At 45.1% G+C, this 566,256-nt stretch overlaps 13 protein-coding genes, 1 long non-coding RNA gene, 1 other non-coding gene and 1 pseudogene across 26 annotated transcripts; 8 read left to right on the plus strand and 8 right to left on the minus strand.

Annotated features, from left to right (window-relative positions):
- The first annotated feature begins 41,568 nt into the window (after positions 1-41,568).
- Positions 41,569-297,484, plus strand: Skap1 (src kinase associated phosphoprotein 1). The gene is made up of 13 exons (XM_090350691.1): positions 41,569-41,678; positions 52,464-52,569; positions 69,132-69,157; positions 84,189-84,299; positions 239,646-239,723; positions 241,417-241,500; positions 244,086-244,210; positions 247,410-247,473; positions 250,310-250,495; positions 260,633-260,683; positions 270,657-270,757; positions 293,758-293,865; positions 297,145-297,484. The coding sequence occupies exons 1-12, from the start codon at positions 41,633-41,635 to the stop codon at positions 293,857-293,859; spliced, it is 1,080 nt and encodes a 359-aa protein (XP_090206817.1). The 5' UTR covers positions 41,569-41,632; the 3' UTR covers positions 293,860-293,865; positions 297,145-297,484.
- On the minus strand, positions 44,733-45,059 carry LOC150051637 (small nuclear ribonucleoprotein Sm D1 pseudogene; annotated as a pseudogene).
- A 13,294-nt stretch (positions 297,485-310,778) lies between the features above and the next one.
- Snx11 (sorting nexin 11) lies at positions 310,779-320,178 on the minus strand. Of its 3 annotated transcripts, XM_090350692.1 has the most exons (9): positions 320,048-320,101; positions 319,601-319,834; positions 317,251-317,310; positions 316,242-316,296; positions 315,257-315,343; positions 314,870-314,970; positions 313,475-313,570; positions 313,074-313,286; positions 310,779-312,411 (listed from the first exon to the last, which is right to left on the minus strand). In XM_090350692.1, exons 4-9 carry the CDS (start codon positions 316,281-316,283, stop codon positions 312,147-312,149), a joined length of 804 nt encoding a protein of 267 aa, XP_090206818.1. In that variant the 5' UTR covers positions 316,284-316,296; positions 317,251-317,310; positions 319,601-319,834; positions 320,048-320,101; the 3' UTR covers positions 310,779-312,146. The 3 variants fall into 3 exon arrangements, with proteins under 3 accessions (XP_090206818.1, XP_090206820.1, XP_090206819.1); XM_090350694.1 differs by lacking the exon at positions 319,601-319,834 and having other exon boundaries at positions 320,048-320,178; XM_090350693.1 differs by lacking the exons at positions 317,251-317,310; positions 319,601-319,834 and having other exon boundaries at positions 320,048-320,129.
- Positions 320,179-324,157: 3,979 nt separating this feature from the next.
- On the plus strand, positions 324,158-334,266 carry Cbx1 (chromobox 1). Its single transcript, XM_090350695.1, has 5 exons — positions 324,158-324,344; positions 329,043-329,219; positions 329,613-329,790; positions 330,556-330,650; positions 333,543-334,266. The coding sequence occupies exons 2-5, from the start codon at positions 329,080-329,082 to the stop codon at positions 333,685-333,687; spliced, it is 558 nt and encodes a 185-aa protein (XP_090206821.1). The 5' UTR covers positions 324,158-324,344; positions 329,043-329,079; the 3' UTR covers positions 333,688-334,266.
- An 8,480-nt stretch (positions 334,267-342,746) lies between these two features.
- Nfe2l1 (NFE2 like bZIP transcription factor 1) lies at positions 342,747-354,394 on the minus strand. Of its 3 annotated transcripts, none has more exons than XM_090350699.1 (5): positions 354,250-354,394; positions 351,407-352,423; positions 346,621-346,803; positions 345,751-345,909; positions 342,747-344,984 (listed from the first exon to the last, which is right to left on the minus strand). In XM_090350699.1, exons 2-5 carry the CDS (start codon positions 351,914-351,916, stop codon positions 343,635-343,637), a joined length of 2,202 nt encoding a protein of 733 aa, XP_090206825.1. In that variant the 5' UTR covers positions 351,917-352,423; positions 354,250-354,394; the 3' UTR covers positions 342,747-343,634. The 3 variants fall into 3 exon arrangements, with proteins under 3 accessions (XP_090206825.1, XP_090206822.1, XP_090206823.1); XM_090350696.1 differs by having other exon boundaries at positions 346,621-346,836; XM_090350697.1 differs by lacking the exon at positions 354,250-354,394 and adding an exon at positions 353,831-353,926 and having other exon boundaries at positions 346,621-346,836.
- Positions 354,395-368,154: 13,760 nt separating this feature from the next.
- On the plus strand, positions 368,155-376,976 carry Copz2 (coat protein complex I subunit zeta 2). The gene is made up of 9 exons (XM_090350700.1): positions 368,155-368,292; positions 368,804-368,878; positions 370,286-370,367; positions 370,815-370,906; positions 371,760-371,815; positions 372,548-372,625; positions 373,069-373,120; positions 373,868-373,906; positions 376,634-376,976. The coding sequence occupies exons 1-9, from the start codon at positions 368,179-368,181 to the stop codon at positions 376,679-376,681; spliced, it is 636 nt and encodes a 211-aa protein (XP_090206826.1). The 5' UTR covers positions 368,155-368,178; the 3' UTR covers positions 376,682-376,976.
- A 12,708-nt stretch (positions 376,977-389,684) lies between these two features.
- Positions 389,685-389,812, plus strand: LOC150051642 (small nucleolar RNA SNORA51). Its single transcript, XR_016538497.1, has one exon. It is a non-coding gene; the product is annotated as a small nucleolar RNA SNORA51 (small nucleolar RNA).
- Positions 389,813-416,467: 26,655 nt separating this feature from the next.
- Cdk5rap3 (CDK5 regulatory subunit associated protein 3) lies at positions 416,468-428,046 on the minus strand. 3 transcript variants are annotated; one of them, XM_090350702.1, is made up of 14 exons: positions 427,964-428,046; positions 427,715-427,760; positions 425,106-425,237; positions 424,731-424,831; positions 424,029-424,077; positions 422,379-422,557; positions 422,025-422,161; positions 421,247-421,391; positions 420,495-420,596; positions 420,029-420,107; positions 419,435-419,523; positions 417,492-417,601; positions 416,927-417,098; positions 416,468-416,816 (listed from the first exon to the last, which is right to left on the minus strand). In XM_090350702.1, the coding sequence occupies exons 1-14, from the start codon at positions 427,967-427,969 to the stop codon at positions 416,751-416,753; spliced, it is 1,413 nt and encodes a 470-aa protein (XP_090206828.1). In that variant the 5' UTR covers positions 427,970-428,046; the 3' UTR covers positions 416,468-416,750. The 3 variants fall into 3 exon arrangements, with proteins under 3 accessions (XP_090206828.1, XP_090206827.1, XP_090206829.1); XM_090350701.1 differs by having other exon boundaries at positions 417,492-417,697; positions 427,964-428,042; XM_090350703.1 differs by lacking the exons at positions 424,731-424,831; positions 427,964-428,046 and having other exon boundaries at positions 417,492-417,697.
- Positions 428,047-437,528: 9,482 nt separating this feature from the next.
- Prr15l (proline rich 15 like) lies at positions 437,529-445,484 on the plus strand. Of its 2 annotated transcripts, none has more exons than XM_090350704.1 (2): positions 437,529-437,621; positions 444,304-445,484. In XM_090350704.1, exons 1-2 carry the CDS (start codon positions 437,551-437,553, stop codon positions 444,632-444,634), a joined length of 402 nt encoding a protein of 133 aa, XP_090206830.1. In that variant the 5' UTR covers positions 437,529-437,550; the 3' UTR covers positions 444,635-445,484. The 2 variants fall into 2 exon arrangements, with proteins under 2 accessions (XP_090206830.1, XP_090206831.1); XM_090350705.1 differs by lacking the exon at positions 437,529-437,621 and adding an exon at positions 437,894-438,112.
- Positions 445,485-450,763: 5,279 nt separating this feature from the next.
- Pnpo (pyridoxamine 5'-phosphate oxidase) lies at positions 450,764-457,342 on the minus strand. Its single transcript, XM_090350706.1, has 7 exons — positions 457,089-457,342; positions 455,228-455,352; positions 453,868-453,967; positions 452,619-452,672; positions 452,399-452,527; positions 451,372-451,442; positions 450,764-451,211 (listed from the first exon to the last, which is right to left on the minus strand). Exons 1-7 carry the CDS (start codon positions 457,224-457,226, stop codon positions 451,043-451,045), a joined length of 786 nt encoding a protein of 261 aa, XP_090206832.1. The 5' UTR covers positions 457,227-457,342; the 3' UTR covers positions 450,764-451,042.
- A 7,876-nt stretch (positions 457,343-465,218) lies between these two features.
- On the minus strand, positions 465,219-491,044 carry Sp2 (Sp2 transcription factor). Of its 4 annotated transcripts, none has more exons than XM_090350708.1 (8): positions 490,348-490,412; positions 488,377-488,547; positions 475,118-475,191; positions 473,505-474,479; positions 468,153-468,465; positions 467,237-467,411; positions 466,809-467,002; positions 465,219-465,936 (listed from the first exon to the last, which is right to left on the minus strand). In XM_090350708.1, the coding sequence occupies exons 1-8, from the start codon at positions 490,352-490,354 to the stop codon at positions 465,836-465,838; spliced, it is 2,010 nt and encodes a 669-aa protein (XP_090206834.1). In that variant the 5' UTR covers positions 490,355-490,412; the 3' UTR covers positions 465,219-465,835. The 4 variants fall into 4 exon arrangements, with proteins under 4 accessions (XP_090206834.1, XP_090206835.1, XP_090206837.1 ...); XM_090350709.1 differs by lacking the exon at positions 490,348-490,412 and adding an exon at positions 489,022-489,151; XM_090350711.1 differs by lacking the exons at positions 488,377-488,547; positions 490,348-490,412 and adding an exon at positions 490,961-491,044.
- A 14,203-nt stretch (positions 491,045-505,247) lies between these two features.
- LOC150051647 (uncharacterized) lies at positions 505,248-513,250 on the minus strand. 2 transcript variants are annotated; one of them, XR_016538441.1, is made up of 4 exons: positions 513,143-513,250; positions 511,192-511,318; positions 507,271-507,557; positions 505,248-505,630 (listed from the first exon to the last, which is right to left on the minus strand). It is a non-coding gene; the product is annotated as an uncharacterized LOC150051647 (long non-coding RNA). The 2 variants fall into 2 exon arrangements; XR_016538440.1 differs by having other exon boundaries at positions 513,078-513,250.
- Positions 513,251-539,117: 25,867 nt separating this feature from the next.
- On the plus strand, positions 539,118-540,254 carry Sp6 (Sp6 transcription factor). Its single transcript, XM_090351676.1, has one exon. The coding sequence runs from the start codon at positions 539,118-539,120 to the stop codon at positions 540,252-540,254; it is 1,137 nt and encodes a 378-aa protein (XP_090207802.1).
- A 7,072-nt stretch (positions 540,255-547,326) lies between these two features.
- Positions 547,327-551,201, plus strand: Scrn2 (secernin 2). Its single transcript, XM_090351677.1, has 8 exons — positions 547,327-547,463; positions 547,754-547,927; positions 548,617-548,798; positions 549,501-549,700; positions 549,889-550,104; positions 550,201-550,366; positions 550,480-550,660; positions 550,890-551,201. Exons 2-8 carry the CDS (start codon positions 547,754-547,756, stop codon positions 551,046-551,048), a joined length of 1,278 nt encoding a protein of 425 aa, XP_090207803.1. The 5' UTR covers positions 547,327-547,463; the 3' UTR covers positions 551,049-551,201.
- Positions 551,202-552,383: 1,182 nt separating this feature from the next.
- On the minus strand, positions 552,384-557,179 carry Lrrc46 (leucine rich repeat containing 46). Its single transcript, XM_090350712.1, has 8 exons — positions 556,890-557,179; positions 556,701-556,806; positions 555,533-555,641; positions 553,990-554,036; positions 553,672-553,781; positions 553,444-553,513; positions 553,034-553,179; positions 552,384-552,837 (listed from the first exon to the last, which is right to left on the minus strand). Exons 1-8 carry the CDS (start codon positions 556,897-556,899, stop codon positions 552,458-552,460), a joined length of 978 nt encoding a protein of 325 aa, XP_090206838.1. The 5' UTR covers positions 556,900-557,179; the 3' UTR covers positions 552,384-552,457.
- Positions 557,180-557,281: 102 nt separating this feature from the next.
- Mrpl10 (mitochondrial ribosomal protein L10) lies at positions 557,282-563,752 on the plus strand. Its single transcript, XM_090350713.1, has 5 exons — positions 557,282-557,348; positions 559,903-560,072; positions 562,005-562,169; positions 562,335-562,479; positions 563,445-563,752. The coding sequence occupies exons 1-5, from the start codon at positions 557,297-557,299 to the stop codon at positions 563,699-563,701; spliced, it is 789 nt and encodes a 262-aa protein (XP_090206839.1). The 5' UTR covers positions 557,282-557,296; the 3' UTR covers positions 563,702-563,752.
- Positions 563,753-566,256: the final 2,504 nt, after the last annotated feature.

Consider the following 566,256-nt stretch of genomic DNA (forward strand, 5'->3'; position numbering starts at 1 on the left):
ACATTGAATGGTTTTCCTGAAGTCACATAGTAAATCATTCTTGAAGACTTAATTCTTTGGTTATCTGATCACAAAGAAGCTTAAAGAATCTTCAGTTTATAATAAGTCTTTGGTAGCCAAGACAGAAAAAAATACATTTTCAGATACCATACCTGTTGTGGTACACACCCATAAACCTGGCATTTACAAGGCTGAAGCAGGAAGATTGCAATTTCTAGGTCAACCTGGGTTTTCCAGTGAGTCCCTGCCTCAAAATATAAATAAATTAATTTAAAAAATCACATACCTAAATTGGGGTGTGGCTCGGGGTATATGACTTATTTTACATTCAGGAGGATTGAATCCTTAATACTGAATAAGGAAAATAAAAATACCCTCCAACTGAGGAAGTCAATTTTAATAAAAAGGGAGAAAACTCTACTGCCTTTTCTATTTTTCTCTCCCTCATTTCCTCCCTCCCTGCTTTGATTCTCCTTTTCCTTTTTCTCTCCTACATTTTACTAGTCCAGTCAGCAGTTTTATTTACAGAATGCTTTGTGCTCGCTCTCTCTCTCTCTCTCTCTCTCTCTCTCTCTCTCTCTCTCTCTCTCTCTCTCTCTCTCTCTCTCTCTCTCTGTCTCCTTTCTTTCTTTTCTTAAGTTTTAAATTGCCAGTCTTTTCCTGCTGGCCAGCCACAGGTCCTCCTGCCCGGACTTCCTCAGTTGATGTTGGGCAGAAGTTGATAGCTTATCTCCACACAGCAATGAGAAAGTGAGATAATAGATTTGGAAGCCAGCAACCCCAAGGCATCTTGGGAAACAGCCTGCACTGACGGCAGTTCTATCTCCTCCCCCTTCTACTCCTCAGCTAGATACTTCTGGCCTCTTTCTTTTGCTCTGGTTTGATTCTATAATCAGAGAGGTCATTGGATTAAGGAAAAGGAAAAGGCCCCTCCAGCTGAGGGTACAACCTCCCCCAGACTTTTCAACTTTAAGAGAGTTTGAATGCTGGTTTTGTCTTTCCTTTGCCATGCAATATCAGAAAAGACTGTGTCTTTGGGTTCCCAGGCAGGTAGAATCTAACCAGAGCAAACCTTTGTGTGTTTGACCACCAGCTCAGCAAGCTGTCTGAGGAGTAGAGAATTACTGCTGTTTCCAGTAATTCCTGCTGGGGCATGCTCTCATACACCACCACTTCCTTTTTTGTCATTCTACTTGGCATCTCTGAATCATGACATGGAAATTTTGCCCCAGACATTAATATTTTCATATGAAGGGCTCCCACTTTCCATTCTGAGGTGCTTTTCTTCTCTCTCTCTCTGTCTCTCTGTCTCTGTCTCTCTCTTTTTCTGTTCATACTGGGGCTTGAACTCAGGGCCTTGCATTCTCGTTTGGCTTTTTTTTTTTTCTCAAGCCTGGCATTCTACCACTTAAACCATAGTTTCCCTTCCAGCTTTTTCTGCCTGGACTGGCTTCAAACCAAGATGCTCAGATCCATTGGTACAAGGACGTGATCCATTGGCACAAGGGCCACAATAATCTTAATAGATGAGGAAATTAAAGGTCACAAAAATTGAAGCCAGTTTCTCTGAAATTAAAAAAAAAAACAGAATTAACATGTGATTCAGAAACCCCACTGCTGAAACTATATCCAAAAAGACTCAAAAGTCACAGCATTATTCACAATAGGCAAAAGGGCAAGAACCCCTGTCCATCTACACAGAGGATTGAACCTAGGATCTTGAACTTGTTAGACAAATGATCTGTTACTTGAGTCTTCCCCAGTGCTTTTGAGATAGAATCTTGATCATTTTGTCCAGGCTGGCTTTGATCTGCCTGGTTTTACTTCTCTAGTAGTGTTTACAACCACACCAGACCAAAAAAGGGAGGAAATGCGGATGCATGCAGATACATAGATAACTCTATGAGGATATTATGCTAATTGAAATAAGCCAGCCACAAAACTGTATGATCCCATTCAAAAGTAGTGAAATTCCTAGAACTATAAAGTAGAATTGTAGATTCCAGGGGTTGAGGGGATTGAAAGCTAGCAGTTGCTCAATTGGTCAGAATTTTAGTTTTAGCTTGCAAGAGTTTCTTATCTCCAATCAACCACAGAAATCTGTGAAGTAGAGTTGTGGCTCAAGTGGTAGAACACTAACTTTGTGCAAAAGAAGCCCAGAGATAGCTTTGATGCCTTGAATTCAAGCCCCAATACACACACACACACACACACACACACACACACACACACCCCTTCTTGTGGCTGCTCAGTTCCATTGTCTATTCATAGTCTTCCATCTCTCTCAGGTCTTTGCTTTTAACAAAAGTGCTTCTGGTTGGATGCATTTATCTCCCAAAGGCACAAGTTCTCTGAGGTGTTTGTACTTCTACTTGGACCAATAGATAAAGGATGAGGCTCTGCCTTGAGAAAGTCTTTTGATTCAGTGACCATGGGGTTTGGCAGCCTTCTCTGATTCCAGTGACTCTGCAGTGATGCCCCCTTCCCCCCACAACTCCAGCTCAGATGCTGATGAGTTCCTCCAGAGCCTGGGTCAGAGCTGGAGTCTGGAGTCTGGCAGGAGGGCTCAAGGGCAGCTGTTTGTGGTTTTTTTTTTTACCTTCTGAAGGCAAGTCAGAGCAGATGAATCCCTCAGTGCTGCCCTTCCATGTCTGGGAGAGGCAGGATGTGGCTTGGGATCAGTGGGATGGGAAGGGAGTTGGCAAGGAGAATCTGGGGTGACACAGAAGTGACATATTTCATGAGGTGAAAGATTCCATTCTCCCAGATGACTTTCTCTACCCTGCGTTTCTCTAGGGAAAACCTCATTTCTTCCCCATTGGTTATTCCTGAGAGTGTTTGGTTTGGGAGACTTTGAGAAGCTGCTGCTTCTGATCTGAGGGAATTCACTCAATGGGGGAAGGCAGTTTTCCATGTACCCTGTGAATCCGGGCTCATTATGAACCATCGCTCAGGCTGGGGGCGGGGCTAATGAACGGCTGAGCAGGGCTTCTGACATCCGCTGAGGTCATTCCCCTGGCCAGGCAGCTCTGCGGCCTGGGACAGGATGAGGAGTGGTCAAGGCAGGACAGAGGCAGCCTCTGGAACACAGTGGAGATCAAGGGACAGTACGAAATTGGTTCCTGGGAGTCTTATTAGCCAACAAAGCACTGTTCTGGAGACTCTAGGCTGTCTTCATGGTTTAGAGGTTCATGTGTCCAATAGAAGAAAGCAGCGACTTCTCCCCACCAGTAAGCAAGTTCAGTGCAGTAAAAAACAAACAAACAAACAAACAAACAAACAAACAAACAAGAGAGCCTGGGCCAGGTGTCAGTGGCTCACCTCACTTGCTCACATCTTCATAGCCCTTAGCCATGTGGACAATGGAGGACAGGGCTCAAGTTTAATATAACCTTGTGTGTGTGTGTGTGTGTGTGTGTGTGTGTGTGTGTGTGTGTGTGTGTGTGTGTGTGCATGGATGCCCCAGTGTAGGGCTTGAACTCAAGACCAGGGTGCTGTTTCGGTGCTTCTTTTGCTCAAGGCTAGCAATCTTTCACTTGAAGCCACAGCTCTACTTCTGGCTTTTTGGTAGTTAATTGGATATAAAAGTCTTTTTCCTTCCCAGCTGGCTTTGAACCACAATCCTCAGATCTCAGCTTCTTGAATAGTTGGGGTTATGGAAATAAGCCACTGGTACCTGGCTGGTCTAATTAAAGATTTGGAGTAGGGTTTCAGCAAAGATGTAAAGAGAGAGGATAAAAATTTGAATTTAGGGTTCAGATTAAGACTAGACATTAAGTTGGGGCTAATTAAGTTTAGATATATATTTTTAAAATTAGGTTAAGATTAAGACTGAACTTTTCAATGTTGGTAATATTGACATTTTAGGCTGGAGAAATCTTTCTTTGGGGGCAGAGAGGCTTGAACTCAAGACCTGTGCACTCTCTTTGCTTTTTCACTAAGGCTAGCACTCTACCACTTGAGCCATAGCTCTATTTCCAGATTATTGGTATGTAATTGGAGCCAAAAGTCCCATAGACTTTCCTGCCCAGGTTGAGCTTCAGACCATGACTCTCTGATCTCAGCCTATGGAGTAGCTAGATTTATAAATGTGAGCCTTTTGTATCCCACTTGAAGAATTCTTTTTTTTTTCTTTCTAAAATTTCACATTTAGATTCTCTGGAATCAATTTTTATTTATTAGCATCAATTAATTGTACAAAAGTGTTTTATTTGGCATGTCCACTCTCCCTCCTTCCCCCTTACCCATAGGCTGGGTTCTTTGGGGTTTGGGTTTCTCTGTGTATTTTAAGATGTTTAGCAACATACCAGATATAACCCACTAAATTCAAGTAACATTTTCCCTTTGTCTCTCTAAACATAGGAATCGAGGATATTTTCACTCAGTATCTAATTTCTCTTGGGGGGGGGTTGAGAACCACTGAATTAAAGTAAAGCATGGGTTTAACATTAGGGCTACAATCAAATGAAGGTAGGGTCTGGGATTAAGTTATGTTTAGATTTTGAATTGTGTTCAAGTTTAGACTGGGATTGGAGGTAGGGTTGGGAAGTAATTTAGATTTACCATTAGGCGTAAGATTCAGGGGTTAACATGTATTCTTTGCTTAGGTTCAAGTGAGTACCTTACAGACCAATGTACTAAGGAACTAGTGTATGATGAATTTCAGGTCCAAAGAGGAACAGTGATGGCACCATCGTGCCCTTATTTCTCTCAGTAAGTACCATGAGGAATTGCTAGCTGCACCTCCAGAACCCTGAGAGGGATCCCTATAAGGAGCAATCCAGGGAACCAGCTCAGTCTGTGGAGAGCGACTTCACAGTGCCCTCCAGTGTAAGGAGAGTGGTTGCTTGTCTTTGTTCCCTATTTCTTCCCTGATGTGACATAGGGGAGCTGGATGGAACCTAGCCTGCATTAGGAAGTCAGTGCCGCTGTGAAGTCTCTCTGGCAGGTACAAGGAAGCACGTGTGGAGGGAGAGCTTTCTAGAGAGTATGGTACAATGATTCAAGAACCCTGGCCATGGGAAGGTCTTAGGGATGCAAGTTAGGATGCCAGTGAACTCAGGCTTTTCTTGTTCTACTGCGAGGAGAATTGCAAGATAGATTCCTTTCTTTGCTTTAGTTTTCCCATCTGTAAGATAAGCAGAGAGAATCTTGACCTGCAGCCCTCTATCCATCTCTGGTTCATTTGGGAATGAGGTTCATTTCAACAGCATCTAAGCATCTAAGAAGGAAGATGCTGGTTCAGCCTAAAAATATTTTTTTGTGTGTGGGTCATGGGGCTTGAACTCGGCCTGGGCGCTGTCTCTGAGCTCTTCAGCTCAAGGCTACCACTCTACCCTTGAGCCAAGCCCCACTTCCCATTTTTTTTGAGGTTAATTGAAGATAAGAGTCTCAGGTCCTTTAGTACCCAGGCTGTCTTTGAACCTTGACCCTCAGATCTCAGCCTTTTGAGTAGCTAGGCTTACAGGCATGAGCCACAGTACCTGGAAAAAAATTTTTTTTTAAAGATAATTCTTCTTTGCTTTTTGGAACAAGAGATGCACAGAGCTACATTTAACCCAGCACCCACCTGCCCAGGTCAGGGGGGACAGGAGGAATGGTTATGCCCAAGGTAGATGGGATGGAGGGGGAGCTATACTTTACCAATTTGTCAGTGTGTCATTATGGGTGTTCCTGCAGGAACCAAGAGCAGAGGTGGGAAGCAGGAGCTGTGGGAGGGAAACAGGAGGGAGGAAGAGAGAGAAATGGAAGAGATGAAGGAGCTTGTGCCAGTACCACATTCATCCCTGCCAGGAGGAGAGCTCTATCAAACCAAGGCCAGGCCTATAAATCAGGCCATAATTAGTTGCAAAGAGAAAGCCTTAACATCCTCATCAAATTGATTAATACATCTTGCAGCTCAGGACAGGCTGGCTCTGCCTTGGAAAAACTGCAAGCTTACCTAGCTAGGACGGAATGGAGTGAGGAAAGGAGATGAGTTCTGTCTCTGTTTGGTCACTTGAAGAAGGCTTGGAGAGGTGGCAAGGTGATGCTGGCTCTTAATCCAGGGTCTAGAGCCTGAAGAATCCAAGTCATGCTTTCCAGGAGTTAGCCTTCATGTCATTGGCAAGTGATTTTCCCCCCTAAGCATCAGTTGTACCATCTGGAAAAGGGACACATTCATTGGAACAAAAATTTCCTTCCAGCTCTGCCATCATCATTTCTATGAGTTCAATGGATAAAAATGTTGTTGAGTCCTAGCTAGGAAGGATTTGATGCAGGTTCAATGTCCACAACATCCAACAAGAGGTTAGGAGTTATAAGCTTTAATGATTTGGTTTTGCAGGGTGTCTGTGGCTTATGCTTATAATCCTACTTATTCAGAAGGCTGAGAGCTGAGGATAGAGGTTCAAAGCCAGCCCCAGCAGACAAATCCAAGAGACTCTTATCTTCAATTACCCATCAAAAAAACCTGAACATGGAGGTATGGTAGACCACCAGCCTTGAGCAAAAAAGCTCAAGGACAAAGCCCAGGCACCTAGTTTAAGCCCCAGCACGTATACACACACACACACACACACACACACACACACACACACACACACACACACACCCCATGTGGCTGGGTCATCATGAAGAGTAGATACATGTGAAGCACATAGTGCAATGCTTGGCCCACAATAGCTGGTCAGCAAGTAACAGCAAGTGTCATTGTTGTGCGCATGGCTCTTGATGTCTTGGTAAGGGCATCTCAATCACCTGGAAAGTGAAAAGACTAAAGTCCAGTCAAATGGAAAGTGAATTCTGGATTCCCGATGGGATCAATCAGTCATTTCCCCCAGATGTCAAATGAATAGGCACCTGTTGGTTTTGTACATAGCACTGGGCTTGAACTTGGAAGCCTTGGGTTCATATCCCCTATTACCATTTACAAATTATAAGACTTTGTGCAGGACCCATCACCTCTCTGAACTTTACTTTCCCTTATGAGAAATATTTTCAGTATTTTATCATTCAATAAATAGAAATGATCCTTATAAAATCCAAGGCATTATTTACATGTGAAGTCTGTTAAAAGCAATGTCCTAGGAATATTCATATCTGTTTCTGATTGCCCCAGAGATCTTCTCTCTGAAAGAAGCTGGTTTTAAGTCCCTGGGAAGACTGTCTTATATGTCCCGTGTGGGTTCTGCTTTTTCTATTTGCTTTTTTAAAGAAAAGCTCAGAACTAACTGACCACAGTAATGAGGACCCTCTACTTGCTGGTGTTTGGGGGTATATGTAGCCTGACATTATCCAAAACTCCATTCTTGCCTTCTGTAACCACCTGGCTGCTTGTTTATGAAGATACATGTCTTCCGGTCTCTTTTGTCATGGAACTCAATTCTTAGCCACAAGATGTAAGCAGATATAATGCAGCCAGAGGCGTGTATGAGCTGGGACCTTAAGAAATGAATGTCTTGCCTCTCTTCCTTGTTCTGAGACCCAGCACATTAATGCTCCCACAATCTACTCTTTTTTTGTTGTTGATGGTACTGTGGTTTGAACTAAGGGCCTCAAGCTGGCAAGGAAAGCACTCTACCACTTGAACCTTCCCCCCTGTCCTTTTTGCTTCCATTTGTGTTTAGATAGGGTCTATGCTTTTGCAGTGGCTGGCTCCTGATCATGGCCATTCTTAGCTGGGATCACAGGCCTGTGCCACCACAAACTACTTGCTTGTTGTGATTATGTCTTCGTACCTTTTTTTCCCTTTGTCTTAACCTAGCCTCTAACGTTCATCTTCCAGTCCCTGTCTCCTGAGTTTACAGGTGTGAATCACCATACCAGACCTGGAAACTCTCCATTTTCAAAAGATACATTAGAATTTCTGGCCTGTTAGAAGTACCTAAGAATGGGTTTGCATCTAGTGTAAAATTATCTTTCAGTAATCATTTTATTAAGACATTTCTCTAGCCATCTAGACTCAAGCTATGCTCCTAAACCAACCCTTTCATTTTCTTCTGTCTGGACCATCGTGATTTAGCAAACTTTATCCTGTTCCTGGAAGGAAGGTCAAGGGGAGAGAAGAGAAAGCCAAAGAGAGAAGATAGAAATGAGCATGCTCAGAAGGTCCCACAGGAATCCTGTGCTGGCGAAGGGGCAGAGAGATCAGGGACCATAGGTCTGCAGAAATAGTGCAGAGTCACCTAGACGACTTGTCATGAGCCCAAGTATGGACCTTGTTTTCTCATACTTCAGATCCCCAGAAATAGTGAACCTTTCTAGATGACCCATTCCCGTCCTCTCCAGTTTGTCATCATCTATCAAGCATTTCACAGAGCCTAGGGGCTTTAGAAAGCTGCCCTCCTGACACTCACCTCTCCTTTGGTGGAATGCTTTTTAAAATGTTTAGCTGAGCAGATGGTTTGGAATGTGGGACAGAATGCTTCTTGTCAAAGGCCAAAAGCTATGGGAGTCCTGCAGCCACAGGATCTGGGTGGAATAGGGAACGGGTGAGCAAGGCACTCTTGATACCATCCAGCCACAGGTGGGAAGCCAGGGTAGGGAGGAGGCGAGGAAGATGTCTCACTTTGTCTCAGCACTGGCCTGAATCCCTGGGGCAGGGCTGGAAAGGAAGAGCCAGTTGCAAATGTTCCCATCTCATCTCACAGCTCACCAAATATTACAACCTCGTCCATAAAAACCACAGTGCTAAGCTGCCAGGAGTGTTAAATTCAAGGAGCTGTGACCAGAAGCAGAGGAGCTCTGGAACACGAGCCACCCTCCTGGCTCTCAGGCAGGGGCTGAAACCCAGCAACAAACGTAGCCTTTGCCTTGTTGCCTCTCTCTCCAGTAGGAGTGTGTAAGGGAGTCCTGAAACTCCGTAACAGGAGCTGGGCCGCCTCGGAGCGGAAAATAAATGCCTTCAAGCCACATAAATCAATGAAAATTAGTAGGAGTCAAAGTAAAGATCCATCCTTCAGCACTTGGGTGTTTGAGCCAAGGTTCTTCTCGGTGATTTAGAGCCGTATAATTGAGTGATCTGATCTCAGTTGGCTTTTATTTCCATCCTCCCTTTCCTTTCCACACAAAGTCCTCTCCTAGGAGGCAGGTCCACACTGGTCTCTTGCTCTTCTGGCGAGAAGCAGGTGTCACACCTGTCATTGCAGCGCCCTGATGGATCTCTGTGCTATTTTGTTTCACCTCCTCCCTTGTCTGCCCCCTAATGAACAGTCCGCCCTAGGCGAGGTATGAGTTGTGGGTGGGGGGACACCATTCTTTACAGTGGCTCTCTGGGCTCCTCACAGAAGTGGAGATGTGTGGCTGCCAAGACCTTCTCCCCTCCCCCCCCTCACTGAAATGTGACATCATCTCACAGATGGAGACAAACAGGGGGCTGGAGTTGACAGAATTTCTTTAGATTCAGAGAAATTAGGACCATGGCTTCATTTTTTTATTTTTGAAAGAAGGAGCTTTAGCAAGGTGCCAGTGGCTCATGCCTATAATTCTAGCCACCCAGGAGGCAGAAATAGGAGGACTGCAGTTCAACGCCAGCTCAAACAGGAATACCCATGAGAGTCTTTTCTTCACTGAACTGAAAAGCTGCAATTAGAGCAGTAGCTCAGATGGTAGAGTTAGTCTTGAGCAAGAAAGCTCAGGGACAGCGCCCAGGCCCTGAGTTCAAGCCAGAATCAGCACACACACACACACACACACACACACACACACACACACACACACACACCACACAGAGGTTTACTGTGGGTTCCAGTGGCTCATACCTACAATTCTAGCTACTAATGAGGCTGAGATCTAAGGACTGCAGTTCAAAGCCAGCCTAGACAGAAACATTCCCAACTCTTATCTCCAAGTAACTACTCAAAAACTCAAAGTGGCACTGTGGCTCAAAGTGGAAGAGCACTAGCCTTGAGCAAAAAGGCTCAGGGACTGCATCAAGGCCCTGGGTTCAAGCCCCATAACTGACCAAAAACTCAAACAAAAAATAAGTGTCATGGGCTTTCTTTCCCAGGCTGGCTTTAACTGTAATTTTCAGATCTCAGCCTTCTGAGCAATTAGGATTACAGGCATGAGCGACCAGTGCCCAGCCTCCTTTTGTAACAAGTCTGTATATAATGATTACTAATTTCAGGAAAGGAAATATTATTATTATTATTATTATTATTATTTTGTTCCAGTACCAGACTTGAACTCCATCTGGGTTCTGTCCTTGCTTAGCTTTTATGACCAATGCACAACCCCACTTCCAGTTTTTTTGCTGGTTAATTGGAGGTAAGGCTCTGTTGGGTCTGTCTGCCTCTACTACCCTAAACCATGATCCTCACATCTCCGCTTCTTCAGTAGCTCAGGAAGGGAATTCTGCTTGGAAAAATGCCTTGATGTATGTTTATCATGCGGAAGGCATTACAAACATTTAGAGAAAGAATATCATTCCGTGTGAGGGAGAGAAAGTAGAAGAGGGGGAGGGATGATGGATTGATGGATGGGGAAGAAAAGAGAGAAAGGAAGAAGAGGAGGAGGGAGGCATCAACAGAACTAAGAGAGGCTAGGAGCGCTGTGGAAACCAGCGAAACTCTATCTCCTTGCACTGAGAAAAGAGCTGTTCATTGTGCTCAGTACAGCTCTGTGCTGTGTAATATAGATTCTTCTCCTGGCCACATAAAAGATCTTTGGGTGTCTGTCTGGCTCACGTTTTCAGGGTTCCAGTCACATGATCTGATGACTGACACATTTTTCTTTCTTGCTTGCTTGCCTTTTTTTGGGGGGGGGCAGTCCTGGTGCTTGAACTTGGGGCCTGGATTCTGTCCCTGAGCTTCTTTTGCTCAAGGATAGTGCTCTACCACTTGAAGCACAGGTGTTACTTCTGTTTTTGTTCTGTTTATGTGGTACTGAGGAATCAAACCCAGGGCTTCATGCATGCTAGGCAAGCACTCTGCCACTAAGCCACATTCCAAGCCCCCTGACACATATTCTTTCATTTATTCCCCTCATAATTTTACATAGATAAAGAAACAGAAGCTCATAAAACTTGAACAATGTATTCAAAGGTCAGACAAGTGGTGACTCGTGGAGTTGGGGTTTCAGTCAGGGTCTAGTTCTGGAGACAGTGCTTTGTTGCCTCTCCTGGCCCCAGTTCTTTGTGTTTTTATTTATTTATTTATCTATCTATCTATTTATTTATTTATTTTTGGTGCTGGTACTAGGGATTGAATTCATGGCCGTGCACTTTCTTTGAGCTTTTTTCTTTTTTTTTTTTTTGCTCAGGGCTGGTGTTCGACTATTGAGTCACTGCTCCTCTTCTGTTGTTGTTGTTATTGTTGTTGTTATCTTGTTATCATTATTTTGCTGGTTGGAGGTAAGAGTGTCTCAGATTTGTTTGTCTAGGCTGACTTTGTACCACGATTCTCAGATCTCAGCCTCCGGAATAGCTAGAATGACAGGCAGGAGACACTAGACCCTGGCTAGGCCTCAACTTTAGAGATTAAGCAGATCACCACACCTCTGGGACCAGGATTTTTTTTTTCTCTTTAAGAAGCATCTTGCGGGCCGGAAGCATGGCCTAGTGGTAGAGTGCCTGCCTAGCATGCAGGAAGACCTGGGTTTGCTTGCTTGGTACCACACGCACAGAAAAAGCTAGAAGTGGTGCTGTGGCTCAAGTGGTAGAGCTCTAGCCTCGAAGAAAGCCCAAGTTCAGGCCCTGAGTTCAAGTCACAGGACGGGCAAAAAAAAAAGATAAGGAAAAAGAACAGAAAAAAAAAAAAGAAGTATCTTGCTCCTTTCCTTGGTTTCTCAGATACATGGTAGATGAAAGAGGTAATAAATACATTTAAAGCATTTTGAAAGTTTTTTTTTTTTTTGCCAGTCCTGGCTTGAGCTCAGGGCCTGAGCACTGTCCTTGGACTTTCTCAAGGCTAGAGCTCTACCACTTGAGTCTCAGCACCACTTCCGGCTTTTTTCTATGTATGTGGTACCGAGGAATCGAACCCGGATCTTCGTGCATGCTAGGCAAGCACTTTAACCACTAGGCCAAACTCCCAGCCCCACTTTGAAAGTTTTTAAACCAACAACCCCATTGTGAAAGCAAGTTATTTGTATCACATCCCACACCCTAAAAGGCTTGCTTAATCCATACTGCTCTAAAGAGCTAGAGAGGACACCACCCCCCTGCTTTGCCTTCTCCCAATAGAAATTAGGTATCTGGGTTTTGCCTAAAACTATCCAAGTCCAAATACCATGCTCATCTCAAAGGATTCTCTTCCTCTCATTTCTCCTTCCAGCCTCTCACAAAATAGGAATGATCCCTCCACAAAATGCATAACATCTTCCTAGAAAAAAAAGATAAGTCCTGCTCTATTTGTAGTGTTTGCCAATTTCCTTGATATAAATACTCATACCACGTCTGCTTTCCATCACTGAAGGCAGAATCAACACGAGGTGTGCTGCAGCACAATGTTATATAGCATCTCTACCATTTAGGTGCAACAGACACAAATAATCCCAAAAGGTTAAGCTTGGAGCCAACCAGAGGCTTGAATGACAAGGAAGCCTGTTGAAGCAAATTGTAAGGGAAGTTGAGTTAATCAGTTTCTAACCCCCAAGAGTGGAACGGGTGACTGGTGGAGAGAAAGGATGGAGCATAAATTTGGAAGAGCAGAGAGATGATCTGCTCAGCTCCTTAGCAGCTCACTGTGAGAAATCATTAACCATGCAATGCAGATGCTCTTAGCCTGGGAACTCACTGCTCTTGAGCAGTCCAAAGCCAGCCCCGATAGAAAAGTTGGATGAGAGTTTGTATTTCCAATAAACTATTCAGAAAAAGCTGCCAGTGGCACTATGGCATGGCATTCAATGCCCTCGGCCTTCCACATAGAATATCCATACTCACCAGCCCACCCACCTGCGTCTGGCATGGAATTAGCAAGGACATGCCTAGGGGCAAACCTGTGTATATGCAGCCATGATATCCAATAGCCAGGGGATGAGGCTGCAGCCACTTCCTCTGGCTTTAAGAAAAGTCGACCCTATGTCTCCTTCTCCTAAGTCCCACAAGGGCTGTGGGCATTGGATGCTAAGCTGGAAGCTGGGTCAAGGCAGTGTCTCCTCAGGAATGTGTGTACTGAGAGCAATTAGACCCAGCGCTCCTGAGATGCCTTATTCCCCCATTTTTTCTCTCCCTACAATCCCCACTGGGGATAACTTCCACGAACAGTGATGTTGCACTTTCCTGGGGATGGCTTGTTAGGAAGGGCAGTGATGGATCCCTTTGGTAAGAGGCCCTCCCAGGGACCTACATCCACGAGCCACAGGACATAGGTCCACTATTTTTCCATCGCCGAGGAGAAAGTAGAAAGGAATGACTCTCCAGCCAGCCCATAATGCTCACAGTACCGCTGCTTTAGCACTTACCATAAAAACACCGGAGCCAAGGAGCAATTTCCAGTTTACAAGGGACTCTTCAAATACATTACCACGTTTAATTTTTACAACAAAACTGAAGGATGAGATGAGACAGGTTTATTACCTTTCTACAAACAAGAAGCAGAGGTTCAGAGAAGTTAAATCATTGACCTAAGGTCACGCTAACTTTGCTAACTTTGTCCCCTGACAGATATTTAAGTGCCCGCACACCACTTCTTGTCTACTAATATTTCCCCAACACTTACAATGCCAAATACACAGAATGTGCTTAGTGAAATAATGTTGCACTGATGAATACATGATATAGATCGCAAATACCAGAAGGCAAGCATGGTTCTAACTTAGACTATACCAGCTACATGACAGGGGTTATAATCTAATTGATTAGGAAAAAAAGACCTAAAATCCAGGAGGTGTGACTGTGTTCAGAAAGTCACTATCCTAGAAGCAAATCTATTTCAAGGAAGAAGATCCTTGCTGAAGCTTCTAGAATTGTGTGTGTGTGCGGGGGGTGGGGGGGGCTGTCTGTGTGCTGGTTCTGAGGTTTGAATTACGTGACTGGTTGCTTGTCTCTTAGCGTTTTTTTTTTTTTTTTTTTTGCTCAGGCTGATGCTCTACCACTTGAACCACAGCTTTACTTTTTTTTTTCTTGGCTGTGGGGCTAGAACTCTGGGCCTGAACACTGTCCCTGAGCTCTTCAGCTCAAGGCTAATGCTGTACTTCTTTGAGCCACAATGCCACTTCCAGTTTTCTGATGGTTATTTGGAGATCAGAGTCTCAGATTTCAGTGCACAGGCTGGCTTTGAACCACCATCCTCCCACCTCCGCCTCCTGAGTAGCTGGGATTACAGGCGTGAGCCATTGGTGCTGGTGCCTGGCTGGAGTTTTTATTTTTGGATGGTGTAATAGAGATAGAAGTCTCATGGACTTTGCTGTCCTGGTTGTTTTGAATTATGATTCTCAGATTTCAGCTTTCTGAGTGGCCAGGAGTTAGTTGTGATTCACCAGTGCCCAGCATTGAACTTCTAGGATTCTGACTCTGCTCTGAGCCTGTTCATTATCTCCTCCCTGCTCCTGTCCTCCTCAGGGTTAAGACATTTGCCTAGAGGTCCAGCCTGTGTCTTTTTGATTTAGGAAACAGGATTGTCTCTTCTTGTATTCCTGCTGCCACCAGAAGCCATAAAAGGGTTTGCTCTCTTGGCAGTCTCCACCCAGCAGTTCCTCATGTGTGTGTTGCTTACTTTAATTTTCCCCTCTACAAAATCTGGTCATGTTTAATAACAATAAATCAGAGAAGAGATTGTAGCCCGGAAGAGAAGTCTGGGGCAGCCAGGATTTCCACATCTGGGGCCCATTCGGTTAGAAGTGATGACAATTCCTAATAAATGTTAATGGAGAGGCTTCTCCGATTCATCCACTCCCGCTATAATTTAGCCTGTCTCCATGCCAGATGACCTTCGGAACATCCAAAATACACCCGTTACAGCACCAGCTACAGCTCTGGATTGCTTCCTGAATAGGGAAAGTGGAAAAAAAAAAAAACACCCAGGGCTTATTGTTATAGTTCTCTTATTTTCCCTTCCTTGAAATTTTCTTCGAAGGCTTCCCAAAGCCCTGGGGCTCCAAAGCCTTCAGGTGGCTGGAGGCCAGGGTGTGGGACGCTGGTGTTACCCTGCTCCTGTGGAAGCCTTCCTAAAGAGAGTATGCCTCTGCTTCCTTTAGAGACCGGGATGGGGACTTCGCTTCCTCTTCTTGGCTTCTGAGACCCTTGACCAGACCTTTTTGTCTTGTTCTTTTACCAGCCATCCTTCCCCCTCCCCCCCGGCTGACCTTTCCAGGTAGTGTGTGAGGTCAGCTTCAAACCTGGTTTTTCTCTTCCTATAGCTGTTATCTCCACGAGTGTGATGGCCTCCTGCAGTTCCCTACCTCTGACTTCTTTTTGAAGAGAAAGTCCTAAATTTCTCACTAGGAGCTGGGCATGGGTGACAAATGTCACCTGGCCTGTATGGAAATAAGTTTTCTAATAGGGAAAAATCACACCTGTATGGGGGAGGAGAAGGGAGGAGGGTGCGTGCGCATGCCCGCGAACACACACACACACACACACACACACACACACACACACACACACACACATACGCATACACACATTCACATAAGACCAAGACAACCAGGCAACTCAAATAGATCATTGCTAGGCAAGAAAGTTAAGAGAGAATAAGCCCCTTTGTATAATTAGTGGTTGCTAATAATAGGAAAGTAAGACAAAGGAGAGAGAAGATGGTGGAGGGGAGGGAGAGAGAATGTGAGAATTCTACAGTGTTGGAGGTGGGATTATAAACTCTTTATTTCCATTGTTACTTTTCTAATTCCTGATGATGATAACTGAGTCTGGGCATGATGGCTCAGGTTTGTAATCCTAGCTACTTGGTAGCAGGAAACAGAAGGTTCAAGAGCTTGAGGCCAGTCAAAACTGGGAAAGCCCTATTTCAAAAACCACATGCAGACAGAAGGGCTAGGGTAGGCCTTAAGTGGTGGAGTGCTTACTTAGCACCAGGCCTTGGGTTCAAACTGTACTACAGAGAGAGAGAGAGAGAGAGAGAGAGAGAGAGAGAGAGAGAGAGAGAGAGAGAGAGAGAGAGAGAGAGAGAGAGAGAGGGAGGTTCACCTTTAAAATGACAAACCTAAATGACCCTTTGTAAATACAACTAATTTTCGGAGTGTATCTCTCCTTTATTGGTCTGAATAGGTATTATACACATTTAACTATGTTTCTTGAACATCTTGAATCAAGGTTGTATGTAATCTAGTGATCTTTCATTTAAAGCACAAATTGAATCATGCATGAGGGATTTAGGTTAAGCTCAGTAAGGAATTTCCTGGCAAAAGTTCAGTGGGACAAGTGCCAGAGGAAGTTAGTGTATTAGTCAACTTTACTAAAATAATGCTGCATAACACAGGATCTAAAGGCTCATAGTTTATAAGATCACCTTGCTTACAGGTGGTAGACGAATTGTGGAGGTGACTGTGTTGTGTTCAGATCTGTTTTCAGTAGCTTTTCATTCTGGGGTCCAGGCTGAAGAGACAGGGAGGAGTAAGCTCTATTGCACAATTGAGACATGCAAGAGGTCACCTTAAGCCAAGCCAGTGGAGTTACAACCTCTGCTCACACGCCATTGGCCAAAGCAAGTCACATGACCAGACTCATCATCAATGGAGTGATGATGGAGGGCCAGACAGGTTGGTGAATGTTTGCTGAACAATTATAGGCCAGCCGGGAGGTTATGAAGTTGCTTTCACAAGTGGTCTTTACAAACGGAAGAGACTTATCTTTCGAGGTTCCTCTGGGTACCATATCACCTGAAGTACAGCAAAGGAGGAGCAGAAGACATGACTTCTTAAAGATGCCTCTTTTGGTACAAGGGCAGTGTAATTCGTGTTTGATATCTAGTTGCCACTGAAGTCCTTTTTTCCTTTTCCACCAGAGCTGTGCCAGGGGGGTGATTTCCAAGCCAGGGCTTAATAGCAAAGTCTCGGTATGATTGTATACAAGTGACAGTCACATACCAAACATAAATACAGAAGAGGCTCTGATACCACCGGGGAACAGTATTCCTGCTATTCGGCCGCATTTTGTCTGCAGCGGCAGCCTGGTTAACTCTGGAATGAAATTGGAAAGCTAGACTGATGGCCAGAGGGGATTGGGAAGGTTTTCATTTGTAACTGAGAAAGGCAGAAAGCAAAGAGAAAAGGGAGGCAAAAAAGTTTTTATTTTATTTTTCCAAAAGTCTAGGTAAATCCAATTAACAAACATTCATATACTATATCGAATCACTTAAGATTTGAATGTATTCAAACAGAAAGACACAGGCACAGGAATGAAGTCAACCCTCAGTTGTTGACTCCAGGTGTTAAGGTTTTTACCCTTTCCACCTCCTCGATAACTTCCCTGTCCTTTCCCTAGGGAACTCCTTCTTTCTCTCTCCTTTTTTCCTCTCTTACAAAGTATCATATCAAGAATTCTTCAGGTAGGCTGGGTATGGTAGCTTATGCCTGTACTCTTAGCTACTTGGAAGGCTGAGATGGAGGGGATTGAGAATTGAGGCTAGCTCGCATAGAAAAAGTCCACAAGAGTCCTTCTTAATGGAAGAAGTGTGTACCTACTATCCCAGCAGCAGTAAGAGGCCTGAAATAGGGGGTTTTCAGTCCAGGCATACACCCAGGTGGAAAAGTGAGACCCGATCACAAAACAATTCGCTTATAAAAGGGCTAGAGGGCTGGGAATGAATTTGGCTTAGTGGCATGAAGCCCTGGGTTCAATTCCTCAGTACTACATAAACAGAAAAGTCAGAAGTGGCACTGTGGCTCAAGTGGTAGAGTGCTAGCCTTGAGCAAAAGAAGCTCAGGAACAGTGCCCAGGCCTTAAGTTCAAGCCCCAGGACTGGCACAAAGGGGTTGGAGGGGGGCTGGAAGCATACATAGGTCCATGACAGAGGTCCAGACAAGTGCAAGATTCTGAAGTCTAATTGCAGTACGGTAACCTTAAGATCACTATAACAAAGCTGGGTACTGGTGGCTCACGCCTGTAATCCTAGCTACTCAGGGGCTGAGATCTGAGGATCATGGTTTGAAGCTAGCCTGGGCAGAAAAGTCCATGAGACTTTTTAATCTCTAATAAACTACTCAGAAAAAGTCAGAAGTGGCACGGTGGCTCAAGTGGCAGAGCACTAGCCTTGAGCACAAAGGGATAGAACCTAGGGCTTGAGTTCAAGCATCAGGACTGGCAAAAAGGATAAAAAAAGATTAACAATTTTCTCTTCAGGTGAAGTTTTATAAACATGGCTGCTCTAAGCTGCAGAAATGCAGGCCCATGGAGTCACTACCTGGCCCTCAGGTATACTGAGACCCACAGAAGCCTTCAAGATCCACCACACACTCCTTTGTGGAATACCTGAGCCTTTCTGCTCTTGGTTTGACCTCAGGGTTGAAATCTTTGTCTTCTGCAATTTAATGAGTTAGTTACTTTCTGAAAGCTATCGTCACCTCTCCCTCTCTCGCTTTCTAAAAAGGTTTGAATTCAGAGCCTTGCCTCGGTGAGGCAAGTGCTCTACCATAAGCCACACCCCCAACTTTTTTTGGCTTTAGCTATTTTTTTTCCACATTGAGTCTCAGGCTGTCAGGCCTCAGACCTGGATCCTCCTGCATTTTCCTCAGCATAGCTTGGCCTGCACTACAATGACATGTTTATTGGTTGAGATAAAGTGAAGCTTCCTTTTTACTTTTTTGCCTTGAACTGTGCTGGGATTCTCCCGGCTTTTAGCTCCTGAGTAGGGAAAATTACAGATATGAGCCACCGAACCAGGCCTGAGCTTTCAGTTTTCTATCCCATAAAAGCAGGATAGCAAGTTGCTGTAGGGTTTAAATAAAAACAGTGATCAACTTGCTTCAGGGTTTAAGTGGTCTAATGCATTTCAAGCATTTAAGAAAGTGTCTGATAGGAGAATATGATGGATAAATGTCAGCGATTTTACGAGAAAGCATGGGCAGAAGGCTGTTCATCCTTCTCTGCAGCAGAGACAGGGACTGAATTCTGGAGCCCAGGTTACAGTGCTCCCTCTGTCCTGTAGGTGGCGCCTCCCCTCATTGAGCTTTTCCTTGCATCTTGCAGAAGAAAGTTTCTTTCACTTTTCTGCTCTATTTGGGATTGCTCAAACCGATCTCCCGCGAGCCTCGAAAAGCTTGTGCCAAGAAAACCAGGTTCTGGGATCCCGACTTCCTGAGGTTGAATACACTCTCCACTGAACCCCACTCTGTCACATGGGGACCTCAGATGCACGTGTCACCAAAGAGGCCTTTGCCCTAGGGAGAGAGTTTCCCAGCCTGCACCTGAGGTGGAGGGACTTCAGTGGAGTTTCTTTCCTGCTCGGTTAAGATGACAAATTGGTACATGAGCGCTTAATGAAAGATGCTGGAAACGTCGGTGGAGATCAGAAAGCTCGCTTCCCTGAGCTGACAGGCAGGCCATCTGCATTCCCACATTCCTATTAATTCCTTAACAATAAACGACAGGAGCGCCTAGAGGGTTAACAGCTTAATTTAATCTCTGCGATTCCTTCCTGGAGCATGGAAAATTAGAAATGCATTTACAAAACGCTCCCAGCACCCCAGATATTTCCCCACCTGATGGGTCTCCCTCACCAGCTACCCCCATTCCCACAGGTCTGCACTCAAAGGTCCCGCCCCTACTGATGGCTGACAGTCCCCACTAGACTCTGCTGCACTTCTGGGAACCACAGAGCTGATCCAAGCTTCCCAAAGAATGGCTTCTTTGCACTTACCCCAAATGTTGTGGCTTGGAAGGGAAGGTTCGGAACAGAGTGAGCCACCTCTGCTGGAGATGAATGCCCTTCCACCATGAGAAGCAAAGCAAACAGGAAGAAATTGTGACTGGAGGAAACTGGGGGAGCTATGAGATCAGCTGGGAGTCCCTGGCAAGATCATTGGAGATACTCCATTTCAATGCCCCCCTCCTTAGATTCAAAACAACCCCAAATATCAATAGCTGGTTTTAAAAACAAAAAGACCGTCTAGACAGCTGAGGTCAACACCCCCAAAGTAGAACTCAGCTTGCCTCATTCCTGGAAAACAGGCTTCCTCTGACATGCTAACCTGTCTCACTGGTCAACAGGCACTGCCAAAAATTTCCTATACTTCTCTGGCTGAGGCCTGGCTTACCAGGAAAGGCCTTTGGAATTTGGAAATGTTTTCCAGAAAAAGGAAAGAAGCAAAGGTATCAGGTCTTTATTGTCCTAACATTTTTTCCCCCCAGACTGCTTCCTTTGGGTTAAAGCATTTAAAGGCTCTATTAAAATGGAAATGTTATCTGTGAGGAGTAAATGCATTAAGCCATTATCTGTCATTAACACCTTGGCTAGAATACATTGAAGAATAGTTTGCTGGTTGTCCAGCAGATTCCTAAGGGAACTGGAGTTTTGACTTGGATAGGGGCCTAGGAAAGGACACAGGGCTCTACCCAAGAAAACTGCAATACTTCGGGGACTCACAGTAGATAGGAAACAGAATAAAAGCCAGTGAAATGTCCAGTAGAGGAACTCTAGAGGCTGAGTTAAGGAAAACAAATGATCCAGAAGCATTCTTGCAGGATTCCCTCTTGGTTTAACTGGGCATTGCATGGCATCTACCAGTCATATGCTAGATTCTTCCTCTGTAAAATAAAAAGTTAGCTTACAGCAGAGACTCTCGTGTCAGTCTACACAATTAGAGTCTGTGCAAGTGCTAGCGCTTGAACTCAGGGTATTATTAGGACCTTGCTTTTTCTTTTTTTTCTTCTATGGCTGATACTTTACCACTTAGTCACACATCTACTTACAGGTTTTTCTTTTTTTTCTTTCTTTCTTTCTTTTTTTTTTTTTCCAGTTCTGGAGCTTGAACTCAGAGACTGGGTACTGTCCTTGAGCTTTCTCGAGGCTAGCACTCTACCACTTGAGCCACACACCACGTCTGGCTTTTTCTATGTATGTGGTACTGAGGAATTAAACCCAGGGCTTCATGCATGCTAGGCAAGCACTCTACCACTAGGCCACACTCCTGGCCCCTATTTACAGCTTTTTGCTGGTTAATTTGGAGATGAAAAGTCTCATGGATTTGCCTTTCCTAAACATGTTTCAAACCACAATCCTTAAATCTCAACTTCCTGAGTAGCTAGGATAAAAGGCATGAATCATTGATGCCACAAAAGTGAGTCTTTTTTCCCCCTTCTTCTTCGAAATTACCAATACTCCAGGCCAATTAAATCAGAATGTTTACGAATGAGGCTCTTTTGGCTACCCCCCTACTTCTCTATAAGACATTCTGGAACCAATCATACAGTCTGAGACTTATCCACATACTGAAATATTTAAAAAATGCAAGCCTAGGTTCTGCACAATTTTGTAATTTGAACATGTCAAAGTGCAGAGATAGGTAATAATTAGATATTCGGTAGTTTTATTATCCTACAAGATAAGAAGAATACACATCCCATTTTGGTCCAATAGCTGAAAAATGGCTATGTTCCTCCTGTTCTTTCTTCCTGTGTCTCCAGGATTGCCTTTTGGTTTTTAGACTTGCTATAGCAATAGAATAAAATAACCATCCAACTGTGTTCATAGATGTGAAAGGAAGGATAGGAGCCTCATAAATTTTCATCATTGTAACTAGAAGAAAAATACCCTGGGCTTCACCCAGTTGTTTGCCCCGTATCTCTCATTGGTCATTGTATAGCCATCTTTATTGTAGGGGAACCTGAGAAAAGCAAGGATGTAGCATTTTCAGCCTCTGTGGTGAGAGACAGCTCTGCTGGAGGTATATTTGATAAGTAGCAAGAATATTTGATAAAACACATGGCATAACTAAAGATCCAAACTAAAATCTAGACAGTTACATGCAGCTGCTTTTTTTTTTCCTTTAAATATACTTCTTCTTTAGCAGCTAAAGTCATCTTCTTTATATTTGTGGTTCTAGCTGCGGAGACCGCATTCTGCAACCTAGGCAGGAAGTAGTTATTTTCTTTTAAAGATCAAAGTCTTTCAGATGAGTTCTGTTAACTTGTCCTGTGATTATAAATGTCTTTCTGAACAGCAGACAATTTTATCTGGGGTCTGATGCCTCCACTTCATTTGCTAATCAGCTTCAGGGGGCTTCAATCTGGGTCCTTCCCTTGAACAAGAGAGACTCTCAAGCATCTGCCTTCATCTCCAGACCCCTAGACGGCTCATGTTTGGCCTTGATATGGGCAGAGCTCTCTCTCTACCCTGTTTCCTGAGTTCTGCTGCTGAGAATCTGGGTAGGGAGCCTGGGTACAGTTCTAAAGACTATTAGCTATGGAGCAAACCAAATGTGTAAGTATTGGGAGTTCATCCTTCCAAGCAATCAAATAGATATGAGATACAACAATATAGCAGGTCTGTCAATTTGCCAAGGCTTCACAATGTTCTAAAAATGCCTTCTTGGTGATGGGAAACCGAAGTGAAGCAAACCTAGTTCATATTTATTCTTTGGTTTATTTTTCATGCCAGTCCCAGGGCTTGAGTTCAGGGCCTCGGTGCCATTCCTGAGTTTTTGTGCTCAAGGTTAGTGCTCTAGTACTTGAGTCATGGCTCCATTTCCAGCTTTTTTTTTTTTAATGATTCATTAGAGATAAAAGTCTCATGGACCTTTTGTTTGGCTTTGAACCTCAATCCTCAGATCTTAGCCTTCTGAGTAGCTGTAAATACAGATGTGAGTCACTGGCGCCTGGTGCAAAATGAATTGATAGATGAATCTTTTGCCTTTTTTTTTTGGTGGGTTGTGGGGTTTGAACTTCGCCTGGGCACTATCCCTGAGCTCTTCAGCTCAAGGCTACCACCCTACCCCTTGGGCCTGGGCACTGTCCCTGAGCTCTTTTAGTTCAAGGCCACCGCCCTACCCTTAAGCCAAGCCCCACTTCCCATTTTCTAGAGGTTAATTGGAGATAAGAGTCTCCGATCTTTTTGTGCCTGGGCTGACTTTGAATCTTGATCCTCAGATCTCAGCCTCCTGAGTAGATAGGATTACAGGCGTGAGCCACCACGCCCAGCTAAATCTTTTGCCTTTTGGAGGTGAGCTGCCTGCTCAGCCACACAGTGGTAGTGGCAGTAAGGGTCGATGGAGGTTGTGGTGTCTGAGAGCCTGGGCTTTGCCATCGCTTTCTCTGAGTTGAACCCTGGCTCTTTCACCTTGGCCAAAGTACTTATCATCCTTTCCTTGGTTCTAATTTTGTTTTATGCAAAATAGGGAGAAAATGGTACCTGGGCCATCGAGTTGAGAGGATGAAATAAGATAAGTGCCTCCCCCAACCCTTAACTATTTGCAGTTACTGTGTGTTTCTCGAGATGAGTTTTTGCAAAATAGAGATGACCCAGTTCAAAGGCAGAGCCCAGTAATTCCAGCTCTAGTTCAGTCATCTCTCACCTCACCGATTAAACCCGCAGCAAAGCATGGCATGCTAGAGATCTTGCAAATCTTTTTTTTTTTTTAATAACCGTCTGCCTGCCTCATGTTCACATCCAATTCTTTTGTAATTACGATCAAGCTCTACATTCAGAAAATTGAGAACAGGAAAATCTGAGTGTGTTAAACAGATGCATGTAACATTCCTCATCCATATCACAAAGTAATTATTTGTTTTAAAGGAGAGTGAACCTTTATGAAGTTAATTTCCTATGTACATGAAAACCTGAGCAGAGATTATAAAAATATATTTTACATACATTTCCAACTCATACAATTAAAGACAGAGGGGGTGGGGAGAGGTAAATGGGGACAAAAACATGAGAAGGGGTATCAATGTGTGAGAAGTAATGCATCTACTATCTGACGAATGTAACTGTAACCCCTCTATACATTATTCTGACAGCAAAAAAAAAAAATACATATAAAAAAAAGAACTAAGGACAGAACTAGCCTTAGAAATTATCTAGGCCACTTGGAAACAACATTTTATTTTATTTTATTTTTTGCCAGTCCTAGGCTTGAGCTCAGGGCTTGAGCACTGTCCTTGGACTTTCTCAAGGCTAGCACTCTACCACTTGAGGCTCAGCACCACTTCTGGCTTTTTGCTATGTATGTGGGGTACCAAGGAATCGAACCTGGGTCTTCGTGTATGCTAGGCAAGCACTCTACCACTAGGCCAAACTCCCGGCCCCTGGAAACAACATTTTATTGTAATGGTCCTATTTCTTTCAAAGTCTTAGTTTTTTTTTAATTTGAATTTTTGTCGGTCCTGGGGCTTGAACTCAGGGCCTAGGTGCTATCCCTGAGCTTTTGTGCTCAAGGCTAGTGCTCTACCACTTTGAGACACAGCTCCACTTTTAGTTTTTTGGTGATTCATTGGAAGTAAGTGTCTCAGGGATTTTCCTGGGTAGGTTCTTCTGATCTCAGACTAGGATCATAGTAACTAGGATTACAGGCGAAAAACCACCAATGCCATCTACTTACATGAAATTATTTGAATATTTTAAACAATGGAATCTGTTTATAGATGGGGAAATGAGACTTAGCTGAGTGAGCCGAATTTGAAAACTAACTTTTCTTACTCCAGTGTGGAGTTAAAAGTCCCCAGTGAAAACCCAGACGTAAGCCACGAGGACAGGAATAGCAGTGTGAATACATTTTCTTCTGGGCATCATAGATGGCTATGTGGGACGCTGGCAGACACTGAGTGGAGCAGAGCCACATTATGTCCCTACTCTGATGCTTCTCTGGAGAAAGCACTGTGTTTGTGTTTGTTCTTTCTGTTCTGTGTCCCAGGGAAACCAGATGTCCCCTGGCCCTCTGGGAGTAGATGCTTTGCCACAGAAGTAGAGAAGGTTGGATGTCCATGCTTTAAAATAATCCTGAGAACATTTCAGTTGAATCTCCAGAAGCAAACACCTCCACAGCCAGCCCTGGGAGGAGAGATGGCAAAAGGTGCTGACAGCAGTTGGTATCAAAGATACAGAGGAGAGGAAAAGTCCTACTGTGTGCCCATAAGATGTGCCTTCTATCCAGGCCCATCAGGGCCAACAGGGCAGAAGGACAAGACACCTGGTGATGGAAGAGGCGGTCTGGTGGATTTCCAGCTCTGCTTCAAATAGTTCTTTCAGCATGGCCTGGGTCCTGGTGACAGCAAAGATTTGCCATGCCTGCGCAGTGGCAAATCCTAGCTACTCAAGAGGCTGAGATCTGAGGATTGTGGTTCAAAGCCAACCAGGGAAGGAAAGTCTGTGAGACTTTCACAATGCTGGAAATGGCTCAAAGTGGTAGAGCACTAACCTTGAGCAAAACAAGCACAAGGACAGCACCCAGACCCTGGGTTCAAGCTCCAAGACCCTGGTACCCCCCCCCCCCACTTCCCAGGATAGACTCCCTTTTCCTTTTCTCTCCATCAAGGCACTGTCCATACTAACTTGTCTCAACTTTTCAAACCAATCAAGTCTCACCTGGCTTAGTGGACATCTCCCTGGAACCTACTGTAAATCCAAAAGGCCTGAGGACAGGAAGTTGATTGATCCTGGGTTCTCTGCAGAAAGAAGGGGTAGGGGGAGCATTGCTTCAGAAGCACTTCCATCCTCCGCCCCCCAACCCTTCCCAACCACAGTGTGAGCAGTTGATGTGTGAAAACAGAGAAAGTTAAAGGCCGGTCATTCTGCCCCAGGCTGGTGGCTGAAAAGAAAGCTTTGGGGCTATGTGAGGCTCACCCCCTTCTTCTAAGATCTGCCCTTTAAGCTACAGAGAGATTTATTTTCACGACCTTTACAGATGCAGACTGCAAGCAGCAGGGAAGGGAGCCCATCAGTTCCGAAGCGGTTAATTTTACTGGCTCCTAAATTGATAAGCAGGGGGAGACGTCAGTCTGAAATGAACTCGCCTTGTTGGCCGGGGTTCTAAGACAGCGGAACTCAATCAGCAGCAGGCCGCACGGTTCAAGGCTGCAATTCATCCCGCCGGCGCCTCTGAAAAATGGGAGGTGACAGTTCATTTTGCCAGTGACAGTCTGTCGGTCTCGCTGGCTGCTTCTCCTGTCGATTGCCTAGCGGAGGTGAAGCGCAGCTCCTACACACCCGTGTTTGGTATTCCACTCAGCTGGGCAGGATAGTCCACGGACCCGAGGTGTGCCAATCTTACCACCTTACAGCTTGTCTGTTTAGCTTCTCCAAAAGCCTGAACTGTCCATGCATAGTGCTGGGCTCCAAAGTGCCATCTTCTCATCCTGAACTTTCCCTCCAACTTGCCTTTCCGGTGGCTTCCTTCTTTTTCTTGGGAAATCAGGCTACCCTGCCCAGGATGGACTGGCTTCCCGACAGAGGTCTGGGAGCCACAAGAGACAAATAGAAACTGTGCACATGACCAGGCCTGACTACAATCCAAGACCCTACCATGCATGGATCCTTAGCACCAATTCCTGCAAACTTCAGGAAACTGCAAAACAAGGTCAGAGAGAGGGGAAGGAGAAAAGGAGTTGACCTTGTGAATGTGAACACATGAACCCTGCCTGGCTCCTCCCCTACTGTCACTTTGTTCTCTGGAAAGGAATGGCACGTGTTTGGATTCACACTCATGGTTTTTCCTTGTGTCTTCCTTTCTTTCTTTTTTTTTTTTTTTCAATAGTCAGTGGTCGGGCTTAAACTCTGGGCCTGGGTGCTGTCCTGAGCTCTTCAGCTCAAGGCTACCACCTTAACCCTTGAGCCACAGCACCTCTTCCGGTTTTCTAGTGGTTAATTGGAGATAAGAGTCTCTCAGTCTTTAGTGCCCCGGTTAGCCCTGAACCTCGATCCTAAGATCTCAGCCTCCTGAGTAGCTAGGATTACAAGCATGAGCCACCATGCCCGGCTAATTGGGTATCATTTTTAATGGAATGGGATTATTTCTTAGAAAATAACACTGGAATTGTTAGGAAGGAGAATAAAAAAGAACTCGGTATCTACAGTTCACTTTCTAATGGTTCAAAATAAAAAGTGTTTTAAAACTATCGAGCAGACTTTTCTTTTTTTTTTTTTTTGCCAGTCCTGGGCTTGAGCTCAGGGCCTGAGCACTGTCCTTGGACTTTCTCAAGGCTAGACAGACTTTTCTTTTCAGCACTTTCTCAATGAGCATTTATTGAAGACCTTGTAGACTCAAGGCGTCCTGCTGGGGATTTAATAAGACAGGAAGAGGTGGAATCTTAGGAGCTTCTAGTTGTCTGGAGAAAACAGATGATAGGTAGACAATGGGCTGTGAGTTTTGACTGGCAGCTGCTAAAGGAGACAGGAAAGTAGGAGACGGAAACACAATCCAGCCTGGATAGCCAAGGCTTATTCTCAGAGGAAATAAACAAACATTTATTTATTTGATGTTTGCTTGTTTGCCAGTCCTAGGACTTGAACTCTGAGCCTACGCACTGACTCTGAGCTTCTTTTTGCTCAAGGCTAGCGCTCTACCACTTGAGCCGCTTGGCTTTTTCTGAGTAGATTGGTGATTAAGAGTGGGGGGGGGGGAGGGAAATGGGGACCAAGACATGAGAAAGGGTATCAATAAAGTAAAAAAAAAGAGTCTCACAGACTTTCCTTCCCGGGCTGGCTTTGAACCACAATCCTCAGATGGCAGCCTTCTGAGAAGCTGGGATTATAGGCATGCCACTGGTGCTAGGTTATCCTGTACATTTTACACCAACAATATAATTCTAGATATAGTAGAGTCCCAGGTAGGTGAGAGCGAAGGCTCTGGTGAGTGCAATGGAGATCTAAATCTTGAATCTAACTGTAACTGATCCACTTTTAGTAGAAATTATAATCTATGAGGTTTAGGAATTTCCTTTCTCCCTGGTTGTACCTGCTTGGTTTAGAAAGGGGTGGGTTTTTGTTTGTTAGGTGGTAGTGGGGATTGAACTCAGGTCCTCTTTCTTGCTAGTTGTCTGTTATTTCAGCCATACCTTCCTGTTTTGTTCTATGTCACCAGTCTTATGATTGCAAGCTGACTCCAGTTGGGCTCATGAGAGCCAGTTTATGGCCTAGGAAACTTGGATTCAATAGTTGGCTTTAAGGCCCCATAACAATCCTGCCCTCCTATGTTTAGTGATTCAACTCTTCCCTGGAACATTGCTGACAATTTCCAGTTTTGCTTATGGCAATTTGATTTGGTTGCTGTATCTTCCAATCAAGAGTCTTGGTGACTATCAGGAACTCTTAAAGAAGCCAGGTTGCTGGAATGTCAGTGAGAGTATCAAGACAAAAGAGAATCACCCAAGTAAAGATGAAGCCTGCAGATGGGCCAGACTCAAGGACAAAATGTGTGTGGATTCAAGGATAGATGCAGCTATACTTGAATCTTTCTGGCCAGCTTCTGGGGCACCAGATTGCCTCCATCACAGAGTGGTAAACAAAGCCATGCCTCGTGGGCAGCTCGGCAACAGCAGATCATTTGAGAGAGTCCGGAGAGCACATGACCCGATAGGTGGGTGGGCAGGGTCGGAAGAACAGATCAAATCTGTGAACTAGCCCTGGAACTCTCAGAAACACATGAAGAGGACTGACATCATTGTATTTGGCAGATGGGGTTAGTCAGTCCAGTGGGCGTTAGGGGAAATGGTTAAGGTGAGACAAAGAGGACCACAATACAGCTTTTATTTATGTTTGTTCTGCTTCTGGGACTTGAGCTTCGGGCCTCTAAGCTTTCTGTGAGAGAGAGCTAGGCTGCGTCCCTATTGTTTTGGCATCATCTTGCTTCCTCTAAGCTTTTTTATTCAAGGGTGGTGCTCTTCCATTTGACCCACGGCTTCATTTCTGGCTTTTAGGTGGCTAATTGGAGATATGAGTCTCATGGACTTTCTTGCTTCGGCTGATTTCAAATCAGGGTCCTAAGACCTCAGCCTGCTGAGTACCTAGGATTACAGGCATGAGTCACAGCACCTGGCTCACATGACAACTTTTGCCAGCCCAAAGAGAAGCCACTGAGGAAGCCCAGGTCTGAGGTCAGAAGTGATTAAGGTTGGCCAAAGACAAAGATTCCAGAAGAAAAAAGTGAGAGGTCCCAGGGATTTCCTTTAAAATCCCTCTTGTTTTTCTTCCTTTCTTGGTACCCAGTTTGTTTCTCTTTCTTTCTTTCTTTCATTGATTTTAATATTTGCCCAGGCTTGAACTCTCCTGGGCAATGCCCAGAGTCCCAGACATTTCCTGTCTTTGTGTTCTGTATGGGCTCCTCAGGACAGCTGCTAATCTGCTAAACTGATGAGGACTAGTGGGATAAGGAATGTGAATGTAGCAACACATTAGACCTGCAGGTAATTCGTGTCTTAATTTATTTATGAATTCTTACCACCTGACACCATGCCTGGCACCTTGCAGACATTCCGTTACTGTCTGCTGAAGTGAAGTAGATGAATGAGGCTCATTCTCACTCAGGCTTTTGGAAACAATGCCTTAAAATTAAGAACTCCCAGGATAAGAATGTCAAGCATTATGGCACACTAGAAGAGGGGGGGAATGAGGGGAGATGCTTTTTGACCTTCATCAAAAGGACAACGGGCCATCTTGGCTCCATAGAGATAAACTGTGGTCTGTAAACTCACGATCCATCTGAATCACCAATTGAGCATTTACTTCGTTTTTGCTGGGGACAGTACTGAGAACTGAACCCATGGGCCTTGTGCTTTCTAGGCAAGCAGTCTTTCACATCTGAGAGTCTCCATTTGTCACTAAACATGGAGCCCTCTCATTCTAAAGTATTAAATAGGTACATATTTTTGTTTCTAAAGAATATTGATTTTGCTATCTGACATGAAGATATTAGCAATACAGTATTTATAGGTCATGTGCTTTGGTCAAATCACAGAAATGTACATTTTCAAGAAGTTACCTGAGTGTGAACATTTTGAGATATCATATTGCCTCTGAGTGTTTGTGCCTTAGTGCATTTAACATACTATTGGCTCAATAAATGTTGGAAGAATAAAGGAAGCTTTGGAATTCCTGATCCCCTTTGTGACTAACCTTTTGGATTAACAAAAATCATAAGGAACAGATATTTTTTATTTTGTTTCCTTTTGTTGGTAGATCTTGGTGCTTGAACTCAGGGTGTGGGTTCTACTGGGCTGCAACTGCACTTTGGGCTTTTTGGTGTTTGATTGTAGATAAGAGACTCCTAGATTTTACTGCTAAGAACTTTGATCCTCAAATCTCAGCCTCCTGAGTAGCTAGGATTACAGATGTGATGCGAGCCACCAACACTTGGCTTGTTTTCCATTTTTCTTTCCCACTTTTATTTTTCTTGCAAGAATTAGTGGGTTATGGGCCGGGAGTTTGGCCTAGTGGTTAAAGTGCTTGCCTAGCATGCACGAAGACCCGGGTTCGATTCCTCGGTACCACATACATAGAAAAAAGCCGGAAGTGGTGCTGAGGCTCAAGTGGTAGAGCTCTAACCTTGAGAAAGTCCAAGAACAGTGCTCAGGCCCTGAGCTCAAGCCCAGGACTGGCAAAAAAAAAAAAAATTAGTGGGTCACCAGAGGACTAATCTTATAATTTTGATTACAGATAACAGAACTAACTTGCTTCAAGTTATTTGATTAGCTGGTGTATTAACATCTGAGACAGACACAAATGAAACACAATGAGTTGCCTCTTCTTCCTTCTTCCTTTTTTTTGCGGGGAGGGTGGCGATGATTGTGGGGCTTGAACTCAAGTCCTGGGCACAGTCTCGAGCTTTTTCTGCTCAAGACTAGCATTCTATCGCTTTGAGCTACACCACCACTTTTGGCTTTTCTGGTGGCTAACTGGACATAAGAATCTCACACACTTTTCTGCCTGGGCTACTTTTGGACCACAGCCCTCATATCTCAGCCTCCTGAGTAGCTAGGATTACAGGTGTGAGTCACCAATGTCCAGCTCTCTTCTTCCTGTACAGTTTCTAGCCAGCAGTTTTGGGGGGTTGGGCCCTTAGTGCTTGCTATACCGATGACGCTGAGCTGGTGATGTAGCATTATCAGTGCCACTTATGAGATGTGCATTATCCCAGTGCTTATAAGGGATCCTGGAAGAGCTTGGGCTGTTTCTGCTTTTAAAGTTTGTGGAATCCTGCCATAGTGAAGCTAGAAGGAGCCTTATTTCCTCATAGTTAAGAGACTCAGTCCTTTACTAAAAAGGAAAGACAATCAAATCACCTGTCCTAGATGCTTGGTTAGTCAGCAACCAGAAGAGGTAATGTCAGATTGGATGTTCTCTTGAGGTTCCTATAAACTCTATTATTCTTTCATTTCATGATTCTATGTTGGATATCCACCAATAAAACCTCGGAACAATCAGGCTCACCCTCTCCTCAATGGCATAGAAGAAAGGGTTGCATAGGAAGAATTGTATGGGAGCCCACAGTCCTGTTACTTAACTCTTTTCTTTTCTTTCACCTTCCTACCTTTGGCATTAGCTGCCGTAGAAAGTGGTAAAGCTATTATATTTAGATTCAGCCAAATAATCACTTCCTGATCCTAATGTTCAACAACCACTTTTGCATACTCGCAAATTCTATATTTCAGTTTGGGGTTCAAAAGCACCAAAGAGGGAGTTTAGTATTCAGCTGGGCAGGCAGGGGCCCGATGCCCGTATCCTTTGTTATTTGCTCTCACCCAGGCCCGTCGTTTCTGCAGGGTGGGCTTCGGCTTTCGCCCTCTTGGATAGAAGGTCTATTCTAAAGTCGCATTCAGTTCGGAATCTCTGCGATGGTTTGCTGAGACTCCGAAAGGGGAATCTTCTAGACCAGCTTCCTTTGGGTAAGAACAATGCATTATCCAGCCCTGTGAACGGCTTCATGCACAAATCTTGTTCTTCACAATGCTGTACAGAAGCAGCGACAGACACAGAGAAGCAGGCAAAGGGCGTCTGCCAGCATTTCATGCAAATCAAAGATGGCATCCGAGGATGACAGCCTGGAAGTTGCGGAGGAGCCATCTGCAGGGATGGATGGGAGCTACAGCCAGCGGCTGCCCTGGTCTTTATAGTTCCCATTTGTGTAGGGCAACACGGCCATTGTGTCAGCTTAGAGTCAATAGAGACTTGGATTTGTTGAGTCCTGGGTTCATTTCCCAATCAGAATGGTCGAGAATGATCTCATGGCTGGCCCACACTCTCCACTGGCCTAGCACCCCCCTCCCCACCAACTCTTCAACTAAGCATTTTGAGGAGCATTCTTTCTTCTGGGACTTTGGAAACCGTTAGCTCTGTCCGGTATTTTTCTCCCTGGGGTGAAGGTGTCGCAATTGGATGGTTAGATGACCTGTGCAAAGCCACACAATGGGTGGCAGAGCAGAGATGAAAATCTCTGGCCAATCCTGAGGACTCCAGCAGGAGCGGCAGGTATGGATAAGGACTATGGGTTCCAATCCCCAGTGACCTTTTTACCTCCTGGAGCTGCTTAGACAGCAGCTTGGGTCACGGATGCTGCTGTGTGCAGTGCCACCCTGTACAGATAACAGGTTGTCTGTCAAGGTACGAAACCTATGTATGGCCTGGACCACAGAGCTTCCACTGCAGAAGAAATTAAACCTGTCTCACACACCAATCCCAGAGCTCTGATTACATTTACAGAGGTCATGGCCTGCCTTCTATCACCATGGAAACCTCTCAGGCTGCCAGGGTGTTGTCTGTGTGTGTGGTTGATATTTAAAGGCAACATCTGGCAATTGCTCTCCTCTGGGTCTTGGTGCTTCATCCAAGAGATAAGAGGAAAGGGGAAGAAATGAAGAAAAAAGGGGCCACCTGTCTATATCAAGAAGGAGTGTGTGTGTGTGTGTGTGTGTGTATGTGTGTGTGCGATTCCTGGGGCTTGAACTCAGGGCTGAGGCACTGATACTACCAGCTTTGTTTGATACTTAATTGGAGATGAGTCTTACAGATTTTCCTGTCTAGCCTGGCCTCAGACTTTGATCCTCAACTCTCAGCCTACTGAGTAGCTAGGATTAGAGCCATGGGCCTTTAGCACTTGGCAGGTCTTTTTAATAAAAATTGTGTGTTTGTGTGTGTGTGCACGCATGCGCGCGTGCGTGCGTGTGTGCTGAGGCTTGAACTCACGACCCCTCACTTTCACTTGGCTGTTTCTATTCACTGTTGGTGTTCTACCACTTGAACTACCCCTTCACTTTTGGCTTTTTGGTGGTTCATTGGAGGTAAGAGTGTCATAGACTTTCCTGCCTGGGTTGGCTTCAACCCAGGATCTGAGCTTCTTGAGCAGCTAGGATTATAGGTGTGATCCACCAGTGTCAAGCATCAGGCAGGTCTTTTTCGTAGAGTGAGAATTGCAAGAAGGAGGAGCAGTCTGGGTGGAAATGCTGGCACATGAAGGGCACCGTGAAGGATCCTAACTTTGCCAGAATGTCTTCTCACAGGCACATGAGTCCTCATGCTGAGTGGAGTGGTATTTTCTCTGATTCCTTCTCCATGGCGTGAACAAATCAGAGAGGCCAGAGGGAGCTGGGGAAGCTCCCTTTGCTTGAATGCCCTTGGTAGCTTCTCGTTTGCACATCTGGTAGCTGTGAATTGTGCTGAGAACAATGCTATGGATGAAGGGTCCTTCTTTCTTCCAAAGCCCCCCACAGCACTGTCCTGGAAAAAGCTACCAAGGGAGTGACTAATCAGGACGGGAGATGTTGGAAGAGGTAAATAATACCTGATTCAAAAGAACACACATACTGACTCAACTCATGACCACAAATTCTTTTTTTTTCCTTCCTTTAGTCTCAAGACAATGATTTCCACGCCATTGAATGGAGTGTAGATAACACTGGCACCTTAATAGGCTGGGAGCAGAGGCTGTTTGGAGGAGATTTTAAGCACTATGCACAGAAAATGAACACAAATATTCTGCAATAAGCCTCTTCCAACTTGTCACGAAGTGGCCAGCCTCAACGATGGGAAGCGACAGGCTTTGATGGGAATATTGAGCTCTGAGAAAGGAAATTTGGCATCTAAAGTCTCATGATTTGGAATATCATGTATTGTGTTGTTGCTGTAAATGCTAAGAAGTATAGCAACCTTCCCCAAGGTACTTTTCCATAGGGATGTATACTCAGTACTGAAGCTTCTCAATGTTTTTCAAGGTGGTATCTTATTTCTAGTTATCTGTCTGTCTGTTTTTCTGTCAGTCTGTGTGTGTAAGCTGGTACTGGGGCTTGAACTTAGGGTATGGGAATTGGCCCTTAGCTTTTCTGCTCAAGGCTACTATTCTACCACTTGAGCCATGCCTCCATTTCTGAGTTTTTGTCAGTTAAATGGAGATAAGAATCTCACAGACTTTCTTGTCCAGGCTGGCTTTGAACCACAATCCTCAGATCTCAGCCTCCCGAATAGCTAGGATTACAGGTTTGAGCCACTGGTACCCAACTTTCCTCTCTTCTTTCTCCAGGACTTATTCTTTCTCTATCACACTCTCCTCCCACCTTCCAGTCCCTACTGTTTTGTAGAGTTTAGCTCTGCTGGCATCTCTCAAGACTAAAGAAGCTACTGACTTCTGGGAATGCAATCCTGTTTCTGATTGGTTCTTTCCAGAGTCTATATTTAGTGGAAACTTAATTCCTACTATTGTAAATAAAGAAGTGTTAATTTTGGACTCCTTCCAGATCTGTGATTTGTGGTCTGGAGAAGACTGAACATATTTTAGAATAGATAGGGCTAGGAAGAAATCCTTGGAGGTTTGAGCAGGGAAAATCTGGTGAGGCCAGTTTGTTAAAGCCCAATGCCAAGGAGATAGGCCACTCTTTCTTTCTCTCTAAAGTCCAATTAGATTCCCTGTAACAACTCTCTCTGTCTCTCTGTCTCTGTCTCTGTCTCTCTTGTTTCTTTCTCTGTGTCTCTTATTTTTTATTGTAATCAAGCCTGGCCACAGTAAACTTGGACAATTTCTGCCAAAGCAATGGTAAGTGTTCAGAGGATATATTCAGGCTTTCTTTGCTCTTCTCACTTATCCTTCTGTCTGCCTGTCTGTCTGCCTGTCTGTCTCTCTAAGCAAACACCCTCTGTGGGTCTGACTGTACCTACTGCAGAAAATCAAGTCTATAATGACAAAACCTAATAGTAGTCATGATGAGAATTTTGAAACAGTGACTGGTTAAAGAATCTAGTTAATTTTTTAATTGACTGTAATACTTTAGGATACGAATTAAGATTGAAACCATTATCAGCTCTGTATCCAAGGTGGCTTACCTCTTTGAGAAACAAACATTAGACAGTAAAAAATAGCATTGGAGTTAAAAGGTGTTCATTTAAAGGACTTTGACACTTAGGAGCCTGAGATTTGAGGGTCATAGTTCAAAGCTAGCCCAGGCAGAAAAGCCTGAGAGTGTTAGCTTTAACTAACCAGCAAAAGCCAGTGGTAGAGGTGTGACTGAAGAGGTAGAGTGCTAGCTTTAAAAGCTAGAAAAAAGCTAAAGAACAGCCACCAGGTCCTCAGTTCAAGCCACAGTACACACACACACACACACACACACACACACACACACACACACACATACACACACACACACACACACACACACACACACACACACACATATTAGGAAGGAAACAAACCAAATAGGCACTGATTTTGAGAGCAAGTAAAGACTATATTTCAAGGACCTAAAGGTTATTCTCAAGAACAATCATTAGGGCAAAGTGACCTTCACCCATTGTATTACAAGGAAATAAGCAGTCCTGGCTGTTTTTAATTGAACTCCAGACAGTGCTTCTGTTTGTATTCGTGAATGTGGTGGTTCTGGTCAGATTATCCCACTTCCTCCTAGTGTGGGAATGCAGCCTTCCAGTTGGAACTCATGACAGCACCTGTGCAGTGCAGGCCAGAGCTCCTTCTGGATTCTACATGAATGTCCTTCCTTCCACCTTGACTCCCCTTGCTTCAGTCCTGAATTCTCAGAGCTATGTGATAAAGTGATGGAGAAGAAAGGGAAGAGAGAGAGGAAGGGGATTTAAGAAGCTTAAACTGTTTGTGGTTGTGGAGATTAAACCTGGGTCTTACACATACACAAGGTAACTAGCTGAACTACCATTCAGCTATACCCTAGTCCAGCTTAAATTCAGAGGCCTGAGCCCTGTGTAGGAGCTTTCTTTTTCTTTTCTTTTTTTTTTCTCCCTCTTTAAGGCTAGTGCTTTATGGCTTAACCCACAGCTCTATTTCCAAGTTTTTGGTGGTTAATTGGAGAGAAGAGTCTCATGAATTGTCCAGCCTGGGCTGGCATTGACCTGGAATCTTTAGATCTCAGTCTCTCGAATAGCTAGGATTACAGATGTGAGCCATCATGTTGGCAAACTTTGTTTTATTTTATTTTATTTTTTTAAAAAAACCCTCTTTCTAAATAACAGAATTTTTTTTTTCAAAACCCAATTCAGCTTCAGAAAATTGCTCTTCTTCTATTGTTTTCTTTTCATCGCCTTAAACCCACCCACCCCAAGGAAATGGTTACATCTTCATCTAGTTTTCCAAAGTTATCATGTTTGCCAATATGCAGCCTGCAAAATTGGCCTCAGCCCCATCTGCTTCTCATGCAAATGAAGCAGTAGACTGCCTGCACATCTCACTCAGAAAGCCCTGTCTCATCTGGCTGCGGCTGACGGCTCTGAATCCCCTTTCTTCCCCCTACAGATTCCCAGGAGGGCCAATCAAAGACAGAAAATGTCAGAGTCAGCAACCTATTTGGTCTTTGGGGTCTCTGCTAGGCTCATCAGGGCCCAAGCAGAGGAAGATGCCTAATGTAGTCTCAGGGATAGGTAAAGAAGATAGCAAAGGGGGTGAGGGAATTAGGGGGAGCTGGATAAATAATAGTGCAGGAGAAAGATAAGATAAAGAACAAAGACTGAGAGGTTATTACTTAGATAGAGGACAAGCAAGGGTCAGCTCCACACAGCTGCACCAGCAGAGCTGTCCTGCTTATGAATTGTTCAGCTCTATAAGGGGACTGGACGGGCTCCAGGACCTAATGTGGGCATTAGGTCCTGTTTAGGGGGCCTTGAGGCAAAGATCTTTATCTTGATCCCCTTGAAGATTCTTAATTAATTAGTCTCTTCTTTTGGTGCCCTGGTATTTGGGTTTAGTATCCTTGCGCTTTTTCACTTAAGGCTGGCACTCTACCACTAGAGCCACACTTCGGATTTGGAGATTTTGCTGGTTAATTGGCTTTCCATCCCTTGAATGGCTTTGAAAGGAGATTCATAGGTCTCAGCCTTCTGAGATGCTAGCATTACAGATGTGAGCTACTGGAGCCCAGCAAATAATGTTTTATTTTAATTGTCTTTCATTTTTGTTCTGAGCCTGTATCTCACTGAGAACCCATGGCTGGGCATATTCTCCTATTCACCATGAGAACCTTCTTATGCTATGGTGTGCTGAGAATCTAGAAGTGTGAGCTGAAGATGCACATGTGTGGGTATGTGTCAGTCAGAGCCAGTGTCTAGCAGGTTCACAGAAACTCTAATTTAGAGCCATGGAGATGATATGCCCATGTTAGCATCTGTGTCTGTCTTCTCTGCCTGCAAGGCCACATGAAGCTTGATTTCCGGAGCCTCACAAAGCACATGGTGAGACCCATTCTTGGCACGCACTGGATGCCTCATCTCTCCTTTCCTTTAATGAACTGTGCAGCTCTCGTCCTCATTAGGCTCCAACATCATCAATAAATGAGTCAATAAAGCCAGCTGATGGGGTTGGGACCGAGAGGCTGCGAGACAGGGACAGCACATCCGTGGGGTAGACATCAGCTGGGCTTAGGTGTCATGGCGAAGATGCAGGGATCAATAATGGAGCTTGTCCTGCACAGCCTTCTCTCCAAATGCACTAAGCCTGTGGTGGAGCAGTGCCAGGCAGCTCCTGCTTTGCTTGCAATTGTTCCCACCCCATGCCATTCTGGGTGCCAGCTGCTTTTGTTTCTTCCTGATTGAACCCTGTGGACACTCCATGGATGCCTATTTAGCGAGTACCCCCTACCACTGGCATGAGACATCCAGACAGCATCTCTGAGCAGCCCAGAGGCTGACATGGACCCATTTTTTCTGCCTCTCCCATCTGCTGACAGTGTGCCAGAGGTCCCAGCAGACAAGATGGTGTCTTCTCTGTGTGTTTTGCTGCTGGACTCCATTCTTGGCAGTTCTGCCTCTCTCTAGATGCTCTTATCTTCTCTAATTACAAGGAATTTCTGATTAATTTTGTGGCCTCTGCTCCCAAGGATCTCTTCTTGGTAGGGACCTTATATTTTAACCTTGTCATTCTTTTGTTGTTTGCTTTGTAAAGTGTGGCAGTTCCGAAGGAAATGCTATCTTGCTGGAATTGGGGCTAAGGTGAGGAGAGGGGGGAGGAGGGGGGGAAGATGGGAAGAGGAGGGAGGCAGACGGACCTGGAATTTGCGTATCCTGCTCCACCCCCCTGCACATGGGCAGAGACAGCTGGCTGCTTTCTTCCATGACAGCCACATGGTATCCAGACACACAGAGCAAAGCCCTGGGCAGGGGCTCATCTGCTGCCAACGTCTCCAGATCTCTTTGATATTTCTGACAGAGCAGTAAAGGACTCTTGACTATCACTTTTTTTTTTTTTTGCCTTGTTTCTCTCTACCTCCTCTAAGACTCCTCAGTTTGGTTTCCATGGCTACCCCCAATCAGATTTGGCTTCCTTCGAAATTGGATTTCAAAGAAGGACAAGGCTTCAAAGGAATTTGTCCATTTAACAGAATGTCATTAGGAGTGAGGCTGCCTGCTGAAGCAGGGTCGGCAGATGATTAAGGAGGGGCTGCGCTCGTGTGTGGAGCCTTGATGCAACATGACAATACCGTATTGGAATCTGCCACTCACCGGCACACGCTACAGGACTTACACCTCCCTCTACCCTCTCATCTCAGAGAGTCATAAGGGGAAGAATGGGTGGAGAAAAGCTACCCTGTGGTTTCTGATGTCTCCTGAGTAAGAGCAAGCCATGTCAGACAGTGAAGCCTGGAGAATTTGCCCTTATGAGCTCTTAGGCTAAATGAGCATGAGATACAATATGAGTTTGTTTCCTGCCCTCCCACCTCCCCCCACGCTCCTGGGGTTTTCAACTCAAGGCCTGGATGCTGTCTCTCTGAGCTTCTTTGGTTCAAGGCCTTTTCTGTTTATGTGGTACTGAGAAATTGGACCCAGGGCTTCATGCATGCTGGGGAAACACTGGACTACTATGCCACCTTCCGAGCCTATGATACAATATCTTTTTTTTTATTAAATAATTTTTTTTTGCCAGTCCTGGGCTTGAGCTTAGGGCCTGAGCACTGTCCTTGGACTTTCTCAAGGCTAGAGCTCTACCACTTGAGCCTCAGCACCACTTCCGGCTTTTTTCTATGTATGTGGTACCGAAGAATCGAACCCAGGTCTTTGTGCATGCTAGGCAAGCACTTTAACCACTTGGCCAAACTCCCGGCCCCTATTAAATAATTTTTTATTGTGATTAATAGAAGGGTTACATTATATTCACCAGATAGAAGGTGCATAACTTCACAAACATTGATACCCTTTCTCATGACATGGTCCCCATTTCCCTCCCACCCTCCCCCCACTTATCTGATTTCCCCCCTTCCCTATCCAATTTCAAATAACCAATTAAGCACATATAAAATAGATATGATACAATATCTTAAAGAAGAGTGTGGACTTAGCTGGGCGTGGTGGCTCACTTCTGTAATCCTAGCTACTCAGGAGGCTGAGATCTGAGTATCCAGGTTTAAAGCCAGCTCGGGCATTAAAGTCCATGAGATTCATATCTCTAATTAACCATTACAAAACTGGAAGTGGCACTGTGGCTCAAGGGATAGGGTGGTAGCCTTGAGTTGAAAAGCTCAGGGACAGTGCCCAGATCCAGAGTTTAAGCCCCACAACTGAAAGAATGTAGGTTATTACTTTTTTTCATTGCCAAAAGGAAAAGCAAAGTGGGTGACATACAGGGAAGACTTTCTATTGTTGATTTTTCTTTCATTCTTTAACAATAATTTGAGATCTACAATACCCTCATTTGGTTTTAAATACATGTGATAACTGCTGTGCACTGATAGCTCAGGCCTATCATCCTAACTACTCACGAGGCTGAGATTTGGAAGATGGAAGTTTGAAACCAGCCCATGAAGCTTCATGAGACTCAATCTCCAAAATAAAAGCAGAGAGCTGGGCTGGAGGCATGCTTACGTGGTAGAGATCCAGTTGAGCTCCTGAGTTCAAACCCTTGCACTAGCAAAGAAAAACAAAAAGGTTCAAGGATAAACCAGCCAGAATATTTAAGAGACTCCATCTTCAAATGAACTAGCAAAAACCAAGGAGGGAGGTGTCACTTACATAGTAGAGTGACAGCTGAGTAACACAAGGTCTTGAATTCAAATCTCTAGGATCATCAAAGGCAGGACTATCTTCCTAAAACATTCTGTAAATCAGACTATAAAGCCACCTTTGTTTGTTTTGGTTTTGTTGAAAGGAAAAAAAATGATAGAAGTGATGAGAAAAATGAAAAGGTGACATATTATACAGGTACCTAAGTAAGGCCATTCCCCACCTTAAAAATTGTGATGTTGGTAGGTGTGGTAGTTGCAATTGCAGTTACCTGGGAGGGAAAGGCAGGAGGATTCTGAATCTGAGGCTAGCCCAGGCCACAACAACGAGACCCTACCTCAAACATAAAACACAAGCAAAAAGTGTGTGTGTGTGTGTGTGTGTGTGTGTGTGTGTGTGTGTGAGACTATCCCCAACAAACAAGAAATGCCAAAGGCTCACCAGTCCCCACTGAACTGACTTCCAAGTCCCCGTTCTGATGTCAAGTCTCTTCATAACAGATGGGAAATTGATCTCAACAATCGTCTTTTTTCCGATATGAAGAGTGTGACCAGCTGCTTCTGAAGCTGGAAAGCACTCCACATCTTTGCTCACTCTGGACCTTCTACCTTGGCAAGTCCTGGCAGCCATTCAAAATCTGGTGTGGTATTTGGTGCCCTAGTCAAGTACCACACACACTTTTTTTTGGTTCATCGATACTCCTGGGTATTCATGTTCTTTTTGTATTCATCTTCCTGCTTTATCACCCACTACTTTCTTTCCCATTGCCCTTTTGTACTCTTTTTTCTTTTCTTCTTCTTCTTTTTCCAATCCTGGGCTCGAACACAGGGCCTAGGCACTGTCCCTGAGCTTCTTTCGCTGAAGGCTAGCATTCTACCACTTGAGCCACAGCCCCACTTCTGGCTTTTTCTGCGGATGTGGTACTGAGGAGTCCAACTCAAGGCTTCATGCATGCTAGGCACTCGACCACATTCCCAGCCCCTGGACTTCTTTCTTTTGTGGCATAAATCGATTTTGAGGTAGCAGTAAGAAGGAACAGAGGGGTTCTGTGAAGCTTCCCCCAAGTTCTGGCCGTGGAGGGAACCTCTTCAATGAATGGAACATGGAAGCCAAGCTTTGAATGGAGAGGCTCAGAGGGACGCGCCATTGGCCTTGCATGCTGGCTTGCTTCCTGTGCCCCAGTTTTTTTTCCATCTTGGGGTCCCCCAGCTGGAGTGCAGCCAGCACCTGCGCCCGCACCCCCCCCCCCCCCCCGCCTCCCGCCCACTCGCTGCGCGCGCGGCTTCCTGAGCGCAGCCCGCGGCCCCGCCCCGCTGCTGCGCCCCAACCAGGGACCCAGAGACACCGGTGCCCCCTCGGTCCCCGCAGGCCCAGGCCCCTCTCCCGCCGGCCCCATGCAGGCCGTCGCCCTCCCAGACGAGATCCGTTGGCTCCTGGAAGGTAAATGCCCCGGGCCCAGCTCCAGGTTCCCCCACCTTGACCCGGGCCAGGAAAAGCCATCAAGGCATAGCGGGGCAGCCCCACGGCTCGGCGCACCCCCTTCCAGAACCTGGACGCCTCTAGAGTCTGGAGCGCGCAACCCCCTTCCTGGGTCCAGGTCACAACCTTGAGTTCCACACTTCCTTTTTTCCTCTAGGTGTCTCCACCCCCTCCAGGCCACCGCCCAGGCTTCTAAGGGCCTGCAGCCCCTTCTTGGCCCTCCCCAGCACCATATCACTTCATCCTGTCCCTGTGTCTCCAGGACTTCCTTGACCCTCTCCCTCCTTGCCAGGACTCCTCCGATCTCCCCCCTCCTCCTCAGGATTCCCCTGACCTCCCCCCCCCCCCGCCCCCCTCCCCGCCAACCTTATCAGATTTTCTCCTTCCTGCCAGAGGTCCCTGGCAGAAGCTCTGAAGGAGACTGGGAAGGGATTTAGGGGTCCTGTGGGCCAAGCTGAAATCCCAGGCTGCCTTTTGTTGTTGTTGTAGGACTTGAACTCAGGGCCTAGATGCTGTCCCTGAGCTTTCTTACTCAAGGCTGGTGCTCTACTGATTTGAGCCACAGTTCCACCTCTGCATTTTTTTTTTAAAGTTGGTTAATTGGAGGGAAGAGCCTCACCACCTTTCCCTGCCCAGGCTGGTGATTTCAGAAAGAAGTACAGGCGAGAACCACCAGTGCCCAGCTCTCAGGCTTCCTTTTACCAGCCTGCAGACTTCTAGAGCTGCCATTATCCAGGCTAAAGAGCTTTCCTTCCCTTCCCTTCCCTCCCCTCACTCCCCTCCACTCCTCTCTCTCCCTTCTGCTCCCCTCTTCTTTTTTTCTCCCTCCTCCCCTCCCAGTCCCATCTCTCAGCTTTCTCACTCACAAGTTGGCACCCTTCCACTTGAGCCAATCCTCTAGCTTGGCTTTTTTTGAACATGAAGCCTCTTAAACTTTTCTGCTTTAATTGCCTTGGAACCTCTACCTTCTAGACTCAGTCTCCTCCTTCGAACTACAACACTTCATTGGTCCTTTAAGAGTTCAGGCTTCCCTCTAATACTCCACTGTGCACCTCCCCTCCAGCCTCACAGTTGGCTTGGCTCACACAGGGAGAGCATTTTTACTTGCTTTCCGTAACTCACCTTGTGGAGAGGACAGAAGCCTCGACTCGGCTGGTTGCCTAAGGATCCCAGGAGGAAACTGTTCAGAACTAAGGCTTTTGGCCTCCCAGTGACAGGTTTGACACATATTTAACAGATGGCCTGCTTTGGGTAGGTCATATCTTTGGCAAGCTGTATTGTTTTCTTCAGTTTCCCTCCATTTAATTGGTTTTATATCTCCATTACCTTGTTATCTTCGTATAAATGGCTCCTAATCAAATTTTTGGCAAATCCTCTTGGATTCTGTGTGCAGCACCATTTCCATTCTGGCTTGCTTCTGTCAACGAGGCATTTCTTTGGAGGTGAAGTTTCCAAAGTTCATTTTGCTTATGACCCCAGTAAGACTGAACTTCAGGGCTGAGGCACGCCATAGGGCACGAGTATCATGTAGGCCTCTATGGGGAAACCAGACAACCCTGTTGCTGCTTGTGCAAGAGACTTGCAAAGGAAAAAGTGTTGTTGTTGTGTTCTTTGGTTTCTAAGTGCTTGGAAGATATAAAGTAGTACTTTTTTGGGGGGGTCTATCATTGGATGAGAGGAACCCTCATTTACAATCCTGTTACGCCATATTGTGGCTTTGTGTTCAGCCTTGGCAGAAAATTCCCTTTTTATTCTCAAATGCTTGCAATGAAATCCACTCCACCATTTTTTTGATGTGCATTTCTTTATTGTTCAAAACTGACACTTCGGTAAACAACTCATTTCTGTACCTGCCACCTTTCTTTAGCTTAGATTATTTTCTTGTTAGCTGACTTTTTTAAATTGAAATCTTCAGATCTCCTTCTAAAGCAGAATCTGTGTCTGCTGACAGATAGAACAGGGTATGAATGGAGATTAATTGCATGTCACACACTTTGAGATCGAACTTGCTGTGTCTTAACAATCTCCGTTGGCACCCAGGTCTTTTGAATAGAGGGAGGAGTCTGTGGTGAAATTTTAAGGTGCTTCATGTGTTACATGTATTTCTTTATGTTTGTTGTCTTTTGAAGTTTGCAATTATAGGTCTGATTCTGAAGTCAACCAACGATTCTATTGATAAATAGTTGAAGAGTATGTTGTTGAGAGGTCTGTATAATAATGCAGCATACTGATCATAGATTTTATTCACTTTAATTTTTTATCTTTTTGTTTTCTTGTCCCAGTACTTGGGCTTGAACTCAGGGCCTGGGTGCTTAGCTCTTTTGCTCAAGGTTGGTTCTCTACTCCTTGAGCCACAGCTTCACTTCTGGCTTTGGGCTGGTTAACTGGAAATAAAAGACTCATAGATTTTCCTTCCCAGTCTGGTGTCAAACCTTGATCTTCAGATCTCAGCCTCTTGAGTAGCTAGGATTACAGCCATGAGCCTCCAGCTTAATTTTTACTTTTTGATGGGACACAGTCTTTGGGAGTAGTCAAGCTGAATTAGTCATTGTGATGCAAATGATTTGTGGATTTTAGAAACCCAAATGGCCATCAATTTGTCATCTGTTGCTGTTTACTTGTCTCCCCACCACACACTTTTTAAGGTTAACTGTTGACAGTTAAGAGGTTCTGATCTCCACACATCATCCCATGGGAGAGAGCCCTAGGACAGAAGAGCTGTGACACTCCTGTGGTCACATGACCAGCCATGGGGATGAAATTCCCACGATGAATTACTACTTTCATAAGCCAAGGCCTAAACATTTACCCAGTGATTTAATGTCAGCCATCTCTGCCATAATTTAAGCTCATATTTATTTATGACCATATAAGCATAGATGACAGGAGCAAGTTTTTTTTTGACATAATGTGTCAGTCCCACATTTATGTTTATTTTAAAAACTGACAAACAAAAGCCTGTACAGAAAATATACCAAATCAATGATCACTTTCCAACAGCAATCTTCAGAGACATTATCGCTTAGGACGTCCTCTTCCTCTGCCATGGCCTTGTCCTCTCCCTCGGCCTTGGCCTCTTCCTGCAACAGCTTCTCTTTTCTTAGATTTCACCTTTGGTTCAACATCCACAAGTAGTGTATCCAGAGGTAAACTGTCTGGTAGAATAAAATATCGAATGTTATTTCCTCGAATACTCAATGTTTCCAAGTGTACAGGTTCTCTGTGCGTCAGGGTCATTTTCACAGCTTTAAGGTGTGTGTTCAAGCTGACCTACACCTGTAATTGTTCCATGGACCTGTGTCCCATTCTTCAATTCAATTGAGTTTCATGACTCAACTTCATCAAAATCTTACGAGCTTCATCCTAGCCGCACCATCACCGCTTTGGTCCAGTTGTATAGAAAAATCTAACAATCTCATGTGTATGCTTTTTAAGAATAAAGTATGTGAAACATCAGGAAAGGTCTCTACCACAATCTGGCATAATGAAAAAAAGGACTAGCCATTTTGAGAATCTGAAATTAATTTTCTTTCAATATAAACAATTTTTTGCCAGTCCTGAACCTTGAAATCAGGTCATGGGCACTATCCTTGGACACTAATGCTAATGCTCTGCCACTTGAGCTACTGCATCACTTCTGGCTTTTTCTGAATATGTAGTACCAAGGAATCGAACCTAGGGCTTCGTGCATGCTAGGCAAACACTCTACCACTAGGCTATGCTCCCAGCCCTCAATATACACATTTTGAACATCTGAAAGTGTCTTCTTTGACACAGAAATCCCACTTCTAAAAGTCTGTTACATACATTAAAGGACCGGAAATATTTTCACAAATTTCCAGGAGTTGGAAAAGGCAGTGATGATTGAATAAATGATGACACACCGATTCTATTGGTGTCTATTAAAAAGAACAACCTGGCACTGTCTCATCTACCTACTATCTGGTTATCATCGGTCGTATCTACTTACCTATTATCCATCAATGCACCAGTCATCTATCGTACCTACCTACCTACCTACCTGTCTTATATCTATCTGCCCATCTAGATTAGCTTGGGAAGTGTTCATGGCAGTGTGTGTGTGTGTGTGTGTGTGTGTGTGTGTGTGTGTGTGTGTGTGTGTCTACACCCTAGTCCCAGGGCTTGACCTCAAGAACTGTGTGCTATCTGTGAGCTTTTTTTGCTCAAGATTAGCACTTTAGCACTTGAGCTACAGAGCCACTTCTGGCTTTTTGCTAGTGAGTTGGAGTAAAAGTCTTACTTTCTAGCCTAGACTGGCTTCAAACCATAATCATCAGCTCTCGGTCTCCTGAGTAGCTAGGATTACAGGGTTGAGCCACCCCGGTGCCTAACTTCTTGGCCTGTTTTTAAGATCAAAAAGGCAAAATTCATACTAGTGTCTACTATGCTTATTTTGTTCCAAAATCAAAGCACAGCCCCACAGTCCCATATGCTAAGTACAGTTGCACGAGTCCAGGAAGAAGTCAGAGCACATGGATAGCTGTTAATATTGCTTTTTTTGGGAAGAAAGCAAGATTTTTTTTCCTAAGGAAAGAATGATAATTAATTTTTATTGCACACATCATTGTGTTATTTGAATTGTGACACCATGAAATTACTTCTCAAATCAAAAAAAAACAACCTATAAAGTTATTTAAAAGAAAATTGAAAGGACAAACAAAAGACAAATACAAAGCTCAGAGACATAAACGTAGTATTGAGCTATTAACTATGATTGTGATTTTGGTAGAACTCTAGAGATGTAGGAAATAGGGAAAGTAAGAAAGGAAATGAAAGAGGAGGGAAGGAATAAAGGAAAGAAAGAAGGAAAGATCGAAAGAGAATGCAAGCAGGCAAGCAAGCAAGACAGGAGAGGAAGAAAGAACAGGAAGGGGGCCAGCAACATGCCATAGTGGCAGGGTGCTTGCCTAGCATGCATGAAGCCCTGGGTTCGATCCTTGGTACCACATACACAGAGAAAACTGAAAGTGTCTCTGTGGCTCAAGTGGCAGAGCACTAAACTTGAGCAACAAGTGTCCAAGGACAATGCCCAGGCCCTGAGTTCTAGTCTCAGAACTGGGGGGAAAAAAAAGGACGGGAGGGAGGGAGGGATGGTAGGAAAGAGGGATGGAAAGAAAAGGAAAATCATCTGTTGAATTTTTGGTGAATGAAACAGCAGTGAGAAGCTTCTGGAGTAACACAGAAACCGCATCTTCAGATAGACTAACAGACTGCCAAACTCTCCTATAGTCTAGTATCAGCAAGCAAGTGCCTTATAGATAAGTGAAACAAAGGAGTGTTCTGCGTTATTGAAAGAGGAGGAAATATCTGAGCGTGTTTTTAAGTAATCAGGCTCCTGTGAGGGAGTTATCTTTTTGTTTTTGTTTTGTGATAGCCACACTGAAAACAAAAGCAGAGCTGATGCTGGCACGTGGCTAATCTTTGCTCCACAGATACAAACATAATCAGTTCCTTCTTCCTGCTCTTTCTTTCCTCGTCTTTGAAGTTAGAAGCAAAGGAGGCATATATGAAGAAGATGGAAAAGAGAGTTCTTTAGTTCACAATGTGTCCTGGAATGCAGTGTGCTGTCTTGACCCTGATAATTGATAGATCCCATCTGCCTACCAAAGTCCTACTTTGAATATGGATTGAAGCCAAAACAGCATCAGTAACCTGCCTGCGTGTGATTGCGAGTATGGCGCAAACACTGGTCCCCAAATGCTTGTGCTTACTTATTTTTAAACTTCTTTGGAAAGAAGCACTCATTAATCACGTCCTGCTATGTTGTTCTCCAGATTCGTAATGGTGGACATAACCAACCATAAAATCCATTGCAATATAGTAAAATTCCAACTGGGAGGGCCTTGAAGGAGTGAATTTCTTTGGCTAGATAGCTTAGAGTTTCTTTAAATCCTAGAATGCTTCATTGTGAATATTTGTGATTAATTCTTTTTGGAAAGAAGCTCTTTCCTGAAGCATTTTAGCTTTGGGATCTCTCTGTCTCTGTCCCTGTCTCTCTCCCTCCCCCCCCTCTCTGTGTGTGGCACATGCATGCCAGTCCTGGAGCTTGGACTCAGGAACTGGGTGCTGTCTCTGAAGCTCAAGGCTCTACCACTTTGAGCCACAGATTCACTTCTGTTTGGTAGTTAACTGGAGATAAGAGTCTCAGGAACTTTCCTGCCTGGGTTGGCTTCAAGCGGAGATGGTGAGATCTCAGCTCTGAGTAGCTAGGATTACAGATGTGACCCGCTGGCACTGAGCATTGTTTCATTTTTGATACCGAGTCGTCTTTCAGATAGGTGAGACTGTTTGGTTGAAATTTGTTAACATATGACTGTAGTTCTGTTCCTTTTCTTATGTCCTAAACTGCTGAGCTGCATCACTGCTTAGATGCTTTAGTCTTTCGTGTTATACTGATCAGCTTCAATACGCACATACACCTGTGAGGCCACCGTGTCACATTCTGACCCCTGTCACAGTAGATTGGTGTCGCTCTTCTCAGCTTCCCAGTCAGCAGGCACTTTTGTGGATGGGCTTCCTCCTATTTTTTTTTTCTTTTACTACGTAGCATTTGGCTATGTGCATATTCCAGTTTGTTTCCCCATTTTTCTACTGAGAAATATTGAGTTGTTTGTAATCCAGGGCTCTTAGGAATGTGACGGCTATGTCCATTCTTTCATAACTCGCTTTGTGTGTGCGTCCACACTCGTTTCCCTTGGATAACTATCTACGAGTAGAATGACTGGGTCTTAGGGTTAACTTCAAAGTCATTTTCCAAAATGATGGTATCCATTTTATGCTCTTACTAGCCAATTGATCCATGTCCTTAATAACACTTGGCATTGCAATGTTTTGACCAAAATAGGGCACAGATATATTTTGTATTGAAGTAGAATATTGTATATTAGATGTTTTTACATGTATATCAGTTAAGCAATCTATTTACCCGTATATGCGTGCCTTTCACGATCAATTGAACTCTTCTCTGGATGAATGTTTATGTGCTGTATGTACATTTTTATTCTAGTTTCACAGTGCCATGGGAAGCATCTTCCTTTATGTCTCTTCCTGTAGCTATGCAAAGATTCCTCTAGATCCTCAAACTCTCAAATGAATGTGGCAAAGTGTTTATGCTTGATTTCAAAGTTAAGATAAACTTGCTGTGTTTTACTTTGGGAGTTTGTTTTTCAACTGTGTTATGAGTAGATACTTTCATTATTTCCTCTACAGGAGGCAGAAGGAGAATTAAAAATATAAACACCACATGGCTGTTGGGCCACAGGGCAGAAACAAAGAGCAGGTGGAAGGAAACCACCAGCTGATGGGCAGGCAGCTCCTCTGTTGCCTCTTGACATCTTCCTGCCAGTTCAAACAGGCTGAGTGTCAGCCTTATGAACAAGTTTTTACTGTTTAACACAAGGCTCAGGTGAATGCCTGAGAAAGGACAAGTCATTGCCAGGTCAAAAATTTAATATTGGGGCTGGGAATGTGGCTTAGGGGGAGAGGTTTGCCTAGCATGAAGCCCAGGGTTCGATCCCTCCGTACCACGTACACAGAAAAAGCTGGAAGGATGCTAGTCTTGAGCAAAAGAATCTCAGAGACAGTGCCCAGTCCCTGAGTTCAAGCCCCAGGACTGGGCTTAAATAAATATCTAAACAAAGAGGCTAGTACTCTGTTGCTTGAGCCACAGCTCCACTTCTGGCTTTTTGGTGATTAATTGGAGATATGAGTCTCATAGACTTTCCTGCCCAGAACTTCTATCCTCAGATTTCAGCCTCCTGAGTAGCTAGGATTATGGGTGTGGGCCCCCAGTGCCTGCTTAGCTTCACCCTTTGGCATATACTGTCGTGCCAGCACCATTTGTTGAGAAAATGATTCCTCTTCCATTGAATTATTTTAGTTCTTCTCCCCAGTTTTCTTTTTCCTTCCTTATTACTAGGGGTTGGCTCCAAAGGCCAGTTTGTTTGTTTCTTTGTTATGAAAGGCCATTGAATTTTGTTAAATGCTTTTCCTGTGGCTGTTGAGCTGATCATGCGGCTTTTGACCTTTCTTCTGTTAATATCACAGATTGCATTCATGGAGCTGCAAATGGTATTCATTTTTGCATTTTAATTTAACTTCCTATTCTGTGAGCTTTGGCAACGTACCCTTGAAGAGCACATTAAATGATGTTTGTAGTGGATATAATACAGGCCTTAGATGTTTGTGAAATGTTTGATTTCCAGAGCTTTACATCTCATTGAAAGTGCTATCGCGCTTCACTGCACCAGCACATAATAACTTCTACAGGACTCGAGGCATTCACACACAGTAAGACCAAAGGAGGAGAGTCTTAGAAAAGGAACAGAAAAGCACAACGCCTATCTGCACCTGATCGTACAAGAGTATGTGTATCTAAAGGAACTCCAGGTTTATTTCATTTCTGCTATTTTTCTTTTCTTTTCTTTTTGTTCTGTTGGTTCGTTTATATGTCTTTGGGAGTGTAAGGGGAGACTGGAAATGGAGGGACAAAGGGTGAAAAAATACAGAATTGGTACTCACTGGACACTATGTTAAAAATGAACTATTAACACTTGTGGGTGGGGGATGGGAGGGGAAAGCTGGGAGAGAGCCAGAGGTTACAGTGTCCATAAAGAAATGTACTTTTGGGGCCTGGAGTTTGGCCTAGTGGTAAAGTGCTTGCATAGCATACATGAAGACCTGGGTTTGATTCCTCAATGCCATATACATAGAAAAAAAGCTGGAAGTGGTGCTGTGGCTCAAAGTGGTAGAGCTCTAGCCTTGAGAAAGTCCAAGGACAGTGCTCAGGCCCTGAGCTCAAGCCCAGGACTGGCAAAAAAAAAAAAAAGAAAAGAAAAGAAAAAAGAAAAAAATAAATGTACTTTTACCTGATGTAGGTAGCTGTAACCCCTCTGTATATCACCACTGTAATAAAAGAAAGTGCTAATGTGGTTATCATCTAGGATTTTTTTTTTTGGCTCACTATTATTGAATGGTGTGAAAGTAAAACAAACTTTAAAATGTGCTGTGTGACCCAATTGAACAAATATAGGATATTATTTTGGTAACATATGAAACCGTTTTATAAATAGGCACCACTTATAGAGGCAGAGTTTTTAAAAACCATATTATCTATCTATCTATTAATCTATCATCTATCTGTCTGTCTGTCTGTCTATCTGTCTATCTATCTGTCTGTCTATCTATCTATATTTTTTTTGCCTGTCCTGGAGCTTGAACTCAGGGCTTGATCACTGTCCTTGGTTTTTTTCTCAAGGCTAATGCTCTGCCACTTGAACCATGGCTTCACTTCTGGCTTTTTTTCTGTGTATGTGGCTCCAAATAATTGAACTTGGGGCTTCATGCATGCTAGGCAAGCAGTCTATCACTAGGCCACACTCCCAGCCCAATTTATGTGCTTTTTATGGATGATAAACATTTTGTGCAGAACAAAGTGTTTAGCAAGTATTTTTGGAATTTTAAGCATTATCAATGTGTTTTGTGACTGGAAATTTGTATAGTTCCCCAATTTCTTCCTTTAACATAACATGATTTGTTTCATACTATACATTTCCATTGTGTCCTTATTTTTATAATGTATGTTCACATTAATTCGAGTTTCCTTCTCTGGGACACATTTTTCTTTTCTGTTTGGCTTCCTTCACTCTGTTCTGCTGTCATTTTCATTGATGATATCTCTGTTAATTAATGTCTCGCCTTCCAAAGCTTGCCCTTTTTGTCCATGATTTTGCAGTTCAGCCACATATATATATATATATATATATATATATATATATAAACTTCAGCTCAAATTATTGGTATTTCTTTTTGAGTTCCAGTTTATCTGTGACCTTCTGTGGCTGATTTGTAATCTTTATAATTTTATGAAATTGACAGTCCATTTTCGTCTCATTGGTAACGATTAAATACATGTTTCTTTAAAATGGTTTAGAAAAGTTAGTATATGCACTTTCCAAATTCCTAGCAAGGTCCTGGATAATAATCCAGGAACATGTCTTTCACACACAAACATATATGTGAAATTTTGGTTATTCTTTATTATGGCAAGACAAATATAGCATGCACAATCTTAATTGTACAGTTGCATGGCATTAAGATCTGAAACTATCAATTTGTGTGTGTGTGTGTGTGTGTGTGTGTGTGTGTGTGTGTGTGTGTGTATTGGGGCTTGAACTCAGGGCCTGGGCATTGCTCCTTAGCTTTTTTGCTTAACACTGGCACTTAACTATTTGAGCCATCCCTTCACTTCTGGCTTTACACTGGGTAATTGGAGATAAGAGTCTTGAGGATTTGTTTTCCTGGGCTGACTCCAAATTGCAGTCCTCAGATGTCAGCATCCTGAATAGTTAGCATTACAGATATGAGCCACCACTGCCCAGCATGCAACTAGAAAATTTTAAGAGAGAAAACTATATTAATTTCCTAATCCTTCGTGTTTCCTCTTTATCTCTTGCTAATCTCTTCTTTGCTGTTGAGCTGTTCTTACCACCTCATCTGCCCTCTGCCCGGGTCCTGGGGCTTTAACTCTTGGCCTGGAAGCTGTCCTTGGGCTTCTTTTGCTTACAGCTAACACTCTACCACTTGGGCCACAAAACTACTTCTGTGAGTAATTTGAGATTAGAAACTCATCGACTTTCCTGGCTTTGAACTGTGATCTGCAGATCTCAGCTGGGATTACAGGCGTGAGACACTGGCTAACCTACCTCTTTCCTTTTTTTGTTTTAGATTCTGAAGATTTCCTGGCAGAAGGCTTGCGAAATGAGAACCTCAGCGCTGCTGCCAGGGACCACAGGGACCACATTCTACGTGGCTTTCAGCAAATCAAAGCTAGGTATGTGTGAACTGGTTCCTCTGTGCTTCTTCATAAACTTTAAAACCACTTCTCCTCGGTAAAATCGACATTAGTAATACAAGTCAACAGCGTAAAACACTCCTGCCATATCCTTCATACTTCAAGGTAGTAGATAAGTTTAGTTTGATTTACCATTTGTTTTTCTTTTCTGTTTTGGTAGTACTGGGGATTTGAACTCAGATCCTTGACCTTGGTAGGTAGGTGCTCTACCACTTGAGCTACACCTCTGGCTCTTTTTTTGCTTTATTGTTTTGAATAGGGTCATGCATTTATGCTTTGGCTAACCTGGACCACTATTTATACTTCCCTTGTAGCTGCTATGTCAGGCATATATCGAGATGGGGTGTCTGTGAGCTTCTTGCGCTGGCTGGCCTTGAACTGCGGTCCTCCTGATGTAGTCAGGATTGTATGCATGAACCATGTGCCCATCTAAAGTTCTTTCCTGCTGACTTGTCTTAAGATTTGGCATTTTACATTGGCCTTTGTGGGCGACAATAGCAACAACCACAACACAGTGAAAACTAACTTTTTGAGGGGCCCACATTTCTACTGAGTAGTTATCAAGCAGTATCAGGTCATCGTCATTGTGTATTGAGTATGCGTTTGCTTTCATAGCGCCTTCTCTAAAGAACACTTAAACCAGATGCATTCAGTTGATTCTTGGACCAAGTTGGGATGTTTTAATCCTAGTCTGTGTCTGAGTATCATTAGGAAAGATTCATAGCCAGGTGCTAGTGGCTTATGCCTGGAATCCTAGCCACTTAGAAGGCTGAGTCCAGGGATTGAGGTTTAAAGCCGGCCTGGAAAGAAAAGTCCATAAGGCTGTTATCTCCAGTTAACCACCAAAACACTGAGAGTGGAGCTGTGACTCCAGTGGTAGAGTATCAGCCTTGAGTGGAAAAAAAAAAGGAGAGCATGAGGCTCTGAGTTCAAGCCTAAGAACTGGCAACACACACACACACACACACACACACACACACACACACTACATTTTAGAACATCTGGAAGAAGTATATACTTGCTTGGAGGTAAGAGCACAATTCAAATCTCCCTCCATACTAGGATTTTTGGACTACTTCTTGTTTGAAATGTGGGAGGTAAAGGAGAGCTGGGGCTAAGTGAATGCTACTTTTGCCTTTCCCAAACCCATCATCCTGTGATTCTGGCTTTTGGGATTGAGCAGCATCAAGGCTGTGATTTTATTTGCATAGCTGATGATTCTTAGTGTCTTAGAAGCAGGGCATTTTACCCTTCAGAAGGGCACAGCCAGAATCTCTTGCCCCCAGGAATGTGAGAACCTCACAAGATGCCTGGCTGGTTCTTAATGGATCTTTCCTGCTGGCTAATTAAGCATCCTTTTTACTCACCAACTGAGGACTGTATAATGAGCAGCCTGGCTTGCCTTGAATAATTGAAACAAATGAAATGCACAAGGTAGGAGATCGTTTGGTAAAAAATGGAAATAGTTATGATTTTTGGTAGACATAGAAGACTATTGAAAAGAGTTTTGCAATACAATGCTACTCTGTATATTGTTGCTTCTCTAGTAGATGTGTTTACTCTGTAGAACTTTTAATTTTCACAAGTTTTCCTTTGTATTTTTAGAGTACTATAAAGGAGTAGGAGAAAAAAGGTAGAATTCTTTCCAATTGTTTTTCCAGGAGAGGGAAGTCTGAATATCATGCTGACTATGTTGCTTCTGTTGATGAAAAGCTGTGATGAAAAATGCAAATATAATACTACCATAATCGTATGCATATGTATATGAATTTATGTTCTTTTCCATATTTGTTTTTACCACAGCACTGGTACAAGCCTAGATTTCAACATTATATGGGTAATATCAGCAAATTTGTGGCCACTCATTATCAACAGCTGCTCGCGACTTCTTGGTGCTCTTTTTTGGGGGGAAGGGAGTGCTGAGGGGAAATCCTGGCCTTAGCGCTGCCCTGAAGTTTCTTTGCTCAAGGGTAGTATGCTACTACTTGAGCCTCAGGTCTGCTTCTGACTTTTTGGCTGTTAATTGGTGGAGATCATGGACTTTCTGGCCTGGACTGGTATTGAACCCGGAGCCTCAGATTTCTTCCTCCTAAGTAGTTAGGATTATAGGAATGAGCTAATGGCACATGACTTTCATGCGCTTTTGAAACGTGTCTATGCTTGCATGCGTGTGTGCGCATGTTCACACAGGCACACAGTGGGCTGTGCTTCTCAAGGAGCAGAGAAGTTTCCTTTTCCTATGTAGTTTGTGGCGTGGACACTCAGGAAATGACCAGCAGAGGTCTTAGGGTACATCTGCATTGTTGACAGGAGCTTTCTGCTCATTGATTTATTGCAAGAAGGATGACACTTTATTTACTTGAGCATAATCATCCGATCACAGAAAGTGAGGAGCCAGGACACGGATACTGTGCAAGCTTGCAGCCACTCTCTAATCATTATCCTGTTACTGTTACCGCATGTGACAGACTCCTCTCCCTTACCCTCGGTCATCTCTGGTGTCTCACTTATGTCTGTTCAACATGGTGCGCTTACAAGTACTGACACAAAGTGGTATCAAAGTACTGACGGCTTACGTTTACTTCCGTGGCCTGGGATTGATGGAGAGGCTTCTCTCCAATTCACTAGCAAAAATTCAGAAGTCGAGGTGGTAGAGTTCCAGCTGTGGGTGGGAGATGTTAAGCAAGAGTCCAAGGCCCTGAGTTCAAATCCCAATACTGGTACATGCACAAGAAAATCCACAAAAATGTGTGAAATGGTCCTATGTGAATAATGGCTGAGGAATGGGAAAAGAATGAAAGTCATTTCAAAAGTTTTGTCTTGACTCATATTGCAGCAATAATTCCTTAGTGATTTGGTAGTGTGTGTGTGTGTGTGTGTGTGTGTGTGTGTGTGTGTGTGTGTAAGGGCCTGTCTACAAAGGGAAGATATGGAAGAAATCTCTAGCATGCTTACCGGGGAAAGTCTGCTAGATAAATATAAATACCAAAGATATTTATAACTTCCTGCCCTATTGTTTTCTTGCCTGGGCTCCTTTCCTTCTTTCTTCAATATTGCCTTGCTGGAGAATGAAAGTGAGAAGAGTAAATTAGCAAGGGCCTCTGGTTTAGGGGTAAACATTAGTAGTTTCTGGATAGCTCAGGACTCTGGTATTTGCTACAGTTGTGGACATGCTGTCAGCTGAAGTGTGGGACTCCATTCCTGTGGTTTGAAAGTGCCAACTTTTTTTTGTTGTTGTTCAGTGTCTGACCCCAGGAAGCTGTAGTTGTGTCAGGAGTCATGGATGACCCTCCAAGCCCATGTCTGTTTTCCAGCTCCAATAGCAAAGCAATTATCTGTCTTAAAAACAATAATATCATATCTATATCTCTCCATATATACATAAACATCTTTCTCTTTCTCTATATATTTTTAACTTAATTTTATTTATTTATTTTGTGGGTTGTGGGTCTTGAACTCAGCTTGGGTGCTGTCCCTGAACTCTTTAGCTCAAGGCTACTGCACTACCATTGAGCCAAGCCCTGCTTTCCATTTTCTAGAGGTTGGATATAAGAGTCTCAGGTCCTTTTGTACCTGGGCTGGCTTTGAACCTTTATCCTCAGATCTCAGCCTCCTGAGTAGCTAGGATTACAGTGTGAGCCCAAGCCTGGCTTGAACTGTAGTTTTCATTGCTACTCTTTGAACTGCTTGATAGAGACATTCTCTCTGGAAAGTGGCAGCTTTTTCATTTGAGAGTCTAGATTTTCTTTCTTTCTTTCTTTCTTTCTTTCTTTCTTTCTTTCTTTCTTTTTTCTTTCTTTCTTTCCTTCTTTCCTTCCTTCCTTTCTTCTTTTCTTTCTTTTCTTTCTTTCTTTCTTTTTCTTCTGGCTGCCAGTCCCAGGGCTTGAACTCTGGGCCTGGGAGCTGTCCCTGAGCTTCTTTTGCTCTAAGGCTAGTATCCTATCACCTGTGACACAGCTTCACTTCTCTGTGTGTGTGTGTGTGTGTGTGTGTGTGTGTGTGTGTGTGTGTGTGTGTGTGTGTGTGTAGTTTATTGGAAATGAGTCTCATAGACTTTCCTGCCTCCACTGGCTTCTAACCATGATTCTCAGATCTCAGTCCCCGAGAAGCTAGGATTACAGGCATGAACTACCAGCCCTTTGCTCTCCCTTTTTTTTCTTTCCTTCCTTTCTTCCTTCTTTCTTTCCTTCCTTTCTCTTTTGTTGTTATTGCAAGGGAAGGATCTCACTACAAAGCAGAGGCTGGCCTGGAACTTGCTATCTTCCTGCTTTAGCTTCTACAGTGCCGGGATTACTATTCTACCTGGCTAATTCCAGGGTCTTATTGAGTCCTTTTAGGGAAGGCTTTAGGATGAAAGTTTTGCTGTGTGATGCTGGTCACTGCAGGATTATCTCCAGATGTGCCACACCTGGAATGAAGCAGATGTGATCTATGCTCAGAAACTTGATGACATCCTTACATTTTCTGAGAAAGAGCAGAGCATTTCTTAAATGTTTGCTCCAGTGAAGGTCATCTGGCAACAATAACACATTGAGAGTGGAAGGAAGGATGAAAAAAATACATTACTTTTTTGAGGTAGGGCTAAGTTCTCTCCTAATGCCCCTCCTTTTTTTTTTTGAGACAACTGGACATTTAGGCTCACTGTTGGAAGAAAAGGCCAAAACCATGGAGAGATTTCCCTTCCATGTGACTTAATAATACTGAAGGAGTTCTAACAAGAGGGAAGAAGATTTATAGGGTTTTGAGATAGGAGAAATAAAGAACTTCGTGTAGCAAAATCCAGGACACTTAAAATACAGGCTGAAAGACCCTCAAGAATATGTCTCATTGTAGGTGGCCAGCGTTTTGTTCTGCGTGAAATCTGATACAGTGCTGGCATAAAACTGATAAAAATAATTCTTACGTTTGGGAAGTGTTCGGTTTTATTTTCTGCTTAACATGGCTTAATCTGAACCTAGAACAAGTCAGTTCAGAGTAAGAATCTATATAATTCAGGTATCTTGCTATTATAGGAAGAAAGACAAAGAATGATATTTGGTACCAATGCCGAAATCCTACTTGTACAGTCAGTCTAAGTTTAGTTAACTCTGAAAAGCTCAAGGGTTATAGCAAACATTTGACTACATTGTGGAGGTTAATAATTCATTTCTTTTGCCAGCACTGGGACTTGAATTGGTCATGGCTGTTGCTCAACCACTTGAACCAAACCTTTAACTGTGCTTTGTGCTGGAGATAGAACTTGTGGGCTTTTCTGCCTAAGCTGGCTTCAAACTGAGATCCTCTAGGTCTTATCCTTTGGAGTAGCTAGGACTACTAGCATGAACCATTAGCACCCTGACCAATAATTCATTTCTTTCTTTTTCAGTCTTGTTCTTCCTTTCTATCCGAAAGAAAGAAAAAAAGAAAGAAGAAAGAGAGAAAGAGAGAAAGAAAGAGAGAAAAAGAGAAAGAAAGAGAGAAAGAGAGAAAGAAAGGCAGGCTTCAATGTTCAGAGATAGAGTGCTTGCCTAGCATGCATGAGACCCTGACATCTAATCCATTGTGTGTGTACCACACACACAAAGAAAAACATACACTTCAGGGCTCTCTCTCATTGGCAGATGCCAAATGGATGTATACAGAGATTTCATAAGTGTATTAAAGCTTTTGGGGACTCTACTTCTCTAGGGGTGAGGGATTGTGCTTATTGCTCTTAGCTTTGAGGTTGAAATTAATCCAGCATTACCTGCCTTTGATTTCTTGTCATAATTTGATTTGGAAGAAGGCTGATCGATTCTTTTAAGGAAAGTCTTTGGTACATGTGATTCTCTTTTTAATTTAATACAAATGATTGTATTATTTATTCTTTCGTTTGTAGTGGTATCTTGGTATATTGCTTTTTATTATTTATTCTTTCACATGTGGTGGTATCTTAGCATCTTCCAAGGTGAAATTTGATCTTTTTTTTCTTTTCTTTTACACTGGGCTATTGTGGTATTAATTGGATATGGAGATGTGGAAGACTGAATTTCAGGGACAGACTAAGCTAAAACATAGCCAAAAGCACAATGATGGGAAAGGCCCCCAGTTCAAATCCCAGTACTGTAAAAAAAAAAAAGATAGATGGGCAGATACATGTCAAAACAATGATCACAAACTATGGATCACCAAGTCTAAGTTGTGGGAAGATAGAGATAGGTATTCTTTCAACTCCTATGTATATTTGAAAATTTTCATCATAAAATGTTGCAAAAAGCTTTGTCTTTGCAATTTGGAAACCATTGTGGTTTCAGAAAACCAGAGACTTCCTCAATTGGAAATGTAGTAATATATATTTGTGGGTTTATTTTTATAATGGTAATTTTCTAGGAATAACCTCTTATTATTTTGGGATGAGACTGACCGAAGGATATCACCCAATTTGTTATTTCTGTCATAACTAGCAGGAAGTAGCTAACTTTTATACTTACCTCTGGGCCAGCAATTATTGAGGGCTGAAATTCAATTCAAACATTCTGCCCAGGAGATCCTGAAATTTTTATTTATTTATTTTTTTAAGGCAAGGCAATTTCTGACTTTTCTCATAAATTTGATCAAAGTAAGCTAGTATGAGACTGGTAGTCCAGTAGGAAATGGAACTCAATTTTACATTTTTAAAAATCATTTTATGGTATTAAAAAAGACAGAGGTTAGAGCCAAAGCTCTTATTCTTTTTATTGAACTAGAATTGAATGTGGCAGAAAATCATTTTGGTCCTACTGCAGTAAATGTTGTCAGTGAAACATGTTCAAGAGGCATTAGGACAGTCTTTCCAGCACTCAAGACAGAAGTTCACAAAAGCAGAACTGATTTTTCTGTTCTTATCTGGAAATTATTAGATGTCCAGGAGATGAAAGTAGTTTAGCTCTATGGAGTATGTGTTAGATAATGTTAATGTCTCCATTCTGGAGAAGGGAACTGCAGGAGGGGAACACGAGGGCTGTGTAGGATGTTCATAGGAATGGTGTGTGTGTGTGTGTGTGTGTGTGTGTGTGTGTGTGTGTGTGTGTGATTCTTGTACCTCAACCAGCCCCACAGCTGAGAAATCTAGGACCAGAGAAGGTTCCATTCATGCACTATTCGTGAAAACGGCCAGTAAGCAACCAAGTACTTAACCTGAGAGAACTATTAGAGGACTTTTTTTTGCCCTCAAGGCTGGCGCTCTACCATTTGAGCCATAGCTCCACTTCAGGCTTTTTGTTTGTTAAATGGAAATAAAAATCTCCTAGACATTTCTGCCCAGGCTGGCTTTGAACCACAATCCTCAGATCTCAGCCTCCTGAGTAGCTAGGATTACAGTCTGAACCACCAGTGCCCGGCCTGTTTGATGATTTTTATCACAGGAGGACATTATAATGGAGGTGTCAGTAGCTACTTGATTTTGAGAAACTGATAGCAGAGAAATTTGAAGACCACTCGGGATTTAAAAAAGAAAAAAAGAAGAACCAATCATTTTTTTTGAGTGTGCAGTGTGATTATGTTTCAGAATTTTGTGTAAATGAAGCAGGTTGGTAGGCATATGTTTGCTGATCCTAAAATGATTAAAATTCAGAATAAGTATGGCTCTGGTGAAATGGAGTGCTCAGGCCGCAGCCAGTGTTGTGCAGTGCCATATGGCAGAAGTAGATGAATTCTGTTCCCAGTCTCTTCTTTTACTGCGTGTCTGGGTGCCCTGTGGAAGACGTGGAGGGGTCTTAAGAAGCATTCTGTCACCTGAGATAGATGGACAACATGTTCATGGAGGCAGTATGGATAGAAGAAAAAGTCCCTTGCGAGGCTTTCTTTAGCTTCTTTCTCCTACCTCCTGCTTTTTTTTCTTTCATTTTAAATTGAAAACCATGCAAATGTGTAAGAGAATAAATGTGTATCTGGATTTTCTAAGGCAGACTAATTTGAAAAGGTAGAGCAAGGAGTTTTATTGGTTGGTTGGTTGGTTTGCTAGTTCTTAGAATGTGAATGTTCAAGGGACCTCAGACTTTCCTTTCTCCCTTGACCACAGACCTTGTTAGCCAGGGATGAATTGCCAGCTGAAGCCATTCTGCTTTTTTGTCCAATGGTTGGTCTAGAATTTATAAAACACAGAATGTCGTGTGTGTGTGTGTGTGTGTGTGTGTGTGTGTGTGTGTGTGTGTGTGTGTACGCACGCCAGTACCAGTGTTTAACCTCAGGGCTGGGGTTCTGTCCTTTAGCTTTTTCCACTTAGGGCTGGTGCTCTACCATTTGAACCACGCATCCATTCCCTGCTACCTGTTTATTCACTGGAGTTAAGAGTCTCCGAGATATGCTTCCTGGGCTGACTTCCAACTGTAATCCTCAGATGTCAGCCTTTTGAGGGGTGAGGATTGTAGGTATGTACCACCAGCACCTGGCAAGATGACTTTAGGGACCTTGGAGTCCATGGGTCAGAAGACTTCAGATAGGACAGTTTTATATGAGAACTGATACATGGAATGGCAGAAGTCACCTTGAGGCTTACTTCATTCTGCTCTAGAGTCTAGACTAGAAAGATGGGGCTGGATTTCTCATGTCCACTTCTGGGGCCAGCACCAACTCTGGACTCCTCTGTCTTCAGACATTTTTCCTGTGTGTGTACTGGTACTAGAACTTGAACTCTGGGTCTGGCTGTGTCTCTTGAGTTTTTCGCTCAAGACTGGAGCTCTACCATCTGAGCCACAGCTCTACTTCTGGTCCTTTTTGCTAGTTAAATGGAGATAGGACTCTCAATGACTTTCCTGTCCTGGCTGGCTTTGAATCGTGATCCTGGGGTCTCAGCCTCCTGAGTAGCTAGGATGACAGGTATGAGCCACCAGTGCCCAGCAGACTGGTTTTGTGGGGATGAATAAATGTCTGCTTGTCTCAACTCCTGTCGGTCAGGCTTTCAGCTACTTGAAGCAGTCTAACAGCCCCAGCGGCCGGAACTGACTTCCTTATTTTCCGTTCTCTCCACTGCCCAAGTCTTCTTTCTTTTCCCTAGCTTAGATATCAGAGGCAGAATCCTGAGGGATGGCTCTTCTCCCACTTCCCCAGCATCTAACAAAGGCCTGCTGGTTCTTTACCCCCCCAAATGGCCTTCTTTTTCATCCCTCTGTCACTGGCTCCTGTCAGCCTTCCTAAAGTGATTTGAGACTCAGAATTCAACTTTTCTGCTTCTCTGCCTATCTGCTTGTTACAGTTTGTTTTCCTCTTCATTTTATCTGAAGAGTAAATTTGTACATGATAGTAATTCAACATTCATGGTATAGGAGATTGTAATCTGATGATAAGATATACTTAAGAGCTGAGTGCTGGTAGATTATGAATGTGATCCTAGCTCCTCAGGAAGCTGAGATCTGAGGATTGCTGTTCAAAGCCAGCCCAGGCAGGAAAATCTGTGAGACTCTTATCTCCAATTCACCAGCAAAAACCAGATGTAGAGCTATGGCTCAAGTAATAGAATGTCAATCTTGAGTGAAAAAGGGACTCTTGAGAATCCTGGCACTGAGTTCAAGCCCTTATACTAGTTAGTCCACACACACACAAAGAGATTAAGAATGTTACTAACATTTCAGCAGTTCATTATAATTCTTTGAGTGATTACCAAAAGAAGTCCTCTCTTTAGATTCTGCTTTTTTCTGTTTGTTCTGATTTTGTTGCAATGTGAGTGAGGGAAATGATATTCCATCTTTAATTAGGATTCTCTTGTTATTTTTCAATTAATCAGTGTCAGTCGCCTTTGCATTTGTATTAAATCATTTTCTTCATGAAAGCTTTTAATGAGGAAGCAAATTGATTGTATTTATGTATTGGATTCTTGCCACTGCAATGTGTATTCAGACGTGTCTTTTGAAGTATATGTTTGCTGGTCATCTTGTGGGTAGTCTTTGAAGCTAGGCTTTAGGAAGGAAATAAAAAAAGGAAGAGGTTTTTGTTTAGATGAAGATCTTTTTTTTTTTAATAACCTCCTCATTACTGGGGCTTGAGCCACACCTCTAGTTCGAGCTTTTTGTAGGTTAATTAGAGATAAGAATCTCTTAGATTTGTCTGCCTGGGCTGGCTCGGAACTTCAATTTCCAGATCTCAGCCTCTTGTGTTGCTTGGATTTCAGGTGTGAGTTCCTGCACTTGGCTTCATATTTCGGGAGGGTTTGTTTTTGGTGCTGGTCCTGGGTCTTGAACTCAGGGCCTGGGCAATGTCTCTGAGCTTTGTGCTTCAGTCTAGTGCTTTATCACTTGAGGCATAGCTCCACTTTTGGTTTTTTGGTTGCTAATTGGAGATAAGAGTCACATATATTTTCCTGGTCTGGGCTAGCCTTGAACTATCCTTAGATCTCGGTCTTGTGATTGCTAGGATTACAGGTGTAAGCCATTGGTGTGGATTCATATTTCTGTTTTAAAGATGAAGAAAACGGAATGTGGCTGTAGGCTCACAGCCTAGAGCTGTCTGCAGAGCCTTTGCTCTTCAGGTCAGCACTGATAAGATGGGGGCCAGGGAGCAAGAAGATGGTGGGGGAGGGCACTTAGACCTGGTTCCACTCATCTCTGTGGGCAATTTGGAGACTTGAGTGGATTCCGTGTCTACGAAAATGGAAAGGAGACACATCAAGTGGATAGGAAGGCTGGATCTTGGTGGCTGATGGGAGAAAGAAATAAAGGGGTGGTTCCTAAATTTCAACTGGATAGATGGTATGTGTGAATGTATGGGTGTGCAAGTACTGGGGCTTGAACTCAGGCCCTCATAGTCTAGCTTAGCTTTTTTTTTCTTCTCAAGATTACCACTTGAGCCATAGCTCCACTTCTGAATTTTTGAGGGCTAATTGGTGGTAAGAGTCTCTTGGACTTTCCTGCCCAGGTTGGCTCTTCCAACTGCAGTGCTCAGATCTCAGCTTCCTGAGTAGCTAGGATTACAGGCATCGGACTGGGTAGAGAACTTTTCAAAGTTGCAGACACATAGGAAAGACTCTTACAATTAGCTTCTTTTCTCTTTAATATAAGCGCCATGACCTGTCCCTTCCATTTTTCTCTTACTCTCTTTCCTAGCCTAGGATCAGTTGAACTGCTCAACTTCTCTCTTCTTACATCTGGGCAGCTAACCAGTGCTGAAGAAAAATGGTACAACTGAATCGCTACCACAGTAAATCTTAGTCTTCAACTTTAGCTGAACCCATGACGACGGCTGGCCATTTGTGTATGTGTTTCTTGTCAACAACCTTTTCTATTCCCCTTTTCACTTCACTCTTTCTAGCCCTTATCAGTCTGCCCTGTCATAGCACCTCTCACTCTTGGCACAGCCTCAAAGAGAAAACAGAGGCTTCACACTGGAACCCACTCTGTATCCTTCTCAGCCCTGTCTCAGATATATCTGCTTTGGGGTACAGGGCGGCGCCTCTTCCGTCTGTCCTACAGATGATCTCGGCCCCTTGCCTGGCCTCTCCTTGCAGCCCCGGTCCTGGCTTCTTTGTGGTCCTGCACTGCACTGCCAGCCTTCTTCTGTGTGACCCCAAGTCCTCCCTCAGCCAGAAGTATGGCAGGTTCTGGAATGATCCAGATCTGCGTTCTTTCTGCCTTCAGGGTTTTGTTTGTTTGTTTGCGGGTTTTGTTGTTGTTGTTTTCCATGCTGAATTCTGAGCCAACCTCATTGTTTCTGTACAACCTGGCCATTTCTGTCAAACAAGGCACAGGTTAGGTTTTGTGGACTTTTCATCCCTCAAAGAGTGAAGGGTTTCAAGAGGTGAAATTTAGAGACTGTATCCAAATGTTCATCTTGAGAAAAACCACCTAGAGGAGCGGGATTAATAAATCCAGTTTGAAAGTGTTTATGTAAATATCTACTCTGGGCCCAGTGATCTGACCATACTCAGAACAAGGGGGCCCTGTAAGGGAAGCCTGGTCCAGGTTGCTGTAAGGGTTTCCACAGAAACAGCATCACTTTCAAATGATGCTCAGGCTTTCACATGCCCTCCCATTCTGCTCAAGATCCACTGTGGTGGCTGCACTGTGGGGGACAGCCAGGTAGCCCCCACTGCCTCAGTTTCCCTGTCAGTGTAAGGGCTGCAGGCCCCTCAGCTGGGATGTCTTGAGTATATGGGACACAGGAGTCTCTACTTGGTTTTGACAGAAGGACAGGGCCAGGAGGCAAAGACAGAAGCTGAAACAGAGCAGTCAGTTGGAACCCCAGTGTGTGAGGGAAGTCTGGTTTGTTTGTTTGTTTTTCCCCCAGGACACAAGTTTGGAAACAAAAGGCTATCTCTGGCTTTGTGCTTTGGCACCTTGTTCCCTGCCTGTCTCACAATCAGGTCTCTATCTTGTACCTTCTTCTTGGCTGTCCAATAGCTTTGGTGGGAGTTGTCCACCACAGTGGATATATCAAAGACTTAAAGGCAATCAGTCAATGAAACAAATGATTCCCATTTCAAATGTGACCTGATATTTTGGTCTTTAATGTTGCCACAGAATACCCAATGAGCTTTTTTTGTATGAGGCCATTGAGTTATATTGTGTTGCCTATTAAAAGCAGAAAAAGAGCTGGTCATGGGTGGCTCACACCTGTAACCCTAGCCATGCAGGAGGTTGACATTGGAGGATTGTTGTTCAAAGCCAGGCCAGGCAGGAATGTCCATGAGACTTTTTTTTTTTATCTCCAATTAACCACAAAAAGCCAGAGGTGGAGCTGTGGCTTAAAGTCAAAAACACTAACCTTGAGAGGAAAATAAAAAACAACCTCAGGGACAGTATACAGGCCCTGAGTTCAATCCCCATGATGGGAGCATGCACACACACACACACACACACACACACACACACACACACACACACAGCAAGGATGGGAACCTTGTAGATACCAGTGAAGATTTACTCATGGGAACTCAGTCTTCATACTAAAAAGTAAAAGAGAGACTTTTTCTTTTGGGCAATGCTAGGGTTTGAACTCAAGGCCTCGTGATTACTACGCTGGTACTCTACTGTTTCAGCTAGGTCTCTAGCTCTAATTTCTTACTAAATTTTTTCAAAATTAAAATTTTCTGGAAGTGGACTTTAAAAACTTGAGGAAGAGTCATGGTTTATATTGAGAAGGCTGCTTCTATGTTATTGCGTGAATGATTGTTGCGATGGTATTTTGTATGTAGGAGAACCTTGTGTAGCCAGGAAGGGTTTCTAGACATTAGATGTATTGACTCAAAACCACAGAAATAGCACATCTCCTAAAAGAACCCTGCATCCTCTTCTGACAGGTCCTGTTACTCGTTGCATGTAGATGGTCTCTTGTTACCACGCTCTCTTGTCATCTCTCCGTATTCAAATATCTTGTCATTTGGACTAGAGGGTAAGCTCCTTGAAGGCAGGCACTGGGTTTTGCACTTTTATTCTGATTGGAGGAACTGGGCCAGAGGGAGGGCACCACCTCCCTACCAAGGACCATCTTTTTGCTGTGTGACTGTGTGACTGGCATCTGGACCCCCGGGGTCCTAAGCCTTTAATGCCTCCCCTAGATGCTTCCACCAGGTGGCGCTCGTTCCCCATTTCTGTTGTGGGTGTCAGCTGCCACATTACCCCTTGCTGCTTGCCAGTGGTAGTGGTGGCACACTGGTGGTAGAAAGAGGATTCTGATCAGGATGAAAAGCCCCTAGGATCTAGGGAATATCTACAGAGTAGAGACTTGGTGATGCTTGGCAAAGGCTCTTTCTTGAGCATGCATCCATCTTCTGGCCAAGGTCAAGAGCAAGGTGTTTTTTGGGTCTTAACAATGGCTTTCTTTCTTTCTTTCTTTTTTTTTTAACACTAAAGTGACGTTCAGATTTGTACACCCCTAAACCATCTAGATTTCCTTGGTTCAGCAGTTAGTTTACCAAAGTGGGATACGTGTGATAATGTTTAAGTAGCTTGTAAGATGCAAGTAAAACAGTGCTTTTGATGCTTCCGTTGGAAAAAATTGTGTCTAGATGTTCTAAATTTGCCACACCACTGATGTTGGTTTTTCTGTTTTGGGGGTCATTCATTCACTTTTGGGGGGTACTCTACCACTTAGGCCATGCCTTCCATCCAGCATTTGTGCTAGTTATTTTAGAGATGCCCACGCTGTTTTGAACCACAGTCTTCTGTATCTCAGGCCTCTGGAGCAGATAGGAATTATAGATGTGAGGCGCGGCCTCCCAGCTTAGACTGCTAATTTCATAATGCCACGATTGCTGTATTTATCTGATCCAGTGGGTCATACTTGGTTTTATTTTGGTGGGGACAGACAGACAGACAGACAGGCACTGAGGAAGTCTATGGGCTCGTCTACAAGGGAACTGAAAGCATATTATGTTATACTCTTCTGGGGAATTTATGAATTCCCTAAAGCCCCGCTGTGGACCCCAAATTAGACACCTCTGATCAGACCCTGCCCCAAAAGACACAGGCTGTCCAACAAAGCAGTCCCCCCCTTCCTTCAAGTCCTAGGTTGGTGGCTGTGCTGCTGCCAACAAGAAAGCAGCTCGTGTGGAATGTGAGAATGGGGTCTCTGGGACGGCGACATTTCCATTCTGCCACTTCACTGTCCTGTGGTCTCTGTGGAGTCGTGTGACCGTCTGGAATCTCTGTTTCTATGGCTCTAAAATGGGGAACCCCAGTTCCTGGCTGCTTAGGAGCCGAGGTCTGAGGATTATGGCTCAGATTGCTGGGCAGGAAAGTCTACACCACTCATCCATCCCCAGTAAGTCATCAAGAAGTCAAGAGGAAGTTGTAGCTCCAGTGCTATAGCCCCAGCCTTGAGCACCAAGGGAACAGTGCCCAGGCCCCGAGTGTAAGTCCTAGTACCAACACACACACACACACACACACACACACACTCACACACACACTCACACACTCTCACACATTGGGGAGAGAAAGACAACTGATTTTGATATAATATTGGATTATATATTTAAGAACTTCCTTCCTTCCTTCCTTCCTTCCTTCCTTCCTTCCTTCCTTCCTTTCTCTTTCCCTCCCTCCCTGTCTTTCTTGTCCCCCTTTCTTTCTTCCTTTCTTCCTCTCTCTTTTTTCTCTCCCTCCCTCAATTCCTCCCTTCCCCCTCCCTCCCTTCCTTCCTTCCTTCCTTCCTTCCTTCCTTCCTTCCTTCCTTCCTTCCTTCCTTCCTTCCTTCCTTCCTTGCTCCTTTCTTGTTGGCCATGGGGCTTGAACCCAGGGGCGGGGAATTTTCCCTGAGCTCTTCTGCTCAAGGCCAGCCCTCTACCACTTTGTGCCACTTCTGATTTTCTAGTGGTTAATTGGAGATAAGAGTCTTATCGACTTTCCTGCCTGAGCCGGCTTTGGTCCTCAGATCTCAGCCTTCTGAGTAGCTAGGATTACAAGCAGGAGCCAACAGCACCCCCCCTTCGTTTCTTATTAAAGTAACTGAATTTCATCTCATGACACCTCATTTCCCTTATTTAGAAAATAGGCTTAACAGAGAGGTGGAGTGTTGAGGAAGTAGATTAATATAGGTGAGATACTTAGAAAGGCATCCAACACTACTTAAAAAGTGAAATTTGGGAAGATGTCAGTTCAAGGCCAAGCCTGGGGAATTAGTGAGACCCTATCCCAGCCAACGAACGGGGCCTGGTAATCCACGGCTGTAATCTTAGCTGTGTGGGTAGGAAGATCATGGTCTAAGGTCAGCCCTGAACAAAAATGGGAGATCCCATGTGACAAATAAAGGCCTAAGGGGCAGTGCTGGAGGCTTGTGTAGCACACAGTCTGTGGCACTCTTGCCTGGGAAGTGGACTCGGGTTTTCCCTTTGGGAGGTGAGATCCTTGGGGCCTGGCTGTCAGCAGGGTGGCGCTGCCTGGCTCAGTCTCTCCAGGCTCATTCTGTATCTGTCATTTCTCAGCCCCAAGCATCCTCTCACTCAGCTGCTGAGGCTTAGTGCTCATGGTCATGCAGGAGTGACTCCTGGTCCCCAATGAAGCTTCGGCTCCAAAGAGAAGATTGGAGAGGGGTGGGTGTGTTATCTGTGTGCAGGCCTGGTAGGAATGTCTCAGAGGCTTTGGGGATAAAACCAAGTAATCCTTGGTGGAGTCACCAGTGCCCAGTGGATTACCAGGTCTCTCTCGGTACGGATCTTAATCTGTCAGGCAGTCTTGAGTCAGCTTTACGTCTCTTCTGTATCTCTGAGGGATAGGAGGTGGTGGAGGATGTGGGGAAAGGTTGGTTATCTTAACAGCTGGGAGTACTGTTTGCTTGGTATTTGTCTCCCAGGACCAGTGATTCAATGGTCCTGTAACATAGCAGATGGGTGCCTCAGCAAAAAGCTGTCCCATTCAAAGGTCCTGTGGTCAGCAGGCCCTTGCCTCATAACGTCACAATTGCCTAGTCATGCTGAGCTGCACTGTAGCGGGTGAGGCTTAAAGAATTGCTCCCATCTCAGGAGCAGCTCTGGTTCTGCTCAAACAAAACCAGGTTTTAGCTAGATATTGACTAAAATAGCAATGTTTTTGGATTAGGCACTAGAGCCAATGTATGTCAGCCAAAAGCGAGAATCACCTTGGACTTACCTCCATTTTGTTTCTTTTGTATTTCAGATACTGTTGGGATTTTCAACCTCAAGGTGAGTACTGTGGGGTAAGGTATAGTTGTAGATTAAAAATGAGTAAATGCTATGCCTGTCTGAGTTGCTCCACAGAGTAGCAGCAGCCCATTTAGGCCTGCCTGCCTGCCTTCCTCTATTCTCTCTTCTCTCTCCCTTTTTCTCCCTCCCTCCCCCTCTCCCTCCCCCCCTCTCTCGTTGGTCATGGGGCTTGAACTCTGGGCCTGGGCGCTATCCCTGAGCTCTTCAGCTCAAGGCTACCACCCTACCCCTTGAGCCACAGCACCACTTCTGGTTTTTTGGTGGTTAATTGGAGAAAAGAGTCTCACAGACTTTAGTGCCCTGGCTGGCTTTGAACTGAGATCCTCAGATCTCAGCCTCTGAGCAGCTAGGATTGCAGGCCTGAGCCACTGCACCTGGCTTCTTCTTTTTTTTTTTGGTAGTACTGGGACTTACACTGAAAACTTCATTTGTCAGGTAGTTGCTCTACCACTTGAACAATATCACCATGTCCTTTCTTGCTTTAGTTATTTCTCCACTAGAACCTTGTGTTCTCACTCTGCACTGGCCTCAGACCCTGATTCTCCTGGATATGGTCTTGTAGCTGCAACTACAGATGTGAACTACTGTGCCTGGCTTATGGATTGAGATGGAGTCTTGCTAACTTTTTTCCCTTGGCCATCCTTTAATTGTAATTACCCCACATTCCATTCCCTCCCTCCCTCCCTCCCTTCCTCCTTCTTTCCCTCCCTCCCTCCCTCCCTCCCTACCTCTCCAAGTAGCTGGGATTAGAGGCATGTGCCACCATGCCTGGCACAACAGTAGCCATTTTTGAGGCAAGTTAGTGGAGTGTTTAATTAATCTCCACCCTGCTGGCACCCTTTGTGCTGCCTGTTGCCATAAGAAGCTCTGTGCCTCTGCCTCCTGGGTAGATGGCTTGCTGGATCATTTCGTTTTCTTGAGGAGCTTTGTTAGATACCAACAGGAATCTGTAGCCTTCAAATAGGATGGTGACTGAGTCCATATTCAACATCCTGGGCGAGGTCCAACTCAGTTAATTCTTCATTTGCTTCGGAAGTAAATTCCAATACGTTGTCTCCTCCATCACTGTGAGCTTGCACAGCCGGCCTGGCAGCAGGGAAATGTCAGGAGCGAAGCCCCGGCTGGGAACTCCCACGAGAACCGTGTTATCTCATTCGAATAGGAGCCCGGCACAGCCGCGGGGTTGCTAATTGCTTCCCAACCATTGTTTTCCTGCTTTTTTTGCTTGATGAACCCAGCATCTGGCACGATGCTAAAAAAGTGCAACAGACAGCTGTGTGCGTAAAATTTAAAAAGAAAAAGGCCAGGATTTAAAACACATTTTTTTAGAACACATTTTTTAAAAGGTTCAACATTGGGATTAGAAATCATTAAACCATTTGAGGGGTGTAGGGGCGCTGTGCGCCTCCGTTCTTCTTCGTTCTCTGAGAATGTCAGAAACAAGTTCCTGAATAGTAATTACGCACAGTGGTTGCAGATGGCTGCGCACCAATCTCAGAGAACCCCAGACTCGCCGGCCAGACCTGCAAGGAGCTTTATGAACTGCTTGACTCCATAATTTAAAAAGCGCTATAAACTTTTCCAAAGCTAATTTCCTTCCTTCCTTGCTTGCTTATTTCCTCCCCCCTCCCTCCCTTCTTCCTTCCCTCCTCTCCCTCTTCCTCCCTCTCTTTCTTTTTATGCTGGTATTGGAGCTTGAACTCAGGATCTTGTGCTCTTGCTTGGCTGTTTCACTGAAGGCTCCTGCTCCAGGCACAGCCCCACTTCTGGATTTTTGCTAGTTAGTTGGAGGTAAGGGTTTCAGCATTTTCTACCCAGGCTGGCTTCAAACTGTAATCCTCAGATGTCCGCCTCCTGAGTAGCTAGGATTCCAGGCGTGAGCCAGTGCGCCTAGTGTGTAGTTTCTCAAATGCCTTATGAGAGCTGGCATGCCAGCTTCCACCTGGAATCCTAGCTACTCAGGAGGCTGAGATCTGGCGATTATAGTTCAAAGCTAACACACTTAGAAAAGTCCAGGAGATAGCTCCAATAAACTACTCAGAAAAAGTTGAAAGTGGCTCTATGGCTCAAGTGGTAGAGTGCTAGCCTCGAGCACAAAGAGGCTTCGGAACAGTGCCCAGGCCCTACATTTAAGCCCCAGGACTTGGGGGGCAGGGAAAGCTTTATGAACGTTGGCAAGTGAAACACTTTCCTCATATGTAAAATGATGCTAGTGTGTACCTCACAGTCAAGGCAAGTTGGGGTGAGTTCCGGTGGCACGATGGAGTGCTGGTTATAGAATGAAGTAGTAATAAAGTGATGCTAAGAGCTAGCTCCCCAAGCGGCCCTGGCCAAGTGATGCATCTCTAGAACTTACACCATGTTTGGTTCGCCTTTCTTTTCATAACACTCCTCCATGCCAGCTGAACTGGGGTGTGGGGCTGTGCATTCCACACGCGTATCTGAGAGGCTTGCCTGCACGCACAAAAAGGCAGGATGCACGCACAAAAGTGATCTTAGTACACACTTGAGGGGTAAGATTTCTGCGCCCAGTGCTCTGAAGCCCGTGGAATGGGATCACGAGCATCACTTAGCTTCCTGTCTCTTGCAACCAGACGTCAAGTATTGAGTTTAGGACAACTACAATATGTAAACTAAAAAAAAAAAAAGCAGCCAAGAAAGGCCATCTCCCTCCTCCCGAGAGAGAGGGAGGGAGGGGCGGTTCCCTTTGAAGTTGAAGAGAAGTGTTTTTGAATTAATGGACTGTATGGTGATTTTTTTTTACTAAGTTTTATTTATGAAACTACTCTTTGCATTCATGCCAAAAGGTTTTTAACACAGTCATAAGTAGGACTTATACAAAGAAACAGAGTCCAAATTTATGATGTGTTTGCAAATGGAAGAAAAAGTCTGAATTTACACGACTTGTAATTTATTGTGAAGTATCTTGCTTGCACTATTCCTGGAATGCTAATATTTTATAAACATAAGCATTGGTTATGGACCTAGAATAGCCTAACCTATACTTACTCTTTTAAAGAAGGGTTTTGGGGGGGGCGAGATTAATGGGAGAATGGACATAGGTTGACTGCTTTTGCCTTTGGCTTTCGCCCAGTCTTTACAGCATCAACCATCCTGACAGCTGCTTTTGTGACTTGACTTCTTTCAAGTATTTCTCCCCTTTACTCATTGGCTATATTTTGTACAAATTAATCTGTAGAAAGTAGATGTACACACAAACTGTTTTTGTAGTAAATAACTGACTTTGCTCCCCTTACAAGAATTTTCCTTCCTTTATTGCTCAGGTTCAGAGTGATGTTAATAATGTGATTGTTCTTGTGGCTTATGCCTGGAATCCAAGCTAACCCAGGAGGCGGAGACCTGAAGATTGCAGTACAAAGCCAGCCTTGGAGGGGGAAAGTCTGTGAGACTCTTCTCTCCAATTCATTAATGCACACACACATACACACACACACACAAATCTGGAAGTGGAGCTGTAATTCAAGTAGTAGAACTTTTGTCTTGAGTGAAAAAACTGAGACAGTGCCCAGCTCTGAGTTCAAGGTCCAGGGCAAGGATGCACACACACACACACACACACACACACACACACACACACACACACACTGGAAATACTGCACTTTAAAATTAATGTATTATCTCAAAATTACAGTCAGAGAAACGAAGATTTTTTTCCAGAAGAATTCTCCTTTTTGCCTTTTTTGAAGTTGAAATTTCTAAGGTTTTTGGCGCGCTTTTTTTGCCAGTCTTTGGCTTGAGCTCAGGGCCTGAGCACTGTCCTTGGGCTTTCTCAAGGCTAGAGCTCTACTACTTGAGCCTCAGCACCACTTCCAGCTTTTTTCTAGGTATATGGTACCGAGGAATTGAACCCCGGTCTTCGTGCATGCTAGGCAAGCACTTTAACCACTAGGCAAAACTCCCAGCCTTGATTTTTTGTCTTTTCTAAATGTCCTTTTCTGGAGAAGATATTAAGATACAAGAAAAATCTTTAATACAGGTAAATCATGGACTCAGTTGCTGTATTCCCTGCAAAATATATCATGTATGAGAATATTCATGCCAGGCGGTTGGCATTGGCTCACACCTATAATGTTAACTACTCAGAAGGTTTGAGAGCTGACAATGAAGGTTTGAAGCTAGTCTATGCAGACAGATCTGAGACTTTATCTCCCTCCAACTCACCAGCACAAAGTTGCAAGTGGAGGTATGGCTCAAGCAGTAGATCAGCCTTGAATGAGAAACTAAATGAGAACACAGGTCCCGAGTTCAAACCCCCATCACGATATGGGAGTGTGCACACACACATACACACAGGTATTCACTGTGGCTTGCGTAAAATTCAGACTCGAAACAGCTTCAGTGTTCAACAGTAGGGGATTACTTTACTATATGATGCTATGTGGAGTTCAAAGGAATTGGTACAAATATGTATATATGTGAATACACGCACACACACACACACACACACACAATGTGGGCCTTTAGACAATTATTAGGTAAAAAAGACAAGTTAACCAAACAATAGCTTGTTTTAGTGTCTGCCATCCATGTATGTATGTGCAGGCATGCATGTGTGCATGCACATATGTGGGTGTCTGCGCACATGTAGAATGTGAAAGACTCTATTAGCAATGGTGGTAGAGAAATTACAGGTGTCAGTGGAAGAGAGAATCTTTGTTTATATTCTTCACTACTGTTTGAATTTTTACCATGTGCTTGTGTTATTTTTTAATAACAAAATAAAGAATGTATAAATCAGTAGGTACTATTACAGAGCACTTACTAAGAAAAATGATGGGGAAGAAAACACAGGGTACAGATAGAACAAATGTTCCCATTTGTTTAAAAAGACATAAAGAGCCAGCCATGGTGGCACATGCTGGTAATCAATGAGGAGAATGAGGCAGGAGAACTGTAGGTTCGAGACCAGCCTGGGCAAAAACAAAGACACACACACACACACACACACACGCACACACACACACACACACGCACGCACACATATAGTACACACAGAGGTGCTTATATTTTGATTGAAAATTATAGTGCTAGTATTTATTTGTTTCAGCAGTAGTGGGTTTGGACTCCGGGTCTCTTACTTGCTAGGCAATCACTCTACCACTTGAGCCCCACCCCCGCCTCTCTAGCTATATTTAATTAGAGAATGTGGGTAGATATCGTGAGAAAGGTATAAATGGAAAGCTTTGAAACTATGTTTCTCAAATGGTAATGTTCCTGGGTCAACACGGAAAATCAGGTGAGTAGTTTCTGAACATAGAAATTTTAGCATGAATAGAGCAAAATCTTGATACATAAGGCCATATAGTATAAAGCTAATTGAAAGGACCTCCAGGATATTGAAACAAAAGCCATATAACGAATGATTGTTGTCCTTAATGTACTATGTTGTCTCTCATCTCTTTTGCTGTCCCTTGGTTATCTCATATTGTTATAGTATCTCACTTCGTTATCTGATATATTAAATTTATTTGTATTTGGTTATTTGAAATTTGATAGGGAAGGGGGAAAACCAAGAGGGGTGGGGGTGTGGGGGGGAGGGTAATGGGTACCAAGACATGTGAAAGGGTATCAATGTATGTGAATTAATGCACCTTCTATCTGGCAAATATCATGTAACCCTTTTACTAATTACAATAAAAAAAAGGAAAAAAAAGAAATTTTAGCATGTTGTCGGGTGCTGGGGGCTCATGCCTGTAATCCTAGCTACTCAGGAAACTGAGATCTGAGGATTACAGTTCAAAGCCAGCCCAGGCACTAAAGTTTATGAGACCCTTATCTCCAGTTAACCACCTGAAAGCTGGAAATGACTCTAGGGCTTAATGCGGTAGAGCGCTAGTCTTGAGCTAACAAGCTCAGGGGCAGTGCTCAAGCTCAGATTTCAAAGCCACACAACTGACAAAAAAAGAAAGAAAAGAAATTTTGTCATGCCAATTAATGCCCATCAGAAAATCTGCCTCTGCGCGCTCGTGCATGCGCACAAGTGAGTGTGTGTGTGTGTGTGTGTGTGTGTGTGCAAATGTGCATGTGCCTGGGCACTGGTATTAGGGCTGTAAATTAGGACCTGTGCACTGTCTTCCAGCTATTTCCTTCAAGGCTGACACTCTACCTCTTGAACCATAGCTCTTCTGGCTTTTTGTTGGTTAATGCAGATAAGTCTCACAGGCATTCCTGCCCAGGCTGGCTTTGAACCATGATTCTCAAATCTCTGGCTCCTCAGTAGTTAGGATTACAGGTGTGAGTCACAAACAGTCTAAGCAATTTTTATGTTCTGAACACAAAATATGGAGAAGGAGAGAAAGGCATAATTTGAAGACAAACTTTTTTTTTTTTTTGCCAGTCCTGGTGCTTGAACTCGGAGCCACTGAGCACTGTCCTTGGACTTTCTCAAGGTTGGAGCTCTACCACTTGAGCCACAGCACCACTTCTGTTTTTTTCTATATACATGGTACTGAGGAATTGAACCCAGGTCTTTGTGTGTGCTAGGCAAGCACTCTACCACTAGGCCAAACTCCTGGCCCCCAAAGACAAACTTTTTTGTTCTATTTACAACTTCCTTTGTGGATACGAAGGTGCTACCTCTGGACTTGAGACCCAGTGACGTGCACATGACATTGAAATGTTTGAGCCTGCATCTATTAGCATTATTTTTTCATTTGGTTTTGCACCCACACATTCTTTTCTTAGGAACTTGCCTACCAGAATGGCGGAAGTACTGCGAATACAGGAAAGTGACTTCTTAGTTATGGGTGAGGGCATTTATATGATGTGGGAGATAAAGCTTCTCGTTACTGCTGACTCCAGTGTGGTAAATAATGGAAGAACCAGTTTTATGAACCTATCTGTCCTTGTCAGTGGATGGGAATTTAACATACACATACCCACACAACGGCCTGAAAAACTTGTCCCTTACAGCTTATCTCGAAGAGGTATTTCCCCAAGTTAAAGTGATACCCTTTACCTTTAAATGGGTACTTGAGCTAATGATACCTCAATTAAAAAAAAAAGGAAAAATTAGCCAGGTGCTAGTAGCTTATGCTTGTAATCTCAGATACTCAGGAGGCCAAGAACCAGCCCAGCTGGGAAATTCCATGAGATTTAAAAAAAAAAAAATCTCCAATTAACCAGCAAAATACCAGAAGTGGAAATGTGGTTCAAGTGGTAGTGTCAGCCTTGAGAAAGAAAACAAAATAAGGGCTGAGAGTTTGGCCTGGTGGTAGAGTGCTTGCTGGGCATGCACGAAGACCCACGATTGATTCTTTGGTTCCACATTCATAGAAAAAGCCAGAAGTGGTGCTGTGGCTCAAGTGGTAGAGCTCTAACCTTGAGAAAGCCCAAGGACATTGCTCAGCCCCTGAGTTCAAGCCCCAGGACTGGCAGAGAAAGAAAGAAAGGAAAGAAAAAAGAAACAAAGAAAGAGAAAGGAAAGAAAGAAAACAAGCAAGCTAATTGTGAGTGTGAGGTCCTGAGTTCAACAAACAAAACAAAATCACTACAATAGTACTACAAGACCTTTGGGCTGTGGGTTGGCCTCCTTCCTTCTTGGCACATGTGGCTCTTTGTCTGACAGATCCAGTCTTCCTATCCAGGTAATTGTTAGTATTCCTGCTAATATGAATTTAGAGTTTTGATTCCTGACTTACTTTACCAACGTCAAAAGACGCTAATTAATACCATAAATTCAAGTCATTGACTGTCATTCAGTGTGCTTTGCCTTTGAATAATGACGATGATTTATAAAGTATGCAGATTTGGAGCCTGAACAGCTCAGAGGATTAAGACAAGAGCTTACTCACAGGCTGGCATGGGGTCAGAGCCTGGCTCTGCCATTTATGAATCACTGCTGTGACTTTGGGCAATTTATTTCATCTCTGTGTCATGTCTCCAAATGGTTCATCTGCATCTTTGGGATAATAATAGATCCTAGGATTATTCTGAGGATTCAATAAGATGATACAAGAAGCTTGACCCTGAGCCAGTATCCAGTAAAAACTCAGCAAGCTATTTTATTTTCATTATTCTAGCTGACTTTCTCTCACCATTCATTTGAATAGCTCCAGAATAAGAATTAAAGACTGAGAAAGAAACAAAATCACAAGCCAAGAATTCTAGATTATGGTTGCCTAGTGCGTGTATTTGCTTTAAAATGTATTTATTCAGGTATTAGCAGATACTTAGGTTTATGTGTTTTTGAATTAGCTCAGAAATCTTGTTACTATAAAAAAATATTCCAACTCAGCAGGTTTTGCTTAAATACCAAAGAGCAATAACAATGGTGGAATGTGAAAGCCAGGATGGCTGCTGACAGGCTGTAATTTGCTTTATGAAGTGTGGTTGTCACATTCACAACGATCTGGTTTGCATTTGTGGCTTGCCTGTCCTCCACTTCGTAAATATCCAAAAGATGTGCTTTTATTTGCAATCAGAGAGGGGTTGGGGAAAAAAAAAACCCTCCTTACTTTGTGGAAGGAGAAGGGAAGGTCCAGAAGAGTTTACATGACTACCCCCTCCCCTTTTTAAGTTCTTTCTCCCTTTCTGTCTTCCTTTCTTCTCTTCCCCTTCTTCCCCCCCACCACTTCTAAGATTTAGTATGATGCTGCGCGCTGCAGCTCACCCTAGTGGTCAAAATGAAAACTTGCACCCTAAAGGATCATTTTCTTGAAGGAGAGGGAAAGAGAGAGGGAAAGAAAAAGATCCTTCCAATTGGCTCCCAGGGGGATTTTCCTGTCCAATCCACCACTGACAGATATAGTTCATGTGAGAATATTACTAAGCTGGGCTGCCCTTTGGATTGTTGGATTCACAGGTGTTTTGTAGTGATTGGACTAGGAGTTGCTAATCAATTTGGTTCTTTTTTGGAACATTTTGACAGCTACCCTTTGCAAATGTTATCTCTGAGGCTTCCTAACAATTCTGTTATTCTTAGCATGATTATGTAATTAGTAAATAGTGTCTTGTTAGTCTTAAGCCCCATATCTTATACATTCAAACCTCATTTTGGATCAACTTTTTTTTTTTAATGATGAAAACTGGGCTCTGGTGGCTCGTGTTTGTAATGCTAGCTACTCAGGATGCTGTAATCTGAGGATTGTGGTTCAAAGCCAACCCTGGGTAAGAAAATCGATGAGACTCTTTATCTCCAAGTAGCTATGAAAAAAATAGAAATGGAGCTCTAATTCAAATGGTACATCACTAGATTTGAGCAGAAAAAAACAACTCACGGATATCACCCCTAAGCCCTGAGTTCAAGCCCCCGTCACCAGCATTAAAAAAATAAAAATAAAAACAAGAACGATGCATAAAACTTTCTTTACCTGGCTTATCATTTGTTCAGTAGAATTAATAGCATTCAGTACTATCTCATTCACTGCCAGGACCTTGGAGATAAAAAAGAATATTCATACATTGAATTATAGATATATGTAGGAAGGAGAAAAAAGATGAGCAGGAAGTCAGATTGGATAGAGCAGAGAAGAATCGGAGACCTTCACCGCGAGTGGATTAATCACAAGAACTAACCACGCAAGTCCAAATGGATATTTAGAAATCAGTGAAGCTTCTCAGCTATTGTGTGGGAAACACTGTACATTTTCTAATGCATGAGAATGTGCCAAACGATGTCATTTATAACCAACTATTGACAGAACTTCAGCTTTGGTGGTGAAAATAGGGTCTATAATATTTTTACATGTGAATAACATTTCCCATTATATGGGCACATCTGTACCCCAACACATTGCTTTTGTCGAGGCAAGATTCAATAATGTAGGTGAACAGTTATAATAAGGAATCATAAGCTGCCATTTTGCTAATCTTACAATAGTTCAGCTTTGGGAACTGCTTTACAATGAAATTGGTCCGTGAAAATCTGGCAATATTAATGCTATCAAGCATGAAAACTAAGTGGATTTGGATCAGGGAATTTTATTTATAGCATTTTAGGGAGGATTTATTAGTTTAAAGAGAGGGAGTTGTGTGTCTCATGGGTTTTTAAATATTAAATAGAGTAGGAAGTCACGTGCTCACTCCTAACTGCAATTATAATAATAACAAAACCCCCAAAAGTTTACAGTCTGACATTCATTTTGATTTTCTTGTATCATCCAAGATAGGGGATGAAGTAATAGCAAACCCTGGAAAGTCCTAGCCACACCAGAGAAATGGTTAGATACAAATGGAGTATAGCTCATAATTCATTAGAAATCTCAGATGACAACTTATACTAGCCTGAAAATTGGATAAACAAACATGAACGTGTGTTTCAGCTGCTATTTTGCTGCGGTGTGTGTGTGTGTGTGTGTGTGTGTGTGTGTGTGTGTATGTGTGTGTGTGTGTGTACATGTGTGTACCTGAACTGGTATTGGGGCTTGAAGTCAGAACCTTATGCTCTTTACTTGGCATTTTTCACTCAAGGCTTGGTGCTCTACCACTTGAGCCACATCTCCATTTTGGCTTTTTGTTAGGAGATAAAAATCTCATGGACTTTTCCTGCCTCTTTTCAAGCAGCTTCCTGAGTATCTAGGGGTATAAAGCGTGGTTATAGACAACAGCACCCAGCTTGCTGCATTATTTTTTAAATGTTCAGCTTGTTTCTTTCTTTATCATTTTTCTCTTCTTTGGTTAAAAAAGGCATCACTATACCCTATTTTTGTACCTGTGAGTTCAGGACTAGACAGCTTTGCCGTGAGTGAAAATAGTTACCAGAGTAACATCAGAGTTCATTCCTCCCCCCCCCCCATTTCATTTGGAATTGAAATAGTCATTGAAAGTTTTTTTTCCCTTTATCAATTTAATTCACTTCTCCATAAAGTTTATAGAGCAGCAACAGCTGGTTGTATCCATGGCAGAAAAGAAAAGCCAACTTCTAGTGGCCAACCTATCGTTTCAGAATTAAGGAGGAAAACTCATTAACCGTTAATGAAAACGCAGGGAATAAAAACAGAAATAGCAGGGAAACCCCTAGCAAATAATTACCTTACACCTGACACAAAACTGCTTTATCTTTCTGTTCCAACCTTTGGCAATTCCCAACTTACCACTCTATGGAGCATGAATGAAATTGAGTTTGACTCTCTGCAAAAGAACAATGGAGAAATCTCCCTTATGGGCCTCTGAGCACAGATACTGTGCTGAGAACCCGCAGTGGAACATGCGATCAGAGGACATAGCTCACAATTCTTCCGATGCTTAGGAGAGGAGAGCAAATTACCAGCTAATAGCAGGTGAACCCTTCATATACTTCCCCAGATCTTGTTTAGAAATACAATTGAGAAAGGCGGGAGGGAGCCAGGGAATGTGATGAATGGAGATATAGCGTGTTCAAATCTATATCCGAGTAGAAATAGATGGATTGTGGGAGCGCCTCGGTGGGGTGGTGTGTCTCCGGTGGCTCAGGGTCTTGCCTGTGTGAAGGCCGCTCTAAGCAGATGGAGTTCAAAGCCCTAATTGTGGAGTTGCAGAGTGGAAATGTCTGTCACTATGGTTTGCCATCATTTATGTCGGATCCCTGCGGACCCCGGTTGGGGCCACTCATCGTTGCCATGGGCAGAGCTGTAGAGCCCACTTGGAGAACACGCACTTGTGAGGTTTTCAAGGAAAACGCAACGTGAAACTTAAACCCAACCTGGCCCTGCTCATCATTAATTCCCTAGACAACTTTTCAGCCATGCATCTCCAATCGCCACCATCGGGGTTTTTTTTTGTTTTTTGTTTTGTCTGTTAAACTCTTTTTTTTTTCTTTTCTTTTTTCATATATTTTTATTGTAATTAATAGAGGAGCTACAGTTATATTCACCAGATAGAAGGTGCATTACTTCACACACATTGATACCCCTTCTCATGTTTTTGTCCCCATTCCCTCCCCCCATCCTTTTCCCTCATCTTGTTTTCCCCCTTCCATTTTCTATTTCAAATAAACAAAGAATTGTATATACCATATACCAGACAACAAGATAAAATACTGTAACAATAAGAGAATAACCACGGGACAACAAAAGAGCTGAGAAATAACAGTACATTAAGGACAACAATCCCACATTATATGGCTCTTTTTCCATGTCCTGGAGGTCCTTTCATTTAGCCTCATCCTATATGGCCTTATGCATCTAGGTTTTGACTATTGTAACCCTCTCCTAGGAGAGGGAAACCATGGAGCCTATGTTCCTTTGGGTCTGACTTACTTCACTTAATATGATTTTTTCCAAGTCTTTCCATTTCCTTACAAATGCCACCGTTTTGAAAGACACGGGAGTGCGTCTTTGGGCCGCCTCACAGGCTAGATTTGATGTGAGCCTCCCCCGGGGGGAGTCAGGACCACTGGATAGGACATTAAAACCCCGGGAACCACATCTTCATCTTCGCCAACCAGCGGTGTTCAAGGGTGAGCCCTGTGTTTAAAGTGGCCCCTCCCTGCACCAAGCCAGGCACCTGGGCTCTGTTTGCTACCTTGGGTTTGTTTTCTTTCTTCCTTGTTGCCTGCGTTGCAGGGGTGCAGGCTGGCATTTGGCACGGGGGTGGGTTGTTCAAGAGCCCAATTTTGGCATCCATCGCAATCCAGGCGCAATGGCTTTCTCCAGCCCAGTTAGTTCATCAGGTGTGCCATCCACTCAAGGGCTGGGGCGGCGTGTAAGGAAAGAAGATGCGAATGGAATGGGATGGAAGGCATTTCAGGACTGGGCCTCGAAGCAGAAAAAGGACATTGATGAACCATTTCGTGAAATGCAGTCACAACTCTGGACTCTACTTACTCTCAATATGCCAGTGTTCATTTCTTGGTTTGAGCAGATGTATTTTAGTTATGGACGGTGATGGTGAAGAATAAATGGGGACTCTAGTATCTGCACACTTGTGGAGGTCTAACATTTTCACAGAATACAAAGTTCATTAACAACAGCAATACAAGCCAGGTGCCAGCGGCTCAGACAGGTAATCCTAGCTACTCATGAGGACTGAGATTCGAAACCACTCTAGGCAAGAAAGTCCACGATCTCCAAAAAGCTGGAAATGTGTGATTCAGGTGGTAGAGCATCAGCCTGAGCAGGAAAAAAAACTAAGGGTTAGCACCTAGGCCTTGAGCTGAAGCCTTGGTACTGGCAAGCGCACACGCACAGGTACACACACACACACACACACACACACACACACACACACACACAAAATCCCACACAATCCCACAAAATGGCAAAACAAAAACCATTCCTGATCTGCACTTTAAAAATGCTTAACGTGCTAGAATGTACGCGATGGTTTTTTCTCCCCTTTGGTAGGAGATCTGCTAGATTTTTTAAGCCATCACCAAGTTTTGAGACCAAAATGAAGTTGAAAAGTATCTTTCCTTGCCACTTTCATTCTTGTTATAATTATTATTAAGATTTTAGATTTGGCTCAAAATGAAAATTCCTTTCAGCACTGAAGCTCACTTTAAGTTTCTAGCCAGGCAGTTCACGGATGATATTGTTGACCATGTGGATTTGTTATGTTGTAAAATGTAAGCGTTTTAGCCCTCTTCCCTACATTGGAGGGTTTTTTGGTCTGGTTATTATGGAAATTGCACAGTAATGCTTTACACTTAAAGCTTGGTATCTTACACAGTGACTTAATAAAGGAAAACAGTTCTTTTGGTTTGAGCCAGTGACTGTTGTATATGTTCAAATTTTATTTTCTACCATGAACTCTCCAGTTTATTTTAAAGTCTTCTAACTGCAGGTGTTCAGCTAAATTATAGGCATCTACTTTCCACTGAGCATTTGAAGAAGAGTCTAGATATAATCATCTAATTTATGGAGAGAGAGGCCACAACCATTCTCGCTTTTTATTTTTAAATCATTTTATATCGTCCCCATCCTTCGAGTTTAATTGTAGGAAATAAACCTTTAAAGGGAAGCAATAGAGTTTCTATGTAAGCTGTTTGCTTTCAGTGCTCCCTGGTTGAAATCCACAGCCAAAACCCTACAATGTTTACTGAGATTAGCATTGGTGATTTTCTTTGGAAATTATTATTTGAGATCCTATGAAATTCTGTTGCAAATCCCTTTTTCGGATTTGTGAAATGAACTAAGCAGATGACCGGGCTCTTTTATTAGTAGACTTACCCTCTGTTTCGGGGATTTTATTATTTTTTTTAAAGAAAGCCATTTGTACTGCTTTCATTTTCTTCCGGTTTCCGAAAGCACTCACATCTTCTGCCTGAACCTTTTAAAGTATCATAATAGCACTGGCCGCTTCTACAAAATACAATCCATGTAGGTTGAAAACACCCAAAAGGGATTAGCTTTTGTTTTTAATTGCATAATTTGGTATCAGATATACATTCCCTTTTATCAAAGTCATTTTGCTCAACAAATATTACCTTCTTAGGGCTTTTAGAATTCCTAAGAGGCTGGTCGCCTAAGCTATAAACTAGAATTACAGAGAGAGAACTTTATTAAGGTTGCAAAGCAAGTAGTGATTTAAATAGGAATAAAAATCCAGCCAAGTGTAGTTTCTTTCTGTGTTTATGTCTCTTATTTTTCAGAGAAAGATGGGATATTGACTTTGCTGCGTATATATGCATACACACACACACACACACACACACACACATATACAGGGTTAACCCTTGGGATCATTTCATTTGGGAGTAGAAAGAAAAAATGAGGCATTCTGGGTAAAGGTTGTAATTGATGGGAGGGGGAGCATTAGCTAGGGTTTCTTTTTTTTTTTTTTTTTTTTTTTTTTTAGCTAGGGTTTCTTTTTAACTGTGATGAAGATATTTTTCTCTTCCCATTCTAAGCAAACAGTTCCTTAGTTCTAGTGACTTACCTGCGGGGACAAATTCCCATCCGGCCAAGTTGATGCTTGAGATTATTTATTTTTCTTCCTATGTTAATGGGTAGCTAGCATTTTTTTAATTAAATGAGGGAAACGTTTTTGTTTTGTGAATACCAGAAGAGATCTACACATGCCTTTAGAAAGATGTCCAAAGGCTGACCTGTTTTCTTTTTTCCTCTCTCAGGAGGAGATCTTGGGCAAGATAGCTCTGATGACAATCACAGCGTGTCACAAGGCCCCCCATTCGCGGCAGCAGTGGCAGATGTGCCCTTTGGGCCAGATTATCAAGACGAGGGTGAGTGACATCTTTCTGCATTCCAAGGCTCCCAACTTTGTTACCTTTCCCCCCTCCATCTTTGACGTGTGATGTGTTAAGTCCAGCAGTAGGTTGTCTGTGTTGATAATCACCCACTTACAACCAACAATGATTTATTTCATTGTGGCGCTGAGCCTCCTGGGTAATTCTGTACTCCTGAAGTGAATGGGTTTAGGCAAATATTAATTCCATACTGGAGCAGGAAGACGTCAGGATCCATCTTGTTATAGAAACAAGTAGCTCAAAAGCCGGGAGAGTCTCTTAAGATTGCCAGTCCTTAGGGTCTTTTGGCTTCATGGAGGGGCATGCAAATCAGAATTTCCATTTATTCTAAATGACAATTGGATTATTAATTTCTTTTGGATCATTTGAGGACCCTTGAGCCTGTTACATACTCAAGACCAGGGTGCCATCCCTTAGATTTCTCACTCATGACCAGTACTCTACCAATTGAGCCACATTTCCATTCCTGCCTTTAAGCTGGCTAAATGGAAATACAAGTCTCATGGACTTTCCTGGGTGGGCTGGCTTTGAACTGTGAAACTCAGATCTCAGCCTTCTGAGTAGCTAGTATTACAAGTGAGTCAATGGTGCCTACTCTGTGCTTTCTGCCTCCCTCTGACCAAACTAGTATATTCATTGAGAAGGGGAACACACACACACACACACACACACACACACACACACACACACACACACACACAGAATTGCCATGCAGAATTACCTGGGACACCAGTTTTACTCAACTCTCTATGGATGGGAAGAGTTCCAGAATTAAACAGTTATAAATATTATTTTGTTTTTTTTAAATTAAATGGCATGTCACCGTGGAATGCAACACATACCTGAAGTTTTAAGGTGTACAATATAAAGATTCCGGCTTGTTGGCTTCCACCTTCTGTTTTGGACTCAGATTTCCCAAGAGTGGGAAAGCCAGGCATGCTCCTGGCACCTGGCCAGGTGAGCAGACGGTTAATTCAGTCATCACAGAGAGTCTGGCTCTTTTTTTTTTTTTTTTTTGGCCAGTCCTGGGCTTGAGCTCAGGGCCTGAGCACTGTCCTTGGACTTTCTCAGGGCTAGATCTCTACAACTTGAGCTTCAGCACCGCTTTGGCTTTTTTTCTATGTATGTGGTACCGAGAAATTGAACCTGGGTCTTTGTGCATGCTAGGCAAGCACTCTACCACTAAGCCAAACTCCCGGCCCTAGTCTGAGCTTTTATCAGTCTCTCTTCAGCCTTGTGGGGGCAAGGTGAAGGTAGAGAGAAGCTGCTAAACTGAATATTAATTTGAGAACATGGTCTTTTCCTCCAGGTTGGGAAATAAAGTTGTTAACTAGTCTCTGTTGCTCCTTATTAACTGTAACCTTTCCATTTTTCTCTTCTAAATTTTAAGTGTATGATCACATCCACTTTTCCCCCCCTCTCTTGTTTTACTTGTTCATTGATTTGTATTTCATCTAGGCCTCCTTTTGGTAAGTCATATTTTTTCTCCCTTTCATGGAAGTGCTAACTTTCACTGCAGAACTATGGAGGGAATCACCTAGAACCTTTTATTGTGCTTGAGCTTTTTGTACAGCAATAAAATTGCTCATACCTATAGGTTAAAAATTGGGCTTTACAAAGTAAGATCTTTCCTGGTTTAGGTTTTACACGAATGGAAAGCTTAATAATTACCTAAGTAGATAATTAATAATTGTAGAAAATTAACAGTGCAAAACAGGAAAAAAACCAACCTTTCATTGGGCTTGGATGAATCTAACGCTTGATAGAATTAGAACAATAGTGCCTCATTAATCCATAGGTCACTTATTGGTATTTCCAACTTTCCCAAACGCAGCTGAGCACACAATGAAGAAGCCAGAAAGACCTTCAAGTGCAATAGATGCCAATAGATGCTTCTGTACCCGGACATAACTTGAGGACTTTTATTCCTGGCAAAGCCCCAGAGGCCCTCACGGAGCCTTAGAAGTTTCTAATCATTACAGTATTTTGATTTCTCAGCCTCGCCTGGAGTGAATATTCTTATTAAGAGGAGACTAAGCCACGTGTGGTGGCACATGCCTGTATTCCCAGCACTTAGGAGGCTGAGGCAGGGAGATCAAGAGTTCAAGTCCAACCTGGAATAAACAGTAATAACAGTCAGAAAAACAACATTTTTACAAAAATAAAAAAATATTCTAAAGATAACAGCAAATATCCTTGAGGTAAAAATTGTGAGAATTGCTAAAATTTTACATAAAAAAAAATCTATAAATAAAATTTGTATAGTAATTAAAATAGGAATCTGTCTGAGTGAGGTAGCTCACATCTGTAATCAGAGCTACTCAGGAGGCTGAGATCTGAGAATCTGGCTCAAAGCCAGCCCAGGCACTAAAGACCATGAGACTTTTATCTCTAATTAATGACTAGAAAATGGGAAGCGGGGCTGTGGCTCCCAGAATAGGGTAGTAGCCTTGAGCTAAAGAGCTCAGGGACAGCACCCAGGCCCAGAGTTCAAGCCCCATGACCCACAAAAAAGTCTGTTTTTTAAAAAATTATATAGAAACATGGCCAAAATTCTCTCCTAAGAGAACTCTGTACCTGGATAAGTGGAACCATGACAGCTTGCATTTACTAAGCACTTACTATGTGCTCTACATTGTGTTCAAAGCACCTGGCATATGTCATTTAACCCTCAGATCAGTCCTGAGAGATGGATAGTAGAATTACTCTTATTTTCCAGCTAAGGAAACAGATTCTAGAGTTCACTTTTTAACTAGCAAAAGGTTAGAGTAGAGCCATGGCTCAAGTGGTAGAGCATCAACCCTGAGTAAAAAAAGCTAAGCAAGAACATGAGGCCCTGAATTTAAGCCCCAATATTGATGTATGTGTAGGCACACAGGCATACACACACACACACACACACACACACGCACGCACACACACACACATATACACATACACACACAGCCTTTGCATTTCCCATTATGCAGAATACTAACACTTAATAGGCTGTGGATTCAGGATCTTAACAATACATATTTAGAGATTCCAGAATAATCCATGGCACCATGCAAGCAGTAACTGCAACCCCCATCTCCCTGGAGCTGCCCATTTCACTGGAGAAATGCCCAAAGTAGACCAATGAGCAAATAGCGAGTTGTCTCCATTTGCTGGTAAGATAACTGGGGCAATTCTTTAAGAAGAAAATATATCTTTTCCTTTAATGTGTGTTATAGCAACAGTTGTTTCAGGTCTTTGGAATTTTATCCTTATTTTTTTTTTTAAAGTAATTCATTCCATTTTGTGATCTCCTACTACCCCAGTCAGAATAGCATCCTAAAGGTAGAATTGTAGGGAGTTTGGCCTAGTGGTAGAGTGCTTGCCTAGCATGCACGAAAACCCCAGAATGCAAGCCTTGAGGACAAAGCCCAAAGACAGAGCTCAGGCCCTGAGTTCAAGCCCCAGGACTGAAAAAAAAAAGTAGACTTATAGAAGCACACATGGTCTGATCATTTCCCCACAGGGTTTGTGTTGAGAAGCAATGATCTGAGTGCATGCTGGGTTTGGGTCATATTGTTACAGATAAGACAAAGAGAGAGGGATACAGATTCCTGGCCAGGTGCACAGCAATAAATAAATAAGTAAAAGCAGAGTTACAGATTAAACCATGTATGAAAGTAAGACTGCTACCACCTACTCCAGTTCTTCTCCTTTGCTCACAGTGTAAGAACAGGGCATGCCCTAGAGATTCCTGCTTGTCCACTGCAACATAGCCCCACCAGGGAGCACACACCTCAGAACAAGGAGTCACCATGTAGATTTTCCAAGCTAAAAGAGTACTTTGTGCCCTAGTGAGGAAGAAATGTTAGTAGCAAACAGCAAGACCAATAAAAATACAAAAAAACCCCAGACAATTAAGAAGCTCAAGAGCTGGCTGATTTCAATGTCCAAATTCTACAATGGATTTTAATGTGGCTGTAAAAATATTGCATTGATGATAATTAACTCCTGTCTCACCCTCTTGTTAAGAGACAGGTTGGGGGAAAAAGATTGTTTTAGAAATAGGATAGAGTGACTCCTTCTGGAAGAAAGAGAAAAGTTCAGTTATGCTCCAAGAAATCTAAACCACAATAATGTAACGTTTACTATACATTATTGCATTCCAGTTAGGGAAAACATTGGACAGAGATACCTGGAGAAAAATGAGAATATATTTAGTGTTTGGTTTTATGTCAGGTTGTTAAAGGCTAGAGAAGACAAAATGGGAAATAAACTGGAAAAGTAAAGGCCTCTAACTGTCTTTGTAGAAGAGTAATGATGAAAATAATGAGGAATAACTGATAAATTTTGGCTGAATTAAAAGGAATTATAAATCTCAGAAATACCAGTAGTGGCCATTTTCTAATTCTGTGCTTTTCCTTCATTCAGGTAGAGAACATTCTAGAAATGGAGAGGATTTTTTTTTAGTGTTATTTTTAATACTTTCAAGTTTTTCATTTATCTGCTTTCATTTTAGTTCTGAAATAGAAATCGGTTTTGGATCTGGGATTCTGAGTAACAGAGCTGGAGATGTAGCTTAGTGGTAGATCCCTGGTCCTGAGTTCAATCCCTAGCTTTGGGGATTTGTTGATCATTGTGGGTGTTAATGGTTTAGTTTTCTTTTTAATGGTTTTATTTTCTTTTCATTCTAAAAATGTAATCTCATTTTCATATTTTATCATAAACATATTTTACAATTACAACATATTTTATGTAATTACATTTTATAATTACCTTACTGTTATTATAATTTTATTGTAATTACACTCTTTATGGTTTTCTTGTCGTACAAAGGGATTACCATTTCATAAGTCAGTACGTTCCTTTCTTGGACAATGTTACCCTCCCCTCGCTTTCCCCAGTTCTCTCCGGTGGCTTTACTTTTTACTTTTTTTTTTTTTTGCCAGTCCTGGGCTTGAGCTCAGGGCCTGAACACTGTCCTTGGACTTTCTCAAGGCTAGAGCTCTACCACTTGAGCCTCAGCACCACTTCCGGCTTTTTTCTATGCATGTGGTACTGAGGAATTGAACCCGGGTCTTCGTACATGCTAGGCAAGCACTCAACCACTAGGCCAAACTCCCAGCAACTTTTTAAAATTTTTTTAAACTTCCTTTTTTATTGTTATTATTAAGATGGGGTATGATTCCATAAGTCAGGTAAGAGTAAAATCCCTCTTGGAAAATGTCACACCTTCCCTTCAGGCTCTCTTCCAGTTTCCCCCTCCTGTACCTGCCTACAAGTCACCTGGTTCATTTTCTCTATATTTGTTTGTTGAATAACACGATTGCGTTTGTTCACTCTCCGCCTCCATTCTTGTGACCCTCTTTGCCTTCCCCCTAAAGACAACAACAACAAGTAACTACACCTACAATAGCAATAGCAACAGGCTTTTATTCTTAATAGTGGGAAGAAGACACTGGAATTTAATGCACTTTAGAGACTATTTTAGTATTATAAAATGAAAATGCAGCCGGGAGCCAGTGGCTCATGCCTGTAATCCTAGCTACTCAGAAGGTTGAGAACTGAGGATCATGGTTCAAAGCCAGCCTGGGCACCAAAGTCCATGAGACTCTTACCTCCAATTAACCAACAGGAAACTGGAAGTGGCTCTGTGGCTCAAGGGGTAGAGTAATAGCCTTGAGTTGAAGAGCTCAAGAACAATGCCCAGGCCCAGAGTTCAAGCCCCACGACCCACAAAATAATAATAATTAAAAAAGTAAAATGAAATGCAGATTTAGTGCATTGTGGCTGGAATTTAAGCTAGAATCATGGAATGTAGGAGTTAGAAGAGACCATGAAATGCTTTGGGTGAATTATCTCATTTAATTCTCAAAGGAGCTCAGAGAGGCAGGGACTATGAACTTCATGAGGCTTGGAGAAATGAATTAACTCAGTTCCAGATGACACAGCTAATCCTTGTGAGCCAGCCCGTGCTTCGCCTTCGTTTTTCCAATTAATATAATGCTCATTTTAAAATAAATCTAACCACAGCAGAAAATTCTTCTCTAACTTCTGTGTTACTAGCATCCCACAAAATTTCCTATGCATAGCTTTTGTTATAATTCATAATCTCATTCTAAGTGCTCTGTCATTTCCTTTATAAAAGTAGCCCTGATAATTGTAAAAATTACTGCACTAAACCTACATGTTACTTAGAAGCATTTGTACTATTTTTGTTCTGGTTAAATGTTGATTTGTTTGTTTGTAGAGTAAGCTCTAGGCATTTCTTAAGTTTGCCTTTCTGTTATGGACTTCTGATTTCCTCACACTACAATTTAAGATACAGTTTAGATTACTTTGATTCTTTGGATTTCATTGAGCCTTTCTTTTTTTCTGTTGTGGTAATGCTAGGTCTGTGCTTAAGTGCTATGTGTTTTTGCGAAGTTTTTATTGAATGTAGTCTTCTATTTTTACATTGTCCATGATATTCTTCAGCTCTCAGATAGCCTAGGTTTTCTTTTGTCTTCTGGGAGGCATGTGCCCAGATTTCTAGTTACAGTTGTATATGTATCCAGCTGTTTTCCGTGCATTTTTAAGGTCATAGTATTAGGCACTTATAAAGAGCTCTAATCATTTAAAAAAGGGTTCTTTTAAATGAAATGAAATCCTATCTCTAGAACTATAACAGCCTTCCCTTATTAGGCTGGAGTTTTCAGCTAAGTCTAGAATAACCCCTGCCAGTCTTTATTGAGTGAATATAAAACATGTTTGCTCAAAATCCACTTTGAAATCCTCACTGTTGCAAGCAACCAAAGGCTGGTTTTAGGGTGTAAATTATATTGTTTCATAGAGAAAATAAACAGCACTTTACAATGTTTACTGAGGTATGTGAATTAATGATGCAGAGATTAGAGGTAAATGACCTCATTGATCAGGATAAATCTTCAGTAAAATCCTGCTGACAACTTTGGAGGAAAATGTGCATATTTTAGAGTGCCTTCATGTGTGATGTTAGAAGCCTTATTGCAGGTTCAATCATTGATTACCCAGAGCCTGTAATACCTAGCCTCCTACTTCCAGTGATAATGGAACTAGAAACAGCAAGAATTAATAACCTAAAAACACAGAGAGGGCCGGGAGTTTGGCCTAGTGGTTAAAGTGCTCGCCTAGCATGCACGAAGACCCGGGTTCGATTCCTTGGTACCACATATATAGAAAAAAGCCAGAAGTGGTGCTGAGGCTCAAGTGGTAGAGCTCTAGCCTTGAGAAAGTCCAAGGACAGTGCTCAGGCCCTGAGCTCAAGCCCAGGACTGGCAAAAACAAAACAAAAAAAAACAAAAACAAAAACAAAAAATAAAAACACAGAGATACTTGCTTCCTTCTTCCTAATAGGGTGGAGACTGTTACTTTCTCGTGTGTGTGTGTGTGTGTATGTGTGTGTGTGTGTGTGTGTGTGTGTGTGTGTGTGTGTGTGCTGGTAGTGGGACTTGAACTCCAAGCCTGGGCACCATCCTTGAGCTTTAAATTTTGCTTAAGGCTAGTGCTGTACCACTTGAGTCACAGCAACACTTGCAGCTTTTTCTGTGTATGTTGTACTGAGGAATCGAACCTAGGACTTCATGTAGGGTAGGCAAGCACTCCACCACAAAACCACACTCCAATCCCACTGAGGCGGAGGCTGGCTTCAAACTGGAATCCCCAGATTTCAGCTCCCTGAGTAGCTAGGGTGACAGGCATGAGGCATCAGCATCTAGCTTCGTTTATATTTCTTAATTACATCAACTGTGTGAACATAGTTAGTGTTTTACATCCTTTTATTTATCCTTTAATACGAAGATAATGAAAATGACTCGCTAGTCTCCCTGTAAAAGTCTGTAAGTAAATCTACTTCATGCACACATACATTCAAAGAAGTGGGCATCTTCATTTGATTCTTGAGACAATTGCTTTCGTCTTTGTTGTTAGCTCTAAGATCTATTTTTGCTTTAATAAAGGCACATGACTCATGTCAATGCTAATGGAAGTTACGTGCGTTTAGAGGCTCTCACTGTAAAGGAACATAAAACTTGCTTTCATGTCTGTGTTTTGGGAGCCCAATAATACATTCCACCGTGAAACATCCCCTTGGTTGTTCAGAGTGGATTTCTGAACAAGTGGTTTTTTGGGGTTTGTTTTTTTTTGCTGGCTTCAGGTGAGTCCATCAGATTTCGGGTCCCTGGGAGAAATTCAGGCCTGGGTGTTGAGTTAACTGATAAGGGTAAGTAAGCTGTCACTCAGGCTCACAGGGCCTCCTTCATGAAGATAAATGTCTTATTAGATCTAAGACATCATATCGTTTATGTAGTCTGGTATAAATCACAGATGAAGATGACAAACTGGGTTTCCCAGTTGACAGTCATTTATATAACTTAAACAAATGATGACCAAGGATTAGACATGTTTTGTGAAGAATTTTTTTAAAAAACAATAACAATTATCTGTCTATGAACAAGCCATTTTTCATCCTTCAGCCTGGCCCATTCTGCTGTGGGTCATTGTTTAAACTCTAACCTTCTTCCAGCACCCTGGAAAGAAAGCATGCGCACACGTGCCCAGAGCTTGGCTGGCTTCCAGAATGTTGCATTCACTAAAACAAACTTCTTGTAAATAGAACTCAAGTTTCTACATTGAGTGATGGAATTGTAGAGCTGGAAGAGGTGTTGGCTATCACTTAACCTAGTCATGTTTTACCTAAGAGGAAACCAAATGTTAAACATGGGAAGTGTCTGGGTGCTATGGCAAACTGACAGAGCCAGTATTATATCCAGGACTACCTTTGAGAGGACGGAAATTCCATCACGGAAATTCCCTTTCCTGCCTGAGTTCCCTTCCCTGTATGAATCTCATTGCCTGCATAGGTTCACTTGTCTGCAGGAGTTCTCTTACCTGAATGAGTTCGCTTACCTGCATGATCTCAGCATGCTTTCCAACAGGGCATCCTGGCATGAGTGGTTCAATGGTAGAATTCTAGCCTGCCAGGATTGCATCCAAATGGCCTTGTAAGAGGCCAGGCTCTGCTCTCCCTAAATTCAGTCAAGTTCTTTTGAAACTCATGTTTTTCTTTCCTCCATACGTTCTTATCCCTTATCCAGGATGACTTAGGAGCTGTACATTTTACAAAGCATTTCCATAAATGCCAATGAGTATAATTAAAATAAAATTCAATAAGTCTATGAATTGACTTGACGTAGAAGTAATTAGCAATCTTTTTTTTTTGGCCTTTTTGTCCACATGATAGATTTTCATATACTGCTAATGAAGAGTTAGTTGTTGAATAACTCCATATTGAATGCCCTTATTCAGTCACAAGTGTACTGGCCAGCTATGAGGCGATGAAGAGGGGTGAGCTGTATGATTCCTTCCCTTAATGAGAAAACAATCTAGTTAAAGAGAAACCATTTAGACACTCCCACAGCAAAATGCATGCACAGGACCCAATAGGCAGGGACAGAGTTTGCAGAAAAGACCAGTTGGCTGGACTTGTCATAGTTTGGAAGGAAGTTAAAATAATATTTGACCTGGCTTTTGGCCAAAGTGGTTTTGGAAGTCTTTTCCAGACTGAGAGTATGAATAAATACCCATTCTTTGAAAGGTCAGACATTTATTGAGTTTCCGCTATAATTAGTGGTGAAATAACAGTGGCAGCTTTTAAGTGCAAATAGTTGATTTTTAAATGAGTGGCTTGGCAGATGAGAGTCAACTTTTACGTAATGTTTGAGAATTTGTTTGTTTGTTTCTCTTCCACTTCTAAACCAGTCAACCAGTCCAATGGCAATGTGTTTGAGTATATGATTGTTGATGATGTCAGTGTGTTCATTTTAGTGGTGGCGAAATAATCCACAAAGGTTTGGGTTGCTAATATGTGTGTGAAAAATAAGTCATGCACGGGGAGGGATTTATGCCTTTGCATGCTATTGATTTGAATAAATCATATATATATCATGTTGCATTTCTTTATGTTTAGATTCTATAAATGCATAATAGTTAACTGTATCATTTGTTTTGTAATGAAAGGGCTTTTCTTTCTTTCTTTTCTTTCTTTCTTTCTTTTCTTTTTTTCTTTTTGGTGCTGATCCTGGGACTGTGGGACTAAGACTCAGGGCCTAAGCAATGTTCTTCAGCATTTTTTACTCAAGGATGGGGCTGTACTACTCAAGCCACAGTTCCATTTCCAGCTTGTTTCCAGGTTGTTGGTCGTTAACTGAGGTAAGAGTCTGTTTTGTCTACCTGGACTGGCTACAAACTGCAATCCTCAGATCTCAGCCTCCTGAACAGGTAGATTACAGGTGTGAGCCACAAGAGCCCATCTCTACATGAAACATTCATCACCTGGAGGTGGCTGTTGTATCTAGGGTGAGTATATCTACCACTCTAGACTTCCAGATCTTCAGCATGATTTTTAACCAAATTAGACTTCTTCTTTCCTCAAGTTCCAAAAGCCATTGACCTTTTTATTTTATTTTCTTCACCTTAATGTCTGTTATTTATTTAAATATGCGTGAATTTTTTGTTACCATAAAGTAACTCCTTCTGGCCAAGTAGATGCATACAATTTCATTTTTTTTTTGTGGGTCATGGAGCTTGAACTTGGCCTGGGTGCTAGCCCAGAGCTCTTCAGCTCAAAGCTACCACAGTACCCTTGAGCCAAGCTCCACTTCCCATTTTCTAGGGGTTAATTGGAGATAAGAGTCACAGGTCCTTTTGTGTCCAGGCTGACTTTGAACCTTGATCCCCAGATCTCAGCCTTCTGAGTAGCTAGGATTATAGCCATGAGCAACCACACCTGGCTACAATTTCAATCCTTTGTGTTTGGTAGCATTTGCTTTTTTGCCTCTTAACTAGAAATTCTATTGACTTAACTCAGAACTCTGACTTTTCAAATAAGGGAAAAAATATTATGAGCTGCAGATGGAGCTCAGAGGTGCAATACTTCCTAGCAGAGGGGAACGCTCTGCATTCTATGCCAGGCACTGCAAGAAGAGTGTTTTACTAATGCTGTTTAAGACAATGCGAAAGCACCTGTTAGTCCAGAATATTAGACTCTACCACAAAAAGATGATTGAATTTACAAGCTATATTACACTTCCGCTCTAGACTGCCTTTGTGAGTTTGATGACAGCCTTTTTTTTTTTTATGGTAGCCTTTCGGTAGCTTAAGCCTAAATATATTAGCCTAGCAGGAAATAAAGATATGCAGAATGGGTTCTCTGGTTTGTGAAAGATGGGGATTTATGAGGGAATTGTGCCTTCGTGAAAGTTTCCACTTACAGTCATTATCCAGTTTGTAGAGCTATTTTTATAAGTGGTTAGGATATAGCTTATATAGTCTATAGCTTGTATAGTCTATTTCCATAGAATCCTCTGGGAAACAATAGGCATAATTTTATAATTATATTATCTCACAATAAAACTCTAGATTTCATTTTCTTAATAAAGCATAGGGTTAACTGGGATCATTCACTTTCCTCTCTACAAATGATCATTATCTCCATCAAAAGACATTTGTGAATGCCCAAGAACGTAGGGAGACCACAGGGAGATTGTCAGAGCTAAGGAAAAAGAATGACTTGAGTTATCTAGTCGGGTCTTCTAATGAACTCACATCATTCTTACTAATATCTCATTTAATTAATTATCAAATATAGCAATTATGCTGTGGATCCTTCCCTTGTAGGACATCTTTCCCGCCCAACTATTATTACTAATTTATTCTTCAAGTCTAACCTAAACTTTTCCTTCCTTAGTTTCAGCCCATTGCTCTTTCCTATTCCATCTTCAGAGACTGCATAATTCCCCTAATTCATTTATATTGTTACCTTTAGAAGGTATTAAAGACTGAACACTTATCCCCAGAGTCTTCATTTTTTTCCCAAAGTACATAAATTTTAGTTCCCTTAATCCTTACCTCACTCTGCCCCTGCGGTCCCCTCCCTGAGTATTTCATCGCATGTTTGAGTCTTTCCATTCTAAGGGGAATCACCTCCCTAAGACAGTTAGCTTGCTGCCGGGGCTGCAGGGGAGAGCTGAAGAGGGAAATCTTAGATAAACCACTGGAAGTGCCTGTTTATTTGATGTAGGCGTCGGCGGTCATCTGGAGAGCGCAGCAATGCAGTGCTTGGTTTGGCATATGTTGGGATATATGTGTATTTTAATGCCTTAATGTATTATGGCCCGTTGTAATTGAATGTCTATAAAGTAGCAGTTAAAAGGGTTTTATAGACCTTGGAAGCGATCAGAATTCTCTATCCCCCTCTTGTGGTCAAAATGCAATACTACTTTTTGGGCATTTGGGGGGATTTGTTTGGATAAGGGGCAAGGATGTGATCCATGCGTTTCCATATGTGAGCCTAGGGCATGAATTCAAGGATTGGGTTTCTCACGCATGCGCACATGCATGTACCCGCACAGAGAAATACGTGAATTTTTAAGAACCTCAAACATGATTTTCTTTCAACTCTCATTTTGTTCTCATTACACACAGTAGGAGGAAAAACAACACAAACTGGCATGGTTTGGTGCTTACAATTCCTAAGTGACCAATAATAGGAGGCTTGGGTTTGATTTTAAATCAAATTTACAGGGCTTTTTCCCTTGCCAGTCATAAAAATGTCCTTGTCAATTATAAGCCTGTTAGCCATCCTAACACATTTAATCAGAACTCTTATTTCCTATAACGTATTAATTTTTTAAACCAGTTTATGTAATTCATTATTGTCAAATCAACACATTACAGATGTTCACAAAGTTCTAATAAATGACCAGAAGTTTCCAGGGGAGGCTGAATCCATGTGCAAATGTTCCCTATAGAAGAGATTGATTTCTACAGGTAGCATAGAAATATATTTATTTTCTAGGCAGTGACCGAGACTAGCTCCTGTGTTGGAATAGTTCATCTCTACACAAGAAGCAATGAAAAATTGCTATCAACATACCTTCTGTGGCTGCCCAGGAAAGTGAAGAGATTGAAACCAGACATTATCCCTAAGTTTGGTTTGTTTTATTTTGGTCTAGGCTACTCAGAAACTCGAGTAATGGTTCAAGTAGCGTTACCTAGCTGCTCCAGTCGCTATGCTGATGAAAACATGGGGTCCCAAACAGTGATTCCAGGAACAATCAAAATAAATGTAAAGCCATGCTTTTTAATATTAAATATTTCCCTTTTTCCCCCAAAGAGAGTATTGACTCTTACACTAATTGAGGGATTGCGAGAGAAAAATAGCACGGACATAGCAGAACAGAATGAAAAAAAGGTTGGTCACAGGTAAAATGAGTAAGAATCTATGGACATGATTAAATATTTAATAGGAATCTGGTCAATTTGACTGCTTTTTCCTTTTTTTCCTTCCCGCTCCAAAAGATGATAATTATTTTTTTAAGATGTGGAAATCAATTCAGTCTTATTAACTGTAGTGACTCTTCAGATGTATGAATAAAATTTTAATGTTAGCTATTTGTTTATTTTTAAATAGCAGCTCTTTGTTTTTATTTATTAATATTGACATTCCTTTGATCGTTGGGAGGCAAAACTTAGCAAACCTACAAATGAGACCTCTTAATAACAGTAATTTGCTATACCATTTTTGAAGATGTTTTATTTATTTAAATATTTATATTTTTCCCAATAATCCAGTTAGATGACCTCTTCAGCCTGATTTATTTAACCCTTTTCTGGTTTCTCAGGTACTTCCGAGACATGATTTCTTTTTTTCATATAAAATAAATCTTTTTCGAGTATAAAATAACTAATTTTTCATGACAGACTAAATTGTGTTTTTTCATTAAAAACCTGGATATCCTTACCTGAATAAAAGAGCGGAAAATGGCCTGTACTTACCCTTTAGGCTATTTATTACCATGCATGTTTTAGTTGGCTTGGTCACCCCCAAAACTATAACTGTTCTTGGATATATATTCTTTTATTATTAATTATGATTTTTTAAATGACAGAGCTCTTTGGAGGTACAGCTTCCCCATCCCTTAGAAATCTGTCTGTAGTTAGCTGCTGGGAAGTGATTCATTCTAGAATGGTTACTTTTAAAGCAAAATTTATTAATCAGCTAACTTTTAAAAAGTTCGTTTTGAAAGCATTAAAATTAGGGATATTGTAGTGATCCACTTCTTGGGTAATTACAGTACTAACAGTACACTGTAGAAATGGTTTGCAAAGTTTGAGTTGTGTAATTAAAAGTAGTTCAGATTCTGACGTGGTGTGACAGAGTGGGCAAAGTAAAAGGAGAGCTGAAATTTTTTCCTTAGGAGATGACATCTGAATTATTGTGAACTATTGTTTTCATTCTGTCCTTAGAGCTGCAGGTAAGGCAGTTGGTTTCTGCCATCATTGTCTTTTGCTCTAAAAATGCATCAATGCCTTCATCTAAAAACTAAGCATCTTCTGAATTTTTCTTAGGAAGCCTAGAGCAATTTAGTATCCTCATATGTTCACTTCTTCAAAACATTCATCTAGATTTGACAGCATTGGATTTTAAATGTTTTTTCCCCTTTGTTTGATTCATTAAAATTCTCTGTTTGAGAAGGGGCACATTAAAAGAAGCCAAACAGGAAAAACAACAAAAACAAAGACAAAAAAAACCCACATCCTTTTTTCTGCTTTTACATTTGTTCCATGGATAAAATTTCCAATTCAAATGTATCTTCTGAACTCTACATATAGTAGTTTGTTTGGATATATTTACTTCGATATTATGGAAGCAATTGTCAGCTTTATCCAACTTTCCAGCCTGTGTAACTGAGAAAGGGATGTGCAAGAATATTGACTTTGAAGAGGTGACACTGGTCAAGATGCATTGTGCTCTATTAAGTAGGCAGAGTAAAAAGAAACAGGTGCACTATTAGAAAATTTTAGAGGGATACATTTTCTATTCAATGCTGGCCTTCTTTCCAATGACATTCCTTTTGTTCTTACATTCTTTCTTAAATTCTCACATTTCTGTTTGGACTCATCATTTTTAAGACCTTCCAGGAAGCAGCTGGAATTGTATCAAGTGGTGACTTGGTAGATTGTGGCAGTCAGATAGGTAATTGTGACTGGTTTGGTAACTGGTTTAGGATGGTTACAAAGTGACCTAGCACATCTGCTGAAACTATGCCTGCAGAAACCCTGCTCTGACTCTGCAAAAGCCACCATGTAGGGGAAAAAGTTTCACAACTTGTGAAGTTTACTTTTCTTATGTAGGCTAGGCAAAAATGGACTTCTGTGTGATTTAGTTTTAATGTCCTTTCAACTGCTCCTCCATGTTATCACTCCTCATAATTCTATACCTTTCAGTCTCCATGATCTAAGAGCATTCTGGGTATGATAGCAAATATATGGCCTAAGTGGAAAATTAAGAAAAGATTTCTAAGAATTTTTTTGCACACTCAACTAAATGAATTATTGAAATTCCAATAAACATTTTTTTTAAAAAACCTAAAAAGCAGCATAGGTTTTATTTTTTCCCTCTATCATCCCAGTTCTCATAAATGTCCCAATAAAAGCTATATGTATAGAATTAGAAAAGAATATATCCTTATGATATTCACCCGATCAGGAGGGTTTTTAAAACGTGGCATCTTGATGTGAGATATTGACTAAAACTGGCTGGCAGTTTTACTAGCCTGGAAGATACAGTAGCTTTGTAGTAAATTCATGTGGTAAAAAAAAATCCCTGAGAAGTTTTTGATTAAGAAACTTTTACTATCCTTTTAAAAATGAAATATACTGCTCTTTTTCCCCCATGATAAAAGCAGATATTTATGTTATTGTCTGAATTTCAGTCCCTGAAATATATTTTACTAAATCCGTTATACAGAAGTTTCTGGATCCCTTAAGATGCTAACTTAGATGATTAGTTAAAGAGTATAGCAAATCCAGAGAGCATGTAAAGAAAAATCAAAGTCAGCCTCCCTCTGAAATCAGAAAACCTTCATCTAGGGGAGTTGATATTATTTTGTAAATCTTATCAGTGATATAAAGCAGTAATCATAAATAAGTTATGCTAAATATAAAAATAAAGATATTTCAAGTATGAATATATTTATTTTTGTTTATTATATTATATATTATACTATGAATATATAATACATTACAAACCAATACATATAATGCAATAAGTGAATATCATATATTTATTATATTATATATAGTTCCCCACATATATATATATATATATATTCTTAAAAGTGCTTTTTAAATGTCAAACCAAAACCTGAGGTGGTTTTTGAAAATATATTACAGCAACATTTCCTCTTAGAATCAACATGAGCAATAATTAATTTAGAACATAATATGGAGAGACTGAGTTAAGTAGTGAACAAATTTTTATTGGAAACAGGAGTTTAGCAGTAATATACACAATAGAACTTCACAATTAAAGTGTCTAATTTAGAGCTAAGGGTATAGGTCAATGGAAGAGCATTGCTTCGTGTATGTTAGGCCCCAGTACCCACAAAACAAAAAACACTAGTTTATTGAGAATTTCTGAAGACAGTATGTGTGTGTCTTCACAAAGCCATGTGTTCAATGAACATACTAGCCCTTTCTTAAATATTTTATTCACAAGCTTATGGATAAAAAAGCCACAGAGGACCATTCATCTCGATTTTTGTATTAAAGCTAGTATTTTATCCAACTTTCCTTTTCTTATTCTTCCCCCGCATCTTATATGGTTCTTTTCAAACTTTTCCAATTAATAAGGTCTGAGCAGAGAGGCAAAAGAGATGGGTCAGAGTGATTTCCAATGGCCCTTTAAAAGGATAGCTATGTGGTCTACGTACTCTGCCAAATTAAACCTTATATATATATATATTAAATTATTAAATCCACACTACCACATAACAGCAATAATAATGATGATGATGATGATGATGATGATGATGATGATGATGATGATGATGATGATGATAATACTATCCTTGTTCCTTAAATTCTCTGGGACCCATGTTGTTCTTTGCCCAGTTTCAGGAGAAGCAGCTAACACAGCAGCATCATTCTTCACCTAGATAATGCCTTCTCCGTGGCTAATAGCTCCTTGTTCATCAAGGAGACGAATGGGCATCTAGGTTACTTGCTCTTCAGCCAGTGCTCTTTGTTCTAGAGTCCCTCAGACTGATTAGATCAGCCTCAGCCTTGATGAATAGCCCCCCAAACTTTAACACTATGTTAAGTTGAATTATGAGGTTTTAAGGTTGCACTTCTCTGGCTGAAGGTTGATTGTGTGAGAGAGATAAAGGAAATGTGTCTCCTGACAACAAGAATCCTTGTCATGAGAGCCTCTTGGTTATTGAACTCACCAGTTCTCCTTATTTGGTTTCTTGGTCACTGTTTGGGGTCAGGGGGGAGAGGTGTCTGTTGGTGTTCTGGGTAGTTACTGGTGACTTAAAGGGGAGAGTCACCAACTCCTTATCTCGTGGCCCAGAAAGTTCTAGCAGTTGAAAGGGAACAACTCAAGCAAATAGATCTGGTGGGTGAAAATGTACAGTCATTCAACGTGTGTCCACCAGTATAAGCAAGACTCTTTCTGTTTGTCAGTCCTTCTGTGTGTCTCTCTTGCAGCATGAGAGTGTAAGAGGGTCAGGATAGGTGCGAAAGCCTTCCCTTCTCCACCCCCCACACCCCACCCACCCCACCGCCTTACTGTCCTTCAGAATCTCCTGCAGAGACTTCATCTCTTTCCTTTATTTTTCCCTAGTTGTGACTTGGGGAAATTTCTGCTCTGGTTGGCAGAAATTCCAGACTTTGCTGTCCAGGCAAAATGTGACACATCTGCAGTGGTCGTGGGGGAGAGTGATGTGACAAATCTTTATGGCGGGCCTTTCCGCTCCAACCCTGCATCCTCCTGCAAAAAGGCGTTGCTAGTATAGAAGTGACTGCGTAATGGTAAACGACAGCTTGTCTGATGGATGGTCCATTTCCCCTCCCTATCATATAAATTTAGGAGATCTAGTATAAGTAGAATTGATAATATACTACAGCAGAAAAACAAGTTTCCCTGCATCCTAGGGATAAATGGCGGAGAGGCCCTCGAAGGGGAGAAGTGTTTAAGCCACTGCATCAACACCATTCTTGGAAAGGTTAATTAGCCTGACCTTCATTAGCACCAACTTACTTAGCACAGAACAAAGCTCAACACATGGCAATCTAGAAGGAGAATGAAAAGAATCTGCTGCTTATACTCTGTGTAGTGGACATGTTTTATCTGCACTTGTCATTACTGTGGCATGATGTTTTGATTTCCATATGACAGATGGAGAATCTGAACACCAAAAGACATTCACTTGTCCCAGGCCCTCAGTGAAGAGATGGCAGAAGCAGGATTCAAACATGGTTCTATAGTTTGGAGACCTAACCCCTCTCTAGTATGCCACGCTATCTTGCAGAAAAGCACAATTTGCTCTTGCTCTTCCCCATACTTTGTGTGTGTGTGTGTGTGTGTGTGTGTGTGTGTTCTGGGGCTTGAAGTCAAGGTCTTGCTCTCTTGATTGGCATTTTCAGTGCACACCTCCACTTCTGGCCTTTTGGTAGTTAAATGGAGATAAGAGTCTCTCAGGTTGCAGTCAGGACTAGTTTCACAACTGTGACCTTCCCATCTCAGCCTCCTGTGTAGTTAAGATTACAGGTGTGAGCCACCAATGCCTAGAAAGAGAATTTTAAGCCCAGTGTTCAAAAATCTAAAAAGCGCCTGATCTCTAAGCTTCTACTATGGCAGATTGTCTTCCAAGACTGTAGGGGAAAGACTGTACTGGTGTGTCCAGTAGAAATGGCTACAAATGAAAATATTCTATGTACTATTTAGACTGTGTTATTCATGACTTAAAATATAAAGAGTGAGACTGGGTCTTAAACTCAGGCCTGAGTATTAACCCTGAGCTCAAGACTGGTGCTCTACCATTTGAGCCACAGTTCTATTTCCAGCTTTTTGTTAGCTAATTAGAAAGAAGAGTGGCACCCGTTTTCTGTTGTGGCTGGCTTCGAATTGTGATCCTGAGATCTCAGCCTCCTGAGTAGCTAGGAGTACAGGCACTTGGCTCAAAAATTTTTAAATTTGATTTTTAAAATTTAAATTAATTTTAATTAAACTAATATAAATATCTATTTACATAACCACAAGTAGCTAGTGACTAATTATCCTATTGGAGGGCAGAGCTGTAAAAAAAACAAATAAAGCGCTACTTTTTTAACTACATAGTTGAAAGCGTTTGAAAGACGGATGGTTGAGAGTGTAGTGAGCTAGGGAGGAGGAAGGGGGAAGTTGAGGCAGATGCTGTGGCTGACAGAAGGTGAGAGGTGCTGGGAAGATGCTGGGCAGGGGAGCCTTGAGGAAATTTATGTGAGGAACCCAGAGAAACAGGATGTGGAGCTGGGAGAGGAAGGACCTGCTCAAGTGCTTTGAAGAAGAGCATTGGAATCCAGGAGTTAATGGATTTACGCAGATGGAAAGGTAAATGAGAGTTAGCTGTTTTCCTTTCTCCACTGCTGTAAATCTCGACTGGGCATCTGCATGAGCAGGGCGGGGCTCCATAGTCTAGAGGGCGCCGTGGGGTTCACTTCAGTGCAAGCTTCCTGGAGGCAGAGCTCGAGAAACTAGAGGTACAGGGCTGTAAGTTTCTGGGGGTCCAGGTGGCATTCATTCTTTGGCAACTATTCATTCAGTGGCCTGGCTCACCTCCTGCTTCCACTCAGTGCCACAGCTAATCTTTCTCTCATAAGATTCTCAACCACAGTCAATTTTTTCTTTATTGCAGAAGGCTTTAAGTACACGCCACCCCCCCCCCCCGCCACGAGTGATGCTGTCCTGATTTGTGCACTTGATATACACTTCACAGGTTAACAATCTTATGTGAACGCACCACCCCACCGAACCCTCGAGGGCATCTCGGGAGCTGTGTGGAATTCCTCACCTCACAGAGGAGGGCGGGAGGTCTGAGGAAATCACACGTACATAGCACAATGCAACAGAGCTGGAGTCCAGAGCAAAAATCAGGCAGAGCCAGGGACGGGACTGGATTGTAATTTTACCCTCCCCCCCCATTTCTCAGCCCACTGCTTCTTCTGTGGTGAAAAGTATAAACATCACCATGTGCTGTAATACTTTCATATGTGGTACCCATTTTTCAGATTAGGAGACCAAGGACACAAAGAAGGTCATCAGTATTGGGGTCCAACTACCAAATGACCCCTCTCAGCACTTTCTCAGGCAGAGACAGACAGACAGACAGACATAGGTAAGTCCTTAGGCAGCTGTTCCGGGAACTAGGGGAATGGGGCATAGGTCAAGTGATACACTAAACAGTCTAGGTAAACACCTAGCAAGCAGGAATCTGAATTCAAACCCTAGTTCCAACCCCCAAGTAAAAACAAATGACTAGCCAGACCCCAGTGGTTCATGTCTATAATCCAGGATACTCAAGAAACTCAGACATGGAGGATCATGGTTCAAAGGCAAGCTAGGGAAGAAAAGTCTGCAAGACTCCATCTCCAGCTAACCAGCAAAATACTGGACTGGAAGCATGGCTCAAGTGGTAGAGCACCAGTTGTGAGCAAGAACAGGACAGAATATATTGACCTGTTCTGGCCCTGCAATTGGCAAAATGCAGATAGTGCTAAATACTACCAATCAAACATCCTGGATCTTCAATAAATTCTAAGAAAAAAAAGAGCCAGGAGCTGGTGGCTCACACCTGTAAACAGGAGGCTGAGATCTGAGGATCATGGTTTGAAGACAGCCTCGGCAGAAAAGGCTTTTATCTCCAATAAACTACCCAGAAAAAAAAAAAAAAAAACAGAAATGGAGCAGTAGCCCAAGTGATAGAGCGCTAGCCTTGAGCACAAAGAGGTTTGGGACAGTGCCCAGGCTCTGAGTTCAGGCCCTAAGATCAGCGCTCTCTCTCTCTCTCTCTCTCTCTCTCTCTCTCTCTCTCTCTCTCTCTCTCTCTCTCTCTCTCTCTCTCTCTCTCTCTTTCTCTCTTTTCCCCCCCTCTCTCATACATACAGACATTCATCAGAGTAGAGAATAACTTAGAAAAAATATATTAATCATGTCCTTCTTTAAATTTAAATTTACAACCCATATAAGAATGAAAACAAACTTATAAAATATTGGAGATAAAAGTCTCCCTGGACTTTTCCTGCCTGCACTGGCTTCGAACTGCAACCCTCAGATCTCAAGTCTCCTGAGTAGCTAGGATTACAGGTGTGACCCACCAACATCCAGCTTCTTTTAAGATTTAAAAAATGAACGTAATCTACTTGTACTGTGAGTGATCTAAGTGTTTGGATTTCAGTCTAGCTATCGCATTTAAAACAAAATCAGTTCTTTACTTACAGGATGCTGAGTTTGCAGGAAAAAAAAAATAAGAAAAGTATTCCATGAGAGACAACCTTGCAGCTGCTTCTTCCAATCCATCCTGACGCATCTCAGGATGGAAGAGCTTGAGCCATTTGACCTACAGAGTTGCCCACAAACTAGATCTTCTTTTTTCATCCTCTCTATTTCCCTGGCTTTGAAACAAATGAACTCTTCAAGGTTTCAAGAATAATATGGGCCAGGAAGATTTTGACAGGCATTTTAATTAGTGTGGCTCTTACTAAAACAAACGAATGCCTTTCCCTCCATTACCAGGGCAATGTTAGCAAAGAGCAAGCTGTATGGAAAAAGAAGCCCAGCACTGGATTTGTTTATAATAAAGGCTGAATTATGGATGCTTTCATACTGTCAGGAGGACTACCAAGTGTTATAACACTAGCCAAACACAGCTACTTTCTAAGTTTCCCTATGTTCTACCTCATTGTAACTTGTACTTTTATGTGTGGGTTTTGCACACAAAGTATTGGCATGCATATGAGTATTTTTGACAACATAAAGTGTGTGGGTGTGTGTGGATGAATGAACAATTTTCCTTTTAAAATGAAAGCTACTGGCAGGAGTGACTTTTTTTTGCTTATAAATAGATACGGTAAACCTTTTTTTTCCCCCAAAGATTATGAAATAGAGTCAAACTTTAAAAAGATGACTTGTTTTACCTTGTTTTGGACCATTTTCCTCTAGATTACAGAAGCTCCTTAATTTACAATGGAACTGTGGATTGAATATACTGCAAATTAAACATTCATCAACTACCCTGAATATACCAAGTATCCTAGTACAGCCACACAATACGGCAGGGTGTGTGGTAGACTGGAAATTGCAGCTTGCTAATATGGCCAGTATCCAAAACAACCTAAAATTATACCAGATAACCCTAGTCCAGAGAAAGATCAAAGTTTACGATCTGAGCCAGGTCTTGGTGGCTCATGCTTGTAATCCTAGCAACTCAGGAGGCTGAGGTCTGAGGATCCGAGTTCAAAGCCAGCCTGGGAGGGAAAGCCTGTGAGATTCTTATCTTGAATAAACTACTCAGAAAAAGCTGGAAGAGGCATGCTAGCCTTGAGACAAGTAAAAATTTTTGAATTGAAATCTAAAGTACAGTCCCTGAACTCTCTAGGTCAAGACTGGTGCTTTACTACTTTGAACCACAGTGCAACTTCTGGTTTTCTGGAGGTTAAAGGAGATAAGAGTCTCACAGACTTTCCTGCCCAGACTGGCTTTGAACCTTTGATCCTCAGATCTCAGCTTTCTGAGTAGCTAGAATTATAGGCATGAACCACCCGTGCCTGGCTCAAAATCCAGTATTTTCTGTACAAAAATATGTTACTAATATGGACATTGCCCAACAAACTTTTGGTAGTGCCTGGCATATGTTAGAAACACCCAGGTGGGCCAGAGTGTGGCCTAGTGGTAGAGTGCTTGCTTAACATGCACGAAGCTCTGGGTTTGATTCCTCAGTAGCACATACACAGAAAAACTCAGAAGTGATGCTGTGTAGAGTACTAGGCTTAAGAAAGCCAAGGACAGTGCCCAGACCTGAGTTCAAGCCCCAGGACTGGAGAAGGAGAGCGAGAGAGAGCGAGAGAGAGAGAGCGAGTGAGAGAGCGAGAGAGCGAGAGAGAGAGCGAGAGAGAGGGAGAGAGAGAGAGAGGGAGAGAGAGAGCCCAGGCACTGGAATCATGGTACTGAGTCACCCAATTCATCTCCTTGAAATGCACAGTGTGTACTTGACTGCTGAGAACCAAGCACTGAAGCTGAAGGATGGAACTTGCTAGATTATTGTGGGGGAGCAATAACCATAGCCAGAAGGAAACTGGAGAGCAGGGAGGGTCTCTTAGAGGAAGTCATGGCTAAATCGTGTGTGTGTGTGTGTGTGTGTGTGTGTTTGACTGAACTTAGGGCCTAGATGCTCTCCTGAGCCTTTTCACTCAAGGTTGGTTCTCTGCCATTTGAGCCACACCTATACTTGCAGTTTTTTGCTAGTTAATTGGAGATGAGAATCTCACAGACTTTTCTACCACTCTGGCTTCCAAACCCAAGCTTCAGCTCTCAGCTTCCTGACTTGCTAGTGTGAACTACAGGCATGAGCCACCAGCGCCTGGCTTATAATCTCTTTTGAAGCTATTGACAATGTCTAATTCAATTTGCTCTTCTCTTCCAGCCTCCAGCATCAGCCATAGTACTTTTCAACCTAGAAATGATCAATAAACACAAACATTTGTTATTCTTGGAATTAGTGTGGCCCATGTTGAGAAGGAAAGGGGTGAGCAAACTATCCTTTTCCTCCAGTGCTCATGAAACAGAATTATGTGTGAAAGTAACAGCAGTAGAATGTGGTAATTCTCTAATGTGGAAAGGGAACAAGGGAATGTGAGAGCCATCTTGAGAAGGAAATTTGGCAAAAAACTACAGAAAGGCCTTGGAATCCAGCCAACAGTTAAAAAAGAAGGGAAGGCAATATCAAGCAGAGAGAAACATGAGAAGGATATGAAAGAGGATGTGCTAAGATTTGTTTATTTTTAGATACAGTTAGAAACTTGAATATAGCAAAAGGGAGTATTTGATGAGTGACACAAAGAGTTAACAGATAAAACGGAACAGGTTTAGCTGGGTGCTGGTAGCTCATGCCTATAATCCTAGCTACTCAAGAGGCTGAGATCTGACATGCCCTTTATCCATCAAAAAAGCCAGAAGTGAAAGTATTGTTTAAGTGATAGAGTACCAGTCTCTAGTGAAAAAGCTAAAGAACAGTGCCCTGGCCCTGAGTTCAAGCTCCAAGAAATTTGGCTATGGATTGTAGATGGCAGGCAGTTGTGGATTGCTTTTTGAAATCATAGGTCGATGTGGTTAGTGTGTATTCGGCAAAGAGTTGGGATTAGAGGCAAGGTCAGGGGCCTTGCTGTGTGTTGTTGAGTGATGCTGACATGCTTCCATGTCATTTGCAAGGGGGTAGAAAGGGATGGATTGGAGGAGAGAATTTTAGTTGTGAGGATGAAACAGAACAATGGACTATATACCAAAGGTCATTTATATTCTACTGGGAATTCTCAGGACTTTGAACACATTGAAAGCAATAGAATGTATCCTTAGCATTTGCTTTTACTGATGTATTTAAGAATTTCTTTATTTGGTTAAATGCTGGCGCCTACGGCTTAAACTCAGGGCCTCACACTCTCAGTTACCTAGCTCACAGTTGGAATCTACCACTTGAGCCCCACCTCTAGCTTAGCTTTTTGCTGGTTAATTGGAGATGGAGTCTCATTAGCTTATTTTGGTTAGATTGTTCAGATCTCACTCAAGATCTCATTCAGCCTCCTGAATAGCTTGAATTACAGGTGTGAGACACCAGCTCACATATAATATATATACACACACATACACACATATGTACAGATATGTACAAATATACACACATATGTACATGACATACATGTGGAGAGATGCTAGTACAGATTCAGCAATTTGTATTTCGCCCACGTGATTCCCATCCCCAATCTGTAGCAGCGAGTGTGGTGACCGCAGATTGCTCACGTCAGAAGAGCCATTAGCAGTGGCATTAGCAGCTTGATGTAATTTTAAGTGGGACCTCTTCAGTGGGCCATCCAGCATGAAATCAAAACGCGTCTGCCTCCTACTTTGGGTAGGAGATAATTGCCCTCTGAGGTTAAAAAGAAATGATGTTCTGATATAGTATTGCATCATTAGGTGTATGATTGGATTTGGGTTGGGGAGAGTAGAGCTTTTCTCGGAGCATCTGTTCACCGTCAGGGCAGCATGGCAGAAGGGATGGACCACTGGTCTGTTTCACTCTGGCAGTTCCTCCAGAAGAAGGGAGGAGCGAATCTGCGTTCCTAGGCCTGTTCCAATGTGACATCTAAAAGGCATTATTTTTGTCCTATTGCAAGGCTCATTTTCCCCCTTTACTGCTGCCACGAAGGGTTTTATATATATATATATATATATATATATATATATATATATATATATATATAATACTTAAGCTTTCTAAACACTTTATTGATACTTGTGTTTCAGGTGATTTTTCTCCTGGACCTGTTTTGTTTGTTAGTTTGCTAGCTTTTGTTTGTTCATTTTTCTAGTAGGAGTTCATGGTGTAGCCCAGACTACCATCCAAGTGGAAATCCTTCCATTCCAGCTTCCTGAGTGCTGGGATTACAGGCATGTGTCATCACACCCAGCCATCACAGACCCCTTGGTTACTGTTCTTTTACTTTTTCCTCTTAATTGAATTCTCTTTGTTGACCCTTGTCATACCCCAGATTCTAGCTTTCCTATTTCACTGCTCTTCTGCATTTGTGGCTTGTAGAAAACTTTCCATGTCAGTGTCTTATCAAAGTTTAATATTTGTTTGATTTCAATCATCAATAAACAAAGTATATACATATGCTTGAAAAGCCAACTAGATTCTTAAGTATTTACTTAACTTGAAAAGATCTGAAGAAGTTATTTACGTCAGTACCTCCTTCCATTTATAGATAAGGATACAAAAATTTAGAAGTTAAGTAACTTGCCTATTGTAATTTACTTTCAAGCTTTTCCTTCCCTTCCCTTCCTTCCTCCCTCCCTCCCCCCTCCCTTCCTTTCCCTTTTCTTTTTCTTCATTTTTTGGGGGGGTTGTATGTGTGCACTGATACTAGGGCTTAAACTCAGGTCCTCATATTCTCTTTTGACTTTTTCCCTTAAGGCCAGCAACTTTACTGCTTCAGCTACAGCTCCTCAGATCTCAGCCCCTTGAGTATCTTTAGATTACAGGCATATTTTCAAGTTTTATCTAATTTTGGTACAAAAAATTGTTAATGTTGGCTGGGCATGGTAGTTCATACCTGTAAATCCTAGCTACTCAGGAGGCTGAGATCTGAGGATTGTGGTTCAAAGCCAGCCCAGGCACTAAAGTCCATGAAACTCATCTCCAGTTAACCACTAAAAAAACAGAAGTGGTGCTGTGACTCAAGGGGTAGGGCAGTAGCTTTGAGCTGAAGAGCTCAAGGACAGCGCCCAGGCACAGAGTTCAAACCCCATGACTGACAAAAAAAAATTATTAATGTCCACAGATTTTTAAATTTTATCTTATTCTTTTTGTTAGGTCTGGGCACTGTCTCTGAGGTTTTTCACTCAAGGCTAGCACTCTACGACTTGGAGCCACAGTGCCACTTCATTTTCTGGTGGTTAACTGGAGCTAGGAGTTTCATAGACTTACCTGCCTGTTCCACAGCTCCTCCACGATCCTCACATCTCAGCCTCTTGAGGAGTTAGGCTTACACACATGGGCCGCCAGCGTCCGGCTCTAAGTGCCGAATCTTTCCTGCCCAAACCTTGAGCACTTTCCTTATTTTTCCTCATCTCCTAATATTATTTGCATAGCAAAACTTAATTTCTTAATTCAATACAGTGCATGTGTTGCAATTTTAATAATCATGTTTGTGATTTCTTTGGGAATTGACCTCTAAAGATACATTTTATGCTCATCACTGATTCAGTATATCTGTATTGACCTAGTTGTTCCCTCCATTATCGTAGAAGGAATAAGTGATATTTCTCATAGCTGCTTCCATGGGCAGATTTGTTTCATTCAGCCTGGTCAATAGATGAGTGAAGACATCCATCTGAGGACAGAATGAAGGACCATTGTTCAAGGTGACTCGAAAGAGCTGGGACTCTTTGCTCTCATCTACGTGGCTTGCTCTCAGTTTGTCTTGGTCAGAATGCGGCTATCAGATACACCCACACTCCAGCAGCTGAGCCCCTGCTACTGGGTAGATGTGATGAGAAGATGAAGGATCTTATTATTTTTCCCACAAAGATCGGTAGGGAATAAGATATATATATATATATTATATGCTGTCATGTAATATACCATATAATATACATAACCATAGTTTGAAACAAATAGTGGTAGATACTCTAAGGAAGACGTAGTTTTCAATTGTTGATGACAGTTAGGAGACTGGCAGTTGTGGCTCACGCCTCCAATCCTAGCTACTCAGAAGGTTGAGATCTGAGGACCATGTTTTAAAGCCAGCCCAGGGAAGGAAAGTCCATGAGACTCTTAATCCCAGAATACTGGAAGTGGAGCTATGGCTCAAAGTGGTAAATGCTCAGGGACAGCACCCAGGCCCTGAGTTCAAACTCTACAACTGACCAAAAAAAAAAAAAAAGAAAAGAGGACACAAGAGAAATAAATTGTAGCTGTGGGGCTGGGAACATGGCCTGGTGGTACAATGGTTGTCTGGCATGTACAAAGCCCTATACCTTGGTACCACATACAGAGAAAAAGCTGGAAGTGGTGCTGTGGCTCAAGTGGTAGAGCACAAGCCTTGAGAAAGCCCAAGGACAGTGCCCAGGCACTGAATTCAAGCCCCAGGACTGGCAAAAAAAAAATTGTAACTGTGTTTGATTAACAGTGTGATCTTAGCGTGGTGGCTCCTGTCACGAGAATGTTCTTTTGAGGGGCGTTTTCAAAGATCAAGTGGCATGCCTGTCAGTTGCTCTGAATATGTTATTTGAGGGGCTACTTCATGCCAGACCTGACACTAGCTATTGGAAAGGCTGAGTTGAAAATTGACCAAAAAAAATCCCTAGCTGTAGAGAGCTTACTTTTTTTTTCTTTTTAAACTGGGAAAACTATAATGTCAGGTCAATACTGTAAAATGAAACAACAATCATGACAAGAGATGGAAGAGCAAAGCGGTGAAGAATGATCACTCTGGGGCATTCAAGGAATGATGGTGAAACCTGTGTGGGCACAGCAAAGCGAGACAGTGTGAAGAAACAAGGTGAAGACACTGAAAGGAGGAAACCAGAGAGGGGGGCCTTTGAAGCCAGAGGAAGGTGTTTATGTTTTATTTTGACCATCATGGGAAGCATTCATTAGTGCTAATCAAGAGACGGGTAGCTGGATTCCTGAACTACATGCGAGGCTGAAATTGGAAGGATTGTAGTGCTGGGCCAGCCTGGGCTATAAAGTAAGGAGACTCATCTCCACAGAAAGGAGCTGGATTGGGTGGCATGAGTCTGCTATGCCAGCAACTACAAGAAGCCCAAAATAGATGGATCATGATCTAGGCAGAAAGTAAGACCTTGTCTCAAAAATAGCCAGGACATGTCTCAGTGATAGTCCATCTACCTAACAAGTACAAGATCCCAAGTTCAAATCCCAGTACCACTACAAAGGTGAAGGTGGAGGGAATAAAAATCTACATCTCTAAAGGTTTTTTCTAATTACCTTTAAATTGTTTTTCCAGTGTTAGGGCTTAAACTCAGGGTCTGGGAGCTGTCCCTGAGCTTTCTACCTCCGAAACCACAGCTCTACTTCCTGCTTTTTAGTAGGCAATTGAAGATAAGAGTCTCACAGACCTTCCTGCCTAGGCTGGTTTTAAAGAGTGATCCTCAGATCTCAGCCTCCTGAGTTGCTAGGATTACAGGTGTGAGCTATCATTCCTGGCTTCTAATTATCTTTATAGCATTGGTTTTTAAGGAGGATGAGGAGGAGAAGAGGAGAAAGACCAGAGTAGGATGTACTGAACTCTATCATACATGGGAAGAAAATATGAGACTATATATACATATATATGATAAAAACACACTTCTCTACTAATAATACATTATTAATATATATAGTTTACATAGCTATCCATAGGGGTATCAAATTAAAAAATGTAATGTCGGGGCAATCATTTCTTTTAAAGTTTATAAATCCTGGTTGTCTGTGAGAGATGATGATGACTGTGAGCTGGCTTCTTTTCTTTAGAAATTGCAATAATTATGTTTTTGTACTTTTATGCTTTTTCTTATCACCATGGAACAGTGGTTCTTCTTGCCATAAAAATGAACATGCACAGGCAAGCATGCGTGCCCATTTGCATATAATTTCAGGGTTTTCATAGATACCACATAAAGAATCTTGCCAGTGGGGCTTCATTTTGCAATGTCCCAACCTCAGGAATCTAGCATTTATCTTTGCTTCTGAATACTCCATGCCAGCATTTCTATCCTTGTTTGTGTCAATCCCTAAATTATATGAGTCCACATTGCTCATTTATTCCTCAAGCCTGGAATTCAATTTTATACATGACCCCCAAAGATGTTTCTTTTACTTTTTTTTTTTTTTTTTTTGCTGCCCATCTGTCTCTGACCCAAGTCTCTTTAGGCTTGGAACACACAGTGCCAAACCCAGCATTTCCCTCATGGAATGGGAACTCCCCTGCTCCCTTTCCTAGAGGATTACTTGGTTACCAATATTCATTTTTATTGATAAAGCTTAAGCATGAGAAGTGGCATTTTTATAACCCATGATGGGGTTTGAACAAGAATCCCTGCCATCTTGCTCTCTGTGGCCTGGATCATGTGTGTCTGGATTATACCTCAGGCTCATGGGTTAGAAGTGTAGAGCAAAGATCAGGCATTTTTCAACAGATCTTCAGAATTCTTTATCATTTTTGGACTTTTCTGTGTGAAAAAACCAAGCCATTTGGACCTGTCCTCTTTCAAAACTCTCCCCCTGCTGAGAACCTTCCTGTATAATCATGGTTGTCTGTTTACAGTTCACACCATAAAATGGTCAACTCTGAACGATTTGCCCACAGCATACCATGTTAATTTTCTACTTAGAGAACTGGGCCAGATGATTGTTTTTTAAAACCTTGTTTTCTTTTCTTTTGTTACCTGTTTGCTTGGGACATTGACTTCCAAGTATAATTTAAATCTAATGGCTGAGAATAAAATTCAGGAGACCAGTCCACCACAGCAATCAAATGAAGAACTGCTTTTTAAAAAAATGTTGATTAACTTCTACTAGGGAAATTATGTGCACAAGCAGGAGCAAAGGAGATTTGGTTTCACAAGGTGTGTTTTCCCCAGGCTTTTGGCTCATTTTGGCCATTATGCCCATTCCCATGTAGGGATATGATTCAAAACGATTTAAAGGGAAACCAACCAACTGTCATGTGATTTCCAGCACAAAGAAATGAGCATAATCTCTTCTCTGTTGACCCTTTGCTATTCCACTCTTTCTGATTTATCTTTATTTTCTAGTAGTCTAATACAACATAATGAAAGATGTCTGTGATTTCAGTTGATACCTTTAAAAATTAACATGATATGGAAAATGTGTAACTTGAAGGCAGGGATGGGTTGGGGAAGCTGGGGGAAGGTGAGAGAAGGGATGATATTGTCCAAAAATAACAAAACAAAACAAAACAATAAACAAAAAAAGAGAAATATACTCATTACATGACTTATGACACGGTAACTCCTCTGATATAACACCTTAATAATAACAATAAAATTATATTTTTAAGAAAGGAAACAAAAAATTAACTTGAGATGGAGAGGAATATACACAAATTCATTTTAAAAGTCCATTTATGCACTTTTTGTCAGCTGTAGTTTTGCTTTTAAATCACGTATTTAAAAATATGTATACCTAATGATTTAAGCTTTTTTTTAAAAAGTAAAACCTTCACTCAGGATATATTTCTTTTAACACAATACTTAGCAGCCCATTCTCACCCCTCCATATGAAAGACAATCCCCTGTATTTTAAGTTGTTTTTACTAACTCGATGGGATATTGCCTGTGCCTGCTTAAGAACCTGAAATGTGTAAATTATTAGATGCTGGCTCATGGTAAATGAATGCTTAAAACTCAAATCATTTCAGAATCCGGTGGGAACTTTCTGGTTTCAAGTCTTTTATCTCCTCAAAAGATTTTTTCATGAAAGACAGGGATTAGTGATGACTTTCTAATGCAGAGTTGGCCCCCCCCCCTTTTTTTGCTGTTGTTTAAAAATGACACTTTGAACATGTAGCACGTAATTGCATTGGATGGTTCGTTGCCAAGCAGCTTGAATGTGAAGGAATATGGAGTTGAGGGAAGGGGCCCAAAAGAAAACTTGAGAAAAAAATAGAGTAAGACTGAAAGTGTTTTATGATAATTAGAATAAAAATTGGATATCAGAACTTCACGGGTCAGCTTCTGTTCACACATTTAGCTTTCACCTTGCAAAGAAAGGGGTGTATCAGGTAATTAGGTCAAATCAATGATTATATATCTTGAACTCAAGTGGAAGGGACTGTAATTGTGATGAAATTTGTCTGAAGGGGAACGCATGGGGAATCTTGTCAACGGTCATGAGTTCAAAGGGGAAATTAAGTTCAAGGTTCGGTTCCTGTTCACACAGCCCTGCTCCACTGCGCCCCCCCCCCACATAACCAAAGGGTGCATAAAAAGAAAGCAAACAACCAATATTTCTATAAACAAGTTATTTTATCTTTCTAGAAGAAGAATCTGTCCAATTCAGTTCCCTTTAGGGATATAGAATTAAAGCAGTTAAACCTCCATAATGGGGCATTTTCTCCTGATGTGGACAGAAAGAAAATCTCTAGAATTATATTTCTTGCTTATTGGCTTCTTCAGCTGTTGCTGGTCATATATTCTTGCAGCATGGAAATGAAAATAACTCATCTCCAAGATATCACATGACTACAAGTTCCCTAACTGCATTTTTCTGACTTGTTTACAGGATAACAATACAGTATGGTAAGTTTCAGATTGAAGGCAATGAGGGGGCCACTAAGAATATTGTGAGGAGGGTTCAATCTCTCTTTTCTCCCTGAATTCAATTTCCCCTTAAACTTGACAAAGTGGAACCAAAATCCACCCTTGTCTTGGTCATTCTTCTGAAACAAAGGGTCTATTCTCTCTTTTAATGCTTGTAGAAACTCCCATTAAGGTTGACCGTAAGCTCTTGCATGGGTTGAAAAAAGAAAAAGGCCCTCAAATCTTTTCTTTTCCCCTGGTATAATTTTTAAAGGACAAACAATAAGAACATAGTTTCACAGAGTGGTAAAGAAATCCTGACGGAGACCCAGGCTTTGAGGTGCATTGGCCTTTGAACATTCTAGAGCTGTGTGATCCCAATACTTTACATTCTATAAATATTGTTCTAGTAAGAAGTTTTAAGAAAGAGAAATGCATATAAGGAAAAAATTTACATCATTGTTTAAGGTAAATTGAGAGTGTTTTTACAGCTAGCTACATCTCAATTAAAAAAAGAAAAACCTACAAGTATGCAAAACCCAAGTTGTCTATGTCTTCCTTAAACACATTTTCATAGAAATAAGCTCTTGCCATCTAAACAGCTCAAGAAGGCATTTGATGAAACTCTAGTGGTGTTTTTGCTTGTGAGTTTCCTCGCATTTATTGTGTCTAGTGCTTGGATGAGCTTATTATCCTTCTTGAACAACTCTTTATAGACGTCAAAATGTATGTGATTTCAGTCTGTAGACACTCAAATACTGTCTGAATTTTTAACAACCGCCAAAAATAAAAGCCCCTCTCTGACATATATCACGACTGATAAGTTATTTTGGAATAAACAATTCTGTCATAAGAGAAGATTGTGGGAGGCAGGTGCCTGGCTTAACTTGAATGGGTTTGGGAAGGAAGGATAAAGGTCTGAATCAGTTCATACTCTGGTTAAACTCTCCTAACTAAAATGTTCTACCCTTCAAGGGGGGAAAAGAAAAAAAATCAGAAGTTCAAGGAACAACATGACCATGATATTAATGACCTTTGGTGGGGGTGGGGGAGGGCATAGAGAGTTCAGAGTTCATTTTCTCTTTACAACATCCCTAGCCCACCTCCTCTTCCCCTTCCCCTCCCTGCCCTCCTTTAAAAAAAAAAAAGCCAATTATTTAGGCCATTGTGACATTCAGCCTGGAGAATTATTTTTATAACCCCCTCCCCCTACTCAAAAAAAAAAAAAAAAGGAAACGACAGCAAGCAATTATTAGTATGGGCTAGAAAATAGAGGTGGCTGAGGGGGGGGGGGAGGGAGAGGAGAGGGGAGGGGAGGGGAGGGGAGGGGAGGAGAGGAGAGGAGAGGGGAGGGGAGGGGAGGGATCTCCTTCCCCGGCAATGCAAAGTTCATTCTTTGTTCACCTAGAATGGAAAGTGTTCCGTTATCAGGTATTTAAACCCAAATCAGCAGTGGCCGGTCGGTGGGTCGTGGGCCCTTGGCGGGCCGCGCGGGCCGGCGGGCTGCGGGCGGCGGGGAACAGATGGGCCCCGCATTGTGAGGCCCCGCCTGTATGCAAATGTGAACGCAGTTTCACCCGGCCGGCCTGACCTGACCGTGCTCGGCTGGGGGGGCGGCCGCGGGGGGATAAAAAATGGCAATCGGATAGTACCAGCGGCAGGTCAAGTTTACCATCCGTCTTTCCGGGGACCGAGATGGCAACACAGTTATTTAGTCTCAGTGTTGATGTGCGTTGCAATAAACGCCATCATTTCACCTGTTTATGAACCCAGCCTCATCTAGGCCGGTTCTCTCTCTCTCTCTCCCTCCCTCCCTCCCTCCCTCCCTCCCTCCCTCCCTCCCTCCCTCCCTCTCTCTCTCTCTCTCTCTCTCTCTCTCTCTCTCTCTCTCTCTCTCTGTCCCCCCCTCCCTCCCCCTCCCCCCTCTCCCTTTTGCCCTCCCCCCCCCCACCTCTCTGGGTGAAATCAAACAAAGCTGAGCAATCAACGCTCTGGTTTCCAGCAAAACAGGGGAGGGGGATTATAGACTCAAAAGGAGGGTGGGGGGAGGTAGGGAAAGAACCTTGATATTTTCCCTTGCCTTACAAATATAAATCAACATGTTTCTTCCCCCCTCCAGCCCTTTTTATTTTTCCTCCATTGAATTCATTAATTTCGTATTTGGAGGAAAGGAAATACATCTTCACACTCCCCCCCCCACACACACCCCAACTGCTTTTTTTTAGGGGGGGTTCACATGAAGAAATATGATCATTCATGTCGGAATAAAACAACCAGCATTTTAGATGTCGATTAAACAGTGCCGCCATGTCCACGGCAGTGTACAGTCTCTAATAAATCTTACAATTAAACGCGCAGGCCGTCATTAGAGCAAAAATATGAACAGCTGTAATCATACACATTGGGTTGACAGAGAAAAATGCGGCTTCGTTTGTAATTTTTCACACCGGGAAAGAAGGAGAGACGGATTGGAAGCGTGGCAGGTCGTGGGCCTTTTCTTCATGCAGGCAGAAGGACAGCAAGCCAGTGTTTCTGACTGGAGGGTCTAACAGCAGTGATTTGCCTCAATTTTCTACTCTCATGAAAGTAAATTTCTCTTGGGAAACATAGAAGCCTTTGGCGAGAAAACCCACAGGACAGACACCCCCAAACTGTAGCACATAACGAATTGACGCATTTCCGCAGCACATCTGTTCTTGAAGGGATTCTGTTAACTGATGTCTGGAACTGACAGAAAGAAAGGGTTGCTAAGAATATAGCGAAAGTGGATGTGTATAGCAAAAACCACTGTGGCAGAAAATAAATAAATAAACATGAAAAAGATGCCATCCCGGCAACACACATGTACTCCCAGAGCAGAAAGAGAGTTTATTTGGGGCTGGTGGGGGGTGGGGGGGAGTTGCTTGCTGTGGTTGCTGTGGCAGGGTCTCATTATGTAACCCAGGCTGGCAGAGGAACTCCCTGTGTAGTTGAGGCTAGACTTGAACTCATGATCCTCCTCTCAGCCTCCTGATTGCTGACATCCTTGGAAGCAGGTCGCATCGGTTATGGTTAGAAATAAAGTCTTTTGAAGCCGTATTTGTGCCAGTGCACACAGAATAAAGGAAGGTAGGCTTCCTTCAGAAAAAAAAATTGTTTTTGAGGATTCAATTGTCTCTGCCTAAAGTTTTTTTTTTTTTTATTTTTTTATCACCTCCCCTTGTCTGTCTTACTTCAGCATACAAGGCCAACCTATCAGGACAGGCAGTTCTTGAGAGTTAGGCCTGAAATAATTCCAAATAGAAATAAATGGTCAGAACAGTGATATTGTTTGTCTACAAGGCACCTGGTCGTAGGTGACAGAGATAATAAAGACTAAAGAGTTGCGTGACAGTAGGGTAGATATTAAAAAAAATGTCATACTCCTCTCTTTGGCTATTGGAAATGGATTTGATTATCTTGCCTGGTCTGAATATGTATTTCCAAAGAGATGGCAGGCTTTAAGAGACTATATGTGAACAAATAGTGTATATATTTGTGTGTGTGTGTATATATAGACACATATGTATACATTTATATGTGTATAGATCCTTCCTTATACAAATAAGGATTTATGTTTGAATGCAGGATTTGGGGTTTACATAAACTTCAGCTTGTGGTTGAATTATTAGAGGCCACTTGAAGTTAAGGATATCATTTATATACTTATTAAATTTACTTGAGAATTGTCAAGGCAGTGCTTACCAGAGAATTGTAAGTGTTTATTTACTTTAGAAGCAGGGAACTCAAATGTTTTAAGCTAACTAGAGGCTTAACAAAGTTATATTCTGGTATAAGTAAGTTCCTGAACACCTTTTTTTTTTGACAGAGTAATCAAAGGAAAAAGAAAATGTTTACAATATGACTATCTCCACTAAGTTATTATAAACCATGTTTGTGGCTATTTGCTTTAGTAAGGTCATGTATTTTCCAAAGTATTATCTAAAATGAGTTTGAAATTTGGAGATCAGTAGTTTTTTTTTCTAAATGTCACAATGAACGCCACGCTATGAATTGGAAAGAAAATGCGTACATATTTAAGTTTTCATGGAAGAAAAATCCCAGGCACTGTCAATTACCTTGATGATAACCCTTAGATACCTAGAAAATTATATTCTTTGTCTTCAAGAAATTCATGAATGTTTATTTTATTTGTCACAAAGTACTTGTAAACAAGGAGGTGTTAAACTCCAATGATTTTTTTCATTTTAAATATTTGTAATCACAATTAAATTTATATGGCTCCTGTTGTGAATCAAAGATTCTTGAAAGATAACCATAAGGATTTTTTGTTTAATCTCCATTTTACAGAGGAGGAAAATAAAACTTTCCCAAATAGTTTTTCCCCAGAGCCTCCTCTCCCACACACAGAAGAGTAAAATGTGAGGAATGTGGGGCTCGGAATTGTCTTTCAATACCTAGTGTTTCTGGAGAAAAGTATATATATTCTGTAAAAATGATATTTATGAAATATGTGAGCTATTTACAGGCTGTGAGAAGGAAATGTGTAACATTTTTGCTCCGTTGAAACTTTTTACAGACTTAGCCATCCCTGCTCTTTCCTTTCTCTGTGGCTTGGTATAGAACTTCTAAGAAGGGTCTTCCTAGAAAATGGGTGTGAGGACCCCAATATAAGGTCCCATCTGAGCACCAGCAAGTTGTACACTTCATTTAAATTTGGTCTCATCCTGGGTATCACTCTTCTCATTGGCAGGAAAATGAGGTCCTTTAGAATGTGGAATCTTTTCCTCATTTTGCTCTTTTAGCTTAGTTGTATCTTTGCAAGGGTGGGTGAAGAGAAATTAGGCAGACCTTAAAGGCCTTTTTCTTTCTCCTCTTATAAAATGGCAATTCTGCCTCGTGTGTCAGAACACCAAAGACTGGATGGTGATCCATGTCATTCACAACAAAAATAATAGCAAGGAAAAGTCATAATTGGCCTCTGAATCTCAGTGGGGTTCAACACTGCAAAGGTGTGTGCCGGGTTGGTTCGAGAGAAGGGGTGGGGGGAGCCACCTTGTGGCCGGAAGGCAGCCCTGCAGCCTCCATGAGCCTTGTGGGCTCCCAGTAGGAAGAGGAGATAAATCAGAACCATCCACCACTAAATATTAGTGGAAAGTGGTAAGGGATATAAATAGAATCTATAACTACAATAACACTGAGGCTGTAGTTGTAAATATACATTATCCTCTTTAATATGACACCGAGTAGATTGAGAACTGAGAAATTACAGAGACCCCCACTACCAACCAAAGAGAAAAAAAAATTGGAAGAAAGAATGAAAACATTTAAGTTAAAATTATGTTCATTTTGTAATTCAATAAAGAAATCCCAGAGACATATTTTTAAATTTAATGTTGTTTTCTAAAGCACAGGAAAAAAAAAAGGCCCACAGACATCTGTTTGCATACATTGTATGTCAGACAACATCAGATCTGAATGGAATTTATCTAAATTTTATATGCATGGCTTGATGTAAATTGAAATAAATTGTACAGCATACTCTGCGTGGACATATTGGTTTTTCCATCCCTGCTTGAACTTTTAACCCCAGGGCCTGGGCCGGTCGCACATTGACCTGTCTGACCTCTGCTGGTACATTCAAGGGTGGAAAACGACCTTATGGTCATGGTAACCAAAAAGTAAGGCCCATGACTCCTTCTCCTTTTCTCTCCCTTTTCTCCACACTCCCAACAAAACAAAACAAAACAAAACAAATTAGTATATTCTCGCACAAGTCAGTCAGTGTAATCTTGCTTGGATTTTTTTTTTTTGCCAAAATGCATTTTTTTGCCCCTAACCCAAGCTCTAAGCAAAGCTTTCTTCAGCTCGCTTGTCAGATGTTAATGAAAGTTTGAAATAAAAGCCTTTATAAAAGTTAATGGAAAAGACCCCTTCCTGGGACACATTCACTTTGCCTGTCTACCAGTATAATAAAATATGTTTCACAATACTCATCTATTAGGTAATGTTGCCAAAGGTATGTTCTACATGGAGATGAAAATTATACTTGTGTGAGATTTCCCACATCATCTTTTTCTAGGGAAATTTAAATAAGAAAATACTTAAAAAGTTTTGGCTCACAATATCCATAGTAGATCTAACATTTTGCAATGTCATGGTGTTAATATATCTGAAAGGGTCAGCAGAGAGTTGATCTCTCAATCTCTCAATTATAAGTTGTCTCCATTTTAAATTAATATACTTTATCCCTTTTTGGTTTGTTTGTTTGTTTGTTTTGGTGCTGGTAGTGGGGTCTTGAACTCAGAGCCTGGACTCTGTTCCTACTACTTGAGCCATAGCTGTACTTCTAGCTTTTTAGAGATAATAGTCTCATGAACTTTTTTATCTGGTTGGCTTTAGATAAAACCCTCCCATCCTAGCCTCCAGAGAAGCTAGGACGTACACATGAGTCACAGGCACGTGGCAATTATACTTTTTGTGGTATTTTTGTTTGTTCTGGTCTCAATCCTGAGGCTTAAACTCAGGGCCTGGGCATAGTTCCTGAGCTTTTTTTTTTTACTCAAGGCTAGCACTCTACCACTTAAGCCACAGCTCTACTTCTGGCTTTTTGCTGATTTATTGAAGATAAGAGTCTCACAGACTTTCCTGCCACGGCTGACTTTGAACCACGATCCTTAGATCTCAGCCTTCTGAGTAGTGAGAATTACAGGCAGGAACCACAGGTGCCTGGTTATTCTTTTATATTAATTGTACAAAGTAATGGGTTAGGGCATTTCCACATAAGCACATATTCCTTCCATCACTTCCTTTTCTATCTCTTCTCCCACCCTTTCCTCTTTCAATCTTCCTAACAATCCCCTTTTTATTTTAATATCCTTCCCCTTCCAAATTCTTTACATTGATTTTTAAATCCATGTGCAAGCAAATTATCTTTTTTACAATCTTGGTGGAAGTCCCAAAGTGCTAGTTTCTCATTTCTCTTTTTCCACTTATTCATTTCTCTAGTTTGGTTTCTGTTCACAGGATATATTTGTGACTACTTATTAATGCAAGAATCATTTGCTAAAGCCCACTATGTAAACTTCAACTAAATACTGCTGAGTAACAAGAACGCCATTAAGAACCAGAGGGAAAAATATGCGACTGCTCTTAAGGAATTACAGTTTTATGACAAGATAGGACAATTACTTAGAGGAAAAGTATAGAATGACTAGACAGCAGTGAGAAATGTATAATTGTTTAAAACTGTATTACCCACTGACAAGAATCATGGCATTAGAGAGTAACATATTGGGAGTCGATTTAATGAAGAAAGACCTCTTATGAACAGAGCTTTGTGAAAGGTGGCTGCCTGGGGCCAAGCAACTGGATATTCTGGGGAATAAGAAAAAGACCTGGCAGGATGGGACATGATTCAGTTCATAGAGCATTGGCTAGTGAGCAAAAGTGGCAGGTACTGAGTTCAAGTCCTGAACTTGGACCTGAAAAAAAAAGAGGGGAGGAAGACCTGGGAGAGTATTGATCATATGCAAAGATTAAGAGAAATAAGGGGCAGAGATAACAGACCATCTTGGACTACAAAGAACAAATGTCTTGAGTACCCAGAGACTAAGTATTTTTAGGTTCTAGGTCTGTATATAGGTCTTAGTTATTTGTTTCGGAAGGTTTTTGTAGTAAATTAAAAAGCCAGGTGCCTGTGGCTCAGACCTCAGATTTCAGGAGGCTAAAATCTGAGGAATGCAGTTCAGAGACAGTTCTAGAAGACTCTTATCTCCAATTAGCCAACAAAAGGCTGGCGGTGTAGGTGTGGCTCAAGTGGTAGAACACCAGCCTTGATCCAAAGAGGCTTAAATCAGAGTGTGAGGCCCTGAATTAAAGCCCCAGTGCTGGAGCTCGTGTGGGAGCACACGAGCACTCACATGTGTGTGCACACACACAAAGACTTCTCAAATTTAAGAACTTCCATTACCTTTTCTAGTTTTAAACAGAATGAATAAAGCCTTAGTTCCTAGGAGTCAGACACAGGGTCTTGAAAATCTCGAACATTTCACAAATTGTCTGGGCAAAGTTCATTTGATTCTCCCAGCAACCTGATTGCCGAAGCTGGGTGGTTGCCCTGAGTTTACAGATCAGGAAACCGAGGCACTCACTGTCTTTTTCCAGCACCACGCCCAGGTTGTCTAGCATTAGACTTGATGTACCTCACTGTACCCCGGGGCCAACATACTTTTTAATGAAAAGACCAGACAGTATTTTAGTCTTTGTGGTCTGGGCCCTTCTGAAGAGTAATTAATGGCTGCCTGGTTAGGCCACCAGAGTGTAAAATCTGCCTTGCAGGAGGTGTAGGTGAATGCCTGTGGCTACCTTCCATTAAAACCTTTTAACAGTGGGAGTGATGGGGCTGGGAGGGGAAAACTGGGAAGAGGTGACACTGTTCAAACAGAAATGCACTCATTGCCTGACTTAGGTAGCAGTAACCCCTCTGTACCTCAGCTTTACCATAACAGTGAGGGAAAAAATCCTCTTAACAAAAGCACTGGCCTGTAATCCCAGCAACGCAGGAGGCTTATCTAAAATAAGTGTTTTACAGGGATCCATATATCTACTGGGATGACACAGATAAAGCAAGTCCCCTCTTCTTCCAAAACCAAGTGAACAACTAACCTTAAAATTTTTAAGTTTAGCTTTCAAGCTGTCATTCTAGAGTTTGTTTCTGTTTCTGTATCCTTTGTCAAAGTGATGTCACACGAGCAATATGTATAGTCTTAAGTGGTGCTAGCTACGCAGGCGGCTGAGTATGGAAAATTGAAATTCAAGGACAACACTGCCAAAATGTTCAAGAGATTCCACTTCAACCAATGTAAAGCTGGGCATAGGGGTGGAAGCCTGTCATCCCAGCAAACTGGGGGGTATAAATAGGAGGATCAAAGTCCTGGCCAGCCTGCATAAATGTGAGACCTTATTATATTTTTTTAATTAACTAAAAGAAAAGGGGCTGGAGGCATTGCTCAAGTGGCAGAGACCTGCCTGGCTTGTAAAAGGCCCTAAGTTCAAACCCCAGCACTGCCAAAGAAACATCGCTCACATATCATGATATTCCTAGATAACAACCCAAGTTAGAGCCTTATCATTCAAACTCTCAAACAGCTTATTGTGCTAGATGCCTTATGGCTTCCCAAACATTGACAATTTGTTTCCTAGATAGCCAGAAAATATCTTGTTCTTACCTACGTGGGCTAGGTCTAATCAATTCAGAGAACTGTAATTTCACTCTTAAGAAAAACCATGGAATTAAATTTTAGAAGATATTTTCCCCCAAGCCTATGTCATTTATAGACTTCTTTTTCCCCACAGAAAGCTAATATTAGTGCAAATAGAGTTTTCTTTTTTCTTTACACAACATAGTTTTACATTTACAAAACCGGAGGAGCATGAAGAAAAGCAATCACTTAAAAGTCTGACTCCTGTATGTCTTTTCTATGTGGCTTCTCACGTTTCTCACCTAGCAACTTGAGGCAAAATGCTGCAGTGATATTAGGAGAATAAAGAGTTCTGTGAGCATAAAGCATTCATCCATTTCTATGCCCAAGATTTCAGAGTATTATTTGGCAAATTCCACAAGTGTGAAGGTAAAAGGCTCTCTACAGGTTAGTGGAAGGGGTTGAGATGAGATGGGATTTGTCTAGGAATGTCTGTGTATCTAGGAAGAGAAACTGGCACAGAAGAAAGCAGTGCCACATTGAGGAGGCCTTCACCCTTTACAGCAGCAACACAGAAGTGATGGGGAGGCAGGGAGTGGTGCAGACTGTCTGTCTGTCACAGCTCAATCAAAAGGTAAACTTGCTGGGCACGGTGGCTCATGTCTATAATCCTAGCTACTGAGAAGGCTGAGATCTAAGGATCTCAATTCAAAGCTAGCCCAAATGGGAAAGTCTGTGAGACTCTGCCTCCCTGCCAGACTCCCCCCACACCCCAATCCTGGGGCTTGAACTCAAGACCTGGGCACTGCCCCTGAGCTCCTTTTGCTAAAGCCACAGCTCCGTTTCTTGGCTTTTTGGTAGTTTAGTGGAGATAAGAGTCTCGTAGACTTTCCTGCCCAGGCTGGCTTCAAACCTTGATCCTCTGCTCTCAGCCTCCAGAGTAGCTAGGAGTATAGGTATGAGCCCCTGGCGGCTCCAAGCTGTCCAGGCAGGAAAATCTATGAGACTCTTGAATTAACCACCAGAAAACTGGAAGTGGAGCAAAGTGATAGAGCAAAAGCACTGTGGGACAGGGCCCAGCCCCATGACTGAAAACAAAACAAAACAAAGCAGGAGTTGAGGATTTAGCTCAGTGGAAGAGTACTTACCTCATAAATGCAAGGCCCTGAGTTTGATTCTTAGTTCTAAAAGCAAAAGAAAAGAAAAAACAATCATTTCATTCCTTCAAATCACTGCCAAGCTTATATTGAAAGTCTTTGTTTGCAAATCTATGACTTACTGGAGTCTGACTCATTGATGGTACAGCAAAATGCCTTTCACTGGCTCAATATGCCGAGATCCTCGCCGACCTGACAACAAATAGTAACGAAGAGGATAGATTTTTAGCTCAGCATTAGAATACCACAGCTCATGGCTTCTTTGAATTTGGGGATGGTGAAACCCATCCTAAAAATATGTTTAACCCATGCCACAAGGAAATAGCGGTGGTAAGTCAGTGTTACAGGCTTCCTTGGGAATTTTAGATGGCTCTCCATGCAGTGGGCAGCAAGCTAGGGCTGGGAATTGAAAGGGGGTCATTTTAACAAGCACACCTATGGGAGGAGTTGAATGGACCTATGGCTACTCTTTCCTGAGGTGCTCTTGGGGAAATGGAGGACTTTGTGAGAGACGGAAGAAGGGAGCTCCAGTTCCTCTTAGTGAAATTCCATAGCAACATAAGATACCCAAGAGCATCATAGTAGAAAGAAAAAAGACTGTCCCCGCATCCCACCGGTTATCCTTAAGCATTTGGATTTGAAGGAAGAATATGTGTGCCTCTATCCTGTGCAGAAAAGAAGCCGGGTTATTGAAGTTGTCATAGCCCTACATTAGTGGTTACTGGTTCTATTCCTGGATATAGTTTTACAGATCCATCATAGCCTGGCCACCTGTAGAAGTTTTCTGGGAAAAAGCTCAAGAAAGATAGTTGATCGAATCGTGTAAGTTATTACAGTGGGGTTTGTGTTTGGGTCAGCAGAAAGCTCACTTGGTAAGTTTGGCCAGTCAATGGATCTCAGATTTTTCATTTTGTGCATGTGTGTGTGAGCTGTTGATCGTTATCATTGATTATTATAATGTATATTTCATTTTGGCTGTGTCTTGTTGATTTTCTATCATTTTTTTTTGCACAGAATTAAAAGAACAGTCTTGATATATTTTCTGGTAACGGGAATTTTAAATGGTTTTGTTGTTTACAACAAAGGACAGAGTATCTTTTGTTTGTTTTTTTTTCTTGCTGGTCATAGGGCTTGAACTGATGGCCTGGATGCTGACCTTGAGCTCTTTCTGCTCAAGGCTAGCTCTCTACTGCTTAAGCCATAGCATTTCCAGCTTTTTCTGAGTAGTTTATTGGAGATATAATCTTATGCCCTTTCTTGCCTGGGCTGGCATCAAACCATGATCCTCAGGCCTCAGCCTCCTGTGTAGCTTGGATTACAGGTGTGAGCCACTTGTGCCTGGCTCTAGGTTATCTCTGGTTTGTGAGTATGCTGGTCTTTGAACTTGAACTTAGGGCCTGGGTGCTGTCATTGAGCTTCTTTCTCTCAAGGCTACTGCTCTACCACTTGAGCCACAGCTTCACTGCCGTACAACTAAGGATGAGAGGTTTGCTAAGCCTATAATCACATTAGAGGAAAGCTCTCTGCCCTGATGCCAACTGTGCTTCAGACATCATGATGACCAACAGGAAGTTTGCAGAAATCCCGATTCAATTCAAATACTCATAAAATCTCTACCACGTACAAAGTGTGATGCTAGCTGATGAGGGGATATAAAGGTTAGTCATTTATAATGCTTTTGTCATATTTATATGTTATTGGTTATGGAGCTATAAAAGAGGAATAGTGGGAATCAAAGGGACAAAACAAAGTATTGAAGCAGTTTTGATAGCTTAGTAAATACAAGAGCCTGAATTTAGGGATCCAGGAGAGGGTGGGTAGTAAGGAACTAGAAGGTGTAACCATTTGCAACCTAAAATCTAGTGAAAAGAAGGGGAAGAAGAAGTAATATAAAGCTTTGGGGGGGGCTGGGAGTTTGGCCTAGTGGTGGAGTGCTTGCCTAGCAGGCACAAAGACCTGGGTTCGATTTCCCAGTACCACATATGTAGAAAAAAGCCAGAAGTGGTTCTATGGCTCAAGTGGTAGAGCTCTAGTCTTGAGAAAACCCAAGGACAGTGCTTAGGCCCTGAGTTCAAGCCCAGGACTGGCAAAAAAACCAAAAAACTCTTTTTGGGGGGGAGGGGATTTCTTTTACTTTGCTTTTGGAAAGTATAGGCCAGTGCAGGTTTTCTAACAGTTGAAAAGGAACCAGTCTAAGAAGAGAAGATGGTGGATGACATGAGAGCTTGGAAAACATAGAAATGGTTCTGTTAAGATTCAAAACCAGGGAGTGGGAGGAGAGAAAGTGGGAGAAAAATATGGGAAGTGCTAACAATATTAAGGAAGTAATGTACTCACTGCCTTACAAATAACCGCCTCTTTACATCACCTTGCTAAGAAAATTTAAAAAAAAATTCAAATATTAATCCTGGCTGATGGTCTAGGGTGTTACTCTTTATGGAAAAGAGGAAAGAACGCAAGAGAAGCCAGGTTCTGGTGGCTCATGCCTATAATCCTAGCTACTCAGGAGGCAGAGGTTTTGGTCAGCCACTGAAGCAATATGACAGAATTAAGGAAAGAAGACTTACCACTAAGCAGTTTTCTGTGGAGAATCCATGAGGGAACAAATGCTAAAAGATCCTGGTCTACTTCACTCTGAGGCTCAGCCGTCATTCCTCTCTAGGCCTCGTGTGAGGTATGGCCTCCGATCCGTGGAAAATCACTCCACAATGATATGATTCGTGGGCTCCAATCTTCCTTGTTGACATCAAGAGCTGAGGAAGTATCACATTTGCATGCAGAGAGTCATTTCTGCCTTATAAACACTGCCTATGTATCAACTATTCTCTCGTTACAAGCTGCAACTCACCTCCTGGCCCAGAGCGCTCATTCCGATTGTTCTGCAGGGTGACTTTCAGAATGGACTCTTCCTCTTTGCCTCCTTCTAGTCCTGTTTACCTGAGTGGCTGCATCCTTCCTTGCTCCCCTCCTCATCCTGCATCACAAAGTCTGCTGAGGATGACAGATTCTTCCCCTCGGAATGCCTTTCCCATTCTCTACATTCATCCACAGATGGACCCTCCCTTGCTTTTCAAGCTCCTGAGCCAACTCCGTCTTCTCTGCCTGGTTTCCTGTCGGTTCCTGGATGGACTCAATCCTGCCTCATCTTTCATTTTACTTGACCCCTATCTTCATCAAAGCCATGATCACTGTGTAGCTTACATTGTAATACTTATTTTCACTGGCCTTTCCCCTGGATGAGGGCTTCCTAGAGGACAAGCCTTGTGCCTCTTGATTCTTCTTATGTCTCTCCCAAGTTTCAGTCCATGTGGGATATGCAACAGATGGGCCAAAAAATGTGGCCGTAGCGTGATCCAGACTTTCAAAACAGTTATGTTCATCTGTCCTATACAAAAGAACCTTCAAAAGACCTTAAACTCATTGCAGTCTCTAGTTCTGCAGTGTGTCCCAATGTGTGACCAAGTGACAGTTCCTCCCTTTAGATACCAAAAGCTCTGAAGGTGGAAAACACTACATCAACTAGATCCAAGACGGATGTTTACGTCTTTCCATAGTATAGCTCAGGAATACAAAGGCGCATGCTGGGCAGTCCACAGACACCACAAAGACAAATGCAAGTGACAAACTTCAGCAAGGTGGGAGGAGGCAGCCCGCCTACGTCATCCTATTTACTCCAACTCAGGGAAGAGCAAGTAGCAGGAAACCCAAATCTATGTAAAATTTGATGTCCCCATGACTGCTGAAACATGGTTGATGTTGAAATGTCAGCCATCTCGATCGCCCACGCCAAACGAAAGCGCTCGTATTTCTATGGTGCTTTTCATCCCGAAGAATCCAAGGTGCTTTATGAATTATGAATACAAATTATAAATATTCCTTATAAGGCTATGTCTCTGAGTTTTGCCATACGTACAGTCTACTTACTGATGACCAAAATCTCCTCCTCCCCTGCCAGGCCACTTACTATGAAACATTTTTATCAGATCGATTTCTTTTTTTGCCTTTACAAAAACCCACTCTATTGAAATGTCTACAATTGACACAATTTGTCTTCTAACATATGCTTCGCCTCTCCTCACCCCCTCCCCCACCAGCGTGGAAAGTGAATTCAATTAGATTGAAGACAAAGAGTAATTGCATTGGAAAATAGAAAAAATATCTCATCCCATAGTGATTAAGCTCTTTACCTTATAAAGGAAGTTTAACCCTTTCAGGAGAACAGGATTCCAGGCAATAAATGAACGTGGAGATTTGCTAAATCAAAGCATAGGGACTTGAAGCTAATTTCTCCGTTAATTTCCCAGCTTTTTGCTCTGAGTGTACTCAATTATACCATGTGTCAGAAACAGGGAAATAAAAATGAAAACAATTAACAGCCCTAAAATTCTTCCTTTTCATAAATCTTCTTTTGTAGTAAGTTAGCTCAAAATATTAAACACTCAGGTTCCTAAAAGTAAATTTAATCATCTACTTTTCTAGAACTATGTTTTGCTTTTGCTATCTTAATATGAGTATACCGCTTCCATATATTTCATCAGAATCAGTCCCAAAGGCCTGAGCTATCCACATTTCTTAATGTCAGTCATGAGGCTAGAACTCAGGGCCTGGCACTGTCCCTGAACTCTTTGATGCTCAAGGCTAGTGCTCTACCACTTCTAGTTTACTGGTGGTCAATTGGAGATAAGAGTCTCAAGGAATTTTCTGCATGGGCTAGCTTTGAACTGTGATCCTCGAGTAGCCTCTTGAGTAGTTAGCCATCCCAGGCCTGAGCCCCCAATTTTGACTAGTTGTTAATTGATGGTCATTTTGATTTATGTAGAAAGATGATAAAGTACCCTAAAGTGATGGGTTTTATTTTTCTTTCTTCAATAATGGAATTTGATCTCAAGGTTTCATACTTGCTAGTCAAATATTCTACTGGTGGCAGGTTCTTTATAGAAAATATCCTAGAAGTTTAGATGACCAATAGCTAGGGATGACATACAGGATTCTTATTTCTAATAAATAGTTAAGGAGAAAAGAATATATTGATTCCAAGGGAAATTTAAAAGGTAAACATTGGAACATCTTGAAAGAATCTGGAATTAAAAGAATAGAGTTATAAAGCATTTGCTTAGCATTCCTAAGGCCTGGTTTTGGTTTCCAGCACCACACACACACACACACACACACATACACGCACACACACACTTAGAATAAAGACACAAGTCACATATGCAAGTCTAGCTGCAGTGAACACTGAGGATGGCTATTCAACATCAAAACACAACTAACAGAAGAGATCTTTCTGAGCCTAGTATGGTAGCACATGCCTTGAATCAAAGCACTTGGGAGGAGAGGCAGGAAAATTATGTGTTCAGGGTCAGCCTTAGGCTCATGCTTGATCCTCCTTCTTGGACCTTTTCCCACCTGGGTTAACCATGTGTTTCATACCTGTCACTGGGATTCGTCTGAAGTAAGACAGTCAGATTTCCAAAACTGTCCCTGACTGAAGGCTTTAGTTAAACCATCCATGGTAATTATAGAGTTCTATAGGTCAAACCTTACATATTCTTGTTGGGTCTCTTTAATAACCAAGAAAATAGAAAGTGTATGTGTTTGTGTCCCATTTACAAAATATCTAGCGAGACAAGGCTTTGCTTTGATTTTGACTTGATTTTCTCATGGATTTTTCCCCCTTTCCTTCAGTACTATCCAAATTGTTTTTGATCACAAATCAGATACTCTTTTTGTGTGTGTGAGGTGGTTGTTGGGTTTGAACTCAGAGCCTTCCTAGGCAAGCACTCTAACATTTGAGGAACACATCAAGCCCTTTTAGCTTTATTTTTCACTAGGTTCTCACACATTTTGCCCAGGGCCAGCCTCTAGCCCTCTTCTTCCAGCCCAGCTGAGATTAGAGGCCTTCACTGCTACTCCTGGTTGAGATCCTATTTTTCTTGATTTCATTGTACTAATAGGGTGATGGGGTCTGACTTTTGGTGTTGCTGTTTGTTTTTCTGGGATTTTGTTCTTGTTTTGCTTTTGAGACAGTCTCACTATGTGGTCCAGACTGGCTTTGAACTCATGCTTCTCACACCTCAGTCTCATGCCTGGTCATCAATCTTATTTCAAAAGGTAAAGCAAGGGAATAAGCATAAAATACTGGAAGTTTTACACTGTCTCACCCTATGACTCATTTTTGTACCATTCCCAACTAGGGCATGATAATGTCCATAACTATTTATGAGGTCCTTTATGTTATTCTTTAAGATCTGCATATATATGCTATATATATATATACTTTTTCCCATATCTGTTATACATAGAACAGATTTATTTGCTTTCATATACTTAGCATATACTTATATGTACTTGGCAACAATCTGTGTCAAAATAAATTCCTTAAAGTAATTTTACATGTTCACCAGGGATTTCTAGAGTGTGATTTACAGACTTAGAGTAAGAGAAAGTAAAACATAAAAGTGTCATCTATTTAGGATATGGAGTCAAGTAAGTTGGCATCTCAAATGAAGTTTTTAGTCAATCAACCACAATGTAGATTATCCCCAAAGGGTATGTCTATAATAAAGTAACATTATAGATCTAATATATATATAAAATACTTATACTATATACTATAGAATATTACATATTTACACATATATTATATATATTCTGGGAATACATAAGTTGGGAGAATTCATGGTTCTTCTCTTTCAACGGAGATCAGTTCCTTTAGGTTTGGTGAAGGTCATTTTGAGGACACTGGAAGGATGATAATAGTTCAGCCCTTCCTAGCAAGGCCTGCAGGAAGAAAAAAAAATGGCTTGAAATTTTGAAGCCGCTGAATTCTTTTCCCCTCTTCCTATGAAAGCTGATAAAATATAGGCAAAGGATTGCCTGTATTCTGAATTTTTTTACAATAAAATGTCTTGTAGTTTTTAACCCAACGAAAATGAAGTTATCACTAGTTTCCGGGAACTGGGCTGGTGAGACAGAAGTCCAGCGGGGCCCAGGGAGTTGGAGGCAGCGTCTGTGCTTCGTTGCACATGGAAATGTGGCCTCCCTGCAGGTTCTGAGCAAAAAACCCGACCACTTCACTGAACAGAACAATGCCACTAAGAAATTTTAGATAGACCAGAATATTTGTAACTTTAAAGTACATAATAGTTACGGGTTCTGGCAACACAGCCAATAGTAGGAAACTTTGAAAAAAATGTCAAAAGATTCTTTTGTGTTATTTTTTATTCTCGTTCTGGAAATTCCTTGTTTTGGGACTTTGAAAGTATTCCTTCCATACTGTAGCTGTCTTTCAAAACAACAACATCCCTGCTTCATTTTCCATTTTTTTTTTAAATTTTGAGCTGTTTGCAACCCCTTTTCGAAGAGTGAGAAACAATGCAATTAATTTTCTCCAGTGCAATCATGCATAGATTTAATAAGCATTCGTAGGTAGGATCCATCTGTAAAGCATGCATTGCATGCTAAATTACTTCTCTTCTGTGGGTTTTTTTTATCCTTTCCAAACCTTAATTAATTGAAGAAAAAGATGTTTATTAAAGTGGGAACAGGCTGGATTCTGGCTCCCCATCTCTGGTTCAAAAGTTCATACAATTCCCTAAAGCCTTGTCCGGGTGTGGGGCTCCTCTCCTGGTCTTTCTGGTGTCTGTTGTAAGGATGAGCGCTTAGGAGAGGTGAGACATTTTGTTCCTAGGATCAATTTTAATCCTTTTAACTTGGGAGAACTTTTTTTGTAGCTATTAATTTACATAAATTTTGTAACTTTCCATAAACTGTACTTACATTTAGACACATGCATATTGTTTCTACTTACTTCCTTATTGCTTAGAATTTTTTGTAATTGTTACCCTTTCAACGACATCTTTAAATGGGTAATACAGTTCTACAGGTGGATCTCAGATAGGAAATTAAAAGAATTATAGAAAAGAATTATAGATGAAAATAAGCAAAGTCTTTCTCCATAAATTTGGACTAGAAGAAGAAAATATTAAATCTGTCCAACTAGAGAACTATTTATTTACCTATAAACAGAGAAAGGAGAAACCGTACATAATGACTCATTTCTATGAGGTTGCTTTGGGAAACCAAAGACATCTCACGATTGATTGGCAAACTTTATATGACCTAGGTGAAAACAAAGCAACACAAACAAAACACAGCAAAGTTTATAGTAAGAGAGACTAGTATCTTTTTAAGATAGCTCAAAGTTTTTTTTAAACTACTTCCAATGCTAACTTCAGACGTCGCTATCATTCTTTTCATTTTGTTTTGTTTTCAGAGTATTTTCTTCTATTTCCTATCATTTTTAGACTTTGATTTAAAAGAGAAAGGAAATCAAGTTGGAGAGCATTTTTAATTCAATTGATCTGTTTCTTTCTCTTTCCTTCCTCTTTTGTTTTATGTGTTTATTTTAAAGTAAGATTAATTTTCTCCTTTAACACAAATAAGGTTTCATAATCACTTCCAGGTTTGTGGAAGTAGAAAGCAGGGCTGAACTTGACTGTGATTTTGTCTGATCAATGCCACCTCGCCAAAGCCCTACTGCCTCCCGTAAAACACAGTGACGACGCAGGAGCCTGGCAGAGGGCTCCCATAGGTTCTTACAATTCCTCTCTGCACTCTCGTATGGGACTCTTCATTCTATTAGACTCTTGTGACTGGTCTGTTAGTAGTTTTATCTTTTTTGTTTTTTTTAAATAACCACTTGAGGAAAGAAATGAGCATTGAGGAGAGTGACTTTAGTTTGGGATCAGGGCGGCCTTCCTCGTATTCGCTCTTTATGGTACAAACAAGAACAGCATCTGTCCCTGGGAATGCCGACCAGTAAGCCCCAGAACATTCCTGGACAGAATGTCAGGGAATCAGCACTTCATTTTTTCTCTCTGTCTCTCTCACAGATCCCATAGCCACTGCACATTGACACGTACACACTTGGATATTTTTTTTTCCTTTCTTTTTCTTTTTTGAAAACTTGTGTCACAGACCCTATGGAGGTGAGACTAAAATGTGATAACTAGCTAGCAATTCAAATGAATTTCTTGGCAAGGTGCAGACTGGACTAAGCAGATCATCTACTGTACAGGGCATCTGTTTATGCATAGAGCATGTCATCAGTTTCCCACGTCCCCCAAATTCTGTGACTTTTGGAAGCATCTGGCCATTGCTTGCTTAACAGTCTTTTTTATTATTATTTTTTGGGGGGGGCACTTAGACTCCTGTGAAACCCCTGAATTGAATAACTGTGTGGATTTCACACACCGCATGCATGGAAACAACATACCTGCACGTGGGGGACGTGTAGGCCCTCTTTCCTATTGCTATGTCTCTGCTGTCGTAGGCTGGTGTCTTTTCTGAGCTATTCAGTGACATTTCACAACCATTTCACTCTGCAGAAAGCCCACAGTTGTGTTTCTTTAGCTGACGCTGTGGGCACTTGCACTGGAAATTGCTAGTTAGGAAAAAAAAAAAAAAGAAAAGAAAAAGAAACAACCCGTGGCGGCCGGTGGCTGTAATCAGTGCTGTTACTGTCTGTTTCGCCAGACTAATAGCAGAGCGATGCGAGTCTGCGAGTTCACACAGAGGTTATCTTTCCCAGGTAACATCTCGTCCAACGAGAATTTGATTTTTTTTCTATAGGACTTTACTCCATTAGATTAATGAAATTTCAATGAGAGCCTGGCGCCCCCTGAAGCTTTGTTAAGAAAACAAATGGTGATTCTGTAGGTGTGACAGCTTGCTTGGAGAGTTACGAGAAGGTGAATATATCCCCACGATCACGCAGCCAGGAACACATTGATCTCTATTTAAAGCACCAATCGGATTTTTGTTAATTATAAATGATTGATCTGCAGTTTTGCAGTTTTCTCCCCCTCCCCTACCCACCCCCAGCAACCCTTATACGTGTGCACCGCCCCCCCCCTTCCTTCCTCCATTCCTAACTTCTTTGCATGCTGAGGGCAGAGCTTTTTGTTTAAAGAGACAATCATAGAGAGAAAATTATAGCAACACCTAGCAGTAACGCTATTGTGAATGGCACTGTCAGAGCATTCACCATTCACCCAATGGAGGTGAGCCCTGAACAATATTTAAAACTGATTCCGTGCTCTGTTTGCTTGGCTTGTTCCTAAAATTAAGCATTTTTTTAATGAAAAGAAAAGCCTTAGAATCATTAGACTGGTATCACATAGACCTGCATTAGATGTTTTCAATCTGACTTGTAAACCCAGGGAGGCAGAGTGCACACCTTGTACACACCAGAAGGGGACATGTGATCAACCAACCTTGTGTGCAAAAATGGGGTGTGCTAAGGGAATAGCTCCAACCTTAAAATCTCAATTAACAGGCCTTAAGGTGATTCATCCACCCTTGTATGTTTGTGGTTTAGCTTTCTAGTCATGTTTAGAAATAATTTTGTATTTAAAAAAAGCTGACACATGTATTATTTCTGATAATTGCTTACCACACACAGATCTGAAAAGAACACAGAAAAAATTATGTCTCTGACTTCTTCATAGACCTGTCCTCAGTGAAAATATCTGAGTGGTATATGTATTTATTTATTGAGCACAAAGGACATCATTTCTTGTCTGTTATTTATAACATGTACAGTACACCGAGGAAATAATTCACCTACCTCGTAGAAAACTATTTGTAAAATTACAGCTTAAGGAGTATAGGTCTTAGTGTATTATATTGATTTCACACTAGGGCACAAATGTAGATTCTTATGAATATGTCTGTCTTATGTTTGAGCCCTTAATTAAGTTGTAAGACATACCTTCTCAAGTTAGAATTACCAGCTTGCCTCAAATTGTCTAAATAATCCATGCTTCTCACAAGAGACTTTTCTAAACCAATAATCTTAAAGTAGTTTATAATTGGCAGAGACACCCTGATACAAAATACTTGAGATTTGAGGAAATGTTGCCTCATTCCTTTGACTGTTTCTTTGAATCTTTGGATAACTTCTAAGTTATTGTCTGACTTATGATGTTAATGGGGAATAAAGTGTGTCATTATCTCACTCCTAAACTCTTGTAACTTATAGAAGATGCCCTCTGTTGCTTTCCAAACAGGTTTACCATCTAAATATGAAAGTATATTAATAGAATTTCCCCACAGGGTAATTATAATCCCATAATTCATAATCCTGTAAATACTCCCAAGAAAACGTGATTTAAAAAACATTTTTGTTATATAGCACTTGTCCCCGGAATTTTTAAACATTTCTATTTTCTCTTTCTATTGTTTTGATCTCAATTTTAAAAAATTAATAAAAGTCATTAAGGCAAAAATATAAATAGTCATAATTTTAAAAATCAGATTGTTGCATTAACTAGATGAGAAGCAACATGGTTCATTTATGAATGTTAGCCTGTCAGAATGGTATTAATGTCAAGGAATAAATGAGTGACCCATGACAATGTGGAGAGATGGATAATCATGGTAAATTCATCAACTTATCATAAAATACTTCCAGAGGGCCAATTCTAAAATGTTTTAATTTGATTCCTATCGGAGGTTCCTTTTCTAATTTGAATAGGCTAACTGATGATTTTCATTAGCGTATTTGCAACTGATATGATTCTAGGAGGTTCTACCAAGGTTAAATAATTTAAAGAAATAAACCCTTATCCGATGGAAGAGAGCTAATGAAGTATATTAGGTACTTGCCCTGGTGCCGCATGCAATGGATCTGCAAAGCTAACAGCAGCTTTCTGTGGGAACACAAATCTCTATATAAATATCCAAATGGAGCAAGATGGTGCAAATTTTTTGAAGATATGCCATAAAAACAGATTAACGCCAGTGCACATCCCGTTCTCCCGAATCACAAAAGGATACTGTGGGATGGAGAGCGACGTCCCCATAAATAAAGAATCAATTCTTAATGACGAGGCAGCCTTGTTTGAGCGCATTTACCCAGGTTAAATGGGAGGCCACAGAGGCATCGAGTCCTATAAGACTGCTAGAATCATTGTGTATTAGTATGATTTAGAGAGCTACACACCTCGATGGAATAATTGTTATTATATCTAGAGAGCCAGATGGCACTTGGTGTAAACAGCCATTGAGCACCTGAAACACAGAGATGACAGGTGATCTTTAAGAGGCTCTCCTCATCCTGCTCACTCATCTTATCACTGGAATCTGCATTGCTCCTTGCAAAATGGGTTGGTTGCCAGCATGGAAATTTTTCAGAATGGGATTCGGTGGGATTATAGAATGTAGAATGTCTTAGCGGGACACTGGGCGAAGCAGCTACCTGGATTTGTGTGTATTAGTGCTGGCTTGCTTGCTTGCTTTCTTTCTTTCTTTCTTTCTTTCTTTCTTTCTTTCTTTCGAAAGAGAACAGCCTTCCTCCTCTTCCTCTTCCTCCTCTTCTCTCCTCCTCCTTTCTCCTGTTTTTTCTTCCTTTCTCCTTCTCCTCCTCCCAAAAAATGATGTTTTCAGAAATAAAAACCTAACCAAGTGCCTGTGGCTCACACCTATAATCCTAGCTACTCAAAAAGCTGAGATCTGAGGATCATGGTTCAAAGCCAGTCTGTGAAAGAAAGTCCATGAGATACTGATCTCCAATAAACTACTTTAAAATAGGCAGAGCTGTGGGTCAAGTGACAGAGAGTGGTAGCGTTAAGCTATAAAGCTCAGGGACAGTGCCCAGGTTCTGAGTTCAAGACTCAGGACCAACACCAACAAAAAACTCAGAAGGGGCCAGGAGTTTGGCCTAGTGGTGGAGTGCTTGCCTAGCATGCACAGAGACCTGGGTTCGATTCCTCAGTATCACATATATAGAAAAAAGCCGGCAGTGGTGCTGAGGCTCAAGTGGTAGAGCTCTAGCCTTGAGAAAGTCCAAGGACAGTGCTCAGGCCCTGAGCTCAAGCCCAGGATCAGCAAAAATAAATAAATAAATAAACAAACAAACAAAAAACTCAGAAATGAAAACCTAATCTGTAAATACCCAAGAGAGACTAAAATGAATCAATATTTGTGCTTCCAGTGGGAAAGTGACCCAAGTTCTATAGCACATTGCTTTCTTATAAAATTTCTGTTTTGAACCTTTAAAATTGACCTCAGTTAACCCCAATTGCCCAGTTGAGGCAAATGCATTCACTTCTTTAACCAATTTGTTGTTAATAAATAAATGTATTATTTAACAAACTTATGAGCAAATAACAAATTTAACAAATAAATGTATCTGCAAAACTACTCTATGCTAGGCCTGTTTAGGCATTAAAGATCCAGACAGGAGCCAGGAGTTTGGCCTAATGGTAGAATGCTTGACTTGCATGCACGAAGATCTGGGTTCTCTTCCTTGGTACCAGAAGTGGTGCTGTGGCTTAAGTGGAAGAACACTAGCCTTGAGAAAGCCCAAGGGCAGTGCTCAGGCACTGAGCTCAAGCCCAGGACTGACAAAAAAAAAAAAATCTGGCTAGTGGGAGTGGCCTTCATGTGCCTTCATGAAGGAGGGGCAAGAAATAATATGATGCTTGATATGTGATATCAAATGTCAAACAGAAGAACAGGGTGGCACTGAGCACAATTCATTATGTTCATAAAGTGCTTTGTTCAGTGACAGCTCCTTTGTACAACTACCTAAAGATTTTTTAAAAAGTGATCACTGGAGAAAGAAATTTTAAAAAGAAACAGATGTATGGGGATGAGAGGGGAGTGGGCAAGAAACAAGGAAGAGAGATAATGTACTGAAGTAGTAGAATGAAAGGGCTTGCAGTTTCCCTTTTCCTCCTTAAATAGGTAGGAGAATTTATCTAGGAAGAGTGAAAAAGAATCTAGGAAAGTTCTTATTATCTTCTACCTTTACTGATTTCTTGGTGGTGTTTTTGGTGAGGTGTGGAGCACATACCTGCTTTTATCTCCTCAGCTCTGTGGCCAGCGTTGTTGAAATAACTACTCGGTGTAAGTTTAGACATTCTTGGCTTAAACTTAATATTGTTCTATAATTTTTTAATGATTTGGCTTCTTTCCCCTGATAATAGCACTAAGGTCACATTCTCTTGAGCTACAAATAATTTTCAAGTGGCTTCTTGTTCTACCTTATTATCTATGTTTTCTGGTTTCTACTTATCAAGGACACTAAAACTAATCTCTTAGAATTTTTTTAAGTCATCATAGACTGAGTGGATTTAAGTTTCCAAACACAGAAATATAGGTTTCCATCGGGTCTCAAATAGGGGAAGTGCCTCAAATTTTTGTAATCTCATAAGTCAACACCCTTCTGATGTCTAGTGATAAAATTCACTGTATCCACTGGTTTCAAACTAATGTTCAGTTCTTTGCCAGATCATGGTAGAATCACAGCTCCTCACTAGTTCTGGGAAACATAGTACACACTGCATGAAAAATAAATAAATAAAACCCACTTAGTTATAGAGATCACATGCTTGATGCTAAAAATATGGAAACATGTGTTCCAAAGTGTTTATAATGGCTACAGGTTATAATGTAAGGATAAGATCTATTCTTCTCCTTGTACTTGTCCATATTTTCAAAAAATTTCTTCTACAATGAAGATGTATTCTCTTTGTAATCAAGAATCTCACTCTCGTTTTTAAAAAGCTAGTAGCAGAACCTAAAAGTTAACTTTTCTCCCCCTTAACACAAAACCTCATAGCTGGGAAGTAAAGAGAGATCAGTAGAAAGTAGTAAAAATCAACAAGCACGGAGATTTAAATAATATCATGAAATTGCTAACTTCTTTCTAGTCACCTATTTTTTAACATGCAAGGCGAATTTGACTAGCATATCCCTTGTTTTATTTCTAGGATATAAGCTTTTCTTTTTTAAAAAATACACAATTTTATTATTATTAAAGGGTTGTCCAGAGGGGTTACAATTCCAGGAGTCAGTTATAAGTCCCATTCTTCACGGATAATGTCAACTCTTCCTTCTCTTTCCTCCAGTTTCACCTTTTCCCATCCGTGCACACAATGAAATCTCTTTTCTAAAAGCAGTAGGCAGAGATATTTCTCTGGCCACATATAAGAGCACCAGATTCCATTAGGAAATAGCTTATTATTTTTTTCTTTTTCTTTAGACCTTTGAATGTGATGTGGTTTAGAAGGACAAGTGTTTATGAATGTAGAGGAGGTAAAAAAAAAATTAGAGCCTGGAAACTTTCTTTTAGAAAGTCAACAATGTTTAGCCTATCAGAATGCTAGAACAGATAAACCTTCATACTGTTTTAATTTTGAATATAGATTGTCTCGTGCTGATGGGAAGTATGGTTAATTTTAATAAAATTAACTTTATATTGTTATTTCACCGCTTTATAATAATTTTACATGGTGCCCTGGGGATGCCTCTGTTTTCCATTATCAGGTGTCACATTTGCTATTTGGTTGGCAGAGCAGCATTTAGCTTTGTTTCTCTATTCAATGGCCCGAAGCCATGCTAACTCATGTTATATTATCAAGTAACTATATTGCTATACTCTCACAGGTTTATACACTTTTATTTTATAGGTATATATCACTTTTTTGCATTTCCTTAAAATCATGGTTTTGTGCTATTCCTGTTGCGTGCCTTCAGGGAGACATTGTTATGATCACAAGTTGTCTAAGGCACCTTGCTGTCTACTTTGAGTACAAAAATGGTTACATTTATTTTCAATCTGGAAATCAGACACTATTTTGATACAAATTTGCTATTGTTTCTGGTAAGTTACAGCCTTATGAACCCATTAAAGTATAACTTTTTATATGTTGGTATTGCTATTTTAAAATAATATTTTTTAAATTATTGATGACTTTCATAACTCACTGTACGTCAGACAGAGATAATTAATGTTATCCACTGAATGTTAACATTGGCTTAGAGTCTCCTAGGAATTCATAGGAATCAGGCTAACAAATAATCTGTAAGAGAATTGAATATTTGTCAAGTTAAATACCACCATTACTAAATACACAGTAATTAAAGATACAACAAGTTCCTCTCAAATCAGTACATGTTATAATTTTTTAGGCTTTTTTTAAACATGAGTTCCTGCTGTAGCTTTAAATTTGAGTTCTATCTTTGTCCTATTACATGCTTTGTGACCTCCTGGCATTTAAGGTGTGTAATATGCTAAAACATTTAGTTAAGTATGTCAAACATTTACTGTAGGCAATTCAAAATTACACACTTAAAATATTCTTCATTTTAATTTATAGATGGGTATAGAGAGAGACCAAAGAAGGAGGGAGAGAGGGAAGGAGGGAGGGAGGGAAAGAAAGGAAAGAAAGGCAAGGGGAAGAAAGAAATTAAGAACAAGCTAGCCTTCTCTCTGAGAACTTCTGCACAGTTGGCTGGCATTTGATTGATAAGCCAGTGATCCCTATATTCTAAAGGGCATTTAACTAACTGATAGCAAATACACCAATCAATTTTACTTTATTAGTTCATAAAAAGGAAAAATTCCTATAAAAATGTGTTTTATAAAGGTATATATATATTATATATATGGGGGGGGTCATGGGACTTGAATTCAGTCTGAGTGCTGTCTCTGAGCTCTTCAGCTCAAGGCTACCACCCTACCCTTGAGCCAAGCCCCACTTCCCATTTTTCTAGAGGTTAATTGGAGATGAGTGTCAGGTCCTTTTGTTCCCAGGCTGACTCTGAACCTGGAGCCTCAGCTCTCAGCTTCCTGAATAGCTTGGATTACAGGTATGAGCCACCACGCCCAACAAGTATACATAAAAAAATCAAAAATAAAAAAACTTTTTTTTCCTTCCTTACCCAGAATGCCTGTGGCTAAGTAGGAATTATGTCTCCACTTTAATTTTCACCATTATTTTATGTTTTGTTAAGTCATGTATCATTGCCCTCCCATGTTCAAATTTAAAATATTGTTTACTTTTTTGGGATGATATATAATCTTCTTACCTTTGGTTCTGTTTAACAAATGCAATTATCCTGTCATACATTAAAAAGCATAAGTTTCTTATTCGATATAATTTTTATTTTCTATAATTATTATTCTTTATTTCTCAGGTTAGGGGTTATTGCCGACTCTAGGTAGTAAAATAAGAGTCACTCCTGTATCGTCATTTGAAATGATATAACTGATGTAGATGAAGAGCCCTTACAAGAAAGGGAGGGAAAGGTTAGTCAGGTGTCCGAAGAAGCCACCAAATGCGTATGTGTGTGTCTGAGGCAGGGTATACGTTCTGAGTCTGTTAAATGCCTACGTAGTGGAGATCCAGCCAGTGGCTAATTTCTACTTGATTGCTTGCATCTGGCCTAGATTCTTAAATTCCATCTTTGTTTTTCTAGTTCAAATATTTAGGGATCTTACATGTACCAAAATTGCAGGAAGAAAAATTTGTGTAGAAAAAAAAAAAAACACGAGCAGGACATGAAGAGAATTTGGGATAAAATTGTCTATTTTAAACCAAAATTAGAGGCAAATGACTTGGCAATGGCCACTCGTGCCTCTTCTCCTGCGATTCAGGAGCCTTGGATCCAAGGATCTCAATTCAGAATCGCCTGGGCGGAAAACTTTTTGAAACTCTTATCTCCAGTTTTAAAAAGCCAGCCAAAAGCCAGGAGTGGACTTGTGGCTCAAGTGATAAGAGTGCTAGCCTTGCGAGAAAAAGCCAAGTCAGAGTGTGAGACCCCGAGTGTGAACCCCTGTACTGGTACACAAAAACAAATCAACAAACAAAAAAAGGAAACTGATCCACAATGTCTGTTAACACATTTCTGAACCTTTAGTGGAAAATATATTGGAAATGACTTTATGAAGTCTCTGAATATAGGCAATTGAAGTCATAGTTATAAATATTTTACCTGCATTGAATAGATGATTAGTTTTGTCCAAAACAATTTCAGAGTAGCTAATATGGCAATAAGAATATGAATATTTAGAGGTTATTTTTTCCTTTATGAAGTAAATATGCGATTAGTGATGTTTTCCTTTACAGAAGCTTTTTTTTTTAATGGTGCATTGCTTTATAAAGGAAATTTGAAGTTAAGTCTGAAGAATTACATAATGAAATCTTCTGGGAGTGTGTGCTTTAGGTATAATTATAAAAGTGAAAATGTATAATTTATGCTTGCATAATGCCTTTCATTGAAGGTTATGAACATAAGTCTTGTGACAGTCTCCAGGCTTCATATTTCTTACATGCCTCCTTATGTAATTGAAACAGCTTCTCTGCAAAAAATATGACTCAAAAGCAGCCTACTCACACCTGTAATCCTAGCTACTCAGGAGGCTGAGATCTGACAATCTCATTTCAATTTAGGGATAGCACCCAGGGCCAGAGTTCAAGTCCCACAACTGACAAAAAATATAAAATAAAATAAAACCCCTAAATACCTGTACTTTACACAGGACATTGAGATCTAAGGATCTCAATTTGAAAGCAGCCTGGGCAGGAAAGTCCGTAAGACTCTCACCTCCAATTTGGCAGTAAAAATAAAGGAAGTGAAGCTGTAACTCACATGGCAGATAGAGCTCTAGCCTGGAGAAGAAAACTCAAGGAGAGTGTCCAGGTCCTGAGTTCAAGCTGCATTATTAGCACACATGAACATGCATGCACACACATATAAAATGTAGCATAAAGCAAATTTCTTCTATAAAGCAAAGTAAGTGATGCCTTATCTATATTTGTTCTTCATTAATTATATATATATATATATATATATATCTCCCTTCCTTTCACCAAGCAGCGCTGAAGTAATCTCTTGTTTGTTTGTTTGTTTTTGTTGGTGGTGGTGATTGTTGGGTTTTTTTGTGTGTGTGCCAGTAGTAGGCCTTGAACTCGAAGCCTTGCTTTCCTTCCTAACCTTTTCCCTCAAGGCTGGTGTTCTACCACTTGAGTCAACCCTCTGCTTTCAGCTTTTGGTCATTCACTGGAGAGGAGAGTCTTACAGACTTTCCTTCCCAGGCTGGCTTTGAACCTTGATCCTCAGATCTCAGCTTCCTGGGTAGCTCAGATTATCTGTGTGAATCACTGGTGCTCAGTCTCCTCTCTCTCTGTTTTTAAGACTTTTATCCAAGCTGAGTTACTACTAACAACTAACTACCAAGGCTAGAATTGTCTGTTGTTTATCAAGAGCCCTTTCTGGAGCAGACCCTGTCTTGCCTGAGATCCATGTAGTAGTATCTCATTTTAACTCACAGACGGGGCAACTACCACTCAGAGGTAAAGAAACTTTCTTGAGACCCCTGCTGCTCCACTGCAGGAAAGCAGAGGTTCTGATTTACATCAGATTCCAAAAAGAAATAACCAAAAAACAAAGACTAGCTTAAGGAACAATATTATGAATTCCTCGTCAAACTGGGCCTAAGGGCCAAAAAAAAAAGGGTTCATGGGAAGTAATGACTTACAGGTTCATTTTTTTCTGACCAGTCAGAGGATCTGACACCGAATAAAGCAGAGGAGCTCAAACTAAGCTTTTTGCTATTTTCCTACCACCCTTTCTCATCACATTCACTGCTGCCGAGGGAATAGTTCCAATGTTTGTGTTCAACATTTTTTTTCCATATTCCTAATAAAATCCTGACCATCGAGCAAATAACACAGAGAGAATATTTAGAGAGATGACTGTGAGAAAGGGAAGAACTTACGGTGGGTTTCCAAAAGCCTCTCAAAGAATGGCTTCTGGGGCCGGGAGTGCTTGCTTAGCATGCATGAAGATCTGAATTCAATTCCTGGGTACCACATACACAGAAAAGCCAGAAATGGCTCAGGTAGCAGAGTTCTAGCCTTGAGAATGCCCGAAGACAGTGCTCAGACCCTGAGTTCAAGGGAAAAATAAAAATAAAGTAAAGAATGGCTTCCCTGTGTGTCAGAAGAGGCTTCAGGCTTACTCTAAGAGAACTCTCCCTATCATTGCCTGGTAGGGTCAAGTGTGCCTCGATGTCTTTCGATATGACTTCCATAAATCTAAGAATTTCAGGGCATACTGCTGGTGTCCGATGTTGAAAATGACTGATTTGATAACTTGATTGGAATTCCTCCACACTGGGGGAGAAAATGGGTGATTTCAGTGTTATCATGTGTGCCCACCCCAGCTCTTCGGGTCTTCTGGGGAAGCCGGGTCTTCATTGACTTTGGCTGAAGTCCAATTTTCTTGAAGCTTTCCAGTGTCTTTGATCTGCTAAAATATATAATACTGGATGTAGCTGTCCTGAAGTGTGAGAATAAAATGGTCACAGACCATCTAAATCCCTAAGCTATGTGTAAAAATGGGATCCAGTAAGTGTAAGTGTGTCTTTTACCCACTGCGCTTTTCAGGCGCTAATTCAACACAGTGGCCAGAACCATCTGCCATAGAAGTCACCTAAGGCCATAGCCAAGCCAGGAGGTCACCACAGCCCCGCTCAGCTCTTCCTGCACACCTGCCTCCTAGGATAGTTAAAGGAAGAACATTTCGTAAACAACCTATACTGCAATGGCAAAGGATTATCCCAAAGGATACATAAGACATCTATCTCCATATTTCAAACTCACCATGAAACTTCTCTTTGATACAGAATGCCTCCCACACAAATTCTTCCTTATCTTTCTTCTATTTATTAGCTGCTTAAAAAATTATAAGTAGGGATAACCTCACTAAAATGAGAACCACTGTAAATGTTTGCCCTAAGTGGCGCTGGGTTGACTGGTTGCTAAGTGGAAAGCTCTCCCAAGGAGGGAGGACTGTGTGAGATTTAGCTAGGAGGACTGGAGAAGAATCAGGAGAGAAAAAGGAAGGTTGTGCAGTGTGGAAGCCAAGAGGGGAGGGAATGGGGCTTGCCAGCTGGGGAGGAGTGACTACTTGTCTTGATTGCTGAGTTGGGGCTGAGTTAACATTTGCCAAGTTATGTGGATAACATTTAGTCTAAGAAAACTAGGAAAGGGTGATATCAAAATAGTGGTCCTGATGTTTAAAGAACAACAGGTGAGAGTCTGAAGCCTTCAGCAGGGTCAAGAGGGACGCAGAGCCTGAGCTCAGGGAAGGAGGCAGGTGCCTCTTCTGCCCTCGGTGCACCCGAAATGCCCAGATAAGAAGAAAAATCACCACAGTCCTAAATGATCCCGTGCCCCAGAGAAACTGAGGACAGCAGCCCTGCCTCTCTGCTGCAGAGGGAGCCGTGGACCTCCGTGGGGACTCTGCATACAGGAGGTCCACCCATGTACCTGAGCTCCAGATTGCATGCAGCCAGTCAGTCAAGTCAAGGTCAACTTCCTCTCTCTTTGCACTGGTTCTTTTTGGGTCAGCCTGATGCATCCCGAAGTGGCAAAGATTCTTACAAATACCTGGAGTCATGCAGGCACTGGAAGGGTTAAATAGCTCATTCCCAGGTTGTTGTGGAGAACTTATGCCACAGACTGCTAGCTCATGGTCACAAGGTTCTGATTTTCTAAGCCCTCCCTTTCTTTTTTTAATTTATTTTTTATTTTTTTATTATAATTAGTAAAAGGGTTACATGATATTTGCCAGATAGAAGGTGCATTAATTCACATACATTGATACCCTTTCACATGTCTTGGTACCCATTTCCCTCCCCCCCACACCCCCCACCCGTCTTGGTTTTCCCTCCTTCCCTATCAAATTTCAAATATCCAAATACAAATAAATTCAATATATCAGATAACAAAGTGAGATACTATAACAATATGAGATAACCAAGGGACAGCAAAGGAGATGAGAGACAACATAGTACATTAAGGACAACAATCATTCATTATATAAGCCCTCCCTTTCAACATAGCTAAATTTGCTGGGTGCCAGTGGCTCACCCCTGTAATCCCAACTACTCAGAAGATGGAGATCTAAGGATCATAGTTTGAAGCCAACCCAGGCAGGAAAGTCCTTGAGACTCTTATCTCCAATTAAATACCAGAAAACTGCAAGTGGACATGTGATTCAACGTGGTAGAAGGCTAGCCTTGAGCAAAAGAGCTCAGGGACAGTGCGCTGACCTTGAGTTCTGAACGACAAGAGAGAGAGAGAGAAGGGAGGGAGGGAGGGAGGGAGGGAGAGAGAGAGAGAGAGAGAGAGAGAGAGAGAGAGAGAGAGAGAGAGAGAGAGAGAGAGAGAGAGAGAGGAAGAGAGGACATTTAGTTCACCTCTCACCCCTCAGCTTGAATTCCTAGTGCAGCCAGGCATTCTCTAAAGGGAGAGCAGAGCAGAGGCTCTAGGACTCTAGGAGAGGCAGAAGAACCTGGGGAAAGGGGCTACCATGAAAATGGCAAGGGGCTTTCTGGTTTCTCATTGGGCACCTGTGGATTGGAAATTGTGACACTTGGCCTCTGGGTCTAGACAGCCTAGATCTGGACACAGATTCTACCTCAACTGTTTATGGCTGCTTTATTCTCAAACAGAAACCAACTCAGTATTCACCAATTGGTGAATGGATCTACGCGTGATGTTACAGCCATTATACGCTAATGGAAGACTGCTTAGCAATAAAAATAAAATAAAAATGATTGGTAAGATAATGAATCTTTAAGTTTTTATGGTAATTGAAGAAACGATTGACATAAAAGATTGACATAAAAGATTAGATACCTTACGATTTCATCTATATTACATCCTTGGAAAGGCAGTGCTTTTGTCTAGAGACAGAAAAGAAAGTCGATCAGAAGTTGCCAGGGCTCATGGTGAAGAAAGTAAATTGACTATACAGGGGTACTAAAGAAATTTTGGGAATTATGGAGATACTTCATATATTGATCTGATAGTAGTTATACAAGCACTATATGTATTATATTTACATACATATCATTATATTATATAGTATTTTATCCAGGTGCTAATGGTTCATGTCAGTAATCCTAGCTACTCAGGAAGCTGAGATCTGAGGATCCCAGTTCAAAGCCAATCTCATCAGAAAAGTCCATCAGACTCTTACTTACAATTAAATCAAAAAGGAAGTGGCATTGTGGCTCAAAGTGGTGGAGTGCTAGCCTTGAGCAAAAGAGCTCAGGGACAGTGCCCAGGCTCCGAGTTCAAACCCCATGACCTACCCAAAAAAACCCAAAAACCAATTAAATAAAAAAGATGGAAGTGGAAAAGTGCCAGTCTTGAGGAAAAAGGCTCAAGGAAAGCACCAGGTCCTGAGTTCGAGCACCAGGACCAACATACACAGACATACACGCAAACATGCATGAAACAAAAATGTATAGTATTGGTTAAAATTTATCACTAAAAAGAGCTATACTTACTATACTTGATAGTGATATATTGCTATATCTCATTAAAATATACTTTAATGCCTGTCATTGGAACTACTCAGGAAGCTGAGATGTGAGTATCACAGTTTAAAGACAGTCCAGACAGGAAAGTCCATGAAGCTCTTATCTGCAGTAAACTACCAAAAAGCCAGAATTGGAGCTGTGGCTCAGGTGGTAGAGTAAAGCAGCTCAGGGACAGTGCCCAGGGCCCTGAGTTCAAGTCCCAGAAGAACAACAAAAAGATGAGAGCAATCCAGCAAAGCGTACATTTCCAAGACCCTTTTTGAGGCGCTGTTATTGACCTGGGACATATTCTTTTCTACAATCAAATGCGCATTCTTTCTACATGATGCGTTCTCTTACCTCTCTGCTCTCTCCTGATACACTATATGACCACAGGCCCTGATAATCAAAATGGCAAAGGGTATCCTGGGTTAAATACGGACCTTGGGATACAAGCTCTTTGAAGAAACCAGGAAGATAGAAGAGGGCGTCACGGCAAGCAGAAGCTCAGGGTGTAAGAAGACCGTGTTGGCCGATGGGTAGAAAAGGAGGAGGGAGAGAAATGATGCTATTGGGGAAAGAAAATCTGAAACAGTGAGCTGAAATTTAGGTATCCCAGCCCTCAAATTAGCATGTTTACACATTCGTGATCTCCAAGTGACTCCCATTTCTCGGCAGTGAAATTTCTCACATAATTAAGCTTTTAGAGAAAGAGAGAGAGAGAGAGAGAAAAAAAAAATCATCTTTGCCATTAAAGAAATCTGACAAATGATCCACATGCATCATTTGGCCACAGGTCACATTACCCAGATAATGAACTCTTTCATGTAAAATTTCCAGTAGATTTTTAACATGCGATGTCTTCCTCATACGTCATCCCGCATTGATCCGATCAGAGCTGTTAGTGGCCGGTGGATCAATAATCAGCAAACTAAAAAGTCACTTAGTGACTATGACATCCGTGGCAGTGTTAGAATCTATTGTGTCACCAATCCTTGTTTTATTAACTCTGTAATTACCTGTTCAGCTGAACCCGTGAATTTTATTACACATTTTCTTTCACCTAAACAAGACCTTTGCACTTCTCCCAGTGCCCTAAAGATCCTCCATTTTTTTCCCCCCGCTGCTCTGCATCTTCCTCCAGTATCCTGTGGCTTAGCCACCATCGGTATATATATAGGCAGATGTCTAAAGAAGGAAAGCTTCAAGTCAGCTTCGGAGCTGTGACATGACCTCTACCTTACAGGATAAAGCACACAGCCTTCAGAGGAAGAAAGTCAGAAATATAACTCATTAAGTGTTAGTTAGTGCTTTCTTTCATAAAAAAAATAATTTGATGCCTGTTTATTAAGGTACTGTATAGAGAGGCTGCCATTTTATGTTAGATAATAAGTTCTTTTTTTTAAACCATGTCATGCCTTTATTTTCCCTTAGAGTCAGTGTTTTTTTTTTTTCTTCTGTCAGTTGTGGGCATTGAACTCAGAGCCTTGGCACTATCCCCGAGCTCTTTTGCTTAAGGCTAGCACACTACCACTTTGAGCCACAGCGCTACTTCCAGTTTTCAGGTAGTTAACTGGAGTCTCGAGAAGCCAGGTACAATGGCTCACACCTGTAACGCTATCTACTCAGGAGGCTGAGATCTGAGGATCAAGGTTCAAAGCCAGCCCCAGCACGAAAAAGTCCATGAGACTCCTATCTCCAGTTAACCACCAGAAAACCAGAAGTGGCCCTGTGGGGGGGGGGGTAGCCTTGAGCTGAAGAGCTCAGGGACAGTGCTCAGACCCTCAATTCAAGCCCCACAACTGACCAAAAAAAAAAAAAAAAAGAGTCTCATGGACTTTCCTGCCTGGGTTGGCTTTGAATCTCAGTCTCCTGAGTAGCTAGGATTACAGAACACTAGCACCTGGCCACTGAGGCTACGATTATATAACAACTTCTCTTAAAGCAAAGCTGATGCGAGCCCTCTTCTTTTTAAAATTGAGAACCTTGCTAAAATTTGTTTCTGTATGTTTGGGGAGTTTTGTTGTTGTTGTTACTGTTCTTTTGTTATTGTTTTGAGGTTTGAACTCAGGGCCTCAGGCTTACTAGGGCAGGCATTGTAGCGTATTCACTGCTCTCTGCCAGCACATTCTGCATGCTTTAAGTCAATGCAGTGTCCCCAGATTTTTGCCATGTTGAAATGTATCTTAGATGATGGGGACTGAAAAAGCTGTCTTTTGAAAAGTATGATCAATGTCTACTCTAAAAGAGAAATCAAGTCAGCACCTTTAGGAATTTTCTATTTACTTATCACATAATCAGATTTCTTTCACATTTATCTGCAGGACAGAAAAATTAGATTAGCCACAAACGATAGAGAATTAGTCACTCAAGCCTCTGGACTACTGAAAAGGTAGACCAGGTGTGAAATGTGTGGCTTTTTAGAAACCCAATTTTAATATTTAGTTCTTCTAAATGTTCACTAAGAAACAAAAATTTCCTTTAAAAATCAAGTCTTCTGATTATACTTCCCCCCTCCCCAAACTTCTGGGAAAAAGTATCTTGTTAACTTTTGGAAAGTATGAAATAATGCAGGGATTTCCATACTATAGAAGAAGAAGCCTTGAAAGAGAAACTTAAATCTCCTGCCTATGATGCTTACCAGCCATATTTTGAAGGCTTTTTTTTTTATCGTAAGGAAGCAAACTCATAACCACCACAAGCAGGATTGCCATTATCGGAGAGAATACAAGCTATCCAAACTCTGTCACATAAAGACCTCAAAGCACTTCTGGTGTGAGACATTTTAGGGTTTTAGTTTGAATCCCAGAGCCTAAGAGAAAGAGAAAGGTAGGCAACTCAGCTCAATCTGTGCGTCTGAAAGAAGCATTCATCAATTAAGCAAAATCGAATTGCTTCTAAGACCTTTGAAAGTCCTGAGGACACCTCAGCAAAGAATAGTAACATTACTCTCCCCTGCTTTCAGCTAAAGGAGAAGAAATAAGAAAAGTTACCTGACCCAGGGTGAAGTTGACCTAGAACTCTATAGATGGTTTCATTGGAAATGATTAGGAAAAGACAATGTAGGGACACAAGAAATTGAGCTGAAAAATGTAAACCATAAGTTCTCAGGAGACCTCATCATGAGAGCAATATCACCTCTTCTGCTTCCTAATTCCTCTTTCAAATGTGCTTACTGGTGGAGACTCTGTGGATATAAAGATGGATAAGACCCGCTCCCTGCCTGCAAGGAACTAATAATCCAATGGAAAACAGACGTGTACAGCTCCCCCATAATCATTGAGATGCATTAGTGCTTTCAGACAAGTGCTAAGTGGAGAGAGAATGAGATAAATCATTCCTTCTTCCCGGAGGAATCAGGGAGGGCTTCCCAGAGGAAGTGATAGTTTGTGGAACATGGCAAGGTGAATAAGATTGGAGCAAAAAAAAATGAAGGAAAATAGAGACGCTCTAGAAAGAGAGGATAACAAAAGTCATGAGAAGACTTGGTATGTTGGAGAGGAGCTGGGAAGGTGGGTCTGCCACTCACTGTTGATAGTTTAGACTTCATGTTGTATATTTTATTTTAGACCGTATGTGGTGGTGGATGTATGTTTTTGTTCGTTAATGCAATCATCTACACTCAACTCTTCCTCTTCTTTCCTATAAACTCTTTCTCCTACTGGGAGTCGGTGATGTTCCCGAGAGTGATAAGTCCCTTTCTAGTTCCAGATCCTTTCTCACTTAATTCTACCATAGCTAGAAACAAATCCCATAGTTTGGGCTTGGCCAAATGGATTCTCTTTAAAGACTGAACCTTGAGTGAGAATAACTGGCAATCGGATTCATGGTGGCAGCAACCAAGTCAAAGCACGGTGGGATGTTTGATGTGATTCTCACTTGACCCCTGAAGCTTCTCTGGTTCCAATCTTGAGTCCATTTCTTCCTTGTAGCTGTAGCCTTGACCAGAATATATCCAAAACCAAATCCACCTAAGTTCAAGGAGGCAGACCCTGGAAACTTGCAAGCGAAAGTCCAGAAGAGCTTTTCAGACAAAGGTGAATTTAAGATCCTTTGTATTAAAGCTGAGAATTAAAAGCCCTGGAAACAAGCCACTTAGGGAGAGACCATCGGATGTGAGAGAATGCATCGGTGTTTGCCTAAGCAGAACTTTGCCTGCTTTGATTCTTAGATACTCAGGATAAGGTTGTCCCAGACTGATGGGTTTTTTGCATTTTCTTCTGCTGTTATGACTGACAAATGATATGGTACTGACGTCTTCTTCAAATTTTTTTTTTGCCAGTCCCTCAAGTTTTCTTTTTAAAAATTCTTGAGAGGCTGGGAGTTTGGCCTAGTGGTAAAGTGCTTGTCTAACATGTATGAACACCTGGATTAGATTCCCCAGTACCACATCCATAGAAAAAGCCAGAAGTGGTGCTATGGTTCAAGTGGTACAGCCCTAGCCTTGAGAAAGCCCAAGGACAGTGTTGAGGCCCTGAGTTCAAGCCTCAGGACTGGCAAAAAAAAAAAATCTTGAGAATAATAGGTGTGTAAGGAGAGTTTTTTTTTTTTTAAATAGAATTCATTTTTCCAAAGTATGCTAAAAGTCACATAAATGACTGTAAAATGACTGCAGAAATCATTTCTATTTCCGGATGTTAGATTTCTGTCCAAAGGATGTGATAACTCCGGCGAGAGATAAGAACGTAAAGGTAGGCAGTCACTCAAATTGGCGGTGCACCTGTGCCCTCCCTCCATTTATCTGACACTCCCTAGCCTGTCCCAAGGGAGTTCCTCAGTTTCTCCAATGGCTCACTTAGTACCTAAAGCTGAATGGCAGAAGAATAAAAACTTCACAGGAACAAAACTCCATAAGCAATCTCGTATTAGATTAATTCACATTCATCACAAATCACGTTACTACCAGCCAATGAAGCTAAGCCAGTATTCTCACCCCATCCTCTAGAAAATGTAAATGCACTTTAGGGAATTATCATTTTCTAAGTTATTAATGATTAATACAAGGGAATAATTTGGATGTTGACCTTCAAGACTTATGTAGAGAATGTCTATTAATACCAAGCGGTAATTCGAAGTATAAATGCTGATTGTGTCACCTCAAAGCCAAAATCATTGATTAAACAGGCATGTTCAACATTAAAGTGTGTGGGTGCGTTTAATTAAAATTGATTTTGGGAGACTTCTTCAACTACTGCTCCTTCTGCTCAACATTATTTTTTGATTGTGAAATCCAAGTAAAATTGAGCTGTTATTCAGGTGAAATCATATATGGGGAAAACCAAGGAGCTAGTTTTGTTTTATTTTTCCTGAAGTCTAATAACTTGTATATCTACTCAACATCTTAATTTCATTTGAGCCTAAGAAAGGTTTTCCTGTGCTTATAATTTAGAAACTGGAACTCTATCTGAAAAGCCAAAGTGTTGAAGGAACATACAGAAGTTCTGAGCATGAGAAGGAGGGGTGAAGAAAATAAACTTCAGAAAAATAATGATTTGGGGCTGTGGGTGTGGCCTAGCATGCATGAAGCCCTGGGTTCCATTCGTCAGTTGGTACCACATACACAGAATAACGCCAAAGTGGTACTGTGGCTCAAGTGGTAGGGCACTAGCCTTGAGAAAAGCTCAAGGACAGTGTCCAGGCCCTGAGTTCAAGCCCCAGGAATGGCAAAACAAAATAAATAATTAAATAAGAAGAACAACAATGGTTTGTTCTACATCACGTTTTCTTTTCACAATAAAATGACTGCATGCAAATTTTGTTACTTGCTGTAGGGACTCACCTTATATCCACGTTAGTCTGTTTTACAAAAAGAAAGATAACTTCATGTATTTGTGCACACTTCTGCATTATTCAGCTAAGAATTCCCTCTCATAATGAAATTAAACAAGGTATTTTTTTAACTTAAAAGAGAAAGCACAATAAGGAGGCAGAATTTTAAACATTAACTTGATATCCAATCACACAACTAATTTCTTGCACCATACATTAATATTATATATATAATGTTACATATATGGTATGCTTAATACTATACTTGGTATATTATATATAGCATATTTATATATTAGACCTCAATGGGAACAGTCTGCTCAGCTAGGTAAAAACTATTTTTAAATAATAAAGAACACTCCAGCACCCATGGCTCATGCCTGCAATTCTAGCTACACAAGAAGCGTCTAAGATCTGAGGATTGCAATTCAGAGCCACCTCAGGCAAGAAAGCCCAGGAGTTTCTCATAACCAAGTGATCATCAGAAAACAGCAAGTGATGCTGTGACTAATGTGATAGAACTCTAGCTTTGAGCAGAAAACTCAAGGACAGTGCCTGGGCCTTGAGTTCAAGCCTCAGGACTGACTCTCTCTCTCTCTCTCTCTCTCTCTCTCTCTCTCTCTCTCTCTCTCTCTCTCTCTCACACACACACACACACACACACACACACACACCCTACCACCACCACCACTACTGCTACTAAGAATAATAGTAAAGGGGCCGGGAGTTTGGCCTAGTGGTTAAAGTGCTTGCCTAGCATGCATGAAGACCCGGGTTCGATTCCTCAGTACCACATACATAGAAAAAAGCCGGAAGTGGTGCTGAGGCTCAAGTGGTAGAGCTCTAGCCTTGAGAAAGTCCAAGGACAGTGCTCAGGCCCTGTGCTCAAGCCCAGGACTGGCAAAAAAAAAAGAATAATAGAAAATACATAACTTGAGGGTGTGAATGGAGAGGAGAAAGGGAGAATGATGGGACAGGTAGCATTGATCTGACATGTGGAATGGAAAGCCTTTGTATACCTATCTAAAAACTAAATAATAATAATAAGGACCAGGAGCATAGCCTAGTGGTAGAGTGCTCACCTAGCATGCATGAAGCCCTGGGTTCGATTCCTTGGTATCACATACACAGAAAAAGCCGATAGTGGCTCTGTGGCTCAAGAAGCTCAAGAACAGTGCCCAGACCCTGAGTTCAAGCCCTAGGACTGGTAATAATGATAATAATAATAATAATAATAATAATAATAATAATAATAATAGAACTCTTTACTGACATAAATGTTCTCTGCTAAAGAGAAATGCACAGCCAAGTGTTTGAATCAGTCCATTCTTAACATTAAGACCCATGTGATTAGAGCTAATAAACTCTATTTCTGTAAGTAAATACTTTGATTGAGTAAACAAGTTGGTTTTTTTCCTTTTCTTCCTATTTTTTGAGGGGGGGGAGGTTGGTGGTGGAGCTTTCCTATTTTTAAAAGATTGTTCCTAAAATATTTTCAGCTTAGCAGTGACCAAGATATATATTGCATTTATAATCTGATGTGTTGTACTGAAAATCCTTTGTACAACTACTTAAAATCTGAAAAAAAAACAATAATCATATGACAATGTCAGCTAAAACAGCTATTGACAAAGCAATGGGAACCCAGTTCAGGACAGAGTCAAGTAAATATTTCAAGAGATGGATCAACTAGCCAGCACTCATTTATCATAAAGAGAAACAGTGCTAGAGGAAAAGATTTTACTTAGTTGAAAAAAAAACAAAACAACACGACTAAGTTTAACTGAAAACTTAGACAATATATATATATATATATATATATATATATATATATATATATATATATGATGTGCAGATGGGGAGAATCTAACAGAGAAGACATTTTGGGAGCCTGGCCAGCTCGAAATCCACCTGTCTCTAAATTTGCCTCTGGGAAGATGCAATCTCGAAGTGCTTTTCTCCCTACTTCGAGGGGGAAAAAGTGGATTCCCTATATTGCCAGCCAATATGGTGCTCCTGTGGAGTCGTCCACAGTTGACGGCAACAATATCGAATAAAATGAAATGTGGAAGCAGTAGTTTTTAACTACCGCGTTAAAAAAAATAATCGGAGGTCTGTGGTGCCTTTCCTGAGAACACATTCACCACACATCACGGCTTCACAGTGTTCCCCAATAAAACCAAACACCCTGGTTTGTTAGATGTAAATCTCATCGGAAAGTCTTCAGGGCTTCTATGTGAACTAACTTTCTAAATGAAAGCTGGGTCCAGGGACTTTTTCTGCTTTAATACGTTGGGATCCGTTCAATCCCAGCAGCAGACAAATTTCCTTTTTTTTTTTTTTTTTTTGGTTTTGTTGTTTTTGACTGTTTTTTTTTTCTTCCAAAAGTATGCATTGTTTGAAAAGCTGGAAAGGAAAGCAGCTTTTTTTTTCCTCCCCATCGCTCACCTGAGTTGTGACTGTCCCCAGTAGAGTCGTGTTTTTAACAAGATTCCTGTGAGAGACCTGTTTGTGTAAGTGGCATTTGTGATTCAGACTTCAGTCCCCCATGCCAGCCATGGAAAGTCAAACAGATGCTTCCTCCCTTACAGTGGCATAGCTCATCCCCCGTCCCAGGAGGAAAATCAGAAGAGATGAGGAATAAACACGATTCTGCAGCCACTCCACAAGAAAATGGAGAGAGAGCTCCCATTGTAGAGTGAATTAAATGTAAACCTTTATCTTTTGCATTTTTGTTATTATTAAGTAGTTATATGAAGGGGTTAGAATTCTGTAACTCTGGTTTATAAGTGCAATGCTTCGTGGTCAGTGTCACCCCTTCTTTCGTTTCCCCCAATTTTCCCCCTCCCTTCCCTATCCACAAGTTACATAGTTCATTTTTACCTAGTGTACATTGAATATAATGACTGCATTGGCTTCATTTTATTTAAAAATGAAAAAATTCATCAGTAGAAAAATTTTATCAGCCACTTCCCTTTTTTCCCATTTTCTTTTTCCTCTCTGAGATTACTGGCTGAAAAAATTCAGTATCTTGTTTTGATGGGTCTCTCTGAAATATAATCTTTGAGATTTTCAGTTTGGCTTTGAATAAATAGATTGAGATAAGTTTAGCTTCTGATTTGTTGTGTAAGAACAACAAAAATTGAGGGCTTTTTTTTTAGCCAAATACCAAAATAATGCATACCAAAAAAAGGAAAATAAAATGTATTTTAATAAAGTGAGTAGGAAATCATTTAATTGTGAGACATTTCTGATGTTTGTTTTTTTAACATTAGGCTTGCTGATATTTAAGCTAGAAACCAAGTGTTTTAGAAAATACCCACAACAAAATCAATTTTAAGCAAAGCTGATTCGACTTTGAACTCATACTTAGTATTGTCTTGCTTAAATTAAAATCTGTTTCTTTTTTTTTAATCTTTTCTTTTTTAGTTCTGGGGATTGGACTCAGAGCATGCTTTGCCATGGAGCTACATCCTAGCCCATCAAATGAAAGCTAGGATCAGATTTTTAAGTTGGATCTCTTTCTTTCTTCCTTCCTTTCTTTCTTTCTTTCTTTCTTTCTTTCTTTCTTTCTTTCTTTCTTTCTTTCCTTCCTTCTTTCTTTCTTTTCTTTCTTCCTTTCTTTCCTTCTTTCTTCCTTTTGATTTGATGTCTGTCCACTTGGGGTGAATTTCTTAGCCGAGGCGTGGGACCAGCAGAAGGGTTAGCGCTGGTTTAGAAGGTTCTCTGTGGATGTCTGCCTCTGCTCTCATCGCTCGCTCTGTGTGGACGCAAAGTGGTGTCTGTGTCTCAGGCAAAGAATGTGGGTTAAAAGAACTAATGGTCTAACTGTCCATCAGCCTGGGCAGCAAACGAGGTCATCTGGCGGTCAAAACCAAATCATTTCAGCCTGTCCCTAAAGCCCCTGAAGCTGTGGAGCTGATGACTGCGATTCCCTGCCTCTTGTTGCTTCTGTATCCTCTAAAACCTGGGAGATTTTCATTTTAGAGACAAGCACAGGCATATTTGCTCCCTAGCAACTGTGTGTACACAACGCCTTCCATTCAGCCTGTGCTCAGGTTAGCTTGACTGAAGTATACAGTCAGCGCTCTTTCTTGGGTATGTCTGCCCCCTGAATAGACAATAGGCTCGATTCTGAAGCTAGACGCTCCCAAAATATTGAGAGTCTGGATATGTGTGCTCGTCTGAATGGCAGTGTGCTACAGCAAATGTCAATGCTAAAAAATAGAAAGCCGTTCTGCGTTGATGAAGAGCCTCAGTGTTCTTTATGGGAAACTTTCTACAAGCAGATACATAAGGTGACTTCTAAGTTTCCACCTTCGTGTGAAACAGATGGGAATAGAAACAGTTTCAGAGTGCTGACAACTCCATTAAAAAATGTTTTAAAATCCATAATCCATAAATCTGAATCACATATTGGTTTTATATTCACAGCCCTTTCTGTATTTCTTCTGCCCTAAAAATACCACCACCTGCTGGTAGCTAAGGACAAGTTCTTAGTTGGCTGAAAAATCAGTCTAAAAAGAAAATCAGTATTAGATAAAATGTATATGTTTTTAAGTAAATAGATCTTCGGAAATGAAGATCTGCTTCCTGCATTGTCTTGAACCATTCTTGTGACAATACATTTAATAAGAAATCTTGGAAAGGCATTAGAAAAGTTGCACATGGAACATGGCTGCAAAATGAAAGCTGTTCTAAAATTATAATTCTTGTAATAATGATTATTCTATAATTATTATCATGTGTGTGTGCACGTGTATGCACTAGTATTGGGGCTTGAACTCAAGGCTCGCTGCTATGCCTTAACTTTTTCCCCTCAAGCCTAGCACTCTATCACGTAAGCCACAGCTCCAGCTCCAGCCTCGGCTGGTTAATGAGAGCTAAGAGTTTCATGGAGTTTCTTGCTGGGGCTGACTTTGAACTGTGATCCTCAGATCTCAGCCTCCTGAGTAGCTGGGATGATAGATGTAAGCCATCAGTGTCTGGATATACTTATTCTTGATTATCACTTGAGCCACAGCACCACTTCCAGCTTTTTTCTATGCATGTGGTACTGAGGAATCGAACCCAGGTCTTCGTACATGCCAGGCAAGCACTCTACCACTAGGCCAAACTCCCAGCCCTTAGTCTTGATTATCTTTCACTTTTTTTCCCATTGCCCACAGCATTTCCAAGTGATATAAGAAGTATCCTGATCATTATATTTCAAATTTATTTCTTCTACTTCTTTTGTCTACCCACTTTCTAAAAGAAGTGTATTGCAATGAAATATCTAAATACGGAAAAGGAGAAGATGCAGGAAATCTCCCAAGATCCACAGGCTGAATAATTAAGTGTTGCCTTCTAAAGATTATGTCTGTGATTGAGAGATTTACCACTTTATTTTTGCACTGACTCATAAAACATATGTTCGCAAAATCTGTTTTATGGGCTTTTTAACAGGGTAAGAAATTTTAAGTGTTTGGTAGAAAGGGAAAATCAAATCTTCATGCAAGGAGATAACAATGCACATTGTTTCTTTTAATTGTTCAAGTCTTTCCTTGTCAAACAGAAATATCTATAATACTTTATAATAAAACTAAAATATAATGTCACTATTGTCCAATATCATAAACAACAAAATTTTATGGACTGAGTTAATCCAAAATGGAAGTTTCCTAACCAAAATGTGTGTTATCTTTATTCTGAAGCTAAGCTCTGATAATTTTCTTTAAAATACAGTCTGAGCTGGATATGGATGGCTCATGCCTATAATTCTTGCTTCTCAGGAGGCTGCAGACCTGAGGATCGTAGTTTGATGCCAGCCCCAGTAAGAAAGTCCATGAGACTTTCATGTCTGATTAACCAGCAAAAAGCCAGATGGGAGGCTGTGACTCAAGAGTTAGAGCGAGGCTGTGACTCAAGAGTTAGAGTGCTCACTTTGAGCAGTCACAATGCTCAGGACCTGAATTCAAGCCCCAGGATTGGCACTAAATAAATAAATGCCACCTGAAACCACACACTTGTGGCTCACACTTCTAATCCTAGGTACTCAGGAGGCTAAGATCTGATCATTAAGGTTCAAATCCAGTGGGTAGATAAGACCATGAGCCTCTTATCTCCAATTCACTAGCAAAAAGCTGGCAGTGGAGGTGTGTCTCAAGTGGTAGAGCACTAGCCTTGGAGGAAAAGCTAAGGGACATAAACTAAGCCCTAAGTTCAAGTCCTAATAAGTAAGTAAGCTATTTTAATACATATTTTCAGCCAGGTTATTTTTCTGTTCTCTGTGATCTAGGAAGGCTGTTGGAATGTTTTGGTTTGGGGCCAGACTTGAAGAGTGATTCTTTTTTCTTAAATTGGCACTGCTAACTGGTGGTCTGCTCCTTCCTAGCAGGTGAATAGTTCTCTGGGCCTTCCAGTGGGAGAGGCTTAGCACCTCCACTAGTCTTCTCATCTTCTTCATAAGCAGCCAAACTCTGAATATTTTTAGATGTTTATTGCATCCATGTCTCAATATTTTCGATATTTCAGGCCATTAGAAGTTCCAGGTCTTGGCAACAAGAAACAAACACTCACTGCAAGCAAATTGTATTTAGCCAGCCTGGTCCTGAGTTTTAGGCTATTTGGAGAATGAATATGACCCAGTGCCTTTAGGAAGGTAAGAATGACTTCCAGAGGCTTTTTTCTGTCAGGAGCTTTTATAGATTTTTTGCAATAGTCTATTGTGTGTGTGTGTGTGTGTGTGTGTGTGTGTGTGTGTGTGTCTGTGTGTGTCTGTGTCTGTGTGTCTGTGTTTGTGTGTGTATTCCCCCCCCCCATAAAACCAGAGTAACCACCTTTCATACCATAAAAAAAGGAACAAAGAGGGAGAAAGAGCCACACCAAATCTCTTGCAGTGATAGAAATCTAAGCGACAAATTCTGTTTATCTTGTGTAAGAAATGTCTTCCTTCATTTGAGAAGTCTGGGTTTAAGGTAGCTCTTGCTTTGAGGGTTTTTATAGGTTTCCTTTTTCTCATGCCTTTGATGACTGCTGCAAAGCCTGACTGATGCCCCCTGCTGCTTACATGCACCGGGTCCCCCACCATCTCCTTTCTGCTAGGTTTCCTGCAGACCCCACCCATCACACAGTCTGTAAACACATCCTTCATCCAGATCTTCAGCTGTAATACGCCCCCTACTGTTTCCAGGCTGCCAGTGCACTCCTGATTCCCAGACTTGCTTTCCTAGCAAGCACACCCATCCTTGTAAGCTCCCAAGGACCCCTGTCATAAATAAGGAGAGGTTAAAGCTTGCAACCACATTTCTTCTTAAAGCTTCCTAAGGCTTGTTGTGCCTCAGTTCCTTTGGTCAGCAAAACAGACTTCTTACTGTCTGCAGCATGAGAACGTGTCATATTTTGAGAAATGGTTTTAAGTAAGCGTTTTCAAGTAATTCAACACATGCACATAAAACTCACTTTTCACAGACCAGCGCACCAAGCATTTTTCCAAAATCTATCAAGGGATGTCACCTGGAACTCGCAGACTTGAGAATCATCCAGGCCCAAACACAAGGATGAGAATTCTAATTGTAAAATATGATTACTATAATAGAATTTCTTTTTTTAAAAAAAAGATTCCACATGGAGGTTCTGAAAGACATTTTGAAGTAGGTGATTTTGAACTGAACCTTAAAGAAATGAACAGAAGATAAATGTTCCAGACACGGGAATTAGTAGCACCAAGAATGTGGCATTTATTTATCCCCCTTCCCCCACTGGTCCTGGGGCTTGAACTTGGGGCCTCATGCACTTGCTTGATTTCTTCACTCAAAGTTAGTGCTGTACCACTTGAGCCACACCTACACTCTGGCTTTTCACTGGCTAGTGGGTGATAAGATTCTCACAGACTGACGTAAAACCACAATCCTCCGATCGCAACCTCCTGAGAAGCTAGGATTACAGGAGCAAGCCTGAAACTGGCCTTGACATCATATGTCTTCTTGTATCGTCACCCTGCTGACTCCTTACACAAGAAGAAAAGCGGATTTGAGATAGCTATAGTGTGGAAAGTTGGGATCTGGATGCTTACTTCCACCTGAGGCTTCCTTTTTTTTTTTTTTTTTAACTCCAAGCCTTTACTTGATCCTTTCCATATAATTAACATATGCGTGTGACCATGTGTGCACAACCAGAGTTTATTCTTGGATATTTTCCAGTTTCTCCTATGATGTCCACAAGTCAAATCAACTAGATTGAACTGATAAGGCGATTTAACGACCCTGCTTGTCTTTGCAGGTAAACTTGAGTATGGAACGAGTCCAACTGCCAACTCATTAACCTTGACAGACAAGTCAGGCGCTTTTATTCTAATGTTCCTGGTGTTTATTTAGAGTTGAGCACACTTTAACTATGTCTACCTTGTTTAATAGCCTTTTGTACACTGTTTTTTTTATGGACTCAATTGATTTTCTTTCATTAAAGACCAAATCCTAATGAATTCATTTGTTTTCTGCTTGAATTTACATCTGTGAAGATTCTTTAAATGGCTTTGTAAAATTACTAACTTGCTAGGGTTTTTTGACATTTTGTATTTTAAATTTTATTATAAAGATGATGTACAGAGGGGTTACTGTTATATAAGTAAGGCAATGAGTACTTTTCTTTTCAAACACTATCACCCCTCCCTCATTTTCTCCCACCTCCCTCCCAGTCCCCCTAATTTACTTGTTTTTTAAATTCAAATGCTTTATGTTCCTAGCTAGCCTCAGAATCTCTTGTCCACATCAAATTCTTAATTTTTACTTTAGCTTTCTGGAAACAATTGTCTCGCCCTTTTCTCTTTTCATTTTCTTTTTGTTCCGCCCCCCCCCCCCCCCGCAATTTTGTTCTCCATGCTGTTCACTCTTCAAGCTCTGGATGCCTTCATTAAGGGATTGATAGGGTTTGGGTCCCTAAAGAGAAATATTTTATTAGCTTTTAATGGTAATCTGTTCTGCAAGGGTACCTTTCAGGATATTATTTATTTCGGTATGCTTATGACTTGTTTTTATTTTTTTTAAGAGATTTTTTTTCCCACCTTTCATCCTTTTACATTTCCAACTAAGGGAAAAAAATCATCCAGAAATGTCTCCACTGCCACCTACTTGTAGTTTGGAAATTTACATGCACCTGGCTTCACAAATAAAGCTGGTATTTTTTCCCCCAACTATGCAAGGTAAGTTGACTGCCAGGAATACTGTAGGTGGCATTGTGGATTCTTCTTGGGGTTTTAATGGTATGGGTTTTGCAAAATTGCCAAGAAAACACCTATGTGATAGGATTTTTACTGACATTCGTGGAAATGGCTATTTCTGTAAATGTGGCATGTCTTCCCCTATGATAATTGTATCACCACAAATTAGATAGATAACAGTCTAAGTGAAAATACCATCCCTAAATGCTTTATTCATATTTATATTAGGATTATGCTGCTATAGTCATAATCCTTAATAACTTCTTATAAAGCACATTATGTAATGCATTCCTGATTACACTGTGGCAAGCTGTTACCTAGCACATTGGGGGGAAAATAGGCATTTTATAAAACAATACATGCTCCTACTTAATACAGAGAGCTGAGTTATCAGATGCTGTGTATACTTGTAATTTCATAAATAATAATAAGGTGTGTGTAAATGGCTCTCTAATGCCCAATGTTATTATGTAGAGAAGAAAGTCAACTATTCTAATATAATACTAGACAGGAGTTTTGAGTTATTTTTTTCCCTTCTCATCATCATCACAGTGACTACTCTTTGCCTAATGATTTTATTTTATTACAAATCCTCTGATTGGAGGCTTTAAGGTTTGACACTGTTATGTGGTTTAATATAGATTATTCCACATTTTATTCAACCCACTAAATGCCATATTGCCATGACTGTGCATTTCCACAGGAAATCCTAGTAGCTGGAGCCATTTTTGCAGTGTGATCTATAGAATCTCCAAATCTAAAAGAATCATAGCTATCTAAGCATCTGCCTAAAATTTTAATTATTCCCCAAACCTATTGTATACAAATTTCTCAATTGCCCATGACGTAACGAGTCCACTCTTTTTTTTGAGACTATCTGGGGGCAATTATGGAGAATCTTTTTGGATCATATGGTCCGTGTATGTATCTATATATGAAAGTATATATGGCTAATAATGAGCAAAATTCCTTCTATTGATTATAGAGCAAGGACTTCAGATTTCAAGGCTGGTTCTTTTCAAAATATATATATATATTTATATATATATTCAGTATTATCTAGTTTCTTATCAATACAGCCTGTCCCTAAGTGGCATTTTAAAAGCAGCTGTACCTTTATGGTTGTTTATGTTCAATGACTTCAATGGGGTTATCTAAAAGAAGGAAAACTAGTTTTTGCTGTGTGCTTTCATAGCCAGAGCACAGCAGTTTTTATGTTTGTAATTTTAAACAAGTCCTCATGTAATCTGATTGCGTTTATATGCTACATGCCTTTTGTAAGATTTCAAAGCAAAAACATCTTATCCAGAGAAACTGCAAGTCATTCCAAGTTTCCTTTATGGCCCAGGTAATGTCTCTCCGCCTTGTTAGTGTTCCTGAGTGGAGTGGTATGAAAACCCCTTGGCTGCACGGTCATGCTTCCAGATCAGAAGATATACTGCATGTGTGCCAGCTCCACTCCACTGGAGAGGGTCAGAATCTACTTTGTCTTCTAAGGGCAATCAATCCCTTTACATCATATGGAAGCCAAGTGACTTGCTTTTAGGCCCATGGAACTCTGTGCACCAGGGGGAAATAGACATTTCTAATAGTGCAGCCTTCCTGACAAAGGTTCTAGAAGAACTTCCTGGGCTTTGTGAAAGACAGTGGATGGCTGATAGTCAGGTGAGCAAAGATCTTTGACATATCAATGTCAACAGCATCATCAGAGGATTGTCCTGTTGGAAATATGGATGGTCTGGTACCCCGGAGCCTCACGTTTTGTTCTTATTTTTGCTTTTGTGCCTGTTCTGGGCCTTGAACTCTGGGCCTTAGTACCTCTTATTTAGCTTTGCTGTACCATTTGAGCTACATCTTTACTCTCGGCCTTTTTTGCTCACTAACTGGAGATAAATGACTTAGGAATGTCTCTGCCTGGGCTGGCTTCCCACTGGAATCCTCGGAATCCTCAGATCTCAGCCTCCTGAGTAGCAGGATTACATGTGAGAGCCACCCACACCCAGTAAAATCATCACTTTTCAACTAACCAAGAACCCTGCTTTTCTTGGTAGTGGGTGCTAAAGCATTTGTGTGTCACTTTGGCTGAGCACTGAGGCCAGAAGCCACGTCTCCTCAGCCTATTGTAATGGTAGACCTCTTTTCTCATTGTCATGGATATACCCAAAGGAAGATTCTCCCTTTGTGAGCCAATCAGCCTCTTTTCTGGTTTCAAGAAATGAGGATACTCCATATACTATGATTAGTTTTCAAAGGACTGTAATAAGTTATAGTTATAGGTCATGGTGGCTTTTCCCCCCATAGTGATAGTGCTATTATTATCTTCTAGAGCCATAAAAATTGATTGTTGAGATGAGCAGTATGAGAGGCTCTCAGATTCAGGCAGCAAGACTAAATGTCCCATCAGGTATCAGGAAAAAAGTGAGGAAGGAAGGAAAGGAGGGACAGAGGGAGGGGAAATGGAAGGAGGGAGAAAGGGAGGACTCTCTCCCTTCCTGATAACTTCCCAACCAATATATTTTGGCCAGTCCTGGGGCTTGAACTGGGGGACTTTCTCAAGGCTAGAGCTCTAGCACTTGAACCACAGCACCACTTTCAGCTTGTTCTATGTATGTGGTACCAAGGAATCGAACCCGAGACTTACCAGCAAATATTTTTTAATTGTCTGTGGATGTACCACTACTCTACCCTTCAGGCTATAAAACCACATTTTTAAGTTATAAATCAAATCTGTGCCTATCTGTGACCTGCTTTTTATTATCTTTAACCATATTTGTAATAACTATTATAATTATTATAACTGCATACGCATTTAAGACTTGACCAAATACTATTTGGATATAGCTTTAGGGATGCAGGTAAATATGAAGAGATAAACATTTTTGAGCCCTAGAATTGGTTAACAGAGCATGAAAGCTAGGGATCACTATAGGAAACAGTAAGTCAGGACTCCTCAAGTATCCTCAGTCTGAAGAAAGTTACAGAACTTTCCAGACTTACCTACAAGGTAATGTCCTTCCCCCGTAACCCCTCATTTCCTCATGCCCCCACCCCCTGCCCAGTCACAGAGCTTGAACTCTGGGCCTTGGTGCTGTCTCTAAGCTCTTCAGCTGAAGAGTAGCATTCTACTACTTGAGCCACAGCGCCCCTTCCAGATTTATTTATTTTTTGTCAGTCATGGGACTTGAACTCTGGGCCTAGGCGCTCTCTCTGAGCTCATTAGCTCTACACTATTGCTCTACCACTTGAGCCACAGTGCCACTTCCTGTTCATTTATTTTTACCGATCTTTAGAGAATCTTAAGATACAATAAAATGTTTCAATAATATCTATGGTAGTAGATTCTCTTACACGTGTCGGGTCAAATTTCTAAATTTTGTTTTGTTGTCTTTATAAATCTATAGCAGCTTGTGTATGTGCGTGTGTGTGTGTGTGTGTGTGTGTGTGTGTGACACAGTACTAGAACTTGAATTCAGAGCCTGTGCTCTCACTTGGCTTTTCACTCACTTGAGCCACACCTCTACTTCTGGCTTTTGGGGTAGTTAATTGGAGGTAAGCATCTCATGATTCCCAGCCTCCTGACTAGCTAGGACTATAGCTGTAAGCCACCAGGGCCCAGCTTTGTAGCAAACTTATTCGATGGCAAGAATCCGCCAAGACCTATATGAAGCAGTTTATCATCGTCACAATCTTTTTTTTTTTGGCCCCTCCTGGGGCTTGAACTCAGAGCCTGAGCATTGTCCTTGGGCTTTTTCAAGGCTAGAGCTCTACCACTTGAGCCATAGGTCTACTTCCAGCTTTTCTGTGTATGTAGTACAGAGGAATTGAACCTGGGTCTTTGGGCATGCTAGGCAAGCACTCTACCACTAGCCCAAACTCCTAGCCTACTATCTTCATAATCTTTCTCATTTATCTCTTTATCTCATGAATATTTACACATTGTGCTACAAAAAAATGAACATTTAATTGCAAGCTACTCATGTTGGAGTGCATGTATATTTGTCTAAACTATGCTTTTGAAAATGGTAGCTTACATTAGTTATGAGGGGATCATGTTACATTTCCATGCGTGTGTACCATATATTCCCATCAACCTCACCCTCTCTATCACTCTTCCATTCTTCTCTTCCTCCTCCTCAAAACTCTTTCAACAGAAGCTAGGCACTGGTGGCTCATGCCTATAATCTTAGCTGTTCAAGAAGCTGAGATCTAAGGATTGCAGGTCAAAACCAGCCCAAGCAGCAAAGGAAAATCTATGAGCTCTTATCTCCAATTAACCACTGGAAAATTGGAAATGGAGCTGTGGCTTCAAGTAGTAGAATGCTAGCCTTCAGCAAAAAGAGTTTAGGAACAATGCCCAGGCCACAGGCCACAAATTCAAGCCCTGTGACCACCACCAGCCACACACACACACACACACACACACACACACACACACACACACACACACACACAAACATCTTTCAACCAGTTTCACTGTTCTATTTTCATTTTTTTCCTTTTTTGTTTTGCCAGTCCTGGAGCTTGAACTCAGGGCCTGAGCACTGTCCTTGGGCTTTTTCCTCAAGGCCTAGTGCCCTGCCACTTGAGCCACAGCACCACTTCCAGCTTTTTCTATGTATATTCGATGTATGCAGATGCTATTTCTAAATATATTCTTTAGTGCCTGGCAATTCACCAATATCATCCTTGTGCTTAACCAAGTAGGCTGAAAGACACTTAAAACCCTTCTTAACTTTCGGGGGCATTTTATACCCGCCCCCCTCCCACTTCACAAGCAGCCAGCCATGTTTGACCAAGTATCTTAGGATATTGACTCTATTCCATCTTGAAATGTGGCTACTTTCCCCTCCTTATTGAGATCTATTTCACAATCATTAATAATGCATCATCCACATACCATTTCTGGAAATATTTTTTATTTATAGCTTGCCTTCTTCCTTCCCTACTTCCAATTGCCACGAGAGTCCTCAGACTCTGCTGCCCTGCTCTTCCCTTCCTCCCCTCCCACATGGGTGATGTTTTCTGCAAGACTTTCTGAGCAAGGGTGAAGAGAGTAGCCCTGCTTCTTCCATGATTTCCAGGCTCCCCTCTGTGTGGAGCTCAGAGCGCAGGTCCTGCGGCAGTGTTAATGAGATAGAGTGTCCTTCGCTGTAATGCAAGCCAGTGCACATGCAATCATGGACTAAAAGGACCTGATACTGTTACAGGACCCTAGATTCTTTTGTTATTTATGTTTTATTATTTTGCACCTATACTAAGGTTTGAACTCAGGGCCTGAGCATTGTCTCTGATCTTTTTTTGCTCAAGGCTAGTGCTCTACCACTTGAGCCACAACTTCACTTCTGAGTTTTTGGTGGTTAATTGGAGAGAAGAATCTCACAGGCTTTCCTACCAGGGCCGGCTTCCAACCACTTTCCACACATGTCAGCCTCCTCAACTGCTAGGATTACAGGCATGAACCCATTCTCTTCCTTTCATGTGTTTACTCCATATTTAAACACTGGTGTTTTGTTATATATTTTCATCTGTAAATATTGTACAACCACTGATAATTATTTTCTACTCTGAATGTCAATTTTCTTGCTGATTTTTAAAAATCATTCAATTTGTGTTGTAATATCAGGCCATTAATATATTTTAAATGCATTGATTTACTTGAATGTTTTTTCTGTTTAGTCTCTGGATCTCCTCACCTTCATTCCATGTATGAACTCCTACATGTGTGTATGAACACACAAACACAAACACATTTTGTTAAGGAAAAGAATATTTTTAAGAAGAGACATAGCAAAAAAAATTTTTAACTGTGTCAAATGCATAAGGAAAACAAATAAGGGGAAAATCTGGCTATTTTATGACCTTATTATATTGATTTTAAAATGCATCTTCTCAGAAATCTTTTTCCTTTGCTCTTTTGCCTCTGGAACTGAAAGCAACTGAAAGCAACGGTAGTCGGGCGTTAAGTGGCACACAGAAGGTAGCGATTTAGTAAATATTGCAGTGTCAGTTTTATTTCATTTATAGAATTTATTTCATTGAGAAAAATTGGGCAAAATAGATTTCCAAAACAAACGTTATGACTTATATTCTCCTAGGGTGAGCAGACTGCATTTCTCACAAGCTGAGGCTGCAGATTGCTGCAAAGGAAAAATGATGGGGGTTGAGATTACAAATCTGCTAGACAGCTCTTAGGGGTATATTTTCAGGTGGGGAGAGAAGATGCTGAAAGAACGTGGACTAGTTGCATAGCGGAACTATATAAAGTCTAGCCACCTTTTGTTTAAGTAAGGGACATTTTTAACCTTTAGTGTGTGTGTGTGTGTGTGTGTGTGTGTGTGTGTGTGTGTGTATGCCAGTCCTGGGTGGGGTTTGAACTCAGCACCTGGACACTGTCTCTGAACTTCTTTTGCTCAAGTTTAGCACACTACCACTTGAGTCACAGTGCCACTTCTGGCTTTTATGGTAGTTTCTTGGAGAAAGGAGTCTATCTCATGGACTTTTCTGCCTGGGCTGGCTTCAAACCACAATCCTCAGCCTCCCGAGTACAGGTGTAAACCACCAATGTCTGGAAACATTTCCATTTTTTATTAGAAAGTTAACCTTTTGTCCTGGTATGGTGGTACATGCCTATAATCCCAGCTCTGGGGAAAGTAAGGCAGAGTTCTCAACTTCAATGCCAGCCTGGACTATATAGTGAGTTTCGGGTGAGTCTAGGCTACAGAGTGAAACCCTGTTTGGAAAGAAGGAAGGGAGGGAGGGAGGGAAGAAAGAAAGAAAAGGTATTAGTCACTTTGCTAGATTACATGATTACCCATTTTAGGAGAATCACTTTGAGCTTAATAACTATATAGTGCTTCAGTGGAAGGTAGGAATTTTCTATCTGTTATATGGTATTCTCTATTATATTGTATCCTTCATTGTAATGTGCCCCATAACTGTCTCTGTACATATACTTAATAAGTCCTGTATTACCGCATAAAAGGAAAAATCCTTTTATATGTGGCTAAGAAATTAAAGAAACTAAGAAGTTGCCTGTAAGCAGCAGAGCAAAAATGGGAGACCCAGAAAGTAGCACAGGTCGCCGCTAATGAGAACCAACCAACGGCTGCAGTCAGTCATTCTTCACACATGCACAGAATTCCACTTCCAGAGCCCGTCATTGTGTCTGGCTTTCATTTCAATTATGTGCTGTTAATTAAAGTGCATGCCTATGATGAGGCTTCAGAATCTTTTTCCTCTTCAAGTCCTCACCGAGACCCTCCAACCTCTCCCCGCCTCCACCACCACACACACCATGACTGAGCCTGGGGTGAGGTTCCTTGAGCAGAGGCCTGCAGGGGGGAGGAGCTTCCTGTAGGGGAATTTCCCAGAAAGGAAAAGAAGACACCTCAACAGCTTCCCCAAAGGAAAAGAGCAACGCAGTATAAAGCCAAGCTTTCCAAACATTTGAACCTCTGGGCCATGTTGTACATCCTCAGGCCATTAGATCATGACAGTATAATTGTACTTCTTAGCATTTGAGCTCATGTTCTTGTCACTTTGGATTTACAGGATTTAATATTTTTAAGGAATGGAAGTATAGGGGAATCCTTGTCACTCACTGTGTGTGCATATGTAAATGATATAAGTGTGTGCGTGTGCGTGTGTGTGCGTGCGTGCAAGCATGCTTGCCAGTATTGAGACTTGAACTCAGGACCTTGTTCTTTGGCTTTTTCGACTCATAAGAAGTATTTTACCACTTATGCCACAGCTTCACTTTCAGACTCCATGGTTAGTTGGAGATAAGAGTTCAAAGGACTTCCCTGCCTGGACTGGCTTTGAACTGTCATCCTCAGATCTCATCCTCCGAGTGCCTAAGATGACAGGTCTGAGCCACCAGCATCCGGCTCCTTGTCACTTTAACAGGGAATAATAATAGATTTGAGGGGCCGGGAGTTTGGCCTAGTGGTTAAAGTGCTTGCCTAGCATGCATGAAGACCCGGGTTCGATTCCTTGGTACCACATACATAGAAAAAAGTCGGAAGTGGTGCTGAGGCTCAAGTGGTAGAGCTCTAGCCTTGAGAAAGTCCAAGGACAGTGCTCAGGCCCTGAGCTCAAGCCCAGGACTGGCAAAAAAAAAATAATAATAATAATAGATTTGAGTAAATCTACCTTTCTTCCAAGACAATGTATAGAAGGAACTTCATACATTGCATCTAGTGGGTCCTCAGTCAATGGTTACGAACCAATTAATGGGGTGACACTGTCCAAAAAGAGATGTACTCATTACCCGACTTACAAAACTGTAACCTCTCTGTACATCACCTTTAGAATAACAATTGTTTAAGAAAGAATGAATTCACGTTCTAAGAACACCATCAGGAATGTAACATAATGTCCACATTCTGAAATATAACAGTAATATTTTATTAGGGTTGTAGATAGAAGGAGGTAGTACATTTCTCTTTAATCATATGTATGTGTGTGTGTGTGTGTGTGTGTGTGCATTTGAGGTTTGCATTCTGTGACCCATGCAGATACAATAGATTATACTACACATTCAGAAAATAGTTTAAATATCTCGAAATATTTGGATCTTCTATGGAAGATAAGACATTTAAAACAATGTGTTCCACTACATTAAGTGGCAATTAATAATGTACAAATACCAGCTATTCTGCTTCACCTTTGTGATTAGAAATGCAAGTTACTTTACCCATTGTATATTTTGAACTGAAAGGAGGGGAGAGAGAGAAAGGAAAACATCTCCTGAAAGAACTTTCTCTTCCCAAAAGTTTTCCTAGTGTTATTTTTATAGCCGAGTGAGAGAGAATTTACAGGGAGCTGAAATCATTGAAGCTAATTAGTTGAATGGCCCTATTATTTATCCAGGGACACGTAGTACAATAATTGCTATTGCAGGTTTGAAGCATCTCAGGGATATTAATTCCAGAGCTTTCATGTCATCTCAGTACAGTAAAACTTCCTAATGGCACCCTGAAGGTGCATAATCTCATTTTAAAACTACTTTTTCTTATTTTTTTCTGAAGGAACTGGCAGAATCTCCTTCCATAAAAGCTGAAAAAGGAGAAGAACTCATAATATTTTCCTCATAAGAAAGCAGTTATATTTTCTTTTCTTTCTTTTTTTTCCCCACTGTGTGACCTTTCCTACTTCCTGATGAGGGGTTTGTTATGACATTTTATCAAAAGTTTATCTGAACTGTGCTCCGTTGCCTTCTCCTTGGTGGCCGCCAAAGCCACCAGGATCTCTTGATCTCCAGAGGGAGCTAGGAGAGGTGTGACGTGAGCTGGGCTCCCTTCCACAATACTGGAGAAGAGGACTCATCACAGAATGCAGCGGGGCATCCAGGTTAGGTGGAAGAGAATGTACTGGGCACCAATGCCTGAAAGAAGTCTCCTTGTAGCCATCTTAACCTATACCTAATTTGGGTCCCCTTGGAGAAAATAGCTACCATATGTGATCTCTGTAAAATCACACCAAGAAATGGCACTTGTGTAATTTTAGAGGGAAATGAAGCCATTGCTCATAAAAACCACTAGCTCTGTCTTGAGTCAAGAGTCGTGTGGGCTTTGGCAAACATCCCGCAGATCTCTCTGGAACACCACTGAATCTTTACATGTCTCTCCTCCCTCCTCCCTCCCTCCTCTTATTGCTATTGCTTATACTATTATTGTCTTGTCACAGCTCGAACGTGCGCACGCATGCGCGCGCACACACACACACCTTTCTTTCTTTCTCCTTTGGTCTTGCCAATCTTCAGAGAAAGATCCATAGCCTTGCCTGTTGGGAAAAAAAAAAAAAGGCTCAGGTTGCTTACTGCCTGAATCCCGCCATACTGACATCATGCTGCAGTGTTGTGTGGAGAGAGAGGACCAGATAACCACAGTAATATGTTCCCATGAGGGGCCAGGATGAAGCCACTCGATCTGTAGGATGAAAATCTAAGCAATAATTTGATTCCCGTTTTCAAAATCTAAAAGCAAATCTAACTCTAACTGTACTACCAGGCTCAGAAGTTCTACAGCATTGATTTAAGCAATAAAGCAGCAGAGACCTCCAGGGAAGCCGAAGCAATTAGGAAAACTTGACTTAAGTACAGTATATAGATCAAAGTTCCTCCCTCATATTGCCTGTGGTTGCAGGCAACTGGATCTGTACGTGCTCACGTGCCCCACCCCCACCCCCACCCTCACAGATTCAGAGCACTGGACATTGTAATCACGGTACCTTAATTCTTGGGTTCACTTTTTAAATTCCAGTGCATCTAATATAAAATCTCTTGAATTCTTTCTAATCATTAAGTTCTTAAGAGGAATAAGATGCTAAAATGGCATCCTGATAATTTCCTGATGTTTCATCTCTTCGAGTTCAAGATTTAAAATTTAAGAATGTAGCTATTCAGGAAGCTGAGATCTGACATCACAGTTCAAAGCCAGCCCAGGCACGAAAGTCTGTGAGATTCATATCTCCAATTAATCACCAGAAAACCAGAAGTGGCACTGTGGCTCAAGGGGTAGAGCACTAGCTTTGAGCTGAAGAGCTCAGGGACAGGGCACAGACCCAGAGTTCAAGCCCCACAACTGACTAAATAAAAAAATGAATAAAAATTTTAAAAGGTAGGGTTTCTTTTTTCCCAAAACTCATTTGGCTTCCTTCCTCCCCTCCCCCTACTTTCTCCCTCTCCCAGCTCTCCATCTCTCTCCCATCTTCTCCCTATCGCTTTCTCTCCATCTTTACCATATATTATTTACTCAGGAGTCTGCACCAACCCTTTGGGGGCGGTTAGAATCTATTTTATAGTTTGTTGGTCATTGAACTGATAAGTCATAATGGTTCAGGAAGAATCATCATAGTTTTATCAGGTAAGGGCAGCTGTTACACAGGAACAGTAAATTCTTACCCCTAAAACCTAAACAGCTATTTTCCCCCAGAAGAAATCATGAACAAATACCTTGTGCATACATTGAGAGATTATCTGCTCTTAGTGAGAGTTTAGTCATGGTGTCTGGGAATTAAAAATTCTGCTCAGAGAAACAGAAAAAAAAAGAAGTTTGGAATTTGACAGTCCTGTTTATATCTGACTTGAAATCCTCATAACTTTTTCATGTCTTGTGAGAAAATGTGTGTGTGTGTGTGTGTGTGTGTGTGTGTGTGTGGTATGTTTTTCCAGGGGATGGAGAGGTGGCACAATGAAATTTCTAATATTTAATGACCTTTAGAAAATCCAAACACATCAAGAATTTCATGTTTTAATCAATTTTATAGCTAAATGTTTTGGAAAAGCTATTATTTTGAAAAAGCCAAGAAAAAACTCAGGCAAACATGTTCAATCACTAGGATATCTATATCTTTTGCCCCCAAGATAGACTTTTTTTTTTAAGTCATTAAAGATAAATAAAATCAACAATTCATTTCCAGGCCAAAGCTCCTGACAGTGTGGCTTCCATTTGTTTTTGTTTGTGCGCTTAGTTGAATTTTTTTTCCCTTGTCCTTTTCAAGTTATAAAGTTGTTACAAGAAGGTTTTGCATAAAAATGCTGACAAGCTCTTAACTAGAACAATGTGAGTGATGCCACTTTCACTTTAATTTGGCTTGATTTAAATGAAAAGAATGCCGAATAGAAAAGGACTTGCTTTGGAGGTGATTCTCTATGTTTGCTCTTAACCAACTGTCTTTGTAAGTGTTCATTAAGAAACTCCACTGGCACGTTTCCTGCTGCACAATAGATTTTAACGGAAGAAATAAAGCTGCAAACATTCCGTTTTCACTTTGTTTCTCGTAAAGACAGTCAGGATCCAACATAAACAACAATTTACACCTCGCATTTATTCTGGAAATTACAGTATCGTGCCGTTAACGCACACAGATAAATAATGTTTTATGGGGTACTGTGGAGTCCTTTTAGGGTAGCGGATGTTTAACCGAATTAAAGGATTTTCTTTGAGAACTCAAAGCTCTCATTGGAGGCAGGTTGAAGCAGTTAATATTACAGAACACAAGCACAGAGAAGCTGGCCCAAATATATTTTTAATGCACAGCTATTTTATTTTCATGATTTCCCATTTTGGTTTTATTACCACTTGGTACCTTTCCGTTTAGACTAAGTTACTTGTCTCTCAGGTCTTCTCCCTAAGGACCTGGCTTGTTTTATGATGACATTCCTTAATCCACTTTTTAATCCCCCTTACATCTGCAGGTGCAGAGCTGTTAGAAATGGAATTGTAATTCCAGATAGGTGGAGTTATATAACAGAGATGATTAAACAAGTAAAGAATGATAATCGAGATCAACAATACCAGATCTTGAAGTTGTTTGCTTGCTTGCTTGCTTGCTTGCTTGCTTGCTTGTTTTTCTTAGAGAAAGTGGAGCCTGGCCACAGGAAGTCTCAAACCTATAAGCCTAGACACTCAGGAGGCTGAGGGCTGTGAATCATGGTTCAATACCAGCCAGGACAGGAAAGTCCGTAAGACTTATTTCTCATGAACTGATTTAAGAGAAAGAGGTGGGGGGTAGGGAGGTTGAGCTGTGGTTCAAGTGGTAGAGTATTACCTGGATCAGAAAAGCCAAGCAAGAGCATGAACACCCAAGATCAAGCCCCGGTACAGGAAGGAAGGAAGGAAGGAAGGAAGGAAGGAAGGAGGGAAGGAAGGAAGGAAAGGAGAAGGAAGGGAGGGAGGGAGGGAGAGGAATGGAAGGGAGGGAACGAGGGAGGGAGGGAGGGAGGGAGGGATGGGGGGAGGGGAAAAAGGCATATTTATCTAAATTCTGACCTCTCAGTTAATGAGAATGGCAGTATGGAGAAAAATATCGGGAAAATAAAATATCTCAAATCCTATGAGATTATAAAGGTTTCGAAGCATCCCTGCTGTAACACATGAAATGGGAGTTAATGAAACCACATACAAAGAGTAGGGAAGAAAAAAAGCAAAGCCAGGAGTGATTTGCACAGCAGCATTGGCAGAGGAGAGACAACACAGGACGCTGCAGGTAAAAAGCCAGCGCTCCAACCAGCAGGCCCGCGAAATGCCCTAAAGTGCCCTCTTCTCCTTCAGAGCGCTAACAAATCTGTGTCATTTTCGACAGATTGCTCCCTTTCCGTGTTGGTGGATCCTCCTTGTCTCTTCCTCTCTCCATTACGAGGCCTCTGCGTTCTCCCAGATAAGCCATATGTGTCAACAGCTATCAGCAAGCCATCATTTTTAGTCAAATTCAAATTGTGATCTTAAATATTACCTCCCAAATTCTACTTTTAAATATAACCTCGGGAAAGAATGATAACGTGCTCCGATTCACATTCCCTCCTCATATTTTATAGGAGGTACAATCTTTCAATCCTGTGCTAAAGTGGTGTCGCTGTGGTGAAGGTTAAGTTGGCATTTCTAGTTGAAATCGCTGTTTTAGGCTTTTGAAACTTGACCTTTTCCATTCTAATGAGGCCAAAGCTGAGAGAGTAAGGTACAGTGAATGGGATTCAACATGCAAAAAGGCCACAAACAGAGGGCTTTGGGGGCCAGCCCAATAGTCGGATTGAACAACTTTCCTTTTGACAAGCTAGTAGCTATGGGAGGATCTCAATTATTTATATGCTTTAGACAAGTTTTCTTAGCTAAATTTAGAGTGTGGAGGTATGTTTCAGTTAGATAATTTGGGGGAGGGGTTGAGAGGTGGGGGTGGGAAAGGCTCACTATGAAGCCTTTTCTGTTGGTGGAAATTCTATTTATCTTCCACCCAGAACACCACTACCTACCTCTAGGCAGCCCCTCTGGGATTATTCGAATTTAAGCTACCCTTTCTTCTCTGCCTGAGCATTCACGTGGACTACATCAGTTCTTTTCAATTGTCATTCGGATTACATTGTACCATTGAAATCATATGGGCTACATATTAAATTTCTTACTCCTGCAGGATTTATTGTCTGGTTGGTTTTATTTCTGGCAATATTGGGGATTGAATTAAGTTCTTGTTAGAGAAGTACCACTTGAGCTGTGGCCCTAGTCCTTTTGCTTTTACCTTGTTTCTCAGAAAAGGGCTCCCACTTTTGCCTCGGTCTGACCTTGATCCTTCTATCTCTACATCCCAGTAGCTAGGATTACAAGTATACACCACTGTGCCAGGCCTTGCCCAACAATTTTTGTCGTCGATGTTTGGTTAGTTGGTTTTGGCATTATTGGTATTTTGAATTCAGCCTCAGTCTTGCCAGGCAAATGTTCTACCACTTGAACCACATCCCCAGCCTTTTGTGCTTTTTTTTCAGTGCTAGGACCTAAGTTCTGTCTCTTCGCCTTTTCTGTCAAAGCTGGTGCTCTTCCACTTGAGCTACAGCTCCACTTCTGGCTTTTTCGTGGTTAATTGGGGATAAGAGTCTCATAGACTGTAATATTTTAATTGTTTTATGATGGCCATGGGGCTTGAACTCCGGTCCTGAATACTGTTCCTGAGCATTGTTTTTTTTTGTTTTTCCTCAAGGCTAGTGGTCTACCACATTGAGCCATGGTTCATTGAGATGGCTCAGCATTTTCTGGTGGTTTACTGAAGATAAGGGTCTACTAGACATTCCTCCCTGGGCTCGCTTCAAGTCGTGATCCTCAGATCTCAGCCTCCTGTGTAGCTAGGACTATAGATATGAGCCACTCACACCCAGCTAACATCCTTCACTTTAAATACCATAAAAATGACTATATTCCCTATGCCTTCCATTGTGTACACAAGGTAAAAAGTACAGAGTCCTAACACTGCTCCCAGCTCTGTTCTTTTTTTTTTTTTTTTTTTTTTTTTGTCTGTTGTGGGGCTTGAACTCTGAGCCTGGGCACTGTCCCTGAGCTCTTCAGCTCAAGGCTACCACTCTACCCCTTGAGCCACAGCACCACTTCCGGTTTTCTGGTGGTTAATTGGAGATAAAAGTCTCATGTTCTTTAGTGCCTGGGCTGGCTTTGAACCACAATCCTCAAATCCCAGCCTCCTGAGCAGCTAGGATTACAGGCATGAGCCAGCGTGCTCAGTCAAGCTCTGTTCTAAGTGGCTGACATACATTAAGTGAGAAAGAGACTATCCTTGTACCCATTTTACAGATGAGGACATTGAGGCACAGACAGGTTAAGTAACTTTCCCAAAGTCCCATGCCATAAGGTGTCAGGGCTGGGATCCAAATCCATTTGTTAGGATTACTACAATAAACTTATTAGGGCTATCTCCATGTTTCTGTGTTTCTCTCTTCCATGTCACACAGAGCCAGGAGTGGACCTGTAATCCCCACTACTTGAGAGGCAGAGCTAAGGAGGATCACAATTCAAAGCCAGCTTGAACAAAAAGTTAGCGAGCCACCAGCCTATAATCCTAGCTATTCAGGAGGCTGAGATCTGATGATCAAGGTTCAAAGACAGCCAGGGCACAAAAGGACCTGAGACTTATCTCCAATTAACCTCTAGAAAATGGGAAGTGGGGCTTGGCTCAATTGTAGGGCAGTAACCTTGAGCTGAAGAGCTCAGGGACAGCACCCAGGCCCAGTTCAAGCCCCATGACTCACAAAAAATGTGTAGTGATACACAACTATGATCCCAGCTTCATGGAGGCTCTAAACAGGATTGCTTTCCAAGGCTGACTCTGGGCAAATACCAAAAGCCCATCTAAAAAGTACCTAAAGATAAAGAAAAGTTATATATGAATTATTGAGTATTTTCTTTCATGTAAAATGTGTATGTGCACATGCTTGCATGTGCATGTGCTTGTGTGCAGGGCCTGTGCCCATCATGGAGCTTGAGCTCAGGGTCTGGGTCCTCTACTGCTCCTGAGTTTTGCACTCAAGGCTAGCATTCAAGGCTACCACTTGAGCCATAACTCCACTTCCAGCTTTTTTCACTGATTCATTGCAAATCAGAGTCTCAGACTTTTGTGCCCTGGCTGGCTTTAAAACTGCGATCCTCAGATCTGTCTCCTGAGTGGCTAGGATTACAGGCGTGAGCCACTGGCACCCAGCAAATCTAGTTTTTGTTGGTTTGTTTGGTTTGTGTGTGTGTGTGTATGTGTGTGTGTGTGTGTGTGTGTGTTAAATCATGAAAGTAGAAGAAGAGTTGTTTAGAAAGAGAGATGAGGGAGAGGGACTAAATAATGTAAATGGGGGTAAAATTACCAAAATACATTACATGCACGTGTGAAAATGTTATAGTAAAACCTATTGTTCTGTACAACTAAAATATATTAATAAAAAGAACAATTCTTTTTAAAGTCAACAGTGAAATAAGCCAGTCTAGACAAATGCTTTTATCCCAACCCTATCCAAGCAAAGAACTGTTTATATACTAAGAGTAGCCTGACACCATCACTATTTATAAAGTTTTTGTCGGGGCTGGGAGTGTGGCCTAGCAGTAGAGTGCTTGCCTGGAGTGCACGAATCCCTGGGTTGGATTCCTCAGTACCACATACACAGAAAACGCCGGAAGTGGTGCTGTGGCTCAAATGATAAAGTGTTAGCCCTGAGAAAGCTTGACATCAGTGCCCAGGTCCTGAGTTTAAGCCCCAGGAATAACAAAAAAAAAAAAAGTTTTGGGGCCGGGAGTTTGGCCTAGTGGTTAAAGTGCTTGCCTAGCATGCATGAAGACCCGGGTTTGATTCCTCGGTACCACATATAGAAAAAAAAAAAAGCCAGAAGTGGTGCTGAGGCTCAAGTGGTAGAGCTCTAGCCTTGAGAAAGTCCAAGGACAGTGCTCAGGCCCTGAGCTCAAGCCCAGGACTGGTAAAAAAAAAAAAAAAAAAGTTTTGTCAAAATAGTTTATTTCTGTTAGAATGTGTTCATAAAAATGATGCTTTTTTACTTTTAATTTTTGTGTGTCAGTAATAAGGCTTGACCTCAGGGACTTTAGTGCTTAAGGCTAGCATTCTACCACTTGAGCCACGGCTCCACTTCCAGCTTTTGGGTAGTTTATTGTTAATAAGAGGCTTGTGGACTTTCCTGCCCGGGCTAGCTTTGAACTCTGATCCTCAGATCTCATCCTCTTAAATAGCTAGAATAATAGGCACAAGCCATCAGCACCTGGCTTGTGTGTGTGTGTGTTTACACAGGTTATTTTAAAGTGAATGTCCCTGACCCATTTTCCCTGAAAAGCTGTCTTCTTCTCAATGGATACTCTTACTTTGTGCTAAGCAGCTTGGACATTTCTTGATCTGACCAAACCCCTTCCTTGAGGTTCTTCTCAAGTCATATTTCATACACACACACGCACACACACGCACACACGCACACACACCCCTGCACCATCAGCATAGATTTCCTCCTGTCTTCCCCTTCTATTTGCTGAAGTGAACCCCTTTACAGGAAGTAAACTTGCCTGGCACAGCCCAGCTGGGCGAGAGGCTTGAGTGAATGGGATTTATGACCTGCCAGGAAGATAAAGATAAAGATGAGGCTGACTGGTGGCTGTTAGCAAAGGGAGAAGGAAATGTTTATGACCCCATCTGCCAGCATTTCACCAGGATACAACTGCCTTTATGGCGTCAATCTCCCCTGTGACTTCCTTCCATTTGGGGAGCCATATCTTATTTCAAGTTGCTCCCACCCCAACACACTGTTGTCCCCTTTGTTTGGGGCGGAGGGAGGAAGGAAGGACTGTTACTGGAATGCGGGGATGGGGCCCGCATTTATGGTGGTGACTCAGGCTGGAGAAAGGTTTCATGGGAGTTGATTGTGTAGGTCCAGGAAAGCCATTTCCTGAACTCTTCCCCACCCCGGAAACAGTGCCAGAGAGGCTAACCATTGTCCTACACTCTTGTACTGGCAGTGATGGGAGCTTGATGGCCTTGCCCGCTGGGGAGCAAAATCAATTTGTGTTCGTTCCTTGTTTGATGGCCTTTGGTGTAACTTCTCTTTATTTTCCTGGTAGTCTGTGTTTGGCTTTGTGAAAAGACACTTACAAACCAGTAAGTGTAATGGCTTGAATTCTGGGGCTCCTCATGCACTCACTTAGCTTTTTCTGCTTAAGGCTAGTGCTTTGCTACTTGAGTCACATCTTTACTTCTGACTTTTTGCTGGTTGATTGGATTAAGGATTCTCTGGGACTTTTCTGTCAGGAGTTGGCTTTGACCTGGGATCCTCACATCTCAGCCTCCTGAGTAGCAAGGGTTACAGATGTGAACCACTGAGAACCCTGCTGAAGCAATTTCTTTCTTTCTACCAGCATGAGTCTGGAGATAAGTTAATGTTCCTCTATGAGATAAAGTCTTAAAATATTCTCACCACTGAAGCCTGTGTTTACTATATATTAATGACATTTCCTTCACTACCAAATAAGAATTATTCTTCAATTTTAGTTAGTTATGCTTCTCCAGGCTCATTAGTACAGATTAACCATTATATTAAATTATAAACAGCACACTTTATGTAATCAAGGACTTTCACTTCCAGAGTGTGTGTGTGTGTGTGTGTGTGTGTGTGTGTGTGTGTGTGTATGTAGAGATATATAAGTATGTTTAATGTGTTTTTTTCCCCTTCCCTTTAGAAAACCAGAATTTGTTTCCCTCCGAGTATTGAGATGAACTGTTTACCAGATTACATACATACACAGAAAAGGTCAAACTTACAAAGAAAATGACTTTTCTATTGCCATGACTTTACCTGATTTACAGCACAGGAAGTAGAACTTGGTTTTAGGAGAAATGACCCAATAATGGGAAGCTATGTATCTCTTAAGGTCCACTCTTCATTTTCACTGAAGAGATGAGGAATAAGAAAGGCATGGAAGAAAACATGGCCTACTCCAGTATTTTCCCCCAGATAATTTCACAGCAATTTTTTGTTTTGTTTTGTTTTGCCAGTCCTGGGGCTTGAAGTCAGGGCTTGTGCACTGTCCTTGGACACTTTTTGCTCAAGGTTAGCGCTCTGCCACTTGAGCCACAGCACCACTTCTGGCTTTTTCTGAGTATGTAGTACTAAGGAATTGAACCCAGGGCTTCATGCATGCTAGGCGAGCACTCTACCACTAGGCTATGCTCCTGGTCCCTTGTTTTGTTTTTAGGTGGGAGAGTCCTATGTTGGGTTGTGAAAGTTAGTTGTAACCTTTGCATCTGGTTACCTATAGACTAGAAGGTAACCATGGGTAAGGCTACATATCACAGCCAACATGTTCAGAGTAGAAATATTCTGGTGACCATTAACATATTCTAGTGGCCACCTTTAAAAGATTTGAGCTAACACTGAAATAACCTCTCAGAGGAACATGGAAGTATTATACTGTCTAAAACTGATCTTTTTTCAAATGTCACTCTAAAACATATTCTGCTATTCTCTCCACTGTACAGATTCTTCTATCATCCAATTCAATGGCATTTATTCAATATGATTCTGGAGAACAACTATAAGCCTATTAGAGGACAGCCTGTTATGTAATTTTCCAAGACCTTCTTTTAAATTACAAATGACCAGATGGAGTTCCTATTTGCAAGAGTTCAAGCCATGTACATCTTGCCTTAAGAGTAAAGTTGAGACTGGGAGTGTGGCCTAGCAGTAGAGTGCTTGCCTAGCATGCACAAAGCCCTCAGTACAACACACACAGGAAAAGCCAGAAGTGGTGTTTTGGCTCAAGTGGTAGAGTGCTAGCCTTGAGAAAGCCCAAGGACAATGCCCAGGCCCTGAGTTCCAGCTAGAAAAAAAAAAAAGCTGGGTGGAGTGACTCACACCTATAATCCTAGCTACTCAGGAGGCTGAGATCTGAGAATTACAGTTTAAAGCCAGCCAGGGCACTAAAGTCTGTGAGATTCTTATCTCCAATTAACCACTGGAAAATCGGAAATAGTGCTGTGGCTCAACAAGTAGGGCAGTAGCCTTGAGCTGAAGGGCACAGGGACAATGCCCAGGCCCAGAGTTCAAGTCTCAAGACTGACAAAAAAAAATTGAAAGAGTAACACTATGGGAGACAGTGAGGGAAAGGGCAGTATTGTCCAAAAAGAAATGTTCTCTTTACCTGACTTACGTAACTGTAACCCCTCTGTGCAATCACCTTTATAGTAACAATTAAAAAAAAAAAAGTTAAGGGGCTAGGAATGCGGCCTAGTGGTAGAGTTCCTGCCTTGCATGCATGAAGCCCTGGGTTCAATTCCTCAGAGCCACATAAACAAGTGTTTCAAGTGGTAGAATGTGAACCTTGAGCAAAAGAAGCCCAGGGACAGTGCCCAGGCCCTGAGTTCAAACCTCACAAGTAGGGGGGGAAAAAAGTTAAGCTGAGAAATAAGTTGTGCCTCAAGTGGTAGAACATCAGCTTTGAGAAAAAAAAAAAAAAAGACATACACACAACCTTGAGCAAAAAAGCTAAGGGACAGTGTCCAGAACTCGAGCTCAAGCCCTAGAGCCAAGACACACACAGAATTAAGCTGGCTTCCTAACCCCTTCCCTTCAGTGGTTAACTCCACTGAGAAGCTTTCTACCAGCAATAATAGCTTCAAGGTGAGAAATAAAAAATGGCCAGTGTTTAAATTGTTAATGGGTTTCATGTTCTTGTCACTGTTGAGGGTTTGTTCCCTTTTATAAACTCATAGTTTTTGGTTGACATTGCTTTTATGCGCACCATCAGCCAGTTGGTGATGGCGTTGCTGTGTTAGACCATTACTGCCGGATTGTATTTGTAGTAAAGAAGGAGAATGGAGGCTGTAAATCTGCAACTGGAGATTTAGGGCTCTGTTACTCTGCAGTTTAGGCCCATGTGCTAGAGAGTCCATTCTCCTCAGGCAGAATTATACCCTGCGAACATGCTTTCCCAGACACTGATGGACTGCATTCATTCCCTGGGCTACCAAGGCACTTAATACGGCTAATTCAGTTAAAGAAGCCCGAGGGGTGAGGGGCTGAACGGCTCTGCTGGAAGCCAGATGCCAGGCAGGTTAGCGCTGCTGCTGCTGCTGCTGCTGCTGCTGCTGCTGCTGCTGCTGCTGCTGCTGCTGCTTAGACTAAGTATCCCCTTCAAGCAGGAAATGCTGCCTTCCACCCACCCCAAACCCCTATAGTGCTGAGTCCACTTACCAGGAATATGGAGGAAGTGCATTCTTTGAGAATTCAGGATGTATCAAGAGTCTCCATACCTTGACATCATGTTACAAAACTACCATCAAAATGCGGAAGTGCAGGGAAGTCTGTACTTTAGGGATAGAGAACTAAAAATAGGAAAAGAAGCTCCCAGTGTGGCTTGCTTTTCTCCTCTCCCCCCCCCCCAGGTGGTTTTAAATAGAAACCATTGGAAAGATAATATCTTTCACTGTTGTATTCTGAAATATTTGTGGAAGGCATGCTACGCAATGTATTTTTTTTAACTTGCCTGATTGACTGTAAATCATTTCTACTGCCAGATGTTTTCATATGACAAGAGTGGTGGAATATTTCTTTGCCAGGCAAAAGTTTTTAAGTGGGCTGGGAATGTGGTTTAGTGGTAGAGTTCTTGCCTAGCATGAATGAAGCCCTGGGTTTGATTCCTCAGTACCACCTATACAGAAAAAACCAGAAGTGGCACTTTGGCCAAGTGATAGAGTGAGAGTGAGTAAAAGAAGCTCAGGGACAGTGCCCAGGCCCTAAGTTTGAGCACCAGGACTGGCAAAAACAAAATAAAACAAAATTAAGCATAATTTGGAATATATTCAGTTGTGCTTTGTGGGGTTCCCCACTCCCAACCCCCCTGAGAACATGAGTGTTTGACTCATCTGTATGATCCAGGCATGGCATCTGGGATTGCCCTGAGCTGTAACCCACATGCCTATGATTTAACCGTCAACTACAGAGCCAGCCTTGGCCTAGTAAGACTTCAGATGCTCTGCTCAGGAACTGTCAGACCCCATGGAGCTTAAAGGCTGCTGGAAAAGATCTAATTGTCATCATTATCCAGAACCTTCCACATCCCTCGTTCCTCTCAGTATGATCCCACCCACCTCCCACCCACTCGTGTACAACACATCCATACAGATACTGGCCGCAGAGAAGAGTATCGTCCCTGGGGATTCATGAGCGCGCGCGTGCGCGCGCACGCACACGCACACACACACCCATCCCCCTTACCCGAAAGTGTCCAGAGTTCATCCAGAGGGCAGGCCTGGCTCTTGACAGCCTGTTTGAAGAGCCCCATGTGTGTGATGTTCCAGCATCGCTAGAGGCGAGTGATGAGGAAGTAACCTTCACACAAGACTGCCTCCCACCAAGAAATGGGGGCCCTTCTGATTGGGGACCTGGGGATTGATTAGAACACAAGAAAGACCATTTTAATGCTTTTTTTTTTAAAAAAGGGTAGAGCTAATCCCAATAGAAATATCGCTCTACTGTCTCATGGCTATCTATAGACAGACACATATACATATATAGACATATTAGATATATATATATACACATATTTGTAAATATTAGAGGGTAGAGCTGTTGTCACTGGGATAAAGAATTTTAAAGGCAACCTGATTTTGTTTCAGAATACTCTAGGGGCTTGGATCATTTAGAAGTTAGCTTAAGGCTATCTATTTCTTTCTTTCTTTATTTCTTTATTTTGGTGGGCCACGGGGCTTGAACTCGCCTTGGTGCTGTCCCTGAGCTCTTCAGCTCAAAGCTACCACCCTACCCTTGAGCCAAGCTCCACTTCCCATTTTCTAGAGGTTAATTGGAGATAACAGTCTCAGGTCCTTTTGTGCCCTGGCTGGCTTTGAACCTTGATCCTCAGATCTCAGCCTCCTGAGTAGCAAGGATTACAGATGTAAGGCTACCACTGAGCTCTACCTGACCCTGGTCTGCAAAGGAAAACTTCATCCTGTGTAGAGTTCAGCCACATCCCTGTCCTAGGCTGAAATGTGGCCCCAGGGGGAGCAGCAGCACTCACTGTTTTAACCCTTTGCGATCAGAAGGGATAAATAGTGCACACTTCAAAGGATTAGATCATCCCGGGTGTCTGTCCCATAATTCCACTGGGATTCCGTCTCACAATAAACTGTTTGGTTTCATATATTGCCTTGTGTGCTGGGTGGGCAGCTAGCACTTCATCAGGCCCTCCTGATCCAACCTGAGGTTTTGGTTTGTGTTGTTGGGCTGTTTTTATTTTTGTTGTGGGGTATGGATGAAGGGGGCGGGGTGAAGGCTTCGATTCCTTGTCTTAAGATAGGACAATTGTATTTCTACACTGGTTGTTTTGGCCCTCGGAGGGCATTTCCTGCAACTCTGGACTCTACTGTTAGAATGGAGTTATATCCTGTCTTTGCTGCTTTTTTGCCCTTTTCTTTTTCTTTTTCTTTCACATCCTGAGTTGAGACTGAGTCCATTACTCAAACCTTGGCTTTTCCCTGAAGTCCGTTGTTTACAGACAGACGTTCAGGTCCCTGGGGCTCACTCCCATAAAATCTTATTATCATATATTTCAAGGCATAAACTTCAGTTGTCAGCACAGGAGTGCAATTTTGAAAACCCTGGCTTGCTCTTGTTTTGTTTCTGCCTTTATTCTGGTTTATTTTTCTTCCAGCTTTGGCTTTTTCCCCACTAGCTTTGGTCTGTTTCTCTGTCTCTCTGTCTGTCTCTATATATCTCTGTATGTCTTCTCTCTCTCTCTCTCTCTCTCTCTCTCTCTCTCTCTGTGTGTGTGTGTATGTCTCCCTCTCTCTCTCCTCCCCCCACCTCCCTCTCTTCTTCTTCTTTTGCTGCTTCTTCATCTCAGTGCTAAATTCTAAGCTGGCTCACTCCTTATTCCACTAATTAGACAAGAAGTCCAGAGAGGCCATTATTAGATTCGGAGAATCTTTATCAGAGCCATTATGGCCTTAAATACTGCACAAACATTATGCTAACTGAATCTATGAACATTTTAGTCAATCCATGCTTAGTCCTTTAATATCTCCCTCTGTTTTCACCATGGAGTTACATTACAGATGAAGGAGGTCTTTAACAGCTTATTTTTTTTCTTTGTATTAATTTTCCTAGAGGCATTGATTCAAGTTCATTCCTCCTTTCTCTCTGCATCCCCCCACCAATTCTAATTACTGTTGGGAGGCGCCTGCTTTCCTTTCCCTTGATGGGGACATGCATGTGAGAGTGTGTATAAATGTCATATGTATTAATGTCACTAGTGAGCAAGATTCATGGTTCTCTCTCTCTCTCTCTCTCTCTCTCTCTTTCTCTCTCTCTCTCTCTCTCTCTCTCTCTCTCTCTCTCTCTCTCTCTCTCTCTCATTTTCTTTACAGGGCCAAGAATTATTGTATGGACCAATGGTCTTTCTTTTCTTTCAATGGAAGAATAATCCTGCATTATAATATAGTTACTGCAAATGAGCCCCCCCTTTTTTCCTATTTCATTCTTTTCTTAATTCACTGTCTAGTGAGTTTCTGATTGACTCACAGACCAATTAAAGTAAAATTTAATGGAAGAATAGATTAACTCCCTGAGGTTCCCCCACCATCCATCACATTTTTATAGCAGGAGCTGGGAGGAAACTCATAACTTCATGCTGTGAATGTGATAATAAAGAGGGCATGGAGAGGATTCCGATTTACTGCCGGGCTGAGGTTCGCCAGGACAGAATTTACTGCCCAATCCCTTTTCCCTTTTTATTCAGGAGGAGGTCACTCAAGCTGCCCTCAGCCTGGTTCTGAGATACCAAAGGGCAGATTGTCAGGTTGCGATTCTTTCTCTTTCAGTGGGGTGGCAGGAGGAGGGAATGTGAATTCAAAGATAGATATTGCATTCAATTCATTTCTGTCTTCAGGTAGCGCCAGCACCCCAAGTGTTCATATTTTTTAAAGAGTGCATTTGATTTGTTACTAAACACTAGCAGGGAAATTTAGAAGGCCAGATGCGTTTGGTTCTGAGTCACTGAGTCATTGTCTTTTCTCTGTAAGCTTTTCTAGATAACTGTGTGTGTATGTGTGTGTGTGTGTGTGTGTCTGTCTGTCTGTCTGTCTGTCCATTTCATTTTCTCCATTGCAACAGTAATATTTTATTTCAGGATCTCAAAAGCACTTACAACGTTATTTTAGTCTTTTTTCCCCCATATAATCTAATAGCTTCCAAACATTTTAACAGTTCACTGTTTCTCCGATTCATCTTATCAATAAAGATGGCTGTGATCCCACTATAGTAATCCTGTGGCCAAGCACCATCTCTAGACCGAAGATTAATTATCTAGACTTACTCAATTCTTTTTATTTCCTATAGCAAAATTAATTTTTTGGCCTCACATATTTAAATTTAGTTCCTTTCATGACTATATTTGATAATCTTTTTTTAAGAATCATTCCCCCAGAAGTTTAGTAAGATGGAATCAATATTTAAAATCCTATTTATCTGGTTGTCCTGGAAATTCAGACTATGTCTGAACCAAATTCATCAGCTTTCTTTCTTTCCACCCTCCCACTCATCATCATGTACACAAAAATCTTAAAAATAAGTTCACCCCCTCCCTCAGAGAGTTATGGGTGAGAAGCCTGGATGTGACCCCGGAGTCTCTCTTTCCTGCACACCCACCATCTCATTGTTCACTGAACCCAATGAGTCTTCCCATACCTTTAATGTCTTCAGAAGCCCTTCCATTTTTCTTGCCTTAGTTCAAGCTCTCCTCCTCTTCTTTGGAGTCTTCTCAGCAGTGTTACACTCATCACCGTCTTCACACTCAACCTCTGACAGTCCATCCTCCATACTAGTAAGATAATGCCTTGCTAAGAAGGCCTCCTAGAATCCTCTGAATTGCTCACCTACACGCACCAAAATGTACAGGCACACCAAATGATCTGTCAAGTGTAAAAAAATATATATATTTTTCAAGCCAGGCTCATGCCTGTACTCCTTCCTACTCAGGAGACTAAAATCTAAGGATCACAATTGGAAGCCAGCCTGGACTGGTAAGTTTGTGAGACTTTGATCTCCAATAAAATACTCAGAAAAAGCCAGAATCGGCACTGTGGTTCAAATGGTAGTGCTTTGAGTACAAAGAGGCTCAGGGACAGTGCCCGAACCCTAAGTTCAAGCCCCAGGACTGGCAAAAATAAAAAATAAAAATAATATATATATTATATACATTATATATTATTATATCTATGTATGTAGATGTAGATATATTCTTGGATGTTAGTGAATGCTTTCTTTTGAAATCCTGGCAAATTCCATTCTTCCACTTCCTTCAAGATTCAGCTCAAACATCTAAGTTTCAGTGAGCCTCACTATTTGTTTTCCTTCCATTGGCAAATGATCTTCCTTGGCCTCAGCGTGCTGGAGATTGCCAGGTACTGCAAGTGTCTCCATGTGGTTTAAGTTCTTTAATAGATTTACATTACAGAGGCAGAGCCCTTTGATTCACTAATGCACTGAATATGTATTGAGAACCCACTGTCATGCAAGTCTACACAGTGTCTAAGAGCAACTCCAGCATCCATGGTTTGGGAACAATTACTCTCCTCTGCACTTCCAAAGAATTTGGTAGAAGCCTTGACATAAATGACATTTTGTATTATAACTACTTGTCTACATTCTGTACCCTTCCCCTAGAATCTGAGTTCTTTATGGGCCATCTTCCCAGCTATCATTTTGAAGGTTTTAGTGTATGTTTTGTGGTAAATGAAGACATATCAGACAGCATTCTGAACTTTAAAATGCTTCACTCAACTTTGTTACCTGTGTGTATAGTGTATCCCTGTTCCTAGACTGGAAAAGAGTCCATCATCTTAGGACAGTAAAGGTGCTTCAAAAGCATAATCTTAACTACTCAGGAGGCTGATATTCAAGGTTCCTGACTTGAAGCCAGCCAGGTCAGAAAAGTCCATGAGAGAGGCAGGTGCAATGGTTCATGCCTGTATTCGTAGCTACACAGGAGGCTGAGATCTGAGGATTGCAGTTCAAAGTCAGCCCAGGCACTAAAGACCATAAGACAATGAAACTCTTATCTCCAATTAACCACTAGAAAACCGGAAGTAGTGCTGTGGCTCAAGGGGTAGGGCGGTAGCCTTGAGCTGAAGAGCTCAGGGACAAGGCCTAGGCCTAGAGTCCAAGCCCTACCAAAAGAAAAAAAAGGGGGGGGGGAGCTGAAAGTAGACCTATGACACCAAGGGTAAAGTCTGAGCTTTGAGCAGAAAAACCCACATGAGAGTGAGAGGCCTCTTGAGTTCAAGTCCCAGAACCACCCATCTCAAGAAAAAAAAAATAATAATTCAGTGTGATCCCTAAGCTACATCCCATACTGTCATTGTAAAGAGAAATCATTGAGTATTTTTGGGGGGGGGTGTTTGACTATAGAGTAAATGAGGGGAAGAGCTACCACTGCTGATTCTAGCACAGGCAAGGGTTTGTCTCCAAATGATATTCTCCTGTACGTAGAGCAGATACAACACTTGCAAACTGTGGCAATGCGGGGAACACATTCCCTGCCATCTTCAGTTTTGGTGGTCGCCTGAAAAGTTGGGTTTCATGGAAAATTAAGCATCTCTCAGGTCAGGTGACAGCATCTTGGAGTACATGCCTCTGTCTGTCACCTTTCCCTTCGGGCAGGTTGTCCTGACAGGCACTTTGCCTTGCAGACTTTTGTTTGTATGTCATCTTATTCTGCGGGCTGCCACTAAATGGAGTCTACGTGCAACACGATTGGACTCCCTGGAGGAATGAAGGCTAACTTTGTAGTTCCAAGGCAAGTTGGGACAATTTGTTACTTTATGGACCTTCAACTGTCATAATGCTTAATGCTCCCTTGTCACTTATTGTGTGATTCCTGCCTTTTCCTGCTCTTCATCTCATTTGCTGCTCAGTCTGTGTGTGTGTGTGTGTGTGTGTGTGTGTGTGTGTGTGTGTGCTCGCTCGCGTGCGCGTGCACGCATGCATGTGCATGTGTGTACACCAGTACTTGGGCTTAAACTCAGGGCCTCACACTCTCACTTAACTTTTCACTCAAGACTGGTGGTGTACTATGTGAACTATACCTCCATTTTCAATATTTTACTGTTTCGTTGGAAATAAGAGTCTTCAGACTTTTGTGCCTGAACTAATCTCAAACCATGATTCTCAGACCCCAGCCTCTTGCGTGGCTAGGATTTCAGGTGTGGCTCCCAGCACGCGCTCATTGCTTTTAATATACCAATAATCCTGGTCACATACACACACAGCTTTTCACATCTCATTTTTGTTTCCACATATTGTTCCTTGGTTCTTAAGAAACTCCTGTGCATCCACTGAAGCCAAGCTTAGTCCTTCTCTCCTCTCCCAAGCCTTCACACACGTACACATGCCAGGAACTGTTCAATACTTCAACTAATCTTCCTTCACCTAACCCTCACAGGTTTTATCCCTAACATCAAACCATGATAACAGAATCTTTAACTCTCATTTCCTTTGTGGGGAGTTTCTCTCTCTTTCTCTCTAATTTAACCTGTTATACTAAAACAGACTCATTAAAACTTTTAAGAAAAGCAACATAAAAGCAAGGCTAAAAGTAGCTTACATATGTTCTTCTCAAAGTATTATGGCAAGGAATGAAAATATTCAGGATTTAAACGTGGATCTACACGATTTCAAAGGCTTTATTCTGTCGTCTCATGTCACTCTTCACCTCTTTTTTCTGCTTTGTACTAATGTGACTTCTAGAATTTAGGTCTCACCGCATCGTATTCTATTGTATTGCTTCTTTGTCCAGAAAATATAAATCGTTGAAATTAGAAGTTACTCCTTGAGAATTTTGGTACAACAGGGTTTTCAGAACACTTCCATGACATGTAATGGAAGCTGATTAAAGGCTTACAGTACTGAATGCGTTCACTTAAGACCGTGTAGAGCCAGGCACTGGAGGCTCACACCTATAATCCTAGCTAATCAGGAAGCTGAGATCTGAGGATCATGGTTTGAAGCCAGACCAGGCAGTCACATCCACAAGATTCTTACCTCCAATTAAGAAAAGAAAAGCCAAAAAAATGGAGCTGTGGCTCAAGTGGTAGAACACTAGCCTTGAAGTAAAAAAGCTAAGGGACAGTGTTCAGACCCCGAGTTCAAGCCTCACAATAGGTACATGTACATGCGCGCGCGCGCACACACACACACGCACACACGCACACACACACACACACAAACTTAATACATACAAAAGTTGAATTGAGGGCCAGGAGTATAGCCAAGTGGTAGAGTGCTCTCCTAGCATGCACGAAGCCCTAGGTTCGATTCCGCAGTACCACATACATAGAAAAAACCTAAAGTGGCGCTGTGGCTCAAGTAGTAGAGCGTTAGCCTTGAGCAAAAGTGTCCAAGGACAGTGCCCAGGCCCTGAATTAAAGCCGTAGGACTGGCAAAAAAAAACTGACTTGAACTGAATATACTGTTTCTTGAATCTCAGAATTGTGCATTTACTGAGGTTAGGCTTGCCCCTGGGTGGCATTTCCCTCCTGTCAGGTGACACATGGCCTCAGCTATCTTTGCAGTTGACCTTTTCTAGCTCTGTGTCAACTTCATCCTACACCATCACCCATCTTCCCAGGAAAGGGACAGTCATAAGCATCTCTAAGTTCCTAGAGAACTGCTTTCTATCGCCTGTATTTATTGCTGTCTGTGGAGTACCCTCAGTCTTTTAGGAATAATTAAAATAGTCTGTGACTCTAATTAAAGTAGTCTGGATATTTTAAAGAAACTATATATAAGAGCAAGCTGAGTGCTGACATCAAGTTAATTGTGTTATTTTTAGCAGAGACAGCAGCATGGCACCGATGCCTTTTTAAATCTTTATATTTGGATATACACTGTTAACTAAGCAGCATGTTGGGCTCTGAAGAGGAAGGCCTGAAAACAGAAATAAATAAAGCTGTTATGAAGACTTAGAAAATTATCTAAGTGCACTTGAATAAGAAGTTACGTGTTAGGAAATTGCCAGCGTTAGAGATGAATGGCCCATTGCCTTTCACTGACTCAAACCCAACATCCGAATGACTTGAACAACTCTTCTTGTCACAGAAGGGTGGCTGAGCCAGTGACAGACTTCCACTGTTCTGTTCATATGTTATATAATTTACGATAAAATTTTGTAGGGTTATATTTGATCTGTTCAAATTAGAAGCTATTCTTATTTTTCCCTTCTGAATGCATCCGTTACCTTCTACTTCCTATTTCCAAACGTAGGTCAAACAGGAAAGAAAAAGGCCACCAAACCACCATTCTAGAACTGTCACCCTCCCCGCTTTTTTTTCCAACATTTCCTTTTGTGCGTATGCGTGTCTGTGTGTGTGTGTGTGTGTGTGTGTGTGTGTGTGCTGGTACTGAGGCTTAAACTCCAGGCCTCATACTCTTTTTCTATGCAATGCTGATACTCTGTCATTTAAGCCACATCTCCACTTCCAGATTTTTTGGTGGTTCATTGGAGATGAGAGTACCTTAGAGTCTGCCCAGGCTGGCTTCAAACCATGATCCTCAGTCTTGGCCTCCTGAGTCACTAGATTATGGGTGTGAGACATCAGAATCCAGCACTATTTCTTCTTAATATCCTCCCTTGTCTGAATCCCAGTTGAGCATTGAACTCCATTGCAAAATGACTTCACTGTTTCTCTTTCTTTCTCCTCTCTCTCTCTCTCTCTCTCTCTCTCTCTCTCTCTCTCTCTCTCTCTCTCTCTCTTCTGGTTGTTATTGTTGTGAGACTTGAACTCAGGACATGGGCGCTATCCCTGAGCTCTTTTACTCAAGGCTAGCACTCTACCACCTTGAGCCACAGTGCCACTTCTGGTTTTTTTGGTGGTTAATTGGACATAAGCGTCTCATGGAATTTCCTACCCAGCTAGCATTGAACCATAATCCTCAGATCTCAGCCTCCTGAGTAGCCAGGATCACAAGTGTGAGCCACCAGTACCCAGCTCTTGAGTTTCTTTTAAACAAGCTACATACACTTGAGACCTCCCCACACAGTGGCACCTGTCACCCTCATGCCTACAAAGTAACCAGTGATGTGGAGCATTTCTTATGTACCATGTACTTGGGACACAATCTCCAGATCAAGCTTCTTTGGTCCCTTCATGTCTTCCATGATCAGGTGTGGCAAAACACATCTCAGGACAATGGCTTACCCAAGAACACAGTGGTAGTTGTGACATCTGCTAAGAGTTCTACCTCCAGTTCATCCAGGAAGCTTAGAAAAAAGAGATCAAGCTGGCACTGGTGGCTCAGATCTGTAATCCTAACTATTCAGGAAGCTGAACTCAGCATTACAATTCAACACCAGCCTGGAAATGAAAGTCTCTTAGTCTGTAGCTTCAATTAATCACCAAAAAGTCAAAAGTGGAGCTGTGCCTCAAGTGGTAGGGTTCTAGCCTTGAGTGGAAAAAGCTAAGGGACAGTGTTCAAGCTTCAGTACTAACACAAGAAGGTGGGCAGGGAAATTATTTGGGAAGCGTAGAAACTGTTGGTTGGATTTTGTGGGTTGAAGTTCCGGAGTTAATCATTATTCTGTGGAATCCTGAATGGTGCTGTCTGCAGCTTTCCTACACAGGCTGCATCCCCAAGAGAGTCCTGCCAATGGCTTTTTGTCAGGCACTATCAGCAGTATTGAGCCAACCTGAGCACCCTATTATTAATCCTTTTCTCCCAGTGACATGACAGCAATCGATGTCTGAACAAGCTATTGAAACTGTAGCAATCAGGCGAACTTCAGTTAATCCAATGGGATACTTCCTCTGAGCTTATGGGAAGGGCAAGACATGTTTTCTGACTCGGGACCAGTCCTCTGTCCACCTGCTTTACACTGCCATAACATGGAAGAAGGTTGACATTTACCCAAGCCTCCACGATATACAATGGCGCCCTCACCGATGACTCAAACACCTTCATAACATTTCCACAGCCATCTGCTACTTCTCCAAATATATACGCTTTGATCGCTATATAAATATTTGCACCTCTGTCCATGTAAAGCAAGGCTATTTGAAACCTTTCTGTCGGAAAGTACCCACCTGGTGGTGTTTGGGGATTCACAGAAATCAATCAGCCCTAACAAAGGATATAAATATAGAACCTAAGACTGATCCCCTGTCCCTTATTCCAAATGGAAGGACGTGTCTAAGGAAGTACCCCGATCTTGGCTGTGTATATACATTTCTGGATCCCATACATACACATTGTGATGCAGTTTACCAAGATGATGCCCAGGAATCTGATTTATTTTCCATTTTATATATTTTTTTAGTTCCAAGGGGACTGGTCAAGAATATCAGCTTTTAGGAATTTTCCAAGGTTCTTGAAGGCTTCCTAAGAGGCATCTGAGTGGTTTATAGGATGGAACAAACAGGGAGCAGAGAAAGAAAACCATGAAGGGAAAACGGCTCCTGTTTTGCTAACAAATACTATCATTTCTGGCAACAACTTAGCTTGTTAACTTAGTTTCTCTGAATGCAAAATCTATATCAGTAATTGTGTCCATTGTTGTTGGTTGTTGTTGTTGTTGTTTGCCAGTTACTGGGGCTTGAACTCCGGGCCTAGGCTGTGTCCCTGAGTTCTTCAATTCTTAGCCCTCTTCCCCTAAGCCACAGCACCACTTCCAGTTTTCTGATGATTAATTGGACATAAGAGTTTCATGTCTTGGGGCCGGGAGTTGCCTAGTGGTTAAAGTGCTTGCCTAGCATGCATGAAGACCCGGGTTCAATTCCTCGGTACCACATACATAGAAAAAAAGCCGGAAGTGGTGCTGAGGCTCAAGTGGTAGAGCTCTAGCCTTGAGAAAGTCCAAGGACAGTGCACAGGCCCTGAGCTCAAGCCCAGGACTGGCAAAAAAAAAAAAAAAAAAGAGTTTCATGTCTTTTGTGCCCAGGCTGGCTTTGAACCATGATCCTCAGATCTCAGCCTCCTGAGTAGCTAGGATTACAGGCATGAGCCACTGGTGCCTGGCTATTTTTTTGTTGTTGTTATTGTTTGTTTGGTTTTATTTTTCTTCTATCACCATGAGAAAAACTTGAGAAAATCAAAAGAAGAAAAGGTTTATTTGAGCTCATGGTTTCAAAGGTTTATTCAGTCCAAAGTCAAGTTGAGGCCATCGCTACCAGCCTGAAGTAATGCAGAACATCATGGTGGTAAAATAGAAGCCCATGGTAGAGGCTGCTCACCTCATAGCAGTCAGGAAGTAGAGAAACAGAGCAAGGAACTGGGGACAAGGGCATGCTTGTCAGTGAAGTACTTCCTAAAATTTCTACTACCTCAGAAAATGGCACTCCTAGCTGGGGGCCACACCTTCAACACAGCCAAATATTGCTCAGAAGTGCCAAGTGTCTTTTGAGATGAAGGCAAATTCAACTGTTAGCCCTTGTGAAATATATTTACATATATGTATATATATATATATATAATGATTTGTTATATACTTCTAAACTATGTCAGTACAGAGTAAATATTTCCATTCCCAAAGGAAAGAATGGGGTCGTAGAAAGAAGAAATGGGACCAAAACACAGCCAGGAAACATTAAAACCTATAGCCACGTGTCTAGCATCCAGGTTAGTATGATATGAACTCCAAAAGGCTTCCATAATTCCACTCCTATGACCTTCAGGATGCTGCTCACATGGCCTGTCTTCTGAGTGGGTTGACTCTACTCATTGCATGCAGATTTCCTCAGACCGGACCAGACCAGACCAGACCAGAGAGTCAGACCAAATGAGACAAGACCAGATCAAACCAGTTCAGACCAGCTGGTTCAGACCAGAGCAGACCTGATCAGACCAGACTGGACCAGATCGAACGGGTCCAGACCTGATCAGACTGGACAAGACTGAAGCGGACCAGACTGGACTAAATGAAACTGGATCAAACCTGTTCAGACCAGACCAAACCAGATTAGACTGGATCAAACAGGTTCAGACCTGACCAGACAGAATCAGACTAAAACAGCATGGACTGAACCAGGCCAAACAGGACCAAACCAATTCAGACTGGATCATACCAGACCAAACCACTTCAGACCAGAGCAGATCAATCTATATCAGATAGGATCAAACTGATTCGGACCAGATCAGACTGGATGAAACCAGACAGGACGAGACTAGACCAGATGGGAATAGACCAGACTAGTTCAAGCCAGATCAGACCTGATCAAACTGGACTGGATGGGACCAGAAGAGACCAGACAGGGCAAGGTGGGACAGGACCAGAGCAGAACCTGGAACATTTTGTCCCTAAGCTCTACATGGAGTTAATTTTAATTTCTCAGAATTACATTCATGTTTGATGATTTTAAAAAGAAAGAAGAAAGAGAAAGAAAGAAAAGAGAAAAAAGCCAATAGTAAAACTGTTTTTTTTTTCAGTTTTACATTAAGGAAGGAAGGAAGGAAGGAAGGAAGGAAGGAAGGAAGGAAGGAGAGAAAGAAGGAAGAAAGAGGAATCCTGGAAGACACTTGATGCAGACAGCCACTTCTAAGAAACAGGTTACAACTAGAAATTTTTAATGAGTCTTGTTCCTGTAAAAATAAAACAGTACGGTAGATATTCCAGGAACTTGCATTTTTTTAGCCCTCGAGCAGACAGCTCAGTCAGCAGTGGCCAGTATGCCTGATCTGAATTCTGACCCAAAGGGGCATGTTGTAAAGTGCAGACTTTTCAGTTCAAGGTCTGAGCCTGGCTGTTCTGCCCTTCCCAACACTGTCAGCAAGAAGGTGGACCTTACAATCTAGTCTAGGACATGTACACTCCCCACGAAAATCTGGACCAAGCCCAAGTTTCATCTCTCAAGCTCCCCATACAAGCACAAGATGAAGAATGAGCTTTGGACATTAGCATTTGGTTTGGGCTAGCCTAGAGGCGAAAATGCTGCTATTGGCTTTCATGAATCTGAAGAATAGTGTCTAAGTTAACATGTCATCCTGCTGTTTTCATTAGAGAACTCCAGGCAAAAAGAACTAAACTTAAGATGAAAACAAGGAAATGGTGACAATCTAAGCCTGTGAGAGGGGGAAAAGAAATCTGTAGATGCTTTATGATGACAGAGCTTCATCCGTCCCTCTACACTGCTGTCAGGCTCCTCTTCTTTTTTATATTCCTAAATATTCCTCAGAGTAAAAGTTAATAAACACAATAGTCATAGGAAAACTTCAGAGCCAGGGACTGCTGGCATATACCTGTAATTCTATCTACTCAAGAGGTTGGTTGACATATGAGGATTGCAGTTCAAAACCAGCTCAGACAAGAAAGTCTGTGACTCAGTTCCAGTTAACTATCAAAAGCTTTCAAGTAGAGCTATGACTCAAGTAGAATTCCAGCCTTGAGCAAAAAAACCCTGAGTTTGAGCTCCAGTACCAGCATGAAAGAGATATACAGACAGATAGACAGACAGTGAAAGAGAAGGAGGAGGTAGAAAAGGCGCGATAGAAGAAAGGAGGGAAAGACAGGGACAGAGGGAGAGAAGGAAGAAAGAGAAGAAGGAAGGAAGGAAGGAAGGAAGGAAGGAAGGAAGGAAGGAAGGAAGGAAGGAAGGAAAGGAAAGGAAACTTCAGAGCCTTAATGTTCTGGATGCCCACAGCAAGCTGGCAATGAATGAAATATTGGACATAAAGGGAATAAGATGAAAACATAGCTCCCACCACATAAGTACTTCTAGGTGTAAGAGCAGACCCAGAAGAAGCACTCCAAGATTCCCCTATGAACTATCTAGCAGTTCACCTGTGACGTCTTTCCTTCCCTGCCTGGGGACCCAGTCTCCTGCCTGGAGAGAGCCCTGGGCCAGCAAACCAGTGCAGCCCCTGAGCAATCACCTCACTGGCCTCTCTTCTAATTCCTAAAATGCCAGACGTCTGATCTGACACCTCAGCCAGTAAGTTGAAAAGTCTCACCATTGGCCAGCCAGTTTACTCTCTATCACTTGGACAAGGTATTTACTTTCTCTATGTCTGCGTTTCTTTGTGTATAAATGGAAAGAGTTCCATAGGGCTGGTATGAGACCTTGGTATGTTGATGTCCAATTAGAAGAACAACTATGCTAGGAAAGGAAGTCCATGGGTGCCTGCCTCACTCTTTTTCCAGTGTTGACACAAGACCTACTTCCAGGCCCAAATGATACCTACTTTTTCTGTGGCACGCTTTGAAAAATCTAACCCAGTCCTTTAGCAGTAGCTGCAAGATGCTCCAAAAACAGAAACCAACCTATAACAGCATCCATGGTGAGTCTGGCCAGATGTCAGACACCATTTAGGGCTCTTCAGTTGTCAGTGCTCTCGATAGAATGTTTATTAACAGCACAGATGGGATGCATCCATCTTTCAGCTGGGCACACTACACAGTGGAAAAAAATTCAAAAATATTTTAGAGGCAGGTTAGAAAGATTTTTCATATTCTCAGTCTCCATCTCTTTCTCTCCCTGTCTCTTACAGACACAGACACACACAGACACACACACACACACACACACACACACACACACACACACACACACACACTTTCTGCAGTCACAATAATGTTTTAATTCTAGCAACTAAATATAGGTTATAATGTCTCTGCTACTTTTTTTTTCTTTTTGTCAGTCATGGGGCTTGAACTCAGGACCTAGGCACTGTCCCTGGGCTCTTTTATGCTCATGGCTAGTGCTCTACCACTTTGAGCCACAGCACCCTTTCCAGTTTTCTGCTGGTTAGTTGGAGATAAGAATCTCACAGGATTTACAATAGAACAAAACCTAGATACATAAGGCCATATAGTATGACACTAAATGAAAGGACATCCAGGATATAGAAACAAAAGCCATATAATGAGTGATTGTTGTCCTTAATGTACTATGTTATCTCTCATCTCTTTTGCTGTCCCTTGGTTATCTCATATTGTTACAGTATCTCACTTTGTTGTCTGATATATTGTATATATGTGTATTTGGTTATTTGAAATCGAATAGGGAAGGGGGGAAAACAAGATGAGGGTCTGGGGTGGGGAGAGGGAAATGGGGACCAAGACATGAGAAAGGGTATCAATGTTGGTGAAGTAATGCACCTTCTATCTGGTGAATATAATGTAACCCTTCTATTAATTACAATAAAAATATATGAAAAAAGAAAAAAAAAAGAATCTCACAGACTTTCCTACCCAGGCTGGCTTTGAACCATGATCCTCAGATCTCAGCCTTCTGAGTAGTTAAGATTGCCGAGCACTAGTGCTCTGCTAGCTTTGAGCTCTTGTTTGGCTTTTTTTTTTCTCCCAAAGTTGGTACTTCACCATTTGAACCCCACTTGTGGCAGCTTATTGGTTAATTGGAGGCAAGAATCTCTCATAGATCTTTCTGGGCTAGCTTTGAACCTCAGTCTTCAGATCTCAGCCTCTTGAAGAGCTAGGATTACAGCGCCTGGCTCTGCTGCTTTTTCATGACAAATTGTCCGTACTTTCAAATGAATGAGGGAATCTATAATTCTAATATATTCTGGTTTAACCAGCATTTATATAGTGCTTATTTTGTATCATGAGCTTCTTAAGCACTATCCAGACAGTAAATCATTTTATCCTGACAGCAATCTCCTAAGACATATGTTACCACGAATCCATCTTACAGATGAGAAAACCGAGGCATGAGAAGTAGAGAAATCAAGACTCACAGTTAGAAGAAGCTCAAACTTAGATTCTGATTAGACCAGGTAGCTCTAGTCACCAGCATTCCCTTCTCAGCAGGATGCTTCCTTCCTTTCTAATCCTACACGTAAAACATAAAGAAACTGGTCTTTGAGAATATGATCTTGAGTCTCCTTTCCACAAGTCTCAATTTCCCAACTGCCATTACTCTGTAATCTATAAAATTCTAAAATTCTTAACACAGTGTTAATACTTAATTGGCATTTATTACTGGCTATATACAAATTTTACATTTTTTAAAATTTTGCCCAATCCTAGGGCTTGAACTCGAAGCCTGATGCTGTCCCTGGGCTTCTTTTGCTCAAGAATAGTGCACTACAAACTCCACTTTTTTTTGTAGTGAAGGTAAGAGTCTCATGGGCTTTCTTGGGATGGCTTCAAACTGACCTCAGATCTCAGCCTCCTGAGACTCTAGGAGTTGTTCTCTTCTCCTAAAATACATTCACTCCCTTTTTAAATAGTGAGCGTTGAGTTTACCGCGCAGATTGGACAGAATTTTTCAAGGAGGTCAAAAACACCAGAATCAACGTTCATGTCCTCTAAAAAAAAATAGGCAAGATTATGAGATACTGCAGCTCAACAAAGTGATCTATGCACAGTGAGCTTCTTAGTCTCTTAATTTATCTGCTAGTGAAGACTGGAGGACGGAGACAATTCAGCTGGGAATTGAACCTGTGGTTTCAGGAAGTCTAGATATTTCAAACCTCATACTATAGTCCATTAAGATATTTCCTCCAAGAACATAATGTAGTTAAAGTAGACTTCGATATCTTTAGTACAGAGAGTGGATTTTATTTCCACTTTGGGAATTTCTGATCCATAGGAGGGAGACATATAGTTGAAACTTACCTACAGGCATGCCTATAGAATCATGCATATGTGTCAACCTCCAATGTCACTTGCATGATTTACAGTTAAGAATAGAAAACCCATCTTGAAGGCAGAAGAGGTTATACATACATTTGCAAAATGGGGGGTTCCTATATAATCCCTTTCTCTCATGCCTCCTGAAAACCTGCTCTTGCTTGTCCGGCAATAAAATAAAATATACTATCGTTACCCACAGACTCTGAAGGGAGACCCCAGTTTTCACACACCTGCCAGGTGAATTGGTTTCTTTGGGAAACAGTGGGGGAACATCCTGTACCATGACAGGCTGTCAACCACAGGGAATGTTTACTAATAAGCCTAGCCATTAAGTTGGATGATGGATAACCAGGGCTCCCAGCCCTGGCCTGGCATGTGGAGAGACACTCGCTGACCAGCAGCAGCTGTTGTATTCCCTGCCTTGTTAAAGGGTCTCGCCTAGTGACATCAGCCATATATCACCCTGGCTGATACCTTTGATTATCTGGACAGCTTCTGGCATGATGAATCATTGGGATTGATCTGTCTTTTCTCTCACCATGTTCTCTACCCATCTCTCTCTGAACTCTTCATCCTTAAGTCAAGGGCCCTTATTACTGCTCTTTCGGATGTATGCACCCACTCTCTCTACACTCTGTGATTTAAAGGACCTGTTCATCATAAGAGACTGGAGGAGGCTGAGGAAATAAATACCTAATAGTTAGAACAGCAAGTAGGCAAGCAAGGAAAATAACAGGTTCTCTCTCTCTCTCTCTCTCTCTCTCTCTCTCTCTCTCTCTCTCTCTCTCTCTCTCTCTCTCTCTCCTCCCTCTCTTGCTCTCGCTCTCTTGCTCTGTGCCAGGAAAACAAGGAGAAAAGGGCTTTCTTCTTCTGTGGGCTTTCACAGGTCATAGGCCTGCCACATAGCCCATGTGGTACAAATTAAATCTGAATGCTGTGGATAACCTGAACAATGGCTTCTATTTATAAGATTCCCTTTCTTACAAAGCATACAAATCATTTTACACACCGTATCTCAAGCATCACCATATTTCTGTAAAAGAAGTTTTATCATCTTGATTTCGCAGAGGGGAGAAAAAATGAGCACAGGGGGACAATCTACCTGAATCTACTTGATAAATAAACGTGCAACGAAATCAATAACAGGAACTAAAATCTCTGGCTCCCTAGCTTTCTTCAGTCCTTCTGTTCATTGGCTTACCAAATGTTTATCAAATGCCTACTGTGTGTGCCAAGAGCTGTGACCACAGAGAGCGTCTCTGTAAATGTAATGTGTGGAGCTGTTGACTCATCCAGACCCATTTATCTCTAAATTCCTGAAGGGGAAGCATATTGAAATATCCTTGTTTACTGTAGGTCATTTGTATGCATGTATCAGACACACAAATATTATTGCACTTCTTATGAATTAACCACAGTCTGTAGTAATTGGTCTTCACTACTCAATGATAGATTCCTAGGTGGTGGTAACTCATGCCTGCAATGCTAGTAACTTAGGACGTTCACAATGGGTGAATCAATGCCTGACCAGAAAAGTCGGAGAGACATCATGTCAATAGAAGAAAGCTGGGTGCCATGCAATGTGCCTGTCACCCCAGCAATGACAAGAAGTCTAAAGTAATAGATGTGTGGCCAGGAAGAAAGGAAGACCCTATCTCAAAAATAACCACCAAAAAGCAGAGCAGGAGGTGTGGTTCAGCAGTAGAGTAACTCCCCAGATGCATGAGTTGAAATCCAGAACAACAAAAAAATCATAGGATCCAAGGGCCAGGAGTTTGGCCTAGTGGTAGAATGCTTGCCTAGTGTGCACAAAGACCCGGGTTTGATTCCTCTGTACCACATACATAGAAAAAGCCAGAAGTGGACTCAAGTGGTAGAGCTCTAGCCTTGAGAAAGCCCAAGGACAGTGCTCAGGCCCTGAATTCAAGCCCTGGGACTGGCCAAAAAAATAAAATAATAATAATAATAATAATAAATTATAGGATCTATTTCCTATTTTTTTTGCCATTCTTTCCAAATCTGTTGAAGTTGAGTAGACTCAATAGGGTTATGTAAAAACAATAGTTCTCAAAGCGTTCTAGTATATGTGGCAAAACCTCCTAAAATATATATTTTTTAACGTAAGCCTTAAAACAAAAAGGAGATACCATCTCAAAGAAAGAAGAAAAGAAAGAAAGAAAGAAAGAAAGAAAGAAAGAAAGAAAGAAAGAAAGGAAAGAGAAAACCCTGGGAGCACAAGAAGGCTCAGCTTGAAGAACAGTATCAAGAACTTTTCAGTCCTGAAAGCCCTTCCTTGCACTCTCCCTAGCAGATAGGGAACTCCCTTCACAGGGGCTAGAGGGGACACTTAGTGTCCCGCATTCCTTTGGGAAGAGGTGGTCATCAGGAATCCCCCAGGTTCCTCTAGCACCCTTCTGTCTGGCCGCTGGGTTCCGGAGAGGCATGGGCTCCATTTCCTTCCCAGTCTTTTGGCAGGGTTCCCCTGTGGACGGACACCAGCCAGGACAGCATTAGCCTGCCATCTGCTTCCTGATGCCCAACATGGTAGCAAGCAAAGGTTAGACTGCAGCTTACCCACTTCACCTTTTGTGGTCATCATAGAATGAGGGAAGAAGAGGAGGTAGGCAAGAAGGATCCTTGAGTGGAAACTGCCCATTCCCTGCTGGCTCCATTGATATCTAACAGGCAGGATTGAAGTCACCCCAGCCTCTGAAGTTTTATGTGTGTGGATGCCACCTCCCAGGAGAGTGAGCTGTGTCCTGGAGCAGGGCCAGGGGCAGCCAGTGAGGGCAGATAGGGTGGGTGGGAAGGAGCAGTTGTCCCTGGGCTCTGACTAGTTGCTTGCTTTCCTAAAATTGATGTGTTCCAGGAAGGTTCCAGGCTCTGAGTGTGTGCCTGTATCTGTATGTGGAATTGCCATCTGTCAGCTGGCCAGCCGGCCATCTCTCTGTCAGTCCATCTGTCTGTCCATTCATCTACCCATTGTCTGTCTGTCCAATTATCTGTCCGGCCGGCCGTCTATCTGCCTGGTTGTCTGCCCATCCATCCATCTATCTGTCCAATTGTCCATCCATCTGTCTGTCTGTCAGTGCATCCAATTGTCTATCCATCCATCTATCGGTCCACCGGTCCTACTATCCTGTCTGTCCGTCCATTTGTCTGATTGTCCATCCATCCATCCGTCTTTCCTTCCATCTGTCTGTCATCTGTCTGTCCCTCTGTCATTTAGCTGAGACTGCTGCATACCTGCATTACCACCTTGCACTGAAATAGCAAAAGCCATTTGCCTCAGACTTCGCTTTTTTTTTTTACCATGTTTTCATATCTCAGCCTCCTGAGCAGCTAGGATTACAGTCATGAGCCACTGGTGCCTGGCTGAGAGCCATATTCTTTTTTATTATTATTATGTTACTGTCAGGGTGTAGAAGGGTTAGTTACATTCATCAGTAGTGAGTGCTTTACTTCTCGCATATTGATACCCTTCTCATATTTTTGTTCCCATTTCCTCCCCCCCAACCCCTTCCAACATCTTGTTATCCCCCTCCCTTCCCTTTCCTATTCCAAATAAATAAATGTATATACAATATACCAGGTAACAATGTCAGATACAGTAACCACATGAGATTAACCATAAGGGGAAAGAAAGAGAAAATAAATGGCATAGTCCATTAAGAACAACAATCACAAAGCCAAACCTCTTGTTTCCATATCCTAGAGTTCATTTATTTAGTCTCATCCTATATGACCATATGTGCATAGCTTTTGAGCTCTTGTGATCTGTTAGGAGAGTCCTAGATGTAGCAATTGTTACAGGCGAGGGAACAGGCAGCCTGTGTTCCTAAGGGTCTGGCTTACTTCACTTCATATGATTTTTTCCAAGTCTTGAAATATATTTTTATTCTATTATGTGAACAACTATACTCACATGAAATATGACCATATTAACATACATCTTTATATAAGTATTCTTTTTTCTATTAAATACTTATTATTTTACCATCAAGTTTTAAGAAAAATATACAGAAAAAAATTTTAATTTGACAACATGCTTCCCCATTAAGCAACTATGGACAGGTGATATTGTTCAGAAAGGTCCTACTGCAAGAATTAGTCTATTTACTAAGAATCCCTACTCTGTTGGAAAAGTGGAATAGCTCAGTCAATAGAATAGTGTAGAATAACTATTTGAATCAACTCCATCACTAGAAAAATGCTGGTGGTTATTTACTGATTGAAAACTGTCAGTGTCTCTGCATAAAACTGATTATTGGAAGTGTGTGTGTGTGTGTGTGTGTGTGTGTGTGTGTGTGTGTGCGCGCGCGCGCACACATGGGCCAGTACTGGAGCTTGAGAACAGCAAGGCTATTTCTTAAAACTATTTTACCAGGCTGGGAGTTTGGCCTAGTGGTTAAAGTGCTTGCCTAGCATGCATGAAGACCCGGGTTCGATTCCTTGGTACCACATACATAGAAAAAAAGCCAGAAGTGGTGCTGAGGCTCAAGTGGTAGAGCTCTAGCCTTGAGAAAGTCCAAGGACAGTGTTCAGGCCCTGAGCTCAAGCCCAGGACTGGCAAAAAAAAAAAAAAAAACTATTTTACCATTGGGGCCAGGAATTTGGTCCAATGGGGGTCCTGATAGAGTGCTTCTCTAGCATGCATGAAGTCCCGGGTTCAATTCCTCAGAACCATACACATAGGAAAAGCTGGAAGTGGTGCTGTGGCTCAAGCAGTAGAGCATTAGCCTTGTGAAAGTCCAAGGACAGAGGTCAGGCCCTGAGTTCAAGCCCCAGGACTGGTAAAAAACAATTTTACCATGCCAATACTGATCTGAATAGACAGATGGATAGATGGATGGACAGGTAGGTTGGTAGATAGATAGATAGATAGATAGATAGATAGATAGATAGATAGATAGATAGATAGATAGGCCAATGACTCTTGTGGATAAATCTACTTTGGGAGGTTTTCTTTTGTTGGATGGCTGGGTTTGATTAGCTCTCCCTGCATAGTTCAGACTAATCTCCAACTCATGATCCTCATGCTTTATCCCTGAGTGCTGAGTACGCGTGTGTGCTATGCCCAAATGTCAGCTGGCATTCTTCTTTTTTCTTTAAGGATATCAAGTCTAGCCTGATGCAGTGGCTCAAGTCTATCATCCTAGCTACTTGGGAGGCAAAAATCAGGGAATCATAGTTCAAAGCCAGCTCAAAAAAAATAGTATTGAGACACTTCCACTTAAACAATGATTGGGCCCAGTGGTCCATGCCTGTTCCCATGGGGACATGGGAAGTACAAGTAGGAGGACAACATCACAGGCTAACCCCAGCATAAGATAACCAAGACAAAAGGGGCTCACGTGGTAAAGTGTCTGCTTAGCAAATACAAGGCCCTGAATTCAATCTCTAGCACTGTCTAAGAAAAGAAAGAAAAAGATGTCAAGCTCAACCATGCTCCCGAAATCCCTCTTCCTGAGGTTCACCTGAAATAGTTCCTGTTTAAAAAGCCAATTTCTTATCGCACAAACAAAATAGCCAGTTAGTACCCTTCTTGTAAAATCTTTAATTACAAGGCACTGTACCATGCTTGAAGGTTTAAACCAAATTACCATTTAGCCTTGCAAACTCCAGGCTAAGAAACATGAATACTTTAAATCACACCTATGTCGTTTATCTGAATTTTTCTTAATTATGTAGTAAATTTTATTCCTGGAGAAACTGCCTTAGCTGTTCTGTTTCTTAGTGTTTCAGAAGTTGGCAATGGTATTAATTAGTAACAAGTTATACTAGCAGAACTTTTATTAAGTTCATATTGTGATGCAGGATATATACAGGAAATGCATGAATCACAAATGTAGGCAGCGCTTAATGATTTTTTAATTGAATTTTATTGTCGGGGTGATGTATAGAGAGGTTACAGTTGCATTCATCAGGTGCATTACTTCTGGAACATTGATACCCCTTCCCGTGTTTTTCTCCCACTTTCCCTCCCCTCCCACCCTGCTCAATGATTTTTAATGAAGTAGACATTACCACTTGCTTAGCAGCCCAATAGCTTCTTTTCAGTGTCTCTTCCCAATCATTATCTCCCTAGAAGTACTTATTTTTTGACCAGGCACAGGTGGTTCATGCCTGGAATCCTGGCTAGTCAGGAGAATAAGATGTAAGAATTGTGGTTTGAAGCCAATCTAAGCAGTCAAATTTCATGAGACTCTTATCTCTAACTAACCATAGAAGTAGAGTTGTGATTCAAGTACCAACCTTGAGCAAAGGAGCCAAGCGAGAGCATGAGGTCCTATGTTCAAACCCCAGTACTGGCATTTAAAAAAAATGCAAAAGCAAAGAAAAAAGTTAATAATAAATAAAAGTAATATTTTGACTTTTATCACCAGACTGATTTTGCCTATTGTTGAACTTCTTATGAACAGACTCACATCATCTATTCTCTTTATTAGTGTTTGTTAATTGTATAGACGTTTCTTATGGTATCTTGCACGTATATAAAACAATTGATTTAAATTTACCTACTCTATTAGTCTTTCTTTCCCTCAATACGTATGCTGCCAAAAACTTCAAGTACTAAATTGACCCTTGGGCTCTTGCACCTGGCAAGAAAACAAGATGCAAACAGAGCAAAGTGATAGGAAAGTTTCTTAGAAAAGAAATCTGGCAGAAAAAGTGTGCACGCGGCACAGACGTTCCACAGGAAGACAGCACTTCCTCCATCTCAGCCATCTTGTGGCGTCGTTGGGGTTACACAGATTGATCTTGGGTTAGCTAGGGCAGAACTGGAGTCCTTGAAGGGTGCTTTCTGATTGATGGGGCTCTTTTCTGTTCCTTCTAGTCCCATGACCACAAAAAGAAAAGAAATGGATACTATCCCTTAGCTTTTATGCTCTAGGCTAGCCACAGCTCCACTTCTGGCTAGTTGAAAATAAGAGTCTCAAGGATTTCCTGAGCAGGCTGGCTTTGAACTGCAATCTCAGAAGCTAGGACTGCAGGCATGAGCCACCAGTGCCCAGCTATTGCTGGAGTTTTGTTCAGTATTTACCAATGAGAGGAACTGTTGGGTGAGCTGATTTCTGCCTGTTTAGTTTCAGTAGATTCTGCCCAGCAGTTTTCCAGAGGGCTTTCCTCTCATTTACACTCTCACCAACAGGTTACAAAAATTCCATCTGCTCCTCATCCTTCCAGACACTGATATAGTCAGTTAAGCTTTTCTATTTGTTTGCTTTTTGATCATCAGTGGCAGTGCTGGGCTTCTTCTTTTCTTTTTTGGTCTTGGTTTTGTAGCACTACTGAGGCATACACTCAGGACCTCATACTCTTGCTGAGCTTTTTCTCTGTAGGCTGGTGTTCTACCATGTGGGCTCCACTTCTGGATTTTTGCTGTTTAGTTAAAGGTAAGAATCTCTCACATTCATCTGCGAGGACTGACTTCAAACCAAGATCCTCAGACCTCAGCTTCCTGAGTAGCTAGAATTATAGGCATGTGCCACCAGCACCTGGCTCGGTGCTGGATTTGAACTCAGGGCCTCACGCTTACTATGCTATGCTTACTAGCATAAGCCATCCCCTCGTAGTTCTTTCTGTTAGATGGCTGCAGTGGCTTCTTCCTTTGAAATGAACCAGCTACCCAGATGGATTAGGCTTCAGAGAAGCCTAATATTTCCTAATATTTCTTAATGCCATTGTGTATTTGCCAGTGGATCACAAGAACATTGGCCCTGGGAAGAAGGGAGAGTTAGCTGCAGCCCTCATTTGCATAACTTTGAACTGTTATCTATGGCTGCCATAGATTCCAGCCAGCATTATGTGGGAGCTTGGCAGCCAGATAACCTTTCCTTGTTCAATAAGGACCCACTTAGCTTGCTGGGAGGGTTGCACCAGACAGCCTAGAAGAGTAGATCATGACTTTGTGACATAAAATGCTAATCTCATCAATAAGAATTCTAAAAGGGGGAGGGGGACGATGAAAGAAGAAGAGGCAAAGTGAGGAAGGTTACACAGGTTTTTGCAACACTCAAGGAGTTACTGTGACCCCTCTCTCCATAATCTATGCTCAAATAGAGTTTTCAGTCGGAAGCTGTGAGCCAGAAGGGAAGCTTGATTGCCTTGAAGTGCCTGGAAAACATCAACCAATAAATAGTCATAGGAGAAGCAGTTAGATTTTTGAACGGGTGCTGTTCTTACGGCTGGACATAGAGTATTTTTAAAAGGTTTGTGAATGATCATGTGTCTCCCCTTGTCAGAAGGAAATTTCAGTTTAGTGACCAGTATTTTTGCCGGTGTAAATAGTACAGTTGGCTCTTCACATCAAATACCACTGCAAACTGCCTGTGTTATGCTGATGAGTTGCTTGATGCTAGGATAATATTTTCAATAAATGGGATTCAAATGTTACCCAATCAACCTCATTACTATCAAGGAGAATCTTCTCTACTGAAAATCTGTGTGTTTTTTTTTCAAATATTGAAAGCAGGGAACTTTTTACTGTCAATTCTAGAGACTGAATTATTTTTTTTGGTTCACTTCTTTTGTTCAGATATTAGGGTTTAAACTCAGGGACTCCTGCTCTTGCTTGATTTTTCCACTCAAAGCTGGTGTTCTAACACTTGAGCCATACCTCCATTGCAGCCTGGTTAACTGGGGATAAAAGTCTTTTAGACTTTTCTGTCCATGCTCGCTTTGAACCAGGATCTTTAGATCAACCTCCTGAGTAGCTAGGATTCCAAGCATGAGCTACCAGCTCCCAACCAAGACTCAGAATTTAAGCATATTCTATAATGAAAATATTAGTAAGAAATTGGATTGTGTATTTTTTCAAAGGTTAGCCTTTCCCCAATCTTTTTTTCCCTATTCTAACTGTAAAATATTGCAAGCATATTTCTTTGTGCTTTATGCTTTGATTTCACCCCCTTATGAGGGGCTTTTCAACCTGCCACCTCCAAAATATTGGATTATTATGGAAACAAGGTGCAGTATTTCAAGCATTGTGCCACAATAAAAGTAACAGGATAATGATTTTCTCTCTGACTTCAGATATCAGAGGTTCAAGTATTGATTACCCGATTCTCTTACCTCCTGTCCTCAGATGAAAGTATGCTTTTGACACAGAGTCACAATAAAATGTGCCCTTTCCAGTATGAGAGCTCTGTAAATGTCATTTGCACACCCATTGTTTTCATCAAAACAGCACAGAAGCCCCTCACTGAATGGGAGCGAGAAAGAAAGCCGTATTTAGATTCCGAATGGACTGGGATAGATTCCATTATTGGATACATTTGGAAAATAGGACTTTTTCCCCATTTTTCTATGAAATTACCATTTGAACTGACCAAAGCATGAGGACTTTGGTAATTAGAGGCTTCATAAAATGCTGTTGGGAATGTTAATGCTAGATTGAGCAGACAAACACAGGCTGTAATGTAGTATCAATATTGATGCTTACAGACAAGGCAGTGGCATAAGCTGAAACCAGGCGAAATACCAACCAAAACATCATGCTTGGTTCCCAACAAAGCTTGGCCAACTAGTCTTCTTCCAGCCTCGCATGTGCTTACTATCTCAGCTTCAGATCTTTGGTTCGTTTCCAGCTCATGATTAGTGGTTTTCGTTTGAGGTCACTTATGGGTGTGAGCCTAGATGGAGGCCCAAATTCAGTTCACTGGTGCCCGGCCCCAAATTGGATCCCAAAAGTATCAGGCTGGATTAGTAAGACAACGAGACACTTAGCTGCCTTTCTTCCATCCTGTGAAATCAGTTTGTCTCAAAAATATCTCATCCCCAACACCTGCAAACCCAAGCCATAGACTCAGCCTTTGCAAATGTCTTGATAGATGTAAACAGTGCATCTGTGGCTCCTCAAGAAGTTCTCGTGTGGTGACCCTCCATTTCACATAATGCAGTCCTTTTATTTGTTTCCTCTGGCTTTCCAATCAGTCAGCACCGGTGTCCTTTTTCTAACCTCATCTCATACTGTAATAATCCGTTTTGGTGCCCTTATTGGCCTCGAAGGTAGTTTGAGCTGCTAAAATCTTTCTTTAACAAGTTTCTCTTTAATAGGAGATTTTCCCATGGTCTCCGTCTCCCCCTTACCTTTATCTAACCTTTTCTAGAGAGACACAAAATCACAAGTAAGACAGAGTCTAGCAACATCTAACCTGACATTGTAGCTTCTTTGGGCATTGCCTCCCCCCACAAACTGCTGAAAATGTTTAGTTGAATGAGGGCAGAAGAGAACCCTTGGGGTTCACAGGAACGAGAGCAGACTGTCACATTTTATGAAAGATGAAAATCATATAGTGTTATGCGAATAGCATTCTTCTTACTGCCGGCTGCTTTACTTCTCTTTTGGAATACAGGGAAGAGGATCAATATTTTATTTGTGCTCTGCATTTTGTTTCTGTGTCTCAGTTTCTGTGTCTTTAGTCCAGCTTATTACCTAGTTTTGCCTCCTGTCCTAGCTTCTCTCATTGCAGCTAATCCCATGTTGAAAGATGAACTAGTAGCCAGGTCTCAGTGGTAGCTCACGCCCATTATCCCAGCTACTCGGGAGGCTGAGATCTGATTCAAAGCCAACCCAGACAGATAAAGGACTCATCCTTAGTTAAGTAGCAAAATGAAACTGTGGCTCAAGTGGTAGAGCACCAGCCTCGAGAAAAAAAAACAAACAAACAAATAAGAGCTCCAGCTCTGAGTTGAAGCCCAGTACCAGCATGTGCACTCACAGAGAGAGAAAGAGAGAGAGAGAGAGAGAGAGAGAGAGAGAGAGAGAGAGAGAGAGAGAGAGAGAGAGAGAACTGTCCTAGAAATCTACTCAAAAGTCCTCTTATTGTCCCATCTGGGCAGCTATCTGCAAGTCAGGGAAAGGAAGGGCCGCTCTCTCTCCTTTCTTTTTTTCCTACTTTCTACTCAGTGTGTCTAGAAGAAAGTAACTGATTTACAGAGTCTGAAAATGGTTTATTAAGAAGGTAAAAAAAAAAGATCAATGTGAAAAAGTCAATACCACATACCTTTCTCAACGTTGGCAAAAAAGAAAAAAACATTTAAGTTCTGAAATATTTCATGCAATGGAATAAAATATGTGCTAGGAGCCAACCTGGGGTATATTTTAGGTAACCCATACTTCAGTTCTTTTTTATACCTCCATCTTTCTACTCTCAATTTGTGAAATGCTAGAGATGGCATTTCTGCCTATTATACACAAAGAATATCCAAAACATAAGTTTCTTAGGACTTTTTTTTTTGCCAGTCGTGGGCGTGAGCTCACGGCCTGAGCACTGTCCTTGGATTTTCTCAAGGTTAGAGCTCTACCACTTGAGCCTCAGGACCATTTCTGGCTTTTTTCTATATATGTGGTACCGAGGAATCGAACCCGGGTCTTCGTGCACGCTAGGCAAACACTTTAACCACTTGGCCAAACTCCCGGCCCCTCTTAGGACTTTTTTTAAAATCTAAAACGTATAATAATGCTTACCAATCTGCCAACTAAAGGTACTGGATTTCAGAGCCTCCTGACAAAAGAGAGATCAAGGACATATTTTGTGTCTATGTGCCAGCACTGGGACTTGAACCCATGCCTGGCTTTACTTACTCATAGCTAGCACTCTACCATTTGACTTCTACTACAAGCTTTTTGCTGATTAATTGGAGACAAAAATCTCTCAGATTTGTCTGCCTGGACTGGCTTCAAACATTGATCCTCAGATCTCAGCCTCCTGAGTAGCTAGGATTATAGTCATGAGCCACCAGCACCAAGCTTAAAAGGAAAAAAAAAAGATGGAAAAAACACTTTATTTTTTTTTTGAGATGGAGTTCTCACTATGTAGTCCAAGCCAGTCTGGAATATGTGATCCTCCTACCCCAGCCTCTTGAGATCATAAATATATGCCATGACTTCTAGTAAGAACCATCAGAATGCTAGAGGTATGGCTCGGGTGGTAGAGAAGCCACCTAACAAGCCCAAGGTCTTGGGTTCAAACCTCCCCCCCCCAAAAAAGGAGGAGAAAATTCAATTTTTTTCTAACTTAAAAATGTTCCCTTATGGTCCAGGAGTATGGCCTAGTGTTACAGTGCTTTGCCTAGTATGCCCGCAGCCCTGGCTTCAATTCCTGAGTACCACATACATAGAAAAAGTTCTAATTGGTGCTGTATCTCAAGTGGTAAAGTGCTAGCCTTGAGAAAACTCAAGGACAGTGCTTAGGCCCTGAGTTCAAGCCCCAGGACTACCAAAAAGAAATCACTTGTGCCAGACACTATGGCTCATACCTGTAATGTTAGCTACTCAGGAGACTGAGATCTGAGGATTACGGTTCAAATCCAGCCTAGACAGGAAAGTCTGTGAGACACTTATCTCCAATTAACCACCAGAAAACCAGGACTGGAGCTATGGCTCAAAGTGCTAGAGCGCTAGTCTTGAGTGGAGAAAAAAGTTCAGGGACAGTATCTAGGCCTTGAGTTCAAACCCTACAGCTGAGAAAAAAAATTAATATATATGTATATACACACATACACATTTGCCTAGCATATACAAGGCCCTGGGTTCAGTCTCTAACTCTTCAAAATAATTCTTTTTTTTTTTTTTTTTTTGCCAGTCCTGGGCTTGAGCTTAGGTCTTGAGCACTGTCCTTGGACTTTCTCAAGGCTAGAGCTCTACCACTTGAGCCTCAGCACCACTTTTGGCTTTTTTTTTCTATGTGTGTGGTACCAAGGAGTTGAACCCGGGTCTTCATGCATGCTAGGCAAGCACTCTACCACTAGGCCAAACTCCCAGCCCCTCAAAATAATTCTTTAAGTTTAAACTATTTCCTTCTTCATCTTTTGAAACAGCATTTTATACTATATCATACCTAATATATTTATAATTTTTGTTTATAAAAATTATTTTTAAAAGACTATTTGCCATATACTTTATAGGAAGTTCACACAGGACTTGTTATCATGTAAACAAGGGAAATGAAAGGGGTTTTTACTATATCAAGGGCGTGTTATTAGGATAGTATCTACATTTTAAGCTCTCTATTCACCGTTTTATCCATAAAGATGTATTGCTTCCTAGAATTCACACAAAATCCAAGTTGTTGCAGCCACCACTTTCTCCAGAGTACCAAAGGTGGAATGGATCCGTTCTTGAGAAATGTCCCAAAGTCATCCAGCCATTGAGAGGTTGCCAGAATTCACACTGCCAAGAGCAGCATGTGACTGACATACTGCTAAACTTCTCTCCTCTTTGTGGCAATGGAGTGATCCTCATAGCTCAAAATCAAACAGGATCACAAAAGGAGGGATCCCAAATCAAGACAGTGACCCCAAGAAGTGTTCAAGTCAGAGAGGGACTTAGAAAAAGCACTGTGCTGAAAGCTAGGTGTTTTGATGAAGAGGAACAGAGCCAAAGGCTATGTTATTCTTATAGTCTTTCCCAAAGTGAGCTTGTTCTGTCTCTCCTCCCACTCTGTCTCAAATCAGAACCAGGAAAAGCTGGCTGGGTTGGGGCTGCCTCTAAACCCTGATCTCATACTGCTTCCCTGTGGAGAAGTATCAGAACTGCAGCTTCTCTCTCTGGGCCCTGTCTGTCATACCCTTTCTTGCATGGTTCTAGCCTGGGTTTGGTATCATCCAAAAGCAGCAGGGTGGGGAAGCGTGAGGGGAGGTTCATACTATTAAGAACCTCAGCTAAAAGAGTGAAAAGAACACAAGAGCATGGCCACATCTTGAACCCATATCCTGAATAAAAGGACATACCCAACTGCAGGCTGGACTGGTGAATTGCATCTACTCCCTTTTTATATAACTTTTTCTTTTTGCCTTTTTTTTTTTTTTTTACCTCAAAGCTTCTGTCTCTCCAACTGTGTTCTTTAGCTCAGCTTCACTAACACATATTCTGGATGACACCCTTAAAGAAACTGGCACACCTCCTATTATTTTTCTGAATATCTTTCACAAGAGCTAAATCACAACTCCATAACCAACATAGAAGTTCCTCTGTTCATCTTCTGGTTTATTGGTTTGTTGGCCTTTTCTAGGCCTGGGTCATAAACACAGGGCCCAGACCCAGGCACTCTTTTGTTTGTTTGTTTTTGTCTTTTTATCTCGTGGCTTGAACTCAGGGCCTCGATGCTGATTCTGCACTCTTTTTTGCTTAAGCCTAACGCTCTACCACTTTGAGCTACAGTTCCACTTCTGGTTTTCTGGTGGCTAATTAGAGACTCTCCTGAGTGAGTTGGTTTTCAACTGAGATCTTCAGATCTAAGCTTCCTGAATGCTAGGGTTACAGGTATGAACCACCAGCACCTCGCTTCCCTGCGCTTTTTGCTCAAGAGTAGCACTCTACCACCTTATCCCTAGCTCCACGTCCCACTTTTTGGTGATTAATTGGAGTTAAGAGTCTCATAGACCTTCCTGTCTGAGCTGGTTTCAAACCAGGATCCTTAGATCTCAGCCTCTTGAGTAGCTAGGATTACAGACATGAGCCACTGACACCTGGCCTCCATTCATGTTTTTATAACCATCATCACTCCTTCCTGAGAATTCTCTATACCCATCCAAGCCTGGTTTAAATAAGTGGGGCAGGGGCCGGGAGTTTGGCCTAGTGGTAGAGTGCTTGCCTAGCATGTACGAATACCCAGGTTCGATTCCTCGGTACCACATACCTAGAAAAAAGCTGGAAGTGGTGCTGAGGCTCAAGTGGTAGAGCTCTAGCCTTGAGAAAGTCCAAGGACAGTGCTCAGGCCCTGAGCTCAAGCCCAGGACTGGCAAAAAAAAAAAATTCAATAAAGTGTCAGATTTTTAAAAAATAAATAAATAAGTGGGGCAAACACTTACCCTTACCCTACCATCTCTCCATCCTTCTTTGTGATGCACTAGACCAGCAAAACAGATTTTAGATATAGATTTATAGCTGCCTATTTTGTAATGATCCAAGAACAGAGCCAGACTCCCATAGTGCACGCTTGTCACCCCGACTGCCTGGAGACTGAAAATAGAGGATCAGTGCAGTCTCCCAGGATGCTATATCATAAGGAGGCAGGATAGCTTATTGTTGGAAAGACCATTTTATATCAAGTTACACCCTAATCAGTGAGCCAAACTGTGCCCCTGACATCCTAGTTAGTACAGGAAGCTTAAACTAGGTGGATTAGGATCTAGACATGTACCTGGGCAGGAAGCGGGACCCAAAGCAACCAGTGCAGAAAGAGCCGGAGAAGCCTGCCTAGCAAGCATGAAACCCTGCATCCAGACTCCAGTACTGTCAAGATAAATAAAATATATGCATATATCTATATGTGTATGTATGTGTATTCACATGCATATAGCACACACATATGTATGTATGTATGCATGTATGTATGTATGTATGTATGTATGTATGTCCAAGCTATTCAAGAGGCTGCAGTTGGTTCAAAGCCATCCTAGGCAAGAAAGTCCATTCCATGAGATCGTTATCCCAAAAGGCCAGAAGTGGTAGAATCCTATCCTTGAGTGAAAAAGTTCAGGGATAGCATCCAGGCCCTGAGATCAAGACCCAGTACCAAAGTGCAGGCACACACATGTGCCGCAAGCCCTCCCCCCCCCCACACACTCTCATACATACATTAAATAAATAATAAGTACAAACAGCTTTGTGGGGACACGAAAAGGTATATATTCCATTTCCTCATCTCTCCTCAATTCAGAAACAGGGAAAAGCTCAGAATCTCTTAATTAAGAAATCAGTCCAAAGCCAGTGGAAAGCTATAACCATTAAAGTCTGATACTTTTTCAAGGAGGTGGAGAAAAAGGCAATAAATCCTTTGGTCTGGTGAATAGTATTTTCCAGGAAGTCAAGTATTCAGGACTATACAGGAAGTGGATGAGATAACTCACATCCCACATAGAACCTGTGAGCCCTTCTCTTCCTCTCCCCCCTCCTCCTGTCAGGACTCTGGGGTGAGTGGTGTAAGCTGAAGAGAACAAGCTATCAGCAGAGGGTGACTTACGATGAGAAATGAAAATATTTGGATTAGCTCTAATACTGAGTCAGTGGTATTTACAAATTATTAAACTGCCATCTTCACATCAAACACTTTTTTTTCTTTTATCAAATGCTAAGCTGCACTCTCCATTTGTTTCCAGCTGCCAAGGCCATTATTTGATGTTTCTCTGTGTTTGCTTATCGTGATGAAGATGTCGGCTGGATTTGTCATGTGTACTTCCTTTCTCTGAGAGCAGCAGCTGCTTTGGTGGGGATGATGACAGGCCATCTTTGAGCACTGCGCAGGTGCTGGGGAATATGTGTTCATAGAAGCATCAAGAAAACATTTATTCTCCAGGTTGTGAGGACAGAATGACGGGTGTTTTGTTTTGTTTTTTTTAATAAGAAGAGGTGTAGGGGAAGGCTTCCTCTGTGGTGAGAAATGACATTTCTATGTGGGGCGAGGGGTAGACTGCATTTCTGTTCTGGAAACGGCTCTCCCCAGCCACATCACAAGGACCAGGATGAGGCTGGAGGCAGGAGACAGAATGAGGTGACCAGGTCACTCAGGAAGCAAAAGATGAAGAGCCCTGAGTTTAATCTTGTGACGGTGACAGCTATTCTCTTCCTTCCTTCCTCCCTCCCTCCATCCCTCCCTCCCTCCCTCACTATCTCTCTTTCTTTTTTTTTCTTTCTTTTCTTTCATTCATTCATTCTTTCTTTCTTTCTTTCTGTGCCAGTGCTAGGTCTTGAACCCAGGGTCTGGGCACTAACCCTTAGCTTTTGCACTCAAGGCTAGCAGCTCTACCATTTGAGCCATACCTCAACTACCAGCTTTTTTTTTTTAACAGTTAACTGGAGATAAGGGTCTAGCTATAAACTATGATTCTCAGATCTCAGCCTCTTGAGTAGCTGGGATTATGGGCATAAACCACCAGCTTCTGGTTCTTGTTCCCATTTCTGATGTGAGCATTCTGTCTCCAAGAATCTGGGTCAAATAGAAGGACAAAAGGTAATACTAGAACTCAGGGACACTGGACACTGCGTTGAACATGAACTACAGTTTATAGGGACTTCTGGCCCATTGACTCTTTAGCAGGGTTTTCCATGAAGTAGAGCTTGCTTCTTCTGAGATAGACCTTCTTTTCTCTTCAGTCTCCCTTATAAGTAGCTAACAAGGGATAGAGAAGCCGTCAGCTAGATTGGGATCAGAATTGTTCTACCCTCCAGCCAGCCTATGTGGGCATGAAACCTCTGACTGTGGCCCCATTAACCCCAGGCCACATCCAACTGAGCTAACTGGACATACAATTCAATCAACTGGACAAATGAGAAACACAAAGAAAGAAAGCAAGTTCACAGAGTGATTTAGGGAGATCAGATGGGAAACAAAGCAGTGCTTTACTCTAAAAAGAAAAACAAAAATCCCAGTATGGGGTGACAGTAGCTCACAATCTGTAATCCTAGCTACGCAGAAACCAGGTTTGAATGGAGGCCCTGAGTTCAAGTCCCAGTGTGGGCATGCACACACACACACACACACACACACACACACACACACACACACACACACACACACAGAGCCAATGAAGCAAACCAAACACACCCTTAAAGTTAAACAGATTTCTTAGATATTCAGATCACGTTTCTAGAACCGCATTGCTCTGGTCTTACCCAGGATCTATTTGTACTTATATTAGGGACCCTAAGGTTAGGAGAAAGTCCTCTCCATTGGTCAGCGTCTTCACTTTTTAGCCTGGCACACACTGAATGCCAGCACACCAATCCCATGAGCCCACGGGGTCGTTCTGCTGCTGACAGTGCAACAGACATTCACTGCAAGGATGCAGGCAAGAGGGCCCCACACTCCAGCCCTTCTTTAGGTGGGAGTTCCACTTTCAAATCCCTAATTCCAAGAGGAAACATAACCTTTCAGAAGATAAACCCACACCTCATTTATGGGAGGCCTCTCTGAAGCTGAGGCCACAGATAACTCCTTTCAACAAATCCTCACTCTTCATTAGTGGGAATCACTCGTCTCATCATCAGGAATTACCCAGCACCTGGAAGTAAGCCGTCTTCTGCTCACACTCACGAGCTTGCTTTCTGGGGGAGGAGGGTCCAAGTTCACAAAGTGACGGCTAATACTTGTTCAGTTGTATAAACATGTGGCTGAGATAGCTAGAAACCGTCGGTAAACTTTCATCTGCACGTCCGCTCCCTACCTTGTTGGAAAACTAGAAGGATGCATAAATGTTGGCTCATAAAATGCAGAATCGGTGTGTCAACTTCTAGGGTCACAGCAGAGGGTCCTGAAGCAGTTGGTGGGAGGAAATGATGTCTTCCACATTATCCCTGTTCTTCCTCCTGGTGACTAGAGCTGAGCCAGCGTGGATCATAATGAAAAAATCACTTGCTTTACAGATTGGCTAAAAGGAGCTGGAAGGAGCCTCTGTCTCCTCTATTATTGGAGATGTTTAGTCATATCGGCTAAACCAATACACCCTTGGGAGATAACCAAGGCCAGGCTGGGTATAGTAAGACTTAGAAGGTTACAAAGAATGTGATGGGAAAGGAGAATATTGGCTGTCAGCAAATGACTGAAAGACTAAAAGGGGCTTTGTCAGCTATCTGAATGGATGATGTAAGTCAGAGTTTTGTGAGCAGAGTTTCTCTGGCGTTTCTTAAATACTGTTACTTAGACATCCTTTCATAGATGAATGCTATTTCTCTAAGCCTCAGTAATAAGAGGTTGGGAGATATGGAGAGATTAAAAATTGGTGCTATGAACTGCAAGGCTAGAGCTACACACTTTAGGTTCTTCATCGAGAGAAAAAAGATTGTGAGTATAGGAGTGTGTGCTGTAAGTCCCAGCACTCTGGAAGGAAGCTGAGGCAGGCTATGTATAGCAAGATTCTGTCTCAAACCAAAGCAGGGGGCTGGGAGTTTGGCCTCGTGGTAGCGTGCTTGCCTAGCATGCACAAAGACCTGGATTCGATTCCTCAGTACCACATACATAGAAAAAGCTGGAAATGGTGCTGAGGCTCAAGTGGTAGAGTTCTAGCCTTGAGAAAGCCCAAGGACAAAGATCAGGCCCTGAGTTCAAGCCCCAGGACTGGCAAACAATTTTTTTTTTCAAAACAAAACAGAATAAAGTCAAAGACTGGGTTGGTTCTGGCCCAGCCAGCAAATGAATTCTCAAAGAAGAGCTGGGGGGCTAGGAGTTTGGCCTCGTGGTAGCGTGCTTGCCTAGCATGCATGAAGACCCGGGTTCGATTCCTCGGTACCACATACATAGAAAAAAGCCGGAAGTGGTGCTGAGGCTCAAGTGGTAGAGCTCTAGCCTTGAGAAAGTCCAAGGACAGTGCTCAGGCCCTGAGCTCAAGCCCAGGACTGGCAAAAAAAAAAAAAAAAAAAAGAAGAGCTGGGCTCAAGGGTAGGTGCCTGTTACCATAGCTACCAGAAAGCTTAACTCAAAGTGAAGAATATTAAGGCATGCCTGGGCAGAAAGCGGCCCCCTGTGGCAAAAATAAAAAGGAAAAAAACAGAGAAGGAGGCATGGTTCAGTAGGAGGAATGCCTGTCTAGCAAATGAGCACGAGGAACAGGGGCGTTTAAACTCCAGTCCATACTATAGGTAGGAAGAGAGGGAAGGAGAGAGTAGAGAAGGAGGGAGGGAGGGGGGGAGAGAAGGAGGAACAATGTCAGAATGGGTAAGGCTGAACAAAGGTAAAGATAGATTATGTGCATATAAGGACATGTCTAAGTGAAACCTTCTTGGATAACTGATACTAATTTAAAATACAAAGAGAGGAAAATTATCATTTTTCTTATCACAGATAACTATGCTTCATACAGTTGGTAGTGGTGAGGATTAATGAATCAGGAAAATTAGAAGATTGGCGAGTCCATAGAGTGAGTGTGTGTGTGTGTGTGTGTACATGCACTCTGGTACTAGAGCTTGAACTCAGGGCCTGGTCTCAACTTTCACACTCAGGGCTGGCACTCTACATCTCCTTCCAGCTTTCTTCCAGTTAACTGGAGATCAGAATAACAGACTTTTCTTCTCAGACTACTGGGTAGCTAGGATTATAGACAGGGGCCACAAGCATCCAGCTAGTTAAAAAAATTTTAATTGCTCAGAAAGAATCTGTAAGAAAAGATCACAAGGCAAATCCAAGATCACAGGAAAGAGCTAGACATGAAACCCTGGCATGCGGGCACTTCCTCTTGAACTCATTGTTGGCACACTTTCTCTACTAAACAGGATAAAGGGAAATAGCTCTTGCTCTTGCCTGTTGTGAAAACACATTGAATTGCCTATGGAGGCTGTATTTTATATTTTTTGAAGCATCACAAATGATCTACCCTGAAAAGAATCTGTACCTTCTCACCCCATTGTTGGTGAGACTAAGCAGAGAAATCGATGAAATAGAAACAGGACAGTGGGCACAAAGTGCAACCTTCACTAATTGTTTATTTTTCTTTTCCAAAGTGGCAAGGAGTTGTTGGAATTTCATACTTCACTGTATATACAAATGGAGGCCCTACATAAGTATCCTTCATGTGAACCGCTCTGCCTGTTAGAGGAGAAAACTAAGTAACAATAAAACCCTCAGGGACGTCATTTAATATTTCCAGCATTTCACAGGAGCTTCCGACACCCAGGTTTTCAAGGGGAAAGCTGATTTATCCCTTCAGTCATTAGACAATGTAAAGGTGAGGTCAGGCGGACGCATCCTTCATCTCTTCCCTGGGGGCTCACTGGTCCCTTGGGCAAGGAGGAATCAAAGCATTTCAAGTGAGGGAGGTCACAGGTCTGACACCATAAGAAGGAAGAGAGCGTAGCCTCCTTCCTCTACTGGTGGGTCTGACTCCCATATATCTTCATATTGCCATTGTTTTCACTTGAAAAATGGCATGCAGTTGGTTTCACTTCTCCTTCCCTTCCTATTCTGAAAACGCCATTTCCACCTCCCCCCACCCCAATCAAAAGTACAATTGATGTCCAGAATAATGATTATGTGTTTCTGATTATTTTTTAAAAAGGCAAAACCCCTTTCATCTAAATGCAGGACAACAGGTGTCTTGTTTTATGGCCTTGTACCTTTTCAACCCTGTAAATTAAAATCATATCTGGCTCTCTCTCTCTCTCTCTCTCTCTCTCTCTCTCTCTCTCTCTCTCTCTCTCTCTCTCTCTCTCTCTCTCTCTCTCTCTCTCTCTCTCTCTCTCTCTCTCTCTCGCCTCCTCCCACCTTATCTGAAGCTGTCTCTCTAGGACATCCTTGAAATTCTATACTCTCTGGCCTAACACCTCCTACATGGTAGGTTCCAAATAAATTTTCCTGGATTTATTTTGGCTACTATGAGCACTTCATCCAATTCTGGTTATGCACAGTGATACACTAATATTTTGTAAATTGCAGTCCAACTTGATACTCCTGGGCTTCTGACTTCAAATTTCATAATAGGATTCCATTTTTTTATTACTTGGGAAATAAAGCACATCTCAAGTGGAGAGCGCGCTCCTATTTTTGTAGGTCCCCTTGCAGTGTAAGAAAAGCTTAGGCAAATTAGACCGATGGTACAATATTGGAATTGTAAATGACTCTGAAAACAGCATAAGGACTACAGATTGCCAAAAGACTCTTAAAATGATTCCTGATTCAAATAGAACTTTAAAAGTAATTGTTTTTAATAAAGTTATTTCTTTCTTCCATGCTGATCTTTTGTTTCTGGATTCTTATATCATCTACTAAACTTACAAATTTTCTATAATCACCCATTCAGAATGGACACCACTATACAACCCTGAGGCTTACCTGGCTCTGTGATAACATAGTTTCAAAACAGTTTTTTTACTTTTTTGAATTTTTTAATTTGTATTTTATTGTTGGGGTGATGTTATTGTCAGGGTTACAGTTACATTCATCAGATAGTGGGTACATTACTTCTTTTTTTTTTTTTGCCAGTCCTGGGCTTGAGCTCAGGGCCTGAGCACTGTCCTTGGACTTTCTCAAGGCTAGAGCTCTACCACTTGAGCCTCAGCACCACTTCCGGCTTTTTCTATATATGTGGTACCAAGGAATCGAACCTGGGTCTTCGTGCATGCTAGGCAAGCACTTTAACCACTAGGCCAAACTCCCAGCCCAAGTATTATTTTTTTTTTTTGCCAGTCCTGGGCTTAAGCTCAGGACCTGAGCACTGTCCTTGTATTTTTCTCAAGGCTAGAGCTTTACCACTTGAGCCTTAGCACCACTTCCGGCTTTTTCTAAGTATGTGGTACCAAGGAATTGAACCTGGGTCTTCGTGCATGCTAGGCAAGCACTCTACCACTAGGCCAAACTCCCGGCCCCGGTACATTACTTCTTGAACATTGATGCCCCTTCCCATGTTTTTCTCCCACTTCCCCCCTCCCCCCGCTCATCTTCTCCTATTTTGAATTATTTTTTTTAATTTTTTTTATTGTAATTAGTAAAAGGGTTACATGATATTTGCCAGATAGAAGGTGCATTAATTCACATACATTGATACCCTTTCACATGTCTTGGTACCCATTTCCCTCCCCCCCCTTGAATTATTTTTATCTAGGTAATTTTTGTATATGCATGTGTGCTGGTACTGGGGCTTGAACTCAGGACCTCTCCATCTTACCTGACTTTTTGGTACAAGGCTGGAGCTCCTACTATATGAATCATACTTCCTCTTCAGGTTTTTTGCTGGTTAATTGGAGATAAGAATCTCGTGGATTTGTCTGCCAGTACTGGCTTTGAACCATGATTCTCAGATCTCAGCCTCCTGAGTAGCTAGGGTTATTATGAGCCATCAGTGCCTGCCTGCCTGGTACTAGAATTTCTTCAGAATCAAATAATGCTATAAACAGCCCCCCTTTCCCCATCCTGCAGTTCTGCGCTGTAGAGGTGACCCCTACTAAGTCCGCCTTTAGTTCTTTCATCCAATCTGGCAGAGCCTCTCTACATTTCCTCCCTTCCTTTATTCTTACCTTCCTTCCTTCCTTCCTTCCTTCCTTTCTTTTCTGTCCAAAGCTGGGAACTCAAATTCTGTATCTGACACTTTTGCTCATTGGCTGGTGCTGTACCACTTAAGCCATACTTCCAAGTCCTCCCCTCTGCTCTCTAAGCAATATAATTATAATTATACAGCTGTTTTTTTCATTTATCAGCTTCAGACATTATCTATTGATTTCATATCATAGCAGAAGAAGAGTTAGCACTCTTATCCCATCTCCACTCTTACTTCCCCTCCCTCTCTCTTCCTAGCATGGTTATGTCATAATTCTTAGTTAATCAATAGTCCACGTTGGCATTATTTGAACTATGTAAGGATTATCCACTGTCAACTCTTTTGTAAAGTTGCGTAATTACATTTCCTATGGATTTTCCCCACATCTAGAATTTGCAAATGCCTTGGCTTTTTCACTTGATTCATTTTCTAAGTCACCATCTCTGATCGTTTCCAAACCTCTAGCTACTATTCCCCACCCCCCTCTCTTGTTGCTGTTGTTGTTTTGTTGTGGTGGTGGTGGGTTTTTTTGGTCTGTTGTGGGACGTGAACTCTGGGCCTGGGCACTGTCCCTGAGCTCTTCAGCTCAAGGCTAGTGCTCTGCCACATGAGCCACAGCACCACTTGCACATCAATTCATCCCTTTTCTTAGAACCTCTCTCCTGAGGCTCCCCTCCCTCCTGATCGCCCAGGATGTCCTTGGATAGCTCTTCTTTTTTTCCCCCTCTGAATTTCACTTTCCGGATCCAGGGTCACTGTCTTTCTTAGCAGATCCACTCATCTTGGTGAAGCATATTTTCTTGTGTCATTGTGAGAAAAACTCCCTGGAGGCTTCATTTCTAGAGACCACCCGTTGTTTGTTGTGGTGGTTGTTTTGTTTTCCTTGTTTTTGGAAGGGAGGCAAAACTAGGGTTTGAGTTTGGCATCTCATGGTTCCTAGGCAGGCACTCTATTCATTTGAACCATGCCCTGCAGTCCTTCTTCATTTTAGTTATTTTTCAGGTGAGGTGTCACATGTGTGTCCAGCCTCAGACCATGATCCTCCATCCTGTGGCCTTCCGTTATAATGGAAATGGCAGGCATGTGTCACCGTACTTGACCTGTTGATTGAGATGACTTATGTGACTTGAAACCTGCGGATTCTCTGTTCACACTTCACTAGTGGTTTCTGTGTAAGAATGCTCATGTAAATCCGTGTCCCAGAGAATCTGGAAAGTGTGTCATTGGTGGCTAGCTTCCAGGGTTACTATGCAGAAGTTCAGTGTTCATCTGGCTATTGATACTTTGTGTTTAAACTTTTCCCCCTGTTTCATAAGCTCTCTCTGAGTCTTCCCTTACCTGTTGTGTTCTGAGATGTTACAGTGGTGACCAAAATATGAGTCCTTTTGTTCATGGGGCTAAACATGGAAGAGCCTTTCAATCACAAAACATAGTTTTTTTGTTTTGTTTTGTTTTTTTGCCAGTCCTGGGCTTGGGCTCAGTGCCTGAGCACTGTCCTTGGGCTTTTTCCTCAAGGCTAGGGCTCTGTCACTTAAGCCATAGCACCACTTCCAGCTTTTCTACGTACGTTGTACAGAGGAATCAAACCCAGGTCTTCGTGCATGCTAGGCAAGTACTCTACCACTAGACCAAACTCCCGGCCCCAGAAAATGTATCTTTCATTTGGATAAATTTTACATTTTCTTTGATTACTTTCTTCCTATTTCATTCGTTCTCTTACTCTTTTTGCCCAATGTAAGATAAAAATGTCCTCAAGGTTATCGTCTAGCTCACCTGTTGACTTTGCATTTGGGCTGTCAAGTATGTAATTTATACTGTTCTTTCCTTTCTCTGCTTGTTTGTGCAAAGCATCCTCAGTCATGGCTCAATATTTCTTTCTCCCTCTTGAAATATGAATATTAATAATGACTTTTTCCCTTTAAAAAAATTCTCACCAGGCACAGTGGCTCATGCCTAGCTACTCAAAAGACTGAGATCTGAGGATCACAGTGCAAAGCCAGCCCAGGCACAAAAGGACCTGAGCCTCTTATCTCCAATTAACCTCTAGAAAACGGGAAGTTGAGCTCAGCTCAAGGGTAGGGCGGTAACCTTGAGCAAAAGAGCTCAGGGACAGTGCCCAGGTCGAGTTCAACCTCCATGACCCCCCCCTCCAAAAACATTCTCTTTTGCTCTCTTTCACTTCCTTCTGTTACTTGTCTATTTTAATCTTTTTTTGTGTGTTGGAAAACCTTTCTGGAAAGATCAGTGGCTACTTCCATGCCTGCTTGTATTTAAAAACAAGGCACTAAAAAGCAGACTGAGCCAGGTGCCTGTGGCTCGTGCCTATAATCCTAGGTACTTCACAAGGCTGAGATCTGAGGATCATCATTCAGAGCCAGCCCAAGCAGACTAATCTATGAGATTTTAATTTCAAATGAACCAGTAAGCACAAACCAGAAGTAGAAGTGTGGCTCAAGTGGCAAAGGACCACCTTTAAGTGAAAAGGCCCAGGAAGAGCGTGAGACCCTGAGTTCAAACTCCATTACTGGTATGAAAGAGAGAGACAGAGACAGAGACAGAGACAGAGACAGACTGCCTGAAGTTATGGGTGGGGAGTTGTTTTCTGTTTCTTGGGATTTGGCGGGGGGGTTGGGGAGGGGTGATTGGTTTCTTTTGTTGCAGGGCTCAAACTCAGGACCCGGGCACTGTCTCTGAAGTTTTTCACTCTAGGATAGCACTCTACCATTCTGAGCCAGAGTACCACTTCCAGTTTGGTGGTGGCTAATTGGAGTTAAGAATCTCATGGGCTTTCCTGCTTAGGCTGGCTTTGAACCACAACCCTCAGATCTCAGCCAGGATGACGGGCATAGCCACCAGTACCTCGCTTGAGGTTTATATTTTAGTTCCTCTTCTTTTCAACTGTGTGTGGCTTTAGGTTTCAGGTTCTAAAGGCTGGACTTAGTGTGCCCTCTCTGTCCATGCATGAGAACAGCGTATATAAATCCTAAAATGCTCCCTAAATATAAAGTATGACAATCATCACGAGGCCAGCCTAAATATTCAGTTAGAGTTCCCTACATTTCACGCTGCCTTTCCTATCTGCTCTGTAGCACCTAGGCCATTTAGCAATTACAGTTGGCTTTCCAAAAAGACACTTTAGCTCTTTTTTTTTTCCTTGAAAACAAATGAATTCAGAACCAATCTACCTTAGCCATCCAATATGTGTAGCCTCTTTTGTTCACGAACAACCTTAAGGTAATAAACTGGTGTGCCCTTGTGACAGAGAAAAACGCTGGAAGGAAATAGGTTTCCATCTCAGACTTCTGAGGTGTTATGCCAAACAATAACAGGGGGAAATCATTCGGCTAAATGCACCCGACATGCATTGGCATCCAATATGCCACCGTCCTCGCCAGGAATTATTACTTATAGATCTGCCTTGGCAATGGGCTGCCGGAAGAGCTTCTGTGCCTGTGTCACACATACATTTTAGAGACTTTTAAATAAACCTATATAGCCATACCACGCTGCATGTCTTCTAAACTTTGTGATTTCATCCGTCTACACCAAGAAGCCATGAAGCAAAATGGATGTGCCTTTCAGCTTTCTACGGCCCTAGAAAATGAACCAGTCTACTTAACAATAAATGGTGGTTTGGTTCAAACACACATGACTGGTCTAGTGGAGAAGAAGAGAAAGTTGGGCTTAATGAAGTCCAGGGTCTGTGTCCCTGTACATGGACAGGAAAGGACGAGTGTTTTATAACTGTTTATTGGAGTCAATGGTAATAAATTCCTCACTTGTGATGCATTAACTTTAATGTTTTCATTACTTGGTGATTTAGATTTTCCTTTTTCACGTAAATCATGTTGTCCTAGTAGCCGAGTAGGTTGAATGCCTACCTTAATGTTCAGTGGGGAAGCAATGCACTCTGTGTGTATCTGTCTGTCTGGCTGGCTAGCTGGCTGGCTGTCGTCTGTCTCTGTGTGTCTGTGTGTCTGTCTCTCTCTTTCTCTCTCTCTCTCTTTCTCATGATCTGATGGAAAGCAGCTTTGTGTTTTCTTGATTGCTAGATAGACAGACAACACAACAAAATGTGGCAGAACCTAGTTTAGGTTCTGGATAAGGATTTGTATGCATAGCAACTTTCCAAGCATATTTTATTATGCTGTCGTTGGCTTTTGCTTCTTTTTCCATTTTTGTTTCTGTTTGCTAAATGTGGGCCCTTCATTAATGAGTGAATAAGAAAATAGTTACTAAAATTTCATGTTTTTATTTTGCCATTACAGACTTGGTAATTTGGTTGGAAACTTCTGGGTCTAAGAAGCATTCCCCTTATTTGTCCCTCACAAATTGTCTTTACAGAGTTCAGGAACATAGAAAAGCTGGGCACTGGTGGCTCATACTTTGTAATCCTAGCTACTCAGAAGGCTGAGAACTGATGATCATGGTTCAAAGCCAGCCTGGGCAGTAAGATTTGTAACACTCTCTTATCTCTAATGAACCATCAAAAAGCAAGACATGGAGGTATGGCTCAGGTGGTAGAGCTCCTGCCTTGAGCAAAAAACAAAAAAGCTAAGAGACAGCACCCAGGCCCTCAATTCCAGCCCTGGTACTAGTACATGCGCGCGCGCACACACACACACACACACACACACACACACACACACACCCCAAATGACAAAAACTTAACACTCATTTGTAACTTTTTTGAGAAAAAGGGGGGAGGGGGCAATTTCTTCCCTAAAGGTACCTGACAGCATCATCTTATCCCCAAGCCTCGTGCTATACAGACACAGTGAGGGAGCAAAGTGGGCCATGAGGCCAGGCTGGGCCCTTGTCCAGTAGAAGAAACATGCCAGGTCAAAGCCATGTTGCTAAGATCATTGCTTCCCCCATCTAGTTCTTCCTCATGGGCTGTGAGAGTTCTCATTAGACCCATCCACCCTGAAATACCCCCAGAGAATCACCATAATTACTTCCTGAGTCTTCTTTTTTTATTTTCTGCTTTGTTTAAAAGTTTCCTCAGTGCCATGCTCTGATGCTATCTGGATGTCTCTTAGTAGACAGACATGGTGAAGTGAGAATTAGGATCATTCGATTCCCTCTTGAAATCTTTTGCTTTGGAGAAAAACTAAATTAGAGACTCGAGAATCATTGTGCTCGTCCCCACGTGGCCTCCCACCATCTTGCAGAGATGGCAGGCACTCAGGCTCACTTTAGATATTTGCAAACAAGATCCAAACAAGCCAAGTGCGGGAAGCTCACTCTTGTCATCCTAGCTACTCAAGGGGCTGAAATGTAAGGATCACGGTTTGAAGCCCAGCCTAGACAGAAAAGTCCATGAGCCTCTTACATCAAATTAACCAGTAAAAAGCCAGAAGTGGAGCTGTGACTCAAGTGGTAGAATGCTAACCTTGATCAAAAAAGCTCAGGGGCAGTGCCCAAGGCCTGAGTCCAAGACCCAGTACCAGCACCAAATGGAAAGATGGAAGCATTCGGAAACGCAGAGAGAAAATACCATTTCTCACAACAGGATTGGGAAACACCGTAAGAAGCCAAGGGCACTCAAAGTTTATAGATCAGAAATGACTGTTTTCTCAAGAGCAATGGGTTATTCATTGGTTAGCCTGTTCAAATTCCTGTCCAGTCCTTTCTAAACAGTCCTTTGACTGTTAATGGCTTCCTCAGACAGGAACCACCCCCTGGTGCTTTCCTGAAGATAAATGAGGTCCCAAGGTAAGGAGAGTCCATCCAAGGTAGACCCAATCAAACCATGAAATAAGCCCCCTACCTTGTTACCAATTGAAGGTCATGTCTTATTTCCCGTGTGCTTTTTTTTTCCTCTCAGAATCCTCTCTTCCCATCATTCTCAATACTGTTATTCCTCCTCACTTCTTTTTGTTTCCTCTTCTGCTTTCTGCTTTTCTCCTCCTCTTCCCCCCACTCCAGTGCTAAGGATTGAACTGTGTATTTCTACACTTGAACCATGCCTCCAGTCCTTCTTTTGTGGTTTTTATTTGTTTTTGCTTCCTTTCTTGTTTTACATGCCAAGCCCTAAACTAAGGTACTAAATATACAGCAGAATAAAAATTACCACTTATGGCTTGGGAAAAGTGATTTGTCTAGCAAATATTCACCCCCATATTGCCTTCTTAGATCACAAGTCCCTCTAGACTATAAATGATTTTAGTTCCCTTTAACAAACATTTGCCAGGCACCTACTGTGTGTCCCAGGCCCCTGGGATACAGAGAGAAACAGGTGTATGTATACCAACATGAAGTGCCCTCTATATAAAAGAGGCCAGATTTCCTAGTCAGGCATTTTCCTTAGCTTCAAGAACTTAATAAGCACTAAACTCCTTTCACTCTCCTGTGCACCCCCGTACATGCCTGAATGCTCTCCTCTGAAATTCAGAGGAAGATTCTACTTCATCTCCGATCCACACAATAGCCAATTAAGGGACAGCTCTGTGTTGGGATGGATCTTGGCTGTTAACTTGACTCACTTCCTCCTCAGTCTAATTCTTCCCTTGTTGCCTAAACAGTTGTCATGCAAAGCCTGGTGCATGCCCCTAAGTATTGGATTCTTTTTTGTTCCTCCATTTCTTTTCTAGATACTGATGTTTGGGTCACTTCATTCTTGATGCTATCTCTGTCCCTATGAATGCTAATCCATATTTGCCCTCCTCCCTGATTCCTTCCACCCAGCCCACAGCTACATCTTTTTCCAACAAAATGGCCCATTTTCTATTTCCTGCCCAAGCTATCTGGCAACTTTATCTGGTCACTAAAGTGTGATGGAAACCCACACAAAGAAACAGGCGTTTGGAGTGGACTGGGTGGGTGCCAGTAGCTCACACCTGCAATCAGAGCTACTTAGGAGACTGAGATCTAAGGGTTGCAGCTGGAATCCAACCTGGGCCAAAAAGTCTATAAGACCCTTATCTCTAATTAACTAGCAAAAGGCTAGAAGTGAAGATGTGACTCAAGTGGTAGAGAGCCACCCTTGAATGAAAAAAAAAGCCAAGCAAGAAGGTGAGGTCCTAAGTTCAAGCCCCTGTACTGGCACAAAGAGAGATAGACAGACAGGCAGAGCAGTGAGAGAAGAGTGCCAGAGAAAGGAAAACCCAGATTGTCACATTAAAAAAAAAAGTCTCTGTAAAAATGGCATACAATAAAGCCAACCCAGGCAGAAAAATCTCCAGTGAGATTCATATCTCTAACTACTCAAAAACTGGAAGTGAGCTGCAAAAGCAGCTCAGGGACAATGCCCAGGTCCTAGCCCTGAGTTTAAGCTGGGTTGGTATACACACACATACACACACACACACACACACACTCAAGACAAAACACACCCAGGGAGAAAAGAAAAAGAAAATAACTTTATCTGGAGCTGGTATCACTTGGTTATGTGCGTGCGTGTGTGTGTGTGTGTGTGTGTGTGTGTGTGTGTGTGTGTGTGTGTGTGTGTGTGCGCGCACGCGCGCACCTACATTGTACATTGTGTGGGACTGAACTCAGCGCATCTCACATGCTAAGTACACATCCTACCACAGCACTCCAGCTCTTTGTTCTCTGGGTTCTTACACTGAACGGGATAGTAAATAAATCGATCTGAAAGTGACATTTGATCACCCATTTTTAAAGATATGCTCAAAAGTGATGCATGCAGATTGGTGCTCTGCCTTGGGTTAAGCAGAGAACACATTGATCCTGCAGGCTTCATGGACAGATAGCTTGTTTTTCCTTTTCTTTGATTTTTTTTTCACTCAAGGCTGGCGTTCTACCCCTTAAGCCACAGCTTCTCTTCTGGATTTTTGTTGCTTAACTGGAAATAAGAGCTTCACAGACTTTCATGCTCAGGCTGGCTTTGAACCTTGATCCTCAGATCTCAGCCTCCTAAAAAGCTAGGATTACAAGCATGAGTCATGGGTGCCTAGCTACCTTGTATTTTTTTTTACCAGTCCTGGGGCTTGAACTCAGGGACTGAGCACTGTCCTTGGGATTTCTCAAGGCTAGTGGTCTACCATTTGAACCACAGCACCACTTCTGGCTTTTTTCATGTATGTGGAAGTGAGGAATCGAACCCAGGTCTTGGTCTATGCTAGGCACACACTCTACCACTAGGCCACGCTCCTGGCCGCCACCTTGTATTTTTAACTCCCCACCTCTTTTATTGAATTGAGAACTGATTTGAGGATCACTGCCTGGATTGTTAGCAAGAGTCCCACTTTTCACTGTTGCCCACTCCCAATGGTGTAGCTGCTAACGAGACTTGAGGTTGGTTGTGGTTGCATACTGAGAATGGTCCCTAGCAAGCTAAAGGCAAAATTAGGTTCCAGACAGGAGACAGCAGAGTATCCCTGGCTTTTAGCAATGTGTGGGAACCACCTGGATCTCAGCCTCCTTCCCCATCTCAACACCTGTCTGCTGACAGTCCCACACTCAGCCCACCTCCCAGGGTTTGGAAAGTATTTTCAAGGAAATTATGATCATGTGTCATTTCTACCATTCTGTGACATCCTTTAGCTCCAGGTGGGTTTGTTTGGCTTTCCAGCTTCTTAAATCACAGTTGGAAAAGGACTTGACTGTCAGTGTAGTAGCCACTCTTTCTTTCACCTGCTGTTGGTCTTTTTTTCTCTATCCACCGTTTCATGCAGTTAACTTAAAGCTATCTGTTTAATTGGTTTCATAACTTGGAATCTTTTGTTGTTGGTGTTGTAGGACTTGAACTCTGGGCCTGAGCACTGTCCCTGAGCTCTTCAGCTCAAGGCTTGTGTTCTGCCACTTGAGCCACAACGCCACTAACTTCAAATCTTTTTGATCCTAAACCTATTAGCAAAGGTTCAGAATTTTTCTCTTATAGGTGTTTGTCTAAATTTCTTATCAGTTAAGCACAATGACAGACAAGAAAGCTAAATAAGTGCAACCTCAAGAAGATGATAGCAAATAGAACCACAGAGTTCTAGAAGTTTCTACCTGTGGGACTAACAGCAATTTCCCTGTTCGCATTAGAAGATAGGCAATTCTTGTCAGACATCATGGAGTGACATTTATTGACTGGTCCCCACAGTTGGGGGGAAAAAGGCAGAAAAGTACTTAAAAACAAACCAACAGCTGGGTGCCCGTGGGTCATGCCTGTAAACTTGGCTATTCAGAAGGCTAAGATCTGAGACTCTCAGTTCAAAGCTACCCTGGGCAGGAAAATCCATGAGATTTTTTTTCTCCGGTTAACCAACAGAAAACCAGAAGTAGCATTGAGGCTCAAAGTGGTTAGAGTTCTAGTCTTGAGCAAAAAAACAAAACTCAGGGCCTGGAGTTCAACCCTCAGAATCAGGGGGCTGGGGTAGAAGAAAGAGGATTAAAGAAGCCCACAATTTACGTAGGGGAAGAATTAAACAAAAGATGATCCAACATCTTAGCAGCTGGGTACTAACTGGCTCATGCCTATAATCCTAGGCTGAGATCTGAGGATCTCCACTAGCCCAGGTAGGAAAGTTCATGAGATTCCTATCTCCACAGAATGAGCAAAAAATCCAGAGGTGGAGGTGTGGTTCAACTGGTAGAGCACCAACCTTGAACAACAAAAGCCAAGTGAAAGCAAGAGATCCTGAGTTCTAGCTCCAATATCAAGACACACACACACACACACACACACACACACACACATACATGTTAATAAATAAATAAACAAGCACCTCAGATTGCCCTTTAAAGCTGACTTAGCAAAGATGGAGTCAAATGCCTGTCAGGGAAGGTGACAGAGAACGAGGGTAGATGCCTGGGCCAAAGCCTTTTTTTTTTTTGCGGGGTCTGTGGGATTCGCGTGTGCTGTGGTGTTGCCAACTGATCCCAAATCTCCTTTCTCAATGGGTTCGAACACAGCTGGTTCAATAGGCCGTGACTCACAGGAGCTCCCGTGTGGTCTCTCTTGACTGTTTTATGGAAATGTAGCCCACTGTAAAGGGTCCCCGTGGTGTGGCTGTGCACAGCTGACTAGGAATCATGTGTGCCACTGAGAGATGGAAACCTTCCCTATGGGCTTTTATTGCAGAATTGGGGCTGGGTGGAATGTGTGGGTTTAAATGGATCTAGATGAAGAGAGAAGGATGTCTGAGGGTTTCTTTTGTCTGCTCTGGCCATCTGGTTGGATACCCATCACTTCTGGGTAAACTCACTGCTCTCTTGATCTTATCTTGATGGCCTTACAGCCTTCAGCTAAGTGAATTTTTTCTTCATATGGGTTATACTGAAAGGTTGAGTTAAGTGTAGTGGGAGAGAGATTATGGCACTAACGCAATTCTGTTTTGTGCTGGAATAATGTGATATACCCTTAGGTTTATTCAAAAGAGAGCTATTTGTTCACAATAAATTGAGGGGTTTTTTTCAGCTGGTCATGTCTTTTTTTTTTTTCAGATAAAAGATTCTTTTAAAAGCTTTTCTTTTTAATTATATACTTAAACATAAATAGTTTTTGCCTGAAAATGCAGTCTCTACTGTTGGTGGAGGCTCCTTTTTATTGGTGAATACCATCCTGCAATGTATTGACACGCTTCTTATCACGCATTCAGTAGCTCTGCGCAGATCTGTTTGTCTGCTACAAGGTGTGGATTCAAGACTCCCTAGCCTCATTCCCTCTCTTCTCCCTCTCCCCCACGGTGTGGCTAATGTTGTAGAGCCTGGGTATCACCCGTTCCTAATGTGCAGGATGGTGAGCTGGCACAGGTCACAAGCAGCGTGCCATCTTGGTTATAGGGGTTTGTCTCATAGATCAGGGAGCTAATGAGACTGAGCTCAGAGTCAACTTAACAACTGTGACTGAATTCACCATAGCGCCTGCGCATAGCAAACAAGTCAATAGCATAGAGACTGACTTTATTTGCCTAATTGTTTTTCCATAGCCATTCCTTAGGTTGCCTTATACACTCATTTTTGCCGTGGCATATAAGAAAAATCAGGCAAAAGAGTTCATCCAGCTGGCCACCCACCAGTAGCTAGCTCACACCTGTAATCCTCACTACTCACGATGTGGAGATCTGAGGATCACCATTTAAAACTGGCCTGGACGAAAAAACATTCATGACACTCTTATCTCCATTAACCACCAAAAGGCCAGAAGTAGAACTATGGTTCTAATGGAAGAGCACAAGTCTTAAGAGAGAGAAAAAAAATAGCTCAGTGATAGCACCTGACTTTAAGCCCCAATACTAGCATGAGTGGGGGGCAGAGAAGAGCTCCTTGATATTATTTTCCTCTAGGGAGTAAGAAAGCAACCAAATATTTCCTACTAGCCATGTACAAAAACCTAGCATCTAACAAACAATATCTCCAGCCATATTACTCTTCAGATTCTTGGTGAACAACCAAGAGAAAAATCAGTATCTCATTCAGCAGCCAATTTTAACAGACAAGAGTTTGACTCCTGGGGGAGAGAAAGTGAGGATGGTACACTCCCTTCTGGCCCAGAATCTAGTGACTTGGAGATCAAACATCCTTGCTACATTATGCCTTTGTTTTCTTGGTTGGTAGTATTCTTGGGGTTTGCGGGGCGGGGGGGGGGGGGAGGAGGAATGGGAGAAGAGCCTCATGCTGATAATGTACTGAAAGTTAAAGGAAATTAAATAAGCGAAGCAGTGTTCATCTCTACTTCCTCCCCCCCTGGGTAATTCAATTCAAGCTCTCTCTCTGATGGCAACTCACTGGGGCTGTCTCTGTCACCCCGCTGGGGCCTGGAGTCTTAACATCTAAATAAAAGTTTCACTCAAGCATTTTTTATGCTCCTGCTAGCAGGATCAGTGAGCTGGTGTGGGTACATTAATGTAATATTCATACTCACAGGCTCTCCCCACACACGGAGGCAATGTCTTCCCATTTTCATAATTATAGATGTTCCATAAAACGCCATTTAGATTTGCATTTTTTAAAAAAGAGGTTTGAATTCCAATAGAACGCTTAGCATGTCTTTTATGATTCAGACTCTTGGCATTTTTAACCAGAAGCTGTGTCTCCAAGTTTAACAAGATCTTAAGAAAGAAAAGTGAAGGGGGTAGCTGGGTGGGGGTTGTAAGAAGGAAAAGTAGAAACTTAGAGGGTCCCTAGCCAAGTGTCTTTGATTTAAATGTTAGGCCTCTGGGAACAATTTTCAGAGACTCGCCAAAGAATAGCTCTGCCATCCCTCATTCTTTGATGGTGGTGGTATGCTGGTTCTGGAACTCGAACTCAGTTTTTCATTCTAAGGCTGGTGTTTTGCTTCTCTTGAACCACACCTCCACTTCCAGCTTTTTCATAAAGACAAGAGTCTCACACACTTTGCCAGTGGGGCTGGCAGCAAATATCTTTCGCCAGCCTCCTGAGTCACTTGGTTTATAGGCATGAGCCCATAAATAGCAATGCTACCGTTTTTTGGAGAGGGTTTTCAGATCCGTAAGCCAAAATAGTCCTAGAAAAACCAGCTTTGCTTTGCTGTGGAATGCATCCTGGAACCCATCTAGAAGGATTCATGGCAGCCACAGAGTTTGCTAAGTTATAAAAGATATAAAGGAAAGCCACATGTGGCTCACGCCGGTAATCCTAGCCACTCAGGAGGCTGGGATCTGAGGGTCAAGGTTCAGAGCCAGCCCAGGCACAAAAGAACCTGAGACTTATCTCCAATTAACCTCTAGAAAACAGGAAGTGGATCTTGGCTCAAGGGTAGGGCGGTAGCCTTGAGCTGAAGAGCTCAGGGACAATGCCCAGGCTGAGTTCAAGCCCCAAGACCCACAGAAAAAATAAATAAATAAATAATAAAAAAACACAAATGAGAACAAACAGTCCATGAAGAAGGACTCTTTGGATAAGGAATTATGCACAGCCACAACAACGCTAAAAAAAAAAAAAAAAAAAAAAAAGGAAAAAACTGGGCTGGGAATGTGGCTTAGTGGTAGAGTGCTTGCCTAGCATGCATGAAGCCCTGGGTTCGATTCCTTAGTATCACAGACAGAAAAAGCCAGAAGTGGCACCGCAGCTCAAGTGACAGAGTGCTAGCCTTGAGTAAAAGAAGCTCAAGGATCATACCCAGGCCCTGAGTTCAAACCCCAAGACTGTCAAAAAAAAAAAAAAAAAAAGAAAGAAAGAAAGAAAAAAGGAAAAGACTTCTGATGCTTGTTTGTTTTTTAAACAACAGGTGAGTATGTATTGATGCCCCTCCATGAGGTGACTGCAGACATAATGGAGTCTTTTACCTAATGAAGCTTGACCGCACTGGCCACTGTTCATTTGACTTTTGATTGTCTCGATGGAGCTTTCCAATTTGGAACTTCTATCTCCACAAAGTCTTAATTCTCTGGAGTCTTTTTTCTGCCACTCAGTTCATAGTTAAGCTCTCTCCCCTTGCCACAAGTGAATGTATGTTTAAATCATTTCAAGCAATTTTAGCATTTGATATAATTAGGAAGAAAATTAACGCCCTCCCCCCCCCCCCCAGTTATAGAGCAGTTGTTCTATTTTGTGCCATATTTAAGCAATTGCCCTTCTGTATGCCACCATTAAGGCTAAAGTAGCCCAGGTGAAAACTTCATCAGGTATCAACAAAGCATGTGTTGTTTCTTTTAGGAATAGAAGACATCATAAAAGGTGCTCAAGAGCTTGATAACATCATCAAGCAAGGATACCTGGAGAAGAGAAGCAAAGGTAATTAGCAGACCTTCTGATAATAGAAGCAGTTAACAGTGGGTGCTATCCCTGTACTGTGCCAGGCAGATAGAAGGAAAGGCAAGATAAGGAAAAAAGGAAGTCTGGAGAGAGAGGACTCATAGCTCTATTGCCTTGCTCACTCCAGTCTCCCCAATGCCTCCTATAGAGCAGGTGCTGAAGAGGGCCAAGAGTATGGGCTAGTGGTAGAGAAAAAGCTGGAAGTGGCTCTGTGGCCCACGTGGTACAGCGCTAGCCTTGAGAAAGCTTAGGGACAATGTCCAGGCCCTGAGTTCAAACCCAGGACTGACAAAGATGAAGGATGAGGAGGAGGAGGAGGAAGAGGAGGAGGAGGAGGAGGAGCTAAGCACTGATGGCAAAGGCCTGTAATCTGAATGAGGCTGAGGATTTGAGGATCATGATTTAAAGGCCAGCCTAAGCAGAATGAGACTCAAAGCTGGAAGCAGAGCTGTGGCTCAAATGTTAGAGAACTAGCCTTGAAGCTGGGTACAGTGGCTCACTCCTGTAATCCTAGCTACTCAGGAGGCTGAGATCTGAGGATCATGGTTCAGAGCTAGCCATGAAAGTCCATGAGACTCTTATCTCCAATCAACCATCAGAAAACCAAAAGTGGCGCTGTGGCTGAAGGGGTAAGGCGTAGCCTTAAGCTGAAGAGCTCAGGGATAGCGCCCAGGCCCAGAGTTTAAGCCCCATGACAAACCAAAAAAAAAAAAAAAAAAAAAAAAGAACTAGCCTTGAACAAAAAAGTCAAGTGAGGTCCATGCGAGGTGGCTCACACCTTTAATGCTAGCTACTCAGGAAGCTGAGATCTGAGGATAATGGTTCAAAGCCAGCCCCAGCACAAAAGACCATGAAACTCTTATCTCCGATTAATCACTAGAAAACAGGAAGTGGAGCTGTGGCTCTGGAGTAGGGTGGTAGCTTTGAGCTGAAGAGCTCAGGGACAGCACCCAGGCCCAGAGTTCAAGCCCCATGACCCACAAAAAAAAAAAAAAAGTCAAATGAGAATGTGAGATCCTGAGTTCAAATCCCAGTACTAATACTAAAAAAGGTACTGAATAACATTTATTGAGCGAATGAATGATAAACTTGTCTAAGAAACTCTTGCCCAAAGTGTATTCTTATATCCTATGTAAAACAGCCCACCTTCAAATTTCAAACATGCCTATCTCTTGACCTTTTTTGAAGTTATTCGATTAAAATGGATACTTCTGGTGCTAGAATTCTACCTTTCAGGTTCAACAAGCCAATTTGCTTAGTATCAAATAATGATGATGATGATGATGATGATGATGATGATGATGATGATGATGGTGATAATGATGATACTTGAAGTATTATTTTGCCATGCCAAAAGAGGTATAAAACAATAGTGAAGGATTTGGCGAGTTCAGAATGAGACTGGAACCCGAAAGCCATAAAAGAAATTGAGAAGACAGATATGTGAACACAGGGCAGACAACTCTGTTTAGAACTTGGCCCTTTAACAGAGCTTGTTGTCTGGTCCGTGAGGCAATAGAGGATAACCTGTGGGAGTGAAAGGGAGAGTTTTACAGTCCATTAACCCAGGAAATAAAACAATAACATACTAGACTGGGTGTTGTTGGCTTTTACGGACTCTTCAGTGATGGTTGTTGCCTGAATTTATGTCTTCTGCTGCTGTTCCGTGCAGATCACAGCTTCTTTGGGTCGGAGTGGCAGAAGCGATGGTGTGTGATCAGCAGAGGCTTCTTCTTCTACTATGCTAACGAGAAAAGTGAGTGATCTTCATTTGGACAGCAATAGCACCACCCAGGGCTTCCTTTGAAAAGAAATCGGTGGGGGAAGGACCAGTGGTGGCTCGTGCCTGAGAATCGAGGTTCAAAACCAGCCCAAGCAGGAAAATCTAAGTTTTGGGGTTTTTTTTTTTAAATCTCCAATGAACCAACCACCCAAAAGGCCAGAAATAGAGATGTAGCTCAAAAGTGCCACTTGCCTTTGAGCACAAAAGCTCAGGGACAGTGCCCAGGCCCTGAGTTCAAGCCCCCAGGACTGGCATACAAACAGATAACTAAGAATATCTTACCCAGTCCCGAAGACATTCAGGCCAATTTAGAAAGTAATGTCCCTTCAAACACGACATGCGGCCATTGTGTCAGAGCATTATGTGTCAGCATGAGCGTTACACATAACATCACTGATAACACGAGCAAAGTTGAATATGTGGACAGAATTGTCTCCTGGCTATGGGGCAGTTCTCTCCCTCTTCTTCTCCTGGCTGACCACTGGATTCCTGAGAACCTGTCCCAACTGTGGCACCCTATTTAGAACTGATAACCATATCCTTTGAAAGATGAAGCAAGTCGCCACCTGGATCCTTTGAACTCTCAAACGCAGAAAGCACTCCTCTGAGTGCCTATAAGCTAGCCTCATGTTATTACCTTCAAACAAATGTAACATTTGCCCCATTTAAAAAAAAAAAGGTTTAGCATTTCCCTTGCATTTAAATAAATGGCTGACATCTGGAATAGAGAGCCAGGTATTGCACCTGTGTGTTCAGAATCCTTTATACTCACTGTGAAAAAGGAGGGAGGAGAGCAAGAGCAAGAGCAAGAGCCTCAGAGACTTTTATTGACCATTTTGCCAGCAGGGTGAAATAAAATCTGGTGACCAAAGAAACAACAAAACATTTTAGTGGCCAGTTAGAGCAAAGAGAGAGACTTCAACAGAAAAGATTCTCATGTCAAAAAACACTACTCCATGACTCCCTTCTTGCCTCTTATTCCTTACTGTGCCCAGGGTATTTACTTGGCCAGTCCATGGTTTGCGTGGTTTTGTAGCATAACAAGGTGAAAACAGGGCCTTATCATTATCATCAAAAAGTAGCTATCAAAGATATTGCTACTCAAGCCTATCATCCTAGCTGTATGAGATGGGAAATCAGAGGGAATCATGGTTCAAAGCCAGCCTGGGCAAAAAAAAAAAAAAATTCCAAGACTCCATCTCAACTAATGGCGTGGCACGGTGGTATGTGTTTATCATCTCAGTAATACAAGGGAATATAAATAGGAAGCTAGCAATCTAGGCCAGCTTGAGCATAAAGGGAGACCCTAGCTCAAAAAATAACCAGGGCTAGGAGTTTGGCCTAGTGGTAGAGAGCTCACCTAGCATGCACAAAGCCCTGGGTTCGATTCCTTGGTACCACATACACAGAAAATAGTAGCCATAACTATATCCATATAATATACATATATGTATGTACATATATATGGGTAAATAATGGATCACATGCCTAGCATGAATGAGGTCATGGATTTGAACACCACCACCTCACACACAAAAAAATCTATTAGGCAATTCAGTCCATAGGATATGAAGTACAAGCACCACCCAGGCATTGTAGTTGCTGTCCTCTTTGTGTTCTACCTGAAGCATACAACATGGACACAAATTTGAAGGTGAGAGAGACCAGAGTCAGGCCCACACACCTTTTCCACTTTTATTATTTTTCTAAAGCTTTTTTTTTTTCTGGCCTGGTCCCAGCCTCCTATACTATGCCTTCTGGGATTGCAGGCAAGAAACACCACACCCATCCATGGACACAAAAATCCTTCTGTGCCAGCTTCTCACTTCCTGTTTGTACTATTTTTCTGTTTGGGAAAAGGAGTGACATCTAGAGGAATGTTTCCTTGCCTTGATTTAGGGTCTTTTTCCTGGGGTTTCCTTCCTTGTCACCTAAAAATACCAACGGTGCTCTATGGCGTCACAAGTTGACCTCTTGGCAAGAAGACAGAATAGTTTTCATTACTCTCTTCCTACTCATAAATTCCCACCTGGTCAAGAGGAGGGAGTGGTAGTGGAGCAGCTTAGCATATATATATATATACACACACACACATATGTGTGCATATATACATATAATAATATGTGTATATATACATATATGTATATATAGGGAGAGAATAAGAGGATATTCCCAGGACTTTATAATGCACAAACAACCCCTGCCACTGCCCTGTGTTGCAGTTCCTCCACTCAAAAAGTCAGCTGTGCCAGCCCTCAAAATTAACACTCCAGCTTTGTAATAGACTTCGAGAGCCTTCCATTTCCAGCCACTCTCCCAGCTGTAATAATTCCTTCTTTCTGTTATTATAGATCACTTAACATTCTAATAGATTCTGTCTCTGTTGTACTCTTCTGCATTTCCCTAGCTTGACAGGTAACTGCCTAGCAGTAACCTCTTCCTGAATTTCTGGAACAATCTCTTCCGGAACTATGTGGCTCTTCTGGGATATAACAGCTGCTTCTCTGTGTCTTCCTTTTTACCTACTGGGAATTACAGGCAGCTGTCCTCTCTTGCAGGCAAGCAGCCCAAAGGGACCTTTCTCATTAAGGGCTACAGTGTCCGAATGGCCCCTCACCTCCGAAGAGACTCCAAGAAAGAGTCCTGCTTTGAACTGACCTCTCAGGATAGGCGCAGCTATGAGGTAGGAGGAAGAGAGGAGCAGCAGTATCGCCTTTCCCTGTGGCCTGTGAGCTGTGATCTCTCCATCCTTGTTACCTGCTCATTTCTCAACAGCTATGACCTCTTTCTTGCCCTGTTCTTTGCTTTGAGATGCCCTCCCTTCTCCTCTGTGGCTGTGTTCAGCCTAAACCCTGCCTTTGCTTGGCTTCCAGCTCCTCAGCCTTCCCTTCCTCGTCTCACCTCCTAGAAGACATGCTTGCTTATGGCAGTACATAACCCAATTCTCTATCTCATCTTTGTCTCTAATGACAGTCCTGAATTTCCCATCCCCTTTATGGTTCAACTGATTGTCTTTATTTCCATGGAACCCAGAGGGTGGGGGGGTGGAGGAAAGGAAACTATAACCAAGAATGAAAAGTCATTTGTTTTCCCGTTCATCTCGCTATCCAAACTAACCTTCCTCTGGGTATGTTGGATTTGTAAGGTGTTAATGGCAATGGTTATCAAGCAACAGTGGTCACTGACAGACTCTAGGATTTTGTTAGGAAAAGAAAGATTGTTTTTCCCCACCAGGTTCATTTCTATATATTGGAACCGTGACCTCATGTATTTACTACCACTTATAAAAAGTAATTAAAATAATTTGAAAATATGACTATGGCAATATACTGATTTTCTCTCCAAAATGTATTTTTAGACATATATATATGTTATTTCCTAATTATTGGTAATTTTATTTTGTCACAGCTTCACTAAAATAGTGTAATAAAACTAGGCAACTTGGGGCCGGGAGTTTGGCCTAGTGGTTAAAGTGCTTGCCTAGCATGCATGAAGACCCGGGTTCGATTCCTCGGTACCACACACATTAAAAAAAAAAAAGCCAAAAGTGGTGCTGAGGCTCAAGTGGTAGAGCTCCAGCCTTGAGAAAGTCCAAGGAGAGTGCTCAGGCCCTGAGCTCAAGCCCAGGACTGGCAAAAAAAAAAACAAAAACAAAAACAAAAACAACTAGGTAACTTACAAAAAAATAAAATGTTAAAATTCAATTAGCAATGTAAGAAATCCCTTGGCTTCTCAGATTTTTCTCAGAATTAACTTTCTATATTTCTTCTGTATATTAACTCCTAAGTTGATAATAGTGGTGATATTAATAAACAAGGTCTTCATTGTATAATTGAACAAGTTTTGTTTTTTTTTAATTTAAACTAAAACTTTTTTTTTTTTGTTGGTCATGGGGCTTAAACTCTGGGCCTGGGCATTGTCCCTGAGCTCTTCAACTCAAGGCTACAGCCCTACACCTTGAGTCACAGCCCCACTTCTGGTTTTCTAGTGGTTAACTGGAGATAAGAGTCCCCTGGACTTCAGTGCTGAGCTGGCTTTGAACTGTGATCCTCAGATCTCAGCTAGGATTACAGGCGTGAGCCACCATGCCTAGCTAAACTAAAACTTTTCTATAGAATCCTCTATTTTGGAATGCATCTATCTTCACTAAGGTGTGTGTGTGTGTGTGTGTGTGTGTGTGTGTGTGTGTGTGTGTGTGTGTGTGTCCTGGGACTCTAACTCAGGACTCGGCATTGTTCCTAAGATTTTGGGTTTTTTGTTTTTTGGGGTTTTTTTTGCTCAAGGATAACGCTCTTCCAGTTCTCCCACAGCTCTATTTGCAATTATTTTTGTTGGTTAAATTGAGATAAGAGTCTCATGGACTTTCCTGCTCAAGCTGATTTTGAACTGTGATCCCCAGAACTGAGCTTCCTGAGTAGTTTGAGTTACAAACAAGAACCAGCCTCTAAGTTACTTTTATTACTAAACTCTAATGATACAGCATCTAGACAGAAGTTTGGAGGAAAGGTCCAAACCAATATGCCTAGAGGCTTTTAATAGAAATGTGTTTTTAAGAACCTAAGAATGACTGCCTCTATGACTGTAAGTATTATGCAGGAATCTCATGCAGATTTCTCATCCTAATGACCATACAATTAAAATGTCTTCCAGCAACAGTTATTGCAAGATGATTCATTTAAAAAAAAAAAAAAGAAGGGATTGATACTTTTGATACTTGACTGGCTGGTTTGTGAATCAGAATGTGGTTTCTTCGCTTCCTCATTTGGCTCATTGAATTCACATCATTACTTGGGTCTATGGATTGACTCTTTCCCTTCCTGCTTATTCCCACAATCATGATATTAGCCAAGTCCGAGTCTCTTCACCCACTGGACTAAACAGTTGGGTTTCTGTCTAGAGATTTTCCTGTGTCAGTCCCTCCTACCCACAGCCACCGAAAGAACATCCCACTCCCTTCGCTAGAATTGTATGTGGCTTCCTGCCTCTCACATTGAAAGTCTGAACTTCTAGTACTCAGGGACCTTTTCTCCACTCTCTCCCCTGACTCTCAACTGCCTTTCCATTAGTGATTGGTCTCTAATCAAGCTGATCTGCCTACACGTGGGTGACACTGCTCCTGATCCTTTACACACATTTCTATCGGCCTGTTATATCCAACTTCCACCGTCAGTCTCCACCAACTCTTCTTTATTTGTTTGTTTTTATCATCCTGGGGCTTGAACTCAGAGCCTGGGCACTGTCCCTGAGCTTTTTCGCTAAAGGCTAGTGGTCTACGACGTCAAGCCATAGCTACACTTCCATTTTTTTTTCTGATGGTTAATTGGAAATAAGCGTCTCATGAACTTTTCTGCCTGAGCTGGCTTCAAGCCTCCTGAGTAGCTAGGATTATAGGCATGAGCCACCAGTGTCTGACCCTCGATCAACTCTGTTTTTAAATTACTTCAACAAGCACCCCGACCTACTCCAGACAACAGGAAGTGCTCTTTGTCCAGTGCTTGTCTAGAAGGTTCCATCCTCAGCCCTGAAAATTATCAAATGAACCAAATATACTTAATATCCACTGTACTTGCTTTGCAATGTTTCCATCTCTTGTTACATGTTACTTTGCTTTTTGGCCCTCTAAATTTTCTCAAATGGATCCCTGATGAAGGAATAGTCAAATGAATCAATGTGAATGAGCATAAATGTCTAGAGTTAAAAGAACTGTCATCTCCAAGTGTGTGAAAAAACATTGATTTGAATGAGATATCTAGGCAAAAGAATTCTAACCTTTAAATTTGACTTTGAAACTCACAGATTTCCTCCCTTCCTTTGGGTCTTCCTATCAGGATTTAGGAAAATTTTAGTAAAGATGAGGACGTAATTCACTGATTTTTCTCTAGTTTACAGCAACTAGTCCAGCAGAAGCCAGAGACTGGGTGGATCAGATCAGTTTCTTGTTAAAGGGTAAGTCTCACTGGGGGTGTGGCCCCGCTATGAAATCCTGAGTTTGAACCCTTGTATTGTTGAAAGAGGTGGAGGGAAAGGACTCTTAATTGTGATAGAAGTACAGCATATAATGAGTGAATATGTAATTGAAGATATGCTACATAAGTATAGTGTAATGGTTTCCACATGGAATTTTTACTTTTTATACCCTTTCTCACTCCACCCTTCCTTTTAAGCCCCCATACCACAACAACTAGTACCACATATGAATGAGAAGGACAGGAATCAGTACCTCATCCACCCACATATAGACAGGTCTGTAATATTCATAATGATTAGGCAAAGAAACTCTTCCAATTCACTATCTCCTAACTCCTATTATTCTTTTTTTTTTTTTGGTGGGTCATGGGGCTTGAACTTGGCCTGGGTGCTGTCCCTGAGCTCTTTAGCTCAAGGCTACTGCTCTACCTTTGAGCCAAGCCCCACTTCCCATTTTCTAGAGGTAATTGGAGATAGGAGTCTCAGAGTCCCAGGCTGGCTTTGAACCTTGCTCAGATCTCAACCTCCTGAGTAGCTAGGATTCCAGACATGAGCCACCGTGCCCTAACTCCTCTAACTCCTATTATTCTTGAAAGGAAGTTCATCATTTCTAACTTATGGTCATAGAACTGCAATTGAGGCCCAAAACTCTAAGAAATAGAACTCTAGCTAGGCACCAATAACTCACACCTGTAATTCTAATTACTCAGGATGCTGAGATCTGCCAGTCTGGGCAGAAAAAGGCTCTGTGAAGTGAAGATGTTACTTCCATACCAATGAACCACCAAAAATCTGTACATGGAGATGTGGCGCAAGAGGTAGAGTGCCAGCTTAGTATGGAAAAAGCTACGGAAAAACAATCAAGCCTAGAGTTCAAGTATGCACAAGTATGCGCGCCCAAGCACTTTAAAGTAAAGTTATCTAGGCAGCATCAGGAGCATTAAAACAAATCATCATTTTGCAGCCACAATAAAACGTTCTTTACTTGGAGATTTTCCTTCTCCTGAAGATGTTATGTTAAACGACTGCTCTTAGAGTACCCTCTGCTGGCCAGCCTGCAAACACAATCATGGCCACTCCCTGGAAGTCTCACCTTGCAGGCAGAAAAGAGCCTCTGCCAGCAGATAACCTTCATCTGTCCTTACAGTAAGACCTTGCCCTTCAGAAAGCAAAGGCATCAACTTTGTACAAAACCCAAGGAGGAACATATCTACCTAAAACCCCAAGCCTTCTTGTGCTCTTTTTTATTGTACTGTAAGATTTTATTGTGGCTAAAAAGAACAGAGTACCAGAGCTTTAATTACAAGAATTATCTTATTTTAATCAGTTATGCCTTTGCTATCACAAAAAAAAAAATAACTTGCATCTAGCAGCCGCATCACGTATAATAGACTGGAACTAGGCGAATATGAACAGTGGTGGTGAGGCTACAGGGTACACTCTCATCTAGGTGCCTAGGATTTATGCGTGTAATATACCCCTAAGTGTGTAAACCTCAATAAAACTCAAAGCAGCTTTATTGAGCTTTACCCTGTGGTACTTTCAGAATCCCACATTGAAGGAATTATTCATTCCATTTTATTTTAAAACAAACAAAATCATAACATATGGTTTCAGCCACAAATGTGCCTTTGATCCTTCCCTCATATGAAGTGGAACCAAGAATTCAGAGGAAAATTGGTGCACAATCTTTATTAAAAGCCTAATCAAGCCAAACAGTTTTATTGGGTTTGGAAATGAACCGCCATGTCTCTCCATCCTTCCCTTCCCCAGAGTCTACTGACTGCATTCTCTCGTCCTGTAGAGGCCCCTCGGTGGGGCTTTAGAGAATGCTCTGTGAGAATGACTTCCCAGTTCCCCACCAGAAGAGAAACCAATCTCCCCGCCCTGCCCTGGTGCTCCCTCAGTGCTGTCATTACAGCTCAACATTCCCCTATGCAGTTGACCCACTTTTAAGGTCGGACGTAGAGTTGCATCATTTAGCCATTTCATTTGGTCTTGCTCTACTAAGTCTATTTTTCCATATCCCTCTTTTTTAAGAAGCTTTCATTTTCTTTAGACTCAGTCCTGGGGCTTGAACTCAAGGGGTGAGTGTTTTTCCTTAGCTTCTTGGCTTGGGGCTGATACGCTGCCATATGAGCCACAGCTCCATTTCTGGCTTTTTAGTGGTTAACGGGAGATCAGCATTTCATGGACCTCTCTGCTCTGTGATCTGCACATCTCAGCCTCCTGAGTAGCTGGGATTACAGGTGTAAACCACTGGGGCCTGACCCCATTTCTGTTTCACTTCCCTTTGTTCCTCTGGTACAAAAACATTGTTCTGAAATTCTGTGCTGAGGCCACAGTGGGAAGATGGGTTTCTAACAGCTCATAGCAATGTCCCCTGGTAGCCGCTGAGCTGCCCTGGAGATCGTGACAGTCATTAGTCACCCGTCCAGTTTTCTACTTGATGAGCAGTACGTGGCCCACTAGCATTTCCTCCTCTGATCTCCTTTCTTCCCTTTGCCTCGTGTTCTCATTCAACACCCATCCTTTTCAGGGCTGTTCCATCCTGATCAAGTTTTATTGTGAGGAAGGATTTATGGTGATGGTTTAAACCTGATATAATACAAGGCTGGCCTTTTCTCTAGATTTCCTGCCACCTAGGCTTACATTAGAAATAACAGCACCTCACCTACTATTTCATTTTCTCTTGACATGTTTTATCCTCATCCCTCCTCCTCCTGCGCTCTCCTTTCTAGCCTGCTTTATTCTTTTCTTTTTCTCCCTATCTGGATTCAGCCTCATCACTTTATTTCCCCCTCCTCCCTGGCAGATCTGAGCTCATTAACTATCCCCTATGAAGAGGAAGAGGAAGAGGAGGAGGAAGAGATGTATGATGACATTGATGGTTTCAGTACCTCAAATTCTGACTCCCAGTGTAGATTCATCATCTCCCGTGGGAGTGTGGATGAACAGGAGCCCACAGGGAAAGAAGAGGATATTTATGAAGTCTTGCCAGGTGAGCAATATCATCTTCTAATTATCTCCCCACAGAGTGTCAAAAACCCCTTGACCTGGTAGAACAACATACTCTGAAACCTCTAACAAAAGCCAATTCTAAATTCCATCCTCTGAGGCTTCTGAGCTCCAGTCCAGAGCTTCTCCTTTGCTCAAGGAGTAAGATGAATTGAACCCAACAAGTGCTGCATGAAGTAAATTGCATGTGTGGATGAAACTAGAAAGTCAGGAATATTTGTGTCAGAGCCAGGCACCAGTGGCACACACCTATAATTCCAGCTAGTGAGGCAGCTAAGATCTGAAGATCTGGTTTGAAGCCAGTCCCACCTGGCAGAAAAGTCCATAGGACTTTGATCTCCAGTGAACCAGCAAAAAGCTAAAAGTGGAAGTGTTTCTCAAGTGGTAAAGCACCAAACCTTGAGTAAAAAAGCCAAGTGAGAGTGTGAGACCCTGAATTCCAGCGCCAGTACCAGCACTATCCATTCCATTCATGATGATTTCCACAGGTTTGCTAGGAGTTGTGGGTATAACATCGAAATTCTCTCTAGTTTCACCTTCTTTTCCTGTGGGATCATGAAAATGACAGTAAGTTGTCAGAAAAAAATATGAAGCATTTCAAACATCCAGAATGATATACATGCTAACAAACCTTTCAAGGGACACGTCAAAACCCCTGACAGAGCACAACCTAGAATCGAATCCCATCGCTTAAGAAGAAAACCTTCTCCACCACCCAGCGGCCCAGCAGGTGTCAAGATCTCTTCCCTTCCAGAGGCAGGAGAGCTAACATCTCAGAAAAATGTACAGTTCTCACTGCTTCTGCAGAACCATTTCTGGGAAAAAGACAGCAGCTGGTGAACAGTGCGGTGCACAGTGGGGGTGAGACTGGAAAACCAAAGTGTGAGCCTTTTAATTGGGAGGTAGTTAGACCACAGGAACTGCTGAATCTTCAAGTCCATTCAGAAAGAGCATTCCTGTGGAAATGTGCCAGGAGTTCACGGTTCTACTAAGAAATTCAAATTAAGCGTAAATTTATAGCAATTTAAATCTCCATCCCATATGAACTTAGAGACCAAGGTGAATCTCCCACTCAGGCCCCACAAGGTAGACCCAGTTACTAAAAGCGTCGTCAGGAAGCAGTTGAATTCTACAGCTTCTTAGAAAGCCAGTCCAGTAGGCAACTCTGCAAGCTCTGTTCATTTTCTTCCCTGGGAGAAAAGTCACATGATTGCTCTGATCAAGAAGCAAAGATTCTGACCACACCCCTACCCCCACCAAAGAAAGCCTGTTTCTCCTTCTGGAACTCCAGCCTCAGCCAGTCCCCACTTCCCCAGCCCGTTTTTTTGTTGTGTTTTATTATGCAAACGATATCTTGGTTGAGGTTGAGCCATTTCTTGTGTCTGAAGTTAAAAAAAAAAATGATAATTTCCTCAGCAAGTCATCGCCGTTAATGAAGTTTTACAAAAACAGATACAACCAAAGGAAAATAAAATTTCACAGGTGATAAATTTTTCCAATTTCCCTGGCAGAATTCGATAGGATTGTTAAATTAAGAGTGAAGGTGTCTGTTAGAAAGCAACGAGCAGTGATGGGTAATTTTATAGAGTGGAAAATTGAATCAAATTGCTACATTAAAACACAGCTCCTCTGAGAATCTCCCCTTCCACCGCCTGCTCCATTGCAACAGCAGGGTGCAGAAATGGATCTAATTCCCAACCCTCCCTAAAAGGAGAGACACTCCCCCAACTTGGCCAGAATCTTCTTCATGAGTTTACATTCTGCTCATTCCTGTCCTGACTGGGAGAAATAATCTGGTGACACTCCCCTTGGGGTCACAGCTGTGGAAGGCTATGCTGGGAACATCCCATTGAACTACTATACCCTCTGGGATACAGAGAAAGGGTCATGTGCAATTCTCAAAGGGAGGGGGAGACTGATGCTCAGAGACCCAGAAAAAGGCAGCACAACGAGAAAGAATGTGAGGCCATCCCTCTACCACAGTTGAAACAACGAATGTATTGCTGACTTTTTAACTGTTGTCAGTAGTGGGGTTTTGAACCCAGGACCTGGAAGCTATTCCTGATCTCTTTTGCTCAAGGGCAGCTCTCTACCACTTGGAGCCACAGTACTACTTCCGATTTTCTGGTGGTTAATTGGTGATAAGAGTCTCACAGACTTTCCTGCTCAGGCTGATTTTGAACTGTGATCCTCAGATCTCAGCCTCCTGAGTAGCTAGGATTGCAGGCCTGAGCCACCTGTGCCTGGCTGGCACCCAGCTTTGATTAGTTTCTTAACTTCCATCTTTCACCATCTCTGAATTCCTCCCTCAGACATTGCCTAGGATAACAAAGTATTCTGGAGTTGACAAATCTGCCTTCTCAAAGAAGCCACTAACTCTGTATCCAGACTGGTCTCTGTTTCAGAAGCCAACAATGTATCTGACAAAGTGTCTTTCCAAAAAGCTTCTATCCATCGCAGTTCTTGGAGACAGCGTTGAAAGGATATAGGACAATTAATTATGAGGTCCCCATCACCCAGACTTCCTGTTCACTCCACACATGTTGCTTCATTTTTTTTAATCAGTCCTAGGACTTGAACTTGGGGCCTAGGCAATGCCCCCTTTGCTTTTGTTCTCAAGGCTAGTGCTCTACCCCTTGAGCCACAGCTCTTTTGAAGTTGCTGTTTGAGTTTTATACATTCCACCCCCACCAGGCCTGGAGGTGTTGCCAGGGGGTGCGAAGGGTCTACCATTGTCTCCTCTCTGCAATCATCATCTCATGAGACCACACGCTGAGCAAAGCATGTGAGAAATAGCATGATATCAGAGGTACAAAGCTGCCTGGTCGAAGTCAGAATGGATCTGCTCTGCCCCTTGCTAGCTGTGAAGCCTTGAGCAAGTTCTGGTCCTCTGGCTCATTGTCCCATATGTAAAAAGGAGCCAACACTGGTAGTTACTTGAGGAACATGGGGAGGAGTCTGAGACAGAATAAATAGCACAGAGCTCTCAGTAAATACTGGCTAGTCCCTCACGTAGTGATATTTAACCTGGAAGTTAAAGTCCTCTCTCTTTGTAGAGTTTGGGAACTGCTAGGTTCCCACCCTCACCCACCAGACCTGAAACAGTCCAGTTGGGCTCTTTGGAGCTATGTGTGTGAAGCAGGGGAAATGCGAGTCCTGAGCAGATGGGCTGTGGAGCACACCTTCTGCTCAGGCCCATTGTTTTTTCCTGTGAGGCCAGGTGTGGGGTGGAGAAATGGAGGACAGCAATGTTGGATTGTGCTAACATTGCATAACCATCAAGAGGCAAATGGATTGGGCCTCTAGCATTTGTTTCATAATAACAGGTAACTGTGCTTCATGAAAGATGTTTAGCTTTGGCAGTTAGGTTAACCCTCTTCTTTGAGATAGGGTCTTCACAAGCCCTGGTCATCTGTGGTGGGGGAGGCTATGAAAATGAGATCTCCCTTCCAGAGCACAATATAGCTAAGATCTCCAGTTGAAAGGAAAGAATTTAGAATACATACCAAATCCATAAAAAAATGGCGTTTTTTTCTAATCAAAATGACTGAGTCATGAAGTTAAATGTACTACATCATATTAATCTCAGGATAATTAGCATTTGCCTCATGGGTACAACTCATATCCCAAAGAGGGAAAACCAGAGTACCCAAAGATTTTCAGCCAAACCACAATCACATTAGACCGAGACTATTACAGCTGCAAGGTTGGTATGAGTTGAGATTTCTGAATATCTGTGTTGAGCCTATAATAAGGGCCCTTGAGTTCTTGGATCTCATTTTCAGTAGATTAAACTTCAGGGAAATGCTACAAAGAAGTGCTAAGGCCATAGGTAGGAAATAGAAGGTTTTTCTGCAGTCTTTCTCACCTCCCCTAAAGTTATTTTGCAGGCCAGCACAGGCCCAGTTCCATGAGTCATGAGTCCATAATAGGATAACTTTGATCAGATTCCTATTTGGGGCCTCCAGGCTGGGATCCAGGAAGGCACCTGAGAGCTGTAACTGGAGCCTTGTGGTGGCTACAATGACAGCAGACGCCAGCTGTGATCTCTAGAGAGACTTCAGAAGAGCAAACAGAAAGAGATGGAGAGGCTTCCCTGGGAATTTCTGTACATATTCAGAAGCTACCCATCCTGCCCCAGGGGCTTACTACAGACCTAGAAACCAGACAGCTTTATAATAAAGCATATAACTGGTGTGGAATGGTTTTTTTAATTAGAGTCAAATGGAAATAACATTCTGTGCAATTATTTTCCTCCTATACAGTTGTCCAGACCTACAGGAAAAAAAAAAAAAGAATGGGGAAAGTAAAAGACCAAAAGCAAGAAGAGAGAGCTAGAGACAGAGGCAAAGACAGACAGACCAAAGGACCCAAAACATAAAGCTTATGAAGAGACAAAATTATCCATGGCAGGTGCTGGTAGTTCACGCTGTAATCCTAGTTACTCAGGAAGCCGAGATTTGAGGATCATGGGTCAAAGCCAGCCCAGGCACACAAAACCATGAGACTTTTATCTTCATGCAAGCAGTATAAAACACACTGGGAGGTATGGCTCAAATGGTAAAGCACCAGGCTTGAGCAATAAAACCCAAATGAGCAGTGGTAGACTTTACGTTGAAAATGAATTTTTCAACGTGTGGGTGGGAATGGGGAGGAAAAACTGGGAGATAGCAAGGGAAAGGGTGCCATGGTTCAAAAAGAAAAATATTCTTTACCTGACTTACATCAATAACAATGAAAATTAAAAAAAAAATAACATCAACAACTGAGAGTGTGCGTGGTCCTGAGTTCAGAGCCTCAGTACTGACACTAACGCGTGTGCACGCACACACACGCACAGACACACACACACACATAACGCTGTTAGCTTCTTTCAAAACTCCTAGCCCTTCTCTTTCACGCTCCTGTACCCTGACCACAGCCTCGTGGTTGCTGGTCCTACTCATTCACCTAGAATGGGCCTGGATCTCAGCCTGTGAAATCCCACACGTTCTGCTCCGATGGACCCTTCTCAGCCACACCCTCCCAGACACTCAACCAAAATGAGCCTTTGTTTTCACCCTTTTCCCAGTGATTTGTATTCATATCCTTCCTTCGAAATAGTAGGTGCTCAGTTATTATTTGTGAAATTAAAATTCCGTGCATTCCAAGGGCTGCTGTAATATTTTATCCATCAAGATCCTATCACGGAGATAGATGGCAAATTATTTGAAATTCCCTAATACACAAGAGAATGCGCTGTTCACCTCTGGCTTGTGATTCCAGTGTCGCCAGGGGAGCTTCTGTGGCATGCGTGGATTCAGAACTTGCCTGTGCCTGCCATGGGGTGGTTTTCCTTCTACTTCTGCTGCATGCTCCCTCTGCACATAGAGTCTAGCAGTGTGTGGACTGCATCTGTCACCAGACCACCTGGACATCTGCTTGCACATGAATGGAGTTGGCAGTTGCTGTGGCTTTCAGCTTTTGTCATTTTGCTTTGTTGAGGGAAAGTGATTTCCCCTGATTTTCTGATCTGGTAGAGTTGGGGAGGAGTACCATTCTTTCTGGGGTCAGCTTAAGCCAGGGATAGGGGTGAGAGCAGCATACTTCAAGAAGCAGCCAGGTGTCCTGCCAAGCTGGCCCTTCTCTGTCCCTCCTGTGTGGATTCTGTGTCCTGCTCTTCTCAGCCTCTCATTAGTGTCCCTGACATTGTGCCAAGAATGTTGATTGAAATCGACTCTCCGGATACGAATGCTCATTTGCAATGCCCCATGGTTCTCTCACGTGTGCTTGCAGTTAACAGAATCTTCTTCAACTGTTTTCCCAATTGAGATGAGATATTTGGGGATCAAGTAGAGCATTTAATGTAATAAGTGGGCAGTAATCTTCAGAGGTTAATTTATTTAGAGCCGATGTAAGGTTGGGGCGGGGGGGGGGGTCCCATATGCCCTGTTAGAAACCAGGACCATTATCATCTATTACTGTTTAAAGTTGAGCTAGCACATAAATTTTAATTCTCTCTGAAATGAAGATGTATTTCAGTAGCTGTAATGCTAATATGCCTAATAATATTCTTATAAAGAAGTTCAATGAGCTTTTTAACCTAAAAAAATAGTTTGCAAAATAGTCTTGTAGAATAAAAGTCTCGTGGTACAGATTAAGCAGAGAGAGAGAAGAGAAGAGAAGGGAAAGGAAAGAGAAGGAAGGAGGGAGGGTAGGACGGAGGGAGAGATGGAAGGAAGAGAGGATGGGAGGAAGGAAGAAGGGAAGGAAGGAAGGAAAGAAGGAAGGAAGGAAAGAAGGAAGGAAGGAAGGAAGGAAGGAAGGAAGGAAGGAAGGAAGGAGGGAAGGAAGGAAAAGAAAAGGAAGGAAGAAAATTATCTGTCATTGTCTTTTTCTGTTGCCACATAACAGCTGAAAGCTGCGTTTGGCTTCATGGTCGTAGGAGGTGTGGCATGTCGACACCAGTGCTGAGGCTTGAACTTGAAGAAGCTGCCCATGAGCTCCTTTGCTCAAAGCTAGCCCTCCACCACTTGAGCCACACCAGCTTCCAGCTTCTTGGTAGTCAGTCTCACACATGTACAGACTTTCCTGCCCAGGTTGAACTTTGAACTGGGATCTTCAGATCTTAGCCTCCTGAGTCACTAGGATTAGAGGCATGAGCCCCTGGCACTCGGCTTGGTTTCCCAGTTGACTCTGAGATACATCGTAGGCTCTATTTGTATTCTCTATTTCTGAAGCCTGGAATGTGGCCACAATCAGCTGTGGAAAGCACTTCCCTTCCCTACACAGCAGGCCCATCCTCAGTCTGCCTAAGACCGCGGAGCAGCAGATCAAGGCCCATCAGATATAGCAAAGCTTCCTGATGGGAGCCCACTTTCAGTCACTGCAGAAGGACAGATGTGGGAACATCACTACAGAGCCCAGCAATGGTGGCAAATGGCATAGACGCTGCACAGCCAGCATTTTTCTTTCTTCCTAGGTGACTCTAAAGACACCATGAAAATCAGAATGTCTGGGCTGGAGTTAAACTGCCTACAACAGGTTTCTATTATTCTTTTTTCTCTTTTTGGTATCATGACTAGATGGGATGCTGTAACTTGAAAGGATAGCAGAATCGAGGTTTAGTTTTCATTTTTATCATTGCAAATACATTTATATTCTCCTTCTCCCCTCCCTTTACAAATGCAAAGAGCAGGCAAGCCACTTTCAATAATTTATTTTAAAATCAATGCTAATGAGGTTGTGTCTCGTCAGTGGCCGAGTTTTACAATAAAGTCTGATTTATTTAGAAAAGATCTTCAGTGTAGCCTCCCATCTAATGGTGGTGGGAAGGAGGTGGAGTCACAGGCATTGTGACCCTCCAACTTCAGATCCAATTTGTAATTCACAGCGGAGATCTGACCCAATTTACATTGATTAGAATTGGGAGGAAGAGACAGCTGCGTACAAGACAGCAGAGGTGGAATAAGGGCCTCTGCAAAAAGTACCTAAGCACAGCAAATTATTGGTCTCTGTGATTAAGTTGTTTGATATCAGCAAAAGAGTGGCTCTGTAAAATGAGGACGTACCAACTCTTACTCTAGAGTTTTCAAATCCTTGTAAAATTAGCCCTTACCTCACAAAAAAAAAAAAAAAAAAAAAAAAAAAAAAGGAAAAAGCAGCCTGGCAGAGGAAGGAAGTAGACAGTAATGAGAAAACAATGTGCAAAGAATGATGTTTGAGGTGATTGATTCAGCATGGTCTAGTTTCCTAGATTTGATTCCATTCCTCCATTATCTCAGAGCTCTGTTCTTCTCCGTGGGGTTGGAGCGCTACTACAGGTAGAAGGAAGATTTCTGCTACTGAGCCTTACATGGAGATGAGAACCAATGGGCTCCTTTCCCGTGAGCATCTGTAGGACAATGCATATGTTGATGTAGGAATATATACATATATTTGTGCTGGGACTGGGACTGAACTCAGGGCCTTGGCTTTTTTACTCAAGGCTGGCCCTCTAGAACTTGAGTCACCCCTCCAAGTCTAGATATTTGCTGGTTAATTGGAGATCAGAGTCTGTCTCATAGACTTTCCTATCTGGGATGGCGCCAAACTTCAATCCTCAGATCTCAGCCTCCTGAGTAGCTAGGCATGAGTGACCAGATTCTAGCAGAATATTCTTGGTAACAGGTGAGTTACTTCTCTGGAGAAGTATTTATACTAGAGAAATATTATATATATATATATATATGGTTATATGTGATACCTATATAACTTTTGAAAGGAATAGTATCTTTTTTAAACATTCTGTAGTGTTCTAACATATTTTTATGCTATTTCTTCTCACCTTTGTGGTTGGAATTTATTTTTCCCAATCTGACATACGAGAACTATGAAACTTGCATTCATAAAAAAAAAGGAACATGTTCCCAGACCATCCCTCATCTCTATTCTAGGTCTGATGGCACTGGCTTGTCTTACCTAGAAAGAAAGAGAGAGAGAAAAGGAAATACAGCTAGGAGAAATTAAATTATCTAGCCCTTATAACATTGCTTAGAATGCCCCCATTGACTGTGGGGGAGGTGGGGAGAAGGGTAAAAAGAATAGCAAAGTAATTTTGCTCATTTTGCCCCACATATAAAATTACTAAATGTAATTTTGGTACACATACTCCCTTTATAAGGTCCAATTCCTATGTTATCAAGTTGTATGAAGCCTGAGATGAAACAGGTTAATGAGGGTAAAAAGCATAAGCCAATCATGTTGTGACTCTAGCCATATAAACACTTGACTGGAGTTAGACACTAGCATTGACTTAGAACCCATTGTGAATCTACAGCAATTAATTAAAAGACCATTCCAACTGCCCTCAGGAGCTTATACTCTAATGAACAAGGCAGGCTGAATGAAAATAGTAAAAAGATAACTCCAAGCCCTAAGTACTAAGAACATAAAACAATGAACATGACCAGCCTTTGTTACAGCTGAGCAAAAATGGCTACATTAAAGACTAATTAATCACAGAGGGGTTAAACACCCAGTTCCAATCACATACACACACACACACACACACACACACACACACACACACACCCTAACTGGAATGGCTAAATTCAGAGAGGAGGCTAGATAGCAAAGAAGAGAAAGAATTCCAGAAGGGAAGGAGAAATGGAAGTTGAGGAAAGAGATGAGAAAATTAGTGATAGGCCTCTCAACCATCCACTGTGTTAGAGGACCCACTCGTGTTCGTGGCTTCTTCCAAGATCCTCAGATAGCATCTTACCTATAGAAAGCACTCAGAGGGGGAGGGAAATGGGTACCAAGACATGTGAAAGGGTATCAATGTATGTGAATTAATGCACCTTCTATCTGGCAAATATCATGTAACCCTTTTACTAATTACAATAAAAAAAAGAAATAAAAAAAAAAAAGAAAGCACTCAGAACGTTTGGAAATGAGCCGGGCAGCAGTGATTCAAGCCTGTAATCCTAACTACTCAGGAAGTTGAGATCTGATGATCGTGGTTTGAAGCCAACCCAGGCAGATGAATCCAAGAGATTCTTATCTCCAACTAAACAAAAAACCCAAAAAGCAGAAATGGAGTTGTGGCCTAAGTGGTAGATCACTAACCTTGAAAAGGCTAAGGGAAAGCACAAAGCCTTATGTTCAAACTCCAGTACAAAACATACACAAACACAATCACACATAAAAGGGGCAGGGGGAGGCAAAAAGGGCCAGTTTGAAAGGGAGAGATAATTGCCAAAGAGTACAAGTACTTAAAGATAATTTTTTTTAATCCAGAAAATGGGGGGGAAGGAGAGAAGGTCAAAAGGGAGGGAGGGAGGGAGGGAAGGAAGAAGGAAAGAAAAGGAAGGAAGAAGTAAAGAAAGAGAAGGAAGGGAGGAGAAGGGAAGGGGAGGGGAAAGGGATTGGAGGGGAGGGGAATGTCTAGCCAGACATAGTGGCTCATGCTTGTAAACCTAACTAACCCTCAGGATGCTGAGGAAGGAAGTGTGTTCAAGGCCAGCTTGAGCTGTATAGCAAGATTCTATCTCCAAACAACACTAAGAAAAAGACAAAGAGCAAATGAGCCCAGAGCTCAAGGATGAGCCTAATGTAGACTGTCCCCCACTGATCACGAATGTCCACTTTGTCCCCTCAGATGAAGAGCGTGATGGAGAGGAGGCAGAACATGGCGCCCAGCCAAGAGGAGGTGAGTGTGTCTTCCACACAGTGGAATGTTCAAGCTTCTGGCTCAAGAAAGCAATACCATTCCTAGACTCTGATAAATAGGAGTCCAGTGCACAACCCCCAAAAGTCTCAAAGAAAGTAACTAGCTAAGGAAATCCCTTAACTTTAAAAGCAGTCACTCCATCGTTTTCATTAATGTCCCCAGCATCGCGAATGTGTGTCCTAGAGAGAGAAGCCAAACTAGATATTTGTTTTTTTTCCTATCAGCATTTCTGAAATCAGTACAGTGGAAATTGAATTGCCTCATCTCTAAGAGATCAGAGGATCGAGAATGGAAAGAATGGAAATGTCTCTTCTCTGAGAGGCCTGGAGATTGCAAGTGGAGAGGAGGGAATGGAAATGTGTCAGATCTGAAAAGTGAACGCGGGCTGAAGGATAGAATCCCTTGGTGGTGCTGACTTCTGATGGCCTAGTTTGATTCCAGGCACATTTGGAAATGAATATGGAACAGGGTTGTTGAATACCAAATTACATCTTATTCATCCCAGACTCTTAACTGTGCTTCACGCTTTTAGAGAGCCCATCCCTCTGCAGGTCAGATGCCTCAGGCACCTCCTGAAGTGTAGGAGAGGCCTGTTTCTCCACTGCCATTGAGGGTCACAGTCCAAAGCCAGCCAAGGTAGAAAACTGTGAGACTCTTATCTCCAATTAACCAGCAAGAAGCCAGAAGTGGAGCTGTGGTTCAATTAGTACAGAGCCAGCCTTGAGCACATGGTTCTAAGTTCAAGACCTATATAATAAAGAAAAGAAAGCAAATGGGATACACGTGGTACATGGAATTCATCCGGGCTGAACCCTGGGTTCTATTTTCTCTTTGCTCTATACAATTGCAACAGAAAGTGTGCTCCTACCAGCCCATGTCCCTTGTAAGTCTTTTCTCAACCAGCCTCCATCACCAGCATGAAAATGAAACCCTACATGTGGGCAGCGTGGCTACTCTAAGTGCAGGCTTCCTACAGTCAACATCCTATTAACTTCCATTCAGGAAGCATCAGTCTTCTGGCAAAGATTCCTTAAAGAAACTGTGCTTTCTCTCTAAGAAAAGATATCTGGGAGACCATAATTATTTGTGGGGCTTTTTTTTTTAAGAATTTCTGTTTTGTTTTGTCAGTTATGGGACTTGAACTCAAGTCCCTGAGCCTCTTTGTACTCAAGGCTAGTTCACTCTTCCACTTGAGTCTCAGCAATATTTCCTGTTTTTAAGTGGTTAATTGGAGATAAGAGTCTCACAGGAACTTTTCTGCTTGAGCTGGCTTAATTTTATTTTTTGTACCAATAGTAAGGCTTGAACTCAGGAGGGCCTGGCGCTATTGGCTTTTTTACTCAAAGTTGGCACTCTACCACTTCAGCCATACATTTACTTCCTGTTTTTGCTGTTTAACTGGAGATAAAAGTCTTATGAGGGGCCAGGAGTTTGGCCGAGTGGTAGAGTGCTTGCCTAGCATGCACGAAGACCCGGGTTCAATTCCTCGGTATCACATGCATAGAAAAAAAGCCGGAAGTGGTGCTGAGGCTCAAGTGGTAGAGCTCTAGCCTTGAGAAAGTCCAAGGACAGGGCTCAGGACCTGAGCTCAAGCCCAGGACTGGCAAAAAAAAAAAAAAAAAAAAAAAAAAAGTCTTATGAATTTGTATGCCTAGACTGGTTTTGAATCTTGATCTTTAGATCTCAGCTTCCTAAGTAGCTAAGATGATAGATACAAGCCACCAGTACCTGGCAAGAGATATATTTCTTAACAATTCCAATAGGTATAACTCAAGTAGATTTTAAAAAATAGAATTTTTTTGTTCCTCATGCTTTCTGTCTCCAAAATAGGTATTGTTAGAGTAGAGTGCGCTCTAAATATGTTTCTGTGGTTTATATTTCCCACCCATTATAATGATTAGTAGCCTACTGATTTAAAAAAATGGAAGGACTTTCCACTCTCTCTGCAAAATCTCAGGCAGGAATTTTTATTCTTTGTGTTTACTTATTTATTTATTGAATTTATGTAATGCCTGCTCTCCAATGGAACCATAGAAACAGCAACAAATAGGTAACATCCACATGTCATAGCTCAGTTTTACAAGAAAATATAGAGGCCTGGAGGAAAGGAAGTTGCTTCAGTGAATGCATTTAAAAAGTAGGGATCCCAGAATTCAAGCCCTAGTACTCTGAGTGAATGAATGAATGAGTGAGTGAATGAAATGAAAGGTAGGGAACTTGGAGACATTATGAATTCTTAGGTCAAAGTCAAGCTACAGAAGTTTGTTTCATTTTGCTGTTTCTTGATTCTACATGTTTTAGAGGATATAAATGTATTTTTTAAAGGCAAATTGGCCTTAGTTTTCTTTATTTTCTCTAAAAGAGAAAATAATAGCTGACCAGGTCACCTTTCAAAATCCAAGTATTTTTCTCCAAGGGTCCTTTGCCTTCAATGCTGAGTTTCTCCCTTGACAGAGTCTCTAACATTTTGAAAGCCCAACTAGGTCTTATCGGAAGGTGGGAGGGAGACAAAGAATTCAGTTTATCCTTATTGAGTGTTAATGACCCTGTAAGATGCAATTTCTTTTATTTTATTCTGTTACCTAGAAAATCTATCACAGCCTTGTAGTATTGATTGTTCAATCTATAAAGAGCTCTGTTTACAGCCTGACTGTTAGTAACAGGGTTATTTTAATGAGTGACTCTTCAACACCTTAGATTTTCTCTAAATTTCAACCATCAACCTCAGGTGAGTCTAACAGTAAGGGTCGTGGGTGATGAATGCTTATCTCCCTTATCATGAGAAAGTAACTGTCTAGGTAATCAAAAATCACACCTCTTTGGATGCTGGTGGCTCAAGCCTGTAATTCTACCTACTTCAGAGGCTGAGCTCTGAGGCTCAAGGTTCAAAACCACCTTGGGCAGGAAAGTCCATGAGACTTTTTTTTTGGTAGTCTGAGACTGGGACTTGGAACTCGAATTTGGTACCAGTTGCTTTTGCTCATTGGCTAGCGCTCTATCAATTGAGCCACAACTCTAACCTCAGGAGACTTTTCTCAATTAACCAGCAAAAAAGCCAGAAGTGGAGCTGTGGCTCAAGTAGTAGAGCACTAGCCTTGATCACAAAAGCGCCCTGAGCTCAAGCCCTAGAACACACACACACACACACACACACACACACACACACACACACACACACACGATTGCTTATAAGCATACCATCTCAGAGGTTCTCTGAATGTCAACTTTAGTGCCTACCAATAAAGAACTATTATATGGAAGAAATCAGGCTCTTGTAGCTCTTACCTTTTGAAACCTATTTCTCAAGATCAACCATGACTTTGCCATCCACCAGCTAAAATTTTGACCCAGTGAAAGGAATGTAGGACATGAAAATCAAGATCTCTGAGTGTGTCCCATTTCTAAAGCATCTTTATAATCCTAAAGACTAGAGTCATTTCAGAACTCAAGGTTGAACAGCTGGAAAGGTAAACAAATGAAGAGCCAGGTATAGTGGCACATTCCTATAATCCCTGAGGCAGGAAGATGACAGGTTTGAGGCCAGCCTCCTCTATATTAGTGAGTTCCAGACTAGGGACTTTCTCAAAAAAAAAAAAAAAAAAGGAGAAAGAGGAGGAAGAACAAAAAGAAGCAAAATGAGCAGAGGCTCTTCCTGCTCTAGCGTCATAGTCAATGGAACTTGGAAGATTTTTTTTTATACACTTTCTTTGTAAAACAGTTAATACAGTATCAAGCAATCTGCATTGTCCATATTCTGGTAGGTTTCATCCTCTCAGTTTTCTCTGTTTTCCATAATTGACACAGCCCTTTAACTCATTAAGCTGAGGTGGCGGGGTGTCACATCTGTAATCCTAGTACTTGGAAATCTGAGATGAAGAGAGACTGCAGTTCAGGGAAGCCAAGTTTGCTGGATCCCTAGTCAATGGAGCTTGGTGTGGTGGCATGCACCTGTTATACTAGCTAGGGAGGAAAACCTAAAATAGGTGGATTGAAGTCCAGATATGCATCCAGACAACCAGTGCAGAAAAGGACTGGCGGTGTGGCTTAGCAGTGGAGTGCCTGTCCAGTAAGCATGAAGCTCTGCGTTCAAACCTTTATACCACAAAAAATGTAAAGAAGCTGATTTACCATTTTCCCCTGGTTACAGCTTAAATTCTGGAGGTACCCAAGGTTCCCCCAGACAACTGGTGAACTCCAGAAAGAATATAGTCAGGTTCTGCTATCCCAGAGGAGGGGAGAAACAGAAGTAGCATAGTACTTTGTAACTTAGTACTTTCCACACCTTAGAGGTTAATATTCCTTGACTGTCAGCAGCTGCCCAAGTTTGGGCTCAGTTACAGGAGACATGACTAACACTGGCGACAGAGAATTGAATGGTAGCTGGGTGCTGGTGATTCATGCCGGAAATCCTAACTACTCAGGAGACTGATATCAAGAATCATGGTTCAAAACCAGTCCAGGCAGGAAAGTCTGTGAGACTCTTATCTCCAATTAACTACTAGAAAACTACAAGTGGATCTGTGGCTCAAAGTGGTAGAGCACTAACCTTGAGCAAAAAAGAGTTCAGGGACAGCACCCAGGCCTCAAATTCAAGCCCTATGACTGACCAAAAAAGAAAGGAAAAATGGAACCTGAACAACAAATACTTTACAATAAATCCCTGGGAAAGAGAAAACCAAAAACTATTTTAACCTGTTTTAGTGCTATTCTTCCTATGATATTTTGTTTGCTTGATGCTTAACTTCCTGTATGTGGGATAAAGAGAATAAAATGCTAATCCCTGCCCCCCCCCAAAAAAGTCCTTCTCAGCTCTGCTAGCAATTTAAATGCCGTCATCATACCCATTAGCTTCTCTATCATTGTAATTGTTGTTAATTGTTATAACTGTTTTAGTTATTAGTGGTGTCGTTATTGCTCTAGGTCCTCTGTCTGTTTTTATGCTGAATATATTAGTGCTTTGCTTTTGAATTACCAAGGCTTTATTTAGTGCAGAGTTACTTTTTTTTTTTAGAGAGACATTGAGAAATGCTGGCATTAAGCTTTATTCTTTTGTTTTTCATTCCAAACGGACAGACTGGAAAAAAAATAATTAGATGGAATAATGTCCTCGAAATGAGAATGAGGATGTTTTGAATTAATTAAACTATCAGAATACTGCAGCATTTCTGATGTGGAGCTGCTACCAGAAGAGTATAAAACCTAAAGGAACTGAAATCCAGCCCACAAAGGCTCTTAGGCTCCCAATTCCTTTCTCTGCAATAAATAGAAATCCATGACTGTAGGATGTGCTTGGCAGGCTTAGGACAAAGCAGAAATAACCCTCCAGACCACTGGACCTTCCAACACTGCCAGCCACCACACTGCAGGAATTAAATCCTCCTCAGGTCTTACATCTGCCCACCAAGTCAAGTGTTTCTGGTACTGAGGTTTGCACTCAGGGCCTCATGCTTGCTCCGATTGCTTGCTCAGCAGGTGCTCTATCCCTTGAGTCATGCTCCAGTCTAGCTTTGTGCTGGTTAATTGAAAAATGGGAGTCTTGCAGACTTTTTTCTCCCTAAATTGGCTTTGAACCGTGATTTTTCCCAGATCTCATCATCCTGTAGAGGTCTCCCTGACCTCTTAGACTGTGCTAAACACATAGCCTCTTCATTTCCTCACAATATATAATAACCATAGGTAAATTTTAAAAAATCCTTGGGTGTTGACATGTTCACAGTGTTTCCCCCACTAGATGGTAGCCTTGAGAACAGGGACTTTGTGTGGCCACTGAGGGATCCCCAGTGTCTAGCAGAGCCCTGCCACTGAGTGACTTCTGTGCATGTACCTGCTGGATGCTGAGGAAGGAATTAGCAACGCCGTACATATTCCTATACGTGAGTGCAAATCACACGTGTGTTAAATGGAAAGTCTGCAATACAAAATCTAGTCATAGCCAGCTAAAAAATAACTCCCTGCAGATTCTCTTCATTCCAGAATTCCTCTATCTAGATAACAAGTTTCATCTTTCCCTAGCCCTTTATCCTTCATTCTGCCTAGTTTTCAGAAGTGTCTTGGAATGGTTCTATATTATGACTAATGTAAGTCAAGGTAAGCTAAACGATCTCTAGGGCTTCTGAACAAAAAGGCCTTTCCTATCTTCTTCCCCACTGCCCCGTCCCTTGGAAAGCCTGTTTTCTTCCCGGCTTTCCCTGTGACTATTATATTTTTGGGAAGGTTTTTATCCATTATCCTTCCAACACCTTCCTCATTCCACTATAATTTTCTATGTGTGCTGATACTAGGGTTTGAATTCAGGCTCATACTTCTTGCTTAGCTTTTTCACTCCAGGGTGGCACTACCACTTGAGCCATACTTCTGCTTTTTTTCTGATTAATTGAAGTACGAATCTCTTGCAACCTTGAATCAGGATTCTCAGATCTCAGCCTCCTGAATAGCTAAGATTACAGGAGTGAGCTTCCAGTATCTGGCTCTAATCAATTTTTAAATATCTACTCAAAAAGTACTCACTCTTCTAGGGGCTTCACATCCAAGCACATTGCAGACAGCAGAACTTCAAAGTAACTGCAAGGCCAGCAAAAGTTAAGAAAACTTTGGCAATTGTCTTACCCCACAGAAATACCATGTTCAGTTTTGGGGGATTTTTTTTTTGCTTTGTTTTGTTTCACTTGCTTGTTTGTTTTGGCCAGCCCTGGGGCTCAAACTCGGGGCCTGGGCACCGACCTTGGCTTTCTCAAGGCTGGAGCTCTACCACTTGAGCCACAGCACCACTTTTGGCTTTTCTATGTATGTGGTACCAGGTCTTCGTGCATGCAAGGCCAAACTCTCTGCCCCACCATGTTCAGTTCTGGGAGTCTACTTGTGTAAAACTGTTTTCCTCTACTGTCTATAAGTCCATGAAAAATATTGATGTCAATATACTTCTCATTCCTAAATTTAGTCCAAAATCTCAGGGTGAGTTACCAACTTTATTACATCTGGAAATGTATAATATATCCACTGTAAACTTCCACTTTTCAAAGATTGAGATTTCTCTGTTATTTCTTGCACTGATATCTACCCCCACCCAATAGGTTTTGTCTTTTCAATGGTTAGCATTTTTCTCTCAATATGTTTGTCTTCCTAACATTGTGGTACAATGTTTCCACTGTAGTTGTTTTATTTGCTGCCCTCTATTGGTATTTATAAATGTGTGTGTGTGTGTGTGTGTGTGTGTGTGTGTGTCTGTGTGTGTGTGTGTGTCTGTGTGTCAGTTCTGGGGCTTGAACTTAGAGCCTGGGCACTGGCCCTGAGCTTCTTTTGCTCAAGACTAGAACTCTACCACTTGAGCCACAGCACCACTTTTGGCTTTTTCTGGTTATATGGTACTGAGAAATGGAACTCAGGGCTTCATGCATGCCAGGCAAGCACTGTACCACAAAGCCACATTCCCAGCCCTATAAACATTTGTGTGTGTGTGTGTGTGTGTGTGTGTGTGTGTGTGTGTGTGTGTGTGAAGAAAACATGCTTACTGGGCACTGGTGGCTCACACCTGTAATCCTAGCTACTCTGAAGGCTGAGTCCTCAGATCTGGTTCAAAGCCATCCCGAGCAGGAAAGTCCATGAGACTCTTATCTTTAATAACTTCTCCAAAAAAAAAGCTGAAAGTGGTTCTGTGGCTCAAATGTTAGAGCACTAGTCTTGTACACAAAGAGGCTCAGGGATAATGATCAGGCCTTAAGTTCAAGCCCCAGGGCAGCAAAAAAAAGAAAAAAAGAAAGAAAAAAGAAAAGATGCTGGAGTTTCTATATACTTCACATTTTTATTTCTGTTTGCAATTTCTGAGTCTAAAACAAATAGCTCTCTTCTCCCTGTCTTTGTACATTGTAAGAATCCTACTCAGATTCTTTTCCAAAGACATATTGGACTTAATTTCTCTGTGCCTTTATTGTTTGAATTGCTCCTAAATTAGAAAGAAATAGAAAGAAAAAAAAAGCAAACAGTATCATCACTGCCTATGAAGGGTTGGTAGAATAGAGTTCCTCTATCCCCACACATCATGTAAGGTTTTGTTCGTCTTTTTTGGGGGGGAGGGTTGTTTTGTTTTTAAGACAGGCTCACTGTATATCCAAGGCTGGCCTTGAACTAGTATCGAACCCCCTTCGTTCTTTTGCTTTTAGTTTTTTCAGCTCAGGCTGGCCTACAACTATAATCCTCCTATTTCTTCCCCACAAGTTAAAAAAAAATCACAGAAAAGGAGAAAATCAAGGAAAAGGTGACATCATCCAAAAAGCACTGTACTCATTACCTGACTTATGAAATTGTAACCCCTTTGAGGAGCATCTTAATAAAAACAATTTTTTTCAATCACATAAAATTCAACTAGAACCGCTGAATCCCATCAATTACATTTCACTGTGGGTGGGTGGGTGGTTTGCAGCTTTCATGCAGTGTTCTGAAGAGCTGGGAGTGTCTTTGGTCTAGTGGACATGAAGCTGTCCTGCCATTCAGATCTCCAGATCCTCTCCTTCTTTGTACTCCAGTGTTTAACCTTTCCGGGAAAAAGGGAATCAATACAAATTCTTCATTGTTAAGAATCGATGGCCGTCCTGTGTCATCCTCACCAGCTCATCTCGCCGAGAAGCCCCGTAAATCTCTCTCCCGTGCTTCTAAAGCTGGGTGTGTCATCTTCAGTGGCTTTCATTTTTAATTCAGCTCGCTTTGGTTTCCGTTCCCCTGGAGACTTGTAGATAAATCTTGGCTTACATACATGTTCAGGGTCCACAAATGCGGTGCTGGAAAAGGGCCAGCCCACCCAGAATTGAGTTACAATGGATGAGACACCCCCTTGGTTCCACTTAAAGACTGAGCTATTCGTTTTGTATTTATCAGTCGGTGACTTCATCAGAGTACCTGGGTGGGAAGTGTTGGGACAAAGTTCCCATGTAACTAAAGAGGCAGTGAGGCAGAAGCATGCTGGCCTGACTCAAGTCACTCTAGCAAATCAGCAGGGGTACCTGCAGCATGAAGAAAAAAGCAGTAGATGTTGTATTTATTTTATCTGTACACAGATAAAGTCTTGAACTAGCATACTACCACTCGAGCCTTAGCTCCACTTCTCGGGTTTTGGTGGTTGATTGGTGGTAAGAATTTGATGGCTGGACTTTGGTGGCTCACACCTTGTAATCTTAGCTACTCAGGAGGCTGAGGTTTGGGGTCGAAGGGGCAGGAATGTCTGTGAGACTCTTATCTCCAATTAACCACCAGAAAACTAGAAGTGGTATAGAGGCTCAAATTGGGAGAACACTAGCCTTGAGCACAAAAGTGGCTTTGAACCATGATCCTCAGATTTCAGGAACCACCAATGCACAGCTAGCACTAGGTATTTTTGTTAGATGTACTGGATCAAGAAAATCTGGTAAAGCCAGGCACTGGTAACTCACTCTTGTAATCCTAGCTACCCAGGAGGCTGAGATCTGAGGATTATGGTTCAAAGCCAGTCCAGGAAGGAAAGTCCATGAGCCAATTTATCTCCAGTTAATGATCAGAAGAGCGGAGGTGGGGGTGTGGCTCAAAGTGATAGAGCCTTCGGCAAAAGAACTCGGAAATAGCTCCCAGGTCCTGAGTTCAAGCTCTATGACAAAAAAAAAAATTCTGGTGGGAGACTTCTTTGTGATATTTCGTTACAAATCAAGTAGAAAGACACCTGCATGTTTTCCTTTTACTTATAAGTAAATCCATCATATTGTTGAACAGCCTCCTACCAGGAGTGTTCTAGAAGTACTGAATGTTAATGATCTCTTCCCATAATCCTTTGCCCACGCTGAGAGTTTGGCTGTATCTCATCTGGAAACCCTCTAAACCTTAAGACTTTCTAGGGGCCATATCAGAACCCTGGTTTCCATTTGCAGCAAATGCATGGCTCCTTGGAAAAGTCAGAGCCCTTTTAACTTTGCTTTCTCTTCTCTTTGATCAGTGAGCTATACCAGCTATTACCAAGGCCTGTGGGATTGCCATGCTGACCAGCCAGACGAACTGTCCTTCCAGCGAGGTGACCTCATCCGCATCCTGAGTAAGGTAAGGTCATGCAGCACTGGCTTGGCCCACAGTCAACTTGCTCACTCTTGGTGGTGTACTCACCAGTGCCAGGATCATTCTAGGTAAGCACATTTCTCCGTGTATATATCACCTGTCTCGCATGCACATAGAATAAATTCCCATTTGTTTGTAAGATTCAAGGGCCAGGGGTTGGCCAAGTGGTAGGGTGCTTGCCTAGACTTGGGTTCGATTCCTCGGTACCACATACATAGAAAAAAGCTGGAAATGGTGCTGAGGCTCAAATGGTAGAGCTCTAACCTTGAGAAAGTCCAAGGACAGTGCTCAGGCCCTGAGCTCAAGCCCAGGACTGGCAAAAAAAATTCAGATTCAAGAATCAATTTTCAAATTTGAAAATGCAGATGACAGAAAGCTAAAAGTGTACACAATCCAAATCTGATCTTTTACAAGGACTATGTGATACTTTAAGGTCATTGCTATGTACATTATTTATTACCATATAATACTTCTGAATACATTCTGACTAGGTAAGCTGCCTTCTTATTTCGTTTATAGATAAACAAGACTGTAATATAATTACTTCTGGGGGAGGAGTCCAAGTTACTTACCTCAATTGGTTTGAGCAAGTGATGATAAGACCAAGAGAGTGAACCCAATCACACACAGGCCAGCTAACTTTATTCTTTCCTCAGCCATAAGTTAACCCTTAGATTCAGCTGACCAGCTCCCAAGCAGTGCCGTTGACCATAAAAGAACAGTGTTTTTAAAAATGGATTATTGCCAATTCATCACTGATATGAAAACAATTCTCAATCCCCGTGGGCTACAGTTTGAGACATCTTATAGCACCAGCCTTGTAAAGAACAGCCATACGTGTTCGATAGGGCACACTAAGATGATAAGGTCTGTCCATAAAAAAATTTATTAAAAAGGCCTCTCCCGGCCAAGTGCTAAATGTTCACCCCTGTAATTCTAACGTTCAAGAGGATAAGATCTGAGGACTGTGGTTCAAAGCTAGCCTGGCCAGAAAAGTCCATGAGACTCTTAGCTTCAATTAAGCAGCAAAAAGCCAGAAGTGGAGGTGTGACTCAAATGGTAAAATGCCAGTGTTGAGTGTAAAAGCCAAGCAAAAGTATGAAGCTCTGAGTTCAAACCCCAGTGCTGGCACAGGAAGAAAAAAAAAAAAAAGGCCCTTCTATGCATCCAATCAATATCTACTACAAGCATGTACTGAAGTAGGTACATACTATTTTTTGTGAGTTGTAGGGCTTGAACTCAGGGCTTGAGTGCTGTCCCTGAGCCCTTTACCTCAAGGCTAGAGAGCATTCTACCACTTTGAGCCACATCTTCACTTCCAGTTTTCTGGTGGTTAATTGGAGATTGAGTCTCATGGACTTTAGCTGGGTATGGTGGCTCATGCCTCTAATCCTAGGTACTCAGAAGACTGAGATCTGAGGCTTAACCACCAGAAAACCGGAATTGGCACTGTGGCTCAAGGAGTAGGATGGTAACCTTGAGCTGAAGAGCTCAGGGACAGCACCCAGGCCCAGAGTTCAAGTCCCATTACAATCAAACAGAAAAAAAGTCTCATGGACTTTCCTGCCCAGGTTGCCTTTGAACCAAGATCCTCAGACCTCAGCCTCCTAAATAGCTAAGATTATAAGCATGAGCCACCAACACCCAGCCACTTCATTCTTTAATTGCTGAGTATGTTGATTACTTGAAAAAAATGGAAATTTTCTTTGTATTATCAACCATTATTTCCCATTTGTTCAACGCATGCTGTCAGGAAGGCCAAGGGTTGGCTTAGGTTGGGTTTGAAAGATGCCATAAACAAATCAAGGTACATTTCATTGTTTCTAATACATCAGGCCTCTTTAAACAAGGACTACATTCAGACCTCCCTCTTTTCAGGAGAGGAGGAGGCCTGGAGGCCTGCAGAATAAGATGGCAAATGTTCTTCTAGTGATTTCTTCGGGATCCCTAACTCAGCACCACCCTAGCGCTGTTTCCGTGCAGCTCCAGTACACCAAGAATAAATTAGAAGCAAAGAAGGTAGTGGACATTGGCCTGATTGGTATTTCAAATGCCCGAAAGCAAGGCTTGCCATGTAATAGAATTTGTGTACATTACCACGCTGGCATTACAGGGTAATCGAGTTATTCACTCAGGTGTGACCAGGCCTCTGTTTGCCCAGAGCCTGCAGGTGAACAAATTAACTGTTTACATTGTCTGGAGGTGCCTGCAGCGGGAGGGAGAGAACAGAACTGGCTGTCTGCTGGCCTTCTCTCTCAGTCTTGATTATTTTGTTTGTTTTGCATGTCTTTCTGCCTTTGTTAATGGCTTCTCACTGGGGGTCCCTTTCCTCCGGTTAGAAGGAGTTGAGTGTTGTCCTGTTGTTATCAAAGCTATGGTATTGTTAAGAATCTCAAAGAACTGGAACCAACCAACCCCACTTGTTTAAGTTTTTTAAAAACCCTCTCAGCAGGAAGCCTGTAATCCTAGCTACTCTGGAGACTGAGATCTGAGGCTCACAGTTCAAAGCCAGCGTGGGCAGAAAAGTACCCATAAGACTTTTATCTCCAGTGAACCAAAAACCAGAAATAGTGCTGTGGTTCAAAGTGGTAAAGTGCTAGCCTTGAATGGAAAAGCTTAGGGACAGTGCCCAGGCCCTGAGTTCAATCCTTACAGCCAACCAAAAAAAATTTTTTTTGACCCATTTCTTTCCCCCTTCTTCCATTATTAAAAGAGACTACAGAGTAAAATTCCGTGAAACTACCTGGCTGCCCTGATTCTATCGGCTTCTTGCTCTGCTTTTCTGGAAGCTTCTGAGTCCATTTTTAGACCTTACCATCAGAATATCCCATTTCTTCCCACTACAAGTCATAGCAGGTCTCTCCTTTCCTCTCATTCTTAATCCTCACATATGGCAGGAAGAATTGAGAAGCTTGCAGTTCAGTGGATTTTTTTCTTTATGCTTCACTCCAGTTAACATTGACTTGAGAAACATCTCGAACTGGATTTACTTGGATTCTGCCACCTTAGAGTACTTGGACAGAAAGGAAGTGAAAAGATCTGACTTCCTCTAAGAAGCACAAACAAATGCAGATTTTTAAAAAATTCCATTATCATTTAGAAATTCAGTTGTTTCTGCCCTCCAGAATTGTTTCTCAGATGGATTCTAAATTTATTCCATGTTAGCCCATCTGGCTTCCTTTGTCAAAGCTGGGGCTACCCTCTGCAGCCTGCCTTTCACATCTGGAGGGGCAGAACTAACCCAAGTTATCTATCTGGAAAGTTCTACTAGGTACTGGTGGTTCAAGCCTGTAATCCTAACTACTCATGAGGTTGAGATCTGAGGACACTCAAAGCCAGTCCAGGCAGGAAAGTCTGTGAGACTCTTAATCTCCCATGAACCACCAAGAAGCCAGAAGTGGAGCTGTGGCTCAAGAGATAGAGCACAAAAAAGCTAAGGGACAGCACCCAGGCTCTGAGTCTAAGCGCCAGAACCAACATGAGAAAGAACGGAAGTTCCATGTCTCTTGTCTCTCTGGCCAGAGCATCTTTGCCAAACTTTAAAAGGCCTCTCTTTAAAAAGGTGGGCATGTCTGTTTCCCTGAGAAAGGCAAGATACTACTATGTAGTTCACTTTACCTGTCCTTATTTCCTCACCTGTGAGGTAAAGGAATTGTGCTGGATGACTTACGTCTAAGGTTCCACCTCCGACATTACTGTGATAAGCAAATGAGCCTGACTGCCAAAGCAATAAAGAAGCCCCACACTAGCTATATATTTGCTTTAATTCTTTGCTCAGCTGAAAAACAGAACAGAAACACAAATTTCAGATACCAGCTATTTCGTCTTCCGCTGTCAGATACAACTGCTTTGTCTTCCTCTCTTTTTCAGCTAAAAGAATTTGTGTGTGTGGTGTGTGTGTGAGTGTGTGTGTGTGCGTAGGGGAAATCAGCAGCCCAGGCCCTTATAGCTTTGGATACCAGCTAGGCAAGCTCTCTACCACTGAGCATGAGCAAAATCCCTGTCCCCTTGATAAAAGACATGTTGTCTAGGGGAAATTGTGCTGGAGGGAGGAAGGAAGGCGTCTGAGCAGGGAGGCAGGGTTCAGCCAGCAGGAAGGGAGCTTTGCTCTCGGGTCCTTGCATATACCCAGTTATGATCTCATCTTGAATCCTAGAGTCCTAAGTCATCTTGAGGGGGATACTGAGTCTTGCCCTGGGCATGAATAGTCCCCAAAGGAGAGAGATGAATCCTTTGACTGAACGGTAACAGTGCACCTCAGAGTTAACCAAGTGCCCATCGCCTGTCTTGTTCTCAAGGAAACAAGTAACGACATCTGGATTATTCATATGACACCCTCCCCAGAGGGGAATCACTTAATCTTGCTAATCTTTTAGCTACTCTGCTATAAAAATCAGGATAATTTCCAGTCAGAGTTCTTCTATAAGAAATGTTGTATGAAGTATGTGGTACCCAAGAAATGAAAATGCATATAATCCACTCTACCTCTTAGGTAGAGTGCCTGCCTAGCATGCACTAAGACCTAGTTTCAATTCCTTGGTACCACATACCTAGAAAAAGCTGGAAGTGGTGCTATGGCTCAAGTGGTAGAACACTAGCCTTGAGAAAGCCCAAGGACAGTGCTCAGGCCCTGAGTTCAAGCCCCAGGACTGGCAAATAAATAAATAAACCTTTTGGAGCAGTGGTGGGTTCATACAAGGTGTTCAATAAATTATGGTGAATTGAGGGGAGAGGATGGGAGAGCAGGGGGCGGGGGAATGGTCTACATGCCAAGAACTCTTCATACAGATTTTCTAAGGCATTGAAAGCTCAGGGTTGAATGTAGAAAATGCCCCAGTGAAGAGGCTCTTCCTGAAAAACCTATTGTATCTTTCCTGCTCTGGGAGATCGCAACACTGACATCCAATCTGGCCTCCAAACTCGCCTTGCAGGAGAGGCCAGAGCCACATATCCAAACTCCAAGACAGGAACAGGAGCAGAGTTAGCAGAGGGACCCCTGCTGACCTCCTGTAACACACCATCCATTTCTGGGTCCCATATGGCTTCATACCCACTTAGTTCACAGGCTTCCAATTTGAACCATAAAATATATTAAAGGGAATGTTTGATAAGAAAGCAGATCTGAGCATTGCTGCTCTTCTCTTTAAGCATAGATAATTCTGAACAGCTTTCCTCCTCCTCCTCCTCCTCCTCCTCCTCCTCTTCCTCTTCCCCCCTCCCCCTCCTCCTTCTCCTCTTCCTCTTCTTCCCCCTCCTCCTCCTCCCTCTTTCCCAGAGCCAGAGCCAGGCCACAGCTCAGGCCACAGCAGGGTGTTTAGCTCTCTTCAGTGGCTCCAGATTGTAAGGCTGGTGCAGGTCTTCTCACACGAAACCAATGGTTCCAGAGAGGCTGCCTTTCATAAACCACTTCCCACGATGCCAGGGACCACCGCAGAATTCAAGTTTGAATAGAGCAAGGGGGCGAAAAAAGGTGTTTGAAAGGCCTGTTCACTCAGCTGCATTTTAATTTCCTTTTCAATCTTGTCCCAATTAATTTCACAGAATTAATCTCACAGAAGCAAACTCGGCAGTGCCGAGACTGTGGTTTTAGTGTAGCGGTCGCTCTGCCTGAACATGAAATAGGAGCTAATATAAAAATCCATCTGCTGTGTTTGAAATACACACCGGCTGCTGCTCAGTCCTGTCTGACATTTCAAACATCAACAGCGGGGCGGGGGTGGGTGGAGAAGTGATTTGGGGGTTGGTGACCATCAGTACTTGGCAGAAATTCAACAACAGGTGTACTCTGAAAATCCATTGAGCCTGGGCACCAGGCGTGACAGGGTTGATGCTGAATCACCCTCCGTGCAAAAACACTGGGCCCTAGCTTTGTTCTTTTTATCAGAGGTACACAAGGCCTATCTGCAGCACCACCAGGGTCACGCTATATGTAGGAGATTGAGAGGTAGCAAATTTCTATGTGGAGCTCACACCTATAATCCTTGCTACTCGAGAGGCTGAGGTCTGAGGACCATAGTTCAAGTTCAGCCTAAGCAGGAAAGTCCACAAGCCTCTTATCTCCAATCAACCAACAGAAAGCCAGGAGTGGTGGAACTGTGGCTCAAACGATAGCGTAGTTGCCTTGAGTGAAAAAGCTAAGGAACGGTGGCCAGGCCTGAGTCCAGGCTCCAGTATCACCACAGAATGAAAAAAGGGAGGGGGCGGAGGAATGGGGGCGAAGGAGTCAAACCTGAATTCCTGCTTTCTAGTCTCCACTGAGGGAACATGGCTTTTTAAATAATAAAAGCATTTCTCCCACTATTTGAGATAACTTTTAAATAATCACCTATTGAAAAAGTAAGCCTCCTGATTCAAAAATAATTTGTGGTAGGAATGTGATCTGTCTAACTGATAAAGGCAAATAAAAGAGAAAGGGAAAACAAAACAAAACAAACAGAAAAAAGAAAAAAAAAACAGAACAGAAACTCTTTGTCAATTGACTGGAAAGAAGAGGTCCCTGCATGACTTTACAGAAAACTGACACAGGAGGACTCATCTGTTGAGCCTGTGTGTGTCTTTCATGGCTTGGTTTCAGGATCCTCTGAGGCCTTGTTCAGCGCCTCATTTCAATGGTAATCAGCTCTAGAGCATCAAGTTGGGTACCACTTAAAGGTTGATACTTGTATGACGGCTGAGTTGAGTGAGAAGGTATTCTATGACCCAAGTACTCTAGACTTTCCACTGATGCCAAGCCTTCTTTACAAAGAAGAGCCAGTTTACCAAAGACCAGGAAATGTTCTCAAATAACCTCACATAGACACCAATGGACACATTTTGTTATATGGCATGAAATTGCTTAAACTCAGGTCTATCCTGGCTCCAAACCCAGTGTCTAGTCGCCTGATCTAGAACACCCAATCTATGTTCGCATTACACTATTTGTTACAGTGGGATTTTTTATTTATTTATTTTGTTCTGTGGGGCTGGAACTCAGGGACTGGGTGCTGTCCCTAAGCTCTTTCACTCAAGGATACCACTTTGAGCCACAGCTTCACTTCCAGTTTTCTGGTGATTCACTGGAGGTAGAATTTCAAGAACTTTTCTACCTAGGCTAGCTTTGAACTGCAGTCCTCAGATCTCAGCCTCCTGAATAACTAGGGTTACAGGCATTAGCCAACAGTGCCCAGCCACAATGGGATTTTTAAACCCAGTTTTCTCCCTATGCCCTCAGAGAACCTTTTAAGAATGTGGGGCCAGGAGAGTGGCCTAGTGGTAAAGTGCTTGCCTAGCATGCTCGAAGCTCTGAGTTCAATTCCTTTGTACCACATATAAAGAAAAAGCTGGAAGGGGCCGGGAGTTTGGCCTAGTGGTAGAGTGCTTGCCTAGCATGCACGAAGACCTGGGTTCGATTCCTCGGTACCACATACATAGAAAAAAGCTGGAAGTGGTGCTGAGGCTCAAGTGGTAGAGCTCTAGCCTTGAGAAAGTCCAAGGACAGTGCTCAGGCCCTGAGCCCAAGCTCAGGACTGGCAAAATAAATAAATTAATTAATTAATTAATTAAATAAATAAATAAAAAGCTGGAAGTAGTACTGGATTCAAATGGTAGAGTGCCAACCTTGTAAAAGTCCTAGGACAGTGCCCAGACCTTGAGTTCAAGCACCAGGACTGGAAAAAAAAGAAAAAGAAGAAGAAAGAAAGAAAAAATGAATGTAGACCTTCCCCTTCCCTTGACCCCACCCTTTCCAAAAGATGTATATATGGTAAAAATAATAATAATAATAATCTGAATGCAGGAATATTCTTTCTCTTTTACATATGCTTAGTAGAATGTGACAATCACCCTCATAAAAATAAATACGTTCATTTCTTCAATTGCTTTAAATGGAGGATTTTTTTTTTTAAGTTTTCAGGGCTCTGAGGGAAAGGAGGCGTTTGGTGACATCTAGTGTCCATTCAGGACTTCCTCAGGCACCAGACCTGCTCAGCAGAGTGGGGGATGGGTGGGGAGTATTGGAGAGGTCATTTTGGGGTAGTAAGTGGGGAGAATATAGGCCATGGGGCACAGATCACCCAAACAGTAAGATGAAACTGAGCAATGGCTGTCAAAGAGCCATTCTTCACCTCTGACCTAACCAAAAGGGGCAGACTGGGGTGTGGGGGTGGGGTGGGGGAGAGATACCATTGGCAAATATCTTTGTTTCTTATTTATGATGGTTCAGGAGAGAAACAGAAGCTGTCCCCACTACCCCCATTTCGTGTTAACAAGCAGGTCAACACTGTGCCATGCTGACGAAGATGATGGTGGTGGTGGTGTTTCTCTCATTAATAACCCCTAGGGGAGGCGATAGTGTTAGAGGGTGGCAGTGGGGCTCGGGGTCAGCTGCAAGGCAACGGTCATACACCGGTCAAATTCAGTAGAGGCCATTCCTTTCCCCCAGACAGGAACCAATCGTCTAGAACAAACCCTGGCAGCCTCATTCCTTCCAGGTAATTTTTATAAATGAGAGGACACCCCTTCCAAGAGAGGACAAAAGGGAGAGGGGTGTTTACGCCTGTGTGCATTTGCATGCGTGGTAACCAGCTAACAAGAGGCCCCGTGGCACCACAACCCTACACTGTGAATTCTGGCTAGTTATTCCAAAACAAAATCATTAAGGAAAAATTAAAAGAATTACAACTGGCCATTGTCTTCTTTTATCGCAGTATTCAACAATGATAGTCCTTACCAGGACCCTTCTGTCTCTCCACAGACTCGTATGTATACACTTCAGTCAGGTGGAGAAGACCACACCAGATCATTAATTACAAGGCCCAGACACAAATGTGCATCTAGAACCACCTAAGCCATACCGGGGTTAGGTTAATGCTCAGAATCACTGGATGCTTTTACGAACTCCAGTGTAAAAAAAAAAGGGGAAAAAAATTTTCCAGCCATTTATTTTGCAGTGAATTTATAACAAATGCTGTTAAAGGCTTCGTCTTTTGACAGAGGTAATAATAAATTCACTGTTAAAGACGGCAGTTTAATTCCTTATACCTCCAATACTGCACAGAATAAACCATATTCATCACTGAGTAATTTTTTACCACATAAATCTTTAAAACTAACCGGTGAAGGCTGTTGAGACTGAAATATTGTGAATTTATTAGATATGCCCGTGTAGTATTGGATTCAGAGGTTTCCATACGAATATATTACGAAGAAAATTTGTGTCTTTAACTGTGACATTTCTTCCATCTCCCCACGCCAGTATTAAACCAAGCAGCTCCTCCAGAGTCAACTGCACGTTTATGAGACAGAGATTTAGTAATAAACTCCTCACTAATCTGCCAAAGAGGCTAGATGACATTTCGGCGACATGCCCTATTTAAAAGGAGTCGAGAAAGCTTTGTTTCTGTGTAATTATTTTCTCAAAAGAACTCAGCCTCCCCAAACCTCTTCTGCCAAGGTCTCTTAGAATTAAATGGATTCTGCTCTCCAACCAAACTGGCCAAATATTGGAACAAATGATAACCTCATTTCAAAAACACAGGGCAGTCATTTCTATGCAAGTTTTAAGATGTTTGGAGGGGGAGAAGGGCGGGTTAGGGTAATTGATTAGAACAGAGAAAGCTGGAATTTGAAGGCATTCACAGACATACAGTACTTAAGGCTAATAAAAAGACCAGATTGACTCTCAGGCTAGAAATTATAGACAATAATTTCAGAAAAGTTGCTTTTAAAAAAATTTCATCTTGATATAGGACACATTAAAGATATAATTAAATCCTCATCTGAACACAAAAAAATCCTTTTGCTCTAGTGTACTAATTTTAAGTTCTCATCTATGCCCGATAGATGAGAATATTCTGAACTTTTCTCATCTTCGCTAATAAAATAACATTTAAGTTAACCAATGAATTCAATCAAATTATATCTCCAGTTTCATCAAGAAAACATGAATGTGGCTAAATTGAAAATTCTTTTTTTTTTCCTTTCTTTTTTTTTTTTCCCTTTGGGTACCAATCCTAGGGCTTGAACTCAGGGCCTAGGTGCTATCCCTGAAATTTTTCCTTCCAGACTAGCACTCTCTACCACTTGAGCCACAACTCCACTTCCAGCTTTTTGGTCATTAGTTAGAAATAGGAGTCTCACAGACTTTCTTTCTCAGGTTGGCTTCAAACCTCAGTCCTCAGATCTCAGCTTCCTAGGTAGTTAAAATTACAGGCATGAACCACCAGCAACTGTCTTACTTTTCTTTTTAAATGCAGAACCTTCTGTTATCTTTTTTTTTTTTTTTTTTTTTTTAGCAAAGACATCCAGTGATTTCTCCCTGTGCTTTCATCTAGTAATTCTGTATTTGGGAAGTGTTTCAAACAAAGACATGAGAAAGGGAATCAATGTGCGACAAGTAATGCACCCCTACCTGACGAATGTAACTGTAACCTCTCTAGACATTATCTCAACAATCAAACATTTTTTAAAAGTTTCCATTTCTAAAAACTTCCATAGAGCCTTATGAACTTTATTATTCCATTTTAATGAAATCAAATAGGTTTCTATCTATTAAAGAAAAGAAGGAAAAAAAAAATCTCCTGGCAAAGCAAGACTGCAGCCCATGTCAGAATAATTGTTAAAAGATAGAACCCGGCTGGAAAGATAAGCATAATACCAGCAATTAATATTCAGGGTTTCACATTATAGTCAGGAGAATGTGTTTTTCTTTATGGTATGGCTCATAAGCTTAGAGTGTCAGGAGCCAGGTTTCTGAGTTGTCCTCTTTTTTGTGCATGAAGATTAAGGAGACGAAGAGAAAAAAAAATGCAGCAACAACAATCCTACTCCATCTGTAAATGAACACACATCTTGATTTTATAGCTATTTGCTTTGTAAAACTGAGGAATGAAACAAAAATTACTGGATGCCTAAGTAACACTTTAATTCTGAATTCATTTACGCTATAGCTTATGTAGTTGTCACAAACCATAATGCAGTATTTAATTAAAATAACAGAAGTGCATCTAGATATGTCCTGGGGTAGCTATCACCAAATTATAGTCTATGCCATCCGTATTTTATTTATGAAATGGCAGATTCTAAGGTGCAACTTGGCTAAGGCAGAACATTTTTAGGAAGGTTCCTTTTTTTAGATTTTTTTTTTTAATTTCCCCTGCTATGTCTTTAAATTTTTTTTTCTTCCCTCTATCTTTGTGAGGTTAGAAGAAGATGCGGGGGGGGGGGGGGAGTTAGTGGGACTGTTTTGTTGTGGATAAAGATCTCTCTTTTTCTTAACTCTTGCTTTTCAACTATTGACCTCCCAAGTCTTGTGGCTGTGAAATCTGTTGTCATGGCAAGGCTTGTGCGGTTCACAGGAGTCACAGCAAGCCTGGGAGTTCTTACAGGGAATTAGGACATGGATTCTTGAAGTGTAGGAGAAGGCAACCGTCTCAGGCTCTCTGTGCCCACATAATCCTCCTCGCACCTTCCCCCCCCCCCACTGTCTATAAATACTAGTTATGGTTTCCACGCTTGCTTGCCCTAGTTTGTGGATGTTCACATGCAGACAAACTGCTTCTTTTCATAAACGCATAGCATCTATCTTACCCGCACCCACCATCTATCTCCTCGTTCACATCGACTGTCTCATCCACCTCCTTGTCTGCAGAATTATGTTCAACAAGGTCCCGATTTAGAGGAAATAAATAATGAAAATGGACCGGACTGGGATAGATAATCGAAACATTCAAATTGTTATTTTTCACCAGACTTTACACAAACTGAGCATTCTAGGAACACCTTGAAAAGAGTGTTGGCTGCTTCCAAAAAAAGAAAAAAAAAAAGTAATGCTCTAAGAACATTCTGACCAAATGTATCTTTTTCCTGTTCCATCTCTCCTGTGGTTGGTTGTTTGATTGATTGATTGATTGATGTTTCCAGATCCAACCATTTTCAAATGGGAAATGATGCTGTTGTTTTCTTTCTGCTTCTTATTTATCCTGATTAAAATGACAAGTTTCTATTTGTCATCACTGACCCTCTCAAAAAGAATCCTAAGAATTATAAAACAGAAACAATCCATGCAATTACCTTTTTAAAGGAAAAAAAAAAACCTAAGCCCTTGTGGTTGCAACATAAGGATATTTTTATAATGGTATCATTGGGTCACAGCCCACTCCCTCAGCTGGGGTCTTTTGGAGAGAGGATTTCTTTTACACATTTGTAATTATTTTAGCCCCTTTCACAGGTCACATAAAAAGTTAATTTCAATCGCTGCTAATTTCCGTCCAACAAGAGTATGGTGCTTTAAACCACCCAAAATAATTGGATTCAAAACAAATTTAGGAAATTGAGTGTGTTAGAAAGCAAATAAAAATATCCTTTTGGTAAGGAGGAGGGTGAAAGTAGTAAAAATGGCCTTTTTTTCCCCCTCCTTCCTTTCCCCTTCACAACTTTGCCATTAAAGTTGCACCTACAGCTAGAAGTTTGTCCGTGAAAAATGGTCATTTTGTTTCTCTGCTCAAAGAATGTTATTAAAATGCTAATTTAAAAGAAAAAGGAGTTAAATATCTAGCGATGGTGCATTCTAATTGCAACCATAATGAGCTCTCTAAATGTGCATGCCCCTGACACACACACAGAGCATAAACAGCAGTAAACAGATCATTAGTGCCCGCATTCATTTATTCTGGCGACCTTACCATGACCCCACCGAGGGTAGGGTGAAAAGCAGGTGGATCTGGCTGTGACACCCCCTAGAGGGATCCAGGAAATGAAGCTATAAGCTGTTGTCATGGAAACGCCTATGTGTGCAGATGATGTAACACGCCGACAGGCTGTAGGGCTTCGCAACTGGGACCGCTGCCTTTTCCTCCCCGGAACAATCTTGACGATTAAATTATTCATTTCTTTAATTCACAAAGCAAAAGGAATCCTAATTTTCTTGGTGATGTGCAACCCTTTCCCATTTATCTAGGGTCTGAAACAGGGTGACTTGTCAGCCCCTCTTTCTCCAAAACCCCCACAACTACTTTCCCACGTCCTCACCCCAAATGAGCAGAATCGGGTCAGACCCAGTGCAAAGAGGCTCAAGAAATCCCCATCCCCAGCCTTTGCACGTAAGGAGTGAGAAATCTAAGGGTTGAAGGTAAAGCCACAAATCTAAGCAGTGTCCTTTTCTGAGGAGGGCCTGTTGGCCAGGGATGCAGGGTCTGTTTGTCCTGAGGAGGACGGCTTTGTTGAGAGCCAGACAGGGACAGCATGGGCGCTGGGAATAACAGAACATGTCCTAGAAGCCATGAACATAAAGGAAGAAATCTCCAGCTTCTACTGAGTACCTTGTCCTAGCAAGTGAGAGAGAGAGAGAGAGAGAGAGAGAGAGAGAGAGAGAGAGAGAGAGAGAGAGAGAGAGAGAGAGGCGCAGACAGATAGACAGAGATAGAGAAGAGATGCAAGACAGCCAGCAGCCACTCACCCCTCCCATGTCCAATTGAGAGAATCAAGATTAATAAAAATAATTCTTTGGAGAATGATTGCACTCTATCCCACCCTGTTTTGCCCCCCCCTCAAACAACCTCAATAACCTACGGCAACAGTAGAATAACTTTTCTTCTCCCTCTTCTTTTTTTTTTTAAGGGAGCAGAAAAGACGATCTCTGGAAATTATTTTAAAATAAAAAATCTCCCAGCCTGCGCCTCACCCCCCCACCCCCTCCCTCCCCATTGCACTTTAGATGAACCTGTGATATTGTAGCAATGGCCCTTGAAGAGCAGTGGAGAGGTGATTTAGGAGAATATTAAAGGCAATGTGGAGATTCAAGGCGCCTCTCTCAGGGAGATCTGGAGAAATACGCAGCACAGATGGGCCGAGCAGATTAAACATTTCCGTCACATTGTTTCCAAATTGTGTTGTGGTGCCTGAGGCTGGTACTGCGGTCAGAGCAAAACAGAGCGGTGGCAGAGCTGCGAGCTGCGCAGTTTATGGAATACATATTAATACCCCCGTCTCACATGGCATCACAATTCTATCAGCTCGGAAATGATGCTGTCTCTAATGTTCCTCAATTGTGCGCTTGGCACCTTGCTTTCTTCCAACTGCAGTGTTTACCTTCCCTTTGTCCTTTCTTTTGTTGTTGTTGTTCCTTAATAGGGTGTGTGTGTGTGCGTGTGTGTGTATGAAGGGCTTGAACTCAGGTCTTGGGTGCTGTCCCTGAGCTTTTCTGCTCAAGGCTGATGTTCTACCACTTGAGTCACAGCTCCACTTCTAGCTTTTTTTGGGGGGTTAATCAGAGATTTAAAAAAAAAGTCTCATGGACTTTCCTGCCTGGGTGGGCTTTGAACCTCGATCCTCAGATCTCAGCCTCCTGAGAAGCTAAAATGACAGATGTGTGCCACTGAGCCCACTCTGCCCTTTCTACTTTCTCTATCCGAGTCCATGTTGTTTGCTGCTTTCTCGTTTCTCCACTCTCAGTCCTGTTTCTTACTTCCACTTCCCTGAGCAGCTTAAGACTTCTCTGTCATATGTGCTTACACAGCCACTCTGTATTCTGCACACATTTCTATCACCAACAACACTTTGTGCACAGACCCTGACTGTAGCTCCAGCCTTGACTTGACCCTCATGCACCCAGCATGCTGTTCAGGTCATGACCTTCATTCACACTTGAACTTGAACTTCTTTCACCCTTGGGTATCCCCAGACCCTCCCATAAATGATACATCCTCTCCTCCTAACACTCAGCTATCAGCCTGGGGGACACTGTGACCATGAGCCCCCAACTGCTTTTACCAACACCCCCCCTTCCTGTGTCCTCTTACTTTCGCTCCCATATCCTCCTCTGAGCTCAGGCCCATCAATCTTCAGGTTAGCATGTTCTCTGAAATGTAACAATAAATAAAACTAGCTCAATTGAGGCAAATTTAATGATTCATTTTTATTATGATTTATAGACCGAAAGTCTGAATAATGGAAAAAGATAAAATGATTGCCAAGGACTTTAAACACAGTATAAAAGAGCCTGGAGAAGCTGCCAAGGTTTGAGCAAGGCACTGAGTTCCCATCCTTTCCAGTGCCACTCACCCATTGACCATCCAACTCACCACTTCCTTTCTCCTTCAGGAAAAATCTATTCATAAAACTCTGATTATGTGCATATGCAGATGCCAGAACTTGAATTCAGAGCCTGGGCACTGTCCCTTAGCTTTTTGGCTCAAGGATGGTGCTCTACCATTTGAGCCACACCTCCACATCTGGCTTTTTTTTTTGCTAGTTAATTGAAGATAAGAATTTCCTGGAGCCGGATTCCTGGCTCACGCTTGTAATTGTAGCTGCTCAGGAGGCTGAGAGCTGAGGATCAAGGTTCAAAGCCACACCGGGCACAAAAGGACGTGAGATTCTTATCTCTAGTTAACCTCTAGAAAACAGAAAATGGGGGCTTGGCTCAAGTTCAAGCCCTTGACCCACAAAAAAAAAAAAAAAAGAATTTCATGGAATTGTCTCCTTAGACTAGCTTCAAATCTTGACCTTTAGACCTCTGCCTCCTGAGTAGCTAAAAATATAGGCTTGAGCCACAGCACCTAAATTTTTGTTTCTGGATGTGTTTTTTTAAAGTATTTATGCTTAAGTATTTTGTCTTTTATGACCAATTCCTGTTCCTAGCCATGTTTACCCAGCAGTTGGAATGGTTCTAAGTTGAGTCCTGAGTTTCCTTCATACTTTTTGATATCCTAAGAAAGTGTCAAATTTCCAAAGCTGGATTTTAAGAGTAAAGAATTAGGGAATTTGCAAAAGCCATTCAAAATATGGGTGTGTGAGTGTGTGATGTTTTATGGCTGGCCCTAGAATATCACAATCTATTGCGCTTAGGAATTCAAGTTTTTCCATCTTTACTAAAGCTAATGTATAGCACAAAATGCTAATCAGTGAAATAAGCAATCATAAACCAATACCTCTAGGATTGGTTGGCCTTTCCCATAGATATATCGAGCATTTATCTTTCCTGTGAGGGGCTGACAGATTGTTCTCTTCAAGAGGAATTCTCTTGTTTATAATAGTGATACAGTGAACTTTGATGGTGAATAGTATGAGACATTTCTCTGGAAATCTTGTTCCATGAAGGCTTGACGCCCAATGCAATGTGAAAAGAGAATGTCTCTAGTCGGAACTTTCCCAGGGGAACTGAGCAAGTCAAGCAGCTTGCTTGCTTTAAACGCCAGCCCTTGGGTCATCATGTGGATTTAAACAGAAGGTATAAGAAGGTACAACCTTCCAGAGTGAAAGAAGAGATGGTCCTTTACAGGGGAGAAGGAAGTTCTAGGCATGGAAAATGAAGAACGCTGCGGCTGGAGGACTCAGGCCTATGGAACCTACCATAGAAAGAACCAAGAATTCTTGACTTTCTCTCATTACATTTTTTTAAGTAAAGGGGGTATGCGTAGCCACAGTCAGCCCCACTCCCATGTGTTTTACTCTGAAGTCTTAGTTTGCACCCTGTGGAGGGATTCGTTGAGAATGTAACGACAAATCTAGGCCTCACCCCAGGGATGAGACCCAATGTTCATACACATCTGAAATGTTAGGCCAGTTTCAGGGAGTTCACAGATCTCTTCCAGAGAAAGAGACTTAGAGGTTCACAGCCCCCAGTTTAAGACTCCGTGCCCTAGAGGATGGCGAGTTCCTTTTGTTGGAACAGCCTAAGATTCACTGAGCCTAGAAATTGAATTCTTATCCCAAGACAGGATGGTCATTCTAGGTCATGTCTGCTACTCCAGGGGAGCTGGAGAAGAGCTTATACAAATAGAAACCAGCAGGGAGGAGAGAAATTAAAATGTAGCAATCATGGAGTAGGGGTATTTAATCTCTTTTAAGGCTTATGATAGGCGCCTGCTGGTTTTCTCCGGATATCCCCTGATACCTACTGACAGGGTATTTGCAACATCACACAGGGACTCAGGGCCCTGTGACAGGAGGAGCACCGAGGAGGTCCGTGATAGTCTTGAAACTATAAACAGCAATAGGAAACCACTGGAGGCAGAGTCAAGCTGTGTGCCATGCCTGTTGTTGGTGGCCATACTGCTTTTTGTTTATAGAATTTGCTGTTGTTTTTATGGCAGATTTGGTAGGGATTATTGGGGGTTTTTTTCTTCTTTCTTTCTTTCCTTCCTTCTTTCCTTCCTTTCTTCCTTCCTTCTTTATTGATGGAGATTAGCCGCATAAATCACTGTCTATTTCAGATTTCACTCAGCGAGCCACTCATCCAGGCAAATAGCTCTTCCTTCCAGCCTCATCATGGAGTACAAGCATCCAAGTTTTCATCTGTAAGACTTGATCCTTGAGGCTGGGGAGGGTTCAAGGAGATGGAACAAGGTTGAGGATGAGAGAAACAGATGTTTAATCAAGCCTAGAAATGCACTAACAAGCCACTTGATGTACTTGTTTCAGGCAAAAGACTTCTCAAATGTGTGGCAAGAAGTGATGTGAAGGGTTTGGTGGGTTTGTAAAAGTGCTTTTTGTGTTTTATCTAAAGCATTTTCAGGTAACAATTCCCTAGCATTAAAGTCCTAGCTCTAGCCAGGCATCCTTGGCTCAGTTATCCTACCTACTCAGGAAGCTGAGATCTGAGGATTGAGTTTCAAAGCCCTCGCAGGCAGAAGAGTCAATGAGACTCATCTTCAATTAGCAAACATGAAGCCAGACATGATGGTAAAGCTCAAAGTGATGAGTACCTGCCTTGAGCAAACAAGCTAAGGGGCAGCACTCAGGCCTTGAGTACAAGCCCCAATACTGGCACCTGGAGAAGAAATCTTAGTTCTATCCTATATAGACTATGGAGTTTAGGAGTGAATAATACTGTCACTAGTAAATGGGTGTCCCCATTTGCAAGGTAGAAAACATGCCTGCCTGAAGATAGGCTGCTGTCTTAGGAACCTCTCAGTGTTTCCCCTAAACATCTGGGCAAAGAGAAGCCAGACTATGTGGAAAACATGGATCCCAGAAATTTAGTTCTGTCATCCTCACACTGAAAATCCAAGAATCAGCAACTTAATAAAAATGCAGTAAATTAGCACTCCTAGACAAGAGCAGAGTTCATTCAGAGCTGAGGTCTGCCTGGCTGAGCCAGTACTCTCTCCATTTTAATAGTTTAATAAAAATTAGCATAATTAACGAACATCTGTATGATCCAGAGTGGTGCAATTTGGCACTTGGAAACGAGGGCTTAAACATGATTGCTGTGAGTTTAATGTTGTTTTAATTCTTTTTGGCACTGTATAGTGAAATAAACGTTTGGTGGTGATAGTTCTCCGCCGGATCTCATTTGCATTTTTCTCCCTTTGATTATGAGCAATTGTGGACTCCCCGGCAATTCATCAAAGTAGAAATTATTTTAAAATACCTCGTGGTGTTCAGGCTGGGCTGGAGCAACGCATGGCAGGGGGGTGGGGGGAGTGGAAGAGAATGCTAGAAAATTTCCATTCATGCTTTAAACATCTCGCCCTGCAGCCTTTTTTCTTTCTTTCTTTCTTTTTTTTAAGTATCCAACCAAGGGGTGAAATGTGGAGAAGAGAGTCAGATCCCAGAACTTGTAGGTGCTTGGATGAAGTTTCTAGGCTCCCACAGCAGGATGCATACCGTCTTTGAGATTCTGCCATCGTCCTTGCACGTCTGCTTGCTCTTTTGTTTTGAAGGGCACAGAGTTGATTTCCATCACTCCGCTTCTCAGCTCTGTGGTGAGCCCACTGCATCTGCAGTCGGCGGGTCAGCGTTCCCCTCGAGCAAGGAGGCACTGACTGCATGCCTGGCTTTGACAGGGACCCTGCAGGGTCTCATCTGTTTCCTGTTCACACCCTCCTTGAGCTGGCAGAGCTCGCTTTCCCAAGGCTTGGTCTCTGGCGTTGCAGCTAGAGACAGGGCGGGGGCTGGGGGAGGTACTGAGGAAGAGGACTAAAGCATGAGATAAAGTCAGGGGACTTGGGGGATCTTGAGTACTCCTCAAGGAGATAAGGCCTTCTTCAAGGCCTACAAGTAATAAAGTCGATGGCATCTTGCACATAGATGATCATGTTTCACCTGTGCAGAGGCAAGTTGCCTTTGATCAGGAGAATGCCAGGCAGTGTGGCACTCCCCTTCCCTCTGTGAGACTGCAGAAGTGCTAAAGCTACTTTGTATGAGTTCCAGAGAGAGAGAAGGACAAGCATGTACATCCCTCTGAAAGCAAGATTGGGTACATACAGACATCCCAACAACTCAGAAAATGCAGTACAATTCTAAAAACAACTTTTTTGAGCGTAAGATGTAATAAGCCTGGCACTGATGGCTCATGCCTATAATTCTAGCTACTTGGGAGGCTGAGAGCTAAGGATCACAGTTTGAGGTTAGTCTTGGCAGGAAAGTCCATGCGACTTTTATCTTTTCTCTTCAATTGACCAGCAAAAAGCTGGAAGTAGAAATATGGTTCAAGTGGTAGAGCACCAGCAACCAAAAAAAGCCAAGCAGTGACAATATAATGCCTTGAGTTCAAGCTCCAATACACACACACACACACACACACACACACACACACACACACACACACACACACAACCTTTAGGGCACAAATAGCTCAACTTTGATATTGAAAAAGGAACAGTAACATAGTTTGCACCCAGATGAGCTGTAAAACATCCTGCTGGTTTAAGGCAGAGGAGTTGTGGGTAATTTCCCATGAGGCAATGTACATTATAGAGGAAAGTTGGCCTGGGGAGAAGAGATGGTATCGGAAAAGCAGGTGGACAGAAACATCAGTTACTTATGATTTTTTTTTTTGTCATTGTGGGGCTTGAACTCTGTACCTAGGAGCTGTCCCTGAGCTCTTCAGCGCAAGGCTAACAGTCTACCACTTGAGCCACAGCACTACTTCCAGTTTTGTGGTGTTTAATTGGAGATAAGAGTCTCACAGATTTTTGTGCCCAGGCTGGCTTTGAACCACAATCCTCAGATTTCAGCCACCTGAAGTAGCTAGGATTACAGTCGTGAGCCACTGGCACCTGACTTACGATTTTTGAAAAGACAATTCTCCAGCCTTTAAAGGGCTCAGTAGTCAACTCAGTAGTCTCACTTCTGGTGGCATTTGAGACTATTCTTGGTATTTAAAGAAATATTTGGAAGGACTGTCTCCAAGGCAGATGATCACTTCCTGTCTGAAGCAGCTCCATCACCAGGGGATTTCTGGGAGTTCTCTGGGACTAATTTTGTTCAACTAAGTGTAAAGATTCTCACGGACCTCATTTAGCAAGTACTTATTTGTCCCCACTCTATGTTGGATACTAGAGTGATAACTGAGGATACAACAGCACACACACCCAACCAGAGTCTAACCTCCAGCACTCCTCACACATGAAGACTGAGGGACACAGACATAAGGAAGTACAGTGACCTCATTTCCAGGAAAGTACAAGTCACCACGCTATGGAGCCTGTTACACAGTCAGAGGAACAGGGAGACATTGACAGACAGACAGACTCAGGAATTAAGCTCTGAGCCCCATGGCATGGAGAAAGAGAGGAGAGACTGGAAAAAAACAAAAAGGAAAGAATCCAAAGTGATCCATCCATCCCATGGTTCATGGGAGTGGCTGACACAGGTATTACTATAAGTACACTAGACTGAGGGGTGAAGGGCAGTACTGGGCACTGAACAGAATGGGTCATGCAGGGCCTTGTCTACCTTGTGAAGAAGTTGACACAGAGCAGTGAGAACCTACTTACAGGCTTCAAATAGCTGTGCCAGGATCAAGGTACATTGTAGGAATCCAGCCTGTAGTATGAAGAATGGGGTGGAAAAGAACATCGATGGAGAACAATTTGTAGCTTGTTTCTAGAGAGAGTTGACAGGTCTCAGGATTGATTGGAACAGGTAGGCGAGGTTGGGAAGGCCTCTGGAGTTCTAATCTGGATATCTGAGTGCATCTTAGCACCATTCACTGAGGTAGAGAACACAGGAGATGAAGATAGTTAGAGAAAGAGGCAGGCTGATGAGTTAAATTTGGGACATACTGGATGTGAACAGCTTGGTCAACATGCACTTGGGTAGTAGGGCCTGATACTTAGAGATGAGCTAGAATCATTAACTAGTCATGAGTCATTAACACAGATATGTTGGTTAAACTACAGGAGTAGTTGGATTTCTAAAAGGAAGCATATTAGATCAAAAGGGAAGAGGGCCAGGGCAACAGCCTGGAATGTAACTCCATAAAAAGGGAAGCGAAACCAGGCGTCTGTGGCCTATGCCTGTGATCCTAGCTACTCAGGAGGTGGAGATCTAAGGACTGAGGTTCAAAGTCAGCCCAAGCAGATAAATCTGAGAAACTATTGTCTGTGTGTGTGTATGTGTGTGTGTGTGCGCGAGTATTCTAGTACAGGGGCTTGAACCCAAGGCCTGGGCAACTTCCCTGTTTTTTCACTCAAGGCTAGTACTCTACCATTTGAGCCACAGTATACTTCTGGCTTTTTTAGTGGTTATTGCGAGATAAGAGTCTCACAGACATTCCTGCCCAGGCAAGCTTCAAACTGTGATCCTCATATCTCAGCCTCCTGAGTAGCTAGGATTACAGGTGTGAGCCACCAGTGCCAGCCCTCTTCACTCTTTAAAGGCAGAGATGTAGTTTTTCTGTTAAGATGTAGGGAAAGCAATAGAGTTGGAGATGGGAGAATCACATCTCTAGCTACAGATCCCCTAACTGATTTTTTCTTTTTTTTTTCTTTTTTTTTATGGGTCATGGGGCTTGAACTCTGGGCCTGGTGACCGTCCCTGAGCTCTTCAGCTTAAGGCTACCCCTCTATCCCTAGAGCCACAGCCCCACTTCCCATTTTCTAGTGATTAATTGGAGAAAAGAGTCTCACAGTCTTTTGTTCCCCGGGCTGGCTTTGAACCTCAAGTCTCAGATCTCAGCCTCCTGATAGCTAGGATTACAGGCGTGAGCCACTGCACCCGGTGCTGCTTTCTTTTCCTTTATTTTTTTTCCTCCTAAAACTCATCAGCCAGGTGTTAAACAACAACAAAAAAGGCAAATAGCCCCATGGTTCCCAGCATGGATTTGAGGTACAGCTCTTTGGGTCCTTTCAGCAGCCCTGTATCCTACATGTCATCCCTGCCAGTCCTGGGCACCTCCCACTTCTTCTAGGGCACCTATTGCATAACAACTCAGGGGTGTCGCAGCCCCCAACACAAGGCTCAATCCCCACTCTCACACCTGAGGAAGGCAAAGCTAAAAGACCATAAGATCTCATGGCTTCTAAATGACCAAGCGGCAATTAGTTCCCAGTCTGTCTGACTCCAAAACCCATTACTCTATTCTGTAAGCTCCCAAGGAGCAACTAATGCTCTGCTTCATAATTCTACGCCCATGGGAGCTCAACCAGCACTTTGTAAATAGAGGATGCCTGATAAATAGTATTGATTTGAACTATGACCTGACTCCCTAAGTATCTTTTTGTGTTCTGGCATATTTGTAAGTGCCTGACATGCTCTTAGGAAGCTAGTATTCTGCTTGATTTTAAATACATAAAGACATAAATAAAAAGGGCTGGGCACTGGTGTCTCATGCTACTCAGGAGACTGAGGTCTGATGATCAAGGTTCAAAGCCAGCCCAGGAAGATATATTTGAGAGACTCTTATCACCAACTTATTATCAAAAAGTCATAAGTAGAGTATGGCTGAAGTAGTAGGGCACTAGGATTGAATGAAAAGGCTGAGAGCTCAAGACCTGGAGTTCAAATCCCAATGCCAGCACCAAAATGATGGTGATAATAATAATAATAAACCATTTAAATTCACAATAGCATTGAATAGGTAAACTTCCAATAAGTTAGGATAATGGCAAAATGAGTGTGCTTGCTTCCCTGCTCTAGATGGCTCTTAAACTTAACAAGAGCATCAAGGATGTTAAGAGTTTTCATACTGTTGGTGCCAGCAAACCCCACATAGACTCTCTCACTCTAAGAGGCTCCCAGAAGCAAGACCTAACTTTAACACTTTTCTTTTCATTTCTTAGGAATACAACATGTATGGCTGGTGGATAGGAGAGCTGAACAGCCTCGTTGGGATTGTACCTAAGGAGTATCTCACCACTGCCTTTGACGTGGAAGAAAGATGAAGCCAGGTACCAGAGCCGTGGGCAATGAATTACCCTGAATTTGTCTGCCATGACTTCCTTTCTCTGTGAGGTTGAAGGTTGATGGTGAAGTAGCCTTTCTTCACAAGTAATGCTAATGAATCACTACAGAAAGATGAATCCAAACTTTCTAAATGTGTCAGAAAATATGAAACGAAAATTAATATTGCTCTTTTATAAAGAACTGGGACTAGTGGCCTCCACCTGTAATCGTAGCTACTTGGGAAGTTGAGATTGAGAGGACTGCAGTTTAAATCAGCCAAGGCAAAGAAGAAAAGTTATCATGATACCATCTCAAGACAGGAAGATCACAAAAGAGAAAGAGAGAAAGAAAGGAGGGCCAGGAGTTTGGCCTAGTGGTAGAGTGCTTGCCTAGCATTTACGAAGACCCGGGTTCAATTCCTCGGTACCACATACATAGAAAAAAAAAAAAAAAGCTGGAAGTGGTACTGAGGTTCAAGTGGTAGATCTCTCTAGCTTTGAGAAAGTCCAAGGACAGTGCTCAGGCCCTGAGCTCAAGCCCAGGACTGGCAAAATAAAAAAAAAAAAAAAAAAAAAAAAAGGAGGAAAAGAGGGAGGGAGGGAAGGAGGAAGGAAGGAAGGAAGGAAGAAAAGGAAGGAAGGAAGGAAGGACAAAAAGCCATTGTACTGAGTACAAGGCCTTGAACAGGCCTGTGTGCTATTCCTTAGCTTTTTTTTTTTTTCTCAAGACTGGCTCTCTACTATTAGAGTGCAACTCCATTTCTAGTTTTCTGGTGGTTAACTGGAGATAAAAGCCTCATAGAGCCAGGCGCAGTGGCTGACTCCTGTAATCCTAGCTACTCAGGAGGCTGAGATCTGAGGATCTTGGTTCACAGCCAGCCCAGGCATTAAAGACTATGAGACTCTTATTCCAATTAATCACTAGAAAACAGGAAGTGGGGCTGTGGCTCCAGGGATAGGGCAGTAGCCTTAAACTGAAGAGTTCAGGGACAGTACCCAGGCCCAGTGTTCAAGCCCCACAACCAGAAAAAAAAAAGCCTCATGGATTTTTCTGTCTGGGCCAGTTTTGAACCTCAATCCTCAGATCTCAGTCTCCTGAGTAGGTAGGAGTACAGGCAGGATCTATGGCACCCAGCTTCTTTGCTTTTTTGGATCCAGGGATCAAAAACAGGGCCTCAGGCGTGCTAAGCAAGTGTTCTGCCCCTGAGCAATCCCTCCAGACCCCTCATTATGTTTTGAAACAGTCAGAGTGTTTATCTTGGGAGGGATTCCTGTGGGAGTTCCTTTGATGTAGAGTGGGTTTTTATTTTGTTTTGTTTTTGGGTATCAATTCTGAGGCTTGAACTCAGGGCCTAAATGAGCTTTCTCATTCAAGGCTAGTGCTCTACCCCTTGAATCACAACTCCACTTTTTTTAAGGTTTGGGTTTGTTTTTTTTTTTTCTGATTAATTAGAGATAAGAGTCTCACAGACATTCCTGCCTGAGTTGGCTTCCATACTAGATCCTCCAACCTCGGCTCTAGAATAACAGACAGGAGCCAGCAGCACCCAGGCAGAGTAGGTTTTGTTTAATTAGGATAGCTAAGGACAAGCTTGATAGCAGTAGCTCCATCTTCCAGCTTGACAAGGGAGCAGCCTCCGCTGCAGGGGGGAAGGGATGGCATCCGTTGTGACAGTGACACACTATGTCCTTGGAGTCTTGGAGCGGCCAGAGCCCGCTCTAGTGTGCGACAGCAGCTGAGAGAATTCATTAGAAAAAATACATAAGGATACATCTTCCTCACTGATGCCCATGCACAACCATAAAGCAGCAGCTCAGGCCTGTCGCTCCAGGTTTGGCTTCATGACTTTCTTGATGAGGACTCGGCTTTCTTGGCCATGAAGGCAGAAGGGTTGGAATTTTTCTGCCAAATCAAAGCAAATTCACCCATCTTTGCTCTGTCATTTATTTAAAGTTATTTATTTCTGCTGGGTGCCAGCGGTTCACACCCTTAATCCTAGCTACTGAGGAGGCTGAGATCTGAGGATCTGAGGATCTGAGGTTCAAAGCCAAAGCCCATGACACTCTTATCTCCAATTAACTACCAGAAAATTGGAAGTGGCACTGTGGCTCAGATGGTAGAGCATTAGCCTAGAGCTAAAGAGCTCAGGGACAGTGCCCAGGCCTAGGCTTCAAGCTGCACAACTGACGAGAGAGAGAGAAAGAGAGAGAGAGAGAGACAGACAGACAGACAGACAGACAGACAGAAGTGAGACTCAAGTGGTAGAACATCCATCTTGAGCGGGGAAAAAAAAAAGAAAGAGACATCTGGGAATTTGGCCTAGTGGTAGAGTGCTTGACTAGCATGCATAAAGACTCAGATTCAATTCTTTGGTACCACATATATAGAAAAGGCTAGAAATGGTGCAGTGGCTCAAGTGGTAGAGTGCTAGCCTTCAGAAAGCCCAAGGACAGTGCTCAGGCTCTGAGTTCACGCCCCAGGCTTGGGAAGAAAAAAAAAAAAGAGCAACAAGACCCTGAGTTCAAGTTCAATCCCCAGTACTAGCACTCACGCACACACACACACACACACACACACACACACACACACACACACACAGAGCAATGAAAGGTAGGCCAAACTTCAAACTTATCCCACTGTATAAAAAGAAAGTAGAAAAAATCCAGGCACAGTGGCTCTCACCTGCAATCCTAGCCATTCAGGAGGCTGAGATCTGAGGATCAAGGTTTAAAGTCAGCCTGAGAACAAACGGACCTGAGACTCTTATCTTCAATTAACCTCAAGAAAATGGGAAGTGGGGCTTGGCTCAAGGGTAGGGTGGTAGCCTTGAACTGAAGAGCTCAGGAGTTCAAGCCCCATGACTCCCAAAAGAAGAAGAAGAGGAGGAGGAGGAGGAGGAGGAGGAGGAGGAGGAGGAGGAGGAGGAGGAGGAGGAGGAAAATAGAGGTGTCTTTACCTGCCATTTCCTGAATGAGGAACATCAAATCCCCCCCTCCCTCTCTCCCTATCTCGCTCTGTCTCTCTTTCTCTCCTTTAACCTTACTATAGTAAAATAAATCCTTCCTAAAACTTAAAAAATAGCAAAATAAAAATAAATAAAAGGGAGTAGAGACAATACCTATTTGTTTCTATGTTTATGAAATAACTTCTGGAAGGAGGAAGAAAATGATGAGAGGGTTCCCTCCAAGAATTGGAAGAAGGGTTGCTTGGGAAGATTTTTCACTCCCATTCACGTTTCTATAGTCTGAATTCTAAAACTAAATGTATGTATTTCCCCTTTCTAGGAGACGTCTTCTTGCTGCCCTTCGTCTTTGAAGAAGCAGAGCAGCTAAAGCTCCTAGTTGCTCTTGTTGGGCATAGCCTCTGTCTTCACAGACCAAACCAAGTCTCTGCCACCATATGTGACCATAAACCACTGAGTGAGTGGGAAGAGACCCTGCTCATCAAGCAGGTTATAGTTATATGAAACCATAATTCATCACTCATGTCCATCTCTAAAGTGGTCCACACCTACACGTGCTTTTTCCATGGCAAGTCATAAGGAGGAAGCAGGAGGAGGAATCTGAGAGGAGCTTTATGTTGGCTGCCTTGCAAAGTACAAATAAACTTCAGATTTGGTTCTTTGTCTTGTGTGATGGTATAGAGTTCTTTTCTGAAACATAGCTAAATATGGCCTCTGGAGAGTCATACCAGCTCCAAGCGAAGTAGAAAGGGGAGCTGGAGCTGGTGGCATATGCCTGTAATCCCAAAGGAGGCTGAGATGTGGAGGACTGTGGTTTGAAGCCAGCCCAGGCATAAAGTTCACGAGACTCCATCATCAATTAAACAGCAAAATGCTGGACTGATGGATGAGGTTCAAGTAATATAGCACCAGCCTAGCAAATTTAAGACCCAGAGTTGAAAAAACATTGGGAAGACAAAGTCCAGAGAGAAAATAAAGCTCAGATAAGGAAGGAAATTTGCAATTGCCTTTTATGACAAAGTCAGCTGTCTGCTGGTTGGTTTCAGGTCAGCCACTCAAGTTTCCTTTGAAAAAATAACTAGTCAAGCTGGGTGCTATGGCTCATGCCTGTAATCCCAGATACTCAGGAGGTTGAAATCTGAGAATCAAGGTTCAAAGCCAGCCCAGGCACAAAAGGACCTGAGACTCTTATCTCCAATGAACTTCTAGAAAATGGGAAGTGGGGCTTGGCTCAAGGATAGGGCGGTAGCCTTGAGCTGAAGAGCTCAGGGACAATGCCCAGGCCAAGTTCAAGCCCCATGACCCACCAAAAAGAAATAAATAAATAGTCAAAGTATTTTGTTTTCTTCTGTGAAGAATCTGAGACAGCCAGAACAAGGCCTGGGAATCAGCACATTGGACAGCTCCCCTCTCAGCATTGTGTTAACACTGCTGTGTCCCCTACCTCATCAAATCCCAAGTCAGGGCTGAGGAAGAGCAGTAGGATCTCTAATACAGGACCCTCCATTCCTTTAGCTTCTCATGTTCAGCCTATCTTACATTCTTACATCAAAGACGCAGCAAACCAATTCTTACAATCATAAATTGTCTGGGTTCCAGTGGCTCATGTCTGAAATCCTAGCTACTCAGGAGGTTTATTCCTACCTAGAGGATCTTAGTTTGAAGTCAGTCTGGGAAGAAAAGTCAATATGATTCCATCCTCCATTAATCAGCAAAATGCTATACTGGAACTATGGCTCAAGTAATAGAGCACCAGCTATGAGCAATCAAGCAGAGAGCTCCTGAGTTCAAGCCCCAATACTCACACACACACACACACACACAAAAGAGAGCACAGAAACTCCACAACTAGAAAGCTAATAAATCCAAGCCCCCCCCCACCTTGTTGATTATGCCCTCTCCAGTAAATCATGACAAGGTTTCTCAATTATAACAGGCATCTAACAATGCCATATGGTTATTGCTCAATAAGAGTTAGCTGGGTCAACATGTGAAATTTTGAAAGTTAGGGACCTGAGCAGCTATAGAAATATTACTGAAGCTGTCTATTCAGAGTAGAACCCTTCCTTTCTAGATGTGGGCCTCACTCCCTGCAGCCCTGGTGCATGTCCTTGACAGAAACCAGCCAGCAAATGGAGAAGTCACTGGAGTTCAAATTTCTCAAAAAAAAGAAAGTCATTCCAACACTTCATTTCTAGATTTTTTTTCCCAACCCAGGGATAAGAAAACATTTTTGTGTTTTATAGATAAAAAAGTGAAAAGGGCTGGACACAAGTGGCTCACACTTGTAATCCTAGCTATCAGGATCTGAGGATTGCAGTTTGAAGCCAGCTGGGGAGAAATGTTTGTGAGACTCTTACTACCAATAAACCACTCCGAAAAAAATCAGAAGTAGCACTGTGGCTCAAGTGCTAGTCTTGAGCACAAAGAGACTCAAGGACAGCACCCAGACCCTGTGTTCAAGCCCCAGAACTGGTGGCAAAAAAATAAATAAATGCAATGTAAGCCAGGTACTCATGTAATCCTAGCTGAGCTCTGATGATCATAATTCAAAGCCACCTCAAGGAAGGAAAGTTTGTGAGACTCTAATCTACAATTAACCACCTGAAAAGCTGGAAGTACAACTGTGGTTCAAGTGGTAGAATGCTAGCCTTGAGGGAAAAAAAAAAGTTCAGGGACAGTGCTCAGACGCTAAGTCCAAGCCCCAGGACCGGCACAAAGTGACAAAAAGGAGAAAGGCAATATAGAAGTGTCCCCTCCTCCTTATACTGAGTGCTGAAGGAGAAGGAACCACTAGGTGGCAGCATATGAGCAGGTGAACCAGAGACGACCAATTGCCTCTTGCTTCAGGAATCTTTGTGCCAATCTCAATGCACAGGTTAGGCAATGAGCATTGTTCTAAAGTGCTTAACAGAGGAGCAAACAAACCCCTGCAGGCTTCCCCATTCTTCCCTGCACAATCTCCAAGGACTCACATGTGGAAGGCTGGGTCCTTGTGCCACTCTGCTAACTGGAAGACACCAGAAAGGGAATCCCAGAGCAGGAAGACCTATTATCTGGAACAGGGTTGAAAAAAAAGAAACAAGGTTCAAACCTGGTGCCAGAGGCTCACACTTATAATCCTAACTACTCAAAAGGATGGTTTCCTGAGGACCATGTTTTGAAGCCAGGCTGGACAGATAAACCCATGAGAATCTTATCTCCAATTAACCAGCAAAAAAAAAAAAAAAAAAAAAAATGGAAATGGAGGTGTGGCTCAAATGGTAAAGCACTGGCCTTGAGTGGAAAAAGCTCAGATAAGCACATGAGACCCTAAGTTCAAATCCCAGTACAGGCATGTGTTACACACACATACCCCTTAGGCATAAAGAGATTATATTGGTCCTAAGATATGTACACAAGCCTGGCATGGGAACAGTGGCTCACTCCTGTAATCCTAGATACTCAGGAGGCTGAGGTTTGAGGATTGTGGTTCAAAGCCATCCAGGGCACTGAAGACTGTGAGACTTGGGACGGGGAGTTTAGCCTAGTTGTAGAGTGCTTGCCAAGCATGCAGGAAGACCCAGGTTCAATTCCTCAGTACCACATACATAAAAGGTAGAAATGGTGCTATGGCTCAAGTGGTAAAGCTCTAGCCTTGAGAAAGCCCAAGGACAGTGCTCAAGCCCTGAGTTTAAGGCCCCGGACTGGCAAAACAAAAACCAAAAACAAAAAAAGACTGAAACTTTTATCTCCAATTAATCTCTAGAAAAGGGGAAATAGAGCTGTGGCTCCAGTGGTAGGGCAGTAGCCTTGAGCTGAAGAGCTCAGGGACAACACCCAGACACAGAGTTCAAGCCCCATGACCTACCAACCGAAAAAAAAAAAAAAAAAAAAAAAGATACATACACAAATGGGCTGCTTAGAAATCTGGTCTGTAGTTGTCTGCAACATTATTATATGTATTTAGAAAAGGTAGAGCATGCTTGGTGGGTTGAGAAGATGATCTATAGGCTGAAAGAACTTATCTGTTAAGGGAAAGTTCCAGAAGAGACCTTTTAGAAGAGCAGATTCCTGCAGTCCACAGGAAACACTACGTGTAGTGTATCTGCTCTCCATTCAGTTCGACACCACCAGCTCAGCCGCCAGCCTCAGATGGCAACTGGCTAATCAGATTACTGCTTCACTGTTTGACTCCACTAACAAAATCCCCCCTCACTGCCAGCCACTAACAGGATAACTGGGACATTAGACCACTTAACTAACCACATTATGTGTAGAATGGCTTCTTAATCGCCGCCAGGGCTTCTGGGGAGTGAAACAGGAGAAGAGTAAAGGTGAAAAAGGCTTCGTCCTTCTTAGATTTTATATAAAGAAAGGAGAAAAAAGTACGTTTAAGAAGTAATTGCAGGGGCCGGGAGTTTGGCCTAGTGGTAGAGTGCTTGAGTTTGGCCTAGTGGTAGAGTGCTTGAGTTTGGCCTAGTGGTAGCCTAGCATGCGCGAAGACCCGGGTTTTATTCCTCGGTACCACATACGCAGCAAAAAGCCAGAAGTGGTGCTGTGGCTCAAGTGGTAGAAAATCCAGGGACAGTGCTCAGGCCCTGAGCCCAAGCCCAGGACTGGAAAAAAAAAAGTAATTGCAGGTAACAGTGGCTCACGCCTGTAATCCTAACTACTCAGGAGGTTGAGACCTGAAGATCATAGTTTAACGCCAGCCTAGACAGAAAAGTCCATGAAAACTCTTATCTCCAATTAACTACCAAAAAGCCAAAAATGGAGCTGTGGCTCAAGTGGTAGAGTGCTACCCTTAAGCAAAAAAGCTCAGGGATAGTACCTACTACCTGAGTTCAAGCTCCAGGACCAGCACAAAATAAATAGATAAATTGTCAGGTACACAAAATTTAATGCCACTGGAAGATCAAACTGAAGGTAGGTCATTTTGGCCTGGGTTGTTCTAGCTGGCACTAGAGGACATTAGATGCTCTGAAATGCTCAGTGTAGCTGAAACACTCCATTAAAAATACATCTTTTCTAGTAGGTTTTCTCTGTCATCCATATAGCAAAATAGCATGAGCATTGTCTTGCAATTACCTCGATATTAAATTCTCCTATAAGATGGTCTATTAAACCTCTTAGAAATCAGTATTTAATTCAATACCATCTATGTCTTTCTCTCTGGTGAATAAAAATTAGTAAGAGAATTCCTATTATGTCTCTCTATTTTTGTTTGCTTGGGGTGTTGTTGATTTTTGTTTTTATTTTTTCTTTGTTGGTTAGTTGGTTTTTCTGCCAGTCCCAGGGCTTGAATTCAGGACCTCATGTTGGATTAGCACTCAAGGCTGATGCTTTACCACTTAAGCCACTCTTCTATTTCTGACTCTTTGCTGATCAATTCGAGATGAGAATCTCATGGACATTTCTGCCCCTTTCACTTTCACTCATTTTCCCCAGATCTCATTCTTTTTTTGTGTTTTGTTTTGTTTAGCACTTTAGCGTCTGGTTAAACCACCTTACTTTTAACCAGTTAGTTTTTGCAAAGGACCAAATAGAAGATGTAAAAAGGTTGTTACTACTTGGCAAAAATCATGCAAAATCTTCTGTGTTAGAAGAAATAAGACCTGTCAGATGTGTTGTGCATTGATTCCCTGGAGTCTTACTATAGTTAAACACCAGTGACATTTGTAAAACTCATATCATACCAGTCCCTGAGATAACAATGAAGCAGCAGAATTGATACAGAACACACCTCACCTCCGCATTTAAACACATACACCACCACCACCAAATAAACAAAAACAAAACAGCCTCAAGCAGAGCTGAGCACCTGTGGCTCACACCTGTAATCCTAGCTACTCAGGAGGCTGAAATTTGAGGCTCACAATTCAAAGCCAGCCCAAGCAGTAAAGTCCATGGAGACTCATCTCCAATTAACCACCAGAAAGCCAGAAATGGAGCTGTGGCTCAAGTGGTAAAGTGCTAGACTTGGGGATGGGGGGAAGGGAAAACTCAGGGATAGTGGGGTTATACTTATGTAAGACAGATACAGAGGACATTTCTTTTTGGACAGTGTCACCCATTCCCACCTTCTCCCAGTTTTTCTCTCCCATTTCCACCCAAAAGTTGTGTAGTTAATTTTCAAGCTAGTGTCCAGTTGGAAAAGTATGTTTTATGTCTTCTTTGTATGTTAAATACAAACTTCAGATGGCAGAGACACAACCGTGTTCTTATCTTTGACTTAGGAAGAAAACAAAGTCTTTCCTATTAGGAGAAGCTCAGGACAAATAAATCTTGAGTGGTACTGGTTCGTCAATTCCCGAATCTTTGGGGCTGGTTCAGGAACTGCAACCTTCTGTACACAGAGGTTAGCCCCAGTGTACAGCTCAGCGACTCAAATTCATTTTCTAGTTTGTGGATTACCATGTTCCTTGCTCTTCCCCTTTCCTTTCTGCCTGATTTCATTCCCCATTTGAGTCTCTAGAAATTGAATAAGGAGTTTGAAATTTACAACTAAGAAGACTTTTTTTTTCCCCATCAGATTTGAATGCTTCTCCCTATTTTCTTACAAAAAAAAAAAAATGTCCAGAAGACATGCACTTTTTCTTCTTAGTGTGAATCAGTGATCACCTTTGGGATTCAGCTAATAATCCATTTTCTAATGGACTTTGCTGCCCAGTCTGGCTTTGAACTTGCATCCTAAAATCTCAACCTTCTGAATAGCTGGGATTACAGGCATGAGACCGGGCACCTGGTTGAACTGACTTTTTTTTTTTTTAAAGTAAATGGGGTAATGATGCTGAGACTATAGGCATACACTGGGATGTGTGACTACACTCAAAAATAAGGTACAATATTCTGCCCTGTCCCCTACAGAGTGAGCTATTGCTCACTCTGTAGGGGACAGGGCAGGGACAGGGAAGGATGACCTGATGCGAGGTCTGTCAAGAGCCCTTCTAATGAAGTCCTTTCCCCCGGCAGACCTAGCTTCCAGGCAAACTTGCCAAGTGGGCTACCTTTTCCTCATGTCCAGGCTGTTAAGGGGACGGGTGTCTCTGGCATGGAGAGCGATGGTGTTGGCCCACTGTCAGCAGCCATGTGTGTTTAGCATCCTCACGGGGCCCCATCACAGCCCTCTAACATCTCAGCCTGGCAAGGTGCCACTGAAGGGAAGTATTTTTGTAACCCTGGGCAATCACATGCCACTTCTTTCCCTCTTGTGACAAAAATAAGTTCCAAGAGGTTTCTAGTGCTGGTCCTCAAAGAGGGCATCTGGTTCCACTGCACATGCTCTCAGCCTGATGGTGAGCAGCTGGCTAGCTTTCAGCTCATCATGGAACAGAAAAACGTTTCCCTCTTGTCCACCATGAGAGCCATACAACTCCTGGGAAGGTGAGTCACCAAAGGGGTGCATGCGTATCACCGCACCACTCTGGCAAGACTCTGGCCTCTGGAGATTTGAGTGTGTGTGTGTGTGTGTGTGTGTGTGTGTGTGTGTGTGTGTGTGTGTGTGCTGGTCCTGGGGCTTGTATTCAAGAGCTGGGCACTGTCCCTGAGCTTTTTCACTCAAGGCTAGTGCTCTACCATGTGAGCCACAACTCTACTTCTACTTTTTGGTGGTTAACTGAATCATCCTGCTTGGGCTACCTTCAAATTTTGATGCTCAGATCTCAGCCTTCTGGGTAGCTAGCTAGCATTACAGGCATTGTGTCTTTGAAGCCCAGTGTGATCATTTCTTCAATGTTTACCAAGTTTGAGGGGAGGGAGGGGCAGAACTTGTAACTCACTGCTTCATCCTGTGGATGTAGGATTTTTCAACCTTAGCATGATGGATGTTTGGGACCAGAAAATTCTTTTTTTTTTTTTGTCGGTCATGGGGTCAAAGCCTGGACACTGTCCCTGAGCTCTTCAGCTCAAGATTACTGCCCTACCCTTGGCACCACAGCCCTACTTCCCATTTTCTAGTGGTTAATTGGAGATAAGAGTCTCATGGTCTTTTGTGCCCAGGCTGGCTTTGAAACTCTATCCTCAGATCTCAGCCTCCTGAGTAGCTAGGATTACAGGCGTGAGCCACTGAGCCTGGCTCAGAAAAGTCTATTTTGTTGAGGATATTGTAGTATGTCCAGCAGTAGCCCTGGGCTGTACCACTAAAGATCAGGTGTATTACACCTAAATCCCCTGTTATGACCACAAAAATGTTTCCAGAAATTGGCAGATGTCATCTGGGGGCAAAATTCCCCTCTGGTTGAAAAACACCATCTCAGGGTGTTTGGTGTGTTCTCAGAGGCAAATTCTACCTTCTAGAAGTTTGGGTTTTAACCACTAAATGAGAGTCATAGATAGTTTACCGCAGGGCTAGGATGATCTCACACATAAATCACATGAATGCTTCAGGATTTAAAATCTATAATCCTAGCTACTCCAGAGGCTGAGATCTGAGGAATGTGGTTCAAAGCAAGCCTGGGTTAAGTCCACGAGATTCACGTCTCCAATTAACTACCAAAAAGCCAGAAATGGAAGTGTGGTTTAGGTGATAGCACCAGCCTTGAGTGAAAAAGCCAAAGGACAGCACCCAGGCCCTGAGTTCAAACCCCAGTCACTGGCACGAAATAAAAATAATAAAATAAAAAAATTTCAGGAAGGCAAAAGCTATGCTGGCTTTGAGTTTCACTCACCTATCCTGTAGCTGACGTGTGCTAGGAAAATGTTTGACTGATGCAGGTGCCTTGCAGGCCCAGAGCTGCAATACAGCGAACCTGTCAGCAGCTCAAGAGCTCAGTGCTCTCCATCCCACCTTTTGTTTTTTACATGACAGAAATCAGAAAAGACCACGGTGGAACTCTTGATTACGACCAAGTGAAACAGTGTGTCTTATTGCAGAGCAAGAAACAGGGTTCCCAAAGCAATGCAGGCAGCCCTTCCACCCAGCATGGAATGGCCCTGATTCCTTCAGCTTTGCATTGGACTGGGCCAATGCTGAGCCAGGCTGGCAGCGTGTGTGTGTGTGTGTGTGTGTGTGTGTGTGTGTGTGTGTGTGTGTGTGTGTGTGTGTGTGTACTTGGGGTATGCTGACTGCATCCCCCTTGCAGAAGGGGGAGATTCAGGACAGATTGTCACCTCTCAGTGGTGATTTTCCTAGCCTTTCGTGATAGTTTAGGGGAAAGTTTTCTCCTCCAAAATGACTCCCAGGAGCTCTGCCAAGAAACAAAACAAAATAAAAACCCAACCCAAACCCACAGCCTGAGTTCTCAGGAGGCGCAGATGTGAGTGAGGATGAAGGATCCAGCGCCTTTGTTGTGTTTGCCTTTGTAGGCCAGACAGGAGGGCCCTCGCTCGCCCTGGTGCCAGCCAGTCCTGTCCATGCTGCCTCCCCTGGGCCTTGAAGCTGAGGCACCTGGAAGGGTTATTAGCAGGATTGGAACTCATCCCTCTGCTGGGACTAGATCATAATTACAGTAATTTTCTAACAGAGCTCGGCAGTAGGACTGTTTAATCAGCATCCGGCTCCCCTGTGCTCCCAGTCCTCATCACTCAAGGAGAGGAGTGGAATGGCTCTTAAAGAGACAGTGCCCGCCTTTCAGCATTTTGAACAGATGTGCCCTAATTGGTAGAATATATCTAAGTCTTGTAGCTTATAGCAGGCAGGTTGCACTGCTTACAAACAGACTGCTTTGGGCTCTCACTATTCTGGGCCTTCTGCTGGAGGGACCCAGGTCCAGTTGCTGGTGGGTGAGGCTTCCCACATCCACAGGACCACCAAACTGATCACAGAAAAGAAAAAGCTGAGTGGAAGAAAAGAAACAGAAAACTTGAAAGCCAGCAGGAGAGGAAATTTTGGCTGGTAGCTCCCAAAGATGACAGATACATCTTGCATTCCTTCCACTCTAAGGGAAAAAACCCTTGAAGACCTCCCAGTGGTCTCCCGGACCACTTCCCACTTTACCACCTTTCCGCTGTTTATGTGGGCCCCTTTCAGCCTTATGAAACACCCGTTTTTCTCACTCGCTTGTGGAAATAGCGTAGATCTCCCCTGAAGTAAAATTATTCACTGATCAACCAAGTCAGGAGCCGTCTGTCTCCTCATGAGCATGTCTCTTGCAATGCTTCTGAATGTACATCAACTGAACTTGTTAAGTCTTGTTTTTGCTCTGAACCCATTCGTGGCTGAGGCAGAACTGTGTACTTCTGTAAGATGTTAGGATCAGCTCCTGCCACCTTGCTGGGTAAGGCAAATGCACCCTGAGTCTCTGCAGCAATCTGTGAAACAGTTTCTCAGAAAAGCTGGGGCAGATCTATGCACCAGTAGCTCATGCCTGTAATAGGAGACTGAGATCTGAGGATTACGGTTCAAAGCCAGCCCAGGCAGGAAAGTCTGTCCAGGAGATTCTTACCTCCAATAAATTGCCAAAAAGCTAGACCCATGGAGCTATGGCTCAGGTAGTAAGAGTGCTAGCCTTGAACAAAGAAAAGCTCAGGGACAGCACCCAGACCCTGGATTCAAGCCCAGGACACACGGACACACACACACACACACACACACACACACACACACACACACATACACACAGAGTAAAAGAAAGCAGAAAAGCTGGGGCAGAAGACTATGAGATGGAGGTGGGTGGGGAGGTTTCAAAGGGAGTTGAAGGAACCTTCCAGAATGTACAGTAAGGAAAGAGCCCATGAAAGGGGTAGTCACCCACACTCACTGGTTATCTTGAAGCAGGCTATACGACTTCTAAAGATGTCTCTGCTGCCTTAGGGGGTTTACCAGTGCTTGAAGGAGGAGATGCTGTCTCCAACTACAGTGCTTTATCTGCTTGGCCTCAGCTGGTTGTTCTACATAAATCCACAGAGGCCAAGCAGCCTGATTTAAAGCTCCTGCAGCCTTGGTGAGGCAGATCAGGAACTGATCTAGTCCCGTTTCTACCCTCCAACAAGCTCTCTCCATCCTTCAGCCTCAGGCCCACTGGCTGCCCTACCCTTAGGGTGTCAAGAATATCCAGCAAATCAGGGATTGGGTGGGAGAAGGGGAGAAACAATTCCAGCACTAGGTAAGATGAAGGATAGCAAGTTGATGGCCAGCTCAGGCTGATATCTGCCTCAAATAAACAAAACAATCCATCAAAAATAGCTGGGTGCAGGGGGCTCATACCTATAATCCTAGTTATTCAGGAGGCTGAGATCTAAGGACCACAATTCAAAGCCAGCCAGAACAGGAAAATCTATGAGAGTCTTATCTCCAATGAACCACCAGAAAAACCAAAGTGGTGCTATGGCTCAAAGTGGCATGCTAACCTTGAACAAGAGCTGAGAGACAGTGCACAGGCCCTGGGTTCAAACCTCACAACTAACAAAATAAATAAAAATAAAAAGTAGAGGTATGCAACATCACAAATATGGGCCTGACTGAATTTCTAATCAGCTTGGTTAAAGGAACCCATGGCCTTCCACACAAAGCTACTAGAGAGGGGGTAGAGGGAGGGAAACCAAGAACCAGTGGTAAGTATTAGATCTCCCCACCTGCCTTAGCAGGCAGAAAAGTAATAACTGTTCTCATCTCTAAGAACAATTTTAAAAAGCTCTGTAAGGGGCTATTTTCCAAGTATTATGGTGACTTTATCTCTTTTATTTTATTTACTTATTTATTTTGCTGGGATGGGGTAGGGGAAGCAGCTTTGCAGAACTAAAAACGTATCTCTCATGTAATGCACTATTCAGCCATCTGATAATATGCTTCTTAAAAGTCACACTCTGTTGTGTTTCCACAAATAGAAACTGAGTCCAGTACAAGCCTATTCTCTTTCCTGGGCACTGAGATTAAATGATGCATGCGATACTATTCTTACACATAACTCCCACACCCATGCTTCCTGTCACCAAATAAGCCCTCACTCCTCTAGTCACTGCCCTTCACCCTCTACAGCTCGGGTCACTTCTCCTGAGTGATAGATGATGGTTACACTTAGCTAGAGATGCAGCAGTCAGAAGAAAAGTGACTAAGAGTTGGTACCAAAACCTGCATAAAACCTTGAATCCAAACAAACAAACGTTTTCTTTGCGCAAATAGCTCAGTGGGCCATTCCCCTAGCTAGCAACTCATCTTTCACTCAGAAACCATCGGGTATGGTGGCTAGAGTCCAGCACACACAGCAAGTTGGGTATTAGTACCTGACACCTGTAATCCTAGCTAGTCTGGACACTGCAATCCAAAGGATGACAATTCAAAGCCATCCTGGACAGAAGTTCCAACTCCAAAATAATCAACAAAAAGCAGGGCTGCTCTAGGCATCCCCATACGGTGAGACTAAAGGATAGTCTTAGGAGAGGGATTCAAAAACACACTTCTGTGCCTTTTCAAAATGAATTCCAGGGCTGGGAGTTTGGCCTAGTGGTAGAGTGCTTTCCTAGCATATACAAAGACCCAGGTTCGATTCCTCAGTACCATACACACAGAAAAGGTAAAAAGTGGTGCTGTGGCTCAAGTGGTAGAGTTCTAGCCTTGAGAAAGTCCAAGGACAGTGCTCAGGCCCTGAGGTCAAGCCCAGGACTGGCAAATGAAGCAAGGTTGATTTCCAGGAAATGGAAACAAGGTTGATTTTTTTTTTTCCTGTATGGGGGCGAAAAATAGGCCTGGCACTGGCGGTTCACACCTGTAATTCTGGCTACTCAAGAGGCTGAGATCTGAGGATCACAGTTCAAAGCCAACTGGGTCAGCAAAATCCATATCTGAAGCCAGAAGTGAAACTGTGGCTCAAAGTGCTAGAGCACTAACCTTGAGCAAATAAGCCCAAGGACAGTGCCCAGATCCAGGATGAGTTCAAGCTCCATGACAAAAAAAAAGCAGACTAGAAGTGTGGTTCAAGTGACAGAACACCAGTAGAGCAAAGAGGCCCAGTGTGAGTCCTGAGTTCAAACTTGAATATCAGAAAAAGAGGGTTGGGGGGAGAGTAAGGTGTTGAGTGGATGGAGGAAAAAGTTTGTCTTTGCTGTTTTTTTTTCCAGGCATACATGCAGCCCATGTTATTAGAAAAGCTCTCCCACTCTTCCACTGCGAAAACTCAACTCAGCACAAGACCGAGAGGGAATGGCACTTTGCCTCAGATTAACAGAGGTGCTGTTGTATGCACTGCTGCTAATGGATCATTAAAAAAGCTGGGAGTCAGAAAAATCTCATCCATGTCTTTGAAGAGTGTCTGCTGCCCCAGCACCCAGCCTGCTGGCAGAGTTGGCTGCTGAGTACCAAGTCCAGAACAAGGAAGGGGCAGACAGAAGAAGGCCAACCCAACTTGCTGTTATTTGGCTGAGTAGGGAATTGACACAGACCACCTCCGGCTCCTGTCTGGAAGTTTCAAGATCAGAGAGCTTCAGGCACAGCTGGGTTCACAGCTGCACCATTTGGAGCATTGGACTCATAAATATTCATGAGCCATCCCCACCAATCGGCAGAGCGGATGCCATTAGCCTAGCATCTGTCGGGTTTTTGTGAGGGTTGTATATGGAGGGTTTATTCTCCCCCCCCACTTTTAAATGAACTTCTTTTGACATTTTGGATTTGCCTCTGTGGGTTTTCCATCCTCGCCTTGCTCTCTGCATCCTATAAAGGAGAGGCCCAGGGGAGGCGGGCAGGAAAGAGGGATGAATACCAGCCAGGGCTTTGCATCTGCCTGTTGACAAACTTTATTTCTCTTTCCACACCTGGCCCCTCAGACAAGCTGTGAGGGCGGAAGCAGCATCAGGTAAATTATACCTAACAAGGTTCATGCCCAGAACTGTGAGAAGAGCTGGATCAGGGTGTTTCGATGAGAACCGTTCCTCCAGTGGTGAACCGGAGCCACACACACTCTATGCAGAAGAGCTAGAGTGCACAGTTCTAAACCATTATTTCCACGCTGATAAATTCATGATTTATGAAAGAAACTGCTGCCAGCCCCCATTCCCTCCTTCTCTGCTACAGCTTGTTAGTCACAAATAGCAACAACAATCTTAAATACTTGCATTTTATTTCAGGCCAAAGCCCCTCAACTCTGTACTAAATGCCATTACAGTCCCACAACATAGGCTGGTAGTAAAAGAGCCCAGAGGTAGGGTGGATGGCCCAAGTGGGGAGAGCCACACACAGAGCAATGCAAAGAGCCCGAAGCTCTCACTCCTACCCATCCAGCCCCAGCTCTCTGTGGAGAGGAAAGTTGGCAGCAGGAGGGCAGAATGCCTCATTGTCTGAAGGCAGGCATGTTGTTCCTCATCTCCATCCCCAGAGCTCACTTTTCCAGGCAGAAACAAAGCACTGTGCCTGAACATATGGGCTTCCCTGCAACCCAGCACAGGGGTACTGTGGCAGTGAAAGCCCTGGGGGCTGGGAGCTATTACTAAAGAAAAAGAAATGGATTGAAAGACAAAAGGAGGAAAATAAAAAAAAGGAAAGGAAAGGAGCCACACAGGTGGCTCATGCCTGTAATCCTTGCTACTCAAGAGCTGAAATCTGAGGATCAAGGTTTGAAGCTAGCCAGAGCAGGAACATCAATGAGATTCTAATCTCCAGCACAATAAACTACAAAAAAAAAAAAAGCCAGAAATGGCACTGTGACTCAAGTGGTAGAATGCTAGCTTTGAGTGAAAGAAGTTCAGGGATAGCCCCCAGGCCCTGAGTTCAAGTCCCAGAAGAGGCACAAAAAAGGAACCCCACTTGAACACTGCAGAACAGATGACAACAGTCCCTAACACTGGTCCTTTCCCTCTGTCTGTGGCCAACTACATCTCTCATGAGGGCCATGAGTTGCCTGCAAACCAGCAGATCTTAGGATATTTGAGGAAGCCCTGCAATAGCAATCTCAGTGCCAGATCTGTTCAGTGCTATTAGTGGAGGAAAAGCAAGGAGGTGGTGAATCAATATTCACTGCCCTGTCCACACAAGGAGGCAGGCAAGAGGCCAGCCTCTCAGAAATAAAGTGCTCCAAGGGCTACAACAAAAACTGAGGCTATCCACAATGGGGTACAGCTACACAAGCATACTGTGGGGGACAATAGTATGGCAGCTGAGAATCTGCCGCATACAGGCCCCCAAAACCAGTCACCTGAGTGGGTGGTGCTCCTGAGCTTATAAACACACCTGAGGAAATTCAACTCCCAGGAGAGGAAGAGAGTCAGATTCAGAACCAGTAGCATGTGGGCCCTCCTTGTCGCTTACAAACGCCTGCTCAGTATGTGTTCCTATGGAGGAAGCAGGAGCGCCAGTGGCAGCCAACCTTGCTGCTGCTGATCTCAGTATAGCTGACTGCAAGATGCTGAGCAGACCAACTTCCCCTCCACCCGCCAGTCCCGCCTCAAAGCAGAACCCAGAACTCTGGGCAGAGCTCACTTTTCCCAAACTGTGTCTAGTGCACCAGGGTCCAAAAGCATAGCGTGGTCCCCGGCCATGGTGGTCTTCTGAGGTTGGGGAGTAGATAGTCCCTTGTCGGATCCTGTGAAATCACAGCATGAGAGCGGTGGCAGCCTGGGACTTTCCAAAGATGGAACCTCAGAGTCAACCACAGGAGCCCACACTTGTAAATAGTCCTTATCTTCACTGGGAGGTGGTGATGGTGAGCTCCTCCTCCCTGACCTTGGAAGAAAGCAGCAACTGGAAAAAGAGAGGGGAAAGAAAAAGGAAAGCATGAGCATACAAACCAAGCAAAACTGAATTGACAGACACAATGCGCATGCACTCTACTAGATGCTGAGGTCAACTACTGCAATGTTATCCAACCATAAACCCAATGAAGTTCTGACACATGCTACCACAGAGCTGGACTGCAAAAAACATGCTAAGCCAGGGAGAAAAAGCCAATTACACAAAGCCACTCAGCATAGGACTCCATGTGTGAAATGTCTAGAACAGGCAAATCCATAGACACAGAGAGCAGACTGTGGCGGCTGGTGGGAAATGTTCTCAGGACAGAGAATGTAGCTCAGTAAAGCACTTGGGAAGCATCAGGAGAGGCTTTAGGTTCAATCCTTAATACTATCACAAAAAAGAAATATCGGGGCCATCAGGAGTTTGGCCTAGTGATAGAGTGTGTGCCTAGCATGCACAAAGACCCAGGTTTGATTCCTAAGTATCAAATGCATAGAAAAAAAAAGCCCCTGCTACTCATTCAGGAAGCAAGAAGCACATACTCAGAGAATAAGGCCTTCTGAAAGGTCGCTAATGCTGTGACATCTCCCTAAGCAATGAATGGATACCCTACTGGCCTAGGTTACAGTAACTCCATCCCAGATGTTTCAGAGAGACAATTCAATTACTTGTTAGGCTGGTCTCCTTCAGCCAAGCGAGAGGCGTTCTGCCTCTCTTCCTGGGCCCAGCCACAGTTCGACATAGCATAGCGTAGAATAGCATCAGACACAGTCATGGAACTTCGGCCCTGAACACAGGCTTCTATCTCAGGCACGGAGAGCTGGCTTTGCAGGAAGAGGTGCAACCGGCTGTCTGACAGAAGGACTACACTCTGCAGAGCCCTAGGGTGTCACAGAGAACACAACACACAGGGTTACCCCAGGAGTCACTTTCTATCCCAACCCAGGAGGGGCTTCTGGCTTCAGTAAGCCAGAAAGGTACTGAAAGGTACCCATTTCAAATGTTCCCAGAACATTCCTCTGTCTGCCCCCTCCCTGAAAGCTGAGGCCAGCCTGATGGGTCCACTCACTTTTCCAAGAAGTGCTGTAGACCTTGTCGTCGCTTCTCAATGAATTCATCCGAGCTGCCAAAGAAGGTGGACTTTCCAGGAAGGTCAGGCACAGGCCTGTGAGGTAATAAGATGTAACCGTCACAATAAAGAGGACACCTCTCCAGCCCTTCACTGAGGACGCCAAACCAATACAATTCCATTTCAGCAAGGGGAGAGACAGCTAATCCGGACTACCTGCATGTCATACGGTAGGCATTGTGCTAAATGTATACAGATATTACTTCATTTATGAAAAAGAAAGAAAAGAGAGAGAGAGAGATTTTAGTGTTCCAATTTATGGATCAGAGAAGTAACTGGGGGTAGTGTCACACATCTGTCATTCCAGCAACATGGGAGGCTGAGATTGAGAGGATCTCAGTTCCAGATCAGTGTGTGCAAAAAAGTTTGCAGTTTGGGGCCAGGAGTGTGGCCTAGTGGTAGAGTGCTTGCCTAGCATGCACAAAGACCCAGGTTCAATTCCTCAGAACCACATACATAGAAAGAGCCGGAAGTGGTGCTATGGCTCAAGGGGTAGAGTGTTAGCCTTGAGAAAGCCCAAGGATAGTGCTCAGGCCCTGAGTTCAAGCCCCAGGACAGACAAAAACAAAAGCAACAACAAAACACTTTGCAGTCTTGTCATTCCAGCTATGGTGAGAAGCATAAATAGGAAGATCCAGGCCCATCCAATGAATAAGCAAGACCCTATCTCAAAAATAACCAGAAGCTTTACACAACACTTATAGTAATAATAATTTGTAAAAAAGAAATTCCATGGGCCAAGAGTGTGGCCTAGTGGTAGAGTGCCTAGCATACATGAAGCCTTGGATTTGATTCCTTGGTACCACATACACAGAAAAAAGCCGGAGGTAGTTCAAGTGATAGAGTACTAGCCTTGAGAAAGCCCAAGGACAGTGCCCAGGCCCTGAGTTCAAGTCCCAGGACTGACAAAACAAACAAAACAAAGCCATAAAAAGTACTTTTGAGGGGCCTGGACTTTGGTGTAGTGGTAAAAGTGCTTGCCTAGCATGCATGAAGACCTGGATTTGATTCCTCAGTACCATGTACATGGAAAAAACTGGAAGTGGTGCTGGCTATAGCTCAAGTGGTAGAACTCTTGAGAAAAGCCCAAGGACAGTGCCCAGACCCTGAGATCAAGCCCCACGAATAGAAAAAAAAACAAAAAACTTTTTATGTTTATATAGCTTTTGTTACTAATTCAAAATTACTAGAACACTGCTTTTTTTCACTGATTTGAAAACAGTATTTAAGAAAGCATTCTGCAGTTTTCATAGCACAAGTTCTTCAGCCAAATAAAGTTTCCAAGTAAGCACCTAAAGAACAGACTACCATCCCAAGAGAGAAGAGCTAACGCACACCAAACCAGCGTTTCTCTGTAACTGCTTCCTCAGCCACACAAACTCTCGATAGCGGCGCCGCACACAAGAAGTCTTGGCAGTAAATGCCTTGCTGTTTGTCTACAGGAGGAAGTACAAAAGAAAGGGTTAGACGGAAGGACCAAATTCTTCCACGAGCTCCCTGCCATCATTCTCACAGGGAGCCAAGCCCTCAGGCCACAGTCCCCCAACAGGCCACAACTGAAGAAAAATGAATAATCACAAAAGGCCTGAAAATGCTGGAAGCAACTCACAGGCTTGCCCTAAGTCTCATCCCTCCTTTGCTCCTAAGTATGCTATGCCCAGCTGCTGGAACACCTGTAAGCCAGTTCCACTGCACCCCAATACAGAAGCTTAGCACACGCACATGGAGGAATATCTTGTAATCCACATAAGAATTCCAGGAGCCCTCATTCTGCATGCGGGGGTCTTGAACACGAACGGTGATCACTTCCTGAAGGTAAAAAAGAAAATGTTTTCTCAGCTTTAGCTCAGCCACACAGCAAGACAGCTTTGCCCACCCAGGTTGCCAGTCTTCCACTCAGTGCAAACTTTAATTCATTTCTTCATTCAATTCAACAACAACAAAATTTTTTTCAGATCTTGGGGCCTGAATGCAGGGCCTGGATATTGTCCCTGAGCTTCTTGTGCTGAAGGCCAGTATCTGCCACTTGAGCCACAGTACCACTTCTGGCATTTTCAGAGTAGTTTATTAGAGATAGTGTCCTTTGGACTTTCCTGCTTTGGCTTGTCTTCTAACCTGTGATCCTCAGATCTCAGCCTCCTGGATAGCTAGGATTACAGGCATGAGCCACCAGTGCCTGGCTAATAAATATTATTGAGTACATATTATGTGTCAGAGAGTCAACAATCCTGGTCCTGAAGAAATGTGTATTCTAGTACATTCCGGCCAAAGGAAAAGTTAGTCAAAATAGGTGTTGGTGTATTACAGCTGTAATCCTAGCTGCTCAGGAGGCTGAGATCTGAGGATCAGGGTTTGAAGCCAACCCTGGCACAAAAAGCCCCTAAGACTTATGTCCGATAAAGTATGAAAAAGTCAGAAATGGAACTGTGGCCCAAGTGGTAGAGCACTAGCCTTGAGCACCAACAGGCTCGGGGGCAACACCAAGGTCCTAAGTTCAAGCCCCAGGACTGTCGCAAAAAAAGAAGTGGAACCTCGTTTCACAGCAATGCAGCTGCTTCTGACTATTCTTCTGACTTTATTTTCAGCTCAGCAGAATCACCAACATACTACAATGGGAAGAATACCAATGAGCAATAATTTATATCTTGTGTCCCCCTATTAGTCATGCTCCAATGTTGACCCACCTATTCCTGGAAAAAGTTCTTACCTCTGGCTCTTGGTTCTCCGACATCCTATTCCAAAAGCCCATTAGAAGAAAGCATCTGTTGAGGGAGATCAGAGGAACAATCACAGCTACTTGATTCTTACTACACTGACTTAGGGCAAAACCCTGAAAGTTTTAATAGATGATCCCTGGGTTTCCCCTGGTCATTTTTTGTTGTTGTTGTTGTTCTTGTGTAAAAACTTAAAGAGGAAGCAAAAAGAAAAAAAAAAAAAAAGCTGATGTTAGATCTGCAGCAAGCTAAAAGCTCTAGGGAATTTGCCGGCCAAGACCCTCCAGAAAGCCTCCTCGAGCTAAAGCATGTCCAAGTATGTGGAGAATTGTCTCTCCAGTATGCAAAAAGGGCAGGCTGAGTTGTAAACATTTTGCTTTAAGGATTGTGAGCACAGTCTCTGATGGGAGCACTCAGATCACAACTTTGAAAGGGAGCCTAACAGCGCCCTCTCCTGGCTACTTAGAGACAGACAAGCTCTTACAAATATCAATACTGAATCTCTCTAGCTAACAAGTCACCTTCCCACAGGTGAATCAGGAAGCTGGAGCACTCAAGGGAGCACCTGAGTAAGCTGCCCAGTTGCTACCTTCTTCATGGAATCAGCTCTCTGGAACCAGAGCCAATAGCTGTAACCATTTCCGCTCTCTACATGCCATCCTGTTTGTAAGTCTGCCCAAGCACCCCACAGCTGCATAGGTTGACTCAGGATGCATTCTGCTCCTTTGCAAAGATTCATTAAAGCCTAAGTCCCTGATTTCCCCCAATGTGGTAGTTTACAAGCATAGCGACATCACCCATTCCAACAAGGGGGCCATGAAGGCTGCAGCTCAGGGTTACTCAAGCCCAAAGGGGCCCATGATGTCACCTTCTGTTAAAATACAGCACTAATCTTGTTACTCCTAGAGCTACTCCAACAGCATCCACCCTGGCTGCCGCCTCCACCCCCTTCTTCCCTCTTAAGAGCGGAACAATAAGGTTTAATTTCCCTTTCCAATTTACCTTGAAATGAAAACTGACTTCAGCCAATATGTACTGCCAACAAATGATCCAGGCTGGCTCCTGGGAAAACAAAGACTATCTCTAAATGATCCCTCTCCTCCTCTGGCCCCCATGCCCACTCACACACCCACTCACTGTTACAGTCCCACAATTAATTTTAAACACATTCTCTTATTAGTTCTGCCTTACCATTAAGAGTGTGTAATGAGTTCCCTTCTATTTTATGTTTTGCTAACACAAGGCTAACGTTTCAAAATAGGGGGAACTCATTTACCGCAAGAAATTAGCAGAGCAAACAGCTTTTGCAATTCTTTCCAATATACCAGAAGGTCTCTCTACAGACAGACCTTGCATGCAGAGACAAAGCTACATGCTAGATGACAAAATTGGGCTACATTGTGGAGCCAACCCAAGGTATTGTGATTTGAATACCACATTAAACAGTATTCTTGCTGACAAACTGATTTTTCATCTGATGTAACTGCCACCTCCAAGGGGTCCTGAACTGAAAGGTTCAGGTTCCAATTCTCCAACAGCCCTTGGAGAACAGTCCAGATGTAAGCAGTCAAACGGCAAAAACCAAAAAGACCTAACAGACTTGCTGCGAATAACTAACCTCCTTGAATAATTTTTTTTCCTCTTTTCTTTTCAGGCATTTGGTAAATTGCCTAACTGGGAAGAGAATTAAATATTCTTGTCTTTTCACAGAAGTAATAGTAAAAGATGATGACAAGGAAACCACAAGTATCCAACCATGTGTTCACTGGTACTCATGCATCTCTTTGTGCCTTGAAAGGGTTTTTCCAAACTGAGCACCATAATTTAGAAACTAAACGGCCATCATACTTTTGACCTCAAAAAGAATTAGATGGGGGAAAAGTGGTCAGGAGAAAGAAAATGAGGAAGGGGTGACACTCTTCAAAATGTACTCATTACCTGACTTATGTAACTGTAACCACTCTGTACATCACCTTTAATTTTATTTATTTATTTATTTATTTATTTATTTATTGCCAGTCCTGGGCTTTGAACTCAGGGTTTAAGCACTGTCCTTGGACTTTTTCCTCAAGGCTAGTGCTCTACCACTTAAGCCACAGCACCACTTCTGGCTTTTTTCTATGTAGGTGTTATGAGGAATCGAACCTGGGTCTTTGTACATGCTAGGCAAGCACTCCACAAATAGGCCAAACTCTCGGGCCCTAAAATAAATTTAAAAAAAAAATAGATACGGCCAGTTGTCAGTGATCACACCTGAATTCATTGGCACTTAGGAGACTGATATCAGAGGATCAAGGTTTGAAGCCAATCCACACAGGAAACTTGGTGAGAGTCTTATCTCCAATTAACCATCAAAAAATCAGAAGTGGAGTGACCCAAGTGGAAGAGTACCAGCCTTGAGCAAAGGGGCCAAGACAGCAAATAGGCCCAGTTCTAGACCTAGTACCCTTGCATGTGCGCATGTGTGTACACATGTATATGCATACACCTATACACACACACACTGAAAGACTAGAAGCACAGTTTAAGTGACAGTACTAGCCACACAAAAACTTTGGAATTAACTTCCCTTAAAACACTGAACAAATGCAAAAACCTAGACTCAAATAATTTTTAGGTTTTTAGTAACTACTATTCTCTACCAGCTAGCTTTCTTTCTTCCTTTTTTTTTTTTTTTTGCCAGTCCTAAGGTTTGAACTCAGGGCCTGGGCACTGTCTCTGAACATTTTGCTCAAGGCTAGCACTCTGCCATTTGAGCCACAGTGCTACTTCAGCTTTTTCTGGGTATGTGGTACAGAGTTTCATGCATGCTAGGCGAGCACTCTACCACTAGGTCACGCTCCTGGCCTCCACCAGCTTTCTTCACAGAGATAATACTCCTCAGAAGAATAAGTAGCTCAGCTCCACCCTTGGGAAGGCAAGCAGTTCTTAACTCAAGCTCTATTTAGGAGAGAGATTAATGCACCATCCAAGGAAGACAAGTCACTGACGCCCTCTGTATTAAGTAACTTTCTTGGTGCTAACTATATTTCCTGGACCATACTGGGGGTTGAACTCAAGGCTTCAAGCTTGCTAGGCAGATGTTCTACCATTTGAGCCACTCTGTCAGAGTCCTTTCAAAAACATCTAAAGTGTCACCCATGTACTAGCACTAATAGCTTTGGCTGAAAATGTTTACTGTTTACAAAACGAACTCACAGTTAAAAAAGTTCATGCAAAGTAGCATTTGAAGGCCTTGCCTCACCATTTTCTCTCCTATATAAACTACTTCAAGGGACAAGTTTTAAAAAACAAACAAGACTCCTACTTCTTTGTTCTTGAGCCCTTAGCACTAGATGGAACTCATACATACCAAAGGTAATGGAGGGAGCTCCCTCTGACCAAACTCTAGTCCATCATATGTCCATACGGATCTCCGTCCCGCAGTTGTGTCCCCAGACCCCAATCTAGCACAAGAAGTCTTCTGTATCCACATACACCACCATCATCAACCCACTGCAAGCGTTTGGGGTAAAAGTCTACAAACTTTGACTGTGGTCACTTCCCGCTCCATCAGCCTCAGGGTCCGACTCCTTTCTCAATCAAGCTGGGGGGAATGGGAAGGGAAAGTATCCTTGTCCTCACTAAGTAAGGAGAAAGGCTTGGATCCCTTCAAGATCCCCAGCAAGCCACCCCTTCGCCCTCCTTCCCCAGGGCGCCAAGCGAGACCACTACAGGTCTCCACTGACGCTTGGGCCCAGGACGCCCACCTCAGATCTGCACCGCCACTCAAGGCCCCCGACCACACCCCTTTTCTCACCTCAAAGGAGCCCCGGCACCCCACAGCGACTCTCCAGCGCCCCACCTCAGAGCCCCACTGCCGGCTTCTCCTTCCGGGTGAGTCGCCAGTGCCCCGATGCACGACGGGAGACAGCTCCGGACGTGCCCATGCCGGGCCTCCCGCCCCCTCAGGGCGGCTTCTGAGTGGCTAGGGCTCCCGGGAGGCGTGGCCGCGCCCCGCCCAACTCGTGCCTGAGTGGGGATTCCCCCTCTCAGCCCCCACCCCGCCGCGCGCTCCGGGACGCCCACGCGGCCACTCCACTAGGGGCGCCGGAGGGAGGGGAGCCGGAGGCTCAGCTGTCCAATCCAGGGCTCCGCCCCGCCCACCCGGCCGTCAAGGCCAGCCAATCAGCGTCCAGGGAGCGCCCACCACACTTTTCCCCCCAGCGGATTTCTTAAACTCGCCTCCACTGTCCCAGTTGGGTCCAGGTCACCCGCAGTTAGGGAAGTTCCGGGAAGGAGACGCCCACATTTCTGAAACCAAACCTCAGGGCCCCCCCGCCCAGGGTCCCCGCTGGAACCTCGCAGCTTCCTCCCCCAAAACCGAGAACGTCGGCCCAGATTCCGCCGGCGAGCCGCGGTTTGTCAGAGCGAAAACCAGCCCTGCAACGCCGGCTCAAGCCAGGAGAGCCGCTGAAGGTGCTGAGGACTTTGGGGTTACCGAAATGTCTTTTTAACCGCCTGTCTAAAGGTGGCAAAATGATTGGTCACATTGCAAGCCGCGAGTTACGTGACTCCAGTACTTCCCACAGCCCTACGTTGACCCTGTGCCCTCGAACTAGTCCTGAACTTTTGTCAGGTCATTTTCTGCTCTGTATAGCGAGTACTAGTGTGCATAACTTGAAGCAGTCTTCCAAACTTCTTGGTCTCCGGACCCTTTTAACACAAACTTTTGAAAGTTGAGACATGAAGAAGCTCTTGCTTTTTACAGAATATTCACTGAGAAGCGAAGCTTAGCTAATGAGAAGGCCAGAATCAGAGGATCGGAGTTCAAAAGCATTCCAAGCAAGAAAGTCTGGGAAAATTTTATTTCCGATTAACCACCAAAAAGCCAAAAGTGGAGCTGTGGTTCAAATGGTAGAGCGCTACCCTTAAGCACAAAAACTCAGGGACAGCATCCAGGCCCCCAGTTCAAGCCCCAGAACCAGCCTAAATGTATGTGTGTGGGACGGACACACATACACACACACACACACACACATCCAGGTGCCAATTAGTCTCCAATTAACCAGGGGATTAGTATCAGAGCACTAATCTTCCCACCCTCCATCCCCCATCCTGGGATCCTGGGGTGTCACTGTCCCTAACTTCTTTGTGTTCAAGGCTTGTGCTCTACCACTTGAGCCACAGCACCACTTCCAACTTTTTCTGAGTAATTTATTGGAGATAAGAGTCTCATGGAGTTGGCCGGGAGTTTGGCCTAGTGGTTAAAGTGCTTGCCTAGCATGCACAAAGACCCGGGTTCGATTCCTTGGTACCACATACATAGAAAAAAGCTGGAAGTGGTGCTGAGGCTCAAGTGGTAGAGCTCTAGCCTTGAGAAAGTCCAAGGACAGTGCTCAGGCCCTGAGCTCAAGCCCAGGACTGGCAAACAAACAAACAAGAGTCTCATGGACTTTCCTGCCCCCATGATCCTCAGATTTTAGCCTCCTAAACAGCTAGGATTACAGGCGTGTGCCACCGGCACCCAGCTCAGAGCACTAGACTTGAAAAACCTTAGAAAGACAGCGTCCAGCCCTCAACTAAAGCCCTACTATCGACATAAATAAATAGAATGTGAACATAAACGAATTTTGTCATTAAATTTGAATCTTGACCCCAAGATGGCTCAGGATGCATATATAAATAGTCCAAAATGTAAAAGAAAAAAAAATCTGAAACACAAAGCATTTTCAGGAAGGGATATTCAACCACTGCTGGGGATCGCTCTCCAGCTGTGATCTCCAGCAGTGATCTCTTCAAAGTCGGACTACAGGTGTGTGATTTGAGAATGGGGCATTTTTTTAATTTTTATTTATTATTTTTTTTTGCCAGTCCTGGGCTTGAGCTCAGGGTCTGAACGCTGTCCTTAAACTTTCTCAAAGCTAGAGCTCTACCACTTGAACCTCAGCACCACTTCTGGCTTTTTTCTATGTATGTGGTACCGAGGAGTTAAACCCGGGTCTTCTTGCATGCTAGGCAAAAAAACAAACTCCCGCTCCGAGAATGGGGCATTTTTAATTAGGTCTCTGTGGAGTAAAAACGAAACAAAGAATTTCCAACTATGTGTGTTGGGAGGGGGATATTTGAAAAGTTCTGTACTTTCCCTGCTCAAATTACATCTGAGAAGTAGTAAATAGCTACAATTTACTGAGTGCTAAGTAGATCACTCTCTTTATGCAACACTATTAATTCTGAAGTAATGCTGTAAAGTATGTCTAAAATAATATTTTCATGTACTGCCCCTTGGAGGTTGAAGTTCAGAGAAGTTAAGCAGCTGGTCCAATACCACACCAAGTACATCGAGACAAAGTAAAATCCACTTCAGCTAAGTTCCTAAATCCTTGCCTCTTTACCTTCCCCACATTACTGGTGACTTTAGTAATTAGATCTAACAGGTGCATTTTCTGTGGGTGTGAGCAATGACATTTACATATTGTCTTTAGCAAATTATGATAATCTAGAAGTTACTCTTAGAAAACAAATTTTAAGCCAGCGCCGGTGGCTCACGCCTGTAATCCTAGCTACTCAGGAGGCTGAGATCTGAAGATCACAATTCAAAGCCAGAGTAAAGTATGTGAGACTCATCCCCATTTAACCACCATCCCCAATTAATCACCAGAAAACCAGAAGTGGCTCTGTCGCTCAAGTGGTAGAGCACTAGCCCTGAGCTGAAAGAGCTCAGGAACAGCCCCCAGGAGGAGTCTACAGACCAAAAAAAAAAAAAAAAAAGGAAAAGGAAACAAACTTTGAGGGTCTGAATAACATGAAACGTCACTATTCTTTGTGTGCGCGTGTGTGTACTAGAACTTAAACTCAGGGCCTTGCACTCTTCCTTAGCTTTTTCCACTCAAGGCTGGTACTCTAGACTAGAGCTACGAGCTGTATCTCCACTTCTAGTTTTTGCTGGTTAATTGGAGATAAGAGCTGCTCGAATTCGTCTGCATCAGCTGGCTTGAAACAGCAATCCTCAGATCTTAGCCCCAAGAGTAGCTAGAATTACAGGCGCGAGCCCCATGAGCCACTTGAGGCTAGCTAGAGGCAATTCTCCAGAGTTCCTACAGTGCCTGGCTCAGCTAAATCTGCATAAATACAAATCAAGCCCTCTAGGTAGATTGCAGTGAACTAGTTAGATATTTTGCTTTTTAAAGGAAGAAAGAAAAATGTCACCTCTCCTGGTAGGTTTTATTCAATTCTGGAATGGACAGGGGAAAGGAAAGTAAGAGAGGGTCACAAAACAAACTTGAAATGAAGATAAAGGAAAGTTACGTCCACTTTATCGGAGGGCTTTCCTCCCTGGAACCCCGATCCTCAGACCCCAGCCCTGGAGTAGCTCGCGTTGCAGGCGTCCAGTCCGCCGCGCGGTTTCTGGGTCACCTGCAGAGGGTGAATGGTTGGAGGAGTGTTCACAAAAGCCACCCACTGACAGGGACAAAAGGGAAATTCAGAAACGCAGGATGCCGCCTGGCAGCCCGGAAAGGAAGTCATCTCCACGCCGAAAAGGAAGTCTCGGAGCTGGCAGTTTACAGACATTACCGGCTGGGGGAGGCGGCAGGAATTTGGTAGCTCCAAGTGAGGGACGTGTTGGGAAAATGTCGAGGATGGGAATCCCACAGAACCGCCCAGAATAGGATGGTTTTCCCCGAGACGAGGCGCTCGCGCGTAAAATCACACGCGGTCTACCGACCCAGTCTCGCGCGCCGTTCCCAAACTAGTGGAAGCGCCTTTGCAGTTCGAACATGAACACTCCCTACAACCCCCGCGAAGTCTGCGTGCGGCGTGGGATCCGCGGGCCACTCTGGGATTTGTAGTCCCCGACAGGTTCAAGTCCCATGGTGCCGTGCGGCGGGTCGTCGCGCCTGCGCGTTGAGAACGGCGGGCCGCGCAGAGTGAGAGGCTCTTTTGTTTGGCGGAGGGGAGGGCCGTCGGCCGGGCCTGCGGTACGCCTCTTCAGAGCGAGGGTCGACTGTGAACACCCGGCGCGTTGCTTTCCTGGGCGCCACTTGCTCGACCCATCCAGTAGGACGCGCCAGTCGCGTGGCACCGATTTCTCTCTGACTTTTGGACGCTGCTCTGAGGTGAGGAGCCTGCTCCGGGCGGCGGGAGGGGGCGCGGCACGGCACGGCGGCGGGAGCCTGGGGTGTGGGGCCGCGCGCGTTCTGGCGAGGGAGCCGGGACGCGTGGAGCGCACCCGGGTGCGATGCCCACGCTTCCCTTTCCCGCGCGGACTCCTCCACCTGGCGCCAAAGGCTCCGGCGCCAGCTGCGTGATGGATGGAGAGGGCGGGGCGGTGACTTCGGAGCCGCGGATGGCAGCCGCTCGGAGTGGAGCGAGAACTTGGGGGACTGGGTAGTCTGTGCTGCCAGGATTGGGGAAAACCACACTGAGAGGGGAAGGCGACAGCCTGGAGGCTTGGGTGTGCGTGACTGGGGCCGACTACTGCCAGGACGGGGATTAGAAAAGGTAACCCGAGGACTGGGGTCCCGACGAGCTTGAAGACTTTTCCTCTTGCTGGGCTAGGAAAAAGAAACTTGAGAGGGGACCAGGCTGCTGAGCGTGAGTTCTGTGGAATCGGGAAGGGGAGGTCAGGAGTTGAGTTTCCCGGTTCGAGGGGGGAGGAGGAAATGTAAAGTTAGTTAGTTACAATTAGGGAAAACAGGGAGACAGAGCCAGCTTTGGTTCATGAAGTCTTTGGAGTGCTGTGGAGCTGGGATTCGGTGTCCTCAGCTACTCTGGAGGCTGAAATGTAAGGATCCCGGTTGGAAGCCAGCATGGCAGGAAAGCCCTTAGCTCCTGTGAAATGCCTAGACGCCGGAAGTGGAGCTGTGGCTCAAATTGGTAGAGCCACTAGGCTTAAGCACAAAAACTCAGATACACACACACAAAGAGAAAAAAACTGAAAAAATAAAATTCACTTCTTTCCGTGATTTCTTTTGTTCTTTTTTTTTTTTTTTTTTTTTTTTTGCCAGTCCTGGGCTTGAGCTCAGGGCCTGAGCACTGTCCTTGGACTTTCTCAAGGCTAGAGCTCTACCACTTGAGCCTCAGCACCACTTCCGGCTTTTTTCTATGTATGTGGTACCGAGGAATCGAACCCGAGTCTTTATGCATGCTAGGCAAGCACTTTAACCACTAGGCAAAACTCCCGGCCTCTTTTGTTGTTTTTCATTTTGATGAGATGAAAGTTTATGCTATCCAGGCTGATCTTGAACTCCTGGACTCTAGCGTTTCTCCCACTTAGCCTCCAGAATACTAGGGCTACAGATTGCATCACTGTACCAGGCTCCCAGGCTTTTCTTTCCTTTTTTAAACTACTTTCATTCACTCCATGGTCAAGTGCAACTACTGCTTCAGTTCAAAACTAGTTTCATGTTACTGATTTTTTTAAAAAAGTTGTGGAGTTGGGGTCGGGAGTTTGGCCTAGTGGTAGAGTGCTTGCCTAGCATGCACGAAGACCCGCGTTCGATTCCTTGGTACCACATACTTAGAAAAAACCAGAAGTGGTGCTGAGGCTCAAGTGGTAAAGCTCTAGCCTTGAGAAAAATCCGAGGACAGTGCTCAGGCCCTGAGCTTGAGCCCAGGACTGGCAAAAAAAAAAAAAAAAATTGTGAAGTTGTAAAAATACATAGATGAGTTAACAGGTAAGGAATGGAGTGAAGTAGGGAACAAGATAGTATGGGGAGGGCCAGGAGTTTGGCCTAGTGGTTAAAGTGCTTGCCTAGCATGCATGAAGACCTGGGTTCGATTCCTCGGTACCACATACATAGAAAAAAGCCAGAAGTGGTGCTGAGGCTCAAGTGGTAGAACTCTAGCCTTGAGAAAGTCCAAGGACAGGGCTCAAGCCCTGAGCTCAAGCCCAGGACTGGCAAAAAAAAAAAAAAAAAAAAAGATAGTATGGGGAATTAGCCGAAAACAAGTTTATGAGATAATTTTTTTCTTGTACTTTTATGTTTTTGAGCTAACCTTATTGAAAAAAAATTGAATAAGGAAGTAAGCTATCCTTTTTCAAGGTTTCAGGGAAAAAATTTCATGATACCAGTTAAAGTTGAAGTGGAATTTATATAAAGATGAGTTGCAATGGGATCTCTGAACATCTTCTCAAATTATATTAAGAATCCATTTGGGCCCAGGTACTGGTGGATCACGCCTGTAATCTAAAGGCCCCAGTCCAAAGGGCCCCAAGGGCCTTTTGGGGGGGGGGCAGTCATGGGGCTTGAACTCAGAGCCTAAGCACTGACCCTGAGCTGCCTTTGCTCAAGGCTAGCACTCCACCACTGGAGCCACAGTGCAACTTCCATCCAGCTTTCTCTGTTTATGTGATACTGAGGAATGGAACCCCAGGCTTCATGCTTGCCTTTGGTTTTTTTGGTGTCCATTCTGGAGCTTGAAATCAGGGCCTGGGGACTGTTCTTGAGTTTTCATGCTCAAGGCTAGCACTGTACCACTTAACCTACAGTTCCACTTATGGCTTTTTAGCGATTTATTGGAGGTAGGAGTCATGCACTTTCCTTCCCTGCTGGTTTCAGGTCTCAGCCTCCTGAGTAGCTGAGAATATAAGTCTGAGCCACACTGGCCCTCAGCCAGTGTGACTCTTACCTCCCTCCAGTTAACCAACAAAATAAAACCAACAACAACAAAAAAAGAAAGAACTGGAGCTATGGCTCATGTGGTAGAGCATTAGCCTTGAACAAAAAAGCCAAGACCCGGGCCCTGAGTTCAAGCCCAGGACACACACATAAAGTGCATTTAGACAGTTTGCCTAAGATCTGTAATATTTGGCAGAGTACAGCTATTGCCCTTGATGTGTCTGTCTTAATCTTTTTATTTTTATGTATTTACCTGGATATTAGATATAGAAAAGGTTTGCAGCTGTGCAATTTTCCATTTTAACTTGGGTCCCCTGAATATTTGTGCATGGGCCTTGAGCATCCCAAGCCCTATTTTCGGTTTTTAAAGTATCTTAGGTTGGGGATGTAGGTCATTAATAGAACATGAATGCTGTCCCTGATCTCTTTTGCTCAAGATGAATGCTATATCACTTTGAACCACAGCTCTACTGTTTTTTTAATGGTTGATGGGAGATGAGTATCTAGGCTTTCTTGCCAGGGCTGTCCTTGAACTGTAATCCTCAGATCTCAGCCTCCTAAGTAGCTAGGATTACAGACATGAGCCACCAGTGTCCAATTGATTGTTTATCTGCCAGTCCAGACAGAGTTAGAGCACCTTTCCCCTTGTCTTAGGTTATCTGCCATATTCTCAAGTCTTCCTGGACATCTGTGATCCATCCATTTCTAAACTTTTTTGCCTATTTTTGTTTTGTTGGTACCTTAGAGCACCATCTACTGATACAAATGGGTAATTATAAGGCTTTAAGAAGTTAGAATTGGGTAAGGGATTAAAGAAAATCAAATTTCGGGCCAGGAGTTTGGCCTAGTGGTAAGAGTGCTTGCCTAGCACACATGAAGACTCAGGTTCAATTCCTCTGTACCACATACATAGAAAAGGCTGGAAGTAGTGCTTTGGATCAAGTGGTAGAGCTCTATAGCCTTGAGAAAGCCCAAGGACAGTGCTCAGCCCCTAGGTTCAAGCCTGGCACTGGCAAAAACAAAAAAACTCAGATTCTTTATGTTTTAGCTACCTTTATTCTTCATTTGTTTTCCAAATTATGCAGTATTCCAATTTAGAAAATTTCATAATCATTTTAACTGTGTGTGTATTGGTAACTGGGGCTTGGACTCTAGACATCATTCTCTCATTGGCTTTTTGCTCATAGCCAGTACCATATCTGTACTTTTTTGCTTTTTTTTTTTTTTTTTTTACCAGTCCTGGGCTTGAGCTCAGAGCCTGAGCACTGTCCTTGGACTTTCTCCAGGCTGGAGCTCTACCACTTGAGCCTCAGCACTACTTCTGGCTTTTTTCCATGTATGTGGTACCAAGGAATTGAACCCGGGTCTTTGTGCATGTTACGCAAGCATTCTACCACTAGGCCAAACTCCCGGCCCCTACTTTTTGGCTTTTTGATGGTTAATTGAAGGTAAGAATCCCTGAGATTTGTTTGCCCTAGCTGGCTTTGAACTTCAGTCCACAGATCCCAGCCTCCTGAGTGGCTAAGATTATAGCTATGAGCCATTGGAACCTGGCTTCTTTATTAGTATATATTATATGAAGGGGCTTCGTCATATTTTCAGACATTCATGCAATGTACTTTGTTTGAACTTACTTCTTTTTTATTCCCTTCCTTTTTTGGAGGGGAGGGGGGACAATGCTGAGGATTACGCTCAGGGCCTCATGCTTGGTACACTGTCACTGAGCCATAACTCTGGCTCTTTTTGTGATAGTTATTTTTTTTTTTTTTCTTGTGGGTCATGGGGTTTGGACTCCACCTGGGCACGGTCCCTGAGGTCTTCAGCTCTAGGCTACTGCCCTACCCTTGAGCCAAGCCCCACTTCCCGTTTTCTAGTGGTTATTTGGAGATAAGAGTCTCAGGTCTTTTTGTGCCCGGTCTGACTTTGAACCTTTATCCTCAGATCTCAGCCTCCTGAGTAGCTGGGATTACAGACGTGAGCCACCATGCCCTGTGTGATGGTTATTTTCGACATAGGGTCTCCCTTTCATGGATGTGCCCGTGGGCTTTGATCTGTCTGTAATAGTCATGCCCCTCTTTTTAGACAACTTACATAGGCTTCATTATTCTGTGTTCATATATGCATATTAAGTACCGAGGTCATGTTTGTCCTTTCACCCTCCTAATGCCCTTTGTAATTCTTTTATCATTTTAGCGGCGTCACCCTTTAAACCGGAAAGCTGGCGGGTACTATGGGAAAAAAGCAAAACAAGAAGAAAGTGGAGGAGGTACTAGAAGAGGAAGAAGAGGAATATGTGGTGGAAAAAGTTCTCGACCGTAGAGTTGTGAAAGGCAAAGTGGAATACCTCCTAAAGTGGAAGGGTTTCTCAGAGTAAGTTTTACCAATCTTGGAATGTGCTGCCTCAGTTCTCATGGACAGTTTGACACCATCCTGGCCCCCATTGCTTTGTAGTCTGATAAGGAGGGGGTCTATGTGCATGGGGTTAAAATGCTGGATGGTAGTGATTCTGAGGAACAAGGAGTGTGTGTGTGTGTGTGTGTGTGTGTGTGTGTGTGTGTGTGTAGACCAGTATATGTTGCAAAGACAAATAATCTTTCCTTGAAAGAAGCAGGTATCTAAGTTGTTCATATGTAGTCAAATGTCTCTCTGGGTAATTTCAGCCTTCCGAAGTTCTTGGTATTAGATAAGAGTCCAGCTGTTCATTAACTCCTCTTGTGCTCCTGCTAAGTGGAGATCCTGACTTGCTGTGCCTTCTGGTTTCAGTGAGGACAACACGTGGGAGCCTGAAGAGAACCTGGATTGCCCCGACCTCATTGCTGAGTTTCTACAGTCACAGAAAACAGCACACGAGACAGACAAATCAGAGGGAGGCAAGCGAAAAGCTGATTCTGATTCTGAAGATAAGGGAGAGGAAAGCAAGCCAAAGAAGAAGAAAGAAGAGGTAAGACTAGAACTAGTTTCACTAGCCCAGAGTTCATGCCTTTCGTTGAGCACAAGCTCAGGCCATTTGAGCAACTTTGTTCTGCCTCTTGAATTTCAGTGGCCACCTGTCAGTCCTTCTGAATTCTAAAACAAACTAATAGTTACAAAGGATTTGGAGGTTTATTACTCCTGTGAAAAGCCCCAGTATCTATTTTTATTTTTTGTCTGTGGTATAGGAATCCATCTGTAACATCCATTGGAGTGAGGCATGCAGAAAGTGTCATTTCATGTAAATAGACAGCATTCGGTGTTTTATCAGTAAAGAACTTTTATGGCACTGCTCACTAGGGTACATCTGAGGATCGTATCTTGGTATCAGCCCTAGTCATAAAAATTCCAAAGATGCTTATGTTCAATTAACCAGCAGAAATATCTTAATTCAAGCCCCAGTACTAGCATTAAAAAAAAAAAAGCACAGGTGGCTATTTTTGACTTATTCAATACCTTAATTTGTCTTTTGAGGATGAAGAAACAGTTGTAAACAGTTATTTTACTTGGGATGTGTGTCCCTTTTCACATATGGGAGGACTTCATGCGCTTCAGACCTTGATGGAATGAATACTCACTCCAAGGATTCTAAAAGCCCTGGTATTTGAAGTCAACATGATAGTAAAATACTGGCAAAAAGAGCTTGAGATTACATTAATCAGTTGCACAGGACTAACTTCATTCTGGGTAACAGTCCCATAGAGGTAAAACTGTTCCGCTCATCTGATTTTTACAGTCAGAAAAGCCACGAGGCTTTGCCCGGGGTTTGGAGCCGGAGCGGATTATTGGAGCTACAGACTCCAGCGGAGAGCTCATGTTCCTGATGAAATGGTGAGTCTGCCAGTGGCTCTGTGTGGTTTTTTCCTTCTTCCCATCTGTTCCATGCCAGAGGAAAAGAGCTGGATCTTCGAAATTCCATTCGCCCAGGTGTGAAATCTTTAAGATGGCATAGTCCTTCGATAGTGACCCTCAGCCTGACTGCCAACCTGGACTCATGAGTTACAGGTAGGGACACTTAGGATTCTCAGACCTTTGCCCATTTTGGTTTTGGTTTTTGTCTTTTTAGGAGGTGGGAGAAAATCTAGAGTGAAAGGGTATGGGGAGGAATCACCTTTCTGTCTATAAGTGAAGTGGGGGAGAAAATGAAGCTGGGCATGATGACTCACGCCTGTAATCCTAGCTATTCAGGAGGCTGAGATCTAAGGATCCCGGTTCAAAGCCAGCCTGGGCACTAAGGATGGTGAGACTCTTATCTCCAATTAACCACTAGAAAACTGGAAGTGGGACTGTGGCTCAGGGGTATTGCAGTAGCGTTGAGCTGAAGAACTCAGGGACAATGCCCAGGCTCAGAGTTCAAGCCCCATGACCAACAACAACAACAAAAATTGAAACGTGATTGGTCCAATCTTCTCTTCTGCCACCTCCTTAATAGGAGCTCTGACTGACCTTGGGTTAGGATCCAGAGATTCAGTTCAAGGTTCAGATTAGGAGAGAATTTGTAATACTTCCTTTGTAGATTCAGATTCAGTTCCAAAATTAGCCAGCAGGGGTCAGCAAGGCCCCTTCCCTAGTACTGAACAAAAAGTAAACCTTTTTTTCCATGATAGTCATACAGGCATGTGTCATAGGTCAAAAGAAATATATAACATAATTATATGTGCAATGCATTTCTGTGACTGGCAGCACAGTGGGTGTGTCTACACCAGTATCATCACAAGTAATCTACTGCACTGCCATGTCACTGGCATCTCCACTGTAAACCTCTGAGGTCATCATTTATGAGGTACATCCTTGGCTGAAACATTACTGTGTTGACATGACAGCACTCTGACCTTAAAGACAGTTCTCTTAGAACCTTAAAAATGTAAAGTTAGAGCTGGGGGGTATAGCTCAAAGTTAGGAGGAATAATTCATTCTCAAGGGTTTGTCTTTTCATCAGTCTAGAGCCTTCTCTAACCTTCTTGCTACTTCTTCTGCAGAAGATGTCTGGAGAGGTCTAACTTCTACACTCATGGAGACCTATGTCACAACAAGAAAACTCTTATTTTCTTCCTATTCATTTCCTTGTTTATCACATCTGACCTAGACCTGATTTATTGCTAGTCTCTGAAAAAAGTTCGTTTTTTTAAGGTGTTGTCTGTGACCATAGACTTCATAGGAGGATTTTTTTTTGCCAGTCCCACTCTTGAGCTCAGGGCCTGAGCACTGTCCTTGGGCTTTCTCAGGGCTAGAGCTCTACCACTTGAGCCAAAGCACCACTTCCAGTTTTTTCTATATATGTGGTACTGAGGAATCAAAGCTGGGTCTTCGTGCATGCTAGGCAAGCTCTCTATCACTAGGCCAAACTCCTGGCCCCATAGAGGATTTACTAAGTACAGCTAGTATGCACTTCTGTTTGTGACTGCTTTGAGTTTCAGTGGTACCTTTAGATTTTGAGGCTAGCCTAGGGAGAAAAGTAAGATTGCATTTCTTTTGGTTGACTGCTTCCAGTTAGACTAAATGAAAACTAAGTCTTTTTTCTTTTTCTTTTTTCCTCTGTTTTCTTTTTTCTGATACTGGGGTTTGCACTCGGCCTCAAGCTTAGCAAGCAGACACTTTACCTCTAATCTGTTTTTGCCTGAGGGCAGCCTTGCACAATCTACCTGCCTATAGCCTTGCCTATTGTTGGGATTACAGGCGCATACTGCTTCAAACTAATTGGTTGATTTGGAATCTCAGTAAACTTTTTGCCTAGGCTGGCCTGAAACTGCATAATCCTGAACTTCACCTGCTGAGTTGCTGGGGTAGAAGAGGCATATGTAGCCATGTCTAGCCCACAAAAAATAAGTGGTTTGTCTGGAAGAATAGTTCAGTGGTAGAGCATTTGCCTAGAATATACAGAACCCTAGATTCCATCACATATGCACACACAATCAATCCTGTTTCCACAAGTAGTAAATATGCACACACAATCAATCCTGTTTCCACAAGTAGTAAATATTCCTATACAATGGAAAAGCTCTGAATTGTGTTACTCAGCATGCCTCAGATGGTATGGACTGTAACAGTCCATTTTCCTCCCTTGCTCTTGGTTTGCTTAGTCACAAAAACAATCTTATCAATTTTATTCTACAGTTCATTTTGCATTTCTGGAGATTTGGGTGGTGCCTGGTTGGTGACCTTCCATCTGCTGCCTCTCCGGTATTAATGTTTCCATCTGAGATACAGCCCAGTGTTTCTAGGAGTCTATTCCTGGTTCCCTTAAAATGTATGACGTAGACATTTTGAGAACATTTTCAAATTTGGGGAAATATAGAGAGAATTAGAAAACAGCCATCTCATTTTCTACCTCCCTGTGTTGAAGAATCATTTCAAAATATCTGGAGATTGTGTGAAGGTGACATTTGATAGTGTCAAGTAGAATAATTCTGAGTAACCAAGAAAGTGCCAGACCAGTATTTGGCCCTACAAAGTGCAGGTTGCTCTGTGAGCAGTCAGTTAGAATACTGCTTTTGGAAGAGTGGGCACCCCTTCTTTTTTAATTTTGGTTTTGCTTCTCTGAGAATCCATAGAATTTTTCAACAATGGAGATTTTCTGAAGATGTCATTTGACTAAAAAGTGGCAGAAAATGCTGCATGGGCCGTGCATTCACCATTCCTTAGCCTGTTTCTTGGATAATCCAAGCTAACAAAGCAGAAGCAGCCGCAGCAGCTTTCAAAGTCTCTCTGTGCTTTATTCTGCAGGAAAAACTCTGATGAGGCTGATCTAGTCCCTGCCAAGGAAGCCAATGTCAAGTGCCCACAGGTTGTCATCTCCTTCTATGAGGAAAGGTTGACGTGGCATTCCTACCCCTCAGAGGATGACGACAAAAAAGATGACAAGAATTAACTCTCCATAGTAGCAGCCCCTGTCACCTCTGACTGTGGGTTTCAAGTGGGGAGGAAGGAGACTTGTTTTGACACCATAAGGTGGCTTGAGAAGATGTCCTTTGAAGAGCCAGTATCGTTTCTATGCCCTGCAGCAGCCCAAGTGCTTTAAAGCCGTTGCACGCTATATAATTTACACACCCATCCCAGTGGCGGGGAAGGGTTAAGTGTTTCAAGGCAGCCCATTTTGCATTTTGCTGAGAAAAGCAAAGGGCCTTCTATGAAGGACAGAACTTTGCAGAAATGGGTGTGTGGGAGAGCAAAAAGATACTGTCCACCTTCAAAGAGCATCTCCACAACCCACAGCCTTCTTCCCAATAGTGTTAACTGCATTTTTACAGCGTAGCATGTGTGTACTTTTTGGCTATTACTGGTGTATTATTTGGGATTGGGAGGGGTGGGCTGGAAAGGGGGATGAGATAAAATCATTTTGGTTTAAATTTGGGGCTTGATTGGGGAAATGGTGAAACAATGAAAAGAACACCTAATGATTTGGTTCTGTGCTCAGAATATTTTACCTTTTCAAAATATATATATATATATATATATATATATATATATATATATATATTGGCACCATAAATAAGGACTGAGAGACTGCTTAAAAGCTGTGAATAAGCTGGTCCCTGACTTGGCTTCATGCTGCCCGGGAAGCTAAGCCAGTTCCTAAGTTACCAAAGCTGCCGTTGTGGAGAGGGCAACAAACTGAGACGGGGGAGTCTTTTATTGGAGAGTATACACAGGCAGACCATTCTGTCATCATAGAGGTGCTAAATCTTGAAATTAGACAAAGACACCCCCCCTTTTTTTTTCTTCCCCCCCCCTTTTCAATTATGTTTTCAATTTGTCTACTTAAGCCACTGGCTTAAATTATTTGGGGAGGGCTGAGGGAGTATAAGAGAAAGAAGAACTTCATGCTGTTAGGGTAAAACCTTATGATCTGTTTTTTGATCTTTGAACTCTGAGGCCATTAGTGTCAGGGTTTAGTCACAGCACAAATTTCATTGAGTTGCTCCAAGGTTTAATTATTCCAAAAGCTCTGGTCTCAGGAGATTAACCTTTCATACTAGGGCAGTGCTTTCCTTTAAAAAGTACCAAAACAACAACAAAAAAAAAGTACAAAACAATCAGAATTAAGAGCTACCCAAAAATGTCCCTTTGTCCCCCCTTTTTTTTTCTTTTTTGAGACAAGGTCTTGATATATAGCTTAGGCTGACCTTGAACTCCCGATCCTCCTGCCTCGGCCTTCCAAATGCTGGGATTGTAGGTATAAACCACCATGTCCAGCTAAAATTGCTCTATGGATTCTTGACATCAAGACCTTCTAGATCTACATTGTAAAATTTTTTTAGGCATGTGTTAAGACATCTGTGAAAATTCTGTTTATCTGTAAACTTCATACCATGCTGTCAGTTTTTGTCTTAATAAAACTATAGATTTATAATACTGGATTTCTTATCTTTTTTTTTTAAAGATAGTATCTTGCTATGTTGCCTAAGATGGCTTGAAATTTTGATCCTCTTGCCTTGGTACATGGGTTAAAAGTAATACAAATAGGCACAACACATCTCAAGTTTGGGACATGTTCAAAGAACATTTCTTCAGGCAGTGTAAAAATGTGTTTATTGGATGGCTTCCATGAAATTACAGAATTATCATAGACCTCTGGCCCAGGAGTTGCATATGAATTACTTATTACCTTAGTTACTAATAGGAAAGGAGAGCTAATTAATATAGATGACATTTCATTTTATCTCCCTACCTCCATCCATCCGTTCCTTAATCCTCTCAAGTACTTAAGACGACATACACAACCATACTAGGCAACATTGGTCATCTTAAAGTGTCAACTACAGAGCCAGTCAAAACCTTGCTCTTCGAGTCTTTAGTTGGATTAGTATTTAGTAATTAGTATTATTTTTGGTGAATAATATAATCAGAAACGTTCTACAGGTACCTGGAGCTTGAACTCACCTGGCACTATCATTTGAACTATGTCCCCCCAAAGCCACTGCTTCTCTTTTGCTGGTTAATTGAAGATTGGGTCAAGCCTGGGCAGCCTTGGAGCCATGATTTTCAGATCTCAGCCTCTTGGATAGTTAGGATTAGATGTGAGCCAGATGTACCCAGCTGAGCCCTGTTTGCATATGGAACCACATGGACTCATCTGCTTGGGCTAGCTTCATATCCTTATCCTTTGGCTGCCAACCTCCCGCATAAGAGTATAGGGGTGAACTACCAGTGCCTAGCATAGACACAGTAACTGAAAGTGCCAAGGAATATGGCCTGCCATGGCCTCTCAAGACAGATCACAAGGGTGTGCCACCACAACCAGGTACAATAATGGTTTCTGTACTGAATATCCTTTGGAAGTTTTGGTCATTTTAATAACCACACTTAAATAATTTTCATATGCTCCAGAACATTCAGTTCAATATGATTTTAACCTTTGGTCATTTAGTATTTGTCTGTGGCCTAGGACATCTTTATGGTCCATGGTCTGTGGCATTGGAATTTGAATTATAAGGCAATTCCCTCACAGTAAAGGTGGGGGGAAAGGAGGAAATTGCTACTGCAAAATAAATTGGTACTAAAATTTGCTGCTCACAACTAGTGCTATACCAATTAAGCCACCCGCCACTAGCAGATTTTTACTGCTAGTGGAGATTTAGTTTTGTGATTTAGAGTCACTTTGCCTGCCCATGGTGACTTTGAACCTTGGATGCCAAACACAGTTGCCTGGCAAGGACTAGAATTTTGAAACCCAGATTTGGCTCTTTACAATAGCTCCGGATTACTGAACTGTGGAGGTAGAAATAAATCTGATGTGAAAATTGGGCTTTTCCATACGAATTTAAGATTGCTGGGATAGGAACTGCAGGTATGATTCAAGTGATAGCACAAGTGAAAAAAGTCAAAGGAGAGCTCGAGTCCTGATTTCAAGCCCCAGTACCACCCCCCCCCCCAAAAAAAAAAACTGGTTTGAAATGTTTTAACAGGTTACTTTATAAGAAATGCATTATAAGCCGGGTGTGGTAGTTCAGGCCTGTAATCCTAGCTACTCAGGAAACTGAGACCTGAGGATCAAGGTTCAAAGCCAGCATAGGCACTAAAGACTGTAAGACTCATCTCCAATTAACCTCTAGAAAATGGGAAGTGGGGCTTGGCTCTCAAGCATAGTAGGGTGGTAGCCTTGAGCCGAAGAGCTCAGGGACAACACCCAAGCTGAGTTCAAGCCCCATGACCCACAAAAAAAAATTAAGAAATGCATTATTAGGGCTGGGAGTAAAGTGCTTGCCTAGCACACATGAAGACCTAGGTTTCCTCAATACCACATTCATAGAAAAAGCTAGAAGGCTCAAGTGGCTCAAGTGGTAGAGCTCTAGCCTTAAGAAAGCCCAAGGACAGTGCTCAGGCCCTGAGCTCAAGCCCCAGGACTGGCAGGAGAAAAAGAAAAAAATGCATTATTGGACAATTCTAAACTAACCTAGAAAGTATAGCCTGACAGGCTGTAGGTATACAGTTGTATGGAACATGATTGTGCACTAACAGGCCAGCATTCACCTTGCAAAAGTCTTGGCATTTTGCTTAAGGAGCAGTTGTCAAATAGAGCCATTTAGTGTTTTGATCTGAGATAAAAATTTGAGGGAGCCAAGTTTTAAGAGATTAAGACAGAGATAGAAGCCAGGTGCCTATGGCTCACAACTGTAATCCTAGATACTCAGGAGGATCTGAGGATCACAGTTCAAAGCCAGCCTGGGCACTAAAGTCCAATTAACTCACTCCAATTAACTACCAGAAAACTGCAAGTGGTGTTGTGGCTCAAAGTGGTAGAGCACTAGCCTTGAGCTGAAGAGCTCAAGGACAGTGCCCAGGCCAAGGTGAGCCCTATGGCTCACCAAAAAAAAAAAAAAAAAAAATAGAAGAGGCAATGATAGGTCTCTGGATCTATGTATCACTTTGGTTTAGCTATGTGCAGCACTGGAGTTTGCTCTATCCAGTGTGTTTAAGTTTAAAGCTGTTCATTTCGTTCAACATGGCTAATTTCTCATTGGTCCTGGCCTTACAAGCTTTCTACTAAATATACTGCTGGATGTGAAAGTAAATGAAAAGAAAATCACTCTGGGAGGAAGAGCATAGTTGGCCACATTGGGGATAAGAAGCAAGCAAAAGGGTCCTGAGGCTTTTTTGTTTGCATAGGCCAATGACACAAGACTGAAACATTACATTTAGAGTGTTTACTATTTGGCTTTTAGTTTTGTTGATATTAAATTGCTTATGTTAAAATAGTCAACAGTTATTAGGGTCTACATTGTTATCTTTCTTTGGTACCAAAACCACTGCTTATTCCAGATAGATTTTAAGTCTGTTGACCTTGGCCAGTCTTGCCTTGTTTGTTTGCTTAGTAAGGTCAAGCTGTACAACTTTTGAGGTATGGGACAGTAATTGTTTCAATTACTGCTTTATCTGCAAAATGAGAATATTTAAGTCAAGTACTACAACCAAATTTTTGTTTAAAATCAAAAATTTTAAGCATTAGTCTTTCTACTTGAAACAGTATCTGGAATTAAGTAAACACTACTATTGCCATTCTACAGTTTAAGTTAGGTTGGCCAGAAAACAACTTACTCGTTTTATACTAGAAAAGGAAAGTACAGAGCTGGGAGTTTTGCCTAGTGGTAGAGTGCTTGCCTAGCATGCACAAAGACCCAGGTTCAATTCCTTGGTACCACAGACATAGAAAAGCCAGAAGTGGTGCTATGACTTAAGTGGTAGAGCTCTAGTCTTGAGGAAAAAGCCCAAGGACAATGATCAAGCCCTAGATACTCACCAGGCTGAGATTTGAGGATCATGGCTCAAAAGCCATGAGAAAAGTCCATGAGACTTATCTTCAATTAACCACTAAAAAAGCAGAAGTAAAGCTATGCCTTAAGTGGTAAAGTGCCATTCTGAGCAAAAAAAAGCTCAGAGACAGTGCCTCGGCCCTTAGTTCAAGCCCCAAGATTGGCAGAAAGAAAAATGTGAGCCAGGCTAGATAATTGTGTCCCAGCTACTCAGGACTCTCCATCCCCAGGAATGAGCAAGCCACTCTTGGTGAGGTGATCATGTGAGCTCATGAATTTTAGGTTGGCTTAGGCAACATAGGGACCCTGTCTAACACACAAAAAAGGAGGTGGCTGTACATGGTTGGTGTGGCTCAAGAGGAAGAGCATTTGTTTGGGGACGTACAAGCCGAGTTCAAACTCAAGTAGCCAACACCTCCCCCCAATCCCTTACTCCAAAAAAAAAGTAAAGAAAAACTGTCCAGGTGGCTCTGGAAACATTCCTCTTCAGTAAGGCTTTCATATGGCTGGAGACAGATTGTACACCAGGTGCCTGATCCAGGTAGATAGAAACTTTCAAAGACTGATGGAAAATAAAACAAAAACTAGAACTTATTACTGTTAGATTTCACATGTATGTCCATGGTCCTCAAATGCTCATTCTCTACTGCAGTGTCAGAACCAGAGGTAAAAATGGTGACTGGCTTCTGTCTGAGGAAATAAAGATGAAAAGGTTGCCAATGCAGTGGCTCATGCCTATAATTCTAGCTACTCAGGAGGCTGAGATTTACCCTCTAGAAAACCAGAAGTGACGCTGTGGCTCAAGGGGTAGGTAGGGTGGTAACCTTGAGCTGAAGAGCTCAGGGACAGCACCCAGGCCCAGAGTTCAAGCCCCATGACCAACGAAGAAGAAAACAAGAAAAGGTAATGGTTGGTACACTGATAAAATGAGTAGTCAACTGGTTTGTGAGCCTTTTCACTTGCCAGATAGGTTGGGGACAGAATGCATTAGTGACAGGAAACCAAGGCTAAACTCCTGACAATTAAGCACGTGGATTCTACTCACAATATATCCATAGCTGGACTGAGGAATTGAACCCAGGGTGTTATGCATGCTCAGCAAGGACTCTACCACTAAGCCACATTCCTAGCCCAAGGACGTTATTTTTCTACAAGGCACTTATTCCAGTTGTTTGCCAGAGCCTATCTGGTTTAAGTGAGGGTTTCAAAAACAGGAATGAGGCCAGCTTCAGGAAGATAGTGCTCAAAAAACAAAACATTAAAAAAAAATTAATTTTTCTCAGGAAGAGCCAGTGAGTCACCCAAGGAGGCCAGACCTTGATGAAATCAAGCTTGTCCTTAAACTTTCCCTTCTCAGATGTTTTTTTATCCCTTTAAATAGGGTCTCACTATATAGCCCAGCTGGCCTCAAACTTCGGATTCTTGTTTCAACCTCCCAAGTACTGGAATTACTGGTAGGTCCTATCCAGCTAGGTCTATGGGTTTATTTTTAAGTGGTGGTAGATAATTAGGAAAGGAATATACTTTCAGTTAAAGCCTACTTGTTGTTTTAGAGGACCCTAGTTCTGCTTTTATTGGTAACTGAAATAGTCTCACTTATACAGTGAGGCAAGTCTGTTTTCCATCTTACCAAACAGCTAGCTAGGAGGCAGTGACTCATGCCTGTAATCCTAACTTCAGAAGACTGAGAGCTAAGGACTGGGATTCAAAATCAGCCCAGGCAGGAAAGTCCCTAAGATTCTTAGCTCCAATTAACTAATGTCCGCCACCCCCAAAATAAGCCAAAAATGGAGTTACTGTAGCGATAGAGCACTAGCCGGAAGGAGGGGAGGGGAGGAAAAAGCTCATAGTGCCTAGACCCTGAGCTCAAACCCCAGAAATGGCACTAAAAAAAATTAAATACAAAAGTCTTTTTTAAGTTTGTTTTAGCTGGTCCTGGGGCTTGACCACAGCCTGGGAGTTCTCTCTGAGCTTCTTTTGCTCCTTTGTCTGAGCAGTCCTTACATCTTTCCTTTTTTTTGGGGGGGGGGGGCAAGTTCTGGGGCTTGAACTCAGCCTAGGCACTGTCCTTGTGCTTTCTAAAGGCTGGTGCTCTACCACTTGAACCACAGCACCACTTTTGGCTTTTTCTGTAGGAAATCAAACTCAGGGTTTCGTGCATGCTAGTCCAGCAAGTTCTCTACCACTAGGCCACATTCCCGACCCCAGTGCTTACATCTTTCTGCCAGAAACCCAGAGGCTGCCTTTCACTCTACCTCTGGGTCAGCCCCAGAGAACTTCTGACCAACTTACACTGATGACCAAGCTACTCGCCAGTTCCATCTCTCTGTGGCCGAGGGGTAGTAACGAAAGTACACCCACACGAGGACTTGGACAAGGGAAAACAACAGCAACGGGGCAAAGAGAGAAAGCATACAAAACCATTAAATAAGTTTACTATTCATTATACCCTAATTAATACAATTTTTATTATTCACTTAGGAGTAAAGATCTTTAAGTTTACTTTTTCTGCTTTAAGAATCCTAGTTCCGTCTGGCTTATACACAATCAATTCTTAAAACAGTTTTCCTTTGTTATCACCAACTCTTTCCGACCTAGAGATGATTTGGAGAAAACTATAAATTGAAACAAGAAATTTTGTCCAGTAGTCTCAGAAGACTCTAGGAAAGCCCGTTGACAAGAATTATCTTGCATCAGTAAACACCCACCAAGGAGAGCCTGATGCCCTACAGCTCCTCACAGGCCAAGAGCTAGAACAGATTCCAGTTACATGGGCTGAAGACATTTTCTAGCAGGTCATACCCTGGAGCCTGGCTTCCTGCTTCTGCTCTGTGACCCTGCTGTTACCCAGCGGCGTTGCCACTGGATTCTCAGGTTTTCCTGACTACACACTCCAGTGCTCTGCACCTCTGGCTAGGTGGGGCTACTAGAGAAATACAAGTTCTATCAGGCTTCAAAATGCAATTTGTAGCACGTGGACAGGTAAGGAGCTGGGCAACGTCACCGTCATTTCTCTATGAGAAATGAAAATTCTAAGGGATTCTGTCCGAATTCTTCCTCTGATAAAGTTCAGACAAAACACTTCTTGAAAGGTGTTTGATTCTGTCTTTTTAAATTCTCCATTATCATCTCCCCAGCTCTCCTCCCCCTTTCCACTGGAGTTGTGCCTTAGCCACGCTATGGCCAACCCTCTCCCTATGGGGCCTGTTCCCTTTCCTCTCAAACTGAATTCAAAGTGGGGAAAAATTGCACTTGAGATAAATCATCCATTTTATTTATTTTATTTTGTCATGTGCTCACAGCATCTTTCTCTCCTCTCCCTGGCAGGTCACAGACATAAATTAAAAATAAAATCTACAAGGAAAATAATTTATAAAAAGCACTCCCAGGCTCACGCCTTCTATCCCTACTGCTCATTTTGGAACCCCCTCCCCCATAGGGCAGGGAATCAGTGATTTCCCCTCCCATCCCCAACCCCAACCCACTCTGGCTAGCCTGGAGCAGACAGTACTCCAAAGCTGGGCAGGGGATGGCGCAGCAGTGGCAAAGTCACATAAACAGACACTGTGGTCTTGGAGCGGTCTGGCCACTGTGGCACTCCCATTCATTCCCTCCTCCAAGATGTTCAACAGCCCAGGGGCATCTGGAGCTATGGAGACACAGCTCGTGGCCAAGACCCTGGTGGTAGATGCCCTCAGCCACCATTCCATGCACTTCTCATTCTAAAAACAAACCCCAAGAAGCAAGCAGACAAGACCTTGGAACAGAGGAGAAAGGCCTCAAGTGTTCACACGGTAACACGGAGTCTTTATGGCAAAGAGAACATTTAGCAGCTTTGAATATCGGGCATCTCCTTTTGACTCAACACAGGCATTCTAGACCCTATAGATAAAATGGGGCACAAGCCCAGTTTAAAATTAAAATAAAATCAAAGCGCAAGAAATTCTAAGGACTAGTTTTGTTTTGTTTTCTTGGTGTTGGGTTTTGTAGAGATTTTTCTTTTTTTCCCCAGTGACAAGCCCAGTTATTGGTAGGCAGAGACCTGAGGGACGGGGTCCCAGTGTTGTGCTGAATACTGTTGGGAGGTGGTTGCACTGGCGTCTCCCTGAACATCACCCCCTGCCTTGGTTCAGCCTGAGGAGGAAGCTGCAGGCCCATCACCCTACTCCTGAGAGCTAGTGGGGACCACAGACTGAGGGTGCAAGTGGGAGTGGTGTAGTATTTCCATGCAGGCTCTGATGGAGACAAGTGAGGCAACCTCAGCTCAAGAATGGCTGGAGGCCGGATGGAGGTGGCAGTGACAGGGTAGTAGTAACTGACATGCTTGGTGTTGGGACTGTTGCAACATGGCCTCGCTACCTTTTTCTGTCCTTCTGGCTTGAAACCAAGCCAGTGTTGGGTCCCCACAGATTCCACTTAACTGAAACATTACAAGTGACTTCCCAAGAGCTCCCCGCAGGGATGCCAAAGCACAAGGGACAGTAAGAGTTAAAAGAAAAAATAAAACAAAAAATAAAACCTCCTCCCTGGCTCCCACTCTACCTTTGTACCCACTCGCAGATAAAATGGAGCTTATCACGCTGGTATCTTAGGCCCACCGGTCACTCAAAACCTGCTACCTGGAATCCTGGCCAAAGCCCACTACCACCTTCCCTTTGATTTTGACTGCTTTGATGTGGGGGGAGGGGGGCTTCTTTCCTTTCTTCCAGGCATGAGACTTGCTACCACTTTTCCTTTCACAACTCTTTTCCATCCCCTCAGCTGCCTTCATTCCACATAGCTCTTCTACCTCCAGCAATGCCAGCACTAACTACCCTTCCCTTAAAGAAAGGGTTAGGGTGGGGACCCCAGCCACGCAAACCATCTGGCCACTTCTACCCCAGAAGGGAAGCTGCGTGAGACAGCGCCTGCACCCACCTCTTCCTACACACTGACCCGCAGTCATCCCGTCTGAGAAGATACATGGGATAAGAAGGCATTGATGTCCCCACCGTCGGTCCAGGTCCAGGCCCAGCCCTTCTCCAGCTTCGGTCTTAGTGAGCGCCCACCCCTTGCCCACCCCAGCTCACTTCCTCCTGTCCTTTGGCTTCCTCTCCTGCCTCCGGGCCTGTTGGTCAGCCATAGTGCGAGGAATGAGGAGGACACTGCCGTCCCCAGCATACTGGAGCGCATACTGACTAGGCGAGTAGGGCCTCCCGTTCTCATCCCGCAGCCGCCCAAACACCTCCTGGTACAAGCTCTGGACCTTCTGCTTCATCTGCCGCAACGACCGCAGGAACTCCACTTTCTCCCGCAGCAGTCGGGCCTTATCACGCTGCAGGTCCTCAACATCCCGCTCCAGGTTCAGGATCGTGTCCAGCTTGCGCTTGCGGCAGTTCTGAGCAGCCATCTTGTTCTTGCCCCGACGTCGGATGTCCCGGATGAGGCTCAACTGGGCCTCGCTCAGCTGGTATTTGGACAGCAGCTGGTTGAATTCCTCCACAGGCAGGTTGATAATTTTGTCATTGGTAAATGGTATCTTCATGGCTCGGGCTCGGTGCTCGTCCCGGCTCATCTGCTTGTCCAGGAAGTCAGCCTGTTTCTCCTTGCTACCTTTCTTGAGGGTGTTGGGGGGTGGTAGGTCAGCAGAGTCAAGGGCACTGGGTGCCATGTTGTACGTGTGGTTGTGGCCCACGTGCTCCAAGTAGGGAAGGCAGGAGAGCTGCGATGGATCCTGGTAGCTCATTCGGCAGAACTTGGAATACTCGGGCTGGTAGCCCACCGCACCCTCACTCTCTTCCAGATCCAGGGTCTCAGAGTCAGAACTGTAGCCAACAGCACCTTCCTCAGAAAAGGAGGAAGAGGCAGAGGAGGAAGCAGAGGAAGAAGAGGAGGAGGAAGAGGACGAGGAGGAGGAAGAGCTGCCCTCAGAGCTGCTCAGGGAGGAAGGGCTATGGCTAGAGTCTAAAGAAAGTCCTGAGTCAGAGTCAAACTCCTCTTCGAGCTGGGAGGCCTGCACGGGGTTGAAGCCCTCCTCAATGGCTAGGTCCATCAGGCTGATCTCATCCAGCATGGCTTCGTCTAACAAGCCCCCCAAAGGGTCAGGCAGCTCTGGGCCTGCTGTGTCATTGGCTGTGCCATTGAGCTGGGGTGGAAAGAAGAGCCCTGCCAAGTTGGTGGAGCCAAAGGTGGAGTTGAGGCTGGTGGAGTTGCTGGGAACCAGCGGGAGCAGTGTGGAGCTGCCAGCCACAGGCAAGCTGTCGACCTCGGGGCTGAAGAGTGAGAAGTCCTGGCCGCAGCCCCCCAGGGATGCCTGATGCAGGCTGACATTCTGATTGATGGGAGTGTTGGGGGCAAGGCTGTAGTTGGTGCTCAGGGGATCTCCAGAAGGGGCATTGTACAGAATTTCACTGGCTGATGTGTTCACTTCCATGGCCTGGAAGGGACAAGAGCACCAGCGTTCACTAGGAGCAGACTCCTTTCAGGACTCCCTGTGCGGCTGCAACCAAAGCTCAACTGCCTGGACACAGGAGCAACAGACTAAGACCATAAAGCCCAAGGTCAGGTCCTGGCCCAGTTTGGACTGTTAGGCCCAGCAGAGGTGCTTTCTTCCTGTGGGTTTTACCCCAGAACAGGAGTGACCAGCCCATGACTGTAAGTCGCCCCCTACTTTCCAGTGAGATGGAAAGAGCAATAAGAACTCAGACTTGAGTCAGAAATTTGGCTGCAGGGCTTTTGTGTGATCGCTAACTTAGCACCTGACATCTCTGGTTTTCAGTTTCCTCACACTTAAAATAAACGGTGCAGCAGGTGGACACCTAGGGTTCAAGCCCCAGCATGGCAAAAATAGTAATACTAATAACAAAGAAGCAATTAAAAGACTAGGAGGGCAAAGGGAAATGAGATGGCCATGAAGCACTATGTGAATATCACCTGGTGATGGGCTGAATTAAAGGAAGAGGGCACGCCTAGAAGGCACGCCCTACTTCAAAGGCTATCCTAAGTTTTAACACACCCCACCTCAGCCGCACTTCCCCATAGCCCAGGACAAACCTGGGTTATCTACTGGATTACTTCTCAGTAGCCCCACTTTCCTGAAGGCCAGCCAAATGAGTATTACCCTTAACCCAGGGGTGCAGGCGACATGTGCTGGGGACACACTGCAGCAAACTCCTCAGGCTGTGCTCTTCTGATAACCCTACCTGCATTTCCATGATGGACATGAGATCTTGCCACTGCTGTTCCAGATCAAATGGTGACTCTGTCCCCGTCAGGAGAGGAGACAAGAGGCTGTTCTGAAGAGCCGGGGACTCACTCTCACTAGGCACTGCTTCTGTGATGCTGGCAACATCTGCTGGGAACTAGGCAGAACAAAAGGCTTCAGCAAGGGAGGAAGAGTACCTTCTGCTTTCCTCCCACTGATATTATCTCCTGGTCTTCTACTTCTTCTGAATTCACCCCCAACAGCCAGATCAAGGTCAAAACCCAGAAATGGTCCTGCAGACAGCCATGGAGGGACCACATCATGTGTGGGCTCAGTGGGTTCCCTCTCTAATCCTGCTCACTTTGCATTTTTCCAAAAGGGACAGGTGGCCTCTAGCAGCTTAAGGCCATCCAGAGACATCCAGTTGTCTGGTCCTCCAACTAAGTATATGTGGCAATAGCATCTCTGGCTAGCCTGGGCCCTGGCTGACTAAGAAGACTGCTACCTCTTCCTCAGCAATGTTGCAGCCTGTAGTCACCTTGCTGTTTCAACTAATGATAGGCCCTAAGTCTCAGACCTCTAGAGACTGCACAAAGGAGAAGGGGAGCGTCCTTAGAAGAGCCTGGAGATGCTGAACATTTTGCCTCCTCTGTGCTGTCTATTGCCAAAGCCTGGCACTTGTGAATCTACTGCCCATTCCCGCTCCACGACAGAGCCCAGTTACTGTGACTATGTATTTCCCCAAAGCTAAAAGACATTCAGGTCTATCCACAGACATAACCCCCCTCCAGGGAAAGGGAAGAAAGACTTCAGCCTTTAAGTGTGAGGGAGCAGGCAGCAGAGAGGGCAGTAGCAAAGGCCGCAGTACCTGTGCAGTGAAGCTCTCCCCAGTCTCTCCATCCACTAGCAGGTCTCGGGCCAGAGCTTCCGCACCCTCGCCTGCCCAGGTGTCCTCCTGTTCTCCTCCATCTTGAAGTTCCTTATCCACATCCTGCTCCTTCTGGCGATGACTGTAGTCAAAAACCTCACGCCCAGCCCCCAGATCAATATCCTGCCGCCAAAGGATGTCAATCAGATCTATGTCCTGAAAGACAGACCGGGATGGCTTTAGCTCTCAAGAACCGAGAGGCTTCTCCCTGTTCTGCCCCTCGCGGTCATTCCTAACGCCCCTCCAATCTTGGGCGGGGCTCCTCCCAGCTCTACACTCTTTACCCTCTGGTTCCTCTACAACAACAAGGTTTCATTTATCCACTTCCATTAGCAAAAGCCACTAGCATGGCTAGTACAGGTCTGCAGGTCTGTGGACTAGAGACACACCTGGGCCAAAAGGCAGGGCCACCCCACCCTGCGTAATAAGGAGAAGGAAACGGAACATGCCTGATTTTGGAATGGGAACTCTGAGAATGTGTTTTGTAGGAGGCTGGGTGAGCTATGATGCAGAATTGCCTAGCAGTGGCCAGGCTTGCATCAGCCTGTGGTGCCACTGCTTTGCATAAAGGGGTGGGGTGACTGGGAGAGGAAAATCCCTGCATTTCCAACCACTTGATGCAACCAATGACAAGAATAGGGCTGTCTCCAACCCTTGCTACAGCCATTCCCCCTTCAGAGACTGACAGCAGGAGTAAGCTTGGACACCTACAACTCTCAAAGCCCAGGCTCACCTCAAGATCCATCTCTGTCAGAATCCCATCTCAGCTGATGCTAGCAAGCCGCCTCCATCCCAAGGGAGCCCAAGCAGTCAAATGATCTTCGCTGGGCACCCTGCCCCTGCCAAGGGCGGCCTCACTACGTCCCCTCACACCAGTGTTCTTTCCTTCTCTCCCTCACCACACCCCAGGGCTCACCAGCTCCCCATCAGTCAACCCACTCAAGGACATAACCCCAATCACAGCTCCCGCTGCAACTACCACCTTAGACATCAAAATACCTCCCTCTGGCTCTGTCCCATGGCTCCTGAACAGTTCCTGCACCAACTGCCACCCACATAAAACCCCACCAAGCCATCTGGGCTTCCTCTACATGCCACTCCCTTTGGCAAAGTCCTCCTAACAGGCCGGAAGAGACCCTAAAGTGCAGCCTCACACACAGGGATGAAGATGACACACACTTTCCAAAGTAGCATCCTTAGCTCAGACCCACCTCCCTGTCCCTAAGCAGGTACCATACCCCTTCCCACTCAACCCTCCTCTTCCACCCTACCACCCTTAAAACCTCCCACGAGTCCCTCTCCCACCGTACACCAACCTGAGCAGGAGCCCTGGACCCAGGAGCAGAGGGGGGCTGGGCCACCCGGTGACCGGCCAGCAAAGAGTTAAGGGGCTGGTTGCCTTTGGCATGGCCCCCACCACTGTGAGAGCCGCGGTCCAGGAGGGTCATGGTCTGTGAGAGGAGCCCCAGGGCAGCCGGTGCCGGGAAGCCGGACAGGGGGCTGCAAGGAGCTCTTGGCTTTCAGGGAGCACACCAGGCTGGAAGGGTGGCCCCTTGCTAGCTCCAAGGGGCCCGAGGAGGGTGCCCCGCCCGCGCTGCTGCCTGGGCGGCCCAGCCCAGCCCCCTTCCTCCATCCTGGAGCAGCCCCCTCCCACCTCACAACCCCAGTTCCACTCAGGCGCCCAGCAGCCCCCACCCTGAGCTCACCGCAGAGGCTGCAGTGAGACGGGACTCCCACCCCATGCTCAGCGCTCACGCTGCAGAGGAAAGCGAGCTCCCTCCTGGACCTATCCTCCCGCTCCTCCCTCTCCCCCTCCCCACGCCCCCCAAACTTGTTACCTAGGCTGCCGCAAGGAGCCAATCCCCTCCCCCTCCCACCCGGCAGGTCACTGCTGAGGCTGCAGACAGCCAATCCCCTCCCCCAGGTCAGCAGCTGGGCTGCGGAAAGAGCCAATCCCCTCCCACTGTCGTTACCTAGGCTGCGCCGGGAGCCAATCTCCTCCCCCAAGTCTCCGCTGGAGATGCGGAAGGAGCCAATCCCCTCCCACCGCCTGTTACCTAGCTGCAGATGGGAGCCAATCTCTGCACCAGGGCAGCTGGAAAAGCTGCCGCAAGGAACCAGCCCATCCCTGGGCCGCCTCCGTCTCCTTGAGGAGATGCGCCCAGGGGCGGGCAGCCCCACCCAGCCCAGTCAGCTGGGGTGGTGCAGTGAGCGCCCAGCGGGGAAGGGGTGCCACTCTCCTCCCTCTTGTCGCATCTTGCTTCCCCAGCCCACTAGAGACTGGGCAGACACTCCTGCAGCTTCACCCAGAACCTAAATTCTTTGATGGGAAGAGAAAGGAGCTTTTCTACTCCTTAGGAAGGCAGCAGCCAGTTCTCAAGGCCCGGGATCCCAAGCCAGGCTGAGCAGAAACCTAGTGCACTCAAGCCGGAGGAAAAAAAAAAAAAAAAGGGCAAAGGTAGGAGCTTTGTCACCCTAAAACAGGCCAGACTAGAGGAAAGGGGAAAGCCATTTTGCCCAAATATAACAATGCCACAGAGCTGGCAAAACCCAAGCCCAAATGGACAGGCAATACAATTCCAAGGCCCAGCAAAGGAACATATCCTGGACACAAATATGCCTCCCACAACCCCTTTCAGTCCAGCTTTTTTTAGTTTTTAAGTTCTCTGTCATACCCCTGGCCAGCATCTCTCCCAGCTAGGGGGGGGGGGGGTGGAGAAGCTCTAACAGAATCAGAATCCTATCTCAGACTACCTGGATTAGTTTCTTGAATCAACCTGGCTCTCTCCCGCTCTCTCTCCTCACTGCTACTCTCCTAAAGCCTAAGGTCAGGTCAGAAAAGACAGTATGTTCTCCCTGGTCACAACCTGCTCCTAGCCTGGAAAGAGCTGTAAACAGGCCACCCCCTGGTCTGGGCAGAATGCCAACCTCCAAGGGAATCCTATCCTGACAAGAGCCTAAGCTATGGCAGCCATCGAACAGGCCTGGCAGTGGGGGAGCACTACCACCCCAGGGATAATACCAGCTCCAGCAGTGCCTGTCACATGCTCTGGACCTGGGTATTTTTATCCCCGAGTTGCTGAAGAAATGTTGTTCTGAACACATCATAATCTCTCCCTGGCTTTCCTAGCCTGAGCCCCTGATGCTGACCTACTCCACCTCCCCAAAAGAGTGATCAAGTCCTGAGGTTAGGAAAAGCATGACTATTAAAGGCCAAGAAAGCAAAGAAGGAGACCAAAGTCCTATTCCATTCTGGTCCCAACCCACTTAGATACATCCAGACACCCCAAATATATCTCAGAACTTCCTGAAGGGAGAGCACTGAAACAAAAACTCCGTTCCACACCCCCTGGTGTGGAAGTGACCAGAGACTAGAGCAGATTCTTCAGCTAATATTGGAGCTGGCTTGAAGGGCAAGGAACAGGAAAGCACAGGGGTGAAGCTCCAACCAGAATTGCAAGGATCTATTTAAGACTGAAATGCAAAAGATGCTCCTGACTCCCACGATCAGATAATTCTAGCTTCTCTCACAGCAGATCCAACAGCAGCCGGCAGAGCAGAGAGGAGGTCTCCCAATCTCAGCACTATTGACACCTGGGGGTCGCATACACCTGCCGTTTGGGAGCTATCCTGCGCTACTCAGCTGCATCACTGGCCTCATCAGTCGTACGCCACTCCCCTTCAACGGGACAACCAAAATTGACACTAGATAATACCACCTATTCTGAGGGGCAAATACCTTCCCTAGATGGGGACCAAGGACCTAAAACAAACCATATTCTTTCCCAAAGAACTGAGGTCAGAACAAGCTCCCAAAGCAGCAAGTGGCCTGGCCTGGTGGGTAAAGGAGATCAGACTACAGCATCTGTGCAGCTTCACCAGAGCCAACCCAGAGCTTCTTCCTCCATAAAGGTCAGTAATATGCAGTGGGCCTTTTCACAAGCTAGGTGACCAGTCCAGGCAGTTTTATCACATTAGGTAACAAAGGGATAGGACTAGCCATCTGCATTATAAAAGGAACTGCATCCTTTCTACCCAGAAAGGTAGTTGACCACATGACAAAATCAGAGGTAAAGATCACTCTGACAACTCAAAGCCAAGCTGACCTAGGAAGCAGAATACAATTCTCTTCCAGATTCCAGCCTTTTCTGCCTTATTCTCTGCAGGGGACTCTGGAAAACAACGGAAGCCTTGGCCTCTACTAGCTAAGAATAACTATTCACATCTTCTCAAAGGCCCAGGCCCAGGAGAACTTAACTATGAGGATTTACAATAGGCCTGATCACTGAACTTTAAGGTACAGTATGCAAGTTTGGATGGGGGGGGGAGTACATGGCAGGAACTCCCACAGTATGTGTCTTAGCAACAGATACACACTGCATCAAAGCCCATCACAACACGGCCCTCCCCCCTCCAGACCTCTAGCGGTCATATTGAAATACAAGCAGTAAACACCCTGGCATGTTCTAGGCACCTCCCTCTGTCCTGACAGTACATTTAAAGATGGGTCAATGATTCTGTATAGGCAAATGCTCCCAGCCCCCAATCCTAAAGCTGGATCACTCTACCCATTCCTATACAAACTTTGTGCCTAAGATACCCCACCCTTCCCACAACCGATCTGGTTCTTTATAGACCTCAGTGCTGAATTCAGAACCAGGTTCAATCCTCCCCATCGCCCCAGACCTCACCCACCTACCCACCCACCCACCACAGAGCCACTAACCTCTTTGGTTAAGTCTCCACTGACTGGAGGGGCCACAGCTCCCAAATCCTCCAAATCTTCACTGAATCCTTGCTCCGTTTCACTTTCTCGCACCCCGTTGTCTGGGCCTGTCACATCTTGGAGGCCACTGGAACTCTCGAGGGTGAGGCCTGAGTTGGGCTGGCTGCCGGAGACAGACCCCTCCGGGTCCCGGTGAACCAGCCAAGCATTGACTTCAGTGGTTGGCACCTGGAACCTGTCCAGGGCCCTAACCTGACTGAGGAGCCGCCGGGCAGTGAAGTAATTGTCCAGGTCTATGCTCTTGGGGTGGATACCATAGCCATCCAAGGTATTCCTCAGGTTGTGGAACTGGGTCTGAGTATAAGCAGAGCTGGGCCCCAGGATGATCTCACGGAGTGGGGGGAGCTGTGAGGTCAGGTAAGTATCCACGTCCACCCGCACCCCAATCAGACTCAGCAGAATGGTGAACTGGAGAAGTCCTTCCGTTAAGTATTTCTTCAGAGAAAGCATTGCTGAAGGACCAGAATGTTTATGCCTTTTGGTTTTTAAATCTTCCAAAAGATAAATCAAGGCCACTGCTCTGCCGCTCCAGCCAGCAGGTCACCCTTCTCAGCGCCACCTGTATCCTACCCTTACAGAAAACAAGGGCTGAGCTCCCTGATGGCCCCAGAGGAAAGCACACCACGTGGAGCCAAGGCCACACCCCAGACCACATTCACTTTTCCCTTCTGGACACCTCACCTCTGAAAATACGACCGATTCTAACCCAGTCCAGGCACTCGGGGCCCACGTGACTTACGGTCCCCAGTCCACATACAGTCACTTCCTCACGCACATTAGGCGTCCTCTCGTAGGTTCCACTGCAGGCTGTTCTCAGGAACAGCTGAACACGGCTTTGTTTTGTTTTTTCTTTCTCCTTCCTAAGGTTTATTTTCTTTGGCTGCAGCTACAGGCCTTTTGTCTTGGGTCAGAGTGTCCCACCTCCTCCACACTTACCAGGGGGGTTTCCAGAGAAACCTGAAAAGGGAATCACAAGTCAAGATTCCATGTTTCTCACATCATGACATGGGTAGGAAAATCTTCAAGTAGAAGGTAGGAAGTACATTAAAAGGTCACTTTGACAGGAAGAAAAACACAAATCACTTATGTTCTCAGTAACAAAAACAAATTAAGGGCATGTCTAGTAAGCACCAGACCCCGAGTTCAAAAACCATTAGTAAGAAAACAAGCCCCCACAAACTTATGAACAAATTGCCAACTATTAAATGAAGGGATTATCACAAAGAATCTCAATTACTGAACACTAAATTTGCAATACCCTAAAAAAAGAGTAGCTTGCTTTGTAAGCACACAATGCCCAGAGCAACTTACACACTGTCTTAATTTACAAATCTCCCTTGTCCTCCCCTCTCCACATTCTACCCATATTCTGTGTGTGTGTGTTTGTGTGTGTGTGGCCACACTACTTTTTTTTTGATCAGGATAGTGCTCTGCCCCCTGCTTTCTGCCGTTGAACTAGGGGTAGGAGTTTCATCAACTTTCCTGCCTGGGCTGGTTTCACACCAGGATCCTTAGATCTCTGCCTCCTGAGTAGCTAGGATTACAGGCTTTGAGCCACTAGTGCCTGGCTCAGCTTCTATTTTTAGCAGAAGTTCATTTCCTATCTTAAAGGAATGCTGGTTCCCCAAGTCTCAGGAAAATTAAGAAAAAAAAAATTGTCTTCAATCCTTGTCTCTTCCAGTTGTAAACGGGAGGAAAAGATTATTAAAGGGTAAATGAGGGGGAGAGGAGAGAAACAGGAGGACAATGTTCAGGCCACCGCTTCACACAAAAGAAAAAACGCCTTTTGTTTTCCCAACTTGGGGATCTGATTTCCTTTTCCTATCACTCCCACGTCGAGAGAGCAAAGGAGAAAGGAGAGGAAAGGAATAGAAGGACCTTCATAGGGCTGTTCTCATCCAAAATTTGCATAGGGAGCTTTTATCTTCATTCATATGACCTTCTGAGCACAAGCAGAAAGATATGGCCAAGTTCTCAACCCAGATTGCCAAGTAGGGAGAGGGTAAATTTGCCTTTTGGTTTCTGCTTTCTTCTTGAGCTTCCTTTAATCCCTAAACCAAGACAAACTTCTCCCTCCTCTACTGTTGTGACCCACCTTTTCAACTTTATTTTAAAGGGGACGCGGGGTCTACACGACACACACACACACACACACACACACACACACACACACCCTCTACTAGTTAAGCACACCGCAATCTTGAGTTCCTGTGCATGTTACCCTCCCGTTCTCACGCAATTTTAAAAACGAAAACCCTCCCCCAATCATCCCTCAAGTGTAAAACCAAAGTTCTCTGAAGATCTGAATTTGGACCCGAGGGCCCCTGGTTTGAGTTCGGTTCCAACCCTGCCTGCCCCGGATACCCGAGTCCCGCTGGATCCAAGTCTCCATGCCCAGTGTGGTGCCTCGGCTTCCAGCCTTGTGGAGCGGCCAGCGAACAAGTGCGAGTTTCTTGGCCTTGACCCACCCTTAAAGGCGAGCCTCACCCCGCCCTCCGCCCGGGTGGCCCCACCCCGCTCCCGAGCCCGAGCCTCACACCACGCCTTCCGGCGCCCTCAAGCTTCGCCGGTGCAACCCACCCAGAAACAGGCTTTGTTGGGCGCCCCGAGGTTCCTTTTCGCCAGACCCAGGCCCCGACCCTTACAGGGGACCCGGGGCCCCCACTAGCCACCCCGCTCCCGCCTCCTGCCCCTCAGCCACAGGACCCTCCCCTCACCCCATAAGCTCTGGCCTGGTTTGCACCGCGCGCCCCTCCCTCCAGGAACAGGAATGTGGCCGGTACCCGCTGCTGGGCTCGGAATCCGCCGTGGCCGCCACCGCAAGTCCTCAGCCCGAGTCTCGGCTTCGCCGCCGCCTCAGCCGGCCGGCCTGGAGCTCCCAGCCTCCGCTTCCCTCCCCGCCCCCTCTATCCACCGCACTCGAAAGCCCTCCTCCCACGGGCACCCTAGAAACAGTTCCGCCAATCAGTCAGCCGGAGAGCCAACCGTCACCGGATGTTGCTCTGATTGACAGGCGACAGAACCCAATAGTTAAACACGCCTCCTTCCCTGGTCCGGCTCTGCAAAACAGACACGGCCCATGACCCAATGGGTGTGTAAACCCGCCCAGCGGCGTGCGTCCGCCAATGAGGGGGACGGAGGCCCTGGTGTCCGGCCTTCTGGACGCCTTCGCCGCCCGTTCGCGGCGGGTGGCGGTACCGGTTAGGCAGTTCTAGCGCATTCTGTGGCTAGGGCCTGAAACCTAGGACGGGGAGTAGGAACAAGTATTGCCTCTGGAGCGCGCGATTCCCCCTGGATGGCTCCCACCGTGACTTGCAAAAGCCCAGGGAGATCCGAGGCGGCCCGCTAAGCATGTGGTTCCCGTCCTGCCGACGCTCCTGCCGCCATCTTGGGTACTGGCAACGGAAACTGGTACTCCGGCTTCCTCTCCCCGCAGGCCTGCCTGGCGGAGTAACCGAGTCGGGACCCAACTGTCATACCCGGATGGGATGAACTACGATCGCCTGGCGGAATATCCCCGCGGCCGTGCTGTCACCCGGCGGCGGGATGTGATGTCAGAGCTGGGGCAGCGAAGCCATTTTTGTCGTCTTGGAACCCCACGAATAGCGCGCCCCTCCCTTCCTAGCCTCTTCCCTGTGCAGCGCCTAAGGCTTGCATTTCGAGAACTTTCCTAACTCTCCAAAGTGTTTAAGGCCCATCCAGCAGTGCTAGGAAAAGATGTTTGCAGTTCCCAGCGGTGTACCCCAGCACCATTTGGGAAGCCTGTTGCATAAGCTCAGAACTCTGAGGCCTCTGGACATGGTGATGGGAGGGAGGCCTTCGAGTAAGGCACATAAGTGCAGCAAGTCGAAGACCAGATTTAGGCAGTCTTTGGGTTGGAGTTAGCTCCCCGGTGTGAGGCAGACAGGTGCCAATTCAAGTTCTCTTACAGGCTGTAAACTAGGGGGCAACTGATTGTCCTTGTGCAATGAGGACCAGTCTACCAGTAACGCACTCCAGGCTCTGCTAGGAGACAAAAGAGGCTTCATGTGGGGTGAATCACAGATGAGAAAGGACTTTCTCTGCTGTGGAATTCCTTGAATTCTCGTAACGCTATGGATTCAGAAGTAGTGCTGTGGCTTAGGGGTAGAGGACTAACCTTGAGTGAAAAGTTTCAGGGACAGTATTCAGGCTATGAGTTCAAGCCCCAGGACACGCACCAAGAATTTTTTTTAAGTTTAAGAAAAGACGGGCGCCGTGGCTCACTGCGATAATCCTACTCAAGACACAGATCTGAGGATCACGGTTCAAAGCCAACCCCGGCACTAGAGTCCCAGAGACTCTTCAATTAACCACCAGAAAACCGGAAATGGGGCTGTGGCTCCAGGGGTAGGGACATAGCCTTGAGCTGAAAAAGCTCAGGCACAGGGCCCAGGCCGAGTTCAAGCTTCAAGACAAAAAAAAAAAATGTGGGGCTTGAAGTCCTGGTCTGGGCTCTGACCCTGAACTTTTCAGCTCAGGGCTAGTGCTCTACCACTTTGCTTTTTGGTGGTTAGTAGGAGAGAAGAGTCTCACAGACTTTAGTGCCAGGAATGGCTTTGAACTGCGATTCTCAGATCTCAGCCTCCTAAGTAGCTAGGATTACAGATGTAAGCCACCAGCGACTGGAAATTATTTTATGCATTAATAATAATTAAGGGCTGATGGAATGGTCCAAGTGATAGGTGTTCTATCTATGAAAGGCAAGACACTTGAGTTCAAACCCTGGTTACCACAAAACAATAATTAATAATAGGAAAATGGAGGAGAAGAGAAAAGGAATAGGCTGGACTCAATTGTCAACAGGCAAAGCCTATTCATTGAGGAGCAGTGAGGGTAATAGACCTTCCCCCCCGGATTGGAGATTGTGCCCAGGACTAGGTTTTGGTGTAGGCTTATGTAAGGCTTAACAAGGAAGCAGAAAATAGAAAATGGGTTATGATCTCTGGGACAATGTCCTTGGCCTAGTCCACAGTGAAATGCTCTACCTGGTTGGAGGGACTATTGTCCCCTGGGGGCCAAAGGTGGTGTCCTTACCCCCACCCAGATTGGAACCTACTTGTAGGCAGGTGTGTAATCAAGCCTATTCACACACACCTGAAGTCCTACTGGGGGGGGTCAGGAATAAGGCAGGACTCAGTCCTTCAATAATAATAATAATTGAAGGAAGAGTTACAAGCTTTGACCTGTGAATAGAAGTTCCTTCTAAACTAGGTTGGGAAGCACTTCAAGTGGTAGAGCACCTGCCTAGCAACCTTTTCAAGCCCTAGTGCAGAAAAGAAAAAAAAAAAAAAAAACCTAGGACTATAGCTCAATGGTTGAGCATGTACTTCGTACTTAACATTTTTCTTTTTTCTTTTTTTTTTTTTTTTTTTGCCAGATCTAGGGCTTGAACTCAGGGCCTGAGCACTGTCCTTGGGCTTTCTCAAAGCTAGAGCTCTACCACTTGAGCCACAGCACCATTTCTGATTTTTTTTTCTATGTATGTAGTTACCAAGGAATTGAACCCAGGTCTTCATGCATGCTAGGCAAGCACTTTACCTCTAGGCCAAACTCCCAGCCCTGTACTTAACAAAACAATTAAAGGGAGGAGGATATGTGTACATGTGTGTGACTGTGTATTTCCAAGTAGAAATTAAAAAGTGTGGATTTGAAAAGTATGGCATATTGCTGAGAAAACAGACTTTTCAGCCACTAACTAGTGGAAAGCCAGGTGTGATGAATCATGCAAATTTAGACTCTTAACAAAGGAAGGGAGGCCCTAGGGGTATAACTAAATCCTGTGGTCCTGGATTCAATCCCCAGTATGCAGAAAAACATAATATTGCCATTGATTAGAAAGGGAGAAAGGCAGGAGGGCTAAAGCATGAATTTTGTATGAACTCGGGATACCAAATAACAAGACTCTGTATCAATGAATTAATTAATCTGGGAGGCTGAATCAGGAGGATCTCTGCAAGGCCAGCCTGGGCCTACTCATAAGATCTTTTCTCAATCAGAAGCCACACACAGGAGCTGAGAGTTTGGCCTAGTGGTAGCGTGCTTGCCTAGCATGTACGAGGACCTAGGTTCGATTCCTCGGTACCACATACATAGAAAAAAGCCGGAAGTGGTGCTGAGGCTGAAGCGGTAGAGCTCTAGCCTTGAGAAAGTCCAAGGACAGTGCTCAGGCCCTGAGCTCAAGCCCAGGACTGGCAAAAAAAAAAAAAAAAGGAAAAGAAAAGCTCCACAGAGGAACATGAACCTATTATCCTAGCTTTCTAGAAGGCTAGTCCAATAAGTAAACTTTTATTTCAGAGATCCTTTGGTGTCAACAGTTTTTTATTTTTATTTATATATTTATTTGCCACTTCTGAGTCTTGAACTCATCCTGAGCACTGTCCCTGAGCTCCTTTTGCTCAAGGCTGGTACTCTACCACTTGAGCCACAGCACCACTTCTGGCTTTTTGTGTGATTTTTCTGGAAATAAGAGTCTCACAGACATTCCTGCCCCTGCTGGCTTGGAGCCATCCTCTCCCATCTCAGCCTCCTGAAGAGTTAGGATTAGAGGTGTGAGCCACCTAACAGTGCCCAGCTAACAGTTTTTATGTAATGGAGATAACATTTAATGGAGCCCCAGCACCACACAAAATAAATAAATAAAAAATAAAAGGGCCGGGGCCGGGAGTTTGGCCTAGTGGTTCAAGTGCTTGCCTAGCATGCATGAAGACCTGGGTTCGATTCCTCGGTACCACATACATAGAAAAAAGCCAGAAGTGGTGCTGAGGCTCAAGTGGTAGAGCTCTAGCCTTGAGAAAGCCCAAGGACAGTGCTCAGGCCCTGAGCTCAAGCCCAGGACTGGCAAAAATAAATAAATAAATAAATAAAAAATAAAAGGGCCAAACAACCTGGGAAGGTCTTTAGGAAAAAAAAGAGAAAAAGGTTATTTGGCAGCTTCAGAAAATAGGGAATTAAAGGGGAAAGACAGATACAACAGCAGTTGTCTTCTTGATATATATAAAACAATTTTAAGTCAACACAGTTAAAACAAGTGAATAAAAAAAGCCGAGCCAATGACTCACACCTGTAATCCTAGCTAGTCAGGAGGCTGAGATCTGAGGATCACAGTTCAAAGCCAGCCTGGACACTAACAAACTGAGAATTCTATCTCCAATTAATCACTAGAAAAGGGGAAGTGGGGCTGGGGCTCAGCAACAGTGCTCAGACCCAGAGTTCAAGCCCCATGACCCTCCTCCCTCACCAGAAAAGAAAGCTAGACCATCCTTTACGGGCAATCAGTAAACTTAGTGTCACCAAATCTGTTTTAGAGAAGCCACTTGTGCTTTTGGTACTCACTTGACTTGCTTGCTCAATTTGATGCTCTCCCACTTGAACCACTTCTCCATCCCTGCTTTTTGCCAATTATTTTTGGAGATAGATTCTGAGACTTTGTTTTGTGTATCTTTGTTTGGTTGTTGCCTAGTCTGGTTTGTGATGGAAATCCTCCAAATCTCAGGAGTAACTGGGATTACAGACTTGAGCCACCAATCCCAGCTTTTGTGTCGGTCACATTTAAGTAACTCGAAGAAAAGTCTTGGAATAGCCATAACTATGTCACCTTCCCTCCCAGATTCAGCATATGGAGGGAATGGCAAAGCCCTAACTATGAGGGCCCCGGATTGATGAAAAGATAAAAGGACTGGAGAAATCTTTTGGTTTTGCTATGTTCTGTTCTTCTCTCCTTTGAAAAACTTCTCTTTGCTGTTGCTACTGTCTTTAGAGTCTTCCATGTCATTCACTCTGGCTTCTGGCTTTGGATTTTTTTTTTTTTTTTTTTACTGCCCTCCAGAAGGCCTCTGGGGTGATGGGATTACAGGAATACACCATAACACTCAGCTCTGTTCCTTTCTTTTGCTTTCCCATTCAAGCACAGTATATAATATATACATAATGATTATATGAGTGTAATTGGGAGAGACCAGAGGCCATTTTGTTGGGTTGAGTAATAAATGGGCTGAGGTTGTAGCTTAATGGTAGAACACACATGTGTTTTGTATGCTCAAAGACCTTAGCTTGAGCCCCAGCGCTGAAGGAAAAAAAAAAAAAAAGAAAGCAAAACAACCTGGGGTCTTTAGAAAAAAGAAAAAGATGATTTGGCAGCTTCAGAAAGGAAGGAATTAAAGGGGAAAGACAGATACAACAGCTGACATAAATGATCCTAATGAAAATAGCAGGAGGTTGGGGCTGGCGGGGTGTGGGGCTGGTGATATTTAATACTCCATGGTAGGGAGTGCAGACAGAAAGCCTCCCTTCCACTGTCTAGAGTTCCATATCAAGTCTGAGCAGGTGCAAGCCTCCTTTCCAGAACAAGATGATTAACCTTGTAAACTTCAGGGTGTGTCCTTCACCCAGAAAGCCAGGCTTCTCCCAGCCCAAAGCCTCTCCCTCTGCCCCGCCTCCTTTTGCCTGGGTCAGCTGTTAATAGGACAATTACCCAAGAAGCAAAAGAGAGATCCCATGCCGATGTGTCATCAGTCCCTGTATATCCCTTAAATCGCCTGAGACAACCACTGGAAAAAGTGAGCATGCGCTGGCTCCCCAAGGGAGAGGCGGACAGCCATCACTTAAAAGTCAGGCCTTGCCTTGGTGCCACCAGGCTTCATAGGACAGAAAAGCACTGGCAAGCCAGGAAGAACTGGCTCAGGTGCAGAGGGATTTAGGGATCTTGATAGACACTGCTAACTACAGAGCGTATGCTGACATTCCCCCCACTCCATAGTGACCCTTCCTTTGTAGGATCCAGTGGCACATCCACCTTTCAATCATCCCTGCAGAGTGCCACCTGCCAGGAAAACCTCTGAGAAAGGGCGGTGGGAGGAAAGACAGGTGGGGGGGGGGGCTCTGGTTTCTTTTGAAATATCAGGAATTGCATTTCCCCCTAAGAGGAAACCCAGTCTTGCTGCCATTTTAACTGCTCCTTATTTTTCTTCTTTAAAGATGTTTAGCCAGACAGGGTGGCGCTCACTTGTAATCTCCACGCTCAGGATACTAAAGCAGGAGGACTTGTCCTTCTGAAGTCAGACTGGTTTATACAGCAAGATCTTTTTCCTCCCATACACGCACAAAACAACACACACACACATGCCTGGGAATGTGGCATGTGACAGAGTGCTTGTCTAGCACTCATGAAGCCCTTGGTTGGATTCCTGAGTACCACAAACACAGAAAAAGCTGGAAGTGGTCAGTGGCTCAAGTGGTAGAGTACTAGCCTTGAGCAAAAATGCTCAGGGCACTGTTGTCCTGAGTGCAAGCCCAGGACAGGAGAGAGAGCGAGAGAGTAAGAGAGAGACCAAGAGAGCTGAGGATCAAAGTTCAAAGCCAGACAGACAGCCAGGGCAAAAATGTTCATGTGTTGGGTCGGGAGTTTGGCCTAGTGGTAGACTACTTGCCTAGCATGCACGAAGACCCGGGTTCAATTCCTTGGTACCACATACATAGAAAAAATGCTGGAAGTGATGCTGTGGCTCAAGTGGTAGAGCTCTAGCCTTGAGAAAAAAAGTCCAAGGAAAGTGCTCAGACCCTGAGTTCAAGCCCCAGAACTGGCAAAAAAAAAAAAAAAAAAAATTCATGTGTTCAGCAAATGGAGAATGAAAGAGGAATTGTTATACCCCAACCACTCAGGCAGCATTAAAGTCACCAGCACTCAGTGAACCTAGCTAGGAGTCAAATATTTTTGTCGTGGGGCTTGAACTCAGCCTGGACGTTGTCCCTGAGCTCTTCAGATCAAGGCTACTACCCTATCCTTGAGCCAAGCCCCACTTCCCATTTTCTAGAGGTTAATTGGAGATCAGAGGAGAGTCAGGTCCTTCTACGCCTGGGCTGGATGTGAGCCTTGATCCTCAGATCTCAGCCTCCGGACTAGCTAAGAGCTAAGATTACAGGTGTGATCTACGGCGCGTGGCCGCACAGCGACTGCTCTCCACCTTCAGGCTGGTAGAGAGCAGCCCCGAGCTTCACTGGGGCTGGGCTTTTAAAGGTAAATGCCACACGCAGGTGGTCGTCACTGCATGACATCACCCACCCTATGATGCCCTAAGACAATAACCACAAGGACAAAAACCACACTCAGGTGGTTGAACAGGTTAAGCATTTTTACAAAAACAACTTGGCAGCTAAGCTTTACAAGTTATTACCAAATAGGCCAGACTTGATTGTCCACAGGTGAGGACTGTTTATTGAGGAACAGCAAGGGGCACAGACCTTACCCCCTCCACCCCCCACCCCCGCCCTGGATTGGAGGTTATACAAGGGACTGGCTTTTGGGGTGGGCTTATATAGGGATTAACAGGAAGCAGAAAATAAAAATGGGTGATGGTCTCTCGGGGGTCCAGAGTGATGTCTTGGCCAGGCCCACAGAGGAATGCTTCACCTGGGGTGTGGACACTATTATCTCCTGAGGGCCAAGGTCAGAATGACCTTCCTGGGGATAAGCACAGGAGCATGCACGTGGTGCTTTGCTTGAGCCTGAGGAAGAAGGCAGGACTCAATCCTTCACCATGATTCTTATTATCTCCAAGTAACTACCAAAAAGCTGGAAGTGGCGCTCTGGCCCAAGTGGTAGAATACTAGTCTTGAGTGAAAAAGCTCAGGGACAGTACCCAGTCCCTAAGTTCAAGCCCTAATACTAGCATAAAAAAGGAACAAGAAACTGCTAATCCATCTAAGTATTTCTTATTTTCTAACCCCATCTAGTCCAGCAGACTGGACTAGATAGTGCCCCAGATTCCCTTCTGAGAGAATAAATGACTGCCTTTCTGAGAGACTGCATTCTGTCAATATGAAAAGGTTAGCACATCTTGTAAGAAATCAATTCTTTACCCAGTTAATCAAAAAATATGCCTCGTCTTCCCCTTCCTTTTTAACATGGTAAAAAAAAAAATATCAAGCTGCTTACCATTAAACCACTGTGAAGTAAAGCTCTTCTTCCAGCCAGCCTTTCTCCTATGACCACTACCACACTCTTAGAAGATTGCTTCTCAACCTGCCTGGACATGAGAATCACTTGGGGAGCTTGCAAACCATCTCATTGCCTAGGTCCTACTATAGACCAATTCAGTCATAGTCCCCAGAGCAGAGCTGGGAATCAATATTTTGTAAAAATCTCATGATTCGGGGCCGGGAGTTTGGCCTAGTGGTTAAAGTGCTTGCCTAGCATGCATGAAGACCTGGGTTCGATTCCTCGGTACCACATACATAGAAAAAAGCCGGGAGTGGTGCTGAGGCTCAAGTGGTAGAGCTCTAGCCTTGAGAAAGTCCAAGGACAGTGCTCAGGCTCTGAGCTCAAGCCCAGGACTGGCAAAAAAAACAAACAAACAAAAAAAAAAAACCTCATGATTCTTCTGTGTAACCAGAGTACAGTCACACTTGTAGCAAGAATTGAGTTTGAGCCAGAAGCCAGTGGTTTACCCCTGTAATCCTAACTACTAAGGAGGCTGAGAACTCAGGATCATGGTTCGAAACCAGCCTGGGCAGGAACGTCCATGAGACTCTTCAATGAACCACCAGAAAACTAGAAGGGGAACTGTGTGTGGTTCAAAGTGTAGTAGAGTGCTAGTCTTGAACTGAGGAGCTTAGGGGCAGGGCCCAGGCCCCCAGTTCAAGCCCCACAACCAACACCAACAACAAAAGAGAAGAATTGCGTTTGTAAGGGTGGGAGTAATGTCCAGACTAGAATCATTGATTTTAGGACATGTCCTTTCTCAATCCTGAAAATGCTCTCTCTTCTTTTCAGCAGTATCAAACTCAAGGTTCGCTAGGCAAATGCTTTGCCACTTGAGCCTCTTCCCAGCTTGCTCCCTTGATCTATACAGTGAAAATGCCTCTTTGATCATTCCTGTCCTCATGTAACTTTTTGTTTTCTGAAGCTGAGTTCAACTGTCCTGTGTCTCCCTGTGTTGCCCTACACAACAACATTGGGTAATTTTCTTTGTATAGCTCTCAGTGCCACATGTTGCAATCTGGCAGGTGCCAACGGAGGTGGGGAGAGTGGGTGGTGGGAGTGGACAGTTAGGGTGGTTCAACAAGCTGGTTTGGTCACTTACAAGTTGGGCTAGTCTTAGCTAAAAGGACAATACATGAGTCTTAAAATCAGATTATGTAGGCTGAGGGGTATGTGGCTCAAGTGTAAGTCACCTACCTAGGAAATGTGAGGCCCTGAGTTCAGCCTCTAGTACAACCACCACCAAAAAAAAAAAATCTAGAATGCCAGACACTAGTGGCTCACACCTAGAATCCTCACACATGAGCGTGTATCCATGCGCATGCACACACACACACACCTAGGTCCTAAATTATTTGTGTAAAGCCATTTGTGCATTTTGCTGCATGTGAAGAGAGCCTTTCGTGACTGTCTCCACACATCCTGCAGCTTAGCCCTGGAGAAAGTCAAAGGCCTTACAGAAAACAAGAGAAGTACTTCTAGTTTCAGCCAAAGCCCATCCCGCAGATGGAGCATGGAAGCCTTCATTTTCCAGCCAACATAACACATCCATGTCTCATATTCCACGCACACCTCCTCCTCTTGACATTCTAGCAGGAAGGATTGAGGCCAGTCCCCAAGAGAGCTGTTTCTTCTTGTCACACGGGAACAGATGCTGAAATCCCAGGACAGCCAGCCCAGACTAGCAGCAGCAGGAGGGTGAGTCACAAGAAACAGGAATGGCCTCCTAAGATATACCCTGAGCCACAAGAGAATGCCATTGGAATCACCTGTCCCCCAGGGGCGCCAAAGGCACGCACTCTAGGACTAGCCCCTAACTTAGTCTTTCTACGTAGAACCCCATTAAAAGGAATTGCTAAAGCCTGTGCCCTAGCCAGGGGGGAATGTGGAGGGGGTGCAAGAAGAAGGAATTGGTGGTCTCTGTTGAGAGTTTGAGAAAGGTCATTGGAGAACATCTCTTCTTTTGGAGGTTGGACTTAAGGCTTTAAACTTACTTGTCCCTATACTTAATATGTAAAGGGATCCTGCTGATTGTAAGAATAGCAACAAGAAGGGGCCAGGAGTTTGGCCTAGTGGTAGAGTGCTTGCCTAGCATGCACAAAGACCAGGGTTCGATTCCTCTGTACCACATACATAGAAAAAAAAGCCAGAAATGGTGCTGAGGCTCAAGTGGTAGAGCTCTAGCCTTGAGAAAGTCCAAGGACAGTGCTCAGGCCCTGAGCTCAAGCCCAGGACTGGCAAAAAAAAAAAAAAAAGTCTCACAAACTGAGGCTGGGAGTTTGGCCTAGTGGTTAAAGTGCTTGCCTAGCATGCACGAAGACCCGGGTTCGATTCCTCGGTACCACATACGTAGAAAAAAGCTGGAAGTGGTGCTGAGGCTCAAGTGGTAGAGCTCTAGCCTTGAGAAAATCCAAGGACAGTGCTCAGGCCCTGAGCTCAAGCCCAGGACTGGCAAAAAAAAAAGTCTCACAAACTGCGTGCTGGTGGCTCATGCCTGTAATCCAGGCTACTGAGGAAGCTGAGACCCGAGGATGGTGGTTCAAAGCCAGCCCAGGTAGGAAAGGGAAAGTCCATGGTACTTTTATATATATATATATATATATATATATATATATATATATATATATATATATTTTATATATATTTTTTTTTTTGGCCAGTCTTGGGCTTGGGCTCTACTTTTGTATTCATTTTGCCAGTCCTGGGCCTTGAACTCTGGGCCTGAGTGCTATTCCTAAGCTCCTTTTGCTTAAGGCTAACATTCTACCATTTGAGCCATGGTACTACTTCCCGCTTTTTCTGTGATTGTTTGGAGAAAAGAGTCTCATGGACTTTCTTTTTTTTTTTTTTTTTTGCCAGTCCTGGGCTTGAGCTCAGGGCCTGAGCACTGTCCTTGGACTTTCTCAAGGCTAGAGCTCTACCACTTGAACCTCAGCACCACTTCCGGCTTTTTTCTATATGTGGAATCAAGGAATCGAACCGGGGTCTTCGAGCATGCTAGGCAAGCACTTTAACCACTAGGCCAAACTCCCAGCCCCTAGACTTTCTTGCTCTGGCTAGCTGCAATCCTCAGATCTGACCCTCCTGAGTTGCTAGGATTACTGGTGTAAGCTACTGGCACCCAACACAGACATAGACACACACACACACACTGAAGTTTTGTCTGTGTGCACTATTATAACTGATAGCCTACAAGGAAGGCAGAGGGGAACCTTTTAAGTCATCACAGAAAAGTGATCACTACCTATCCCTCAACATGTCTAGCTTACTACTATTCTCACCTGCTCTTTGACCAAGGTTGTGTTTCTTTTTCCTTTTTCTTTTTGTTTTGGTGGGTGAAGGGGCTTGAACTCAGCCTGGGCACTATCCCTGAGCTCTTCAGCTCCAGGCTACAGCCCACCCGTGAGCCAAGCCCCACTTCCCATTTTTTAGAGGTTCATTGGAGATAAGAGTCTCAGGTCCCTTTTTTTTTTTCCTGTAATTTTTTTTATTGTAATTAGTAAAAGGGTTACATGATATTTGCCAGATAGAAGGTGCATTAATTCACATACATTGATACCCTTTCACATGTCTTGGTACCCATTTCCCCCCCACACACACCCCACCCGTCTTGGTTTTCCCCCCTTCCCTATCAAATTTCAAATATCCAAATACAAATAAATTCAATATATCAGATAACAAAGTGAGATACTATACCAATATGAGATAACCAAGGGACAGCAAAGGAGATGAGAGACAACATAGTACATTAAGGACAACAATCATTCATTATATGGCTTTTGTTTCAATATCCTGGAGGTCCTTCAGGTCCCTTTTATGCCCAGGCTGGCTTTGAACCTTGATCCTCAGATCTCAGACTCCTGAGTAGCTAGGATTACAGGTGTGAGCCACTGTGCCTGGCTGTCTTTCTTTAAAAAAAAAAAAGTTTTTACTATTGTTATTACAAATGTGATGTACAGAGGGGTTACAGTTACAAAAGTCAGGTAGAGAGCACTTTTCCTTTTCTTTTCTTTCTTTCTTTCTTTCTTTCTTTCTTTCTTTCTTTCTTTCCTTCCTTTTCTTTTCTTTTCTTTCTTTCCAGTCCTGGGGCTTGAACTCAGGGCCTGGGCACTGTCCTTGGGTTTTCTCAAGCTAGAGCTCTACCACTTGAGCCACAGTGCCACTTCTGGCTTTTTCTATGTATGTGGAATCGAACACAGGTCTTTTTTTGGAGCGGGGGAAGGGGTGTCATGGAGCTTGAACTTGGCCTGGGCTCCGTCCCTGAGCTTTTTGGCTCAAGATTGGCTCTCCACAACTTGAGCTATAATCTCTCTCCCAGCCTTTTTTTTTTGGGGGGGGGGTCGGTAATTGGAGAGAAAAAGCCTCACGGAATTCCTGCCCAGGCTGACTTCGAACCACCATCCTCAGACCTCAGCCTGGAGTGGCTAGGATTCTAGGCTTGAGCACTGGTGTCTAGCTCCACCTGTGGGATTCCAGAGAGCAGCGAGGAGAGAAGGAGGAGAGGAGAGAGAGGGGAGAAAGGAGAGGGAAGAGAGAGAGGGGAAGGGGAGGAAGAAAGAGAGGAAGAGAGAGAGAGGGGGGAGGAAGAGAGGGGGAGAGAGAGAGAGAGAGACAGAGAGAGAGAGACAAGGGGGAGGGAGAGAGAGAAGGGGAGGGAGAGAGAGAGAAGAGGAGGGAGAGAGGGGGAGGAAGGAAGGAAGGAGAGGGGGCAGGATGGAGGGATGGAGGGGGAGGGAGAGAGAGAGAAGGGGGAGGGAGAGAGAAAAGGGGAGGGAGAGAGAGGGGAGGGAGAGAGAGGGGGGAGGGAGAGAGAGGGGGAGGAAGGAAGGAAGGAGAGGGGTGGGATGGAGGGATGGAGGGGGAGGGAGAGAGAGAGAGAAGGGGGAGGGAGGGAGAGAAGGGGGAGGGAGAGAAGGGGGAGGGGGAGGGAGAGGGGAGGGAGAGAGAAGGGGGAGGGAGAGAGAGAAAAGGGGAGGGAGAGAGAGAAGGGGGAGGGAGAGAGAGAAGGGGGAGGGAGAGAGAAGGGGGAGGGAGAGAGAAGGGGGAGGGAGAGAGAGAAGGGGGAGGGAGAGAGAGAGAAGGGGGAGGGAGAGAGAAGGGGGAGGGAGAGAGAGAAGGGGGAGGGAGAGAGAGAAGGGGGAGGGAGAGAGAGGAGGGGGAGGGAGAGAGAGAGAAGGGGGAGGGAGAGAGAAGGGGGAGGGAGAGAGAGAGAAGGGGGAGGGAGAGAGAAGGGGGAGGGAGAGAGAAGGGGGAGGGAGAGAGAAGGGGGAGGGAGAGAGAAGGGGGAGGGAGAGAGAGAAGGGGGAGGGAGAGAGAGAAGGGGGAGGGAGAGAGAGAGAAGGGGGAGGGAGAGAGAGAGAAGGGGGAGGGAGAGAGAAGGGGAGGGAGAGAGAGAAGGGGGAGGGAGAGAGAGAAGGGGGAGGGAGAGAGAAGGGGAGGGAGAGAGAAGGGGAGGGAGAGAGAGAAGGGGGAGGGAGAGAGAAGGGGAGGGAGAGAGAGAAGGGGGAGGGAGAGAGAGAAGGGGAGGGAGAGAGAGAGAAGGGGAGGGAGAGAGAGAGAAGGGGAGGGAGAGAGAGAGAAGGGGGAGGGAGGGGGGAGGAAGGCAGGAAGGAGAGGGCGGGGTGGAGGGATGGAGGGGCGGGAGGCAGGGCCGAGGCGAGGCGGGGCGGGGCGGGGCGGGTGGCGGGCGGCGCTGTCCGTGCGGGCGGCGAGCGGAATGCAGCGGCTCGAGGCCTGGCCACGTCCGCACCCGGGGGAGGGGGCTGCGGCCGCCCCACTCCGGGGCCCCGCGGCGCCGCCCCCCGCAGTCGGGGAGCCGTCGGGGCTGCGGGTACGCGGGGCGCAGGGCGGCGGGCGCGGGCCGGGGCAAACTTGGTGCCACCCCTGCTCGGGCCGGGGCGGGGGTGGGGGAGGGGATGGAGGAAAAAGTTGGTCCCCGTGGGGACCCGGCGCGGCCGAGCAGGGATCGGGGTGGCGGGGGGAGGCGGGGAGGGGGGGCTCCCAGGGCCCCCTCCCACCCCGTTGATGGCCCTGCTTCTTCTGCCCGGAGGAGGCTCCGTCCGTCCGTCCCCCCGGCCCAGGTTCTGTGATACACTCCGACTCGGGCTCTGGAGTAGTCAGTGCATGACAGAACTTGGGCCCAGGAGGACTTTCTGCACCCTGACGACGTGGCTGGCACCCACCCGGGGCCTGCAGTGGACCCACCCGTCTGCTGGGAGCAGAGTGGGCTTGGGAAGTTGGTCCGGGGGGGGGGGGAGGGCAGAGGGGTTGGGCCTGACCCAGCTGTGGATGTGGAGCGGGGTGACCCTAACCAGCTCTCCTTCCTCCCAACCCCGGGTCAGCTGCAGGAGCCTTCCCTCTACACCATCAAGGCTGTCTTCATCCTGGATCAGGATGGGCGGCGCCTCCTGGCCAAGGTAATTCCCTGTCCAGCGGCTGCCCCTCCCATGTCCTCCTAGCAGCTGGAGCCTGGAGGTGGGCAGGCTTCACCCAAGGGGTCAGTGAAGAGCTGGGCCTGGCACCCAGGAACCTAAGTCCTTCATCTCCAAACAAGCTGCCTCCACTTTTATTTTGCAGCTTCATAGACACAGAGGACTTAGTTGGAAGATGTAGACGCGCATAGGACTTTAGAAACCACCGTATCCTGAATCCAACTCCCCAATTTCCCAGATGCACAAAATGAGAAGCTAAGTTTAGAATCTATGCCTAATGTCATAGATCCAAATGTAAGATCTTGTTTTAATAGTGCTAGGGAAGGGAATCAGGGCCCTGGGTGTGGTAGGCAAATACTCTACCCGTGCCCTACATCCTCAGGCCTTCTTTTAGTTTCACTATGCATCTCAGGCTGGCCTTGATCTCAGTACTCCTGCCTCCTAAGTGCAGGGGTTGTAAATGTCTGGCACCATGCCGGGCTCAAAGTCAGGGTTTTGATTTGAAGCCCAGGGTGGCATTCATTGGGTTTCAATTCCCTTATCTGGAATCTATCCTAGAGAATATGCCCTAGGTAAACTAAGCTAGGAAAATCCAAAACTAAATTTCCACCATCAACACAATGTACTGTAGCTATGCTCTATTACAGCATCTAAATTAGCTCAGAAATGCATTTGTTTGGGGATGAAACTCTTTTTGTTCTTTATAACAACCAAATGAGCTTGTTTACCATGGCGAGGACAAGTGAGGAAACTGCTCATTTGTTTACCGATGACTAAATGACGAAACCCACATCTAGAGTGTTGAGAGCTGAGGTGAAAATAGGGTGATAGCCTTAGGTACATCAGTAGTGCCAGAACCTTCTGGACCTCCTCTCAGCAGAAGCCACTCAAGTTATAGATTAAGAAACTGTTTCAGCCAGGTGTCCATGGCTCACATCTGTAACCCTAGCTACTCTGGGGTCTTAGATGGGAGGATCAGGGTTCAAAGCCAGCCTGGGCAGGAAAGTCCATGAGACTGTCATCTCCAATTAACCACCAGAAAACCAAAAGTGATGCTGTGGCTCAACGTGGTAGAGTGCTAGCCCTGAGCTGAAGAGCTTAGGAACCTAAGTCCTGTGTTCAAGCCCCATAAGTGACAAAAAAAAGGTGGGAGGGGAAAGCAAGGTACTTTAAGGCCATCTACATTATGTCCTTACTTTTGTCTATCTTTGCTTAGAATTCCATCATGGAAACTAGGGAGCAGACAGGCCTGCAGGGCAGTGGTAAGGGAGATAGGCACAGCATCAGGGCTGGCCTTGGCTGGTACCCACTGTTTCCTGCCATACCTCAACCTCCCAGAAGAGCTAGGCTTTGAGGAATGGCTCTTGTCCTTTTTCCTTGTCTTCTTCACAGTATTACGATGACACGTTCCCCTCCATAAAGGAGCAAACGAACTTTGAGAAAACTGTCTTCAACAAGACCAGCCGGACAGAGAGTAAGCAGACACATCCCCAGCATCTGTCACCTACTGCATCTGGACACATCTGGCCATCCACACCCACAGGCCATCTTTGTCCTCAGAGTCTGTCTTCTCCTTTCGAGCTATTATTCTCCACTCTTGTTGTCAGGAGACCTTCATTGCCCCCCCCCGCCCCCCCCCCAGCACAGCCAATACTCTCTTGACTAAAACCAAATACTCTGTGACTCTCTCACTAGGATCGGGCTCCCTGGGCACTGCCCATGACAGACAGTGGGCCAGAGGTCCTGGAGCAGGAAAAGCCCCACCCCTCGATCCAGAGCAAGGGGTGGGAGTGAGAACAGATCCTGGTAGTTGTTCCCATGCTGGGCTGTCATGGGTTCTTGGGGAGGAAAAGAGGGAAACAGAGGGCTGTGGGGCAGGTGGTAGCCAAGACCTGAGGTGAGAACTCCTCCCCGTTTCTAGGTGAGATCGCGTTTTTCGGGGGCACCACAGTTGTCTACAAGAGCAGCATTGACCTCTTCCTGTATGTGGTGGGCTCATCCCATGAGAATGAGGTGAATTGGGGAGGCTGGCCTAATGGGTGGGGGGCTCTCCTGGGAGAAAGACTCGAGTTGGAGGAGGAGATGGGGTCTGGAGGCTCATCACTAGTGCTCTAGGGGTGGGGAGGGTCTTCATGATGGGAAGGAGACTTTCTTGGTCAACCATAATGCCACCTGGATTCCTTGGGAACCAGAAATAAAAGACATTGCACCCTCTGCAGGAAGCCAATTGATTTTTTTTTGGGGGGGGGTGGGCTTGGACTCTGGGCCTGGGCATTGTCCCTGAGCTCTTTAGCTCAAGGCCACAGCACCAATTCTGGTTTTCTAGTGGTTAATTGGAGATAAGAGTCCAACAGACTTTATAGTGCCTGGGCTGGCTTGGAACCTCCATCCTCAGAGCTCAGCCTCCTGAGTAGCTAGGATTACAGGCTAGCTAACTGATTGTTTTTTCTTTTTTTTTTTTTTTTTCCAGTCCTGGGCTTGGGCTCAGGGCCTGAGCACTGTCCTTGGACTTCTCTCAAGGCTAGAGCTCTACCACTTGAGCCCCTGCACCACTTCTGGCTTTTTTTTTGCTATGTATGTGGGTACCGAGGAATTGAACCGGGTCTTCGTGCATGCTAGGCAAGCACTCTACCACTAGGCCAAACTCCCGGCCCCGCTAACTGATTCTTAACTAGAGAGGAAGAGACGCAGTATCTCCAGCCAGAGTTGGTTGAAAGAAGTGTGTTTAGTGACTAGCTCCAGTCCTCTCTGACAAGGAACCCCCCCCCCCCCCCGGCAATGACCCACACAGGTAGGTTCTGTGTCTCCTTTGTTCCCCTCAATTTCAGCTCTTTTCTTTTCCTCCTCCCACACCGGCCTTCCCCAGCTGATGCTCATGTCTGTTCTCACCTGCCTGTTTGATTCTCTGAGTCACATATTAAGGTAAGAGAATTTTTGGCACACCCAAGACCCAGGCCTCAGGCCTTGGTCATCCCACTTTCCTCCTGAATTGTCCACTAGGCCAAGTGGAACCAGAGCACTTTCCTCCAAAGCCCCCACTATTTGCAAGCCCTGGAGCTTGAGCTCAAGGCCCAGACACTGTTCCTGAGCTTTTGTGCTCACAACTAGCACTCAACTACTGTGATACAGCTCCACTTCTGGATTTTTTTGGTGGGCAATTTGGAGATGAGTCTCATGGACTTTGCTGCCAGGCTAGCTTTAACCCTGGACCCTCAGATCTCAGCCTCCTAAGTCGCTAGGACCCAAGGTGTGCTCTACCAGTGTAACATGATTAAGTCTTCAATCGCAGTTACAAATGCATGACTTTTTTTGGAGGGTAGGGGAACCAGGTTTCTACATAGCCCAGGGTGGTCTTGAACTCACAACCACCTTGTGTAGAGTAGTTTTCCTTATGTTCTCCTTTTGTTATCTGTTCTCTAGCCCCGTAAACCCAACATGAGGAAAAGCAGTCTAGACTAATGTTAGACCTGTCCTGTGTTCAGGAGCCTTGTGCTAGCTTCTACAACCACTTCCCTTTGCCCTCTCCTTCCCAGTCCTTGGCTGGGGGAAACGGTGGTCAGTAAAGCAGTGCTGGAAGACAGGGGTTCTGCCGCACCTAGACAGGAGCTGGTTCCTCCTGGCCTCGGGAAGGCTCAGGAACTTGTCTGCCTTCAGGAAGAACGTGGAGAAGCGCTGGCTGCTGGAAAACATGGATGGAGCCTTCTTGGTGCTGGATGAGATTGTGGATGGCGGGTGAGGAGGGGATGGAGAGAAGAGGGGATGGTCAGGGACACTCAGAGGCAGGGGCACCTTTTGAGTCACACTTCTGCATTTGACTTTTGGGTGGTAAATTGGAGAGCCTCACTGATTTCTGCCCCAGGCTGGCTTTGAACTGGGATCCTTAGATCTCAGCTTTCTGAGTAGCTTATATTAATAGGTGTGAGCCCCTGTGAAACCATTGTGGCACCTAAGCTACTTCACAGTGGACGACAGTGTAAAGTGTGGAAAAAGCAGCGTCAAGGGCCCTCTGTGATGAAGGAGAGATGTGACTTGAGGGCCATGAGTGGAAGGTTTCCCTGGAGAACCCACAGCAGGAGTTGGAGGGGGTGTGGCTTTGCTGAGAGAAAGCTGTGGGGAGGGTCCTGTTACCAATAGCTTCCTGTTGTTAGTTGTTGTTGTTTCTCTCTTTCTCATAGTGTGATTCTGGAGAGTGATCCCCAACAAGTGATCCAAAAAATAAATTTTAGGGTAAGTCTTCCTGTACCGTCATCACTCTCATCTCCAGATTTCCCTACCCACCCCATCCTTCCTGCCTGCTCTGAACACAAACTCAGCTGTCCCCAGGCTTGAGGGGAGACTTGGTGGTGTGGATAGAATCTCCCTGCCTGCTTGGGTTTTCTCATGTCTGGATGATGACTTTTTCCATCATTATTCTGCTCCAGCCCCTCACCCTTCGTGTAAGTAGAAGGATTCCAGGATTGTTCTGCCAGGGCCAGCCGGCAGCGAACCGGGGTTCCTGACTTAGGGGATAAGGACTTGGAAAAGATGAAGCAGACATGAGAAAGATGGGGTCGGGAGGTCTACAGCTTAAGTCAGCAGCCCAAAACTGCAGAGCCTAGGGCTGTAAGCTTAAGATTGTAGCCTCCTTTATTTCTTTGTTCCAATCTTAAATACTTTTCTTAAAGCCAGGAAACTGCCAGGTGTTTTAATCTTAAATACTTTTCTTAAAGCCAGAAAACTGCCAGGTGTTGCATTCATATAAAACAGCAATCAAGTAAACAAGAAGGGATTAACATAGCCCAAAGTCATGCTAATATCTCATTTCCTTGTGTACTCGGGTGTGCAGGTCCAAGATCACCCTGACCTGACCCCACACTCAACCCCCAACATTGTTCAGTGATGATCTGGGTGCTGTCTGAGTTGAACTAACCCGGCACCTATAGCCCAAAGCCCCTCACGCTGGTGTGAACTCACCTTTTGAATGTTTCCTCTCAGGTGGATGACAGCAGCCTGACAGAACAGAGCGTGGCGCAGGTAGGTGTCCTGGTCTCAGACAAAGAGATGAGAAGAGAGCCCCGTGCCAGGGGTTAGACCTACACAGAGTCCTAGCTACTAAGGAGGCTGAGAACTGAGGATCACAGTGTGAAGCCAGTCCAGGAAGAAAAATCCATGAGAAGCTGGGCACGGTGGCTCACGCCTGTAATCCTAACTACTCAGGAGGCTGGTATCCGAGGATCAAGGTTCAAAGCCAGCCCAGGCACAAAAGGACCTGAGACTCTTATCTCTAGTTAACCTCTAGAAAATGGGAAGTGGGACTTGGCTCAAGGGTACGGTGGTAGCCTTGAGCTGAAGAGATCTGGGACAGCGCCCATGCCAAGTTTAAGCCTCATGACCCATTAAAAAAAAAAGAAGAAGAAAGAAAAGTCAGTGAAACTCTTACCTCCAGTAAACTAAGAAAAAGCTGGATGTGGCACTGTGGCTCAAGTAATAGAGTGGTAGCCTTGAGCACAAAGAAGCTCAGGGACAGAGCCCAGGCTCCAAGTTCAAGCCACAGGACCAGCAATAATAATAATGATGATGACAATAATTAATAATAATGGGAGAGATAGGAAGAGCCCTGTCCAAGGGATGTCCAAGGGTCTGAGAATCAGGAGTCTGGGAGGGAGGGAATGAGTCCTTCATAGTCCTTGGACAGAGTCTATGAGACTCTTTTTTTTTTTTTTTGGCCCCCTTCTCTTTCTGGCCCCGCACGCTCCGGCCCTGCTCGCTCCGGCCCCGCTTGCTTGCTTTCGCTCTCTGTCGCTTGTTGCAGTCTCGTCTCTGCCACTTCCGGCTTGGTTGTGTCTCGTCTCTGCCACTTCCGGCTTGGTTGTGTATGTGGGATACCGAGGAATCGAACCCGGGTGTTTGTGCATGCTAGGCAAGCACTTTAACCGCTAGGCCAAACTCCCGGGCCCTCTATGAGACTCTTGTCTGCAATAAACTATGCAGAAAAAACGAAGTGGTACTGTGGCTCAAGTGGTGGAGTGCTAGCCTGGAGCCCAAAGAGGCTCAGGGACAGCAGCCAGGTGCAGAGTTCAAGACTTAGGATAGAGGGGGTGGGGGGAGGGGGAGACTGTCTCAACATGGGAAAAAAAAAAAGCCTAGGCTGTTGGTCAGTAGCAACGTGCTTGATCAGACCGGGAGTTTGGCCTGGTGGTGGAGTGCTTGCCTAGCATACACGAAGACCCGGGTTCGATTCCTCAGTACCACATACACAGAAACAAGCCAGAAGTGGTGCTGAGGCTCAAGTGGTAGAGCTCTAGCCTTGAGAAAGTCCAAGGACAGTGCTCAGGCCCTGAGCTCAAGCCCAGGACTGGCAAAAAAAAAAAAAAAAAAAAAAAAGTGCTTGATCAGTATGCACCTGGGGCTCGATCCCTCCAACTGTCAAACTCTCCTGAGAGTCATCTTTCGAGGGAACACCTTCCAACTTGCTGGCATCCTAGGACACATTACTAAGCCTCTCTGGGACTTTCCTGCTCTGGAACAAACTACTCCTACCGCTGTAGCCTTGCTGAGATGGCCTGTGCTGTCCCGTGGGGTGCCAGGATGGAGTCCTCCTCATAGTTACTATAAGAATTAGATGAAGGCCACAAGCGTGGCCTAGTGGTAGAACGCTTGCCTAGCATACATGAAGCTCAGAAAAGAGGCCGGGCGTTTGACCTGGTGGTAGAGGGCTCACCTAACATGCATGAAGACCCCGGGTTCAATTCCTGGGTACCACATACATAGAAAAAGCTGGAAGTGGTGCTGTGCCTTAAGTGGTAGAGCTCTAGCCTTGAGAAAGCCCAAGGACATTGCTCAGGCCCTGAGATAAAGCCCTAGGACTGGCAAGAGAGAGAGAGAAGGGGGGGAGAGAGAGGGAGGGAGAGGAAGAATTCGAATTAGATGAGCTGGTGGTGTGTGGAGCAATGTTAGCAAGTCATCTGTGCTCAGGAATTAACCATTACTACTTATCCAAAGGGGTAAAGCATGACGCTGAAGTAGTAAGGATGGGATCCTATGGAAAAGGTAGATTCCCCCCTGCGAGAAGCAGGGGAACCTCCACTGTCCCCAAAGAGAGGGAGGAGGCTGGAAGATGGGAAATGCATTGTGGAATGGATCTTCTTGGAAGGGAATAAGGCCTATTAGCTGAATGGACAATCTGAGACCCACCTGGGCTCCTGGCACTGTGCACTGGTACAAACTGGTACAGGCCAGATTGAGACAGGTTTCTTGAAAAGATGGAGGAGTACACACATCTGAGAGCAGGTTCTAGCTGGCCACCCTTTGCCAGCTATGCCACATCAGCAGTGGTTGGGGTGGGGTGTCAGGAATGCAAAAACCAAAGCCAAAGCTAGGGGGTTGATGAGATGCCAGGTGTCTAAACATAGAGTCCAACCTGGGCCCAGTCGTGGCCCAGACGTGGCAGTGTGGGCAGGAACTCTTATACTATGGCATGACACAGGGCGGCTGGGGCCGCTGGTACACCCAGGGCTGCCAGGACCCAGGAACCACAGTTGAGCAGACTGGAGCCTGAAGTGAGAGCTGACTGCATCTCTCTGGCCTGGCCTCCCCTTCCACTCCTGAGGCCTTCCCCCATTTAAACCCAGGCAGAGACACGCTCCTGGCACCTAGTGGCCAGAGCTGGTAGGAGCACCTGACCATCCTACAGAGCTTCCTCACTTCCAGTAAAGTTATTTGACATTCTCCTCAATTCTCTCAACCCTCCCCCACCCCCAGGTTCTTCAGTCTGCCAAGGAACAAATTAAGTGGTCCTTACTGAAATGAAGGCTGTGGATGCAAGGCTTTCTTCCCCAAGAAGGCTCCCTTTCCCTATCCTGGCAGAAGCTTCCTAAAGACCCCAAGGGAGAGGAGAACCACGCCTCCCATCTCCCCCAACCCCCCAGTACTGATCCTTGAGGTTTCAGGCCAGAGATTCTGGGAAACCAAAGCTTGGTCAGGCTCTGTCGCAGCTCCTCAGAGTCCTGGCCTACCCCTGAGGCCATGGGAACCGAGCTAAGCTGCCTGAAAGTTGACTGCCAGAGTTCATGGGCCGTGGCCCTAATAAACCTGCTTCTTTTCCGCCAAAGTCTCCTTTCTTGGGCTGGGAAGTGTGTGTGTGTGTGTGTGTGTGTGTGTGTGTGTGTGTGTGTGTGTTCCTAAAGTTCCATATGTGGTGGGAAAGGCCGGCATGACACAGAGTAACGATGACAGGAATGACACATATTTCCAGAAAAAAGGAAACAAAAGATGATACCCCTATTTTGTGTGTTCGGGACGCCGGGATGGCTCCGCGGGGGTTCCCTTGAGTCATGTTTTCCATTCCTAGGCACAGAAGGGAAGGGAGCAAGGGCTGCACGGCAAACTTGCTGGCAGGCACAGCTGAGGCTGTTTTTCTTGGCATGCTTGGAATCACGGATTCCGATCTTGGCACAGCACCCTAAGCATGCGAGCCCGGCAGGCTGGCTGGCTTTGCGCAGATGCGGGGGGAGCGGCGGGGTGGGGTGAGGGGCCAGTGCCCGGGGGAGGAATCGCAGGTCCTGAAGGGGAGAGGGGCAAACACAGCAGTGCTGGGGCCAACCTGAAAGATGAACCATCTTTCTGAGCAATTCCACTACCCTTTTTTCGGTCTCCATCTCAGAACCTGCGCTTTCTCCCTGGCTTACTTTTTGGCGTCCCAGTACGCACACACGTGTCTTCGTCTGCGAACAGAATCTGCACCTTTGCCTGGATCCCTGGCCGCTAGAGCAGCGGCGGCAGCGGCACAGACTCCGCAGCGCGCGGGCTCCAGGGCGGCGCCCGGCCTCGGCCCCGCCCCTCGCGGGCGTCCGGCGCAGAGGAAGCCCCGCCCCAGAGCTGCATCTGCGATCCTACAGCGCCATCTGGAGGGAGAAACGAGAAACATGCTTCTCCCAGTCCGCGACCTTGACCAACTTCGCCTTCAGGGCAGGAACGACCCCCCCTCCCCGCGCCGCCCCCCTCCCACCGTCCCCCCTCCCGCCCCCGCCCCGGTCCGGCCCGGGTCGGAGCTGCTCTCGAATTCCCGCGGCGGGGCGTTGCCCTAGCAACCAGCAGGCGGGACCGGCCAGGCAAGTTCTCCGCCTGTGTGGGCTTAGGAATTTCTGCCGCCTCTGTAGTGAGACCCAGGCGAGTCTTGAGTGTTCGTACAGGCGAGCTCTGTGGTAATCACCACCAAAGCCAAGATTGGACATTTATCACGCATTTGACTAGTTCTGTAATAAGGAAAAGCATGAACAAAGATAATGGTAATGACAGAGATACTTGCAAGCGCTGTGCACCCTCTCCTGTAATGTGTAAATAATGCAAAAAGAGACAACTCTGCGGGGGGGGGGGGAGGCAATTAAACTGTGTTCAAAAGCCAATGTGGCGACCGGAAAGGAAACATTCTCCAGAAATACTTCAGCAAATATGCGGTCACACCCCAGTGCTTGGCAGCTTCACCCCGCCCTAGGCGACCGCAGAGACGGGAGGGGCCAGACGCTTCCGGGCAACCCTGCAATTCCTGGCCCAGCAATTTGAATTATACAGGGACAGGAGTGGGGACAGGAAGAAGCCTGTCCTAATGGCTCTCCCAGCCTGGCTCTGGAGCCTCACGCCTGTAACCTTGACTACTCCTGTGGCTGAGATCGGAGGGTCGCGGAGCCATCCCGGGCCTGGAGACTCTTATCTCCAATAAACTACTCAGAAAAAGCCAGAAGTGGTGCTACGGCTTAAGTGCTCCCCTTGAGCAAAAGAAGCTCAGGGATAGTGCCCTGGGCCGAGTTCAAGTCCCACGATCGGCAACACAAACAAACAAAAAGCAACTGTGTTTCCCAAATCCTGTAAAGTGCTGGGTTCTGTCCCCATTTTGCAGAGCAGGTACATCGAGGTTCTGGACGTTTTAAGTGCTCTCTGCCGGGTTCCAGAGGAGGCACTGCTGTTGGGGACATGTCCAGAAACCGGGCGGGGGTTGGGGATGAACCAGAGGAATACGTCCACGCGGTGAAGGCCACCAGAAAGATGTCCTGGCCTGCGGTGGTTAAAGGATGGCACGGATGGTTATAGCCACGGCGGGGGAGAGCACAGCCAGGCCATGGCGCGGCTGTGCTGACTCACTGGATGACCTGGGGAAGGAAGAGCGTGCTGCCCTTCCCCACGACGCAGACAGACCTTGCCAGCCCGGCCATCTGGGCTGCGGAGGCCAGGACCCTTCTGGGGCTGGAGGGCTGCGGGTGGCTGCGTCCCTGGCCCACTCTCACCACCCGCAGGCCGGTGGAGCCGCCGGGGTGATGGGCCTGGCTCACCGCCCAGAGCCCTGGGCGCTGCTGGCACGGGCTTCCCCCAGAAGGCCTCATTAATGCGGCCACCGGCCCGGGCCCGAGGACTGGGTTTCGGAAAGGACTATCGGCGGCTCGCCAAAGCAGGGCCTGGCCTTCCGGGATCTTCCAACCAACCCCCAGGGCCCCTCCTCCGCTTCGCCTCTGTGTCCTCGTGAGTGACCCAAGTGCTCCCCGGGGAAGCGGTACGGGGGACAGGGGCAGGGGGGGATTTTCTCTCTAGCTGAACTGGCAGCAGGACACATCAGAAACGGAGTCCAAATACAGGTTCCGCACGGAAACACTCAGGCCGCGCCCCAGGGAGGAACGCAGACCTGGCCAGGGAACCACAGGTTGTGGGACCCGCGGCTTCCAACGCCTTTATACCACCGGGAGACGGGCCCCGCCCACTCTCGGCTCTGCTCGTCCCCCTGCCTCCCGTCCATTGGCTAACAGGAAAGCCGGGGCTGTGGGATTGGCTCGAGTCCAGACAGTGATGGATGGCTCCCCGATGACTGGACAGCAAGGGGGAGGGAGTATCTTTGCAAGACTGCACTGATTGGTAGAGGCGGGGCCGGGCCTGGGAAGGGCGTGGGAGAGGAGCTGGAGCCCACAGGAGGCGCCAGCTTTCTGTGTGTTTAGCTTCCCAGAGAGCAAGTGGTGCTATGGCTCAAGTGGTAGAGCATTGTCCTTGAGCAAAAAGAAGCTCAAGGGCACCAAGCCCTGAGTTCAGGCCCCAGGACCAGAAAAGAAAAAAGACAAAGCACCCGAGAGTGAAACTCTGCTGGGCTCTGCTATGTAGAGAGAAGGGAGCCCAGTATAGGCAGTGGGTATCGTTTACCCAAAACGAATTGAGTAGAACCCTATTGGTCTCCCTTTCCTTCCAACCGGAGTCTCTTGCATTCAACCATATTTGCTTGTTGACTCAAAATCATACAAGTATGTGGCTGTTTACCATGATCCAAGCACTGGGAAAAGAGAAATTGATTAGATGCCGCAGTAGGATCGCAGGTACTATAAAACATTGAAAGAAGAGATGGGGGGCCGGGAGTTTGGCCTAGTGGTCAAAGTGCTTACCTAGCATGCATGAAGACCTGGGTTCGATTCCTCGGTAACACATACATAGAAAAAAGCCGGAAGTGGTGCTGAGGCCCAAGTGGTAGAGCTCTAGCCTTGAGAAAGTCCAAGGACAGTGTTCAGGCCCTGAGCTCAAGCCCAGGACTGGCCAAAAATAAATAAATAAATAAAATGATTATCTATTTTAAAAAAAAGTGATGGAATTTGAGTGATATTTCAAAGTAGAAATACCTTTAAAAAGCAAATTGTAATCAATTGCCACTAGCTCATACCTGTAATACTAAACTACTCAGGAAACTGAAATCTGAAGATCATAGTTCAAAGCCAGGCCAGGCAGGAAAGTTCATGAAACTCTTCTCTCCCATTAATCACCAGAAAGTGCGAAGTAGAGCTGTGGCTCAAATGGTAGAGCCCTGGCCTTCAGCCAAAGAGACTCAGGGAAGACACCTAGGCCCTAAGTTCAAGCCCCAGGACTGGCAAAAAGAAAAGAAACTTGAGCATAGAAGAAAACTCTCAAAGCCACAAAGACTATGCTCTTGTTTGCATCTTAGTGAGCAACAGTGGTGCTTGGGATTGGTGTGTTGGGAGCCTATGTGAAAATGTGATTGACAGACTTGCCGAAACTGCTGCAGAGACTCAGTGAACTGCAGACCATCCATCCCTACAACTCTGGGGCTCATCATGTGTTCAGATGGTTGGAAGGCTTTTCGAATATTCCTCCTGAAAGAACAAGGAAAAGTTAAGACTTCAGAACTGGGTAAGGCCAGACTTAAGAACTTTATTATGGAAAAGCAGTAAAAACAACAACAACAACAAACTGTTCTTGGGCTGCCAAAAGGTTGCTCTAATGGATTTGTCCAGAAGATGGTGCTGTAAGACAAGCACCATATGAGTCCTCCCCGACTGGGATGGGACTGGGAAAAGAATGTCTGGAGAAACCAGATCTGGAATGAATGTGTCTCCACTTGTAACTGATGGACACCCTGTAAAATTGAGCATTGAAGTTCATTCTTACAGACCCTCTAGACTACAGGGGAGAATGTTGAAGGGTCCCACATCTGAAAGTGAGAGGAATCTAGAAAGGCAATTGTGCAGAGTCCCTGATGAAGAAAAACAGAAATTCCTTTCCAACTCCCCTTCCAGCTCTGGAGATTTGATTTTGCTTCTCAGGGTAGCAGAAAGTTGAAGAAGGGGCTAAGGAGCTAGAGCATGGAGTGAAGTTTATTTCTTTGTTGCCAGTCCTGGGGTTTGAACTCAGGGCCTAGATGCTGTCCCTGAGTTTCTCTATGCTCAAGGCTAGCATTCTACCACTGGAGCCACAGTATCACTTCTGGATTCTTTCTTTCTTTATTTATTTTGCTGGTCCTGGGGCTTGAAAGCTTGAAATCAGAGCTTGGATGTTGTCTCTGAGCCTCTTTGTGCTGAAAGCTACAGTACCAGTTTCAGCTTTTCTTCTTCTTCCTCCTCCTCTTCTTCCTACTCTTCCTCCTCTTTCTCCTCCTCCTCCTCCTCCTCTTCTTCTTCTTCTTCTTCTTCTTCTTCTTCTTCTTCTTCTTCTTCATTTATAATGGCTAATACATATAATCGATAGTCTCATAGGAGACTTTTCTGCCTGAGCTCGTTTCAATCCATGATCTTCAGATCTCAGCCTCATCAGTAGCTAGAATTACAGACAGCAGGCAGAAGGCAGCCACCAGTGCCCAGCTTTTAAAAGTGTGTTTCAAGCTAAGTACCAGTAACTCATGCCTGTAATCCTAGCTACTGAGGAGGCTAAGATCTGAGGACTGAAGTTCAAAGTTATCTCAGGCAGCAAAGTCTGTAAGATACTTATATCCAATTACCCAGCAAAAAGCCACAAGCAAAGATGTGGCTTAAATGATAGAACACTAGCCTTGAGTGGAAAAACTGAAGAGACAGAGACCAGGCTGTGAATTCTAGCCAAAGGACCAGCACAAAAAAAAAGAAAAAATAAAAAAAAGTGTGTTTTTTTTTTAAGTGAGATGAATAACCAATGAATACCTTCAGCCACTTTTCTTTTCAAATATAGATTTTACGTGCAAAACACAGAGTAACATTTTGTCAGTCCTGGGGCTTGAACTCTTGGCCTGGGCACTATCCCTGAGCTCTTCAGCTCCAGGCCACCACTCTACTCCTGGGCCTGAGTGTTGGACCGGAGCTCTTCAGCCCAAGGCTATCACCCTACCCCTTGGTAGGTACCACATTCCCACTTCCCATTTTTCTAGAGGTTAACTGGAGATAAGAGTCTCACATTCTTTAGTGCCCAAGCATTTTAGAACCATGATCCTCAGATCTCAGCCTCCTTGAGTAGCTAGGGATTAGAGGTGTGAGCCACCATGCCTGGCTACAGAGTAACTTCTTATACAAGGTTCTTTTTAAATAAGATTTATGTAAACTTACATTTGTCAGGGTCTGCAAAAGTACCTCTCCTCATGTATTTGTCCTCCACCTCAGTGAGAGAGACAGATTTGTCATCTTTACTTGACAGACGGGGAAATTAAGTCTACTGTGTGGTCCTGGGAGCAAGAGTACTGAGTCTGAAAGCCATGTGTGGGCTTCACTTTCCAGAAAGGTCTGTGTTCACTAGGGACTGGTCCCCTGTGCCTGTAAAATTCTAGCTACTCAGGAGGCTGAGATCTGAGAATTGTGATTGGAAGCCAGCCCAGGAAAGAAAAGTCCACCAGACTCTTATCTCCAATTAAATAATTTCATGTGGTAAAAGCACCAGTCTTGAGTGTGGGAGTATGAGGTTCTGAGTTCAAGTCCCAGTACTGATACCAAAAAAAAAAAGAAGGATCCTTTCCTGGCTTCAGTGGGCCTGCCCTTCCTGTGTGTTCCCTTGTAAAACCAGAACATTTGCTTTAGACCAGCAAGAGGCAACATTAGAACTGCCCAAATGGCAGGGATTAGGCTACTTGTGCAGGTGAATGTGGGAAGAAAAAGAAAAACAGAGATTAGACACACTCCCTTACATCCCAGGAGTAACTTCTCGAGACAATATTGGCATGAATCAGAGAAGTTGAGAATCCTGCAAAGCCTTGCAAAGTATCTGCTCTCTTCCCCTTCGGGAGGAACAGAATGTGGGGTGTCTGTTTTTAATGCAACATAGATTTAAAAAAAATATATTGTTTACAAAGCTTGCAAAGCATGCTAAATTTCCAGAGACTGAGCATGATTCTTCTCCATCCTGAAAACTGAAAGAAGAAATAATGCTATTGTCTACTCAACATCCGTCTTTGTTCCAGAGGTGCCTTTGGGGAGAAGAGCAAAAATCTTGCAGGTGGGAAAGAGACAAGAAGGGCTGAGAAGGCAAGAAAAAACAGGAGTCCAGTGCCTGCACTCCCAGCAACCTGCCCAGATGGAACCTTCCAAAGGAAGTTCAGCTCCAAGCTCAGCTCCCAGGCAGCGGCATGGAAGAGGAAACTGGAATTTCCCAGGGCAGATTATCTTAAGGGGCCTATTTGTAGAAGCAGAAGCCTATGTACAAGCTGCTTAGGGCTCTGAGAAACAGGAGAAATAAATAAGGAGTTTCCCCAATGACATCCTCTCTTTTCTCCCTGTTTCTGGCTCTCTTCTTTCTTCCGGTCTCTTTAAACCTACTGAATCCCTTAGGCAGCTGGGATCAACATAAGCTGGAGACTGATGCGTGTACAAGGGAAATAGGGGAGCCTGGAAACAGCAGAACCTGGGAGAGGTACCCATGTACAGGGCAAATGAGGGGAGCCTGAAAACAGCTGAATCTAGGGAGATGGAACTGCCTAGTGAGAGAGCAAAGGGGTTCTGGAAACTGCTGAATCCAGGGAGGCCAATTTGTGTACCGGGGAAATATGGGGGGGGGGAACCTGGAAACAGCAGGATCTGGGGAGACAGTTCGTATACGGGGGGGGGGGGGGAGGGGGGGCAAAGAGAAGAGAAGCCTGAAAACAGTTGAAGCTAGGGAGGTCGATTCGTGTGCAGGGAGAACTGGGGGAAACTGGAAACAGCACAATCTGGGGAGACAGGTCAGTACACAGTAGAAGTCAGGGCAGCCAGGAAGCCAGTGGGAGGGTCAGGGCCGTGCAGGATTGCAATAGGGATGCTGGGTAGCACGGAGAACCCAGCGAGGCAGGTGGGGGCAAGAATGAGATCACAAAGTGGGGGGAGGACAGGGTTGTATGACAGAACCCCCTTGCCTGGTAGATTTGAGCTAGATGCTAGATCTCCACCCCCCCCCCACACCCCCCCCGCATCTGACAGGTAAGGGAGTCGAATTCCAGCCGAGGACCCAGGGTTTTACATGGCAAGAAGACAATGGCTTGTGTGGGCAGTGCATAGACGCTCCCAGTCCTGAAAGGAAAGCAGCATGTGAATTCCTTAGGGGAGCCAGCTGAGGAACTGAAAAAGGAGCTGGGAGGCAGGGAGGGAAGCCCTCTTTCTCCCTGTCCACCAACTAGCCTGACCTCTCCCCTCAGTGGTTCTCTTCTGAGTGACAGACAGACAAAGACAGAGCTGGAGACAATCGACTGGAGGAGGCCTCACAATGGCTCCTTCCCAATCCACCAACCCTGGCAGAGGCCCTAGGCCAGTCAGAACCAATGGGGAGCTGTCACTCCAGTGGAGCCACCTTCAGGTGACAGGCCTTCAGGGGACAGGGTGACTAGAGGCTTGGAAAGGCCTGAGATTGTTGGGATTCTGTCTGTGCCTCTTGGAAACCAAGGTTCTCAGCCCAGTTGTCTATGAGCAAGGCAAGAGAGGAATAACTTCAGTGGTCGCCATAGCAGAAAGCCAGGCAGGTCATCCTACAGTGTGTTATTATGGGTCCTGAGCCAGCTAGAATTCCTTTGTGTCTCTGTTTTCTCATGCATAAAATGAAAGATTGATCTAAAGCTCTAAAGGTCCTTGCCACTCTAACACAAGGAATTTTTAATTTTTTTAATTTTTTATTTTTTTGTGGGTCATGGGGCTTGAACTCTGAGCCTGGGTGTTGTCCCTGAGCTCTTCAACTCAAGGCTACCGCCCTACCCTTGAGCCACAGCCCACTTCCAGTTTTCTAGTGATTAACTGGAGATAAGAGTCTCTCAGCTTTGTAGTGCCTGGGCTGGCTTTGAACCGTGATCCTGATCCTCAGATCTCAGCCTCCGAAGTAGCTAGGACTACAGGTGTGAGCTACCACACCCAGCCTATTTCTTTAATTTTAATATTGCTTTTGCCAGTTTTGGAGCTTGAACTCAGGGCTTGGGCACTGTCCCTGACCTTCTTTTGCTCAAGTCTAGAGCTCTACCACTTTAGCCACAGCACCACTTCTGGCTTTTTCTATGTATGTGGTACTGAGGAATTCAACCCATGGCTTTATGAATGCTAGACAAGCACTTTACCACTAGGCCACATTCTCACACTATTTCATTTATTTATTTTGGGTGCTGACACAGGGTTTGAATTTAGGGCCTGGGTACTGTCCCTTCATTTTTTGTTTCTTTTCTTTCTTTCTTTATTTTTTTTGCCAGTCCTGGGGCTTGAACTTAGGGCTTGAGCACTGTCCTTGAGCTTTCCCAAGGCTAACACTGTACCACTTGAGCCACAGCACCACTTCCAGCTCTTTTCTATGTATGTGGTACTGAGGAATCCAAACTAGTGCTCCGTATATGCTAGGTGAGCATTCTAGCACTAGGTCTCGTTCCCAGCCCTGTTTTTGGGGGGTTTTTGTTTTTGCCCCAAGGCTAGCACTCTACCATTTGAGCTACAGCCTCACTGGCTTTTTGCTGGTTGCATCTCATGGAATTTCCTACGTGAGCTGGCTTCAAACCTCTATCCTCAGATCTGTCTCTTGACTAGGATTCCAGGTATGAGCCACCAGCACCTATTAAACATGAGAATTCTTAGACCCAGGAGAGAAAACCGGAGCGTCACATTTCTCCTCATTCACTGCTACAGCTCAGGGCTGCTGGTCAGCATAGGGAGATGACTGGTATCTGAAATGCTGTGAGAATGTTCAAATAAGCATTGCTGCTTTCTTGCATCCACAACTCTTGTAGAACACTTCTCATCACTCCAAGGCATCCCTCCCTTTAAGCAAAATTCATTTTTACTCTAACTAGCATGGGCTTCCTGATGGAGATTTAAGCTGAGATGTGGAATTTGTACCCAGAATCTCATCTCCCTGCATGCTCTGCCTGTGACCATGCTGCACACACACACACACACACACACACACACACACACACACACACACACACACACACACCGAGAGGCACCTAAATGCCTGCCTCTTCTTGCCCTCTACTAAACCTGGAGTGGGTTTTCAGGGCACTTCTTGCCAGCTTTCGGGCTAGGAGTGCATCAGAGATCACCCGATGCACAAACCAGGCTCAGCCGAGGAGCCTGCGGAAACGTGGTCCCAGCCGGGCTGCTGGAAGGGGCGAGGGCCTGCCCGCAACTCCAGGCCTAAGGCAGGCTAGGTCTTCTGGGTTTGAGGCCGACCCTGCGCTTCTCTGCGTCTCCCCGAAGAAGGGGAAGGCACCGAGCGGGCCGAGGCTGTCCCAGCTCAGCCACCCATCTGGGCAGGCATCGCTCCCAGCACTCCCCGAATCTCTGTCCCTAGGGCAGAGGGGCAGGCGTTGCTTGTCAGCTGGTTTTGGGGGGGACCCGGTGCCACCCACGACGGCTTAGTGTGTGTGTGGAGGAGGGGGCGGGCAGAGCCTCCGTGGGGCCCGCGGTTGCTCGGCAGGAGGGCAGGGGAGGGGAGGCCCCTGGCCCTGGAGCCCCCTGGCACCTCTGGGGATGCTCGGGCTGCGCGTAATGAGTCCCGGGGACGAGCGAGGAGGACGGGGTGGGGGTGGGGGGAGTGGGCTGGGCGGAGGGGAAGCGGGGGAGGGGGATCTGATTAGAATCCCCGGCCGTATGGCAAACGCGGCGGAGATGGAGGTAATCACGGAGTCGGCGAGACAGCGGGGCCCGGCGACAGCAGGCGGCCCGGCCGTCGCCATGGCAACCGCGGCCTCCGGGGCGCGCGGCTCGGCGCGGCTCGGCGTCCGCAGCGGAACATCTGCTTCGCGCGGGGCTGCTGGGAGCCGGGGCGGGGGCGGGGGTGGGGGGGAGGGAGAGAGGGGGAGGGGGGCGGGCGCCGCGGCTCCCCCACCCCCCACACACACCCTGCAAAAAAGAAACAAATTAGGCCAACTGTCCAATGAGGGGCCGCAAATGTATTTATTAATGCGAGGGAAAGGTGGTTCCGGAGCGCAGTTTGATTAATGTTTGAGTCTTCGGCTTGTCAGTCTGGTTTTGTCTCCTGCAAAAAAAAAAAAAAAAAAATACGGGGGGGGGAGGGCCGGGGTGGGGGTTGGTAAGGGGAGTGGGGAGGAGAGAAGACAACAAAGCGGGAGGGGAGGTTAATGGCCAAATAGGCTCTTTTTCATGTTTCCCTAGGCCTGCCACCCTTGATGGATGGCTCCGACAGACGCGGGGCGCATCGGGGACGCGAGCCCCTCCGGAGCGCCGCGCGGACCGGGGCGAGGGGCTGCCGCAGCCGCCGGGCTCTGTGGGAGGGCAACCCCGGGGAACCCGGAGGAAAATGGCATTGTTTTTGCAAGCCTCTCCTCCCCTTTGCTTCCCCCCACCGACTCCTCCTCACCCGGGGCAGGGGGCGAGGACCGCAGGTTAGCAGTTGGAGAGTGGGTTAGAATCTGGATTATAGGGGGAATACAGAGGTGGGAGCCGGTAGACGGCCTCAAGACTATGCCTCTGAATTCATTTTATTAATGACTTAGGATGCTGTCCTGGGGCTTGAACTCAGGGCTTGGGCACTGTCCGTCCCGGAGCTTTCTTCGCTCAAAGTTGGCGCTCTATCACTTGACCCACAGCTCCATTACTGGCTTGCTTTCTTTCTTTCTGCCCTCCCTTCCTTCCTTCCCTCCTTCCTTCCTTCTCTCCTTCCTTCCTTCTCTCCTTCCTTCCTTCCTTCTTTCTTTTTCTTTTTGAGATAAGAATCTCAGGGATGTTGGCCCTGGCTAAGTTGGAGCTGCAATCCTCAGATCCCAGCCTCTTGAGTAGGTAGGATTGCAGGCACCTGGCTTTCCTCCTCTTACTTTCTTCCACCTACTCTTTTCCCTTCTGCAAAATTTCATCTCTTGGAATATTGTTCCATTTTCCCTCTTTCCTTTTGTTTGGTCTTCCATTGTTTCATTCCTTCACCACCTCCCTTCCCCCCCAACACACACACACACACACACACACACACACACACACACACAATGACTTCAGCTGCATGTGATAGGAACTGCCTTGCTGTGATGTCTTGTGTGAAGCCCAAACCCACACTGCTATTTTCTGCCACTTTTCTGGAGTCCAGGGGAAGCAGATCCCTACAATAACCCCAACTCAACCCTATCTGGGAGAAAACTCAACTGTTCCCTTTTGCTATCCTCCTTACCAAATCCAAATCCATTTCAGTCCTGCCAGACATGTAGGGCAGAGACTAAATATTACAGATTTCTGACAGGGCCTGAGATTCAGAGAAGGCCTGTGAATCTCTTGGCCTACTCTAAGGTTAGAGACTTCCTTCTAACTTGTCCAGGCCTCCAAAAGGAAATGAAAGAAAGGAGTAACCCTTTAAAGCTCTAGTCAAATGCTAACATGAGTTTGCTCCTCTCCACCCCTCCTTTCATTCAAGAAAGGATTGAACTGAAACGTTGAGAGAGTTCCCTAAGCAAATCAAAGCTCTACTTTGCATGAAAGGCTTTGTTGATTCTTTATTTGTTCCTCAAGGTTAGTGCTCTAACCAGTTTTGAACTACAGTGCCACTGCCTGCTTTTGAATTGGAGATAAGAATCTCATGGAGACTTTTCTGCCTGGGCTGGCTTTGAATCATGATCCTCAGATCTCAGCACCTTGAGTAGCTAGGATTACAGGCATTAGCCACTGGTGCAAGGCTCTGCTTCCTGCTTTTTTGCATTAGTTGGAGGTCAGAGTCTCACAAACTTGCCGGCCCAAGCTGGTTTTGTATTATGATCCTTAGATCTCAGCCTCCTGAGAATTGAGGGTTATAGACATGAGCCATTAGCATCCAGCTCTGTGGAAGATTTTCGTGGGTTGTCGTCATCATCATCATCATCATCATCATCATCACTATTAGTTGAAGTCTTCAGGTGGAGACATAGCCTTGTTCAAATGTAACCATAGCAAGGTGGTTAAGAACAGTGACTTTGGAGTTGAATATCTGAGTTGAATTCTAGTTTCTCCCTGTGATAGTTGTAGGCACATAGGCAAATTATTTAAGTCTCCAAGCCTCTATTTCTTCATCAGTAAAATGGGGATTGCAATTGCCTCTAAATCATGCTGGATGATGGTGGAAAGGGTAGTTGAAGAAGTGATACTCTTGAGGAGATGAATTAAAAATTATAAGCTGGAGCTTCCTGGTGCTTACCACTGGCTGTGCTCTTCCATTGATTACATAGAGAGAAGAGGTAGAATAAACCTACCCCTTAGACACCTCAGCCCAGCCCTGTGTCTTGTCTGTTTTATGATGAAGATATGGGGTTATGGGGGGAAAATTCCAAGTTGGGGATGGGGAATTCAGTGGTAAAGCACTTGTCTAGCATGTGCAAGGCCTTCGGTTTGATTTCTAGCCTTGTAAACTTACACAAACACCATGGCCACCACCACCACCATCATCATCACCATCATCATTCTCCTCTTCCTCCTCCTTATCTAACTCGTGCCAATAGCCAAAGAAGTGGTATAGGTGCCAAGGCTTTTGATGCCCACTTCTAAGGGAAAAGCTGGGCCTTCTTGAAGGAGCCACGAAGTCCAGAGCCAGAGCAGAGTGGAGAAAAGACAGGACTGGCATAAGGAAAGGTCACTGCCAAGAGGAGGCAATGTCCCTAGAGAGAGTGCCTTTGGTTGCATCTACAAGGGACACTTGAAGATAACTTTGAATTCAGGACCAAGCCATTTGGATTGTATCTTGTATACTTTATAGGGAGTGGTTACTTTTTTTTTTTTTTTTTTTGCCAGTTCTGGGTTTGAGCTCAGGGCCTGAGCACTGTCCTTGGACTTTCTCAAGGCTAGAGCTCTACTCTTGAGCCACAGTACCACTTCCAGCTTTTTTCTATGTATGTGGTACCAAGGAATTGAACCTGGGTCTTCGTGCATGCTAGGCAAGCCAAACTCCCAGCCCCTGGTTACAATTTTTTTTTTTTTGCCAGTCCTGGGCTTGGGCTCAGGGCCTGAGCACTGTCCTTGGACTTTCTCTCAAGGCTAGAGCTCTACCACTTGAGCCTCAGCACCACTTTCCGGCTTTTTTCTATATGTGGTACTGAGGAATCGAACCTGGGTCTTCATGTATGCTAGGCAAGCACTTTAACCACTAGGCCAAACTCCTGGCCCCCTGGTTACAAATTTTTAAGCAATGTCACACATGTAAAAAAACATATGTGTGCCAAGCATGGTAGCTCGCATGTGTAATCCCAGCTGCACAGGAGGCAGACATAGGGAGGACTGAGGTTTGAGAATAGCCTGGGTGGAAAGTTGAGTAGGCCCTAATCTCAGTCAATAAGCTGCACATGGTGGCATACACCTGTCCTCTTAGCCACGAGGCATGAATAATGAAGGGGAAATCTACAGAGACATTACTCTGAGATATGGCAGGAACCCACATTACCCTGGTTTGGCAAATCCCTGTCAAGCCTGTGACAGGAATTCCATATTTTCCAAGATGGCGGCAAGTCAAAGGCATCCACTCTCCCTCAGTCTGACACATGTTTAGAGCTGTTGGGAATTGATTACCTTTGTCCATCTCCCTCCACCATAACTGATCTTTGAGGTTAAGGTTCATCTCATGATAAATAGAAATAGCCCTTTGGGGGGATTTAACTTAAGGCTTAGTTCCACCTGCCCGACATTTTAACAAATGAACCAAAAAGAATGTGCCCATCCTACAGGCCCTGTCTGCCAGGGGCCTGAAACATTAAGACAGTTTGACTAACAAATAATGATGTAAATTTATAGGCAAATGCCCTGAGAGCCATTTCTCTCTTGGAAGACATTCTCTTCCAAGGGTCTCACCTTCCCTAGTTCTAAATGTTTCCATCTCTTAAAACATTTGGGAGATTTCTCTGGGAATTATCTTCAGACTGTGGCACATGGCTTTGCTCTTGTCAGGGGAGCCAGATCTTCATTGTTGGATGGTAGAATGTTTGGACCGTTGGCATTTTTCATGACAACTTTCTAAATTGCTCTTAGCAATGGCAAGGTGTTGGAGCAGAATCAGTGTTCGATTCAGTGCTGTGTACTTTGCAGGAGGCTAAAGTTAGGCAGGAAGATCGCTTGTGCCCAGGCAGAAATAACCAGATGGGGTGGCACTCTGCTGAGATCCCATTGCTCCAGATTGAGACAGGAGGATCTGAAGTTTGAGCAAGCTTGAGCTACATAGGCATCTTGGCTCTAAGATAAAACAAAATAATAATAACAAGAAACACAGCCCTAGCCCAGCATCAGTGGCTCACACCTGTAATCCTAGCTACTCAAGAGGCTGAGATATGAGAATCACAGTTCCAAGCCCAGGCAGGAAAGTGTATGAGACTCCAATAAACGCAGAAAAAGCCAGAGGCGGTGCTGTGGCTCAAGGGGTAGAGCTCTAGCCTTGAGCACATAGAGCTCAGGGACATTGCCCAGGACTTGTATTCAAGTCCCAGTACCAATCAAAAAAAGAAAAACAAATGCAGCCTTTGCTAAAGCTCTATACCAACTCCATCATTCTAGAATGGCTCCCAAGCTGGGTGTGGGGAGGGGGATGGTACTGGGAAAAGCAATGGCATTTGAAAATAGACTGCAAATGAAGTAGTCTTAGGGCGATTTTAAATTCCTTGATTTTGATCATTATACTGAGATTTTGTAAGGAATTTTTGGCTTTTGTTTTAAGAACATGCCTCATACTAAAGCATTTAGAAGTAAAGAGACACAATGTCTTCAACTTACTCTCAAAAAGTTCAGGAAAATATGTGCATGTAAGCATGTAGTTAGACAAGAGCAAAGCAAATGGAGTTAAATTGTGAACAGGTGGTGGATTTAGGTAAAGAGAATTTGCTATACTATTTATATATAATATATGTGTGTATATTTTAAATTTTTTTTGCCGGTTCTGAGGCTTGAACTCAGAGCCTGGGCAATGTCCCTGAGCCTCTCTGTGTTCAAGGCTAGCGCTTTACCACTTGAGCTACAATGCCATTTCCAGCTTTTTCTGAACCCAAGGCTTCATGCATCATAGGCAAGCACTCTATCACTAAGCCACACTCCCAATCCTATACTATATTTTTATAGAAATACTCTTTATAAGATTTAGCTTTATGAAAATAAAAAATTACCAGAAACCCCACAGCAATAATAAGAGCGATGATAACATTCACTTTCTTTTGTTATTATTCCCACACCAGTGCTTGAACTTCAGCACTTTCCTCTCTCACTGGACTCTTTTATTCCTGCCTGGCCTTCTACCACTTGTGCCATGCCTCCAGTCTGACATTTTGCAGACTCACTGGAGATGGGGTCTTGAAGACTTTTCTGCCTGAGCCGGCTTCAAACCATGATCCTTCAGCTCTCAACGTCCAGCGTAGCTAGGATTGCAGGCATGAGCTTCTGGCACCTGGCCATGGTTCTAGGTGTGAAGGGAGGATCTTACTCTTGCTAGGCAGATGCTCTGCCACTTGGGCCACACCTCCAGCCCAAATACACTCTTTCTGTGTGTGTGGAAGTAGGACTTGAATGGTTCATTTTTGAGACATGGCTTCACCATGTAGCCCAGGCTGACTTCCGCCTCAGCTCCCCCTGTGTTGGGACTACAGGCGTGTACCACCAGGCAACACAGTATGGCCTCCAGTTGGAGGGAGTTCATGTAGAGGCTAATTATTCCCAAATAATCCTCTTTGGAGAATATTTCATCAGGATTAGATGCGGATATGAAATACGAGCCAATCACACTTGTGGATGACACAGAGCTAGAAGAGAAAGCTAATATTTTAGCTGGCACACTCAGAATTTAGGACAATCTCAGCAAGAGGGAAACCTTGGCCCCAATCAAACACAGTGTGGCAGGATCAGCTCCAGCTGTGTTATTTCTATTCAACAAGCTAAGTGTTTCGATGTATACGTACCATCAAAGGGATGAATTAAAAGCTGGGTCCCCATGGCACAGGCCCCTAGTCCTATCTAAGGGAGGCCGAGATTGTATGAATGTTTGGAGCCAGCTTGGCCATAAACGTTTGGGAATTTCTGTCTGCAATATAACCAGCAAAAAGCTAGGCTGGAGTCATGGCTGAGGTAGTAAAGTACCATCCAAACAAGCAAGCTAAGCAAGTGCAAGGCTTTGAGTTCAAAACTCAGGCTGGGCTCTGGTGGATCTCACCTGTAACCCTAGCTAGTCAGGAGGATGAGCTGAGGATCCTGGTTGGAAGCCAGGACAGGTGGACAAATTGGAGAAACTCTAACCTCCAATTAACCAGCGAAAACAAAAATAAAAACAAGCTCAGAAGTAGTGGTGTGGCTCCAGCAGTAGATACAAGCTTTGAATGAATGAGCTAAGGAGAGCCAGAGACCTTGAGTTCAAGTTCAAGTCCCAGTAGCAGCACGCGCGCTCACGCACACACACACACGCACACACACACACACACACACACAGAATTCTTTTTTTTTTTTTTTTTTGTCAGTCCTGGGCTTGAGCTCAGAGCATGAGCACTGTCCTTGGACTCTCTCAAGGCTAGAACTCTACCACTTGAGCCTCAGCACCACTTCCGGCTTTTTCTATATATGTGGTACCAAGGAATCTAACCTGGGTCTTCGTGCATGCTAGGCAAGCACTTTAACCACTAGGCCAAACTCCCAGCCCACACACAGAATTCTTTTTTCTTTGTTTTGCCAGTCCTGAGGTTTGAACTCAGGGCCTGGGTGCTGTCCCTAAGCTCAAGGCTAATGCTCTACCACTTGAGCCACAGTGACATTTCTGGCTTTTTTTCTGAATAATTTATTAGAGATAAGAGTCTCACAGACTACTATCCTGCCTATGCTGGTTTTGAACCCTGATCCTCAGATCTCAGCTTCCTGAGTCACTAGAATTATAGGCATGAGCCACTGTTGCCTGGCTCAAAGAGAATTCTTTTCTTTTTTCCAGTTCTGGGGCTTGAATTCAGGGCCTGGGCACTATCCCAGGCCTCTTTGTGCTCAAGGAGAGGGCTCTATCTCTCGAACCATGGCACCATTTACAGTATTTTCTGTTTATGTGGTACTGAGGAATTGAACTCAAGGCTTCCTACATGCTAGATAAGCACTCTATGCTAAGCCACATTCCCAGACCATCCTAGAGAATTCTTATAGCAAGAAGTACCTTGGAGCTGGTGGCTTACAACCTGTAATCCTACCTACTCAGGAGGCTAAGATCTGAGGATTGAGATTAGAAGCTAGCCCAGGCAGGAAACGTTTTTCCTGAGTCTGGAGACTCAGGAGACTTTTTTCCCCTGAGTCCTGGGGCATGAACTCAGGGCCTGAGCACTATCCTTGGGCTTTCCTCAAGGTTAGCACTCTACAACTTGAGCCACAGCACCACTTCTGACTTTTTCTGTGTATGCGGTATTGAGGAATCAAACCCAAATCTTTGTGCATGCTAGATAAGCACTCTACCACGAGTCCTAACTCCCTGCTGAGGCCAGAGTTCAGGATCCATGAGACTTTTTCTTTTTGTGGGGGGGTGGTCATGAGGCTTGAACTTTGGGTGCTATCCCTGAGATCTTCAGTTCAAGGCTACCACCCTACCCTTCAGCCACAACCCACTTCCCATTTTCTAGTAATAATTAGAGATAAGAGTCTCACAGCTTTGTAGTACCTGGGCTGGCTTTGAACCTCGATTCTCAGATCTCAGTCGGAGTAGCTCGAATTACAGACATGAGCCACCTCGCCCCCAGCTCTCCATGATACTCATATCCAGTTAACCACTGGAAAACTGGAAGTGGTTATGTGGCTCAAAGTGATGCTAACCTTGAGCAAAAGAGCTCAGGGACAGTACCCAGGCCCTGAGTTCAAGCTCAGTGATGGACAAAAAAGAGAAAAGTCCAAGATGACTAGAACAAAGAAAGTTTTACATAAACTAGTGCAAGAGGTCTAGAGAGGTAGCTTAACAGTGGCCTTGAGTACAAAAGCTCAGGGATAGCATTCTTCCTCAGTTCCAAGACCCCAAATCATCAAAAACAAAACAAAGAAAACCCCAGAAGGACCTTGGGTTAGACAGACCTCTGATCTTTTGAACTCTAAAATTGTAGGTAATCATGTGTCTATTTAGAAGAGAAAAGAAAACCTACTCACTCATTACTCCGTGGCCTGTATTATATAATGTTTATAGAAACTGTACACAACCCCAGTGATTATACAAAGCTTGGGAAGCTTACATGGGCAGCCTGCTTATTTTGAATTTCCAGATTTCCTATTGAGTCTCTTTTTCAATCTTCCAACTGCTCTTTGGTTGTCTCTGCCCAGAACTTTTTCCATGACTTCTTGCAGGATGGGACTTTTCTAAAGATGTGAAATGTGGAATTCTTCATGGAAGTCTACTTGTCTCTCTCCTAAAGCTGTCTAGCTCGGATTTTGTTATTTGCATTCCAAGCACAATTCCTTTATTTGTGGAATGGAGCCGGGAAAACCAGGAATCTTGCTTAGTAGGCAAAAAAGAGGGGTGGGGTGTGTGTATGGCACTAGCTCCAATGGGAAAGCAACCCCAAGAACGGACTGCAAGTCTTAACAGCAAAAAAAGGCAAAAAATCAAGATAAGAACCAGGTTCTTCTCCCCTTCAGTTTCACCACAATTCTTTCCTTTTTTTTTTTTTAACCACAAAAAAGAATGATAAGCCAACCCAAGAGAGCTGGTGGGAAAAAACAGTTGAGTTTTTATCTGGCTGGGGTCTGCAGCCATGTGACTAATGTGGCTAAGCTGGGGTCACCATCACATCCCTTCCTGTCTACAAGATGGAGCAGGCTGCCCCTTGCCGCCCTCCCCTTCATTCCTGGGGCCAGTTGCCAGGATAATTATAGTCTACTGGTTTCTTTCTCTTCCTTTCTTCTACCCCTTTGAGTCCTAGAAAATTCCCCCCCCCCCCTTTTCAGTGACCTGAGTACCTCTTCAACACTGTGAGGTAAGTAGGCTCTAGAAGTTCCCTCCCACAGAAATAGTGAGATGAAAGCAAAAACAAAAACAAAAACAATCTCAGGGCTGGGAAGGTGGCTTAGTGGTAGAGTGCTTGCCTAGCATACATGAAACCCTGGGTTTGATTCCTGAGTAACACATAAACAGAAAGAGCCAAAAGTGGTGCTGTGGCTCAAATGGTAACGTGCTAACCTTGAGGGAAAAAAAAAAAAAGAAGGAAAGGAAGGAAGGAAGGACGGAAGGAAGGAAGGAAGGAAGGAAGGAAGGAAGGAAGGAAGAAAGAAAGAAAGAAATGCTCAAGGACAGTGCTCAGGGCACAAGTTCAAGGCCCAGGACTGGAAGAAAAAAATAAAGATGGATGAAGAAATGTACATAATGTTGGGCACGGTGGCTCACACCTATAATCCTAGCTACTCAGGAGGCTGAGATCTGAGGATCACAGTTCAAAGCCAGCCTGGGCACTAAGGAACCTGAGACTCTTATCTCCAATTAATCACTAGAAAACAGGAGGTGGGGCTGTGGCTCAGGGGTAGGGCAGTGATCTTGAGCTGAAGAGCTCAGGGACAGTGCCCAGGTGTGGAGTTCAAACCCCATGACCCACCAAAAAGAAAGAAAGAAAGAAAGAAAGAAAGAAAGAAAGAAAGAAAGAAAGAAAGAAAGAAAGAAATGTACATATATCTATATCTATATATAGTTTGTTTGTTTGTTTGTTTTTGCCAGTCCTGGGCTTGAGCTTAGGGCCTGAACACTGTCATTGGACTTTTTCAAGGCTAGAGCTCTATCACTTGAGCCTCAACACCACTTCTGCTTTTTTTTTTTTCTACGTATGTGGTACTGAGGAATTGAACCCGGGTCTTCATGCATGCAAGGCAAGCACTCTACCATTAGGCCAAACTCCCGGCTCCAAAATATACATAATTTTTAAAGCCATAATTGGCAAAGTATGTGCTCAGAAGATAGCAATTATTACTCGAAGACTCACATTTGTGTATGTGGGTTGGACAAAGTGAAAAGAGAGCAAAAGGAAGACAAATGGGAAAGGAGACTCAGGAGCCCTGGGGAGAGAAAGGGATGAGTTTGGTTAAATGCAAAACTTGAGGCAAGGCAAACAGAAAGAGAAGGAGAATTTATTGCAGTCTGACCTGTCTAGGAAAGAAAGCTGGAGTGGTCAGAATGAGACAGAGCAGGGCAAAGAGATGGACAGACAGCAAATGAGAAAGAAAGACTGACAAAGACTAAGGGGAAAACCCAACTGCTGTGAGACAGACAAGAGATGTCAGAGGACTTAGAGGAAGAAGAGAGGGGTGGGGAGGGAGAGGTGCCCAAATGAGATGAGGAAGCAGGGACAGGACAGACAGACTGAAAGGGATCAGGGAAAAGTGAAAGAAGGACAGACAGATGGCAGGGACACAAGGGTGCCTTGGGTTGCCTGCATTCTGCTGTGTTTACCAGCTAATTGAGTTAAATTGTTGTCAGAGATGTAATTAAAGGGTAGAGAGAGCTTTCTGGCAGGCCCGAAACAGATGGAGGGGGGCTTTAATTGGTAATTAAATTCTTCCCTGGCAGCTGAAGAAGGAGCTTGTGCTCCAGCCAGAGGTGGCCTTCCCCCACTCTCTCAGGGCCCTTGGGGAGGGGGCTGGGATCCACACACCAGCAACCTGGCAGGCGGGGGAGGAGGGAGCGGCCTGGTGACAAATGCCAAAGCAAGCTTTCTTCATTGCCAGGCTGGCTCAGCTCTGGGCAAAGCTAAGCACATTGGGCCCTGTGTTTGCTTCTTCTTAACCTTCTTGTTCTACTTACCAAACCAGCATGGACCAGTGAACTCCAATGTGGGCCCTCTGGCTTTGCTTAGGTCCTGGGAAGAATCGGGAAATGCGGACCCTGAAGGATGCTGGGCCTGGGAAACTTGGTTCAGTTGGACACTCTGGGAGACTCATCCATTGGCACAAGCCTCTCCACATCTGCCCCACCCACTTCTGAGAGACAGTAGAGATTCCTTTCTGCCTTGCCCATCAGGCTCACCCACCTTCTATTCTTTACCCACCCGGACCCAAATAAGACAGAAATGGAGACAGTAGCCTCTAGAGCCAATGGATTGGGTAGGCACTCTAGGATCTAGGCATCCAGACTTAAGTCTGTCACCCCAAATCTCAGTTGAACTCACCTTGTGGTGTGTGTGTGTGTGTGTGTGTGTGTCTGTGTCTGTGTCTGTGTCTGTGTCTGTGTCTGTGTCTGTGTGTTGGTACTGGAGTTTGAACTCAGGGCCTGGGCCTTGTCCTTTATTTACTTATTTTTTTGCTCAAGGCTAGCACAGCTCCTCTTCTGGTTCTTGGATCATTTATTGGCAATAAGAGTCTCACAGACTTTCCTCCTCACTGGCACTCAGCAAAGTCATCATTTCTTATTCTTTTCTTTTCTTTACTTTCTTTCTTTCTTTCTTTCTTTCTTTCTTTTTTTTTTTTTTTTGCCAGTCCTGGGCTTGAGCTCAGTCCTTGGACTTTCTCAAGGCTAGAGCTCTACCACTTGAGCCTCAGCACCACTTCTGGCTTTTTTCAATGTATGTGGTACTGAGGGATGGAACCCCCAGGCCTTCATGCATGCTAGGCAAGCACTTTAACCACTAGGCCAAACTCCCAGCCCTCTTTCTTTCTTTCTTTCTTTTTTTTTTTCTTTTTGCCAGTCCTGGGCCTTGAATTCCAGGCCTGAGCACTGTCTTCTCAAGACCAGAGCTCTAACACTTGAGCCATGGCACCATTTTTGGCATTTTTCTGTGTATGTGGTACTGAGGAATCGAACCAGTGTCTTCATGCATGTTAGGCACAACTCCTGGTCCCAGTCTCATTTCTTTAGGATACTGCTCTCCTATCCAGACATTCCCCCATCCTAACATCTCCTAAAGTTCCACCTTTAGGAGTTAGGCTGTCTCATAATTCCATAAGGCCAATAACCCAGGATCATATCCACTCCTCTGGTGGAGGAAGAACAATTAGTAGGTGCTTATTTCACTGTTGTTGAATGCTCTCAGTTAAAAAGGCCAACTCTGAAAGTCACCAGTAGTTATTTGCCCACATTTAGCTTAGTTGAAGCTATCATTCATCTACCTATTTATGTATTTATTGGTACCACTACTCTATTAGAACTCAGGGCCCCCCACTGATTTGATTTTTTTTTGCCCAAGACTAGTGCCACAAGGGCCACATTTCTACTTCTGACTTTTTGCTGGCTAATTGGAGATAAAAAACTTAGACTATTCTGCGAGGCTAGCTTTGAGCCTTAATTCTCAGATCCTAGTTTCCTGAGTCTAGGATTGCAGTAGAACACCAATCTTGAGTGAAAAAGCTAAGGGACAATGCCTAGACCCCTGAGATCAAGCCCTATTACCAGTGCACATGTGCGCGCGCACACACACACACACACACACACACACACACACTCATACAGAGTGAATGAATGAATGAATGAACGAATGAGGCAGCTTCTGTCTAGCAATGTGAGAAGAATCGTCAAACACCGTGCAGGTCACCAGAACCAGATTCTGAGCTTCTGTTCCACCACTCCCCCGCCCTCAGCCCAAGTCTCCTGTCGCTCCCCATGCTCTATCATCCAGCCCAGCTTGTCATTAGCAGCTGGGAAGGAAGAGAAGTGTCACAATGTCAAGATAGGTGGCCCCATATTACTTGCTTTTAACCTTACTCTCCATGAAAGTTAAAAAAAAAAAAAGTACCTAAATGTAAAAGGCTCTGTTTTCAGGCAGCCATATTTGTGTCATTGGGAGTAGATTATTTTTCATTTCAAGCAAGCACGTCTTCCTCCAGGTCTGGAAGTCCTGGGGCTGTGCGTCCTGTGTGCACTGAGGAGATGGAGTGGGGGACCAGGACAGACTCAGTCTTTTAAGCCCTCAGGGCTGAGTTCTGCAGTAACTGCCACAGTCCTCTCCTGGGTAAGAAGCAAGGTGGGGGAGGGGGACAGGAGAGGTGTGTGATGGCAGTGCCTGGGGCAGGGCTGGATATTCCAGAGCCCTGGATTCAGGTTCTAGTCTGGCTCCTCCCATGGGTGGATGTTAACCCCTTGAAGGCCTCAGCTTCCCTATCTGCACAGGGACAGTCTGAAACTGCTTTCCAATATTCCCTTCTTTTATTACTTGTTTATCTTATTAAGGATGACTAGAATATATGTAGTAATATCTTGTATGCCTGGGTGTTTATTATTTTTGAGGCAGCTCTGTAGCCTAGGCTTACCTCAAGCTTCCATTCCTCCTGCCTCAGCCTCCGAACTGCCACGATTAAGCTGTGCCTCGCCAAGCTTGCCCCTTTTTAAAAAAAATTCCACGAGGACTGGCCTAGTGGTGGAGTGCTTGCCTAGCATGCATGAAGGGACTGGGGTTGGATTCCTGGGTACCAGGAAAAAAATGGTAGAAAAAATTCTAGGGAGCACCATGGGACAAAAGTATGGGGAGACCATGAATAATAATAACCTTTTTCTCCTTGTCTCTGACTCCTACTCTTCTCACCTACTTTAATAAGGACCCCTTCTTTGTGTCTCTGAAGATGCTCTCTAATCAGCCCCCCCCAACACACACACACACACACACACACACACACACACACACACACACACACACACACACACACACAGACACACACATGCCACCTCTCTCCTTCCAGTGTCTCTGGGGTAAGGCCAGGAAACATAGAGTCTCCCAGAATGAGTATGAGCCTTTCCCAGGCAGGCAGCTGGTCTGGGTTTTCTAGTGACCCTTTGTTCTTCTGTGACTCTTACCTAGGAGCTGGGGAGGGGGAGAGGAGGGCTGGTATGGGGGTGGTATGGGTACTGCCCAAGAGATAGAATGAAAGATAGGGGTCATCTTTCTTCCCTTCCCTTTGCCCATCTCCCCCAACCTCTTCCCTCTGTCTGGTTTGCCAGTGGGAGGGAGGGCAGGAGGGGGAGGTGAAATTGGCCTGTGCAGCAGGGTCTTGCTCCATCCGCTCCCCTCCGCACAAGGAAAATGGGTCATGCTCAAACAAGGGCCTGTTATCACCAACCTGGCTCTGCTGCTGCCTGATAGAGCCCGGCCTGCCCCCGCAGATCTCATTAAGGGGTCGCTACTTATGCCTCCCAGCTGCCCTCCATCCATCTTTGGCCACGGATGACAGACTAGGCCTGGGGGCTGATGTCCGGCAGGTGACAGGGTTAATGGCAGAAGAGGGCAGAGGCCAGAGGCCAGCCAACTCACAGTGGTGGGAAGACAGTCTAGGGGAGGCTCAGAATCCATTCCAGTTGGGCAGTTCTTCAAATTATAGCACCTGGGGGAGAGATGAGTCGTGGACCCAGCATCCCCAGGGAAACAAGGTGCTCCATATCTGCCATCTTGGGAGCAGATGGTAGGACGAGAGCATGTTAGCCTAGGAAGAAGGGAAGTAAAAAAAAGGTTAAAAGGGCTGAGAGCGAGTTGCTCACACGTGGATCGCTAAGATTGTGGTGGTTTAAAACCAGCCTGGTAGCAAAATGTTCCTGAGACCACGTCTCAATGAAGAGCCAGTTGGAATGCCGCCTCACTGACACAGGACCCCATCCAGGTGCAGGTCTGAGCAGGAGACAACAAGACCCCACCTCAAAGACAAGGAGCGAAAGATAATGAGAGGTAGCTCATGCCCGTTATAATTCTAGCTACTGAGGAGGCTGTGGTCTGAGGAGGCTGTGGTCTAAGGATCAAGGTCTGAAAGCAGTCTAGGCAGGAAAGTCTATGATTCTCATCTCCAATTAACCACCAAAATGCCAAAAGTGGAGCTGTGGCTCAAATGGTAAGACTGGGGTCTCTCTAGAGGGACGCTTCAATATAGCAGGGATTTTTGCAATATGTGCCAGCCTTGAGTGAAAAAAATAAGGGACAGAGCCTTAACCCTGAGTTCAAGTGTCAGTATTGCAGCATGTATGGATGTGTACACATAAACCCACAAATAATAATGATAATAATAATAATAATGGAAAACCAGGGCTAAGACTATGGCTCAGTAGTAACAGAGCTTTCTTAGCAAGCACAAGGCTCTGAGGTCAAAATCCAGTGCCAAAATCTAAGAAAGAAAAGAAGGGCTAGAAAGAAGGAACTACTTGTGGGCCCAGTAATTTAAAAACAAAAACAAACAAACAAAAATCTGTCCTGAATGCACTTTGACAAGAAATTCCTATTTTATAGATGTGTGTGACATCAGCCAGGTGTTTGAAGATGAATGCCCCTGATCCATTGTCTCCATCCCAGAAGCTCAGTGCAGAGTGGCCCAGCAGTTAGAAGATTCCAGAGTCCAGGTACCAGTGGCTCTGTAATCCTAGAAACTCAGGAGACTGAGATCTGAGAATCCCACTTTGAAATCAGCCCTAGGCAAAAAAAAAAAAAAAAAAAAAAAAAAAGTCCTTGAGACTCTTATTTTCAATTAACTACCAAAAAGCCAAAAGTGGAGCTGTGTAGAACATTAGCCTTGAGCAAAAATACTAAGGGACAGCACCCCTCCCCCCAACCACACACAGAAAGTTTTAGAGTTAACAATGCCCAAATCTAATTCTCCTGTGGGATTGCTATAAGTTACTCAACCCCTCTGAGCTGGACTTTGTCATTGGTGAGGTGTTGATCTGAGCTGTGCTTTCCAGCCCTTAGGAAGATGAAATGACAGCACACATGAGAAGAACACTGGACAGGTGAGGGTACCTCAGTAGGAGCTGTTGTGGGCAGCGGCAGTAGGATTGCTTCCATTGTGGCAGTTACCTTTGCTGCCTGGGTGCCAGCCCCATGCCTTTCCCAGGCCTTGTGCCTCTGGGCTGCCCTCTTCTGACCTTCTCCATGCCCACGGATCACCTCCTGGCCTGCTCTGCAAATTCCCAGGGAACTGCTGAATACTGCTGGGAGGAGGGGGGAAGTCTCCCAAGGCAAGGGTTAGTCCCTCTGGGCCTTTGAAGACTGGGGAGGAGCAGGGGGAGGGGTGCCCTGTGCTCCTGATCTGGGGGAGGAAGGGGGAGCTCTATCTCCTTCCCTAGTGAAAGGAGTGCTGAGGGACAATGGGTGTGGAGCTCTGGCTCCAGCTTTAGCCAGCAGGCAAACAGGCAGACAAGGGACTGGGGAGCTGAAAGCTCCTCTAGGAAAGCTGGCCATGACTGCGGGGAGGGGGGGGGGGGGATGTCTCTCTAGAGGGACCCTGAATAGTGCAGGAATTTTTGCAATATGGCCCACTTAACTAAAAAAAAGTCCAGAGCTCTCAAAAGGATGTGCTAGAAACTTCTCAGTTCCAGGGACTCCCCCACCCCCCCCCCTCCAGTGGGCAAAGGAGTCAGTCGGGAGTGCTTTACCCCCTTCTCGGTGTGGAAGGAGTGATTCCCTCTTGCGCCCTCCCCCACCCCTCTCCCCCCCCCCATCCCCCCCCCCCCCCCCCCCGGGAGTTGATCACCTCCATTAGGTCCTCAATCTTGCGGGGATAATGCAGGGCCCGGACTGGGCTGGGGGAGGAGGCCCTGTTTGCAGGGCAGCCAGGAGGCAGGACACACAGCCACGCCTGAGCTCCTGATTGGAATACCAAACAGCTTGATGGTTGCCCTTGGCCTGGGCCAGGCTAAGAAAGGCATGGGAGGGTGCCTGTCCCCGACCTGTCACTTCCCCAAGTCCCTTCTGGGCCAGTTCCACCAAATACCTGCCGAGGTTGAACTCCCAGAGGCCCAGCAGAGCTCTGTGGTCTCACCTACTCAAAGCCATTAGTTCTGTGGATGTGCCAAGGACCTGGGGTACAGGAAAGGGCAGCATATACTCTTCAGACCTGGCCCAGAGACCTAGTTACAATTGCCACCTGAGAGAAAGAGGTCTTACAAAGTGACCACCATAACCTGGCCTGCTCTCAGCTAAATTTAATCCCTGCTGGGATATCTTGCCAGCTTCCTCTCGCCATGTAGGCCTCTGACTCCCATCATTAGACCCATCCTCTTGTGCCCTCTGCGGGAAACCCTTCCTATTTTATCAAAAGTGATGCCTGCAGCAGTTGACTTGACTCTCCTGCTTTGTTAGGACTTGCTTCCCTGAGAGGCAGTGTAGCCTAGTAGCTAGGGCGCTTGGCATTGGTGTCAGGTAAATACAGGTTATAAACCAGTTTACCAGCATGTGGCGTTAGTAGATTTCTTATGTTCTCAGAGCCTGAGTTTCCCAAATGAGAACTAAATTATTATCATATACAGTTATAACAACCCATAGAAGGAGAAGGAGAAGAAGAAGAAGAAGAAGAAGAAGAAGAAGAAGAAGAAGAAGAAGAAGAAGAAGAAGAAGAAGAAGAAGAGGAGGAGGAGGAGGAGCAGGAGGAGGAGGAGGAGGAATCCATTAAAATTGGGAGTAGAGATGCAAGCCTGTAATCTCAGCACTGTAAGGCTGAGGCAGGAAAATCCTGAGTTTGAGGCCAGCCTGACTCTCTCTCTCTCTCTCTCTCTCTCTTGGTTGGTCGTAGGACTTGAACTCTAGGCCTGGGCATTGTCCCTGAGCTCTTCAGCTCAAGGCTATTGCCCTACCATTTGAGCCACAGTGCCACTTCCGGTTTTCTGGTGATGAATTGGAGATAAAGTCTCACGGACTTTAGTGCCAAGGCTGGCTTTGAGCCATGATCCCCAGATCTCAGCCTCCTGAGTAGCTAGGATCACAGACATAAGCCACCACGCCTGGCTACGAGACTCTTACCTCCAATTAAGCACTAGAAAGTTGGAAGGAGAGGTGTGGCTCCACTGAGAGAATGTCAGTCTTCAGTGAAAATGCCAAGCAAGAGTGCAAGGCCTGGATGGGAGTTTGGCCTAGTGGTAGAGTGCTTACCTAGCATGCAAGAAGACCTGGGTTCAATTCCTCAGTGCCACATATATAGAAAAACCAAAAGTGTTACTGTGGTTCCAGTGGCAGAGTGCTAGCCTTGAGGAAAGCCCAAGGACACTGCTCAGGCCCTGAGTTCAAGCCCTAGGACTGGCAAATTAAAAAAAAACAAAAAACAAAAAACAAAAAAAACAGTGCAAGGCCCTGGATTAAAGCCCCAGTACTGGCATAAAAGGAACAGGAATAAGATGAGAAAGAAAGAAGAAACCAGTTAAATGAGACGGTGCTAACATGAAACATCGAGGGAACATTTCCTATTTTCTAAGCAAAGAAAGTGAAGTCCAGAAAGGTGAGAGGTTAAGCTAGGTCGAGCAATGTAGGCCAGAGGGAACCTTCTGGAAGCTTACTCTTGAGCACTTCTCACTGCTGCCCTGCATAGGTGCCTCCTCCTCCTCCTGTTCGCTGCCTCAGCCTTGCTCAGCACGTTCTGGGTAGTTCCTCATGGGAAAGCAGGACCACTCCAGCCTCGGAGTCCTGTCTGCAGACAATAGAAAAGCTGGCTTTTCCTCTTGTAGGATTTCATGGAAATGTCTATAATATTGTGAATGGAGATATGAATTCAAAGCCCATAATTCACCAGGGATCAGCTATAGAGAAGATTCCCAGACAACTATATTAATAATTGCACTCAAAAAAACAAAACAAATTATGTTCTTCTAAAGCAGGTATTGGTGGAGATGGCTGACTGGGCATATGTATGTATGTATTTATTTATTTTCCCTTCAGGAGTGAAAGGGACCACGGGGAGGGGGGCCATTAAATTATCTCTTGAAATGATGCCGGTAATAAGTAGAGCAGGTTACAAGAGCTGTTGGCAGCTTAGCCAGGCCTCCTTCAACCTTTCTCAACTCCATTCTTTTGCCTGGTTGTGTTTTATATGTGGCCAATTACTCCCTTCTGCACCGGCTGTGGCCCTCATTTAGAGCTGCTGTCTGAATGAGCCAAATATACTTCTTTTTTTCTCCCTTAAATTATCCAAGTAAGTAAGAGCGAACATATATTATTTCTTGCCAGAAATCAGAACAGGCATGTGACATGGGAAAGAGAGAGACTTGCAGGGACAACAGTTTTGCACATTTGAAATAAGCAGTGTTCTGGAAAATCAGGTCCACAGAGACTCAATTATAATAAATCAATACTACTAATAATGAACTTGTATGGCAGGGCTGGCCCTTTCCTTGTGGTGACATAAGTAGCCTGGATGGCAGGTAATATTATTCTTACTCCCAGTCTATACCTGAGGATGGTTGCTGTCATAGTTCTAAGTGGGACTGTCAGGTGCTCTTCTGCCAGGCTGGAGTCCCAACTGGCATCCCCTGCCGTGAGGTTACCAGGAACCTACATCTCTAGAAAGAGAGCCTTTGTATTGTTAGCTGGCTGACACAGAGATGTGCTGGCCTAGACTGAGTATTGCACTCTGACAGGCCCAGAATCATAGAATTCCTTTCTTTCTGAGCCAGCAAATCCAAGCTTCAAAGGCAGGGCTATTGTCCCTGCCACTCTGTATAGTTTTTTCCAATTAGTGCCACAGGATTTTATTTTTGTACCAGCACTGAAATTTGCATTTAGGGTCTGTTCCTTTGCTTTTTTCTTTCGCTCAAAAAGGGTGCTTTACTGTGTGAGCCACAGCTCCACTGCCAGATTTTGCAGTTAATTGGCGGGAGACTTATAAAAGTCTCGTGATTTTCCTGCCTGAGCTGGCTTTGAATGGTGATCCTCAGATCTCAGCCCCCAGAGTAGCTAGAATTACAGGTGGGAGCCACCGGCACCTGACAAGATTTTAGGATCCTGATACTTCAGGTTGAAGTGGCAGTTTCCCCCATTTTTCCCCCCTACTCCCAAGCGTGGATGGGGTTTGAGGCCCTGCAATCCAGCTTGAAACAGGCAGAGCCAGGGAGGCCATTGAGGTACAGAGAGTCATTTAATTGTACATTAGAAGAGAAGGTCCCCTCCTCCGTGCCCTCTCCGTTTCCCCCCACCTCAGTTTCTTTCCAATCACATCAGAAACCCTGGAGGGGTCATGACCTCTGTCTTCGGAGGAGGTCAGCCAGGGTGACCCTGCCTGTGTGGAGGATCCCATGAGAGAGGCCAGCTGCAGGCCCTGGAGGGCTGGAAGCACACCCGGAAACTGGCTGGGGTCACTGAGGGCGGCCCAAGTGGAGGGAGGGGCTTCCCTGGCCTTTTGTGAGCAGCAGGCAGGGGGAGATTAGTTCCACAGGCAGCTCCTGTGTCTCCAGAGAAAGAGGCTATTATGCAGCAGCTAAAAATACAGGGCACAACCTATCCCACCTCCCTTTTTATTGCCATGGAGATGTGGGGTAGGTTCTGGGAGGGAAGAGAGCAAAAGGGGGAGAATGAAAGGCAGGTGAAGGAAGCAGAGGAACAGACTGGGGTGGGGTGGGGAATGGAGGCCTGCAGGAGGAGGAAGGGAGAGAGCAAGAGGGGATAGAGCAAGAAGGGAGAGAGGAAGAGAGGAAGGCTGGCTTTCTTCACCCCCTTTACCTCCTGCCTGCCAGGCCAGACAAAGCCTGAGGGCTAGTAGGCAAAGAAAGGTTGTCTGCTACCCTGCAGCTGGCCTCGTGACCTTTGAGGACAAGGGGGCTGACCATCTGGGATTCAAATGCAAGATGGCCACATGGAAGACAGCTGTCCAACAGCTGCTAGGCCTACTCAGCTCCTGGATACCTCCAAGTCATCTGCTCTCAGGGAGACCCAGTGTAACTGCCATCCTCTCCAGAGTCCCACCAGATAATGATACCATGTCAGTCCAGCTGTCTTCCATGCCATGGCTCCTCACCTGGGCCCATTCAGGGCACCACTGGTTGTCAGAAGGAGGCTTTCTTATGTTAGATGATGATTTTTTTGTCTTCCTCTTATTTCCACACATAGGATCTAGTTCTGTCTGCACTGGACTCCCCAGAATAAGCTATGCATGTAATATTAGAGAAAGGACAAACCTGACCCATTATAGCATGAAATATTTAGGGGCGGGGAAACTATTGAGAAGATAATTGTTTAAAAAAAAAGTCTATAGGGCCGGGAGTTTGGCCTAGTGGTAGAGTGCTTGCCTAGCATGCACGAATACCCAGGTTCGATTCCTCGGTACCACATGCATAGAAAAAAGCTGGAAGTGGTGCTGAGGCTCAAGTGGTAGAGCTCTAGCCTTGAGAAAGTCCAAGGACAGTGCTCAGGCCCTGAGCTCAAGCCCAGGACTGGCAAAAAAAAAAAAAAAAAAGTCTATAGTTTAAAAAGTATCCAATGTCCAAACTGAACTGGGCATAAATGACTCCCACCTGCAATCCCTGGATTACAGGATACTGAGATCGAAGAACTGAGGTTAGAAGTCAGTTCTGTCTGCCTGGAGTTCTCCCACTTAAGCCAGAGCTCCATTTCCAGCTGTTTTGAAGGTTGGTTAATTAGAGATAAGGGGCTCTCTGATTTGTCTGCTGGGGCTGGCTTCAAACCTCAACCCTCAGATCTCAGCCTCCTGACTAGCTAGGATTACAGGCATGAGCCACCACAGCCTGGTTAGGGCCTTGCTTCTTATATAAAGAGAGGACAAAGAGTGAAGGCCTTGGTGCCCTACTTGAATGATGCCCAAACCCAGGCTGTCAAGAAAAGCAGGCAGACCTGCTGTTGCCTCTTCCCATTCAACACCAAGGCTCCTGCCCAAATGCTACTGTCCAGATTGTATTTATGACTGTTTTAAGAAGGAGTGACAGAGCCTTTTAATATCCCTGACAGCCTAGGATGTGTTAATAGATGGTAGAGCTGGGCTTTGGGAGTTAAGAAAAGGGAGCAGAGTGGCTGAGGGAGCTGTCAGGCCAGGTTTCTATGACATACCCACTGATCGACTCAGCGACAAAATAAAATACGGAGCTCTGTCTCTCCTCAGCCCCATCAGGTTGATAGACAGCCTGTCACCATTGTATGTCATCTTTCACTTCCTAATCACTCAGGCTTAGGGAAAACCTGTGTTTAACAGAGAGTCTCTACAGGATTTCCACCCAAACCTGCCTCCTTTTCCTGCATGTCAGGCCCACTCTTTCAACTCTCCCAGGCTCCACTTGACAGTGTCTGATTTTCTGGATTTCAAACAGGGCACTTCTGTCTCTCTCGAGCCCTGCCTCAGTGCTCTGGTTTGTAAGAAGTGTTTAGAGGTCAGACAGAACTGCTCAATATTCTAAAAAGCAGAATGAATAGCAGTAATGGTTGCTAAGCAATACAAATGCCACACAATGATACAGTCATGATGGGTTAAAGTGATATTTTATCTTACCACCCAAACACACACACACACACACACACACACACACACACACGGAGAGATGGAGTAAGGAATAGAGAAATATTCCTAGCTTTTGGTTAAAAGCTTTTTGTAACTGCATTTGATCATGTGTGCTATAACAAGATTATTTCCAATGCCATTACTCCTGGGACTCAACAATTCCTTACGTGCTACCCTTCTTGGCTTCTTCCCTTCTCACCTGCCTGGATACCACAGGCTTAGTTTTAGAGTTGAGTATCATGCGGGTGTGTGAGTGTGTGTGTGTGTGTGTGTGTGTACTGAACTCAGGGCCTCTTGCTTGGCTTTTTCACTCAAGGCTGACATACTTTACAATTTGAGCCACAGTTCCACTTGCAGCTGTTTGTTGGTTATTTGGAAATAAAAATCTCTTGGATTTATCTGTCCTGGCTGGCCTACAACAGAGATCTTCAGATCTCAGCCTCTATGTAGCTAGGATTACAAGCATGAGTCACCAGTTTCTAGCATTATAAGGCTTCCTTTGTTGTTGTTGGTCATGGGGCTTGAACTAGAGGTCTGAGCCCTGTCCCTGAGCTCATCTGCTCAATAGTACTCTACCATTTTTGAGCTACAGTACCACTTCCAATTTTCTGGTGGTTAACGGGAGATAACTCTTACGGCCTTTCTTGCCTGGTTGGCTTTGAACCCTGATCCTCAGATCTTAGTCTCCTGAGTAGCTAGGATTATAGGCATGAGCCACCATGCCTGGCTTGAGGCTTCTTTTTCTTTTTTTTCTTTTTTTGCCAGTCTGGGCTTGAGCTCGGGACCTGAGCACTGTCCTTGGACTTTCTCAAGGCTAGAGTCCTACCGCTCAAGCCTGAGCACCACTTCCGGCTTTTTTCTATGTTTGTGGTACTGAGGAATCAAACCACGGTCTTTGTGCATGCTAGGCAAGCACTCTACTAGGCCAAACTCCTGGCCCTTGAGGCTTCTTCGATCTACTTTTCTACTATCAAGTTTAGAGATGGTCTGACCAGGAACTTGGTTGTGTGTCCACAGTCACTATAGCCACACTCTTAGTACATTCTGGAAAGTAAGGTCTCAGGGATTCTCTGAAGTATGTGTGTGTTGGTAAGGAAGACAGCCGATCCATGCACTGACTTCTTTCTTGAAAGCAACCCAAAACAACTAAGTTCTTCTCTTGGGTTGAAGAGGGTCTGCTCCATACCAGCTCCTGATCAGTCAACTGCCAGGATGCGGGGGAATGCTACTGATCTCATGCCCAGGTCCTGAGGCTACGGACATCACTGCAGATGAGATAGTCCACCACTAGCAGCAGTCCAGAGCTCTGCATTCAAGTCCGCTGCCAGGAGAGAGTTAAGGGCTTGGGTTTAATTTGCCCGTTAATCACAGTTAAAAGAAGTAATGAGCATCTCCCCAAAGCCTGGGTGTTTCTCTGCAGATTAAGCAGCAATTTGCATAGCCCCTTTATTCATTCCCACCTTCCCCTGTGGGGCAGCTTGTCCTTTCAGACACAGCCAAGCGCAGCCGGAGGCGGCTGGAGCGGTTTGACAAATGGCTTTGCCATGCGCCATGGTTTGGGTGAAAGAGAAGGAGGGGGCAGCTGGGAGGAGAGGGCAGCTCCCGACAGTAATGGATAGCTGGGGCATTAAATAGTGCAGAACTTTTTATTAGACACATAGGAAAAAGAAGTTTAAATATTCAAAGTGGTTTTCTTTGAAGCCTGGGGAAGGAGAAGAAGGGTGGCAGAACAGCTGGCTGGGCAAGTTTACTCAGGGCCAGTTTACTCGGAGGTCTGCTTGTCCCTGTTTGCTGGAGGGGAAGGGCATCTGGAGGACACAAGTAGATCCAGGTCAGCTGGTGTCCCCAGGCTGTGACAGCCCTTGGGTAGTCCTGACACTTTCCTGCTGGGCTTGGTTGTGCCTGGCAGGATGGCAGCCTGGAGGCAGCACTGGGGCCTCCCGAGTCCTCAGGGCTGAAGAGCAGCTTGTTCAAAGCCCAGCATGTGGACACTGTGCAGTACACCAAGGTGAAGTCCCCCGTTTTGGTAGCAGATCTGGGTGCATGAAGTACTGACATCATCAAGAGCATGGAGAGACAGCCTTCTGCTCTCCTTAGCAGAAATGCCCTCCATTGAACAGAGGAGAGACAGGCCCAGAAGAGCCTCAGGGGAAGGGTGGAAAGACTGGTGGAGGAATTGTACTACATTTCTTGTTGTTGTTCTTGAAACTGTCCACTATGTAGCCCAGCCTGGCCAATTAGTTCATTTCCAAGGTCAGTTTAATGCTGGGTATGGGGGCTCACGCCTGCAATCCCAGCACTCATACTAAGACCCTGTTTCAAGGATGGAGGGAAATGGTTTGAGTACATAGTATTGATTTAGCAAACATGCGGCCCTGAGTCCAATCCCCCAGTACAGAAAGAAAGAAAGAAAGAAAGAAAGAAAGAAAGAAAGAAAGAAAGAAAGAAAGAGAAAGGAAGGAAGGAAGGAAGGAAGGAAGGAAGGAAGGAAGGAAGAAAGAAAGAAAGAAAGAAAGAAAGAAAGAGTCAAAAGTACCAAAAAATAAAAAGCCAACTTTTGAACTCAGGACTTGTCCCTGAGTTATTGTTTTTTTGTCCATCCTGGGACTTGAGCATTGTCCTTGGACTTTCTCAGGGCTTAGAGCCCTACCACTTGAGCCACAGCACCACTTCTGATTTTTTCCATGTACATGGTGTCAAGTAATTGAACCCAGGTCTTTGTACATGCTAGGCAAGCACTCTACCACTAGGCCACACTCCCAGCCTCCCTGAGCTTTTATGCTCAATTCTAGCTCTCTCCCACTTTGCGCTCCAGCTCCACTGGTAGCTAACTAAAAATAAGAGTCTCATAGAGTTTCCACCCAGACTGGCTTTGAACCATATCCTCAGATCTCAGCCTCCTGAGTAGCTAGGATTACAGGTGTGAGCCACTGGTGCCCAGCTAAGCCAACTTTTTAATTAACTCTTACTGTATTCTCAAGCTTGCTTTACAGGACTCTTCTTTTTTGCTAGCTTGTGAATCATATGATCACAGAATGTTAGAAGTCAATGATACTTGAAAACTGATTAACTGAAATTCAGAGGAAATGAAGTTGGGGACTTGAAAGAATGAGCAAGACCGATTATCACCTCTAGAAGCAGAGACTAGGCCAGACATGTGGGGTGAGTCTTATACTGCTCCCTTGAAGATAGGTGTAGAGCTGAGGAATGCTCTGTAGAGGCCCCTGGGAATATCCAGAGATGTGAGCCTTTTCTGAGGTGGGTTAGGAAGGCTCCAAAAGTCTTCAGGCCCCCTGGGTGACTCACCAGGCTGGAAAGCAGGTAGAAGTCCAGTTATCAGGGGCTAGCCCGATACACTGGGGATAGAGGAAGTAAAGGGGCACCCATTTTTTTCCCTTTCTTTCTTTCTATTGTCTGTCATGGGGCTTGAACTTGGGCTAGAGAGGGACTGGGAGCCAACAAACAGGAAATAACTGAGATATGATGCAGATGGGAATCAGGGGTTCTATGTGGCACGTGTTGGAATCTCAGAAACATGAGGCCAGGACTAGACACAAGTTTTCAATTTTGGTCCAGAATATTTCCCTCCGACCCTTACAACAGGTAAATTTTCATCTTACTGTGATAGGGCCAGTTCTAAATGCTGCATACCCTGAGGTCAGCAATATTCATGTTCCCAACTTAATGGTGAAGGAAATGAGGGACAGAGAGGTTCAGGGAGTGACCCCAGATCACACAGGGCACAGGAAAATAGGCTTGTCACCATTTTGACATCATATGCTGTTTTGTTTTCTAGTAGCAAGGATAGAACTTAGGGACTCCTGCACACTAGGCAAGCACTCTACTACTGAGCTACAGTCCCCGCCCAATGTCTTCCTATTACTTTACACTTAATGCATAAATTCTCATGACTGACCCCTTACCCCCCCCAAAAAAAGAAAGAAAATTCCCTTTTGTGTACGTGTATGTGTGTGTATCAGCCGTGGGACTTGAACTCTGGGCCTGGGCACTGTCCCTGAGCTGTTCAGCTCAAGGCTATGGCCCTACCCCTTGAGCCACAGCACCACTTCATGTCCAGTTTTCTGGTGGTTGATTGGGGATAAGTGTCTCTCAGATTTTTTTTTTTTTTTTTTTTTTTTGTGCGTCATGGGGCTTGAATTAGGGCTGGGCACTGTCCCTGAGCTCTTCAGCTCAAGGCTACCACTCTATCCTTGTGCCAAGCCCCACTTCCTGTTTTCTAGAGGTTAACTGAAGAGTCTCAGGTCCTTTTGTGCCCAGGCTGGCTTTGAACCTTGATCCTCAGATTTCAGCCTCCTGAGTAGGATTACAGGTGTGAGCCACTAGGCCTGGCAAAATGCTTTTTTTTTTTTTTTTTTTTTTTGCCAGTCCTGGGCTTGAACTCAGGGCCTGGGCACTGTCCTTGGGCTTTTCTTCAAGGTTAGCGCTCTTGAGCCACAGCACCACTTTAGGCTTTTTCTATGTATGTGGTCCCGAGGAATCGAACCCAGGTCTTTGTGCATGCTAGGCAGGCACTCTACCACCAGGCCATAATTCTGGCCCCTCACAGACTTTTAGTACCCAGGCTGGCTTTGAACCAGGATCCTCAGATCTCAGCCTTCTTTTTTCTTTTTTTTTTTGCCAGTCCTGGGCTTGAGCTCAGGGCTTGAGCACTGTCCTTGGACTTTCTCAAGGCCAGAGCTCTACCACTTGAGCCTCAGCACCACTTCTGGCTGTTTTCTATCTATGTGGTACCAAGGAATTGAACCCAGGTCTTTGTGTATGCTAGGCAAGCACCCTACCACTAGGCCAAACTCCCTGCCCAGATCTCAGCCTTCTGAGTAGCTCGGCTTATAGGCATGAGCCACCGTGCCCAGCAACTCCCTGCTTGTTTACCTGAAGCCTGGAGACGGAAGAAGAATCAACATGGAACTAGTGTTCTCTTGGCAATAAATCCACACCAAACTAAGGATGCCCAGGGAACAGTCCCCCTCTTTCCCCAAACTTCCTTTCACAACCCTAGAAAGCTGACTGCTGCAAACTTGCCGCTCAGCAAGGAGCCCTCACTTGTCTTCCAGTGTGGCAACTCAGTCAGGAGGGAGTCTTCATTGGTGCCCCACAAACTAGTGGGCACCCCCTCTGCAGGCCTCGCTCACAGAGCTCTGCATAGCTCCATTCATTAAGCCGGAGGACTCCAGCAATGGAGGAAAGCAATCAGAAACCCAAACGCATCAGAGTAAAATGCAGGGAATCCGAAAACACACCTCAAAGGTACAGGATTGCCCTTGCGTTGGGGAAACCAGTCAGTGGGGCTCCTTCACTGTCTCTGGCCTAGCCAGGAGGGGATCTAGAAAGCAAGAGGACCAAAACCAAAGAAGCTAAAGGTTCTGGAGACAAAGCTCAGTGAGGAAATCGTCAGCCTCACAGTGGTGTGGCAAACCAGGCCCAAACCCAGGAAAAACAGCGTTTCCAGCCACTGCTCCCTCGTCTGTTGAGAAAGCGTCTGTGTAAACTCACTCTCCTACCTGGGGACCACACACGTGGCAGCTCGGGGAGAAGCATGGTGCCCCTGCCCTCCAAGGCCAGGCAGACAAGGCAAGCAGGATACTTTTCTGCACAGCACACACGAACACTTTGGAGGCTCAAGCCCAGCCTGCCGTGTCATGTGACTCTCCACACGTCCCCACAGGCAGGGGAGTCTGTGTAACATCTGGCAACTGGAAAGGAACACCAGAGTGGGCAAGGGTGTGTTACTCAATGTGCTACTGGCTGCTGTGTGAGGCTGGGCAGACAGCCCGTGGAGCAGGAGACTCTGAGACAGAAGGGCCAGGTGTAGCCAGCAGCTCCTTAGGGCAAGGGCTTCCAGAGTGTGGCCGCCTGCAGCACACAGCCCGCCCAAGCTCCTTTCTGCTACCCCATTCTGCTATCCATTTCTCCTTTCTCAGTTCCTGGACTTATTTCAGCCCGATTCCCCCAAAAGGAGGTGACCAGGCAAAGATTGGGGAGAAGCAGTAGGCTGACATTAATCGATAGAAGCGGCTCCAAGCGGTTCATGCGGCCTTATCTCTCTCTCCTTTGGATAACGTGTGTCCGCCGGAGTCCACGGGGTCGGTGATTAATAGGGGCCATCACTCACTGTCCAGGACGGCTGAAAGGCAGCAGGGAGGGGGCGGCCCTCCCCAGAACTGAGATAACAAGCAGCAGGAATAATGAGTGGTGTCACTCCACTTTTCATTTTGATGGAAAGTCATTACGGGAGTCAACGCCAGCGACAAAGAGCCATGAATCAACTGCTCTGCTATGAAATTAAAATCGAATTGCTGGCCACCCCCAGCCCCTACCCTCCCTGGGAAATGGGGATGGGGAGGCGGCTTGGGTGAGGGGTACTATCGTGGGGTGGGCTCTATCCAATCCCAGAGCAGCCAGTTATGGGCAGGAAGTGGACAGGCAGCCAGTGAAGGTGACAACTCCTGTCTCCACCTTGTCTGTCAGACCCTTCCTCCCTAAACCATGTTTCCCCTCTGCCTGGAAGGTAAGCTGTGATTAAGAGGAAAATATGGCTTTGCTGATTCCAATAGGCCACTGCCTGACTGCTCCCTTGGGCTGCTGGCTGGAGCAGGGTAGCTTAGCCCTGGTTAGAGAGTGAACAGGGGCCTTAGCTGAGCCCCTTGCCAAACCAATTTTGTAGATTCTACTAGGGCCTTCCTCATCATTACAAGCAAAGACATAAGCCCCTAATCTGGGACTCCACAGGGGCAGCTAATGGTCAGGAAGGCTGCCTGGACCAAGAATCCATGAAAACAGGTGCCCAGCTTCAACCACAGGCTCTGGGGAGCCACGTGAGTAACTGTCAGCAGCAAATCAAGAGTCTTGCCCTCTTTTATTAAGTCCAGCTCAACTAGCTAGAAGAAGCCGTGGTTCCAGGCTGAGAAGCCATGAGGCCAGTCAAGACAGCTTCTTGCAGCAAGCCAAGAGAGTGCTTGAGGCCACCATTCAAGCTAGTTCCTTCCCATAGTTCTCAGTCTTCCAGTCTGCCTGGTTTCTTACTGGGAAGAGCTGACCACAATCAGTCTGGGTTCGGCTGCCATTTCAACGCTGGGAAGATGGTGAGACATGGAGGGAGTGTGTCACAGAAATGTCCCCATCAGGTTCACGGGGCGTCCACTGTACCTCTTAGAGATGTCAGCTTCGATCTGAAAAACAGGTGCTACATAGGTAGGGATCCAACAAGCAGGTGCAGTGCTTCATTCTGCAGAAACTTGGGGATCCTCGTACATGGCAAGGGCACCCCGTCCCATCTTACCAGCTTCTGTAGTTCCTTGGTCTTCTCCAGCAGCAGGTCCAGCTTGGGCTCCAGCGCCGCCTGCTCCTCAAGGGCATCCTGCTGCTTCTGCACCATCAGCTCTTTCTTCAGAGCCAACAGCTGAGACTGCTTCAGCTTTTGCTGGAGGAGCTCAGTCACGCGGTCCACGTACCTATACAGAAGGCGCTCAGGTGAGTGGGTAGGCTGCCCAACTCTACTACTTAGTGAGGTGAGGCTCAAGAAGCAATTCCCTGGTTGGCCTTTCACCCCAACACCCTCAAGTCTTTCTCTGTAAGAAATACCACTCCAGGTTCCCCTGTTAGATCTGGAAAGCAGATTCTGCACAAATCAACCCCCCTCTCCACTTCCCTCTTCCATCTGCCCTAAAGACAGTCCAAGGAGAAGGCAGGAATGAGCTCTGAGAGGTCACAAACAGAGGAAGAATACAAGGACCCAGAGCTGATCAAAGCAGCAGAGCCTACAATGCTCAGGCTCTGAGTTCAAACCCCGGTACTGGCCCAAAAAAAAAAAAAGATGACAGAGCCTAGCATTAGGATAGCCAGACCTTGGTGAGGCCAGAATCATAAACAGGTGTTGCATTCGAAGACTGGTGAGCTGGCCAATGAGATCCTGTAGTGTGAACACCATCGCAACCATCTTCTCTTTGGTTTGGCCCTGCAGAATGGCAGGAGCCAGCTGAAACTGGCTCACAGACAGGATGTCAGCTTCCTCACTCATCTCCACTGCCCTCTGGGACAAGAAGATCTCGAGCTGGATTACAGGAGGAAAAGATCTCAGAAGCTAGGTCCCCAGACTGGTCAAAATGTAAGAATGAGTGGTAAGGGCTAGAATCTGGGCAAGGTGGGATATTTCCTCTGCTGTTTTCACTGCTAGAAATTCTACAACTGCAATGTGCCATTCCTATCTCAAGCCTACTTAGTTCTGGCCTCTCATCTCTCTTCCCCAGACTGTAGGACAGATAACCAAGAATACAGACATTCAAAGGGTCTCTCTGTCCCAGTGGAGGTATTTCTTTTCTCTTCATGGGAGGAATGGGATTCTGGGACTAGAAATGCATCTTTAAGAGGCTGCAGATTAGGAAAAGGCCAGGAAGAACTTAAGCAGCAGACATCTCTGTCCATCTTCTTTTGCCATGGAAATTAGATCATTTTTTTGTCTTCTTCCTCTGAGGCTAGAAGGGGCCTCTTTGGGCAGAAAGAAGACAGAACTGGATGGGGACAGAACTTTCTGGAGGTTCTCCTCAACCACAGGCCATTCCAAAGAAAGAGATCTCAATACAGGGCCTACTTTCCCAGTCCAAGAACACTGGCTCCTTACACTTGAGCCATGGCAATTACGTTTCAACACAAACGAGATGGTGTGGCTCCTATCTTGTTAAAACAAAACAAAACAACCAGGGTTGGGAGTCTGGCCTAGTGGTAGAGTGCTTACTTAGCATACATGAAGGCCTGAGTTCAATTCCTCAGTACCACATACATAGAAAAGGCTTGAAGTGGTGCTATGGCTCAAGTGGTAGACCTCTAACCTTGAGAAAGCTCAAGGACAGTGCTCAGGCCCTGAGTTCAAGCCCTAGGACTTGCAAAACAAAAACAAAAACAAAAAACAACCTACAAGCTCCAACAATTTCATGGTTTACCAAGTCAACCCCAAATTCAGACTATCTCTGAGTTCTTCTTCTGCTCCCCCATCCCAGCTCCTATAACAATGAGCCATGAGGCCTCCTTGCTGTCAGTCAAATGTACGTAGCAGACGCCCACCTTAAAACCTTGGGGCCAGGCACGGTGGCTCAGGCATGGTGGCTCACTCCTGTAATCCTAGCTACTCAGGAGGCTAAGATCTGAGGATCATGGTTCAAAGCCAGCCCAGGCACTAAAAGTCCATGAGACTCTTATCTCCAATTAACCACCAGAAAACCAAAAGTGGCACTATCACTCAAGGGGTAGGGTGGTAGCCTTGAGCTGAAGAGCTCAGGGATAATGACCAGGCCCAGAATTCAAGTCGCACAACCGACAACAAAACAAAACAAAACAAAAAAACCCTTTTCCGCCTGAGAAGTCCTTTTGCTAGACAATGCACCATTGCCTCAGCTTAAATCACCTTCTTAATGAAGCCTTCCCTGACTCCCAGGTATAACCACAACCCTTCCCAATGGCTCGGCTCCATCCCCTGCTTTCTTTTTCTTCATACACATCATCTACCACACTGCAGTATTTGTCAGGTTCTCATCTGCCTTTCCCACTCCAATAGAAGCTCCTTCAAGGCCTTCGGATGTCTGCTTCACTGCTCTATCTCCTGTGCCCAAGAAAGAGCCAGGCACTTTGGAGACTCACAATACAGATGAGCTGGAAAGGGGGTGGGGAGCATCCTGCCCCAAGACAAAGAAAGGACTTAGTGCCCGCCCTTCACACTGACAGGAGTAGTCGGGCCAGGGGACAGGAGTAACATGACATGCTATGCTGGGGGCAGGCTGCTCCTAGACAACAGTACCTCCATGAGCTCATCAATGAACTGATTCCGGGTCTCGGGGTATTCAAGAAGTGTCAAAGCATCTGTGCCTCTAGCAACACCTTCCGGAGCTGCCAGGAAGAAAAGCAGAGAAGTGAGGAGGGATCCAGAACTAAGGAAGAAAAAGACCCACAGTAGCACTAAAGCTACTTCCCAGCCCAAGCCAAGGGAGAAGGTTATCGTTTCCCAATTATCCTAGCCTTATTTAGGCTTCCTGCCAACTCCAGCCTACCAGTACCACAGAGCTGAGTTCAGGGAAGGCCAGCTCAGAGCTGGTGTAGGAGGTAAAAATGTCATCCTGCACTGCCCTCTAGTGGCTAAGATCACTGCTACAGCCTCTCTACTGGTGAGGAGGAATCAGGACAAACTGGGGTCCAGCCAACACCCTTTAGGTGTCCCCACCAAAATGGCTAGCCTGTAGTCAGTCTACAAAAGGTGAGTCTTCCTAGAGAACTTCTCTTCTGCCCCTCTCCACACACATCCTTAGCAAGACTTAGAGAAAAGTTTAAATGTATGAGAAGCCTAATCATGGTAGTATGTTTTGTGTCTAGGTATGGGGGTTCCTTGAGCTCTTACCTTCAGTTCCTGCCTCTAGCACTGTGATCTGCAAAGCAGTGGCATCATCTCCCCAGTCTATCTCATCACTCCCAGGGTCCTGGGAGGGGAGCAAAGAACCAGGAAGCTTGGTGAGAATTCCCTAGCACAGGGAGCCAGAATGGACCAAAGCTTTAAGAAAGTCCAGGGCCTGCATGCTCTAGCTGGATTAAGGTCTACAGCCAGGATGCATTGGCCAAAGTTGGCATCGTGAGCTAGTACGTGGTCACCTTCGTCCTTGCTTTGTAAGGTTCTTATATACCCTGGCAGAAGAAGATGTATACACTCTGACACATCACTTTTGAAACTGCCTCCCTTGGACTGCACTCCTCTTCAAAGGAGCAAACTTGGAGGCATGCCTTTACCCACACAGACACAGACAACACACACATGGCTGAAGCAGGACCACAGAAAGTCGTCTGAGGATGAGCCAAATGGGCATCCTAACCTTGGACTGTGATTCCAGGGAGATGCCCCAGTCGATTCCAGCAGCCTCTGCAGAGATGCCAGCACTGGAGACTGCCTCCGCCCCAAAGTCGCCCCAGTCAATCTAGAAAGAATGTCAGCCAAATAAGGTGTGGGAAAAAAGGAGAGAAAAGAAAAGGCCGGCACCAGTGGCTCATACCTGTAATCCTAGCTCCTTAGGAGGGTGAGATTTAAGGATCATGGTTCGAAGTTAGCCAACGTAGAAAAGTCCATACAACTCTGATTGATATCTAGTTAACTACTCAAAAAAACTGGAGCCAGGCGCCCATGGCTCCTAGCTATGCTGGAGGTTAAGATCTGAGGATCATGGTTCAAAGCCAGCCCGGGCACAAAAGTTCATGAGACTCTTATCTCAAATTAACCACCAGAAACTGGAAGTGGTGCTGTGGCTCAATGTGGCAGAGTGCCAACTTAGAGCTGCAGAGTTCAGGGACAGTGCCTAGGCCCAGAGTTCAAGCCCCATGACTGACCAAAAACAAAACAAAACAAAACCCCTCAAATGGAAGTGGAACTGCTATCCTTGAGCATAAAAGCACAGTTTTAGCACAGAGGCCTTTGAGTGGCTTCTGGTTTACACAAACCAGCTTGCTGAGTCCCCCAGCACTGTCTGTGCTCTGGTCTCAAGGAGGCCAGGTCTTTGCCCTCCCCTCTGGGCCTCTGCGTTCAGGACAAGGTCTGAGCTGGGGAGAATAGCTCCTAACAAGGTCGGTGTACCTCATCTTCTTCCACATGCTCAGGAGGCTCCTCAAGGTGTGGCCGCTCCACCACCGAGGGCTCTGTCCCCGTCCTCCATTCGTACACAGTGGAGTTTCCCCGCTTCTGCACGTACTGCAGCATGGGCAACACCTGCTCTGCGGGGCTTCGGCAGAAGACACAACTGAGCCTGTGGCTGACCAATACCTGGGCACATGGTCCAAGGGCAAGGCTCCCACCAGCTCAAGGGTAGGAAATGCGGCTCACAGAGCTGGGTGCTGGTAGTGCATGCCTGGAATCCTAGCTACTCAAGAACTGAGGATATGAGGACTGTGGATCATGAATTAAAGCCAGACCAAGCAGGCAAGTGCATGAGACTCTATGTCTAATTATCAGCAAAAAACAGGAAGTGGAATACAAAGCTCTGAGTTCAAGTCCCAGGACCATCACACACACAACAAAGCTCATGTTATATGGGAAAATGGCAGTGGGAAAGAGCCAGGGAGCACTGATGAGCCATTCCCCCTGCTAGAGAGAAGCTGTAATCATTTTTGGGGGGTCATGGGGCTTGAACTCTGGGCCTGGGCGCTGTCCCTGAGCTCTTCAGCTCAAGGCTACCACCCTACCCCTTGAGCCACAGCCCCACTTCCCATTTTCTAGTGATTAATTAGAGATAAGAGTCTCATACCCTTTAGTGCCTGGGCTGGCTTTGAACCTCAGTCCTCAGATCTCAGTCTCCTGAGTAGCAAGGATTACAGGCGTGAGCCACCAAGCTCAGCTCAGCTGTGATCCTTTTTACCTTTCACACACGAATCCCACGCAGGCCTGGTACAGTTCAATAGCTTCGCCCAGGGACTGAGCCGCTGCACCAATCTCAGCCAGCTGGCTGGGCAGGTCCTTCACTAGGGCCAGAAGTTCTCTCCGAACATTGTCTCCCTAGAAAAGGGAGAAAGGAGAGGCTTAGGCAGACCTGGTCAGAGGAAGAATCCAACAAGTCAAAGGTATCCAAAGGGAAGACACTGGTCCAAGAGGGGTACAACCGGCAGAGAAGTCAGAAGGCTGATTGATAGCGAAGTCTTTGCTATTAACAGAAGAGTCAGGCCCAGGAAGCCAGCCCCAGGCCCGATGCCCTCCACTCTCTCTATCTGCTCACCGTGATGCCATACTGCTTGCAGGAGTGGTAGAACAGCTCTCTCATCTCAGCGGCCCCAGCCTGGCCCTCCTCCTCCTTGCGGCTGTATTCTTGCTGGAGCTGCTGGCACTTGGCAATCTGTTTCTTCAGCGATGGGATCTCATAGTTGACATTCCGAACCAAGAGGCTAGAGAGTTCCACTAAGAAGGACCCAGAAAATTCACCCCAGGATAGCCACACCCCTAAGGCAAGATGCCCCAGGATGCAAGCAAAAATACCCTAGGGTGGTGGTCAAGAGTGCGATTGCTGTTCCAGGCTCCCCCCTTCCTGGATGAAGAACCCAAGTTACAAAGCCAGGACTCTACCACCCCTCAGCTGCAAAAACAAGGAATATTAATATTGGCCATATGGATCCACATGAAACACTGAGCCTAGTTCCTTGTGTAGTGTAAGTGCTTAATAAACTTTAGCTATTATGATCACTTAAAAACCAGTGATGGAAGTGATGGAAACAACCCAGCTGCTCTACTACAGATGAATGGATACAAAAAAAAGTGATCTATACACACACACACACACACACACACAACGGAATTCTACATAGCCAACAGACAAGATAAAATAATAGTATTAGCTGGGAAATGGATGAAACTAGAGTGAATCATGTTGAGTGAGATAAGTCAAGATCAAAGGAACAAAAGGTACATGGTCTCCTTGATATGTGGATATTAAAGTACAAGAGCAATGACTCAATATTTGGGTACCCAAGGTTATAGACACGGTCTTGGAGATATAAACATAACTACATAGATATAAATATCTATGACGAAATACTCTACAGACATGTTTTATTATATAGATTAATACGTTTTTTGGTTTTTTTTTCAAAAAATTATTTTTTTAATTTCATGTTTTTTTCATTAAAAATTTTTATTAAAGAATTTATTAACATTGATTTTTACATCATATGTATCTATGACATACAAACCCTCAGCTTAATTTTAATTATGTTCTAAAATCTATGTGCTAAAATCTATTGCATATAGAGATTCTCTTCTTCAATACTTGTTTGTTAAGCATGACATTTGAAATATGATGTAAAAATCAGTGTTAGCAGGCTAGAAGCGTAGTCTAGTGAAAGAGCGCTAGCCTAGTGGTAGAGTGCTTGCTTAACATGCACAAAGACCTGGGTTCAATTCCTCGGTACGACATATACAGAAAAAGTTGGAAGTGGTGCTGTAGCTCAAGTGGCAGAGCACTAGCCTTGAGCAAAAAGAATCCAAGAACAGTGCCCAGGCCCTGAGTCAAGCCCCAGGACTGGCAAAAAAAAAAAAAAAAAAACACCCAAAAGCAAAAAAAATCTGAAAAGACCAAAACCTGTGGCTACAATCAGTCCTTTAGTTGCCCCCTGTCTCTCAGGAACCCAATATGATTCCCAGGACAACTCATACCTCTTCTGCCAACTGCAGAAAGGGGTACAGTGCACACTCCACCCCATCGGAGGGGGCAGGTCAAGTACCTGCTCAGTGAGGAACACATCTGGTCCTCCTTCGTCCCTTCCAGGAATCATTTTTCTATCACACACTATCTGCACTCCACTCTCCTCTCATAATAGACTACGCCTCCTGTAGGCCTGAGTGGGCTTCCCCAGGTGCAGCGGCATCACTTTACCTAAGTAGGTGTTGTCCTTCTCGTACAGGGCTACGATCTCTTGCCAATCCTGAGCAGAACAGAAAGGGGAAGTCAGCTGGGGAGAACACTCAGCCTCAGCCTCGCAGCTCAATTCCTAGACAGAGTGGACACTTCCCCCAAGCTTCTCAGCACACCAAACACAAACTCCTAGACCTTCTTCACCTGTGTATGTGTGTGTGTGTGTGTGTGTGCGTGCGCGCGTATGTGCACACACGTGCCTCAATACTGGAACTTGAACTCAGCCTTGCACTGTCACTTGGCTTTTTTTGCCCAAGGCTGTTGTTCTACCATTTGAGCCACAGACCCATATCCGATTGTTGCTACCTAATTGCAACTAAGAGTCTCTACTCAGGCTGGCTTCAAATCTCAATCCTCAGATCTCAGCCCCTTTTGTAGAGAAGATTACAGGCATAAGCTACCAGTGGTGTGAGCTGCTCCCTCCTCCAGCTCCGCATGCTAGATGGACCATCCACTTTATTGTTCGTGTGTGGCACCAACAAGCACACCTCAAAGCAGCAGGTGAGAAAATATAAGCCCAGAGGAAAGATCAACATTTGGCATAAACTACTGGGAAGAGAGTCAGTCTAGGAAACAGTCTACATAGATGTCTCCACCAGCCGCTCAGAGAGACTGGAAGGGCTATGGACTGGATGTCCCTGCTGGCCCCGCCGTCACACTTGCCTTCATCCTCTGTGAAGAGTACTGGCCAAAAATATTTTTTGTAGAGGCCTCAGTGCCTTTGAGAAGGTCCACAATTCTTAGGCAGTGGAAGTAGTGAATGTCTGGAAAGCAAGGAAGGGTGGGAGCTTGGAGAATGACAGCATCCTTCTGACCTCTTGCAGTCACTGTATGTGGTGACTCACATGTACTACACTGAAAACAATTTTGGCAGATAGCTCTCCCCTTCATCATTCCCAGCTAGAAGAAACCAGCACCCCTCCCTCTGTCTCTGCGGGCAGGCTTGCTGGCTACACAAGGGGGTAACTTAATAGATACAAACTGTGCCAGGAAAGGGAGGATTTCAGTGACAAGGTCTCAAAGCCCCGAAGCACTCACAGGACCCAGAGAGCAGCTGGGCAATCTCTTCGGTCTCTGGCATGTCCTGGATGGCAGCATTGATCTTCTCCCGGATCAGCAGCACAAGGCTCTGCCATTTCAGGCTGCAATGCCTTCTGTCCACCAGCCAGTCTGTATCAGAAACATGCAGTCATGGCCTTCCTCTACAGCTCCAAAACCCCATTACCAATTCAAGTGGAATGCACTGGATAATGGCTAAAAGTTACCATGGTATTGGTTAAGGTATGGGGGAGGGAGGAGTTCTCACAGGCCGAAAGAGATGCTTGGGCTAAACAGATTGCATCAGGCTGACTTTATTCATAATCTCCTAGAGCGGTTTCCTCAACACAAAGGGAATGACAAACTTTTAAATTGGTCCTGACATGAAAGTGCCACTTTTGACCACCCTAAATTCTCCATAATATTTTGCTTCCAGGGCTAATTACAACTTTCTTGTTGACAGGGGATGCAGTTCAACTTCCCTTTCCTTAGGGCTGGGATTAACTAGAACAGCAGAAAACATTAGGTGGTTATGCCAAGTACTGGATGAATGAGCAACTGCAAAGCCCCTAATACCTACAGCGCCCCAAGGACTAGATACCATTAGTCTTTACTTAATTGTGAAGTGCTACCTTGCACATGTGACTCTCAATGGAACTGACTTCAAGGAGCTGAACCCAGCTCAGTGTTTAAGCCTTAGAGTCAGGTTCATTCCTCAGTAAAAGAGAACTAATAGCCAGGTTTAGTGGTTAGATGGTCCTGAGTTGTAATTATCAAATCTCTTGAACAATTCTATCTCTTCTCCATGACTCAGTTTCCCCACCCACAAAATGGGACAAAACACCACCATATACAAGAGGAAATAAGGGGGGGGGGGCAGGAGCATAGCCTAATAGTAGAGTGCTCACCCAGCATGCACGAAGCCCTGGGTTTGATTCCTCCGTACCACATACACAGAAAAAGCTGGCAGTGGCACTGGGGCTCAAATGGTAGAGCGCTAGCCTTGAGCAAAAAGTATCCAAGGAGCTGGGCGGCCCAGGGGTTCACATCTGTAATCCTAGCTATTCAGGAGGCTGAGATCTGAGGATCAAGGTTCAAAGCCAGCCCAGGCACAAAAGGTCCTGAGACTCTTTACCTCCAATTAACCTCTAGAAAATAGGAAGTAGGGCTTGGCTCAAGGGTAAGGCAGCAGCCTTGAGCTGAAGAGCTCAGGGACAGTGCCCAGGCTGAATTCAAGCCCCATGACCCACAAAAAAGAAAAAAAGTGCCCTAGGACAGTGCTAAGACCCTAAGCTCAAGGCCCAGGACTGGCAAAACAAAAAAAGAAAAAGAAGAAAAAAGAGGGAATGAGAGAAAATGCTGAACACCCTGCCTGATACACAGAACTCAAGGGATATTAAATGATCTTCATTTTTATTTTGGTAGTACTGGGGTTTTGATTTCAGAAGCTCACGTTTGCTAATCAAGGGCTCCAAAGCTTGAGGCATGCTCCTAGACTATGATACTATATTTGTATAACATCAAGTGCATAAAACAGAACTCCGAGCTGAGAGCGAGCGGCCTCAGTCCTATAGTCCTAGTTCCTCAAGAGGGTTGAGATCTGAGGATCAAGGTTCAAAGACCCAGGAAAGTTCATAAGACTCTGATCTCCAATTAACCAGCACAAAGCTGAAAGTGGAGATGTGGCTCAAGTGGTAGAGCAACAACCAGCCTTGAGCAAAAAAGCTAAGGTATGGTACCCAGGGCCCCAAGTTCAAGCACCAGTACTGACTCATTCATGTATGTGCATGTGCACACATACACACAATACATAAAAAATAATCCATAAATAATAAATATTGTCTGCTGAAAATGTTCAGAGAGAAAAAATTATGTCAGAACTAGTAAAGTCCTAACTGAATTTGTACCGTCCTCCCATTTTGTTCTCGAAAGATTAAACGCTACATGTGTAAGTCTGCCTAAACAGGTAGCTTAAACTTATGTCAGAATGTCTGCAACAGTTTGTCAATAAAGTTTAGTTCTTTTTTAATTAAAAAAAAAGAATGTCAGAACTAGGAGCCAAAGGCTAAAGCAGTCAAGCATCATCTTAAGAACAAGACTGACATTAAAACTGATAAATCCAGTGAACATTTTTTTTAAGGCCTGCAGCTGTGCACATGCCCTGATGAGGTCAGACTGGGAGGAGATGTGTTAGACTGGCCACTAAAAGGTCTCTATGTCCACCTGAGTCTTAATATACAAGGATGACAAGGGCTTTAAAATAAAAGAGAGGTGCCTTGTTTTCTGGCATAATGCAAAAAAAAAAAAAAAAAGAAAAGAAAAAGAAAAAAGCACAGAAGACTGAGCCGGACAGGCTTAGGTTCCTGTTCAGATCTGCCATTAAGTAACTGACTGGAAGCCCCAGCCACTTCTCCTGCCCCTGAATGATATGAGGCGAAGGAAGAACGCGAGAGTCGAGTGCAGACTTCCTAGAGAGTTCCTTCCGCTGCTCCTGGGCCTGGCCACAGACCAAGGCCGGCGATCAGCCTTCCAGGGTTCCCAAGCTGCTGGCGACAGGGGGCAAAGCACAGGCCTCCCCCGACAGCCCACGGCGCGGGCGCCCGTCCTACCGAGCAGCTTGCTGGTCTGGATGTCGATGGGCACGTGCTGATGGTCCTGGAGGGAGACACGGCGGAGAGGGGGGCGTGAGCGTTGGGAGGTCAGGCACCACGCATGCGCTCGTTTCACTGCCCCCAACCGCCGCGGTGCGGGGCCAGGGCCCCGGGCTGTGGGCAGGGCCGCGTGGGGGAGGAAGGCCAGGGAGGCAAGGGCTGGGGTCCCGGGAGAAGCTCCCACAACCCCAGGCGCTGCCTCCACACCTGCATCTTGCCTCCACGTCCACGTCCACTTCCGCTTCCGGCAGAAGAACCCGGTTCGTCCCGCCCCCGCGACCAATCCAGGCTAAGCTTCAGTTCTGATATAAACAGGCCTCCTTCAGCCACGTCGCCGCCTTTCGCCCAGCCAATCATCCCTTAAGCCCCACCCACCTCGAGGCTCTGAATGGCTAAGTCAGGGAGGGGCGGGAGATCAGAAGACAGCCAATCGGAGACGCGAGGCGGGCTCAGGCCCGAAGAGGGGCGGGGGCGCCTGGAAAAGGATGCAGTGACGCACTGTCCCGACAGGGGCGCACGAGAGCCAGTCCCTGCAGTTCCCCTCTACTACTCCAGGGGGCGCGAAACCGACAGTATATTCCAAAGTAGTTGAAAGTACTTTTTCCCCCTTTTCTTTTCTCTCTCTCTCAGGGCCTGAGCACTGTCCTTGGACTTTCTCAAGGCTAGAGCTCCACCACTTGAGCCACAGCACCACTTCTGGCTTTTTCCTATATATGTGGTACCAAGGAATTGAACCCGGGTCTATATGCATGCTAGGCAAGCACTCTACCACTAGGCCAAACTCCTGCCCCCGCCCCCCTTTTCTTTTGTTTTCCTTTTTTCTGTCGTGGGTCTTGAACTCAGGGCCTGGACGCTGTCCCTGAGCTTTTTTGCTCAAGGCTATTGCTCTACCATTTTTAGCCACAGCTCCACTGCCAGGTTCATGGTACTTAGTTGGAGGCTGAGTCTCACAAACTTTCCTGCCTGGACTGTCTTTGCACTGTGATAACTCAGCCTCCTGAGTAACTAGGAGTACAGGTGTGAGTCACCAGCGCCCCAGCTGGAACTACTTTTTTCCTCACCCTGCCTTGCTTTATTGTTTGCAGATGCTTGGTAGCATTTGGCACACTTTGCCTTTCCCCTTCTGTTTATTTGATGGACGTGAGGTGAGCACTTATTTGGTATTGGGAAATTGGCGCAGGGAAGGGGAACAAGAGGAAGGGAAAGCCCAGGAAACATCCCAGAGATAACATACTGACTCTTAAAGAGCTCAAGAGACTGCTGCTAGAAACTTCGCAGACCACACAGTACAAATGGGGTGCAGTGGAGTACTGGCAGGTAGGACTGGCAAATATAATTTGTGGAGTGGAGTTCAGTGCAGTACGAAAATGAAGGGTCCTTTGTTTAGCCAGGTGTCAGTGGCTCATGTCTGTAATCCTAGCTTCTAAGAAGGCTGAGATCTGAGGATCTCGGTTCCAAACCCGTCTAGGCAGGAAAGTCTATGAGACTCTTAAGATCTAATTGACCACCAAAAAAACCCTGAAAGTGGAGCTGTGACTCAAGTGGTAAAGCACCAGCATTCAGCAAAACAACAACAACAACAAAAAACAAAACAAGCTAAGGGACAGCACCTAGACCATGAATACAAGCCCAAGGAAACACACCCATACACACACACACCCCCACACACACCCCCACACACACAAAGGGTCCCTTGTTTAAAAAAAAAATTATGAACATTTTCAAGGGGCTATTGAACCAGACTCCTGACTATTGGTTGGTGTCAGGCCAGCCTCTCAGTTAAGAAAAAGGGGAAGGCGGGGGGGGAAAGGGGGCAATAGTCAGAGGCTTTGATTTAGAAGCCTCCTTAACGGACTTGGACTTTATCCTTGCAGACAGAAAGGAACTCTGATGGGGTTTTAAGGGTTTGAGACAGGGAGGGACATGTACAGATTGGCTGCAAGAGGGATGGATTAGTGAGAGATAAGACTGGAGACAGAAAGACTGGAAGGAGGCTGCTATCCAGAGGTTAGGGTCTGACCTGAGATTGAAGGTGTGAAAAGGAGAGGAAAGGCAGGATTTGAGAGACATTTAGGAAGAAAATGGATAGGACTTGGCAAGAGATTGGCTATGTGGGTGGGGAGACAGGCAGCCAGGTATTGAGTGAACATGTCACCATTTTACATGAGGATGTTGGATGCTGAGCAGGCATAGGGGGAGGAGAGGACCTCAGCTTTGAACTTGTGGAGTTATTAAGGGTGGGAGACCCTCAGGTAGAGTGTGCAGAGAGAGGGCACTTGGGTCTATACTTTTGGAGTTCAGGGGAATCATACAGACTGGACAGTTTAGAGCCAGTCCAAGTCAGCTGATCTGTGGTCTAACAGTGGCTGGAGTTAGGACAGGACTTGAAGTCAGCCAGGGAAAGAGAATGAGGAGAGGGTTAGATAAGGGCAGATTTCCAGGGACTTTTTAGAATGGGTATGTCATTTCTGAATGCCATCTTCTCCTCTTGCCCCCCCGCTTGTGGCAACATAATGCCTGGGGTTTAGTTGATTTTTGCATTGAACTGCCTGGTATGATTCACTAGTGGGTAGACCTAGATTTCAGTCCTATGAGATCTTGGACAATTTCCACAGCTCTCAGATAGCTACAGTTTCCTCAACTTAGAGATAACACCTATTCTATCTCTAGGTATTTCTGTTTAAAGGCTTAAATAAATAAACATTCTAGGTATTTATTTACCTTTTTTTGTCAGTTATGGGGCTTAAATTCAAGGCTGGGAGCTCTTTTTTCTGAAAGCTAGCACTCTGCCACTTTGAGTTCCACTTTGGTTTTTTGTTTTGTTTTGTTTTAGGTCAACCATGGGGCTTGAACCCCTAAGCTCTTCAGCTCAAGGCAAGCGCTCTACTACTTTGAGCACCGATTGGAGTCTCACGGCCTTCTGTTCCCCAGCTGGCTTTCAATTGTGATCCTCAGATGTCAGCCTCTTGAGTGTCTGTGATTACAGGCCTGACCCACTGGTGACCAGTTACAATGAACTTGAGATCTGTATTTTCATGCTTTGTAAAATACATAGATATAAAATATTACATGTAATCATTATCATAGAACTTGAAAGATATCCTTGGAAATAGCCCACAGAGCAAAATTAAGGGCTACTTTAGTACTCTCTCATGGGAATTTGGCTCCCATCTCAGAATCCTGACTCAGGCAATAGGAATTGCTGGGGCTCCCCCACTATTAAACAAACACTTACTGATCTCCAACTATGTGTTGTGGGCTCCTGAGCTATCCCAAGAAGTCTAGCACTACCCCACCCTCAGGGATAGCTCTCCTCCTTGAATCAATAGGAAGGGTATGGCAGGACTGGAAGGCCAGCCCTGATGACTGAGTGAAGCTGAGACCACCAGCGCCTCACTCCACCCACAGGTGACTCATGTGGAATACAAATCTGCTAGAACCATTTCTGCCCAGCTGCTGACTTGCAGCCTCCAGGAGACTGCGCAGAAGGACATACATGCCTGGGCCTCTTCCAAAGTCACAAGGAACTTGAGGCCTGTACCTTAGGACATGTGTTGTCCAGGTCATTGACTCGGTCTGCAGGAAGGCTGGCGGTTGGGGGGGGGGGGGCGGGGGGGTGGAGCTTGTTGAGCCTCCTGATAAGGGAAGGGAGCAGACTTTTGACCTGGAATCTCTCAAGCCTCTGCTGAGGGGAGTAGGTGGGATGCCGGGAGAGGGGCAGCGAACACACGGACAAGTGGAGGAAAGACAGCTGGCTGGGCTGTCAGCTTCACAAAAGGGAATCACACAGCCCTGCTAGGAGCCTTTTATATAAGGCTGCCTTGTCAACTGTTGTTGTTATTTTGCTTATTAAATGATAACTGGGTGCCACGTGCCAGTGGCGCTCTAACTGGTTTACGAGTCTTATCTAATTCGATCCTTCCTTATGACTTGATGTGGCTCAGGTTTTAAAAGGCAAAGGAGCCAAAGCTTAGCTAAGGAACGCATTCAATCCCACCTGGCTGGCATTGGTTGGAGATGAGATTCAAACAAGGCTTCTCAGCCTACATTTTTATTCTCTATGTGAGATTCCCATGCCTCTCCTACACGCCTGCCTGCTGGGCCAGCTTGGTCACACGATCCCCCATCTCCTCTTCCCTGGCCTATACCTGATTTCTGCTCTCTCCTCACTTGTGTCAGACCCTCCCTGAGCACACCATTCTGCAGTCCCTGCCCATTTCCAAAGTTCTTTCTCACCACACCTCATTCTGGACTAGTGCCCCATTACTTATCCTCCTGCGTAGCCATAAAAACCTCGCCCTTGACATCCAAATAGTTTTTGATTCGTCTATTACTTTATGGTCGGATTGTTTGGCCCACAGTCATGCTATTGGGGGGTGTTATGTGTGGTCTATCTGCTGCTGGCCTGGGAATCTTAGAAGCATCGCAGCCTTGTCTGGACCTTTTGATGTTTGAGGGTACGTGTGTGTGTGTGTGTGTGTGTGTGTGTGTGTGTGTGTGTGTGTGTGTGTGTGTGTGTGTTTAGTTGATTTCCCCACCAGCCTGTGAGCACAAACTAGATTAGCTCTGTAACCCAGCACCTGGCATAACACCTGCCATGGATTCTGTCAAGAGCTTCATGGATGTTTGTGCAGGAAGAAGCGAGAAGGTGTGGCTGTGTGCAGGAAGGCATTGAATAGTGGAGGTGGTATGAGGAGTGGAAACGACGGCTGCATCTTGGGAAAAGGCGTGTGAAGTGTCTAACTCCCTCCCCAGCCCACGATACACAATCAACCCTTTTGAGCATCTTGGGAGTCACAAAGCAAGGAAATACAGACCAAAAAAAAACAATTAGGGATGGGGCTGGGAATGTGGCTTAATGTTAGAGTGCTTCCTTAACACACAGGAAGCCCTGGGTTTGGGTCCCAGGTACTACATAAACAGAAAAAAGCTGGAAGTGGATCGGTGGCTCAAGTGCTAGAGTGCTGGCCTTGAGCAAAAGAAGCTCAGGGACAGTGCCCAGGCCCTCTGAGTTCAAGGCCCAGAACTGGCAAAAAATAAATAAAATAAATAATAAATAACTAAGGGATGGTTGGCTATCCAAGTTAAGCACAGATAAGATGAGGCCGTACAGAGCCAGTCGGCTGGGGGATCTGCTTAAGGCTGCTGATTGTACCTCCCCCCTCCCCCCAACCCCTGCCATTTATACTAGAGATTAAATCCAGGACCTGAGGTCGCTGGACAAGTGTTCAACCAGTTTAGATGTGCTGCCGAGCCCTTTTGTTTTTAATTTTTGAGATAGGATCTGGATAACTTTGTACAGAATGGCCTTGAACTCAAGCTCTTCCTGCCTCTGGGATTATAGGTGTGAACCACTACACCTGGCTGATTGTATTCTTAACCTTGGCCTGCCATGCCCTCCCTATCCTTTGTTAGTCATCTGGGTAAAAACAGCTCACTGAGTGACTTCTTTAACTGGGTCCAATGTGTCATCTAAGAATCCCCTCCCCACTCCCCCCCAGGAATTTGAACTCAAGGGCTCTACCACTGAGCCATGCCTTTAGTGTCTTTTTTGTTTTTTTAGTTTGTTTTTCAGGTAGAGTCCTTCCTTTTGCCAGGGGCCAATCTTAGACCTTCTTCGTAGGCCTCTGGGATTACTCATGTATCTGGGATTATAAATGTGCTTTTCCAAGCTGGGACCCCCCCCCCTCCACATTGTATTTCTTTATTTCAGTTCCCTTATCCTGACAGGAGAGTGAATTCAATCTACCAAGAGAAGGAAAAGCAAGTCCATTACCAAACCAGTTCAATATTTGCCAAGCACTATTGCTAAGGCAGTGAGAACCTGAATGAGCAGACATAGTAGAAATGGATGGAAGTCTGAAATCAAAGTGTCCACAAGGTTCTGTTCTGTGCCTTTTCTGTATCCTGGCAGTAGATGGCTGTGCTTGGTGTTCTGGTTGTGTCCCTTCAGTCTCTGGGTGATCATGTTTTAAAGCCAGTCCCAGCAGAGAAGGTTGCTAGTTTTCAAATTAACCACTTAAGATGCCAGACTGGGGCATGGCTCAAGTGGTAGAGTACCAGCCTAGCAAACTTAAACTCAACAGCCAGTACTGACAAAGACTACACTTCTATGACACCAGGAACTATGGAAATATCTGCACCACAGGTTGTGTTCTACAGTAAGTAGGAATATTGGCTAGGCAAGAGGATTTTTATTTATTCATGTATTTACTTAATTTTTTTAATTGGTTGTGGGTCTGGGTGCTGTCTCTGAGCTCTTCATTTCAAGACTACTGCCCTACCTCTTGAGCAACAGTGCCACTTCTGGGTTTTCTGGTGGTTAATTGGAGATAAGAGTCTCATAGACTTCAGTGCCGGGGCTGGCTTTGAACCAGCATCCTCAGATCTCAGCCTCATGAGTAGCCAGGATTACAGGCTTGAGCCACTGGAGATTTAGGGCTATGCAGACAGGGAAAATCAAGGGTGCTATAGGCCAGAAGCCTGGTGGATGGGGTGAGCAGGAGGGCAGATATTCAGAGGTGAATAATGCCCTTAATGTCTTTCCTGGGGCTGAAATAATTGTCGGATCATTTTCTCTGAAGGTGGGCTGCTCTGGAAAGGCCTAGCCTCCACTCCGGGGCTTCCTGCCTTTACTAGGCTCTACTATTTGAGCCACTCCTTTTTTTTCTTTTTTTATATTTTTTTGGGGGGGAGGTCAGTCATGGGGCTTGAATTCAGGGCCTGAGCACTGTCCTTGAGCACTTTTACTCAAGGTTGGAGCTCTACCACTTTGAATCATAGCACCACTTCCTGTTTTCTGGTGGTTAATAAGCAACTCACAGATTTTCCTGGCCAGGCTGGCTTTGAATATAAACCTCAGATCTCAGCCTCCTGAATCCCTAGGACTTTAGGTATGAGCCACTGATCTTTGACCTTGTTCTTCACCTGGACCACGCTAGGCACTTGCAGGGTCTCCAGTGTCCTGGCTTTCCAGAGAAGAATGACGGCTCAGGACATTGCATTTCCTGTTAGGGCAAACTAGCAGAATCTACTACTGCTTCCCGACCAGAGCCAAGTAAGAGGAAGGAAATATGGAGCCAGTTTAGATTATAACCCAATGGGCTTCATGGCTGTACCCCAATAATCCCTGAGGTCCTCAGAGCTCCCTTAAGCATGCTTCATTTTCTCTGTGCCACAAGGACACATTTCTGAAAAGGTTGCACACTATACATTTGTGTATGGTGTAATCATATTTGAACCTAGCTTTAGGAGTGTTTAAAAGTACTCTTATTTCTTTTTTCTTTTTTGCCTGTCCTGGAGCTTGAACTCAGGGCCTGGATGCTGTCCCTGAGCTTTTTTTTTTCCCTCAAGGCTACCACTCTACCACTTGAGTGCCACAGTGCCACTTCTGGCTTTTTCTGTTTATGTGGTACTGAGGAATCAAACCCAGAGCTTTATGCATGCTAGACAAGCACTCTACCACTAAGCCACATTCCCAGCCCAAGGTGCTCATTTTTATAGAGCAATAAAATGGCCTGTGTGGAGGGCGTTATATTCATAGTTCACAGCCTCATCACAAAGTCCATTTCTTTCCCTGCTGCTCCCAGAAGAAATCCCCTGAAGGCCATGGCTGGGCATGTCTCTCTGGGCCTGCACTGCTGTGCTCCACGCCCTCTGGTCCTGAGCCCAGCTCTGATGTGGTGGCCCTCAGGTTGCAGTTCTCACTGGGACTCTTTCTGTGGTGCTGGGAAAACAGATTGTCTCCCTAGGCTCAGTTTTAGAGGCAAAAATAGAGGTTGGGGGTTGGCAAAATGCCTCTGTGCCTCTGATCATATAAAGTAATATTTATTGAAATGAACTCCAGGAAATGGAAACAGGAGTATTTTTCTTTGTTTACATTTTGGTTTCTTTTTGTCTTGTTTATCTGAATCTGGGGGGTTAGAGGGTGGGCACAAAACCTAGGGACAAAGGGTAAATGAATGCAGCAGCGGTACTCACTAGACACTACATTGAAAATCAACTATACAATTTGTAGGTGGGTACAGAAGGGAAAAAATGGGAATGAGGGGAAGGGGTGACACTGCATGAAAAGAAATATACTAATTGGGCTGGGGACGTGACTTAGTGGCAGTGTGCTTACCTGTATGAAGGCTTGGGTTTGATTCCTCAGTACCACATAGACAGAAAAAGCCAGAAGTAGCACTTTGGCTCAAGTAGTAGAGTGCTAGCCTTGAGCAAAAAAAGCTCAAGGACAGTGCCCAGGCCCTGAGTTCAAGCTGAAGATGGTGGCCGTGGGTGGAAAAGGGGGAGAGGACACTGAGAGTTGACTAGTTAAGAGGCAAAATATAATGTACTTGTTACCTGACTTATGTAACTGCAACCCTGTATATCACCTTTACAATAATAATTAAAACATTTTTACTGGAGTTTGGCCTAGTGGTAGAATGGTAGCATGCAAGAAGACCCAGGTTCAATTCCTCGGTATCACATACATAGAAAAGGCCGGAAGTGGTGCTGTGGCTCAAGTGGTAAAGCTCTAGACTTGAGAAAGCCTAAGGACAAGGCTCAGGCTCTGAGTTCAAGCCAGGACTGGAAAAAATAAATAAATTAATTAATTAATTTAAGCCAAGTGCTTGTTGCTCATACCTGTAATCCTAGCTACTTAGGATGCTGAGCTCTGAAGACTGCAGTTTAAAGCCAGTCAGAGCAGAAAACAGTGGGACCCTTATCTTCAATTAAGCACTTAAAACTGGAAGTGTCTCTGTGGCTCAAGTGGTAAAGTGTTTGCCTTGAGCACAAAGAGGCTCAGTTACACTGCCCAGAACCTGAATTCAAGCCCCACAACTGAAAAAAAAAAATTTTTTTAAAGAGTCAAAATATAGGGGCCGGGAGTTTGGCCTAGTGGTAGAGTGCTTGCCTAGCATGCACAAAGACCCAGATTCGATTCCTCGGTACCACATACATAGAAAAAAAAAAAGCCAAAAGTGGTGCTGTGGCTCAAGTGGTAGAGCTCTAGCCTTGAGAAAACCCAAGGACAGTGCCCAGGCCCTGAGTTCAAGACCCAGGCCTGTCCAAAGAGTCAAAGTGTATTTTTTCTTCCAGTACTGGGGCTTGTACTCTATCATTTGAGCCACACCTCTACTTCCAGCTTTTTACTAATTAGAGATAGGAATCTCTTAGATTATTCAGCCCAGAATAGCTCTGAACCATGACACTCAGATCTCAGGGCATGACACTCAGATCTCTCCACCTTTATGAAGAGTTTATTCCAGGCCCTGCCAATTTTACCATAGCCTGTAAGACCCATCCATGGAATTACTGAAAGTCTGGGAGAGCTGTTGCTACAGATGATACTTAGGGGTGCGTAGACTGCAACTATTGCCTTTTGAGAGTCTGAGAAAAATACAACTCTATGCAGAGAGAAATACGATGCCCCTCTGCCCACACACATGGAATTCTGCATTGGCCTGAAGCCCACCTCTAAGCAGGAAGAGGGGAATGAGGACATTTGTGTTGTGGTGGCCTGGAGACAGGGCCAGGCCAGGAGGGGTTAATGTTCCTTGTCCTGGCAGGAGATCTGCAGGTAGGGCCTCTCAGGTCGGGAGGGAGATTCTGGGAGGGGGATTCTGGATCCCTCATTCAGTGCCAGTGTGTGGTGGAGCACTGGGACTTGAGACTTGAGGAGAGGGAAGCAGACAGCCTGGGAACTGGTCGGCCAACCAGTCTAACCAGGGATTGGTTTCGATTCAGGGAGTTCAAAGGAGCAGAGATGCCCGGCCTGCCACAGGAAAAGCAGCCCTTAACTCTTTGTTATGCCCTGGGGCAACATCCTGACGGTGGTCCCAATGGAAAGGAAGCTGAGCCTCTTCACAGAAGGAAATGGGTAGGGGTCATTTTGATGGTGGCTGGGTGCACAATTAGATATTAGAGAATGGGGGCACTGAGAGAGGCTTTAGTGTTCTTGTACCCCACCCCACCCCCAGCCTTCCCTTGGGATCTGTCCTCCAGCCTGGAGGTCCCAGGAGGACCCTGGCTTCTGGGTGGACAGAGGCCGAAGGGATTGGATTTCTGGGGTGATGAATATTCATTAGTCTGAGGCAGGCCTCTGCTTCTGTTTACTTAGCCGGGAGGGGCTGGGTTTCAGGTTCACCTTGACTCCGGGAGCCGCACACAGCAGGTACCTGCTCTTGCACCTGTTTCTCTTGCACCTGACGTGCAGCTGCTCTACCCACCTCTCCCGGCTGAACCTGGCCTGCGTGGCACCTTGGGGGCAATTTCTCCTCCCCCAGGCTCACGTTCCCAAGGCAGCTTCTGCATCCAACTCCTTCTCTAGGGAAGGTCTCGCCTCCAGCTCGCAGCAGTCAGGATTTACAGGTACAGGGCTGATGGTGGGGAAAACCACAGCATGGTTCTCAATCAGGGTTCCAGTTTTGCCCCCACAGCTGACCATCCCTGTGGGGTGGGAGACCCCAGGCATCTCCTCCATCCAGATTCACCCTTGTGGACGAGAGTCCTTACCAATGGCCAACGGGGCTTCTGCTGAGAAAGTTTTACTCTTAACTTTTACTGAGCTCCAGTTCATTCCCCTGGACCTCCCCCACCCCCTGGCCCCCACCAGGCTGGACCATTTATCTTCTTTGAAGCATCTCTCTGTTCCTACCCATGGTACCCCAGTCTTATCCAGGGCTTTGCAGAGGAAAAGGAAGACAATCTCAAGAAGCACAAGCTAGCTTGATTCCTTTCCTGCACCCCCACCTCAGTCAATGGTTAACTTCTCCCAGCTCAGAAGGGGTCTGGCCCTGTCTGGTCAGAACCCTTTAGGAGAGCTCACAGAATATATTTGGGAGTGGTGGGGATCTGTCCCCCACTGGAAGCCTGTCATGGGAGGGGGTGGCTGCCCCATGGGTAAGGACTGTTATGGGCCCCAGAGCTATACAAACAGCAGTTACAGAACTGGCACCCTCAGGGTTTGATTTCTATCACTCAAGAATTGCATGGCGGGGCCGGGAGTTTGGCCTAGTGGTAGAGTGCTTGCCTAGCATGCATGAAGACCCGGGTTCGATTCCTCGGTACCATATACATAGCAAAAAGCTGGAAGTGGTGCTGAGGCTCAAGGGGTAGAGCTCTAGCCTTGAGAAAGTCCAAGGACAGTGCTCAGGCCCTGAGCCCAAGCCCAGGACTGGCAAAAAAAAAAAAAAAGAATTGCATGGCTCCAGAGCAACTCCCCAGCCTCCAACCTTCAACCTTCCAACCTTCAGCATGGCCTGTTCAGGGCTTGGCATAAACTGTAAGTTTTACAGAGGTCAAAAAAAAAATGCAGAATCTGTATGAAACCTCAAGTTCTCCCTCTGTGCGCCCTCTTCATCCCCCCTCCATGCCCTTTCCAAGTCTCTTCTGGCCTTCTGTGATTGGACATGGGCACATGGCTGGAGATAATTTGTTTTTTGTTTAATGTTTTTAAACGTTGGAGATCTGGGAACTTTGATATATCACCTTTTCAGAATATCAGATTTTACACTGGCTTCCCTCCCCCTCCCTTTTTTTTTTTTTTTTTGCCAGTCCGGGGGCTTGAACTCAGGGCCTGGGCACTGTCCCTGAGATTCTTTTACTCAAGGCTAGCACTCTACCACTCGAGCCACATCACCACTTGCGGCTCTTTCTGTGTATGTAGTACTGAAGAATCAAACCCAGGGCTTCATGCATGCTAGGCAAGCTCTCTACCACCAAGCCACATTCCCAGCCCTACACTTTTATACCCACGATTTAGAGATTCCTATAGCTGGGTTACTATATACAATACAGTCTAATCTATCTATTTATCTATCTATATCTATCTATATATACATACATATATGATATTTTGTTAATTTGGATTTCCATATATTAGGCTTGCCTTAAGGGCCAAAACCTGCTTTGGGGCTCAGTTGTCCTCCAGGACAGAGGGACAGAAAGACTCAAAAGGGAGCATCCTAGAAAACCTAGGGCTACAGATCCAGAACATGAGGGTTTGGTACAAGGCCCCAAGGTAGGGGACAAGGCTATTTCTGTTGCTATGGTTTCCTAACAAGTTCCTTGTGACCTGTATCTGCTTTTATTCCAAGGAGATTTGGGCCCTGCGGAAGCTAACTTGAAATATGGCAACCACTAAACCAGGTGTATTTTAACGGGCAAAGGCAGAAGCTACTTTCTTACATGGGGCTGGAAGTGGATTGATTAGAATAGGTTTAGGAACGGGATCTTCTGAATCAACACCAATGCCCTAGTAACTCCAGATGGGCACTGGGGAGGGGGTGAAGGGTAAGGGGCAGGGATGACAACGCTGGTAAAGCAGTGGCTAGGGCACCCATAGACTAAGAGAGCAATCTGTCCTTTCTTTCTTACCCTCCTACAACAACTTCCAGAAATCCATTTTGGAACATCAAGTTCTGTGCAAGGAGGTGCTAAGCCCAGGCGGGGCATGCTGCCAAGGCAAGCTTCTTAGGCTGTCCCTCCAAGCACTCACCTCTCCAGATGCCTGCAAGTATTTCCCTCCCCCTCTTCTCCACACTCCAAGTGCCAGCTCTACTAGGTCTCCCCTTGGCTTCTGCTGCTACTGGAGTCTAACTGAAGGGGCAGAGCAGGCAACATGGGGTCTGTTTCCTGGACCCCAAATGGGAAGGAGTCCTCTCCTTGCATGTTCTAGTAAAAAAGATATGAACAGGGGCTTGGAGTTTGGCCTAGTGGTTAAAGTGCTTGCCTAGCATGCACGAAGACCCAGGTTCGATTCCTTGGTACCATATATATAGAAAAAGCCAGAAGTGGTGCTGAGGCTCAAGTGGTAGAGCTCTAGCCTTGAGAAAGTCCAAGGACAGTGCTCAGACTGTCAAAAAAAAAAAAAAAAGATATGAACAGGGACGACCAGGATGATAGAGATTCACGCCAAGCCTCAATCAGAATCATACTTTTGTTTCTCCTGAATTTGATACACTCTTAAAATTCAATTTGTCACCTAAAAATATCTGTACTCATTACGGCAAGTCTGGAAATCAGAAAAACAGAGGGGAGAAAAACAGCATTCTGTATTCCTTCAACAAAAGATAGCCATTAATAATTGCTTGGAATATTTCTTTCTGGGCTTTTCATAAAACCCAGTGATGAGGGGCCAGGGGCTCACCCCTGTGATCCTAGGTACTCAGGAGGCTGAGGTTTGGAGATCAAGGTTTGATGCCAGTCCAGGCAAGAAAGACCAGAAGCCGTTTATCTCCAATTAACCAGCAAAAAGCCAGAAATGGAGCTGTGGTTTGAGTGGTATAACCATGAGCAAAAAAAGTTGAGGGACAGTGTCCAGGCCCTGAATTAAAACCCCAAGATCCACACACACAAAAAGCAAAAACCAGGGCCTGGAGTTTGGCCTAGTGGTGGAGTGCTTGCCTAGCATGCACGAAGACCCAGGTTCAATTCCTCGGTACCACATACATAGAAAAAAGCCGGAAGTGGTGCTGAGGCTTAAGTGGTAGAGCTCTAGCCTTGAGAAAGACCAAGGACAGTGCTCAGGCCCTGAGCTCAAGCCCAGAACTGGCAAAAAAAAAAAAAAAAAAACCCAACAAAAAAAACAAAAGCAAAAACTACCTGATGAGCATGAGGTTTTTTTGTTTCTTTGATGTTAAGAATTGAACACAGGACCTTGTGCATGCTAAGCAAATGCTCTATCTGAGCTATGCCCAAACCAACCATTAGCATTTATTTATATATTTTGTTGGTGTGGGACTTGAACTCAGGGCCTGAGCCCTGTCTCTGAGCTCTTTTCCTCAAGGTCAGTGCTCTTCCCCTTTGAGCTACAGTTCTGTTACCAGTTTTCCAGTGGTTAATTGGTGATAAGAATCTTTTAGGGAATAAATGGGGACCATGACATGAGAAAGGGTATCAATGTATGTGAAGTAATGCACCTTCCATCTGGTGAATATAATGTAACCCTTCTATTAATTACAATAAAAAATATATGAAAAAAAAGAATGTCTTAGGGACTTTAATTCCAAGCTAAATTTTAATTGTCAAAGAAATGTACTTGGATGGATGGGAATGTGGCTTAGTGGTAGAGGGCTTGCCTAGAATGCATGAAACCCTGGGTTCAATTCCTCACTACCACATAAACAGAAAAAGCTAGAAATGGTGCTGTGGTTCAAGTGGTAGAGTGCTAGCATTGAGCAAAAGAAACTCAGGCACACTGCCCACGTCCTAAGTTCAAGCCCCAGGACTGGCAAAACCCAAAAAGCAACAAAAAAGAAGGTTCAGCCCTGAGGCCAGGAGTTTGGCCTAGTGGTTAAAGTGCTTGCCTAGCATGCATGAAGACCCGGGTTCGATTCCTCAGTACCACATATAGAAAAAAGCCAGAAGTGGTGCTGAGGCTCAAGTGGTAGAGCTCTAGCCTTGAGAAAGTCCAAGGACAGTGCTCAGGCCCTGAGCTCAAGCCCAGGACTGGCAAAAAAAAAAAAAAAAGAAGGTTCAGCCCTTCATGGCAATGAGAAAACAATGGAACTGCTCATATCATGGCTTACAGGAAGTAGAGCATCCAGCATCAGCTTTTTTGTTTGCTCTTCTTGGTAGAGAAGTTTCAACCTAGGATTTTGTGTAGGTTAGGCAGGTGCTTTATCCCTTGAACCATTCCCTCAACCCTTTTTGCTTGTTATTTTATGAATATGTCCTGCTTGGCCTGGACTGTGATCCTCCCCCATTTGTACCGTCTATATAGCTGATAGGCACATATAATCCACCACACCCCATTTTTATTTGTTGAGATAGGGTCTCCCACACATTTTACTTGGACTGGCCTGGAGCCATGAAGTTTATAATCTCTGTGTCCAAAGTAACTAGGTTTACAGGAGTGAGCTACAACACCCAATTTATAAGCTTAATTTAAAAGTTGCTGATACAGGGCTGGGAGTCTGGCCTAGTGTTGAGTGCTTATCTAGCATGCATGAAGACCCAGATTAGATTCCACATACATAGAAAAAAGCTGGAATGGCATCATGGCTCAAATGGTAGAGCTCTAGCCTTGAGAAAGTCCAAGGACAGTGTTCAGGCCCTCAGTTCAACCCCCAGGACTGGCAAAAAGAAAAAAAAAATTTCTGAGACAGTTTCATGAATGAGCAACCATTTGTCTATACAAAGTCCAAGGACAGTGTTCAGGCCCTCAGTTCAACCCCCAGGACTGGCAAAAAGAAAAAAAAATCGCTGAGACAGTTTCATGAATGAGCAACCATTTGTCTATACAGCTTTCTGGTGTCTGCTGGCGCCTGCACCCTCATGGTCACAGCTTCCATCTAGTAGGAATCATTCTGCTTAGTGATTTGACTTCTCCAGTTCACTGTCCTCTGCCTCGGTCATAAACTCGGGTGTCAATGGAGCCAGCAACCCCACCTCTCAGAACTCCTATTTGCTCATAAACATCTTTGTGAAAGGTGAGGCCTGTAGGGCCTGAAGCACCTTCTTAGGGAGGTGAGACAGCATGTCAGGACACCACTGCATTGTGCACTCCCATGGAAGGTGCCACTTACGATGCCATGACAGTTAGGCATCTGAGCTCCATGTACCTTCCAGACCTTTAGCTCTTCTTCCTTGTGGCAGCTTGGTGGGGCAGAGGGGGCCATTACTTTCTTAATAATTCCTGCCATTATTTGAGGTTTTACTTTGCCAACCTTGTCTACCTCTCTGAGCAGGTACCAATGGTTGAGCTCAATGTCAAGGTTAGAGGGATGGATGAGGAAAGTGAGGTGATTAGGAGGCTAGACAAGACCCAGGACTTCCCAGCCCTTCCTCTTAGCAAATGCTCCCCAGTACTCAGCTCTGTGTGTCATCGCTGCAGGAAATTTCAAATAGCTTGGAGTATCACAAGTTCTATTTTTTTTTTCTGGCCTCAAACTTAGGATCCTCCTTCCTTAGCCTCCTAAATCTCAGTTCCATCAGTCCTGCCTCTGTTAATTTTGTAAATGTGCATAAAATGGCAGTGGGTGTTTCTGTCTGTAAGAACTGTCAATAGTTTGCCCATCCCAGATAGCAGTGGGAGGGGCTTATCAAAACCCTGGTTGCTAGGTGACCTGGTAAGATATTCTCTACACTGCAGCTCCCAGAGCCCCAAAAGCTCCCTCTAATTCTGCAGGGCCCTGGGATATGGTCTCTTGGCCTGGTTCAGAAGCATCTCTGTTGATGTTTTCTTGGGATCTTTTCCCCAGACCCTTTGAAAGCATTGTATCACAGACTCCTTCCCTGAATCCTGAATGTAAGGTTTATTCTGCCCTACCTTCAACTCTTTATTTTTAAAATTGTTATGCCTCCAGACCTACATGCTGTCCTTTAGCTTTTTTTTTAACTTAAGGCTAGCACTCTACCATTTGAGCCTCACATCTAGCTTTTTGTTGGTTCATTGGAAATAAACCTCAATCCTCAGATCTCAGCCTTTTGAGTAACTGGGATTAAAGATGTGAGTCACCCAGCGGCCTGGCTTAGCCTGTGATTATGAATGAGCCTCAAGAAGGCCAGTTCAAGGCCCCTACCAGCTTTACCCACTAACCTGTGTCTTCCCACTGCAGGAAGCCCCGCCTCACCTTCGGGAACAGCATGACTGAAGTTGGTTGGTGGAAGCTGACCTTTCTCCGGAAAAAAAAATCCACTCCCAAGGTTCTCTACGAGATCCCAGACACCTATGCCCAAACAGAGGGAGGAGCCGAGGCCCCACGACCCGAGGCCGGAAGCCCCACCAGCGACTTTAACACCCGCTTGGAGAAGATTGTGGACAAGAACACAAAAGGCAAGCATGTGAAAGTCTCCAATTCCGGCCGCTTCAAGGAGAAGAAAAAAGTTCGAACCATGCTGGCTGAGACGCCCAGCCTCTTTGATGATCCAGAAGATAAAGGACAGTGAAGGAGGGCCCAGGAAGCTGCTAGCACCCCCTGCTCCCTGTCACCAGCCGGCCTGAGACAGAAGCTCGCCACCCTGGCCTCTTTGGTCATAGATAACGTCATGGGAGGGTTGTTGATCCCTGCTGGCAGGAAATGTCTGGTTCTTAGGTTTGTATTTATGTGCCCTGGCTTTGTGTTAAGGCCTGGGCAATGCCAGGTTCCTCCCCTTTTCCCCTGACCACAGTACAAACACATTCCAGTTCAGGATGGAAGCTACCATCCAGGAGAGAAAGGCAGGGTCAGGAGGGAGGTGACATGGCCTGGAGGGAAGAGAGTGCCAGGCAGGACTCCACCTTCTCTCTGGGCCTAGGGTCAAGGGTGTTTGAATTGCTGCTTGCTACTTCACCTCCTCTACCTGTAACTGCTCCCTGGACCAATCCTAGAGAGGCACATTTTCTAGAAGCCACGTGATGGTGGTTTCCTTGGTGCCCGAGGTGGAGACGTTGAACTTGAGTTCACCTCTTCCCAGAAGGGGTAAACTTCCTGGAACTTTGCCCCAGGTGTGGACTCCGGGCTCACTGGGGCTGCTGCAGGCCAGACCAGAAATTCCCTCAAGTTCTCTGCCTTGGCTGCTAGAGTCATTCTCTCAAAGGCTCCCTCCCACCCCAAAAGAGGGATAAGGGTGTGTGTGTTGGGAGGGGGGCGGTTTCCTCTGGCAAGAGGTAAACACAGTCAGTTTTGCCTTCTTCCTTCTCTCTGTAGTCTTCAAGACAGATCAGCCCCACAGTGCGTCCTGGAGGCTGGAAGTTATGTTCAAAAAGTAACTGTAGGACTCTCTTTTTATAATAAATGATGCTTGTAAAAGCCCAGGACCTATCAAAGCTCTCATCTTACATTTATGACCCTGTCTTTGTCTCTCTCCATGTAGTGAAGTAATGAAGTGGATATTTTTTTTTTTTGTCGGTCATGGGACTTGAACTCTGGGCCTGGGTGCTATCCCTGAGCTCTTCAGCTCAAGGCTACTGCCCTACCTCTGGAGCCACAGCACTACTTCTGGTTTTCTAGAAGTTAATTGGAGGTAAGTCTCATGGACGTTAGTGCCTGGGCTGGCTTTGAATGACGATCCTCAGATCTTGGCCTCCTGAGTAGCTAGGCACCCCACCTCAAGTGGATCTTTGTGTTCCTTCAAACGTCAAGAAGGGTCCTAGATGGGATCATGTTGGAGCTGGGTTGCTGCCTCCACGATCAAGCTAGGCTTGGGATGAAGAGGGATAGAGGAGGAGTCTGTTACAGCTCAGCGGCCAGTTCATGGCAACAGAATTTACCAGGAGATCCAAGAGGGCGAAGGCTTTGGCAACTGACTCCAAAGTCTCAGTGATTTGGTTTGGGATTAGGATATAAATTCTGGCTGTATTCCTTTAGTAGCTGGGCAATCTTGGGGACTTTTTTTTTCAAGCCCAATCCCAGGGCTTGAACTCAGGGCTTGGACACTGTTCCTGAGTTTCTCTTGCTCAAGGCTAGCATTCTACCATTTGAGCTACAGTGCCACTTCTGGCTTTTTCTGATTATGTGGTGCTGAGGAATCGAACCCAGGACTTCATACATGCTAGGCAAGCACTCTACCACTAGGCCAAACTCCTGGCCCCTTGGGGATGTATTTTTAAGACCAGTCTAAAACTCATGGTAGAATGCCTGCCCAGCAAAGCATGAAGTCCTGAGTTCAAATCCCAGTAGCATCCACAAATTAAAATAAAAGACGACTCTGGCACTCCGGCGGCTCATACCTGTAATCCTAGCTACTCAGGAGGCTGAGATCTGAAGACTGTAGTTCAAAGACAGCCCAGGCAGAGAAGTCTATGAGCTCTAATCTCCACCAGAAAATCAGAAGTGGCACTGTGGCTCAAAGTGGTAGAGTGCTAGCCTTGACCTAAAGAGCTGAAGGACAATGCCCAGCTGCCAAGCTCAAGCCCCAAGACTGACAAAAAATAAAATAAAACAAAGACTACTTTGAAGTTAGGTATGGTGATGCATGTTTGTAATCCCAGTCTCAGGAAGGATGAGGCTAGAGGTTGGCGAATTCCTGGAAACTTTGTCTCAAAAGGAATGGGGAGTGGGGGAGGGGATGAAGATAGGATAGGAAAAGTCCTGTAACTCTCAGTTCCCATATCCCAGAAAGGAGGCTACAGTAAGAGCTATTTTGCAGGAAGAGGCCCCAAAAGTTCATCTTACAGACAATGCTCAATTAAAAATCAGTAATGTCTTCTTCTTCTTCTCCTCCGGTCCTGGGGCTTGAACTCGGGGCCTTGGGCACCGTCCTTGAGCTTTCTCAAGGCTAGTGCTCTACCACTTAAGCCATAGCACCACTTCTGGCTTTATCTGTGCATGTGATACTGAGGAATCAAACCCAGGACTTTGTGCATGCTAAGCAAGCACTCTACCACTAGGCTACATTCCCAGCCAGTTTTCTACTTCTCTTTTTTGGTGGGTCATGGGGCTTGAACTCTGGGCCTGGGTGCTGTCCCAGAGCTCTTTAGCTCAAGGCTATCACCCTACCCTTTAGCCAAATCCCTACTTCCCATTTTCTAGTGATTAATTGGAGATAAGAGCCTCACAGTCTTTAGTGCCTGGGCTGGCTTTGAACCTTTGAACCAGATCTCAGCTCCTGAGTAGCTAGGATTATAGGCATGAGGCACCGCGCCCAACTCAGTTTTATTACAGAATACCACAGAACCCACAGCTTCAGAGTAAAAACAAGATGAGAACTTCCTTCGTATAGTATCAGATTTAGCTCTCCCTCAAACCATAAGACCTAGAAGGTCTGGAAAAAAAAAAAAGGCAAAATCTGTGGTAAGAACAGGGAGAAACCAAGATGGTCACTAAACAATGTGGCCCTGCCGGCTGCCAGGCCACCCCACCCTGGGGAGCTAACTGTTTCTGGTCAAGTCCATTGCCAAAACAAACATCTGTACAAGGAGGCCTTTGTTAGGTGACTTGCTGAGGCCAGGGGAAACTCGGCGTATGTCAGAAGCAGACCAGAGGCTGGAGGGACTAAAGCTCAGTGATCTGCCTTCCTCGAAGCCTCTTCATTCTCTACTACAGAGAACTTCCTAGGGTCTCACTATTCACTCGGGAAAGCCTCACATGGAGAAGCACACATCATACCTTCCCAAAATGTGAAGCCCTGCTCACTACTAACTCCATTAAAGTGTTTACAAACCTGCTGCATTTCTCCTTTAATCCTCTCATCGCCTAGTCAGAAGTTGCCATTCTCCCCAATTTTCAAATGTGTTAGTGGAGGCTCAGGGAGGTTGGATTGGACACTTTAGATGAGGTGCTGGCATTGACAGAGCTGGGTTCAAGTCGGAGCTAGTCTGTGCACATGACCCCTCCCCCTGGCCCCCCCCAGCCCCCCAATACCTCCCGCTGTAGTCACTCCTGCTGGAGGTGTGGGAAATTGAGGCTCAGAAAGGGAGCAAGGGCTGGGAATGTGACTTAGTGGTAGAGTGCTTGTCTAGCATGAATGAAGCCCTGGGTTTGATTCCTCAGTACCACATACACAGAAGAAGCTGAAATGGTGCTGTGGTTCTAGTGGTAGAGTGCTAATCCTGAGCAAAAGAAGTTCAGAGACAGTGTCCAGGCCCTGAGTTCAAGCCCCAGGGATGACACCAAAAAAAGAAAGGAACAGGTCAATCACCTACAGAAGGGAAGTGGAGATAAGAAAGTCCTATCTGGGCCTTGTTCCTGAGAAATGAGCCTCATCCAAGAATGTTTTACAGCACAGAGACAAAGGCAGAAAGTCAACCAGGCTCGAGGCTGTGTTGCCTAGGTGTACACAGCAGACCTCCCACAGCAGCAGGTGAAGGTTGGCCCTGGGCACCAGCCTGTATTCTAACCCAGTGTCTTGCCACTTCCTCCAATAGCACAATTACTCCTCTGAGTTTAAGGGCTCCTCTGCCCTTTGCAGGCTGCATGCCGCAGCCCCAAAGCAATCCCTGTCAAAAAAGAAAAAAAACACAACTTTTCTCCAGGGAGATTGCACGTACACGCAGCTGGCGACTGGGCAGCCTGGAAGTCAGAGCAAGGCAGCTGCAAGTCTTCAGGAGATATGAGGAGGAGAAGGAACCACCAAGAGCTTAAATATGTGCAGGAGCCATGAGAAGCTATGGATTACTGACCACAGTTTCACTGGGCTGCTGCCCAAGAGGAGGAAGGGGGAGGCAGAGGAGGCCGGTTGGAACTGGCCTCCCCTGCCCAGAGGAGGCTGACCCTGGGCAGTGAGCGCCCCCTGCTGGACACCCCCTGCTGGACACCCAGTGAGCAGTGAGGAAACAGAAGGAAAGTCCTATAACATTCCCCAACTTCCCTCGCTCCCTCAGGTTGGGCAGGAAGACCAGATCCCGTGACACATTCATATCACACATGGCTGGTTTTTATTACACACTCACATGGTGACTGATGGACAGAGCCATGAAAAGGAACAGCTGAGACCAGGCTCCAAGCTAGAGGACACACAGCCACCATGACACAGATGGGGTGCAGTGTTTCTCCATACCCACTCACCCACATGTCACACCGAAAGTCACAACACAAAACAGCCCACAACAGAAAAAAGCAAGGCCTAGGTAAGGGCCTCAGGAGAGATGTCTTTTCTTTCCTCTCAGGCTTAACTGGAGGTCCACGGCTTCTGAGGACCCCTGGCAATAAGAGACTGAAGCACACACACACCCGTACAGTCAAAATCACAGTGTATCAGGCTCAGGTTCAAGGCCAACCAGTACAAATAGTTCTCAGCTCCTGGCTGAGTCACAGCAAATATTGACTAACCTGGCCTCTGCTCCATAGTCAGTAGACTACTTGCTTATCTGCAGCCACCTGACCCCTTCTCTGGTGAGAACTATGCAGGGAGAACACCAGTGCAGTCCAGCACAGACTTAATATTCAAAGAATGACACACTGAGAGTAGGAGGTGGAGCTGGTTTTTGAAGTTGGAGACAGAGCATCTATTCTTTTGGGATCTCATAAGAATGCAGACTTAATCTGGGGTAGGCCCAAACATCTGTGTGTGTACGTGCGCGCGTGCGCGCACATATGTGTGTGTGTGTGTGTGTGTGTGTGTGTGTGTGTGTGGCCCATGTGCCAGTAGTGGGGCCTGAACCTTTTACTTGCTCAGTTTTTTTTTTCCTCTAGGGCTGATGTTCTACCAGTTGAGTCACAATTCTACTTCTGGCTTTTAGCTGATTATTTGGAGATCAGAGTCTCTTGGATTTGTCTGTCTGGACTTGTCAACCTGGAATGGCTTCAAAAAGAACTGAGATCTGAAGATCTCAGCTTTCAGAGGAGCTAGGATTATAGGCATGACCCACCTGCACCTACCTGGATCTGCATTTTTAACAGATTCCCTAAGTAACATTGGCCAGGCCCAGGATAAGCAGCAAAGATTTCAGATCACAATACCGAGGCTGCACCCAGGTCAGTTAATCATTGGTAATTCCAGTGTGCATGAAATCCAGGCCTGGTCTGAGCTATAAATTTCTTTAATTAATTATTATAGCCAGGTACGATAGCTCATGCCTATAATCCTAGCTACTCAAGAGGCTGAGATCTGAGGATTGCAGTTCAAAGCCAGCCCGGGCACTAAGGTCAGTGAGACTCTCATCTCCAATTAATCACCAGAACACTGGAAGTGGCACTGTGGCTCAAGGGATAGAACAGTAGCCTTGAGCTGAAGAGCTCAGGTACAGCGCCCAGGCCCAGAGTTCAAGCCCCATGACAGACAAAAATAATCATGATAATAATTATTATTTTGTGTGTGCTGGTTTGGGGGCTTGAATTCAGGGCCAAGGCACTGTCCCTGAGCTTTTGTGTTTTTGTTTTGCCAGTCCTGGGCTTGAACCACTTGAGCCACAGCACCACTCCCAGCCTTTTCTGTGTATGTGGTACAAAAGAATTGAACCCAGGGCTTTGGGCATGCTAGGCAAGCACTCTACCACTAGGCCATGCTCCCAGCCCTGTCCCTGCGCCTTTCATGCCTCAGACTAGTGCTCTACCACTTGAACCACAGCTTTACCTCCAGTTACTTGGTAGTTAATTGAGATAAGAGTTTCAGAGATTTCCTGCCTGGGCTGGCTTTGAACCACAATCCTCAGATCTCTGGCTTATGATGTCATTTTATATTAAAATGATACAATACATATATTTGTATATACAATCACACATACAGTTTTCACAAAGAACATGGATGGTAGTTGGCTTATTGATACCAGCACGAAATGAACCTTATCTGCAAAGTTCCAGACTGGCTAAGATTGAATACTGACAGTGGTGGAACATTCACTACCAAAAAGCTCCTTCACTCTTAGGCAGGCCCTCAGAGGAACTTGTTTGAGATCATGTCCATGTCACACAACCCTCTCTTAATGCCTCTCCAGAATCAAGGTGCGAGTCTTTCATAGAGCCAGTCGTCTTCACCACGGTGAGTCATGGGCTTCAAAGTGGAATCTCCACCTGGGAGGCCCCGCCGGAAGACAATGCGATCATGCAGGCGGTTGGTTTGGCCTTGCCAGAATTCTATCACCTGGGGGTACAGGATATAGCCACCCCTACAAGGAGAAGTAAAGGTTTACTTTCTCCCTTCATTCTTGAATCCCTCATCCTGGGAAGCAAGTTGCTGGGGTGCATCTAGAGAGGCCTGTCCTGAGATCTGTAATCCCCACACAGGGGCTTGGTAGCCCCTTCAGAAAAGAACCAGGCATCACTCACCAATATTTTGGCATAGGCACCTCTTGTTCCTGGTAGAGCTGCTTCAGCTCTTCATTTTTCTTTCTCAGGTACTGTTAAGGAGGAGGAGAGAAGGGAAGATGAGACTCAGTGATTCATTTGAAGAGATTAAGAACGTATGATAGCCAAGCATCAGTGGCTCTTATTTGTAATCCTAGCAACTCAGGAGGCTGAAATCTGATGATCAAGGTGCAAAGCCAGACGAAGCAGCAAAGTCCATGAGACTCTTGTCCCCACCCCCCCAACCTGGGGTTGTAGGGCTTGAACTTGGGGCCTAAGCACTGTCTGTGAGCTCTTTTGCTCAGGGCTAGTACTCTACCACTTGAGCTATAGTGCCACTTCTGGTTTTCTGGTTGTTCATTGGAGATAAGAGGCTGGTGGATTCTTCCTGCCTGGGGCTGGCTTTGAACTGTGATCCTCACACTTCAGCCTCCTGAGTAGCTAGGATAACAGGCATGAGCCACTAGAGTCCTGAGTCTCTTACCTCTAACCATCAAAAAGGTGGATGTATTGGGGTAGCGCTGCCTAGGGGTAGCGCTGCCTAGTGGCAGCGTGTTTACCTAACATGCATAAAGCCAAGTTTGATTCCTTGGTACAACTCCACAGAAAAAGCTGGAAGTGATGCTGTGGCTCAAGTGGTAGAGCATTAGCCTTGAGGAAGCTTAAAGATAGTACTCAGGTCCTGAGTTCAAGCCCCAGTATAGGTAACACTCACACACACACACACACACACACACACACACACACACACACACACACGTGTTCTGAGCCATGTACTAGGCCAAGTAGAATGGAACATTAGACAGTCAACAGGAGAGGCCTTCCTCCCTCCCCCCCCCCCCCCCCCCGCCTCACCCCTCCCCCCCGCCCCGCCCCCTTTCCTGCCCTCCTTACCCAGATCATCCTCTTCTCTTTGCCAGAGCATGAAGGTCCTGGCATTCCCAAGGACAGCACCTGGGGATGAGTCTAGGTCCCCATTACCTGGAGGACTACACCAAAGTCCACTCACCTCCCGATCAGGGATCACAGAGCTCTGGTGGCTGACCACAGCCCCGATCTGGCTGCTCTTGGGGCGGGAGTGGAAGTAGCACTTGGCCTCCTCCTCAGGCAGCTTCTTCACGAGCCCCTCCACACGAACCTGCCCAGGGGTGATCCAGGTGAGTGGTGCCCAACGCTGTCACCAGTCCTTGTAACCAACGTCCCAAGTGGTCCTGGGAATACTCACTCACCTGGCGGTTCAGGGGCTCCCAGTAGAAGACAAGAGAGGCAAAGGGATTAGAGTCCTAGAAATGAAAGAGAAGCCTTAGACAGCAATCAGGGCTGGAAGATGCTGTGTCTGGCCTGCAAAGGCAGGCAGAGATCTGTGAGGCACAGGCCCTCAGAAGCTGCCCTCACTGTGATATCTTGCCTACTACTTGAGCCATACACTTACTTCCAGCTTTTTTTGTCGTTGTTGTCAGTCCTGGGCCTTGAACTCAGGGCCTGGGCACTATCCTTGGACTTTCTTGAGGCTAGAGCTCTACCACTTGAGTCTCAGCACCACTTCCGGCTTTTTTCTATGTATGTGGTACCGAGGAATCGAACCCGGGTCTTCATGCATGCTAGGCAAGCACTCTACCACTAGGCCAAACTCCCAGCCTTGCTCAGATTTTTTTTTTTTTTTTTTAAGAAATGAACATGTGGCTGGCATAAATTAAGGGGGGGGCTACTCATTTTGAATTCATTCATGGAATGTATATACATCCCATTTTTATCCAATCTAGGAAAGGTACTAGGGATAAAACAAGTCAAAAGAAAGACAGTATCTACACCCTCAAAGCTTATTATGCAACAAAAGAGACAAATCTCAATCACATTGTCCCATAAAAACAATCGCAGTCCTAGCGGGGAAGGTGGCTCACACCTGTAATCCTAGCTACTCAGGAGGCTGAGATCTGAGGATCAAAGTTCAAAGCCAGCCCAGGTACAAAAGGACCTGAGACTCTTATTCCAATTAACCTCTAGAAAAATGGGAAGTGGGGTTGACTCAAGGGTAGGGAGGTAGCCTTGAGCAGAAGAGCTCAGGGACAGGCCTGAGCCCTGTTCAAGTCCTATGATCCACAAAAAAAAAAAAAAAAGAACAAAAGATAAACGCAGTCCTAACTTGGAGAAGAAAAAAGGCAGAAGGAAAAGTTGCAAGCTGAAACAACAAGCAAACAGCACCCAGGGGTGGCTCATTACCAGAAGGCTTCCATAAGGAGGCAAGACATGCTTTGAGACCTAAAAAAACAGGAGTTAATCAGGAATTTATCATATCAGAGGGGTGGGGATGGTTCTTCCACTAAGGCAATGAAAGCAAGGACAAGTACAAAGGCCAGGAGGCAGGGAGGGAGCTGAGCAGAGAGAAAAGTGGATAGGAAAGAGACAGGAGAAGGTCATGCAGGCGAGGATGAAGCTGGGTCCTGCAGAGGTCTCTGAAGATGTACGTTGAACTCTCACCAGCTCTTTTCCCTTCCGACTCTCATAGTTAGTGAAGAAACGGAAGCCATCCTTGCCAAAGCCCTTCAACAGCAACATGCGGGCAGAGGGTTTTCCATCTCTGAGGGCACACAGCAGAGCGTATATTAATACCCTCACTTGTCTCCTGCTCCATAGATATCTGAGCAACCCTTCTAGCTGTGCTTCTTACCTGCTCCCCCCCACCCCCAGGCTCTGAGGACTGGTCTTAGAAGTACAGTATAACACGATTGCTTGGGATATTGTTACAACTGTGACCCCCTAAAATCCATGTTGGATCACCTCCCTGTCTCCAGGTGACCGGATTTGGAGGGGAGTAATTAAAGTTAAATGAGGTACCATACAATGCTGTCTATCTCCAAACACAGATGGAAAGGCTAGGTGAGGACACAGAGAAAAAACAAAACAACCCCCCTCCCCCAGTTTGTCTACAGAGGCCTCACCAAACACCATCCCTGACAGAACACTGATCTTGGACTTCTAGCCCCCAGAGTTGTGCAGACGGAACTTAACTCACTCAGTCTATAGTATCTTAGTATTGAAGTACTTTCCTAGGGCAGTCCTAACAAATAAGGTCCTAAGTAGAATCCACAATAAAGGCACCAGCCAATGCTAAGGACCACAAAAAGGGGCTGTTATATCAGGTCCTCTTCCCAGAATCCTGAGAATTCTTATGCCATGGGGGTGGTATAAGAACTCTGCCTTCAAGCCTTGCACTTTAGTGAGGGGAGACAGGAAGAGCTGAATAAAAGATCAGTATGAGAACTGCTTCAAAGGTTCTGTGATTGTCAAATGAATGACAGAGTCAAGCACTAGACTATGTTTTAAGAGGACAGAGCTTCATAGAGCGGCCCCAGGCAATACAACTCTTTTTATTTTTAGCTCCAAGCTAGGGTTTCACCACTGGAGCCAAACCTCTATTTCTGGCTTTAGTTACAGACAGGAATCCTGGGCTGGCCTAAAACTACAATCTTCAGATCTCAGACGCCTGAGTAGCTAGGGTTACAGGGGTGAGCCACCAGTACCCAGGCAAAATGTAGCTCTTGAATGGTAGGTGGGGCATGGGCAGATGGTGATTTGGAGACAAGGGATCGTGATTGGGTATGCTAAGGATAGAGATGTACAAAGCTGTGCATTGTATCATTGAAGGGGATTTAGTGGTCTGGCGCTTGGTTTACTAGTAAGGAATGGTTGACTGAGGCCCAGAGAAATGATTTGCCAAGGACACACATTTTAATAACAGAGCTGGAATCATGAAGTTCACAAGCATTGAGATGAGAGCTTTCTACGTTTGAGACTTCATTAGTTCCCACCTGCACATGGGGCCCAAGGCCTTGCTCACCTGGTACAAGTAGCCAGACACATAGCGTTGGCTTCCCCTATGTCAGGACACTGAACAGCTTCCTCGAACCAGGAAGCAAACTGCTTCATGGGATCCAGAGAAGTCAGATGAGCCTCTTCAAAGGCCTGAGAAGGAAATTTTAATAAACATGTTTTTTGTTTGTTTTTCTTTTTTGTGGGTCATGGGGCTTATACTCGGCCTGGGCCCTGCCCCAGAGCTCTTCAGCTCAAGGCTACCACCGTACCCTTGAGCCACAGCCCCACTTCCTGTTTTCTTGTTTTCTAGAGGTTAATTGGAGATAAGAGCTCAGGCTGGCATTGAACCTTGATCCTCAGATCTCAGCCTCCTGAGTAGCTAAGATTATCGGCATGAGCAACACTGCACCCAGCCACATGAATTTTTTTTTTGTAACGATCAAAGCATTTTCCAAATATTAGCTCCATTACACAATGTTTAGGGTTGGGTTTTTTCTTTAAAAAAAAAAATATATATATATATATATATATATATATATATAAAATCTGTGTCAGAGCCACTTTAAGAACTGATGATAAAAGTTCCATCCCACTTCTCATTAGTTGGTCTGAGATTTAATGAAAGTGTGTGTGTGTGTATATATATATATATATATTCTTTTTTTTTTTTTTTTTTTGCCAATCCTGGGCTTGAACTCAGGGCCTGAGCACTATCCTTAGGCTTTCTCAAGGCTAGAGCTCTACCACTTGAGCCACAGCACCATTTCCATCTTTTTTCTATATATGTGGTGCTGAGGAATCGAATCCCATCTTCGTGCATGTTAGGCAAACACTCTACCACTAGGACAAACTTCTAGCCCTAGTCTATATTAATTTTACTCTGTGCTAGTACTGGTGCTTGAACTCAGGGTCTAGTGCTGTCCCTTAGTGTATTTTGCTCAAGGCTAGCCCACCGCCACTCTTTCTACTCCCTACCCACCTTATGAGGCTCGAACTCAGGGCCTGAGCCACTTTGTACTCAAGGCTACTTTTCTGCCCTAGCTGGCTACAAAGACCCTTAGATCTCAGTCTCCTAAGGATTACAGGCATGAACTAGGGCATCCAGTTGTGCCACTCTTATCACTAATTAACCAGATATGGGGCCTCCATTTCTGGCTTTTAGCTAGTTAGAGATGAGAGGTTTATGTTGTTGTTTTCAGTTTTCTCTGCTCTGGCTAATCTGCTGAGTAGCTAGAATTACAGGCATGAACCACCAACACACCAAGGTTTTTCCCAATGCTGGGGCTAAAACGGGGTTACCTCCAATCCTTATTTATCTTTTTTTTTTTTTTGGTCGGTCGTGGGGCTTGAACTCTGGGCCTGGGCGCTGTCCCTGAGCTCTTCAGCTCAAGGCTATGAGCCACAGCACCACTTCCAGTTTTCTGGTGGTTTTAATTGAAGAGTCCCACGGATTTTTTTGTGCCTGTGCTGGCTTTGAACCATGATCCTCAGATCTCAGCCTCCGGAGTAGCTAGGATTACAGGCGTGAGCTTATTTATCCTTTTACAAGCCGTCTCCCCACCCCCGTTCTGACCACTTCACAGGTGCTTAAGTACGCAGTATCCTGGTGAGGCAGGTGCTATTCCTTCACAGGTGAGAAACTGAGGGAAAAGTAAATTCCAAAGCTGACAGGGTCGGTAAGCGGCTGGATTCCAATCCACAGTCGGTGCCTCTGACGAGGGCGAGCTGCCTCCATCCACGTCTCCTCTAAAATTTTCCCGGGTGGCAGTCTCTGAACCTGTGTCCCCCAATTTCGCCCACTAGGGTGACCCCTAAACCCTCAGCCCCCCCCCCCCCCCCCGCCGCAGATGACTCTGGGACTTCCTTCCCCGCTGCGGTGGCCGCACCTCTTGGTCCCCGCGGTAATTCTTGCGCATCGGTCCCAGGTCCATGGCTGCGCCGCGATAGCTCAGGTGACGGAAGTAGTCCAGCCACCTGGCAGATCTTCCGAACGTCACAGTGACTCCCAGAAGCCTGCACGTCATGGGGGTACTGTCCACGTGATCTGGAGTCGCTAGGCCCTGGGGTTCGGCAGCGCTCGGAACCGATTTCTCACCGGGAAGGATTTGTTAGTGGCCCAACCAAACTCACAAGTTCTAAGTCCTTGAAGCCAATGGGTCCAGGAACAGCCAATAGGATTGTCAGGATCGGAGGAGGGAGACAGACGCCGAAAGATCATTGGTTGGAATTTTCCGGTGCAAAGCCAATTAGAGCTCTAATTGAGAAAGCCGGCGACCAATGGGCAACGCCTTTGGGGGCGGGAGCAAGAGCAGAGACGAGGAAATGCTGTCACCGCTGTTAAACACGCACGTGGAGTTTTGTTAAAGGTATAGGATTGCTTCATCCCAGATGGGGGTGGGAATGGGGGCGGGAATCCCTGGGGGCTTTAGAGGAATGGTCATTATTGGCCTATCCTAAGGAACTGAAGAGATTAGGGCAGGTGGTACCTCTTGGGAGGGGGGATTGTTGGATTGTGGCGCACAAAATGGAATTAAGGGCCAGACTCTGAAACAAAGTAGCGAGGACCACAGAGAAAGGAAAGAGATTGAGAGTGGAAGAGGTTGAAATGACTCGAGTACCACATGAGTTATTTGGTGGGGATGATCCTCTAGGGATGAGGATCAGAAAGTGGCTAGGGTGTGGGGCTGGGAGCTTGGCCTAGAGGTAGAGTGCTTGCCTGGCATGCACGAAGACCAGGGTTCAATTCCTCAGTACCACATACATAGAAAAAGCCAGAAATGGCATTGTGGCTCACGTGGGAGAACTCTAGCCTTGAGAAAGCCCAAGGACAGCGCTCAGGCCCTAAGTTCAAGCTCCAGGACGGCCACCCACCCCCCAAAAAAGTGCTAGGGTGAAAGGATAGATAGCTGAATGAGGAGGAAAAGGGAAATGTGGAACTAAGACATCACAGATCAAGCTGGACACTGGTGGTTCATGCTTTTAATCCTGCCCCTCAGGAGGTGGAGATGTGAGGATGACAGAAGCCAATTAACCAGCTGAAAACTAGAAGTGGAAGTGTGGCTAATGTGGTAGAGTTGCCAGCCTTCAGGGAGAAAGCTTCAAGACCACACACACACACACACACACACACTTCTGAACTAGGCAGGAAGCTTGAGCTGAAAGTATGAGAATACTAAGATGAAGTTCCTTTCCCAAGAAGGCTTTGTAGTCTGTAGAAGAAGCAAATCTGTGAGATAAGGAAATGTAGCTCCTTAACAGATTGTAGGGTAAGAGGAACCAACTTAGATGGCTGAAGTAGGGCATCAAAAGTTCAAGGCCAGCACAGATAATTAGTAAGACCTCCATTTCAAACAGAAAATTAAGAAAAGGATGGGAGTTTGACCTAATTGGTAGAGTGCTTATCTAGCATGCACGGGTAAGACTTGGGTTCGATTCCTTGGTACTACCTATATAGAATAGAAGTGATGCTGTGGCTCAAGTAGTAGAGCACTAGCCTTGAATAAAGCCCAAAGACAATGCTCAGGCCCAAGTTCAGTTTGAGACCAAAAAAAAAAAAATTAAGAGAAGGAATGGGAGCTGGCACAGTGGCTCACACCTGTAATCCCAGCTACTAAGGAGGCTGAGATCTGAGGATCAAGGTTCAAAGCCAGCCTGGATATAAAAGGACCTAAGACTCTTATCTCCAATTAACTTCTAGAAAATGGGAAGTGGAGCTTGGCTCAAGGGTAGGGCTGTAGCTGAGAGCTGAAATGCTCAGGGACAAAGCCCAGGCCTAGGGTTAGGGTGGTAGCCTTGAGCTGATGAGCTCAGGGACAGCACTCAGGCCTAGTTCAAGTGCCAGAACTCACCAAAAAAAAAAAAAAAGAGTGGGAATGTATTTCAGTGGTAGAACTACAATACATTCAAGAGGCTGTGAGTTCAGTCCTTTAGTATCAAAAAGTGAGAGAGAGAGAGAGAGAGAGAGAGAGAGAGAGAGAGAGAGAGAGAGAGAGAGTGTGTGTGTGTGTGTGTGTGTGTGTGTGTGTGTGTGTGTGTGTGTGTGTGTGTAAAAGGGAAAACACCCTATATATAAAAGGAGCTGTTTGTGCACTTGCAGACGATAATGGGATTTGAACTCTGGGCCTGGCTGGTCACATTGTTCTTATGCTTAAGGCTGCACTCTATCAATCTTTTGGTTAATTGGAGATAGAAATAGCTTAGATTTGTCTGTCAGAGTTGACTTTTTTTTTTTTTTTGTGGGTGGTGGGACTTGAACTATTCACCTGGGCGCTGTCTCTAAGCCCTTCCGCTCAAGGCCCTACCCCTACAACCACAGTGCCACACCCAATTTTCTGGTGATTAATTGGAGATAAGAGTCTCACTGACTTTTTAGTGCCCTAGCTGGCTTTGAACCTTGATCCTCAAGTCTCAGCCTCCTGAGTAGCTAGGATTACAGGCGTGAGCCACATCACCTGGCCAGAACTGGCTTTATACTGAGATCCTCAGCCCTCGGCCACATCAGTAGCTAGGATTACAAGGTGTGAACTTGACTTGAATCTGGTTATTTATTTAGTGTTGGTTGTGGGACTGGAACTCAGGGCCTAAGGGCTGTCCTCTGAGCTCTTTTGTTCAAGACTAGCTCTATTACAATGAACCACTGCCTCACTTCACTTTTCTGAGAACCTCGAATCTCTGTCTCCTAGGTATTCCTAAAATTCCTAATCCTCCTAAGATTTAAGAGTGACCAGCACCAGACTTATTCTGTTTTTATAAAAAGACCAAAGATAGAGTGCTTGCCTAACATTCACAAAGCCCCAGGTTTGATTCCTTGGTACCACATACATAGAAAGAGCTCAAGTGGTAGGGCTAGCCTTGAGAAAGTCTGAGGACAGTGCTGCTGAGTTCAAGCCCCAGGATTGACAAAAATAAAAATAAAATAGTTAAAATCAAAAGACCAGAGAGGGCCTAGGCTGGGTGGTATATATTTATAATTTTAGCTACTCCAGAGGCTGAAGCAGGAGGATCAAGAGTTAGAGACCCGTCTGGACAATTTTAACAATAACCTATCTCAGGAAAAAAAAAAAAAGGAGGAAATTCTCAGAAAAGAAACTGAGGGCAGGCTAGGAATGTAACTCATTGGTAATGTCCAAAAAAAGATAGAAAAAATGGAGAGCAAAATACTCGATTTCTCATAGCTTCTTTCTTTCCCTTAGCAATTATGTAGGAAGTTTGCAGCTGGCTCCCTTCCTTTCTATATTTCCCTTTGTTTTGAAGATAATGAGTAGGATTGTGTGTGTGTGTTTTCTTCATAGGATTTAGTATCAGATCACAAAGCAGCCCTGCAGAGCAAGAGGACAGGGAATGAAGGCTGCTTTGCTTGCTGACCGCTCATGCTACACCTATGCCTAGCCAGAGTCTTCTGAATAGGAGAAAATATGTTTTTTTTTTCTTTCATGAGTACCAGCAATTTTTTTTTTTTTTTTTTTTTTGCCAGTCCTGGGCTTGAGCTCAGGGCCTGAGCACTGTCCTTGGAATTTTCTCAAGGCTAGAGCTCTACCACTTGAGCCTCAGCACCATTTCCGGCTTTTTTCTATGTATGTGGTACCGAGGAATCGAACCCGGGTCTTCATGCATGCTGGGCAAGCACTTTAACCACTAGGCCAAACTCCCGGCCCCAAGCCAGCAATTTTTTTAACCCTTCCATCCTCCAACTTTGTAATACTAATCTTTTCTTGGCAAAGTCTAAAATGCATAGAAAATACATTGCTAATTTTTTAAATACAGAATTGCACTGATTTCTCAAGAGATGAGTCTTTATGTGGGTTTAGGAATTATGCCCTCACCAGTTTTCTTCTTATGCTTTTTTATTTGCTTTCTTAGGCCACCTGTCATTGCATTATCTGGTAGGATTACTCATTTCAATTTTATTTATTTATTTTTTGCCAGTCCTGGGCTTGAGCTCAGGGCCTGAGCACTGTCCTTGGACTTTCTCAAGACTAGAGCTCTACCACTTGAGTCTCAGCACCACTTCCAGCTTTTTTCTACATATGTGGTACCAAGGAATTGAACCCCGGTCTTCATGCATGCTAGGCAAGCACTCTACCACTAGGCCAAATTCTCTACCCCTAAATTTTTTTTTTTTTGCAATCAAGTTGGTGTTTTGGAATCTGGCTCTGGTGTCTAGATGGGTGATGTGCAAGAGGAGGGTGAGAGGATGGGGGGAAAATGTGGAAGGTGGGGGTAAAGGTTGGGGCAGGAAATGGCTGATGCATGGATACTGGGAAGTGGTATGGAAAGGAGAGGTGGGCGTCTTAGGACTGGCTTTACACAACGTAAGGGGATGCTGCTCTTAATTGGTCCATGTTGGAGAAGGAACTCTTGGGGGAAGGATGAAGTCATTAGCAAAATCCCTTTGAGGGTTTTTGGAACGCCCATGTTTGGTCAGGTTGTAGAGCCTGGATCTTAGGGGAGAAATCTGGGCTGAGAATATTGACTCGAGCCTCTGAAATAGCACTTGAAACCATAGCAGAGCTAAGAATGTGTGAGAAGGAAAGAGGGCTAGGAACGTTAGGAGGGTGGGGAAGGGAAGGAGTGCTCAGGATGCTGCCAAGGTATAGCACCCAAGGTCTGGGCGGTAGCTCAGTGGCACGGTGCTTGTCTAGCATGAGACACTCTGAATTCCATCCCAACACCGCGCACCTGTGCACATATATACACGATGGAGGACCTGCTTCCAGGGAGAGAAAGAAAGAGGGTAGACAGTAGGACACAAGAATGTGCTTAGGGGCCGGGAGTTTGGCCTAGTGGTTAAAGTGCTTGCCTAGCATGCATGAAGACCCGGGTTCGATTCCTCGGTACCACATACATAGAAAAAAGCTGGAAGTGGTGCTGAGGCTCAAGTGGTAGAGCTCTAGCCTTGAGAAAGTCCAAGGACAGTGCTCAGGCCCTGAGCTCAAGCCCAGGACTGGCAAAAAAAAAAAAAAAAAGAATGTGCTTAATGCTTAGGCCCTAGTACAAGTCCTTTTCAAGGACCTAGAATGGGACTGGGCTCTCAGAGTCTTATGGGAAATAAAAGGAAGCTGAATCTTATCTGTGCTCTGCCTTTGGTGCTTTGTTAGTCCCTTCCAGTGCTCCAGGATGTATGTTTATATCTGTGACTGAGTGGGAGCATCTTCATGGGCGGGACCAGGTCTCCTATAGCATCTGGCTTCAGTAGGGTGTGGACAAGGAAATGCTAGTCAGTGGTGAGTGTGCTTACAGTGCTTTGGTTAAGCTTCTCCATGGTTGTGTGTTAGACATGATGAATAGACTTGAATTTTGGCAGAGAGCAGGGAAAATATGATCATTGATTGGAAAGAATGTTAAAACCTGCAAAGGTCAAATGAATTACTTCCACCTAGGTCTTCCAATTGGCCTTTGAGGTCATTAGTATGGGCCATGATCAGTGGTCTGAAGCATGGTGAGTGGTTCTCAGGTATATCTAAAGGATGAGATGTAGCATTTTTGTTTGTTTGCCAATCCTGGGGCTTGAACTCGGGGCCTGAGCATTATCCTTGGGCTTTCTCAAAGCTAGCGATCTACCACTTGAGCCGCGGCACCACTTCCAGCCTTTTCTATGTATGTATATCCAGGATTGAACCCCGGTCTTCGTATATGCTAGGCAAGCACTCTACTAGGCCAAACTCCTGGCCCTGTGATTTTAAATTCCTTTGGTGGAGATGATCCAGGCAAGAAGGGGGCAAGAAGGGTACAGAGGATGAATTGTAGGTAAAGTGCTAGCTCTTGTGATGTTGGCTGAGACCTTCCCAGCAAGGGCCATCAAGTACCCAATAGACACCTCTTTCCCAGGGGAATGGAGCTCAACAATCCTACCCTCTGCACCTCTCACATAGAGGATGGATTAAAGCCAGATGAGAGTCAGTTGGCTGCCAGGTCTATGTCTGTTCATCCTTCAGTTAGGTAGAATAATTTTTTTTTTTTTTTGCCAGTCCTGGGCCTTGAACTTAGGGCCTGAGCACTGTCCTTGGGCTTTTTCCTCAAGGCTAGCATTCTACCACTTGAGCCACAGCACCACTTCTGGCATTTTCTATGTATGTGGTACTGAGGAATTGAACCCCAGTCTTCATGCATGCTAGGCAAGCACTCTACCACTAGGCCAAACTCCCAATCCTAGAATAAATTCTTTAACTCCCTCTCTAACTCAGGCATCCATGTGGGGCAGTGTAGTCAGCTGACTGGTTGGTCTGATAATCAGGGTCCATCATCCACTGGTCTCTTAGGGCCTCATAAGAGTTGGAGTTGACCGTGTAGGGAAAGGGTCTCCATGATGCTAATCAAGAAGAGATCAAATACAGAGTACCTGATTCCATCTGAGATCCATGTCTTTTCTTTAATTTTTCAGCCGTCATGGTCAACTGGCTCTCGGGAAATGCTGTTTGCTAGCAGTGCAAGTGGCTGGTAACAACAACAACAAAAGGGAATGGACAGTTAAGAAGCATCAGCATTCCTGAGCAGAGCTGCAATCCTGGCTGGCCTTCTGAGGGTGAGTCAGATGCAGTTCTCTGCTTGCTTGAGGTAGACCTGCTTCTGCTTTCAGTTTGGGTGAGGGATCCACATGCACTTCAGTCTGTGTCCTCTTAACAGCACAACCCTTCTTGGTAGTTACAAACCAAAACATTCTGGGCCAGGAGTTTGGCCTAGTGGTAGAGTGCTTGCCTAGCATGCATGAAGACTCGGGTTCAATTCCTTGGTACCACATACATAGAAAAAAAAAAGCCGGAAGTGGTGCTGAGGCTCAAGTGATAGAGCTCTAGCTTTGAGAAAGTCCAAGGACCAGTGCTCAGGCCTTGAGCTCAAGCCCAGGACTGGCAAAACAAAACAAAAACAAAACAAAACAAAACATTCGGAGCTGTGAAGCATGTTTTTAGTAGTAGAACATCAGAAATACACGGCAGGACCTGAATTCAAATCCTATTCCATCCCTCTCCCCCCAAAAAAAGTTTCCACAAAATATCACATCTGCAAGCCCTTGCTCAAACCAAAAGGCACCAGTCTTGCAGTGCTGGGAAAGGGGACAGGGGGCAGAATCTGGGCCCCCCAGCCTTTAGTTGCTAGGTCCTCTGAAGAACTGGACTTGAATCTCAGGAAGGTAGCCTTCCCTGGCTCTTAGGAAAGTTTATTTTCTGAGGATTCTGAGCCTTCTGGAAGTAGCTGGGTCAAGGCCTCTCCTCTCTGCTTTCCAAGCTTCTTCTGAATGGGTTATGAAGCCACAGCTCTCTTGGGCCAGGGCATTAAGTGAAGGAGTTGGTAGCGGGAGGAAGTTTTGCTGTGACCTGCCTCGGCGGAATATACTCTATGGTAGAGGCAACAGTGGCTCCTGGATGCTAAAGGCAGAAACACCTGGATTGGCCTTGACCTCCCCACATTCAGGAAGTGCTGGGAGCTTGAGCAGTAAGGTGAGGCACATGTAGCCAATAACCCCTTTTGGGCTCTGGCCTGGGTTTGTGGGGTTCCCCCCTTTCCCAGCCCCCTGAGGTAAAAAGACAAAGGAATCCCAACTGCCAAGGAGCAGACTTTGCCTCAGCAACTAAATTTATTAGCAAGAAAAAATTTTGCCAGCCCAGCACTGACCAACAAAGTACATTGTTAATAAAGGATAACAAATCTGTCACTTAATTCATAAAACATACCTCAAGCAGTTACAACTAAAATAAAGTTGGATTTTAATTTAAAAGCCTCAAAAATAACAAGCAATATGTTTTTTTTAAAACATGTTGTAGACACAATCGTCTATTATACAATATACACTGTACACAGTAGAGCTTGGGCAGCTGGGGTGGCAAGATGAGAGGGGAAGGGGAAGGTTAGGATGGGAAATGTTTTTATATAAAGCCAGATCTGAGTTGAAATGCTGTGTCACTTAGAAAAGAGAACTGCTAGAGGAAAAAAAAATTCATATGCTCATCATTGCCCCCTAAAATCCTAAACTGAAAAAGGCATGGGGGAGATGAATACCAAGGAAAAGAAGAAGGGAGCAATTAAATAAAACTTCTTTAAAGCACACACATACACAGTGTTCATCATCTGAAGTACAGAGTATAAGGCAACGTTCTCCATAGAAAAAGTGGAGCAGGGAGGAGTCTGAGGGCATCTGACCTTTGAAGGAGGAAGCTGGAATGTCTGGAGGAGTGCCATGGTGGGGTTGGGCAGTGGAGTGGAGGTGCGTGCCAGTGGGAGGCTGGGTACGAGGTCCCAGGGTGTCCCTAGTGAGTAGAGGGGCCAGGGAGGCACACCGGGAGGAGAGCATGACAAGATGGGACTCCGGCAGTGTTGGGAGTGTCAGGAGTGGGGCGGGGCAGGGCTCACTTTGCTCCTTGAAGGAGTGAAATGCATGTTTTTCCTTTGGAAATAGGGTTCCCATGCGTCCTAGTTTAGAACGTCTCAATGGGCATGGCCAGCATCCATGGTCTGGGTAGGCCAGGAGCTCTTGGTGAGAAGAGGAGGGCCAGGGCAGAAGGAAGCGATCTGAGCCCCCTCCTGTGGGGACACAGGTGCAGAACAGGACGAGGTGAGGACAGCTGTGGGTGCCGTCTGCCGGGGCCCAGGCCGCACAGACGAGGGATTGCATCTTCAAGGTCTCCCACTTCAGTCACTCTTACAAGTTCTTCGTGACCAGGTGGGTCTTGTAATGCTTGGTAAGGTGATCACTCCTCATGAAGCGCTTCTGACACTGGGTGCACTCGAAGCGTTTGTCCCCTGGAAGAGGAGATGACGGTCACCCACACAGCCCCTGTGGAGCCACCCCAAAAAGGAGGAACACATGTGACAGGCTCTTAGTAAATAAAGCCAACTGGTTTTGTCTCCACGCTCTGTCTACATCCTGTCTACATCCCGCTTACAGGTTTCCTCCCTGTGATCTGTTGATCTATTCTTTGATCAATTGTCACTTTTCTGATCCACAGATCAAGTGCACTTTGTTCTAGTCCTGGTCTCACTGTGCTTGAGCAGCTGCATCTCACACCTCAGGATGTGTGTCCCCTTGTGGGGAAACCCTGCACTGCCCTCTAGTCTTGTCAGCTCTGAGAAGACACACTGGCCCAGACTAGGTCAGCTAATCTACTAGTTGTTTTTCCACTTCGGCGGGAGAGTGGGGGGGTCTCACCTACCCAGGAGCCACCAGGACAGGGGTCTAACCCATGGGAGCAATCACCACAACTGTTTGTAAAGCACCACACAGCAATCACCAAGAAAACGTCAGATGACAGATGAATGTTTTTCTATAGTTTTGTATTTCTCTGTCCCAGCACACTAAAACATTTACCTATGATATCAAACCTGTGGTATCAAAAACAGAATTGCCTAGGATATAAAAAAGATAAAGCAACTAAAGGAAAGTCAATAGGGACGTGACAGCAAGAGAGTGGCATGGGACAGTGTGGTGCCTTATCTGTGCTTATTAACAGCTCTGCAGAAATGGCAGAGGTTATGTGATACAATCACATGCTTTGAGGACATTGTGATACAGACATGGCTTGAAAGAACTCTCCAGGAAGTTTGGTAGTCTTACTAAATATGGTGGGAGTGATGAGGCACAGAGGGCAACGGCAAGGGTGCAGCAGGAGGCTGACCTGTGTGCGTACGAGCATGCCTTTGGAGCTCATCGCTTCTTGTGAACCTCTTCCCACAGAAGAACCAGTTGCAGACAAAGGGCCGCTCGCCAGTGTGCAGGCGCACGTGGGCTCGCAGCAAAGACGTCTTCCGGAAGGTCTTGCCGCAGTCAGGGATGTGGCACACATGCTTCTTCTTGCCCTGCTCTCCAGACCTGAGAATGGGTTGACAGTGGGGGTTGAAGAGACAGGAAGTAGGGAGGGAGGAGACAGAACAGGATATGGGGGTCAGGGTGCAGAGCATAGAACAGGCAGGAAACAAATGGTGTGAAGCCACCAGCTCCCTCTGCATTTAGGCCCCCTCAAAGCCCTGGGCAACTGTCCCAAGGCGGGGCATAGGGAACAGCACACATACCAGGCTGTTAGTTTGATCCCAATTGTTGAATTACCTCTTTTCGCCATCCTTGCAGTTGGGACACGTGCAGGCCATGCGGCGCCGCTTCTCCCCGGGCTGGGCCTCTCCCGCCAGGGCCTGCTCCATCTGCAGCTGGATCTGGGTGGGGCTCAGCCCACTGATGGTGAGGTTGTTTCCAGAAACATTTTGCACTGTCAGCTGCTGCTGCCCTGTAGGAAGGACAGAGAAGGATACAACTCAGAACAGGAAGCCTGAAACCTCAGATCAATCCATCAGGGCAGGGAATACTTTTTTGAGCCTATTGGACATCTCAGACAGATTCATAATTGCTACCCAGGTTCAGGGTCAGTTAGTTCTCTGAACCATTACACTTCACAGGCAGCATTTACTTAAAGATATTGTTTATATGATTTTAGTTGGGAAGTAATTTTATTTTTTTGCTAGTCCAGAGGCTTGAACTCAGGGCCTGAGCACTGTCCTTGGGCTTTCTCAGGCTAGAACTCTATCACTTGAGCCACAACACCATTTCTGGCTTTTTCTACATATGTAGTACTGAGGAATTGAACCCGGGTCTTCACGCATGCTAGGCAAGCACTCTACCACTAGGCCAAACTCCTGGCCCGGACACCTGTCTTTCTCAGAAGCCCTCTTGACTTCTTTTACCTGGAGTTTCCCTGGAACATCTGTCTTTGTTCTGGACCCAAACCATTTACATAATCAATATGAAACTTGGAAAGTTTTCCTGAGCATATCTATTGTTTTCTCCATCCTATTCAAGGTCTGCGGTTGTCAGACGGAGGTAAGACAACACATGACTTACCCTATCCCATAGCACTACTGTAAGGACTATGTGGGAAGATATACTTGGGCCTACCCTTGGGCTTGCCCAGTTCCCACATTCTGGGCACAAAGCTCTGCTGCCACCACCTTGGCCATAGGCCTTCTCTCACCGCCCGTGTTGGTGATGGTGACAGGTACACCCTGGACCTGGACACCATTAATGTTGATGGTCTGCATGGCCTGGGCAGCTGCCGCCAGCTGTGCAGCATTCAGACTGATGATGCTTCCAGCAGGTGCAATCTTTGGCAGGGGACGCTCTTTTCGGAGAATTGCAGCAGAATGCTTTTTGCTGGTCCCACTCAGATGGTGAGCTCGGGGCATGGGGCTGCTACAGGTTGTGGTTGAGGTGGCTACAGCTGTTGCTGGGGGGCTGTCCTGAACGAGGACTGTCTGCACCTCTCCAGAAGGTGTTCGGATATAGACCTGAAAGGGCAAAAAGAAGTGAGTGTCTGCTCCCTGGATGGGGAGAGCTAGACTTCTGCCAACCCCAATTCCTTCAATGTGCCCAAACCTACGTTAATACACTTCTAATGTTCACCAAGAGCCACTAAGTTGGCTGTGGAACCGAAACCTTTATTTACTTAGCATAGAAAAATACAATTGCCAAGTCCCAGAACTGGAAAATGAGATGGCAGCACACCATGAATGATCATCAACTAACAATGGCTGAGTCACAAGTTAAAAGAAACAATTTCTCTCCAAAACAACGGAGCAAAAAGGGAAAAGTATCATTGTTGGTGAGATAGCAGACAGATATTCACTTACACATTAGGAATGGGCCGCCTTTGCTATGGGGAAATTTGAGAATATGGATCAAAAACATTACACACCTGCTATAAGAGCCTGCGGGGGCAGTACTGGGAGTATAGTTCAGGGGTATCGTTCTTGCCTAGCATGGGCACATCTCTAGGCTTAATCCAAAGCACCCCCAAAGAGCCTGTGTAAGGTAGGTCTTTGAGTGGGAGGCATGAGAAGGGTATCTGGGAGGAGGACAACAGCAGCAAACTGGCAGAGGTGTGCCCACAGGACTGGTTACACTGGGAGAGACTGATCTAGAAAAATCAGTGAAGAATAATGGGAGTGAGGTCCCCTGACAGAGAAGGGAGTTACAAATACAGAAGGGAAAAAGCTAGAGTGAACCCTGTGGCATCAGACAGAATTAGGGACACTGGTGGAAAGTCAGGGATTTCAATACATAGAAATATAGGTGAGAATGTGAACCTGTATATGTCTGTGTATGCTCTGTGTCTTATTTGTACTTCTTAGCTATAACCACCAAGAAGGCCTTAGCATCTAAACCCCCTGCTCTGCTAATGGGAACTAGGACTCCTTGGGGACAGAGCCGATTTTCAGGGTTAGAGCAGGGAAAATACCAGAACAACTGCTGTTTTGGGAAGAAAGGAGATGCTCATAGCATGGTAAGATTGCAAAGACATAAATTGGGGGCCAGGAGCATGGCCTAGTGGTATAGTGTTCGCCTAGCATGCACGAAGTCCTGGGTTCAATTCCCCAGAACCACATACACAGTGGCAGAATGCTAACCTGGAGAAAAAAGTGTCCAAGGACCGTACCCAGGCCCTGAGTTCAAGCGCCAGGACTGGCAAAACAAAAAAAACAAACGAACAAACAAAAAACCATAAACTGGCTTGAAGGGGCTTATATGAATACCAAAATAATTATATTAACCCACATAATTCCTTGAATAAAATGGGAATCCCTGAGTCTATAAGGAACAATAAATGAATGAGAAAAAGAATGTTCAAATTTTAAAGCTCCTATTACAATGTACAATAAGAGGAATCAGGACTCCAAAGAGAAATGGAGTTGGTTTAAAGTCATGGCTGGAAAGATACAAGTAATGAGATTCTTACACAAGCTTCAGCCTTTAGAACATGCTAAAAGAACTTGTCACAAGATCACCTTTGGGGATAGGGTGTGGCTCAAGTGGTAGACTAACCTGCATGAGACCCTGAGTGTAAACCCTAGTACTGCCAAAAGCAATAAGACCATCTACCATATGGTCTTATTTATTCAAAAATGTTCAGAATTAGGCAGCAAAGATGCAGAAATCGGCCGAGGGGAGAGAAATGGAGAAAAATGGGTAAATCAGACACTGTGGCATGGCCATACTGTACTAGAAATAGGCTCAAAGTCACTGAAATGTACACTTTAATAGGGCAAGTTTTATGGCCTATCAGTATCTTGCTTGAGCTGAGTGAAGGGGGTAAGGAGGAGGACAGGCTTATGTCAAAGGGAAATAGGAGCAAACCAGAAGGAGTTGCAAAAATGGCCAGGTAGAACAACAAAATGTCAACTTATAACCCGAAGTATGAAATAATTATACATTAGTACATACAAATAGGAATAAATGAGAAAGGCAAATTCTCCTTCAGAGGAATTCCAAATAACACGTAAGCATCTTCTAAGATGTACGGCCTAATTCCCACCTGGGTCCCAGGGAGTAAGTACTCCCGAAGAACAGAGGAAATAGGAAAAATCTCAACTTGCAGTGAAGATACCAGGCAAATGATTACCAGGAGTGTTCTGTTTTCCTAATAATCATGTGAGGGACATGCTTGCCCTTTATAAAACCTTACTCTTTACAAAAACCTCTTACTTTCTTAGTCACTTAGTAATCACCATGGAATCTAGGAAAGACTGACTGGAACATTTTTATGAAAAGGGACTGAAACAACCTCTGGGAAAAAAAAAAAAATGGAGCCGCCTCAGGACAGACCTTCTACCAGTCCTTCTTTATCCTGACCAGTGATGATAACTTCTTGGAATTCCTCTCAAATAAGTACTGGGTCTTCATGCATGCTAGGCAAGCACTTTACTACTAGGCCAAGCTCCTAGCCAAAATTATTGTTATTTTTTATATCCATAGAGAAGTATATTGTTTTTGAGACAGGGTTTTCCTACATAGTAGGCCTTGAACTCATAATCCTTCTGCTTTGTCTCTGGAGTGCTAGGAATGTAGATGTCTACCACGATGCTCTGCTTAACATTTTCCTTTTTCTTTCTTTCTTTCCTTTTTTTTTGTCAGTCATGGGGCTTCAGCTCAAAGCTACTGCCCTACTGCTTGAACCACAGTGCCACTTCTAGTTTTCTGGTGATCAATTGGAGAGAAGAGTCTCACAGACTTTTTAGTGCCTGGGCTGGCTTTTGAACCAAGATCCTCAGATCTCAGCCTCCAGAGTAGCTAGAATTATAGGTGTGAGCTACCGCTACATTTTTCGGTTTCTTTTTAAAGGCTAGATAAAATTTTAGGCTTTGTATTCCTGGGCCTGGGCGTTGTCCCAGAGCTCTTCAGCTCTAGGCTACCACCCAATCCTAGAGCCAAGCCCCACTTCCCATTTTCTAGAAGTTAATTGGAGATAAGAGTCTCAGGTCCTTTTGTGCTGGGGCTGGCTTTGAACCTTGATCCTCAGATCTCACCCTCCAGAGTAGCTAGGATTACAGGCATGAGCCACCAGATGCCCAACTATTTTTTAAGTGGGGGGCTGGGAATGCAGCATCATGGTAGGGTGCTTGCCTTAGTATGCATGAAGCCTGGGTTTGATTCTTTAGTACCATATAAACAAAAACAGCTGGAAGTGGTAGAGTGCTCAAGTGGTAGAGTGCTAACCTTGAGCAAAAAGAAGCTCAGGGACAGTGTCCAGGCCCTGAGTTCAAGCCCTCGGTCTGGCAAAGAAAAAGAAAAGTGGGGACCAGATTTCTCCTGAAGGCTAAAGACTACCAAACTCTGATACAAACTCTGTGCATATACTTTACCCACTTTCAGGAATTTATTTTACTACAAAATGACATTGTTTAGATATACAGTTAACAAGGCATTACTTGTATGATTGTTCAACTTTCAACACACTGGAATAAACAGACTAGGTAATTATTTAAAAATAATATTATAGTTAAATTTTTATATGTCTGTATTATTATTCCCTTAAGAAGACCTGGTTTAAGTCTTGTCCCCTTCGACCTCAAGAAGGAAGGCGACACTGCTGGGGTCTGCACACACGAACAGGTATCACTCAGAATATCAATGATAATGGGACTTCATGTAGTGTAATGAGTTGTAAAATAATCAAAGCTGGGCACCAGTGGCTCACACCTGTAACTCTAACTACTCAGGAGGCTGAGATCTAAGGATCAGGTTTGAACAGCCTGGGCAAGAACATCCATCAAACTCTTACCTCCAAGTAATTACCAAAAAGTCAGAAGTAGAACTGTGGTTCAAGTCTTAGAGAACTAGCCTTGGGCAAAAAGAGCTCAAGGACAATGCTCAGGCCCAGTGTTCAAGCCCTAGGACTAAGATCACAAAATAAAATAAAATAAAAGAGGATCACCGGTGGTTCACACCTTTAATCCTAGTTACTCAGGAGGCTTAGATCTGTGATGACAGGTCTTAAGAATTACAGTCTGAGACAAGCCTGGGTAGACAAATCCAAGAAACTCAATAACCAGCAAAAAACTGGGCTAGAGGCTGACTAAAGTGATAGAATATCAGCCATGAGTTCAAGCTCTAGTACTAGCAAAAAACAAACAAAAACAAAACAAAAAAACAATTACCTGGCAATATGTACTTTGCCACCATCTGGTGGCATTCCTGTATAGGCCTCTAACTTCCTCTTGTGTGAGTTCTATGTCTCCAGCTTAAGGTCAAGGGCACTTCTCCAGTCCAGAGCTCACATACAACCTCTTGTCACTTCTTACTTTATAGATAACCTAACTACAATCTCTAGCATTTAAAAAGCATAGCCAAAATTTATTCTAAATCAATTTAGCCTAAATGTTCTGCTATAATAAGCTACTTCTCTCTATTGCTTCTCTTGTCATTAATAAGGATCAGAAATTTTCTCATGTCTTACTTTACATCAAATTCTATGGTTCTTACTGGGATTTCTTCATTCTGCTACTATGCTGAGTAATTCTATAATTAAAAAATGAACTTTATTAATAAAATATATACTCTGCTATCAATTAATCCCCCCCAGACATTCCATAAAAGAACAAGCCAGGTGCTTGTGGCTCACACTTATAACCTATCTCTTCAGAAAGTTGAGATCTGAGACTTGATTTCAAAGCCAGCATGGGCAGAAAAGTTAAAGTTAGATTCTATCCCCAATCAGCCAGCAAAAAAAAACTGGCTCAAAATGGAAGAGTGCCAACTGAGTGAAGAAATTCACTGAAAACATAAGATACTGAGTTTAAGCCCCCATACTATAACAGGAAAAAAAAGAAAAAAACACCACCACCTAACCTATATTTAAATTTCATCTGATTTCTACTTAGTCTAAGATCTGAAAAGAGTCCATATATCAAGTAGAAATAGCTACTTCATGCCTGCCTCCAATGATTCTGATTCCAACACCCAGGTCAAATCTGGAGTTGATTGCCTTCATCTTCAAAAGCAAGCCAACAGGTAACCAGAGGGAGAGAGGGAGGCAGGGCAGAAGAGTTACCTGAGTAGGTGTAGACTCAGTTGTCTGTATCTGAAAGTTCTGAGAGGGCTTCTGAGGGACGGTGGGGAGGGTGGCAGATGCAGCCTGCACCACTCGCAGTGCCTGCTGGGGAATCTGCACAACCTGCTGCTGTTCAGCCTTGGGTGGCACCACTTGCACCTGCTGGACCACAGCTGGCTGGCCCCCACCTGGGCTTTGAACAATCAGCAGGTTGTTTCCTGCCTGGATGATGTTGTCTGCTGTAGTCTCAATAAGCACCGTTTCCACCTGCTCAGCTACAGCCACTGGCGGCTGGGAGACAGGAAGGCTCTTCTTCCTGACTTTCTTATTAGTCTTTGACAGAGGTGCAGGAGGGCTCTCGGTCAGGAGCTGAGTGGCAGCTGCTGTATCGCTGGCATTCATCAGGTTGTTGACAGGCAGCGTGAGTGTCACATTGCCACTTCCACCTGTCAGCTTCACCACATTGGCCCCACTCTGCACCGGGGTGGTGGATGTACTGGACTTCTGGACAGGGGCTGGCTTGATGGGGACAGGCTTGTGGCTGGATGGTGAGGGGGTGATGATGGCTTGGTTTGTGCCAGGGATGATCTGAATCTGATTGGTGAGATTGGGCTGCACCTGGATGGTCTGGGAACTGCTTGCCTGAATCTGAGGGACTGTCTGGTACTGGATATTTGTGTTAGATCGAGTCCCTTTGTTGATCATGGTGGGATTCTGGATAGCAAAAACCAGCTGGCCTCCAGGATAGGAGGTACTTAGCTGTGAGCCCTGAATCTGCAGTATGTTTCCTTTGGAGGACAAGATGCCAAAGCTATTCTTGCTGGGGCTGAGGGGCAGAGGGGCAGGTTTGATAGGGACCAGTTTCCTCGGTGTGGGCTGGGGTGGAGCAGGAGGTGTCACCGCAGCTTCAACTGCCGGTGGGCCAATTTTGCTACATGTTGCAGCAAGCAGAGCCAAGGGGGATGGCTGAGAGTCCTGAAAAAAACATCAAAAGGAAGGAGTGAGACTGAAGCCTGTGACCAGCCAACCTCTCTTTCCCACAACATCCCCCACCCCAGACACAGACACACAGACATACACACAGTAGCTCCTGCTTCTCCATGAGGCTAAGGGAGAAAACATGAGAAATGATTTTCTCTGAAAGGGAACTCTCCAGAAGCAGCCCCTGACCGGGCTGAACTAACAGTGCCAGCCAGCTCTTCCTCCTGTTGACCCTCTGTTAGCAGGGACAGTGCTGCAGCTGAGGTCTCAAATGGGGTTCTATGAACCCACCATACATAATTAGTGGGGAAAGGAATTGAACAGGAAAGACAGACACCTTCATATGTTTTCTAGGGATGGTGATTATGTTCCCTGGACTGCAGAGGGCTGTTCTGGAGGCAACAGTGACAGGGCAGGTTCTAGCAGGACTGCTGAACTTAACTCAGGTTTTTCTACCTGACCACTGTGGCACATTAAGCAAATGACTATTGCTTCTTGCTACAGAAAACATGGACAACAGAACCTTCCCAAGATTCATGTCCTAGGATGTTTACTAAGATAGTGGAATGGGTTTTCTAAGTGTGGTGAATGTTGTTCGAGCAGTCTGCCCTCCACGCCCACTGCCTACTTGCCTGGGTGGTGGCGGCTGGCTGCAGGTAGTCGCTGGGACTGACAGCAGCAGTGGCAGCCATGCTCGTCTGTGGATCTGTAGGAAGAAAAGATATGGATTAACACAAAAGACAGAGAGCAGAAAAGATCCCAAGGCTAGTTTACTTATGGTACTGGGGTTTGAACTCAAGGCCTTGGGTTTGCTTGGAAGATACTCTACTACTTGAACCATGCCCCCACCCTTATTGCTGTTTCTCTGCAAGAGATTAACAGCCTTTATCCCATGTCTCCACTTTAGGGTGGAAGCTAAGTACCTGTCAGCAGACCTCTTCTGCTCAGACTTTTTTTTTTCCCTGCCAGTCCTGGGCTTGAGCTCAGGGCCTGAGCACTGTCCTTGGACTTTCTCAAGGCTAGAGCTCTACCACTTGAGCCTCAGCACCACTTCTGGCCTTTTTTCTATTTATGTGGTAACGAGGAATTGAATCCAGGTCTTCGTGCATGCTAGGCAAACACTTTACCACTAGGCCAAACTCCCGGTCCTTTGCTCACACTTGTTTCTAAGCCTGTCTATGAATTCAAAGGAGCAACTGTTCTCTTGTACTTTGTGTGTGTGTGTGTGTGTGGTGGTACTGGGGTTTTGAACTCAGGGCCTTGAGTTTGCTATGTAAGTATGCTACCACTTGAACCACATCTCCATTTTCTCTGGTTATTTGGAAAATGGGGGAGGGATGAGTCTAGTGAATTTTTCTTCCCAGGCTTGTGCTCAGCTGCCATACTCTGGATCTCAACTTTGAGCAGCTGGGATTACAAGCATGAGTTGCTGGCAACTAGCTTTAGTAATTTCCTTTTAAAACTGAACATCTACCAAAGATCACTGGGGACTGTTCTTTAACCACATCCTACACATTGTAGGGCCCGTGTGTGTTTATATGCACAGCCCTACAGCGTTGGGGCTAATTAGGACAGCTCTGTTCTGTACATTCAACTTAAAATACATCTGTGCAAAGGGAAAGGCAACAACAGCTTTTCAGAAGCAGTGAAGGCCTGTGTCACTGCAGAGTAGGCGTACAAGGGGCCCAGAGAGTCAAGTCTATACAACAAATACCTTCCAAGAATGTTGCTGATTTGAGTTTTACTGGCATCGTAATTTAACTTAGTTTTGTATTGTTTGGTCTCACTTTGTAGTAGCCCAAGCCGGTCTCAAACCCTCTGTCACAGACTCCCAAGTGCTGAGATTGAAAATAGGCATGACTACCCCTGGCTTTAGTTTAAAGTTCATGTAAAATTAAGTAAAATTTAATACTTTAATGAGCTAATGAAAGTTACCCCAAAACACTTTTTTTTTTCCCCCCCAGTCCTGGGGTTGAACTCAGGGCCTGGGCACTGTTCTTGGACACTATTTGCTCAAGGCTAGGACTCTGCCACTTGAGCCATAGCACAACTTCCAGCTGTTTCTTTATGTGTGGTTCTGGGGAATTGAACCCCAGGCTTCATGCATGCTAGGTGAGCACAGTACCACTAGGCCACACTCCTGGCCCCAAAACACCTTTTCTTTTGGAGCAATGTTGTTCAAACTGTTAAAACATGAGCCACAGTTATAAAAATAATTTATTCGGTGGCTTAGGACATAAGTTAGTAATACTTGGGGTGTCTGTGTGTTTTGTTTTGCCTGTCCTAGGCTTCAGCTCAGGGCCTGAGCAATGTCCTTAGGCTTTCTCTACCACTTAAGCCACAGCACACTTCTGGTGTGCTACCAAGGAATCAAACCCGGGTCTTCATGCATGCTAGGCAAGCACTCTACCACTAGGCCAAACTCCTGGTCCCAGTAATGAGTATTTGTTTAGCAAGCACAATCCCAGCAACACACACACGTTTTCACACACAGTAATCAAAATAACTTCAAGACCTAGCATATATGCATGTATGTACTCATGCACACACATGTGTGTATAACGAATTTCTTTCCTGTGCTCATACAAAAAAAGTTGCACGGTGGCTCATGCCTGTAATCCTAGCTACTCAGGAGGTTGAGATCTGAGTATCTAGGTTCAAAGCCAGTCAGGACACTAAAGAACCTGAGACTCTTATCTCTAATTAACCACTAGAAAACCGAAAGTGGGGCTGTGGCCTTGAGCTGAAGAGCTCAGGGACAGCACCATGGCCCAGAGTTCAATCCCCATGACCCACAAAAAAAAAAGAAAAAAAGAAAAGTTGCCTGAAATAAGGCTGAAAAAGTGGTTCAAGTGGTACAGTATCTGCCTTCCAAGCAAGTATGAAACCCTGAAATCAAACCCAGTAGTAGTACTAGAAAATTTAAAAAAGTTTCCTGAAATAAAATTTGTACTTATTACATACAATGTGATAGATTTTGAAAATTTTCTGCTTTATTTAAAAAATGCTGATTGTAGGAAGTGGCATTATGGCTCCAGGGGTAGGGCGGTAGCCTTGAGCTGAAGAGATCCAGGGACAACACCCAGGCCCAGAGTTCAAGCCCCATGACAAACAAAAATAAATAAATTAAAAAAAAAATTTTAAATGCTGATCGTGACCCATTAAATTGGTTTTATACTCATCTGGCTGAAAAATACAGCTTTAGTCTATTCACTACCAAAATCTGAGAAAAGTACAAAGATCTAGAAAGGAGGTTGAACTTGCAAATGTCATAGAACTGCAAACAACAGGTGTACTGGGGTCAAAGAGACCTTAGAAAACTGGTTGGCGAAATAGTAAGAGTACAAGGCTTCAGAATTTCAGTTCTAAGTAAGACTTTTGACTGTGGGTCCATCAACTAGTGTGGTGGTCAGGCGTGTCTCTGGGATTTATAGCTCCTCTAAAACAGACATCATCCTCAAGGTTTCTGTGAGGCTCCAGTCACTTACTCAAAAACATCAAGCACAAGATCTGGCATATGGTGGATAATCAATATATGGCAATATAAAGTTTAGTAAATACTGCACTAGGGTCAAAAAAACAAGAACAGAGCTGGGCATGGTGGCTCACACCTGGAATCCTAGCTACTCAGGAGGCTGAGATATGAGGATCGCGGTTCAAAGCCAGCCTGGGCCCTAAAAACCCTAAAGATCAATTAATCACTAGAAAACCTGAAAGTGACAGAATGCCACAGTGGCTCAAGGGGTAGGGTGGTAGCCTTGAGCTGAAGAGCTCATGAACAGCACCCAGGCCCAGTTCAAGCCCCACAACTGAAGAAACAATAGGGCCAGCAATGGTGGTTCATGCCTATAATCCTAGCTACTCAGGAGGCTGAGACCTGCGGCTCCTGATTCAAAGCCAGCCTGGGAAGCAAAGCCCATGAGACTCTTATCTCCAATTAACCACCAGAAAACCCGAAGTGGCACTGTGGCTCAAAGTGGTAGAGTGCTAGCCTTGAGCAAAAGAGCTCAGGGACAGCACCTAAAGCCCTGAATTTAAGCATACAACCAAAAAACAAAACAACAACATCAAAATAAAGACAAAAGACAAGGCCAGTTATCAGTGGATCACACCTATAATCATAGCTTCTCAAGAGGCTGAGATCGAAGTCAGCCTAAGCAGGAAAGTCTGCAGAACTCTTTATCTCAATTAACCACCAGAAAACCAGAAGTGGTTCTGTGGCTCAAAGTGGTAGAGTGCTAGCCTTGACCACAAAAGTTCAGGCCCCAGCCTAGGACCAGCATGCATAAATAAAAAACAAGAGGACAGCTTAACAGTGCTTCTGATATAAGAACAAAACAAAATGAAAATCAGTAATTTTTGACTCAAAGGGCTAAATTAGAACCAGTAGAATCAACATATGATTGCTAAAGAAGCTACTACAATTTTGGACTGCATTTCTAAAAACTCAATTATAGAACCAAGAGAAATCAGTCCCAGTATATTCTGCATACAGCCCATGAGAGTCAGATTGTGTGTGTATATAGGGGCATTTCCAAAGGGGAATTTTCAACTGGAGCTGATTCAGAGGAAAGCAGCAGTGATTGTGACCAGGGTCCCTGGATGGGGACATTCACCAGGGTGACATCAGCACAGATGTTGCAAAGATTTCAGTTTCACTTAAGATAACTTTTAAGAGATGGGATCAATTGCCTTTGGGGGTAATAGTCTCTCTCTCTCTCTGGACCTGGTTAACCAAAGGAAGGGTGTATGTTTCTGTTACAGATGAGATAGGAAATTAAAGCAAGATTTTTATACTTTTTGGGGGACTGGGTGGATCTAGCTCAGAGTATGGCACTTGTCTAACATGTGCAAAGACCTAGAACTGATGCCCAGCACCACACAAAGAAAAAAGAAGAAAGATTTTTACATTTTTCATGTTGCTGAGAAACACAAGAGATAAGGGCTGACAGGGCTGGAGAGGCAAATGAGGCCTCCCAGGAGACTCTCTGGAACTCTCAAGTTCTCAGGTAAACTTGGTCAGTGACTCTCCGTCAAACACCACCCTATGTTATGAAATGGAGGGATGCAGAACAAGACAGATTAGAAATGAAATGAAAACTGACCCAGAACTTTCTAATTATCTTTCTTTCCCCTATGGCAGTCATTAATTACCCTAGACTCAAAATGTTTAGAGACACTGCTGGGCGCTGGGCTTCTTCAGTTAAATTAAAGCAGAATCTACTGAGGCAAGCTGTAGACTGCAGGCTTCCATGCTGCGCTATTTCAGTTTGCTTTCATTTTCCTCCCCAGCTGGTTCTGAACTACTCTTCCAGATACTAAAGCACTCTAAGGATATCTCCTAGTGTAATTCAAAACTTTATAGTTCCCTGGGCTGCAGACCTGAACAGTCAGAACAGAAAATGTCCCTGACATGGCAGAATTATGTATGTCCTGGAAAACCATTGAGAAAAGAGAAAGGAAAAGAAGAACTTCCAGCTACTTTTTAGGAATGAAAGTGTTTAAGGAGAGATAGCCAGATATGTAACTGCATGATTATGATCAAAGGTCCCTTGTATCCTCATAACGTTGAAGCCTTTTTATTTAAAATGTGTAATGTGAATATAAATTGTACTTTTCCTTCATACTATTCAAAACATAGCTAAGTGGTATTTGAAAGATGGACTCAGGCATAGTTATGTAATAATTTTATATTATTTCCACCATTTTAACAGTATCATTTGCTTTTAGCAGCAATGTACTTTTGATTGTGAAAAACTATGTTTAGCAACATTGATAAGATTGCCATATATGGGCTGGGAGTTTGGCCTAGTGGTAGAGTACATGCACAAAGACCTGGGTTTGATTCCTCAGTACCACATACATAGAAAAAGAAAACACTGATGTCTTTCAAAGTTGTATTATTTAGAGACTTGTCATTAATTCAAGTTGGCTAAAATCTCCCCAATAGTCCCTAGGCTGATGAAGTTTTACAGTGATTTTCTATAAAAGCAATAGCAGTACATCTCTTAAACCCCAAGAAAAACTTCTAAGGGTGTAGAACAAGGCTTGACAGTAGCATGGACAAGGGTACCAGGTGTCTAATGGACCATACCTGAATTTCCTTTCCCTATATTAGAAACCAACTGAACCTCTCAAGACTGACAGAAAAGCATCTATCTAGTCTCCTGGCTCTCATCCTCCACCTGCACTGCTTATTCTCTAGCACAGGCCCCTCTTCCTCTCTCCTAGGCCAAATGTGGTGTGGACTCTGCAAGCTTCTCCCTACTTTTGCCCTACACTGCTGGCTGTTCCTGCGCAGGTCCCATTAACCTCCTTACTGCTAAACCATATCTCCACTGAAATTCACATGGATTCTCACTTCTTCCCTTTGTATTCCTTTTTTTTTCTGTCAGCTGTGAGACCTGAATTCAGGACCTGATCTCTTTTGTTCAAGGTTAGCACTCTACCACTTTGAGCCACAGTGCAATTTCCAGTTTTCTGTAGTTAGAGATAAGAGTCTCAACGACTTTCCTGCCTGAGCTGGCTTTGAATTGCAATCCCTCAAATCTCAGCCTCCTGAGAAGCTAAGATTACAGGTATAAGCCATTAGTGCTTGGTTATGGATTCCTTTCCTTGTCGCCCCTAAAAACGTGCTTTTCCCCCCCCACCACGCCCCTCCCTGCCCCACAACATTCTACCCACAGTGACTGTAGGCACCACTCTCATGGCATCAGGTTCCTTCTGCAGACTGACAGCTCCAAGGTCTCTCCTCTGTATAATGGCCCAGTACACCCAGCTATGTGGACCTCTATTTGGACTGGCCAGACACTCCCAACCTTGAACATTCCCTCCTATAGTTACTCATCCCCAGCTTGAGGCCTCCTTCCAGACTCTAACAGAGCCCTTATCCCTGTTGCTACCCTTCCCTCTTTAGAGAATTTTGCCTTCCTTTATCCTTTTAGGTCTCAGGTTTTTTGTGGTTTCTTTTTTTCTCCAGTAAAATGTATTAACAGTGATGATGTTATAGAGATGTCATATCCTGAGATGAGATGAAGTCCTTTGGTAAAATACCATTCATTACAATCATTATGGGCCTCATGTGGGTGAAGAAGCTTGCTTCCCAAGGTCGACTATGTCTTTATTGAACTGCTTGAAAGAGGCTCAGTTCCCAGCACAGGAACACCTCCAAAGACTTTACCCTGAAAATATCTGGTTAACAGTAATCTCTCTTCTGGTATTTTCAATCACAAGAGAAACGTGATTAGGATCTTCATGGTAGATCAACAAATCCTAATGATTTTACCTCATGAAAAATCTGCCTTCTACTCACAGCTCCCAGTTCCAAGGTCACTATCCTAACCTAAGCCATCTGCAACCTCCAGAATGGCTCTAGCCTCTGGTCTCTGCATGCCTCCACAATCTAGCTTGAAGAATCTAGGTAAAACTAAAGACCCATCTGCCACTCCCCTGATTAAGTCCCACAATAGTTTCCAGATGACACAGTTCAAAAAGCCAGACTTGGTGCCTTCTTCCCCACTCCTCCAACTCTCACAAGATATACTTGGTGTTTTTTAATCGGGGAGTTAAAACATGCCACATTCCTACTTGAAACTGGGAACAGGCTTTCTCCCATTTGTCTGGTCATTTATAACACCTTCAGAGCTTGTTTATAACTCTCACTCTGAAAGTCCAAGTCTTGTATAGGTGACTTTTCTATGTGCCCATGAATACACCCCATGGCACTCTTCATAGTACTGACTCTACCACAGGACACAGAGTGTGTCTCTGCCAGGAGGGATATTTATTTCTATGGGCTCTCACACTAGAAATGTCACTAGAATACACACCCTCCTTGTTGGAGAAGGATCCTAGGGCCTTGCACATAAGAAGCAAGTAATCTACCACTAACACCTCTAGCCCAAAACACCACTCAGATACAGGGAGAGGGAGAGGAAAGGGGCCCACAGAAATACCCCAACAGTAGGCTTTAGGAATTTTTCTCTGTGGGAGAGAATGTGGCTCAAATTCCATACCCAAGCTTTCAGAATACTCCGTTTGTTTTGCCTCCTGTGTTCCTACCATCTTGGCTATGGCTTCTTTGGCCCTTTGCTATGGTATTTCCCCTGGAGGAATTTCACTCTGTGCAAACAGGCCTTCTGTTGGCTATTTTGGTCAGCTCAGTGGGCCAGAAGCCAACAAAGCAATTTCTAAGCCCAGACATTCCCAGTTGCCCAGCCTGGAAGCACTCAGGACTGCTGAGAGGGGAAAGCAAACCACCACAGCTGGTTTTAGAGAACGAAGATGGACCTTGAGGGAAGCTGACAGGCTGAGATTCAGCTTGGATCAAGGAGGGAACAGCAACCTGGGTGGAGAAAAACTCCAAACTACTCTAAACTGCTGAACATTTTAAAAGCAAATCTCTAGCAATCACAATGGCTATTAGAAACAAGGCCCAGTAGGATAAATTTAGTTAATTGTAATTGCCCCAGGCCAAAGTGGAAAGAGGAAAGTGAGTAGGAACAAAGATCCATCTCTGCTCACTGCTCCCCCCAATATTTTGATCCTCTATATTCTGATCTTATAACTCAGTCCATGACCCTTATTTATGTCCAAGTTAAAATGCCCTCCATTACTTTTCTCCTTTTCAAATATGACTCCTTACTGTCCTACATGGGCAGTTTTTGTCACATAATGGTTCAACTTAACTGCTCAACTTTATAATCATATGAAAGCATACCCATACAACCACTGACTGGTTTCCCATTTTTCAGCACAGTATTTGGTAACTTACACGAGCTATCCACTACTTTACTATAAAACAGGCTTTGTGTTAGATGGTCTTGTCCACTATTGGCTGATTGCAAGCTCCACTTTGATTTGCATTTGCTTTTAGAGTTACTAGACTGAGTTATGCCTCCAGTCTTTTGGGTTTTTTTTTTTTGCCAGTCCTGGGGCTTGAACTCAGGGCCTGGGCACTGTCATTGGGCTTTCTCAAGGTTAGAGCTCTACCACTTGAGCCACAGCACCACTTCCAGCTTTTACTGTGTAAATGGTATCGAGGAATTGAAACTGGGTCTTTGTGCATGCTAGGCAAGCACCACTCTACCACTAGGCCACCTCCCAACCCTGCACTAGCTATTTTTTAATATTTTTTTTCGCCAGTCCTGGGCTTGAGCTCAGGGCCTGAGCACTGTCCTTGGACTTTCTCAAGGCTAGAGCTCTACCACTTCAGCCTCAGCTCCACTTCCGGCTTTTTTCTATGTATGTGGTACCCAGGAATTGAACCTGGGTCTTCGTGCATGCTAGGCAAGCACTCTACCACTAGGCCAAACTCCTGTCCCAACTAGCTATTTTTTAGATAGGGTTTTTCTTCATACCCAGAGACACACCTGGACTGTGATCCATTATTTTTGTTTCACACTGTAGCTGTGAGGATAGGCACATGTCACCATATTATCTAGCTTATTTTCCTTGAGAAGGATTCCCATGGTCTTTTCTGCTTGGGCTTACCTAGAACTGTTACCCTTCTGATCTTGGCCTCCCAAGTAGCCAGGATTACTGACTTGAGCCCTAAATAGTGCTCCTAGTATCTCCAGTTCTGTGCCTCCTTCTACATTCTTTCCTTGTAGCAGATGCTAATTCCATCGTGGTCGCTCAACCCTAAAACGTTTAGACTTCATGTAACACTAAACACCTAGATTCCAAATATATACCAAATGTGACTGTTTTACAACCTGTCATCATCCAGGTCCGTGTCCCTATCATCTCTCTCATAGATAAGAAAGCTGCCTCTGGGAATCTGACCATGATCCTAACAATTCTCATTATGTACCAAGCATCAGTGAAATATTATTCCTCTACTCAGAGGCACCTAATATCTCATATTCCTTTCAGTCAAAGTCCCCCATCATGACATAGGACTCTAGGTGAGCTGGCTCCATGACCTCTCTGATTCACCTTTCACTCTCCCTTACTGCTCTAGCCTTGTTGGTCTCCCTGCTATTCCAGAACGTATCAGGTGTGGCTCCTTGTCGGGAGTTTTTAACTTAATTCTTTTGTCTGCTTGAGTTCTCTCACACACTTTCAGGCTTGTTGCCTTCTCACTGAGATTACGCTATTTAATCTGCCCTCTCCCACACGTTTCCTGTTTCTATTTTTATCCTTAATACTTCTCTAATAAATACCTAGAGATTATTTATGTACTGCCTCACCAAAAATGTGAGTTTCCTAAAGGAAAGGACTTCTGCCTTACCGATGAACCTTCCAGGACCTGGCACATGGCAGGTGGTTCATATGCCTGTTGAAGAAATGCAAGAATGAATATTACCCCTGGTCTGTCTCCACTCTGAGTTCCTCTGCCAAAAAGATGATGCTTTTTCATTTGCCCTAGGCTAGGGACCAGCTACTGGAATAGTACTGACTTCATTTCCCCTGAAAAAAGAGGGATGGCTTATCACTGATTCTCTTTGAAGACAAGGAAATATTCTGGTCTATTATTTCTTTTTCTTTTTTGCCAGTCTTGGCACTTGAACTCAGCACCTGAACACTGTCCCTGAGCTTCTTTTTGCTCAAGGCTAACATTCTATAATTTCAACTACAGTGCCACTTCCAGCTTTTCTTCTTCTTTTCTTTCTGGTCGTGGGGCTTGAACTCTGGACCTGAGCACTGTCCCTGAGCTCTTCAGCTCAAGGCTGCCACCCTAACCCTACAGCCACAGCCTCACTTCTGGTTTTCTAGTGGTTAATTGGAGATAAGAGTCTCACAGGGAGTTTAGTGCCTGGGCTGGCTTTGAACCATGATCCTCAGATCTCAGCCTCCTGAACAGCTAGGATTATAGGCATGAACCACCACACCTGGCATTTCTTCCAGCTTTTTTGTTCAGGTGGTAAGGAATCAAACCCAGGGCTTCATGAATGCAAGACAAGCACACTTTGCTAAGCTACACTGTCAGCCCTCTGATCTATTTTTTTCTTAAACTGATCTGAAATTAAGTCTGGGAAAACTAAATGTTGACTATTGGAAGAAATGACTCACTTCTAGTCACACTGCCCTTCTTAAGAGTTCACTTTGTGATTTCACTAAATCCCACAAGAGAGATGACAACTCCACAGAAGAGGTTCTAGAAAGACATTTAGAAATGTGAAAGTTAGCTGGGTGTGGTGACTCACACCTGAGAATCAAGGTTCAAAGCCAGCCTGGGCACAAAAGGACCTGAGACTCTTATCTCCAATTGACCTCTAGAAAACAGGAAGTGGGGCTTGGCTCAAGGGTAGGGGGGTAGCCTTGAGCTGAAGAGCTCTGGGACAGCACCCAGGCGGAGTTCAAGCCCCATGTCCACCACACCACACCCCCAGGAGAAAAAAAATGTGCAAGCTACTGACAGTTGGCTCCTTCTGAGCCACTTTCACATTGAAAGGCCACTTAATGGCTTAAATCAACACATAGGAGCAAACTTTGGTCCCAGAGCACTTAGCATCAGTCACTCATGCTAAACCTCTGCACTGCAATGTGGTAGCTTCCAGCTGGCATAGCAGACATTTCTGTTGTTGAAACAATATGCAGCTAAGAGGAATGGCATATCCAACAAGAGATTCCAATGGCTGGACCTGTAAGCATGCCTGTCTTGTGATGTAAGCAGTCTTGACATTTTAGCACACTGAGATACACTAAGATGGAATACTCTGCCTGTTTATAGCCTCTTGCTACTGCAAAGCTTATCTCCCCAAAGCATCTCCCTGAAGCCTACTCTAATGAGAGGCACTGTGATTCCTGTGCCAGTGGCAGCCACAGAGAACAGAGCAAGAACACATCCTTAGGGCCAGAAGCATAGCCTAGTGGTACAGAAAAAAAAGAAAGAAAAGAACACACCCTTGATGAAGTGAAAGCCCAGCTTCACCCAAGCTGCTAATACTGACCCTGAACTTATACTACGCTCTTCTCCAGTATCCCACAAAGCACTAGAAGAACGCTTTCCATTTCAGAATCTGCTAACTAGACAAATCCACTCATACCACCTATAAGCATTTCTTCAAGAGCAATCTCCAATTCCACGCTTAGTCTGAAAAATGCCCTTGAGTTAGAAATGTCCCACAGTTTTACCTTCTTCATTTACCTTTCCACTCAGCTACAAAAATAACGGGACTTCTACCTTAAAGTACTACAAGAAAGCTGTTGGCCAAAAGCTATACATACCAATAATAGAGAAATAGCATTTTAGTGAAAAAAGGCTGGGAAGAAGGGAGGGAGGGAGAGGGATAGGGAGGGGGGGAAGGGAGAAGAAAGGGGGAGGGGGGAAAGGGAGAAGAAAGGGAGAGGGGGGAAAGGGAAAAAGGGAGAGAGGGGGAGTGAGGGAGAGAGGGAGAGGGAGGGACAGACAGACAGACACACACACACACACAAAGACAGAGACCTTCCTCCTTTTGTTGTAACAAGGCTTTGGGGGGGGAGTGTAACACAAATATTTTGTTAGTATTCAAAACAAAAGCAAAACAAAAACACTAAGTCCACTCTGTAAGACACACATTTCTCAAACCCAGAAATATACTTTTGTGGTTCAGTTTAGAGGTAGTGTTCCTGGTTTGTTTGTTTTTGAGACAGAGTTTTACTATGCAGCCCAAGCTGGTCTCAAACTCTATATTGTCCCATATCATGGCTAGTCTGTAGTCCTGTTCTAGAATATACTGGGAAGAAGTTCACAAATCCTTAAGGTGTCCAAAGGAACACTTCAGATATACCATCCAATGAACTTATTAATTAAAAAAAAAAAAAGCTGGATGCGGTAGCTTACACACTAGCTACTGAGGAGGCTGAGATCTGAGGATCAAGGTTCAAAGCCAGACAGGGCACAAAAGGACCAGAGACTCTCCAATTAACTTTTAGAAAACAGGAAGTGGGCCTTGGCTCAAGGGTAGGGTGGTAGCCTTGAGCTGAAGAGCTCAGGGACAGTGCCCAGGCCAAGTTCAAGCCCATGACCCACCAAAAAGAAAAAAAAAAAAAAAAAAAGCCAAAAGCCCAGCCCAGTACTAGTGGCTTATGTCTGTGATCCTAGCTACTTAGGAGGCAGAGATCTGAGGATAACAGTTTGAAGCCAGCCCAGGCAGAAAAATCCATGGGACTCTTATTTACAATTTACTAGCAAATAGCCAGAAGTAGATGTGTGGCTCAAACGGTAGAGTGCCAATCTTGAATGAAAAAGCCAAGTAAGAGCGAGAGGCTAAGTTCAAGCCCACTCCCCACCTCCCCAAAATACCAACCTTACAGAAAATGTATTCTCTAGTTTACAAGAATAACCAATTAATCCTTCAAACTGAGCTCTGTTCCATTACATCTCTAAAATTTCTGATATTTCTCCATAAACCTTTAAAGAACTGATTTTTCTGCCTCTTTCATTCTGGAACCACTGTCCATTTGATACTAAATGTTCAGTATTTGACATCAGTGCTTTCAATTTATGCATATACAGAGAACAGGAGTAAAAATAACTTAGAAAAAGAGCATGCCACATGGGAGTGGACAAGATCTAGAGGCTAAGGTCTTAGATTGCTAAGCCTAAGTCTATACTAGTGTCAACTGCATGGCTGCAATAAGATTAGTAAGTCCTAAGGGCTGTTTGTGCAATACCTGCTTAAAGTAAGCTTGGGAATTGTGACATACTTACTGCAAAGGACAGTTCACTGTTTGATACAAGAGACCTTACAACTTCTCTAAAATGCTATTAGCCACCAAAACTTATAAGTTAAAAGTCTGTGGCCAGAGGCATGGCTCAAATGGTAAAGTGCTAGTAGAGCAAGCAGAGCCAAGTAAGCTTGAAATCCTGAGTTCAAATCCTAGTACAAAAAAAAGGGGGAAGAAGAAAGTTTGAAAAAAAAAAATGTAGTTCAAGCCAAGATATCAAAGTCAACTACCCTACCTGCTGGAATGCCATGAGGTTCTGACCCAGACATCTTCCAAAATAGCTCTCTCCGCTTTGACAGGCCTCCAGAGGCCCACACTTTGACTAGAATCTGGGGGAGAGGGGTAGTGGCTAGTCTATTTGCTGTCCACAGGAATGCCAAACTCTTCCTCCTGGATCCAAGTCTCCCTGCAGGGCAATCAGAGGGATCCAATTATGAACAATCTCTACTTGAGTCTTCTTGGCAGAGTCTATATCCTCAGCAGCTCAGCTCAGGGCTCCTAATCATGTCATGATAGTCGATAGCTTTTTTTTTTTTGATGGAAGTTGTTTTAACCGGAGAGGTTAAGCCCCTGTACAACCAAAGTAGAACTACAATAAAGAAATTTACCAATCTCCTCTCCCCAACCCCTTCAGCCGATAAGAAATCATTTCCAACAGATGTGTTAATAATTTTCTGACTTCTCCCCTTTGTCACAGGAATTTAAAACCAAACAAGACAATGCAGTTATATTTTCACTACTACAGATGTGTATTAGTAACTGAAATTACTGTGGTGGCCCTGGCTCTGCCATCATTCCCTTTGTGACCTGTGAAGTGGCCAACACTCAAAACTTTCTAACCCTAAATATCTTACCCAAAGTACCACTCAAAGCCACACACCTGTGCTAAACACTGTAATCCTGGATACTCAGAAGGCTGAGAGCTGAGGATCACTGTTCTGAGCTAGTCAGGGCAGAAAAGTCAGTAAGTCTATCTCTAATTAATTTTCACACACACACAAAGCCAGAAGGAGCTGTGACTCAAGTGACAGAGTGCTGGCCTTGAGAAAAAAGAAAACAAAAAAACAACAAAAAAACCCCCTTAAGGGACAGGAAGGGAGGAAGGGTGAACAAATGCAATCATGCTATTCAGTATACACATGTGGAAAATGACCTATGTAACTTGTAGGCAGTGATGGGAGGGGGAAACTAGGAGAAGGGGTGACAGTGTCCAAATAAAGAAATGTATTGGTTACATTTCTGACTTACAAAATGGTAACCCCTTTGTACAACACCACAGTAAAACTGTATTTTTAAAAAACCTAAGGACAGTGTCCAAGTCCTAAATTCAGGCCCCAGCACACACACACACGCAGCGACTGGGCATGACAGGAATTGGGAATAAAAATCCAAGAACGCAGTGAGGACAGGTTTCTCCATTGCCACTGAGAAGGATGGTAAACCAAGAAGCAAGGAGAAGGCGGCTGACCAGCCTGAAATCAGCGAAGGGGAGGCGTGCGGAGTGGACGGAGGAAGAAGCCAAGCACTTCTTTTATTTCTTGGTCATCTCCGGGGCGGCCCCCGGGCTGCGGGGTTTCAGAGGTCTCCCCGAGGGACACCAGGACACAGCGAGGCGCCGGGCCCACAAGTTCTCGGGCTTCTCGAGGTTCGACGGGCCGGTCGCTGCCTCGCCGGAGACGTCAGGGCCCGAGTGCAAGCCCTGAAGAGCGGTTTGGGCCCACTGCCTCCCGGGACTGGGATGCTCGGTGAGCGCGTGCAAGTCCACGCCCGCCGGTACCCAGCTGGCTGGCACCGCCCCGTCCTCTCCCGACGCCCGAGGACCCCTCCAGAGAGGCATCCGGGCACCCCTGAGGGGACGCCTGAGGAGCGGCCGCCATTCCTCCCGGCTGACAACCTGAGGGGTGCCAGGCTCGCCCCGGTGCCCGCTCCTCACGCCGGCCCCGGAAGCGCCTCCCTCCCGCCCAGCGGGCTCCGAGGGGGCGGGGAGTCGAACGCCCCCTTCCGGGTGCCTCCGCCCGGCTCACCAGCCGCGCTCCTCCTCCAGGCGGGAATCCTCCCTCCCCCGCCCCTCCCGTAGTCGGGCCCCGGTGCCAGGCCCAGCCCCAAGGGGGAACCCTCGGCTCCGGCCTCCCCTCCCCGTGGCCTCTGCCCGTCTTCCCGACCCTTGAGGTCTAGGAAGACCCCGCCGGCAGAGGCCGGGACCCACCGCTCATTACGACATCTTCCTCCCTGGCCTCCGACGCCTCCGCCGCCACCGAGAGCCTGACACCGCCCGCCTAGCACCCGCCAATCCCGGAGCCCGCCACTGCCCGAGCGACGGCAGCGTTGACCAATGAGCGTTCTGGACACTGGGGACCGACAGCCCGACTGACTAATCAAGGAAAGGCATCTAGAGCGACATTGGTTAGGCCAATAGGGCTGTAAGACGTCACTGATGGACGGTAGGGCCCACCAACCGGAAATATATTGGGGAAATGAGCGACGTATTCGCTGGCCAATTGGCTGGAAGCAAAGTCCCGCCTACCAGGTAGTTGATAGACAGCAACAGGAAGCTGGATGGGGTGGGCTCAACTGAGGAGTGTTTCTCTATTGGTAGCGGTTGACCTTCCACCCACCTCTAACCCAGAAGATAAGTGATAGATCTGCCCTCAAGCCAATCAGCAGTCCTTAGGGTGAGGCCTATAAAATACATATACATTGCGCCTGGCGCTTGGTCTTGCCCAGGTGAGGCCGGGCGCTCCTTGTTCCCTGACTCTGCCGTCGGCCTCCACTCAGCCTCGTCCTCGGGGAGTGGAAAGCCACACAGGTCGTCCTTTTACCTGGCTCCTCGCCGTCATCGCCTTGGGACCGTGAGACCCTGGAGCCCACGTCGTAACGGGAGCTGGGGGTTACGTGGCGCCTCTGCGAGGGAGAGGGTTGGCTTGGATCGGTCCAGGCTCCTCTTCATGTCCCTCCCCGCCCCCCCGGTGATGGCGGAGACCCCGTTAGCCCACAGCCCACCGGCAGGGGCTCTGGAACCCTCTAGGAGCAGGTTCTCGGGGCGCCTCCCCTAAGCAGATTTGATTCTTTGGGGGCGTGCCTAGAATCAGCATTTGACAGGTGCCGTGAGTGCGCCGGATGGGGTTCGAGAATCCTCGGCAGGCAGGCACCACCTAGGTAGGTTCATCTTTCTCGTACACAGACCTGGCTTCCCGGACGCGCGGGCCAGGGAATCCGCACTGGCGGCCCCTCAGCCGGGGCTGGAAACCTCCAAGCTCCACCCTGCCGCCAGCCTTTAGACCCCGAAACTCTGCCCTTTGGGCTGGGCGCCGGTGGCTCACGCCTGGAATCGACTACTCAGGAGGCTGAGATCTGAGGATCCTAGTTCGAAGCCAGCCTCAGCAGGAAAGTCTGTGAGATTCTCATCTCCAGTTAACCAGCTTCCCCCTCCCCGCCTCTCCCCACTACCAATAAAAAGCGGTAGTAGACCACTAGCCTCAAGCAAAAAAAAGCTCTGGGTTAGCATCCGGGCCCTCGCACACACACGGAGACTTAAAACAAAGCTTGTCCCTGTGACCCAGTAAGCTCAGACTGCATGATTGTATGACAACGTTTAAAAAAACAATACTCCCTTTTAAGACTTGTGATGCATTCGTTATAGACATTGATTCCTGCCACCCCGAATGGGATGGAAATCAGGACTCTTGTTCTGTTGGGGACTGAACTTCAGACCTGCTTTATTGTTCCCCTTCTTTTTATTTATTTTGTGTTGATACTGGAGCTTGAACTGAGGCTTTGCATGCCTAGCCTTAGCTTTTTTTTACTCAACTCTGGCACACTACAACTTGAACCACAAATTCACTTCTGGCTTTTTTTTTTTTTTTCCTGGTTATCTTGAGATAAATATCAGACTTTACTGAGCTGGCTTCAAACTTCAGTTCTCAGCTCTCAGCCTCTTTGAGTAGCTAGGATTATAGGCATAAGCTACTAGTACCCACCTGTTTTATTTTTTTGCTGGACCTGGGGTTGAACTTACTGTCCCTGAGCTGCTTTGTGCTCAAGTCTAGCTCTCCACCACTCAAGCCAGGGCATCACTTCCAGCTTTTTCTGATGAATTGGAGATAAGGGCCTCATGGACTTTCCTGCCCAGGCTGTGACCCTTAAGATGTCAGCCTCAGGCCCTGGAATTTAGCCTAGTGGTAGAATGCTTGCCTAGCATGCACGAAGACCCAGGTTTGATTCCTTGGTACCACGTACATAGAAAAAACCTGGAAGTGGTGCTGAGGCTCAAGTGGTAGAGCTCTAGCCTTGAGAAAAATCCAAGGACAGCGCTCAGGCCCTGAGCTCAAGCCCAGGACTGGCAAAAAAAAAAAAAAAAAAAAACCCTCAGTTTACAGGTGTAAGCTACTGGTGCTCAATTACCCAGCTGTTTTATATATTTATTGCTGATCCTGGGGCTTGAACTCTAGGCCTGGGTGCTGTCCCTGTGCTGCTTTTTGCCCAAAGCCAGCACCACCATATAACCTGAGCCATATGCCACTTCTGGCTTTTTTTTTTTTTCTGTGATTGAAGACAAGAGTGTCATGGACTTTCCTCCCCAGGCTGGCTTCAAACCATGATCCTCAGATTTGTGTCCTGATTAGCTAGGATTATAGACATGAGCCACTAATGCCCAGCCTTTTTATTTATTTTATTTATCACTGTGTGTGTGTTTGCATGTTTGCCAGTCTTGGAGCTTGAACTCAGAGCATGGGCACTGTCCCTGATCCTCTTTTGTTCAAGGCTAGCACTCTACCACATGAGCTACAGCGCCACTTTTTTTTTTCCCTAGAGGTTAATTGGAGATAAGAGTCTCAGGTCCTTTTGTATCCGGGCTGGCTTTGAACCTTGATCCTCAGCTCTCAGCCTCCTGAGTAGCTAGGATTGCAGGTGTGAGTCACTGTGCCCGGCTCCAGCACCCTTATTTTTATATGAATATATGTTGCTGAGAATGTATTTCCAAGGCCTTGTACATGTTAGTTTTTTTTGTTTTTTTTTTTGCCAGTCCTGGGCTTAAGCTCAGGGCCTGAGCACTGTCCTTGGATTTTTCTCAAGGCTAGAACTCTACCACTTGAGCCTCAGCATCACTTCTGGCTTTTTCTAAGTACGTAGTCCAAGGAATCGAACCCGGGTCTTTGTGCATGCTAGGCAAGCACTCTACCACTAGGCCAAACTCCTGGGCCTGGCCTTGTACATGTTAGGAAGGTGCTGTACCACTAAGTTATATCTCCTACCCTCTTTTCTTTCTTCTTGATCAGGACTGGCAGTTTGTAAAACACTTCCAGGAAGGCTTAGTATGCTAAACTTATATGAAATATAGGAAAAAATGTTTAGTACACAGCTTTTGCAAGATGATATTAGATTATATCACTAGCTAAAAAAATCCTTCCCTGGGCCGGAAGTGGTGCTGAGGCTCAAGTGGTAGAGTGTTAGCCTTGAGAAAGTCCAAGGGCAGTGCTCAGGCCCTGAGCCCAAGCCCAGGGCTGGCAAAAAAAAAAAAAATCCTTCCCTGAACTGGGCTTCAGTGGCTCACGCCTAATAATCCTAGCTACTCAGGAAGCTTAGATCTGAGGATCATGGTTTAAAGCCTGCCCAGCACAAAATTTCATGAGACTCTTTATCTCCAATTAACCACCAGAAAACCGGAAGTGGTGTTATGGCTCAAGGGGTAGGGTGGTAGCCTTGACTTGAGATCAGGGACAGTGCCTGGGCCCAGGGTTCAAGTCACATGACCCACCAAAAACAAAATAAAAAATCCTTCCCTGTTACTGTAACCCCTTCTCCATATAGTTCAAACTCTTTTCTAGGCTAATCAAGTCTTTTACTTAAAAAAAATGTTATTTAATCTAGACAGTGTCCCATGGTTTAGGCCAGGCTGGCCTCAGACTTGAAATCCTCCTGACACTGCCTGAGTAAGTGCTGAGATTACAGTTGTATGCCACTACAGACCACCCTCCACACTCCTTCGTAGGGGTTCTTCGTGGCCTTTCCCCTGAAAAATTCCGGTCTAAATACTGGTCCCTATTTTGGTATCTTTGTGTTGGTTCCATCCTTACTTTACCTCTCCTTTCTCCTAGTGAACTCGTGTATCCTTGAAGACCCTGCTCATAGACCAGCACAAAATTTGGCTGGGCAGAAGCGAAGTGTACAAACTCTGTTGCCCTAACTATTCTTAACACATGCAAGGGGCTTCCCTTTGACAAACTGTACTTTTTTCAATTTGCTTTTTGGTAGTGCTGAGGATTGAACCTAGGTCCTCTGACCTAATAGGCATGTGGCCTACCACAAGCTACATCTTCAGTCCCTTTATTTCTGACTCCCCTGAGAAACCATGCGCTACAGTAGATTGAGGCCAGTTCACAGGGTGGCCAGGAGATGTATCCTCGGTTAAAGAATGAATGTTTGTGTGCAATGACATCTACACAGGGCTTGTTTATATACATCATTCTGTTCCCAGGCCAGTTTCAAGTTCAGATTGCTTCACTGTCAGGATGAGGGCTCCACCCAGGTCGGGTGACTCAGCTGTGTTGGAGTTCAGGGGTTTTGGTGGGGAAGTTGACAATCTTGCTGGACCACTGCCAAATCTCTGAAAAGTTAGAGATAGCTATGCTTCTACCCAGAGGCTCCATCATAAAGCCAGCAGAAGTGAAAAAATCATGCGTATGGACAGGGCACAGTGTAAGAATTTAGAATTCACTGGTAATTTTTAATTCTGAATGGCATAAGCTGCCATTTCTTGTTCCTTTGAATTTTAAGTGCTTTCTTTTTTTGGGGGGAGGGGGAGCGGTGCAGGCACTGGGGTTTGAACTCAGGGTCTGGGCTCCATCCCTTTTTTGCTCAAGGCTGGCTCTCTACCATTTGAGCCACACTTCTACTTATGATTTTTTTTTTTTTGCTGGTTAATTGGAGATAAGTCTCATTGACTTTCCCTACCTAGACTGGCTTTGAACTGCGATCTTCACATGTTAGCTTCCTGAATAAGTAGGATTACAGATGTGGCCCATTGGCACCCCTTGGGTATTTTCTTACTCCTCTTCTAAGAGACCTAGCCAAAGAATTGGGCATGTTTTCCTCCTAGGATGGAACTCAAGGCCTCACACATGATGGACAAACATTTCACAATGGAACCACATCTCTAGCCCCTACATTGGAGGCTTTGGGTCTCTATAACAACCCCAAACCCCCTGGCATATTCTCTTTCTCATAAGTCTCTTTTTCAAGATGGGTTCTGAACTCAGTAGAGAGGGAGAAAGCAAAGAAGCTAGCCTGTAAGTGCTTTCTGTCTCCCTGGCCACACTTGAGGCCCAGAGAGTTTTTCACTGATTCTTAAGTCTAGGTTCCATCCCAGGAAGTCAGTCCCTAGGGGTAAAATCCACATACCATATGAGGAAGAGTCTTAGATATTTCAACTGGCAGTTAACGATCAGAAGCTGTCCCTCACCCACAATGCTTCCACTGGGGCACCCCAGTCAATCACCAGGAATATCTGGACCTCCATTCCTACCCTCCCACTCCTACTCCTTCTTCTTCCCCACCCTACCTGCTGTGGTGTGTGCCAAGCCAGGGTGGTTCTGGCTGTCTTCTCACATCAGCCCGGGGTGCCATCTTCTCCTGATAATCCTGGAGGCAGGTGTCCCCTTAAGGCCACTTCCCTTCTTGCCTCTCACTGTTTGAAGCCATTTCCTACTTCAGGTTGTCACTTACTAGTTTGCCAGACTACTCACCACTCATTTGCCCCAAACAGCCATGGATTTGTCCACAGTGGTACACAGCGCATGACTGCTGACTGGATGAATGGCTGGGCCCTCTGCAATCTACCCATCTCCACTTCGCTTCTCTGTCTCTTAAGCCCTTTGTCTCTTTGTTTCCCTGCATTATTTTTCTGCTTCTTGACACACCTTGCCCTACTCTTTGCATGTGGTTGCCCTTATTTAATCCAGAGTTCTGGGGAATCCCAGGCTACCCTCCAGAAACTGCAGGTCCTGGAGCTTCCTATGCAAGGAACTGCGTGGTTCAGCAGGTGCTGTTAGTGTCGAAACTAGAAGCACATGAGATAGTGCTTGACTTTGGGTTGCTTGGCACTCACAGCCTTAGGTGCTGTTTGTCTTCTAATAGTTATAATCATGTGGCCTAAATATTGCTAATTTTAGCTGAGCTGTAGTGGCTCACTTAGCTACTTAGAACACTGAGATCTAAGGATCAAAGTTCAAAGCCAACCCAGGCCGAAAAAGTCCATGATACTCATCTTGAATTAACCAGCAAAAAGCCAGAAATTGGAGTTGGGAGAACACCAGCCTATGGGTGAAAGCTCTGAACTTGGATAAAGATAAAAACAAAAACCACCAGGCCCAGTGGCTCACGCCTGTAATCCTAACTACTCAGGAGGCCGAGATCTGAGGATCGAGGTTCGAAGCCAGCCCGGGCACTAAAGAACATGAGACGCTTATCTCCAATTAATCACTAGAAAATGGGAAGTGGGGCTGTGTCTCCAGCGGTAGGGCAGTAGCTTTGAGCTGAAGAGCTCAGGGACAGCGCCCTGGCCTAGAGTTCAAGCCCCATGACCCACAACAACAAAAAAAGAAAAAAAAAAAAAGGGGCCGGGAGAGTGGCCTAGTAGTAGAGTGTTTGCTTACATGCAGGAAGCCCTGGATTTGATTTCCTGGTGCCACATACACAGAAAATGCTGGAAATGGTACTGTGGCTCAAGTGGTAGAGCACTAGCCTTGAGAAAGCCCAAGGACAGTGCCCATGCCCTGAGTTCAACCCCAGGATAGCAAAAAAAAAAAGCCAGAAATTGAGCTATGGCTCAAGTAGAGTGGTAGCCTTGAGCAAAAAAGCTCAGGGACAGCACTCTCAACCCTGTATTCAAGCCCTAAAATTGACACAGGCACTGACAGTGTCTGGAATCCTGGAATCCAGCAAGCAGGAAAGTCTATGAGAACCTTTGTTTTGGTTTTGTTCAGCTACGGGGCTTGAACTCTGGCCCTGGGCGCTGTCTCTGAGCTCTTCAAGGCGAGTGCTCTACCACTTGAGCCACAGCACCACGTCCCGTTTTCTGGTGGTTAATTGGAGATAGAGCCTATGGTCTACCCACGGTTTCAGTATCCAGGTGACCTCAGTCTTCTATGGGAATAGAATTGAGCTGGTCTCCCCGTTACCTTCTGTCAGTTGTTCCTACTTCAATGTTGCACACACACACATCACAGCCACCTTTCCTCCTGCCTGCCAAGGGTGTTGCTTCCTGATCTCTCTTCCCCACCTCTCCCCACCTCTCTGCCCCTGGCTCCCCTATGCAGGCCAATGGCTGCTCTCCGACTGCCACAGCAAGAACATTCCACTCATCCCTCCCTCAGGCTTCTGTCTCCTTCCCCAGTTCTCCTACTCCCAGCTCCCCAGGGGTGGAGTGTGCAGGTCCTCTGGAAGGAAAGGGAGAGAAGCCCTGCAAGGGCTCCTTCAACCTTTAGGTTACAGCAGATCTTCCTCAGACCGCATAGTCACCAGCAGGGGGTGCCCAAGGCATTGCCAGAAGCGACTGCTGGGGTTTAAACGGTCCTGTGGGAAAGACCAGGCAGGGCTCTGGTTCTGGTCTCATGTGGACTGCCCAGCCTTCCTCTGTGAGTCCAGGCTTCCCCTGCTAGACTAGAGATGGCCCCAGGAAGGTATAACTATCTCCCTCTGTTCTTTTCCCTTCCTGACCTCCTGGCCTCTTTCTACCAAAGCTATCCTTGCATCCTATCACTGGCCTGATGAGGCCCTCAAGAATAGAGGGTCCTAGAAGCTGGGATAGTGGCTCAGAAGTAGAACTCTTCACCTGGAAGCAGGACCCAGCTGGCAGAGACTCGGGAAGTGGGTGATGGTGATGGTAACTATAACAATAATCATATTAATAATAACATTGGAGCCCGCAAAATGGCTATGAAATACCCTCTAATGATCCCTTGTATTTATAGATCTCCTTCTCTTCAGAGCCCTTGCCCAATTAACCATCTGCGCTTCCCTAGGAGGGACAATTACCCTATGTTTTATGGCCAGGGGAAACTGAGGCTCTGAGAGGAAGCTGGAATTGACTAAGGTCACACAGTGCATCAGTGACAGTAGACTCTGCAGAGCAGTGCTATCTCCCTCCATGTCCAGAACTGTGCAATGGCACACACACACTCATATGAATACGCATACATGTAGTCAACACATACACATACATGCTCACTCATCCTGGGTTTGCCTTACCAGGACCCAGGATCTAGGAGGATCTGGAACTGGGGCAAAGATAGATGTCTTGCAGTATGGAGGAATGGAGTCCCAGTTATCTTTGAGACCAACTCAGGGTCTTGGTTGGGATCAACCAAAGCCTTGGCGGACCTGCTCAGGTCTGATGGAAATGCCTCGTTACCAGGCTGGTTCCCAGTCAGGATGGAATCTCTCTAGACTTCAGGACTTCTGAGGAAAGAAACATGGAGTCTCGGGGCCCACACAGCATGCTCCTACTTTGGGATAAGAATATACCTTTAGGGGCCAGGAGTTTGGCCTACTGGTAGAATGTTTACCTAGCATGCATGAAGACCCAGGTTCAATTCCTTATTACCACATATACAGGAAAAAGCCAGAAGTGGTACTTTGGCTCAAGTGGTAGAATTTTAGCCTTGAGAAAACACAAGGACAGTGCTCAGGCCCTAAGCCCAAACCCAGACCTGGCCAAAACAAAACAAAACAAAACCTTTAATAGCACCAACTTCTCATACACCCAGAAAACCCCCACTGAGTTCTTGCAGACCACAATACTGGCCATGGAAAGGCAAGAGACACAACCCATGCAGGTGGCTTACACCTGCAACCCTAGCTACTCAGGAGACTGAAATCTGGATCATTAAGATTAGAAGCCAGCCTTGGCAGAAGAGTCCTCAAGACTCAGTCTCCAATTAATCATCAAAAAGCAGGGCTCAGGCTGGGGATGTGACTTAGTGGTAGAGAGCTTGCCTAGCATTCATGAAGCCCTGGGTTTGATTCCTCAGTGCTACATAAACAGAAAAAAACTGGAAGTGATGCTGTGGCTCAAGTGGTAGAGTGCTTGCTTTGATCAAAAGAAGCTCGGGCAGTGCTCAGGTCCTGAGTTCAAGTCCCAGGAATGCAAAGAAAAAAAAAAGCAGGGCTGGAGTTATGCCTCAAGTGGTAGTGGCCTGCTGACTGAGCAAGCAGAAGGATTTGAGTTTAAACCCCAATATCAGAAAAAGGAGAAAAAAAAATTGTTTCCCTAGGAAGATTTCAAGTCTTCATCAGGAAAGGATAAAATGTATTTTATATGGTCGTACACACTTGTAATCTCAACACTGGGGAGCTGAAGCAAGAGGATTACAGGTTGGAAGCTAGCCTGGGTTACATAGTGAGACCCCCCTGTGGAAAAAAAGGAAGGGAAATATTTTTTTCAGTGTGAGCCTGGATAGCAGGAATGTGCTGTTGTTTGCTTGCAGCAGAGGGACCTATAGCTGCTGTTGTGTAAAATCAAGTCCTAGAGCAGATGATGATGTATGCAGTGAGAGGAACACCGATCTGGAGACACATTTTCAGTTGGCGTGGGCCCTGGGCTTGAGGAGACTTCACTGTGTGGGGAAAGGGAGGGGGGGGAGGGAAATCCCTGTGCTAAGACAATAGCAGCAATTGCCAAAGTGGCCACAGACTTCCTGGAACCTTCAAGCCACTGCTTCTGACCTGACCCCCACTCCCCAGCCCCACCCCTGCCTCTTGCTTTCCATTCTCCCTCTGGCCTCTGACCCCTGCTTGCAGCCTGGGTCCAGGATAGGCCCTCCCCTGGCTCCTGGTTTCACCTCTGAAACTCTTAAGGATCCACATTGCTGAGATTTTACTAGGGCTCCCAGCTGGGTCCCACCTTTGATCTGGCTTCAAAAAATAAAAAGCAGTAGCAGCAGAGTAATTTTCCCTGGGACCTGCTGGGGAGGAAGGCAGGTTGGAGGCAGGTCCTGACCAGCCCAGCCCACTGGGAGTCTGTAGTCAGATCTGGTGGCAGGGGGTGAGAATCAAGCAAGCAAAGCTGTATTTGCTCTGACTTCTTCCACACCCCCTCCCATAGCAGAGATCTCCTTGGTCCTACTTCCCTTCCCACCCTGCCTGTCAGCAGGAGAAAGGGCTATGCAGCTGCCTTGTACCCTCTCCCAACACTGGATTTTCTCCCTTCTGTCCTTCTGGTTTACAGAGGCCTTGGTCCTCTTCCCACTTTCCCTCTGTCCCATTCCTCAGGAGTGGCCACTGGCCTCTCAGGGTGGGGCTTGCCAATAGGCAAGTCTGTGCCTACCTGATTGTACATCTAAGACATTACTTAGTTTGCCATCTCCATGCCAACCGGACAATATCGAGAGACTGCACTGAGAGCAGGGGAGGCTGGAGAGACTCCTGTCTTTTATGTGTCCTTTTCCTCGGTGGTTAGGTGTGGGGCTGCAGGTCCTGTTCTAGGATTTCCATCATCTTCCGGCAATAGGCCTACCTCATCAGGCTCCATGGCTCTGATCTCTGGATGCTCACCTAGCCCTTTGAAGTGGTTAGCAATGCAGCCCACCATTCATCCCTCACCTAGCTGAGGACCAGGTCTTCTTCCTGCAGGTGAGGATCAGGGGGATGAAGTCCAAAGTCTGGAAGATGCAAAAACACATCCTTCAAGCAGTGAGTCCCCACCCCCAGATGCCAGCCACTTGCGTCGTTCTACAGATAGGGCCAAGCGAAGGGGTTGGGACCAAGAGAAAGAGAAACCTGGCCTGCTAAGGGTAAAAAGTCCAGGCAAGGCACCTTCCATTCAGAAGAGTCCCATCTCAACCACTCAGCTCATTGGCTGAAGCAAGAGATGGTCACTAAGCCCAGCAGTGGTGGCTTACACCTGTAATCCTAGCCACTCAGAAGGCTGAGATCTGAGGACAGAAATATCTGAGAAATTCTCATCTCCAATTAACCAGCAAAAAGCCACAAATGGTGATATGGCTTAGCAGAAAGACAGCCTTGAGCTAAAAACCTGAGGAGAGGGAAAGCAGATGGCCCCTCAGTTCAAGGACCAATACCTGTAGCCCTTTAAGAAAAACAAACAGATGGACACCAAAGAAAAATCTTGCTGTTTCTATATCATTATTTTGCCATTTCTGACTTGTCTCCCTTCTGGTATGCCTCCTACCTGACAGAGACACTCTGAAAGTGTCCTCTAAGTATTGAGAGACTCTTTCAGGATTATAACCCTTCTGCACCCACACTCTGGGTTTCTGAGGGGCTAGGCTATGACAGTAGCTGGAGTAGGGAAACAGGTGTCTCATCCATATGGCTGCAGGAGCACCCCCCTCCCAAGTTGACCCTTTCATCCCCCTACCCCTCCCACCTTGCCCTAGGCACCTTTCCCTAACCTGGGGCAGAGAGGAAAGTTCAGAGAGGGGAGGAAGTTGGAAGCCACCAAGTCTCCGGTGGGGCGGGGTCCCAGCTGAGATAGCCATCATTCTGGCAGCTCCAACCTGTTCTATCAGTGAGTAATTTTTTTTTTCCTAGAGGAGAAAGGTGAAGGCCTTGGTGGGGAGCTGTTCTGGCTCTGAAGTAGCCTTGCAGCTCCCCCAGCCCCTGCAGGCCTTGTGCAAGAGCTGTAAATCTCTCACTCCCCACAGGCTGGGGGGGGGGGGGAGTGCTGCTGTTACCACTTTCATGTCAGGGAGGTTTCTTGCATTTGCTCCTTTGTCAGGCTCCACAGCTCCTGCCTGGGGCCTCTCCCCAGCCTGTAAAAAAATCTAGTCCCATAAATCTGTGCTGCCCCCCTCGGGGCCCAAGCAGAGTTCCTCCCATTCCACCTCCCACCTTCAAGTATCTCTCCCCAAGAACGTGTGGAACACTGGCAGAGAAAAGAGGCAACAGACCTGGGAGAAAGGGGAGCAGTGGGGTCACTTGCTCCCTGAGGCCCCCTTTGCCCAGTTCCTTGGGCATCTTGCACTGCCTCACTGGGTTTGAACTCTGAATGGTCTATGTCCAGCTTTTAGGGCCTGGCTGGAAGAGCTTCTGCTGGTTTTCCCTGCTAGCATCGACCCAAGACAGGTGGCTTTTCTGTCTGCCAAGCCCCCAGGTGCAGTTGAAAGTGGCAGGCAGCTCAGGGGCTGTGCCACTTCCCCAGATCCAAATGGGAAAGCTGGGGAGAAGAAAAAGGAGTAGCAGTGATTGAAACTGGATGGTCACAAGTGACTCCTGCAATCCAATAGATTTGATCGTGAAACACGGTTCCTAACTTCCCAGTCTGATGGGGGAGGCAGAACCTGGGATGTGAGCACCATTGAGAATTAGATGGCAGGTGATAGGATGGGTCTCAGGGCTGGTGCAGACAAGGGACAGGCCAGGGAGGGATGGGATTGCACCTGAGTGTGGGGGGGGGGAATGCAGGAAGTAGTGATGGCTGCTGAAAGAGGGTGGCTCCTACAGAGAGAACAGTCTGTCCAAAGGTTCTTCCTGGGAAGATGCAGCCTAGGTGAGGGAGGGAGGAGGAAGGGGGAAGAGGGAGAAGGTGAGAAGCTAGTGTCTGCCTCTGCCCTTCCTGGTACCAGAGGTGGGAGGACAGGATGGCCTTCATGCTGAAGGGTGGGAGAGGTAAGCTAGGCGATGGAGGGAGGGTTCCACAGCCTTGAGAAGGAAATGGTACCCAGAGCAGAGAACTCCCTCCCATGGTCTCATGGACCTTCTTGACTTATAGTGACCTTTTCCCTCTGGGTGTGCATGCATGTGTGTGTGTGTGTGTGTGCATGTGTGTACTGGGGCTTGAACTCAGGGCCTTATGCTCTTGCTTACATTTTTCACTCAAGGTTTCAGTGACACCTCTGCTTTTGGCTTTTTTGCTTCTTCATCTGAGATAAGTGTCTTAGGGATTTTCTGGCCAGGCTGGCTTCAGATTGGGATCTTCAGATCTCAGCTAGGATTACAGGTGTGAGCTTCCAGCACCTGACCCTGATGGCATTTGAAAGGACACTGGAAATCCTAGGGGTCTCTGAGAGAGCCGGAAGTCATCTCATCATCTCCCAGCAGCCAGCTGGAATCTTGAGCCTTTGTTCATCATTTCTGACTCCGCTACAGAAGCAAAAGGTTGCACTGCCTGGGCCCCAAGCTCAGGGGAAATAGATGCTCTAAATGGGGGTGGCCCAAGCCCCTTGGCCAGGCAGGATGCAGCTTAGCCTAACATCCTGGCGTTCTTGGGCCTCTCTGCCCTATGGCACAGCCTCCCCCTACCCCAGCTGGACCAGAGCCAATGCCTGCCTCCTGAGCTTCCGCTAGTGCCCAGGAACCCAGGAACTACAGGGGAAACTGAGCAATAGCAAAAGTGAAACTGACTCAGCCGGTTTCCCGCCTCCACCCAGGGAAATAGGGAGTAGCCTCTGGTGGACAACAACCAATTAGGCACTTTTTATTGCCCACGCTGTCATCATCCTCAGAGCTTGGCTGGGATGAGCAAGAGGAAATGGATAGGATAGAATTCCAAGATGCTTTCTGAGGATGTCCCAGCCACTTCTCTGCTTCCGGGCTGGACAGACTGGAAGTTCTCATTCAGAGAACTTTCCTCCCAGAAAGCCTGGTCCCGGGAGGCCACGAGGCCTTTGCATTCCCTGGTACATTGCTCTAGCAATTCAGGAAGGGGCACCATCTGTCTATTCCCATCCCAGGACTGGTAGCAGTGAGGCTCATAGGTCTCTGTTACCACCGAGATCTTGGCATCAGGATTGGAGAATTAATTTTCAAGTGTAATTTGAGACCTCTCTTAGACTAAGTGGTTCACAACAGAGCTTCCTTTGACTTTTCCTCAGTCCTGGGAATGGAACTCAGGGCTTTGAATGCGCTAGGAAACAACCATTGAACTGTATCACCAGCCCTTGGTTTTCTAGAGACAAAGCTTATTATGTAACTCAAGCTGGTCTTGAACTATTTTTATTTTTTAAATGTTTTATTTATTTGCCAGTCCTGGGGCTTGAATTGGGCCTGGGCACTATCTCTGAGCTTCTTTTTGCTCCAGACTACCATTCTACCACTTGAGCCACAGTGCCACTTATGACACTTTCTGTAAATGTGGTACTGAGGAATTGAACCCAGGGCTTCATGCAAACCCTTGACCACTAAGCCATATTCTCAGCCCATTGAACCCATTATTCTATAGCCTAGTTTTCACTCAAACTGCAGACTCTCCTGCTTCTATCTCCCAAATGCTGGGATTATAGGTATTTGTCATCAATCCAATAGGAATGTGATCTTGTCTTATCCCATTAGACTATATTTTCCCTAGAGAGGACTGGCTATGTTTCTCTTGATCCTTACCCTACCCTCAGATACACAGAGTCGAGCTGTCAATAGTGCACTAGGTCATTCTTGCAGTCTATGAATGCTGGCCCCAAGGGTTTCCATCTCCCCACTGTAAAATGCAGCGACAAGAGCAAGTATGAAGACCAAGTATGAAACTGTACATGTTTGGTATACAGGAAGGGCTCAGTCAGTGAGTGATTATTAGCTCTGAAAGGTGGAAACAGAAAGGAGACCTTACCCACCCACTCTGAGCAGCTGCTTTTGGCCCCTCTGCAACAGCCCTGGCTTAGAAGGGCAGCTCTCAGAGTGAGAGGGGCACAAGCTAACCTGGCAGGGCTCTGGCTCATAGCCCTGCAAATAGGTCAAGTACATTATCTATAGGAGATGACAAGGAGAGCTGTGAGCCACGTGGGCACCCTCACTCAGCTCTACTGAAGAGGCAAAGTCAAGGGCAGGCTGGGATAGTACAGTCTATTGCTTCAGAAGATGGAAGGGGAGAAAGAGCTCCATTATTGTTATAATTACTATTACTATTATTGACAGTTGTGGGGCTTGAACTCAGAGCTTGGCCACTTGAGCTCTTCTACTCAAGGCTAGCACTCTACCACTTTCAGCCACAACACCACTTCCAGTTTTCTGGTGGTTAATTGGAGATAAGAGTCTCATGGGCTTTCCTGTTTGGGCTGGCTTTGAACTGCGATCCTCAGATCACAGCCTCTGGAGTAGCTAGGATTACAGGTATGAGCCATGAGCACCTGGATGGTATCTTTCTTTTTCTTTCCTTTCTTCCTTCCTTCCTTCCTTTCTTTTTTCTTTCTTTTTCTTTTCTCTTTTTCTTTTTGGGTACTGGGGATCAAACCCAGGACGTTATACTTGCTAGGCAAGTGCTTTGCCACTGAGCCCTCTTTTTCTGGATAAATTGTACCCCTTCCTTCACTTCACCCCATTTTCCCCCTCCTGTGCCAGCCCACAAGTTACATAGTTCATTTTCCACATAGTGTGTATCGAATAGCATGATTGCTTTTGTTCACCCAGGAGAGTTCCTCTTGCAAGAGGATGATGATGGTCTCAGACTCAACAGAGGTGTCCATCCAGCTTGTTGGGGGCTGGGACAGAGCTCCCTCCGGTGAATGTCACGACCTCTCCCAGACTGTGGATTCCAAAATCACCTGAAGGAGAGAGGACAGAGGGAGGTGAAAACATACCCAAGTCAGGAAACACACCCACTTTCTGCATCACAGGTAGAGACTTGTCCCTGAGTTCAGAGTGGTCCACAAATTGCTTTGAATACCAGTGGCTCTCCTGGGAGGGGAAGAGGTGGTTAAGTGAAGATGGGCGACTGCTGTGAGGAAGAAGAGGCCTGCCCAGCCGGTATAGCCCTGATTAAGGGACCTGGGTGGAGCTGAGCAGGCTGACAGCAGGCATGAAGCCAGGCCCCTCAGGCATGCAGAGGAGGCAAGTGAGAAGAGGAGGCAGGAGCTATGAGTTCCTTCAGAAGATGGGACAGACCAGGCATAGGCGGCTCATGCCTGTAAACCTAGCTACTCAGGAGACTGAGATCTGATGATCACTGTTTGAAGCCAGCTAGGGCAGAAAAGTCTGTGAGAAAAAGCTGGAAGTGGCTCTGTGGTTCAAGTGGTAGAGTGCAAGCCTTGAGCACAAAGAGGCTCAGGGACAGCACCCAGGCCCTGAGTTCAAGCCCCAGGAGAGGCAAAAAATAAAATAAGATGCTGGGACAGACTGCTCTCCACCATCAGCCTGAGCCTCTACGGAAGCAGCAAGTGGGAGTGAGAGTGTGGAATAGGAGCAGAATTCAAAGCTATCAGGAAAATTTTACACTATACTCTCCTCCTGCATTGATGGCTACATATATACATTTTTTTCAGTCTAGGGCTTGAACTCAGGGCCTGCATGCTGTCCCTGGCTTTACTACTTCTAGCCACAGTTCCACTTCCAGGTTTTGAGTGGTTAATTGAAATTAAGACTTTTCTGTCTGGGCTGGCTTCAAATGTGATCCTCAGATCTCAGCTTCCTGAGTAGCTAGGATTATAGGCATGAGCCACCGATGCTGGGCTAAATTTTAAGAAATGTATTGGGAAGCCAGGAGTTTGGCCAAGTGGTAGAATGCTTGCCTAGTATGCACCAAGACAGTTCAATACCTCGGTACCATATACATAGAAAGGCCTGAAGTGGTGCTGTGGTTCAAGTGGTAGAACACTAGCCTTGAGGAAAGCCCAAGCACAGTGCTCAGGCCCTGAGTTCAGTCCCCAGGACTGGAAAAAAAGAAAAAAGAAAAGAAAGAAAAAAATATACTGGGATGGATGGGAATGTGGCTTAGTGGTAGAGTGCTTGCCTAGCCTAGCATTCATGAAATGAAGCCATGGGTTCAATTCCTCAGTAAACAGAAAAAGCTGGAAGTGGTGCTGTGACTCAAGTTGTAGAGTGCTAGTTTTGAGCTAAAGAAGCTCAGGGATGGCTGGGAGTTTGGCCTAGTGGTAGAGTGTTTGCCTAGCATGCACAAAGACCCAGGTTCATTTCCTCAGTACCTCATACATAGAAAAAAACCAGAAGTGGTGCTGTGGCTCAAGTGGTAGAGCTCTAGCCTTGAGAAAGTCCAAGGACAGTGCTCAGGCCCTGAGCTCAAGCCCAAGAATGTTAAAAAAAAAAAAAAAAAAAAGGCTCAGGGACAGTGTAACAGTGTCCAGACCTTGAGTTTAAGCCCCAGAAATGACACACACGCACGCATGTGCACACACACACACACACACACCCCAAAACAAACAAACAACAACAAAAAAAAAAACCTTACCTGAGTGGCAAAATGTTGTTCCTGTCTCATTCACCCTGCTGCTGACTTCCTGGCCAGCAAATAGATTCCTGAGCTCAGCATGAGGACCCTTGCAGGAAGCAGGCTAGCGGCCTGGGGGAGGCGTGGTTCTTGACCACAGAGGTTTCTCAGTCTGAGAGGGAGGACAGCACATCTCTGATTCATCAGTGGAGACCAGAAAGTGGAGACTAGACAACAGATGAATGGAATGCTTGAACAGTGCCAGCGGAGTTTGAAGAGAATCTGGGGCAGAGGCTAGGGAGAGCTTCCTAGAGAATATGAAATAGATTCAGAGGGGAGAGACTCCTGAATACCACAAATCCCCAAACTATGACCCAAAGGACAGCCTGAGACTTCAAAGCCAGGCTTCTGAATCTCTTTCCTCCCCAGGCTTAGGGCTGCCTGTACTAGGTCAAGGTGCCAATAGTAAGGGAAGGGAGGGATGGAACAGCAGGGAGGGGAAGTGTGTCATATTGATGAAGTTCTACCCTGGCCAATAGATGACCCAAAGTCACATACACACAGAGAGAGAGAGAGAGAGAGAGAGAGAGAGAGAGAGAGAGAGAGAGAGAGGCAAGTTGAGCAGGTCCCTGTCTGGGTCTGGCCACAGTGAGTCAGGGAGCCCGGCAGTCTGATCCCATGAGCCAAATCCCTGAATCTCTGGGGAATCTCTTGAAGGCTCCAAGTGGCCAGCCTCAAAGCCACTGACAGGTACAGATCTGCCCCTTCTCTGACCTCCTCCTCTCCCTGTCCTTTTTCTCTACCCTCACCTCTGACCCTGGAGGCAGAGGGACTCATTCTCTCCTTAAGGCTAAGTTACTTCTCTTCTCCCTCTCCCCCTTCACACTCTCAAAGATTTGGGGAAAAAAAACTTGGAGAAAGGTGACAGAATAAAAAGTCAGTGTGGACAGGTATAGGGCAGGGACTGGAAGTTGGGGCCCCAGCCACTGTTCAGTCAGTCCTTTAAATTTACAAAGGCTGGGTGGGGGAGAAGGTAGAGAGAAGGGAAATTAACATGAAGCTCAGTTTATTGGAAATTAAGAAGTATATAAATGAGAAGTTTGCACACAGGGGCAGAACCTTCAGCTCTGGGTCCGACCCCTCAGGAACATTAGACACTCATCAGCTTCTGCTCTGTTAGGCCAAGCCAGGTGGCCCAGGGGGTCTTCTCAGGACCATCTCAAGGCAAGGCAAGACAACTGAACCATTTGCTGTCTGAAGGATCCCAAGGTAACATTTATGCCATCTTCCTTTCCCCCAGCTACAAGCATAGGGAGTGAGCTCCCTGTTAGATCCAGGCAACACAGAATAGATCTGACTCCCTCCATCTGCAGCAGTGGAAAGGAGAGGAGGGGGATCTTCTGAGCCTCTAGACTTTCTCCCCCAGTCACAAGAGCTGGCTTTGACAGCCTGGCTGGGAAGGCCAGGAGCCTGGCTGAGCCCGTCTTAGTCTGGAGGGGAGAGGGTGGCGAGGGGGTGGGATGTCTCTTCCGCCTGGTAGATTAGTGACTCTGAGACAGGAGAGGGCCTGTCACCAGACCCATAAATAAAACAGCCAGAGTCTCCCTCCATCTGTGTTTATCTGTCTGGCCTTGAGTTTCCGGGAGAGATGTCTTAGCAGCCCAAGCATCAAAAGCCAGGCGCTGGAGGGGGAGGAGGGCCAGCCTCTCTCCCTTTGCTTTACCTCCTGTTCTCTACCTCCATTTCGACTCCCCCTCCCCAAATCCCTTCCTCTCAGCCTTTCTCTTAGTGGAGAAGACACTGGCTCCGGAAGGTCTCTGAGCAGGGGGATGGGGAGGAGATAGAGGAGGATTGTGGGGTCTTGGAGGGATCTTTTTCATCTCATCCCACTGACAGTCCTTCCGAACTCAGAAGAAGGTACTAGGGGACCCTGTGAAGGAGATGAAGAGCAGGAATGAACAGGGTTCTCCAAGACCCTCCTGGCGGGGCCAGGCCAGCATAGGAAGCCAGGCTGGTCCTTAGCCCTGGCAAATGACAGGGCAGGACTGGCTCTGGAAAAAGTCCTCATGGTCCCCTCTTCTTAGATTCTACTTGTATCTTCTGCTTCCCTGGGTCTAAACTCAGGCTTCCCTTAGAGCCTAGGACTTGCCAGCAGGGCTTTTCAAAGTGTGGTCATAAGACCAGTTGCCTCTATGTCACTGGGACAGGGAGGGGATGTGCTTAAGTGTCCATTCCTGCAACCCCCTAGATTTGGAGAATCAAGAAGGGTTTGGGTCTTAATGAATGCAAGTCTTAATGAATACGGATTTTGAAGAGCAGCCCAGGGAATACTGGGCTAATTCAAGTCAGTAACTCTCATTGATTAAATGCTTTCTTTTCTTCTTTCCTTTTCTTTATATTTTCCCCTTATTTTTTTCCCCTTGATCATGGGGCTTAAACTCAGGGCCTGGGTGCTGTCCCTGAGCGTTTTCATACTCAAGGCTAGCATTCTACCATTTAGAGCCATAGGGCCACTTGTGCTTTGCTGGTGATTAATTGGAGATAAGAATCTCATGGCCTTTCCTGCCTGGGCTGGCTTTGAACTTCAGTCCTCAGATCTTAGTCTCCTGAGTAGCTAGAATTACAGGTGTGAGCCACTGGTGCCCAGCTTTGTTTTTCTTTTTAGTGGGGTCTCACTATACAACCAAGGCTGGCTCAGACTTAAAATCCTCCTTTCTTGGTCTCCATGGTGCAAAGTACAATTAAGTGCCCTTTAGATAGTATCTGTTTTTCCTTCCTCTGTGCCCTCTCCAACAACCCCAAATCAGAAGATTCTTCTTTTCTGCTAGCATGTTAATGCCACCACGTGTCAGCTATACCTGCTCCCCCCCACACCCACCGCCATATACACACACCTAGTGTTATGTGTCTCTAAACTGAATGTGGAACTCACAGAGACACAGGGACTTTGGGTTCTAGGGCAGGCTAATGGGGAGGGGTTTTGTTTTGTTTTCTTTTGTGCCTGTCCAGTGGCTTGAACTCAGGCCCTGAGCACTGTCCTGGGGCTTTCTCAAGGATAGAACTCTACTACTTGAGCCGCAGCACCACTTCTGGTCTTTTTCTATGGATGTGGTACCAAGGAATTGAACCCAGGGCTTCGTGCATGCTAGGCAAGCACTCTACCACTAGGCCATACTCCCAACCCTAATGGGGAGTTCTTAGTGGGGCTCCTCAGCTGTCCTTAGATTCTAGGAAGAACTATCTTCACTCATCCTCAGAGAGCTTACTAAGGGCCAGCAGTGACAAGAGCCAGGGAAGGGGGCTATCTTCATGAAGGAAAGAAATATTGAAACTGTGTGAAAGAAGACTCATAGTTGGATAGGGCCAAAGGGCAAGGAGACAGCATAGCTGTTGCACAACTCAGGTCAGTGGCCTCTAAAATATTATAAAGAACCAGGCATTCCAGCCAGGAATACACAAATAAGTCATTTTTCTCTCTAAGCTTAAGTTTCTTTGACTATCTGTGGAGGAAAAATATCTCTGGAGGTATAGAGTCCTGCAAGTAGGCCTTCCAGTGTTGCTACTCCGTGCATTTTGTTTGCATTACATTTGCATTAATTTGCTTGGGTTGGACCAACAAAAGTAGCATGCAAATGATTGCTGCTCAGGTTAAAGGTAGGGATCTTTTCCTCAGGCAAAGACTGAAGAGGAGGAGGGAAACACTTAGGAAAGGCCTATAGCTGGAACATGCCCCCAGGCTCCAGAGAGAAGAAAGCAGCAAAGACTTCAAGATAAACAGCACTGCAGGTCCCAGGAGGCCTAGGGTGGGGGCTGAGAAGCAAAGGACCCAGGCATTCTGGGGGTGGTGTAGGAAGAACAGGATTCTCAGGCCTCACAGGGTATCAAGGGAGCCTGGGAGCCAACTCCAAGAATGTACCATTTTAGCAGATGGCCAATACTTACCTTGAGGCCTGAGAGAGGGATGAGAAGAGGCAGGATGCTGGAAGAAGACCAGGCAGATGTCAGACCAGAGTTTCCAAAGGAAGGAAGGAAGAATCACTCCCGGCAGAAGAGGGATGTGGCATCACTCCTAGAACATCCAAGGTTGAGGCAGGTGGAAAAGGCAGAGTTTTCAATGCCATGGGAAAGTCCAAAAGTTCTGATGAAGTCCAACTTCATGGGAATGTTTTACACTCAAACTTAAAAAAAAAACTTAATAACTTAAATAACTCCAATAACTTAAAAAAAAAAATCCTATGTCTTTTGGAAGCCCAGAGTCTAATGGAAAAGACAGATCTGCCCCTGGTCTGGGTACAGGTGGGGAAATAATGGATGTTTCACAAAGTTTCCTGGGAGTTGTTCCAGGGACAGATCAACAAGGGCAAGCAGAGAAGATTTGAGTAAGTCTTTTTTCCATAGAAGGGTCCCTAACATAAAAGAGCAATCAGTCAGCAAGGTTAGGCGGGGAGGCTTCCTGGGGTGAATTTTTTTGTTTAAATTACTATATTGTTGTTTCAGAGGTGACAGAGGGTTACCTTTAGACCTATCAGGTGCCTGGGATGAGTTTGGAGTGAGATTTTGAAAATAAAGACAGTGAGGGGCTCATCTTTGGTGCAGGGAGGGGTTAAGAGGGGCCATGAAAAAAAAATGAAAATAAAACAAAATTTTAAAAAGCCTCTGCAGCTATGCTGGATGGTCCTTATACAAAGAGAGGACTCTACATTTGCAAGATTCTTTCCCCCCCCCCCACATACCCAGATGCCCAGTGAAACTGAGGCTTAGAGAAGAAAAGGGACTTGCTCAAGCTCACCTAGCCGGTTAAAGGCAAAGTTGAGACTAGAAACGAGAGGAAGTGAAGACTAGCTGTTCCACTCTCTTACCCCTCCCTGGTCTGGCATGCTTTGATAACCTAGGGCTGTTGTCAGAGGGTTTCAGGAGCCTGTCTTCCTCCAGGTGGGCTGTTAAAGTAGGGGAAAGTACCTTAATCTCTTCAAGGCCTCTTCTTCCCCATCTATACTTTGGGCTCTTTCATCTACAGAAGGGAAAGTTCTTTCCAGGAAGATCTCAAGTGAGTCTAAAGTGTTGGCAGGATTTGCATGGTTTCTCCTTCAGTGAATGGTCAGTTGCTGGGGTGGAAGCAAGCAAAGGCTGTCTAGTCTTCCAGCAGGTTAGGCTTAAGGCTTCCATCAATTTAGCCTAATGTGAGGGGGGTGGGGTGGGAATTTTTTTTAAGGGACACATTTACATGTAATTTGCATGTCATTTGTGCAAATTCCAGGCCCAGAGCTCTGGAATCTCCCTGGCTCCAGCTATCTCCACTACGCTTTTCCTCCCTGCCCCAAGAGCCAGTCCCGTGGACACAGCTGAAGAAGGGGGTTCCAAGGGTTGGACACTGGGCTTCCCCAGGACCCAGCAAAGCGCCCTCCGCCCTCCGCAGCCCCAGTCGGCGGCCCTGCTCTCGCCCCGGCGGGGGAGCGGGGGAGCCGGGAAGGCCACCCCGAGGCCTTGTGGGAGGCTCCAGGCTGGCTGGGGGCTAATCACCCCGAGGCCTCCTACAGATCGGCCTTTTCCCAAGCCTCGACCCCCCTGGAAGGGCGTCCCGGCGGGAGTCCCCCCGGGGGCCAGGGCCCCGCCCCTGCCCTGAAGGCCCTGGGGCGGGGGGTGCAGGGTCCACCCCGCCCTCCGCGCCCTCAGCCCGGCCGGGGTGTGCGGCTGCAGTGGGCCGGCGAAGGGCTGTCCCCTCCCACTGGAGCCAAATAATTGCCTCCTGCTTTGTTGTGTGGTGTCTGGGGCCCGGGGCCTCTCATTTGTGGGGACGTGCTGTGGCGAGAGCCTCCCTGCGTAATTACCCTCCTCCCCGTGGCCGCCGCCGCCGCCGCCACTGAGCCTCCTGCGTCCGCTGGGCCTTACTCACCCCGCCCGGCCGGCAGCTCCCCCTCGGCGCAGACGCGGGGCACTCCCGCCCCGGCCGGCCTCGAGGCGGGGAGGGGGCCCGGGCAGGGGTGTTTCTGCACACACACACACACACACACGCACACCCGCTCACGCTTACACGCACACTCGGTCCCGGGTGGGGATGGAGATGGCGTCCTGGACACGCGCCTGGCGTTGCGCAACCTCTGGACAGCACTTGCACCTGTCGGGACTCGTTCCCAGTTGGGGTTGGAGCTACTGCGACCCTGATTTCTGGGGGAATAGATCCCACTCTAGTTTTCTCCCGGGTTTTCTTTCTTTTCTTTTTCTTTTTCTTTTCTTCTCAACCACCTGTTTACCTGTTAGCAGCTAAGGAAAGAAATGAGGGGAAGGAGAAAGCAGAAATGTCATAGTGCCTGAGACACATCTACAATCCAGACAGGAGACAGAAGGAATCACGGAGACTTCGCTAGTGAAGAAAAACATGGAGTTAGTAATCCTAGCTACTCAAAAGGCTGAGATCTCAAGATTTCAAAACCAACCCCAGACATGAAAGTCCACGAGACTCTTATCTCCAGTTACACTACTCAAAAGCCAGAAATGGTGTGGTGACTGAAAGTGGTAGAGCGCTAGCCTTGAACACAAAAGTTAAGGGGTAACACCCAGGTCTTGGGGGGGGGCATGCACGGGAGCCTATTACTGGTGGCTCACACCTGTAATCCTAGCTACTCGGGAGGCTGAGATCCGAGGATCACAGTTCGAAACCAGCCCAATCAGGAAAGTCCTCGAGACTCTTAAATCTAATTAGTCACCAAAAAGCCAATCACAGAGTTGTGGTTCCGGTGGTAAAATGTTAGCCCAGGCCCTGAGTTCAAGCCCCAATATGACACAAAGCTGGGGGGGTGGGATATGGGAGAAGATACAGGCTAACTGGAGAGACCTAGGCACAAAGACAAATGGAGAGAGGAGTCGATTTTTTACTCCAATTTAATTCACATATCTCCTTGTTCTGTGGTTTGAACTCAGAACTTTGCTCTAACACTTAAGACAGGATTCCTCCCTCCCCGTCCCTCAGTTCCCTTAAGTGGAAACAGAAGAAAAAGCAGAGTGGAGAGTCCTAACCAGAGAAAGCACAGCTCTTGCTGTTGTCACATTTTGTCAATTCCTGGATACCTCTTGGAAAATGGACCATTGAAGCTGAATGCAAGTTGAACTTGGAGGAGGGAGCCGACAGCAAGAGGAACTGAGATGAGCCAAGATTCTTAAATTATGGAGTGGCCCAAAGCAAGAGTCATAATAGTTTGTATACAGTAGGTACTCAACAAGTGATGACTGGCTGATGGCCAGAACACCTGAAAACTTATGACAGTGATACAGATGTAGGATGGAATTCTGGGGGGGGGGGCAATCTTTCCAAGCAAAGGAACCATTTGTTCACCACAAAGCATTTATGGAGTGTCTACTATGTGCCAGTGTGCCAGACTTCTTGTGCTTAGTATAAAACTCAAGAATAAAACACAAAGGCTTCTGGGGTACTTGTAAGGTGCATGAATTCCTCCTGCTAGAAGGAAAGTCACAGAGAACAAATCCCTCTTCTCAGTTTGTTTAAGGGGGGCTACTTGGGCAGGATGAGTTCGGGGGGAGGGGACTGGAATTGGCCAAAATTATACTCCAGGTTATGGAGCCTATCAAACTAGAAGAGATCACCTCTCTTGAGGATCATGTGCTGAAGTCCGAGGGAGAAGTTAAGGCTCCTTTCTGAGGTCACACAGCAGGTAGAGTGCCCAGTGTGGTATGACCATGAGTTCTGGGGTGCCATCTAAGGAAAACAGATGGGATATCCAGAGTCTGAAACATACAAATACCTCCCTACTGAAGCAAACTGCATACAAATACCTCTATGGTACTTATATTTGGATGATGGTTTCTCTGCCAGGTGAATCCAACAAGCTTTGGACCCCTAAAGATGATCTCACCTTTCCCTCTGTCTCCAGACAGATTAGTCTTGACAGCAACTTGGCTTTTCTTTTCTCAGCCTCCCTAAGGACTTCTCACCACCCCTGTTATCTATCAGGACTTCCATCTCAAAGCCACCTTCCTTAGCACAGCAGAGACAAGGATGCCCTGGTCCTCTTCTTGGGTGGAGGAAAGACAAAGAAGCAGGGATGTTATTAGATAAGGTGGAGACCAGAGGATCCTTCGCAAACACCCCTCCTCTTCTCTTCTTCGGTGTCTTTTAAGCCTGGGAGCAGAGGAGGGAGATGAAAGGGACAGAGGTGACAGGAGAGGGAGAAGGGGAGGGTGGGACTCTGACTTGCAAGACAATGGGAGCAGGAACCTCGGTTCCTTGGTTCCCTGGGCATGAGAGAGCACCCTTGGCTTTCAGCAGAGTAGAATAGCTAAATGTGGGAGTGCTGGGGTGAAGGCAGAGAATGAGATGTGGGTTCTCATACTTGTGTGACTACACAATTCATTCCCCATGCCTTTATATAGACAAGAAGTTCTCAAGCTGGGGATGTAACTCAATGGAGGAGCACATGCTTAGGACATGCAAGGACCTACCTGGGTTTGATCCCAAGCACTACAAGGGGAAAAACAACCAACAACAACAAAAAGAAAATCTCAGCCGGGTGCCAGTAGCTCACACCTGTAATCCTAGTTACTCAGGAAGCTGAGAGCTGAGGATGGAGGTTCAAAGCCAGCCCAGGAGGGAATATCCATAAGACTCTTGACTGCAATTAACCACCAGAAAAACAGAAGTAGAGCTGGCTCAAAGTGGCTAGAGTGCTAGCCTTGAGCAAAAGAGCTCAGGGACAGCACCCAGGCCCTGCATTCAAGCCCCATGAGGAACAACAAAAGATGAGGAGGGAGGACAGGGGAAGGGAAAGAGAAGGAAGAGGAAAAGAACAAGAAGTCTAAGCATTTAGCCTGACCAGGATTTCACACCGCTGTGAATCTTGTAAATTTTAGCAGAAAAAAAAAAAAGAGAGAGAGACGAACAGAAGAGCCCCTTAAAAGAATCATCAAGGTTGGGATTGTAGATTAGTGGTATAGTGCTTGCTTAGTATTCATGAAGCCCTGGGTTAGATTCTCCAGAACCACATACACAGAAAAAGAAGTGTCTCTGTGGCTCAAGTGGTAGAGTGCTAACCTTTAGCTCCATTAACTCAAGAACAATGCCCAGGCCCTGAGCTCAAGCCCCAGAACTGACACAAAATAAATAATTAATCATCAAACAAAATCTTGGTTTGACCTATAAAAATATTTTAACAGTAGCCAGGAGTTTGGCCTAGTGTAGAGTGCTTGCCTAGCATGCACAAAGACCTGGGTTCGATTCCTCGGTACCATGTACACACACAAAAAAAAGCCAAAAATAGTGGTGTGGCTCAAGTGGGAGAGCTCTAGCCTTGAGAAAGCTCAAAGCCAGTGCTCAGGCCCTGAGTTCAAACCCTGAGACTGGCAAAAATAAATATTTTAACATATATATATATATATATATACTGACCTAGGATATGCATATGAAAGTGTCATAAGTATATGGTATAAGTAAAACTTAAGAGTAGGGAGTATGGGTCAGTGGTAGAGGGTGTGTTTAGCATGAGCAAGGCCCTAGGTTCCATCCAAGCACCAACAAAAAAAAAAAAAAAGGAAACTCTAGATGAATTTTCACAAAACAGATACACCCAGATGGTAAGCACTACTCAACTCAGAAAACCCAACATTACCACTGCCCCCCAGCACCCTTGGTGGCCCCTCAGCTTGCTAACTCCCAAGGATAAGGAATCCCTAGTCTGGCTTCAAAGACTTATAGATTAGGGTTTGGTTTTCCCCTACTTTTGATCTTTATATAACTGGAATCACGCACTGTGTTCACTCCTCTCCGGCCTTCTGCACTGTGCAGGTCTGTAAGGTTCTCTCTTGTGTGTGTGTGACTGGGACATAGGAGAACATGAGGACATGAGGAGAACATGGCTGAAGATCTCAGACCTGCTTTCCTCAGAGTCCCCTTGAAGCGTCAGGTGTCAGCATCCCGTCCCCCACATTGCTGGCCCTCTAGACACCCCAAGAGCCCAAACAGGATGAACATTGGGACATCTTGTGCTCTTGGGGCGCCTATCCAAGTTGGGATCTGAGAACTGCTGGTCCCAGACCACACCCCTCCGAAGGGACTCCAGAGGGAGTCCCCGACCTGGGCGGGGTTAATTAGATGGCTGCTTTGAGATCTCAGGATGAAAGGACTGCCTAGGGCCATTGTCCTTGGCCTCCTGTCCGGCTTTGCGGGGGAGGGGGAAGGAGCACCCTGTCCCTTTAGGCCCCAGGCACAGGACATCAGCCTATTGGGAGTGGCCCTGCCAAACTCTGGAGGACTCTTGGTTCTGAGAAGCACCTGTCCAAGAGCAGGGAGCCCAAGGGTGAGATATTGGGGAGTGGGAAGTCAAGGGCTCCACACCCCTGGGGGTCTGCCTGCCCGCCTCCCGGGCAGCGCCCAGACAGCACGGCTCTGGTGCCTTGTGTGTGGTTTCAGGATAAGCTGCCTATGCCACCCAGAGCGCCCTGCTGACAGACAAGGATCTCGCCTGCTTTCAAAGACGCCCTTTCATCTGCCAGGGCTAATTACACCTGCAGAGCCGAGGAGAGGGCACTGGAGCCAGTCCCCCCCCCCCCCAGCCCAGCTCCCAAGCCCCCTGCCTCAGGAACCCTTCCTCTACCTGTTCCAAAACTCCGATGGCAGCCTCTGCACCTGTCAATTATGGCTTCTCTAGTGACAAATGGCCTTGTCTTTTGGGAGAGATGATGAGAAAGAATGAGCAGTGGGTAGATGGTGGGCATGAGGGTCTGGGCTGGAGGGGCAAGATAGCATCAGTAGAACAGCTGAGATAATACACTAGCGGGCAGGTGAGGAGCTCTCAAGTCAAACAAGTCCAACTGACAATAGAGGTCATGTCATGGAGGCCTTGCTTCAGGCAGCTTGGGCTAGCTACCTGGGGTTGGATGTGGGAAGTTTCAGGACCCCCTACTTGGGTCAATCCCATTAGCATTAGACTCAATCATGTTCCAGCTCTCAACACACTACTTCCTAAACATCTACTCATGGCCTCAAGTCTCCCATCATCTTGCCAACAGCACTTAGAGGTGCCTCGTTCATCTGTCTTTGTACTTGAAGATTAGCCAGTATCCAGAACACTGTAAGTTCCATATGCCAACTTTCCTGTGGGAGTGGAGAGTGTGTAACAAGAGTCCATGAGTGGAGGGGACTTTGGGAAGGTATGTGTATGTCTGAGTATAGTAAGGTCTGGGATCAGTAGCTTTTTTTGGTACCAGTTATAGGGGCTGGAACTCAGGGCCTGGCTCTGCTGTCCCTTTGCTTTTTTTTTTTTTTTTGCACAAGGCTGGAACTCTACCGCTTGAGCCACAGCTCCACTTCAGGCTTTTCAGTGGTTAATTGGAGATAAGAGTCTCACACACTTTCTTGTCCAGGCTGCCTTGGAACCAGGATGCTCAGATGTCAGCCCCCTTGAGTATTGGGCCCATCGAGTGACAGAGAATCTGCATATGTACCATGGTATTTCACATTCGGCTGGAGGAGCTGTCAACCATGTCTGGGAGTGTGAGTGATTGTGGCTGAGACATAGATAAGTGAGGTTGTGTCTATGAGCCTGAGTTGGTGTCTTGTAATGGGAGCATATTTGGAAGTAGAGTTCTCAGAAGGAATTCTTCCTTCCCAGGCCCTCTGCTCCAAGGCTGGGAGAGAAAATGCAGAGAAAGTTCATCTGCTCTCCAAGTGGAATAAGTAGGAGATAGCAGTATCCTACTATCACTGTGTTCCATTCCTCTCCTGGTCCGAGGAGACAAGGTATTTAGAGTCCCCATAGTCAACTACACCTGTGTGAGGATCTGACACTAGAAGAAGCAGGAGCACTCAGAATGAGGACACCTGAAGAGAATTCTTTATGGTGGCTGCCACCTCCTCCCCCTCTCTCGCCTACTCCTCCTCCGTCTCCTCCTTCTTTTATTTATGTATGTTTTTTAGTGGCCAGGTTTTACTAGACAGCACACTCAAGCTTTCCTAAATTTACTACGTAGTTCAAGGCCCTCCTAATCCTCCTACCTCAGCCTCCTGAGTGCTGGGATTACCGTGCGAGCTGTCTGTCATGTCTAACCTCCCAAAGAACTTTGCTTTTGGATAGTAGGACTCTTTGTGGGCTCAGTGAAGGACCTCTCAACCAATCCACAATGTCTGAAATCATGCCTCTCCGGCAAGGCTAGAAAGCCATTTAGGTATATTGGCAGCCCTGGGAGGCATGGCTCTGGCCCTCCCATTCTCAGACCTCCTCTGAAACCTGCCTCCTCCCTTGTCAGATCCTCCTACAGATGGAGAGTTGACTGTAAATCTCAGATCGGGGCTCACTTGATCACGCTTTCCTCTCAAGGGGTCTTGGTTGATCCTGTTCATCTCTGGGGTAGGTCATTCCATAGGCACTTCCTGACATGCCAGTACTACTGGGCATCTGACAGGCTCTGTTTGGGGGATGAGTGTCTAGGGACCCCACTGGGACAGTGCAGTGAGACAGGGTCTGACGACCCTACTGAGGTCACAGGCCACTTAAGTACGTCAGTGGTGGGTGGGTGTGTCCCAGGCGGCCTTCACCTCCCTTTCATCCTTTGTTCCTGCCAGCCCTGCCCATTCCCACCGCAGATTCTGATTCCCAGTGTGGCGTGTCCGATGAGCAGGCGTCTTCGCCCGGACAGATCCTTTCCCGGCCCTGCCCTCTGCTTACCTCCTCCTCCCTGCCTCCCTCCCAGCCATGTTCAGTGTGGTGATTGCCTCCAGCCTCTCTGTCCTACCTTCTTCTCGCCAAACCTCCAAAGGCTACTTGAGAGGTTGAGGGTAAACTCAACATATGGGTATGGCCACATAGAGAATTCGAGCAGGTGGCAGTCTCCCTTTGCAGAGGGCTTTCAGTGGATTGGAAGGAAACAGAGCAGCGTGCTAGGGAGCAAGAGGTGGGTGGACTTCTTCCATCTGCCACTCACCCACCCTCAGATGTCAGTCCTGAACCTGCCTTCATGGGACATAGCTAGCCACTGTGGTTCAGCAGCTAGATCATCCTCAAACCTTTCTCTATTCACTCTGGCATGCAGCTGGGCTTCCATATCAAAGGCTGTTTGTATTTGACTTTTCTCTGCCTTGTGTCTGTCAGGGATTTGGCTTTCAGCTCCTAGCTACCAGCCTCTTCCTAGATAGCACCATGCTGAAGATGAAGATGGCTCATCTTCTCCCTTATATCCAAGAGCTTCTCTGCTCCAAACACATCTTCCTGCCCCTATTTCCCCATCCTGATGTCTGTGGTTCTGTCAGGCAACAGCCTCCCAAGTCTCTCCTGGTATTACTTAGTCTTGCTTAGGCAAACTGGTGTTCCCAAAGGTGGGGTCTGCTTTAAACTCCCCCAACCCCATCAGAATTTCACCAGAGATAGGAAACTTATATTTCCTACAGTCTCCAGAACACATAAAGGAACCAGGAACAGTGAATAGTGGCCCTGAACAATTTCCAGGGGAGGTGATGACCAAGAACTGTCAGGAATTGAAATAAGAAGGCTCCAGTAGTCCTAGCTACTCAGGAGGCTGAGATCTGAGGATTTGGAGTTCAAAGCCAGCCCTGGCAGAAAAGTCCTTGAGGTTCTTATTTCCAATTCATTACCAGAAAACAGGAAATGGAGCTGTGGCTCAAAGTGGTAAAGCAGTAGTCTTGAGCAAAAGTGCTCACAGGGACAGTGACCAGACTTTGAGTTCAATCCCCACGACTGACCAATGGAAGGAAGGAAGGAAGGAAGGAAGTGAGAGAGGGAAAAAGGAAGAAAAAAAAGAAAAGAAAGGAAGTTGGACACCAGTGGTGGCTCCTACCTATAATCCTAGCTACTTGGGGGCTGAGGATCCTGGCTCAAAGCCAGCCGGGGACTAAAGTCTGTGAGATTCATCTCCAGTTAACCACCAAAAAACTGGAAGTGGAGCTGTGGCTCAGGTGGTAGAGCCCTAGCCTTGAGCTCAGGGAAGGAACCCAAGCCCAGAGTTCAAGCCCCACAACCGACAGAAAAAAAGAAAGAAAGAAAGAAAAAAAGAAAGAAAGAAAGGTATCTCTTCTCCTCACCCCCACTTCTTGCTTTCTCTTCTTAGCACAGATCCTTGAGCCAGAACTATGGAAGGTTAGTGGGGTGGGATGGGGTCAGAAGAGGAAAAACAAACATCTTTCCTTTGGTGGGTTTGATGGGAGGTTCCCTGGGAAGTTTACCAGAGCCTTAGCAATGCAAACAAAAGTCCCCAGGTATCCTCCAGTCTTGGCCTGGAAGAGAACCCCTTGGATTCTAATTCTGCCATTAAGTTGTTGAGTGACCTTTGGCATGTCCTTTTACTTCTCTGGGCCTCCCACTTGTGTCCCTACCTTTCCATACCACATACAGGTACCTGAGGGAGGAAGTGGCACCTCTTTCAGGCTGGCTCTGAGGCAGGAAGGATGGATCAAGTGACCCTGTCCCCACCCCAGAGTCCCTTTTAGGATTGGCAAGTTAGAGCCAGTGGAACCTTATGGACTCACCCTGGTCAGTGAGGGAAGTTGATTGGGTGGGGGGTACAGTGCTGTTTCACTCATGAGAGGTATATTAACCTCCCCATACCCTCTTCCACCCCTCCTCAAGGGTCTCCCCAGAACCCCCTCCTGCCCCTTGGCTGTCCCCTATCTTCTTGTCCATCTGAGGCCATGCAAAGAAGCAGACACAAACTCTCGGAGGGAGGGAGAGAGGGAGCAAGGGAGGGAGGGAGAGAGGGAGGGAGGGAGGGAGGGAGACTAGTCCAGCACTCCTGATGAGCAATAATTTGTTTTATGACAGAAAAGGAAATTGTCTTCAGTTTCACAAGAGCGAAACGAATTCGTTTGAAGTAGTTTGCCCTGCGGCAAGCAAGAGAAGGTTTCTCTCTAGAGCTTACCTTCTCCCTCTCCTTCTCTCCCTCTCCCTCTCCCCTTCTAATTACTGCAGCTCCCAAGCTGTTGGCATGAGTTGATGCCAGGCTGTCAGATGCCAACTGCCCCAGGATCTCACCTTTTGGGTGTGGATGGGGGTAATGGAGCCACAGGAACAAGGTGGGGTGACTTTTGGTTCAGCCTCTGCTGTGCCCAGGCCCTACCTGGCACCATCAGGGAGGAGGGCAGAGGGCTGTGGCAAAGAGTGGCATGCCAGGGCTTAGAAGAGCAGTCACCTCTGGAGCCTTAGAGGGCCTTGATGCCAGGGAGGGGCTTGTGGTGGCCTAGTGGGCTTTCTTGCATGGGTTGCACATGTTGTCTAATTTACCTTTCTTCTCCTTCTCCTCCTTCTCTTCCTCCTCCTCTTCTTCCTCCTTCTCCTTCCTCTTCTTCCTCCTCCTTTTTGGTGGGTTGAAAGGCTTGAACTTGGGGTCTCAGCTCTGTTCCTGAGTTCTCTTTGCTCAAGGCTAGTGCTTTATACTACAGTGCCACTTCTCTTTCTTTGATAGTTAATTGGAGATCAGAGTTTCGTGGACTTTCCTGTCCAAGCTGACTTTTGAATCGTCATCCTCAGGTCTCAGCCTCCTGAGTAGCTAAGATTTATAGGCATCAGCCACCAACATCTGGCTCTATGTTTCTTCTTCCTCCTCTGTGATTATGAGGAAGCTGCTTTGGGTGGGGCACCTGGGCAAAGGACTGGTCTGTAGCCATGCACTGGTGTCAGGGCTCAAGGATTGGTTTGAAAGTGGACAGCTAGTGCTCTCCCACTTGAGCCAGAGCTCCACTTCCAGCTTTTTGATGGTTAATTGGAGTAGTCTCATAGACTCTCTGTCCAGTCTGACTTCAAACCAAAATCCTCAGTTCTCAACCTCCTGAGTGACTAAGATTCCAGGCATAAGCCAGTGGCACATGGCTTTGCTCTGATTAAGAAGTCCAGTGGCAGCTGGATGAGGTGTCACATGCCTGTAACAAGAGACTGAGGCAGAATGATGAATTTCAGACCAGCCTTGGCTATGGAGCAAGACTCCTTCTTAAACAAAATAGAAGTTTAGAAGCTGGGCAAATCAGAGGGCCATCCTCTGCCTACTCTAAGAGACTCTTCCTTCCTTTCTTCCTTCAGCCCTTCCTCCTTACTTCTTTCCTCCAACCTATTATATATTCAGTACACTCAGCATCCTGCTTCCATTTGCCAGGGAAGAGAATATGAGCCTGGTGCAGGCCTGGCATAGGAGAGTTACTCAAAAATATTTGGGGCATGGGTGACGAAATGTTTGTGCAAATCAGAGATGCCAGTACAAGAATTCACCATCCAGCCATATCACCATCCTCCCTTCCCCTCCAGCTTGGGGTCTGGCAAGAGGGCATGAAGGACAGCTAGATATAGAAGAGTGGGCAGGTGCCAGGCTGCAGGGCTGCCAACCTGGCACCGCTGCTTGGCGCGGGGCACCCTCTAAAACAACAAGCTTTATGTCTCTAATTCAGCACTTCCTGTTTGTCTTGATATTATCACCTGTCCTTGAAGCCTACAGGCCTAGTCAGAGATGAGCAGAACTCCAAGGCTCTGGGGAGGGGGAGAGAGGCAGAGAGAGGGTGAGAGAGAGAGAAATAGACGAGAGAGAGAGAGAGAGAGAGAGAGAGAGAGAGAGAGAGAGAGAGAGAGAGAGAGAGAGAGAGAGAGAAGGAAGATGAGACACAAGGGTGCACTGGGTTGAAGGCACAGAGAAGAGGTACCACACCCAAGAATCAAGCCTGATGCTTCAGGACCAGTATCCCTTTGGCATCGCCCCATAAGGAGTTCCTAGATATTGTGTCACGTCTCCATATCACTCTTTACCCTTGATGACTAAAATCTCTAAACATTCCAAGTAGGAAAGATTCAGGCTAGGAATCTTTCATTCCTTTCCTCCTTCTCTAATAAATGTTTCCTGAAACTAGCTTTGAGGACTGGCTCCAACATTGGGATTTTGTCATCATCCAAGTCTCTTCTACTCAAGGTCTTTTTCCCCCCCTAGTCTTGGGGCTTGAACTCAGGGCCTGGGCACTGTCCCTGAGCTTCTTTTGCTCAACACTAGCACTCTACTACATGAGCCACAGCACCGCTTCCAGCTTTTTCTGTCTCTGGTTACTGAGGAATCGAACCCAGGGCTTTGTGCATGCTAGACCAGCACTCTACCACTAAGCCACATTCCCAGCCTCTATGCAAGTTCTTGAATTAATTCTTTTTTCTTTTTCTTTCTGGTACTAGGCTTGTGTGCTGTCCCTTAGCTTTCCACTCAAGGCTGGCACTCTACCACTTGAACCAGTTTTGGCTTTGTATGTGTGTGTGTGTGTGTTTGTGTGTGTGTGGTTAATTGGAGATTAAGAGTCTCATGGACTTTCCTGCCCAGGTTGACTTTGAACTGTGATTCTCAGATCTCCTGAGTAGCTAGGATTACACGCATGAGCCCCTGGTGCCTGGCTTCTTGGACAGATCAAGTTTCTTCTTCACTTTGAAGTCCCTGGGACTGGCTGTCTCTCATAAAAGCAATGGCAGTGTGTGAGTGTGTCCACCAGTTGGGTTGGCATCAAGATGGCTGCCCCGTGGGTGGTAGAATCAGGGCAGATTCCAGACAGGCCCCCACCCCGGCCAGAGGGGCAGCCTCTGCCACCCCCAGAGCCTCAGGTAATAACCTAGGGGCCACGCCAGGCTCGCCAGCACCTGAGCCACCGGCAGCAGATAATGACGGGGGAGCTGGGCAGGCAGAGCCAACCCCTCAATCAGGAAGCAAATTAAAAAGGGGAGGAATCTCCCAGACAGACCACAACAATGAGACCGGCCCCCTTTCCAGGGCACTGCCTGCCCTCCCCCTCCCCAGCCCATTCTGCCTGCCAGGTCCTGATACCCAGCCCTCCTCTCCAATTCACTCCTCCTGGGATCCAGCTGGAGGGTCTCTGAGTCACCCTGGCTGCAGGTAGGTAGGTGGCCATGTCTAGCTGGTCCATAGGAAGCTGGGCCTTTTCTTGAGCATCATGTGCCAGAATGACATTGGACTCCTACAGGGGCACTGGGCAGCATATCTAGGTAAAAGAACAAGGAATTGGGTGCCAGTCGCCAATGGGTGTAATCCTAGCTATGCAGGAGGCTGAGATTTGAGGATCACAATTCAAAGCCAGCCTAGGCATGAAAGTCCTTGAGACTCTTAGCTCCAATTAACCACCAGAAAACCGGAAGTGGGGCTGTGGCTCAAAGGGGTAGAGGGCTAGCCTTGAGCTGAAGAGCTCAGGGACAGCACCCAGGACCTGAGTTCAAGCCCCATGACTGACGAAGGAAGGAAGGAAGGAAGGAAGGAAGGAAGGAAGGACCAAAGAACAAGGGTCAGGATATATTCACAGTGCAACAACTTGAAATCCCTTTGAGGAGAGGGCTGTGACAAGATTTATGAAGAACCCACTAATCTCTGATCTGGTTACCCCTTCTCCTTTACAAAGGGCACCTTTGACCCAATACATCTTTTAGTGTTGCATACCCAATACTAATCACTGAGAGGCTGTAGCTGGGGTCCAAAGAGAAGAGAAAATTCCAGTCTTTCAAGGAACTTATTGATCTGCTCTGATAACATAAAGCTAATTATGTCACCGGTCAGACAGCATTCATCCCTTTGTATTTTAAAATTATGGGAGCATAGAAAAGGGTATGGGAGCATAGAAAAGGGTAACTTGGAGAATGAAAAAGGGGACATATGAAGTGAGGTTATGAAAGACCCATAAGAGCTCATCAGGCAGAGAAATGGGGCAAAATATTTCCCTATGAAGAACAATGTGGGATGTAGAAGTATGCAGATAGTAAGAATGGAGCCAGGCCTATCATTCTAGCTACTCAGGAGGCTAAGATCTGAGGATCATGGTTTGAAGCCAGCCTGAGTAGGAAAATACATGAAAATCTTATCTCCTGTATTAACCATCCAAAAGCTGGAAATGGAGAGGTGGCTAAAGGGGTAGAGCATTAGCTTTGAGTGATAAAACTAAGGGACAGCCCATAGGCCCTGAGTTCAAGCCCCTAGTAGTAGTAGGAGAGAAAAGAAAGAGGAGGGAGAGGAAGGAGGGATGGAAGGATGGAAAGAAGGGAGAAAGGAAGGAAGGAAAAGGAAGAAATGAAAAGATAAGCCGGGTGCTGGTGACTCAGGAGGCAGAGGATCTGAGGATCATGGTTCAAAGCCAGCCCAGGCACAAAAAGTCCTTGAGACTCCTATCTCCAATAACCACCAGAAAACCGGAAGTGGTGCTGTGACTCAAAGTGGTAGAGTGCTAGCCTTGAGCTGAAAAGCTCAGAGACAGCGCCCAGGTCCAGAGTTTAAGCCCCATGACCAACAAAAAAGAAAAGAGAAGAGAAGAGAAGAAGAAAGGGAGAATGAAGCTGGAAGCTGGGGATCAGAATGGAATCAGCTTGGAAGGGATGTAGCTTTAGGCCAGATGTGAAATTCCAGGCAAAGAGTAGGTATTTTGTCTTGTAGGTAAGGGAAAATTATTGAACTTTTTTTTTTTTTGCAATGAGACATGATACTATCAGAATCCTTCTATCCTTGCAAGATAAATCTTAACTTTCTCTAGAGAAACAAGAAAGGATTCTGCTTTTTCTGCCTCTGCCTCTCTTCACAGCTGCCAGCCAGCCAGTCCCTTCACACAACTCAAGATAGTGAGCTCACTGTCCTTGCACAAACCTGCAACTCCATTATGCTGACAAGGTGAGAAACTCCCTGAGCCTTTATCCCATCCCTGTAAATGTCCAGGATGCTCTGCACTTACCACACAGCCAATCAGCATCAGAGGAACCTGGAAGATAGCAGGGAATCTGTTCCCATGCTGCTTCTGAGTTTCTGTTCTGGGGGCCTCCTGTGCATCTTCCCATCTGCTTCAGCATTCTACTTTCATTGCCCTCTGTAACTGAGAAGCTTCTAGATGCTTGAGTTCCAGGAACATGGGGCTTGAACTCAGGGCCTGGGCACTGTTCCTGAGCAATTTTACTCAAGGCTAGAGGTCTACCACTTTGAGCCACAATGCTACTTCTTGGCATTTTCTGTGTAGCGTATTAGAGATAAAAGTCTCATAGATTTTTCTGCCCAGGCTGGCTTTGAACCACCATCTTCAGATCTCAGCCTCCTGAGTAGTTAAGATTATAGGTGCGAGCCACAGGTACTTAGCTCCCTGAGCTAAGCCTAGCACTCTACTACTTGAGCCACAGTGTCAGGAAGACATTTCTCTAGGTCTTTCAGCCACAGTTTATCCACAAAGGAGGCCCATGAAGGAAGACTGTATGGTATGAAGAAGAGATAGTTGTTGCCTCAAGGAGCTGCAACCACAGGGAGATAAGACTCCCCCATGGAAAGAGAATATGAGGCAATCTGAGTGAGGGAAATTCCAGGAGCAAGCCACTGATGTGCTGATAGAAGATTCCTAGAGAAAGCAGCTTTGGAGCCTACAGCATGAAAGATGATATACTTTTCCCAGGCAAGAGTGGGTGGCAAAGGTGGGAATTCTCTGGGCAAAAAATAAGAAGGCCGAATGTGTTGGATGAACATCAAGTCTATCTAGCTCGAGCCTTGGGTTCATATAAGGACCTGTGGAAGCAAAGGCTAACACGGTAAGAAAGGCTGTTAGGAGAGTCTGCGGTGTTACAGTTTGCCCTAAAGAGCACCTGGCTTGCTGGGTTAGAAAATGCCAAGATGCAGGATGATGAATCTGTTCAATGTTTCTCCAGGATAGTTTAGACAAGTGGGCACCAAGGAGGCAGAAAGCCCATAGGAACCTGAGAAATAATGCAGACAAAAGTAACTCTTAGTGAGGCTCTGGTGGTTCACAGCAGTTATCCTAACTATTTAGGAGGTTGAGATCTAGGGATCCAGGTTTAAAGCCAGTGTAGGAAGAAAAGTCCATGAGACTCCTATCTCCAACGAACCAGCAAGACCAGGCATGGTGCAAGTGGTAGAGTGCCAGCCCTGAGCATAAAAAAGTGAGAGTCTGAGGTCTTGAGTTCAAGTTGCAACACCACAGCAGACACACACACACACACGTGTAACTCAGTACTTTTCCAGAATTTACACAAACTAGGATCCTTTTCGCCTTCTTCCCTTTCTTCTTCCCTTCTTTTCTATCTCCTTCCCTCCCACAAATATTTATTAAATGCTCAGTACTAAGCACTATTATTTATTAATTAATTCATTTATTGCCAGTCCTTGGGGCTTCAACTCAGGACCTGGGCATTGTCCCTGGGCCTCTTTGTGCTCCGGGTACCACTACTTGATCCACAGCCCCACTTCTGGCTTTTTCTGAGTAGTTTATTGGAGATAATAGTTTCCAATACTTTTCTTCCCTGGCTGGCTTCAAATCTGGATCTTCAGATCTTAGTCTCGTGAGTAGCTAGGATTACAGGCGTGAGCCACTGGCACTGCACCACTAAGTACTATATTAGCTCCTTCTTTCTTTTTCTTTCTTTCTTTTGCTCTCTTTCTTTCTTTTTTGTTTTCCTTTTGGGTCATGAGACTGAACTCTGGGCATTGTTCCTGAGGTCTTCTGCTCAAGTCTACCACCCTACCCCTTGAACCATGGGACCGCTTCTGGTTTTATGGTGATTAATTGGAGATAAGAGTCTCACGGACTTTTTAGTGCCTGGGCTGGCTTTAAACTGAGATCCTCAGATCTCAGCCTCCTAAGTAGCTAGGATTACAGGCTGAGCCACTATGCCTGGTTAGCTTTTTTTTTTTTTTTTTTTTTTGCCAGTCCTGGCCTTGAGCTCAGAGCCTGAGCACTGTCCTTGGACTTTCTCAAGGCTAGAGCTCTACCACTTAAGCCTCAGCACCACTTCTAGCTTTTCTCTACGTATGTGGTACCGAGGAATCAAACTGGGTGCATGCTAGGCAAGCACTCTACCACTAGGCCAAACTCCCTGCCCTGGGTTAGCGCTTTCTTTATCTAGCCCTCTGACTCCAGGATAAGAGGACAAAGACAAGCTCTCACCCATACATACCTGAATGACCTCAACTCTGCCCCAATTAATCCAATAGTTTCATCTTTAGGGTATGTACACAGACAAACTACAAAGATTTGAATGCAGTCAAGGTTGGGGGGAAAGAAAAAGACTGGGGGGACATTTGGCAGTTGGAGTGTAGAAAAGGAAAGTCAACAGCTGAGACTTGTGGGGGAGGGGCTGGGCGGGGGAAGAGGAGAAGGTAAGCCTCTGGGACTAAAGATGGGGACTCAGGGAGGGAGGGAGAGAAGAAGGGAAAAATTAGAGAGCTGGAGGAGGAAGTGGAGTCTTAGCAGTTAGGGGTGGAGGGAGGAGGGGGGGCTGGGGGAGGCAAGGGGAGAGGAAATGGGCCCAGGCACTGGAGACAAGAGTCTGGGAGTCTGAGCCGTCCAGGAGCCACCTGGAAGGTGTGGGCAGCGGCAACATCAATCTTGAGATCCAGGGTTGGCTTGGGAGAGCTGGAGATGGGGGAGGTGTGTGGATTCAGGGAAGGCTCTGAGCAAGACCCACTTGAATCCACCGTTAACCCCACTGGATCTTCAGCTTCCTCGCACCCCCTCTGTCTGCTTCCTCAAGGACCAGAGCCAGGACCCAGGATCACTCCCACTTTCCTACTCGGAGAACTGGCCCGGAAGACCCTATCCCTGGCTTTCCTACTTCTCTCAACATCTCTCATTGGTGGTGGGATGCCACATTGTTGGGAGGTGCAAAAACTGGGAAGAAAGGGGGTCTTTTGCCATTGTCTCCCTCTCCACAAATCAGGCAGGGTCTTGGTGCACCCTCTTCTGGCCCAAAGCCTGTGTGAGCCTTACAGGTCCAGGCCTAGGGCTGGGACTTTTTCCTCTTTCAAACTTCCCCCCACCACCCTAAGATTCTCCCATCTTCTGGACTGGACCTGCTACCTAAGCATATGGAACCGATTGAAAGAATTTGTATGCTCACCTTATAATTTATGCAAATCAACTCTGTAATTAACTATAATTTGGAGGCATCCTTTGGTATTTGAGACATTTATCCGTGAGGAAATGCCCTGGTGATAATGCTCCTGTATTAACATTATTTACTCCACCTGTGTGGTCTCTTTAGCTTGTTCCTCCTTTATCCCCGTTCCCCCCACTCCCTTTCAGATTTTCAGGGCTGAAAGGTGGGGTGGGACAGGGAAGCCCCTCCCTGGAGCCAGCCTCGGTCCTGACGCCTGGCTTCCCTCAGGGAGTTGTGCCACCCCGGCCTCTCAGTTTTGCTGAGGATTTAAGGAAGGGGTTCAGCTCAGCTTCTTAAGCCCTCCACCACAGCGTGATGGGTGGCTTTCTGCAACACTTTTACCTCTTGGGGCCTCAGTGTTCTCATCTCTGAAATGGGGAGAGGAAGAACCTGTTGGGACCTTTACAAGATAATTACTGAAAAGCTAATGAAGAGACTGGGAATCCCCAGTCTGAGGATTACTGGGGGGAGAAGGAGGGGAGGCAGAAGTTTGGGGTGAAGGTTCCTAAGAGAGGGGGTTAAGCCCTGGGATGCTGGATAGTAAATGAATATTCATAGGGTTCATGGAAATGCCTGTCCTCAGTGGAAGGGGCAATGGGCCAAGAAAGGGACAAGTCCCTTGAAAAGTCCCTGAGGCCATGTGTCTTCTGAAGCTTACAGTGCCTAGCATGTCTGGTTTCAAAGAACTGTGGGACATGGGTCTTGTTCAGATTTCCTTCCAGGCCTTTGGGCCATTGCTGCTGCAAAATATGCTCCTGTTAGCCCATCTGCCACCCCCGAATGAGGACTGTGAGGGTCTCACCTGATCTCACCTCCACGCTCTCTCTTGCTTCACCAGGTCACTTTTCCAGCCTCTCCTCTGCAGTAGTTCTGGGCATCTGGCTGTCTCTGAAACTCCTTGGGCTGAGCCCTGCTTCTGTCTTAGATAACCCTTTAGTCTAGTCCATACAGCCCAGTGCATACCAACTCAGGAAGAGTGTCCTCTCCCTCCCCCGCTATGTGTGGGGGTAATTGGGCTTTCCTGCCGAGGCTGGCTTTGAACTGTGATGCTCAGATCTCAGCCTCCTGAGTAGCTAGGGTTACAGGAGAGAGTCACAGGTGTCCTCTCGCCCCCACCCCCACCCCAGCTTCAAAAGGTAGACTGAGTTGGATCCTCCAGAGGGAATACAAGTTGAAAGGGACCTGAAAAAGGTGGGGGACGGAAGGAGGCTCCCCTCCCCACAGAGGCAGGGGAGATCTGCTGAAGTAATTACAACTCAGATGTCCAGCTCCTCAGGGAAGGGCTGGCTTGTAGCTGTATCCATGTTTCAGGTCTTAAAAGTACAACTGTCTTTCCCACCAAATCCATGGAGAAAAACCTCAAAAAGTGTGTGTGTGGGGGGGGAGTTGGAGGGTTCCAGCTCCCCCTGTACTCTCTCCCCTACCAATGCTCTCATTCCCTCTGTGCCACAAGAACCACGCTGTCCCTCTGCCCATCCAACTCTGGAAAAGAAAGTCTTGCTCCCCAGCCCCGCCCCCACCCCTGCCGCCCCCCTCCCTTTCCGGGCGGACTTGGGAGATTCAGATCTCACCCCCTACAACTCCCCCAGGAGAGGGAGGGTGGGGGGGGACTGTTTCCTGGATTATCCTAAAAGCTTCCAAGGCCGTAAGGATTTGGCAGCATCCTTGCCTGAATTTCTCACCTCCCCCTTTGGCTCTGATTGTCGCCTCCTTTATAAAGCCTGCTTCTCCTATCGCCCCCCACTTGTCCCTCACTGCCGCTGCCAGCTCTGGGCTCCATGGACTGGTAAGAGAGGCTGTTCCCCTGCCTCGTACAGAGGACTTTCCATGAAGGCTAGATCTCTGAAGAGGGATCTAGGCTTGATTCTTTCTCAACTGGGGAGGGTGACAGGAGGGTGGGGTTTTTCTGGGGGGAGGAGGAGGGGAGAATGTCTACAGGGTTCCAGCTGTGATCTTTAGACTAGTCTGGGCTGAGAGCCTGGAGGGAGAGAAACGTGTGGTTGATTCTTGTGATGAGGTACCTCCGTGTGAAAGAAAGGGTAGTACACTAGGCAAACACACTCTCCACACAGGTTAATGATGACAGCATACCTACAGAGAGGCAAAGGAAGAAATGCCTGCACGTACGTATCCTGAGCACACGGAAGAGAGGTCACATAGGCATATGTTGGCCTGTGGTGCACACACATGCCAAGGTATAAGTGCACTCTCTCAGCGGGGTTTGCCTTGTAGACAGAAAAGGAATGCATAATGCTAATTGACCCTTAGATTTATAAGAGCACTGGCACCCAAGTATTTGCTCCTAGTAGACCCTCCTTTAAGTGTTCGTTGAATGGATAAAAGAAAATGGCTTGATCCCCTCCACTCTGGACTGTGCTGGTTTTCTAGACACCTGGGAGAATTGGGTGGAGAAAGGAGAATGTCCAGGAGTTCAGAGTCCCAGCTTGCTGGTCTGGAAATGCAGCCTGGAGGTGAGGAGTGGAGGAGAATGAGCAGCTAGGAAACAAGGAACCGGGTCTTAGAGTCCTGTCAGCTTCTTAGTTTTCTGTGTGACCTTCAGTCTACTCAGGTGCACATTTCTCTACCACTAAAAGGTGAGCTTGAATTAAACTTTTAGGAGGAGCCCTATTTAACAGGACACAGTGCAAATTACATGGGAAAGTTGAGGTTTAGAAGGGAAGGCTAGTATAGAGTGTGTCTCATCCCAGCAACTCAAAAGGGGATGGACTTGGGCTATCAGGCAGGATGGTAGATGGTTCCATTCTCAGATGAATTTAATTCCACTGTCCCCTCCCCTCTCAGGGTCTAAAGCAGTCAGATTCCTAGGGCCACCACCTCTGTCCTAGTAAGGCCAGATAAAGAAGCAGGCAGAATGTGGGCTTTGCAAACCTGACTTCTCTGGACTCAGTTTCCTCCTCTGGCTCTTAACAGCTCTGTAATCTTGGGCAGGTCATTTAGCTTCTTTGATCCTTTGCTTCCCAATCTGTACCCTGGGAATAATAATAATAATTACTTTGTTGCATGCTCATGAGAACTAGGGAGGTTTGTGTAAAAGCACCTGGAGCGCACATAGTAGGTGCTCAGTAAATAACTGCTACTTAGTATGGGCAGATAGACCAAGAAAGGGATCACTCTCACTCTACAAAAGGCTTGAAAGGGAAAGGTGTGTCAGGAATGGGAGATCAATATTTTGGAGAATCAATCGGAGAGGGGCAGAAGTGTCTAAACCTTAGGCAGATCTCAGTGTGTGTGGTGGGGATAGCATGGTTGAATCTGGAGTCAGGGGAAGAATATGAATGTGGTGACCTTAGCAGTCACATCAGTATCCAACTCTGACCATCCACTGGCAGATCTAGGAAATGGGAACTGCAAGGGTCGGAAGCGGAGGAAAGAAGTCCAGGGGAACCTGAGAGAAAGATTACGATAAGCAGGGTAGGGAGACAACAGCTGGGACTTCCCAGGGATGAGTTTGTTACTGCTGTACTTGGTGCTGACGAGGGGAAAGCAGATGCAGGGGAGGAGACCAGGGGAGCCCCCAGATGGCTGAGGGTCGGGGTGGGGCATGGGTACAGAGGGGCAGGATGTCTGCCATCCTTTTGCCCTGCTGTTTTCTCGGAAAAAGATGGACAACGCTACTGCAAAGATAAGACAATTCAGCACCTGAAATGGGAAAAGTGACTGTTCCTCATCTACGGTCAGACACCCAGTGCTGGCTTTAGCACTCACCCTTAGTGGCAGTACATGGGACAAAGCAGGTGGCCAGGAGGGGAAGGCAGAAGTGGGGAAAGGTCTAATCATTTTTAACCCAGAAATGAATCACCTAAGTCTGCTCAAAGATTCTACTGTGGACTGGATGAACGTCTGGCTGTGTTCTAGAAGTGGCTGTGACTTGGGATACAAATCCCACTATCCAGAAGTGCAGGCTGAGTGAGCTGAGATTCAGCTGTGTTGATAGAGAGGGTGAATTTAGCCATTGTCAGGATGACCTGGAGCGGGTCTTTGTGACTAACATCGTGGAGTCCTAATTACCGGAAAGAAGATGGAAATCCCGACGCGATCAGAAGTTTCCATCTCTGATGTTGGACAGCGTCCAAACCCCCATCCTTCAGCCACCAGGGTGGCTAAGGAAACTGAGGCTTAGAACAATGTGACCCACTAGAGTCCGGTTAGCCAGGACAGAGCTGGGGCTAGAACTTTTTCCAGGGATCTTTGGGAATCTGCTTGAGAATGGATTTATTTAATATTTATAATAAGGATATATATATATTCTCTTTACCCTATGCCTAACAGGTGCCCCCAAGGGTCTAGGAGTGTGTGTGTGTGCCAGTACTGGAGCTTGAACTTGGGACACGGGCACTGTCCCTGAGCCCAAGGCTAATACTCTGCCACATGAACCAGTTTTACTTTAGGCTGTTTGAGGTGAACTGGGGATAAGAGTCTCTTGGACTTTTTCTGCGCAGCTTCAAACTGCGATCCTCAGACCTCAGCCTCCTGAGTAGCTGGGATTATAGGTGTGGGCCGGGCCACTGGCTAGTATTTTTCATAGGGGTTTTCCCTACCTAACTTGTACCTGGGCTGTTCAGATGAGGAAATCGAACTTTAAAAAGAAAGGAAAGCAGCCAGATGCCAGTGGCTCACATCTATAATCCCAGCTATACTTGGGAGCCCGAGAGCTAAAGAATCCAGATTCTGGAAGAAAAGCATTATTTGAAGAAAAGTCTTCAAATGATCAGTTAAAATCGGGACTTGGATGTGTGACTCAAGTGGTAAAGCACCAGCCAAACAAGCATGAGCATGAGGCCTTGAATTAAAACCCCAGTATCAGAAAGACAGACAGACAGAAAAGAGAAAGGAGAAAGAGAAAGGAAGGAGAAAAAAAGGAACGAAAAAAGAAAGAAAAGGAAGAAAGGAAGGAGAAAAGAAAGGAAGAGGAGGGAAGGAGAGAGAAAGGAAGGAAGGTAGGAGATGCACCGATGAATGGGACTTTGACTGGATGTGGATTATGAATGAGGACACAGGAGATATTAGTTTTCAAAGATTACACTTCGACCGTGTCCCACGTGGGGCTACAAGTCTGATAAAACAATGGGGGTAGAATAGAGAATGTAAAAGGGGTGAAATTGCATTAGGTTTAAATGGCAACCCGACTGACTCCAGGCAACCGTCTATACAAGAAAAAAATAAATAAACGAAAATAAAGAAAGCCGACCCAATCAACCAAAGAAATACGGAAATTAATCAGAAATCCCCTTTTTGGAGGGGAGAGGTCAATTTGGGACTTTGGAGACAACGGGGAAGAGCCCGTCCGACTCCCACAGAGCTGACCAGGAGAGCTGGGGGTGCGGGAGCGGCCCGGGAGGGTCCCCGGGTCCCCGGGTCCCCACCCAGCGGAGCTGCGGGTCCCAGGGCCTCACCGATCTCAATCTTGAGGGGCGTTTTGGGGTGAGATCCCCGAAAGCCTCGCCGTTCTCCCCGACCGTTTGCACGCCGGGCGTGTGCGTTTGCTGTTGTTGTTTTTTTGTTGTTGTTTTGTTTTGGCTGCTGTTTGTTTTTCCCCTCAGAGGAAGGCAATATCTTTCCCCAGTCAGATACTCGGAGAAGAGAATCCCAATGATTTGGCCAAATAGCCCTTTTCTCGGGGGGCCATTCAGGCGCCCGCTCAGCCTTCGGAATACCGGGTGGGGAGGGGGGGCGAGCCCCTCGACGCCGGGAGAGGAGGTGGGTTTCGGGCTGGGGGGGGGTGCGACCTCGAGGGGAGGTGGAGGCAGAGCGCGGGGACCCTCTGGGGGACGAGCGGAGGGGGCAGGCGGAGGCTGGAGAGTGGGGGGCGTCGGGGGAGGGTGGAATGGCCACCCCAAAAGGTGAGCGGCCGAGGGGGAGAACCGGAACGGTGGGGAGAGCCAGGGTGAGGGCGGCGGAGAGAAGGGACGGGCGAGGATCGAGGTCGCACCCGCGGCACCCGGCAGCCCGGCTTCCTTCTCGGCCCTCACCGTCCCCGCCGCGCTGCCGGGGGTGGCGGTGGAGAGAAAGGGTGAGGAAAAGCTGCCCGGGTCAACAGTACCCTAAGGGTGGCTTTGAACATCTCCCCCCCCCCGGGCCGCCCCCTCCATCATTCCTCTCCCCCTCCACCGCAAGGCCTGAGCCGCGCCCCCCCCCCCCCCCCCGCCTCCAAACAGCCCTTGCTACCCCGTCTCAGCCGGTCTCGAGAATTCGGGGAACACCTCGCCAGGTTCCCTGGCCCGAGGGATGGGGGTGGTGGTGGTGGTGGAGGGGATCAGGGAGGAGCCAGCCCGCCCTCCCTCTCCCCGGCCCCGCCGAGCCCGCACGGGTTAAAGGCGGCCGCAGGTGAGGTGGGCGGGGCGGCGAGCTGGGAGGAAAAAGGAGCGGAGCGCCCGGGCGGCCGCAGAGCGCGGTGAGTCACGGGCGGCGCCGGCCTCGCTCGCTCGCTCGCTCGATCGCTCGCTCCCGCCCTCCCTCCGTCCTCCCGCCGCCGTCGGGTCTGGCCGTGGCCCCTGCTCGCCCTCGGCTTGAGTCCCTCGCCGCGGAGAGCCGGTCCGAGCGCAGCGCTCATGAGAGCCCGCCTGTGAGCGCGCCAGCCCGCGGTGCCCGGAGCCCGAGCGCAGCCTCCCAGGTAGGAAGGAGCCCCGGTCTGGGTGGTCCGGGCTGCGCCCTTTGGAGAGGATGGGGAAACGCGCCCCGAACGCCTCGCAGCCGCCTCGGGTGCTGGAGGGGTGGGGGCGGAAAGAATCGGAGGGGCTGAGACCCCGGATCGAGGGAAAACCCAGAGGACGGGAGAGACCGGAGAGACCGAGGTGGCAGGAAACTGGGGAAACTGGAGCTACTGGGACAACCGGAGGACTAGACACTGAGTATCGAGGGAAGGGGAGGCCCCGTCGCGGCCCGAGCGCTGGGATTCGGTGGACATAGGGTGTCTGTACCCACCACCCCGAAGCGAGGAGCGGGAAGCCCGGGAGCGCGCGCCCTGCCCTTTCTTTTCCTAAAATCCTGGGACCAGGCCCTCTGTACCCCTGGCCTGGGCTCTCAAGTTCTGTCCGGAGAAGACACTGGAGCCTGGATCATCCTCCTCTCCCCATCCCCGCCCGCCCCCTTTCCCCAGTCCCTGGAGGGACAATTCCCAGGCGCCAAAAGCTATTAGGGTCCCAGGCCTGGCTGCTCGCGCCCAGCCCCTTCTGGGCTGCCCCGCCCCGGCCTGGGGCTCCGTTCCTGCTACTTCACCCTGTTCCTTTCTTGTGGTGAAGCTGCCAGAGCCTGTGTAGGCGCCCTGGCTCTCTCCGGCTCTGCGTCTCTCCCTAGTCCCAGAGGCAAAAGGTGGTCGGGTCACCTGAGACTTGCTGTGAGAAGGAAAAAAATGGAGGAGCTGATCCCTAAGTGACTGGTCTTCTCCCCCACCATTAGAGAAGGCCCCAGCAGGGCTCCCAGGCTTTTTGGAGAGGTGGCTAGAAGACTGGGGACTTCCGATTACAGATAGGTGGTGGAGAAAGGGATGAGGGCTCACACTCTCTCTCAGACACAGTCTTGATGTGTAGGTCAGTCTGGCTTCAAGCTCACAAGCTCACCATCTTTCTACCTCAGGTTTACAAGCCTGGGCCATCACTCTCCTACTGGGTGTTCAGGTTTCTGCTGGGCCTATAGGTTTCTAGTGGTTTAGAGAAAGTTATAAATCAATTGTCCCAGAAACCTGGTTTACAGACCACACAGTACTGTATGGTACATTTTTTTTCTGATTGGATAAATCGACACCCCTATTCAAATCACAACTCCAAATTTGGTTTTCTTTTACCATAGGAATTTGTTGTCGATAGCGCTGTGTATTACACTCATCCGAGTAGCTTTAAAAAATTACTTATTTAAGAGCAAGAATTGCCCAGCGATTACTAAGCCTGTGATTAGAATTTTACAGCCCCTCCTCTTTCTGGATTGGGATCCTACTTCTCTTAAGGGGGTTGTCAGTTATCCCCTGCTGAGTTGCTAGTCACTTCTCCAGGGAAGCTGACCCTTCCTTTCTTGTTCCTGGGTTTTTCTTTGCTTGAAGATGGGCATCGGTAACAGCTAGAGTTGGCTAGCATTTTTGGATCAAGGGCAGGAAAGAGGACTTGGCTTTCTCCGGTGGAAGCAATTGTCCTAAAGCTGGCACATAGCTACACTGCAAAGAGACGTGTGGAAGTGGATTTCTTGAGGCATAGTCACCCAAGCCAGGCAGGGAGCAGGGGAAGAATATACAGAGACGAAATACTCTTCTGCTGAATTGGCAGTGGTATGGGGGCTCACTCTTCTAAAGTTCAGGACCTGCAGACCTCAAGCTTTCCATTTTGGGAGGAGCCTTCCTCTCCAGTGTGTGTCCTAATTAAACTGGGGAAGCAGGGAAAGTCTAGATCATCCCGGTGAGCTGGCAGCATGTCTGCAGGGGACAAATGCCATTAACTCTCCTACTGGTTGGGGGAGGCAGGGGTAGGATCGGTTCTTACACCATCCTGGAACCAGCCCAGCTCCAGCTATGATCTGGGTCCTAGGTTCAGAATCCTGTGCTTCTGGGAGACTCTGTTCTCAACCCTTCTTGCACTCCCGAACAACCGATTGGAAGTGCTGGCTCAGAGGAGTACCCTTGCACACTTCGGTGGAGAGAAAGTGTGCCGGCTATTTTACTCATTGTGTGTGTGTGTGTGTGTGTGTGTGTGTGTGTGTGTGTGTGTGTGTGTGTGTGTTGTGGGGGCTCGAACTCAAGGCCTGGGCGCTGTCCCTGAGCTCTCTGCTCAAGGCTAACGCTCTCCCCCAACTTGGTTCATTGGAGTCTCGCGGACTTAACTGGCTTTGAACCGCGATCCTCAGATCTCAGCCTCCTGAGTAGCTAGGATGAATGACCGACGTGAGCCACCAGCGCCCCGTTCCTCACTTCTCTTCTTTGCCTCCCGTAGCTTCCATCCAAGGTGTCCCTGACCCCACCCACCCCGGACCCCGGCAATGCTAACCGCTGTCTGCGGCTCTCTGGGCAGCCAGCACACGGACGCGCCTCACGCTTCGCCGCCGCGCCTCGACCTGCAGCCCCTCCAAACATACCAGGGCCACACGAGCCCGGAGGCCGGGGACTACCCCTCCCCGCTGCCGCCTGGGGAGCTGCAGAGCCTCCCGCTGGGCCCGGAGGTAGACTTCTCCCAGGGCTATGAGCTGCCAGGAGCCTCCTCGCGGGTGACCTGCGAGGACCTGGAAAGCGATAGTCCCTTGGCCCCGGGACCCTTTTCCAAACTCCTGCAGCCGGACATGTCACACCATTACGAATCCTGGTTCCGGCCCACTCACCCAGGCACCGAAGATGGCTCGTGGTGGGACCTTCATCCCGGCACCAGCTGGATGGACCTCCCCCATACCCAGGGTGCGCTGACCTCACCTGGCCACCCGGGGGCGCTCCAGGCTGGCTTGGGGGGCTACGTCGGAGACCACCAGCTCTGTGCCGCCCCGCCTCCTCACCCGCACCCGCACCACCTCCTCCCGGCCGCCGGAGGGCAGCACCTCCTGGGGCCCCCGGATGGGGCTAAAGTCTTGGAAGCCGCGGCGCCAGAGTCCCAGGGTCTGGATTCCAGTCTGGATGCGGCGGCCCGGCCCAAAGGCTCCCGCCGATCGGTGCCCCGCAGCTCGGGCCAGACGGTGTGTCGCTGCCCCAATTGTCTGGAGGCGGAGCGATTGGGAGCTCCGTGCGGGCCGGACGGGGGCAAGAAGAAGCATTTGCACAACTGCCACATCCCCGGTTGCGGGAAAGCCTACGCCAAGACGTCGCACCTGAAGGCGCACCTGCGCTGGCACAGCGGCGACCGCCCCTTCGTGTGCAACTGGCTCTTCTGCGGCAAGCGCTTCACGCGCTCCGACGAGCTGCAGCGCCACCTGCAGACGCACACGGGCACCAAGAAGTTCCCGTGCGCCGTGTGCAGCCGCGTCTTCATGCGCAGCGACCACCTGGCCAAGCACATGAAAACCCACGAGGGCGCCAAGGAGGAGGCCGCGGGAGCCACCCCCGGCGAGCCCAAGGCCGGGGCCACCGTGGAGCCCTCCGGGGGCAAGGGGAAACGGGAGACCGAGGGCAGCAACGCAGCGCCCTCCAACTGAGCGCCCCCTCCCCGCCGCCGCCCCCCATCCCGGGGTGCCACCTCCTCGCCGGGCTGCTGGAGTCATCGCGAAAGAGTCCCCCCTAGTCCGATGTCCTTAGGGATGTCCTTGAGTCAGGGGGAGGAGAGGGATGGTTATTTATTAAGGGGGAGGAAAAGTGGTGGATGGGGGGCACGGGGAGACGAGGGGCGCTAGGGGTTTTGTTTGTTGGGGGGGCGCTGGGGCAGGATGGGGTGCAGTTGACAGAGCTTTAGGGGTTGCGCATGCCTCTCCGTTCTTCCTCACTATTTCACTCTCCCCGGCACCCTTCCGGTCTGGGCGGCTGGGACGGGGCACCCCGGTGGCCTCCGGTGGTGGAGGGGACCGGCTGGGAGCTGGGCGGAGTTCGGGGCTGGTCGGGGTTGCTGGGGGGAGCTGTCCTGACACGTCCGTAGCGCCTGGGAGCCTGGACATAAAAGCGCCTGGCAGAGCCACCCCACGGCCCGAGGCCCTTTCATCCCCCTTCTAGCGCTTCTGCCCCAAGGGTTTTCTGGAGGGGGGGCTGAGGTGGGGAGGTTGAGGGTCCCCCCCTAAGGTGGGAGGGGGTGTCTGTGTAGCATGCTGTTTTAGAGATGCTTGCTCCTCCTTAGTAACCTTTTCAGACTTGGTGTGATGGAGCCCCCGAGGTGAGGGGCAAAGCTGTGAGGTTGGGACAGAGTTAGATGTGGGGAGGGGAAGGTGTGAGCAAGTTCTCTTAGGAAAGGAAAGGGATTTGGGACTGAGGATAGAAGGAACAGAACCTTGTTCTGCTTCAACTCTGATTCAGCCATAACACTTGGTTGTGTTTTGTTTTTATTTTTGATATCAAATTCGGTTCCCAGTGGATTACCTTAGGTAGGGTTTTTATTGTTGTTTGTGCGGGTCCTGGAACCCGAACTCAGGGCCTGGGTGCTGTCCCTGAGCTGCTTTTTGCTTAAAGCTGGTGCTCTACCACTTGAGCCACAGCTCCACTTCCAGCTTTTCCTGAAGTTTATTGGAGATAATCTCACAGGGGTCTTTAGGCATCCAGTAGCACCAGCTCTTGAACTGACACAGTCCTTGTCCCTGGGTCCCCATCATTTGCCTTCCATCTGAGGATGGAGGGAGAGGGCTTGGGATTCAGATGGGAGTGTCCCAGTGAGGGGCCTTCCTCCTCCTAATAGAGGCACTGCACCTGCCTAGCCTCTTCTGCTCACTGAGAAGCTAGGCTCGGCTCCCTAGTTTGACCCTTCCATTCCCTGCCTCACTATGCACCCCCATCTCCCCTTCCATATGAAGGAGTGGCCCTCCCGCTGGAAGGGATTCCAGGAAACTGTCCCCACCCCTCCCATGCCCTTTAGATGCTAGAATTACATTTGGATTCTGATCCCCGGGGTGGGAAGGGGAGACGCCCAGTGGAAGCTGAGCCAGGCAGAGGGAGAAGAAGCAGATCTGGGGAAGGGTCTGGCAAGCCACAGGACCCGGGAGCCGGGGTATTCCCTGGCTTAAGGTATCGGGTCTTCAGTCTCTCTGACCCCCCTTTCCCTTCGCTCCTCTCTCTCCACCCAGAACCCTCTGCAGGGATTAGTTATGTACTGATTTTTAAGTTATAAGCAAAGGGTATTTTATTTAATATTAGGGCATGTGTATATGTGTGTGTTGTGTACCTGCGAGTGTGTGTATGTGTGTATTTCTCTACTGAGCCTGGGGTCTCCTTGAGACCCCATCTTGTTCACCCCATCCAAGGTCTGGGGCCTAGATCCATAGCATCTCTTCCTCTCCTGGGGGTGCTGGAGCCCAGTCCAAGGGCTGGGAGCTGTCTGGGAAGCAGAGGCTGGTAACCCAGGTGGGAGAAGGTTGGGTTTGCTAGGGCTCCTGCTGGAAAGGGACAAGGTGACTTCCCTGTGGGACTTCCGAGCCCCTCTCACAGGGTAGTTTAAAAAGTAAGGTTCTTTATTCTTCCTCTTTGCCCACTTCCTGCTAACCCACCCAGAGTTCTCCTTCCTCAGGGAGAGGGCTGAGGGCAGGAGCCACCTTGGTCATGCCAGCAGGTTGCCGGGCCAGGTGCAAAGGGGGAGAAAGGAGGGCACCGTGGGTGTAGGATGCCTTTCTCCTCCACCCATCGAAACTGGCCACCCCCTCCCTGCCTTACCAAGACAGTCTTTTCCAGTGACCCTTCTAAGGGGGAACTCCCACATGGGTGGTGGTGGTGTGGGGGGACTCCGCTGTTCCCCCTTCTAGAGGCCCTGAGCCCTAAGCTAGGCAGGTAGGGCTTTGGGTAGTTTTTCTTCTGCTCCCCCTCTTTCATAGATCTAGGTTTCTTGGCTGCCTTTCTAGGTAGCCCCCCTAGAGGAAAATGTAGGATTTTTTTTTTCTTTTAACTGCTGTGAACCCACTTTGGGGGGGGAGGGAGGAGGAGGCAGAAACAGCCTGTGTTTTTTATGCAACAATAAAGTCATCACCACATCATTGCTTCATTTGTCTTCCAGCTTGCTTTTCTTTTTGACTCAGTATCCCTCAGACAGGGCTGCCAAGTGAACATTTTCTCCTTTGATCCTGCCACCTTCATCGTTTGGCTGGGTCTGATCCTACCTTTGGGTGGGTGGGGGGGCGTCTAGAGGGAGGGCTCCCTTGGGTAGAGAGCTGTCAACCTGGTCCATTGCTCCCTGTACATAGTTGCTTCCTTCACAAAATGTTCCTTCTTTCCCCTCCCTACAATAACCCTAAGACGGGGATCCTTCCCTTCCATTGCAGGTCTCTTGGCTCCTTTCCTGCACCCCACGGGAGCATGCGTGGCAGCCAGTCCCTCTGGCTGTGAGCAAGGTGTGGGTGAATGACAGCGATTTCTTCACCCAGGATGATCCCTATCACAGACAAGGCGATGAAAGGCAGCCAAGATATCTGATGGGCGACCGCCCAACTGGAAAGTATGAGGGAAAGGTTGCTACTACAACTCCCAGCTAGAGACCTGCCACACTTACACAATTCCTGTGCTGACAGACATACCCTCGCTGGATTTACGGTGCCCGCTCTCAGAGAGGCATAGAAATGCCCATCTGTGGTACATGGCTCCCTAGCTCCTCAGCGATTGGTACTCAGTTGTTGTCTAGTTCACATCAAGTGAGTAAAAACTCTGACTCCAGAGCCACAAAGCTAGGGTGGAGGACCTGTACTTGGCTCTTGAGAGGCAGGGGAGGAGCCTGTACTTTCCTCTTCATACTTAGTGAATTCCTATTTCCCTCCACTTCACCCCTAACCCCATTTCTCCAGCCAAATCTGGCTCCCAGGTTGGTTCAGCCTTTTCTTTATCTGGATGATCCTGGGACAGATCTCACAACAACCTTAGAACAGAAGACATCAGGGTGATTTAGAGGTTAGGGAGTAAAATGACTGAATTTGGGGACATGAATTCTTTGTTTCCAACTGCTCCTGGATTTGACAGCCTGGGAAACGGTTGTGGGGGGGTGGCAGGCTCACCTCCCCTCCCCCCCACCTCCCACCTGAGGCAGAATTGTGGGGCTGCTCTTCAGTCTCTTAGTTGTGGTGGGGGAAGTTAGACCCTAGGAACCTCTTTTCTCCAGGTCCCTTCCTCCCCACCCCCCAGTCCCTGCCCCCAGGGTACCAGAGGGCAGCTGTGGGGCTGGCTGGGCCTGTCTGGGCAGGGCAGATGCCGCCCCTCCTCCCCTTGCAGCTCCTCCCAGCTGACCTGCATTCTTAGCGGGGGCCTTTGGTGGGGCTCTGATGCTTTGCCTGCCTGTTTGCAACGCTGCCTGTCTGGCCTAGGCCTATCCCCCTCCCCCCCCCACCGCACTGAGCCCATGGACACCTCTGACCCCTCAAATGAGGCACCTAGAAAGAACGATCTTGAAGAAGCCAAGAGAGAGTTAAGGAAAGCAGCACCTCTGGGTTGACCTTCTGGGTGACCTCTTTGATCCCACGACTCTCCGCCTCCAAAGTGGAGTAAAATTCCTCTAGGGTGGGTGAATGAGATTAGGAACGGAAACTTGACACAGAAGGCAGCCTGGAAACGAAGCCTCTTCGCTGAGCTGCTGCAATGGAATGCTGAATCTTCCTCCTCCTGTTGCCTGCACCTGCCCCCCAGCGGTCATTCAGGGAAGCACAGCTTCTTGCACACTGCTTGGGTCGCCCATGTTTGTGGGCCCAGAGCATTGACATTCGCTGTTGGAATGACACACTTGATGATAACCTCACCAGCCCTCCTGCATGATACACCAGAAACATCCATCCCCATCCTGTTTTTCCTAGCATGTCTGATCCTTTAGCACACTAGCAGTTAGATAAGGTTTCAAATAAATTTTAAGGACAAAACTGCACCAAGAAACTGTTCACAACAAATAAAGGAATAAAATCACAACCCAAAGCCAGCACACAAAACTCAATAGCATTTCCATATACTAACAACACAATATTTTTCGATCAAGAAGATAATCCCATTTACAACAGTTACAGGAAATAACGTAGGTATGTCGGGGCACAGTGGCTCACACCTGTAATCCTAGCTACTCAGAAGGCTGAGATCTGAGGATTTCAGTTCAAAGCCAGCCCTGGCACTAAAAAGTCTGAGACTCTTCTCTCCAACTAATCACCAGAAAGCCAGAAGTGGCACTGTGGCTCAAGGGGCAGGGCAGTAACCTTGCACTGAAGAGCTCAGAGATAGCGCCCAGGCCCAGAGTTCAAGTCCCATCACCGACCTAAAAAAAAAAAAACACACATAGGTATAAAATTAACTAAGGGGAAATATCTGAAAACTGAAAACTGATTGATGGAAGAAATGGAAGGAAGGGAAAAAAAAACAGAATAATGATCCATAGTCACAAATTGGAAGAATTAACATTGCTGGAGTGTGCATACTACCCAAACCTCTACAGACTGACTGCAAACCCTAGAAGTATATAATATACACTAATATACACTCCTACAGGGCTTTTTTTTTTTTTTTTGCCAGTCCTGGGCTTGAGCTCAGGGCCTGAACACTGTCCTTGGACTTTCTCAAGGCTAGAGCTCTACCACTTGAGCCTCAGCACCACTTCTGGCTTTTTTCTATGTATGTGGTACCGAGGAATCGAACCCGGGTCTTCATGCATGCTAGGCAAGCACTTTAACCACTAGGCCAAACTCCGGGCCCCTCCTACAGGGCTTTATAGAGCAAAAGATACATTGTATAAATGCTGGCTATGGAGATTGTTTATAAAGGAAAATTAGTTGGAAAATAAGATCTTAGATCTTTGTGTCTCCCTTGCCAAGACTTCTCCTTTGCTATTTCAGTTTCACTGTGGTGAAAGTCACCAAATCTTTGAAATATGAATTTCTTTTTTCTCTTTTCTTTCCCTTTTTTTCCTTTTTTTTTTTTGAGAGGTCAAATTGGGAATATTTAACACTTAACTGTCAGAAATACACAACACTACCAGAGAACTGAGCCATGAGAGCTGGAGAGGAAAGAAAAACAATATCAACAAACCAGATCAGCTTTAATGGAGAGGTGAATTGGGACTCCATGGTGACCAGAGAAGAGACAGGAGACAAGAGACAAACATGAAGACATAAGACATGGCCTTGGAGTAGAAATTCCTAAAATGCCATTTCAAAACTATTTTCTTGGGCTGGGAATGTGGTTTAGTGGCAGAGTGCTTGCTTAGCATGCATGAAGCCCTGCGTTTGATTCCTCAGCACCACATAAACAACAACAAAGAAAGCCAGAAGTAGCACTGTGGCTCAAGTGGAAGAATGCTAGCCTTGAGCAAAAGAAGCTCAGGGACAGTGCCCAGACCCCATGTTCAAGCCCCAGACTGGCAAACAAACAATTTTTGTATAAGCTTGAGCTCTGCTATAGGCAGAGCACAGTAGCTCACATTCTAGCAATCAGGAAGACTGAGGTTCAAGGCAAGCTCAGGCAAAAAGTATATTAGACCATCTGTCCAGGACTGCCCAGGCATAAGCATTAGACCCCATCTCCAAAATAACTAGAGCAAAGTTTCAAAGTGATTCAAGCAGTGGAGCATTTGCTTATTGATATTGGAAAGCCCTGAGTTTGCTACCCTTCTTATGATTTAGGGAAAAAAAAAGACTTTTGGGGTCAAATAAATTTTGTAATATGTGTATGTGTAAGACAGACACACACACACACACACACACACACACGGCTTTTTTTTTTTCCTGTTAGTATTAGCCCTAGGTGCTGTCCCTTAGCTTTTTGGTGGCTAATTACAAATAAGAAAATTCTCATTGGGATTGGAGGCTTGGCTCAGTTGGTAGAGCACTAGCCAATGGGCAAAATTGCCAGGTACGGAGTTACATCCCAGTCCTGGGCCAAAAAAAAAAATCTTATTATTTTTCCTGTCCAAGCTGGATTCAAACTTCCATCCTGAGATCTCAGCCTGTTGAGAAGCCCAAATTACAGGCCAGTTGTGAGCCATCAGTGTAGCTTGGTTTTGCTTTTAAATGTATCAACTGCTGTGGGGAGTGGATTGTGTTTATAAGCCTAGCTGCTTAGGAGGCTGAAATCTGAGGCTGGAAGTTTAAAGCCATTCTGGGCAGAAAAATCGGTAAGACTCTCCAATTAATGAACCTCTAACTAGCAAAAGGCTACTTGATGCTCAAGTTGTAGAGCATCATCCTGGAGAGAAAAGGCCAAGTGAGAGCACAAGGTGCTGAGTTCAAGCCCTACTAACCAGCACAGGGCCCTCTCTCTTTCTCACAGACACACACACACACTGAAACTATCCCTATGCCCTCTGATTTGTGATTGCTTGTATATTCCATTGCATCTTTGAAATTCAAGCCAGGACTCAACAGCTAAGGTTCTCAATCTCCAGCTACCATAGCCATTGTTACCAATGTTCCCTTCCACCCAGGCTTCTTTCCGCTCCCTACAGTAACCCCCTCCTAGGAGCTTGGGAATTCATTCCCAGCCTTTTTTCAGGCTGAAAAGGGGGCTCCCCCAAATTACAGAGAGAGAGGAAAGAGAGAGAGACAGGGCAGGATTTCCAGGTCCCGCTCGCTCCAAGAAGTGGTGCTGGAGCGCACCCTGGTGGAAACTGGCGTAACGACAGGTGTCCTGGGCCGGCCCCGCCCCGGGGCCAAAGGCCTGGCACGCGGGTCACCTGGGAGCCTCCGCCCCTGGGACGGACTTGACCCGCCGCGGAGGAGGAGGTGTCTGGGGCCCGAGCCGAGGGTCCTGGAGGCGGACGGAGGGTGAGAGGCATACAATACCGGGGATGGCCGCGTTAGACGGGAGAGGGGCAGCTCTGAGCATGCGCAGCAGCGTGGGAGTCTTGGGGACGCTTCCCGTCCCGAGGGGCCGGGAGCGCACGGGCCCGCGCCCTCTGCTGACTTACGGGCTTTGTGCACTGCTCGGGGTACCCCGTGCACCGAGTGTGCCCGCGAGAGCCCACGGCGGCACACGTGTCGAGGGAGGGAGCACTGAGGCCGGAGCCCAGGCCAGCGGGGTGGAGGGAAGCCAGTCAACCCCGCTCTCCCCGCAGATGGCGGCGTGGAGCCCGGAGGCCCCTTGCTCCTGTGACTGCTTTGTGTCTGTGCCCCCGGCCTCAGCCATCCCGGCTGTGATATTTGCCAAGAACTCGGACCGACCCCGGGCCGAGGTGCAGGAAGTGGTGTTTGTACCGGCGGGCACCCACGCCCCCGGGAGCCGTCTCCAGGTGGGTAGGCAGGAGCTTCCTCTGCACGCCAGGCCTGGGCGCTGCCACGCGTGTTGGGACGAGGATGCGCTTGAAACCTACCGGCGTGGACCGAAAGCTTACTATGTAGCTCCTGGTGGACACAAGTTTCCTCATCTGTAAAATGGGGATAAGAGCCCGGCCATGGTGGCGCGCACCTGGAACCCTAGCTACTCAGGAGGCTGAGATCTGAGGATTGTGGTTCAAAGCCAGTCCAGGCAGGAATGTCTCTGGGTCTCTTATGTCCAGTTACCCACCAGAAAACCAGAAGTGGAGCTGTGGCACAATGGGATAGAGCTCTAGCCTTGAGCAACAAAGATCTCAGAGGGCCGGGAGTTTGGCTTAGTGATAAGAGTGCTTGCCTAGCATGCACGAAGACCCAGACTCGATTCTTTTGGTACCACATACATAGAAAAAACTCGAAATTGGGGCTGTGGTTCAAGTGGTAGAGCTCTAGCCTGGAGGAAGCCCAAGGACAGCACTCAGGCCCCCAGTTCACGCCCCAGGACTGGCCAAAAAAAAAAAATCTCCTGAGTTCAAGCTCCATGATCACCACCAACAATAACAAAAATATGGGGATAAAAACCCCTGTGTAAGGTGATTGGCAAATGACCAGCAAGGTGTAGGTACTGCCCTTTATGAGCAGGCTTTTTCCTTCTCTCTACCTGCAGTGCACCTACATTGAGGTGGAGCAGGTATGCAAGACTCAAGCCGTGATTCTGAGCCGACCTTCTTGGCTGTGGGGGGCTGAGATGGGAGCAAACGAACATGGTGTCTGCATTGGCAATGAAGCCGTATGGACCAAGGAGCCTGTAGCAGAGGGGGAGGCCCTGCTGGGCATGGACCTACTCAGGTTTGACCTTTATCTCCTGTGTCCTCCCCCGTGCAGCCATAGAGCCTTCTTGGTGTGGATACTGCCCTTGTGCTTTCTCCAGGGTGACTGCCTGCTTCTCCTCCCTTTTGGCTGCCACTCAAGAGCGTGCTATGCTCATGGTGCCACTACTATGGCTAGAATTCAGAGCCTCATGCTCTCCCCCCCCCCTTTTTTTTTTTTTTGCTAAAGGTTGGTGCTCTACCATTAAGCCACATCTCCCCTTCCAGCTTTTTGGTGGCTTATTGGAGTTAAAAGTCTCCTAGATTTTACTGCTCAGGCTGGCTTTGAACCATGATCATTAGAGGTCAGCCTCCTGAGTAGCTGGGATTACAGATGTGACCCACTCTAACACCCAGCCCCATCTCAAATGTATGCATGGTAAGAATACTGACCCAGTGGTGGCAGCTGCTTGCATTTCCTCCTCCCACCCCCAATAGCTGTAGGATAATTTTGTATTACACTGTTATATAATAACAGTGTGACAACAGGTTTATAAACCTGATAAGGTCTAAGAACATTGCAAAGAGGCTGTGTTTCAGGCTTTCCCATGGACCCTCGGGGCACAGCTTGAAAGTCCCTGCCACAACCCTGTTTAATGGGATCAATGCCGGAGGGTTTGCTGTGTGACTTGGGCTTGTCCTCACATTTCTCTGTTTCTTCTGTCCTCTGACTTCTTATCAGGTTGGCTTTGGAGAGGAGCAGCTCTGCCCAGGAAGCCGTGCACGTGATCTCAGACTTACTGCAGCGCTATGGGCAGGGAGGCAGCTGCCGGGAAGACCCGGAGCCATTCTGCTACCACAACACCTTCCTGCTGGCTGACCGGAAGGAGGCGTGGGTGATGGAGACTGCTGGGAGGCTATGGGCTGCTCAGAGGATTCAAGGTGAGGGGCCCAGGCTTGGGGCCTATCTCCCAGAGGCATCCCCTCCCCCTTTGCCAGCCATGGGAGGTGGGAGAGCAAGTGGGACAGAGGGGCCCCCATCTAAGTGCTATGTCTTGGGACATGGGATATGACCCGGCCCGGGAATTCTCCTCTGCCTTGATCTGAGTCTTCTTGTGCTCCTCTCACAGCAGGGGCCCGAAACATTTCCAACCAGCTGAGCATTGGCACGGACATCTCAGCCGAACACCCAGAGCTTCGGAGCCATGCGCAGGCCCAGGGCTGGTGGACTGATCAGGGGACCTTTGACTTTGCCCAGGTCTTTTCCCTGACACAGCAGCCTGTGCGCATGGAGGCTGCCAAGGCCCGCTTCCGGGCAGGCTGTGAACTGCTGCAACAGCAGCAAGGTCAGTGAGGGAGTGGTGCGGAGGGGTGGGACCAGGCCTGTCACAGCACCACCCGACCCTCACGCAGCTCCCCCTCCCTGGCCTGCTCTCTGGCAGGTGCCATCACAGCGGAGGTGATGATGGACATTCTCAGGAACAAGGAGAGTGGGATCTGTATGGATTCTGGAGGCTTCCGCACCACAGCCAGCATGGTGTCTGTCCTGCCCCAGAATCCCACACAGCCCTGTGTCCACTTCCTCACAGCCACACCAGACCCATCCAGGTGAGGAAGACGAGGGACAGGGAGCAGGAGAGCGGAGCCCACTGTGCTTGCTGATTGTTCTTCTACCCTTGACCGGATGTGCACTGCCTCAGTCTTTCCATCTGTCCCATTAGGTCGGTGTTTAAACCTTTTGTCTTTGGCCTGGGGACAGCTCAGGTCCCTCAGGTCCTGTCTCCCACTTTTGGAGATCAGGATCCTGTTCGGATCCTGCCTCGATTCCGGACTCAGGTGGATCGCCGACACGCACTCTACCGCGGACACCAGGCAGCTCTGGGGTTGATGGAGAGTGGGCAGGTAACCCCCAGGGAGTAGCCTTGCTGAGGGTGACACGTATCCCTCTCCTCCACCCCTCCTCAGACACCCTAGAAACCCCAGAGGCCAGGCCTGGGAGTGGAGGAGACTGCAGAGCTGAGGAGATGGGACCTTCCATCCTGTGGAGCTAGCAGGCCCGGGATGGGTGGGTGGTCATGGTTTTGTCCTGTGTGCACAAAGCACATGCTCCTGACTCAGCCTTTCCTGGCAGGAGCAGGGGCAGCAGCTGCGGCAGAAGCAGAGGGACCTGGAGCAGGAAGGCCTGGAGGCTGCACGAGGACTGCTGACCGGCGAGCAGACCTCAGCACTGCAGGAGCTGGGCAGCCTCTTCCAGGCCTTTGTGGAGAAGGAGAGCCAGCTCTATGCATAAGCCCACAGGTACTCCCGGCCCAAGTGGGCACACCACTGCTGGTGCTAGCTGCCCTGAACTGAGGAGGCACAGCAATTCCTCCATGCCCTCAGCCATGTTCTAAGTGGGTGGGAGGGCCTTTTCTTTAATAAATGTGTTCTTTTAACTTGTTCAGTGAACTGGGTCCTAGGTCCAAGGAAGGGTGGGAGAGCTAAGAGTAAAGGGCAGCCCCAGATTGGCTTCGGGGCCTGTGGTACCAGGCAGAGAATTTTTTTCGGGGTGCTGGGCATTGAACTCAGGTACATTGTGCTTGCTAGGTAAGCAGTTGATGACTGGAGTCCTTGTACATTTATTTTTTTTAGCTTTTACATCACTTCTCAGAGCCAACCTATGAGTTAACCCCCACACTGCCAGCTATTGTGGGAATCACACCACAATCTTATTCAACATGAATTGTGGGTTGTGAAAGGACTTCCTGTTTGCACCTGTCTGCAAGGCTTTCTTACAGATTCAACAAAGATGCACACACGAGTGGTACCCCTTGTGCATTGTCTTTGTCCTTCCTTTTAAAGAAAGGTCCTGCTGTGTAGCCCAGGCTGACCTTGAAGGCTGGCACTCTATACCACTTGAGCCTCATCTCCACTTCCAGATCTTTCCTGGTTAATTGGATGTGTCTCACTTCCTATGCCAAAACTAATTTCAAAAATTGATCCTCAAATCTCAGCCACCTGAGAAGCTAAGATTACAGGCATGAGCCAACAGCTTCCGGCTAGCATCAGAGCCCCAACCATGATGGTGGTGAAGAGTCTGCCAGCACAGGAAGGACATGTCCCTAACTCTTTGCAGTATGCACAGAGAACCACATCTGGCAAAGTGGCTGACTACTCTGTGGGCACCATTAAGACTGCAAGTCCTTGGCATAGACCTGGAACAGTCCTCTTGGGTTGGTAGTGAAATGTGCCCCAGGGAAGAGAACCCTCTGAGTGATGCCTGCTTCCAGTCCACTTGGGGAACTGGAGGAATGCCAGGCCTAGGTCATTCCTGCAAGACTGGGAACTTGTTTTTTAGAACCAGGCTCAAAGCTTTTTTTTTTTTTTTTTTTTGGCCAGTCTTGGACTTGAGCTCAGGCCTGAGCACTGTCCTTGGACTTTCTCAAGGCTAGAGCTCTACCACTTGAGTCACAGCACCACTTCTGGCTTTTTGCTATGTATGTGGTACCAAGGAATAGAACCCAGGTCTTCGTGCATGCTAGGCAAGCACTCTACCTCTAGGCTCCTCAAAGTTCTTTTTTTCCTGTTTCCTGATGCTTTTACTGCTATCTTTCTCCTGAGATGTCCCCAAGTAGCCAGAAAGATATTACAAGCCTAGGTACTTAATTTTATTGGGGAGGGGTCTGCACAAGAGGGGTTTCACTCATGGGGGGGGGTGCTTCACTTGTTGGTTCTTTTGGTCAGAGTTTTAGTTGGGCTGGGTGTCCCAACCTGAGAGGCCTTGGGAGGTGTAGTTTCCGAGGCCTCCAGGGCCCCCTTCTCTGCTTGGATAGAGCTTTTCTGGCCTCTACAAAAGAGAGTGTATGGTTTCCTGGTGAGAGGCATGATGGGGGATGAGGTGTCTGCCACCGCAGAGCCAAGAAAGGAGCCCCTCCCAGAGGCTGAGGGGATGCCGTCCCCTGTCATGGGCGCCCCAGGCAGCAGGGACAGGTCGGTGAGGGTAGGCTGGATCTCCATCCTCAGAAGGTGATCTGTCAGGGCAGCCTGCTCTCTGCGCCCCTTCTTCTTGCTCATGTCCTTCTCCAGTTCTGTGAAGAAACCTAGGAAGCGTAGTGGTGGAGGATGGAACTCAGTAGGAGGGCTGGGCCTCCTACATGCCAGGATGGTACCTGGTGGCCCCGATGATGGCTGGGTTTGAAGATTTCTCCCCAGACATCCCTGCCATCTTAGCTTCCCCCATGACCAAAGGGCAGGCCTGGCCCTGGGGACACTACAAGCCTTGAACAACACAGTCACCTTGCTCTGCACGGAATGGGCCACTCAGCTCCGGGAACTCATCCTCCTCTCCTGAGGCTTTCTCCTCCTCATCGGAGATCCAGCGCTCCAACACAGGCTGCTTGTCCAGATCCAGGAGTAGTGGCAGGGCTTCCAGCACCATCTCCCTGCAGAACAGAAAGGAGAGCATTGCCCAGGAGGGGCAACGCTGTAGAAGCTGGGAGGACACAAAACGTGCCACAGTACCCATGCCCAGAAGTGCAAGTCATGGACTAGGAGAGTCATGGACTAGGAGATGGGCCTTGGGAGTAAAGGGCTGGCCCCGTGGGGAGTCAGGAATGGACTAAGGGGTCATGAGCTGCCAGGTTCGCAGGCAGGGGGAGATGCATGGCCAGCAGCTGTGTGCTTCTCACACATGAGTCCCTCCTCACCTGTAGCCCTCCTTTTTGGTGCAGTGGTTTCCAGTGAGGTTGAAGATGAGAAGGCTCTGGGGAAGCTCATCTGCACAGCAGAGAGAGGCGAGGTTCTTATACTAGCTCTCAGAAGTTTGTACGTGTGGGACGGAGAGCAGGGTGGGGAGTGCAAGCATGAGGAGGCGAGGCAGGGGGCAGGGGGAGGGTATGGCACAAGTCAGTGTCAGTGAGCCAGGGCATTCCTACCCAGCTTCAGTGTTTCTATCCGGTTCTCAGAAAGGTCCAGAAACTGTAGGTATGGGAGGTCAAGGAGGTTTTCCACCTGCCTGATTTGGTTGCCTGCCAGAGACAGGAAGCTGCAGGGGGAGGGAGATAGAGGTGAATCATGGGAGGGCTGGAGGAAGGAAGGGGGACCACCATACAGCTCTATGACAAGTGGAAATACATGCTCTTTGGGCTAGGCTTGCCTGCTGGGTCCTTACTGGATAAGGCACCCAGGCTGGGGGAGTGCCAGGTTTCCCACACTTCCTTCCTTCTTCCCCACCCAAGCCTTGGGCCACATACCGCAAGGAGGGGATGCAAGCCAGGTTCTCAATGCGCTGGATCTTATTCTGCAGAAGGAAGCCAAGGGGAGGAGACCAAGCTGAAGTCAGCTGGGTGGGGAAGCCCTTTAAGGGAAAAACCTCCAGACCATGCCTGCTTGTTTTAGTGATACTAGGGATTGAATTTAGGGCTCTGTGCACTACCACTTGAGACACAACCTAGTCTTTTTGCTCTTTGTTTTTCAGATAGGGTCTCATACTTTGGCATGCCTGGCCTCAGCACAATCCTACCTGTGCCCCTAGCTGGGATCCCAGGTGTGTGCCACTTTCCCAGCCGGAGGCGTCCTACACTGAGAATGATCACCATTCCTGGTTGGAGTGGCTGTTTGTCACTACGTTGGGGAAGATTTCTCTCCTAGGTACATGGCTAATGGTGGGAATGAGGCTGGCCAACATGATACAACTGAAGAGAGGCCTGGGAAGCAGACGAGGAAAGCGAAGGGCTTGCAGGGCTTGTATGCTCCCAGAACTGAGTGTGTGTGTTATATACATAATATTTTTGGTAGTGCTAGAGTTTTAACTCAGGGCTTTATGATGTCTAGGAGGCATTCCATGACTTGAACCACTCCGCAGCCCCTCCCCTTTCACATTGGTTCTTTTAAATTTTCCTTCCTTTCCTTCCTTCCTTCCTTCCCTCCCCCCTCCTCCTTCTCCATCTTTCTCTCTCCCCCTTCCTTCTCTTTCTTCCATGCCTATATGGTTCTGAGACTTGAACTGGAGCCTCGTGCACTTGTGTGGCTTTCTTGCTCAGAGTTGGCACTCTACCACTTAGCCTATGCCCTCAGTATGTATAGGTTATTTTCAAGATAGGGTCTCACTTGATGTCCAGACTGGCATGGACTGGGATCCTATTTGTGCTACCTGGAATTACTCGGATGATAGGCACATGCTACCACACCCAGCTATTGCAGCCTGGGACGAGAGATTTGTGCCACTGTACCCAGCCAGGGTGAATATATATTAACTTAATATGTAAAGTTTCTGTTGAGGAAGGTAAATTTAAGTTTAAAGGAACTAAGTATATTCAACCTGAAGATTATCCAGCTACCACCACCATAACTGTCAAGGATCTGAAAGGTGTAGAGATATCATCTTCCCAACAGGAAATGGGTTTAAGCTATGTAACTTGAAAGGCTTAGGTTGTCTGACTGAAGAACAGTGACTCTTCCTGGCACTGTGATACATTTTGTCAGCCCATCACTTCTCAGATGAAGACAGAAGGATCATGAGTTCAAAGCCAACTTGGGATATAGTGAGACTCTGTCTCAAAAACAACAGTGACAACACAATGAAGACGAGAACAGTGACTCCAGAGCATGTGCAGAATCCCTTTTGGGGATCACTATGTCAAGTCTGACTTACTGTGGTGATAGTGTAAAGGAAGGGCATCCTTCCCAAATACCATGAATATATAAAATGCCCTATTTGGCTGCTTTCCGATTAGACAGACTCAATCAACAGAGAATGAGGGGAGATGAAAGGAGGGAGGGAAAACAAGACATTACCTCCTGCAGATAGAGGCTGTGAATATTCTGGAGTCCCTCTAAGTTTCTGATGGTAGTAATCCCCTCCCGGTCCAAGCGGACAGTCTGCAGTTCGGAAAGGGTGTGAAACCTGGAGAAGAGTAGGCAGAATGGTGTGGTAGAGTCCATCTTCTCAGTGGAGAAGATATGAGCGAGGAAGATGAAGAAGAGCAAAGGTCTTTTAAGGACAGATAGTGGTTGAGCTTCTTTTTTCTGTGCTAGTACTGGGGCTTGGACTCAGAGTTTACACTCTCATCTTTTTCCACTCAAGGCTGGTTGTAGATAAGAATCTCAGTTTTGTTGGCTTGGATTCTCTTCAAAGAATCTAAATCTTCAGAGCTCAGCCTCCTGAGTGGATAACAAACTTGTTTGTGTGAACAGTCTAGCCCAGCTAGACTATCCATGTCTGCCCCCAGATATGCAATGGCACTGTCCCTACATCTGAGTCTGCCCCCAGATATGCAATGGCACTGCCCCTACATCTGAGTAATAAGGTGCTAGGTGAGGTGGGGGAGAACTTGTTGTGAGAAATTGCACACTGGTTAGGATTGGCTGGAAATAAGACTTAAAACATAGAGGCCACTTCATAAGGCATGTAAATTTCATTCTAGAAATAGAGAAATTAAGGAATTCCTGCTTAAGGAATTCCTGCTTAGATTTAATGTTTATAAGACCATTTTGGCAACAGTATGGGGAGGCTATAATGGAGATAGGGAGACAAATTAAGTTTGTTGAGAAGAGAAGTGGTGATAGCATTATCTTAAGGCAGAGTGAAACTGGAGAATATATATATATATATATTATTTTTTTTTTGCCAGTCCTGGGCTTGAGCTCAGGGCCTGAGCACTGTCCTTGGACTTTCTCAAGGCTAGAGCTCTACCACTTGAGCCACAGCACCACTTCTGGCTTTTTTTCTATGTATGTGGTATTGAGGAATCAAACCCGGGTCTTCGAGAATGCTAGGCAAGCACTTTAACCACTAGGCCAAACTCCCAGCCCAAAAGAATGAACTTTGAGGATTTTCCCTCCCTCCTTAAAGTGATTGTGGTTTGGAGTAAGTCGAGACACGCACACAGATAAGCTGACACATCAGGAGAGCTTAGAGAAACAGCCATCGTGTGCATCATTTTCCAGCACCTCCAGCACTCACATCTTCTCCGACAGGTCTTCATCCTCGAGGAAGTTCAAGTTCCGCTTGGTGATCAGGGCCTCGGTGATGCAGACCCCCAAGTCCTGGGCAATGGGGACACCCTGAGCTGTGACAGGGGGAGGCCAACTGTCACTCTTCCTCCTCCTTGGAGACCCCCCCTTTGACCCACCGACCCACCTCCCGACTCACCTCCAATCATGACCTAACGCACACCGCGGCTGGCCCGAGGCGGGAGTCGGTAGGGCCGGCGGGATGGCGGAACCCAGGATGGCAGGAGAGACCAACCCAGACTTAGAAGACCAGGGAAAAGAGTGGGGACGAAGACGGAGGTAAATCGAGGTGGAGGGGCTCTGCCAGTCGTACGCGGTGGAGAGTTAAGCGGCTCCAGGGGAGCCCGCGAGGTTGCTAAGCAACCGGACGCCACGTCGCGCGCTCGGGAGGAGAGTTGAAAGCCAAGTTTTTCACTGGTCCCGTTCGGCGCGTGCGTAGTACGGCCGTATCTTGGGATCCCGCCTCCCGCCACGGGCGTCGCTGCTCCCACAATCCTTAGCGACTTCCGGCTCCGCTCAGCTTCCGTTTCCGTTCTTCCGGTGGCAATGGCTGCGGCCGTGGCTGTGAAGCTGCGAGGGGAGCTCCTGCCCTTGGCGGGTAAGGGGCGGCCCGAGACCTCATGGCACTTCTCTCCCCACGCACTTCTGACCTCCTGCCTGTAATCTCCAGGCTCCCGGGGATCCCTGACCATCTAGATCACGGGCCATTCCGTATAGCTCGTAGGTTGTCCTAGTGTCCGACCCTGGGCATGCAGTAGCTGTCGAATGAATGGATTTGGGCGTTTGGATGAATGTTGTTTTGTCTGTTAAGAGACCTGACCTGTGGGCCTGGGCGCTGCCCCTGAGCTCTTCAGCTCTTCCGATGAGTGTTTTATATGTGCCACCTTACTTACATTTTAAAGCACACGGCGAGGAAGGCCACCTCTTTACAGATACGGCCACTGAGTCTGGGCTAATTGAGTGACTGGGCAAGGAAAGACGGCTAGTGAGTGCAGTCCTGCCGGATCCCAAAGCCGCTTCCAACAGCTTCGTGGCCACCTCTTGCCCAGCAATTCTCCTCTACTCTGGCCACCTTCTTAACCTTGGGACTCTCCAGCCTTAGCCCTTGTATTGAGGACGAAGGGATCATTTTGGCCTCCGTGGCTCAGAGTTTTTGAGGGTCTCCTTGTTTTCGGAAGGGTGATCTCTCAAGCATTGCCAGTCAAGAAGAGAGAGTGTAAAGAAACTTACTTGCAAGAGCTGTGTCGGTGTTGTAACAAGTTTTTCACCTCTTGCTTCTAGTCCTAGTAGCAAACTTTTTGATGCATAAGCCTTGTTGGAAGTGGAAGGGGCTTCTTAAACAATATTTTTGTACTCCTTTCCCAAGAGTTTCTTTTCTGGTTTGACAGGTCTAAGGGCAGGAGACATGAGAATCTGTAGTTTGTTGATTGATTGATTTTGGTGGTATCTATTTGAACTTAGGGCTTCATGCTTGTGAGGCGTCTAGTGCTGTTTTTATTTATTTATTTATTTATTTATTTTTGTTTTTGACTTTTGTTTTGTGCTGGAACCAGAGCTCTGACCACTTACAGCTCTTGTGCAGCATTTTTGTTTTTGTTCATGTGGTACTGAGGAATCAAACCCAGGGCCTCATGCATACTAGGCCAGCATCTTACCACTAAGCCTCATTCCCAGCTCCCTTTGGTTTTTGTTGTTTTGTTTTTGTTTTTGTTTTTTTTTTAAATTAGTCCTGGGGCTTGAACTCAAGGCCTAAACACTGTCCTTGGGCTTTCTCTAGGTTAGAGCTCTACCACTTGAACCACAGCACCACTTCCAGCTTTTTCTATGTATGTGGTAAAGAGGAATCAAACTTGGGTCTTTGTGCATGGTAGGCAAGCATCAATCTGCCATCCTTCAGCTCAGCTTCCTAAGTAACTAAGATTATAGATGTAAAGCACAAGCATGCAAGAAGAATTTGTATTTCTTACAGGTTTCTATATGATGCTGGTATTGTTGGCTGGATTAAGGGTGGCTGTGCTTCAGAACTACTGGCTTAGACCAGGGACCACTGTTTTTTTGTCCTTTGCTTTTCTGTTTGTTTTTCTCTTCCTTCAGTGCTAGGGATGGAACCCAAGGCAAGTTCTCTACCACTAAGCAATCTAAGGAATATTCCCCCAGTTCATGGTCACTGTTTTATAAATAAAGTTTCATTGTAACAATCTCATCTGTGTATATATCATCTGTGACTGCATTTGGCAGAATTGAGCCCTCAAACTTAAAATATGTACAATTTGGTCCTTTAAGAAAAGATTGTGGCTGGGAATGTGGCTTAGTGGTAGAGTGCTTGTCTAGCATACATGAAGCCCTGGGTTTCGATTCCTCAGTACCACATAAACAGAAAAATCTGGAAGAGCACTGTGGTTCAAGTGGTAGAGTGCTAGCCTTGATCAAAAAGAAGCTGGGGGATAGTGCTCAGGCCCTGAGTTCAAGCTCCAGGACGGGCAAAAAAGGAAAGAAAAAGATTTGTGAGGGTCACCAATGGCTGACACTTGTAATCCTAGCTATTAAAGAGGCTAAGGTCTAGAAGATGGTGGTTAGAAGGCAGCCTTGGCAAGGTCTGTTTCCAAAATGACCAGCAAAAAGCCAGACTGTGTGTGTGTGTGTGTGTGTGTGTGTGTGTGTGTGTGTGTGTGTGTGTCTGGCTCAGCACCAGGAGGCCTTGAGTTCAAACCTCGGTGTTAGCAAAAAATAAGAGGTTTTCAGTCCATGCTCCCACCTTGAGTAGTGTGTTCAAAATACTTTCCCCCCTACCCAATACCAGGGCCAGAACACAAAGCCTTTCACTTTTTCACCTTTCTTACTGGCAATTGGTGCTCTACCACTTGAGCCACAACCTGGAGCCCTTCTATTCTTTTTTTTTTTTTTAATTCCATCTCTGCACATTAAGAAGAAAAAAAAACAAAAACAAACAAACAAAAGGAATGGGAACCTCTAGGAATTGCACAACTGATCCATAGCCATCCACTAGAATGAGCAGAGACATAATTCAGGATTTCTGTCAGGCAATTCTTGTCTCATTTTTGGCTGCTTCCAGAGTAAATGTTCTCTATGTGGGGCAATCTAGGCCCTTCAAGAGGCTGCATCTCACTGTGTGGCCTTCTCCTTTTCTATAGGCCTGCTGCCCACCCTCCAGCCTGTGCGCTATGGCTCCAAGGCAGTAACCCGCCACTGGCGTGTCATGCACTTTGAGCGGCAGAAGCTGATGGCTGTGACTGAATATATTCCCCCCAAACCTGCCATCAACCCAAGATGCCTGCCACCTCCCCCACAGCCCCCAAAGGAGGTAAGGAGACTGGATGCATGTTACTTGGTGGTGGGGTGGTAAATTAAAATGATCTCTTCTGCTGGGTCAGGTGGTACATTCCCATAATCCCAGTGGGCAGAGACTGAGGCAGGAGAAGCACACTTTTGAAGCCAGTCTGGGTTATACAGCAAGTTTAAGGCCAGCCTGAGACCCTATTATACACAAAACTAAATTAAAAAGTTAACTGAGGCTGGGTGAGATGGCTCACACCTGTAATTCTAGCTGCTCAGGAGGCTGAAATCTGAGGATCGCAGTTCTAAGCCAGCCCAGGCACTAAAGAACATGAGACTTTTTTTTTTTTTTTTTTTTTTTTTTGCCAGTCCTGGGCTTGAGCTCAGGGCCTGAGCTCTACCACTTGAGCCTCAGCACCACTTCCTGCTTTTTTCTATGTATGTGGTACCAAGGAATCGAACCCAGGTCTCCATGCATGCTACGCAAGCACTTTAACCACTAGGCCAAACTCCCGGCCCCAAGAACATGAGACTCCAGTTAACCACAGGAAAATGGGAAGTAAGGCTGTGGCTCAAGGGTTAGGGCATTAGCCTTGAGCTGAAGAGCTCAGGGATAGCACCCAGGCCCAGAGTTCAAGGCCCATGACCCATTTTTAAAAAACAGAAAAGTTATATAACATGATTTTTTTTTTCTCCCAGTGAAGAAATGGTTTACTTTTGGTCAGTTATGGGATATGAACTCAGGGCTTAGGTTCTGTCCCTGAGTTCTGTTGCTCAAAACTAGTGCTCTACCACTTGAGCCACAGTGCCACTTTCAGTCTTGTGGTGATTAATGGGAGATGAGAATCTCACCAGGACTTTCTGGAGTTTCTTTGAACTGTGATCCTCAGTCTCCTGAGTAGCCAGGATTATAGGCATGAGCCACCAGTACCCAGCCCTAGCCATTGTAATTCATATGTATCATTTCACTTCTATACTTGGACCCTTTGTTTCAGATACTTTAAAATGAAATCTGCAGACTGGAGGCCTGGCTCAAGTGATAGTACTAGAAAAGAAAAAGAGCTGAGCGCATGGCCCCGTGTATCACCAAATATACACACACAAATGAAACCTACCCTTGATCTGTCATTGGTCTTTGGGCTGTATAGATTGGATGGGTCTCCTGAATTTGTTTCATTCTTGTTTTATTTTTATTTATTTATGATGAATCCATGGCTTGAACAAGTTATCTTCTATTTTCCTTCCTTCCTTTTTTTGTGCTGGAGAGGGATCAAACCAAGGTTCTCCTACATACTAAGCACTAGCCCCGAACCATACTTTAGCCCTATTATTTATTTAAATTTTTATTTTATATTTTTTGCCAGTCCTGGGGCTCGAAGTCAGGGCCTGAGCACTGTCCCTGAGCCTCTTTGTGCTCAAGGCTAGGGCTCTACCACTTGAGCCACAGCACGCCGCATCCAGCTGTTTCTGAATAGTTTATTGGAGATGAATGTCATAGGCTTTTCTGCTCTGGTTGGCTTTGAACCATGATCCTCACATCTCAGCCTCCCGATTATAGCCTCCTAGGATTACAGGCATGAGCCATTGATGCCTGGCCCCATCTCATATGTATAATTGGAAAAATAATTCAATATGAGTACAGTATCAGATGGTTAATTGAAATAATTCCATAATATTACCATCAAACAGTACTGGCCAGGGCTGTGCGCTGACCTGTTTAGGGGAAGCAAGAGTTCCTAGGTTGGGCAGCTCTGCTGTGAATATTGCCACTTGCTAATGAAAATAAAAAGGTAACAGTGGGAGATATAACAAGTCCCAGAGTTGGGGGCTCACTGCCTCTTTTGCTCCCCAATGTTTCAAATATGGGCATCACAGAGGGCCCTCCCTGGCACCTCACCAAGAGGAAATGAGCAATGCCAAGAGAAAAGACACCCCCTTCACCATCCCTTCCTGCCTTTAGGATTCCGGTTTCATCCGTCTCCTTCGTAAGGAGATAGCAGCTGTTTTCCAAAACAATCGAATGGTTGCTGTGTGCCAGAATGTGGCCATGAGTGCGGAGGACAAGATTCTCTTGCGGCACCAGCTGCGGAAATATAACATCTTCATGAAGATCTTCCCCAATCAGGTAGGAGTAGGGCCTGTCTTCTCCCAGGCCCGCCAGACAGACCTGCTCCTGAGTCATTCCTACCCTCTCATCCATGTCTAGAGGACCTCTTGGGTTGCACCCTCAGCCTGCTGTGGTTCTTCCCTCCCCCTGTCCCCCATCAGCAGTTCTTTCTTGTCACCCCAGGTTCTGAAGCCTTTTCTGGAGGGCTCCAAGTACAAAAACCTGTTACCCCTGTTTGTGGGGCATAATATGCTGCTGGTCAGTCAGGAGCCCAAGGCCAAGGAGATGGTACGGATCTTAAAAACTGTGCCTTTCCTGCCACTTCTGGGTGAGTAAACGGTGCTGTGATCTGCAGCAGGGGAGGGGTGGTTGTGAAGTGTGGGCTAAACACAGAGTAGGGCCTCCTCTCACGCTGGGCTGACACGGTCCCCAACACCTGTGTTGTCTCACTGCTTCTGGTCATTTCCGGAGAGAAGACAGGAAGTCAAAGCGGGAGCTTTGGGGCAGGGAAAAGGAAATTCAGACATCTGGAATCTGAAAGCCCAGACAAGTATCCAAGTAAAAGGTACTGAGGGCCTGTGCCTAGTGTTCCCAGAGACCAGTGCTGGGAAGACTCGTGGGCAAGTTCTGCCTATGTCCCCAGAAAATCCAGATTTCATGGAAATCTATGTTTATGCTTTCATCCCACTCCCTTCATTCATGGATTTTTAACTGTGTATATGCGTGTGTGTTGCATGCACTCCTCCTTAGCTCTTTGGCTTAAATGGTAGAATGGTAGCCTTGAGCAACAGTTCCACTTCTTGCTCTTTGGTGGTTAGTGGGAAGTAAGAGTCCCACGGACTTTCCTGCCCAGGCTGGCTTCAGACCTCCAATCTTAGATCTTAGGCTCCTGAGTAGCTAGGATTACAGAGGTGAGTTACCTGTGCCTGACCACTCAAGAGCTAAACGTGGCAGTGGATACATTACAAAGGTATCACCTCCTTCCATCCATACAACTCAGTTTTGTAAAACTGAAGCCCTACCCATCAAACAGTGACTGTTTCGTCCTACTCCATGATATCTTTAAGAAAATTTAGAGACTTCTGACTTTAGAGGACATGGGACCAGGTTTATATAACTTTTCAAAGGGAAGGAGGAGAGAGGATTCTATCCTTCCCCAACAGTGGCAGTGGATGGGACATTGGGGCAGGTTAGGAGGGGAGAAGGACAATGAAATGTGGAGTCTTACGAGTGAGATTGTTTCCAGAGAAGAAAGGCATTTGTAGTGGCCCAGTTAACCCTGTGTTCTTTCAGGTGGCTTCATCGACGACACCATCCTCAGCAGGCAGGGCTTCGTCAACTACTCCAAGCTACCCAGCCTACCCCAGCTGCAGGGGGAACTGGTCGGAGGGCTCACCCTTCTCGTAGCTCAGACCCATTCCCTGCTTCATCACCAGCCTGCCCAGCTGACAGCCCTGATGGATCAGTACCTCAGACAACGACAAGAGGAAGAGCCTTCCACACCAGCCAGTGGGAAGCCAGATCCTCCTGATCCTGCTGTAGAATCCTAGCTGGCTGGCTGTACCTAGCCCTGCCCTGCACATAAACATATTCTGCCCCTATTGGCTGTGTTATCCTCCACTGGAGATGCGGGAGAAGTTGGGGTGGAGAAGCACCATGCCTGACTTGGATTCCACTCATGATCACCTCCCAAGTACAGGACCACTTGGAGATGCAGTGGGATTCTCTTTCAAATAGAAGCATCTATCTAATCTGGGATCCCATAGGGGAAGGTTCCCTTCCTCCAAGTAGAAGGCAAAGAGACTGAAAGCATGGGCCCAGGCATCTTGCCCTGGCCCCCTTGTCTTTTCCCAGCCCACCCCTATAACCGCCGCAATGGATGAGGGATGAGCTGAGAACTGTGCTGGCAGTGACACATTAGCAGCCTTCAGTGTGTAAAGCTTCATGCCAAACACTGTTCCTTTGTTCTTTACCATGTGGGAGACACATTCAGTGAAAAGATCAGTGACAGGATGGCACTGGAACCACATACTGCTTTGAACACCTTCCCCACTAGGGCATCCTCATTAGGTTATCCAGAAATGAGCCCCTGACGGGCTCTGCTTTTGGGGTATGCTATGTTGCACAGCTTTGTGAAAAATTGAAATGCATTTTGTTTTTGGGTTGTGTCTGTCATCTCTAACTTCCTACAAAACCTCTTCCCATTGTACCTGTCACACAAATGGCATTTCTTACATGTCAGTCATGGGGCTTGAACTTAGAGCCTATGTCTTGTCCCTGAGTTTTTTAAAGGCTAGTACTCTACCACTTTGAACCACAGCTCCACTTTTGGTCTTCTGGTGCTTAACTGAAGATAAGCGTCTCATGGGCTTTCCTTCTCAGGCTGGCTTTGAGTTGTGATCCTTAGATCTCAGCCTCCCGAGTAGCTAGGATTATAGGCATGAGCCACTAGCACCCAGCTTATGTTTGTCCTCTTGATATCAGCTGACATGTGTGCCCAGTCACTAATATGTCTCAAGTGGTTCTGTACAAAAGGGCTGGGGGAGCTAGTAATCTCTGTATCAAGGGGCTTTAATAGATATTAGGTTTCCCCAAAATTTATTTTTTCACTTTTTAAAAATAGTTATTGTAAAGAGGATATACAGAGGGGTTATAGTTATATAAATCAGGTAAAGAGTACTTTTTTTTTTTTTTGGTCGGTTGTGGGACTTGAACTTTGAGCCTGAATGTTGTCTCTGAGCTCTTCAGCCCGGGCTGTCACCCTATCCATTGAGCCACAGTACCATTTTGGTTTTCTGGTGGTTAATTGGAGATGAGAGTCACAGACTTTAGTGTCATGGCTTTGAACCATGATCCTCAGATCTCAACTTCCTGAATAGCTGGATTATAGGTGTGAGCCACCATCCCTGCAAGAGTACATTTCTTTTGTTTTGTTGCCAGTCTAGGGCTTGAGCTCAGGGCCTGAGCACTGTCCTTGGACTTTTTCAAGGCTAGAGCCCTACCACTTGAGCCTCAGCACCACTTCTGGCTTTTTTTTTTCTATGTATGTGGTATCGAGGAATCAAACCTGGGTCTTCGTGCTAGGCAAGCACTCTACCTCTAGGCCAAACTCCTGGCCCAAGAGTACATTTCTTTTTGGACAATGGCACGCCTTCCCTCGCGCCCTTCCAGTTTTTACCTTCCTGTCCACAAATTGTGTACTTTATTTTCAACCTAAGTGTTCAGTGAGTCCCAGTGCTGCATTTGTTCACCCTTAGTCCTTCCATTTGTCTCCCCCAACATCTTAGAGAACCAGCAGCTCCTAATAAGGGACTTGCCCTTGATGAGAGCACATCCTTGGTGGATCCTGTGGTGAGTTAGGAGAGTGTTTCTTCAGCATTCTTTGTGGGACTTGGAGCCATGCCCCAGTGTCCTCAGTCCTGGCCAGGCATTGTCTGGCAGTAAGGTCTGCAGTGACTTCGCCATGGCCTGAGCCAGGTCCAACTTTCCATATTGTCCAACCCTGTGTAGATGTCCAAGGATGCTCAATCACAATGAAGTGAATTAAAAGGCCCTTGGAGGCTCCCCGATGCCAGACCTGGTTGCTTAGTGTTTCTCCCTGCCTCCTGGTACACATGGCACCCTTCCCCCAGAGGCTGGAACAATACTGGCATTCTGAATGGAGCCAAGAGAGCAAGCCACTCAGTGATACAAAACCCCTCATCCATGACCAATACTATGTGGAGGCAATGAGCAGATAAGTGACATCACACTGTCACCTGCTCCTGGTACCAAGGTCCCAACCATAAAATTCAAATCACCTTTTTTTGGTAGGGGGTGGGTGCAGCTTGAACTGCAGGCCTGGGTACTGTCTCTCAGCCTCTGTGCTTAAGGCTAGCGCTCTACCACTGAACTACAATGCCACTTTTTCTGAATAGTTTATTGGAAATAGTAGTCTCATGGACTTTCCTGCCCCAGCTGGCTTCGAACCATAGTCCTCAAATCTTCAGTAGCTAGGATTACAGGTGTGAACCACTAGTGTCTGGCTTCAAAACATAGTTAAAATTTTTTTTTGTTGTTGCACTTAAAAGCTGTGCATTTCAATGTTAGATTTTCCTCATTGGCT

This window comes from Megascapheus bottae, chromosome 17, assembly GCF_031878675.1.
Source record: "Megascapheus bottae isolate mThoBot1 chromosome 17, mThoBot2.hap1, whole genome shotgun sequence".
Classification (NCBI taxonomy): Eukaryota; Metazoa; Chordata; class Mammalia; order Rodentia; family Geomyidae; genus Megascapheus; species Megascapheus bottae.

Coding starts and splice junctions, on each gene's coding strand:
- Cbx1 (XM_090350695.1), top strand. CDS start 329,080: ATGGGAAAAAAGCAAAACAAGAAGAAAGTGGAGGAGGTACTAGAAGAG. Junction 329,220..329,612: donor AAGTGGAAGGGTTTCTCAGA/GTAAGTTTTACC, acceptor TTCTGGTTTCAG/TGAGGACAACACGTGGGAGC. Junction 330,651..333,542: donor CTCATGTTCCTGATGAAATG/GTGAGTCTGCCA, acceptor TTTATTCTGCAG/GAAAAACTCTGATGAGGCTG.
- Lrrc46 (XM_090350712.1), bottom strand. Junction 553,180..553,443: donor ACCAAAAAGGAGGGCTACAG/GTGAGGAGGGAC, acceptor TCTGTTCTGCAG/GGAGATGGTGCTGGAAGCCC. Junction 552,838..553,033: donor CCCATTCCGTGCAGAGCAAG/GTGACTGTGTTG, acceptor TACGCTTCCTAG/GTTTCTTCACAGAACTGGAG.
- Scrn2 (XM_090351677.1), top strand. CDS start 547,754: ATGGCGGCGTGGAGCCCGGAGGCCCCTTGCTCCTGTGACTGCTTTGTG. Junction 547,928..548,616: donor CCCCCGGGAGCCGTCTCCAG/GTGGGTAGGCAG, acceptor CTCTACCTGCAG/TGCACCTACATTGAGGTGGA. Junction 549,701..549,888: donor GGCTGCTCAGAGGATTCAAG/GTGAGGGGCCCA, acceptor CTCCTCTCACAG/CAGGGGCCCGAAACATTTCC.
- Nfe2l1 (XM_090350696.1), bottom strand. CDS start 351,916: ATGCTTTCTCTGAAGAAATACTTAACGGAAGGACTTCTCCAGTTCACC. Junction 346,837..351,406: donor GTGGAGACTTAACCAAAGAG/GTTAGTGGCTCT, acceptor TCTGTCTTTCAG/GACATAGATCTGATTGACAT. Junction 345,910..346,620: donor GGGAGAGCTTCACTGCACAG/GTACTGCGGCCT, acceptor TGTTCTGCCTAG/TTCCCAGCAGATGTTGCCAG.
- Cdk5rap3 (XM_090350701.1), bottom strand. Junction 422,558..424,028: donor GAAGGACAACACCTACTTAG/GTAAAGTGATGC, acceptor GGTCCTTCTTAG/TGGAACTCTCTAGCCTCTTG. Junction 420,597..421,246: donor AGCATGTGGAAGAAGATGAG/GTACACCGACCT, acceptor CATTCTTTCTAG/ATTGACTGGGGCGACTTTGG.
- Mrpl10 (XM_090350713.1), top strand. CDS start 557,297: ATGGCTGCGGCCGTGGCTGTGAAGCTGCGAGGGGAGCTCCTGCCCTTG. Junction 560,073..562,004: donor CCCCACAGCCCCCAAAGGAG/GTAAGGAGACTG, acceptor TCCTGCCTTTAG/GATTCCGGTTTCATCCGTCT. Junction 562,480..563,444: donor GCCTTTCCTGCCACTTCTGG/GTGAGTAAACGG, acceptor GTGTTCTTTCAG/GTGGCTTCATCGACGACACC.
- Copz2 (XM_090350700.1), top strand. CDS start 368,179: ATGCAGCGGCTCGAGGCCTGGCCACGTCCGCACCCGGGGGAGGGGGCT. Junction 370,368..370,814: donor CAAGACCAGCCGGACAGAGA/GTAAGCAGACAC, acceptor CCCCGTTTCTAG/GTGAGATCGCGTTTTTCGGG. Junction 370,907..371,759: donor GCTCATCCCATGAGAATGAG/GTGAATTGGGGA, acceptor GGCCTTCCCCAG/CTGATGCTCATGTCTGTTCT.
- Sp2 (XM_090350708.1), bottom strand. Junction 474,480..475,117: donor AGCCAGCCGCCACCACCCAG/GCAAGTAGGCAG, acceptor TGTTTTTTTCAG/GACTCTCAGCCATCCCCCTT. Junction 465,937..466,808: donor GCATGCTCGTACGCACACAG/GTCAGCCTCCTG, acceptor CTCCTCTTCCAG/GGGACAAACGCTTCGAGTGC.
- Sp6 (XM_090351676.1), top strand. CDS start 539,118: ATGCTAACCGCTGTCTGCGGCTCTCTGGGCAGCCAGCACACGGACGCG.
- Prr15l (XM_090350704.1), top strand. CDS start 437,551: ATGCCCTGGGGCAACATCCTGACGGTGGTCCCAATGGAAAGGAAGCTG. Junction 437,622..444,303: donor CTCTTCACAGAAGGAAATGG/GTAGGGGTCATT, acceptor TTCCCACTGCAG/GAAGCCCCGCCTCACCTTCG.
- Skap1 (XM_090350691.1), top strand. CDS start 41,633: ATGCAGGCCGTCGCCCTCCCAGACGAGATCCGTTGGCTCCTGGAAG. Junction 41,679..52,463: donor GATCCGTTGGCTCCTGGAAG/GTAAATGCCCCG, acceptor TTTTTGTTTTAG/ATTCTGAAGATTTCCTGGCA. Junction 241,501..244,085: donor CTACTATGCTAACGAGAAAA/GTGAGTGATCTT, acceptor CCTCTCTTGCAG/GCAAGCAGCCCAAAGGGACC.
- Snx11 (XM_090350694.1), bottom strand. CDS start 316,283: ATGGGCTTTTGGAATAGGATGTCGGAGAACCAAGAGCCAGAG. Junction 315,344..316,241: donor CGGAGAACCAAGAGCCAGAG/GTAAGAACTTTT, acceptor TTTTACCTTCAG/GAAGTGATCACCGTTCGTGT. Junction 313,287..313,474: donor CTACAGCACTTCTTGGAAAA/GTGAGTGGACCC, acceptor GTGACACCCTAG/GGCTCTGCAGAGTGTAGTCC.
- Pnpo (XM_090350706.1), bottom strand. CDS start 457,226: ATGACGTGCAGGCTTCTGGGAGTCACTGTGACGTTCGGAAGATCTGCC. Junction 455,353..457,088: donor ATTACCGCGGGGACCAAGAG/GTGCGGCCACCG, acceptor TTTCCTTCTCAG/GCCTTTGAAGAGGCTCATCT. Junction 453,968..455,227: donor TGTCTGGCTACTTGTACCAG/GTGAGCAAGGCC, acceptor GTGTGCCCTCAG/AGATGGAAAACCCTCTGCCC.